General features: G+C 44.7%; 20 protein-coding genes and 2 long non-coding RNA genes across 47 annotated transcripts in view; 12 read left to right on the forward strand and 10 right to left on the reverse strand.

The window, feature by feature from the left end:
* The window catches only part of palm3 (paralemmin 3), a 35,425-nt gene extending 16,046 nt beyond the window's left edge, over positions 1-19,379 (reverse strand). The window contains exon 1 of one of the 3 annotated variants that reach the window (XM_061829737.1): positions 19,087-19,379. The gene's annotated coding sequence lies outside the window, so the exon portion shown is untranslated. Of the gene's footprint in view, positions 1-18,711; positions 19,040-19,086 lie in introns of those variants that run through there. The other 2 variants (XM_061829739.1, XM_061829738.1) reach the window with 2 other exon arrangements.
* Positions 19,086-69,047, forward strand: plppr2b (phospholipid phosphatase related 2b). Of its 4 annotated transcripts, none has more exons than XM_061829743.1 (9): positions 19,086-19,225; positions 24,305-24,454; positions 28,597-28,704; positions 44,713-44,901; positions 60,305-60,425; positions 63,065-63,315; positions 65,095-65,271; positions 65,343-65,495; positions 66,379-69,047. In XM_061829743.1, the coding sequence occupies exons 3-9, from the start codon at positions 28,597-28,599 to the stop codon at positions 66,409-66,411; spliced, it is 1,032 nt and encodes a 343-aa protein (XP_061685727.1). In that variant the 5' UTR covers positions 19,086-19,225; positions 24,305-24,454; the 3' UTR covers positions 66,412-69,047. The 4 variants fall into 4 exon arrangements, with proteins under 4 accessions (XP_061685727.1, XP_061685724.1, XP_061685725.1 ...); XM_061829740.1 differs by having other exon boundaries at positions 65,343-65,479; XM_061829741.1 differs by lacking the exons at positions 19,086-19,225; positions 24,305-24,454 and adding an exon at positions 25,694-26,458 and having other exon boundaries at positions 65,343-65,479.
* A 21,426-nt stretch (positions 69,048-90,473) lies between these two features.
* On the reverse strand, positions 90,474-97,162 carry LOC133506324 (transcription elongation factor 1 homolog). Of its 3 annotated transcripts, none has more exons than XM_061830356.1 (4): positions 97,023-97,162; positions 96,599-96,716; positions 96,446-96,516; positions 90,474-92,251 (listed from the first exon to the last, which is right to left on the reverse strand). In XM_061830356.1, the coding sequence occupies exons 1-4, from the start codon at positions 97,126-97,128 to the stop codon at positions 92,187-92,189; spliced, it is 360 nt and encodes a 119-aa protein (XP_061686340.1). In that variant the 5' UTR covers positions 97,129-97,162; the 3' UTR covers positions 90,474-92,186. The 3 variants fall into 3 exon arrangements, with proteins under 3 accessions (XP_061686340.1, XP_061686341.1, XP_061686342.1); XM_061830357.1 differs by having other exon boundaries at positions 90,475-92,251; positions 96,599-96,719; positions 97,022-97,053; XM_061830358.1 differs by lacking the exon at positions 97,023-97,162 and adding an exon at positions 96,836-97,014 and having other exon boundaries at positions 90,475-92,251.
* pld6 (phospholipase D family, member 6) lies at positions 97,120-107,094 on the forward strand. The gene is made up of 4 exons (XM_061830355.1): positions 97,120-97,213; positions 98,790-98,973; positions 99,661-99,890; positions 106,002-107,094. The coding sequence occupies exons 2-4, from the start codon at positions 98,795-98,797 to the stop codon at positions 106,250-106,252; spliced, it is 660 nt and encodes a 219-aa protein (XP_061686339.1). The 5' UTR covers positions 97,120-97,213; positions 98,790-98,794; the 3' UTR covers positions 106,253-107,094.
* Positions 107,095-108,923: 1,829 nt separating this feature from the next.
* Positions 108,924-119,435, forward strand: rab3da (RAB3D, member RAS oncogene family, a). Of its 2 annotated transcripts, none has more exons than XM_061830095.1 (5): positions 108,924-109,099; positions 112,198-112,521; positions 117,426-117,544; positions 117,619-117,743; positions 119,247-119,435. In XM_061830095.1, exons 2-5 carry the CDS (start codon positions 112,288-112,290, stop codon positions 119,432-119,434), a joined length of 666 nt encoding a protein of 221 aa, XP_061686079.1. In that variant the 5' UTR covers positions 108,924-109,099; positions 112,198-112,287; the 3' UTR covers position 119,435. The 2 variants fall into 2 exon arrangements, with proteins under 2 accessions (XP_061686079.1, XP_061686078.1); XM_061830094.1 differs by having other exon boundaries at positions 108,928-109,099; positions 112,288-112,521.
* Positions 119,436-119,584: 149 nt separating this feature from the next.
* LOC133506195 (tetraspanin-1-like) lies at positions 119,585-128,963 on the forward strand. Its single transcript, XM_061830093.1, has 9 exons — positions 119,585-119,709; positions 120,201-120,340; positions 124,512-124,587; positions 124,906-125,121; positions 126,918-126,992; positions 127,066-127,173; positions 127,588-127,743; positions 127,819-127,911; positions 128,527-128,963. The coding sequence occupies exons 1-9, from the start codon at positions 119,659-119,661 to the stop codon at positions 128,581-128,583; spliced, it is 972 nt and encodes a 323-aa protein (XP_061686077.1). The 5' UTR covers positions 119,585-119,658; the 3' UTR covers positions 128,584-128,963.
* Positions 128,660-136,811, forward strand: dand5 (DAN domain family, member 5). The gene is made up of 4 exons (XM_061829409.1): positions 128,660-128,696; positions 132,932-133,225; positions 133,435-133,853; positions 134,823-136,811. Exons 1-4 carry the CDS (start codon positions 128,660-128,662, stop codon positions 135,129-135,131), a joined length of 1,059 nt encoding a protein of 352 aa, XP_061685393.1. The 3' UTR covers positions 135,132-136,811.
* A 4,248-nt stretch (positions 136,812-141,059) lies between these two features.
* On the forward strand, positions 141,060-354,842 carry LOC133505614 (nuclear factor 1 X-type-like). 6 transcript variants are annotated; one of them, XM_061828813.1, is made up of 15 exons: positions 141,060-141,201; positions 141,281-141,352; positions 189,608-189,841; positions 211,637-211,720; positions 248,043-248,574; positions 317,658-317,720; positions 318,488-318,562; positions 319,108-319,231; positions 320,861-320,988; positions 322,447-322,521; positions 329,233-329,358; positions 334,610-334,779; positions 339,788-339,935; positions 341,941-342,029; positions 348,280-354,842. In XM_061828813.1, the coding sequence occupies exons 5-15, from the start codon at positions 248,157-248,159 to the stop codon at positions 348,292-348,294; spliced, it is 1,431 nt and encodes a 476-aa protein (XP_061684797.1). In that variant the 5' UTR covers positions 141,060-141,201; positions 141,281-141,352; positions 189,608-189,841; positions 211,637-211,720; positions 248,043-248,156; the 3' UTR covers positions 348,295-354,842. The 6 variants fall into 6 exon arrangements, with proteins under 6 accessions (XP_061684797.1, XP_061684801.1, XP_061684799.1 ...); XM_061828817.1 differs by lacking the exons at positions 141,060-141,201; positions 141,281-141,352; positions 339,788-339,935 and having other exon boundaries at positions 189,815-189,841; XM_061828811.1 differs by lacking the exons at positions 141,060-141,201; positions 141,281-141,352; positions 189,608-189,841; positions 211,637-211,720 and adding an exon at positions 219,165-219,525.
* Positions 354,843-357,784: 2,942 nt separating this feature from the next.
* Positions 357,785-363,311, forward strand: rnf11a (ring finger protein 11a). Its single transcript, XM_061828916.1, has 3 exons — positions 357,785-358,456; positions 359,654-359,826; positions 361,874-363,311. The coding sequence occupies exons 1-3, from the start codon at positions 358,355-358,357 to the stop codon at positions 362,043-362,045; spliced, it is 447 nt and encodes a 148-aa protein (XP_061684900.1). The 5' UTR covers positions 357,785-358,354; the 3' UTR covers positions 362,046-363,311.
* A 1,499-nt stretch (positions 363,312-364,810) lies between these two features.
* Positions 364,811-367,377, reverse strand: LOC133505655 (heme oxygenase-like). Its single transcript, XM_061828915.1, has 5 exons — positions 367,205-367,377; positions 366,674-366,785; positions 366,383-366,598; positions 366,029-366,301; positions 364,811-365,743 (listed from the first exon to the last, which is right to left on the reverse strand). The coding sequence occupies exons 1-5, from the start codon at positions 367,231-367,233 to the stop codon at positions 365,576-365,578; spliced, it is 798 nt and encodes a 265-aa protein (XP_061684899.1). The 5' UTR covers positions 367,234-367,377; the 3' UTR covers positions 364,811-365,575.
* A 219-nt stretch (positions 367,378-367,596) lies between these two features.
* On the forward strand, positions 367,597-382,573 carry LOC133505653 (uncharacterized). 6 transcript variants are annotated; one of them, XM_061828907.1, is made up of 14 exons: positions 367,597-368,990; positions 369,371-369,456; positions 369,517-369,649; positions 370,408-370,544; positions 370,638-370,858; positions 372,308-372,692; positions 372,946-373,257; positions 374,787-375,115; positions 376,163-376,273; positions 377,801-377,923; positions 378,417-378,777; positions 379,550-379,609; positions 379,696-380,000; positions 380,100-382,573. In XM_061828907.1, the coding sequence occupies exons 8-14, from the start codon at positions 374,789-374,791 to the stop codon at positions 381,585-381,587; spliced, it is 2,775 nt and encodes a 924-aa protein (XP_061684891.1). In that variant the 5' UTR covers positions 367,597-368,990; positions 369,371-369,456; positions 369,517-369,649; positions 370,408-370,544; positions 370,638-370,858; positions 372,308-372,692; positions 372,946-373,257; positions 374,787-374,788; the 3' UTR covers positions 381,588-382,573. The 6 variants fall into 6 exon arrangements, with proteins under 6 accessions (XP_061684891.1, XP_061684892.1, XP_061684893.1 ...); XM_061828908.1 differs by lacking the exon at positions 370,638-370,858; XM_061828909.1 differs by lacking the exons at positions 370,408-370,544; positions 370,638-370,858; positions 372,308-372,692.
* Positions 382,574-385,638: 3,065 nt separating this feature from the next.
* Positions 385,639-392,868, reverse strand: lyl1 (LYL1 basic helix-loop-helix family member). Its single transcript, XM_061828914.1, has 4 exons — positions 392,497-392,868; positions 389,678-391,044; positions 388,112-388,209; positions 385,639-386,761 (listed from the first exon to the last, which is right to left on the reverse strand). The coding sequence occupies exons 2-4, from the start codon at positions 390,199-390,201 to the stop codon at positions 386,226-386,228; spliced, it is 1,158 nt and encodes a 385-aa protein (XP_061684898.1). The 5' UTR covers positions 390,202-391,044; positions 392,497-392,868; the 3' UTR covers positions 385,639-386,225.
* An 11,018-nt stretch (positions 392,869-403,886) lies between these two features.
* Positions 403,887-405,943, reverse strand: LOC133506279 (forkhead box protein D1-like). Of its 4 annotated transcripts, none has more exons than XM_061830259.1 (2): positions 405,240-405,943; positions 403,887-405,170 (listed from the first exon to the last, which is right to left on the reverse strand). In XM_061830259.1, exons 1-2 carry the CDS (start codon positions 405,725-405,727, stop codon positions 405,023-405,025), a joined length of 636 nt encoding a protein of 211 aa, XP_061686243.1. In that variant the 5' UTR covers positions 405,728-405,943; the 3' UTR covers positions 403,887-405,022. The 4 variants fall into 4 exon arrangements, with proteins under 4 accessions (XP_061686243.1, XP_061686244.1, XP_061686241.1 ...); XM_061830260.1 differs by having other exon boundaries at positions 403,887-404,663; positions 405,202-405,943; XM_061830257.1 differs by having other exon boundaries at positions 403,887-404,663; positions 405,035-405,943.
* Positions 405,944-407,767: 1,824 nt separating this feature from the next.
* On the reverse strand, positions 407,768-416,471 carry zglp1 (zinc finger GATA like protein 1). The gene is made up of 5 exons (XM_061831067.1): positions 416,255-416,471; positions 413,049-414,060; positions 412,865-412,968; positions 410,066-410,159; positions 407,768-408,530 (listed from the first exon to the last, which is right to left on the reverse strand). Exons 2-5 carry the CDS (start codon positions 414,056-414,058, stop codon positions 408,350-408,352), a joined length of 1,389 nt encoding a protein of 462 aa, XP_061687051.1. The 5' UTR covers positions 414,059-414,060; positions 416,255-416,471; the 3' UTR covers positions 407,768-408,349.
* Positions 416,472-416,663: 192 nt separating this feature from the next.
* Positions 416,664-420,540, reverse strand: fdx2 (ferredoxin 2). 2 transcript variants are annotated; one of them, XM_061830993.1, is made up of 6 exons: positions 420,336-420,540; positions 420,006-420,057; positions 419,643-419,749; positions 418,084-418,171; positions 417,808-417,987; positions 416,664-417,725 (listed from the first exon to the last, which is right to left on the reverse strand). In XM_061830993.1, exons 1-5 carry the CDS (start codon positions 420,514-420,516, stop codon positions 417,831-417,833), a joined length of 585 nt encoding a protein of 194 aa, XP_061686977.1. In that variant the 5' UTR covers positions 420,517-420,540; the 3' UTR covers positions 416,664-417,725; positions 417,808-417,830. The 2 variants fall into 2 exon arrangements, with proteins under 2 accessions (XP_061686977.1, XP_061686976.1); XM_061830992.1 differs by having other exon boundaries at positions 416,664-417,987.
* Positions 420,541-420,574: 34 nt separating this feature from the next.
* Positions 420,575-434,421, forward strand: LOC133506653 (uncharacterized). The gene is made up of 3 exons (XR_009796570.1): positions 420,575-421,024; positions 422,726-422,809; positions 434,162-434,421. It is a non-coding gene; the product is annotated as an uncharacterized LOC133506653 (long non-coding RNA).
* Positions 434,422-458,424: 24,003 nt separating this feature from the next.
* s1pr5b (sphingosine-1-phosphate receptor 5b) lies at positions 458,425-470,527 on the forward strand. 2 transcript variants are annotated; one of them, XM_061831055.1, is made up of 2 exons: positions 458,425-458,555; positions 467,273-470,527. In XM_061831055.1, the coding sequence occupies exon 2, from the start codon at positions 467,478-467,480 to the stop codon at positions 468,702-468,704; it is 1,227 nt and encodes a 408-aa protein (XP_061687039.1). In that variant the 5' UTR covers positions 458,425-458,555; positions 467,273-467,477; the 3' UTR covers positions 468,705-470,527. The 2 variants fall into 2 exon arrangements, with proteins under 2 accessions (XP_061687039.1, XP_061687038.1); XM_061831054.1 differs by lacking the exon at positions 458,425-458,555 and adding an exon at positions 465,923-466,025.
* A 2,798-nt stretch (positions 470,528-473,325) lies between these two features.
* On the forward strand, positions 473,326-491,532 carry keap1b (kelch-like ECH-associated protein 1b). Of its 2 annotated transcripts, XM_061829977.1 has the most exons (8): positions 473,326-474,132; positions 479,324-480,305; positions 484,075-484,320; positions 484,434-484,550; positions 484,641-485,110; positions 486,825-487,030; positions 487,106-487,282; positions 488,131-491,532. In XM_061829977.1, the coding sequence occupies exons 2-8, from the start codon at positions 480,000-480,002 to the stop codon at positions 488,346-488,348; spliced, it is 1,740 nt and encodes a 579-aa protein (XP_061685961.1). In that variant the 5' UTR covers positions 473,326-474,132; positions 479,324-479,999; the 3' UTR covers positions 488,349-491,532. The 2 variants fall into 2 exon arrangements, with proteins under 2 accessions (XP_061685961.1, XP_061685960.1); XM_061829976.1 differs by having other exon boundaries at positions 473,327-474,132; positions 484,434-485,110; positions 488,131-491,528.
* A 374-nt stretch (positions 491,533-491,906) lies between these two features.
* si:zfos-323e3.4 (volume-regulated anion channel subunit LRRC8C) lies at positions 491,907-498,511 on the forward strand. Of its 2 annotated transcripts, XM_061829785.1 has the most exons (3): positions 491,907-492,040; positions 492,535-492,738; positions 495,447-498,511. In XM_061829785.1, the coding sequence occupies exons 2-3, from the start codon at positions 492,598-492,600 to the stop codon at positions 497,718-497,720; spliced, it is 2,415 nt and encodes an 804-aa protein (XP_061685769.1). In that variant the 5' UTR covers positions 491,907-492,040; positions 492,535-492,597; the 3' UTR covers positions 497,721-498,511. The 2 variants fall into 2 exon arrangements, with proteins under 2 accessions (XP_061685769.1, XP_061685768.1); XM_061829784.1 differs by lacking the exon at positions 491,907-492,040 and having other exon boundaries at positions 492,310-492,738; positions 495,447-498,510.
* On the reverse strand, positions 492,158-492,544 carry LOC133506054 (uncharacterized). The gene is made up of 2 exons (XR_009796387.1): positions 492,434-492,544; positions 492,158-492,316 (listed from the first exon to the last, which is right to left on the reverse strand). It is a non-coding gene; the product is annotated as an uncharacterized LOC133506054 (long non-coding RNA).
* A 2,180-nt stretch (positions 498,512-500,691) lies between the features above and the next one.
* On the reverse strand, positions 500,692-503,846 carry cdkn2d (cyclin-dependent kinase inhibitor 2D (p19, inhibits CDK4)). The gene is made up of 3 exons (XM_061829787.1): positions 503,666-503,846; positions 503,336-503,501; positions 500,692-501,502 (listed from the first exon to the last, which is right to left on the reverse strand). Exons 2-3 carry the CDS (start codon positions 503,468-503,470, stop codon positions 501,155-501,157), a joined length of 483 nt encoding a protein of 160 aa, XP_061685771.1. The 5' UTR covers positions 503,471-503,501; positions 503,666-503,846; the 3' UTR covers positions 500,692-501,154.
* A 348-nt stretch (positions 503,847-504,194) lies between these two features.
* ap1m2 (adaptor related protein complex 1 subunit mu 2) lies at positions 504,195-513,942 on the reverse strand. The gene is made up of 12 exons (XM_061829786.1): positions 513,729-513,942; positions 511,760-511,916; positions 510,430-510,497; positions 510,222-510,352; positions 508,749-508,896; positions 507,370-507,496; positions 507,145-507,287; positions 505,971-506,042; positions 505,701-505,859; positions 504,873-504,998; positions 504,674-504,749; positions 504,195-504,392 (listed from the first exon to the last, which is right to left on the reverse strand). Exons 1-12 carry the CDS (start codon positions 513,768-513,770, stop codon positions 504,367-504,369), a joined length of 1,275 nt encoding a protein of 424 aa, XP_061685770.1. The 5' UTR covers positions 513,771-513,942; the 3' UTR covers positions 504,195-504,366.
* Positions 513,943-517,297: the final 3,355 nt, after the last annotated feature.

The following is a 517,297-nucleotide window of genomic DNA, read 5'->3' on the forward strand; positions in this document are numbered from 1 at the left end:
TTTCCTGGTCCAGGGTCATGTAAAGGTAAAGTAAAAACATTTGTCAGAGCGAACAAACACTGATAAAAAGTATTTCCCATTCCAAAATAAACGGGAAATTGAGGTCAGTGGGGCTCTAGATATGCTTTTCCTCAACTTGGAAAAACACTTTAGCGTATCAGCAGGTTTAAGGAAGATTTTTTTTTTTTTTTTTAAACTTTCAGAACACTTGCATTTTAAAACATCTCCTTCATTAAATATGACCCAGAAGAGTAGGCAATAGGGCCTCAATATTAGATAACCATATTTCAAGAAAGGTTGCATTAAACTCATATATTTGAAGAAAATATTACAAAGCGATTGCAAGTAGCAGACTTCATTCCTTCAATCTACCTTCTCTCTACTCAACAAAATGAAAAAGTTTGTTGTTTTGATACATTGTGACAGTCTTTTTCTACAGTTTCTCGCCGTAAAGATATAGAAAGAGTTGATTGAGGAAAATCAGTCCACCATGTGGATTAAAATTAAAAAAGTATTCATAATATATACGCTTTCAATGACTACACTGGGGAACACAAGTTTTATTGCATTAGGTCCGACGGCTGTTCTTAAACAAAATTTCCCCCATGGAATCCAAAATGGAACTCAGTTTCTCTCTGTCGTGTCAAGTTTTCGAAGTAAGGAACTCGCTTTGTGAAAGTGAAAAACAACATACTTGATTTATGAAACACTATACTACTATATATGAAATATGAAGCAAACTGTTATGACTGCAATGATTATTCAAAGAATATGGCACAAATCCTCTTAGCTTTATGTTTACAGATGTTGATCGTACTGACCAATCTTCACCCAAACCGTTTCTGGTGGCTGTTTTGGAGTTTCGAGAAACAAGTTTGGCTTCGCAGCAGTCGAAACAAGTGTGCCATTAAACGGGAATTTTTTTTCATTCATTAATTAGAGCCTGTTAAATATGTGACTGTGAATTTACTCACAACGCCTACCATCAACAGCCTTGTGGAATGATGTGTCCCGGATTTATGGCAAATTACAGTCTCATTAAAACCACACCTGTGTAAAACGATGTAGCCCTATACTCTCCGAGCTTCTGGGTCTGACACCGTATTTTATTTTGTAAGGTTTTCCCTTAGCGAAAGTGGCTAACCTGGCAGTTGTCTGGATCCAGCTATCGATATCTATCACGCCTTCCGTCATTGCGGGGTTACAGGGCGCAAGACTTTGTATTATGATCATCCGATGCCTCTTAAACTTAAAGCAGCTGGTAATGTGTATTTTTTTTCCCGGTTTGAACGTTTGCAATATTTTTCAGACATGCAAGAAACCTTAAAAGGTAAGAATGTGAAAAACAACAACAGCCCAACCTGAAACATCTGTCCTTCCCTAATCAATGAGGCCATCATCATGACTTCATTGCGCACATTCTTCTTGTCCCGGCGCCAAAACTGTATATTTGCCTTGAGTGTAAGTGTGCTTGCTTATTTAAAGAGTGTGTATTTGCAGAGCGGTGGTGAGGGGGTGGGGCGGGGAATTCTATATCCTGGGCGTAGTGACATTGGCTCAGCGGGAACAGATGGAAGAACAGCAGGGTGTCAAGAATGAAAAACTTTTAAGATTTGTGTTAATATCAACTTTCCGCTCGCGGCCCTCAAATATATTTACATCGGAACAGAAAGATTCGTTCTTTCAGAAAATAGAAAGACCATCGCCACAAGTCGCACCAAAAAGAGCCTTTTAATATTTTCAAAACGAAGGAATGGCATTAAATCCGAACCCAGCAACAGCGGCAATCGGTATCATGCGTGTTTGGCCAAAGTCACTCGAGTGCCTCCTGCTGCTTGAAGAATGTCGAACGTTGTTGCTGAAGAACTTAAAGGTCTAACAGATGACATCAACTTGCTGTCGAGGAAGGGGCCGGTCGGGCACGAGGAATTCAAGTCATGAATGATAGAAATAGAGCAGTGCACTCAAACATGGGTGCAGTTGCATATCTTTGCGGTGAGGTTAGGGCACAGGGGCTTTTACGTGACTGGGAGGTTTGGAGCATGAAAACTGCTCGTCAGGCCATTTTCTGCTCTAGGCTTCACTGAGCTGGGATATCGGGTTGACAAAGCCTGGGTGACGCCGACTCAACATTCGCCAAACGGCTAAAGGGTGGTCCCGTGAAGAGGTGGATGAGACAAACCAACACTCGTCTCTCAACACTGATGATCAAATTGTAACAATCTGAAAAAGTCCCTCCAGGTCAGACTAGAAGGACAAAGTTGCTTAAAGTCTTGCGAGACACGGCGCAGTGGCAGTCAATGGAAAGGTCACCCAGTGACATTTTCCTTACGTGTGATGATGGAATTACCCAGTTCATCGCCTGCGGTGCATCCTTTATTCTTGTGCTCATAAATTTGGTTCCATATTCTACAAAATGAAGATAATTACCTTCAAATAATGAATGGAAGATGCGATTTATTTCGAGAAACGAAGCGTACCAAGCACGGATAGGCATACCAGTTTCAAAGCAATTGAGGCAAATTTGAGTGCACTCATTATCTTCCACCAGCAGGGGTGCTGTAGATTAAATCTGAACTAATTATATGAGGAGGACCATGAAATCAGCCAAGGTACTGCCTACCTATGGTAGTTTAAACCACATGACGTCCATGTGAGGGTCTGATAAGTCGAAGATCCAAAATAGCGGGAGCTAAATTGCGTGTTCATGCTCACAGATCGGGCGCTGTTAATGGCTGTGCGTGATATACAAAGATTGTGATGTTTTACTAAGAGCCTCCACAGCTTGCTCTAAATTGCCTTCCAGACACAAAATCAGCAATTCTAACTTGTATCAAGTTTGATGAATCAAATTGCTTGTTAAATTAATCTTTTTTTGTATAGATGCCTCACAGATTTGAATGGATGTTATGGGTTTGATACATAAACTTACACGTTTGTTTCTGTGAGAAATCAAGTTACAGTATCTCCGGTTTTTGCTCATGGAAACCTTCAGTAAATCATAATCATGATATGATAAGCAAATGATCATACTATTTGCTTTGTGCGTCCTTTTTGCTAGAGTTCGATTGACTTTTGTAAACATACAGTAAGAATTTAGATGATGAGCAAACATTACAGTCAGCTTCGAGAGACTATTTTCCCGGAATAATAATTTTTGGTTGTCGATCCTCATGCAATTAATTTACACTTTAATCATACAAGTATGAATGTATCGAGACATGCTATATTAATTGCCTTGTAATGAATTGAGTGAAGAAGAGAAGATCACAAACCATCTAGCAGGCATATTTATCAGCAACTGATCAGTACGAAAGTTGGTTATGTTCATCAGATAATGATCTGTCATTGCATAACTTTTTTGTAACTTCAAACTGCAATCATAAATTGTTACAAAAACTGTTATTGGTTCTTTGCACAAATGTGTTGTGTATGGTAAATGGCAAAATGAAATAAGTGCGGCCGACAAAAAAGGTGTCCCGTAATGCGTGGAGGGATGAGGTCTCGTAAGGCCAACTGTAGATTGCACACATCCTTCCATCCTTGTGTTTGGGAAGCGGAAGGGCACAAACACCGCCGTTCCTCCAGACGCTTGGCAACAAAGTGCAATCGCAGTGACCCTGATCCCTGAACCCGCACATACTCTGCTTTTGTTATTGTCCGTTGCCGAGGAAAAACCAGACTTGGACAGCCAAACGGCGACACGTGAGAGAGGCATGGAGGAATCAGAGGGCCAATCGCCGTCTACAGCTTCGACGTTATGGCAGGGGATCAAGAACTGTGATTTAGTGGTTTTTCATCAGGCTTGAGCAGAGAACGGTGAACCTCAGAACTGGGAGGCAGATGTGCTAACGAACAGGCTACCATGCTACCTAGAAATATTAATTTGAACGTGATGGGATAATCCCTCTGTTCTGAACTCCTGTCCAAACTGAGCCACTCCACTCGAGAGAAAATGAAACCAGAATTGGGTCACTTGTACTTGTAATTCTGTCATAATGTGTTCGTGCTGAGACAGGAAATGGTCCAAACTCCAATACGCAGTCCATCATACACTGTGTGATACTGTTCATGGAAGAGGGCCATGGACAACAGTAATGACAGCTGAAACAACTTTATTTGCACGACCGCTACGATGGCAAAGTGCAACCCTGAAAAAGGAGGCCTTATTTTCTGTTTCTTTCTTTTGTAAGATTCAGTTTGCAAAAAAACTTTTTTTTCCCCTGAAATTTTGCCCAAGTTTTTACACACCCGTGCGGAATTTAAGTACGCTGACTGAGCCATTGCAGTGTTACGGAATGCAGCATCTCCTATGATGAAACCTCATCGGTTCTTTGGGAGCATTTTTGAATGTTTTTGTGCTTAATCATTAAGTGTGATTGTTCAATAATCCACTATTTCATGAGTGCTAATTAGTTCAAACTTCTTTCTGTAGATAAAACTATAGCTATGCTGTATAAAATGTATTTTTGTCGATATTTTGGGTTGTCTGTATAATTTGGATTTACATTACCATCAATGGAAATATTGCTTTGGCTTTCATACAAAATGGTTTTTAGTCCATCTTTTGGAACTGAATAATCATGTTACACCATACGCAGAAGTCTTAAAAGTCTGCAGCTAAAACGAGCTTTTGGTATAAAATGTATTGCCACTTACATTTCCTACACTGCACAGTTGCAACCCTGCATATGTGAGCATGAAATGATTGACACAGCGCTTCATTCTTTCGATCGCCGTGACTGTCTCCATGTTGCCCTCGAAATAGCGCCCATGACGGGCACGTGTCTGATCATGAGCCATGTCAAAAGGTCCATCTGCCACCCACGTTGAAAACATGAAATGTGGAAGGATTTTGCTGAGGAAAATCAATTTCACAGCCTCTGAGCCGAGGACTCGATTTGAAGAGACAGCGTGATGAGGCTTTTGTATAAAGCGAGCCTGTCGGCCACGCATCAAATCAGCCAACGTATTAATACAGTCATCTGGGACGCATAGTCATGAACTATATTATATATATATATATACAGACACACACAGTATATATCTTCTTTTCCTTTCGGCTTGTCCCGTGAGGGGTCACCACAGTGTGTCATCTTTTTCCATCTAAGGCTATCTCGCGCATCTTCCTCTCTAACAGCCGCAGTCCTCATGTCTTCCCTCACCACATCCATCAACCTTTTCTTTGGTCTTCTTCTCTCTCTCTCGCTCTTTTGCCTGGCAGCTCCATCCTCAGAGTCTCTCGCCTCTGGACATGTCCAAACCATCGAAGTCTGCTCTCTCGAACCTTGTCTCCAAAACATCCATCTTTGGTTGTCCCTCTAATGATGTCTAATAATTTTAGAAACTTTGCCCTTCAACCTAGCAGAGACTCTTCTATCACATAGAACACCAGACACCTTCTGCCAACTGTTCCACCCCGCTTGGACCAGTTTCTTCACTTCCTTTCCACACTCACCATTGCTCTGGATTGTTGACCCCAAATATTTGAAGTCATCCACCCTCGCTATCTCTTCTCCCTGGAGCCTCACTCTTCCCCCTCTCATTCACGCACATATATTCCATTTTACTGTGGCTAATCTTCATTCCTCCTTTCCAGTGCATGCCTCCATCTTTCTAATTGTTCCTTCAGTTGCATCACAATAATATCTGTGAACATGATGGTCCAAGGGGATTCCAGTCTAACCTCGTCTGTCAGCCTATCCATTACTACCGCAAACAGGAAGGGGCTCAGAGCGGATCCCTGATGCAGTCCCACCCCTACCTTAAATTCTTCTGTCACACCTACTACACACCTCACCACTGTTCTGCTGCCCCCATACATGTCCTGTACTATACTAACATAATAATAGATTTATATATTTTAAAGGTGGGACTAGTTAGAGCAACAGCCTCACAGTTCCGAGTACCGGGGTTCAAATCCCAACCCTGCCTGTGTGGAGTATGCATGGTCTCCCCGTGCCTGCGCTTTCCTCCAACACCCCAAAAACAGATTCATTAGAGAGATTAAATTGCCTGTTGCTGTGATTGTGAGTGCGATGGGGTTGTTGGTGCCATGCAATTGGCTGACGACCAGTTCAGGGTGTACCCCGCCTCCTGCCCAAAGATAGCTGGGATAGGCTCCAGCACTCCCATGACCCTTGTGAGGATCAGCGGCTCAGATAATGGATGGATATATTTTAAATGATGTATTCTAGCATGCATAACATGCTGGATTACCTGTAAAAATCCCTGTGAAAAGTGTTGGATATGTTTGTCCAATTGTTACTTGCGAGGATGCTTCATTTTTAACATTTGAGATGACATGCTGTGGCGACCCCTAACGGGACAAGCCGAAAGGAAAAGAAGAAGAAGAAGCCTGTAGTCATTTCAACAGAGAAAATAATTGAAATAATCAGATCGAAAACTTTTGAGGTTGTGAGAAATGCAAGCAGTCTTGCCCACTCACTGGACCAAAATCCTTAGCTTTCAAAATGTTTTATTTATACATTACAGCTTTATCTCCTAAACTTTGCGTACAGACAGTCGAGGCTCAAATAATAGCCGCTTCTAAATGCGAGGAGGAACTTTGTGTGTGTGTGTTGTTCCGCTTTGCCAATGAATGCGGATTACAAGCTCACAGTATTTTCACAGGGCACAGACAGTGTGACTGAGGGAAAATCTGTCTGGAAATGCTAACTGAAGGTCATTATTCATCTCCAATTGGAACAAAATATGGGTTCCGTTCTTCATGCATGATCTATTTCATCTAAGAAAAAGAAAAATCCTGCACATGTGTAGTCATTGTATCTTTCTTTCAATCAATCAATCTTTGTACAAAACAAACAGAAAGAAAGGGAGAAAGATAGATGACCGAGATAGATTAAAAAAAAAATTGGAAAGAAAAAACATACGTAAATTGAGATCTAAGACATTCACAAGGAATGAACGGGAGCGCTCAAAGTGGAAGTGATGTACACAAGGAGGCTCAAAAGTTGGCCGCAAATCCTAACACGGCAGCTGAGGGAGGATGCGACACGAACATGTTGTCCCCGACTGGAGCTTGAAACCTCAGTCGCGCACATGCAGCTCACACCGAAATGCATCCCCATATATGTATACTTGTCTAGACATGCACACACAACAAGAAAAAAAAAAAAAAAAAAAAAAAAAAAAAAAAAAAATCAATGACAGGACCCCGAAAATTCTCCAAAGGAACATGGGCGCCTCAGAATAGCAACGTGGTGACCGTTTTGGTTGAATTTTACAAAAAAAAAAAAAAGAAAAAAAAAAAAAACATGAAACAAACACGTCAAACACCTCTTAGGATAAATTCATGAAAAAAAGATTTGATAACTTTTGCAGTTCTTCTTACAAATGTCCCATTTCAGTTTTTCAGAGCATGTGACAGTTGTGGTCATTTTTAAGGGGATGAATTTAAAAAAACACTTCGGAAATTTCGACCCTTACAAATTTTATGGTGGAATTTTTAATTTTTTTTTTTTTTGCCACTGATATGGGAAGGGTTACACTGAGTGCAAGATGAAGTTAAGCATCGAGTGTAGCCGTGGACAAGTTTCAAGTGTTTGGGAGACAAGCTGATGTGTAATTTTTTTTTTAAATTCTATATGTGCTTAGAAGAAAGCAAAGCGTGTCGAGTCTTTGTTGTCACCAACTGTAATTTTTTTTTTCTTGCAATGGTCCACTTAGTCGCTTTAGTCATGTTGCGTAACCGAGTTTTATTTATTGATTTATTTTTTTTGAAATGTTTTCACTGACTGGGGCTGTCCACTCTAGCCATAATTATCTTGATTCAAAATACAAAATGGGTACACGATTTCCCCACCACAGAGAATCAGAGCTTTATCATTTATCATCATTCAAGAAGTTCAATAACTGATTGGAAACTTATTAATTACATTTTTGATGCTTTATGTGGACGTTTAATGTGTGCCATTATTATCGGATATAATTGTTCTCCCTCCTGTGTTTGACTTTGGTTTGCTTGTTTTGTGAGTGCGGGATTAGTGTGTGTGTGTGTGTGTGTGTGTGTGTCAAACAGATTTGAAGAGGAATGCAGTGAGAGTGTAACCTGCCCCAGTCACTCAGAGTTGAAAAATGTATGGGCGTGGTCAGTCATGCCAACAGATATAAAGTTACGGGTGTGTGTTCTGTTCGTAACTATGAGTGTACCCCTTTAAGAGTGGAGGGGGGCGGTGTCAGGTAAACTAAGAAGTAGAAGTAGGCTGAGCAGAGACCGTGTACTTCCGTGTTTTAAAAAAAAAAAAAAACACGTCAGGCTGTGGTTGACTGCGCTGGACCGGTTTTCACGTCCGCCGAGTGCGCAGCTTAGAGGGAACTTTGGTCAAGAAAACACGAAATAAGCGACGTCTTTCAATATCTATGTATTTCTACTCGTAACAAATTTTACGCAGGTGATTTTTCGTGCTCGACTCTGCATATGCGCGTGTCAAATCCCAGTGACTGGTCATTACATCAAAAGCCTTTTTGGCAACGATACATTACAAAGGCAAGGTTTTAAGGAAATGCACATTTATGTATTTATTTTACAATTTAAAAGAGTTCCCACGTGAGGTGTCCGAATGACATTTTTGTCTGTTCCATGCTTTCATTAAAATCCTCCAAAAATCAAGAATTACCACTACATATATTTAAGGCATGATATGACGTCAACGAATGGGCAAGTTTTTCGGTGAATAAAGGAGGATAAATTACAGAAAAAAAAATTACTATATCTGTGATAGGAATATTTGTGACTTGATACCGTAACTGCGGACATTTGTTTTTTTATGTTTTCCCCACCAATTCAGTGTCATCCAAATGAACAAATTCACAGAGTAGGCGACTCACACATACAGTGAACTTTAACCCTTAATTCAAGCTGCAATTCACTTCAGTTCCATACAATCAAGCAGATCTCATCACAATTATAATATAATAAACGATTGGAGGATGTCCGGGGGAACGCAATGAGGTCATCCGCAGCCATTAATTTCTACTTTTCCTTCGCAGTCAGGTCACCTTGCTTCTTCGTCAGTCCAATATTTAACTTTCCTCCCTCCCAATTATCAGTAAGGACAAACAATGTGACATTACAACCCCCCCCCCCAACCCCCCTTTAAATAAATTAGACTGAAGACTCAGAGGTCGTTGTTAATAGCACAGTAAAGGACAAATGCCTATCAAAATTGTGTTGCGGCATTAAGCAAATGCTCATTTGCATTAAAAGGAAAACCAGATGGCAACCCTTGGTGGAAAATGACCTTTGAACCCAGATTTTTTTTACCCTGAATAAACACAGAACAGTTTGAATAAAGCCGCGTTGATATTTTTTTCCCCCCCAGTCAACATCCTTGGTTTTTGTTTGCTTTTGTAGACTGCAAGTCAATCTATATATATATATATATATATATATATATATATATATATATATTTCTTTCGGCTTGTCCCATTAGGGGTCGCCACAGCGTGACGTCTCAAACAGAAAAGATCAAAAGTGGTGTATCCGGCCCAAGGGTGAGAAAACTACGGCCCCCGGGCCATTGACCATTTCAATCTGGCCCGCCGAAGGAATCTGCCCGAATCGTACCAAAAATCATTTACGATTCTATTCATTGGACTTTTTCTGTAATGCCAAATGGTTCCACCAGGTTGTGCTGTCACACCCACCAGTTCCACCAGGCGGCAGGTACAGTGAAACTTTGAGTTGAGTTTGGCTGTTCAGTTTCTACTCTGAACAGTTCAAAAACCACGAGTAGTGGACCAAAGAGGGAAAAATGTCAACAGTGAATGCAGAACAGTTATTCTTCCATTTTAAGTCTTTAGTAGTGTGCAGTATTGGGAGTAGTGTTCTCATGGTAATACTGCAGTAAGCTGCTGATGTAACACTAATACAGTATCGAAGTTATTGGTTCAAGGTGATGCAATTAACTTGTGTTGTAGTGAACTATTTTTTTTTTTTTTTTGTAGTGCCACTTGGCAGCTGCTGTTCTGAAATCTCCCAAAACAAAACTAAGATTAAATGATCCACTGGTTTTAATTAAAAAAAAAAAAAGTGATCATCAAAACAACACTGCTCCCATTAAAAGTAAATCCAAGTACATCTAAATCTCTACACTGCAATGCCTTTTTGTTGTTAATTTTTTTATATGTAAGCAATCTGCTTGTGACCTGACCCGACGGTCTAAATATTAAAAGTCAATGTGGCCCCTGAGCCAAAACGTTTGCCCAGTCCTGGTCTAGGCAGTAGAAAAGATGTTACTGTATTGGTGCTACCATGTGCCATGGAATTCTGCCTGGAGTGCAAAAGCGCAATCTATTGTTGGAGCAATAGCCCTAGAGACAGCAAAAACTAAACCTGATCTCCCGACCCCTCCCCCTCCCCCCTGCCACAAGTCATCTGACACCATTGTGGTGTGCAGTATGTACTGTGTGCACCGACCTTGTTCAAAATGAACTTGAAATAAATGTTTAACCCATGTACGGTGCAAATGCTCGAGGTACCGCTGTTCTTTAAGACTTTGGACCAATTCTGGTAGGTGGGTTATAACACTGAATAATAAATTCTTCTTGCCCGCTTCTATTTTAGGTATTACGCTTGGTTCTTCAACATACCTAGAAGAACAAAGCTCAATTGTCTTGATCCGGGCAAGCATATAACGAAAGCAGTTTACCGCTATTCACATATTTAAGCTGGCAGCAATATTTTCTTGCAAACAGAAAATAAACATCGAAGCCTTTTCCCAAAGATGGAGTCAGACTCGTCTAGATTTGGATGGAGCATTACTGCGGGAAAGAAATCAAACCCGAGCCAAGAGTGACAGCACAGACTTTGAGGTAGACAACAGGAAGTCATGACATAAGCCTCTTAAAACAAAGGAAGGAAGACTATTGTCTGCTCGTGGTTACACTAGTTTGTAGTTTTAGTTCAATCAATGTATCCAACATCAATAGAATGATACGGAGAGGAAAAGTCTGATGATTTACTGCTACTGTACTGATTTTTCAAATCATCCCATGAGGGATGTAAGTGTTGCGGAGTTGAATCTGTGCTGACTGACCTGTTTTTTCCGACAGTAAACAAAAGCAATATTGAGAGTTGGGAATCTATAAAAATTTGCTTCCAGTACAATGTCCAAATTTGTAAGAAATTCTCCATTTTCCAAATTTTGTCAAGAACATTTGCGTCCAACAATTGTAATGATAATCACTAATAAATTGTAACTTCAATACGTGCATTTGTCATTTTGTTTTCAATATATTGACCTCGCCTGCCCTGCGACTGACTGGCGACCAGTTCAGGGTATAGTCCGCCTTTCGCCTGAAGCTAGCTGGGATAAGCTCCAGCTTTCCCGCAACCCTAGTGAGGATAAGCGGCTTGGATAATGACATATTGACCTTTTCACGGTGGACGTAGTTACAGCCTTAATCAAGGTGCCACTTTATGAGATCAAGGCAGCATCCACAACACGAAGAAGAAGAATATTTATTTAGTACAACATCTACACTGCAGCCAAGGGAGTCTGGTCAAATATGGATGGCACATTTGTCCATCTGATGAAGTAGGTTCATTACAACAATATTTGGTCAGATTATGCTCTCTTAGTTGACCAGGGTTGCGAGCGTGTGTAAAATGGAATATTTGGCATTAATCTTGCCTCAAAGATTAAGCCAAGACAAAATTTGACATGGATATGTGCTCCATTGTTATGTTTGGGCTGTGTGACCAAAAGCAATTCCAATTTCTAATGTAGACTCCAGCTGTGGAGCATGTCTAACACGCACAGGCAGCGCTATTCGGGTATTTGTCGGCGAGTGCGGTTTCTCGTGTGCAGTGCTGTCCTTAGGTTGCATTATTTGGGTACTTTGTCGTTTGTGCAAACATAACCGCAAACCAGTACAGCATTCAAAAGCCTAGAAAAATCAAACAAATGTTTGGGGTTTTTTTGGTAGAAAATCTCTGAAGTAGAAAACCACGGAGGTCCTACAGCTAAGCATGTGACCAGCAATAAAGCCTCTAATGTTGTACAAACTGTAAACATGAGCAGACGGCGACTACTTTTACAGTGCTTCTGTCCTTCTTTTGACACTGAGGTGAACATATTTTTATACTTGCTACACTGTCACTCCAAATATTGTCAGTGATGGGGGGGTTTGGGGGGAGAGAAACCTGCCAGTTGGGAAAAACTAGAAAGCTTTAAACAGATTGAATAAAAAGTCATCATCATCGCAACCGTACAACATGTCCTTACAGTCTAATATTCATTTGCTTCATCAATACATTGCTGATGATGGCAACGGAAGGGCAAGTGGAACGACAGACAAAGCAAACAGAAAGGTGGCAAATGTTTTTCTGTCCTTTCTACTCGGGCATAACTTGTGAGACTTTAAAGCAACAGATTATTGCAAATGAAAGTGTCCTCACAAAGCATAAATTAATACAGTTAACGCTTGAATGTTGAAGTACAAATACAATCTCTCTCTCTAGCTGTTATTTAGGAATTTTGGCTGTGGTTAATGCATCTGACTGGTAGTATAGTACAGTACGAACATAAGGGACTGACCATAACATGAAGGCTCCCTGCCAAGGCTCCATACAGTTAATAAAATAAGATAAAGATGTGGCCAGTGAAAATAAATTCCTGTCCACATTCCATCGCGCAGATACATTGAATATTCTCTTGTTCCACTTGTCCGACAAAGTTGTGTTCTGTTATCCCACAACCAAAAGAGCACATTCAAGTAACTTCATATATGCGGGTATTTTTTGATACATGCTACTTAGAATTGTGTTGTGGATTGTTGATCTGAGAAAATGAGCATTTTCCAAGATTTTTCTTTTTGTGGAGGATTCTACAAGCACATTGTCGCGCCATTTGTAAATAAAATCCACACTGAAAAACTATTCGAGGTACAGTGGAAGTCCAGATAGAGCAGAGGGTCCTCTGTACACAACTGAGGGCTCTGACCTCATGTCTTAGTAATGTCGTTTCCAGGTTAATCCATCTTTGTGTGACAAGAAATAATCTCTGGTGCAGTTATTAATACAAGATTCATTTGACCGATTATTTGTGCATTCCGTCAGCATTATGATAGTGGGGACTTCCAGGATCTCAGATGTTGATGACAGTATTGGGATTTTGACTACACGGACAAAAAAATTGTACTAATGAACTGGAAACTTAGTTGCTGAATATAATGGGTCCAAAGCGACTACCAATTGACAATCATTACACAAGAAGCCAGTTTTGTTCCGTCTTACCTCCCAACCACAAACATTTCTTTTTGCATTTTCATCACACAGTCATCATCTGTTATAAGTTATCAAATTTATAGTTCAGTAAACAATGTATACCTTTGGACCTTTACGACACAATCCATTATTATCTACACAAGTATGATAATGACCAATGTAAAAAAGTCAGAGGCATTATATTGACTTCTCTTGAGAATTTCACTGAAACCGATGTATTTTTTTTTAGGTTAGTTATACAACAGATGATTATATTTATAGTCTACTTGTATGATGATTAAAAATGTTGAAATCTTTAATTGGATTGAATCAATTTGCATTTACACTGGTACCTCTACTTACGAAATTATTTCGTTCTGGAAGTCGTCTCATGACATGAATTTTTCGTAGGTAGAATCGCTTTTCACATCAATAGCCTAATCTGTTCCAACCCCCCCGCCCGATCCTCCAAAAATAAACATTAAAAGTACATAATGTGAAAATTATGTTCATTTACCTTTCACGTTAAGGGACTATGCGAAGAAAAGGGTGAGTGAAAAGTAAAAGGCATCGCGGGGGACGGAGGGGGAGGCAAACGTTATGAAACGAAAAGATCCGTATCAATGTACGTATGTGCACAAAATAATTCCACTAAAGTTTCTTGGGGCCCACGGTGAAGAAAGATGAATAAACTTGCAAAAACACAACCGAAACGCTCACGAAAAAGTTGTACTTTACCAATTTGCGCTTGCTTGTGAGAGCACGTGAAAGCGCTAGCGTGATTCAGTGACAGTCGCGTGTCCAAGGGAAAAGAAAAGCATCATGGGTAAAAAGTGACGTCTCACCTAGTCAATGGGAATCCAGGAAGATGCTACAACGATAGTCAACGGGAGAGCATATCAATCGCACCACACAAACCAAGATAAAGGACGAATTTGGGGGCTGCAAATCCAGCACTTTTTTTTCTCCTTTTGTATCCTGAATTATCCTTTGTAACTATTGACAATATTTTTCCGAGGTGTTTTGTAACCTGAATTTTTCTTTACTAGAGGTACCGCTGTATTTCTATGGGATTTTATTTTTCTTCTAAATTAAGATTCTGAAAAGTACCTTCGACACATTTTGAGGATTTTCAAACTGTGTTTGGTAAATTAGAATTTGCGCATGAAGCAGAAATTGTTGTTCCTCATATGATGAATATTCCATAAGAGCCAAACAAATGTTAACTGCTTATATTGGGGACCCTGAAAAGATAACAAATCATGATGATGATGAGCGCGATGAGAAAGTCAAATATGACTTTTAGCAGGGATGGTGTGGAGGGAGCGATATGCCAGGAGCAATGCCTTTGTGAGGAATTTCCCTCTTCCCGAAAATCCATCCGTAACCGGGTTGACAAGCTGGTGGCAAGACGAGGATTTCGTCTCTCCTGGAAACGTCTTGATGTCAGTCCCTTCGTGTTTCCGTTTGAATGTACCGAGGGCCTGCTTTTTAGGTCATGTTGTTTCTCGTCAATCAACGTAATAGTTTCAAAACCGCCAAAAGACTTATTTCCATGAATTCACCTTTATATTGCCCTCGTGATCGATTGAGAAATAACTGATGCAAGTATTATAAGACAACATCAATATCAGATTTAAGAAAAATTCTGAATTGGGCACGATCCACTCCAGTGTGAATGTAGAACCCTTATTTTTGGCAGAATGGAACCTGTCTATACCTCTGTCTTTGTGTTGGTGTATGTGCTCTCTATGCGTTGCTGCACCGTTTCTGTTGCAAAATGAATTATGTAACCGATGGGTTTATAATAAATGGTTTTTTTTTTGGTCTTAGATGCAACCCTCAATAAGAGACTTGAATTAGCAAAACAAATATGTTGGCAGGTTGTAGGTAAAATAAGGCCGAATTATCCCATTGGAGTGCTGAAGAATATGCGGTGAGAGGAAAAACTTTTATTTAAAAAAAACAAAAGTTTCTGATGATGCTATAACAAGTACCCTGTTATAAATACAATCCTGGAGTTAGGAATAATTACAATAATTGCAATACTGCATGCTGAAAGCAGCTCATCATTATAGTGGTGTCCAACAGTCACGGTGAGAAAACCAGCTTGTTCTCCTGTCATGGCTATAAATAAACATTTCCTGTGAAGTGAAACAACATTTGTCAGTCAGCCTGATTTTTAAAAAAATGTAACCCATCCAAATATTCCAAATATTGTACAATACAAAAAGAGGGCTATCAGGTGTCTCATAAGAGCCTCCATTAATATGACATTATCATCTGCAAATATCTTCTTAAGATCATCTAGGAACATTAAAAATAAATAATAATTAAAAAAAAAATGAAACGTGATGTGCTCCCGCAGGATAGTCACAAGTCTAATCAATGAGCTACTTCACTATCATACGAATAACCTGAGTTTGTAGAACAATTCTCCCTCAGTATTGCTCTACAAATGAGAAAAAAACAAACAAAAAAAAAAAAAAGCAGTGTATTGTGGTCAACAAGCAGTGCAAAGTTCCTCCAAAGCCTCGTGATAAATTCGGGCATCGCAAATCATTTACAGCACCTCAACCGTGGTCATTTTGTTACACTTTATTAAAAAAAAAAAAGCCTTGAACAGTGCGTGTCAGCAGCTGCAGTTCAATTTGTGTTTTTTTTTTTTTTGTTGGGACATAAACTGCCTCTGCGGTGATTCTGTGTGCCGCAAATCATCGCAAGATTGTGTTGTTTCGCCACGGTGACATTCCGTCGCGCAACTTGCGTCGGGATTCTTCACGTTCGACATCTCCTTGAAACCTCCGGCCTAAGGGGCTGCTCATGAGACGTTTTAATCGAAAAGCCAATCTCATATACACACAATTAGGGTATTTATGAAAGACATCCAGGACAATGTGTCACGCTTTTTTTTCCCCTTTTAGTTTATTATTATTTTAACAAAGTGCTATCAATCGACTACTTTTCTAGCGTGCATATTATAGGTAAGAATGTGCTTTAGAATTGATAAGCCTATTAAATGATTTAACAATTCTGTTGATTATGTTCTATTTTTTTTTTTTAATTATTATTCTTTCCCAAAGCATTTGATGAATAATTTAGCTCACAACTCTATGGGAACCAGCAGATGATAGTTTGGAAATGCTGGACCATTTTAGGTCAGGATGCACCCATACCAATACAGTACCGGTATCATGCCGACACCATTATTCAAGTATCAGTACTTCAGTACGATATGGATGAGTATTTGAATGTAAGTACTTTATGGAAGTCAATATTTGCCGCCAGCATATGAAATAAAAATGGCACGGAAAATTTTGTCGTAAAATTCACATTGCTATTTCAAAGCGGTCACATTTTAAATTGCTGTATTTCAGTTTAACTTTTCAATGTGAACAAATTCGCCATGTAAAAAAATTCAACCTTTAAAATTCAAACGCAATATTTTCAGTCTCCTGAGATTCAAAAGGCAACAATTCGCTGTCTGGAATTCACTGTCTAAATTCCGTGTTAAGAAGGCAGCCAATCGCAGTTACGCTTTCTTGGTCACGTGACGTCACATACTAAGAAAGCGTAACTGAATTGGCTGCCTTCTTAACACTGAATTTAGACGGTGAATTTCAAATAGCAAATTGGAGCCAGTTGAATTTTAGACAGTGAATTGGATCGAGTTGAATCTCGGGAGACTGAAAATGTTGCGTTTGCACTTTTCTATACGGCGAATTTGTTAACGTTGAAACGTTAAAGTGAAATACAGCTATTGAAAATGTGATCACTTTAAAATAGCAATGTGAATTTTACAACATGAAATTTTCAGTGGCATTTTTAATTCAAATCCTGGTGGCACCTATTTACTTCCATAGTACTTGTGCCATCAGTATAGACCACTTTTTAAAATCGCAAAGGGACAAAAAAACTTTTTCACAACTACGCTCGTGAATAAACCTTCATAAAAGCAAAAGTCTTTCCTGCGGGTCAAATTATTTCCACGGTGAGCAACACCCAGTTGGGAAAAGGCCTCGAGATGCTCCTCGATCGAGGCCGACAGAAGAAGCGGCATTTGAGGAGCTCCTGCTGGGACCTTTGTTTACAAATCAGCATGCAAAAGCAGTGTTTGTTTGATGAATTCCTCAAATGAGGTTTCTTTCAAACAATCCTGCAGACCAAGAATAGCGGTGGTTGCAAAGGTGTCGACATCACGTAGGCCTCCGTGAACCATGAAAGCATGAAAGCAAATGTGTGGTTAATGTGAACGAGTTTCAGACCTCGCATGCAAGTGTGTGTATTGGGCTGGATTTATACTGCATGGTTCAAGTGACCCCCCCCCCCCCCACACACACACACACACACACTCAAGTGGCACAATTTAGATATGCCTCATCGCAGCGTAAAATAAAATATGCATCCGATATCTTCAGATCCGAATCAGCACTCTTCCAGATGTAGATAAAAAACTGCTCCCTAATGGATGTCTGGCAGTGCGAGTGCACTCAGTGCAGCATTAACGCAAATATTGGATAGACTGTACCACATCAATGCAAGGTTTTACGTCATCGAAATGGACAGACCGGTAAGGAGCTCCGTCTGCCCAAACAAAACAAATAAACAGACTTAAAAAAAAAAAAAAAAGTGACCTGTCATGTACAAAAAAATATTAATATGTAGAAATTATTTACATTCACAGTGTCGCTGTCTGGTGTTGATGGTGTGGTTTGGTTCAGTGTATTTTGGTGGCTGCATGTGTAAACGGGATAAGCGACATGAGATATGTCCTTCCATCCAATCTTTTTAGGGGCAGTAAGTGAGACTTAGTCTGTCCCAGGTTAGTCTTGGGCAGTAGGCGGTGGTCACCAGTCAAGACAAACAAACACTCAAAGTCTCATTCACATTTCACAGAGTGGGAATTTAACTCAGATGCAACTTGCCACATCATTATGTGGCCCAAATGTATTAAGGCTTCTTACTAGATGGGGTCATTCTTGTTATTAAAAAAAAAAATCTTTCCTATTATAAAGAAAACAATAGCGGTATAGTGATGTCAGCATATGCATTTCATCCGGATCTGGCACTTGGACCTGCAGTGTAATTTCAGCCTTAGTGATGAGAAACAACTGGAACAGCAGGAGCATGAAAGCGTCAAAAGACAGCCTGGCTTTCTAATCCACTGCATCATAAAATTGCTGCACATCGCCTGCAGACCTGGACTTTATTACTAGCAAAAAATGTTCAAGAGTTCCTCATGGTCCCATACAAAACTAACTAAGGCTACTGTTGTAAAAACAACAACAACTTTTGAATCAGGCAGGTAGCATTCACATGATTAAAGTTGCGTTAAAAACAAAGGTCACATTATAACCCCAGTTCAACTGTTCAGGTCAAATAAGCGGCTGTCCAACTCTCAACCGGGCTCACTTCCAGCAGCTGGACCCATTTCGAAAGGTGCCAACACACCAACATTTCCAAGGGAAATACATACATACCGTGGAGTTTCAAGTACGGAGCTTGATCTCGGATATCCAAACGAGCGTGCAGCAGTTCCAAATAAAATCGAGATAACGCGGAAATGAGCAAGCAAATGTTCGCTGCAGTCGCGCGAGTTTTATGGAAACAAGACGAGCGAGTTTCCCCGAGCACCTGAGCCAGCAAGTGCGCTTAAAACGGCTCACGCGCTTTGACCTTCAACTAAAAGATGGTTTGTGGTCCAAAAGTGCAGAGGAAGTTGGGTCGCTACATTAAAAAAAAAAAAAAAGTCACATAAAAACGAGTCACTAACAAGCGTGCGCTCCTCGCGTCTCTTGGCGAGTGAGAGGAGGAGGAAGGAAGGAAGACGAGCCCGTCGGCGGCGCGGTGCTTACCTGACTCCGGTGGTGAGATTTAAGCTAGGCCGGCCCCTCGTCACCACGCGAGCTGGCGGCTTCGAGTGTCCGAATGTCGGCTGCAGCCACAACAGGTTGGGAGGCTCGTCTCGCTTGAACCGGCGCCATGACCCGCCTTGTGAGTATCGTAGTGAAAATGACGGGATGACCCCAAAAACTGGCCGTGGCGACGGCGGCTGCCCAAATTTTGCTCCACACTTTCACCCGTGCTAGCAAGCTAATTGTCCACCCGTGATGATTACGGTACCGTATTAGTAAAGGTGGGAGGCACTGGGAGGAAGTATTTGCCTCTTAATTCATGTTTACGAGAATGACAGGAGTGTACATATTCGACAAAAAATCACCCAAGTAAACATTAAATACAGTTTTTAAATGATTTCATTGAGGAAAAAAAATACATGGGATGTTGGAACCAGGCTGATATATATATATATATATATATATTTTGTATAGACAGAACGTGTTTGAAGTCGATCCTCTATCGCGTATTCCAGATAATATTGGGGTATGTTTTTTTTTTTTTTTTTTTTTTTTGCCAAATGCGTCAGACTCGTCCAAGAGAGTTCTAAAGAGAGGTCTCAACTATTTCACGAAAGGATTTGTACACGGGATTTAGATTTTGGACGGAGCAGGACGCAAGAGTTACAGCGAAATGTTGGAGATCGATGCAAAAAAAAAAAGTTTGACGCCTCACAAACTTGATATTGAAATCCAACAGGATAAAATAGTGGAATCGTACTGCGCGTGTAAAGCAGGGTGCGTACTTTTTGCTTGGAAAGATCACGAGTAATATCGTTGTAGTCTTTTTATGTGAGTGGGTGTATTCATTTGACTTGGCTCGTGATTAAACCCAGTGCTCTGTCTTAAAAGTCTGATGTGATACAAATAGACATTTCTCTTGCATAATATGACGTATTTACGTATCACTAAGCTGATTCTTCGGAATAAAACATGACACACTTCATTCAGCAGGTCAATAATTCACTAACAAAGTGAAAGTTGATCTCCTGCAATGTACAAAGCACTTATAATAATGAAATCAAACTCAGAAAATACTTCTCCCTCACTTACATTCGAACATACAGCCTTGTGTTTGTTGCTATTGTCCACATTTAGTTGTACGTGCGCCCTTCCACGAGCCTCAATCCATCGTAGACACTTTGTCAACTGTGTTTTAGGCTTTGGAAAACGAATCAACCGGTCAGGATTTCTATCATCAGGATTGCACGTTCCCTAAGAGCATCTGAGGACCGTTTTCTTTGTAACATTAACTTTTCCAAGCGCACGCTACTGTCAACCAGCATTGCTTGTGGGATAATACGGCGAGAGGGATAGGTTAAGACAATGCGACTATCTGATTGGCTTTTATTGTACGAGTGATTGACAGGTCGGAAAGGTCCATTAAAGCAGTGGCAGATAAATTTGTTAGTCGAAACAACATTTAGCCTCATCTTTGTACTGTAATATTTATGGTAATTGTTAAGGTTCAGAACAAAAGTAGATGTCTATACCCAATATTTTGAACTCGAATTGGGAAGAGAAAGGTATTTTCACCTCATACTGAATTGTCCCGTTCTTTAGCTCGTCGCGTTGCCGAATGTAAAAATTTATCAAATGAATGAAAATGTGTTCTTAGATTGCTTGATTTACAAGTGTGTTCTGATGATTGAGCTTTTTGAGAGTGTTTAGTTGATTCAAAGTCATTAGCTGACATTTAGTTTGAGGGCCCAGGCGTCTTAGCTGAATTTCTACACCCCCTCTCAGTTCTCTTAAATTTGCTCATTGGCTCTCTCGTGTGCAAGGCCATTTTCAAGTGGCACTTGTTTCATCTACACTGTATGTGCTCTTTAAAAGCATATGCGTGCGGGTTTCCATGGGAACTGCAGCTTGTCATCTTTGACGACACGAGATTTGATCATTCTTAGCGGCGGAAAAAAAAAAAAAAAAAAGAAGCTAATTTGCCATGAGTTGTCTGTGCTCCCCTAACAACTCTTAGTTGTGAGCAGCAATTCCAAAATGAGCGTAACCACATAATTACATTATGTTCGTTGCGCGCAGTCATAGAAAAGGAACTCTGAACACACGCAGCGCAAATAAGCGGTAGCGAAGGAATCGAATGAGCCTGTTCTTTTACGTCGGCCATATGCAGGCCTGAATTGAACACCAAGTTCATTCTTGTGTGGCAGGAGCCCCGAGGGAATGTCCACACTTGACCAGCTGTCTCCTGCCGCAACTGCAGCATGCTTTAACATGCTGAGACCAAACATATGCGCTATATTGTAATTAGTGGTGAGGCCAGCCTCAAACCCGCCCCAGCCTACACTAGGAAATTGTCCGCAAATTAATTTGAAAAAAAAAAAAAAAAACCCCACAATATTTTCATTCTTTTAAAGAGAGAAGTTCTGTGGTGATGGGATAGGTTTTGGGGTTAACTAAAAAAAGTAAACCTTGTGAAAAATGAGCGCGTTCATGACTTTCCACATGCAAACGTTGGCTTTGAAGGGAACATCGACCTTCCTAACATGGCCGCCGTATAGGCAGGTCTGTTTGCCAGGCTGCTACAACTCACTGTCGTGTAGTTTTCATATCTCTTGTCAGAACTGCTGCACACGTTTCCAGCTGTGTGAACACAAATGACCAGTTTATGCTCGATTTACAACCCTGACCCAATCTATGAAATGACAGTGAACCACACGGCGATGCGTCACGACGTCTTCTTGAATGGCTGTCAGGTGTTGGCACTGACTCGGCAGCGGCTTGTGATGCTGCGAACTGTCAAGCTATTAGCGATGAAGCTAATTAGGCACTTGGCGCTATCGCTAGCTAATTGAATAGCAATGGGTTTTTGCCCAGTCACCTTTTCACACTTTTGCTCTATACAAGTCAATTATATCACACACCGCTAGATTCATCAACTGCTTTTTTTTCCTCTTTCTCCAAAAGTCATTCAATATCTGAATCACCAACATACATCATAGCACATTACATCTATCAAGGAACGGAATCTTGATTTGTTTTTAATGTGCCTTTCTATTGCTTGCTGTTATCTGAACCAAAATTAGCTCGATAGCCCGGGCTTAGGGCATCCTCCTCCAAGAAAGAGATAGAGGCTCACTAAGAAAATCAAACAATAATATGTTTATTGTCAGAAATCTCTGTGTTGAAAAGAAAGGAAAACAAAGAAAAACAGCACCATCTGCAGAATGAAGTGGGACACTCCTGAGCCATGATCCCTCTGGTGTATTGCAACAGCATACTGGACCACTTGTAAATGAACCACACACAAAAAAAAGTGATAGTTTTCATGGAAAAGACTTGTTAAGCAAGAAAGGAAACATTATACATATGCGAAAATTGAATTTGAAACTTCAGAAAATGTTACATAACAGTAAAGACATTTCGGGGTTAAAAATATGAAAAACTTGAACACTTTTTTTCCCCGGACCGGCAATTTCGACCGTTAAAATGAGAATAACTGTCAATAATTCCAGTACTGATATCAGTAAATATAAATGAAATTCAATTCCGTTATTGATCAAAATAAATGAAAAATGACCCATATGTGTCAAAGGTGAGCTGAATCATGCTTACCAGTGGACGTTCTGATGTGATGTCACAGGACTGAACATTCGCTCATCAATGCCATGCGTCCCTGACTTTTTGATCCATTTTTTTTTTTTTTTTTTTTCAGGTAAGACTTGTACCAAATGAGCAGAATGGCTTGTGTGTTGTACATGTGAGCCCCTGACCCATTTAGGACCATGTACTCAACGTGTCCCACTTTTCTCTGCAGCCTCAACCTCATCGTGCAAGTGATATCTTTTTTGATATAATTATAATATACTGGAGTGCATCGTGTCACACGATGCATATTAATTTAAGAGTTTTGAAATACATACAGTGGATAGAAAAAGTCTACACACCTCTGTTCAAATGCCAGGTTTTTGTAATGTAAAATATGAAACAGATTTCTAAATTTGTTCCACTACTGTATTTGTGTGAGCTCTACTGAACAATACGGGGGAAAAAATCCTTTTAAGAGGGGAAGTAAAAATAACTAAAATGCGGTTTCGTGATGACTTATGTCTGCACTCAAAAATAAAACATGGCTCTTTTGAATTATAGCCAAAATGTTCAGACTTGATTTAATGGGAATAAAACATTTTCCCGCAGGTGTTTTGGATACTTTGTTCCAAGGAAGGTTGAACATTTTGTCCATATTCCCAAATGGCATATGTGGCGCAACGGCAACCACCACAAAAAGAAAATGGTGGTGGCATCATCGTGGTTTGTCAGTTTTTCTTAAGATGGTACTGAGATCTTAGGCAAGGTGGAGTGAAAAGCTTCAGGTTTTGATCAGAAAGCAAGAAGAAACAAAAATCTGACATCTATTTGTGGTTGATCTGAGGCTCATTAAATGGTGGCAGGGGTATGTCGACTCTTATTTAACATAGGGTTAGGGTTAGGTTATATATCCCAATTGTAAGAGGGTGTGTACACTTGTGCAACCACATTTCATCTACATCAGGTCTACTGCTTGAAAAGATTACCTTTTTTTTCAGTTGAGTTGTACAGGTTTTATAGCACATAAACGATGACAAAAGTTTTGAAATGATCTTTTTTTTATCTATCAGAAAACAATTCAACTGAGGTATATTTATTTATTTATTTGTGTGTCTGACAGCGGTTGCATTCTGGAGCACTGAAGCGCAGGGTGTCTCCCATTTTATCCAGCGTCCAACGACGCATCTCTTTCGTCTCCATCATTTCGTAGCTCACCGCTTGACGCGCGCACACTGGTCGTTTCGTGCGCTCCGCTGTCATATTCTCTTATTCCCATTTCCGAGGCTCTGTTTTTTCCCTCCTCCTCTCCGCCTCTCCGCTCCCACACATGCATGCAGATGCGCGCACACTTTTCTCTCCATCCCCCCTCTTTTTTTTTTTTTTTCCTCCTTCCCATCATCTCATATTCAGCAGCAACGACACTCAGCAGCCCCTCTCTCTCTCTTTCTCTCGCTGAGCCTTTTGGATCCGCCGTACTTGACTAATTAGCCTTGAAGTGCTGTTGAAGATCATCACGCTCATCTCGACGACCGAGCACCAGGGCGTACGTCGGCTGGGGGGGGGGGGGGGGTTGCGGGGCACCTCGCGCGGGCAAGAAGCTCACCGTTCACTCTGAGCCTCTCGGACTTTTCAGTGATCAAGTGGCGGAAGTGACAAGAGGTTCTGCTTGGAGAAAAACCAGAGACGGAACCGCAGAATGGACTGCCGGAGCACATCCTGCTAGAGGGGGGAGACTCCGAGGAAGCCCTTCTTCCATCCAGCCTGAACCAACCAGAGGTTTAAGGTAAGTTGCGAGTGGAGCACAGTACGTTTATAAAGCGCCCACTTGTTGGTTAGACATCCAGGTTGACATGTATTGCATACGACGTCTGTGTCTTATTTATATGTGTTAAGTCTACGGATGAGGATGTGGTAAAATTCTGATTCGGAGGAGCACGTGCGCGTGCATGTGTGCGCACCAGCCAGATAGTGAACTGGTTTCTTTGTGCCCAAGGGAAGCCGATGGAAGCGCATCAGTGTGAAAGACGGGGGACAGCGGCACCAGAGACAATCAGTCACGCCAGCTTTATGCCTGATGGCATCTCTTGCTTGAGATGATGGGCACATGAAAAAAAAAAAAAAGACAGTGCATTTCTAGCACAACTTCGTGTGTGTGTGTGTGCGTGCGTCTGTCTCTCTGCACTGACATACATTCATGATGTCATTTGGCTTGAGAAAAACCTTTAGAATGGCTGTCAGCTTTGCACAATGCACGTCACTATTAACAATACTGTATTACTTTGCATAGGAAGGTATTGCTCAACTCTGTTATTGCCAGTTATCTGATTATGTTATGGTATCTATTAAGGATTTTTATCTCTACAAATGTATTCAGAAATACCCCCCATATTTGGACATACAGTCTATACATTATAGGTAAATCACAAACGAGTGCATTCACCAAAACAAATGTGTGACAGTAGTATGTATTATAAAGGGCTGATGTCTGTCCCTGACCTTACATTTTCTAGCACGTTGGTCCCAAATGAAATAACTTGAAAGTTTTCTCTCCAAATCCGACGCCTATTGCGACACACATTGGTGTCATCAGAGAAGGTAATTACAACCACCTCAATCAACCACCTTTTTCGGGAGGGTGTGGGGGGGATGGATTAATTGGGGTCATTACTACCGGTTGCCACTGTTTGCAGAAATATAATTGGTAGTTCAGATTACAGCTGCCAATCACCCCCGAGTTTTGTAATCGTCATTAGGGGGCTATTTATGGCAGGCCGCATTGCAATATGCACTTTTCTGTTCCCGTTGTCCCAATAAATCGGCGACGGAGCGGAGTCTCTACATACAGTATTATGATTGCAAGTTCTTACCTCATTGGTTCAGCGAATGCCATTAAACTCGTTAAAAAGTTAATGAGCCGAGGCTCAGCAAATAGTGAGTACAGTCACAGGCGTAATAATGAATCAGTATCTCCCGTGAGGCGGTTTGAAGTACAGGAGAAAGGGGTGGGGGGGAGGGCATATAAGTACAAGATCAGATAGCATAAATAATGAACACGTAAATATTATCTTTCATGTGTGTGCAGCACAGTATATGTTCTATCTGTGCGCGCAGTACATAATTAAAACTGTCAGCCAAGGTGAAGGCTGGAAGTGAGCGTGACCTCTTTACCAGCAGCTGGGAATAAAATCTGTTCTGGTTCACATATCAAATTACAAACCATTCAGAGGCTTTCAACCCGACATAATTTGGTTTCCGTACCTGAAAGGTAGATTACCTGCTGGCTCTGAAAGATAACTGATTTCTCGCAATGTGAAATGTGGAGCACCAGTGAGCGCTTTACCTCCCTTTTGTGAAGCCGCCTTGATTCAATTGGTTCTAAGCAAACTTTGTCACAAAGCTTCACGGAATCCCTAATGGCTTGTCTCAATAAAACATTCAGTAAGACTTTTAGTTTGCACAAATGAGGCTGTCGACTGCTCGGAACGCGACGAACGACTCGTGTTGCTCAGCAAGAACGATTGGAGACAACAGAATTCAGCCTAGCCTTCATCATCCGTCACATGCAACATCAATGAATGAGCAGCTGCTAGCTTTGATATTGCTAGCTAAAAGGAGGCGTGTTCGGAATTTTCCTCTGCACTCCTCAGCGACAATTGCCTCATTTTGGTGTGGTTGGTTTTCCACCTCATCGAGTATTCGTCGGAGACTGCGAAATTCACACCGCGCTTAACAAATCACTTGTCACCAGACAAGCCGCAACAAGAACGGAGGAAGCCAAAGATCTTAAGTACTGTATTACTTTTCGGGATGTGTTTGTTGGTCTGTAATGACTTCCATTTTAGCAACTTATGGCTAAACAGAAGCAAGATTAGCGATCGATGCAGCATTCAGAGGAACAGCAGTAAAACGGTGAACTAAGTCCCTTAGTCAATTTCCATCCCAAAAACAAGGAACTTAGACAAAGCAAAGCCACAAACTACAATCAGTGATATACACGAGTCTGCTGGAATGCGGAATTAACCCCCGACAAACCAAGGAACTTAAATTGCGGCGTTCATTCACTCCTATCTTTGACGTTCAGGTGCTGTGTGCTTTGCAATCCTCCTTTCCCGACGGTAACTACCATCGATCGGGCTAAAGGGCTGACAAGGCGGCTGAAGATATACCCTCAAAACGTTGACCTCGGGAAGATAAGCATACACCCTTAACATGTGAGGAGGCTGAAATGTTGCTGCTGGCCTTTTAATAAGGGGGGGAAAAAAAAAAAAGGATCTCAAAGGTCTATGATCTTAGACACGTGAAGATTGTGTTATCTGATTGCAACGGAATCGCTTCGTTTTCAAAGCCGAGACTCCATTTTCATGTGAGAAACGCCTCCATTTTTTCAAAGGTGGCCTTCGTCTCGTTCCACCCTCTTCGTTCTTTTGTTCCACTTTGGGGTTACCTCTCGGAAGTGGCACACTTTTCACTCAACTTTTACCTTTTTCTTTTTGAAATCTTGCCGTTATTTCCCACAGCCTAGCCTTCTAGCGTTTATTTCTCTCTCGTTCTCCCTCCCTCCCTGCATCATGACTTTGTCTCCCTCTTATCTCTTTCTACCAGGCTTTTGTTTTTTGATCATCACTTCTGTTCTTTCACTATTACCTCTTTTTCACCCCAATATCGTTGGTGGATCTGTCTGTACAGTATGTACTGTACACGTGTCCAAGAAAATACACCAGACACCTCATTAGGTATACGGGGAATGAGCACTAATTCAAAAGCTGGATCAAAAATAGCCGCGTTTGATGTGTCTAATTGGCTACCAGCAGCGTATCAATTAACGTAACTGATCTATGTCAATGAGATTCTGAACGGGATGAAAATATACTGTTTGATAATGCATGCCAGGGAAATGAAACCTCTATGGAAAGGGGGAAAAAAGCGACCTCCAGTTAAGCATGGTGGAGAATATGAATTCCTGGTATGTTGAGGATTTTGCCTCTGAAATCTATCGAATGAATCACAATATCAGAGATTACCTGTGTATTTATTTATTTATCTGGCTATCATAATTGTTCCTCTTTGGATAATTAAAGGATCATCTTTTGGTGGAAAGTCCTCCCCCCCCCCCCTACCTCCAATCATATAAGATGGGTTGGGTGTAATAGCGTAGGTTCTTCAGAACAATAATGATCGCAAGCATGAATGCAAATTACAAATTAATTTTTGAAAAGTAAAGAGTTGAATGTTTAATAAATCCCTGCCATGGATGGAAAAAAAAAATGCGAGTGTTCAACAAGGCCAAATGAATGTTATCTGATTTACCATAAAGGTAAATCAAAGGGTAAAAGCACAACTCCCCCCGCCCCATCTTAATCCCCACTTCTCACCAATGGCGTGCAAGAAAAAATTGAGGAAAGGTGTTCTTGTCAGTGTACGCTTCTCAGAAAATGATGCAATAAAATACATAATACAAAATATGCAATTCAAATCAATCATCAGTCACTGCAGAGTGGGTGCAGTGGCCACCCAGTGATGACGGGAATGGTCATCTAGCTTCTTTCGATGTGCCTTGCGATTGGCTAGTGCACGTGACCCTGAGCAGGATAAGCGGAATAGAAAGTGGATTGATAATAGTGATTATACACATTTGCCATTTTTCAATTCATTTTAAAAGACCAGGTAGACTTTCTACGGGGCAAAAAATAACAACTCAAAGATGCCAAATTCCTACTCATGGTCCACACACCTGTAGAATATTCAATAAATCTAATACAATTACTGTAATTTAAGAGTTTTGTTGCCTAAATTGCACTATTTTACTAGCGGTAGTGATATTACGAGCAAAACTTTGTTTTTTTTTTTTCTTCTTTTGTTCACTGATTTGTCTCCAACTAAATCAAGCAAGTGAACTGAATGAAGCCTTCCAATGACCTTTTCCAGATGATTTCCACACGGCTGGCGGCCCAGAGGCAGGACATGAAACTTCTGGGTGACAGCAGCTATCAGAAGACCAGCACCTACATCGTACCCTGCTTCCTCTTTGTCGAGGTGAGACACTGAAAGCGGTTCGCTTTTGACCCGCTTCCTCGTTGACCGTCTGATGGTCCACTTTATCGCAATTTTCTTTTCGAGAAAGGTTTGCCGGATGCGTGAAGAGCGCCTGCAAAAACACTTTGCAGGCGTCGTCTTAAATGTAACTCCTACGTTGCAAGAGCACGCCAGCTGCTCCTAATTAGGTATGCGTGAGGTGGGAGGGGTGATACGCCGCCGCTTCCTGCGATGTTATTTCATATTGTAAGATCATGGTGCTTTAGGAAACTAGCAGAACTCAAAATGACGAGGGTATAATTTTAAAACAATTGGAGAATTGGTGAATGATTTTGTTGAGCCATGTCCTAACAGACATGCATAATATATTTCATGGCATGTCCACTGGATTTGTTGTAATTCAATTCTGGCGAGTGCCAAATGTCAGAATTTAAGAACTAAGGCCCTGACTCTCCTTTTCGTTCGCACAAGTATTTTTGTAAGTGTAAGGAAATTAATGGAATTTGGAGTTTGTGAATTGAAATTGAAATCTGTGAAAAAGATACAGTAAATCATTTGTTGTTCTTTTCAAATGCAAGATAAAATAAATATGGTAAATTTAATTTAATTCGAACACTGTGCGTATATGACTGTATGGGGGGGTGGGGGGGGTGTTGATGAGGCTCCCAAACAGTTTTGATGAGGCTCCCAAACCGTTTTAAGGTTAATGTTATGTTGCCTCCTATATTTAAAATACAGTTTTTTATGCACTGTAGTCTCTGTGCTTTCATCCTGGATCAGTCTGAGGTGCCAAGGTGGAATTTTAAAATGACACACCATCTCATCCTGCACTTTCTACTTTGGCTTCAGACAAGACCTTTCCCACTCAGAAAAGAGAAAATCTCATCCAGTTTAACCACTTTTCACATATTATTCACATACTCCGACAGTCAGTGCATCTTAAAACAACAGCTTTTCTTTCTTAACTTTCTCCATTAATATCGAAAGTAAACATAATCAGCGTGTCCAGCTCGTCTTTCCTCTACGTTGCCCAGACTGCGTTGCTAACTAAAGCAGCGGCGGTGGACGCTGTCATTATAAACCACGTTGATGGGCTGCGTAAGTACTGTAACATTTGTAATTATGAGTGTACGTCTTTCAGACCGGGGAGGGGGGTGGCGGGTATGTGCTAAACTAGGAAAAAGAAAATGTGGCGGAGCAGCGGTCGTTGTTAGAGAAAGTTCCGTGTGCTGCCTAAAAGAAACTAGTGGCTTCTACTTTTCATTTTTTGTCCAGTACGTATGTGAAGTGTGCCATTGGATGTAACAACCAGTCATCCCTCACTCATTGTATGACATTGCAAAATGCCACAAACTGAATAGCTGGATGTTATACTTTCAATTTGCATTGCATTTTTTTTTTTTTTTTTTTTTGCGCGCAACACAGAATATCTGCGAAGAGACTGCATCAGCGGTGCACAATTGCACACGCGCACAGTTTAGAGGGAACATTAGCTGACTTTTTTTGTTTTTGTTGACATGCCGTTGTGTGATCGACCAAGACTGCCTCAAGATCGACCGCGACCCCGTGTGTTTTAGGTTATTAAAATCCCTTTAGCTTCACCTGTCCCAAATTAATATGGCTATAGAGCACATACGATCCAACTAAAGAAATAATTGGAAATGCTTTGCTCTTGGCCAAAGTGTCACTCATCAGTCACTCGCGTTCACCAGGCCGCGCACGCTTCTCACCACCACCGCGCCGTGGCAAAAATGGAGGAACTGAAGACGTTAGTGACATCTGCAATCTCTTCAGTTGAACTTATTGAAAAGTAGATACAGATTCAGATATGTACTTGCAGTGATTGTTGGTCTTCAAGTTGGAGTATAAAATGTATTACAATCTTCATAAAAACTCTTTTATTGTATGTTTTCAATTTGAAACAGTGAGAGGAATGAGAGGCACATTGTATCACATTATATTGGATGTGAAAATGAGACTCACTTTGAACATTAACTCATCCATAGCTGATGGACAAATGATTCATTTGCATATCAATGCGCTCTTCAATTTCTCCTGTTTTTTTTTTTTTCCCACCTGGTTTCACATTTCTTTCTTGCGTCGTTTCACACGCTTTTCAAGGCGGATTAAAAACAACAATGGCCGTTGGTTGGGAAAATGATGAAATTAGCCGGCTTCTTATTCACTCCGCTGGTTCCCATAAAATGTCATCGACGAGATTAAATTAGCCCAACTGGAAATGATCGGAAAATGGCACTTAGAAGTTGTCTCTGTTGCATCCGGTAGACTATTACATCTGTCAGATGCAGTTATTTTGAGATAATAAATGCAATATTCGATTTCAAGTCACAGTTGCGTTGCTAAAGTTTAATTATGGATTTCAAGCCATTTGAGAAGAAGTCGCATTCGGCCGTTTCAAGGTAGTCCCAAGGAGCTGAGCATTTAGGAAATTGGAGAGACAAGCTTTCTGAATGCGGCCTAAACGTGTAAAAATTAATGAATAAATGTCACCTTTCTTGTCTCTGTATTATGATCCCTTGTCACAATGTTTTCCATTAATGTTTTTACATGATTAGCAAAGCATGTTTTCTTCATTACTATCACAAAAAGCCAACGTAAAAGACTCAAGGACACCTCTCGTGATGTCATTTTTGCGCGACTTTTGAGACTCGTTTTTCCAGAAAATGTTCTGGTTCCACGTTAAGACCATAAAAAAATATAACGTGAATCTTCCACTGTGCTTGGTTTAAAGGCCAAAATGGGTGCCTGTATAATAATCGCAAGGAATCTTGGCTGTCATGGCAATGGTTTGCTTTTCAGCTGGCTGCCTCACCATGGTAACTGATGTTGAACTCTAGAACAGGTTGTTGTTTTTTTTTTTTAACAAAATCGAAGTTGTCCTGGTTATTACGGATATTTGGCATTAAGGATGGTGAGGAGGTGTCTGAAGAAGTTTTCAGCTGTTGACTTTGATACACGTTCACAGACACGCATCACACGGACGCTGCAGAACGAATTGCTTTGTTGATTGCTGATCTTTAGTTTTACCAGTTACCAATTGAGCAAATGTACCAGTCTGGATTATGTAGAGCTATTTTTAAAATACATTTAACATATTTTTCTGGGTTTTTTTTTTTCCCCCATACTAGAAAAATACAGTCCAGAAATGCTTTCTTAGGGCGAACGCAGCCAATCTCGGGGAATTCCACAATCGAAATGCATTTCAATGAAAAAACAAACCCATATTAGTCGCTTCCCTTTTGTAAGGGAAAACCCCATTTGTGGCTGAATTACCTTGACGAATGTAATCCTCAACTCTTCCCACGACTTTCTTCTTCACTCCTCTTGCGTAATCCTCAAGTGACCTGACGGCGAGCTCGTGGTCTCAGCTGCGTTCCCTAATTAATTGACCTCATTAGGAACGATACCCAATTAGCCTGCGCCGCCGCTAACACAATCCGCGCCTGCAGCTCCTCCGAGCCAGTGGAACAATCAACTGAAAGAGCTTTGTTCTCCGTTTTGCATCTTCGTATTGTGCCCGACGTTGCAAAGTTAAATAATTTAAAGCTTAAATTTAAAAAAAATTACTCAGAAGAAAAGTTTGGTTTTTAAAATAAATATGACTGCAGTTTACATGGCAGCAAGAAAGATGAGATGACCGTCAAGTGGGAGGGATTATAATGTGATTAGTATCTGAAATGCACTAGGCGGCACGGTGGGGCGGCTGGTAAAGCATTGGCCTCACAGTTCTCAGGACCTGGGTTCGATCCTGGTCCCGCCTTTGTGAAGTTTGCATGTTCTCCCCGTGCCTGCATGGGTTTCCTCCAAGCACTCAGGTTTCCTCCCACATCCCAAAAACATGCAACATTAATTGGACACTATAAATTGCCCGTAGGTGTGATTGTGAGTGCGATTGTTGTTTATCTGAATATGCCCTGTGATTGGCTGGCAACCAGTTTAGGGTGTACCCCGCCTCCTGGCTGTTGACAGCTGGGATAGGCTCCGGCACTCCTGCGACCCTAGTGAGGATAAGCGGCTAAGAAAATGGATGATTTTGTGGCACTACTGTATTCAATTTTTGATTTGGTCGACTATCATCACCAAATGTCACCTTTAGATCAATGACAATTTTAAATAATTCAGTGCAGGCTCCAAACTGTCGCCATCATAAAACCTTTAACTGCACAAGGGCTGCTGCATTAACTAACATTTCCCTTTTTTTTAAAACAAAACAAAACATTGTTGAAACGAGAGCTGTTGTGATATTTATTCACGCTATTTTAAAATACATGTACATATTACACTTTGTCATATAGAAACTAACCAGTCAATGGCTAGCGAGAAGCTAACATAGCAGCACACAAGCTCGGCTTTGCTTCCACCTGGTTCACTGCACACCTCCGCGTCGTCTCTGTGCTGCATCCGGCGCATTATTTTGATGGGCTCACTATTGTGCAACGTGACACACCTTTGTTGCAGCTACACAAATATCCCGCAATTCCCCAGGTTCAGCCAGCATTCTTTAAGCTCGCTTTTATTTCTCTCCTGGGTCTCTCGCATTGGTCTATTCTTGTCATCAATTGGAGATAAAAGGATTTTTTTTTTGTAACACTTTGATGATGCACCTCTCGTCTCACTCATTATTCTCTTTGACAGCCTCTTAACCTCCCCCAAGTCGTTTTTCCCCCCCTGACAGATTCAAGATCCATCAAGTGTCATTTCTTCCCGGCGCCCATTGCCTCGAGTGATAACGTTACACCTATCGGAGCTCTCCATTTCGGCCCCTTTGCCCTCCCCCCTGACTAAAAGTTGTGCCCTCTCCACCGTTGTGCTTCCTTTCTCGCTGCACATTTTCATTTTCCTCTCATCTCTCCGACCCTGCCCTTCCTTGAAATCTTGTCATGATGCTCATGTAACACTTTTTTTTTTCTTGATTACGCTATGAAAATGAGATCAATATAGCTTTTTTTTAAAATTCATTCTGCCCCCCTGTGCATCAAGTTCCTATTGAAGCAACATTGTATAACACGGCTCCCCCCTTAGGGCGCTCACTCCTTTGTTGTTACATTGCCATCTCATTACCTATTTCCCACTCCTCTCTTCCTTCAGTGCAGTGTTGCCGCTCAAGCGCTCACTTGTCACTCGTTTTCTGACTGCGAATGTTTTTCTCCATTCTGCTGCCCTCCATTTCCTGATATCTACGCGGTGACGGCTTTGTTCCCAGTCGTTTCTTGTCTCGGAGCTGGTCTGTCGCTATCTTACATAGCACATCCTAGCTTGCGCTTAAACTTTCCAAGTTTGAAGTCTCTACTTTCGTCATTATTCTTTCCGAATCATCATTTTCCTCCCCATTTGCTTATTCTTGCAGTGAGCAACGTGAGAGCCTGCCTTTTCCCTTTCCTTTTGCGCTCCCAAAGAGGATGAATATTTTGTGGCATTATTAACGCTCAAAAATCCTTTTTAAAGCTGATGGACTCCATGTTGAATTTCATTCCTCAGAACGAGGCACACAAGAGTACGGACCTCCGCTAACGTGCATTTTGTCGCAAAATCTACCCTTGCAAAAAAGTTGAGCCATTGAAACAAAATTATTAACTGTACTGTAAGCAGATATTCGACCGCCCGCACTGCTCATGAATGTTCCCGTTCATTTGGACTGTACAAAGAGATTTCCATGAAATGTTTTTAAATAAAACCGTGGGTAGAGGTAGCCATTCAGTCACCGAATGGTCCCATTGGAACTGGCGGTGCTGCTCCCTCGAAAAATGCCTTCAAAGGTCAAGTGCAAAGTGTTTAACATTCTAAAATAGATATTGTAATGAAAAATACATATAACATTATTCACTTCAATGTCTATACGAAAAAATAAATATGAGCGGAGAGTCTCACTCGATATCCAAGTGTTCGCCATATTGGTTGCATCTTCTGTCCGTGACGTCACACTGAGACATTCGCCATTAAAAACACGCTGTGCCACCTACTATGGGAGACGAACACGCCCCTTCAGACGCGGAAGCTCTTTTCGAAGAAGAGAACATCTCACGACTGAGTGAAGTGACCGGGGCAATATTACCCTATCGTTTCAAGCCATATATAGATGATATGCGGATCGCGGCCAAACCACCTCCCCGCCTGATCCACCTTGGCGCGGCAGTGATAAAAACAACACCACCCGCGGCCAAACCGCCTCCCTGTCCATTCCGCAATGAGCCACGCCGGGGGCGCCGCGTCCGCCAATCACTTTTTCGGGCGGGGTGGCACATCGACATATTTAGCACCCTTGATTTACGGATTACGTTCCCCCCCCCAACTATTATTTATTTTTTTTTAGTAGCTGTATACACACCTACCTGTCATTTGCAACCCACGAAGCTCTCCTCCTTTGCACTCGTGCAATCCATTTTTCACGACGAACTGAGTCTTTTGGAAACTTATGACGGGTAAATCCATCCTCCGGTGTTGGAGCAATATCCAGCAATACAATGAGCTGGGATTTTGGCTAACACAAAGGAAGAACGAGCTACCTTCCAGCAGGTAAAACTAGTATAAACGTGCGCTACTGCCCTGTACGTCACTTCCTGCTTCTTCTCGAAAACAAATCCCTCATGGCGGCAGTCACAAAAAGCCATATACGTCAAAAGCATTATTTTGTGATGAAAAAAATGGATGGGTCCGTAGCGGCTGCTGTTCTTTTTTTCATTAATAACATACTAAAAATCATGCATTTCATGACAGTTGACCTTTAAATAAAATTGGTCTTTGATGCAAAAAAAAAAAAAAAGGTTGTTTTGTGCTGCAAAAATATCAATGACATGATTAAATAATCGACCTTCGTCACATTGTAGTGGAGTGGAGAAACATTTGGCGTTCAATCCCGAGCATACAGTGTGAATTTGAAATGATTCCTAACGAGGCAATTGCGCGACAGTATCCAGCGAGTCCCAACTGCGAGCGATAATGTCTTCAAGTCCTCTTTTTGACTTTGACTTTTTTTTTTTTTTTCCCTCCACTGATCATCCTCAGTTAGACCCCCGGTGAGTCGTCGGAATGCAGACTCGAGGCGCGCCGGAGTGTTGCGCGTCGCTCTCCATTACTGTAGTGAATTCAGCAGAGCACTGACTGCGCCAATTATAAATAGCATCCTATTTATCCGACTGCATCGGGCCCTCAGCTCCCTACAACAAAACATCTTGCTTTCCGTTTGCATTCACGCTCTTCGTCCTCATTTCTTGCCCCGAATGACTGCGCCTCCGAACATCTTTTGCCTCCAGGCAACCCTTTTGTTGCGCGTCTTTGCTCTTTTCCAAATAAAAATGTTTGTTCCACACTGCTTTGCGCTTGCCAAACACCCCCCAAAACAAAGCTCTCAATTTTTCCACGTGTGAAGACCAGATGCACTCATTAACGAAGCTCATTCTTGCACATTATTAATACAGTATATACCAAATTATAAGAAGACTAAATGTTGATTTCTTTTGCAGTCGGAACGTCCCCGAAGTACAATTCATATCAATATCAATGAGACAGAAAAGGCACGTGTGGCAGCTTCAAACCTGTGTATTCAAATATAGCCACGATTAATCTCCGAGCTCGTTTTCTCGCGCCTTTAATTAATAACTTCACACGGTGTTCAGGCTCCCTTTTCAATCGGCGCGTTCACACGATTCATAAGATAAAAACCCTCCACACGTCCGCAAAGATACCGTCAGCGATCATCCCCTCGTTATTTCCGTGAAAAGCACCCGCCTGACGTTCCGCCGCGCTGGGATTTCCCGCTTGTCGAGAGGATAGCGGAAACACTTGTTAGCTGCCGGCTTCCCACCATATTACCGCTTTGGATTGATGGGAGGCGGAGCCATATCATAACACGTGGACCTCCTTTTTATTGCTGAATATGAAATGAAGTCTGCTTCTTCTTGTCTGAATTTAGGAATAGGAAGAAGCGTCAGTTTAGCCTGGCATTTCATAACCGTGTCACTGAAATGGCGAGTATTTTTTTTTCATCCTGCTTAATTTCTTTTTACACTTGCGCGAAATACTTGAATTCTTAAAGCAAGGTGACTTAGAGTATTTAGATAATATTACTCAAAACGTTCACACCTGGAATGTATAAAAATACAGCGAACGCAAATAATATTTCGAATCAAAGTATATCCCCATAAACCCCATACAAATGCTAATTATTTCATATCGCCCAGCGTTTTTTTTTTTGTTTTGTTTTGTTTTTTTTGGGGGGGGGTGCACATGGCAGAAACAGCGACTGTTTATTTGGGGAAAATTGCTTTGCATTCGACCCATCCATCCAAAACTAAATATTACATTTCAAATGAATGACTTTTGGCGGCACGGTGACTCAGCTGCTAAAACGTTGGCCTCACAGTTCTGAGGTCCTGGGTTCAATCCCGGATCCACCAGTGTAGAGTTTGCATGTTCTCCCCATGCCTGTGTGGGTTTTCACCGGGTGGGCACTCCGGTTTCCTCCCACATCCCAAAAACATGCAACATTAATTGGACACTCTAAATTGCCCCAAGGTGTGATTGTGAGTGCAATTGGTTGTTTGTCTCCATGTGACCTGCGATTGGATGCCAACCACTTCAGGGTGTACCCCGCCTCCTGCCCCCTTGACAGCTGGGATAGGCTCCAGCGCTCTCCGCGACCCTCGTGAGGATAAGCTGCTAAGAAAATGGATGGATGGACGACTTTACTGCAATATGAGCACTGGCTCATGCGGTATAATTTTGTATGAAATCCTGATAAATTCTCAGAGCAGATGAAGTGAAACAAAATGGTGGTCATGCAAAAGCGCGGTGGGGATAAACAAACACGGTGGAAGGCGGTCAAGATGCTTTGCTCGTCTTCCTCAGCGTCGTTCCCACTTTGTACTTTTGCTTTCTCTCTCGCTGTCCTCTTCAGCCTCCTCCACATGCCTGCAAATTTGCATTCATTTGTCCTTTTTTCCGTTTCCTCATTAAAGTTGCTTTGCTGCATTCTGTTTTCTACAAGTGTTCTCTCTGTTGGCAAGCCCTTCACTACAAGCTTCTGTCCCCTCTTGCTGTCTATTGCCCCCCCCCCCTCCCCCATCTATTTTGCTTTCACTGTGTGCATCGGGTTGCAATGCAGTTTGGGGACAGTAGGAGGCGCGCTAACCATGAAGATGGAGGAGGAGTTGTGCGTATGTAGAGCAACCGCCGGCAAATAAGAGGTGAAGCTGTAAAATCAGTTTGTGATTGGAAACATTATTATAGAAATAATCAGTTCCAGGGTCCAACTGTTCAACACGACAACTTTTATTGATTTGACAGGCATTTTTATTAAAGTAAAATTTCCATATTCTTAACTTCCGTACAGGAAAATCGGTTAACCAATGTGAAGAAAAAGAGGTAAAAACCGTTTTACATTGCAGGTTATAAAAACACATTATATATTTTTCCATATTGGGCAGGGCGGCACGGTGGATCAGCTGGAAAGTATTTGTGTCACAGTTCTGAGGTCCCGGGTTCAATCCCAGACCCACCTGTGTAGAGTTTGCATGTTCTCCTCGTGCTTGCGTGTGTTTCCTCCGGGCACTCCGCTTTCCTCACTCATCCAAAAAATATGCAACATTAATTGGACTCTCTGAATTGCCCATAGGTGTGATTGCAAGTGCGGCTGTTTGTCTCCATGTGCCCTGGGATTGGGTGGCAACCAGTTCAGGGTGTACCGCACCTCCTGCCCGCTGACAGCTGGGATAGGCTCCTGCACTCCCGTGACCCTCATGAGGATGAGCCACTAAGAGAATGGATGGATGAACTTTTTGCCCAATGCGCTGTTTAGTTTGCCGTTTCCACCCCGCCCAAAAGTCAGTTAGGGGAAAAAAACAAATGACACAACTCACCAGTGACCCTAAGCACGATTAGAAATGGGATTGGTGCACGATTAATGCTGCAATTTGCGCTCATTCAAAAGCACATCAGGTGCTTGTGAGCAGAGCGGAGCGCCTCGTCCCAAGCGTTCTGGCATCCCCACCCCCCCGCAGCAAGGACCTGTCCTCTTAACACCAGCACCCACATACATTACACCCCCCCCCCCCCCCCACCGTGAGCATGTTGACTCTTGTGCCATCTGGCTCCAGTGACAAGACGCTCACAAGTTTTGGCCCCAAGAGACATCAGTCCCCTCACGCTCTATATTGCCATATTTTGTTTTACATCCGTGCGCTTTAAAAGAGAGATCCCCCCCCCCCCCTCCGTCACGGCGATGCTTTGATAACATCGCTTTTCACCTCTTTTGAAGTTTAGGGGTATGTTCATTAATGCTTAATTACATGTTCTGATAAATACTTTTCAGTTCACTAGGCCAGTCAAGGGGGGGGGGGGGGGTCATGCTCCATAATCAGCTCAGCATCATCGACTCTGACGGGAGCTACCTAAAATGTAACAAATTTCAATATTTAGCTCTAGTTCTGTTTATTGTTTCACCATTCCCAACATGTAGTTTGTTTTTAACAGTTGTGTACAGTTGAAGAGTTATGCGATATGCGAACAATCATCACTGCCAGAAACGCTGTCATGGTTGACAACATTTTTAGATTCACCTTTGTATTCGCCACTCAGCGTTGTTTACGATCTAGTGGTGAATGGTGTTAGTACAACTTAAAACTGATGAGTATTATATATGAGTATTTTTGAAATGTTCAAAAATGAATTAAGGGGCCGCTCCGAGTGAGCCCGTGAGCCATATATGGCCCACAGGCCGCCAGTTTGCCATCCCTGATCTAGATATTCTGTGTAAGATGGAGTTGGCGCCACAAGCTTTTGCTATCTATAATATAATACATAACGAAATCACTCATCTCGAGTGTTGCACTTGAGCTGTGCACAATTTTGGACTTTGTCGGATGATTGGACATGTCCGACTTATTATGAGAGTGATATCAAACTGTTGAATCTCCTCAGATGAAAATTGAGTTTGTCTTTGATATGACAGTCAATCGCGCGCTCTTTCATCTTTCAAGACGATCTTCTGAACCACTTTCAATTTCGTCCACACGACTCTATAAACCTGATAGTTCTGCACATCTAAATATTAGCTGAGTGAAAAGTCGGCTTTAAAACTGTGGCGTCAGCATACCACGGCCATTTGATCATTATTTTTTTTTTTTATGTAATTGTCAGAATATTTTTGTCTTCTTATGCTACATCATCAAATGTTGAATCTGAAAACACATGATTAAGTATTTCATATTATCTGGCGAATACCTGTGGGATCAATGATTTAATTTGACTATGATCGTGGTCAGGCAAAGCAAATATTGTGGATAATATATATGAAGTATAACGGAACATGTACTATTGGATTTAACTTGCAGGACGCCCACATCTGATTTAATGCCCGCAGGTTAGCGTTAAATCCATGTAAACTTGTGTGCAGTTGTCGTCTTTATTTAATATTATGTGGACCTCGAATTATTGTACCCCACATTTGTTCACAGCCTATTTAATCCTCCAAGTTTTTGGTTTTTGGGGGCTCATTTACTGCCAGTGTTTTGTTTCATGGAATGTGTTTGTATGTCTACTAGGGCACGGGTGTCAAACTCAAGGCCCGGGGGCCAGATCCGGCCCGCCACTTGATTTTATGCGGCCCACGTAGGCAAATCACGTGTATCAACTTCCGTGATTCTTTTGTTAAAATCTGTACCAAAATTTCCAATCGTCATATCATAAATGATGATCTTGAGGTATTGCAAGCATTTTTGTGTTGCCAATCATCAACAACAGCCGAAAAGCCCATTACCCTTGATTTCTGATTTCAAAACTAGTTCGTTAATATCATGTGTAAATGTGATAACTTAATATTTTAAGTAAGTACAATGAGTTTGACACCCCTGTACTAGGGAAAATATCTGATTTTTTTTTTTTTTTTCGGAAGCGGTCTTATTCTGATGTGAAATGTGGCGGTGTGTGCTAGGTTCTGCAACTTATCTCTCTTAAATCTTATGCTCACTGACCTGAGGTCCTGGGTGAGATCGTGACATCACAACAGTTTGGAGTTTCTCGGCTAATTTTTCCCCAAAAAATTCCCGGCGATGTGATTAACGTCTTTTGTATTTTTAGGTGTTTTGTGTGATTTCAGGACGTTTATCATTTCCCTTGACACAGCGGTAGCACCCTTTTCACCAACATTTCAAACTAATAAATGCCGCCGAGAATTCTGACAACCCATCTTGACCCTTTTCGACCCGGCCGGAGTTTGTCAGCAGTTGCCTTGTGGTCTCGCAGCTTTGAGAATTACTTTTATGCAAATGGAGGCTCCTCGGTGACTCGGCGCGAATTGCAAATCATCGGCGTGACCTCTATGAATATTCAGACAAGCGCGCGGGCAAGAAGTGGGTCCTTTCTTCAAGTGGAGGTGAAACGTTCTGTGCTGTTGGACTGACAGTGTAGTCAATTAGATCAGTCAGCTGCTGCGCTTATTATATGTAATACCAGATGCTAAACGACGTGCCGAGCCTCCGCTAGGAAGGTCGTCCTGACGAGACGATGTAAATCCCCCTTTCGCCCGTCACTCCTACCATCGTAGACCTCGCTCTCTCGCCATCCCTCCCTCGCGCGTACCGATGATGACTGTTCAACGGCGGCGTGTGTCAAGAGTTCTTCTTCCTCAGATGAAGGAATTGCGCCCACATGCCCGCCGACATGCTCTCACGCTGCCAGCATAAACACACATGCGACGCACGCACGCACGCACACACCTTTCCACGCAGTCGAGACACACAGAACTCGTGTCGGAGGCGACAAAAATGGGAAAGGGCCCTGGAAAGAGCTGCTTGATATTGCCGGCCTATATATACACGGGAGAAAAAAAAGAAGAAGAAGAAGAAGAAGAAGCCGGGGGTGTTTGTAGGATTTACCAGCCTGTTCAGAGAAGTGTGTGGGTGCTCCCGTCCTCAGTGATGAATCGCTTTAAAGGAACAATTTGGAGTATTTTTACCAGCTTATTGTAGTATTTTAATTACTACAAAATCCTGTTCACGGTGCGTCTGCTTGAACTATGGAAAGAAAGCAAAAAAGAATAGCATTTCTGACGTTGCTATGGTAACCCGGGATCACCCACCGGTTTGGTGGACTCATTTCGTCTTGGGAAGTGCTCACACAGGCGCGACTCCAGTGCTAATGTTCTTCAGCAGACGATGTTTATATCAAGATACGATAAAAGGGAGACGGATGCAGTGGTGCCTTGAGCTTATCAGTGACTGGAACGACAAGATTAGCTGTCTATTGGGCCAATTTTATTTTGATTTTAGTTGTGGGTGCTTCATGGTGCCAAGTGAACGCGGCTTAGTTCGCAAGAAATCCACTTTGCTAAGTAGTGTACCGTTCTTCAGAAAATGAATCTTTAAGTTGTTTAATGCCCCTCCCATTTGAAGATTACTGTCAAACTAAACATCAAACTACGAAAAATTACACAGTGTAATTAGCATGTACTGTATATACATTGTGTGTTAAGTGTGTGTGTGTGTACATAGACTCACATGCGTTTACGAAGCTCACAACCCTTGATCGAAATTGTTGTCATGTTGTCGTTACTGCACCACCGTGGTTGTTTTTGATCGCTTTTGAACAAATTGGTAGTAAAATAGTTTGGGTTTTTTTTTTAAAAAAAAAAAAAAAAAAGGAGATCAGTAAAATAGGGCGACACGGTGGAGCAGCTGGAAAGCGTTGGCCTCACGGTCCCGAGGACCCGGGTTCAATCACAGCCCTCCCTGTGTGGAATTTGCACGTTCTCCCCGTGCCTGTGTGGGTTTCCTCCGGGTTTTGCACTACGGTTTCCTCCCACATCCCCAAAACATGCAACATTAATTGTACACTCTAAATTTCCCCTAGGTGTGATTGTGAGTGCGGCTGTTTGTCTCCGTGTGCACTGCGATTGGCTGGCAGCCAGTTCAGGGTGTACCCCGCCTCCTGCCCGTTGACAGCTGTGATAGGCTAGAGCACTCCCCGCAACCCTCGTGAGGATAAGCGGCTAAGAAAATGGATGGATCAGTAAAATAACATTTCATTGTAATAGTATTTGTTCATTTGGTTAGTTGCAACTGCAAGAGATGTTTGAATACAAACGGCGCATTGTTATTCATTTTTGTTCCTTTGTAGTGCGCCTCGGATGTAAAAAGGGGATCCAGTAAGGAGGGAATCAGGTCAGCGTGGCACTTCCATATTAAGGCTGAGTGAGTGTTAAGTGCAGCAGGTCCCTTGATCTCCATAATGAATGAGATGGTAGCTTTGATGGAGACTTGGACTCTCTCGGAATGAATACATAAGTAAAAAAAATATGAAATAAAAATCAGCAGAAACGTGCATCCTGCATTCGCTTAAATGCCAATTAAAATTTCCTGTTTCGTATGGTAATATATTCTTAATTTTGCGTCAAACATTGAGTAGTGGCATGCAGCCTCGAAATACACGTTTGCGTCTCATCTTCTGCATTGACACTAGTGTGTTGACATGATGGTCATATGAGACAAATCAGCATGGCCTCAGAAAAATTGTCCATATAGTTAATATTGGAATAATTGTATGAATATTTTTCTGTTTCTCCTGTATTTTCCCCTTTTTGCCGTCACTCATAGTCTGATACCCTCTGTGGTCTTACCACACACACGAAAACATCCATCCATCCATCCATCCATTTTCTTAGCCGCTTATCCTCACGAGGGTCGCGGGAGTGCCGGAGCCAATCCCAGTTTATCATCGGGCAGGAGGCGGGGTACACGCTGAACTTGTTGCCAGCCAATCGCAGGGTACATGGAGACAGACAACAGTCGCACTCACAATCACACCTATGGGCAATTTAGAGTCTCCAATGAATGCCTGTTTTTTGGGACGTCGGAGTGCCTGGAGAAAACCCACACAGGCACGGGGAGAATGTGCAAATTCCACACAGGCGGGGCCGGGATTTGAACCCCGGTCCTCAGAACTGAGGCCAACGCGCTAATCGGTTACCCCACCGTGCCGCCCCAGCTATTTAATAAGATGAAAAAAAATAAAAACAATAAATACAGTTCCAAATTTCTGTGGGGAAAGTTAGCGATATGAATTTTTTAAAAAATGGAACAGGACTTGCTCATATAAATGCTTGTGTGACGCACGGGCAATATTTTGCCCACCTCGGCCCTTGACCGCTCTGTGGTCCACAAACAGATGATCTCGTAGTACTTTATGTTCACTGAATACAGTACTCATGTTCTGATTTCAGTGTTTCTCAAGTGATCGCTGTTGTAGTTTTGCAGATTATGAACAGGCAGACAAATCTGCACGTACGAAATTAGAACACTTGCCTGTGTGTAGGAATTAGCGTGCTGGTTATAATTGGCGTGCCGATGAATATTCAGCACATTTTGTTTTGCTTCCGCCCAATTGTGAGTTTTCCGTGTTGTCAGTCTTGATTTTATGCGTTGTGACCGAAAAGGTCATATTTCATACTTGGGGGCATGCGCGTTCGTTTTCATAATGCGGAGCTGGTCTCTTCTAAAAGCGCGGCGTAATAATACGTTGGGTGACGCCAAAGGGTCACGTAAGCGTGTAATCTGGCCGACCTTTTGCCGAAAGATGCTCGCCGTCTGCGTCTTGCGCCGCCTCTGCTCTAATTCACGCCATCTGTGCCTCATCCCCCTCTTCCTCTCCTCTCCTGTCCTCCTCCTCTCCCAAAAAGTGTTTTCTCCTCCTCGTGAACGCGTTTCTCCGGCCGCTCGCGCCGCTCGAAGGCATCCATCGCTCTCGGCGCCGCTCGTCGATACGTACTTCTCCTGATTTGTCTCCCACCGTCTTCCTCGCTCACTCTTGCGTTCCTCCTCCTCTTCCTCCTCTCCCCTCGCTTATCTCTCCACGCAGATTTGATTCATTTGACACATCACGGATGAATCCGTCATTTTTGCGCGCTTGAGGATTTTAAAGGGTCTATGTTTCACTTTTTGGTGGACACCTTTCGGCTCGGGAACCCCTAACGCTGGAACCAATATGTTTTACTTCCAGCTGGTCATCATGGCAGGGACGGTGCTGTTGGCGTACTACTTTGAGTACACGGACACCTTCCCCGTGCACATCCAGGGCTTCTTCTGCTTCGACAAAGCCTACTCCAAGCCCTACCCGGGACCCGAGGACTACAGCAAGGCGCCGCCCGTCCTCGTCTACTCCCTCGTTACCGCCATCCCCACTGTGACGGTGAGTCAAGTCGCCATCGGTAAAGATGCCACGCTTCCACAGGTGCCTAAAATACGTGATACACACACGCCCACATCCGCAGTTCCCCCCCCCCCCCCCCCCGTGATGCACATGGCATTTGCGGTTTGAAAGACGAGAGATGCGTGTGGGTGTGCGTCCTCGTGGTCTCGCTTGTCTGTTTGTGTGTGCATGCGTTCCGTGTCATAACCATGGCAACCTGCACTAAATTTGTCCTCCACGGCGCAGTCCGAGAAAGTCACAGTGTGCATGCAGAGTGTCTGTTCACGGCTTTATCACAGAATTAGATTTTACTTTGTTTGTTCTGTTGCGACTTAGTGGAAACTTGGAAAAATGACGAAAGTGGAGCCTCCAAAGTCAAACTCAATGCGTTCCGTGACACTTGGCCGCCGTTCATTTGTCTGGAGGAACTTAAAAACTTGTGCATCAATCGGACATTTTCATGCTTCGTTTGTGTTTGTGTAACATATCATATTTGCAAGAAGACGTGTTGAATATTAGTCCCTAGACACCAGCCATAAAGTACTTTTTTTTTTTTTTTTTTGCTATTTGGGCTTCAAAACAATCACCCCATCAAAACCATTTATAATCGTTAGCATAGCATACACCGGAAGTCATCTATCTGTTTGGACACGTGACATTCGACATATAGTGGATTGCGCTATAATATAATAACTACAACGGATGAGCAACTGTTATCTAATATTCCGTCAAGATCTTTAAAACATTCCGATAAGGGAGTAAATGCCTCATTATAAGGCAACGAGCGTCACACAAGGACTCATCCGATCGTTTTTTTGTTCCGCTTATTTGACTTTTTGATCAAAAGTGAAAAGCATACGACAGCAAGCCGGTCAGCGGTTGATTAGCGGCAAGAGTGCGAAACGAACCTAGCGCGGAGCTAACCTAGCCAACTACATTTCCAGTCAGCACTGATTTTTGTCAGATATTAGTCAGATGTACGGACTCAAACACAGAATATTCCTATCATAATAATATTGTCCACAAAGACTCGGGTCAGTCTTGGCTCAGCTTGAGAGTCCTACGAAACCAAAAGGGATGCGAGCCAATCTTTATCACTTTCACGAATCTGCTTGTTTGTATGTTCTTCTTCATCTCTTGTTTATTTTTTGTTCGATGTACTCAGTCCTCTCTGTGTACACTCTGTATACTTAGTATGTAAAAACTCCCTCTAGTGTACATTTAATGTTCCTGTACAGGTCAACGACTGTTGTTAGCAACTCTGCTAAATCGGAAGATTTTTTGAAATCATGGGATAGTGAAGTATATGAATAAGGGATACAAAAATTGTGAACAATTTGTCATAAAACGCTGAAGTTATGTCTACTGAATGTGCTGAAACCAGGCCCCACTGACTTGTCAACTGTCAATCAAATCCTCCTCCATTGAGAATCTTTCTCATGCTTACACATCCCGACACGTTTGGGCCGTAAAAATACATCTGTTGAAAGCGTACAGTGCCTGGAAAATGCTGTATGGCACCGGGCTTTCCGGGCCGCAACAGGCGCTAGCCACCAGGTAGCTCCTCATGGGCTAACTTCCGGAAGACCATCCGGAGGGGGCGTCCAAAACGTCACCTTCCCCGCTTGCCGACGTGCACATGACAGAGACACTTACTTACACTACAAGACAAAAATTCCCGGTAGTTATGGTCCCTTGATGCCTTCCTTATATTTCAACACAATACTGAAGTTTTGCATTTTAGCGAGGTGTCAGTTTCACTGTCAGCAACTTTTCTGTCTCTTTAGCCTGCAGACCGCAGGCAATTACTGTAACCGTGTTAACCCTTTAATACTCCCTGAAAGAAGGTCAAGTGAGGTGATTTTGACATTTGTAGCATTTTTACCAAAGTCCATCAAATATTACTTTCTGATAAGTGAGGGTGTAACCGAATTGTCCTCTAACCCACTTTTGTGTTTTACCGTTATAATTTATGCATTTGTTTGCGAGCAGTAAATCACTGCGGAATGCACACGTTCAATTAATACTCAATGAAAAATAAAACCCAAAGTGTATTTACACTTTCTTGGCTACGCGCAGGCACATGATTAATAATGAAACATCTGCACATCCTCATCAAAGCTGTGTCTCCATGTCTGCCTTGTCCCCCTGGGCTTGTTGCCTCTTTGATGTCCTACAGTAAAGTGGCGTTACGACACGGTCGCCTCTGTGCAACATAACAGAACATTACACACACATACACGCGCGTACATTCAAATAGATCACACACGCCAGTGAAGCAACTCATTTTATTGAGCGCCGTACTTAGTAAAGTAAACCATTGCTATCCAAGCTGTATGCACAAAAGTCTCGGGACACACTGATTAAATGCATCGGGCCCATTCGTATGATTTATTTTTTCGTTAGATTTTGGACAATTTGATATGTCTGGCTTTGTGTGGGAACAGTTCCTTGAGGGGGTCTTTACTGCACAACGCGAGCAAGGTTCAAAAATGGAATGCGTTGGTTGAATTTGGTGTGAAAGATCTCGATTGGAACGCTGACCTCAACCCCATCCAGCAGCTTTGGGGATGAACGGAGACGGCGAGGTTCGCATGATTTCATTTTTTTTTTTCCCTGGCAGAATAACGACCACAATTGCCAACACTTTTTTGTCCATGGTAATTCTCAGTGAGTCAGTTAAGCAAGCACAATGAGAGTCAAAGTGCTTTGTCACGGGAATGACAGTAAGCACAAAGCCCTCCCGTCATTTGTGTCACTCCCCCCCTTTTGTTTACATTTTAAAAAAATCGCAGTTTAGGCTCTACTGAAACGTCTTGAATAGTTTTGGAACACACAGATGGCAAGTTTGACGGCGTGTTTATGTGAGCCGAGCTCGCAGTCGATTAGCGGGGGGCTGCAGGCGCGAGGCTATGCGAGGTACTCTGAGTGGGAGCGGAGTGGCATGATTTTGCCTGGAGTGTGAAGTGTTTTTTTTTTTTTGTTTTGTTTTCATTTTTTTATTTTTTATTTCTCCGTCAAAGTCAGAGCATCTGTGTTCACTCTCGCTTCAGGAAAAAAGCGCACCATCCCACAAGCCCATGTGTTCAAACATGGGGAAGGGGGTAAGAAAAAAAGTAGATTTCACTTCCCTGACTCGGAGCTTTTTGTTTTACGCATAGCATAAGGACACATTCCTCCATTAACATCAAGGAACTTCATCTTCAAAATTGCCTTTTGAAACTCACTGCTGAGGCCCTCCCCGTACGCCTACGTTCATAAATGTTAATGCAAATCATTTGCCTTGTGTAATAATCAGAACATAATTATTTTAGCAAGGCTGTTGACAGATATCTGTCAATGTATCCATCCATATTCTATCGCCTTTGTCCTCATTTGAGTCGAGGGGTGAAGTGGAACCTATCGCAGCTGACTTTGTTTGAGGGGTGCGGTATACCCGCAGCCAATCACGGGGCCCAGATAGCTAATTAACCGTTCATATTTATGGTGAATTTAGAGCCTTCGATCAAGCTAACGTGCTATTTTTTGGGGGAACGTGGGAGGATGTTGGAGTAACTCGAGAGCGGCCATGCAAGGACGCAATTTTCCTTGCTATTCATAATTAGAATTTGTTTTCATTGAATTGTTGAGAGCCCAGTGGTGAAAACGCAGCAGCGGAAATAACTGTATGTATATGGTATTTGTTTCTCATAATTGTTGACTCAACTGCTTTTAAAAAGATCCCACAAACGAAGCGTGAAATTGCACATTTTTGAGTGACGCTGCCCGAGAGGACCTCAACAATTTATGACTTTGAAATCTATTGACATCATCCTGCGTGCTAAATAATAAACAACCAATGAAAACGGTTTCCAACGCCATATTGACAATAGACTACGTTTGGAGGCAGAGCTTTTTTCTAACGGTTATTTTCACCATTCAACGATTAATGCATGACTCAGATGACGTATGGCAATTTATTTTACCTTGCTATATGTATCGTTTTGACATGAACAGTTAATTTATCTTTTCATCATAGTAACAAGAAATTGTTACATACAGTTGGAAGAGACAACTGTGATATTTACACAGCTAGCTAAAAGTAATCAATGTTTTTAATGACTAGAAGTTGTGGCGATGTGTTCTTAAATAATTCAGCGCAAATAGAAGCGTCGGCAGCCTTAAGCTTTGATGAATGATGATGATTCAAAGAATATGGTTTCAAAACAGTATCAATCAATTCTGCTTGCAAGTCAAGAATCGCACAAATGACTGCTGTGGAATGTTGACGGGAGGTTCGGGCTTCCCTGCTTGGGCTGCTGCCCCCGTGACCCGACTCCGGATGAAAATGACGGACGGATGGATGGATGGATAGTTTCGTGTTGATATTGGTGGATGTCGCCACACGTCCGCTCCGCTAGTGAGTCCTTCTTCCATTTGTGTGGAGGCATCAGCATCAAAAATTACGTTTTAAGCACTATATGTTGGGATTCCGCTGCCGTCGAGCCGAAACCGCCTCTGTCCATATTTCTTCACACGTCCATACAGATTTAAAGGTCAATTCACACGTCTTTTTTTTTTTTTTTTTTGTCTTGTGGGATGAATCTGTGGCAACAATACTAAGTACAAAAATTTCTATGCTAATGGAACGCTTCAGTCTGACTACCAAATGATGTTGACCAATCAGATTGTAATTACGGGCTTATGATACATTGGCAAAGCTTTCCTACTGTGCCAGACTCTCCTAAGTACAAGCGAGGCGGATGTGAACGAATGATACAGAAACAGAAGAGATCAAATCAGGAAAATATTCATCCATCCATTTTCTCTATCACTGATCCTGTTCAGGGTCAAAGTTCGCCTGGAAGGTGGACTACAACCAGGACTGCCAGTTTGTCGCAGGGTAGACGTAGAGACAGACAACTATCGTAATTTCCGGCCTACAGACCTGTTTATAAGCCTCACCCGGTACATTTGTAAAGGAAATACCATTTGGTACATACATAAGCCGCACCTGTGTAAAAGCCGCAAGTGCTCACATTGAAACACGAGATATGTACAAAGAAAGATGGTACACAGGAAGAGTTTTCATACCTTAGCTTAGCTTAACATAGCAACAACAGGGTAGCACGAACAGGGCTGGAAAAACAAAAACAAACTGGTAAGAAAAACAGCTACTCAGATGTAACACGATAGCACAGCACTAAATAATGCTAGAGCGGTGCTAACACTAGCGCAGCACTAACAGGGCTGGTTAAAAAAGAAAAAAAAAAAACACCGGTAAAAATCATCAGAGACACGGCAGTAACACAGCAGCAACATCGCTAACAGGGCCGGTTTAAAAAAAAACATACTGGTAAAAGTCACTCCTTTGGGACATGTATTCCACTGGTTTCACGCTAACCTTTTCCGCTCGAGTGCCCACTTGCAGCCGTTAGAAAAAATGCACAAATTAGGCACATCACCGCATAAGCCGCAGGGTTGCAAGCATGTGAAAAAAGTCACGGTTTATAGGCTGGAAATTGCGGTATTCACTCACACCTCCACAGTATACTACTACTACTACTACTACTACTACTACTCCATTTGTGACCTCTCCTGAAAAAAAAACAAAACAAAAACAAATCCAGACATATCAGGGCAAAGTTGTCCTAAGTTTATTTGTTGCCATCTCGGCAAAAGCCCCGATGCATTATGCATCTCTCCATGACGCCACGGATTGTGGCAAATCGTGGCGGCAAACCATATCATCCAGACGTGCCAGCTTTTATTTAGCGAGAGCTGCGGATGCATGAAAATTGGGCTGTCATATCTTGTAGACCAAGCTGGATGTAAACAATGCTTCATTGTGCTTGGATGCCTCGGTATTTTCTGCCTGAGCCAACCTCGCTGTGGACTTAAAGAGGGCCACTTGAGGGCTTTGCTCAGTGGTCCAGATTTGCATATACAGTGGAACCGCTAAGGTCGACACAAACTGGACACGCTGGATAAGGAACGAGCCCTGCCGTATATGGCGAAATCCTGCAATTAATAGAAAAAAAGTATTTGTACAAAAAAAGATTAAATGAAATTCCTCAATTCACTTCAACATACTTTCTTGAGTTAAAGAAAGAAGCATGTTGGACTATTGTGTCGGAATTTAGGTCAGTACACATAATTTAAGTTAATTTAATATTGAATATCTGTCATGAGCAGGGCTGGAGCACTGCCACCGCTCTGGGCGGCGCCACGTCTGCCACTCGTTACTGCTGTTGCGCATTCGCCACGTTAATTGACCATTACGTTGGAGTTTTCGTCACGGGCATTTGCCAGTTTATTGAGTTTGCACCGGGTCACCGGGTGCGGACACCGTTTCTGAAATAAAATCCACTGGACATTATGCCTTTGCCTCGGAGTCCTGCATTTGGGTCCTCCCCGCAACGATGGCTCGTGACAATATTAAACATTTGTGTTTCTTGGGGTCTTTTCTGCTGTTCTGTTTTAGATGACAAAATATTCAGAATTGCAACTCCGTGTATGGTGACTCGGGATTAAGAGACAATGTTTTGTTTTTCAAAACACCAAAATATGATGTTGCGACGCAGACTACTATTGTTAGCATCAAGATGGACACGCATTGGCTTCTGACAAACCAATTAGCATTTAACGAGCGTGGCCTTAAAAATAAACGAGGTTTCACATCGCCTTACAGCGAAGACAAAGCCAAAGCCCATTTCGTTTGCCATTCAACGTCTTCCTGCTTGGGGAAACGTCGCTGCGCTAGACCCGAGCTCCCGCGGATAGACAAAATGATTCCAATTATGAGGCCTGCCAATGCTTCAATGTATCTGCCCCGCATGATTATAGCTCTTGTCGAGCGCCCCCGTCTGCTCTGTTGTTATGTTAAATTCAGGTTATTCAGAAAATCAGGCGGTTTTTTTTTTTTCTTTTCTTTTTCTGTCATCTTTGACACGCAAACCCCTGTACATCCGCCACGTTTGCATCCTCAAAAGAAAGCGTCGTCTGTGACGATCTTCAGTTGATTGCAGTCGTCAACAGTTTAGATGCACAGATTACACTCTCGATGTGCAAAAAAAATAAAAAAAAAAAATATCCACGAGCGCGCGCACATGCATATCCGTCCAACGCCCGGATGCAAATTGTCCAGAAGTTTGCATGTTGCTAAGCCTCAGGACAATCTATCATGAATAATGGAGCCCCATGTCGACCAACAGACACACAGAACTTGGAAATACTACAGAGTGGAAGACGAGATTTGCGTCTTGTACTGGAACTCGTCCTTCTCATTCTTGCCAATGGATTGTTTAGAAGATCACTTCCCATGATGTTCCCCTCTTCGGGATAGTTTAGGAGGGAGGATGAGGTCACATCTTTGTCCAAAAAAAAAGAAAAGGATTAAGGTGATGAATGGAAGTGTGTACTTTTCTGAAGTCAATGCGATACTCTAATTTTAAGACTTTTGGTAACAGCTTTGTGATATCAAAGGACGACTGACATCATCACGAATAAGCTGATGTCAGAATTGGAATCCTCTTTATTTGCCAACACTCACCACTGAGATGCAAAAGAACATTCCAGTGGATTCCAAATCATGTGCATCTCAAGTGAAACTGAAGATTCATTGAACGCAGGAAAATACATTTCAAAATGACAAGTCCTACATAATCTACTTTTGTTTCTCACCACTGGTGGGCAAAACCTCGCATTTTCAAAACGTATACATTTCAGGAAGTAAAATGGTCTCCAATTAATGTATGTTTTGGGAATGTGGGGAGAAACCGGAGAGCACGCAAACTCCACAGAGGCAGGGCCAGGATTTGAACCCCGGTCTTCAGAACTGAGGGACTAACGCCCTAATCAATTGTTCCACCGTGCCGCCACTCTACAGCCACTGAATGTCAATTCATAAAAAACCTACATATATAACAGTAACCATATTTTGATTTACAAACATTTTCTGCCAAACTGTTCTGTTATGGATTATTGTAATCTCATGAAATGTTAAATTGCGAATTTTTATTAGCTGTAAACTATCATCGAAATTATGAATAATAGATCAGATGTTCCTTTCTATATGTAATGTGAGTTTCACATGTTGAACAACTGAAATAAATAAAGCTGCCCACAATATTAATAGTTATGAAGATGCACGAGGCAGTTATGAACATCTACCTTGAAAATAATACTTTTTACTTTGAGTGACAATGTCAGTAAAGTATCAGTTTAACTATATTTTAGTCGTTTAAGAGTGATCTCTAGTGAAAACAGGGAACAGGCGGCGAAAGAGTTAGAAAGATGGAGGTACGCACTGGAAAGGAGAGGAATGAAGATTAGCCAAAGTAAAACAGAATATATGTGCATGAATGAGAGAGGCGGAGGAGGAAGAGTGAAGCTCCAGGCAGAAGAGATGGCGAGGGTGGACGACTTCAAATACTTGGGGTCAACAATTCGGACCAATGGAGAGTGCGGTAAGGAAGTGGAGAAACGGGTCCAAGCGGGGTGGAACAGTTGGCGGAAGGGGTCTGGTGTTCTATGTGATAGAAGAGCATCCGCCAGGATGAGGGGCAAAGTTTTTAAAACAGTGGTGAGGCCGGCCATGATGTACGGATTAGAGACGGTGGCGCTGAAGAAACAACAGGAAGCTGAATTGGAGGTGGCAGAAATGAAGATGTTGAGGTTCTCGCTCGGACTGACCAGGTTGGATAGGATTAGAAATGAGCTCATTAGAGGGACAGCCAAAGTTGGATGTTTTGGAGACAAGGTCCGAGAGTGGAGACTTCGATAGTTTGAACATGTTCAGAGGCGAGAGAGTCTTGAGGATGGAGCTGCCAGGTAAAAGAGCGAGAGGAAGAGCAAAGAAAAGGTTGATGGATATTGTGAGGCCGGCCATGATCTACGGATTAGAGACGGCGGCACTAAAGAGACAACAGGAAGCAGAACTTGAGGTGGCAGAAATGAAAATGTTGAGGTTCTCGCTTGGTGTGAACAGGTTGGATAGGATGAGAAATGAGCTCATTAGAGGGACATCCAAAGTTTGATGGTTTGGAGACAAGAGCAGACTTCGATGGTTGGGACATGTTCAGAGACGAGAGAGCGAGTATATTGGTAGAAGGGTGCTGAGGATGGAGCTGCCAAGGAAGGAAGAGCGAGAGAGAGGAAGGCCAAAGAAAAGGTGGATGGGTGTTGTGAGGGAGGACATGAGAGGAGGATGCATGAGATGGTCTTAGATGGAAAAAGATGACACGCTGTGGCGACCCCTAACGGAAAAAGAAAGTAGTTTAAGGGTTGATCTTTAGATCAGAGACGAAGTGAACTTCCTTTGACGCGACTGACTGTCACCGGGTTTGAACTGAAGTAGAAACATACCCGGATGAACTCAAAAGATCGTGTCGTCAGCACTTTTGTCTTTGCGATGAAGCAGTGAATAAGAAAACGACGACCCGTGGCATAACGAGGGATCATCGCGGCTTCGTCCTGTCACTGCCAATCACGCGAGACCGAATCCTAAGAGGTGAAGACAGGCGGCCGTCGTGCCTCGTGACGCTACGCCCGACCGACCGGCTCTCTGCTCCGTGAGACCAACTTCAGGCCATACTCGAGAGCCTCCTAATCCGGCAATTCTCTCACAGCACTGCGAGATTAGCCGTTCCCACACGGGTCCGACATAAAACCCTTGTTAAAAACACAACCATTTAGAGGAAGTGAGGGATCATTCGAGAAGGAGGGAGAGAAGTTGCAAGAACAGCAAAGAAGATCAGGAAAAGAGGCAAAGAGGAATGGGGTCATACATCATACTAAACTAATCTTCCCATTTTCTGAGAGTGGGGAAGGAGGGTGTGGGGGGGGGGGCAACTGAAAAATAAACACTGAAATGATTACAATGTTTCCACTAGCCTAGTTTTCCTTCCACAAAGAGTCGGGGGAAGCTGCCCTGGCAAAGTGACTAAAAGCGGGCCGAGACAGATACGAGATGGAAGAAGAGGATGTGGGTGAAGATAATGGAGCCGGAGCTCAATTGTCATGGTTACCAGCACGAGTGTGTGAGACCACGCGCGTGTGTGTTTAAAGACGAAGAAGTGAACTTGCAATGTCCACATAGGATATTTACAGAAGCTCTGCGCAGTCGTCTCACACAGGCTTCTTTTCTGCTACCTTCAGTCATTTTTTTCCAACTTTCGCCAACCGCGCAGACACGCCGAGAGCTTCCAAAGAAACCTTCATTATACAACCTGAACCCGACCACAATGCATTTAACGCCGTGACCGATAGAATTCGCTCTTTGTGGTGTAAATGGAGGTCTAATTTTAGTGGCGTCACACAACAAGCCCGAGGTGTAACCAAAGGTTGGGGACGCTCCAAACGCGTCTGTAAATGCTCACGCGTACTTCCACGCTGGCCGTGGAGCCACAGTAGCTTTTTACGCGCTCGCTGTGACGTCACGTCGACAATTAGCGCTGCGTCCGTTGTTCTCGTGGGCTCAATGGCCGTATTTTTATGACAGTAAGCGCGAGTCTTTTCAGTTCATTTCTTATGAGAAAAGACAAAATTGCATACAGCAAACGTGCAGAATGAAGTGTAAAACTATGTGCCAAACTCCGAGTGTACTAGAACATTTGATAAGTACCGTAGAATTGGCCTGTACGGGATCTAGAGAGCAAAACATACTTTTTAATGGTCACGACCAGGCACGTTATGTTTAAGTATTATTGATTTCACTAACATTTTAGCTCAGGGTGCGACATTCGTCACTCCCAAAAGTAGCGATTTACCCATATAACACTAGAAACGACACCACTTTTACACCGTATCTGTACCAAAAACACTCCAAAGCATCATTAATAATAGCTAAATGCGGTAAAGCCGCCAGTGGGTAAACAAATATCCAACTGGGTCGTCATGGGGTGCTGCCACGCCTGCTAGCTCACAAGCTAACGGCGAATCTCCTCAGCCGACGGACGTGCAGCGAGCACATTGGCGGCTTCACTTCCTCGCTCGGTGTTGTTTCCATTTGTGGATCCACATGACAAACACGCTTCAGGGGAAGTCTTTCGTTTATTAAACGCAGCGGCACACTTAATTCAGCCTGTGGCTCGCACTACATGACAGACATTTGAATATACTGTTGTGCTTCCAGCTAGCTACTGTATATATCCACAATACTTTGTGATTCAACATACATAATTACAATAGTCTGAATAACAAATTACATAGCCCCTTGGTATTTGAATAATAATGAGTTGTTCTGTAAATTGAATCAACCGGGGAAGATTTTAGCTAGCTAGCTAACTGTACTTTGCAGTGGTTCTGGGTATGTCATTTAAAGTAAGTAAATGCTGTTTTGTCAGGCAGTGCTTGCAAATTATGTGCAGTATGCTCAAGACGCCAGACAGACAAAGTATTTGGAGTCACATTTCACAAAGTTACATCTCACTGTCACCGCACCACAAAAGCTACAACATGAAAGTCGACCAATTAGGAGCGTCTCAGTCTTTGCAGTTTCTCCCGGTTGTCTCCCACAGACGAGCTTGAAACTTTACTTTGTCGCTTAGATGTGTAGCACCTTCAAAATGTTGCTGATGCGTTAGCAGGGGGGAAAAAAAAGAACACTATAAGATAAAAAAAACAGTTTCACTTATGGAGCCTTATTGTACCGATTCGCCTCCTTTCACCGCACAAGAGGAAGTCTTAATTTCTTTGAACACAGCCGACATTTTGTGTCACTCATTCTTCTTGTTTTCATCTGCTTTTTCTATAATCTTAGATATTTTCCTCATCTCTTTTGTGTAACTCCATATTTCATGATGGTTTTGTCAAAAGAAGTTGATCATAATTAATAAATAAGGTTAGATAATCCTTTAAATGCATTAACCCCTCCTTTGGTTTGGTCCACCATAATGAAATCACACGCGTGTGAAGTTAAGCCTTTGATGTATATACTTCTATATATGATAGTAGTTCAAACTTTCAACAGTTTCTGCAAAATCCATCGTTACACCCAAAAATATTGTCTGAATTCCAATTTTGTCTAACATTGAGAGTGTTCCACTTTAATGACTAGCCTGTAGTATTCTGCCACTGGCTGATTATCACCTGATTTCTGGAGTTTACTAGGTATTCATACGTCTGCTTCGAAATAATTACACAGTATTACAGTTTGTGTATTACAAGATAACCATTGCATACTGATAATTCATTTATCTCCATGACCACATGACAACAGCTGCTGGGATAATATTTTTCACTTTTAACTGAAAACTTGACATTAACCATGTCATGAACCAACGGTGCACGGGCGGACCCAATTGGAGGACCCCAAGATGAGGACATGATGTTCAGTGGCTTTTATAACAAACGGAAGTTGTAGATGACAACACAGTTCAAGAAGGCACTATCCAAAACATAAGAAACGATGTCCGATAACTACAAGTCAACTAAAGAGCGTCACCAAAACCGTGACTGTGCTGTAATGGCGCAGTGGCGGAGTAACCCTCAACGAACTGGCAAAAACTCCAACGTAAATACATTCTTATCACAGTGCCTCCTGTGACACAACTGGGACCGGCAAGAGGTGTCAGAGATGAAATCGCTCGGAGCGGTGGCCATGAAATGCTCCTCTTGGCCATGGTCCAGTCTTGCTCTGAAAAAACAAGTTTGAGGTTGGAGCGTTTAATGTTTTTGCCAATCTTTGGATTGAAATAAAACTTTTAAGGCAGCTACAAGCAGCTCTGATTTCCCCTTTCAATGAAATGGATACAAGATGATGAAATGTTTTGGTTTAAATCGTTCATGCACAGCTGCCTTTCCACTCAGTGACCCGGCCTTTAAATATATTCAAAGTCGACTTTACAGTCTTCACAATATGCATAATACAGATATAGTAACTCATGTGAATCCACCTGGTAGGTAACGGCTAGCTCGGAACCTTCCGTTCCGTTTTGCGAATTGTGGCACAAGTACCATCAGAATCGGAGCAGGCAGAAGAAGCCTCACGCAAGACCGGTTGAAAGTGCATCATTTGAGCCCAACACGTTGGTGTGGAAGGCAGACGTTATAAAAGCAGAACAAGAAATCCTGCCTGAAATCTTTTAGAGAGACGTCTTCACCAAAGATTTCATTCCCATCGAAACGTACGGATGGAAAGCGAAAGGCCTGTCGATATGTCTGTTTTTTAATTGTGATGGAAGCGAGAGCTCACTGAGTCAGAAACAAGTGACCTTCTGAGCGTGACGCTTTGTGAGAAGGGATGTGTATCGACGGGAGGTACTTTTGAATACATGACTGAAGGCGGCGGCGGGGCAGGGTGGCTAATCGGCGGGGGAGAGGGCGCCCGCGATCGAACGCGCTCCCCCCGCGAGCCCTTCTGGTCGACTTGTAATCGAGTCGTCGCTAAGCGAGGAGACGCGCGGCAAGTCGGCTTACCGAATTCAGTTGACATCAATCAGTGCGAGGCAGACGATCCTTGTCCACTTCCATCATCGTCATATGTTGCACGTACGATCCAAAATATCTTCCCTTGAAAAGAAGAATAACTCTTGACTCTCGAGCCATTTCAATATTCCGCAAGTGAGCCCCAGAACCTTTTCTATTCTCCCTCCGAGCAACTCCGCACGCATCTCAGACGGTGACTTACAGAAATGGCGTTACAGCGGAGTCTGAGGTCCGAGTCGACAAATTGAATTTCGACATGTACGCGTCAATAGTCAAAAGAAAACTGTCACCGGAATACGTGGCGCCATCAAATCGTGAGGCAGCCAAATACCACAAGATGGCGACAAATCAACGCTGATAAATTATGCAGGGCTCGGGCAAAAGGTGATTGTTTGTATTTGTCAATAAATGACGGAGCAGAAATGTAAATTTTGGGAATGTCACATCACGAGATATGCTGGGTTTCACTTATGCACTTACACTTTCACAGAATCATCTTACCATTTAATAGAGGTTTAATAGCCACAGTTAATAAATTTTATTTCATATGGGAAAAGTAGCTTGGACCAATTTTTGAAAATCACAGAACTGATTTTGTCCAACTTTCTTACAATTTCTACTGGAGTCATTTTTCTTTTTTTTTTTTTTAGCATTCTACTGAAATAGTTTTTGTCGGTGAACTTTACTGTGAACTCCCCAAATCTGTCTGTTTTTCTTGCCTTGTTTTGCTGCTCTAAATATTGCCACGGCATACTATAATATATTTATTACAACATCTCATATCACATCGGTTTGTGTGTGCGAAATCCCCTTTGTTGTTGGAAATGTCGACTGCGGTGTGAATTTCCCCCTCGGGGAAGTGTAAAACTGCACGCAGACTTTGGATGTGGTAAGTAATATTAAAATATCCCCCAATAATGTTAGAATCTTCCATTATTCTCCCCAGTTTGTAATGTCTGCGTCCCAAAAGTACAGTCAATTGGAGTTGGCATACACTCACTGGCCATAACATAAACTACTACACCTGCACATTCTTAAATGGACTTATGAATAATGAAGTCATATTCACTGTGGGCAGTAGCTAATGGGATATTTTAGTAGCTTGAAGGTAAAAATGAAAAAAAAAAAAAGTGCTGCATATAATCCATCTGTCTAATCTTCAGTGGCCACCATTGGGCTTTGTACTTAAAAAGAGTGCTCGGAACCCTATTACATTTTTTCAAAATATAACTCTTGTCAAAACTTTGAAAATTTGTAAGACCGTTTTTCAACGCAACTTTACTCTTAATGTCTTAATTTTATAATAATGGAATTCAAATTAAACAAAACATAACCATAAAGTAATGAATGATGGTTGTTTAAAAAAATGTATATATTTCACAAATTCTGACTGTATGTAAGCTTATAAGAACAACTGTACATATATACAGTTATACGTACACCTGTCATTTTGGAAGAAAAGTGTAAATTAAACCTTTTTTAACCACTAGGTGGTGGCAGCATGTTAGAATGAAAGTATACGCCTTTCTCATAACCTGGCATTTTAGGATGAAAGTGCACATTTTTTTCATAGGTACTAGGTGGCGTTATACATTTATAAGATGTGGAAGACCCCTCCCCCCTACTTCCCCCTATACCTATGTATAATGCGCACTCTTGACTTTTGACAATTTTGGGGGGCGGGGTGAATGCACATTAGTTTTATGTTGCTTGTGATAAACTTTAAGGCGCTCACAAAATATGTATAAGGATGCGAGAGAGTGATTGTGTTTGGTGTTCCTAAAGCTGCCAAATGGCGAGCCGAAGCAAAAGCAGGCAGGCCGAGGCAACGTAGAGCAACATAATCGCTGGCGGGCAGAGAGGGAGGAACACTCATGAATAATTTTGACGTGCGCTACATTCAAGCGACGGAAAAGCCAGAGAGGGTCATCGGCGCTTAAACGCACAGTTTTATCTCCATTTGATTGACATTCTCTCTCTTGCCGCTCTCGCCCAGATTCTGATTGGAGAGGTGACGAGTTTCTTTGTCAAGTCAGAGGGAGCTCAGGAGAAGACCATCGTGACCGCAGACTGCTGCTATTTCAACCCACTCCTCCGCAGGATTGTACGCTTTCTGGGTCAGTCCTCTCTTTTATTTTTTTCTTTGCAGATAACAACCGTCTCTTTTATTGAACTCAGGAGGGGCTTCCTTCCATTTTTTTTTTTTTTTTTTTTTTTTTTTACAGCGCCGAAGCTGAAAGTCCTGCAGTTTGTGGACTGGGCAAACCAAAAACCTTTTGTTGTTAGTTTGGATCTTACCATGTTTCATCTTTGCAATGTTTTTGGGGTGGATCCTTCCTGATATTTACATTCACTACAGAGCTCATGCGCCGACGTCATCAAATCACGTCACTGGCCGGAAGTGCCGGTCAAACAAAACCATTCTTCAGTGCTAAGTCGCTTGGAGACGATGAGAAAAGATGTCTTATAGCATGACGCCCAGAGTTTTGTCCGATACCGTGAAACATTTAGAAGGTGATAATAAACGAAGGTACGTGGGAAAATGACAAACACTTGGCATAGAGCACCCATATTTAATGCCGAAGTCGATCTTTTCGCCGATAAGAAATTGGACTATTAACCAGCTTCCGCTTGTTTTGGACAACCGGATCTACACATGGATGGTCGAGATTTACACAGAAGAGTTTGAAAAAATAGAAAACTCTGGACCCATACAAATACTTCGTTGCTGGATCTGTTCTCAACAGGGAGAGGGTTCGTGAACGCGGAAAGTGTGTTTGGCTACACGTTAACCTTTGCTGAAATCCATCAATCTTTTCAGCTAGTATTCAATAGAAATACCAATATTTAAATAAATGACCACTAGTTTTTCACAAACTCGCGTTCATTAACTATGATTGGGGGGGGAGCAAGTCGGCTCCTCCGTGCATGAAGCGTGTTGCGGCCACACGTTCATCTTCGGTACACTTCTCCGTGACAGAGGTTTTTTTTAAATATACATTGTTCTCAAATGAGTCCAATGCGTATTTTAAAAAGAAAAAATAAACCACTGGGATAGGCTTCAGCCCCCGTGCACGGAAGCGTGTTGCGGCCACGCGTTAACCTACGTCGTGGACTACGTGTGACCGACAGTTAGTTTCTTTTTTTAAATACGCATTGGACTCATTTTGAGAACAATACATATTAAAAAAAAGAAAAAGTCTGTCAGGGAGAAGTTTACGGAAGTTTAACGTGTGGCCGCAACACGCTTCCGTATACATTGCAGACGACTCCCTGTCGTGTTTTTTTTTTTTTTTTTTCTTTAAACGCATTGTTCTCAATTGAACCAACTTGGCATTATAAACACTTTTTGGTAATTTGAGATTGAGAAGAATAATTCCTACCTGAAGTGAAGTGATCGCTACACAGTCGTGTGTATTTGGTCGGGCACCATCCATCACGTTTAATTGCCGAAATCCATCAATCTTTTCCGGTGTTTTCAGCTGATATTCCACAGAATGATCTCTTTGAATATTTGTTTCGTCTGTTGTGGCAACCAACAGCACAACAAGTCTCGGGCATTGTGAATATTCTGCTCCGGGTCAACGTCCCCCACGCTGTCGGTCGAGCATCTCTTTTTGATATGGCGCCGTGAAAATGGTGACGTCGTGCACGAGGCCTATACACGTCGTTAGGTACACCTGTACGACCTTATCAGAAACAATACAAAAATGAATCCAAACTTCCGCCTTTACAAAGATTTTGGACTCGAGTTTGGCTTGCCTGTTTAAAACGAATGTCCAAAATAAGAGGAAAGTTTCTCTATGAACTTTTTTTTTTTTTTTTTAAATTCCAGTGTCATATTCATCCAGATAATGCTGCCACGAGAAGGCTCGCGATGTTCATCTTGCCAGAGGTTTCATCATGTCGTACTTCTTTGGACAGCAAATGAGCTGCTGAGCTTGGTTGCAGCCAAGCAGCGCACTCCATTTCGGCTCAATTGATTCGGTTAATTCCAAACGCTTCGCTGAGTTCTTAATGATCATTTAATTGCGGGATTTTGTTATGCTGGTTTCGTTTTGACTGCTGCTGCCACTGTGGTATTCTGCTAGAAACAGCTTTATTATTGCGGTTTTGGGCCAGGTGTTTCTGATGCACAGGTAGCTGAAATATTGAAATGATCATGATGATGTATTTAATCCAGTAACATAATTATTGTACACTACAAATAATACCAATCAAGTAAGTGAAGTTTATTCCAGCCTAATTCTGTCAGATTGCTTAATGGGGGTTATAACACTGACATTGCTGATTCCGTTAGCACATTTGTGGTGTTTTGCATCGTGTGTTAGCATCAAGATAGCAGACTAGCTAGTTTTTTGTTACGCAATGTGTAATTTTCTTTTTTTTGTGTTTAGTTTGACAGTAAACATCAACGTGAGGAGGCGACAAACAGCTTGAACGAACCACTTTCCCTCTTTTTTTTTTTTTTTTTTTTTTTAGGAGGAATTGTTCTGGCAAACCCAAGTAACATCTTGCGCACAATTTCTGTCGCTGTCTTCATTTTAAGAAAGTGCAACATGAATAATTTGTCTTCTGTCAAGATGCATTTTTTTCCCAAACCCACCAGTCGAGAATCACTTGTCAAATAATGTTAAGCGCGCCATATATCAAAGCCGAATGAGTGGCAAACGTTCCACAGAATTGTTGGAAGTCAGTGTCGCCAATCTGCCCTCCGATTCCGTCTGATGTCTTCCTGTTTTGCGTCCGCGCGCAGGCGTCTACTCCTTCGGCCTCTTCACGACCACCATCTTCGCCAACGCGGGTCAAGTGGTGACGGGAAATCAGACGCCTCATTTCCTGAGCGCCTGCAAGCCCAACTACACGGCGCTGGGCTGCCAGTCTTCGCTGCAGTACATCACCGAGCAACGAGCTTGTACGGGAAATCCTTTCCTGGTGGCGTCCGCCCGCAAGTCTTTCCCCTCCAAAGATGCGGCGCTCAGCTTTTACTCGGCCATCTACACTGTGGTAGCCAAAAATTTCTTCATCGTTCCATTTCTCATAGCTTTTGTCCTCGATCAAGTGACAGGGGAGTTGGGGTCTGTCCCGGTTTACTTTAAATGATAAACGGGGTACACCCTGGAATGGTTGCCATCCCACTGCAGTAAAGTACAGTAGTCATTTTATGAATGTCTTTCAAATTTAAAACAGCAGTTCAGCAAGACTGCCTCACAGTTCTGACAGACATGATTTTTCCATTTATGGGCGAAATTCTGCCTTTTTAAATTGCATTGATGAAAATATATATATATTTATATATTCTCCATTTTTCTGCAATATTCCAACTGTAACTTGTGCCAACATCCACACTCGTTCACATTCCAGTCCGATTTTTGCAAGCGAGGTGGAAGATTAGATACACGTCAGTTGATTGGTCGAATGTGTTCCTCCTGACCAATGAAAACGCTTGTTGTGTACGAGGCTGTTCGTGGGGCCATTTTCAAGTGAACACGATGGCGGTGCTCGCTAGAAAAGACGCCTCTCGAATGATAGAAACTGATAAATATGTAAAAAAAAAAGTTCCGATGGGTTTGGATGGAACGAGAAACCGTCGATACAATCGGAAAGAAGGAAGTTGCCACCCTGTTAAGCGACTTCATTCACAAAATAAGGTAAGAGTTCAGAAGCAATTACTTGTAAAAATGTCTGTAATATTTACTGATAACGACACATGACGCTAAAAATGCGTTTCAATCATTGACTAAAACAAGAAATTAAAACATTATTGAATGGATACGATATACACGCTATGAAAGCACGCTTGCATGCCATGATGGAAATCTGAATTCAATTTACTAGTTTACTTAGTTGAATTTGTAATTTTTGGGGGTAAACGTCTAAATAATGAATGACCGTTTTGTGTACATTTTGAAAACAGAATAGCATTTTATTTATGGATGTACTACATAGATTTCATTCATAATACAATTTATAAAACTTTCACGTTAAAATTGGTGATCATCCTTTGATCATACTTGCAGCCCCCCAGCTATTTTTCAGTATTTTTTCATTCAGTCAAATCACGTTTGTTCTGAGGACCGGGGTTCAAATCCTACGTCATGTGGAGTTTGCATGTTTTCCCCGTGCATGAATCGAAGAGACTGAAATCCCCGTCGGCGTGCTTGTTCGTTTGCACGTGCCCTGCGATTGGCTGGCGACCAGTTATGGGTGTACCCCGCGTCCTGCCCAACGTTAGCTGGGACAGGCTCCAGCAGTCCCGCAGCCCTCGTGTGGATAAGCGGCTCAGAAGTTGGGTGGATTTTTAGTGATTCAGTTCCGTGTCTTTGACATGTTTTTTGGCAAAATCCCCCACACACTACAATGATCTAGTGAAGTGCTTTTCAAAGTTAGCATATTTGTGTAGCCTGTGATGTTTTTATGACTTTTCAGAATTGCTTTGCTCAATGTTTCACAGCCGCCTTATTTTAAAGAAATAAATCTTCTGCTGTTCGCTTTCTGGCTTTAATCATCAAAGTCTGCACACATAATAAAAATGGTCCGGCCGTTAGCTTCACAAATCGCCAACAAACTTCTTAATTAGCCTCGTGTGCAAGAATGGCTTCCTAACGAGCGGCAAGTGAATTCCACCCGAACCGAGTCGCAATGATGCTGATAATCAGTCAAGTGGTAAATCTGTCCTGGTTTGTTTTTTCATGAGTTGGTTTTATTTGGCAGTGTCAACCTTTGACAATGGCGCCCTCTTGCGGCCCTGAATTCTGCTTCTTTCTGCGCGCCTTTTCATTCCAGATGTACGTGACCCTGGTTTTCCGCACAAAGGGCACCCGCCTGACCAAGCCGACGCTGTGTCTGGCGCTGCTGTCGCTGGCCGTGCTGGTGGGCGTGGTGCGGGTGACGGAGCACAGGAACCACTGGAGCGACGTCCTGGCCGGGTTCATCACGGGCGGAGCCATCGCCGCCTTCTTGGTGAGACGGGAGACGGCGGGAATGCGCATCCCCTCCCTCGCCACTGATGTCCTCTCTCCTTTCCACATCAGGTGTCTTGCGTGATCAACAATTTCAGGCCGGCCCAAACGCCGACGCCGAACCCTCTGCGTCCGGCGCCGCAACCTTCGGAGACGCCGGCCGGGATTCCTCTGCTCAGCCTGCCTCGCGTCGAGAGTCCACTCGAAAAGTTAAGTGGCCTTCAGGTAAGGGGTGGGTGAAGAAAACCAAAAAAAGTGCAAAATATTTGAATTCCCTTATAGAAATGTTTGCATGGTCTCCCCCTGCTTTACTTAGAATAAAACTTTAGCTTAATTCATTTCTAATACCCTACGTAATAAATTAGTGGGGTAATTGGGGTAAAATGCAACATTAGGTATGATTGTGAGTGCGTCCGTTTGTCTCGATGTGCCCTGCGATTGGCTGGCGACCAGTTCAGGGTGTACCCCGCTTCCTGCCCGCTGACAGCTGGGATAGGCTCCAGCACTCCCCGTGACCCTCGTGAGGATAAGCGGCAAAGAAAATGGATGGATGAAAATGTGATCACTTTACATTTCAAATTCAAATCCTGATGGCAAATGTTTACTTTCATAGGCCAGGATTCGAACCTCGAACCGTGGGTCCAACGCTCTACAGCAGCACCACCATGCCTCCACGTTAGCTTGCATATTTTGAAATATTTGTACGCAAGTCTCATCATATTAGTTGGTCTACTTTTCACTCAAATACTATCGTAAAGTAGTTGACAGCTGGGATAGCACTCGCCGTGACGCTTATGAGGATAAGCGGCTAAGAAAATGGATTGATGGAACATAAGTAAGTTGAATATCAACAGAATATTCGCAGTATTACATTTTTTAGTGTCATCCAATCGCTGCAACTTTCTTTTTCTAAAAGAAAATGTGAAAATTGTCCGATGGGATAAGCTCCAATGAGGGCGAACGCTGTACAAAATGGATGTTTAGGGGTGGGGGGGGGGCATTTATTCATTGGAGGGAACCAGTTGGGGCACGGCATCTATCAGAGAAGGGGGGGGGCGGCGTTTTGTCAAATAAGGTGGGACCATTTTACGCTCTTCTTGTGCTTTAGGCTCCAGGGCTACCATATTCTGAGATCACATGACCATCGGCCAATCCCGCAGCCCACCCCCGTGCACCACCCCCTGCGGAGGTGCCTCACCAGCTCAGTCTAAACCGGCCCGACGACGACGACGGCGGCGCCGCCCAGCCCTGCCCCGCCCACCGCGGCGGCCGGCTTCCTCTCCGCCGGGTGAAGTCCACGCAGGTTTAAAGGTCCGCCGGCAGAACGGCGGCGGGACCTCGTCTGCCGGCCTGCCGCGGCGACCGACCGACCGACCGGCCCGTCCGCTTCTGTCTTGTTAGTCCTTTTTTTTTTTTTTTTTTTCCCTTCTCCTCTCTCGGGAGCGAAAGAGCCGAGGAAAGGCTCGTTCCAAGCCAGCCGCGTTGAAGCAATACACCAAATCCTCGTTTCCTCGTCCCCGTCGAGACTCCGAAGCGAGATTAACGCTCGTCGGCCGCCGCCGATGATCAAAACTTGGTGGAGCGGACGCTTTGAGGACCGGAGGAGAAGCCTAATAAGACCAGTGGAACCTCCACTGGAGGTGTTTTCGTTTTTTAACGCTCAGGACAATACAGAGATGTTTATATGTCAAAAGATACACGTTACAAACACGGTTTCAGTATTTCCCAACATTTCTCGAGCCATCAAATGGATGGATGTCACTTTTGCATTCTGCCCTCTAGTGGCAGAGCATTGAAGCGTTCACCACTGGAATAGAAAGATTGATGTAGTTCATAAATCATTTTTGCACCACTGAAGTAAAATTGAATCATTTCCCACATGATGACCTCACTTGGCACAGCGGTTGAGAATCGTTGCTTCAAAGCTGGGGTGTCCAAACACCTCCCCCTGCCCCCAAAAGGGTTTCATACAGACAAATTGAGGACGTGGAGACTGTTTATTTTTTTTTGTCCCCGAATCCACTTTTTTTTTTGTCGTATTATTACAAAACCAGTTGATGTGATATGTAATCTGATTTCTTCAGTTCTCCTTTTGAGTCATGTTGCGTCTGACCCGAATGATGCAATAGTTTCTGTTTTTCTCAAACTGGGGTCCCAGACCCAATGGCATCCAATCAGCTGTAACTTTCGTGTCCGTAGAATACATTTTTGTTCATTATTTTTTCCAGTCAGACTCAGCAATAACATAAATGTACTAAACCGGTGACTCTTCCTTAATTTAGCATTTGGCCAATTCAAATCCCTGATTTAACTGTGAGATATCTCATAAATCTGCATTTTTAGCTCCTACAATATTCTCTCGTGTAATGTTTAGGTCGCACTCAAAATGGTCTTTTGGAAGATTCAGATATTTGGCAATGCCAAATTCAGAATATTTTTACCACTTAATTTGGAAAATATATAATCAATAAATTGACTTTAGTTTTGCTCCCCTAAAGCTTCCAACAATAAAGGTACAAATTACAGACAGAACACTGTTTAACAATACTTCAGTATTGTTGTATTAAAGTATAAAAATCTGCAAAGATAGACCAATAAATTAGCAGATTTTTCTTTAATTATTGTTTTGCTATCAGTCTGATGTTATGATGTGTTAATGTATTTAAAATATATTTTTTTTTTGCAAAGGGCTAATATCGGCCATTTAAACGGGCCGCGTGAGTCATCGGTCAGGCCTTAGTAGTTGGACAAAAGAGGCGGGGCGACCAAATCGCTACGTTTGCAATCCAATTTTTTTTTTTTTTTTTAACCTGTCAAACAACATAGAAAATCTTTCCCTTTTTATCTACGTTTCTTGAGAAATAGACCTTGTAGGGGTCACAAAGGTCGCCGACTACGGCAAGCCTAATTGCTACGTTGGCGCCCCTGTTGTTAATGGAAGCAAGTGCGCGTCACCCGAGCGATGATGGATAAATATTGGGAACGTTACTTTCTTTTAAACAGTTCAAACATGGGTCAAAATGTGTTTGGAAAAAAAAATAAATAAATCTGTGGCATTTCGGGGTTTACATGATATTTATGTTGAATTGATGTTGGGGTCTTTTGCGGAAAAATGAAATGAAACGGAAAAAACGGCTACTTTTCGAGATAAGGTACAAAGTGTTCAGCGGTTTATTAAAACAAAATCGGATTTGCAGACCAAGTACGGAAGAGAGACTCCAGATTACAAGGATTACGTACGGAAGACATTGATGGAGTCAAAAGAGGATAAAGCGACAAATCCAAATACTGCAATATCTACAATTTCTTTGAAGTCATTTTCACTTTTGTAACCGATTTGTGCAACTGTAAAGAGACTTAATGGACACTGTGCTCACGTGTGATTTTCTTGTCATCCCTCCCAATTTATCAACTGTTCTCTCGTCAGTGAAACGGCAGCCAGAAAGAAAATGTTGGACGCCCCCTGTCATAAATCATCTTTCGCACGCGGATCCTCCAAAGCGAGCCGCATCAGTCATCACAGTTTTGTTGTTTATCCGCTTTTGCCTTTTACAAACAAACGTACTAATTTTTTGTTTCTGTGTCGTGAGTGATGTGATAGAAGGGAGGGACACTTAGTGTATATCCCGCAAAAAGTTTTCATGTTTCGGAAAACAGGTAAATACACAAAATCAACAGAGAGGAAAAGTCCAGTTGCCTCGATTCAACGTTGACCTCTTGACCTGTATGACTGAGAATCAACACCAACATAGCACAGTGCTAGTTTTTATTCATGTTGTGCATTCATTTAAAAAAAAAAAAAAAAGATATATATATATATATATACTGTGTATGTGTGCTATTAGGCTGACAAATTCTATTTTCATGTGTGTGATTCCTGATGTTTTTTGGAGCGTGGATGTTTTGTTTTGTGTTTCAGATGCGAAATTGATGTCCCGTTCATTTTGTCGCGGCTTAATTCCCGAATTGTCGGAGCGGCACGTAAAATGGAGGACAAGCCCACAAGCTCTTTCCTACAGTAAATGTTTTCTTACACTTCACACTACACGCCTATGTGATCACGTTTAATTTTGCGGGATGAATTTTAAAATTAAAAATCCCTGAGAATGTAAAATTAATCAATGTCAGCACCTCTCAAACGACGTCCTTGTCAAACAACAATCGGTAAGTGTAAATGCGTACAGTAATAGCAAAAAAGTACAGCATGCATGAAAAATGGCTTGGGTATGGAAGTAAATATGTGCCACCAGAATTTGAATTAAAAATGCCACTAAAATTTTTATGTAAAATTCTCAGTTATTTCAAAATGATCACATTTTCAATAGTTGTATTTCAGTCTAACTTTTCAGTATTAACAAATTTGCCACATCAAAAAATGAAAACGCAATACAGTAAAGCCTCGGTTCTCGAACGTCCCCATTTTCGAACAAATCGGTTTTCGAACCAAAATTTCAAGATTTTTTTTGCTTCTGTTGGAGCCAACAAAATCGGTATTCAAACGCCCCCGACAAAACCCGCAAATAACATAATGCGCACGGGGCAAGCAGCTGACCCACCCGCGACAGGTTTTGTTGTTGTCAATTCGAACGTGCCCCCCCCCCAAAAAAAAAAAAAAAAAAAAAAACCAAAAACAATGCACTTTTGTTATCGTGTATAACGCAGCCTCTGTACACAGACGTGTCCCGGTATTGACTGTTGTTTTTTTTTTCTTCTTATGGAGGACTATCGTATTAACTCCCAACCATGGCTCCAAAGAAGGAAAGTTGCTTGTTTAAAGTTATTCTGCACTTTTGTTAATAAACAAAAGTTTACAAGGCCGGGGGCCGAGTTGCAACAGATACGGCAATGCACTCCCAGCCTAGTGTCCTCTATTACTAAAGCACACATTTTAAGCAAAAAATAAATATATTTCAGAAATTTATTATATATATAGTACTTGAACTATACATGTATTTATATTATGCACTTTATTATCAGGAAAAGCTTATAAAAATGCTTTAAAAAGCCAATTTTTTTGTCATGGAACGCATTATTTAATTTTCCATTCATTGTAATGGGAAACATCGATTCGGTTTTCGGACAAATCACTTCTCGAAGCGTTTTCTGGAATGGATTGTGGTCGAGAACCGAGGCATTACTGTATTTTCAGTCTCCTGAAATTCAGTGGTACAATTCGCCGTCTTAAGTCAGTGTTAAGAAGGCAGGGTTACTTCAGGTCAGAACCCAACACCCAGCCAATCCAGTTCCGCTTTCTTAGTCACGTGGCAATGTGAATTTTACAAACGTGAAATTTTCAGTGGCATTTTGGATTGAAATCCCGGTGGCACACGTTTACTTGCGTACTTGGGTCTTCTCTGCCAATTTTCGAGGCTTCCCGAAACTCAACTCGTGATCCTGAAATCGTTTCTGGTCTGCTCACAATTCAGAATACGAACTTGTTTGTCAAATGTGCAAATTGTGCGTCGGACAAACTTCGGTTAACTGCGACTAGTGAGGCCAAATAGAAAATGGAGCGATGAATATCATGACTAAATTTTACCTAATGTATATGTATTTGTCACACATGTGCACACACACACCGTTGCTGCAATTACACACCAGCGTGTGTGGAACTGTGGGCCTGGGGGGCCCCTTTGCCAAGACCACCACCGTCCAACAACAAAAAAAAAACAAAAAAAAAAAAAAACTCCGACACACCATATTAGACTATTATTATTAATTATTATTATATTATAACTATACCTTGTAGATTATCGGCATCAAACTGTTCCGGTTGGATTTTTTTTGACGGGAATGGGGGGGGGGGTGACTCAGTAAAGTCCAAATGATGTTCTTTTCATGTTTTGTATTTAGCAAATAAACCACTATTACCACACGTAAACGTTGTCGCTTCAAATGATATAAAATGCACATGAGCGAGATGGGAAAAAAATGATTAAAAAAATGTTACATTTTGATTGAGAGTGCTGCTGCCTTTTAGTATGATAATGGTAATTTTAACATGTGGGGCGGGGGGAAATCATACATTTCTGTCAGATTGGTGGTTTATTGCCCGTGATGAAATTCTGTCCGGCACGTTGGTAAAGCGTTGGCCTCACAGTTCTAAGGTCCCGGGTTCAATCCCGGACCCCGCCTGTTTGGAGTTTGTCTGTTCTCCCCGTTCCTACGTAGCTTTTCTCCGGGTGGGCACTCCGGTTTCCTCCCACATCTCAAAAACATGCAACATTTATTGGACACTCTAAATTGCCCCTAGGTGTGATTGTGAGTGAGGGAGTTTGTCTCGATGTGTCCTGCGATTGGCCGGCGACCAGTTCAGGGTGTACCCCGCCTCCTGCCCGTTGACACATAGAGACCAACAGCCGCACTCACAATCACACGTTGGGGCAATTTAGTGTCCAATAAATGTTGCATGTTTTTGGGATGTGGGAGGAAAGCGGAGTGCCAGGAGAAAATCCACGCAGGCACGGAGAGAACATGCAAACTCCACACAGGCGGGTCCAGGATTGAACCCGGGACCTCAGAACTGTGAGGTCAATGCTTTACCAGCTGACCCACCGTGCCGCCCCTTTCATAATGAGTTATTATATATTTACGCATTTATCAACATTGATCGACGTGTTCGACAAGGACTGTTGACCATTCAATTTTGTCATTTGAGTGGACTACTCGAATCCCGCCGTAACGTGGTGGAGTTGGCCGCTAATCCGGAGGCTAAGTGGATACGTGGAACTTTGCTTGGACGTTAGCGACAAGCTAATGCCAGCTAGAGAGGCCTGTGGTGCACCACGAGGAAAAACACGCGACGGGCAAATGCTAGCGAGGCCTGCATTGGCAGCAATTACAATTGATTCATTACATTTTTCATTTACATTTTATTATTATTATTTTTTTTTTTTTTTGCTCACGAAACACAGTGGATGGATGGATGAAATTCTGCCACTTAGCCGCCAGTATAAATATTCAATCACTTCATCAGGCGATGTGTAGTGAGTAGCTTCAACCAGCAGGTGGCAGTGTTTTAGCACCAAACGCATGAGCCCAACTCGCACTCGCGCAACATGCAAAAGCAAACAGAAGAGTACGATTTTTGTTTGTTTGTTTGTTTTAAATTGCGTAGAAAACAGAATATATGTATTTCAACTCCACCAGCGACCTTCACTGCCCCACTCGCAGACTTTGTCACCTCGCGAATAAACGCGACATCGCCCCAAGGTCCCCTTCCACCCTTTCGCCTCCCCCCTCTTTGTGTCCCGTTGGCCACTCTCGTAATAACGACCAAAAAAAAAAAAAAAATTTCACACAAACGAAGGCAGAAGACTGCCACACTCTCGACAACATTAAACATCCGGAAATTGCTTCTCAAGCGCAGCCGGAGCCCCATTAGGAAAAAAAAAAACAAACCAAAACGCTGTAACCTTTTTAAAAAGCCATTAGTGATGCACCTGCTTTTCTCTTTCTCTCTCTCCCTCTATTTGTGTTGTTGTCTCTCTTGTTAAGCGGTGACACACGACCGAAAATGTCTCCATCCGGACAGCCGCGCGCCAACAAGAAACATTTTCTTGGGTCAATTAGACCATGACGCACTCGCATTTTTACATGGCGCATTATCATGATCATCATTTGACTTTTAAAGGTACACTTAGTAACTCCCCCCCCCCCCCCTTCCCCGGCAGGGATTCGAAATTTGGGCCCGCTTCAGCACTCAGCTTACATTTGACAAAATTTCTGAGTTTTTAAAACGCACTAAATAGCATCGCGACGAAACGGCGGTGCCTCGATTTAGGGTCGTTCGGATTGTTTTTGTTATTGTTGTTGCTTTGACTTGTGAGCAAAAAAAAAAAAAAATAATAATAATAATAACAATAAATTAATTGTAATTGCTGCGATTGGCTGGCGACCAGTTCAGGGTGTACCCCTGCCTCCTGCCCGCAACCCACGTAAGGATGAGCGGCAAATAAAATTGATGTATAATTGTAATTGGAGAATAATGTAGCAAAAAAAATGCTAATAATCCAATTAAATATGTCATTATGCTTTTTTGTAAGTACAATCTTATAAAGCGTGAGTTTTCTTATTTAAAAACACATTTTAAATTTTGTTTTTTTTTTTGCGGGGGTGGGCGGGATGGATTAACGGCATTTCCGTTTATTTCAATGAAAACGGATTATTTGAGATATGAGTGTTTGGAGTTATGAGCATGCTGATGGAACAAATTCATCTCAGTATTTGTATCTTTGAAAACTACACTAAATTCTATTTTTTATTCGTCCCACGTCGGGTTTTTACATTTGTGACATTTGTTCGTGGGACTTTGAAATCCATCCATCCATTCATTTTTCTTAACCGCTTATCCTCATGAGGGTCGTGGGAGTTCTGCAGCCTGTCCCGGCTGTCAAATTGCCCGTAGGTGTGATTGTGAGCGCGGCTGTTGTCTGTCTCCATGTGCCCTGCGATTGGCTGGCAGCCAGTTCAAAGTGTACCCCGCTCCCTGCCGTTGACAGCTGGGATAGGCTCCGGCATGCCGCGTGACCCTCGTGAGGATAAGCGGCAAAGAAAATGGATGGATATTTGTCTTCCCTCAGCCAAATGCAAAAACACCAAAGGCAGTTGTTTAGTTATTAGTACGAATGAAGTACACGACGAGTTGGCATGTTTTGTAAAGCGGAGTTGAAGGAAGCGCTCGAGTCGTTCGGCTTGTTGCAAACGTCACAAGCGATGACTAATATTTCGTTCGCCGTTCTTGCCCCCGGTTGATCATTCTCGTCGGTCCGCCTCGCCCAATTACGGAACCGGCAGCGCTCCACGCACGTGTGCGCGCCTTCCGCGACTGAGAGACGATGACCGCTCATCAGAGGAAATAAGACCATTATTAATAATCATTATTAGCATCTCAAGCCACGCAAAAGTCCCGTTTCAACTTTATCGTCTGCTCTTTGTCCTTGAGACAAGTCAAGCGCATTGAGCCTGAACCAAATTGACAAAAGCCAGTTCTGCTCTTGTGTCGATCACGACTGACCATCGCTGATGAAAAACACATTTTTTTTTTAATGTACAGAATCAAAAACAAACCCCTCTAACTTTTCCTGATTTAATATTTTTCTTTTGGAAATTGTACCACCTGATAGCTTTGACGTTATCTTCTCCGTGGTTACGATAAATGGATCTTAGATTTCCCACCATGCCCAAAGAAGCCCCTCCCCCACATAATCATAAAAAAAAAAAAAAAAAACATCCCTGTTGTTGCTAGCTAGCCAATCAGAGGCAGACGAGGGCGAGTCCATAAATACAACGTTCAGACATTTCTTTTCCAGATTGGATAAATTTTCGTTGTTGCGTCACACCCGGCTGGCAGAACATTTTTGGACCAGTGGAGGCAACTCAACTGGGACACTTTTATGAATTTATAACGTCGGCTAGCCCGGAAGTGGCCAAACAGAGGTCACTCGCTGGCGTGCCGCACTCTGTGTCCTGACCCAGAAACTGTTCCATTCGGACCAAGAATGTAGATTTAAAAAAAAAAAGGAGTTAAGGATGGCGAAAGACCAGAAAATTACCGTAATTTCCGGCCTACCAGCCGAGATTTTTTTTTTTCACACGCTTATGCGGTGATGCAGCTACTTTGCGGCTACTTGGTGCAGTTTTCTAACGCCCGCAAGGGGGCCACTCGAGCGGAAAAGGTAAGAGACCGAATGTCACCGCGCTAGCGTTAGTGTTAGCACCACGTTAGCGTTAGCGCTGTGCTAGCGTTAACGTTATCGTTGTGCTAGCTTTAGCACCGCGTTAGCATTAGCACCACGCTAGCGTTAAACTATTTCTGTGTACTGTCTTTCTTTGTAAATATCTCCTGTTTCAATGTGGGCACTTGCGGCTTTTACACAGCTGTGGCTTATGTATGTACCAAATGGTATTTCCTTTACAAATGTACTGGGTGAGGTTTATAACCAGGTGCGCTCCGTACGCTGGCAATTACAGTACTAATGAACCAAGCAAAAATTTCCAGCAAACGGTACTTAATATGGGACGCTATCATTTTTCTGGGGTTTTTGTGAGCACTTTTTAAAAGTTCATTTTGAGTATGTGAAAGTACATTACGGACGGTTTTGAACAAACATAACCTCTGAAAAGTTGTTAAGATTTGATCAAATCTGTAAAATTCTTCCAGAAGATGCCACACGGAAAAGAGGAAACTAAAAATTAAAAACGAAAATGATTTTTAAAAAAAAAAAAAATCAATTCTGACGTTATGCACTTTACTCAAACACGGTAGAACTTATTTATATACCCTGACTGCAAAACGCAGTTCTACGTTTATTTAGTCGATGAGAGCACGTTATGCAGTCGTGCTCCTACGTTTGATTGGCAAGACATTCGGGATTTTGTTCGGACAACAATTTTGTCGGGGTTTGTGTGTATGTGGGAATGGGGGGGGGGGCTCACCTGCTGCAGAAGAAATGGCTTCTTTGGGAGTGATGGGAAAAGTTATCGCGACAGGTCAAAGCAAGTCACTGATGGTACAGTGGTCCACACGCCTGCCTTCAGTGCGGGCAGCGTGGGATCGATTCCCGCTCAGCGATGCCCGACGACCAGCTCAGGGTGTAGCTCACCTTTCGCCCGGAGCTAGACAGGATAGGCTCCAGCTTCCCCGCAACCCTTGTGAGGATAAGTGGCTTGGGTAATGGATGGATGAAAGGTCAAAGCTATTGTGCGGGATTTCCAGAGAAAAAGAAAATGGAGGGAGAGGAATGAGCAAAGGACGCGGGTTTTATTTACAAATCAATACATTTGAAAGAAAGGCGCCTCCCACACAGGATGCCATTCAACACGAATGCAGTCGCTTTTTGGGGGGGGGGCGGGGGCGTCTCCTTTACAGGCCACTCATGGAGTCGTCGTAGCAATCTCGTGTCGCGCGTCAAGCGGATGCCGACGTCCCGGGAGAATGGATTGGGGGGGGGGGGCTCTCCTTCAGGAGTTTGGCACAAATGGCCGTTCGCAAACCACATTGGAGGTTTTTCTCTGGCAAATGGTTTTATTTTTTTTTAAATAAATAAAGAGCTATGTTTTACAATTGATCATCAAACATCACATTAGTATCTTAAATCAAAATAGAGATGACACAGTTGACTTGAAAAAGAAAAAAAAAGAGAGGGGGGGATTTGAGGTTTGCAAATGCGATCTTGTGATTTGGAACTCGTACAGAGGAAAAACTCTTCGGTTAATTTTGAAGAGTAGTGTATTAAATGTGGAAATTGGTAAATAATAATAACTACATTTCAATGAAAATGTCCTTAACACACTTTTTAAACGAGAAATTATTGCATAACTAAATAAAAAAGTAAACAGTGGATATAGTGAACTTAAAGAGTTTTAAATGTTTAAAATTACTGTAAGTATAACGTAGCTTCAAGCATTGTATGCATTCAAGAAATAAATGGAATTATGTAAATACTAAAAAAAAAGGGTCTGTTTTTTGTTGAATGGATCTTATATAACAAATAAAAAAATGTCAAACATTTACAAAATGTTAAACTAAAACTGGACAAATGACAAAAATGTGACTTAATAAAAGTTGCTTTTTGTCGCTCGCATTGTTCATTCCGCCCTCTAAATGTACTTTTGGCCTGAACTGATAATAATGCAACATTAATAAATCATGTTGTGGCTGCAACTTCTTTGCATAAAAAAAAAGGGACATAATGGAAAAGTGGGAAAATAGACCAGTGTTGCTTTAAAGGTTTGGAAGACATTAAGGTGTAAAAAGCTTTTGCCGCGTCATCACGATTCCAAAAGTCTTCAAAGTGCTCGGCTGTCAATCACAAGCGGTAACGCACTTTTCACATTCTTATATTTCCCCGCTTGGTTTACCATCATAAAAAAAAGTAAAATTCAGATAAATATAAACCAAGTGAACTTGAAATTTTGTTTGGAAACGGTGATTTCATTGACGGGGGTGGGGGTTGCTAAAGAATGGAATCAAAAATGGAGGTTTTTGAGCATGAACGGCCTTCATGAGGTCATGTTACTGCATTTCAATCACATTCAAGTCCAGAATTTTCATTGTGTGTTTGTAAAAACATTCAGAAGTTGGTTCCTGGTGTGTTTTGGATCGACCTCCTGCTGCAGAACCCAAGCGCGCTTCAGCTCAAGGTCATAAACCCGTGCCTGAACGTTCCCCTTCAGGATTTTCTGTTAAAGACCTGATTTCTTGGTTCCGTCAACCTCAGCAACTTATCCAGGTCCTGAAGGAGAAAAGCAACCCAAGACCGTCTCCTGGGAGAATTGGCTGGCAACCAGTTCAGGGTGTACCAAGCCGGCAGCTGGGATAGGCTCCAGCACTCCCCTGCAACCCTTGTGAGGATGGACGGCTGGATGACTATAAACACTGACAGTGCACACGAAGTTGATGAACGGACTCCAATTGCGATTCTTGCTTTTGTCTCTTCCTTGGTGTGAACTTAAATCCGTCCGTCCGTCCATCCATCTATCCATTTTCTTAGGCGCTTATCCTCACAAGAGTCGCAGGGAATGTTGGAGCCTATCCCAGCTGTCATCAGGCAGGAGGCGGGGTACGCCCTGAATTGGTTGCCGGCCAATCGCAGGGCACATGGAGACAAACAGCTGCACTCACAGTCACACCTCGGGGCAACTTAGAGTGTCCAATTAAGTTCCGTGTTTTTGGGGTGTGGGAGGAAAGCGGAGAAAACCCACGCAGGGACGGGAAGAAGATGCTAACTCCATGCAGGCGGGTCCGGGATTGAACCCGGGACCTCAGAACTATGAGGCCAATGCTTTCCAGCTGCTCCACCGTGTCACCCTGATGTGAACTTGTCGGTTGAAATAACGCTGACAGCCGGCCACTCCCGGAACAGTTCACCACTGTGGGGATAATGGCGCACCCTATGGTTCGCTGGAATCCTAAAGCTTTACAAATGGCTTTTGTAAAAACGTTCATTGACTCATAGACGTCATTTCTTTATTTCTTGACTGCTCTGAAATTTCTTTGGATCATCCCAAAAAGTTGTAATAAAGCACAATTCATTCATGATTTAACAAAGGAGGTAATTACGTTTCCATACGGGGACACGTAACTGAATAGCCCCCCCCTCAAAAAAATGAAATCATTTAAAAATTTGAAGTTCACCGGGGTTCTATTTGTTTGACGGTTATGATGATCTTGCAAACATTCAAATAGGGAAACTATGCAAGATAGAAGAATTTGATCATTCCTTCAGAGAACATAAAATGTTTGGGCACCCCCGTTTAATAGCAGGTTTGAAGAATTGAAACACATTTTCACAATTCTTGTGGGTTATAATCCAATTTTTAAAAAAACATTTTTTTGAGTAGAAGTGAAAATAGACAACTGAGATGATGTGGTTGCACAAATGTCCACACCCTCTAAGAACTGGGGATCAGTTCAGAACTGACCAATCACATTCAAACTCATTTTAAATGTGGGTCAGCACACGTCCACCGTTTACGTTTACGCTACGCAGAGTCGCTGCGTGGATCGCGACACAAGGACGGCGGAATGTCGGGCCCCACCTCCTTCCTGGGTCTTGCATTGCAGCGAAGGCGACAATCTGTGTTAAAATTTTAACAAAAGTCAAAGGTGGAAGATAAGATTGCTCACAACTTTGCGGTTTTGAGAAGGCTACTTCCTGTTCACACTCGATTGTGCGCCAATTCCCCTCCGACATCAGAATGGATCAGAAATTCCTTAAACACACTCCTGAACCTTGCGGAACGCCTTTTCGAAAGACAAAGATGTTAAAGCTGTAAAAAAAAAAAAAAAAAAAGTGGAGAAAAATTATTAAACCTGACTGATTACATCATATCAAGTCGTGTGTGTGTGTAAATGCAGGTGAGCGAATATTTTGGGAACGTCGCGTATCTCCGCCCCGGTGCCGACGTTGCAGACAACAGAGATGAATCAAACAATTTTTACTCATCCTGACATATACTATTTATCTTGCTTATCTTTTAAAAAAAAGTTATATTCTTAAACATATATTTTTTGCTATCAATATTTTTAATGCTGCTTTGTCTTCAAGTAATCTGGTGACGCCCATCCGTGGAGTGCGGCGCCCGAGCGCCCTCTATTGACCAGCCACTGCAATGTAGTCCTCTCACTCAATGCTGATATGACTAAGCTCCTAATGGTACTTATTATATTGGAAGATCTTGTTTCTTTGGGTTTTCTTCCTTTTTCTAAAGCAGGGAGAGCTGGAGAAAGAGGAGGGGCAGAGAGGAGGAAGAGGAGGAGGAGGAGTGCTGTGTATGGCTGACTCGCACGGGATGCTGATGCTGTTGCATGCCGCCTCCGTCCCTCCCTCTCCGTCGGACGTGGCGGCGGGGGGGGGGGGTAACAAGGAGTGGTTGTGTGATTCCCGTTTAGCGCACGAGATGGAGAGAAACGGCGTGAGGGTGGAGGAAGAGGAGGAAGAGGAGCTGGGGGGGGGGCGTTGGGGGTCGGGGCCATCCCCTTAACACACGCGCAGACACTCCAACGTGGATCCGACGTGGAACAAACAGAGCGGCTTCTTCTCCGCTGCGGTCGGGAGCGGTAAGTTGATGCTCTTCTTATTTTCCACAACTGACACAAGGCGAGGGTCGCCACGGCAACTGCTGATGAATGACAGCCCCCGTCAGCATCCTTCGAGCGGCTCCGACGCGACCGAGACGGTCGGCGGCGGGTTCTGGGTATGAGTTCTGATTGGACGGGACGCGAACAGCGGCGCTCCTCAACGGTGCAGCTGATGGGAAGATTGCAGGGAGTGGAGAAAAGGATATTAATAATAATTGGAAAAAAAATCAATATGTGAATGTTGCTAAATTGGTGTTAGGCAAGGCAAGTTCATTCGCTCCAGGAAATATGGAATGATTAAACCATGACGTGAAAATGAAGGTAAAATCCCAACATAAAAGCGAGACCAGTTAAAACAAAAAACAAAACGGTTGTGACAAAATATGGTGATTATCAAGTTAAAAATCACAAAATTGATATTGCAAAACATATTCTGGACTCATGAATAAACAGCAGTGTAAAATAAAGTTTTACAGGCCAACATTTTAAATTAAATTGGAGGGGGAAATTAAAAGTAATCCCCACATTGAAGTCGTCATATTGGACAGCTAGCTGCTAACTGTTGGCTGAAATTATTTATGCATAGAAGAGTAAAGGTCTGATTTCTTTTCTCTAAAAAGTTGCACAAATAACTATACTCAATACTAATTATTAATAATACTGTGAATTTGGTGCCTATTAGAGAGCAGCCTTGGGGGGGTCATTTCTGTCTTACAAGTACGACACGAGTATGTTTAGGATGCAAAATTGTGAACCTTTTCACTATTTATGACTTTCCATAATAGTTCCTCAAATGCTTTTTTTGTGTGCGCATTGTGGACCGGCTAAAAGGCTCTAAATGGCCCAGGTGCCATATGTTACGCACCCGAATGCGGCCATATTGCGTCATCATCATCATCATTATCGCGGGCGTCTTTAGTTCCGAGCAATTAAGCAGCAATGCAGCGTGCGCTCGCGTGTCGTCCGCGTGTGAAATGTCATCCGGCTCCGCTTGATGGAAACGACGGCCGTGTGGCAGCGGGGGGGAAAAAAAAGTAGATGCGTACATCAACGGAATAAAATAAAAGGCCCCTCCAGCTGAAGCCAGCTCACTTCCAATCAAGTCAATACAGGAAACGGAACCCCCGCCGCCACCCCGCTAAATGGCAAAAACCAGATGTCGTCCGCCCTCTGCGAAATAAAGTTAGCGCCGCAATAAATGAAAGGCTAATCGCGTGAATATGTGGATGTGGGATGAGGTCATGTGACGTCAGCGAAAGAGTGCACAACCCCTCCCCGGCGTCCACCCAACCCTCATCTCCGCTCTCCCACAGGACGGAAGGGAGCTCGATGATGCTATCATGTACAGGAGCTTCGCTGCAACATCGCAGTCAAACGCATTGGCGTCACTCCAGTTCGGATTAATCGCTGCCTTGCTCCACCTTCGTGGCATTCTTTACTGAGAAGAGAAAACACGCCACATGACTTGATGGAGGCGATTCCTCGATAACGCCGAAAGCAAGATTCTTCACTTTGGGCGCCTGGGATTGGTTTTCCCAACAGCGCAGCAGTGCCTTGAGATACAAGTGACCTCGAAGATGTGAGCCGTCGAGCAGCCAATTTGGTTTCGGCTTCGCAACAAGCAGCACTCCGGCCGATACGATTGTCAAATATTTTCCCCGATGAAGGTTCCTCATTTCCATTGTCAGCTGAACGTTGCTGTCCGACTAAACCTCAAACAAAGAGCAACCGCATAGCCTATGCTAGCACAACGCTAACATACAATGGGACACTCAATAAGACACATAGCCTAACAATTAGCTACCATATGTGACAGCATTTTTACCCTTGAGACAATTGGCGTATGAACACAAATGTCACCACAAGACGAAACGTATGAAAAAGTGCTACTTTCCTTGATTTTTCCTTTTCACAGTAATACCGTGGACCGTGATATATTCACATGTAGAATGTGTGTCAGAAAGATCCCTGGACTCCTATCGCAAAATGTTATTTTTAAATACAACTAAAAGTTTTGTACGGCACAATGTTGCGGGCCCTCGCATAGTTGACGTTCGGCAATGGGGACTCGCCTCTCCACGGGTTGTGTTCTAGAACTGTTTTCCATTTTTATGTATTCATTTTTACCGGGAAGTGTCAGATGCTCACAGCATTGTGCAGGCTTTCCAGCAACAACTCAAGCCGAAAGAAATTTACTTACCGAAGGGGAAAACTTGTAGTCCTGGAACTTTTCTGACGCTCGTTGACGGTCCCTGGAAAAGAAAATGTCTGCAAAACACTCGAGCTACGTGAGGAAAATGTGTAACAAAATTCATTACATCTATTATGATGGGGGGTAGAGGCGGTTCTTGTATATTTCTCACCACATTTAATTGATGATTTTAATTCTTCTACAGCACTGCGTTACATTTTAATGTGTGAAAAGTGAATATACAAATTTGATTTCATTTTATAACAATATTCACTCATCATGTATTATTTATCTTCAGGAAAGAATGACCAATATTAGTGTCGTACTGACGAGCTGAGGGACATAGATGTTTTGTGATGAATTGTGTGTGTGTGTGTGTGTGTGTGTGTGTGTGTGTGTGTGTGTGTGTGTGTGTGTGTGTGTGTGTGTGTGTGTGTGATTAACTGCCCTTGGATGGCCAAGGTGGGCACACGAGAGCGAGCAACATTCAATTAATTCTGTGTGATTTAAAAAAAAAACTGTTGAATTCTTTTAAAATTTGATTTAATTCTGTCAGGCAGCACAATGGCGCAACTAGTTAGATCGTTGGCCTCACAGTTCTGAGGTCCAGGGGTTCGATCCCGGCCCCACCTGTGTGGGTTTTGGATGGTCTCCCTGTGCCTGCGTGGGTTTTCTCCGGGCACTCTGGTTTCCTCCCACACCCCAAAAACATGCAACATTAATTGGATATGCTAAATTGCCCCGAGGTGTGATTGTAAGTGCCATTCGTTGTTCATTTCTATGTCCCCTGCGATTGGCTGGCAACCATTTCAGGGTGTGCCCCGCCTCCTGCCCGAAGACAGTTGCCCCCAGCACTCCTGTGACCCTTGTGAGGATAAGCGGCTCATAAAATGCAATTTATTTTTCATTAAAGTACACATTGCGGCATTTATTTCTTCTTTTCACGCGCAAGGCTCACGGAGATAAACGGCATACGCATTTCTGTTCATTCCGACGGCAAAAGGGCGACCTGTGGCGCGTGTCTTGAGTTGCAAGCGCGGTCGTGGAACGTACTGGACTCGTATCTCAAGGCGGCACTGAAGAGTAAACAGCGGTAAGGGGTGAAGAAAAAAAGAAAAGGAAACAAATGGGTAATGTTTGTAAAGCAGTCAGTCCCTCCGGGTGCTCTCCGTGGTGCTGATGCAAACCAACAACCCCCCCCCCCCACACGACCCCCATGCCTTCCTTCCATCCACTCGATGCCGCCTGATTGACAGGTCCTGCTCACTAATTGGCAAGTGTGTACCGACATTATTCTCCACGGGACGGGCCTGAGGCAGGAAAGCAAATGAAGGGAGTGTGTGTGTGTGTGTGGGGGGGGGGGGAGACATGTGTTTTGGCGGGGGGGGGGTAATCACACAAAGCGCACATCTATTTCGATCACAGAAGAGCAGCCCTCTGCCCTCCTTCAACGCAGGACAAAAAGGCTTTTGTCACTTGACTGTGTTCATGGTATGAAATAATAATAATAATAAAAAAAACCATGCACTCGCATTATTAATCTGGTGACATAATAAAAGAATGTCCCGTTGTTCTTCAAGGGTGAACACTTTTCTCTCACTCTTTTCTCTCTTCTCCCATAGGCGCTGTCACCTTTCAACGCCGTGAGAAGATAAAGGAGGAGGAGGCGTGCCTCTGGGCTCCGCTCTCGACCACGGGTATTCTTGGGTTGATAATACAGATGTGGATGTTATTGCTTGAGAATACGCGTAGTCGAGCGGAGGCTTTGTCATCCGAAGGACGTTCGGAACGCAAAGGCGCGCCCGTGGGTAAGTTCCCACCGTGATCCAAAACGCGACATTCGCCAAAAGCGCTCATGTCAACGCCGCCTTCCTTTCTTTTTGTTTGTCAAATTCTAGGTTTACGAAGCGTCGGCCCCCGTTAGCACCTGTAGAGGAAATGAGTTTGCTCGCGTCTCCTGCGAGAGGCGCTGATGGCGACGACCTCCTGCAACCGCGCTAACGCTAAGCTCAACTCCCCGCAGGCGTTATTAGTTCAGGGAGATGAACACTCCACTCGCACGTCTATTACAAACCCTCCACTACTCTGTCACTTGCGCCCCGGAGGAGAGAGCCGGCCTGTAATCTCATTACCGGTGAGCGGCTTAAATGGCCTGCATGTTTCTGCCTGAATTAGTTGGGATTTGGCACCAAAACGACACTGTTTTGCGTACGGAAATGACAATTTGATGAAATTCATCTGTCGCAGGTGAGCTGGCGCCCGCGTAGCGCCTCTCAAGTATGTAATACTTTGACGAGAGGCGGCTAACCTGAGTTCTTTCCTCTTCCTGCGCACTCTGCATCCGTCATTGGTTCCGCCATGGTCAACAGGCTCTGACTTTCTGTCAGGGCAAAAATTATGGTAAACATACACACAGTGTTCTGGAAAACGATGCGTAGGAACTAATCAATTAACACAACGATAATTATTCTAAACTTCCGTTGCAACTTTACTCTTTATTTGTGCATTTATTCCCTCTCAAAAGGTCTCTAAAATAATATTTCCCCCTTATAAGTTAAGGTTATCCTAATTTAAACAACCAAACTAACACATAAACTCCCCGTTTTTTTTTTTTTTTTTTTTTTTAACTGTCTTGCATATAGTCAAATGATAAAACTCATTTTCGACCACTCACTCAACAAAATAATCTCGTTCTGTGGTTGGAACAGATTAGTTGCATTTCAATTCATTTTAATGGGAAACATTACCTCGGTTTGCAAACATTAAAATTTGAGAACTGGAGATGAGGAGCAAATGAAATTCTTTGTGTCGTTTCCCACTAAAAGACGTACATCCGAAAAATAATCTTATTGCTCATGAGCAGTACTTAAAATGCCCCATTTCCACTTGGATATAATGGGATTTTTTAAAAATATAATATTACTCTACTTTCTTTTTAAAGGTTCCTACCAAAATTAATTGTTTCTCCTAAAATTCCCTCCCCTCACACCCACATTATTTTTTGGCTGTTGTTTTTATTTATTCACAAAAAGTTTGTGGAATGATGGAATAGCATCAAATAAACAGGGCTTCGCTGTGGTATTTTTTAAAAATTGATTTCATTTTTTTCTGTATACATTTCTATTTTTTTAAACATGAATAGGGATTATTAACTGTGTATTTGGTAGAATATAATATAAAAGGCAACTATATGTGGACTGTGGACTCAAGTCCAACCCCCATCCAACCAATGTTCAATTTGGAATTCCAGCAAAAATATGAATTTGAAAAAATCACACAGGCAACATTTCAAGTCGAAAGGTTCAATTTCCCAAGTGCAGTTTGCTTTTTCTTTGGCTTTTTTGTGCGTAGCGCCACGACACAGGAGTACAACGCGACGGTATGTTTGATCATAAATACATCTCGCCGTTTTTGCCTTTTATTTCAAAAGCAGTGAACATATTAATGGGCGACAAAATTAAAAAAAAAAATGTAAATACTGTGTTGTATGAATCGGGACTACACTTCTACGTTTCCCTTGCGTGCTAACCGGAGATGAAAAATAATCTTATTCCATTTCCTTTGACTTCTACTCGACAATTATCAACTGTGTGTACGTTAATAATGTTTAAATGTTATTTCAAATTGTCTGTATAGCAAATAAAGGTTTTTATCACGGCGACGGTTTGATTGAGGATTATGCAATCTTTATTAGTTCCCACAGGTAAAAAAAAAAAAAAAAAAAAGTTTATGGATGCCAACAAATCAGAAGTTGAGCGAGGCTCTAATCTTATTATTCTTGTGCAACTATCAAGTGGATTTCGCAGGAGTTTGCACAGAACAACATTGTAATTAGTGGGAAATTAGAATTATTTTACTTGAAACATGATGAATATTTTAAAGCCGACCTTAACCATTCCCGCTGCACAGTTCATAAAGATTTTATGATGGTAACACTTTGATCCCGTCTTATTTCCTGGAGGCAAAAGTGTTTATAATTCCCAATAAATCGCAGCTTAAGCAGCCTTCCCAAACGCACGATTTAACTTTACAAGTTCCAGCGGATAAATGTGGTTTTTTTTTTTTTTTTCCCACGTTCCTACGGCGAAGTTTAAGATGAGACGACTTTATTGGCGAGGATCGTGATGTATCCAGTGAAGCCATTATAGTGACGCTGGAGTCCATCTGACCAATCAAACGGCGCCGGGCTATCACATGACCGTGCGTTGTTTTGACTTGAAATTTTGGTTTCATCGACGTTCATGTTTTCATCCACCCATTATCTTATCCGCTTATCCTAACAAGGGTCGCAGGTGTGCTGGAGCCTATCCCAGCTGTCAACGGGCAGGAGGCGGGGCACACCCTCAACTGGTCGCCAGCCAATCGCAGGGGCACAATGGAGACAGACGACAGTCGCACTCAAGTCGACCTCAATTTAGAGTCGCCGATGAAGGCACGTTTTGGAGATGCGGGAGGAAAGTGGAGTTGCCCCGGAGAAAAGCCACCCTGGCACGGGGAGAACATGGAAGTAAATATGTAACACCAGGATTTGAATTTGAAATGTCAAATTTTACATTTTAGATAATGTTAACAATTCAACCGGCTACAATTCACCGTCCGTGACACGAGGCAGGGTTACTTCAGGTAAGAACCAAACAGCTAGCCAATCCAGTTACGCTTTCTCAGTATGTGAAGTCACATGACGTAAGAAAGCATAACTGCGATTGGCTGGCTGTTCTGCCTGGTGGCACAGACGCTGAATCGTCGCTGGTTGAATCGTTAACATTGAAACGTTACACTGAAATACAACGATTGAAAATGTGATCACGGCACGGTGGATGAGCTGGTAAAAGTGTTGGCCTCACAGTTCTGAGGACCCGGGTTCGATCCCGCCCCCACCTGTGTGGAGTTTGTATGTTCTCCCCGTGCCTGCGTGGGTTTTCTGCAGGCACTCCGCCTTCCTACCACGTCCCAAAAACATGCAACATTAAATGGGGACTCTAAATTGCCCCAAGGTGTGATTGTGAGTGCGGCTGTTTGTCTCCATGTGCCCTGCGATTGTCTGGCGCCCAGTTCAGGGGCGTACCCCGCCTCCAGACCCGTTGAAAGCTGGGATAGGCTCCAGTACTCACCGGGACCCTTGTGGGGATAAGCAGCAAAGAAAATGGATGGATGAAAATGTGATCGCTTTACATTTCAAATTCAAATCCTGGTGGCACATATTTACTTCCACAGGCCAGGATTCAAACCTCAGTCCCCAGAACTGTGGGGCCAATGCTCTACAGTTGCACCACCAGGCACATTTGCATATTTCCATCCATCCATTTTCTTTGCCGCTTATCCTCACGGGTCATGGAGAGTGCTGTAGCCTGTCCCAGCTGTCTACGGAAGGGAGGTCTCGTAATATTAGTTGGTCTACCTTTTACTGGAGTGATACTCTTGTAAAGGGAAAGTACTCTTACTTGGCCCCTCAAGGTAGCGCTCAATTGTTCACGACAGGCCCCAGGTCCCCCCCACTACGGGGGGCACCCCGAGACAAAATGCTGCAACGGAACCTTTCCCCACTCGTCCTCACCTAGTCGAGCCAACTTGTCGTGTGAGCGGTCGGAGGCCGCGTAAGAATCCCGACATTAGCAAAGTCCAAGAGCTCCACATGCCAATTGGGAAATAAGCCATCGATTTTGCGTCTCCGTTACTATTTTTAGCCGGCGTGATGGATGTTTATGTCTTTTATCGATCAAGCCGAGGTGCGGGTCAGCGGGTGTGCTGATTAATCAGGACGCTGCCACCCTATTGGAAGAAGACGTTTGAGCGCCATGAGCATTTTTTTTTGTTTGTTTTTTTTACACGCTGCAATCAGCAATATATTAGCATCTGCGCGCGTGATAAATGACGCTCATCTCACTTAATGCCGCGTTGAGTTTTAACCACCGCGCGAGCACGACGAGCGTTTTGTCGCAGCGGAACGCAATTAAGGATTTTAATGAGAATTTCCACACTGATGTCGCGTAAACTTGTTGATTGCGCGGAGCTGTGGGCGCACTTTTGTTTGGGATTCGTCCGCGTGTGCGCGCCCGCGCGCGCTAAGCAACAACATGACTATTGTGAGCACAGCTCCAGGTGCTTAGCAACCACGTCGCTGTTTCCTTGGCAACGGTCGCTTCGCAGTCGCCGTGCGGGTGATTGGCAGACTTGACGGCGTACGCGGGCTGACCCCTGACCCCGCGTGCTGCATAAAAGAGGATAAAGAGCAATCGAGGGACGGGCAGGGCAGGCGCGCGAACGCTAAGTGATAATCATTCGCCATTGTAATCGGGTTTCATCAGGCGGCGTCAGTGGCGCTCCAGCTGGGTTTTTGTCATCAAACACAACACGCGACCACTCGGCATCTCATTTGTCGTCACGGGCCACTTGTGTTACCGCCCGCGTGTACCGCGCTCGTGAATGGAAAACGGTTTTGTATTTTGAATTTGGAGTTAATTAGAATACGGTCTGGACTCGGCGACCGGGTTGTCCGTGAAATCGGCAGGTGTGACTGAAAAAAAAATGCGATGAAATAAAGATCGCCTGCGCAATTCTTCAGCAGGCTGGTACTTTCATTTGTACCGATTTCTATTTCTTCTTTTGGTTGTGTAAATATCAACCAGAGCAAAAAGAGTATAGTGACCTGAACCTGGACTACGTAACGATTTTGTTACGTATGAATTTAGACCAGACTTGACTGATCTCCAACGCTCACTGGAGCGGTTCGCAGCCACGTGTGAAGCGGCTGGGATGAGAATCAGTCCTCAGTTGGAAAAGGGTGGCGTGCCCTCTACGGGTTGGCGATGAGGTCCTGCCCCAAGTGGAAGAGTTCAAGTATCTTTGGGTCCTGTTCACGAGTGAGGGAAGAATCGACAGACGGATCAGTGCAGCGTCTGCAGTGATGCGGACTTTGTACCGGTCCGTTGTGGTAAAAAGGGAGCTAAATCCAAAGGCGAGGCTCTCAATTTACCAGTCGATCTACATTCCTACCCTCACTTATGGGCACGAGCTATGGGTCGGGACCAAAAGAACAAGATCCCGAAATGAGTTTCCTCCGCAGGGTCTCCGGGCTCTCCCTTAGAGAACGGGTGAGAAGCTCGGTCATCCGGGAGGGGCTCAGTGTCGAGCCGCTACTCCTCGGCATCGAGAGGAGCCAGATGAGGTGGCTGGGGCATCTGATCCGGATGCCTCCCTGGTGAGAGGTTCCGGGCACGTTCCACCGGAAAGAGACCCCGGGGACAACCCAGGACACGCTGGAGAGACTTATGTCTCTCGGCTGGCCTGGGAACGCCTCGGGATCCCTCCGGAAGAAGTGGCTGGGGTAAGGGAAGTCTGGCTATCCCTGCTGAAGCTACTTCCCCTGCGACCCGAACCAGAAAAGCGGTAGAAAATGGATGAATGGATGGAATTTAGACTAAAACCCCATTTGCTCAAACCAGCAAAATGTGACAAAGCAACGTAATCACACACGATAAAACAACTAACACAAAATCCAAGTTCAAAGACAAACGGCGAATAGTCACCGACGTTGAACGAATGTTCCCAAACGGGCCCATGTTCTTTCCAGCGAACATTCCAGAAATGTCCAAAGACGAAAGGCAGAATGCGTCCGTGTACTTGTCCCAAGCAGCGGTGCGGTGGGAAGAAGCCCCGTTGACGGTCTTTCGTGTCCTCATATTGGCACTCCTCAGAACATTCCAGAATTCCGCATCACTAGAGATCTGCTGCATCGTAATAACTTGAAAGTATGACAGGAAAATAAAGAGGATAAAGAATAAAAATACACACCATTTTTAGTCCTTTTTCATCCAAGCCATTCGTGACACCATGCTCATTAAGATTATCAGCTCCTCTAACGGTGTGCTACATTTTTCCATATTTGTATATTTAGTTAATTGCATTGGAATCTGTATGGATTTTGGCTCTCTTGTGGGGAATAAAGTCCGATTCATGCAAACGGAGGAGTAAATCTCGGTCTCCAATAACATCACCGAAAGTTGCTGGATGACTTGATAGTTGGCGGCGCGGTACCACATCTGGAAAGCGTTGGCCTCACAGTTCTGAGGTCCTGGGTTCGATCCCGGCCCCGCCTGTGTGGAGTTTGCATGTCCTCCCCGTGCCTACGTGGCTTTTTCTCCGGGCACTCCGGTTTCCTCCCACATCCCAAAAATGTGCAACGTTAATTGGACGCTCTTAATTGCCCATAGGTGTGATTGTGAGTGTGGCTGTTTGTCTTTATGTGCACTGCGATTGGTGGCTGGTGACCAGTTCAGGGTGTTCCCTGCCTCCTGCCCTTTGACAGCTGGGATAGGATCCAGCACTCGTGTGACCCTTGTGAGGATAAGCGGCTTAGAAAATGGATATACATATGTATACATCCATATGTATATAAGTGATTTGAACCAGACCGTGGGAAGTAAATGTTCAGTGTGCTGCACTTCAGTCACTCATCAGAGATCAATTAATAAGCAAAACAATTGATACAACTAAACCAAAAAGGACTGAAGTACAAAAAAATATTTCAAGCACTGAGAATTAGGGGTTTTCGTCTTGAAAATTTTCACAAGTCTGAAGAAAAACTTGTCATTATTTCATTTTATTTTTCAGATTTCCATATTGGACGTCGACAGTTGTTCAATTTTCCCCATTGTGCGGTATGCACTAAAACTCTCTCGTTTGCTACATTAAAAATGAAAATACGACAAACATCCATCACCTGCTTCAAACATTTATTATTGCTTCTGTTTTGACAATCATCCAGGACAACTACAGTCTGCGTGTTTATTCATACAACACGTTTAGTTGCATAGAAAACAAACGCACATTAAAAAAAAATAATAATAATTCACAGTGTATTGTACATATTTAGTCATGACGCGTAACCTTTTCAGCAAGCAAAAGAATTTCCCGGTGAGATGACCCGATGCTGCGGCATCATTCGCAAGACCACGAGGGCAGGGAATCAGTTATTATTTATTGGACATGATGTTTGACTCTCAATCGGCAGACAATCAATAACCGCAGCGAAATATCGGAATGATGATACGTTGTGACGCCGTAAGCGCACGTTGCAGAATTTAAAACTCATTCATTGTCAGTGACGACTTTTGAAGTCAAATATCTGTGAGTTTTTAAGTCAATTGAAACATCCATCCATTTTCTTTGCCGCTTATCCTCACAAGGGTCGCGGGGAGTGCTGGAGCCTATCCTAGCTGTGAACGGGCAGGAGGCGAGGTACACCCTGAACTGGTTGCCGGCCAATCGCAGGGCACATTGAGACAAACACCCGCACTGACAATCACACCTAGGGGCAATTGAGTGTGTCCAATTATTGTTGCATGTTTTTGGGATGTGGAAGGAAATCGGAGTGCCCGGAGAAAACCCACGCAGGCACGGGGAGAACATGCAAACTCCACACAGGTGGATCCGGGATCGAACCTGGGTCCTCAGAACTGTGAGGCCAGAGCTGATCCAACGTGCCGCCTAAATCGAATCGAACAATATATGATGATATTGTTTCAAAGTGAAGACAATTTGTAACTGGTATTTGAGGAGAAAATTTATTTTCCCCCACGATTTGCTTTTTGGGCTATGTAGAATGATGTGGCGGGTCCCATCTGGCCCCCGGGCCTCGAGTTTAATACCTGTGCCTAAAAATGAGTAATTGTATAAGTGACCAAAGTAGCCATTATTTTCTGTTTTTCCAAACAATGTTTCTTTTTGGTTTTCAGTAATGTGGAAGTGCAGCTACGTAAAATTACGTGGAATATGGATTTATGCCAGAGGGGAAGCGTGTGAGGTTTGAATCCCGAGGCAGAAATGTTAACCGCTCAATAGACATGTCATGTGACCAAATCGAATGGACCTCAGCTCGCCCAGGTGTTCCTAATAAAGTGGTCCGCGACGGTCGTTTCTGTCCAGACTCATAAGCGCACGGCGACATCTTTAATGCTCGGGATTCTTGCAGGCGGTCATTTTTAATACATTTGTACCGTTAACGTTAAAGCGAAAACAATTTTAAAAAGAAGCAGGGAGGGGGGGAAAAAAAAAAAAGAAGAAATAAATCCGCAGTCGAAAGTTTGATCGGGCGGAAAAGGTCGGCCATCGCTTAAATGTCGTCTGGCTCCACCTCCGGGGACTACTGATTGGCCGATTCGCAGGCGTCGATCCAATCACTGTACACGTCCACCGGTTCCGACAGATCTGGACAGGACAGGGTTAAGGAAAGCCTCGGTTGCGTCACGTCATTTGGAAATCAATAAGTAAAACGTGACAAACACCATCAGTCTTATCACAATTATGTCAGAAAAAAAAAATCTTTTTTACATTTTTAAAAATTTTCAAACATCGTTTGAGGAAAAACAATTTCAATTTTAAAACAATATCGTAACACTTTTATAACAATAAAGCTGCAGAAGTGACTTGAAAACATAATTTCGAACAAATCGTGGCAAAGCCAAAATCTCATCTTACTCATCAAGTAAAAAGTTGTCGTATAAAATTCAAACCTTAAAATTTGATGCTTAATGTCAGGCAAAATAGTTTAAAATTTTTTTAACGTAATCACGATAACACCACAAGAAGAAAGTAATAACATTACAAGAAGAAACATTGCATTTTTATGAGAATAACGCCATAAATGTACAGGTACAAAAAAAAAAAAAAAAAAAAGCTTTTATGAATTAAAGCCGTAAATGAATGAAGTCATAAATTTTGAGGGCGCTAAATGTAATGGTAGCAAAAGCGCTGACATCAGCTCATCACGGGGCCCACTTTGGCCCGCGTCCAACGAGCCTCCTTAATAAATGTCTTTCTGTTCTCACAAAAACACTCATTAATAACTCGCCTTTTAAGACCTTTGTCGGCGTTTCCGCGCCTTCCCCCAGCTTTCCGTCGGCCGCGGCGCGCCACGTGACCCGCCGGCGCCGCGCCGTCGATAACCTCCGACGCTACGTCGGCCGTCTGAGCGCGTAGGAGGCGGGCGCCAAATCCTCAATTTGGATCGCTCCAAAGACCCAAAAGCGCACGCGGTCGTGACGTGCCAATAAATCAGCGCTTAAACGGCCGGGCCAGGAAGATTACGCTGAAAGCTTCCAGTAAATGGACGCTGTGGTGAAGCTAATGGAAGTGTCCCGAGCTTATCGTTAAGGGACGTGACGGGACCGAGCGCAAGTGCGCATTCTTTTGCAACACAACGCCCGAGCACGAGTTTCACAGTCCATCCGGTGCTAATTTTCCGTTAGCATAAAGCACCCGGCCCCCGAGCCAACAATCCTCGCGTTCGCCACGGAGTTTGGAACGCTCCCGGGACTGTTGGTGCAAATGACGTACAGCTGACAGCAGTGACGTAAATGACCTTCATACTGGGGCGGGAAAGCGGGCGTGGTCTTCGGATGAACCGCAGCACAACTCCAAGCCGTATAGAGCTCGCGCACGTGACGTCGCCATTTTCACGGCGCCATATTGGCGGTCCAACAGAGCCGCTCCACATTGTGGGAGACGTGGAACCGGAGGAGAATATTTACAGTACCCGAGACCCGTTGCGCAGTTGGTCGTCACGACAGACGAGACAGATCTTCAAAGAGATCATCCAGAAAGTATCGATCGGTTTCGCCATTTAAACGTGATTCTTCTCAATCTCAAATGAACAAAAAGTATTTATAATGCCAAACTGGCTCATTTGGGAACAATGCGTTTTGGAAAAAAAAAAATGAAATAAACCGTCTGTTGCAGAGACGTTTACAGAGGTTAACGTGCGGTCGCAATCGCTTCCGTGGAGACGACTCAGTCCTCTGTTTTTTCAATCACAGTTAATGAATGTGAGTTTGGGTAAAACCAGGGGTCATTTATTTCAATATTGGTATTTGTATTGAATAGTGGCTGAAAAGATCGATGGATTCCGGCAAAGTTTAACGTGTGGCCGAACACGCTTCCGCGTTCACGAGCCGTCAAAACCGTCACTACGTGGGATTGATTCCCGATGAGAACAGATCCACCAACAAAGTATTCGTATGCGTCCAGACTTTTATACGCTTTCAAACATTTCCGTGTAAATCTCGACGACTTACTCACCAGATCCATGCGTGGATCAGGTTGTCCAAGACAAGCTGAAGCAAATTAAAAGTCCAATTTCTTATTGGCGAAAACATCGATTTCGGCATTATATGTGGGTCCTCTATGCCAAGTTTATCTAATTTTTCCACGTACCGTCGTTTATTTTCATCTTCTAAATGTCTCACGGAATCGGACAAGACTCTGGACGTCGTGCTCCAAGATGTATTTTCGTGTCGCCGCCAACCGACTTAGCATTGAGCAATGCTTAGCTCGACCGGCAATATGGCGACGTAAACAAAAGTCACGTGACTTTATGACGTCGGTGCACGAGCTCGATACGCATTTTTCAACAGACAAGTGCCGCTATACTGATTGACAAAAAAATATTGTTACATAGTAGGCCACAAATTCCAAAACTGTACTCCTAATACAGGGGTGTAAAACTCATTTTTCTCACGGGGCATATTGTTGTTCCGGTTTCCCCTCAGAGGGACGTTATGACTGTGAAACACAAATATTTAGCCATCTTATCATATTTACATCAATTTATGAACTACTTTTGGAATCAGAAATCAAAGGTAATGTGTTTTTGAACTATTCCCTTTGGTAACACAAAATCGCTTTAAATATCTCAACTTTATCATTTATGATATATGACAATTTGAAATTTTGGTACAGATTTTTTTTTTTTTTACAAGAATCATGGAAATTGACACTCTAGATTTGGCTTCGTGGGCCACATAAAATCATGTGGCGGGCCAGATATGGCCCGCGAGCCTCAGGTTTGATGGCTGTGACCTAATATTTAACGCACACTCACTGCTGGCCACCTTCCGGCTTCGAAGCGCGGGTCATTTCCCCGGGTCAGCCGCGACATAATCGGAAGGACTACGGCGAATCGGCTTTAGCGACAGAGCCCAAAAATGTAAGCATTTCACCAAGAATACGAAAGAAGAAGGCAATGCAAAACCAAAGAGACACAACTTGCCTTTTGTGACGGCGCATCTAAAAAGGAAATTGTGGTAAATTCAATTTATGACCAAGATGGACAATCATCTATCTCGCTAAGCGATTTAGCTCGTTTGTTGCAAACATGACCAACAGCAGTGACGTAACTGCTTAAAGCCTGAAAACTCAACATTAGCTTTAAGCTAACTGCACAAAAGAGAATGTGCTTATGTGGTGGCCATTTTGGCAGGGGCAACATTCCCAACAAAATCAATGCATGTGTATTGAAAAGTCCGATTTTGCTAATTTCTCAACTGGTTTTCACAAGGTTTACTTTTTTTTTTTTTTTGTCAGAGGATGTGCTCTTAATGCAGAACATTTGAAAAGAAGAACCTCAAATATGTCCAACCTATGAAAGGTTATTTCCAGTGTTTTTGTTGTGATTGTGCACAATTGTGCACAGTTTTAAGCGCTGTACAGCTAAGAATGTTAAAGGCCCGAGTGTCGCCTTGGTTTTAATCTGCACTATCATACATAAAGATGTGAGGAATGCTGGTTCAAGATGAAAAGTTTATCACAAGTTCAATTTTCGTAATTACCTTTAGCACATAAACACTTTAATGTGGTTGTAAAGGAGCAGCTGCGACAAACTGGAATTTACAAATGATCCAATGACTCGATAATCGGCGACTCATCGATTATCAAAATAATCATTTGTGGCAGCCCGACTGAAGACGTCAAGCTGTGTTGGTTCTGCTTTGCAGGAGACATTACATTTTCCATTTTAAGTGCGACAACATCACAAATTTAAGATATCCTGTGTGTTTTATGCACTTTTTCCTCCCGGTTCACACTTATTGCCCTGCAGTTATGGTCCAGGAAAAAAAAAAAAAATACACGTATATCACTGCAATACACTTGCACCACGAAAAGTAAAGCACGATCTGGCGAGGGACGACCGCTAATGCATCATGAGCTGGATACCAAATAAACGCTCAAACTGATTCCCGTACATTTTTCCATCATGTCACCAAGTTACAAGATGGCGATCACGCATCTTTTGCAAAATTCTCCAGGATGCACCAGACGTGTGATAGGCTGGAGCTGCCATTATCACCATTTATTGGGCTCATGAACAACAACTTTCACACATCTTTTTCTTCAAACCGCCTCATAGGAATGAAAATTAACAACATAATTGATGTTGACATCAGTTTTACGAGTTAAAATAAAGTCACTCGACTAGTGTTTTCGTTTAAAGCCGAACTTATACCCCCCGATTTGGGCCTGCAACGTGGCAGACGGGCAAATATTGATCATGATTGGAAGCTATTTATTAATACGCATGCATGGGTGTTTGTAAGTGACTAAATCTTGTAGCACAAAGAAGGATACAAGTAATGGGCGTCTGGAACTCCTCCAAACAGACTGTACAAGATATTATTCCAGTATTTCTCGTCCTCTCCCTTGAAATTGATAGAAAGAAACGTTAGCAACAACTAGTAAAAGGAACGTTTAACTAAAAAAAAAAAAAAAGAAATCATTTACATTTTGACATCACATGACTTCTCGTGATTGCAGAAGGGGCAGGTAAACTGAGTTGCCAGATCCCCGGTCATCTTCTTCTTTGGAGGAGGTTTCCGTTTGGACTTGCGGCGACCCATCGCTCCCAAAAAAAAAAAAAAAAAAAAAAACTTTTGTGGCTGTTATACGACGTACAGGATCAACAAAACAATGGGGGACTTGAACGCAACACGTTGCACTGTCGATGTGTCACAAACTCACCACTAAGTCAACACGCTAACATTAGCATGTTTGTTACTCATCCCCCGGAGAACAATTACGACGAAAAAAAAATTACACACAATTTACGATTGCAAACTAATCGTCGAATAGGGTTTAAAAAGACACATCTGCGTGCAGCGCAGCGATTGAAAACAACATACGGAGATCAAAGTTTGCTCTTGTTTACCTTTGCTGGCGACGCACGTTGCGCTCCAAAGAAAACCAACTTCCGCATTTGCGCCGTTTGCTGTTAAATGATTGGACGAGAGTCGAGTCGATTCAGGGCCCTTCATTGGCTCGTACACGTGTCCGTCAAATGAGTAAGCAGCGACGCGACGGCTTTGCCGCGTGTGTCGATGCCGGTTTGACATAAATACAGTAGGTCTCAACTTTAAACTATACCGTTTATTATTTGTGGGTCCGGACGCTTTAGCGACATAATTAACGTGTTGATAAATGAATGTTACTTTTATAACAAGCTTGCTTTGCATAACATAGGGCAGGTGAAGTTAACACGATAGCTAGCCAAAAACACGTTCAAGCGAGGCTAGGGCTAATGTCCGCTTATTTTAATTGCAAATTGTCCGATTTTTGTTTTATGTGTTGGCTTTTTCAAACGTGACTTCCTATCCAACGTTTGGTTTATTTAATGACGACGCCACTGTGTCTAAAAAACTTTAAAAATTAATAGTCTGTGAAACGTGACCAAAAGTTACAAAAACATCTCTTCACTGTACACTGAGACATATGGTTGTAGGCCTACTGGAAAACAATAACCATTGCTTGTTTTATTACATCCCATAAACCTCAAACATCACAAACTTAAAAAAAAAAAAAAAAACTAAATCTTTTTGTATGTGTAAATTTCCTCATATTAGGGTTTATATTTACTCATCAACATAGGTGTTAATTTGGGTAGGCCTTTAAATTCCACAAATTATTTTTTGACAAGATGGCGGCAGCTGGTAAAGCGTTGGCCTCACAGTTCTGAGGACCGGGGTTCAATCCCGGTGTGACGGTCTGAGCGCTCCCGGTGCTGCAAAGTCTTCTTGTGATTAATGCCCATGCGCGGATATTTTGTAAACTTATAGGGGTAGGTTATAACGTATGTTAACTCCCTCTATGTAGAAGAAGGGGAACTATGAGACTGCGGGGTTTCCCTGTGAGCGTCTGGTACGTACCCAGAGTTCCCCTTTTAGTAACGCATGCGCATTCATCACAAGGAGACTTTTCAGCACGGGGGAGCGCTCAGACCGTCACAACCGGGCCCGCCTATGTGGAGTTTGCATGTTCTCCCCGTTTACTCCTACATCCCAAAAAAATGCAACATTAATTGGACACTGGAAATTGCCCCTAGGTGTGATTGTGAGTGCAACTGTTTCTCTCTAGTTGCCCTGCGATTGGCTGGCGACCACTTCATTGTGTACCCCGCCTCCTGCCTGTTGACAGCTGGGATAGGCTCCGGCACTCCCCGCGACCCTCGTGAGGATAAGCGGTAAAGAAAATGGATGGATGGATTTTTTTTTTTTTTAATTTTTTAAAAACACTTTTTTTTTTTGTGATATTGTCCCAGATTTTTTTTTATTCACACCAAATAACAATTTCACCAATTAATTACAAAAATGACACCATAATAAAAGAACACAATTTAATGAACCAATGTTAGTAAAAATGAATTAAACGAAGTATAAGGGGACTCTTGATCTTGCAACTGCTTGGTGGGCCAGTTTAAAGAATGCAGACCCCCCCCCCTTTTGTCTCCAGGCTGTTTATAATCATAGTCAAGGTAAAAAAAAAAAAAAAAGTCCCCAAGTGGCAGCATTTTTTTTTTCCTGCAGGTATTCAGTATTCATTCAAGGGAACAACACACCTGCTGATTAACCGCTGGCATGCCGCCTATCCCCGCGGAGGCCATTTTGATAAGTGCAGTAATGCGAGCATTGTGTCGCCACAGCGGGGATGTCGGTGATGTGGACGGCGAAGGTGGTGGGCCTGGGAGCCGTGGCTTTCTCCCTCAGCGTGGAGCTGCTGTGGAGGCTCCTGCGTCACCTCAGACCGCCGATAATTCTGAACGAGGTCCTCTTCTTTCCCTCCGAGGTGGTCTGCACGCAGCACATCTTCTCTCCCGCTCCCCCCCAGTGAGTTCCTCATTGTGTCGAGCGTCGTGAAGCTGCGGTGATTCGCGGCAAAACAGTGGCGGAGGAGCTTTGTCTTCAGTGCGGCTTTTGTGTTTTTTAATAAACGCGTTCGCGGCACAAGCGATGTCTTTGCAGCCGGCACGACGTCCTTGAGGAATAGAAGCGGTGACGGGCGAACGTTAGAAAGAAATCTGCCATCCGCTGAGACTTGGAATTGTTTGGCCGTCTCCGTGTGACGGCACCTTCCAGAAATGTAACCTTGGTTGCCGCATTCTTAACACTGCAATGTTGCAGTTTTTGCGCAGTATTTGCTCGAGGAAAGGTGTCAAACCGGCAACCCGTGGGTCTTGTCCTGTGTGTGTCACGACAGCATTTGATCCCGCCGTTATACAAATGAAAAATGAATAAAGAGATCGTTGAAGCTAATGCTGCGCAGACAATTATACGTTTTCATAATTTTATTGACAATAACATGAACATTTGCAGGGAGGAGGAAGTAAGTGAACCCTGTGATTTAACTGGTTGAGTTCACTGGCAGCGAGAACCTCGACCAAATGTTTGCTGTGGTTGAAAATAAGATGTGAACAACTATCAGAATGAATTTGAAAGATTTCGTCTTTACAAAACTTGCAGTTCGTTTGAAAAATATAACAGCGTGGAACAGTTTTGATTTTTCTTTGCTTTCAGCTCCTGTTGCTGCCCGTTGCCTCACGGCGTCGAAACGTCCTTCACTCGTCTTCTGCGCTTCATCCTGTCAGCTCGCTCCTCTCTGGACTTGTGCTTGTTTTCGTTTTCCAACATGGACCTGAGCAGGGCTATTTTGCACCTGTACAGAAAGAAGGTAACCGTCAGGGTCCTGGTTGACAAGGACTACTCGGTCATCACTGGCTCCCAGATCGGACCCCTCCGCGAGGCCGGTAAGTGCAATTTCTGTTTGGGAATTTTCAGAATCACTTGGCGATTACGTCAGAACTTTGATACTATCAATCTCTCCAGAGCAATGTTTATTTGCCCAACACAAAGGACTGAAGGGAGCTGCGGTCCCAAAATCCCATTCGAAGTCTGTTGAATTAAACATACAACATCTCCTCACATCCAAGACTTCTAAAACAAATTATTTATACTCAAATCTATCCATATCCTATCTGTACACTATTGCAATTTTGATTCAACGTTTTTGAATAAGTGGACCAAAAGCCATTCCTGTGCCACGAAATGTCACATTGACAGTGTGTCACAAACCAAATCCCCGAGATTTCATGTTTATGATAAAAAGTCTTTGCACTACACACCGTCATGAGCGGGGCGAGACGGGCATTTAAGTTGGAGTTTTCGTCACTGGCATTTGCCAGTTCGTTGCCTTGCGTGAGTGAGTTGCATTCACTGCCTTTGGGACTTTCCGCTTTTACGCGTAGGTTAGAGTGACTCTAGTCACAGCGATTCTGTGCCCTTTTGTTTGATCCTGTCCTGTTGAGTTCGATAGTTTGCCCCATAGTCATCGGACCTTGGTGTATGTCTTTTGGATCCCGCCTAGCCTAGGGTTTCTGTGCCTGCGCCTTGTCGGACTGCTACACCGTGTGTGACCAATTTCCGGAATAAACCACATTGAACACTATGCCTCTGCCTCGAAGTCCTGCATTTGGGTCCGCCCCCCGGACCGGAGGTTCGTGACACATACTTTATGCAGAGTCGAACCTCTGAAGTAGAACATAAGCTGTTCTGCGCCCCCTGGCTGACTTCCAAGTTGTTGGAAGTTTACTGTTGATCATTTCTATTGTAATTTAGAAATTTACAATTTAACACAATTTCTCATGGGAGATGAAAGTGAATGAATTGCAATCTCTCTAAAATATAACATGATTGATCTGTATGTGTGCTTCCTTTAAGTGTGTTAAAATTGGCCAATTTGGGCTGAATGCAAGGTAAGCAAAACTGCATTGGATTTCGTTGGCTGCACAGATTACAGATAACGGGGAAAATCCAGGGCGGATGTTTTTTGTCGTTGTGTTGTATCAATTTCGTCTCCTGACCTTTATTTAGTCTTGACACCCGACATCTCACAGCTCCCCATACAAAAATGTAACACAAACTATGAATATTCAAATAATAATGACTTCCTCACAAATGAACTCGCTGTGAAATCTGGGTGTGTTTAATTGAACACAAGTCGTATTTCCTCAAAATGACTCGGAGAACGAAATCCCAGTCAATCTTAGAGCAAGAATACATTGTGTGTGCCAGCGTTAATCCAAACACGTTACTCTGATCAACGTTGCGTTCTTGGAATACGAATTAAACGGACTAATTAATCAACATGAGGCGGGCACCACTGCCGGCGTGGAAAACATGAAGCGGTCATCAGAGGAAGTGTCGAGAAGAGGAAAAGTGTCGGACCTCAACTTCTTGACGTGAAAACGAGCCGCAAAACAAATCTGGATCAGCTCACAACTCGCGAATTAAAAGATGACGTTTATGATCATGATTTATCGTGTAGCTTTTGTGCAAATTGTTTCATGAAATCAAATATGCAACTTGTTGTTGCTGAAGATTTACTATCGCGATATTAATTTTTTGGGTAAATAAAACAGGCAGTTATCGGTAAACATGTCACACACTTCTGGATTTAATAATAAATAATGGCACGCAATTATTTCATTGTCTACCTTTTTAAAAAGTGCGTCATTGTCAATACGTCTCTTTTAAGTCATGTTACAGTCAACCCCGGCGTCTGCTCGTCTATGCAATTAACCGTTGTATTAAATTTAAGATGTCAGAGTACCAAGAGAGGAACTGTGGTACTGCATGCGCAAGTCTGGTGTGGCGGAGAAATATGTTACAATAGTACAGGACAAGTATGAGGGCAGCAGCGGTGACATGTGCCGTAGGTGTGACAGGAGAAATTAAGGTGGAGGTGGGACTGCATCAGGGATCCGCGCTGAGCCCCTTCCTGTTTGCGGTAGTAATAGATGGGCTGACAGACGAGGTTAGACTGGAATCCCTTTGGACTATGATGTTCGCAGATGATATTGTGATCTGCAGTGAAAGCGGGGAACTGGCGGAGGAACAATTAGAAAGATGGAGGGACGCACTGGAAAGGAAAGGAATGAAGATTAGCTGACGTAAAACAGAATATATGTGAGGGGCGCAGGCAGAAGAGTGAACCTCCTGGGAGAAGAGATGGCGAGGGTGGACGACTTCAAATACTTGGGGTCAACAATACAGAAGGAAGTGAAGAAACGGGTCCAAGCGGGGTGGAACAGCTGGCAGAAGGTGTCTGGTGTTCTATGTGACAGAAGAGTCTCCGCTAGGATGAAGGGAAAAGTGTATAAAACAGCAGTGAGGCCGGCCACGATGGACGGATTCGAGACTGTGGCACTAAAGAGAGAACAGGAAGCAGAATTGAAGATATTGAAGTTCTCGCTAGGACTGAGCGGGTTGGACAGAATTAGAAATGAGCTCATTAGAGGGACAGCCAAAGTTGGATGTTTGTGGAGGCGAGGTTAGAGAGAGCAGACTTGAACGGTTTGGACATGTTCAGAGGCAAGAGAGTGACTATATTGGTAGTCGGGTGCTGAGGATGGAGTTCAAGATGTCTGGCGATATTTGCTCGAGTCTCGCCCGACTTCGTTTGTTTGAAGTGCAAACTGTAAGGTTTCAGGTTTGGAGGGTTCCACTGTTTGAAATAACGGAAATGAAGTCAAGCACTCGGGGAAGTGATTCCACGGCGGTGTTGGCAGAGTCTCCCGCAAAATATGACTCATGTCCCGCTGAATGGAAGGTGCTCAGTCAGTTCTTGGACCAGCGGCATCAATGCCAAAAGTCTCCCCTCGGTGTTTCCTCAATGGTGAATGGAGGCACGACGGCATCCGTCCGCCCTAACGGACTCTGGCACCGCGAAAGGCTTCGTGTGCCTCGTCTCCCGCTCGCTCGCTGGCGCCCGTTCTCTCTTTCGGCCTTCCGTATTTGCGAGATTGCCGCCGCTGCGTGCGCTTAAATCGGAAATTGGCAACGCAGACGGCACATTTCATTAGGCCAAGTGTTTGCGAGGATGTTGAGCACTCCAGTCCGGCCGTCGATTCTTGTCTTTGTCCCGCGCGCTGCTTTCATGCTCATAAAGCCCAATCGTTGGCAGCAGCCCGTACGCCACGGAGCTTCAATCCATTTCTGCGCTCTCATTGACCTTTCAGAATCAACGTTTCCTTCGTTCTTTCCATTTTTAATTGGCAAACTAAACTCAAAGAATGAAAAATCGACTGATTATTGGATTTGGTTTTTTTTTTTAATACTTTGACTATAAAAGACGACAGATCTTGAATTATTCCATTTTAGGGTCATAGCAAAAATACAAAATGGAGGAGGGGAAAGGCCACAGGACTGAATTGGATTTTTTTTTTTTTTTTCGTTTTTTATCTGCCGGAGCCACGACTCATTCCAACGTTGCATTATTGTGCCATCTAATGGAGGCATATTTAATGGTCATCCCTTTCACTATATCGCTGGCATAGATAGATTAATAAGTGGATATTAAAAATGAATTAAATCACAAGTTTAAAGACAAATGAAGTTAAATTAGACAATTTTCAACAGCACTCCTGCTGATCTCTGGAGGAACACGAGCGGGACGTCCACAGTTGAGCATCGATTTTAGGCTCAAGTGGAGGAAAATGTGAAATGAAATTAAATGTAATATTTTGACAGCAGTTTTTGTCAAGGCAATTTTTTTTCAATGTACACGTGAGAGTTGATAGTTAAAGGACCTCTTCAAGGTTAAGTAGCAGCTCGTTGTATTTCCAATGTTATGATACATTTTGATGAGTCGCACCTGAAAGTCATTGAAAAGGAGGAGTGGAAACAAACAAAGTACGCCGTAAACATTCATGAGCACACGTCTATCAACATGAAAATCAATCATTCACGCAGCCCATACGTAATAGTCACTTGCCGATACACGCTGCGGTAAATGCAGTCTAATAACAATGACACGACATAAATCCCTCGCACGCGGACGCCCGCCTGCGTCTGAATCGGCCCGATCCGAGTCGAGCTGCGGCTGGCCTCGGTCCAGCGTCGTAAATAGTTGCATTGCGGCCTCTCTTGGTCCAGACAAGTAGGGCCTGCCACGTTCGCCCTCTCGCCACGCACACTCGGCGGAGACGCGCTGCGACACCGCATTTTACCTGATTGCTTTTCCAGCAATGCGCTCTCCTGGTGGGATTTTTTTTTCTAAGGCCGGAAGGTTCTGTTTTACATTTTCACAGAGTTCTTGAGCGCTATATAAGGCAGGGGTTTGGAACCTTTCAGGCTGAGAGAACCATAAGTGGCAGATATTTTCAAATGTAATACCAAAAGAGCCATAGAATATTTTTAAAGCCAAGTGCAAATGTCTTCTTCTTCTTCTTTTCCTTTCGGCTTGTCCCGTGAGGGGTCGCCACAGCGTGTCATCTTTTTCCATCTAAGCCCATCTCGTGGATCTTCCTCACTAACCCCCACTGTCCTCGTGCCTTCCCTCACAACATCCATCAACCTTTTCTTGGTCTTCCTCTCCCTCTTTTGCTTGGCAGCTCCGTCCTCAGACTCTCTCGCCTCTGGACGTGTCCAAACCATCGAAGTCTGCTCTCTCGAACCTCGTCTCCAAAACATCCAACTTTGACATCATGATTTTCACGCATTATATCCTTCAGTATATCAAAATATTGAAGTGTTTTAATCTGAAACCATAATTTGGTATCAGGAGAGGATAACTCATCGGTCAAAGTGAGCACGGAGTTATTTCCCTTTCCTTCCTGACCCAACATGGCCGTCACATGGAGCGTTTTCAGAGAGAAGAAAGGGACAAAGTATGTCAGTATGCAACCAAGTTTGTTTTCAAAATGCTAATCCATCAGTATTATTAATGCGTAAGTGTCGTTCTAGAATAAGAATTAATTAATAAACATCTCGAGTATATGTACCACTTCACAGAACTCTCGTATCATACCCGTCCCAGTTTTGGGACACTGCCCGCGAGAGGGTACATCTTTTTTTTTTTTTTGCCCTTAACAATAAATGAAAAAGAAGTGGTATTTCCTTGATTGTGGCCTGTTAGGAGACTTTTATCTCAATAAGGCAAAAAATTGCCACCCTGCCCATGAATGGGCTAATGAGCTCATTTCTAATCATATCCAAGCTGCTCACTCCGAGCGAGAACCTCAACATCTTCATTTCTGCCACCTCCAGTTCTGCTTCCTGTTGTTTCTTCAGTGCCACCGTCTCTAATCCGTACATCACGGCCGGCCTCACCGCTGTCTTCTACACTTTGCCCTTTATCCTAGCGGAGTCTCTTCTGTCACATAGAACACCAGACACCTTCCGCCAACTTTTCTGTCACATAGAACACCAGACACCTTCCGCCAACTGTTCCACCACGGTTGGACCCGTTTCCTCACTTCCTTACCAGACTGTCCATTGTTCTGTATTGTTGACCCCAAGTATTTGAAGTCATCCACCCTCGCCATCTCTTCTCCCTGGAGCTTCACTCTCCCCCCCCTCCGCCCCTCACATTCACGCACATATATTCAGTTTTTCTTTGGCTAATCTTCATTCCTCTCCTTTCCAGTGCGTGCCTCCATCTTTCTTATTGTTCCTCCACCTGCTTTCACCGCAGATGACAATATCATCCGCGAAGATCATAGTCCAAGGGGAATCCAGTCTTCAGTGTACTGGAAGTATTTCAATAAAATATTTTTCGCTGGCGCTATGTTCAAAGGCCTTTGAACTGGATTCTGACGGATGACGACTTCAAAATGATGCCCGCGGGCGTTAGAGGAAAATACTGTTTGCATCATAATTTGGAAGGGCCTTCAAACTTTGTACTCAAAATGAGTTTTTTTTGTGTGTGTGTGTGTGTGTGTGTGTGTGTGTGCAAGGATCAATATTGCCACTCCACTTTTCCGTTTCAAGTTCATTCACCCGGATTGTTTCCACGGCGGTCCGGTTCATCCATAATGCAACGCAGTGGCACCATCCCTCACTCCGGTCCTCCTCCGCAGGGATCTGCGTGCGCAACGTGGGCCGCTACGTGCACATGCATCACAAGTTCGCCCTGGTGGACGGCCGGCGCCTCATCACGGGCTCGCTCAACTGGACGCTGGCGGCGGTGCAGCGCAACGCCGAGAACGTCCTCGTCACCGACGAGCCCGGTCTGGTCCGGCCCTTCGTCGGGGAGTTCCGGAGGTTATGGGAGGACAATGACCCGTCTCGCAATGGACCTTCCTGCGATCAAACCGTGGCCCGCGACTGATTACCACGGTGTGATATTCGGACGCAGCCCTCTTTGTCACTTTTGAGTTCTGAAAGACTCGTGTTAGACTTTCAAGTGGACGCTGACATCGTGTGAAAGTTCAAAGGCAAACGTTTGCACTTTCTCCTCCCGCGACTCTGCCCGTGTTTTGTTCCTGCTCGCATCAGGTGATTGCCAGAGGACCGGTGACGCCACGGCACCGCGTCCGTCCACACAGATCGCAGCTCACTCACAGCCTGTGGAGGGCGCATTTGTGTAGTATTACGCCGGGGTGTGGATCAGAATTGGATGATACTCAACAAAATACCTAATTTGCTTGCGCCTGATGTTACCGGTTAATGCATTTCTTTTAATATTTTTAAGTGGATGTACGTTTAAGTCAACCTAATGTTTGAATTTGAAAAAAACTTTGTTGTGTGAAGTTAGATTCATAATTTGATGCCTTGTGGATGACGGTAAGACCAAAGATTCACTTTTTGAGAAGAAAAAATACAAGATATTTCATGTACTGGTTCCTTCGCCTCTCTCCAAGATGCGACGAAGTGGTGCAGAAAATGGACGGATGGACTCATCTAACTCCTTTTCGTTTTGTGTGAATCTTTCCTGTTTCAGGTACTTCAAGTTCCTGATTTTGTTTTACTTACGTATTTTAGCTCACTGGCAGTTATTTTTGTGTAGTTCGTCGTCACAAAAAACTCGGCTTGGTTTTGTGTTGTAAAACAGCTGCTTTTCGAGGGGATTTTTGTTGGCATCGTTTAAGCTCGTGTTATTAAGACGGTGAGTGTTTATGTTTGTGTTTTATGAGGAGTCTCAGTGCCAATTAAAAACCAAATTGTTTTCCAGCACGTCAACTGCATCCTCTGCTCCACAGCTGTCGAGTTGTTTTTTTTCCCCCTCCCCAAAGCTTTTCAATCTCCATTTAGATTCCCAAGAACGTCTCAGAGCGGCAATACCCTCCAAAGCGGCGTTTCCGGCGAGCATTGAACGCCATCGCCTTTGGGAAACACTTCAAATGCGTGCGTTATGACTCCTTGCTGCAGTCTTTTTGACACCTTCGCTCTGGAATAGAACTTTCCGACCTGTCAATCACTCGTTCAGTAATAGCCAATCAGATAGCCGCATTGTCTTAACTCCTGGCTTGACACGCCCCCTCTCGTCGTCGTATTGTCCCACAAGCAATGCTAGTTGTCAGTAGCGTGCGCTTGGAAAAGTTAATGTTACGAAGAAAATGGTCCTCAGATGCGCTCGGGGATCGTGCAATTCTGATGAAAGATCTCCTGCCAGGTTGATTTATTTTCCAAAACCTAAAACACAGTTGACCAAGTGTCTACGATGGATTAAGGCTCGCGGAAGACCGCACGTACAATTAAATATGGACAATTTCAATAAAGACAAGGCTGTATGTTCGAAGGTAAGCGAGGGACAAGTAATGTCTTTGAGTTTGAATTATCATCAGTGCTTTATACATTACTGGAGAACAATTTTCACTTTGTTATCAAGCGGTCTCACTGACCTGCTGAATGAAGTCTGTCATGTTTAATGCCGAAGAGTCGGGTTAGCGATACGTAAAAATGCGCCATGTCATGCAAGAGAAATGTCTACTTGCCTATTTGTATCACATTGGACTTTTAAGACAGGGCACTGGGTCGGATTACAAGGCAAGTCAAACTTTTACATCCAGTGACTATGGTACTGAGTGTAAGTTCATCACTACTGTTTCAATGCACTCGTAGAAATTTGAACCCAACTCACTTCTAAAGACTCCAATGATATTACTCGTGATCTTTCCAAGTAAAAAAGTATTTATCCTGCTTTACATGCGCAGTACGATTCCACTGTTTTATTCTGTTGGATTTCAACATGAACTGTGTGAGGCGTCGAACTTTTTTGCATCGATCCCCAATGTTTCGCTGTAACTCCGACATTGCGTCCCGCTCTGTCCAAAATCTTAATTCCGTGTACATATCCTCGCGTGAAATAGTTGAGACCTCTCTGTAGAACTCTCTTGGACAAGTCTGACTGATTTGGCAAAAAAACATACCCCAATATTATCTGTTATACGCGATAGAGAATCGACTTCAAACATGTTCTGTTCAGTCGCCATTTTGGAAGCCTGTGGTCCATGGTTAAGGGGGCGGAGCTTAAGATCGCCAGCGGAAAGGTCGATTGTGTGTGCTGAAATCCAAATGGCAATGTCAAATATGAGGAATCAGGTGCCGCCTTATGTAAGCGAGCGATTGAAGCAAGCGGAACACGAGTTTATGTCCGTAAAGTGATGCGTAACTCCTGCGCAGTTCACACATAAACCGGTTTGGGAGCTGCAAGCAAGAAGGAGGCCGTTGCCGGAAAAGATGTACGAGGTCGCTTCCAAAATAAGGCCCGTGTTGAGCTGTTCACCGAGGATTTTTATATCCCATTATTCAGACTAACGTTGAAACACCAAATTATGTCGAACACGAAAGATATCGTACAGTATGCAACATTTCACGTTACTGAAATTTTTACACATTCCTACCTGTAAAACTATTTAAACATTTCGAAGTTTTAATCCATTAAAATCCGGACTGGTGTAAATCTATCAACCCTCACTCTTTCAAATGACGTTTACAGCCATTTCTTGGGTTTTGCAACCCCCTTCCTCCCAATTTAGTTTTGACCTTACTGCGAAAGGCAAGACCGGAAGTGCTCTGTCCCCGCCAGTTTGGGCTTGACGGCCGTCGGAACAATTGCACGTCCCGGTGGCGGTGAACGCACGCACGCACGCACACATCCGGCAGCGGCACGCGCTCATCCCGGCCATCTGCAGGCGGACGACGACGCAGGACGGAGGGAGACAACTCAGCTAAGGTACAGACGGCTTGCTAACAATTCAAACAAACTTACTCATGCCACAATGCGCTTGTGGATAACTGATTTAATTGTCAACAAGTGTCATTCGCGCACATGACTTGCAGCTTGTCACAAGTAGGCGTGCACACACGCACACACTTAAAACCACACGTCAACGCCATCATCTTAATTTCTTGCAAAATGAAGGCCCGCGGGCCATATCTGGTCCCCCCACATCTTTACATGTGGCCCGTGCAAACTTTGCCACATATGTTTCTTGACTCCCGTTCAAAGCTAGCCATTATAATCCGAAAAACCAAATCCAGGAGCAATTATGGGGCGTGATTAAATGATTATTGGGGTTTCCACACTGAAGAGATGACTGAGAAAGAAGTGGAGCTGCCCTACCGCACACTCAGTCTGGAAACTAACACAGTGCAGCTCAGCTTCTGATTGGCAGTAAAAAGAAAAAATGGAAATTGGGGGGGGGGGTGGAACAATTTGGAATTTAAACTGGGCTCTTCTGGTGGAGTTAAAGCATTAAAAAAAAAAAAAAAAAAACAGCCCTATTAAATGTTTTTATAGTGTCAAATTCAAGGCCCGGGGGCCAGATCCGGCCCGTCGCATGATTTTACATGGCCCGCGAAGGAAAATCTAGTGTGTCAAATTCCATGTATACAAATTTCAAATGGTCAAATATCATAAATGTTAACTTTGCGATATCAGAACCATTTTCGTGTTCTCTAACATGATTAGTTGAAAAACCCATTACCCTTGTTTTCTGATTCCAAAACTAGGTCATAATTTTTGTGTGTTATGTGATCAGGTGGTTAAATATTTTTCATAACTACCCTCTAAGCCAGGAGTCGGGAACCTATGGCTCGTGAGCCGCATCTGGCTCTTTTGATGTTGCATATGGCTCGCAGAGCCCTCATCACCACATACTGTACAGTCACGTATGCAACGCAAATGAGCAGAGACAGTTTGTCCTAGCGGAGTTGCCGTAGTCCACCGTAGCAGTCGACGTGCGCAGGCGCAGAAGGGTCCAACGTAGAGCAGGTAGCAACAACTAGTTGTGCAAACGATCGCTCAAACAAAAAAAGATGCGGAGTTCTCGTGTTTTCGGCAAGACTGGACAGCCAATCGCAGATGGAGGAGGAGGCCAAAGCATTCGTGCCTGACGGTGCCAGTGAACGTTTTGACAACTTTTCGCATAAAGACAAGATAATCAAACAAATAAAAGACATGCCACTGTCGGCAAGAACTGTTCACAATCATACCATCGTGATGGCAAATCAAATTGAATTACGATTGATGGATGGAAGTCTCAACGCCTACATGAAGCTTAATCTAAACATATATGAAAGATTGTAAAGCCATCAGCGAAACCAGTAAGCACCGAATGTCGCATTAACGATAAGAAGTGCCTTTGTCATCATTGGTTAGCAACGTCATGACAACGTTATTTAAAAGAATTCAGAGACTTTGTTGGTTCTACATAAATGCTCAAATAGACTTGTATTACATCCATCCATCCATCCATTATCTACCGCTTTTCCGGGTCGTGTCGCGGGGGAAGTAGCTTCAGCAGGGATACCCAGACTTCCCTTTCCCCATCCACTTCTTCCAGCTCTTCCGGAGGGATCCCGAGGCCTTCCCGGGCCAGCCGAGAGACGTAGTCTCTCCAGCGTGTCCTGGGTCGTCCTCGGGGTCTCTTTCCGGTGGGACATGCCCGGAAAATCTCACCAGGGAGGCGTCCAGGAGGCACCCGTATTTGATTTTGAAAATATTGTTTTGAAAATACATTTGAGCATTTGTGCTCTTTCACCCTCAAAGGTTCCGGAGCCCTGCTCTAAGGGCAACCGTGACTACTATCTGGCCTGCGACAAAAATGAGTTTGACACCCCTGTTCTGCATCATAACCCTTCCCATTTTATAAAGTGTTCCTGTCGCAAGACAAACCATTGAAGATGTACTGTCCCACATAAAGGATTTAAATCTGTTTCTGTTCATACAAAACATGAGCGTCGTTTTTCTTCTTTTCTGACTGTAGCCAATGTAAACCAAACCGGGCATAAACTTAAAACCAACGCACTCCCCGAACTGTGACGTTTAGCGTTCTGTTACGCCCCAAGCGACAACATCGTGGTTTCGCCATTGTCCAAGGTTTCACGAGGGCCAGCGCAACTACGACGTGACCTGCGGTGGAAACAGGTCTGACACCCCCTGATCTACATCCTCAACATTTTCCGTTCCAACCCACCACTTTGTATGTCTCACCGGGGTGTAGAAATGCGTGTTTGTTTTGCTGACCCGGTCCGTCTTTATGTCGGCTGGAGCGGTAAATGGTGATCAGCTCCCCGGAGAGGGAGGATGAATGCGTGCTTCGGCATCCTGATGATGGCGGGAGACGGTGAACGGCTGAAGATGAACGAGTGGGTGATGATGGATGAGGCGCGCAGGGCCCGGCATCGACCGGCGCCATAAGTTTTGGAGGCCGCGTTGGTTGAGAAATGATCAACGGGAGTCTCGGCTGACGGATAGAGAGGGACGGCCGGTGGGCGGGGCGCGGGCCGGCCCGTGATTCATGGCTGCGCTGTGACGAGCCGGGATGGAGTGCTTTTAAAGCAACACTTCCATTTACCGTTTACTCGGCCATTACCCGGGCGATGGATTCCTGACGGAGAAGCGTTAACTTGAATTGCAGAGCGGCTGAGATCCGTCGCGGGCCTTTTCGCGCTCGTCTTGGCCGGGATCGCAGCAGTACTAGATAAATATGCCTGAAACGATCAACAGATACGCCAGAACTGGTCAAGGTAGTTTGTAAGGAATCCATTTTGTACCAAGAGCAAACGTCAGCTCCCAGCATGACAATGAGCCCGACGACATGACATGATTGGGTGGTTTTGTGCTTGTTTTTATAAATGTTTAATTTGTCATTTTTAAGTATTGTGCAATCTGCAGCAGTTCCAGATAGAGTCCAACTTTAGCTTTTCTATTGGAAAGAAAATCAAATTCAAACCAGATCAGATTCACCAAGTCGAGGTCTGGATCAAACCTCCTTTTCCTTGCAAACGCAGCTTTTGATGACGTTTTTTTGCTTACAACTGCTCCAGGCCGCGCCACACTTCCTTCACCTGTGTCCCGACGAAGGTTCTTGCCTCGCCTGACGAGCGGCTTTTCTCTCGCTGTCCCCCGTTCGGCAGATGGCGTCAGCCAAAGATCCGGCGCCAACCCGAGAGGAGAGGGACGCGGCCGACCAGAACTTCGACTACATGTTCAAGCTGCTGATCATCGGCAACAGCAGCGTGGGGAAGACGTCCTTCCTGTTCCGCTACACGGACGACACGTTCACCTCTGCCTTCGTCAGCACGGTGGGCATCGACTTTAAAGTCAAGACCATCTACAGGAACGACAAGCGGATCAAGCTGCAGATCTGGGTGAGGCCCGGCAGCGCATACCGCTGTTAAGCTGATGCTTGAGTTCTGATTCTGGGAAGTCGAGCGAAGTAGCGAGAAAGAAAAGTCCGACTAGTGCCATTGCTAAAAAGCCTCGGACCCCCCAAGATTCTCGTTTGGCTGACCGAGAGAAGTTTGCTCTGTGTAGACCCCGCCGACAAAAGGCTGGCAGACGGGTTTTCCTTGCCGACTAAATAAAAAAATAGTGTGAAAAGTCGATTTTCTTCCTCAAACAGCAAACCGAGAGCGAGCAAGGGAAGAATTTAAGTCAACTCTTAACAAGCCACATGTAAAAGAGACAAATAGACGCAAACAGGACGGAGCAGAAAGGAAAAAGTCATTATGAAAATCCATACGATACATCAATTTTCAATATAAAAACAAGCTCCAAACAGCCACTCCGTACTGTTAATACAGTCTCATGTTTGATGTTTCCTAAGTTTAATGCTGTTGTTTTTGCGTCCTGGGAAAGCTGCTCGGCTTGCTCAAATGGCTGCGCGCAGAACACTTAAAGCGTTATTTATGAATGTTTACCGGTCTTTACACTCGCTAATCTTTGTGTTCACAACCCCCGGAGCTTCACTCGAGTTATGATCGCTCTATGAATATTTAAAAGAAGCCAGAAGCAACGTACCGGAGAGTTCACGGCGCGCGGGAGCTCCCCGATGCGCCGTGAAGACGCGCGCCGGCAATTCGCGCCGTTGCCACTGGAACACAATGAAAGTGCAATATTACAAAAACTGTGGATGTGATGGATTTACGGACAGAAAAGCAAAGTTAAAAGAAAAAAAAACATGCAGATGTATCATGTAGATTTTACATAACTTTTTCTTTTAACACATTTCTAAATTGAAAAAAAATAAAAAAAAAAAAACATTCACAAAATTTAATTATACATGTTTGTTTAAAACTTAATTCCCAAAGTATGATGACATTTTATTCTGGTAATATTGCCTGTAGTATTTCTTTTTCCGGTGTGGCCCCTCGAACTCATTCAAACTTGTCAGCGATGCAAGAAAATTTAAAAAAAAAAAAAAAACCTACTAATCTTCTTCTTTTCCTTTCGGGTTGTCCCCGTTAGGGGTCGCCACAGCGTGTCATCTTTTTCCATTTAAAATCTATCTGGTGCATCTTCTTCTTTAAGACCCGCCGTCCTCATGTCCTCCTTCACCACATCCATCAACCTTTTCTTTGGTCTTCCTCTCTCTCGCTCTTTTGCCTGCCAGCTCCATCCTCGGACTCTCTCGCCTCTGGACATGTCCAAACATCGAAGTCTGCTCTCTCTAACCTTGCCTCCAAAACATCCTACTAATGAGCTCATTTCTAACCATATCCAAGCTGCTCACTCCGAGCGAGAACCTCAACATCTTCATTTCTGCCACCTCGGGTTCTGCTTCCTGTTGTTTCTTCAGCGCCACCGTCTCTAATCTGGCTTCACCACTGGTTTATAGACTTTTCCCTTCATCCTAGCGGAGACTCTTCTGTCACATAGAACACCAGACACCTTCCACCAGCTGTTCCACCCCGCTTGGACCCGTTTCTTCACTTCCTTACCACACTCACCATTGCTCCGGATTGTTGATCCCAAGTATTTGAAGTCGTCCACCCTCGCCATCTCCTCTCCCTGGAGCTTCAATCTTCCCCCTCCGCCCCTCTCATTCACGCGCATAAATTCTGTTTTACTTTGGCTAATCTTCATTCCTCTCCTTTCCAGTGCGTCCCTCCATCTTTCTAATTGTTCCTCCGCCTGCTTTCACTGCAGATGAGAATATCATCCGCAAAGATCATAGTCCAAGGGGATTCCATTATAACCTCATCTGTCAGCCTATCCATGACTACCGCAAACAGGAAGGGGCTTAGCGCGGATCCCTGATTGCAGTCCCACCTCCGCCTTAAATTATTTTGACACACCTGCGGCACATCTGACCAAAAAAAGTCCCCCAACAAAAATAAGAGCAAGATTTGTTTTAGGAATGAAGCGAAAGGTGAAGTGAACACGTTGGCCTCCGGGAGAGGTGACATTTCGAAAAGATTTGGGACAATTCCATCCCATAATATGTGGTGCAGAGTTCAGCTTGTTTCTACTGTGTAGTAGATAAAATAAATAACACCACGGGGAAAACAGGTTTGACAGATAATAAATCAACAAAATTGTTAGGTGAAAAAAAAAAAAAAATGGAGCCTCCTGAATGTCATCGCTGTAAATTGACTTAAGCCAATAAAAGGTGAGGTTAAAAGGTCGTCGAGTGCCGGAGGCTCGAAGACCACTTTGCCTCCCCTCGGCCCGGCCCGGCCCGGCCTGGCCGCCGCCGGGCTGCTGTCGCGCGCGCCGTGGAGTCATTTCTCACGCGCCGGCGCTAACGCCGGTTGATGTTTAACACGTTCCCCAGACAGTCGACTTCATGAAATATGCATGGCGTTGATCTGGGGGGGGGCGACTGCGCTTACGATGCAGCCCGACACACACCAGTACGAGACCCTCCTGCGAGATGAAAGCAATACATCCCCCCCCCCCTCCCCCCAATTCCTGGAACACATTCGGCTCGGAAGCATTTGGCGCACTTCGGGAGCAACGATCAAATTCCGTGACGATGGCTTCCACGGGAGCGCTGAAAACCGCTCGTATTTCGTTACTTTCCGCGCTGCAACATTAGCATTGCGTTTCATAACGCTGCCGCATATTAAATTCATCTGTTTTAAGTCTGCCGCGCGTCCACATTAAGTGTTATGTGATGGTTCGGGTTCCCCAACAGACTACGCATAAAGAATACAAACGGCGCGACTTATTGTTGCGACACGGAAGAAAGAAGAAGAAAAAAGTTTGCGGACTGCGTATGCTGGTGTGCTTCGGGTGGTGCAACACCGGCTCCTGTTTGGAGGGATTTACTTTTGTCCCAAGTCAATCATTCACTTTTCCTTGTGGGCAACACGCAGGCGACCATGTCAGTTTGCCGCTAACGTCCTTGTGTGAATCGGTAGAATTTAGATACTTGAGGGGGGGTCAAAATATTTCTCGTCCAGCCCCGAAAACTAAAACCGCGATTATGAATTTGCTTGTTCTATGAATGAAAGAATAATATAGTATCTATCCACCTCAGTGAGGTTGTGGGTGAGCTCTAGCCTGTCCTCGGTGACTCTGGGCGAGATGCGGGGTACACCCGGGATTATGGACCTTTCCGATGGCGATCTTAAGCTCCGCCCCCTTAGCCACGTCCCACGAGCTTCCAAAATGGCGACTGAACAGAACAGGTTTGAAGTCGATTCTCAATCGCGTAGTCCAGATAATATTGGGGTATGTTTTTTTTTTTTTTTTTTTTTTGCCAAATGCGAGAGAGTTCTAAAGAGAGGTCTCAACTATTTCACGCGAGGATTTGTACACGGAATTAAGATTTCGGACAGAGTTACAGTGAAATGTTGGCGATCGATGCAAAAAAAAAAAAGTTTGACGCCTCACAAACGTGAAACTGAAATCTAATGGAATCGTACTGCGCATGTAAAGCAGGGTGAGTACTTTTTACTTGGAAAGATCACGAGTAATATTGTAGTCTTTATAAGTGAGTGGGTGTATTCATATGAGTTGGCACGTAATGGAACCCATTGCTCTGTCTTAAAAGTCCGACGCGATACAAATCGGCAAGTAGACATTTCTCTTGCACGATATTGCGCATTTACGTACCACTAACCCGACTCTTCAGTATAAAACATGACACACTTCATTTGGCAGGTTAGTGACACACTAACGAACTGAAAGTTGTTCTCCTGCACTGATAAAAAATTAAATCAAACTCAGAGAAGATGCTGCTCCCTCACTTACCTTCAAACATACAGCCTTGTGTTTGTTGATATTGTCCACATTTAGTTGTACGTGAGCCTTAATCCGTAGTCGACACTTGGTCAACTGTGTTTTACGTTTTGCAAAATGTATCAACCTAGCAGGATATCTTTCATCAGAGTTGCACGTTCCCCAAGCGCATTTTCTCCGTAACATTGATTTTTTTTTCCAAGCGCACGCTACTGTCAACTAGTATTGCTCGTGGGACAACATGGCGGCAGGGGCGTGTCAAGCCAGGGGTTAAGACAATGTCTGATTGTACGAGTGATTGACAGGTCGGAAAGGTCCGCTCTCCGAACAAGCGCAGGACACATTGACGAACAACATTCCCGCTCGTAGTCACGCCTGCGGACAATTTAGTCGTCCGTGAACCAAAGCGGAGGAAAAGTCATTGAAAGGCCACAGGAGCCGGAACAGGTCGGAGATTCAAACCCACAACTGTGACGCAACACCGCATCAAAATCCATGATTTTTCACACAGACAATAGCGTCTTTTGTCCCCTTAATCATATAACTGTCTACTTTTGTTATATTGGCAGAACAGCCACGACACCTTTGCTGTTGTGCAGCCATTCGAGTATAAATATAAATTCGAATCACAACCAAGGCCGCCTTCCCTTGGAGCAAATAAATACATACAAAACTGACTTATTACTACTTTAAAGGCCCTGAAGTAGACGGCCTCACTTCTCTATTGATTTTTACTTTTCATTTAGCAAGTTTATGGGAGCCTCCTAACTGCATTCTCAGTGTTTGTTCTATACCATCATGCGGTACGAATATTTCAAAAATGACGACTGTTTGGAGTTTACTCTACGAGTACGCTTGTAAAAACCGTTGCGCACAGAGTGACTGAAGTGGACCGTTGCAAAAGAAGATTTAAAAAATCAAAATAAAGTGCCGTTAAAAACGGCGACCGACTACGTTGGGCATACAATTTTGTATCGGTGTTCTTTTGTTGTTGAACCACAAAAACATGGCACGATTGTCGAGGACAAAGCAAACAAGGATACAAGAAAACTCATAGAACGTGCACGTATTATTTTTTTTTCAGGACACAGCGGGTCAGGAGCGCTACCGCACTATTACCACAGCTTACTACAGAGGAGCGATGGGCTTCCTCCTCATATACGACATCACGAGCCAGGAGTCCTTCGCGGCGGTGCAGGACTGGTAATCATTCCCTAGGTCACGTGGGGCCCCAGGCCATTGCCGCGGCAACCCGACCGCTTATTTTTGTTTGCCAGGGGAACGCAAATCAAGACCTACTCGTGGGACAACGCCCAGGTGGTGCTGGTTGGAAATAAGTTGGACCTGGAGGAAGACAGGCAGGTCACCACTGAGGATGGTCAGAGACTTGCTACAGAGCTAGGTCAGTGCAGGGGAAAAAATGGGCTAAACTTTCAAATCAGACGTCATTGTGTGGCCAACTTAAGGTTACAAAGGTTTTTGTTTTTTTTTCCTCTTATATATGTGTGAAAACAGAAATGCTTCGAAATGCTAACCGGTATTTTGTGAAAAGCCGGCATGCTAGTAGTAACATGCATATGTTGATCATGCTAATATGGGAACATCCCGTGCCTCAGTGGATGGCCACTATTTCAGAAACATGGAATGCTAATACAGCTAATAGGTGGTATGCTAACTCTTAGCACACAGGTGTCAAACTCAAAGACCGGGGGCCAGATTTGGCCCGCCACAGGATTTTATGTGGCCCGCGAAGCCATATCTAGAGTGACATTTTCCACAATTCTTGTAAAAAATCTGTACCAAAATTTCAAATTGCCATATATCATCAATGATAAAGTTGAGATATTACAAGTGTTTTTGTGTTACCAAATGTGAGTAGTTGAAAAACACATTACCCTTGATTTCTGGTTCCAAAACTGGTTCATAAATATGATGAGATGTCAAAATATTTTTGTTGTGGCACGTGAGAAAAATGAGTTTGACACCCCTGACTTAATTGGATGGCCAAAGTTCTAAAACAGGTTGGAGTCGATGGAAACTGGCGCGATGGCCTGGCAAAGGAAATAGAAACGACTACAATTCTAATAGTTGATATGAACATCTATCATGCCATGGGAACATCTTGCACCTTAACTGCCAAGTACTACGTAGTCTTCACGACACAATTTCCGGTTGTCTGGTACTATTCCAAAATGCTTTTCGGACTGTATAATAATATAATGCAAACAGGTGAATCGTTGGGTATGCTAATATTGTAAGATGGCTAATCCTGAGTGGATAAGACCCCAAGGAATCTCCATAAGGATGTCTGGTACTGTTACTAGAACCTTATCAGACTGGATAAAATGCTAAATGTCAGCCGAAAGCGAGATAACATTGCGAGTAAAGAAAGTCTCAAGGCAGGTACTTAAAAATTATGCATCGTGTTGAGTAGCCAGATACTATATCAAAACCCCAATAAGAGTCAGTAAAATGCTAACAGATGGTATGCTAACATATTATGCAAGATGGTAACTTCTGGAAAGAAAACGCCAACATACACCTGAAAGTATTATACATCATATGCAGTAGGCGGGTACCATATCAAAATCCTCAGGAGACCAATAGAGAGTAATAAAATGCTAACAGCTAGCTGTTGGGGAGACAATAGCGTAATAAAGAGTATACATTAGCCGCCTGAACAAAGAAAACTGTATGGCAAACCATGTGGTTGTGAAATCTTTCAAAATGTAATTCTGATCAAATGCTAGCATGCTAACGTTTATAATGATGAAGGTTCTGTAAAGAAAGCGCGAGGGCAGATCTCCCGAGTATGTCCAGTAGTCGAGTAGCGTTTAAAAACCCCCAATGAGACTGTTAGCATTATCATTTTGTATTTTCCTGTCCGCTCTCGCGCCCCCCGTAGGCTTCCGGTTCTTCGAGGCCAGCGCCAAAGAGTGCGTCAACGTGGAGCAGGTGTTCGACGAGCTGGTGGACGTCATTTGCGACAAGCTGAACGAGAGCGTCGACGCCGACGCCTCCCCGTCGGCCGATCGCAAGGCAAACGGACTGAAGGGCCCGCCCGGCGCCGTCCAGGCGGGCTGCGCGTGCTGATGGCGACCGCGCGACCATCCGCAATCCTGTGCTGTATCGACCCACATTTCCTCAATCGGGCCTGATTTAACGCGACTGTTACACAACACCGCCAAAGAGCTGCTTCGTGCCTTTTGCCTCGCTCGCTACTTCTCCGTTTGTCACTTTTGAGTGTGTGGAAGCAGGCACCTGTTGCGGGCGAACTCGGAACAAACCTGAGCAGCGAGGACCGCACTGCTTGTGTCATGCTTCCCCCTTGTGGCTGCCTCGGGAAGTTGCATAACTGTGACGTCAAGGTACTTGGGGCGCCATTGTTCACGTTCTGGTTTTCAACAGTTTCCTTGTTCAAATTGGGGAATTTCAAGGGCGCTTCACTGCATGTCTGATGCCATATTTTGGAATAAAATAATATTTGATTGCACAATGTATTCTCTCCAACCCCCCCCCTTTATGACATTAATATTTAATCCCAAAAGGCTTTTTGGATGACCTATCTGGGTTCACGACTATCCTTTCTTGTTTAACACTCCATTATAAAGAGATATTAACCTGATTCCTGCATGTCGTGCTGTATCACGCGCGTACTGTTTACTTTATTGGCGTTCGATTTCATCCGACCCAGTCGACGTGCTCCAGATAAGGACTCTTTAATTGGTAAGTCAATATTTGTATTTTTATCGTGCATAAGCTGTACATGCTTATGGTCGCGGTCATAAATGTCGGTGACTCCGAAGGGACTTTGACCACCAGGAAATGTTTCTTATCGCCCGTGCCAAAAAAAAGTCAGTGGCGTCCAGGCCGTGAACTCACCATCTCCTCCTCCCCATATTTGCATTTTGTGTGTGAAACCGGAGAGACGATAAAAGAACAAGCGGAAGCCTTTCGGTGCACACTCCTCCCCGAGCCGCACGAGTCACTTCAGCGCAGGTACGAATTCGCTCGACGTCGCTGAGCTGTGACCTCAATATTTTCTTTGGCGGAAACTCTTTTCCTCTCTTAAAAAAGGCGGATATAATCTCTTTGAGAACCGATTCATAAATAGCCTAATGAGTGATGGATTGCGCTGGGAAAAAGAAATATAGAAATGTGTTCTGTCCAATTACTAAATCCACAGCTCCAAATTGTGGGATTTGTCGATTGTCGGCATATTCGGAAATACTTTTTAATACTCGAAATCCTTAACATGCACAGGTGCACTCGGTACAGTCGATGATCAGAAAATGTCCATTATTTTCGCAGTTTAATTTAGTGAGCACGTCTCAGATGCTGCAAATTCACAGGGGGATATTTCATTGATTATTGTATCAATTTCATGATGATAATTTCGAACGAACAACGCTTATCCCCTAAAATTCGCCTTCTCACGTAATTTTAATATTTAGTAAGAAGTCAAATATTTACTGTGGAAATTGGGCCCCTGAAAAGTTCTTTTTAAATCGCTTAACTGCTTCGTTCATGCTCATCTCTTTAATGGCACCGTCGCCAAAGTTTACTGGAAAGAAAGAAAATGATTCAGAATCAAAGAAATGCTCATTGATCCATCTCAGATCGTCATCGCTATCCTTCGATCCCGTACAAGTCGTCGTCGTCATCCAACGGCCGTGAGCAGCAGGAAGTTCAGAAAAGGGCAAACCACTTTTCCTTCGACACTTTATTTTCTCACGGCATCACAACTTAAAAAAAAAAAAAAAAAAAAGAACATTATGGCTTTATTCTGATAACATTTTAACTTTAATCTTGAAACTGTTGTGGAAAAAAAATAAATGCTTCATTCTTCAACGTTCGTGCTCTGCTCCAGAAATCATTCCGGAAACTATTCCCCCCCACCCAAAAAAAAAAAAAAAAAAAAAAAAAATAGCATCTTACATTTATCATTCCGTCTGCATTGAGTGGCTGCTTGTACGTTTTTTTTTTTTGTTTGTTTTTTTAAACAGGCCAATTAATACGTCTGCAACTTGAAATTAACTTGGACAAATGTTAAAAAATATCTTTTCATCATTGTACTAATTTGAAATATTTCATGAGAATTCATCCTGCTTTTCCCCAAAAAAAACTGTTAAAAAATCTTTCTCATAGCAAACTTGTGGTTTTCTACGAAAGTGTATTGCTGCCACACCAAAAAAAAAGTCACTATCACGTTATAACATGTTTCACATTATAATGTGGATGTTTCGTGTTATCACATGTTTCACGTTATAATGTGCTTAATTACACGTTGTAATGTGAATCATTTCATGTTATGATGTGAAAAGTTTCACGTTTTAACGTAATTAATTTATTGTTACAGAGTGAAACTTTCACGTTATAACATGATATGCTCTACGCTTTAACAGGATTCATTTCATGTTATAACGTAGAAAATAATCAATAAATTTCACACCCCTTCACCCCGCACCCCCAAAAGGCAATTACTTCCGGTTCTACTACATTACGACATGTTGCTCCATGCGTAAAAGGTAATCTTCGGGTACACGAAAAGTCCGTAAAAAGCTCGCCAAATCCATGTTTTGTGCAATACTCAATGATGATTCCACTTGTAGTTGTGTCTTCCTGTACCCCATCTTCGATGGATGTGAGTGACCACAGGGTTGCAACAAGTTGACACGAACTTTTCAGGTCATAACACAGAATTTATTCGGTTTTACCGTGATATGTTTCATGTTTCAATGTGATAAATTACATGTTATAACGTGGTTCATCTCACGTTATAACATGAAACGTTTCCTGTTATGATGTTAAATGAATTGTTTTTACGTGAAATGATTCACATTATAACGTGAAACATCACGTTATAACGTGATGGTGACTTTTTTTTTCTTTTTTTTTTTTTTGTGGCAGTAATACGTTTCCGTAGTTGTCCCGATTGTGCTACCTTCAAACGAATTCTGATGCTGACGACACGGAAAATATTTTATTGTCTCTCTGGGAAAAAATTTCCCAATCATGCGGCTGATGTCATTGCCAGTTCGAACGGCAATAAAGAGGCGGAAAAAAAAAACCGTTAACTATAACTTTCTTTCTCTCTGCCGGGCAAAGAGGCTGAGAAAGGTGTGAGGTCAAGAGGAAGGTGTGTTTTATGACCTTGCCGCGCTACCCGCACTGCGGCCAGCGCCCGTCGTCCGTCATTAATGACACGTTATCGCGGGCGGGCCGCTCGCAAAAGCCCCAGCCAAATAATGACAAGGCCGCTTACGTGGCGATATGTTTTGATACACATTAATCGGAGCAATGTTTTTATCTGCGCAGATGCTTCGGTGGTACACTTTGTCCTGCCGACGTCTAATTATTAATCAAATTGCGGGATAAGAAATTGATTTTGTAACAATGCGCACAAAAGTCCAAGGTTGGAGTGAGATGCTCTTAAACGTGGGTGCGGTTCCAAAATGGCTCCTTTACTTGTTTGGTCAGCCGTCCTCGCTTTAAAATCGACAATAGGCTCACGTATTGATCCGTGTTTGCTACTTGCTCTGTGTGCTCTATATCACCGGTGTCAAACTCGAGGCCCGAGGGGCAGATCTGGCCCACCGCATGATTTTATGCGGTCCGCGACGCCAAATCGAGAGTGTCAATTTCCATGATTATTGTAAACATCTGCACCAAAATTTCCAGTTGTCATATATCATAAATGATAATGTTGAGATATTACAAGCATTTTTGTGTTCCCAAACGTGAATAGTTGGAAAAACACATGACCCTTGATTTCTCATTCCAAAACTAGTTCATAAATGGATGTAAATCTGATGAGATGACTAAATATTTTTGTTTCACAGTCACAACGGCCCTCTGAGGGAAACCGAAACAACTATGTGGCCCGTGAGGAAAATGAGTTTGACACCCCTGCTCTATATCATTAGTTTCCGTACACTATGCAGGTACCATAGGACCAGGCAAAATGAACATACGTCCACGGCAGATATTTGAAGCCCCACCTCAACTGAATCTTGTGATTCTCATCTCGGCGTGTAGAAGTTAGCAAAGTGAAAGAGGAAGCCGCCGTCTGCCACTTTTGGCTGGTTAATGTCTAACTAAAACAAATGCGAGCAACGGACTGTCGATGCTGCCTCATTTTACGGTCCGTGCAGTACCGGGGCAATGTTACGCTATTGTTTTGAGCCATATTCAGATCATATGCGATCGCGGCCAAACCGCCTCCCCGTCCGACACACTTCAGCGGCGGAGATGAGCCGACGCGGCCGGGAAGGCCGAGCCAGCCTTTGTCGCGGGGTGGCTCATTTTCGCCGACAAGGTAGTTTATCATAGGGGCGAGCCGGGCCGCTTTAGGGGTTGTCGTAGCCATTGCCGGCAGCGTTGTTCACAGCCACCGCCATCCGCGAGCCCGACACGGCAGCCTTCGCCGGCGAGGCAGCTGTCCGACACGCGCGTTGACATATTTAGCACCCCTGTCATACGTATGAAGATCTTTTGTTACGTTTATGAGAGATGGATTACTTGGTCTGCCCCAAACTGTTGGTTTTTTTTTAGTAGCTCTATACACACCTACCTGTCATTTGGAACCCACGAAGCTCTCGTCCTTTGCACCCGTGCAATCCATTTTTCACGACGAACCGGGTCTCTTGGAAACTTACGAAGGGTAAATCCATCCTCCCCAGCGTTCGAGCAATGTCCAGCGACGCAACGAGCCGGCATTTTGGCTAACACGAAGGAACAACGAGCTACGTTCCCGCAGGTAAAACTGATAGAAACGAACGAGTCCACTGGAGGGCGCTCCTGCCCCGTACGTCACTTCCTGCTTCTTCTCGAAAACAAATCCCTCGAGAGGATTTTTATGACGGGAGTTTCAAAAAGCCATACATGTCAAAATCACGTTTTGAGGTGAAAAAACGGATGGGTCCATGTCGGCTGCCGTTTTTTTCTTTGACAACATACTAAAAATCATCCATTTCACGACAGAAGCCCTTTAATGACGTTCTTCCCTTTTCGATGGATTGACAAACTTGTTGGGGCCCAACTCTCAAGACAAACCACTTTCTTTTCATCGTGTCACCTATTTTGTATCAGAAAAGTTTCTGGTTGATATTTTCCATCTTTTAAGGGTCGCCCCTCACATCTTAAATTGTTTTTTCTCTCGCCCCGACAGTGTGAAAACATCCGCCAAGATGTGTTGCGCAAGCTTTCTCAAACTGATGATGTTCATCTTCAACGGCACCATTTTTGTAAGTTTTCCTCACGTTCGTTGCCCTGCTCGGGTCAAATGGCGCAAAAGGCTTTGTTGACGACTGCCTCGGGCTGTATTGTACGAAGTCAACATCACATAATATGCATGTTTATTTATGAAATATTTCCCATGAACGTGAAGGACAGTTTGCCCGGTTGGCAAAAGACGGCAGCGCAAAGAAACTGAGGTAGTAAAGTGCTGATGTTACAAAACGAGCGATCCCAGACGTTACTGTTATCTGAATTGATGCTAAGCGACGCGCTAACGTGCCGCTAATGCCTTGCTTTGGACTCATCCGGGCCGGCCGGCTTTTCAGGTAGCGGGCGCCGCCGTCCTGGGGGTGGGCATCTGGGTGAAGGTGGACAGCAGCTCCTTCATGGGGATACTGGACAGCGTGGAGGCCCTTCCGCCGGCGGTGTCGCAGGTGACCAACGTGGGCTACCTGCTCATCGGCGTGGGCGCCGTGCTGCTGGTCATCGGCTTTCTGGGCTGCTGCGGCGCCGTCAAGGAGAGCAGGTGCATGCTGCTGACGGTGAGGTTCCGCCAATGCTTGAATGATGTGCAAATTGTGTTCGGTTGGGGATAAAAAAAAAAAAAAAAAAATCCGCACGTGACTCCCCACTTATGGAAGGTTGAATTTCCAAATTAACAGATGAGACTGTAAACTTTTTATTCTGGGTCAAAGGGAACGGTTCCGTCATCAATCAATGGCAATTTTTATTAATTTTCCAATCCTCAAACAAAAGTGCAAAACAATATTCGAATGCCGCGATTCCATTTGTTTGTTTGTTCGATTCTGAATCGGATTTTGATTCGGATTCTGATTCTGATTGTTGACGTGTTTGTGACTTAGCTGGTTGCTTCCTTCCTGGTTCATGGAGTATCACGTCATAAGAAATTACAAATTAACAGCTCATAACAAAAGTGCCAAAAATGGTCGAGCACCTTTTATAAATTCTTTGACTCCTTTGTCAGCAGGCTACTTCCTGATTCTTGGGGGCCGGTTTGTTTAAGACATTAAAAATGACCAGTCAGTCACTCACATTTGAAAAATGTACCGGTATGGTCAGTCATGCCCGCAGATATAAAGTTACGGGTGTGGTCCACCAGTCATGCCCGCAGATAGAACGTTGCGGGTGTGATTAGGGACAGAATCTCAAGACCTTAAAATAACTTAGAGAGTTGTTATACTCGAGTATGGAGTTGTTACCTAATACCATAATCATAATTTATTGACACTGCTCTGACTGAAGCAGACATTTTTAAAGAGGTCAATAGACGTGCAATTTCAAAACTAAATATTCACATCTAACCATTTAATTTTATCATGATGTATTGTTATTATCTCACGTAATCTATTTACAATCTATTGATGAAAGCTAGCAATAGATGATCTATATCTACGTAAAGCATAGAGATCGGAAAAGTTTTCAACTTTAAGATAACGCGGGGGAAAATGACCGTTTGCATTTAGATCTACGGACAGACTAGTCAAACGTTAGAATTTAGATCAAGTCAAAGTAAATCATGATCTCATATAGTTAGAGACTGAAATATTACCTGTGTTATATCCCAGAAATGTCGCCCAGATTTGTTTCCCCCAAGATCTACTTTTCAAGCAGGCGGCCTCGCCGCGACTGCCGTAAAATGGGAGGCCGGCTCGCTTGGACGCGTCTTTATGTGGGTGCGCTCGACGTATTGGCCACACCTGAATCAAGCGACGAGGTGGATGATAGTCGAACGTCTTTTTTTTTTTTTTTTGGGTGTCACACGATCAACCAAAACTGCCTCACGATCGCCGCATTGCGCACCCCTGGTGTAACTGAATTTCCTTTTTACATGGCTCATGATGTCAATGACTTTCCACGTAAATCTGCTCGCAGTACGTGAAGAAGCTCTGAACATGCGTTTTTGGCATCACTTCCGAACATGCTCGGTACGGTTAACTTGCATTTCCTGTTTCTGGGTGAATACCGGTTGTTTAGGAGCAGGCTTGCTTTGTTACCAACGTCTATGAAATAAACACGTAAATTAATGTCAAGACGACACAAAATAAGCGACGTCTTTCAATATCTTAACAAATTTTATGCGTGTGATTTTTCGTGCTCGACTGTGCAGATTCGCGAGTGCGAAGGCGCCATCGCGCTCGTCAATTTGAGTGACTGCTAAGTTGAAGGGAATTATACAGACGATATTAATGTTCTCTGTACAAGTAAAAATTTTGTCGGCCATATTCTGAAGAATCATTCAAGTGTAGAAACAGTAAATATATGTGAGATATTTCTATCAGCTGAAATGTTGAATTTCGCTTCCACTTCCCTCCTCCAGTTCTTCAGTATCGTGCTGATTATATTCCTCATCGAGGTGGCCGGTGCCGTGGTGGTGCTCGTTTTCAAGGACTTGGTGAGTACGGACGACCCATTTGCAACATTGTGGGACGAGGACGACGTTCAGAGAACTCGTCCCCGGTCCGCAGGCGGGGCAGATCTTTGACAGTCTCGAGGAAGAAGTCCAGAAAAACCTCGCCGACAAGTACGGAAGTGACGAGACCCTGACGTCGCTGTGGAACACAACCATGGAAGGGGTAGGACTCGGAAGCCGCCGCCAGCTTGTTGACGTCACTGTTCTGAAGTCTTATAGAAAGTACCGCGAAACCCGGGGTCTCAAACGCGTGGCACACGGGCCGTTTGTGGCCCGCGAGATGATATTTTCTGGCCCCCACCTTAATGTGAAAGTACAATAGCAGTGCGGCCCTCGACGTTTATGTGGATGCCACTTTTACAGCGTTGTGTGCAGGGCAGACCAATCACGGTGGGGTAGACTGCTAGCGGGGGTGAAAAAGAAGAAGAAGTAACTACGACGGTAGATTACGTGATTGAAATTCCCGTGACGACGCTCGCCCTCAAAACAGAATCCTCACTGAGGGCCATATTCAGTAGTTACAATACGAGCCATTCCGCAGCTTGATTTCGTCTGATTTGATATTCTGTGTGGACAGTTCCAGTGCTGTGGATACAAGAACTACACGGATTTCAACGGCTCCCCCTTCCAAGCCCAAAGTGGAGGCTTCTTTTACCCGTCCCAGTGCTGCAACGGGACGTCCATCAAGGACACGTGCAGCCGATCGGCGGCGGAACTCGCCGCAGAACTGAAGGTAATTTGCCGGCCAGCGGGCGTTTTGCGGTGTTCCACGTCATCCGGTCGCCTGAACGCGTCGTCTCTCCGCCAGCTGGTCGACGGCTGCTTCGACAAGCTGCTGCTGCTCATTGAGGAAAACGCCGCGATCATTGCGGGCGTGGCTCTCGGAATCGCCGCACTTGAGGTATTAAAAAATAAAACAAACACACACGAGTTGACGCGCGATACCTGTTCTCACGTAGGCGGACGTCAGGTCCGATCCATCATATTTGTAGCATTTTGATTCAAACCTCTCAATCAAAATGCATTTTCAAATGTTTTTTTTTAATTGTTTTTACTCAATCTAATTAGAACTTGGTGAGTTCATTGATCGTAAATAATGTAAAAATACATTTCAAATATGGATATAATTTATTTAATTTACATTATGAATATTCCTGTAATGTTTGTTGCTGTTTTTTTAAAATGTATTTATTCTTTTCTAATGAAGTATTTTTTTTCTGATTAAATAATTGGGTAAAATGAAAAAAATAGAAGTAAAATTTGTGTGATCTATATATACACGCATACTTTAAGCAGTACAAAATGCACAAGAAATACATTTTAGGCTATTTAGGGAGTCAAATTGATATGAGAACTTGTTAAAAAAGTGTTTGTGTGTGTGTGTGTGTGTGTGTGTCGAAATGTATGGGAGCTTTAAAGAGAAGTTCCAGTAGATACATTTTTGAATTATTATTATTACTATTTAACCTGTGCAGTTACCTTCTTTGTTGCTCTTTTTTTTTTTTTCTTTTTGCAGATTGCTGCCATGGTGGTTTCAATGGTTCTCTACAAGCAGATCGGCAACAAAGCATGATGATGGTGATGATTTTTTTTTTTTTTTTTTTTTTTTAATAAAGACAGATGATAACTGAGCTTGTCAGCTGTTCCCAATGAGCGAAGGTGACCCGGCCAAAAGCGACATTTCCAGTAGGTTCTCCAAATGTGCAGCAAAATGGAGCCGGTGTCTCCTCTCGGTTGATTGTGAGGGATTTATTTATGTTTTAATGGCGGTCGGGAGCTGGCGTTGCGTCATTGTGAATGAATCAGTTAGCGTGTAATATAAGAAAAGAATCTTACCAAAGAAAAACAACAAAAAAAAAAAACGGCGCTTCCACACCCTTGCTAACGTGATGTTTATTTTTATATATTTAATCACCTAAATAAATAAATGAGCGTTAATGTTCAGTTGACAAATTGCCTCTGGTTCTTCTGTTTTGTTGAATTATCCTCATTAATCTTTGCAGCAGCGCCGTCTTCCAACGGATTTCAACTCAGACGAGGAACAAAATGTCCTGTTTGTTCACAATTTGCTGTGCTATTTTTCTTAGAACAACAACAAGAACCCCCCCCCCCCAAAAAAAAAAAAAAAACATTTTTCCCAAAACATTTTGGTTGCTTCCCAACGACTACTCTCGAAGACAATGGCCACATTGTTGTAACGTTTGGAGACAAGTCGGCCGGAGCCCGACGACGATAAATATGCGTTAGCTTAGCATGTTTTGAATGCGCCCCAATAACAAAACAATTACTGTAAATGCAGGAGAGCCTCAACTTCCTGTTTCTGTCGCCTGATGCGTTCAGCGCAGCCCGCTTTTCACCATTTCCTACACATACCTGTCAACTCGTACGGTTTAGCCGTAGATTTTTCTGGTGAATCTTACGTGTACGGCCGGATATCACGAACGATACGGATTCTGAGTTTGGTGAAGAAAGTTACACATGAATACAATTCTGCACGCAGTAATGCCACTAAATAGACGTTGCTATTTAGACATTAACTTCAGATATTATCATTATGGAGATGTACAATAAAAAGTATTGAAAAACTTTGTGTTTTTCCCCTCCGTTATTTTGACCTATAATTTGCTTCGGTATGTGATAAGGATTATTTTTGCTCTCAATGAGGATTTTTTTGGGGTAGTTTATCCAGGTTAGCGCTCCGAAAAGTTGACAGGTATGCCTGCAGTATTTTTTTTGTATTTTTGTTTCCGGTGATGTCACCAAAGTCCCAGGATTCCCTTAGACCAGCGGTGTCAAACTCATATTTTTGTCGCGGGCCGCATTGTAGTTACGATTCCCTCAGAGGGCCGTTATGACTGTGAATCCATGAAAATCTTTCATATTTACACATGAAATTTACAGGACTCAAGCGTAATGGGTTTTTCAACTCGCGTTCATGTTTGGTAACACAAAATGCTTGCAATATCTCAGCTTTATCATTTATGATGTGACTATTTGAAATTTAGTTACAGATTATCACAAAGATCACGGAAGTTGATTTTCATGATTTGCCTTCGTGGGACACATAAAATCGTGCGGCGAGCCAGATCTGGCCCCCGGGTCTTGAGTTTGACACCTGTGCCTGAGACCAATCGGATGAATTAACGATAGAAAAAAAAAAATCACGCTTCCCCTATCACCTGTGTTCTCTGACCTCTATGATACACAAGATGGCATAATTGAACATTTATCCATACAGTAGTTGTAACAGTGATTAAAAAATGATCTTAAAGTGCAATAATCAGGCCAAATTCTACCATTTCTTCTTCATTCTGATCAAAGTTTGCCCGTTTCTTTTGACACGTCGAAAAGGTTACGCTAAGCTAACAGTTAGCCTAGCTTCTTTTTGCAGTTCCCGCACAATCCGCGGCGCGCATCCCGACTAGCGACGGCAACCACACGAAGATAAAACACGTAGATAGGACGTATCTATAACCTTAAAAGTCGCGCTAAATCTAATCCTAACATGAACTTGAAGCCGAACCCACTTGACGAGTGGTCTTTTTAGGGTAAGGTATTACATCGGTACCTTTATGTATTTTGTCCTTTCGGTCGAAAATTGCTGTAGCTGACACGAACAAAGTGAAAGTTGCTCTCCTGCAATGTATAAAGCACTGATAATAATTCAATCAAAGTCAGAGAAGATACTTCCTCACTTACCTTCGAACATTCAGCCTCGTGCTTGTTGATATTGTCCACATTTAGTTGTACGTGCGCTCTTCCGCAAGCCTTAATCCACCGTAGACACTTCGTCAACTGTGTTTTAGGCTTTGGAAAATGAATCAAACGGGGCCCTTGTAAGCTAGCAGGATATCTTTCATCAGAATTGCACGTTCCCCAAGCGCATCCGAAGACCATTTTCTTCATAACGTGAACTTTTCCAAGCGCACGCTACTGACAACCAGTATTGCTTGTGGGACAAGATGGTGGCAGGGGGCGTGTCAAGCCAGAGGTTAAGACAATCCGGCTCTCTGATTGGCTATTATCGTACGAGTGATTGACAGGTCGGAAAGGTCCGTTGTTACTACTACTACTACTCTTTCGTCGTCTTTGTATTTTCAGGGGGGGGGACAGTCATCTTAAGTACAGTACACTGCAACCTGTAAGAGCGCTAAACAACAATAAACACACAATCTGTGTCATGTGTGAGGTTTTGCTCCGGTTTTTAAACGATGGGAAAAGTGTGTACGTGTGACCTTTAATGTGTGGAGCCCACACACAAGACTTGTAAAGTTTGAGCATTGTTCTTTTAAATTGTCTGATGATGGAAGCGGTGAAGTTGGAAAATAGAATTTCATCAAATGTTATATAAATATTAAGAGGCGGCACGGTGGATTAGCTGGAAACCGTTGGCCACACAGTTCTGAGGCCGGACTCGCCTGTGTGGAGTTTGTAACTTGTCCCCGCGCCTGCGTGGCACTCCGGTTTCCTCCCACATCCCAAAAAATGCAACATTAATCGCACGCTCTAAATTGCCCTTAGGTGTGGTTGTGAGTGCGGCTGTTTGTCTCGATGTGCGCTGCGATTGGCTGGCGACCAGTTCAGGGTGTACCCCACCCGCCTCCTGCCCGTTGACAGCCGGGATTGTGAGGACAAGTGGCTAAGAAAATGGATGGATGGATGGATGTTTATTAAGAATCTTCTTCTTCTTTTCCTTTCGGCTTGTCCCATCAGGGGTCGCCACAGCGTGCCATCTCAGATGAACGCATATTCGTTAAGCGCAGTTTTTACGCTGGATGAAACCATCAATACAGTTCCAGATAAAAATGAATGATATTCATTTGGGTGACTAGTAATAGAAAATAATGACAATTCACAGACTAACAGACACTGGTTTAGTGTATTGAATACATTTTTTTGTGTTTGTAATATTTCTGGAAACAAAAGAGGACACAAGAGGGCCACAATATCAGGAGCTCTGATTACACCTCTGAGGCTGCGATCATTTCTTTGCAGTGCCCTCTTGTGGACACAATGTGATGACGCGTCTTTTGAAGGGCGAGGGGGGGAAAAAAAAAAATCTCCTTGTGACTTTCCTGTGTCCAAATGCATTCCAGTAAAATCAGGCAGTTTGTGCCGCTGAGAGGCCTCCGTCGTCCCTTAACACCCGCAGAACCTCCGCGAGAAAGTCAAACAGTGCGACTATTCCAACTTTGGTGGTCCGGCCTGTGATCAGGTCACGGCGGGTGGAGCACCCTTAAGTGGAACGCTGGAATAATGATGGGACCTCGTGTCAGCACTCGCTCTTGTTGCGCTGGGAAGCGACGAGCAGGAACAGAAAGATCATTACGCTTTTACGGCCCGCGGGGGGGCCCGAGATCGCACGTCGGGCCGCGATTGTTTCAAAACGGGCTTCTCACGCTCGTCCGACACGTTTATTTACCTTGTATTGATTGCTACTTGCATGACGATGGAATCTCATAAACTGCATAATCACAGGTTATTTGTAGGGGGGGGGGGGACTAAAAAAACAGTCATAGTAAAATAAATAGAAGTAAGGAAATCTAGTATCCCATGTAATCGAGCGTTTGGAACCCCACGTAACACGTCACGCCCGCGCACGTAGGTCATGTGACTCACAAAAATAGCAGCACCCCTGAAAATTCGTAATTGTTGATTAAAAATCTTCTCAAAATACTAATAAATGAGAGAGGATTTAACATCAGTTTGTCAAAATAGAGTACTTATTACATGACCTATTGAATATATTGCTAATGCAAATTGGTGGATTTCCCCTTTAAACATAAAACATAGCTAGTTGTGTACAATACAGTTGCATGTTTTCTAAAATAATCTAATTATTTGATTTTTCTATTTAAATCGTGTTTGGGGGGAAAAAAAATCGTCATTTAAGTACAACTATTAATTTTGTCATATTTAAGTGTTAAGTCTTAATGTTGAGAATGCACATTGTGACAGTGGCTTGCAAAAATACATTTTATTCTTTTTTAATGGACATTTTTTTTTTAATAGCGCTACTTCAAGTATTATTTTTGCTGCTGTTGTTGTTGTTGGTTTGGTTTCTCTCTCTCTCTACTTGCGACTTGCTGTATTTTTTGTTTTTTGGAAATTGCGCGTCACGACGGAAGTGTCGTCTGGCCAACATCCTTTTGTAGCGGGGTGCGACGTCGACCGCTGTGCGGGAATTGTGGCACCTTCCTCCCGTGAAAGCGCAGGTGAGAGCCGCCATTGTGTATAAAAGCTTCTTCCTTCCATCCCTTTGCGTGCAGCCCTGACGGCAAGGTCACCGTTGGGGTACCTTGGACCAAATCCCCACATTAGATTTCCTCCCTATTTAACTTTATTTAAATCCTGTATTCTTCATTTTTTTTTCCCATCACGATGTTGCAGCTCATCGTCGTCTTCTTTTTGCCTACTTTGGCAGCGTCTTTCCCGTTCCCTCGCAACATTTTGGAGCGCTTCCCCGAATTGTCGAAAACCGAATTCGAGTCATCCGGCGGCGGCCTTGCGGGCGATCCGGTCCGCGGCCTCGTGAGGGTGGTGCAGCTGGACCCTCGCTCCCCGGCCCAGTCCGGGCTCTTCGGAAGGAGAAGCCAGGTCCGGAGCTCCGGGCCGGCCTTCCCCGCCTTCCTGTCCCAGGGGCGTCCCGGCCCGGCCCCGAAGGCCCCCGTGAGCCCGCTGCACCGCCTGGAGGCCGGAAGACCGGCGGAGGTGGAGCACAAGAAGAGACGAGGTCTCCACATGTGGCAGAGGGCCATCGATAAGGGGAACAAGATGGCCGTGTCTTTGCCCGCCAACCTGAAGGACGCCAAACAGACGTGCGCCGCCGTTCCTTTCGTTCAGGTAACGTGCACTACTTCCTAATAGTGACAACATGTATAGCAATAAAACAAACAAACAAAAAAAAAAACATAGATACGTACACTTCAGGGTTGGCTTGGTGGATCAACTGGAAAGCGTTGGCCTCACAGTTCTGAGGTCCCGGGTTCAATCCCGGAACCGCCCGTGCGGAGTTTGCATGTTCTCCCCTTTCCTGCGTGGGTTTTCTCCGGGCACTCCGGTTTCCTCCCAAATTCCAAAAATATACAACATTAATTGCACACTCTAAATTGCCCGTATGTGTGATTGTGAGTGCGACTGTTTGTCTCGATGTGCCATGTGATTGGCTGGCGACCAGTTCATGGTGTACCCCGCCTCCTGCCCATTGACAGCTGGGATAAGCTCCGGCACTCCCCGTGACCCTCGTGAGGATAAGCGGCAAAAGAAAATGGATGAATGGATGGATTTCTTCAATTATTTTATTATATAGTGTTTAAACTATATGTGTAGTTCTACTATGCAGTTTATTATCAGGAAAAGCTAAAAAAAAAAAAAAAAAAAGCTTTAAAAAGACAATTTTTTTTTAGGCTTGGAACGGATTATTTCCTTTTCAATTAATTGTAATGGGAAATATCGATTCGGATTTCGAACAAAATCACTTCTTGACTGATTGTAGTTGAGAACCCAGATTGTACTGTGTTGTACACAGCACTGGTATCAGGCCAGAACCTCCCATTGTCCAAATTTGGTTAATAAATAGATAGATAGATAGTTTAAAAAGTAGATTCAAAGGTAGATTAACCATATTTATGTCTTTTTTTTATGTACAGAAAAAGTTAAAATCATAATTCCAGTGTAGTCTTAAGAGCTGTGTGAATCTTCTCATGATTGACAGTTGTTGATTAGTTGATGTACTTCATGTGATTTGATTTTGAAATTTACACCCACACCCCCACACCCTCTGATCCGTTTGCCCCCCCCCCCCCCCCCCAGCGTGTGACAGCAGAGGGCTGCAGCGCCGTGACGCTGCACAACAAGCTGTGCTTCGGCCAGTGCAGCTCCCTGTTCGTCCCCGCCGACGCGGAGCCCACCGGGAAGGGGTCCCGCCAGCGGCCCCCCTGCTCCCGCTGCGCCCCCTCCGAGGCCCGCGCCGTCACCGTGCCCCTGCGCTGCGGCGCCGAGGTCCGCCACCGACGGGTGACGCTGGTGGAGGAGTGCAAGTGCGAGACGGGTCGCGAGGACAGGAACGCGGAGGGAGCGACGCCCCACTTGGGAGACCTCCACGGCACCCGCCAGATTTGAAGAGAGTTTGGACTCTCGAGGTCATGTACCTCCACTACACGGAGAATACTTATCCCTATCAGTATTCTGGTACTGATACAACGTTAGGAACGTCCAGTGAAAGAATTTCTGGGTGGCCCGCTTCCTCCCACGTCCAAGTTAAGTTTATTGACGCCGCCACATTGTTCACATGTGACCGAGAGTTCTCGTTTGTTTGCGCCGGTTTTAGTGACAAATTCTTTGATGTTTGAAAACAGTGAAAGGAAATATGAACAAAAAACAGAAGAGGCAATTTAGCTTCAGTCCACCTGTCGAGCTCGTGCACCTACGGCATCAAATCACGTGACTTTTGTTCACGTCGCCATATTGCCGGTCAAGCTAAGCATTGCTCAATGCTAAGTCGGTTGGGTCGGTCTTGTAGCACGACGCCCAGAGTCTTGTCCGATACCTGGAGACATTTAGAAGGTGAACATAAACGACGGTACGTGGAAAAATGACATCAACTCGGTATAGAGGACCCGTATTTTTTGCCGAAGTCGATGTTTTCGCCGATAAGAAATTGGACTGTTAATTGGCTTGCACTTGTCTTGGACAATCGGATCTACGCGTGGAGGAAGTGAGTAAGTCCTCGAGATTTACACGGAAAAGTGTATAAAAGTCTGGACGCATACCAATACTTTGTTGCTGGATCTGTTCTCATCAGGAATAAATCCCACATAGTTGACAGTTTTGACGGCTCGTGAACGCGGAAGCGTGTTCGGCCAAACGTTAACCTTTGCCGGAATCCATCGATCTTTTCAGCTAGTATTCTATACAAATACTAATATTTAAATAAATGACCCCTGGTTTTACACAAACTCTCATTCATTAACTATGATTGGGGAAAGAAAAAAAAACGGAACGTACGCGGAAGCGATTGCGGCCACACTAAACCTCCGTAACACGCATTGTTCTCAATCTCAAATGAGCCAACTTGGCTTTATAAATACTTTTTGGTCATTTGAGATCGAGAAGAATAATTCCTATCTGAAATGAAGCGTGTGCGTATTCTGGTTGGGCACCATCCATCATGAAATCCATCGATATTTTCCGGTCTTTTCAGCCAGTATTCCATAGAATGATCTCTTTGAAGATCTGTCTCGTCTGTCGTGACAACCAACTGCGCAACGGGTCTCGGGTATTGTAAATATTCTCCTCCGGTTCAACGTCTCCCACAATGTCGAGCGACTCTGTTTGACCGTCAATATGGCGCCGGGAAAATGGCGACGTCACGTGCACGAGCTCTGTTGATGATGTCATTTCTGCTGAGTCACAAAAATTAAGTTCAGTTCACTGCAAAAAAAAAAAACAGTAATACTGTACATACAGTATTTAAAAAATATATAAATAAATATATAAAAATAAAATAAATATATATAAATATAAAAAAATATTCTAGTAATTAGGTACGAAAGAGATATAAACATTGATCCGCTTTCTATAGCGCTTATCCTTATTAGGGTTTTGGGGCGTATCGCATCCCTTTTACATTGCGCAAGTGTCCCTAATTTTGCGACCTGCCGCCACGTATGTTTTTCTATTTGCAAAAAGTCTGAACGTCTCGTTCGGAAGGCTCGCGAGGCTCGTTCGGGCCAAAAGTCGACGGCGCGGCGTTGTCGTGCGCTTTCCAGACAGTCCGCGTCGGGTGTGTGTGTCTGTGTGTAACTTAAGATGACCTTTGACCTCTCCGAAGGGAAATATTGTGATCCATTAAAGGCAAGAAGTTTGCTGAACCCCCCCCCCCCCCCCGGCTCTTTGCTTCTCATTTCCCCGCCAACGCTGAATTAAAAATGCAATTTAGTTTGTATGCAAAGCTCCAGCGAGAACATAAAGAGCGTTTGTTGTTGTGCGCCCCCCCCCCCCCCCTTCGCCTTTCCCCTTCTACTCGAGCCTCCGCCGTGCAAGTTCTCAGCGCCCTATGTTTTATTAAAAAGCCTCGCGCCGCACACTTTTAGCACGTCGCGCTTCCAAGTGTGAGCGAGCTATTTGGGCTCGGGTACTTAGCAGTAAGCAAACATAATTGTTTCAGCATGCTCCCCTTGAATTATGTATAGGAAGCGGCTCTTCTCATGGCCAATCTTCCTTTCAGTGGAGTTGTGGGAATTTTGAGCGTCATTCACCGCAGATGCGCTCCGAAGCGGAGGGTGCGCTTGATTATGTGCTCCCCCGTAAAACCTATTATTCATTTATAGGCCGGCCGGCACCTGGGTTTTTGGTAAAGTGAACTAGTCCCGCGCACGCCGACGTGGAAAGCTGGGGAGGGGGGGGGGGGGGGGGGGGGCGCTTTACGTGGCCTTGGCACCGCCCGCTCGGGGCGGCCATTTGTATTCGCGCGAGGGGGCTCTCGGAGAAAGTGAAATCGTTTGTAAGTGTTGGTGGGGGGGGGGGGGGTGTACCCTGGATTGCATTAGCATGCGATTAGCATTTTGAGTTGATGGCTATATTTTTCGAGATTGATGGGACAAATATTTGCTCAGGTCTGAAAGAAGAGGAATTAGGGGCCGCTTGTCTCATCCGTGATTTTATTTTTATTCCCCGCGGTCGACTTTACCCCGAGAAATGTTTGTGTGTGTGTGTGAGACACGTCAATTCCTTTTGTCTTTCGACTCACAAAAACATTTTTTTTGAGAAAAGAGAGCGAGAGGGTGCTTGTTGGTGGAACAAACAAGGTGCAAACAAGAGAGCGCAGCACTTAGCGCGACAGATGTCAGGCCTCCTTGTTTTTTTTTCTTCTTCGCAGAGTGCTCCCACGTCATTAAGGATGGCCCGGTTCCCATGGCGAAGGGGAACGCAAGGAGCGAAAAAATTAGGAGGGCCCGGTGCCAAGTCCGCCGCCTCGGGGATCAGATCAGCGTCACGGGGTGCTAAGTGGCCTAGTTAGCGCTTTTTAAAACGGCACAATGAAGCTAGCTTGCCTGCTCCGTGAGCGCCTTTTAACTGTCACGCATGCGACTTGCGGGGAGGGTCGGCGTGGGGGTGGTGGGGGGGGGGGTTGCGATTTTGGGGGGTGGTCGCCATATCGGAACCGTCGAGGTGGAGCAAGGTCACGCCAGGGTGACGGTATTGACGGCCGGCTCGATAGCATTTAGTCGGACTTTAGCGTACCGAACCACAACGTAGAACATCGCCAAGTAGAGCTGAATATTGTGAAGAATCTCACGATCCGATCCCGTTTCGGTTCTTCGGGTTGCGATGCGACTCATATCGATATTCATTCAAATGTTCCTATGTGGATTCAGTAAGAAATAGAGATACACAAATAAGAGTAAACTTCAAAATATGTTACTTGAAGCGAACATCCGAAAATTTAAATTTGCATGTAACTTTTTTTTTTGTGTGAATATGGAATACAAAAGTCAAAATAAAAACGTGACACCGGACTATAAGCGCTGTGTAAATTTAAATGATTTTTATTTTAGATTGGAAATTGGATTAAAAGTAACGAATGTGCACAATTATTTGTGTAAATATTGTATTAAAAAAGTGAAATGCATGTATATTTAAACAATATTTATTTTCTTGGTAGCATTAGGTTTACAATTAAGATTTCACATTTGTTTCTTTGCTTTTATTTTTTAGTAATACCCAATCAAATAGCCCTGGTCATATATCCTTTATCCTCTGCAAGGAACTGAATCTCCGGCTTATACTGCGCCCTGGTGGCCAATGGAGGCAGACCAAAGCAACAAAATTGGGATTCAATTGATGCAACGTCTGTCACAAATGGTTTAACCATTTTTATTTCTATTAAATAAAGGGCCTACTGTGCCGGTGCACCAGTCGTGTTTTGACGTACTCACACGTGCCTACGCACAATTACTCTGCCTTAGCACAATTGCGCAATTAATTGGTTTGAAAATCAAGTAATAACATAATGTCTTTGTTTTTTGACTGCACGGGTGTCAAACTCAAGGTCCCGGGGTCCTGATCTGGCCTTCCGCGTCATGTCATGTGGCCCACATAAGTAGGCCACTGCAATTACTTCTGTACCAAAATTTCAGATTGTGTTCTCATTTAGTCATCCTTAGAAATGGCGATCGTTTTCAAATAAGTTAAGCTAGCCGTGACGCTTGCAGGCGGATGTGTTTGCCGTTTGGACCATTTTCAACTCAATGAAAATCAAGCGCACATGTGAAAACTGGGTCAAACTCTCTTTTTTTTTTTTTTTTCTCCAAACAAGGGCATAGGAAACCGTAACACTATATCGATCTTTTGCGGCATTTTTTTCAGTCGTCTCGCATCAGTCAAGATTGGGAAATTGCACGAAAGGGCACGTTGCTGAGGGACAAGCGGCAGACTTCTTTCGTCCCCTATGGAGGTCTGTTTCTTCTATATCAGAACCCAGAAGTCTCACCCGGACTCCATCCATCCATTTTCTGACCCGGTTATCCTCACAAAGGTCCCGGGAGCCCGGACTCTTTGAAGATGACCAAATTCTTGGATCTTGGATCTTGGACCTAGCGCTCAGTGAAGCAATTGTTACAGTCGGAGCAGAAATGATCTGAAGGTCTTGTTCAGTCATTCGCCAGATGCCATCTTGTCACACACATTCCCCCAGCGGTGCTTTAGCGCCGGAGGTGTCGGGGCCCCGGCCGTGAGGGTGTCCGGACCCGGGCTATCTTCTGCCACGCCACCACTGATGCGGCGCAAGCTACGTCACCCGGTCTGTGCTGCGAGACTCTGCTGGAGAAGGAACCCCCGGGATAAGCCTGCCGGCCTTCCTGCACGGACGCCAGACCGCCGGATGCAGATGAGCCAGGTCTGGTCTGGTTTGTCGTTGGTGGTGTCCTTCTTTGCTTTTGCAAAACCTTCAAATCACTCGGCATGGGCGTGTGGTCGCTTTGTCGTTTCTGATGCGAAACAACGATATCACTGAGTCATCGGGAAACATCGATTTTCTTTCTTTGCCGTTTATCCTCACAAGTGTAGCGGGGAGTGCTGGAGCCTATCCCAGCTGTCAATGGGCAGGAGGCGGAGTACACCCCTGAACTGTAGGCCACATGGAGACAGACAAGTCGCAATCACACCTACGGGCAATTTAGAGTGTCCAATTAATGTTGCATGTTTTTGGGATGTGGGAGGAAACCGGAGTGCCCGGAAAAAAACCCCCCCAGGCACGGGGAGAACGTGCAAACTCCACACAGCCGGGGCCGGGTATCGAACCCGGGTCCTCAGAACTGTGAGGCCGACGCTGAGTCACCGTGCCGCCATCAGGCAACATGTTCCCGTTAATTGTATGGATTTAGGGTGTATTTATTCATATTCATTTCATTCATTTCCGTCTCGCAGTTCTGAAGGCTGGGGTTCAAATCCCTGCCCCAGCTATGCGGAGTTTGCGTGTTCGTCTTCTCTGTTTCCTCCCACATCCCAAAAACATGCACTCAACTTGGAGACTCTAAATTGCCCGTCGGTGCGAAGTATTGTTTGTGTTTGATGTGCCCTGCGATGGGCTGGCGACCAGTTCCGTGTGCACCCCGCCCAAAGATAACTGGGATAAGCGCCAGCGCTCCCGCGACCCTTGTGAGGATAAGCAGCAAAGATAATGGATGGATAAAGTTATGGAGTAGGGAAAAACAACCATGAACAAATATATACATTGGATACAAATATATGAATCAACTATTAAATAATATCCTTCTGTAAAATTCTATATTTAAAATGTGCTTTAACAATCGTGGAAAATATGAGGTTATATTGCATTAAATGCTAGTTATAAAATATTTTATTAAAATATTTTTCCACAAGAAAATCAGATGGTAAAACGTCGATGGTTTATCCATCCCCTCCCAAAAATAAGTACGTAAAAAATATCTATCTATCTATATTTTTTTTTCTGCAACTAACACCTGTGGAAGTTTTGATTGGCCGCGAATGACGTCACATTGGTCTGGCGTTGTCCAGCTTCCGGGTTTCTTTTCCCACCAGGTGGCGACGCAAATCAGCACAACGTCGACGAGTTTCTTAGCCCAACTTGAAAGTCGAGCATTTCGGGGGGTCTGCGTGGAAATATGGGCTGTATTTATTCACCGTTCTTAACCACACTAAGGATGAGGTGAGTTTGAAAGTGTCAACACACACACGCACGATACTTATGAAGATGAATATACGTCTCCCCCCCCCCCCCCCTCAAGAATCCAAGCGTAACAGAAGCAAATCAAGTCAGCTGGTGACCACGTCGTCAAAAAGAAACCCGCATTGAACAGGTGGGAATGTTATTTTTCCAAATATGTATATTTTACAATGTACGCTTTTAATAATTGGTAAATGTTGAAAGAAGCGTCTCAATGAGATATTTTAGGCAAATGTCATTTTGACCTTCACGGCCCTTAAGTCTACTCTTTGTTGGCCATTTTACACATGCTGTACATGTTATTATATTTTATATATAATATTTGTGTCCATTCTACGTTGATGGACAGAATGGACAGTACTGTGTACCTATTTCGGCATACTTTACTCTTTTATCCCCAACCCCAAAGTTTGAAGGGAATCTGTTAACAGGACAGTCGACCTGCGATTTTTTTTTTTTCAGATTTAAAAAAAAAAAAAAAAAAAAAAAAAATCGTTGTAGGAAGTTATGGAAATAGGAAAAAAGCTCTTCCTGGGTCAAACTGTCGCCAACGTACAGCTTTTCTTAATTGCATAGGCAATATTTTCACTCATTGGGAGAGGGGGGGGGGGGCGAACTGCCGGACGAACATGACAGGCCGCGATTGCCACGGAACCTGGGTAAGATGTTCAAATGATCCATTTTTTTTTGTAAACGGCAGTCATAAATTTATGCCGGTGAGGCACAATGACAGACAGAACAAAAATATCCTCTTCTATTAGATGGCAGGAAGTACATTCAGTAATTAATCGATCCTTTTTTTTTTTGGTGACATTTACTTTAGTTGGTGTGCAATTGCAAAACTTCTGCCTTGGCTCTAGAAAGGTTGGAAATCGCTGACCTAAACGTAAGTGTATGAAACTAGAAGAGGTTTTGTCGAGTGTTCCGAAACCCACGTGGCAATATCCTTCACTTCAATGATGTCGCGTTCTAATGGTGTGCCGCCTGGGGATCAAAGGTCACGGGCGCGCGGTGTTCATTTTCGGCCTTGCTGCTCACGTGCAGGGATTTCTCTAGATTTTGTGAATCTCTCGATGATATTATGGATCATCAACAACACACGAGGAATTTGTCTCCGGCAGGCGGTGCCGCCCTTGGTCCGACATCCACGTACGTTGTACGTCGCTCCTCCCAGACATGAAAACACGACGTATCATTTCAACCATAACACTAATTTCTGTATTTCATTCCTGTGGTGAATAATTTCCACTGGGGCGGCACGGTGGCTCAGCTGGAAAGTGTTGGCCTCACAGTTCTGAGGTTCCGGGTTCAATCCCGCCTGTGTGGAGTTTGCATGTTCTCCCCGTGCCTACGTGGGTTTCCTCCGGGCACTCCGGTTCCCTCCCGCATCCCCAAAAACATACGACATTAATTGGACACTCAAAATTGCCCCTAGCTGTGATTGTGAGTGCGGCTGTTTGTCTCCGTGTGCCCTGGCGACCAGTTCAGGGTCTCCCCCAGCCTCCTGCTCAGTGATAGTTGGGATAGGCTCCAGCACTCCCGGGCCCCTCGTGAGGATAAGCAGCTATGAAAATGGATTGATGGGTGATAGTTTCCACAGAACAAAACGTGAACCGCTCAGTTTGTGAATATTGAACCGAGAATATAATAATATATAATATCCGTCCGTTTTCTTTGCCGCTTAACCTCACGAGGGTCAGGCTGTCCTTATGATATTTTGATGTTCTCATAAACCTTGTGTGATTTACCGCTAATTTGTACGGTTAAGTCATTTTGCATCTGCGCGTGCGTTTGCATGGATTGTTGCCGTGTGGCAGCAGCAGCAGGCGGCGGCGATGACGATGGCGGCGATATGCGCTTATGACAGGTGTGTTCACATGCCTTGCAGGTGATGCCTCGCATGCTCACTTAGCTAATGAGAGCAATTAAAGTCATTAAGCGCTGGCATGGGGAAAAACAGCCCCCCCCCCCCCCCCCCCCCCACACACACACACACACACTTTGCCCAACCCATCTATTGTGCCCCCCGCCCGCTGACATCAACATAACGCCACGCAGCCTGCGCTGCGACATGCCATCAACGCTTTTGTCTCGCCGACTATTGTGCCGCCGCCGTCGTCCTCGCGCGGGCGCATCGCATTCCGTGACGCTTTTGGAAGAATCACGCAGGCGAAAACGAGCGTCTCGTCACAGCGCTGAGCAGAGGAGACGGCCTGCAGGAGAAAGAGCGCAGTTCGAGAGGGGTGGGGGGTTATGATGCCAGGCCCCAATGGGGGGGGATAATTGTTTTGTTTTTGTTAGGCAAGAAGTGCTGGCGGGGGTTTGAAATGACATGCCGCACATGGTTTTTGGAAAGGGTTTGACGCGAAGGTGGAGTGAGCGGAGGCCGGAACGAGTCTTCATTCAAACGGCAGTAGAGAAAAGTACAAAAGTCGGAATAAATAAAATATGTGCTGTACAGGGGCGGCACGGTGGATCAGCGTTGGCCTCACAGTTCTCACGGGTTAGATCCCGGCCCCGCCTGTGTGGAATTTGTAGGTTCTCCCCGTGCCTGCGTGGCTTTTCTCCGGTCACTCCGGTTTCCTCCCACATCCCAAAAATATGCAAGATTAATTGGACACTCAAAATTGCCCATAGGTGTGATTGTGAGTGTCTCCATGTGCCCTGCGATTGGCTGGCGACCAGTTCAGGGTGTACCCCACCCGCCTCCTGCCCGTTGACAGCCGGGATGGGCTCCAGCACTCCCCGCGACCCTCGTAAGGATAAGTGGCGAAGAAAATGGATGGATGTTCTGTACAGTGTTGTGAAAAACGTTGTCCCCTTCTTTTTTTTGCATTTCCTCATAATGTTCAAGATCAATAAATTTCAATGTCAGACCCAGATAACCCAAGACTTGACGGGGTGTCAAACGGATTTTTGTCACGGGCCAAATTGTAGTTACGGTTTCCCTCAGGGCCGTCATCAAAACCTTTCCTCGCCTCCTCAAAATTTAGGAACTAGATTTGGAATCGCAAATCTCGGATAGTGGGGTTTTTCAACCGTTGTCCGTGATTGGGAACGCAAAAATGCTTAGAATATCTCAACGATATCATTTATGACGTATGACAATTTAAAATTTCGGAACAGATTCTTACAAGAAGGCACGGTGGTTCAGCTGATAAAAGCATTGGCCTCACGGTTCTGTGGACCCGGGCTCGATCCCGGAATCACCTGTGTGCAGTTTGCATGTTGTCTCCCCGTACCTGCGTCGGTTTTCGCACTCCGGTTTCCTCCCACATCCTGAAAACACCCAACATTAATTGGATACTCTAAATTGCCCCAAGGTGTGATTGTGAGTGCGGCTGTTTGTCTCCATGTGCCCTGCGATTGGCTGGCGACCAGTTCAGGGTGTACCCCGCTTCCTGCCCATTGGGCTCCTCGTGAGGATAAGCGGCAAAAGAAAATGGATGGATGGATTCTCACAAGAATCATGGAAGCTGACAGATGATTTTTCTTCATGAGACAAATAAAATCACGCGGCGGCCCGATATGGCCCCCAGGCCTTGAGTTTGACCCCTGTGACCTAAGTTAAACGTACAATGTTGCTTTTATTGGGGGATTTTATTTTTTCAAGCAATTTAATAAAAGAAAACATTTCTGTTTCCAAGTCGTGTTTGGAAAAACCAAAACCTCCGAATCGGTTGAGGCAACAATCAAATTTTTATTTTCTAGATTGAACTGGCATTGATTCTTTCGCATTTAATTCAGCAACACCGGAGCCTTTTGGAGCAGGAGCAGCTTTTCTAACCATTTCGATCGGATTCAGGTCCACACTCTGACTCGCCCGCTCCAAAACCTTCATTTTGTTTATTTTAAGCCGTTTAGATCAGAAATTGACTTGCTGGTGTGTTTTCAAGTCTTAAATGAATGTTTTTGGAATGTGGGACAACCCACGCAAGCGCTGGGAAAACAGATACAGATGTGATTTTTCCCGTTTATAGGCGGAATTCTGTCTTTTTAAATTGCATTGATTAAAAAAAAAATATATATATATATAATATATATATATATATATATATATATATATATATATATATATATATATCAGAATCCACACCCGTTCATATTCCGGTCCGTCTTTTGCAAGCGAGGTGGAAGATTAGATACACGTCAGTTGATTGGTCGAATGTGTTCCTCCTGACCAATGAAAACGCTTGTTGTATACGAGGCGGTTCATGGGGCCATTTTCAAGTGAACGCGATGGCGGTGCTAGAGAGAAAAGACGCCTCTCGGGTGAAAGAAATTGATTATGTCAAAATCAAGTTCCGATGGGATTGGATGGAACGAGAAATCGGCGATACAGTTGGAAAGAAGGAAGTTACCACTCTGTTAAGCGACGTGATTCGCAAAATCGATCGACCACCACAATAACGAGGTGAGAGTTCAGAAGCAATTACCGCAATTTCTCAAGTATAATGCGTCCTGAAGTATAATACGCACCCCCGAAGTTGACCCAAAAAATTGGGAAAACCCTTCTACCAATGTACAATGCGCACCACCAGTTTGCTGTTACTCATATGCTCAAAATATTAGGAATTGTCTGTATTTATATTTTGTGATGTTTGCACTTGTGTTGTGTTTCAAAAACTGTCCAACAATCATTAATAATAATCATTGCGCATGTGCTGATGTATTGGTAATATAATCTCGGGTAATTGTCAGAACTAAAATAAATCCTATCCTAATGTTTTATTAATACTTAAAGTATTTAACACTGTTTGACTTAATCATGTGTAACATGAACTCAAGACTCAAGGGCCGCACTGCCGTTATACTTTCGTATTAAGGTGGGGGCCGCAAAATATTATTCGTTGGGCCGTAAATGGCCCACGGGCTGCAGGTTTGAGACCACTGCTCTATGTGATGACGGCTTTATGGGGGTTGGGGTGAGTGTTGTGCATTTTTTTTTTTTTTTAATGGATTGGAACCTCAGAGGAACTGTTAGGGGGGGAAATAAACTAAAACGTTCAACCCACGTAAGCCTGTAACATATAATGACAAATATCGTATGTTTTTCATAAGTTCACGATGATCCTCCGAGGAAAAATTGATAAATCCCTTCAGTGTTCGGGGATGGAAAAGGCAGCCATATGGAGAACATAAAAAAAAAAAAAAATGCTGCAACCACAATGCAATTCACCCAAGTTAAAAAAATCCATCTTGATCATACATGCACGTCTTGCACACAAAAGCGCCCCCCCCCCCCCCACTGTCAAAATAAACATTCATCGATTATCCTCTCCGTCCATAAATTGTGATAGCGAGAAGGGCTCACATCTGGACATAACTTACACTGCCACATCTGCTCACGTTTATGAAAGCGTATGAAAGTTTGCCTTTATTTCTCGGAATCCGACGGGCGTGCCGCGTCCGGCGGTGCAAAAAACAAAACAAAAAAAAAAACACCTTTTGTGGAGTCGGACGGCCATTTTGGGAGAGAGAACGACTTTGACGTGAACTCTTGTGTTTTCTTCGGGTGTCTGCAAAACATTTGACCATAATGAAGCAGGACATCTTGGCGTTGACTTTTTATTACATTTTGGGGGGAAAAAATAGAGACACGGCATTGGTGACCTTGTTTGCATGCGGCATGACAAAAAAAAAAAGATCACCAAAATGACATCTGAGCACACTTTGGTAGTCTGGCGACTCGCGGCGAGCAGCAAATTACGCGGGTGGGCCCGCGCGTCGCGAATCCGCTCCAGACGCCTGTCACCGCTCGCGGCAAGATAGATGGCGTCGTTACGCAGCCTCCATCAGGCCGTGGCTGATCTGGAATCACCCGTCGTCGGGGGTTGAAGCCCAAATTGACGCCACTCTCGCGCTCCGTTTTATTTATTTTAACATTAATCAACAGGCATAGAAATGTTAATGGACCGCGCTTCGTCAAACGGCCAATTGTCGTCTGCGGTCGTTTTTGTCTTGATGTTACTAGGCAACCTCGAATGGATTGGTAACGGCAACAGACATTGCTAACTCGCTCGGCCGCCCAATAACGCATCATAACGGAACGCTTTAGAATTCGAGTATAGCCACTAAAGGGCAGACGGGGTAGCGGACCCGACCGGAACACCAGATGCTGATGTTTTCCCTTTTCCCCTCCAAATATCGCTTTAGATTATCAGGCGCGAGGGCTTCGCTTTGCGGTGGCAGAGAACCGGCCAGCCAAATTTGTGCACCAAGTCCAAAGTAGCCGTCGTCCTTCACGAACTGACGCTAATGTCGTGGCGCAGACACGATTACACTAAATATCTGGTGGAGAAACATTTCTTGCCCATAAATATGAAACAATACGGAATGGCTGTGACTGGCCTTGCCTCCTTGTGCCGCTTGATGACTTTTTAAAATTGATTTTGTCAGTATGAATTTTGCACTGCGGAACTTTTAAACAGTTTGACCCTCAACAGGATGTTTATACAGTGATGCCTCGTTTCTCGACCGCAATCCGTTCCAGAAAACGGTACGAGAAGGGATTTGTTCGAAAACCGAATCGATGTTTCTCATCACAATGAATGGAAAAAGAAATAATCCGTTCCAAGACTAAAAAATGTCTTTTTAAAGTATTATTTTAGCTTTTCCTGATAATAAAGTGCATAGTAGAAATGCATGTATAGTTCAAATACTTAATTTAATAAAATAATTTAAGAAATAGGTTTATTTTTTTACTTCAAATACTTAAAATAAAACTTAATATTTCACGCAGCTCCACGCGTTTAACATCCAGTGGAAGACCTCGGAAAATGAAGTGGACACTTTTTGTGAAAGACTTCAAATTAATTAAATAAAATATATATATATTTTGCATTTGTGCGTGTCATTGAGTCCTGCTTTGAGGGCACCAAAAACTTGCGGCGTCTTCAACACGCTCTAGGTGGCTTTATCTTCTACCGGCAATTGAGGTCGATTCTTCTTCTGCCCACAATTGAGGTAGATTCTTCTTCTATGCAGGCTTCTTGTACACATTGGAGGTGTGTACGCATGCCCAATCCCGAGTGGCATGAACGGAATGGCCATATATATATATAATATATATATATATATATATAGAGACAGATACAGGAGATATATTATATGTGTATGATATATATAGATATATATTATATATTAGATATATACATAATACATATATATATAGATATATGTGTATATATATATATATATATATATTATATATATATATATATCTCCGTCATATCCATATCTATATATTGTCCTCCACTATATATACATCTATCTCTGTGTATATACATATATATACATATCTATAGTGTATATACCATCTATATACATCTAATCTCTGTGTATACCTCCATTATATATATCTATATTCGATCTCTCTTATCTCCAGTCTCTCTCTCGATGTATATACATATATACAGATATATATATGTATTAATATACTCCCTATACATCTCATATAATAATGTATAGACATGTATACAGATATATCTATATGTATTATACACATAATCTACATATAGAGAGATAGCGATGGAGAGACATGTATATCCATATAATCATATATATGTCGTATTTTATGTATATACATGTATATACATAGCATAATTACATATATATTGTATAGACCTATATAGACATATATATATGTATATACATATATATCCAAGATAGATGTATATCCATATATATACATATAATGGTATATACATATATATACATATATATATGTATATACATATATATACATATATATATGTATGTCTAAACATATATCTACCTATATATCTATATATATGTATAGACATGATATACATGATATAATATATGTATGTATCTACCTATATCTACATATATCTATATCTATATGTATATACATGTAGATACATATATTATATATATAGTATATGTAATGTATATACATGTATATACATCATATATATAACATATATATTGTATAGAATATATTACATATATAGATGTATATACATTATATACATATATATCTGTATATACATATATTACTATAGTATATGTATATACATATCTATACCTATTATATGTTATACATATATATACCTATATATTGTATTTATATCCATCTATATATTATAGTAGTTTATATCCATCTATATACATTCTCTCTTATCTTATGTATATATCATCTATTCATCTATTTATTTCCCTCCAATCTATAATCTCTTTATTTATCATCCCTCTATCTCCCTCTCTCTCTCTTCTCTTTCTATCTCCTCCCTCTCTCTCTCTGTTTCTTTCCTCTCTCTCTTTCTATCTCTCCCTATCTCTCCTCTGTACTGTCTACCCTCTCTCTCCTCTGTATGTCTCTCCTCTCTCTCCATCTCTCCTCTGTCTGTCCTTCCCTCTCTCTATCTGTCCTTTCTATCCCTTCTCTCCCTCTCTCTCATGTCTGTCTCTTCCCTCATCTCCCTCTCCCCTCTGTCTGTCTCCTCCCTCTCTCGTCCCTCTCTATATATGTAGTGTATAATCATATATAATAACATATACATATATGTATGTATATACATATCTATACATATAAGATATATGTATGTATATACATATATATACATATACATATATGTAAATGTATAACTATATATACCTATACATATAATGTATTAATACATCTATATCCATATCCATATATGTATGTATATACATATATATACATATACATATATGTATGTATATCCATATATAATACATATACCATATATGTTCTGTATATACATATATATACTCTACATATATGTATGTATATCCATAATAAACAGATACATATATGTATTTAATACATATTATACATATCATATATTTTATGTATATACATATATAACATATACATCTATGTATGTATATACATATATATACATATACATTATTGTCTGTATAAATCATATATATTACATATACCTATATGTAAAATTTCTCACATCTATATACCTAATCTCTATATTTATGTCTATACATAGATATCCCTCTCCATTCTAGTGTATGTCTCTCCATAATCTTAGTACCATATTACATCTCCGTTATGTATACTACCTATCTCTAACCTCTCCCTCTATTTCTTTCTCTGTCCCTCTATAACATATACCTATATGTTATTTAACTCTGACCGCTCTCTACATATACATATATGTATGTATATACATATATTACATATAACCATATATTATGTTATATCCTATTATATATATATATGGTCTGTATACATATATATATATAATATATGTATGTAGTCTATATATGTATGTAATATATGTCCATTTTATATATATATGTACTATTTCTGTCATCTCTATGTATGTTATACTTTATTTATTTATCTATATGTCTGTATATTCATTTATGTATCATATCGTTTATGTTCTCTCTTTGTTTATGTAATCTATATGTTTTTTGTCTCTCTATCTTTTTGTCTATTCTCTCTTTTTTTCTATCTATATTGTTTGTATGCTATCTTATTTTTTTTCTATCTCTCTCTTGTTTCTCATCTCTCTCTTTTGTAAGGTGTCTCTCTCTTATCTTTTTTTTCTCTCTCTGTCGTTTTTTTCTCTCTCTCTCTTTTTTTCTCTTTTTCTCTCTATCTCTTTTTTTATCTTTTTCTCTCTCTGCTCTTTTTTTTCTCTTGGTTTCTCTCGTCTCTCGTTGTCGTCCTCTTTTTTTCTCTCTCTCTCTTTCTCTCTTTTTTTGCCTCTCTCTTTTTTTTCTCTCTCCATTTTTTTCTCTTCTCTTTTTTTTCTCCTCTCTTTTTTTCTTGCTCTTATTTTTATCTTTTATGCTCTTTCCTCGTTTTTTCTCGTTTCTCTCTTTCGTCTCGTTTTTCTCTGGGTTCTTTTTCTCTCTTTTTTCTTTTTTTCTTTTCTCGCTTTGTTTCGTTTTTTTTTCTTTCTCTCTGTGTCGTTGTCCTGTCCTCTATGTGTCTCTGTGTCTGTCTCTCTGTGTCTCTGTGTCTGTCTGGCGTCTCTGTCTCTCTGTGTCTCTCTGTCTCTCTCTGTCTGTGTCTCTGTTCGCTCTCCTGTACTCTGTCTGTGTCTCATGTCTCTCTCTGTCTCTCTCTGTCTCTTGTTCTCTCCTGTCTGTCTCTCTCTGTCTCATCCTTTTGTCTCTCTGTCTCTCTTTTCTCTCTCTCTCTTTTCTCTGTGTCCTCTCTTTCGCTCCTGGTTTCTCCTCTCTCTGTCTCTTTTTCTCTCTTTTCTCTCTAGTTCTCTCTCTCTCCTGTCTCTCTGTTTCTCTCTGTCTCGCTGTGTCTCTCTCTCCTCTGTCTCTCGGTGTCTCTCTGATATTGATGTGTCTCATCTCTCTGTCTCTCTGTGTCCTGTCTGTCTCTCTCTGTCTCTTCTCTCTGTTCTCGCCTGTGGTCTCTATCTTCTATCTCTGCTTTGTCTCTGTCCTCCCTGTCTCTCTGTTCTCTGTCTCTCTCTGTCTCTCCTGATTCTCTCTCTCTCTCTCTCTCCTTTTCCTCTCTCTCTCTCGTCCTATCCTGTGTCTCTCTCTCTCTCTGTCTCTCTGTGTCTCTCTCTCTCTCTGTCTCTCTGTGTCCTCTCTCTCTCCTCTCTCTCTCTCTTCTCTCTCTCTCTGTCTCTCTCTCTCTCTCTCTCTGTCTGTCTCTGTCTCTCTTTCTCTCTCTGTCTGTCTCTGTGTCTCTCTCCTCTGTCTTCTTTCTCTCTCTCTGTCTCTCTGTTCTTTCTCTCTCCTCTGTCTCTCGGTGTCTTTCTCTCTCTCTGTTCTCTCTGTCTCTCTCTCTCCTCTGTCTCTCTGTGTCTGTCTCTCTTCTCCTCTGTGCTCTGTCTCTCTCTCTCTCTGTCTCTCTGTGTCTGTCTCATCTTCTCTCTTTGTCTGTCTCTCTCTCTCTGTCTCCTCTGTGTGCGTCTGTCTCTCTCTCTCCCTCTGTGTCTGTCTGTCTCTCTCTCTGTCTCTCTGTGTCCTGTCTCTCTCTCTGTCTCTCTGTCTCTCTCTGTCCTCTGTCTTCTCTGTCTCTCTCTCTGTCTCTCTGTCTCTCTGTCTCTGTCTCTTCTCTGTCTCTGTCTCTGTCTCTCTCTCTCTCCTTTCTGTCTCTCTCTCTGTCTCTCTCTCTGTCTCTGTCGTCTCTGTCTCTCTTCTGTTCTGTCCTCTGTCTGTCTCTCTGTCTCTCTGTCTCTCTCTCTGTCCTCTGTCTGTCTCTTGTCTCTGTCTCTGTCTCCTGTCTGTCTCTCTCTATGTCTCTCTCTCTGTCTCTCTCTCTGTCTCTCTCTCTCTGTCTCTCTGTCTGTCTCTCTCGCTGTTCTCTGTCTGTCTCTCTCTCTCTCTCTGTTTCTCTCTCTCTCTGTCTCTCTTGTCCTCTCTCTGTCTCTCTGTCTCTCTCTCTCTCCTCTCTGTCTCTCTGTTGTACTCTCTCTCTGTCTCTCTGTCGTTCCTCTCTCTCATCTGTTCTGTCTCTTCTCTCTTCCTGTCCTCTCTGTCTCTCTGTCTTTCCTGCTCTCTGTCTCTCTTTCTCTTCTGTCTGTCCTCTCTCTCTCTTCTCTCTTTCTCTCTCTCTATTCTCTTTCTGTCTCTGTCTCTCTGTTCTGTCTCTGTCTGTCTCCTCTTTCTCTCTTTCTCTCTCTCTCTCTCTCTTATCTCTTTCCTGTCTCTCTCTCTTCTCTGTCTGATCTCTCCTTTCTCTCCTGTCTCTCTCTCTGTCTCTCTCTCCTGTCTCTCTGTCTCTCTCTCTGTCTCTCTCTCTCTGTCTCTCTGTCTGTCTCTCTGTCTGTCTCTCCTGTCTCCTGTCTCTGTTCTCTCTCTCTCTCTCGTTGTCTTCTGTCTCTCTCGGTGTTCTCTCTGTGTCTTCTCTGTCTCTTCTCTCTCTCTCTTGTCTCTCTCTATCTCTCTCTCTGTGTCTCTCTCTGTCATCTCTCTCTCTTGTCTCTCTCTCTCTCTCTCTTCTCTGTCTCTCTCTCTCTCTTCCCTCTGTCTCTCTCTCTCTCTCTCTCTGTCTCTCTCTCTCTCTCTGTGTGTTTCTCTCTCTCTCTCTCGTCTGTCTCTCTCTTCTCTCTGTTCTGTCTCTGTCTCTCTCTCTCTCTTTGTGTCTTCTCTCTCATCTCTCTCTCTCTTCTCTCTCATCTCTCTCTCTCTGTTTGTTGTCTCTCCTCTCTCTCTCCTCTCTCTCTGTGTTTCCTCTCTCTCTCTCTCTCTCTCTGTTTGTCTTCTCTCTCTCCTCCTCCTCTCTCTGTTCTGTCTTCTCTACGCTTCCTCTCTCTCTGTCTGTCTCCTCTCTTCTCCTCTTCTCTGTTGTTCTCTCTCCTCTCTCTCCTCTGTCTGTCTCTCTCTTCTCCTCTCTCATGTGTGTGTCTCTCCTCTCTCTATCTCTCTCCTGTTTTGTCTCCTCCTCTCTCTCTCTCCCCTCTTGTCTGGTCTCTCTCTTCTCATTCTCCTTATCTTTGTGTTGTCTCTCCTCTCTCTCTCTCTCTCTCTCTTTCTCTCTTCTCTCCTCTCTCTCTCTCTCTGTGTGTCTCTCTCTCTCTCTCTCTCTCTCTCTTGTGTCTCTCTCTCTCTCTCTGTGTGGTCTCTACTCTCCTCTATCGTCTCTCTCTGTCTGTCTCTCTCTCTCTCTCTCCTCTCTCTCTGTCCTGTCTCTCTCTCTCTCTCTCTCTCTCTGTCTTCTGTCTCTCTCTCTCTCTTCTCTCTCTCTCTCTCTGTGCTCTGTTCTCACTGTCTCATCTCTCTTTTCTGTGTCTCTTCTCTCTCCTCTGTCTTGTGATCTCCTCTGTTCTCCTCTCTCTTTCCCCCCCCCCCCCCTGTTCCTCTCTGTCTCTCTCATCTGATCTGTCTCTCTTTTTTTCTCTCTTTCTCTACTCTTTGTCTCTCTCTCTCTACTCTGTGTCTCTCTCTTCTCTCTCTACTCTCTCTGTGTCTCTCTGTCTCTCTATGTGTCTCTCTCTCTCTCTCGCTTGAACCGGAACTTTCTCTCTCTCTCTCTCTCTCTTTTTTGTCTCTCTCTCTTTTTCTGCGTATTTCTAGCCTCTCTCTCTCATCTCATTTTTCCTCTCTCTCTTCTCATCTGTTTTCTCTCTCTCTCTCATTTTTCTCTTTTTCTCTCTCTCTGTGTCTCTGCTGTCTCTCTCTCTGTGTTCTCCTCCTGTCCTCTGTGTCCTCTCTCTCTCTGTTGTCTCTCTCTCCTTGTCTCTCTGTCTCTGTTTCTCTCTCTCCTCTTTTCTCTTTGTCTCTGTCATTGTGTCTCTACTGGTCTGTTATCTCTCTCTGTGTCTCCTGTGGTCTCTCTTTGTCGTGTCTCTCTCTGTGTCCTCTGTGTCTCTCTTTGTCTCCTCTCTCTATCTGTGTCTCTCTGTGTCTCTCTCTCTCTCTGTGTCTCTCTCTGTGTCTCTCCTGTGTCTCTGTGTCTCTCTGTGTCTCTCTCTCTTCTTTGTCTTCTCTCTATCTCTCTCTCTGTGTGTCCTCTCTGTGTCTAGGTGTCTCTCTGTTTTCCTGTCTCTCTCTGTGGGTCTGTCTCTCTCTCTCTGTGTCTGCATGTGTCTCTCTTTCTGTCTCTCTTCATCTCCTTGTCCTCTACTGTGGCTCTTTTCATTCTCTCCTCTGTTGTCTCTGTCTTCTCTCTTTTCTCCTCTCTTCGTCTCTCACCCCCCCTTCCTGTCTCATCTCTCTTTCTCGTCGCTCTGTCTCTGTCTGTCTGTCCTCTCTGTTCTCTTTCCTGTTCTCTGTCTCGCTATTCTCTTTCTCTCTTTCTCCTCCTGTCTACTCCCTGTCTCATCTCTCCTCTTTCTCTCCTCTGTCTCTCTCTCTGTCTCTTTCTTTCTTTCTCTCCTGTTCCTCCTTTCTGTCTGTTCTCTCTTTCTGCTGTCTCTCTTTCTCTCTTTCTATTCTCTGTCTCTTTCTCTTTCTCTTTCTCTTTCTCCTTTCTCTTTCTCTTCTCCCAAGCAATTATCTCTCTGTTCGTCTGTCTCCGTATTTTTCTGCTCTACTCACTTTCCCTCTCTTTTTCTCTCGCTCATCTTTTCTCTCTCTTTCTCTCTCTTTCCTCTCTCTCTTTCTCTCTCTTACTCTCTCTTTCCTCTCTTCTCTACTCTTATTCTCTCTCTCTTTCTCTCTCCTTTCTCGCTGTATCTTTCTCTCACTTTCTTTCTCTCTTTCTCTTTCTTTCTCTCTCTCATCTTGTCTTCTTTCCTCTCATCTACGGTTTCTCTCTTTCAGGTTTCTCATCTTCATCTCTCTCTCATTTTCTCGTCGTTTCTTTCTCTCTTTCTTTCTCTCTTTCGTGCGACGATCGTCGTCTTTCTCGTCTCTGTGGCTTTCTTCTCTTTTTCCTCTTTTGCCGTCTCTTTCCTTTTCTCCTTTCCTCCCATCTTTGCTTCTCCCTCTCTTTCTTTCTTAAAAAGAAATTCTCTAGTCTTTCTCTCTTTCTTTCATCTGTCGTTGTCCCTATTCCTTTCTTTCTTTCTTTTTCGTCTTGTCTTTCTCATCTTTCTTTCTTGTCTTTCTATCCTTTTCTGTTTTTCTTATTCTCGTCTGTCTTTCAGGTAATGGCGTCATCTCGTCTTTCTCATGCTTCTTCTTCTCTCTCTCTCTCTTCTTTGCTCTACTGGCTCTTTGTTTTCGTTTCTCATTCTTTCTTCGTTTCTCTTCATCGTCTGTGGTGTCTCTTCTCTCTCTCTCATCTCTCTCTCTGTGTCCTCACTGTCTCTCTGTACTCCTCTTCTCTGTGTCTTGTTCTCTCCTGTTCTCTCTGTCTCTCTCCTTTCTCTGGTTCTCTGTCTCTCTGTTCTCTCTTCTCTCTCTTTCTCTTTCTCTCTTTACTTCTCTCCTCTCTCTTTCTCTTTTCTCTGTCTCTCTTCTCTCTCTCCGTCTCTGTCCTCTCTCTTCTCTCTCTCTCGCCGTCTCTGTCTCTCTGTCCTCTCTCTCTCTCTCCGTCTCTGTCTCTCTGTCTCTCTTCTCTCTCCGTCTCTGTCTCTCCTGTCTCTTATCTCAGTCTCCGTCTCTTCTCTCTGTCTCTCTCTCTCTCCGTCCGTTCTCCTGTCTCTTTTCTCATCCTCTCTCTCTTCCTCCGTCTCTGTCTCTCTATTCCTCTCTGTCTTCTTTCTTTTTTTTACCCCCTATCCCTTTTCCCCCCTTTTTGTGTTCCGTTTCCCCCCTTGTAGCCACTGGTGACAAAAAGAAAAAAAAGCGCATAATTACATAGACTGCGGTTTAAAAGTAGTCCGGAAAATATGGTAAATCATGAAATATTTCAACTGAACCAGCTTTCTCTATGGTTAGGGTTTTGACATACAGTGATCCCTCGGTTCTCGACCACAATCTGTTCCAGAAAACGGTTCGAGAAGTGACTTGTTCGAAAACCTAATCGATGTTTCCCATTACAATCAATAGAAAAAGAAATAATGTGTTCCAAACCTAAAAGATTTGGCTTTTTAAAGCATTTTTTTTTTAGCTTTTCGTAATAATAAACTGCACGGTAGAAATGTATGTATAGTTTAAATCCCTTGCATAATAAAATAATTTAAGAAATATATTTATTTTTTGCTTAGAATTTATGCTTTAGTAGTAGAGTACGTTTGACTGGGAGTGCATTGCCGTTTCTGTAGCAACTCGGCCTCCGGTCTTGTAAAGTTATTTTATTGACAAAAGTGCAGAATAACTTTAAACAAGCAACTTGCCTTCTTTGGAACCATGATTGCGGGTTCATACGGTCGTCCTCCATAAGAAGAAAAACAACAGTCACTACCGGGACACGTCTGTGTGCAGAGGCTGCGTTATACACAAGAACACAAGTGCGCTGGTTGCGCGTTCCGTTTTTCTGGGGGGGCCGAGGGGGGGCATTCGAATAGACAACAAAAGGCGTTGTAGGTGTGTCAGCTGATAGCGCGTGGCATTATGTTATTTCCGGGCTTTTTCTACGGCATGGGAATTGACAACAAAGTGCGTCGTGGGTCCGCTGGCTATTTCGGGGTTTTGTCGTGGGCGTTCGAGTACCAATTTTCGTTCGAAAACAGAAGCAAAAAAAATCTCGAAATTTTCGTTCGAAAACCGATCTGTTCGAAAACGGGGACGTTCGAGAACCGAGGCTTTCCTGTATTTATCTTCAATGGGGACAGCATATTTTCAATTATGAAGAAATTGCAAATTAAAATGGCCAATCCAGCTATTGAAGAGCAGTGATATAATAGCAAAACTAAAGTGGAGGTAAAGTATCAACTCCTCTACGTTGACTCATTTTAGCGGTGTTCTTTTTGGAATTATTTCCTGCTGTGGGTTGTTTATCTGTCAACCAGACAGGTGAAATATTTTGTTTGGCACAAGTGATTGTTTTGTATAAATTCTGCCTAGCAACAAGAGGTTTTGCGATTGTGCGGGGGGGGGGGAACATCCGGGCAGCTGGTTGTGATCTAAAATTTTTTTGTATTTCATCATCCGGACGATACGTCGGCCGCCGGGTTTGATGTCGTCTTGGAGGACGGGAATAAATATGAGCACATCCGACAGTCAGGGAGAGGAATGTAGTTGCATCTAAATTCACGGGGCGAGCGCTCATCCTCAGCGTGGTCCGAGGAAGAGGAGCGTGCCAGCGTGTGTAAAAGAGGAAGATTGAGAGGAGAGGGCAGCGATGCTGCGGCGTCGAAACCAGATAGGCTGAATGAGAGAGTCTGTGTGTTTGCAGGGTACGGGGGAGGGGGGGGGGGGGGTGCAGGTGGCACCGAGCTGGCGCGGGCCCGGCCCGACTGTCCCCCGGCTGCGCCAGCCTCCATCTGTCATCGGCGGGAACATCTGCAGCCCAAGGTGCCCTTGTCGCCCGGCGTTAGAGTAACGAGTTTGGCGTTTCCATTAGTCGGCCGCCGTCGCCGGCTACGGCCTCGGCCAAGAGCGTGGCATTTTTCGGGGTGCGCGAGCTCGTGTGTGTGTGGATACCAGGCCGAAGATGAGAGCGCAAGCTGGAGATTTGTTTGTGTGTGTGTGTGGTGTGTGTGTGTGTGTGTGTGTGTGCCAGAACAACATGGCAGCGCGACACGTTGACCCAGCTGGGATGAGCCGGCATGTCGAGTCATGTCCCCCCCTGATGAGAGCTGGTGCCCAGTGCGCTCATGCCACTGCCAGCCCGTCCCCCCCCCCCACCCTCACCCCGCATCCTCACATCTTCCCATGCCCCATCTGTCCCCCCCCCCTCCTCCCTCTCCGCCCTCTCTCGTCCCTCGCTCACCTCTCTGCCATCCCTCCTTTCCTCCCCCCGTGCTCCTCACACTCTCTCCTCCGCATCTGAGCCATTCTCACTTTTTATTTTATCTTCCTGTTCCGACAAAACAGATGGTACTTTTTTTCCCGCTCCTTTTCATCCCCATCTCTGTGCAACACCCCCCCACCCCACCCCACCCCACCCCACCCCACCCAACCCCCAAATCTCCCTCTTCCAAACCTCCGTCCCTCCTTCTTCCGCCTCGCCCCTTGTTTCTCCACAGTCGCTCCACTTCAACTAATCGCTCGGGCTTTCGAAACTTGGAATTAATTTTGTGCGTTAATTTTGGGGATTTGTGCATGAAGGGTTAATGAGTAAAAAAAAAAAAAATAGTGGCATCTAAACAAAAGAAATCAACAGCATTAGTGACAGAAGAATAATATATATGGAAATTAAAAATCAAAATGAAAACATGTTAAAGATGACGCTTCCCCAAAAATCTTAATTTTACAGTAAAACATCTTTTGAAAAAATGGGATCAAAAATCCCATTGAATTGATTTAGATAAGGCAATTCTTACATACTGCAAGTGTGAACTTTCACGTAAATTTGATTGGGATAATTACGAGTCGATTGATAAAGTATGATTTTTAATAGGATGGGAGAATTTCGCCTTTTGTCAGGTCTTGTTTTGACAAAAATGGACAAAATGTTTCCTGGAGAAAGATTTTTATTGGACACGTCTGCATGGGTGAAGCTCAGCTTATCACTCATTTAATTTTCGATTATATTAAAATCTATTTTCGATGGCCGAAATACTCAAGAAATGTTTTCATATCGCGGTTGCTTAGTTTTCCACAGCAGCCATTGTGATTTATTGCTTGAAAACACCGATCAATGAACGATATGATCAACAAACAATCAGTTCATTAATCATCCTCATCCCTTAGCCACAGTAATGGTGGAGTCACAGGGTATTTTTTTTTTGTTTTTTTTTATGACATTTTCACATTTTATGTAACCTTTATTAAACTTCAGCCAATTGAGGAGCGTCTAAAATGGCGCCAGGGCAAAGCGACAGCCAGAGATGGAACAGACGGCGTCCGTGCATGTGTAGTAAATTCAAAATGAAGTCAGCATCCATTGCTGGAATCGGCATTTGTCTTTCTGCCGATGATGTCATGGAAAGCTGGAATCCGTCCCAGGTGACTTTTGGGCGAGAGGCGGGGCCACACCCCGTACGTCTTTCGAGTCGATCACAGGCCACACCTTGACACGAATGAGCAATTGAGAGTCTATAACCTCGTGCTTGTTCTTGGAACGTGGGAGGCAACCGGAATACCCGGAGAAAACCCACCATAGCGTGGGGACGGCATTCAAACGCCACTCAATAAGAACCTGGACCAGGACTTTCGACTACGAGGCAGATGTGCTACCCGGGTCCACCGGAGCTCACGTTGTCAAATTGTCGCGACCGTCGGCTCATCCAATCATGCAAATCCAGATCTCGACACACAACACGGCATGTACTACTGCGTTACTAGTAACCTCAGTAACCTCAGTACACGATTGTAATGTAGTGCATCAACAGCCCCTCGCCGGTCGCAGGCAGGCGCTACGCTCGGTTTTTCACTCCGTGACGTGGAGGTCGGCACTTCTGCCTCACAGTTGAGACGTGCCTCCTGCTGCCGGGTTTGCATGATCTCCCCGTGTTTGTCACGTGTCGGTTTCCCCCAGGCACGCGTTAAAAGTAATCAGCGGATCTTAAGCTCCGCCCCCTTAGCCATGCTCCACAAGCTTCCAAAATGGCGACTGAACAGAACATCTTTGAAGTCGATTCTCGATCGCATATTCCGGATATTGGTGTGTGTTTTTTTTTTTGCCATATGCGCCAGACTTGTCCAAGAGAGTTCTAGAAAGAGGTCTCTACTATTTCACGCAACATTATGTACACGGAATTAAGGTTTTGGACGGAGCGGGACGCATTGTCAGAGTTAAATGTTGGCAATCGATACAAAAAAAAAAATCGACGGCTCACAAACTTCATATTGAAATCCAACTGGATAGAATAGTGGAATCGTACTGTGCATGTAAAGCAGGGTGAGTACTTTTTACTTGGAAAAATCACGAGTAGTAATATCATTGTAGTCTTTTTAAGTGAGTGGGTGTATTCATTTGACTTGGCTCGTAATGGAACCCAGTGCTCTGTCTTAAAAGTCTGATGAGATACAAATCTGCAAATAGACATTTCTCTTGCATGCAATGTATAAAACATTGTTAATAATCCAATCAAACTCTGAGAAGATACTTCTCCCTCACTTACTTTCGAACTTACAGCCTCGTGTTTGTTGATATTGTCCACATTTAGTTGTACGTGCGCTCTTCCGCGAGCCTTAATCCATCGTAGACACTTGGTCAACTGCGTTTTAGGCTTTGGAAAATGAATCAACCGGGGAGGATGTCTAGCATCAGAATTGCACGTTCCCCGTGCGCATCTTGAGGACCATTTTCTTCGTAACATGAACTTTTCTAAGCGCACGCTACTGGCCACCAACATTGCTCGTGGGACAATACGGCGAGCGGGGCGTGTCAAGACAGGGGTTAAGACAATGCGGCGATCTGATTGGCTATTATCGTACGAGTGATTGACAGGTCGGAAAGGTCCCTTGTCTGTTGGTCTGTCGTCCGATGTCTGCCGCGAAAGGCCCCGGCTCACCTCCGACCCGAAAAAAATTTGATGGATGGCTGCCTTAATATGCGATTAAGACCGTCAGTCATCATTGATCTGCAACAACAACAAAAAAGTGATTCAAATGACTGTGAGTGGAAGCAATTAAGAAATGAATATTAAATATTCAAAACAAAGCCGTTTATCCGAGATATACACGGGATATTGTTTCCGCGACTTTTGATTCATCCTTGATGTTCTCGACAGGGCTCCGCTCTCGGCGACGTGACTGCTGTTTGTGTTTGCAAACACATGGTGGCTCTAACGAGCAGCAATCTGTCTGCACATTAATGAAGCAGAGCCTTGGCTGCAATTGTGTCAATTACCCACAGAATACTAATCAGAGCGGCACCCAATGAGACAAGATGGATTATTCCTTTCATTTGCGCTCTCGCTGCCTCATGAATCGGTTTACAGAAATTAGACGCCACTTCACGATTTTTTTTGTTTGTTTTTGTTTTGACACATAACCTTCTTTTAGCCAAGAAGAATCTTTAAAAAAAATGCAAATGCAATTTTTTTTTTCACTTTTGTGTTGATTCACTTTGAAAACAAGTGATTTTTTTTTTTTTAAAATAACTTTCTCCACTCTTGGCATCTCGCTCGTGGCCCTATCAACGCGTCAAAAAAAAAAAAAAAAAGTGTCGCTCAGAGCGAGCGACAACTGCTAATCAATAAGATTTCTCCAACCTCTTCTCCCCCCCCAGAGGCCCACGGCATTCAAGACGAGCCAAGACGAGCTTGGCATTGTAGAGCACGCCTTAAAAAGAAACACCTGCGAGGTGGAAGACTTAAAAAAAAAAAAAAAAAAAGTTGAGAGAGGGAGAGAAAAATCCTGCTTTTCGCAGCTCTTAAAAATGTTGGCAAATGTTCCATGGCTTTTTCTGGGAACAAAACAGTAAAGAGAAAAAGCTCTCCCATGCAAGTGAAGACAAAAGAGGGACGCTTTTCCATAGAGACGGGAGGTGTCATTACACTTGAGACGCTTGCCAGATTTGGACTTTATCTTATCCTGGTCGCCTCCCCACTCCCGCTATCTATACCATCTTCGTTTATTAGCAAAGCAAATAATGAGTGTTTTTTTTTTTTTTTGTTCAAGGGGGACTGGGGGGTGGGGTGGGGGGAATTTGGGACAGGGAGACAAAGATGTGGTGCGGCGTGGCCAGGGATGGAAGTGGCAAGCGAGGGCGAACGCAAACAGATGGCACTCTTGGCATGCGGCGCGCTCTTAAATCTGTTTCTGCTGTTTTTGCTCATGTGCGCGAGGCTTTAACTCGGCGCTAACCTGTGTCCCCGCCTGACCCGCCGCCCCGACTGCTGTTTGTACTCGTGTACTGCGCCGTGTGTCCGAGCGTGCCCGTCTCGCTGTCCGGCCAGCGAGCTTTGTAAATGGCGCCCGCTAATTGAATAAAGCAGTCTGATTTGATTTGATTTGTCGCACGTTCACAGAGCGTATGATGTCGCTATAGTTATTCACATCGAGCGTTTGCGATGTTGTTCGTGCGTGCCTGGCAATTCGATACAATACGCGGGTGCCCCAAAAGTAGTCGCCGATGTGCCGCACATCCAGTTTTGTTTCAACATTTAAAAAAAGCGAACGAAAAAAGTTACCTCCGTAAAATGTCCATTAACCCATTCAGGGGCACTTTTTTTTTTTTAAATTCATGATTAAATTATATGATAACTTGAGGCAGCCATGTTGGGTCAGGAAATAAAACTCTGTGCTAACTTTGACCGATGAGTTGTCCTCTCCTGTTACCAAATTATGCTTCAGATTAAAACACTTAAATATTTTGATATACGGAAGTATATAATGCGTGAAAATCACAACGTCCCTAAAATGGGACGCTGCCCACGAATGGGTTAACTTGTAAAACGACAAGTGGCAAGGCGACAGACACGGTGGAGCAGCTGGTAAAGCGTTGGCAGTTCACAGTTCTGAGGACCCGGCTCCGATCCCGGCCCCACCTGTGTAGAGTTTGAAGGTCCCCCCCTGCCCGCGTGGGTTTTCTTTGGGTACTCCGGTTTCCTCTCACATCCCATAAACATGAAACATTAATTGCACACTCTAAATTGCCCCTAGGTGTGATTGTGAGTGCAGCTGTTTGTCTCGATGTGCCCTGCGATTGGCTGGCGACCAGTTCAGGGTGTAACCCGAATCCTGCCCGTTGACAGCTGAGATAGGCTCCAGCACTGCCCACGACCATCATGTGGATAAGCGGCAAAAGAAAATGGATTTCTTCAATTATTTCATTATATCGACTGTTTAAACTACACGTGTATTTCTCCTATGCAGTTTATCAGGAAAAGCTAAAAAAAAAAAAAAAAAAAAAAGCTTTGAAAAGCCAATTTTTTTAAGGCTTGGAACGCATTATTTCTTTTTCAATTAATTGTAATGGGAAATATTGATTCGGATTTCGAACACATCACTTCTCGACGGATTGTGGTCGAGAGAAGAGGTCGTACTGTGTCGTACACAGCAGAGGTATCAGGCCAAAACCTCCCTGTTGTCTGTCTCCCTGTGCCCTGCGATTGGCTGGCAACCAGTTCAAGGTGCACCCCGCCTCTTGCCCGTTGACCGCTGGGATAGGCTACAGAACTCCCCTAACCCTTGTGAGGATAAGCGGCAAAAGAAAATGGCGGGATGGATGGATGGATGGATGGATGGATGGATGGATGGATGGACGGACAAGTGCCAATACGATAGGAGCTCGCCAGTTTTGGCGTTGGGTTGATCGCAGCGCCTGGAAGTGTAAAAACGTGTCATCACCTCCTTAATGTCACAAAAATGTTAATCGAAACTGAACAAACTTTTTGATGATACGTGATGGGAAGGCAGCGTAATTTCTCAAATAATGCCCAATTTTACACCGTAATTGTTTTTTTATTTATGTTCCTTTTTTAAAATTGTGCCCATTATGCTCATTTCTCCGTTGTTTGCGCTGACGTTGTTTTGATAGCGACGAGACGCCGTAGGAAAGCTCCCACAGATTGGAACCGAATGGGTGCGCTGCTGCACCCAAAACTCTTGGGATTCAAAACATATTTCCTCACAAACGCCATGGATGGCTCAGAGGATGACGTGCTGTGGGAGCAAAATGGGATGTTCACAGAAGTGAAACAAGTCATCAACGCTGAGTTTAGTTTGACAGTGATGCACCAAAGGTGGCTACGGTGGATTTTTTTTCAGATTGGAGATGAGTCAAATGCTTCTTTGGAAGTCTTGGCCGAGGATGTCATGTAGAGGATAAACTGCACTATGCACAAATATTTAATGCAAAAAAAATGTTTCAGGAAAACGGTGTTAAATATTTTGTTTATTTAAGACTGTCATATGTGTTACCAACAGTATTAATAAAATGTTATGCCGTCATTGAGCATTTATTTTAGTCGGTTGAGGGATTCTGTTCTGACAATTGTAGGGACCAGGACAAGCGTGTCCTGTGGCCTGTCCCGAGATTATATCACAGCTATATCAGCTCATGCAGTATGATTATTATTAGTGATTGTTGTATAGACAGTTTTTGAAAAATAATATAAGTACAAACCTAACAAAATCTAAATACAGATAATTCCTAATATTTTGAGCAAATGGGTAGGAGCAAATTGGTGGTGCGCATTATACATTGGTAGAAGGGTTTTCCTGATTTTTTTTTTTTTTTTTTTTTTTTTTTTTTTTTTTTTTTTAGGTCAACTTTGGGGGTGCGGATTATACTTATGGAATAACAGTATATGGAAGTAAATATGTCCCACCAGGATTTGAATTAAAAATACCTCTGAAAAAAATGTAAAATTCACATTATTTCAAAGTGAACACATTTTCAATAGCTGTATTTCAGTTTAAATTTTCAATGTTAACAAATTCGGATGCATTATACTTGAGAAATAACAGTATATGGAAGTAAATATGTGCCACCAGGATTTGAATTCAAAATCCCACTGAAAAAATGTAAAATTCACATTATTTCAAAGTGATCACATTTTTGATAGCTGTATTTCAGTTTAACTTTTCAGTGTTAACAAATTCGCCATGTAAAATAAAAAAATTACCCTTTAAAATTCAAATGCAATATTTTCAGTCAACCGGCTACAATTCGCTGTCTGAAATTCACCGTCTAAATTCAGTGTTAAGAAGGGAGGGTTACTTCAGGTCAGAACCCAACACCCGGCCAATCCAGTTACAGCTTTCTTAGTATCTGACGTCACGTGACTAAGAAAGTGTAACTGGATTGGCTGGCTGTTTGGTTCTGACCTAAAGTAACCCTGCCTTCTTAACACTGAATTCCAGACAGCAAATTGCAGCCAGTTGCTTTTTAATACCTTGAAAGTCTCAAGAGTTTACTGATTATCTTCTTCTTTCTTCTTTTCCTTTCGGCTTGTCCCGTTAGGGGTCGCCACAGCGTGTCATCTTTTGCCATCTTAGCCTATCTCCTGCATCTTCCTCTCTAACCCCAACTGCCCTCATGTCTTCCCTCACCACATCCATAAACCTTCTCTTTGGTCTTCCTCTCGCTCTTTTGCCTGGGAGCGCCATCCTCAGCATCCTTCTACCAATATACTCACTCTCTCGCCTCTGAACATGTCCAAACCATCGAAGTCTGCTCTCTCGAATCTTGTCTCCAAAACATCCAGCTTTGGCTGTCCCTCTACTGAGCTCATTTCTAATCCTATCCAACCTGGTCACTCCGAGCGAGAACCTCAACATCTTCATTTCTGCCACCTCCAGTTCAGCTTCCTGTTGTTTCTTCAGTGCCACTGTCTCTAATCCGTACATCATGGCCGGCCTCACCACTGTTTTGTAAACTTTGCCCTTCATCCTAGCAGACACTCTTCTGTCACATAACACACCAGACACCTTTCGCCAGCTGTTCCAACCTGCTTGGACCCGTTTCTTCACTTCCTGACCACACTCTCCATTGCTCTGTATTGTTGACCCCAAGTATTTGAAGTCGTCGACCCTCGCTATCTCTTCTCCCTGTAGCCTCACTCTTCCCCCTCCACTTTTCTCATTCACGCACATATATTCTGTTTTACTTCGGCTAATCTTCATTCCTCTCCTTTCCAGTGCATGTCTCCATCTTTCCAATTGTTCCTCTGCATGCTCCCTGCTTTCACTGCACATGACAATATCATCTGCGAACATCATGGTCCAAGGGGATTCCAGTCTAACCTCATCTGTCAGCCTATCCATTACCACTGCAAACAGGAAGGGGCTCAGAGCTGATCCCTGATGCAGTCCCACCTCCACCTTAAATTCCTCTGTCACACCTCACCATTGTTCTGCTGCCATCATACATGTCCTGTACTATTTTAACATACTTCTCTGCCACACCAGACTTACGCATGCAGTACCACAGTTCCTCTCTTGGTACTCTGTCATAGGCTTTCTCTAGATCCACAAAGACGCAATGTAGCTCCTTCTGACCTTCTCTGTACTTTTCCACGAGCATCCTCAAGGCAAATAATGCATCTGTGGTACTCTTTCTAGGCATGAAACCATACTGTTGCTCGCAGATACTTACTTCTGTCCTGAGTCTAGCCTCCACTACTCTTTCCCATAACTTCATTGTGTGGCTCATCAACTTTATTCCTCTATAGTTCCCACAGCTCTGAACATCCCCTTTGTTCTTAAAAATGGGAACTAGAACACTTTTCCTCCATTCTTCAGGCATCTTTTCGCCCGCTAGTATTCTGTTGAATAAGTTGGTCAAAAACTCCACAGCCATCTCTCCAAATTGCTTCCATACCTCTACCGGTATGTCATCAGGACCAACTGCCTTTCCAGTTTTCATCCTTTGTAGTGCCTTTCTGACTTCCCCCTTAGTAATCATTTCCACTTCCTGGTCCTTCACTCTTGCCTCTTCAACTCTTCCTTCTCTCTCATTTTCTTCATTCATCAACTTCTCAAAGTATTCTTTCCATCTATTTAGTACACTACCGGCACCAGTCAACACATTTCCATCTCTATCCTTAATCACCCTTACCTGCTGCACATCCTTCCCATCTCTATCCCTCTGTCTGGCCAACCTGTAGAGATCCTTTTCTCCTTCTTTCGTGTCCAACCTGGTGTACATGTCTTCATATGCCTCTTGTTTAGCCTTTGCCACCTCTACCTTTGCCCTACGTCGCATCTCGATGTACTCCTTTCGCCTCTCCTCAGTCCTCTCAGTATCCCACTTCTTCTTCGCTAATCTCTTTCCTTGTATGACTCCCTGTATTTTGGCGTTCCACCACCAAGTCTCCTTCTCCCCTTTCCTACCAGATGACACACCAAGTACTCTCCTGCCTGTCTCTCTGATCACCTTGGCTGTCGTCGTCCAGTCTTCCGGGAGCTTCGGTTGTCCATCGAGAGCCTGTCTCACCTCTTTCCGGAAGGCTGCACAACATTCTTCCTTTTTCAGCTTCCACCACATGGTTCTCTGCTCTACCTTTGTCTTCTTAATCTTCCTACCCACCACCAGAATCATCCTACATACTACCATCCTATGCTGTCGAGCTACACTCTCCCCTACCACTACTTTACAGTCAGTAACCTCCTTCAGATTACATCGTCTGCACAAAATATAATCTACCTGCGTGGTTCTACCTCCGCTCTTGTAGGTCACTATATGTTCCTCCCTCTTCTGGAAATAAGTGTTCACTACAGCCATCTCCATCTTTTTTGCAAAGTCCACCACCATCTGCCCTTCAAAGTTCCTTTCCTGGATGCCGTACTTACCCATCACTTCTTCATCGCCCCTGTTTCCTTTACCAATATGTCCATTACAATCTGCACCAATCACAACTCTCTCGCTGTCTGGGATGCTCAGAACTACTTCATCTAGTTCCTTCCAGAATTTCTCTTTCAACTCTAGGTCACATCCTACCTGTGGTGCATAGCCGCTAACCACATTATACATAACACCCTCAATTTCAAATTTTAGTCTCATCACTCGATCTGATACTCTTTTCACCTCCAAGACATTCTTAGCCAGCTCTTCCTTTAAAATAACCCCTACTCCATTTCTCTTCCCATCTACTCCGTGGTAGAATAATTTAAACCCTGCTCCCAAACTTCTAGCCTTACTACCTTTCCACCTGCTCTCTTGGATGCACAGAATATCAACCTTTCTCCTAATCATCATGTCAACCAACTCCTGTGCTTTTCCTGTCATAGTCCCAACATTCAAAGTCCCTACACTCAGTTGTAGGCTCTGTGCATTCCTCTTTTTCTTCTGACGCTGGATCCGGTTTCCTCCTCTTCTTTGTCTTCGACCCACAGTAGCTGAATTTCCACCGACGCCCTGCAGGTTAGCAGTGCCGGGGCGGGCGTTGTTAACCCGGGCCACGACCGATCCGGTATGGGATTCTTTAGATGAACGCTCATATTTGTTTGGCACAGTTTTTACGCCGGATGCCCTTCCTGACGCAACCCTCTGCATTTATCCGGGCTTGGGACCGGCCTACAGATTGCACTGGTTTGTGCCCCCATAGGGCTGCATTCAAGAGTTTACTGATTATGTACTGTATTTATTTTCATATACAGTACATGAGTTCGGTTTTCGGTTGACGTGATGACAATCGTTTTACTCCAAACATTTCTGTCAGTGACAAACTCTAAAGGAATTAATGCGTTCATCAGGGTTGCAGCGCGTTGAGATACCGCGCAAACTACAAACACGCTGAAAGCGCTGCCATATCGCTTCGTATCTGCAGTGGTCGTATCTCATTAGAACAGTCAAACAGTGTGCACCAAAGACTTAAGATTTATTTTTGTTTCCAGCGTCTCCACTAGTGGAATCGGAAGCAGATAGAACCTTTGGCTATCCGGCTCCTCTCCCGCGGGACTGTCATCTGTTTTAAGTCCAAAAGGCAGAAAAGCTTTCATCCTCTCTAAAGAGGAGGCGTAAAACTTTCCTATTTGATAGAGATGACGCTGGAGTTAAGGTTTGCTCATGCTTACCGGGCACCATCCGTGTCACTCTAGACACTTTTGTGATGCGTTTCTTGGTTAACAATACTGTAATTTCTCGAGTATAATGCGCACCCCCAAAGTTGACCTAAAAAAAAAAAAAAAAAAAAAAATCAGGAAAACCCTTCTACCAATGTACAATGCGCACCACCAATTTGCCCATACCCATATGCTCAGAATATTGTTTATTTATTAATTATAACGATCCGAGGTGCTCAGAGAGCTCAGGTTGGGGGCGCACATTACCGTAATATACTCTATATAAATGTGTAACATAAGACCTCGAATATCATAGCGAAATATATATGTATAAATTTTTTTATCACTCTATGAACCTGTTTACGAATACAATGTGATTGTATTTTTTATTTTTCAGCCATACCTAAATATAATGCGCTCTATTAACTTTTTGAAAATATTTTTGGAAAAAATTTCGAGAAATTTACAGTACTTGTAAAAATGTCCATTATTTACTGATAATCACACATCACGTTAATAATTGTCAAATTCATGCGTTTCAATCAATTGTTAAAACAAGAAATTAAACCGTTTATTGCTGTATTTTTTTGGGAGTAAAGGTATGCACCTAAATAATGAACAATCATATTCTATTTTTCTCGCTCTATCTTTTTGAAAATAGTTTTGGAAACAATGGTGAATTATTTTGGAGGAATTACGGTAAATTGTTCATTAATATTAGGGATGCACCAATGGCACTTTGTTTTCAGACCGAGTTGGAACAGACGTACTTACATTTGCATACTAGCTGATACTAGCTACTGGTACTTGATAGCGCCATTATGTCTCATAATTGTGGTAAATGTTTAATTTGAATCAAATAATGTCCTTAGCTTGGCTTTTGTTCTGATTTCATCATAGGGTTGACTTGTAATGTTCTTTGAGCTCAGCTGCATATCCTCACTCAAATGTAATAATTACAATGTGTGAAATGTCAAACGATATTTACAGTCAAGGTTCAGAATATTTGTACTTTTTGGAAAATTGCCATAGATAGGCCTTTTCGTGAATACCGTAACTTAACACGCTTTCAACCTTGCGGTTTATGAGGTGACGCGGCAAATTTGTGCATTTTTTTTTCTAACGGCCGCAAGGGGGCACTCGACCGGAAAAAGATAAGAGTGAGACATGTGGAATATATGTGCCGAGGAGGTGACTTTTACCGGTCCGGCCCTGTTTCTTGCTGCAGTCGCGTATTACTGCTGTGTCTCAGTGATGTGTTTTTTTTTTTTTTTTTTTTTTTTTTAACTGCTAGCGTTAGCATTAGCGCGGCGGTGCTAGTGTTAGCTCGGCGTTAGTAAGGCTGAGGCTTATAACAAGGTGGCTCTACTCTACGTACTTTAAGAAAAAATATGGAACAATTGCTATTAGTGCATATATTTAATGCTGGGAGACACCTGGAGTGTCGACGGCCTAATAAGGACGCTTCCGTTCTGTGTGAACGTGTACATTCATGCCCTGACTACCATAGACTATAGATTTTCATCAATGCGGAGCACTTATGTATGTTTGTGTCTGGGTGATGGTTGAACAGCGGTGGTTGCGAGCTCATTTCCATAATCTCCCATTTAAAGGCGGGATGTGCTGGAAGCTGGAGGGGGGGGGGGGGGTGTTGATGGTAAAGGGCCGCGACTGGAGAGGCGGGAGGGTGTACAAAGTGCTCATTGTGCAGTCACAGGATAGCGAGAAGACCCCGTAGGGCCTAGTTTGTGTGCGTTTTGAATGTTTATCTATGCGTGTCTGTGTGTGGGAGCCACACCTGTCAGGAGAGCCCGAGGGAGGCCACGATAGTCGGTGTGAAACAGACAGTCAATGGGATTTCATTAACATCGACAAGAGCGTTCAAATCTTTGGGCCAAATCAAGGTTTTTATGTCCTAATTGTTTCCCTTTATTAACTTGGCTCGTTATCACGCCATTTTCTTCTCTTTCGCAATATAACGCAACCGCACACGCGTCCCCCCCTCCCGATCTCAGCGGCGAGCATCCTTGCAGTAGCAGCATGATTTAATTACTTCTCTTCATCATGCCAAATCATAATCTACGCAAGCAGGCCGATAGGATCAGAGTGGGGGGGGGGGGATAATGGTAAAATTGGAATTTTTTTTTTTTTTCATCCCCCCCCCCTTTTTTTTTTTTTTTTTTTAAATGGAGGCGAGGCTTTGGAGAGCCCAGAAGTGCCGAAGTAGCTCGTGGCTGCATCTCCACCGCTCGAGCGTAAATGCTCCGCAATCTGCTTAATATCCCCGCTGCTCTCGTTAGATTAAAGAACATTAAGGAGATTGGGAGATTTGCGCTCCATTGTTTCGCTAAGACAACACGAGGGCCACGGAGGCCGCGCCGCTAGCGACGGACAAAAAGTACAAAGGGGGGTGGGCGGGTTGCGAGGGGTTAAATCGATAACCTGGTGGGAGATGATTCTCCAGATCGTGGCTGTTCTCCAAGCGATCCCTCACACCCCAAAGAAACCCTGCAAGATCAAGACTTGTGTCCGTCAGCAGGACACACTTTCAATTGGTTAGCATTTAAATTATAAGCGATACTAGCAGGACTTAAAGGTCAAGTGTCATGCCTATAAACATTCTAAAATGGATGTTGTCATGAAGAATACATATAACATCATTCACTTCAATGTCCATACGAAAAGATAAATACGAGTGGGCAGCGCGTCATCCTTGCGCAAAGTTGCGGAAGTCCCATTCGACGACTTCCAAGTGGTCGCCATATTGCCTGCATCGTTTGTTCATTGCGTCACACCGCGACATAAGCAACTGAAAACACGCTGTGCCACCTACTATGGGACACGGAAGCTCTTTTCAAAGAAGACAACATCTCACAATCGGGCAATATTACCCTATGGTTTCGAGCCATATTTAGATGATATGCGGATCACTTCTAACTAACAACAGACTCCCAGACAGTATGCATGAGCCAGCCCGGCCGAAGCCGTGCCTTGTCCGTGGCGGATGGAACACACTGTGTTCCAGAATCTGTAAAAGTTGTCATGTGACTAGTCCAATGAGGTACAGCTGAACACGCTGGTTACATCAGGGGTGCTCAATGCGTTGATCGCGGGACGGTGTGTCAAAAAAGACATCAGCCAATGTTCCCTCTAAACTGCGCGCGCGTGCAATTGTCTTTTCGCAGATATTCTGCATTGCGCGCCAAAAAAATAATCCAATGCAAATTGAAAGTATAACATCCAGCAATTCAGTTTGTGGCATTTTGCAATGTGATTCAATGAGTGAGGCATGACTGGTTGTTACATCCAATGGCACACTTCACATACGTACTGGACAAAAAATGAAAAGTAGAAGCCACTGGTTTCTTTTAGGCAGCACACGGAACTTTCTCTAACAACGACCGCTGCTCCGCCACAACCTCTTTTTACCTTACACCCCCAGCCCTTGCTCTTAAAGACGTACACTCATAATTACAAATGTTAAAGTGCTTACGCAGCCCATCAATGTGTTTTAGAATGACAGCGTCCACCACCACTGCTTTAGTTAGCAGCGCAGTCTGGGCAACGTAGAGCAAAGACGAGCGAGACGTGCTGCTTATGTTTACTTTCGATATTAATGGAGAAAGTTGTTGTTTTAAGATGCAATGACTGTCAGAGTACGTGAATAATCGAAGAAAAATTGGTTAAAGTGGACGAGATTTTCTCTTTTCCGAGTGGGAAAGCCAAAGTACAAAATGCAGGATGAGATGGTGTCATTTTTTAGATTCCACCTTGGCACAGCCTGATCCAGGATGAAAGCACAGAAGGATACAGTGCACAAAAAGCTAATTCTGTATTTTAAAATACAGGCGGCAACATAGCATTAACCTTGAAACGGTTTGGGAGCATCAGCATCAACATCATCCCCTTCCCTTCAGTATCCCGCGAGAAGCTGGCTGCTTGAAAAGTAGATCTTGGGGTAAAAAAAAAAAAAAAAAAAAAAAAGTCTGGGGACCACTGGGTTACATTGTTAGCATGCATGCTAACACATATTCTATTCTTTTTGAGACCTGTCTCATTTCAATCCAGATATTTGCGATATGATTTTGCTCAGGGATTATTTTGGGTTTATGACCAGCTAGACAACATCTGAATTCTCCCACCATGCTTTAGTGTTGTAAAGATGACTTTCCTCGCAGAAACGGTGAAACTCGCAGCTCCTTTCTTCATAATGGCAAATTCCTTGGCTGGTGTTTCTCAAGAAGCGAGAACACACAAGCGTGCGACCGGCGTCCGCTAAAGCAATGTTGCCGTCCTTGGGATTCGGGAACGTTATCGGATCTCAGAGTCCTAATTCCACTTTGGGAAGGCTGCCATCATTAACATAATACGTCTACTTTCATGGCTACGAAGGGGTTAGAAAGGAAAAGTTGTTGTTCTCCCCCCCCCCCCTAGACCCCCCTCACGCTCTTGGCTCGTGTAGTGGTAAAGTTCCTCGGGCAAGTATAAACAAATGAACACAAAAGCAGCCATCTTTATTGTGCAGTTTCCCAGCAGTCAAATTGGGTAATAATAGGAACCATTAAACTTACTGTATGCGCTCGCAAGCCCAAGGAGGCAAATGATATGGGCCTCCGTTTCCATACAAAATGAGAAATGCACATTATCTCTGACTCCGTTTAATGCCTAACGCTTCCCATTGTCGAGGAAATAATGCTCCGAAATTGGGCACGCTGATCACGTCCCTGCGTGACGAATACGAGGAAGATTATTATTTTATTTGATTTTTTTGTGCGGAGCTGCCTGATTCCGTCGAGCCACACCGGACGCCCGTTTGCGTTCTGACCACTGCGAAGTTCCGGACGATCGGCAGAGGTCACGCGGTCCCAGAAATTGTCCACTCATTGTCCACATCGTTTTGTTTTATATATATATATATATCTATATATATATATATATATATATTGTATATGTATATATGTATATATATATGTGTGTGTATATATATATGTATGTGTGTGTGTGTGTGTGTGTATTATATATATATATATATATGTGTGTTTGTGTGTATATATATATGTGTGTGTGTGTGTATATATATATGTTGTGTGTGTGTGTGTATTATATATGTGTGTGTGTGTATATATATATGTGTGTGTGTGTGTGTATGTATATATATATGTGTGTGTATATATATATGTGTGTGTGTGTGTATATATCTATATATGTGTGTGTGTGTTGTGTGTGTCTCTCTCTCTTTTTTTTTTTTTTTTTTTTTTTTTTTTTTCTCTCTCTCTTTTTTTTTTTTTTTTTTTTTTTTTTTTTTTTTTTTTTTTTTTTTCTCTCTCTCTTTTTTTTTTTTTTTCTCTCTCTCTTTTTTTTTTTTTTTTTTTTTTTTTTCTCTCTCTCTTTTTTGTGTTCTCTCTCATTCTATATATATATATGTTGTGTGTGTGTGTGTATATATATATGTGTGTGTATATATATATGTGTGTGTGTGTGTGTGTGCTTTATTGATACTGAAACGTGCATTATGAGCGTATATCCTTTTGTTGCATTTTACACAAGTATGTCTTTGAGACTAAATGGTTCAATAAATATAGATTAAAAAGTGGGCATGCAAACTATTCATTCACCTCACTTTCCTGTGAAGGTTTCAAATATCACTTCTTGCCACTAGAGGCCGCTGTGTCCCCTGCACGGCTGCTTGCAAAACACAAAAAGATGGATCTTTTTCTTTTTTTTCCCTCCCCTCAAATTATTTGAACATGCTTATCTCGTTATTATTGTCATGAAAGGGTGTATAATTATTAGATTTTTTTATAGGAATGAAAGTATTGAAATAGGTGTTTGACTTGTTAATTTTAGGGAAAAGTGAACAAATGTTTTTTGTTTTTTTCCCAAGATGATCATTATCACACACTGAGTAAATAAGTTTAACATTCAAATGTTTTTCTTGCTGTATATCAATTGATTAAAATGTTATTTAAAACACATGCATGATAACACAGTGATGATTGTCTTCTAAAATATTTTAAAATGTTTTAGAGGGGAAATTCAATTTACACGCTGCTTTATAAACTTTGTGTTGCAGACCAGTTAGTGACTTTGAAAGTAATAAAACCAAAAAATAAAAAATATGTACATTTGTACAAAATAAATGTAAGAATTGTCCCCCCAAAAAGTGTGTGTAGCACAAAATAAAAAATAAAACGGCATTGTCCTTCATAGTTTCATAAGTCTTTTTATAGTACAGTAATTGCCACTTAATCATTCCACCTCTCCTTTGTACTGCTGAGTGACTGACACGCACAGAAATATGTCAACAATTTTTGCACGCACGGGATACCATTCTGTTTATTTGAAGTATGCAGCGTAATCCTTTTTAATTGCTTGAATCCCAACGCTCTCACTTTTACGGACGCACACTGCGGCTCCGACGCGCAGCACTGGCGTCGTAAGGAACGCAAACATTTACATATTTGTCAGTTGCCAATATTACATCAGATCCCGCTGTCGTTGTTGCTTGGACTACGCGATGGAACTCACTGGTGTTGCCGCTTGCGGGTGGGTGCGCTACCAGCGTCTAAGCGTTTAGCTGAGCTTGCCACAAGATGCCACACACACACATTGTATGCTTTAAAGGACGCCCGCTGATGTCATGGCAACCCCACATCCTCAGCGAGGCGGACGAGGTCCCGTGCCAAAAAAATGCCATGGTAACTTTTTTTTTTGTTGTTGTTTTTTTTTTTTTTTATAAAGTTGCCCAGAAACCTTTGAAGCTTATTAAGTGAAACCGATGGGGAGACAAGTGGACAAGGAGAGAGAAAGAGGAGGGAAACTGGGGAATGGCAGAGCAACTGGGAGTGCGTCCTGTCTCGCCGCCAAAATTGCGTCTTTGTGTTAAGGAACATTGGGAACCGACTTGCTAATGGTGCCTTCAATGAATTTAAAAAAAAAAAAAAAAAAAAAAAAAAGAGGCCCCCCCCTCCCCCATCCCAAACACAATGCGCCGTGCATCTGAAAGTGTTGTGCCAACATCTCTCCGCTTCTCGGGCAGCTCGCAAGTCAAATGGCCGCCACTAATATTGACGGCGTACGGTAGCTGCGGGTTTCGAGCCACGACGTGATGAAATGACTCCATTTCTCCTCCGGTTAGCTCGCGGCGCCAGTGGTGCCGCCCAGCGAGACGGTGTCGAGCGCTGCCAGTTTCATTAGTGCTGATGGATGACCTCGTGACACCTCCCGATTCAAAGAGAGCGGCACAGCAACTTCGGACGAGCTCCGTCGCTCGCCAGAATCATTCACGCTTTACAGTTCCAGTGTTCTCGCAGGAAAGTGCAAAGCTCTTCAGCTGCAGTTTGACGATGCTATTAGCAACGCTATAACCATGAGATGAGAGGCTCCGGCGAAAAAGGGCAAGCGGCCTAAGAGAGAGTTGGATTCATGGATTGAAAACGGTGACGGTTTTAAAGCAGAACCCCTAAAGTGGGCGTTTGCAGTTTTTAGTCCTAAGAAACAGTCAGAGAATGTAGTCCACCTTCACTAGCAATACGGCGCTAGTATTAGCACGGTAAACAAACCAGCGTTAGCTAGCCACAGCTGTTACGTTAGTAGCCAGACTTATTCGAAATAGACTTATTATAACACTACATTTATTTGTTTGAGGTTTTATGGACTGTACACTCAATTAAAACATAATTTATGTAATAAACATGCATGAATGGATCAGAATCACATGGATCAGAAATGTTGCTAACGATGCGCGGTTTATGAATCCTCTCAAGCTGTCCGAGGTCTCTTCACTCTGCTTCTCTTTGCCAGTCTTTGCCTGGATGGGTATTTTTTTTTTTTCCTCCGAGTGCAGATTTCTAAACAGGTAGCAAAGCTCCTGAAGCCCGAGCTAATAGGTCAGCTGGAGGCTGTGGGTTTGTGCAGTTACATTGTGATTTATTGTTACATCAGGCTTAACTTCTTTTTACACGTGTATTAACGTTAAGAACGTTAAAGTGAAGTGTGAAGAACGTTCAAGTTAAGGTTAGTAACTTTTACAATTGAAGAGATGCTAGCTGTTATGCTACTCACAAATGGAATAAATTGCCAATAGAAGTGACGTCAGAATCAGGATCAAATTTTTTCTTGCCAACAGTGTCAAAAACGCACAATTTGTCTCCTTGCGCTAACCTGTCACCTTGGTCTTCAGGAGCTTTTCGAACCATTGCGGACTAGCAAACATGCGAAGCGAATGGACGCTGAGGGGATTAGGAGCGTCACACAGCAACATTTCTACTGAACAGGCACATAATTACCTCTTTCATTTTTCAAAAAATAAAACTTTAAACCAATAACACCGAAAGTTACAGTGAAGTTTGATTACAAATATGTCACGCTACCAACGTAGCAACTATGGCTAATGTAGCTATGCCAACGTTTACTTAATATTAGTTGTTTTCTAAGGGGGGAAACCAAATGAATTTATTACAGTTTAATTCAAAATGTGAGAGTCAGGTTATACATCATCAGTACACACAAAGTGTTTATAATTTTGATGATTATTGCTTACATCTAATAAGAGCCCAAAATTCTTGAGCTCAAGAAATGAGAATATTGAACAAGAAACAATAGAAAAATGATTACCATAATTCCCGGCCTACAGAGCGCACCTGGTTATGAGCCTCACGCAGTGAATTTGTAAAGGAAATACCATTTGGTACATACATGGGCCGCAACCGTGTAAAAACTGCAAGTGCCCACATTGAAACATGAGATATTTACAAAGAAAGACGGTACACAGAGATTTCAATGCCAGCGGCGCCGCCATGCTAACACTAGTGCTGCCACGCCAAACCCTAGCGCCGCCATGCTAACGCTAGTGCCGCCGCGCTAACAGGGCCGGGTAAAAATCACTGAGACGCGGCTATAACACGCAAGCGCAGCGCTAACAGGGCCGGACCGGGGCCCGGTAAAAGTCACTTCCTCGGCACATATATTCCACTCGTCTCACGCTTACTTTTTCCGCTCGAGTGCCCCCTTGGGGCCGTTAAAAAAAAAAAAAAAAAAAATAAAAATAAAAGCACAAATTAGCCGCATCACCACATAAAGCGCAGGGTTGAAAGCGTGCGAAAAAAGTCGCGGCTTATAGGCCGGAAATTACATGTATGGGAATGGGTTATTAATTGGCCTTATGAGTAGTAGAATCTATATAGTGCGTTTCACTTTTTTTGAATCGACCTAGTGAAAGAAATGAACTGTTCCAAGGAGATTTAGATTTATTGACATGCAGTTGTTATCGCTCGTGCACGAGCGTGAGCACTGAGGAGCAGTTGCAGTCATGCTTCAGATAACTTTTATTCTGTTTATCATTTGCTAAAGTCACCCCGAGGTGGCGCCGTCGTGCCCGTTCCACAACGCGCGCCTGGGACACGGGGCCTCGGCGCTTACTTGGGATTCTCGGTGGCGATTTCCATATTCCCCGGGGTCGTGTGGGCACGGTGCCCACTCCTGGTGTTGTGGGTGCCTACCGAGGCGTGGGGAGATTAAAGCGGGCGCGCTGTGCCACAAAAGGGCCTGTCTAGTGCTTTTTAATTCGCCTATATAAGGGCACGGTGCCAAGCCAGCTCCCCGCTATGGCAAACACTCCATAACTGGCACGGCGAGTACTCCCAGCAAGAAAGCGAGGCAGAGAGCGCATGAGAAGACTTTCATTCTCTCTTTCACACACTTGGACACATGCTTGCATGCTTGTAATTAGCAGTCTGTTGCCTTTGCTAGTTTGCAGGGGCACTCCCAGCATTATCATTCGTCTCCCGTCGCCTCCGCCAAGCCCCCGGGACGGAATAAATGTTTTTATCAATGTGCTTTTACTTATTCATTCTCTCCGCCAACTTTTTCTATCTGCCCGCTCGTCCCGCACGTTCGGCTCTTACGGGCCCGACCGCAAAACCGCGCGCGACGCCGCCGCAGACCGGCAAGAAGAATTTCCCGCGGATCCGGAAATCAGATCCAGGAATATTGAACGTATCGTTTATCAGCGCAGAAAAGTCCACCTGCCCGGCGCAGGTGTTTGGCCTCGGCCGAGGTCGGCGCTCCGCTCGCTGCTCTTGTTTATGCATTTATGTTTGATTGAACGGTCACGGATTCAACTTATTTCCAATTCAATGTGGGGGGGGGACGGGACACAGAAGCGGTCCCCTTTTCAAAATGATATAAATGGCGGAAAAAGTCCATCGTTCTGTGCGGCACGGTACCAAAATGCGCCGCGGCCCGGTGACTGCGAAGCGCTGCCCGGCGCCACACAAGGTGTTTGGCCTCGGGGGAGGGTCTGCGTGCCGCCGAGTGCCATTGTTGATCTTTGTTTGTGCGCAGGATTATTAAAAACTCAACGAAACAAAAACAAAACTACTTGCTCACTACTTACTGAGGGAAAGAAGAAAAAAAAAAAACGTTTTAAAATGTGGATCTTGATTTATGTGCAGCTGCAGGATTTCATCTGGACAGTTTGGCTCTGGGGGTGGGGTGGGGGGTATTTTGAGGTCAAATCACTCGAGCTCAGACCTCCACTGACCTCGATCGTGCTCAAAATAATGTTTTTTTATTTATTTTACGGGATCATGCAAACCAAGATGTGCAAGTAAATAAACTTTGATTCATTCTCCCCCCCTACAAAAAATGTTTCAACAGTTTAGCAGAGGGCAGTTTTGTGGTGTGCTGTACGTTTAGCATGAAAAAAAAAAAATTACACAATGTTTTTTTTTTTTTTTTTTTTTTTTTTTTTTAGGATGAGCTTCAAATTAATTAAGTTTTGATGATGATTCAGATATGTTCCAGAGTTGTTTTTTTCTTTTGGAAACACCGAAGTGCTCGTGAAAGAGATGTAGAACCTTTTTTAATTTTTTTGTTAATTTTTGCTTTCTTTTTCTCGATTGCAAAATGCACTCCCCCTAAAAATTGCGGAGCGGGTGCGCCACGGACTAAAATTGGTTCTTGCCGCATTTGTTGACAGTTTGGCCTCGTTGGTCTGTGCTCAGGCACTCGTAAATGGGTTTTGTTTTATAATCCTGCAAGTCAACAAACCCCCCAAAAAATAGATAAATAAATGACTGCAAACTTTCTGAAAGTTTTTTTCATTTTTTTTATTTTTATTGTAGTTTAGACTCGCGAGGTCTTTGCATTTTGAGCGCTTTTGTCTTTGCGTGGAGTCAGTGATGTCACCAGCTGTGTGTGTGTTTTGTTGCTGGATACGCATGCCCGCAGGGTGGTGGCATGATGCTAAAGGCCGAGTGCACGAGCACCGTGTGTGTATGTGTGCGCGTGCCTGCGTGTGTGCAATATCTCTCCGGTCCTCTTCGTTGTAGTCCAAATTCATCCTCGGAGGCAGCGCGCTGGCATCACTCGCGTTGATTTCTGTGCAAACCTTTTGTTCTCTCGCTTACATTTCCGATGCGACGATAAATGTCACGACCCGGGCGGCAAACGGCGGCTTCCCCTCGCTCCTCCGTGCGTTTCCTCGCCCGTCGCGTTCACACTTTGAGACGGAACACGGCAGGACACAATATACAGATGAAGCGCGGCTGTGTGTGTCTGCATACAAACGCCCGCGTTAATCCAAGTCTCCGCGAGCATCTGCAGCCTCGACACAGTTTAAAGGGCTGGCTCGGTCCCGCTACGAGCTGGACCGGCCTTCGCAAACACGCGCGCGTACACGTACACACGCCGCCGCAGCTATCTGGGGCACCAGAAGGCCTCGGCACAGCCAAGACAGAGGCTGCCCACCTTGGCACCGCGAGGTGGGGCTGCGCTGGCGCTTTGAGGGGGACAGAAATGGCACGGGATGGAGAGGAGGAGATGGATGGGAGCAGGGGGAACGGGGGCTGGGGAGGGGGTGGCTGGGGCACCTGGCGCGGGATAATAACCCTGGGAAAATGCCCGAAAATGCAGAGGGTGGAGGAGTGTGTGTGTGTGAATGAATCGAGGTGTGTGAGCAAAAGGCTTCGACCGATTGGGGCGCGCCTTACTTTTTGTTACCATTATGGCGTCACAGCCCGGTGGGGCTACGGACTGATTTTTTTTGTGACCATTTAAGAAATTCACGCTAAAGCCTCGAGCAGTGGTTTTTATTAACAGATAAAGACCACGAGATAGAATATTTAAAAAAAAACCGATGGGTTTGCTACTGCTCCAAAAGTAAAGATTTTACACTTTGGAGTTTTCCACATTTTTACTTACTTGTGGATGCTCGTGGAAAAGTACAGAGAAGGTCAGAAGGATCCCTGCTAAAAAATTTCTGTAGTAATCGATAGTATTCTATACAATTTGTACAGAACAGCTTGTTCTATAGAACCTTGGCTGTGATTTTCTATAGAATTTCTACGGAACAATAGCATTTCTGGAGAAATTTTACAGGACTTGTGTCCTTAAGTTCTGTTGTTCTTTAGAAATGTTTTATAGACATTTTTTTTTAGCAGGGAAAGCCTATGACAGAGTACCAAGAAAGGAACTGTGGTACTGCATGCGCAAGTCCGGTGTGGTGGAGAAATATGGTAGAATAGTACAGGACATGTATGAGGGTAGCAGAACAGCGGTGAGATGTGCCGTAAATGTGACAGAAGAATTTAAGGTGGAGGTGGGACTGCATCAGGGATCCGCTCTGAGCCCCTTCCGGTTTGCAGTAGTAATGGATCAGCTGACAGATGAGGTTAGACTGGAATCTCCTTGGAACATGATGCACGAGATAGGCTCAGATGGAAAAAGATGACACGCTGTGGCGACCCCTAACGGGATAAGCCGAAAGGTAAAGAAGAAGAAATAATTCTCATTCTAACATGAAAAGAATTAATTGTATCCAAACAAAGACAGCTGCAAAATGCTTTTTTTCCCCCCTCTGTGTTCTTCCCCCTCACCCCTCCGGTATTTGATAACAATGATAAAGCAGAGGAATATAGTAATAATGGCACATAAAAGTTATCGGTAAAAGAACTTAAAGATGTTTGAATATTTTCTGTGTACATTTGTCCTGATCTGATTTTCGGCCCGTCGGTTTCAGGTGAAAAAAAAAAAAAAAGAGACCTGTAGATTTTGTTTTTCACCAAGCAACAAAATAATTCTGGGGTGCAAAGTTCTTTCCAAATGAAAGATCAATAGCTTAGTTTTTTTACATGATGTAAAGTTTCAGATTTTTTTTTTCTTTTTTTTGGGGGGGGGGGGGGTTCCCGATATTTTAAGAGTGACACAAGCAAAGGCGGCTTCAGACGCGGCAGCAGTCTGGCGCGTTTGCAGACAGCCGCAGAGCTCTGCCCAAAAAAATGTCAAGTTTGGAGGGAGGGGGAAAAAAAAAAAACGAAAACCTTTGTCCTCGACCGCAGCTCCTTAAGAAAAATGAGGCACAGAGTGTGATGTGGAAATATTTTGCCTTAGTTGCCTTTGACAGCGCATTGAACCAATTTTGTTTGCGGATGATCGAGGGCTACCATTCCAACGACGCAGTCACGATGCATTTACTGTGATTTCTCGAGTATAATGCGCCCCGAAGTATAATACGCACCCCCAAAGTGGACCTAAAATATCAGGGAAACCCTTCTACCAATGTACAATGCGCACCACCAATTTGCCGCTACCCATATGCTCAGAATATTAGGAATGATCTGTATTTTATTTTGTTAGATTTGTACTTGTATTGTTTTTCTAAAAACTGTCCGTACAACAATCGGTATCAATTAAATAAATATTTAACAGTGTTTGACTTGAACATTTTTTGTATTGAAAATTTGTGCATAGTGCAGTTTATCCACTACGTTACACATCCTTGGCTAAACTGTCAAAAGAAGCCTTCTGACTCCAGTCCGATAAAGATCCATAGTCGCTTTATTTGGTGCATCGCTGTGGAACTCATCATTGATGACTCGAAATATTTTTTTAATCCCAAGAGTTTTGGTTCCGCAGCGCAGGCTCTCGCCTCGGGGCGATCAAAACAACGTGAGCTCAAACGACGTAGAAACGAGCGTAACGGGCACTTTTTTTAAAAAGCGAGCATTTCAGTTGTGTGTGCTCTCCTGTTTTTTTTTTTTTTTTTATGTCCCCATGACGCTCTTATTACATAATATACGCTCACGTTGTTTTGATACCCACCTCAAGCCATCGAGGTGAGCTATCGTTGTTTCGGACTGTGGCGCGACTTCCGGTTTGCCGTTGTAGTCGACATTTTTTTAAAAAAAATTTAAGTTAAAACGAACTCACGGGCCATAGTTTCTGATCTTTGGCGCAGTAGCAACAAGCATGCTACGCTAACGATCGTAAAATACGTGCTCCCCGAGGTGCTTTTTTTTACCACGCTGTGTACCTGTATATGACTATACATTCTGATTTATATTTTTCATCCATACCTAAATATAATGTGCTCTATTAACTTTGTAAGTATTTTGGGGAAAAATCTGCACATTATTTTTGAGACGTTACGGTAATTAAGACAGTGGCTTCTAAATAACGTCATATAGTCATTATCGAAGAAATCAATCAACCTTTAAACTTTGATACATATTTATACAATATGTCGGATTGGGGCATGGGTGCAAAAAAAAAAGAAAAAAAAAAGAAAGTTCACAGCTCCAACTCTCTGGGACCATTCGGAGATGGCGCTCGCCGAGGTCAGACGAGGTAGAAGGTAGCAAAGGCGCCCTCGGTGGGGTCCGGAGCCCCTCCCCCAACGCCGTCTCCTCCGCTTAGCGCCGCAGATGCCCGCGTTGCCCTGCAACAGCTGTCTCACCATGTGCCCGACCAAGTGTTGCCACCCAATGGAGGGCCGAGGAAGTGAGGAGCAGCAGGAGGAGAAGGCGGGGGCAGGAAGGGAGGGGACCACTCATGAATATTCATTTGGGCCATTTTGTTTCAGTCTTTTTTCCCACCCGCCCCCTTCCCATTATGAATAATATAGTTTTGTTTTTTTTTTTAGAATCAATGGGCAAGCATTTGGAGGTTGTTAGCTATGCGTTAATCTCAATGTTTGTCCCTGGTTTGGTGCTGGATTTGGTGGAGGCGATCTCGCCAGCGCCCATGCAATATAACCTCATCCTAGACCCCCTCCTCCTGCTGCCCATTTCCTGGTCGCAGGATGCCCCCCCCCCCCCACCCCCCCGCGAAGCAAAACGAAGAGGGAGGGGTCCGAAAATGACGGGCTTCCCTCCTACTGGCGGCCGACACTCCGGGCGACCAATAAGACGGCGAGGAAAGCATGGAAACAGCGGGGGGTGGGGGCACGTCGAGTGGGGTATTTTCAAAATGCAGAGGCCGGTCCAAAAAGTCCCGACGCCAGGTCCAAGCTCCGTTCCAGCGATGGAACAAAATGGAGGCCGGGCATGGTGCGCCGCCATTTTGGGAGCGGCGTTTGGCGTGCGCGGGACGCGTTTCCCCCGCCGCGAACGACCAAAAGAACAGTTTGAAATGCGGAGGTGAGCGCTCGAACTGGCCTCGAGCATCGCCAGCACCTCCCGAATAATGAATGATAATGTTTTATAAACAATGGGCCACAGTTCCGAAGACGACAAGCCGATCAACGCGCAGAACACGCACGACCGGCCTGAGCTGCGCGACAATTCCGCCTTCACCCAGAGGAAAATCCTCCGAGGTGTTCGGTTATTAATCTTCGATATTGCGGTGGCGGTTTTCTGTTCAGCGACATGCGAGTCCAATAATCACTCACAGTCATACTTCTTGGTTCAAACTGCGAACGTTTCTGCATTTTTTTTTACTTCATCGTGAAGACTTAGTGTACTGCCATTTATTTGAACAGCATCATCAATATGCTAAATTTCGAATCCCTGCTAGGTTTTTATATCGATTGATGAAGTTTGGCAACATCCAACTACATATGATGATAAATTATGAAACACAAGTCCAAATATTTTTCCTTTTCAGCCTCGATTGGAGACAAAATACTGGCAGCCGTGCCACTGAAAAACTCCAAAGCGAGCAGTTAGCCCAAAATGATGTCACGGACACAAAATGTTCAACGTAATCATGAAAATGCAATATACATGATCAAAATGACATTTTACGAAATAATTTGGGGACCGTAAAACCATTTTAAAGAAGATTTGGTATTAGTTACGATAACGATAATTATTACACACACTTTAGTTTTCATAGCAGTTTGTTGGGACATGCCAAAATAATGTGTGCAATTAAAAAAAACAAAAAGACATTTTAGGAGACTTATTGTACGGAAATATTTGGACACTTATGATAATACTTCCATTTCATTATTCTGTCGCATTTTTATGTCGGCTGAGTGTATTTGGTAAAATAATAAATGAAAAAAATACTGTAATGAATTGGGCAAATTGACAGTGGGGAAAACTAATGACCGTCCGTCCATAATCATCCATCCGTCCATCCATTTTCTTTGCCACTTATCCTCACGAGGGTCGCGGGGAGTGCTTGGGTGTGTTGCTGTCCTAAACTAAAATGTTCTCTTTGCAAAATTTGACTTGTTTCAGGGGTGGCACGGTGTATAAGATGGAAAGCATTGGCCTCGCAGTTCTGAGGTCCTGGGTTCGATCCCAGACCCGCCTGTGTGGAGTTTAAATGCTCTCCCATTGCCCGGGTGGGTTTTCTCCAGGCACCCCGGTTTCCTCCCACATCCCAAAGACATCCATCCATCCATCCATTTTCTTTGCCGCTTATCCTCACGAGGGTCGCGGGGAGTGCTGGAGCCTATCCCAGCTGTCAATGGGCAGGAGACGGGCTGGGCACACCCTGAACTGGTCGCCAGCCAATCGCAGGCCACATGGAGACAAACTGCTGCACTCACAATCACACCTCGGGGCAATTTAGAGTGTCCAATTATTGTTGCATGTTTTTGGGATGTGGGAGGAAAAATCCCGGAGAAAACCCACACGGGCATGGGGAGAATATGCAAACTCAACGCAGGCGGGTCCGGGATTGAACCTGAGACCTCAGCTCTGTGGAGGCCAACGCTTTCCAGTTGATCCACCGTGCCGCCTCCATAATAATCTATTTAAAAATGTATATTAGCCTCTGTGAATATCCTGAACTCCCGTTTCCGCCCGAAAGTTGCAGCGAGCAGAGTAATGTCACGAAATTGCGGCAGGGCGCGATAGTTGGCCCGAACTGACAACCCGTTTGGGCGGCAAAGTTTTTGACACGGAGCAACTTCCAAACAAGCGACATCACGCTTCAACTAATGCCGTGTAAACTGGTTGATAATACTTTTGTCTTTAAATCGGATGCTGACGTACTCGGGGGGAAAAAGAAGGTACGACAAGGAGGTGTGCAAAACCCAAGGACAGATGGACGCAAGTGTCGTCGAGCACGCTGCCAAAAAACAAAAAAAACAAAACAAAACAAAAAAAAAAACATGGCGCTCTCTCCATCCTATCTGCTGTCATACGCCGCGCAAAATAAACGAGGATGAAGATCTCAAGTCAGATCTCAATAAAAGAAAATAAACTTCGGGGGCGGGAGAGGGGCGAGCGGTGTTTGCTCGTTTAATTTTGAAAGGATGAAAGCAGACAGGCAGAAAGAGGGGCAGACGCAGGGAGATCACAGCGTCGTGTCGCGTATTGGCGAATAGCGCGCCGCGCAGTCTGCCTCCTAAAGCAATAAATCTGAAACAGCATAATAGATAAACGCAACTCAGAACACAAAATACCCTGAGAGGGAAAACTAATAAAAAAGCGAGCGATTAAGTGGAATCAGAGCTCTTAGGCGCGCTATCTGGAGATGATGTGGGGAGGGGTTCGCCACACAAAGACCGGAACGGGCCAACACAACAGATGAGAGAGCATAGGGACGGGGGGGGCGCTCGACAGACAGACAGACAGACAGACGCAGAGACAGACGAAGGACAGGAGCGACGGAGGAGGAGGAGAGACAAAGTGAGGGATGGATGGGGCAGCGGATCAGAGAGAGCCTCTAGTGTGTCTTGCTCTCCCTTTAAAGCGCAGCCAGGAAAACAGATTAGGACTCGGCTTTTCTCCTGGGGCAACACACACACGCACGCACACATTTAGCCGCGCTCCTCCACAAACATTCAAATAACTCCTCCTAACTTTGACACCGACCCGGCCCGCGTTTAGGCCCGTTTACGTGACCCCACCCCACCACCACCACCACCGCGCTCGGCGTTTGCTCAGCGTTTAGGACACAAAGACGGGCGAGCGGGCGAGCGGGCGGGCTGCTTGCCCTTGATTGACTGGGCGTTGAACTCGGCCGGGCCGTGCGTCAAAATGGACGACGACGTACTCCAATCTTGACTTTTCTGCAAAGCGTCCATGCTCAATTTTGTCACTTTATAAAACATATCAGTGTTGGTCATTTTTTTGTTAATTTCATTTACATCTTGCAGTGATGAATTGCAGATTGGATTACTACTCTCGCTGAAGCACCTCTCGGGCCAAACAATAAAACAGTCAGTAATAACATATTTCTCAATCACTGTTGTTTAGATTAATCATACATTAGAGATTTCCATTTTTGGTTCAATGTACAGAGTTGCAATTTTCAAGAAATACTATTGTAATACATCATACAATAGAAAGTCAAGCAGCATTAAACAAGTAAGGTTACCCAAAAGTACAAAATAGTGTACATGATAAAGGTACTTTCATCAGTCAAAAATTTGGATTATCTTTTGATGTATAGATTGATGACTATCACTTTTTTAAATAACTTTTTGAGTTCTGTGCTGTCACTTCAGAGTAAAATCAGCCATTTTTCCATAAATTTAATAGAAATGGAAAATGTGGGGCCTTCTAAAACTTTTGGCCTGTACTGTCTCATTTATTTGTTAATGAAGAATCAAAAAGCTCAAGATACATTTTTTTTTTAAATCAGACGCCCTGTTATTGAACCTATTTGTTGTGATTTAGATTTTTATGTATTAAGTCATTTTTTTTTGTAAATCTTCACTATGAAAAGTTATTTATATAAAATGGACTCCTCCAAAACGGCATCGATGGTTGACACTGATCGTACTGTCGGGATATTGCCATTATTTCTCCTCCCATTTTCACTTATTTAATAACTTTTGATCCATTTTGAGCAGCAAGTTAGCAAACATGGTTCCATACCAAAAAGAGAAAAAGTTCTTCATCTACACATTTTTTTATTTATTGTAAAAAAAATGTAAAATATCTCAATCTCATAGAACATAATTTATTATACATTATACTTTATGGCGTGGCACGCGAATATTATTATTATTATTTTTTTATTCGGGCTTCGGCTTGGAAAATGCAATGACCTTAGCAGCTTAGGAAACATGCTTCCATACCAAAAAGAGAGAAAGTTCTTCACATACACATTTTTTTGATTTATCGTAAAAAAAAACGTAAACTATCTCAATCTCATAGAGCATAATTATCTTGTAAAAAGAAAAAAAAAAGTTTAAAAAAAAATTAAAAAAAAAAGATTTTGTGATTGATTCATGTGCATTTCAAACAAAAACAACACATCATAGTGTGTAGTATTAAGAACACATTATACTTTATGGCGTGGCACGCAAATATTTTTTTTTATTAGCTCTTTGGCTTGGAAAATCCGATGACCTTAGCAGCTTCGCAAACATGGTTCCATACCAAAAAGAGAGAGAGTTCTTCATTTACACATTTTTTGATTTATCGTAAAAAAAACGTAAACTATCTCAATCTCATAGAACATAATTATCTTGTAAAAAAAAAAAAAAAAAAAAAATGTTTGAAAAAATTTTTTAAAAAGATTTTGTGATTGATTTATGTGCGTTTCAAACAAAAACAAGACGTTACAGCGTGTAGTATTAAGAACACATTATACTTTATGGAGTGGGACGCGAATATTATTATTATTATTTTTTTTTTATTATTAGCTCTTCGGCTGGGAAAATGCGATGACCTTTGTGTCCCGGCCAAGTGTTTTTGTTTGATAACGCGCGGAACCCAAAGAAGCTGAACGGGTTGTGCGAGGTGAACGCTTCCTTTCATAAGAGCAATAAAACAACTTTAAAATGGCTCATTAAAGATGAAAGGGCCTGGCCAACCAGCGAGAAAAGTGCTTCCTGGTGTTATATCATTTAATTACGCTTGATTACTGGGCGATATGCTTCGCAGAAGTATGTAGGACGTGCTAAAATTGTACGTGTGCTCGCCAAGTGTCATTGTTTTGGAAATATGTTAATCGGCACGTACACAACTAAGGCCAAAGCTTTGAATGTTTTACTGTACTTTTTCCACAGGTGTCACGCTATGAACGTGACAATTTGCCCACTCTCCGACTTTTGCACAATACTACGTTCAAATGTGATATTTTTTCCCAAATGCGCCACATTTCCGAGTACAGCCTGCTAAATATAACTTCTTCCATAATCCGCTGTGGAAATAACTTGTTTGTGCAGTCGCAAAGCAAACAATTGAGTTAATTGCTTATTTCAGCTCGCAAGTACAGTACAATAATTTAACCCGATTTTTATAGACGGTTAATGTGGAAGCTGTTTGCGGACTGTTTTGGCAGAACTTTTTGCAAGGAACACCATATAAATGTCTCGTACAATTGCTGTAGTCATAAAGCACTTAACTTTTACTGTCTTTTTGAATCTGATTTTCTACAGAAAGCACGGCTCGCATTCCCGCGGCTCGGGGTCCGACTCCAGCCTCCGCCCCAAAGTCTGTTAGGATCTGCCACAGCTCGCTCGCCGCCGACTCCACCGAGGACGAGCGCCCGTGGGAAATAAATGGACTGACTTTGAGTTCCCGCGAAGCTGGCGTTACTTCCGCCTTTGCCTTTTCCTCGGACCCCAACAATCGCGGGATGATGCTGCAACTATGTAACTTCCTTGTATCAGGTACCGTTACATTCTACATGTTTACAGATCAAAAACTCTTTGCCGATTATATATATATTTTTCTGTGCATCTATTTGCTGAAAAACTTGGTTCTTATTTATTTATTTTTTTTGGTGCTGTTGAATATTAAAAGTAGTAGCTAGGGCGGGGGGTGGGGGGAGAAGAGAAGTCTAACTCTACTAAATCGACCACATGAATTGCTCAGGGTAAAAAAAAATAAATTCTACCTCAAGACGATAAAAAATATTGACAAAAAAAATATATGCACTGTCTGTAACCATATCGCCATGTCCGTGTTTACGGGACGGACATTTGTTGCAGATGGACGCACTGTTGAGCCCGTGAGAAATGTTGTCAAAAACGACAGACGAGAGTCTGCAAATGAATTTTAACATAATGTAATATAATGTATTATATGACATTTATTAGCGACTTGAATTGTAGAGAGCGGCTTTGCTTACCTAAAACAGGAATCACTAGCATGCTAATGCTAATCACCAATGCTAACCTGTATGCCAATGCTGATTTTGTTGTCTCAAATTCTGTACATACACTCAGAACCAACGTATGCAGTTTAAGGTTTGAAGTTCAGCCCTCATGAATGATGATAAAATGCACGTTTGTAGTTAAAAAAGGGAATAATATCTTTTTAAAATTTGTGGGTCGGGGATGCTGTGATTACTCGAGTACTTGACAAAATATCTGCAGGATAAGGAATTCCCAAAAGATTTGATAGAGTAGTAATTGTTGTCTGGAAACTGATTTTGGGGAGGAGTTAGGTTTAGCATGGGTTGTTAGTGGAGGTTACGGAGAGTCTTCGCCAAAGCACTACAAGCAAACCATAGAGCGCATTAAAAAAAAAAAAAACAACCAGATAGTGTTGCCGGAGTCGGGGGGAATGAGCAGGATTTCTGATGAATTGGGCCTTCGATCGATTGAGAGAAAACGGAGGGCGCCACTCGGCTCCAGCACAAGAGTTGACGCTCAAACGTCCGATTCGAATTAGACGGGAAAATTTCATTCAATGTGAAAATGTTGTTAAAATGTTCTTCCCAACGATCCGGTGGCCCAAGAAATATCAATCCAAACGGTAATTACAAGCATTTTTTTTTTTTTTTATTAAAGACATACCTCATTTGGTACATTCCATCTGTGTGTGAATGTGTGTGTGCACATGCATGTGTGTTTGTGTGTGAACAACCTCCTGGAGGAAACTGCTGCTGCCTTCTGAGTGTTAACCTTTCAAAGAGTGTGTGTGTGTGTGTGTGTGTGTGGTGTGTGTGTGCGTACGTTCGTGTGTGTGTGTGTGTGTGGCGTGTGCGGAGTGGGAATGTGATGGGCTGGCAACTGTGACTGGAAGGGGGGAAAAAAAAAAACCTCCAAAAAAATCGAGGGGACCCTCCATCCCGTTCCCCCGTGCCAGGGTGGAGCATTCCTCGCCCTCCCCAAAGGCCGCCGAGCAGCCCCCACCTCTCTCGCCCTTTTCCCTTTTTCTTTCCTTCTTTCTTTTTCTTTGACGAACTGCAGCACTCGGCAACGATGATAACGTTCACGTTTTTTTACCGCCCCGATGATTCCTCGCGTCTTTATTGCGCACTGTGCCCCCCCCCCTTCAGCTTCCTTTTCTCGCCACACTCCTCACATGGAGGCACAAACATGTTTTGTTTTTTTTTGTGTTTTTTTTCAAAGCGGGAGTCGATATCGTGCATAAGTTCCGAGAGGCCAACCTCTTTTTGACCGGCCTCAACGTTGGGCATACCAGCACGACTCTCCGTTATCCAATATTCCAAATTCTTCTCCTTCTTCTTCTGCGAAGATCCTTTTTGACCGCGTGGGGTACCGGTAGTTTATGAATCCGTGCTATTCATCGTCACGATGCTTGGCGCATCCAAATGACGTTTAGATTAGAAGATTAGAAAGTGCCGCTCTGCAACCGGATAAGACAAAAACTGGGTATCATTAAATAGAAGCGAATGCATTTTTATTTGCCCATTGATTGTTGTGTGGCATTTGATATGCCTTCCATCTTTTAGAATAAGAAAATAATAGATTTTGGAGCAAATATGTGACTTGTAAAATTGTAATTTAAATACTTTTGTCATCCAGTAGAATGTGAAATTTTCAATGCTGACTGACTGTAGGGAAATGTTTTGCTGGCTGTCCAGGACAGCACGTTTCCCTTCAACAATTATGTATCAAAAGTTTACATCATAAAGATCTATTTAGTGGTGCAGTCTACGTGACTTTCTGGCCAGCACATCCTGCAATGATTTAAAAAAAACAAAATAATTGCGTGTAAGCTTTCCCATTTGCCTTCTCGTCTCACCTTCTGTGAGGTTTTACTCGTCGAGGTCCAACGGCCGCGTCGCAATTTCACTTGTGAACGTGCACACAAAAATTAATATACAATCTTCATTGTAAGCATGCTGCGAGGAGGTCAAAGTTCAAGGCGGACGAACTGCGAAATCCTACCTCCTCAACGTTTGCCGTCAATGTGAAATTCAAACAAAGTACATATTATAGAATATATGCACCATTTGTACTCGTAAATACTTGGACACGGTTACCACCCAAAGGTCTCCCGTAAATGTACATGTACAGTATGTGCGCCCCCCACTCCCCCCACCCCGCTTTACAGCATATATTCAAAATACTGTTTCTGGTTTATTTTTGAACATTTCTTTACTTCCTCTCTTGAACTGTTGCAGTCTTTCACACCACAAATTGACGTTTGAAGTTTGTGTCGAGCTCCCAAATACTGCAGTATTTCCCTTCCTTATTCTGACATTGCATTTATATTTTTCCTACAGGTTGTTTATTGTTATTATTATTGTTTTTGTTGTTAGTTAGTTTTTCTTGCTGGACTTCCTGTCGTTATTTGGCCAAACCTGACCACAATGTTATAAAATTGCTTCCAGGAACAGGCAGCAAAGCAGCTGCAGTGTTTTTTTTGTTTGTTTGTTTTGTTTTGTTCTTTTTGTTTTTATATCTTGTGTAATAGTTTATTTATTTAATTTATTAAGTTTTTACACTGAAGAACCACTTCCAAAAGTACTCAGCTCTCCAAGTGGAACATTATAACTACAATGTAGGAAGCCAAAGTGTTCTTAAAAAAAAAAAAAAATAAGGCCGTTTTTATTCCTTAGAAGTATATACTGCATATTATTGTAAGCCACTGCAACGTTAAATGTAGAAAAATTATAACAATAAAAACTACTAAAACCTATTACACCTAAAATGTTTCAAAATAAACATGAAAATGAAATGCAAATGTAGTGCACGGTGCTTAAAAGTTAAATACAACTGAACTGCACTTGAAAATGTGCTGGACTGCATTAAAAAAAAAAAAAACCACACACTCACACACCCAAAGTTGTAAACAGGTTGTTTCCATAGCAACAAGCTTGCCTATTGCGTGTTGTGAATGTTTGAGATTTGAATGGTGTTTGGTCCAGTGGGGTTCAGCCACACTTGGAAAAATCACTGCGAGAGTCTTTGGCTGTGTCAATGCCCCCCCCCCCTCTAACCCCCCACCCCACTCACACCCACACTTTACATTTAACATCCTCAATATTCAAACTTATCCGCAAATATGACGCCTAGAGATGCGTTTAATATCTTGCACAATTCTCATGGTACTTTATTTTCATGTTCCCACCTCGTGTGCGCGCTGAACGATAATTTAGTCAAAACCTATTTCAAGCACGTTCGATTCCTTGTCGATATATATATATTTTTTAAATTATTTTTATGGTCGCCATCTGATCATCTGCAAGCATTGAACATTTTTCACTTCGATGGAGCATGCGTGCGTGTCTTGTTCTCGCGGCCTTAAACTTCAAATCAGCCAGAGGCAAACATTTTTGATTGCTCGATTTTGCTTTCATTGAAGCAGTGTTCCTGTCGCACAAAGGCCAGCAAATAAATAAATCAAAAAAGAAAGAAAGGAGTCAAGTCGCATCATGGCAAGCGACACCATTAACATCATTATTATTATTATTATTGCTATTATTATTATTATTACTATTATATAGGTCACATTTTTGTCATCGTTTTTGCATCGATATTCATTTGTTGTGTTTTAATGAGCAAAAGCGTTTTTTTCCCTGACGGTACGATCTTTTTTTAATTTTAAATTAATTTTAGTTCAATGAAATAACCTTTAACATTTTTCTTTAACAGCGAACGCATTTTAAACATGCTCTATTTTTACCCTATTTGCTTTATTACTTATTATTTCAGTGAGCATTTTAATTGAATTGTTTGCCAAAGAAAACTTTGACTTTTGCTGTTGAATTTTCTTAACTAAACATGAGAACTCGATGAACTACTTATTCAAAAATAAATTGATTAATTAATCTTTATAAAAACGGGGAAAAACTCCTATATTGGGCCTTGGGTGACAGACTGGGGGGGAGGTTTTTTTTTCTTTTCTTAATCAAATTGGACATGATTGATTAATAATTACGTGTACGTAAATGATAATTACGTTTAGAGAGTCACTTGGGTGTGTATGAAGTGGAAATTCTTCGAACAGGTGAATTTCCATGGAACACCTTCCATCAGTCGGCGTCTGCAACAACACCAAAAAACAAAAAAAAATCATGCAATAATAATAATAATAATGCACTGCTTTTATTCCACATAAATCGATATTTGTTTTGCGAGGAAAGCCTCAACATCGACTGACTTCAATAAATGCCCACCGCGGAGTCGACTTCAACGAATTAACTTTGTTGAGGTTATGAACAAAGTGAATCAATCCCGCCACTTTGCACTTTTCATTTTTACAATATAATTCATAAAAACGCTGCCTGAATTGATTTTGAAGGAGATATCTTGCAAACACTGAACCCCAAAATAAAAATAGAAACAATTATACCTGCAAACTTCATAGTTTAAAGATTAATTTAAAAAGAAAAAACGAGTTACACCTGCATTATTCGTCATTTAAAAATGCATTTGTGCCGTCCTATGACGTCCTTGTGAAGGAATATTCGAAGTGTTAAATGGTGTAAACCTAAATCTTTCGTGCGCGTGCGTTGGGGGCGGTGCGGTGGGGTTCTCACACGTCCTCCTGCTGCACTTGCAGCACTTAAACAATCCAAATGAGGCCACATAAAAAAACAAAAAACAAACACAAAAATCACAAATTCGATCGGACATGAATAATTGACGAGACCAAATGTGAGAGGAGGTCATCGGTGAATTATTGATGAGCAGTCATGTTGCAGGAATGTCTGCGAGAAATAATAATAAGGCGGATAACGACACACACGCACGCGCTTCATTTCCAGTGTGCGCGCATGAAAATTCAAAATGCAGCCTTTGTTTCAATTTCTGAAGAAAGAAAAAAAATATAGTGAACATGATTTGTGGAGATGTATTAATAGCACGTCGTGTTTATGATTTGTTCATTAAACAGTTGAGTGGATTCGTCTGGGATGCAGCACTGATTTGAACTATTTTCTTTTTTGTGCTAAATTCCTTGACTGTGAAGTGTTTGAGATGAAAGGAGCTTTGCATTGGAAACTTTTTTTTTTAATTATTATTTTTATTGAGGGCAAACAAGTTTGCGGCTGCATTCCAATTTCTTTCATATGTAGGAACTACAAAAATGACAAGACACCACCGTTCAAATGTTTTGGGTCAGAACATTTCCCAGATATAAATTTAATGTGGTTTCAAGCGGTGTTTTACTTTAAGGGAGAAAAAAAAAACCCACATTCGATTCATAGCAGGCTTAATACATTTTTCTTTTTCTTTTGGTGCTGTGACTTATTAAACCTGATTAATTAAATTATGTTGGACCCCCACCTTGAGGTTTGGGAACCCTTTGCCGTACATTCGCCAACTTTTTTTTTTTTTTTTTTTTGCGCACTTTTGCCTCCCGATTGCGCCACCCACGTACGCCCGCGGGCACGCGCGCTCGTTCACGCGGGGCGGGAGCCTTCCTAATCCCCGCCGGTGCTCCTAATGCTCCTAAAGCCGCAGCTGCTCGCCGCGGCCGCAAAGTCCGCACAGCTTTTTTTTTTTTTTTTAATTCATAATTCAGAACCCCACCAAAAAAAAAAAAAAAAAAACACCATTTTGGGGGCTGCCATTTAGCGCCGCGCAAAGTCGGCGAAGCGCGCGCGCGTGTGCGGCGGCGGATGCTCGTTTTGCTTTTGTTTTGAACGTGGGCGAGCGGAGAGATCCAATTTGACGCACGCAGCGTGCTCCATTTATCTTTTTTTTTTTTTTTTAAACGCGCCGAGTTGAGAATCGTTAGTCGCTCATTCATCTTGAAGGGGGGGTGAGGGAACAAGGGTGCCCCCCCCCACCAATCCCACTCTTGTCGACGTGCAACTGCGCGTCCGAGAGAGAGAGAGAGAGAGAGAGAGAGAAGGAGAGAGAGAGAGAGAGAGAGAGAGAGAGAGAGAGAGAGAGGTGCGAGTCTAAAAACAGATCGAGCGAGCGCACGACGCGCGAAGCGGCCAACACTTCTGACTTATTTGTATTTCTCATTATTTCTTTTGAAATAGCGAGACAGGAAAAGAGCAATAAAGGGAACTCCGGCTTACCGTGCAATCTCGTCCGCCTTGAGCTGGTCGACTTTTTTTTTTTTTTTGGGAGGGGGTGGAGGGGTCGTGAAGCGGAGCGATCTGCGGCACAAGTTTGGCCGCGGAGCGACTACACGCGCGACCGCATCTCGCGGCATGGCCGAGCGGCGTTAAAAGCCTCCAAAAGAAATCGGAAAAAAGAATACCCCCTTTTTTTTTTTTGTTTTTTTTTTTTTTTTGCCCCGCTCTCGTCTTCCCCCCCCCCCTTGCCATCTCGCAGAGTGGACTCACTTTTTGAGAGTGTCTGAAGGTCTAGTGGGTTTTTGTGTGCGGTGTGTGTGGAGGCTTCCGCCACCAGCCAAGAGAGCAAGTCTTCCTCCCTCTCTCACTTTTTTTTTTTTTTTTTTTTGGAAGCTGAACTTTTAAAGGAAAATGGGGCATTGAGAGTGTTGGCAGATCTCCCTGCGCTATAATGGTACGTGCTGTGTAACTCAATAGTTTGCCTTTGTTGGCTGCGTGGACACAAGTGTGCGTGTGTGTGCGTGTGTGTGCGTGTGTGTGTGCGTGTGTGTGTGCGTGTGTGTGTGTGTGTGTGTGTGTGTGTGTGTGTGTGTGTGTGAACATTAGATTAAACGTCACTGTTTGGCTGCATTTGTGCTTCTTGGCTACTTGCACACACCTGAGTATGTGCGTTATGAAATATTAAATCGGCGGTTGTCATCCAGAAGGCCACGCTATAAATTGTGGGCAAAAGGTCCAATAATTGGATGAATGTTTATTATTGAACATGTAATACTGAATGCTTCCCCCCCCCCCTCCATAATTCCTTTGAGTTGTTATTTGTTTTTAATTTTATTTAAATTTGAGTTGCACTGAGAGCCTGGTTAAACACGTGCGGCCCACAGCCTACAGGTTTCCCACCCTCTGCTTTAACGCCTGATTATTAATATTCTGATTTTATGACTTTTTGTGATTCCATTTGTTTGGATAAGTGAGCTACTCCAAGCCATATAAAAATATGCAGCTCACATGCATTGCAGAACAATTCACATTTAATTTTTTTTTTTTTTAACTTATTTTAATCTCTACCACTTCATTTGTGTACTTGACGACAGCGTGCAGATTAGCTGGGGGGGGTGATTGGGGATGGGGGGGGGTGAGCCACACAGAGAGTCTTTGTAACCCCCCTGAACAAGTGTTTTAATAGCCCGAAGAGGATGTGAAAGCACCAATGTCGACCGATATGCAAATGAGGCAAACCTTGTCCAGACTGATTTATTTTTATTTTTATTCCTGCGGCAATCCCACAGAATTTTTACTTTTTACATGTTCAATAAAAAGATCAGAAATCCAAAATACATGAGAGCAGCGAGAAAACAAGAAGTTAAAAAAAAAAGTAGAAAATGATGACATCTTTTAGCTTTTAATTGGCATTTTTGTCTTCATTTATTTTATTCTTTTGAAATTGTTTCGCCAGGAAATCCTCATTTGAGATAAAAAAAAAATTGCAAGGATGTACTTTTTCTTAAACGGCTGCAATTCCCATTTCACTCGTTCTTTTTGTTGTCAGAAAATAATTTAGTTGACTGCATGTAATGCATATTTCCCAGACGGCTTTGTGACTTGCAAGGCAAAACTTTTTTCCTCCGTCCATGCCATTGACGTATAGTGTCAAGCGGAACACTTACATTCCTCTCCCACTAGAGGGCAGAAGGTCAAACGAACCTGTTGCCCTTCGTACAGCAGAGGAAGTCGGGGCCACAGTGAGATCCGAACTCACGACCCGTGGTTTGCCAATGTACTTGTTTTTTTTTGTTTGTTTTTTTTTACATTTTTGCTTCGGTGGGGTTCCGCCGGATTTTTCAAATGTAAAACGGGCGTGTTCTCACAGGACACGCGTATGTTGCGATAAGGCGTCAACGAAATGCTAAAACGGGGTCGATCGAGCCTTTTAGAGCACTGGTGTTAAACTTCCGGCTCGAGGGCCAGACCTGGCCCGCCGCATCATTTGGTGTGGCCCGCGAAAATTGCTAGAATTTTTGAAAATTGACCTTTAATAATGTTGAGGATTGCGAGCCTTTTTGTTGCCAGTCCCGATTTTAAAATAAGCTGAATAATAGTTGAACAGTTTTCTGTAGCATCTGGTTTCATCCATTTTCTAAGCCACGTATCAGTAATAATGTGAGGTGATCATACGTTCGCAACTTGCGATTTTTTTTTTTTGATTGATTTACACCATCAGTGATTTTTTTTTTTTTTAATTTAATGACGAGTCTTTAAAAAGCATTTTTAAAATATCCGACCCCTAAAGAGGAAAGTAGTTTAAATTGACTGTGCAGAAAATGCAAAAAGATCAAATGGATTATGATTTAGTTCCTGGTTTGGTCTGTAACATGCCAGAAAAAAATGTTGGTCCCTATTTTGCAAAGTAAAAGCAGATGTTTGCAAAAATATCATTTTGGGAAAAAAAAAAACAACCCACAAGCTAGTAATTCTAAAAGTGGAGAATACTGTCTGCCGAGAGGCTGAAATTTTGATCATTTGAACAATTTGAAGCCGAGCAAGGTCTCTAAACCATGATAAAAAAAAAAAAATTGTCATTTATTTTGATAATTGATTAGTTCTCAATTTATCGACGAATAGTTGCACTTCTGATTTACAGTTTGGGATTTCCTCCGAGGGGAAACCAGAACTACGACGCGGCCTGGGACAGAAAACGTTTGCCAGTTTAGAATGTGATTGATGCGAACTCCGCCGTGACGTCACCCAAAAATTATTTGCGTAAAAAATCCATTTGCAATCCTCGCTGAGCGATTCCCGTGTTTATTTTCGGTCGCAAATCCGACCCAGCTGCCGTTTCATTCCAGAACATCCACGCCGGCAGCTGCAGGCATCTCCGCACTCGTGATTTGCGACATCTTCGCTGCAATTATCGCTCACGGCGGCTTAAGGTTAACACGTCGTTCGAGATCGGCGTCGTTGGCCGAGCTCTCGCCCCCGCTCCTGTTTTTGTTGCGCCGCGATCCCTTCGCAGTCTGTGGTCGGCGGAGGGCGAGACGTTGGGGGAGCGGGAGGGGGGCACGCCACCTTTCAAATTATACGATTGCATTTTAATACGGCGTGCCGATTTGCTCAATAGCGCTAAACGCGTTGTAACGCGACTCTGTGCTTCCCGCCCGGTTGCCGTTAACTGGGCAAAAAGGATAACCGCAAAAAAAAAAAAAAAAGCCCCCTCCGCGACACAAAGGGGACGATTGTACCCGCCCCGACCGCGTCATTAAAAGCGCTCGCAGGCCTGGGAGCGAGTGCGGTTTGGCTCGCCTAAAATGCCGCGACGTTCAAGCGCTGAACAAGCTCGCGCTCAACGTTGCGGCCTGGAATGTTCCACGTCAAACGAATTGAAAAAGTAACACCCAAAAAACAGAACATGTAAAAAATAAAAGCGTCTCTTCTTTTTTTTTTTTTTTTTTTTTTTAATTAAAGCTTCGGTCTCGTGTGGGGTTACATATTTGAAGCTGAAGAAATTCGCGGGAAATGAGAACAGAAGTCGGGACGTTCGTCTGGCGAGGGGAGCGTCGCCGCACGCTCGCAAACCACAAACGCCGCAGTCGACGACGACGACGACGGCGGCCACGCAGCCCGCTAACATGGCCGACGCGCGTCAGGGACAACTCGACGCTCTTTGTCTTTGTCCGGTTCGGCCATTTGGAGCAGGCAGAAGAGACAATTTGCATCCCTTCTATGCGTGAACGCTTTTACTCTGTCACGCTGGAGTTTTAGTTTTGAATTTTTGCTGTCATAAGAATATATGTACTTTGCTATGAAATATCTACCTTATCATCAAAAATCATAGATGTATGACAATCAAACTTTTTGCTATCGTGAGAAAATGTTAATTTTTTCCCATGGGGGTGGGGGGAGCAGGAGCATGGCATATTTTTCCATAAAATGCAATATTCTGCCACAATTGTGATGAAAATGTGAACTTACCATGATAACAATATTTCTCCTTAAACAAGTCAATCCATCCATTTTCTTAGCCACTAATCCTCACAAGGGTCTCGGGTGCAGGGTACACCCTGAACTGGTCGCCGGCCAATCACAGGGCACATAGAGACAAACAGCCGCCGTCACAGTCACACCAAGGGGCGATTTAGAATGTCCAGTTAAATGTTGCATGTTTTTGGGATGGGCGGCACGGTGGATCAACTGCTCAAGTGTTGGCCTCACAGTCCTGAGGATCCTGGTTCGATCCCGGCCCTCCCTTTCTGGACTTTGCACGTTCGCCCCGTGCCTGCGTGGGTTTTCTCCGGGCACTCCGGTTTCCTCCCACATCCCAAAAGCGTGCAACATTTAATTGGACACTCTCAACTGCCCCGAGGTGTGATTGTGACTGCGATTGGCTGGCAACCAGTTCAGGGTGTGCCCCGCCTCCTCCCCGTGGACAGCTGGGGTAGGCTCGAGCGCTTCCCATGATCCTGATGGGGATAAGCGGCAAAGAAAATGGATGGATGGATTTTTTGGGGATGTGGGGGGAAACCGGAGTGCCCGGAGAAAACCCACCAAACCACAGGGAGAACATGCAAATTCCACACAGGCGGGTCCGGGATCTCACCCGGGACCTCAGAACTGTGAGGCCAATGCTTTTCAGCTTATCCACCGTGCCACCCCTTAAAGAAGTCAAATTTTGCAAAGAGAACATTTGACTTTGGGACAACAACAGCGCCCAAACTTCACACCCATCCGATCCGTTCATTTAGCATTTTTATGCTGCTCGGCTTTGCCATAATTCGCCGTCGCGATCAATGACCTCATTGATCGTCTCCACAAAAGTTATTTACTCTGCGTCGCCATCTTGTGCAGTATATTGAAAACCAAAAGCCTGCTTGTTTTAAGGCTTCTCATATGTCTTTCGGCTTGGTACTGTAAATATCTGCGTACCAATAAAGCTACTGCAATAAAACATCTTTTATTCCGATTCCACCGCATCCGTTTTTTGTTTTTTAAGGTCGCTCGAGTTCATCTTGTCAACTCAAATGCGACCGGATACACTCGTTACCCTGCCAATGACAACAACAATGGATCTCGCTGCGTTGCGTGTATTCCCCCCAAAAAAATTGTTTTTGAAAAAATGTGTGCTGGTGCTCACCGGTAGTTCAAGGGAGGGCTTTAACTCGAGGATTTATTGACATATGTTTACATACTTTTCATACTATAAGGCTCGCAAGCAGGCAACAAAGCACCATGTGGCGTAGCATGCTAGTGCTAGCACAAACTCACGGGTGTCAAAGTCGAGGCCCGGGGGCCATATCCGGCCCGCCACATGATTTTATGTGCCCCGCGAAGGCAAATCACGTGTGTCAACTTCCATGATTCCGGTGAAAATCTGTACCAAAATTTCAAATTGTCACATCATAAATGAAAATGTCGAGATATGAAAAACCCATGACCCTTGACTTGTGATTCAAAAACTAGTTCATAAATTTCATACGTACGTATGATGAGACGATTGAAGATTTTTATGGTTCCAGTCATAACGGGCCCTCTGAGGCAAACCGTAACGACAATTTGGCCCGCGACAAAAATGAGTTTGACACCCCTGCGACTAACTGTTGCATGCTTTGACGTTTTGGGTGATTTGATTGCAATAAAATGTTGAATTACATTTAATTAGCCGCTATTATTTCCGTCATGTTCTAATTGTTGGTTTGACCTGACTGGAATACATAATCTGTTGGGAGACATTTTAATAAGACACATTGCTCCATTTTTTTTTTTTTTTTTTTTTTTTTTTAACTCTGACCGGCCTCAAAATTCCTGATGGCGCAAAGCCTCAAAATGACAACAATTTTGCTTGAGAACAATTTTCCCCGAAAAATGCTTCCCCCGACGAGATTTTTGCCAAATTCCCATGTCAAAGCTATAATTTCCTCCACTCGAGCCAAAATTTTGCAACGCAATGGATTTACTTTGGCGTGACAATACTCGCGATTTCCATAAAATATGCAATATTTTGCCTGCAAGAACGCGTTTCATTTTCACCACGGCAAGGCAATATGTCACGACCTTGTTCCATTTTGACATGACATTCCAACATTTTCCATGAAGGTGCCTGAAAAATGTGCGGCTCGCCGTGCGGAGGTGACGCGGAGTGCGGCGAGAAACGCCGCAGCCCGGAACCTTCCGCGTTGCAATTGGCACGCCATTGGCGTTCACGGGCGAGCCTGTTGAGCAAGATCACGATGGTTTGCAGGCGGGGTGCCTGCCCGAGCCGACGTGCAGGTGTGTCACAATGTGTGCAAACTTGTTTCCTCTCGCACTTAACGCGGAAATGTTATCTGCTTTACTTTGGGAATAAACTCGGGCACCTGCCTTGCCGCCCGCTAATATCTCCGATTTCACTTTGTTGCGTTGTCGTCGTTTTACGCTCGTGAAGCGAGCGTGCTGATTTGTCGCTAATTTAAAATATTGGATCGCAGTAAATGACACAAAAGGTGGAGACGGGGATTTTGGTGGGTTTGGTGCGGTCGTCCAGCAACGCACGAGCCACCAATATGGCCGCCGTGCAGCGGGAGCACTTTGATATCAGCGATTCAAACGCCATATTTTGACAGAAACTGCTGCGTTGTGCTTACTCAGTGTGGAAATGTTGGATTCTGCTGCCATTTGCTGCGTCATCCTCTTTTTTTTTTTTTTTTTTTTTTTTTTTCTCCCGTTCGATTTGTCCTGTTCGGGGTCCCCACAGCGTGTCATCTTAGATGAACGCATATTTGTTTGGCACAGTTTTTAAACGCCGGATTCCCTTCCTGAGAGAAGCTTCCAGCACCTGCTATTCCCAGGCGGTCCCCCATCCAAGTACTGACCAGGGCCAAACCCGCTGAGCTTCCGTGATCTGACGAGATCGGGCGTTCTCAGTGTAGCGGGGCCGTGAGCCTCTGCTGCTATTTGCTTAATTTTTCTGCAATTTCACACACAAGCTACTCAGAATATGGCCGACATGGCGCTTTGAAAACAAACACAAAAACAATGTTTCACCCCGCCCATTTCGGGGGGCACAAATATGTGATATTCAACAACGAACATGCTACATTTAGTATTGACTTATATGCTTCCATCCAAATTTTTATTCCGCTTATGCTCACAAGGGATGCGGGTAAACTGGTGCCGATCCGAGCTGACTTTGGGCAAGACACGGGGTACATCCCGGACCAGTTGCCAGCCAATTGTAGGGCGGAAAATGTCACAAGTGCCAGATCAACGCAAGATCCCCCCCCCCCCCCAAAAGACATATTTAGTGATGACAAATCTACATGTTACCGAGTGCATTATGCATTGCTACATCCATCCATCCATTTTCTTAGCCGCTTATCCTCACGAGGGTCGCGGGAGTGCTGGAGCCTACCCCAGCTGGCCAGCGACAGGAGGCGGGGTAGACCTGAAGTGGTCGCCAGCCAATCGCAGGGCACATAGAGATGGACAGCCATTCGCACTCACAAATCACACCTACGGGCAATTTAGAGTGCCCAATTAATGTTGCATGTTTTTGGGATGTGGGAGGAAACCGGAGTGCCCACCCGGAAAAAAGCCACGCAGGCACGGGGAGAACATGCAAACTCCGCACAGGCGGGGCCGGGATCGAACCCGGGTCCTCAGAACTGTGAGGCCAACGCGTTACCAGTAGAACCACTGCGCCGCTCGTATTGCCACATAGGGGAAGTATTCGGTCACCAAATTTTGATATTCATTATGAATGTATTTTTAAGGAAAACATAACACTGTAAATAGTATATTTCACTGCAAAAGATGTATATTTTGTGCCACAAAAAATGTGATATTGATCCATGAAAATGCTATCCATTGCGATCACAGTTGCATTATTTGCCGCACAAATTTGCTCCACGAAATGCAAAACTCACTTTTAGTAATACTGCGTACTTCATTTAGCAATTAAAATACATTATATACACACACATATGTATAAGTATATATGGATTGGGATTGTATCAAAGCAATCAGGATTCCGCCACATCATATTTTGGATTGGATCAAGTTCATTAAACGTGTGGTTCTGCTAATTGTTGTAGCTCGAGGCCTGACTTTGCTCGTGACCTCCATGACCCTCAAGTGTAGGGAAATCGTGGATGGCCACTCCGTCCGTCCGTCCATCCGTTATTCTCCAATGTCACTTTCTCCTCTTCTTTCTCAGCGTCCTCCATCTCCTCTTGAGACGGCGGTGTGAAAAATCGTATTTTTCCAACATATCTCCCGAGGTTGCTTTGGCAGGCGCTCACACGGCGGCCGTTTCTGCCTTTCATACGACCCACCCCCCACCCCACTCGCTGGAACAGATCGCCGGTGACGCCCGCCCACCCGGCGGTCCTCCCGCCCGGTGTCTTTTGAAGAGGTTGCCATCCCTCGCAGGTTGGCTGGACTCTTCTTCTTTTTTTTTTTTTTTTTCCTCCAATCTCTCCTCCATTTTTTTTTTTTTTTTTTTTTTTTTTTTTTAACTTGTACCTTAAACATGACCGATTTCTGCTCACTGCTGACAAATCAGCCTCGTAAAAACTCTTTTCAACAGCTTGTGGTTGAACAAATTCCACCACCGGGGCCCTCAATTATCTCCCAAAAATTGGTCCATATGTTGGTGAGCACATACATTAGATAAATAACATCGAAAGTGAGCACGATTTTTGTTATACTTAAAAAAAAAAATAAAATAGAATAATTGATCAGATGGCTGAGACAAAAAAAATAAATAAATAAACGGAAAACAAAACCCCCCCAAAAAAAAAGTCATCGAAAATCCAAATTGCATCCCTCTGCATATTTGTGGAGTGGGAAAATGTGTCTCAATTAACACATTTGCACGGGGCGATGATGGCGGACTCCAAATAGGTCAGTGACTCAATCTCCCGCCTCCGAATCTTCCTCCTAAAATGTTAATTAAGGAGGGCTTTGAGATTTTTCTGCTCAGGGCTGGCCATATGGGCCGGGCATATGTTATATATATATAGTGCAATTTATAATTCATACAGCGCTGCGGGAGGGAGCGTTTGAGGGCCTGGAGTTTTTTTTTTTTTTGCGGGGAGGGGGTTTTACTACAAAGGGGTGTCAGAATGTTGGGGCCTCCCAAGTGGCAGGTAGCGAGCTTAGCCTATTTATTAGCTACATGTGACGGACTGTTCCACAATGGGAGGGGCACCTGTTTCTCCGGCGGATGACTTAAAAGAGCGTTCGAACGGCGCTGTGCTGTTTGCGCAATAGGAAGTGATTGGATTGTGTTTCCGGTCGCATTACAAACAGTTCGGCCAATTAGTTGATTGTGACTCTCGTTCCCACTCGACCGGACAGTGGAAAGATTTGCTCCTCACAGGAGGTGAAACTGTGGAGTCGAGAGCCACTTTGATACGAATTGTTTTTTTTCCTCACCAAACCCGTCAAAGCATGACCAGAAAAGGGTCTTACCCAAACGGTTTTTGCATTTATACCGTAATTTCCGGCCTATAAGCTGCAAATTTTTTCACACGCATTCTACCCTGCGGTATTTGCGGTGATGCATCTAATTTGTGCATTTTTTTTTTTCTCTAACGGCCGCAAGGGGGGCACTTGAGCGGAAAAGATGAGAGTGAGACCGGTGGAATATATGTGCCGAGGAAGTGACTTTTACCGGTCAGGCCCTGTTAGCGCTGCGCTAGTGCGTTACTGCTTTGTCTCAGTGATTTTCACCGGTATGTTTTTTTTTGTTTGTTTTTTTTTAACCAGCCCTGTTAGCGTGGCGGTACTACCGTTAGCATTGCAGCGCTAGCGTTAAACTCTCTGTGTACCATCTTTGTAGCTATGTCGTGTTTCACATGTGTGCTTTTACATGGCTGCGTTCTTGTAGGCCTTGAATTACGGTACGGTGTTATCTTCATTCATCACAGTTCATAATTCGCACACTAAATTACGGTAACATTAAATACATTTTTTAATGGATTTTTACACTACACTGACCCCCCCCCCCCCACATATCAGTTTGTCACCTCCCAGTTCACAACCACTTTTTGTCTTTTCCTTTTCTGGGGGGTAACCAACTTTAACACACCCTTGTGGCAGTTTATCTCCACTTATGCAAGATTTATTCAGTTATTTTCCAAGCCACTTATCCTCACAAGGGTCGTAGGAGTGCGAGAGCCAATCCCAGCTAACTTTGGGCAAAAGCCAGATTCCCCTGTCCCCCATAAAAACGGGGATCCACTTAAATCCTCTTATGCATTTGTGTTTTTTTTTTTTTTTTAATTGGGGGAAAAAATAACACTCTAGTTCTTGATAAAATAAAATATTATATAGAATTGAATAGAATGGGCGGCACGGTGGATCAGCTGGAAAGCATTGGCCTCACAGTTCTGGGGTCGTGTTTTCAATCCCGGAACTGCCTGTGTGGAGTTTGCATGTTCTCCCCGTGCCTGCGTGGCTTTTCTCCGGGTGGGCACCCCGGTTTCCTCCCACATCCCAAAAACATGCAACATTAATTGGACACTCTCAATTGCCCCAAGGTGAGATTGTGAGTGCGGCTGTTTTGTCAGTTCAGGGTGTACCCCGGCTCCTGCCCGATGACAGCTGGGATAGGCTCCAGCACTCCCCGCAACCCTCGTGAGGATAAGCGGCTAAGAAAATGGATGGATGGATGAATAGAATGTCAGGAATATGTACATCATCGACCCATTAATTTTGTGGCTCCTCGTGCGTGTACCTTGGTGATCGCAGGGCAGTCTAAAGTCCTTTTCTCACCGCACTTACGTACGGTACAGCGTGCCGTCAACAAAGTCACTCGTTGTGAATGTGCTGTGAGGCCACGGCGATTTGCGAGGTGGGCGTTTGTTGCCTTGAGTGCAAAAATGTTCCACACTAGAGGAGCGCCTTAACATAGCGCATCTAATAAGAAAGGGGTTGGGGGAGTGATTCCAAAGCGATCACGACAGTAAACTAACCATGCTCACTTCTGGTTGACCACAAAGCAACCACTTCTAATTGTGGGCAAGCTGCACTCAAAAGACCTTTATGGATTCATGTGGTTATCAACAACGGGCAGTAATATTAGACATTTTTCATAGTGGATAAAGAATCTATGCCCGTAAGTGCCGTCATATTCTTTGACTACTCAAAAAATGTCCACCGTACGTACTGCGGATGCGTCATGCCCTCGCGTGTGGGAAGAGAGACCCACAATCCTCTTGCACTTTTTGGCCGTTTATCGAAAGCCAGGAGAACAGGAAAACGGGCCATTTCTAATTTTGGTTTTAGGTAAGGGCGGAACGGCGGATCAGCTGGTGAAGCGTTGGCCTCGCAGTTCTGAGGGCCCGGGTTCCATCCCGGCCCCGACTGTGTGGAGTTTGCATGTTCTCCCCCGGCCTTGTGTGGGTTTTCTCCGGGCACTCCGCTTTCCTCCCACATCCCAAAAACTCTAAATTGCCCCTAGGTGTGATTGTGCGACTGTTTGTCTCTATGTGCCCTGCGATTGGCTGGCGACCGGTTCAGGGGGTCCCCAGCCTCCTGCCCGTTGACGGCTGGGATAGGCTCCAGCATTCCCCGCGACCTTCGTGAGGATAAGCGGTGAAGAAGATGGATGGATGATTATAATTCGTTTATAATTGTCAGTGTAAATTAAGTGTTTGAAGGATGCGGGAGGGGCAAAACTAAGTTTTTAATATAATCTATATAATTTATCTTCATCTATTGTGTGTCGGTCTGCAGCGTATCGTCTTCGAATAAATTGGTGTGCGCCGTTGAAATGTCTTGAAGATAAGTCATTAAAATTGAAGTAATTAACATTCACGCAAGGCGACCGGCCTCTGATGGATTGTTTTATCGCCAAAGCGGTGTGTCCCAAAAAAAGATTTGTCCTTATCGTGCCTTTGGGAATGGACGTCGCCTTGCGCGTTCGCGCCCGAGCCAGTTGTCCCCGTGCCACCCTCGTAGCGCACACGCAGATTAATCATCGCCGGCCAATGGAAACCACTCCGGCGATGTCACCCGTTTGGCCTCCGCGTCGGCCAATCGGAGGCGGCCCGCCGCCGCACCTGACGTTGTCTCCGAGCCAATCGGAGAAGCCAGCGCGCACCTGATTGGTCGCGCCGCGCAGGTGCCCCCCGCAGTCCAATCGGGCGCACCATCGCTCACGTGGTTTTGGCGGGCGACGACGTAATAGTCGTACAATACGGCACCGAGACGTCATTTCTTATCGCCGGGCCTGGGTCCCGCCGTCCAGTCAGAACAATGGGCAGTGTGTTACCCCCGGTAAGCAATGTTTACGCACTAATAAAGATGATTAGAAAATCACACAATTGCCAAATAAATGCAAGGTTTTGTGAGTGCAGATTATCTGTAATAAAACAGCAAGGGGGGGCGGCGGCGGCCTCTCGTTGCGAAGGATATGAATAGCCTTTGTTTTCGCCACAACTCGCGGCCGCGCGGCCTGCCAGCGTCTGGCTCTTATTACGCGGTTTGTGTCTGCGCGTCTGCTTAAGTGGCACGCACGTGTACGCCCGTGTGCGTGTCAATATGTGCAGGTGATTATATTGTTTTGTATGTTCCAGTTTAGACAATTTTTGCGGGCTGGTGTCGCCGCCGAATAAACGTGTCACGGGGTCTCGGCTGGCACCGGAGAGCCTGTTTTTTTTTTTTTTTTTTTTTTTTCATCCGTTAAAGTTGTGAAATGAAATAGGATTTCACAGAACGCCGCAGCGGCTGTGGGATTTGGGCTCCCTTCGGCTAAGCGGAGACGGGTAGCTTGATCCAATCAGCGGCGGCGCCCATTTCACAGCGCCGGCTCTGCCAGAACCCTGCCTCGCCGGCCCGCTTGGATTAGAATACAAATGAAGCTCAGTGAATGCACGCACGCATCTATACGGAGCTCGACGTTACACGCCGAGCTCGCTCGAGTTGTTTGTGAAGCGGGACTGCGTTCTGGCCCCAGAAAATATACATTCAACATTCCCTACAAAGATGTAGTATTAAAATTCTGTAACGTTCTTGTGACTCTGGAGCAAGCCTTTCTGTCGCTGGTTTCGCTCTTGACCTAAATGAGAAAATTGATTTCCCCTCAGGGCCCAAAATTACGTCATGTGTTGCTGTAATATATACTGTACTGAAGTATTGATATTTAAAAAAAGGAACTCATTCCAACAAAAATGGCGAAAAAAAAAAGAATATTTGCCGAGAATTCTTGTCCCTGCTAGAGCAATAAAAACATTTTTTCTTACTCAATAACCCAAAAGTAATTGGCCCAGCAACTGATTTTTGGTCTCAACCCAACTTTAAACCATTAACCTATATTTATCTGGATTATTGTGGTATTTTATTTTTTTTTTTTTTAATTTGAGTCGGAGTCACTTAATTTTGAGTGTCTGCAGATACCAAATCCTGATACAGTACCTCTGCAATTCATTAAAAAAAAAAAGAGCAAGCCCAAAGAGTCTCAACTTTTTTTTGTTTGAATAAAACAATGCAAGCATGATACTTTTTTAAAAAATATAACTGTAAATCGAATGTAGCCGTGGCTCAAGCCAAGTGAGCAGATCAAATGTTTTTTTTAGGCTATCAGTGGCGCAGCACAAAATAATGAATTCCACCTCTTAAATGTTCAACGAATCAATTCCACACATTACGACGTTGTACGAAGTAAGAGCGTTTAACTCCAACCGGTCAACACCGGCAGTCATTTTGAGCAAAGTACTTCTCTTGCAGCAACTTTGTGTAACAAGGCGTTGAGCTACTAGTAGCTAATCTGCTAATAGTACCCGATGTCGCTCCTCTTTTCCTTCGTCAGTCGGCTTGAGCTGCAAAGCTACGTAACGTGCGCTCCAGGCAAAACATTTTAGAATTGTTTCTCTTGTGGATTATTGGCCGAATAGTAATCACCCAGCCCCTATTAATTTGCTATCTTTTAACTTCTGATATGCATTTTTCGTTGTCATTCATGAGATGTGGACTGTATATGTTGGTACTGAGGTGACGCTATGAAGTTGGTGCACAGAATTTGAGACGGCTAAATGAGAAATGCTAAACGTTTGGCAATCGTGATTAGCATTAGCGTGCTAGTAATTGCTAAATAACCCGCTAACTCCCGTTCAGTTCCCTCATAAATCATGTTATATTACACGTCAAACGGTGTCATAAAAAATGTTTTTCTGTCATTTTTGGTCAAGTTGATCAGTGGCAAGAAGTCTACAAAAAAATCTACAATCACGGTGCAAGATGGGTTCTGGGCTGAAATGTAGTTTTTGCATTATTTTGTCATCTTGTGATACCTTTTAAAACGTCAAATCAGACCGCGTGCCATCGCACTCGCAAATCTTCACAGTCGAGCACGAAAAATCACACGCGTAAAATTTGTTACGAGTGGAAATACTTAGACACATAAGACGTCGCTTATTTTGAGTAGTCTTGACATTAATTTACGTGTTTATTTCATGAACGTTGGTGACAACACAAGCCTGCTCCTAAACAATCAGAAACAGGAAATGCAAGTGAACCGTACCGAGCACGTTCACAAGTTATGCAAAAAGCGCACGTTCCGCACTTCGTCACGTACTGGGAGCGCATTTTCGTGGAAAGTCATCAACATCATGAGCCAAAAATTGAAATTGTCTATTAAATTCTTTAAAAATGTCCGTCTCAGTCAGTGCAGTGTCAATAAATTTATGATTATGGTATTGGGTAACAACTACATACTCTGGTATAACAACTCCATTCCTAATCACACCCGCAACTTTATATCTGCGGGCATTACTGGCCACACCTGTACATTTTTCAAATATGAGTGACTGTCAAATTTTAGAAAACAAATGTTGATCTTTTTCACCCGATAGCGAGTCACTGAAAATGACGTTATTGGCTCCGATTTCCGATCAGTTGATGAGGTTGTGGGTCGACTGTAATCGTACAAGTGGCGCGTTTCGGACATTTGTTTTTTTTTTCCCAGAAAATACTGCCACCCGGTGGTGTTGCGTCGTAGTGCGGATATAGCCGAGGTCACTTTTGTCATTTTTAAACCACAAACTAGTTGAAAGTAGGTCTGCAGCATCTTGTCAGGCCGCAGTTTACTAGTGCCCTCCATTTTGCCTCCACAGCCCGGCGACTTGACGCATTATAAATTTAAAAACAATTAAAAATCATTCTTAACAATCAAGTATCTTTCATTGCCATCTGAGATGCACACGCGAACTGTTTCTGATTGAGTCTATTTCACCATTTTATTTGTCCTTTTCCGCAGGCTACCGACGCTTACCTGGTGAACGACGATTCCGTCAGAGGCCCAGGGGTGCCCGAATGTTTCCTCGTGTCCGATACATACAGGGTATACCAACACACACGTGTGCACACACACACACACACACACACACACGCTGGCGAACCGGTGAACTGCAAACACAAACGATTCATTTCATTTTGTGACCTTACAAACAAACTAAGTGGATTGAAATGATCTACCTTGACTGGCTGTTTTTTAAAAAAAAATGAGGAAGACTCGTGCATATGTGGCAGATTTTTTTTTTCTTTTCTTTTTTTTTTTTTTTTTTTTCCCCCCTGACAGCCTCACACTCTCCACACGCCCCCGAGAACATATTTAACACATTTAGCGCTGTGCATGTAGTCACAGGAATTTTCGGTGGATTTTATATATATATATATATATATATATATATATATATTTTTTTTTTTTTTCCCTAATGAAAAAAATATGCAGTCTAATTGATAACATTTTCCATTCAAGCTACTGATCTGAGATGACTTTAAACATCCCGTTTTAAGGCAGATGTTATGCATTATTCTTGCAATTGTGGCGCGTGAACGCAGCTCAGTTGCAACAGAGCATAATGCAAAACTCTATATTGCATTTTTCATTTTCTACGCAATTCTGTCGCTTGTTGTGTACTTCTGGTGTCAAATGTATAATCCTGTAAGCCATGAAATGATTGATTACAAATTATTTGACATACACGGATGCACCTTAAAATTGCAATGGCATTTTCCCCACGTCACTTATGCTCTTTAGTTCACATTTGTTCAATTTTCCAGTATTTTCTTCTTTAATGGGACAAAACATATTCACTGCTAAGGCACAATCATGAGCAATAGATTTTCTGTGCTATATATATATATATATCATTGTATGATTTTTTTTTTTTTTTATTTGCAGTACTACAACAATAATGTAATATAAGGAAAAAAATTACAATTGTTTTTATCTCATTTATCGGTATTAGTACACAATATAAGGCTATGATTTTTGGTCTCGAAAATTGTTGTAATTAGCTTTGTAAGAATTTTGACATTCACCTTTTTGTCTAGCAAAAATACATTTCTTGTAATTTAAATTTGTACATTTTTCATATAGGCATAGCACTACCACTTAGGATGATCCTTCAGAAACATAACTGTATGAAAGACTGTATTCTAGCCCGAGTGAAAATGTATATTTTTTCCTCCCGTCGTATGTAAACAAAAACTCTGCATAATCCAAAGCGGCCGCGGCGAAAACACGAGCTGCCGTCGCACGAGGTAAACGGTAAAAAAGCAGCCGGGCCGCCGCGTTGCTCAGCGATTGCAAACAGCCCCCCCCCGCCCCGGACATCTCCCGCCATCGCCGAGTGCGTACGAGGCGCTTGTTAGCCATAATGGCCGCCCTGACCGCATATGGCTGCGCACGCAGCGTACGTCCCACATAAACGGCGTTTTTGAAAGGGAGCCACAACCACCTGTCTCCCACATTTCGCCCGCTAATGGTGATATCAGCCTTGGCTTTTAACGTACAGCCTAACCGCAGGAGATGGTAAACAGAAAATGCGCGGCCAGCGGCGCGTGTCAACGGGAGACCACAACACGCTAAAGTGTTGTCACACCATGTGGGGTTTTTTTTTTTTTTTTTTTTCCTCTCATCGTGTGGCAAACAGTCTCGGAAACCGCCAGAGCTGGAGGGGAAGGGGGGGGGGGCTCTTCTTCGGGTGGCGGTCAAACACGGGAGACGTGGAGTTTTTCCACACGGGTCTGAGTTGTGCTGTTTTGCAACGCCTCCTCCTGCGGTTGCCGTAGTTTGTTATTTGGCTGCCGGGTGGTGGTTGGGGGGGGGGGGGGACGGGGGGGCTGCGTCGTGTGGAATACTGAGATGGCCGTCTAGGCTCGACTCCAGCCAACAGACAAAGAAGGCCGCCAAAGTCAGACGCTGCAGGAGAACCGTGTCGAGCGGAGGTTTTCGAAAATCTCTGCGACTGGACGGGGGACGCTTTTCCGCATAAACCGACTCCAGATTAGTCATAATTATTTTGACTCATGCTTATTATATTCAACCAATGCAACTGTTTGGGGATTTTTTTTTTTTTTTTCAAATTTTTATTCCGGTCATTACGGTTGTAAATGTCTGCACACAGGAAGCCGGTGCCAGCCAATCCTGTGCATTGCAAGCCCCCCAAACACACACACACACACACACACACACACACGCGTTACACATTTCAGCCAATCATATGATTTATTCAGTGCAGCTTTATGAGCAGTGCAACTGGGACTGTGTGTCTAAATCAATCAAGCGGATCAGAATATTCTTGATGAATGGATAGTTGTGCTTTAAAAAGTGCGGGGAAAAAATTAAATCTTTATTTGTTCAGATTATGTGGATTGCTTTATGTATTATCGCCACTTATTTTATGTACATCGTATGCTTAAAGGTGTTTTTTTTTTAATTCAGTAATAAGCAGTTTGAAATGCAACAATGAAAAATATAAAATAGCTCCTGCAAATTTTTTTTGCACCTGTGCATATATTTATGCATATATGTATTTATCCATCTGGGTAAGGCAAGTTGTCAAGGCACATGGTCATTGAATGCAAACGGCAGGGTAAAATTAAAATACAAAAAAAAAAAGCAAAACTGGAGAATGTGTTACGTATTTCCATAATCTATTACCTCATAACTTATGATCAATCAGAGGGTTGTAACAGATTGAAAACAGTAATGTTTTTAAGCAATGATTTGGGGATGAAAGAGGAGAGTTGTCGAATTTGGGGCGGAAAATTGAAAAGAATATTGACCAAAATGACGGGTGGTGGTATGCATGGTGAGCAAAGAGCCAAGAGTGGGCGGGGTCTTGCCAGTGGCTATTTTACAGATAAACACGGACCAGTGAATTTGTGTACACGAGTTGAAGGGAGGGCCGATCAAGCAGTGAGTTCAGTTGACAGCGGCGAGCGTTAAAAGTGACCAAGCAGACGGAAGCGCGCGATTTGCGGTCTGGAGCTTTTGAAGATGAGTTACATACTATATCATACATTGTGCTAATCTAAGACCAGAAGCGATTTACAGGAACGAAGTGAATGATGATCAGAATTATCTTTATTGGCCGGAAATGTTAAAACACACAAGGAATTTGTCTTTGGGAGTTGGAGATTCTCTAGTACTGCAGCATAAAAAATAAAAACAAAAGCTACCATAGTAGAATAAAATATGTTCAGACGCCAGGAAAAAAAACAAAATCATATTTGCTCTTCACATTATGATAATCAAGGCACTTCTTTCAGTTCCTAATAAACTTTTGAGACCATTCAAAGCCATCGCTAACCAAATCAGCAGCACCCGAAGCAATCTCTCAATGAATTTTCCTGAGTGCGTCCAGGTTCGTGTTCCAGGACCTACGTGACTTTTTTTTTTTGTTCGGCACAGTTTTCCATATTTCTTGCCGTATGTAGTGTTCGTTTCAAACTTGACAACATTTTTCCAAAGACGCCTCCCCAAAACAGTTTAGGAAATAAACGCCCCTGTGGAATTACAGTAGTTACATATCTTTATAACGACAACTGTTTGAACAAAATAGATACAGTATCTGCATACTATACAGCACAGGTGTCAAACTCAAGGCCCTGGGGCCCCCCGCATGATTTTATGTGGCCCGCACAGGCAAATCATGCGTATCAACGCCCATGATTTTTTTTATTTTCAAATCTGTACCAAAATTCCAAATTGTCATCTCGTAAATGATAACCTTGAGCTATTACAAGCATTTTTGTGTTTTAACAAACAACAATAGTTGGAAAAACCCATTCCCCTTGATTTCTGATTCTAAAACTAGTTCATAAAATTCACGTGTAAATATGATGAGGCGGTTTTATGGCGGTTTCACAGCCATAAAAGGGCCCTCCACTTGAATACATTTGACTCTGGACTCTATCTTTTTTTTGACGTTTTGCACGAAATGATAAGGAGCGAAAGGAAAACGAGACAGCGAGGGGTCGCTCGACAGCAGGGGTGTCCAACTCAAATTCACAGTGGGCCAAAATTTGAAATTCAACCAAGCCGCGGGCAAAGGTTGGACAAATGAACCTTTTAAGACGGAACCAAACAAGTGCGTAATACTTGTAATGCATACTTGGCGGGCCGGCTCTATTTATTACTTTGAAATTGCCTGGCGGGCCAAACTCTGGCCCGCGGGCCAGAGTTTGACACCTATGCTCTACAGCATCGGGATTTGGACCCGCGCCTTACTGGGGTGCGGTTTGGACCAACCAGCGACTAACGGAAAGAAATAGACTCAATACCTTTCACCTTTTTCTGCTATTTACCATATTTTTCCCCCTCGCCTTATGCATCTTTGAGCGCAAGACAAAAGAACGTGCGTGCGCTGTAAGTATCCCACATTAGCGATAGGCTGAGGTCTCGTAAAGCTTTGTACGTTTAAAAAGTTGGCATTGAAGCACCAGGGTGACTTCAACCTCCAAGACCGCACCCTATAGCCCGCCCAAACACACACTCGGCAAGGCAGGGACTTATGCGTAATTGCAGGCACTCTGCCCGCATGCTGTATACGAGTTTGAGCGGGCGAGGATAAAGTTGAGGCTGATTAGAACCAGAGAGCAGCGCGAGCGCTCGACGGGAGCGACCGCTCGGGCTCGGCCCCTCGTTCAGGTATCAATTGTCTGCGTATGTGCGGTACAGTATGTACACGGCACGTTGCAAGAGGAGCTATACGTGGTGACGCGCACAAATGGGGGGGGGGGGTAATAAATTACAAGCAGCCTGAAAGCAAATGTGAATCTCGCAGTAAAACTTTGTTGGCTTCTTCAAAGCATGCCGGGAGGTCCATAGAAATACTTTTTTTCCGTTGTTTTTAGTATATTCTAGATATGATGTGGTGTCGTTGATAGCGTGGCCCCTCAAATCCACGTCCATCCAGCTTTTTGCTTCGCCGCTTATCCTCACAAGGGTCGCAGGCAGGAGGCAGGGTACACTCTGAACTGGTTGCCAGCCAATCGCAGGGCATATCGAGACCAACAGCCGGACTCACAATCACACCTACGGGCAATTTAGAGTGTCCAATTAATGTTTGCATGTTTTTTGGGATGTGGGAGGAAAGCGGAGTGCCCGCCCGGAGAAAACCCTCAAATCCACATTATAAAACATAATCCGATGTGAATTTTGGTCGGCCGGTTTTTCTCGCTACTGCGAATGAAACACCGATGGCTGCAGTTTGCAGTACGACGATAAATATGAAATCACGGAAATAAGAAATGCCGCGCCTCTGGCGTTCAGAAAAACTTCATCCTCCTCTAACGGCAACGGTGAACATACGGTGGTGACGTGCAAATGTTTTGTTAAAAAAAAAAATATATATATATATGATTTAATGGACGTGGGCGGGGCCATCTGGTAAATGTGATTTTCCGTTAAATTGAGGCACATTTTTGGTGGCCTAAAAATATCAAGCCTTATTCATTTTTTTCTTTGATTGTTTTGCGGGGTGGCGGCACAGCGGATCAGCTGGTAAAGCGTCGGCCTCACGGTTCTGAGGTCCCGAGTTCAATCCCGGCCCCGCCTGTGTGGAGTTTGCGTGTTCTCCCCGTGCCTGCGTGGGTTTTCTCCGGATGGGCACTCCGGTTTCCTCCCCCATCCCCAAAAACATGCAACATTAATTGGACACTCTAAATTGCTCATAGGTGTGATTGTGAGTGCGACTGTTTGTCTCTATGTGCCCTGCGATTGGCTGGCGACCAGTGCAGGGTCTACCCCGCCTCCTGCCCGTTGACAGCTGGGATAGGCTCCAGCACTCCCTGCCACCCTCGTGAGGATAAGCGGCAAAGTAAATGGATGGATGGAAGTTTTGTGGGGCTGGGTTCATCTTACTCCTACATTCCAAAAAAACTGCATGCTAGATTGTGTTCACACTGCAGGTCGATTACATTTGTTGTTGTCAATATGAATATTAGTTTACATTTTTTCACATCCAACCCTGGTCTCTTTTATCAAGTGCATGCAAATCAGCTATTTATCCAATCCGAGTGCAGTCCATCCGCGCAAGTCTCGCTCATCCGACGTCAATGTCATCAAACTTCACAATTATTCGAGAAAAAAGAAATGACACAAAAGCAATTGCAGGCAAACGAGCACAAAACCATGTGATAAATTTAAGAAAACGTTGCATAAAATCCTTGAAATGACGAGACCGAAATGCGAGGGGCCGTATTTACTTGCGCAAACACGCCCCCTTTGTTTGTGCGCATGTGCAACGCGAGGCCCTGTTTTGCGCCAACGTGTGACCTCGCTCACTCGAGAAGCCAACGTTTGTCGTTGTAACGTGAACGACCGCATAAAAAGATCTGACCTAACACGCACACAAAAATAATCCAAATTGGGCATCGCGAACGTAACCCACAGTCTCAAAAATGTCCGTAGGTGTGAACATGATCGAGTCAAAAGTCCAGCTGGGTTTGGCTCCAGCTCAGCAGAATGAGGGCGTGCGATAATAATTAAAAAAAAAAAAAAAAAAAATGGTGAAATGAAAGATAAAGTGCCAGCAAGAAATGTAACACTGGAGAAAATGAAACAAAAAGTGAAGCATTTTGGAATTGATACACATGAATGCACCCTTGCAACAACAATGGCTGCAAAATCATCCTCAAAAATGGCCGACATGCAGTACCAAGAAATGCACGCTTTTTGAAATGAACAAATTAGACTTTGTCATGAAATGATCATTTACCATAATAGAGTTCCATGATTTTTCCACAAAAAACATATTTTGCATTGGTCGCAAAGTTCTATTTTGACATTCAATGGTACTTTTTGCCAGTGATTCTCCGAATGTGGCACTGTGTACCACGAGTGGTGATGCGTGAATGAAGTACTGCCTTTAAGTAAGTGTTCTATTAAGTCCCATACTGCATATTGGTATTTAATCTTCTCTTCCTTTCGGCTTGTCCCGATGAGGGGTCGCCACAGCGTGTCATCTTTTTCCATCTTAAGCCCATCTCGTGCACCCGCAGTAATTTTTTAAAACATTCAGATAACATTTCTTTAACTTTTGTGTGCAATCATTTATACGGAATCTTTTTTTAAAAATATATGCATATACATTATACATATTTTTTGGTGTGAAAATATGAATGACTGCAAATCCAGCTGACCTGCAAGCCCTGTAGAAAATGGACAGACGGGCAATTCCCGAGGCCTTCGTGACCAAAATAGGACTCATTTGTGTGGTTTTTTTTTTTTTTTTTTTGTACTGCGTGTGTGCTTCTATTCTTCATATTTGAAAGTCACTCGGGGTGCATCTGATAGGCCGATGCGTGTGCGTGCTGTTTAATGGGAAATTGAGGAAATTCAATTACATGTTCGGAAGGCTTTACTGCGTTTTGACTCGCAGTCTTGTTGATTAAATAAGAGCGAGGGTGCAAAAAAAATAAAAAATAAACCCCAGCCTTGTCAACTCTTTCAGTTTCTATCATCCGAACACATTGCTGGATGTATTTTGGGTCGGGGGAGGAAATATTTTGGTGCATCGACTGTCATTGTGGAAATATGCAGATTGTTACTTTTGCCATTTGGGTTCAAGTTTCGAAAGTCGCAATTACAAACAAACCGTGGATGTACAGTAGAGTTGCAGTTGTGCATGCGAGGGGAGGGAGAGGCGTGTGGGCGGGGGAACAAAACTTTCCCCTCAAAGTTGGTGCGGAGCTCGGCGGCACAGTGAGCGAGGCGGGGTTAGAGCGCGCACCGAGCCGCGGCAGCGAGTGTCGGGCAGCCTTTGCAATGCGGCACCGCAGCGAACCTCCTCCATCCACGTTGACTCGCCACCTGTAGACTCAGCCATGTACTCCCCTTACTGCTTGACACAGGTACGCACTTTTTATCTTGTTTTTTTCTTTTTTTTTTGGTACGGGGAGGGAAAGGAGACATTTGAATCGCTTTCTGGGTTGCCCTCTTTCCTTTCTTTTTTTTTTTTTTTTTTTTTTTTTGTTCCGGACTTGAGCGCCCGAGGCTGTAGTTCGGTTCCAGTCTGCCGCTTTTTTTTTTTTTTTGTCCCCCCTTCCACTCCCAGCGGAATTTGCCCAATTTTCAAGCGTTCTCTGACTTTTCGCCGCCGTCTTCCCTTTTCCGTTTTTTTTTTTTTTTTTTTTTTTTTTTAATGGCGCTTTTCCAACAGACGTCCCGACCCCGCCGCTGCGTTCGCGTGTCGACAGAAAATGGCGCTTGTAGCACATTATGATCATTATTTTGCAATGAAACTCATCTCCGAGTCGAGTAGGTTCGCGGCGGAGCCCGACTTACAGCCGAGCGGACGCAATTTAAGCCTGAAACCACACAGACAGGTTTAACCGACTTGTTGCGTTCACGGACCGTTTCCCCCGCTCCGAGGAAGTGAATTTGAGCTGCAGCGCGGGGCGCGCGCCGGCGAGGGTGAGCCGGCGCTGCGGTCGTCGCTTTCGGGGCTCACGGTGGACGAATCCTCGCGCGCGGACGGTCGTCTGCTTTGGAAGGATTTGCGGGCGCCGTTCGCAGGCGTGCGCGGAGGTCATGTGGTGCGTTCAGGGCGCGGGCTGTACGCTTGGAGGATTGATTGATTGATTGATTGATTGGGGAGAAAACAAAAAACAAACAAAAAAAAAAAACAAAAAACCCAACACTTGACCTCTGCCATAAGTCAAAGCGATTTTTCACGCGTGGCGTTTTTATTGAGTTACTTTTATTATTAATATGTGAAAATGTTGACTGCACTGCGGGATTCAATTAAGCGGCTGGATGGCACGTGGTCGTCACACGTATTTAGAAAATATATCTTTTTTTAGAATCACGGTTTTGTCATCTTGAGCTATTACTCTAATTATTAAAGGATATTACTAAAAATACAGCTCGATTTGGTTTTGTGTGTGTGTGTGTGTGTGTGTGTGTGTGTGTTGTGTGTGTGTATACCTGCACAAATGTTTTCTTTTTTACAGGCCTTGTAAGGCAGATTGAATGTTACACTAAAAATAATTCAAATGGATTTAAGAAAAATAAAATTGAAACTGAATTCCAAATTATAGCGTAAGTGCACACAGTCAAATATACTTTTACTGAAAAATGAAAAGGAGATATTTGACCTTCATTTTTATCCTCATTCTAATTTCCCAGCAATTTTTCATTTAATAATTGTTTCAACGTGGTGAGTAACACGTTTTAGAATTTATATTACTTATCATGAATTAAATAAAGGAATACCGCAAAGGTCATGCCTAATGACCTTTTATCTTCAATTGTATATTTTCCAACCCTGCTTTTTATGTCATGCTTATTAAAAATAGCAAAACGTAGCTTTGAAATGATTTATCAAGGACAAATGCAGTTTTTTTCACCGCAATTTTTAAAAAAAGCTGCATACATGTTTCGATGTCGTTATTTGTGGCTACAATTTGAGCCTAACTTTATCTATAAATATGCATTCAACAGCTTTTATATTTTTCATACCTGATGTTGGATTTTTATTATTCTCTGATTAGGAGCCAACATCGGAATTAATGATTACTAATAGTCTTAATATTTTTGCATGCGTTTTTGCATAACACTTATGAGCTATTTTCTCAATTCTAATGACATTTTTTTTTTTTTTTACATCCTCAAAATGTGAAAATGTGACACCCACTTTTTTTCTTCATCTTTTAGAAAGCATAACTCCATAAATTAGAGGATTTGCGTTCTTACTCAAAGTGGCGTGTGTGTGTGTGTGTGTGTGTGTGTGTGTGTGTCTCCAGGATGGAAAACGTGGATTCCCTCTCTGTGTTATTTCAGGCCTTCCTAGCTGAGTTTTTTTTTTTTTTAAATCTTTTTTTTTTTTCTTCCTCTGAGCATTTGCACAAGCGAATCACAACAATTTTTAATCACTCTTGTATAAGTTGAATTAATCACATCTCTCGTGTCCTTTAAATGCCTCCTTACACGTCCCTTGACCTTTCGGCCGTCTGTCACTCTGGCATAAGGCAGTGTGTGTGTGTGTGTCTGTGTGGGTGTGTGGCACATCTCCTAATCAATATTCCATTTGATTTTTGCATATTTAGTACAGATGATTTCCAAGCCTGCTGGTCTGAGTGTCCGAGTTCCCTCTGTCTTTCCGTTAATTAAAATGAATTGGCAGCAAATGGGCCGTGCCGTGTTTATGGGCTCGCTCCTGAAGATGAATATCAAATTTGGGAAGAAAAAAAATAAATAAAATGGGATTAAAAAAAAGATTCAGTGGGTCACTTGCATGCACTTTTATATTGGAATATGTCAATATGTCCGCGCACTTGGAGGTAACACCGGTGTTGTTTTGTCGTCGTCGTCGTTCCTCGAGCACGCCTCGTGAATAATTAATATCTGAGGAAAAAAAGGTGCAGTGTAAACAACCTCGGAGTGCATTATTAATAGCGCTAAAGAGCTTTGTTGGAAATGGCCCTGCCCGAATAGGTGAAGCCAAAAAAAGTGGAACTCTGGCAGGCGCTTCACAGCCCTCGTGACAGCAGAACAAGTATTTGCATAAAGTTTTGATGCGATATGAAGGTTGCGGGGGCGTCTTTAATTAAAACTTTTATGTGCGGCGTTTTCAAATCAATTATCTCGGCTTCCAGTTAAGTCCCCGCCGAGGCTGCCAACATCCGAGGCTGCGTGCAAACTAATGAGATGCTCAACTTGGTGCAGGAGATCGTGCAGTTTACTTCGGGGGGTGGGAGGGAAACAAAAAAAAAAAAAAAGAACTTTTGTTATTGTTGTATTTTCAGCCATTGGGCTTTCGTGTCAAATTATTTACACTCGTGATTCTTATTTTATTCACTTTAATGGTGCTTTTTGTGTTTTGGAGTTGCAAGGATGTGCAACACAAGATTCATATCTTGAAATTAGGATCTCAAGAAAAGAATGGCCTAGAAAGTTGAACGCTGAGAGATGCCCATGAATGGGGTTTAATCCATAGCAGCATATCATATCGTAGAAAATCAGCAAATACAGTTTTTGGCGATGATGTCTCCCAGGCGCCGAGACTCGGGAATAGTTGAGCGCTCACATCTGATTTGAGGTCAAGTGCTGTGAACTTCCGACAATGGGCCAACTTTGCTCAACTGTCCGTGATCTCATTTTCTTATGATTGTTAAGCGGAATTTTTATTTATTTTTTGACAAGTAATGATGTCATTCGTAACGTTCGGTATTCACGCATTATGTTGGGGCGGGGGGACAAAAGCATTGCTGTGAATGGTTGATTTATTTTTTTCAAAATCCTTCTTTGACACGCAACAGCATCACTTCTCAATTTGTTATTTTTTAATATTTTGTTTAATTTTTATTATTATTAAGTTAATTTTTTGGGGGACGTAATTAGCAGAGTATTCTCCTTCATCGCCCAGCATTGTGGAAATGCAGGTTGTGGTGTTTTGAAATGTTTTTTAAACATTTTTTTACTTTTTAAATCTTTTTGTTAAAGAAATCTCTTTTGTTGGCACACCACGGCGTTAATGTGAAAAACTGATTCCAGGAAAATAATTTCTGCCTGTGTGTGTGCATGCTTGCCTCAGCATTCACATCCTCGCCTTTTATTTTTTATTTTATTTTATTTTTTTCAGACAAAAGCAGCAGTGCGAATTGTCGTCTCTCGGCATCCCCCCCCCCCCAAAAGAAAACGTATTTTATGTACGCAGAAGCATTCATGTGAGTTGGCATGTGAAGACTCGTGTTTCAGCATTCACGCAACCGTTTCTAAGGTGGTGACCAGGAACGACGCGGAAAAATGTTCACGAGGGACATGCTAGCGTGGACGTCTTTTTTGCCGCGCGCAGTCACGGCGTCGTCGTCGAACGCTCGGGTCCATGCGGCCTGTGACGCAGTTAAGCAAATGGTTGACATTCCGGCCCCTTTCATACCGTGCGATCGTGCGCACACGCGTTCGTATTTGGGGCCGAGTCGGTCGAGCCACGCGTGGAAAGCGAGGGGGCTGCGCGTCGCCTTGCACCGCAGTCGACGGCAACACACGGGCGCCGAGTCGGCCCAGTGAACGCGGCGAAGAATGGGTTCGCTGTAGTGGACGAAAGGCCGCTGGAAGCGGGCAGACTTTTGGTGCCAGGACGCCAGGCGAGCGGGCGCAACCCAGGGGTACATTGTGTTCTTTTTATTTATTCATCCTTCCTTCTGGATGCAGGCCGGGCCCACCTTACACCAGAGCCGGTGGGCCCGCGACGGACCGATGAATGCGTGTCGGTGAACGGCACAAAGGTGTCACTTCAGGAAGATGATCGCAAAGGAGGGGGGGGGGGGGCATGATTTGTAGACCAGATTTGATCGGGGGGAAAAAAACCCCAAAACTGGTGAATCTTGGAGGTAGCAGTGTGCTCATCCCTTATCTGCACAGTCTCCCTCGCTGGCCGTTGAAAATGGATTTTTCGAGCTTAACGGCGGCGCTTGGCACGGCAGAGTAAGAGGTGGCCGTGCCCTGCGTGGCTGCAAGTTCTTATTGTGGATGCGGCGCGTGTGAATAGCCTCCCTCTTGCCTCCCAGTGCGGATTAGCTTTACGCTGATCTGCGGCCAGTGTGGAAGCGAGGCGGCCCCTATAGCGGTCTTGTGTTGCTTTGCGATATACTTGTATTGATAAAAGCCAGTCAGCGTGCGCTCCTTTTGTTCGAACCCGAAAGCTTTGCTCAGGAGAATGGGAAGTACCAACGTTCATTATATGGAATTACTTGGACAATGTAGTATATCCCCGCAATTTTTCCATACGGTATTTTTTTTTTTTCTTAAAATTACACGAAATTCATCTTACTGTTCCCCATTTTATTTTTAAAATGTACCGTAATTCCTGGCCTACAGAGCGCACCTGCTTATAAGCCTCAGCCAGTACAATTGTAAGGGAAATACCATTTGGTACATTCGTAGGCCGCAGCTATGTAAAAGCCGCAAGTGCCCACATTGAAACACGAGATATTTATAAAGAGCGCCGCCGTGCTAATTTTAATGGGGCTAGCACCGCGGTAAAAAAAAAACAAAACAAAAACATACTGGTAAAAATCACAAAGACATGGCAGTAACATGCTAGCGCAGTGCTAACAGGGGCGTGCCGGTAAAAGTCACTTCCTCGGTACATATATTCCTCTTGTCTCGGCCGTTAGAGGAAAAAATGCACAAATTAGCTGCATCACGGCATAAACCGCAGGGTTGAAAGCGTGTGGAAAAAAGTCATGGTTTACAGGGCGGAAATTACGGTAATAAAATGAACGCGATCAACAAAAATGCAACAAAAGGCAACTCTCTGGTGGGGAAAGTACCATTCGAAATATCTGCTGGTACAACTACTTTTCAAGGAATGTACACTTTGGCGGTGTGCATGTAATGTAGCGTAGCAATTTTGTGTCTGCTCCCCCCAGCCGTGCTCTGCGGGTGACGTTGCTGCAGTTGCAGTCACGCTCGATCCAACTGTTGGATTAATATTAATAGTTGAGTTCAGCGCGGTTTGCCTGCGGTCGTGGCTGCCTGATGACGCACAAGGATGATGTCATAAAAATGAGACTTGTTATGCTACATTAATGTAGCGACGGGGCTAACACAATACAGTAGAGGCGCGATTCTCAACCGCAATCCGTTCTAGAAGGCGGTTCGAAAACTGAATCAATCGCCACGCGAGTTATGCTATTTCCGAGGGTTTTTTTTTTTTTTTTTTTGGGGGGGGGGGGTCATTCGAATTGATAAAAATTTAAAAAAGCGCGTCGTGGGTGGGTCAGCTGGTCGGGCCGCGCGCGTTCTGTTATTTCCGCGTTTTGTTGGGGGCGTTCGAGTACCGATTTTCGTTCGAAAGCAAAAGCAAAAAAAAATCTCAATTTTTGTTCGAAAACCGATATGTTCGAGAAAGGGGACGTTTGAGAACCGAAGCGGTACTGTATCTCACTAAATGGGCGTTTTGGCGGTTTTAGCTACTGTATTACATCGCTTTACAATATTTATCACAAGAAACCTCCGGTGTCCAACACAGTCTGTTAAGCGACGACATATATCATTCACAATCGAAAAAATCTCTTCCGAGGTCACACCGTGGCCATCGTAAAACTTGCATCAACTGCACAGGGAATGTCTTATGTAACATTTTGACATTGGTAACAGTTGTAAAAAGTTAACCACCGCGGGACAGAAAGATGAAGCTAAATACAAATTTGGGTTATGTTACCATTTTAAGAAAAGAAGGGAAAACAAGGGACTTTTGCTTCTCTCGAGTGCTCTGCAAAAAAAAAAAAAAAAAAAAAGTGAAGTGTCAAAATAATCAATTTTTTTGTTATTTACAGCGCAGCCGTATGGTTGCATGCTGAGCAGCCTGAATTTGGTTTTATTTTTATTTTTCCAGACTTTTTCCTCTTTGCCCAATTCTACATACAGGAAATGGAATTAAAAAAAAAAATTCCACAGAGTTATTCATATTTTTCCAAAAGTCCATTACGCAGAATGTGGTCTGCTCGCATGTATTTGTTTTGAAATTTGTTTTCATTTCCTCCATTGGAGACTCGACGACGGGACGGCGAAAACTTTCACGCGTGAATTAAACATGGCAGCAGCTGATAAGGTGATCAGATGGTGGAAACGTGAGTCGCCCACTCCGGTCCATCCCTCCTCTCGCAGCTGCCGGGTCTGACCCCCCCCCCCCCTCCCCTCCCATCCCTCCCCACCCCCCTCACCTTCATCCTCCTCGTCAATTAGCTCTCTGTTAAAAAGGAGTGACGGTTAGAACGTCATTGTTGGGGGATGAGGCGGCCTCGTTGTTGTTGTTGTTTTGTCGTTTGTCTCATGCAGGCTCCTTTTTTGCCCCCCCCCCCATCACCTATCGCTGTGTTGTGAGTTCCTTTTGATTTTTCTCACAGGGTCTTTTGCGGGGGTGCCCCCCACTCAATGGCACAATGCAGCCTAGCGTGAAATTAAAGCTCTTAGTTAGTTTGGAGTTGCTCAAAAGAGGATTTTACACATGCATGCATTCACGGAGCCTCCCGTACGCTATAGATACAGCTAATTAGAGGAAGTGCGCCCGATGTCGAGCATCAAGGGCCCAATTAAAAGAGTACCTCCGAGTGTGAGATCTAGGCCGGAGGAGCTCTGGCAAAGCATTCCTATGGCTCGCGTGCGTGTCTGTGAACCGTATGCGTGCCTTCTTAATTCAAACGGGTTTTGGGGGTGGACCGGACTCACGTGAAAAGTTTCATTAACATATGCGGCGAGTAGCTGGAGAAAAGAACGGCGTCGGTCATCGTGGCAGGCGAGCGTCTGAATGGAAACGGACCGAGCCGCTCCGAGACCCGTTTTGGAGGAAGTCCGCTACCCGAGACGTCTGTCACGCACACACGCGTTTGAGCATCTTTAAATCACACGCACAATATGGCGTCCCTGTCTGATGACGGATTCTCACGTGGAACGCGCTGTAATGTTTTTTTTTTTTTGAAACTCACCATTCATTGACTTGTTAAAATTGTATGTGAAAAATCTCCGCTTCTTAGCTCAGACCGTGAGACTTTTCCGATCCCGGCGCACCTCACAAGACCTCGGCGAGCATCGGAGGATTAACGGCGTGACAGGTTGTTGCTCTCGCGGCAGCCGTGCAGCCTGAATTTGTTCTTCACTTGACACGCGCCGTAAATTAGTAGCTAAAGTAAAGTCGTATAAATAGCTGGAAATATTTGTACGCAAGACACGACACCGCTCACGGGTGCCTCGTGCCTGCCGTTGACGTATTCTTGCGCCAGTTTGTTGCGCACGTCCGTAGACTCAAAAATTGGTCGCCACTATCAATTTAATAAATTTTACACTTTCACATTAGGGGTGAGAGATTATTTCCTTTTCTCACGGCCATAATTTATTATTTATTTTTATTTTAAAAATACAAACAAATTATAGGTGGTCGAATCAACGTGGTGCTCCATGCGATATCAAAAAAAACGACCTATTGTTCATTTTTTTTTGCCTGCACTGTGTGTGTTTGTTTTTGCGTGCAGCACAGAGGCCAAGCAGCGGCGGCGGCCGTCCACGCAGCCCGAGGGAGGCGCTGGCCGAAAATATCAAAACAGACCTCATAAATGTAAATGATAAAACTCCTCTCGTTTAGCAGCAGTTCCTCCCCGGCGCTGTGGAGCCGCCCGCAAGAACGCACAATTTCCTCGCTGTAACTGGTGAATCGGACATTGTGGAACAAAGTGTGCTGCTCTCTCGCACAACCCCCCCCCCCCCCCCCCCCCTCGCTCACTCTCTCTCGCACTCTCTCTCCTGTCGAGAGCGCTGGCGGCCGGCCAGGGGTGGAAAAATCTATAACCCGTTGCGTAATATCATATCTTTACCTCAGCTGAACCCTGAGTAAGATCCACAGTTGTGGCGACAGACAAACACGGCTTAAAGGGTCCGCTCGTGCTTGTGCGATCGCGTACGTCCAAAACACGCGTAAACACACAGACGCCGGCCTCTTTGTGGGTAGTTAGCGGCACACATCCTCACATTAACAGTATCACACCACTTTGATCAAATGTTGCTGACAAATGCTTTTGAGCGTTTGACTAGCGCCGGCCGGGTGCAGTTGCGTGCGTCCGTTCCGGTAACTGGAGCCTGTGAATGTTATCTGCGTTTGGGGCGCTTCAAAAATAACGTTTTTAAGCCGCCAGTGACATTTCGACGCAACTCCCGACGGCCCTCCTACTTGTTTTCCGGACTGCATTTACCTTCTTTCCACGCTTAAGAACCCAAATTCATCTGCCAATAAAAGGTGGCAACGTTATGTCCAGTAACGACCTTGAGGGGATTTCTTGATTTCCGTTTTTGATACATACGCTGAATTTGACAGCCTGACCTTTCAACGTTCGTAAATTGTGCGAATACACTTGGCGGAAAATCTGCCTGTAAGTTTGCACGAGCAGTCGACGTGTATAACGTTATTGAACAAGCACAGGAGGGTGTGAATCGGAGAATATACAGCGTATTTTCCGCACTATAAGGCGCGCTGTATTATAAGGCTCACCTTCAATGAATGGCCTATTTTAAGACTTTTTTTTTTCATATATAAGGCGCACCGCATCATAAGGCACATAGAATAGACGCTACAGTATAGGCTGGGGTTACATTATGCATCCATCAGATAGAGCTGCACTAAAGTGCTCAATATTGTTCCATATATAAGGCGCACCCGATTATAAGGCGCATTGTCGGCTTTTGAGAAAATTTAAAACTTTTAGGTGCGCCTTATAGTGTGGAAAATACGGTCAAAGTCGCTCATGACGGACGAGTGACGTGGCCCAACCAGACCGAACTGGGATTGGGCTACTAGTTTCCATGAGCGGCGCAGACGTAACGGCCAATAAAAAGATGCACCCCAAATATATAATCGTCACCAACTCTCAATTTTTTCATGTGCAGCAAAGCAAATTTGTTTGTATAGCACATTTCATACGCGAGGTAACTCAATGTGCTTTACGTGATTAAAAGCATTTGAAAATAAAGAGACAAAAACAATAAAAATGACAAAGAAAATATTTCAAAAAAAGACAATTAAAACCGAATACAGTGCAAGTAATATGATCAAAAAGTGGATACATTCTAGAAAGCATGAGGAAAAAGAAGTTTTCAACCACACTCGGGGCTGACTTCAGCTCCGTTGGCAACTTTTTCCATTGGTGTGCAGCATAATAGCTAAATGCTGCTTCGCCATGTTTGCTTTGGACTCTGCGCTCCACTATTTGACCCGACCGAGTCAGTCGATCTCAGAGCTCGACTGGGTTTGTATTCCGTAAGCGTTTCCTTCATGTATTCAGGACCTGTATGGTTTAGTGATTTATAGACCAGGAGCAGAACTTTCAAATCTATTCTAAAGCTGACTGGAAGCCAGTGCAAGGACAGTTAGCCGTCCGACGTGTCACTTCTCAAAGTTAGCACATTATCTTTGTTGTTGTTTTTCTCCTTTCCCCGTGAAGCGCATCTGCGGCGTTCCTGAGCTCCGTTTTACACTCGTCACCAAAATCAGGAGCGATTATTTTCACTCTACAACTTCCTTTTTACGCTTTTCACACGGAAACGTTCCTTAAAAATAGCCCGCGCAATTAATCAAAGCAGCCGCCGGCGACGGTTTTGGGCGCCGAGTGATTTCAATTGCAAAAATGTTTATGAATAAACCTTCAAGTTGAGTTTTGGAGCCGGGCCGAGGCCGAGTGGGCGTGACCGCCGTGTTTGTTTCCATTGGCCGCGGCCGCGCTCACCGAGAATACTCGCCGTGTATCAGCTGCGCGGTTGCGCTTATCTCCCGCAGACACACAAACTTGACCTGCTGCGAAACCACGTTTTTGCCCTAATAGGTAAACAGAGACTTCCAGCCAACAAACAGTGTCTCGTCTCATCTCGGGTAATGTGAGCCTCACAGTCACATCGAATATAAACATCACATGCTCGGGCTGATTCATTTTTGATGGTGGTAATTATGATTATTAAATGGTCTGTAATGGTAATCCTGCATGTGCAGCCAAACATCATGCCTTTGCTGGGAGGCAATTGTTTGTGAATGCGCCAGCCAAAGCCAAAGCACATACAGATGTGTGTGGGACCCGAACCGCAAACTCCACGCCACGGCTCGCTCCCGCTTGATTTTTACCAGCCGGCTTACGGAAACTTTACGACCGACTTTTTAGCGTCCGCGCTAAACTCGTTTTAGCCGCCTCCCGCTAAGCCGCACGGTAAAGCGTGTTAGTGCGGTCGCGGCGGTTTCGGGCCCAGTTGTTGTGTGTGTGTGTGTGTGTGTGGGGGGGGGGGGGGTCAACAGCTGCGCAAGTGGAACCGAGCGGGGTGGGAAAACGGACGCTCATTTTTATTCAGGCCTCAGAATTGTGTTTTGTGAGCGAGCGTGTGACTTTATTGACTCAAAGAGTCGGAGCCGCGGATGCATACGCGGCGGTGTTCCTGGGGTGGGGCGATGGGGGGGGGGTTTGTGCGTGTAGAAAGTACACACAGAGGCTAATTATGCTGATTTAAGCATTCTTGTGGTCCTCCCAACGGCTTGCGGTGAGTTAACCGGACCAGTCCGGCGGGGAGAAACGGGAGGTAGGAGATAAACAAGTTCCCGATAGCCAAAGAAGGCGGCTTTATAATCCCGAGGGGATGGGGATGGGGAGGGGGCGGCGACGGCGGCGGGCTTCAACCTACAGAGAGAAATATGTTGCCCCAGACACCGAGACAAATGAGGAAAAACATACACTGCCCAGATATCCCCCCCCCACCACCACCTTCCTCACTTGAGGGTAAACCCCCGTTCTGCGTATTTATTTTTATATTCAGATGTTATGGATGGCTCCGGGAAAAGGCTGTCCCTTTTCCCAGCAAGGGGAATTAATACAGTTTGAATGCCGTCTCCGGAGTCTAAAAGGATGAATTTTGAAATGGAGTTTGGGAGGTTTGTCAGTCAAAACCTGACCGCCGCTAAATAAACAAGCTAGTCTTGATTAAATGCAGCCCTTGTTTGTTGACCCGCTGTCCTGGCCTGCCCCGTGGACACCTGTCTCCTCTTTTATTTTTTATTATTTTTTTAAATGCACCAGCACGTATGAAATGTATGTATGCATGCTGCGATCAAAATTAAAGAAAATATTCACAGTCGGTGGCAAGGCGAGGAAAGTAAATGCGAGGTGGCAAACTATACGTGTGTGTTACGTAAAAGATTCCAATAATAACATCGGCTCCGGTTCCTCCGCCGCGTTCCAACAAGAAATCATTCTCGACAACCGCTGCCGTTGATATTTTGGTCCGTAAAACCGCAAGTCATTTCATTTCATACGAGGGGGAAAATCGTCATAACTTCATTCAAACGGATAAAATGGCAACAATTTTTGGCTCATCTTAACAGGTTAGGTATATTGTTACGACCGCATAAATTCCAAATCAAAATGGCGGACGGACAGTCGTATAACGTGATAACGTGAAAAAGAAAACGCTGCTTCAAATGTCGTTTCAACTGCGTCTTTCTCCCGCTACATAATTGATATCGAAGGCCCTCGAGCTTTATGAGTTGTTAATTAAATTGGCGGCAACAAGGAGCCCCGCTGGTGCGTCGTCATAATTTCCGTCAAATCAGATCACAACTCCATTAGCGAGCGATATCGTCGCCGCTCGGACGTCGCCGGCTTCCCCGCGCATCGTAAATGTGTCAGATCGCCGGGTGTGCGTCCCGATGCGTATCGCGCATCCCGCCTCCTTCGCGCCGGCTGCAATGAAGTATCTGCGACCTCGGCGCGAGGCCACCGAGGCCGACTCCTCTCGTCGTACATCCAAACCGAAGAAAAACCGCCAGCGGAATAGTTTGCGTTCAAAATTTTCCCCCGATGATTTAAAAAAAAAAAAAAATCTCCCAAGATAGAGCTGGCCCTTCTTCACAAGATCAACCGACACCGAAATTCACGTGCGTTCTCCTCTTGAAACAACATTCTTTGCTTTCCCAACACCCGCCCCTCCTTTCTCGCTCCTCTTTATTAAGTGTCGTCTCATATTTGCCTCCCCCCCACTCCTCTCCATCTCTTTTTTTTTTTTTTTTTTTGTCATTTAAAGTTAGCCCGGTTTCCGTCCTCCTCCTCTCGCTTTTCGTTCCCACAGGAAGCGTCAGCGTTATCTCGGCCACGTCGGATCGGAAAAGCTCAGAAGTCGCTTCCTTACCTGCTCGTCATCGAAAAACGATCGTGGCGTTTTTATTCCAGTGTGCTCGTCTCCCGGCGAAAATGTTTTGTGTACACACATTGGGTTTCTCTGGTGATGTGAAGGAATGCTAATGTATCATAACCACATTGCAACCCTCAGAGGAAGCAAAGGCTATCTGCAGAATCAAATCTCAAGGTTTTCTCCGCCCCCTCAGACTTCCAAAAGTGTGTCATTTGGATTTTCCTCTTAAACAATAGCGGGCTTGTATATATTCATGCAGGAATATAACTGTTCTTTCCCGGAAGGCAAAAAAAAAAAAAAAAAAAAGTCCACATTTGCACTAACTTGTAATTTCATTCGATTGTTTTCACAGGCACGTTAGCTTAAAAAAAAAAAAGAAAAGAAAAGAAAAATCAGGTGCACTAGCGGCGCAAAGCCTGAAAGAATTCTAACAGGATACAATCAGGGCCGGGCCGTGCCCTCTGTGACATGTGGCAGTGGAAAAAGGGAGCGAGGGATTTGCTGGCTTTATTATTAGGGCCTGTGAGTGTTGTTGATGGAGCGGCTCCATGCGAGCGCACACACACAGCGGTGAACGCTACACTGAGCAGAGGTGTCAGCCTTGGCTGCCGACTCTATGAAAGGCAAACTCTTGGAAGTGTGCGCGCCGCACTCAGTCGCACGTGTGTTCGTGTTGTGTGCCTGCGCGCGTGCGAGTTTTAGCGCCGACGGCCAAGAAGCCTCGGCAGCATCTGACGTGGCAGCTCTTGCTGCTCTCTGTCCGCCGCGCTCTTTCTGGCGCGCTTTCCCGTGATACTATCTTTTCGTACAATCGCGTGTTTATAAATGGAGACCGACTGGCGTTTGGGCGTCCGGGATTGATAAACACGGCATGGTTCATGGGGAGGGGGCGGGGGGGACGGGACACAATGCGTCCGGGAAGTGCGTCGCAAAGGGTCCGATTGTTTTCCAGTTAGATGCCGTGTGTGTATATATATATATATATATATATATATATATATGAAAAATTGTCATATGATTTTTGCCCTTACACCCACACATACACACACTATTGCAGCATATTGAAAGTAAATACAGTAAAATACATTCAATAAAACAATTATATTTAGACCAATATATTTAAAGTTGATCCCACCCCCTCGGGTGAATGCTGATTTTCAAACTAAAAATATTTGGATTCACATGAAATGTAAACGACGATGCCCCCCATCGTTGCTTAAAAAAAAAAAAAAAAAAAAAAAAGATATATCTGCATTTGCAACATGCATTTATGTCCACATGGAAACTTTTTTTTTTTAACCCTCTCTGGACCAAATCAAATTTTGCAGGGAGAAAAATCTGATACTTTCAGAAAAAGATAGTCTGGACTCAAATTTTCAATTATATTAAACCTGTTGCAAATTTGCAACCCCTACCCGGAAAGGGTTGATGGAAAATAGCTTTCGTCCCTTTAAAAAAACATTGCAAACTCTTTCCAAAATATGAAGACCCTGAAAAATCTTCTCCACTGACCATATCTGATAAAGCGAATCAGCGTGATTTAATATTCGCTAACATTCGCCTTCCTTGATTGCCGACAATGTTTGACGTACAAATACATCTTTCAGTACCGATGGGCATAACGGTCAATTAACTGGTTAATCGGTCATATGAATTGGATCACTTGGTTTATGAATTGTGTCTCAATCGAAGCAAAATTTTAGCACGCTGCTTGGCTGTGACCAGCAGGGGCGCTGTTGACTGTCCCGTGTTATTTGCTGTGTCAAATTATTTCTTTTAAAATTAATGTATGGATTAATTGATTGGTGTGCAAAAAGTCAACATAGCGAAGTTCTTGTTCCTTTTATTTGTATAATGTTGACATGAGGCCACTTGGCTTTTTTATTTTTTTCCCACCCATCTGTCCTTATTTTCCCTCCCTTATTTTAATGAGCGGGCCTTTTATCGTGGTGGGTTTCCCCTGTTTTATGTCCCCTCTGAGGACATGTACTTAGGGCTGTCTCCCTGCGGTGCTGTGGTGCTCCTGAGGTCTGCGCGATGGTGGTGGTTTGGGCCCGGGTGAGTCGGCGAGCGCGGTCGCAGAGGAGATAGCCTCCCATCAACGTTTTGTGTGTCCGCGCACATCAGTTCTCGCTCTTGTTTTTCTGCGCAGTGAAAGTCTAAAACGGGAACGCGGCGGTTTGAGGACAAAAGTTTCAAAAAGGACCCGGTCTTTATACACGCACGCCGGGGAAGGCTCTTTTGTTTCTCGCATTTGTCTCCCTGAGAAGGGTTGCGTCAGGAAGGGCATCCGGCGTAAAAATTGTGCCAAACATATGTGCGTTCATCTGAGATGACACGCTGTGGCGACCCCGAAAGGGACAAGCCGAAAGAAACGTACTATTTGTCCGCATCCCCGCCGTCTTCCGGCTCGCTCCGTCCGCGGGGGAATGCCACCCAAAATGGGCAGAGCGACCTTTAACCCCCGAGCCGCCGGCTCAAGACGCGCTGCCCGTCTCCCGTTTGACCCTAAACGCGGTGGAGCTTAGCGGAGATTAAGAGCCAGCGCCGGGAGCGCCGTCTGAAACGGACACCTTCTAACCCTAATGGGATCAAAGTGGGCCGGGAGGCCACTTGGAGCGGCCGCAAAGCCTCCGAGTCAACACGCCGAGACAGACAGACGAGGCGGAGCGCGCAGGCAAAGGCCCAGCTCGTATCGTGCCACGGGGAGTGGGCACCGGTTAACCCTCGTGGCGCCAACGCCCAGCAGGCCAGGCTCCGGCTCACATGAGAAGCAGAATTCAATCCGCAGGCTTCGTGCCTCCTCGTCTGCAACGACAACAATAGCTGAGCGCGGATTGTGACTTCCATCAATAAATCATCTTTTTGTAGATATTTCAGCCGCGGCCGAATTGGACGTGAAAATTCGCATCGATACGGATTTGTTTGGCTTTACAAACGAACGTTCTCAAAGGAAAGCTTGAGGGTTTAACTGGAGCCGGCGTACGACTTTTATTGAACTGTGCAGGCCACGTTTATAATAATAACCTATTGTCAACTTTGTCCTATTTTACTTAGCCGCCATTCCAGTGCCGCAAGAGGTTGTGGAGTGTGCGTTTGTCATTTCCATGCGCAAATAACCAGCAAGCGATTGGCAAATTGTTTTCATCATTTCATTCAAACAATCACGGCGACCGCTAATAAAGTTAGCCAGTCGCAGGGAACAACGTTAGCAGACTAAACACGTTCCTGTCACGCGTAGCGTCGGAGTCTATTTTTCCATGACAACGTTTTGATAATGACAAAATTGTTGTTGTTTTTTTTTCCAGATTAAAAAAACAAAACAAAAAAAGAAAAGACTTAACATCTGGGGAGACTTAGCTTTTTGAAAGTCTTCTTCGTTTTGTGTTTGAGACATGCTAACACGTTAGCTCAAACCTTCTTTAATCACACATCAATAATTCATGATATCTAAATGAAGGCACTGATCACGTTATCACTTTATTCCCATAAATCTGTTACGTTTTCAAATGTTCACTTCTGCAACATTCCTAGGAAATCACAATGTCCCATCACTGCTGAGTTATTGATGAGCGTTGCTTTCCACGAGCTCCATGGACATAATTTTTTTTTTTTTTTTAAGAATTTTTTTTTTTTAGATTTCACGCTGGACACACGACCATGCTGTCATTGCTTAAAAAAAAAATTAAATAACCTTTTTGAGTTTCCAGGCTTCAAAATGTTAATGAATGACAGAGGTGATAGCGTTCAATTCAAAAATATTATTTTTTTCCTCTCTATTTTATTTTATTTTTTTTTTAATATCCAAAGCTGAGTTTGCAGCAATGGAGATAAAGAGCGCATGCGGACGATTACGACAAGTGAGGATGTCGAGCAGTTTGGTCCCGACCGACGACGGTCGCAACAAAATAACGAAAGCAAAACGTCTTCGGCAGAGACACTGAAAGAGAAAATTCGAGGGTGGGTGCAGAGATCGAACGTGCGTGGCGGGCACATTGGCAAAGCTTTTTTTTTTCCTTTTTCTTTTTTCTTGTTTTTAATAAAAGGGCAAAGGCACTCTGCCCGGCTTTGGGAGAGACGTTGGCATCCCGCCTGGCCGGCAGACAGGACGAGGAATAAAAGAATGAAGCGAAGCGAAAGTCTCTCCGTCGTGCATCTCTCGTGCGAGGGGGCGCCGTCCTCGCCGGCTGCCGCCGCCCGCTTCTTCGCTAAGGGGACCTGTTGGCTTTCGTTGTTTGCTCCATTCGGGCCGGAGTAGCTAACTTATGAGGTCTCAGCACTGATCTAAAAAAGAAAAAGAAAAAAAAAAAAAAAAGACTGGATAGCGGATACACATCTAGCGGTATGTTGATTGGTTGAAACCAGTTGGCCGCCATCTTGGTACTCCTAAAACACCTTGGAAGACATGGTTTACAGGTTGGATTATGGTGGAGTTTTTCCTCAAAAGTTTGGCATGTAGAATTAAAACTGGTCATATGAGCTTGACATTTTTTCAGTTCTGGTAACATGAAAGATTTTTAATTCGACTTGGTAAGCCAAAAAAGGCGAAGTGCAAAGGAAAGACAGAACACCATGACTAGCAAGAAACCTTGCATATTACTTAGGTTCCGATTTCCTTTTCCCAAAATACGCTGTAAAGCACCATCATCATCATAACATAGCAAAAAACGAAGCATTTTTTGTCATAAAAACATTACATTTTAAGTTAGTTTGATATATTTTCGGAAATAAGGACTCGCAAATGGGGAAATACATGCTAAACGCATTGTTCATTTGTCTCTGCGACGTCCTATTTCAAACAGAAAATTTCAACTTGTTTCCTCGCATTTCAAGATCAAATTCAATTTGCAGAGTTCTGTATTATGAAATTCATCAAAAACTTCACATAAAATGTGTTTTCTTGCTTATCCACTGATGAAGTTTGGGAAAATATTGACATCGCTTTTTTGCAAAAAAATGTCGGCCTGTAAAGGTGAAGCAGAGAGTGAACAATGAACAACAATAACCGTAAACAAAACTTTGTTCAAATGAATTAAGCTCATCAGAAAATAATAATTAAAAAAAAAATTACAAACAAACTTTAACAATATCAAAGTAAATCTTTCTAACTTACCTGTGGAATGTTTTCTCACAGCTACGAAACTGGCGATTAACGCACGGAGCGGCGCGGTTGTTTTGGGAGTATCAAGATGGCGGATAACGACTTCAGTTTTGGTGGCCAATGAGCCATCCAGTCTTTTTCTTTTTTTTAAGATCAGTGGGTCTGAGACCTCAAGGACACCCCCCCCCCCCTTTCCCCCCTGATCTCCATACGTGTTGCCTGTGGCGTTCGCCTGTCAGACGTGTTTGCGGCATACACTTTTATCGGGAAGTGTGGGGCTTTCCTGTCAGATGCAAAAAGCTGCCATCCATTCATTTTTTTTTTTTTTTTGGGGGGGACCAAAAATAGGCAGGTTAAAAGAAAAAAAAAAAAAAAAAGCAAGAACTGTCTCCCCCCCCCCCCCCCCCCCACACAGCTTTGTTAAAGGCAAAGTGAATAGATTTTGCTTCCCCTGAAAATAGCCATGCCCGAGCGGTAAGAGTAGCTACGTCGTGGCGTCCTGCCATCGGATAATGAGACGTTCAAAATACTTGTCGGACGGCGACAATTGCTGTCGAGACGCTTGGGTGGGAGAAAAAGAGTGTCAAGTGTGAAAGCTCACACCTCCGCCCCGCCTCTTCTGGCATTCCATTACACAACGGGCGGTGTGTCCCGCCTCTCTTACGTCTGGCGTATGACCTCAAAAGAATGAAAATTGCCCTTTCAACTACATCCACCCAATTTGTGACGGTGCAATTTGCACATGGGAAAATTTGCACGCGGTGGGAGTGGAAACGAAAGCAATACGCGCCATCCAGTTAGGGCTTGAATGACGAAAATGTTTTTGGAGTCAACTGTAGTGTGATGAAGTTGAATAATTGTTGAAGTTTTTTTTTTTTTTTTTTCCTGCGCGGAACAGCCTCATGGGCCGGTTACATTTCAAAGACATATTTCCAAGGACAGGCATCAAAACAAATGACAGACAGATGATTGACAAGCTTATTTAGGGTTAAGCTAATTGTAGGCGCTGTCAGTCGTAACAATCCGACGCGTGTTTATTTTCAGAAAACCGGCTCGTGTCGTAGTGCGTTCCGTAGCCTAGCGTGTTGCGAGGGGAGGGCAATGCAGGAAGTTCCTCCAAAAATTCAGTTTTTCTCAATGTTGCCCGTGTGATTATTGTCTACATCAAGGGTGCCCAGACTTTTTTCACCCCAAGATCTACTTTTGAAGCAGCCAGCCTCTCGCGAGCTAACGACAATGGTTGGGGGGGTGGGTGGGGGGCAATGTTATGTTGCCTCCTATATTTAAACTAAAGAATTAGCGTTCATCCTTGATCAGGTTGTGCCAAGGTGGAATTTTAAAAATTACTACACACCATCTCATCGTGCACTTTCTACTTTTGCTTCAGACCAGAGCTTTCCCACTCGGAAAAGAGAAAATCTCGTCCACTTTAACCACTTTTTCTTCAATTATTCACATATTCCGACAGTCATTGCATCTTAAAACAACAGCATTTGTTTTTTTTTTAACTTTCTCTATTAATATCGAAAGTAAAGATAAGCAGCGTGTCTATCTCGTCTTTGCTCTACGTTGCCCAGACAGTGTTGCTAACTAAAGCAGTGGTGGTGGACGCTGTCATTATAAAACACATTGATGTACTGCGTAGGTACTGTAATATTTGTAATTATGAGTGTACGTCTTGAAAGGTAAACTAGGAAAAAGAGGTTGTGGCGGATCAGCAGTCGTTGTTCTAGAAAGTTCCGTGTGCTGCCTAAAAGAAACCAGTGGCTTCTTCATTTAATTTTTTACAGTACGTATGTGAATTGTGCCATTGGATGTAACAACCAGTCATCCCTCACTTATTGAATCACATTGCAAAATGCCACAAACTGAATAGCTGTGTGTTATACTTTCAATTTGGATTGGATTATTATTATTTTTGCGCGCAGCGCAGAATATCTACGAAGAGACTGCATCAGCGATGCACAATTGCACACCGCGCAGTTTAGAGGGAACATTGGCTGACTTTTTTTTTTGTTTGTTTTTTTCCACGGCGTCCCGGGATCGACTGTCCGATCACGACTGACGCATTGAGCACCCCTTTAACCATATCCATAACCATATACACTGTCAGTGTCGAAAAAGCGACGCGAGTTTTGCGACATTGGTGTTTTGTATCACACGAGTTCTTTAACGATTAAAGTTCTCGATAAGTCACAGTTGTTGTCTGTGCATTGTTCCTCTCCGCCAGTGCTGAGGTCTCTGCGGTTTTTTAGAGCTTTTAAAGTTAAGGGGGGGTGGTCGGAAGACCCGAAGTTAGCGAGGCTAACGCTCATCCACCACCAGACAAGACGCTCAAAAGAACGACATTAGCGGTTCGCCGACTTCACAACACACAGTACTAAAGTCGACTATTCATCGGGTTTACAGTCGAGACTGACCTGCTCGACCCCGACCACCCTTTACGGAGTGGAACCCCCCCCCCGCTTCGTGTCACGCGGAGAGACTGTGCATATTTCCCCGTCGAAGAGTACAGAAACGTAACGTAATATAATGTAAACACGTACGGGGACGGCGACGTGCATTCACTCATCCAACGTACGCTTCAAGTAACGCGACACCGGCTCGTCTCTTCTCCTCCGTCGAAATGTTTGTAACCTGCCGGATCTCTTCATCGCGCCTAACGTCGCCCAGTTGTGTTTAAAAGAACCGATAACATCGAGCCTTGGCCAAATGCGTCTCTGTAATCCAGCGCGGCGCTATCAAGATGAGACGTCGGTTTTGCATTACCGGTGGGCGGCGGGTGTGTAGGATTTCGCTGCAGTCGGCTTTTCGCTCGCCGCAGCATATTTTGGGTGAACGCAGTTTTGACTTTCCGTCCGCCGAAACCAAAGTCAGAAAATCCCCCATTTATTTAACGGCGGTTGCAGATAAATACAATCAAAATATGGCGGGATGTGTTTATGATTAAGCGTACGCGGGGATATTTCTGCGCAGTGAAACCGCATCAGAGCGGAATAAATCTGGATGTATGAAAAACGGCAGAGAACATTTTTCGACGTGCGTTTGTCTTCTGGCTCAAATGCGGAATATTGCGAAGCTCAGCCGCGCGGCGGGCAGAAGCCGCGGCTCGCCGTCGACGCTTGAGTCTCTGGAGCTGTTTAAAGTCTTCCCGCCCGCCCCCTCGCGCCACAAACGACTTCCAGACTTTCACACGTACTTCGCGACTTCGGCGTTCAAACGCGCGTAATTAGAAACGACGCGCAGACATACTTTTTGCATCAATCCGCTCCGATGGGCGAAGGCTTCTTCCTTACTCGCCTGCAGGCCTCGCCGAGGGGAAGGAAGAGGACGGACGTGCGCGTCGGCTACAATTAAAGGAGAACCAATTGGGGAAAGTTTCCCACGAAACGGCGACTCGCGTGTGATGATGATTTCATCGCCGTTCGGCTCCCTCGGCTGCTCCGAGCGCACCTTACTTTCCTTGCTCTCCTCTCGGGAAGACGACATGGAAACTTTGCTTGGGCCATGATTGCCCCCCCCCCCCCCACACACACACACCACTTTTTCAGCAGGAAAAGGACAGCATTTATGCTAACTTTCCAATCCGCTGAGGTGCATGTTTTATGTGAAATGAACAACAGTGATCAGTTTAAAGTTTGCATTTACCAAAAAAAAAAATGTCAGGACTTTTTGCGACGAGATACTGAAGAGGGGAAAAGCTGCACGCTGCTTCCCTGATATCATTTGCACACTTGTCAATACTGGATGTGATTTAGCACAGCAAATGTCAAGGATGAATTCCACTCATCACATGTCCTGACATGCTGAAACCTTCATCAGCTCCCTTTCTCTGTGTGTGTGCGCGTGCGTGCGTGCGTGCGTGCCTGTCTTCATGTATGCGTGTGCGAATCAAAACTTTGATCTTGATAGTCTGCGCTATTAAAAAATAGTCTGTATGCACGTGTGTGTCAACTCTGGAAAATTCTGAAAATTCCACTCTTTTATAACGTGCGTGTGTGTTGTGTATGTACAGTATCTCTGTGTGTGTGTGTGTGTGTGTTGTGTGTGTGTGTGGTGTGTGTGTGTGTGTGTGTACACTGTGTTTGCGTGCATGCGTGTCTGCATGTTTGTGTGCATGCGTGTGCGAATCAAAAATTTGATCTTGATAAAGTGCTCTATTAAAAAAATAGCCCGTATACATGTGTGTGTCTACTCTGGAAAATTCTGAAAATTCCAGTCTTTTATAACGTGCGTGTGTGTTGTGTATGTACAGTATCTCTGCGCGTGTGTGTGTGTGTACACTGTGTTTGCGTGCATGCGTGTCTGCATGCATGTGCGAGTCAAACTTTGATCTTGATCACATGCTCCATTAAAAAAAAAAAAAAAAGTCTGTATGCACGTGTGTGTCAACTGGAAAATTCTAAAAATTCAAGTCTTTTATAACGTGCGCGTTGTGTATATACAGCATGTGTGTGTGTGTGTGTGTGTATACAATGTGTGCATTTTTGTGTGTGTGTGTGTGTATGTATATATATATAAAATCCACATCTACACTTCCATAACTTGAATTATTAGTGCGTTGTGTATGTAGTGTGTGTGTGTGTGTGGTGTGTGTGTGTGTGTGTGTGTGTGTATATATATATATATATATGTATTTGTGTATATGTAGATGTGCATGATATATACAGTGTGTGTGTATGTATGTATATATATATATATATATCTCATGCACATCTACACTTCCATTATTATAATCATTACAGCGTGTTGTGTATGTACATGTGTGTATACTGTGTGTTTATGTATTATATCACGCACATCTACACTTCCATAATTGTGATCATTACAGTTGACACGTGACGCTGTCGCCATCCGTCGCGTGACGCGCACGTCGTCACGCAGGGTGCAAGATCGTGGCGTCCACTCCTATTTCAGTCTTTTTGAACACTTTCCATAAATTAAGTGAAGATCTTTGCATATGTAGGCAATTTGGTTTGTATGCAAATGTATTATTTATTTTTTGTTTATTTATGATTCAGGTTTTTAGATGTAATTTGGCCAAACTTTTTCATTTAATCTCATTTTTAAATTGCGTTTCAAGAGTAGTGATTAGTTACTTAAACATACCGATACTGCATGCGTTCTCCCCCCCCCCATTTTAATATATCGTTTTACTGTTTGAAAGAGAACATTTTATGATTATTTTAGCTAACGAAGAGCCTGATGGGGGGGAGGGGGGACGCGCTGCCGTTGTGGGCCTGGAGGTCGGCGCTAACCCGCCTGCGTTGCTTCGCGTCGGGTAAATCGAACGGCAAACGACGGGGGAGGGATTATGAAGTTGGGTATTTATTTTTTTTTGCAAAGGTTGCGTCGCCGCGTCTTCAAATGTTACTTTTAATTGGTCTGATAAGTGAATTTGTGTACTTTGTATCCATCAGCGTTTTTGTAGCGAGGGACGGCGACCTTGTGTAGTTCATATCCGAGCCATTTTTAGACCTTATCACCCAAACCTCTGTTGACACCAAAAGCCTCCTGAACCCGGGAGTGGGCGGGGCCGGGGGGTGGGGGGGGGGGGGGGGCGCGGGGGCTCTCCTCTCGGCCGTCTGGCGGAACGAAGGTCGACATTTAGCGAAACACCGAGTGTGGCGCGCACAGATAAGAAGAGCGCTCGCGTTAATGCCAAGCTGCTGAGCCACACACGCATGCGCACACACTGCGGCGGTCTCGGACCCGGACCAGAACCACCTGGGCAAACACAGGAAACCCTCATGGGTGGCGGAATTTAGAATTGTCCAAATATGAAGAGTTGAGGTGCAATTTTCACTTATGAATCTCTGACCTCCTGTGTGTGTGTGCGTAAAATGTGTGGTCAAATGCCAACATTTTTCAGTCAAACATTATGACCACGTTTACCCCGAAATTTCTCCAATATACAATTAAAAATAGCGATGTTTGAAGTTCATTTTCAAAATCATACGATTATCAGTACTCGCCGGTATCGAGGCTCGATACCGCTGGATGCCTTCTTACACATAATTATACATAATCTTTACTTCAAACTGTATCTTTCTCTCTGACGCACCTGATGACTCGCTGCGCTGTCAAACCGCGGCAGTTTAGCGCCACCTACTGGCGAGGAGGACCTTGTCAGATTTTTTTTTTTTTTTTTTTAATTTAATTTTTTTTTTTTTTTGGCCCAAGTATCGATGGGCTTTTATCGACAGCCATCACAAGTACTTGTTACCAGGCATTGATACGAAACCCGCTATCACGATGTGCCCATCCCTATTTAAAAATAATTTTTTTGAGAGAAGTTAACAATTGTTGTGATTCTCAATTGCTATTGCTGAGGAGGAAAAAAAGTTGTAATTTGTTGTTGCCTTTTTTTCTATGATGAATTGTCGTTTGAGGGAACCATTATTATATTTTAACAACCGGATTCCAAAAATGGAACCTTATTGTCAGAACATTATGCTTTTTATTTTGGTAAAAGGCCTTTTTTTTCCTCCCCCACAAAATATGGCTGTCTTCTCAGAAAAATCTACCTTTATTCCTGTAATTATATATTTATTAAAAATGGTATTTGAACTTCCCCAAAGCTAAGGTAGACAGGAAAAATGTACTTGTTTAAAGTTCTTTCCGGTCTCCATTTATGAATATTTTTTTTCACGTTAATTAAATACAAGCAAATACCAATAGACGCAATAAAAACAAATTCATACAGTAAACTTTACAGCAAACTGTACACTATCGCGTAATGACATATTTACATAATACAAGACCTCAGTGTATATAAAAACAGCTTCAGCGATCACAAAACCTTCTGGTCCGAGGTACCTTCATTGCTGACAGGTGTGTGTGTGTGTGTGTGTGCTGGCTCCCGTTTAACTAAAGTCCAAATGTGATTGGCTAAATCTGAACACCACCGCATTCCAGTCATAAGAGGGTGTGCACACTTGTGCAACCACATTATTTCTGCTTATTTTTACTCCAAAAGATTTTTAAAAAAATATTTTAACTGTAGAAAAATGAAACAATTTGTGTGGGTCTCATTTTGTTCTTCCTATCACACAAATCTGACATTTGAACAGGGAGGGGTGTGTAGACTTTTTATATGAATTATTGTTCCGGTCAGTGTGGTCCAGATGGGTTAAAACCCCAACACACGCACACACACACACGAGCCAGTCAGTAAGGGTGGCCTGCCAGCTCGCTCGGGGGGGGGGCGCGCCAGGCAAGCGGCGACGGCCGCCGGCGCCAAGTGGAGGACTCGGGCCGGCCTCTGTGAGGTGTTCGCACGGCAGACAGCCGCCCAACAGGTTACGTCGCTCGTGTTTTCCAGATTCCCCCGTCGTGGAGTCGGAATGTTGGAGGAAGAACCTGGGCCCAATGTCCCGGGGCTGGGCTGGGCCGTTTGGAAATATGGAACCACCATCACTTTAAAAAAAAAAAAAAAATCAAAATTCTTAGGAGAAAAGTTGCCTTATGAGAATTAAAATGGTCGTCTCATGAGAAAGAAGTCATTAAATTATAATAGTACAAGAAAAAAACATCTTTAGTGTCACATAATTTTTTTTCCTCCTAATAGAAATATTCTTTTGAAATTCAAATTTTTGTTCTCATAGTTTTCCTTTTTCATCATTAGAAAATAGCCTTTTCGCATAAAAATAAAACATAGTTTATTCTGGAAAATTACAATTTCTTTGATCATAATATTGTGACTTTATACACTTAGTATTCCTTTTTGTCATTTTATCGCAACTTTATTTTTGGAAAAAAATATTCTTGTAAACCACACCCTAATTTTCATCATAACACGGATTTATTGTTGCTACGTTGTAACTTCGTTCTCGTAAACATCTCATTTTGTGACATTTTTTTGGGGGGAGGAATTTACAACCTTTTAATTTAATAAAATCTAAGGCTCATAATATCCTTGTTTTTTTTCACGCACTGACTGGATTCCTATGAAAATTTGGTCATCCTATTAAATTTTTTTTCAAAGACAATCAGGACTTTATTCTCAAATATTTTTTAAATGATGGTAATATGACAATATTCTTGTATGTTGGAACTTTATCTTTGTAAATTACATTTTTTATTGTTCCTTATGATGTGAGTTTTCCATAATATATTCCAAAATTCCTCTAATTTTAGGACTTCAGCCTTGTAATCTATTCCGGCATTTAATGACAACTTTCTACATGTTGCATTTGAGTTTGACTGTATTTTCATAAAGCTTTTGAAAATTATTATTTTTTGTTAATATTACGACTCTTGTAAATTTGACTTTTCCTTTTTACAACTTTTTTTTTGCAATATTGGGACTTTATTTCTTTCTCTTCATTTAACCATTCCCATAGGATGCTTGTAATTACACTTTTGTCGTGGTGTTATTACAACATTCTTCTCATAAAGTGAATTTTATCGTCAATTTGACACTTTATGTAAAGCCATAACTTTGTCGTAGCTAGCGACGCCATTGAAACTGACGCGGAATTGTCAAAATTCTTTTTATGGGTCAAGCCGTGATCTTGAAACAAAGTAAATGCCGCGCCGCTTGATTATTTACGATTATTTCCGACGAAGATCCGTAAATAACATAGATAACGTTCACTTTCTGGCTCCGATCCGGACTTGCCCGAAGAGTAGAGCGAGCCGGAGCTAATTCCGATGAGGGCGGTCCATTGTGCGCGCATTCCAGTTCCGTCGTAATTCGCTAACGTCGAATGTGTTTCTGGAGGGCGGGAAAACAAAAAAACAACAACAACAAAAAAGAGGCCAGCTTTGGTTCCATTTTGATAGCTGGGAACGTGTTTTTAGATGCAATTTTGTTTTTGTTTGTTTGGGGGACGGTGCGTGCAGTGTGGGAGAGTGTGGGGTGGGGGTTTCGGGGGGGCAGGCATTTTCATGCATTTTCGCCCCCCACCTTCTGGTCTCCTTGTTTGTGTGGCAAATCCGGGAGCAGCTGCTGGTCTCAGGGTCTAGTGGGATTTTTGGGCCCGTGTTTTCTCATGCCATCCCATGCCAAGGTGCTGTAATGCGAGCGGTTAGTGTGGTGGGAGGGGGTTGGGTTGTTCCCGGAGAAGCGGTGGGGTGCGGGGGGGGGTTGGGTACAGTTGTGGAACTGGGGGGTCAGTCGGCAGGTGGCCTCTGGGTCAGACCGCGTGTAAAACGATGGTACGATCCGGACTTTGCCTTTTTGCTCTCGATTGTCTCTCCGGCCGATGACGCACGATCCCTCTCGCTCGCTCTCTCTCGCTCTACCAGCAAGCGAATGTACGCCGCCCCCGCCCGTGCCATCGCTCTTCCTCCTCCCCCCCCCCCGCCTCGGCGCTGCGAGCGTGCGCATTGGCTGCGCCGCCCGTGACTTGGTGCCAAATAGGTGGTCCCTGCGCACGTTGGCACTCACTCAGTCAATGGGTGCCGGAGCAAAGTGAGCAGGAAGAGAGAGAAGGCAGAGTTGGAGGCAAAGAGGGCGGAAAAAAGAAGCGGCCACTCGGGTTTGCCAGCGGTCGCGCGCACTCTTCCAACATTGATTCCGTCCTCTTGTTTTGCTTTTTTTTTTTTTTTTTTTTGGTTTTGTTTGTTTTTTGTTGTTTTTTTTAAACCCCCCCCCTCCCTTTTGTTCACCTTTTTCATTCTCTCTCTCTCTTTCTCTCTCTCTCGCTGTTGCACTTTGAGTCTCATGCAGATTTTGCTGAAATCGAGCCACGTTTGCCAAATGGTGCTTTAGCGTCGAGAGATTTTTTTTTTTTTTCTAAAATCATTTTTGACAATTTGATCCACTTGATGCATTCATTTTATTTCATGCATTCATCCTCGTAGTCTTTGTTGTTGTTGTTCTCGGCATTGAGCTTGCTCAACTTCTCTCCTTTTGTGGTGCTCGTGAACAACAAGTCTCCCGCTCTTGCTACACTACCTCCTGTGTTCCTTTGCTGCTATTACACTCTGCCCTTTTTTTAAAAAAATAATTTTATTTTACTTTTTTTTTTTTCAATAATGTTTGACCATTTCTACATTGCACATTGACAACATTTTTAAATTTAAATATTTTTTTTCGTGTGGCCTGCGGCGTCAATTTATGATGACAGAGCAAAATGGTAACTAGCGTTTTGTTTTCGTTTTGCATATTTCTGCTGTGATATTTAAAAAAAAAAAAAAAATTGGGTCCAGTGTATTTATCTTATTGAATCACACATGAAGATGCTTTAAAGTCACCCGAGATGAGTTACCGGATTACCTGTCTTTGAGTGTTGTGTTAGTGTTTGCTTCACGGTGATGTCTGATGGGGAGAGAGTGTCAGTCTCTCTCTCTCTCTCTCTCTCTCTCCCTCTCCCTCTCTCTCTCTTTCACACACACACACACACACACACACACACTCTCTCTGTCGCTCTCTCTCTCTCTTTTTCGGCGCCTCTCGTTCATTCCCCGGCTCCGCTCGCACGGAGCAGGCGCCGCTCCTCCATGCTGCGCGCCGGTGCTAACTGCCTCACCTCTCTCTTCCCGTCCTCCCCCCCGCTCCCCCTCTCCCCGTCCTTCTCCCCCCCGTTCTCCCCCTCCTCGTCCTGCTTCCCCCCGTCCTCCCTCTCCTCCTCCGCCCTCCCCCCGTCCTCCTCCCTCATCCAGGATGAATTCCACCCCTTCATCGAGGCCCTGCTGCCCCACGTCCGCGCCTTCGCCTACACCTGGTTCAACCTGCAGGCCCGCAAGCGCAAGTACTTCAAGAAGCACGAGAAGCGCATGTCCAAGGAGGAAGAGCGCGCCGTGAAGGACGAGCTGCTGGGCGAGAAGCCCGAGATCAAGCAGAAGTGGGCCTCGCGCCTGCTGGCCAAGCTCCGCAAGGACATCCGGCCCGAGTTCCGCGAGGACTTTGTGCTCACCATCACGGGCAAGAAGCCGCCGTGCTGCGTGCTGTCCAACCCCGACCAGAAGGGCAAGATCCGTCGCATCGACTGCCTGCGCCAGGCCGACAAGGTGTGGCGGCTGGACCTGGTCATGGTCATCCTCTTCAAAGGCAGCCCGCTGGAGAGCACGGACGGCGAGCGCCTGGTCAAGTCCCCGCAGTGCTCCAACCCGGGCCTGTGCGTCCAGCCGCACCACATCGGCGTGTCCGTCAAGGAGCTGGACCTCTACCTGGCCTACTTCGTCCACACGCCAGGTACGTGGGCCGCCCCGCTGTGGGTCGTGTCAGGGGGGAGGGGAGGGGAGGGGCGGGGCGGTGGCGGGGTGTGGCCGGGGAGGGGCTGGGCCCGCTCGCCTCGCCACCGGCCTGAGAAAGTTCATCTTTTTCCAACATCGCACGTGCTCGTGCCACTTGCCGTCTTGGTTGGAGGCCTGATGCGTCCTTAAAAAAAAAAAAAAAAAAAAAAATCTTAAAAATTAAACAGACACAATTTCTCCAAGAAAGCCATAAATACTGCTTTTAAAAAGGTAAATAAGCCCACTGTATTTATGCTAATGTACACACATGTCCACAAAATAATATAGTGACTTAATAATAAATATATATATTTTTTGGTTAATTATTTTTTCCTTTTTTCAGGAAAGCCACAAAAGTATTTTTTTTTAACTAAAAAAACACTTTCCCTTAAAAGTATTTTTTTAAAACTAAAAAACACTTTATGCTGTTTATAAATAGCCACAAAATATGAATTAATAATAATAATAACAATAGATAGATAGATGGATGGATAGATAGACAGATAGATAGATGGATTTTTTTTTTGTCATTGTCATTTTATTTTTGCATTTTTTTTTCCAAAAAAAAGCCAGAAAATTACAAGACCATTTTATTTATGCTGTGTATAAATAGCCATAAAATATTCTCATGACTTAGATGCCAATGTCGTAGAAATAGTGTGTGACCATAATTTCATTTTTTTCTAATCATCTGATATTTTCCACTCACTTTTCATGTTTCTTGGCATTTGTTTACTTGGCAACGTCGAAGCAAATGTACTAATATGCGAATGTGTGTGTGGTGTGTGTGTGTGTGTGTGTGTGTGTGTGTGTCGAGGGCACCGGTCCAACGTGCCCTGGCAAGTCTTTGCTCCTTTTTCCAAGCGAGGCATTTGCGCCTTTACGTAGTTTATTTTGCGCGCGTGGTCCGTGTGTCCTTACAAGATGATTGCCGTTGTCAAACGAAATGTTTTGGTGAGACGAGGGAGAGCCGCCGTTGACGGCATTTGTTCCAATTCCGAGGAAAGTGCGTGTGCCGCGATAAGGCCATTGTGGCCACGGGATTGTCATTTGGCCGCAGCCCAGGAGTGTGTTTGCCCGCGTGCGTTCACGTGTGTGCGGATTGTACGAGAGCTGCGACTCTCCTGCTCTCAGGTCGCCTTCGCAGTCTGCCTGCGCTTCCTTGGAACCTGCCTGCCACACACACACACACACACACACATGCACACGCACGGTCGTCCAATTCCCATGCAGCCGCCTTCACACCCGCACATAAAAAAAAAAAAAGAACGAGATAGAGAGACAAAAAGAATCGACAACTCTTCGTAGCATACTTTCCCATGTTGAGCCAAACATGGTTTTAGTCTCACACACACACACACACACGCCGCCAAAGACCATCCCGGATGCGTTTTGATATTGCCAAAGTGTGTTGTATCGCACCCACCAGGATGGATACGCGCATGCACACACACGCATTCAGCCAAACATTGCTTGCCGTAGCTTCCCATGCAGCCATTTTACACCCAGCCAAAATATTGTCGTGTTGTTCCAACACACACACACGCACACACACGTGCACATGAAACGCATTTTGCAGCCAAATCCTCTAAAAACACACTTCGCCATACTCGGCGCAAACAACGGCTCGTGACCTAATATTATTTCAGCTGGATATTTCGTTGAATTTATTTATTTTTGGGGCATTTCAAATGAGCGTCAACCAGCGTCTCTCACGCGAGCGCGCACACTCGTAGGAAGCCGCAACGTCAGCCCGGGCCAAACACCTCACAACTCTGGCAGCCTCGTTTTGTGTTGGTGGATTTGTGGCGCGTGAGGAAATCCTTTTTCAGTGTTTTTCCAAATGTCCTATTTTAATGAGGAGGATGATAAAAAATTTTTTTTATCTCTTTGCAGTATTGAGTAAATGTGCACTCTTGACAAATTATGTTCAGTGTCCACCAATTAGCTGCATGTTTTTATCCAATGTAACCCCCCCCCACCCAATATTTTTCTAATAGTTTGCGAAATGTATCAAAATGTTTTTTGAGTGACTAAAATCAATGTGGTCAAGATTTCATTTGGATTTATGGTTCTTTATTTTGCCACTGTTTTGTTAGCATGTAGCGATCGCTCGAAGCAGCTGGAATCTATTTTTTTTTTTTCTGCACACGCACGCACGAGGCGCGCAGCGTCAGTCCCGAGCACACGGCCGCCCTGCGTGATGTCGCCTCCTCGCTGCGCCCTTTCCCCTCTTTGCATAACGGCGGCGGCGGCAGTGTGCGTCGGCGCTTTTCCTTCCTCCAGAAGTTGGAGAGAGAACATTTGGGGCCTGCGGGGAGCGAGAGGCGAAGGGCGGGGACGAAAGCAAAGACAAAGGGCAAAGCGCCGTCTTCCAACCTGCCCAAAGGTCAAACGTTTCAGGTCGTCCGAGCGCGTTCGGCAGTCGGGAAGGCCCACTTTTTCTTTCTCTCGCGTTCATGTTATTTATTTTGTTTGTTTTTTGTTGGTTTTTTTTGCTTCAGTCGCACAATGAATGACACGACGTGCCCATTGTTCGTTTTTGTTTGCCGCGCGTTTTGTCGGGCTTTGGCACGGCCGCCTCCCCTGCTCCCCGTTTTTGATCCCGTGCGCGCCGTCGTTTTGTCTCCTTAAACGCGGCCCTCATTGTCGCTCGCGCAGAGGTAACGTCTGCGCTCATCTCTTTTGTTTATATTGTGGAAGACGGCGAGCGCGCCTTGGAAAGGAAGAGAGGAGGCTGCGATGGCGATTGTTCTGTTTGGCAGCGCCCGAGCGCGCTTGGTGTGGGAAGAACAGAAAGACGTCTTGTGTTTTGTTGATGACAGAGTGGCAAAAAGCTGCCACGGGGAATCTCCGGGCTCTCTGTCAGGCTTTCTCAGGCTGTTCCTCAGCCAGCGCTTCCAGATCCCCCCGTCTCTGTTTGACGGAGCGAGCGCCGCGGCCGTGGCGGGACGAGCCGCGGCGCGCCGCCGTCTTCCGCGGCAAACGTCCTTGTGTTTTCAGACACCTCAGATAAAGAGCAACATGGCTTTTGGATGTTGTAACCCAACCGCTCGGTGGCACGAGGCGCGCCAGATGAACGGTCTTCGCGCTGACTTTAAAATATCTTTTTTTTTTTTTTTCTTTTCACACCGACAATAGTCTGGGACTCCCTGAGCGCCGCCAGCTAACGCGGCGCAGTCCGTTTTTCAAATGTTTCACGCAGCCGATCGACGCAGGTCTCGCGGCGAAGCTTACCAAATATTGCAATATGTACCGCAAGTGTGAATACTCGGTTATTGATATGTGCCCAGCAACTGGCTGGCATCAGTAGGCTTCAACTCACTATGAGGATAAGTGATATAAAATAATGGACATTCATTCATTCATTGTTGTTGTTTTTTTTTTTTTTTTTTAAATCTACATCTAAAAATAACTTTTTATAACTAAATGTAAATAATTTTTTCTGTTTTTCCAAAGCGGTGACGTGACCCAGCTTCACCTTTATATCTTCTGTTCCTAATGACATAATTCCACATCATTTTTAATAAATACAATTGCTAGCAAGTGTTTTTCTTTAGTTTTTTTGTTTTTATTTTTTAAAACAGATATGACTCTGGCAACAATACTAATAACATACAGCATATTTATTTTTATAAACCAACTTTGCTACTACTTTGTTATATACGTTACCAACAGCTACCGGACTGGTTTGGATTATGTTTTCCGCATTTTTTTTTTTTTTTTTTTGCTGGCCGTCTGCTGCCAAGTCCCTTACATCCTCCTGAGTTTGTCAACAGTAGCAGCGAAAGCAAAGACGGCGGAATCGGCAACCCTTGGCGGAGGTCCTCTACGGGCGCTCAGACTGTTATTATTATCATGGCGATAGCGATCTCTTGGCCCACGAGTGCCAACGTTCTGCGCGATAACCGCAATCTGGCACACTTCCTCCGAGCGACTGAATGAATGAGCGTCTGCTGGGATAGCGAGCTCCGACGCCCCGCGAAGGTGGTCGGGCGCTATCGCCGCCGCCATCCATTTACCTCACGTGTTTGATGTGCGCCGCAAAAACAATACGCACATCGCTCTGTTTTAGATTAAAACGCAGCACATTTATCATTTGTCCGAGCATGGAAAGAGATTAAAAAAGCATTTGTCAGGGCCAAAGTTAGCTCATTGGACTTACTCATACTTTGGAACTCGGGCCCGCGTCTTTTATTCCTTTCGCGAGCCGCAAGTGTGATCATGAAAAGATGTTTCAAATGTGTTTGCGATCCCCCCCCCCCAACAACAAAAAAAAAAAAGTACAGCACAGGAAATTTGCAGTCACTCCGAGGGAGGTGTGAAATGTGCGCACCGTGCCATTTGCGCCGTGACGGCTCCGCACTGGGCCACGCGCTCGCCGGTGCCAGATCCCGCCTGGAGGGAGAAACCCCCGGCGTGCCGGCCAGACCCCTCCCCTGACTCACTGACCGCAAGAACGATCAAGACAAATAGCACGAGGTTGTATATGAGCGTAGTACAGCATCATCAAGAAGATTGTAACCAAAGAAATGACTTCACCGGACTATTTGTTGCACTTGGGTGTTTGCCTTTAAGGGGCGGAGCCTAGTGAGTGACCTCCAGGAGCTGGTTTAGGGTTCGGTTTGAATATTTGGATGCAGTTTGTGGCCTCACCCACTGATCTTAAAAAAAAAAAAAAAAAAAGACTGGATAGCACATAGACGTTGAGCGGTATGTCGATTTGGTTGGAGCCAGTTTGCCGCCATCTTGGTACTCCCAAAACGTGCGGAGGACACGCTTTGCAGGTTGGATTATAGTGCGGTTTTTCCTCAAAGTTTGGCATGTAGAATTAAGACCGGTCGTGTGAGCTTGATATTTTTCAGTTCTGGTAACATGAAGGATTTTTAATTTGACTTGGTAAGCCAAAAAAGGCGCAGTGCGAAGGAAAGACTACCATGAAACCTTGCATATTGCCTAGGGCCCGATTTCCCTACATGTTAACTTTTCCCAAAGTACGCTGTGAAAGCTCATCAGAAATTGTAAAGAAAAAAACCTTTACAATCAAACTTTAACAGTGTCAAAGTAAATCTTTCTAACATACCTGTGGAATGTTTTCTCACAGTTACAAAACGCTGCACAGGTTGTTTTGGGAGTATCAAGATGGCGGATGGCGACTTCAGTTTTGGTGGCCAATGAGCCATCCAGTCTTTTTTTTATTTTAGATCGGTGGCCTCACCCCAGCTCCGTGTGAGTGTTTCGGATTTTGTCATTTTGGCCTCGCCTGTGCTCTCGTTGCCCTCAATCGAAGGCATGACAGGATCCGAATGACTCGTTTCTTTTGGGGTTGTTTTTTTTCCCGCTACAATCAAACCGAAGCTTGCAGCACAAACAAAAACACGGCCAAGCAACTTCTTGTAATCCATATTAGCACTGTACAGCGGACCCCCACGTATCCGAGGTTCGGCGAATTGAGTGGATTCTTTTTTTATTTTTTTTTTTTGGGGGGGGGGGGTAACCCCCAAAACACCGTGTTGGTTTATCCCTGCTTCTTCAAGAATTTCTGTGGTTTTGGAAAATAAATCCCTATAAACACAAAGCAGAAGGAAACAGAGGGAAATGTTGTAGTCAAGGTGAACAATGATGAATGGCTCCCAGCATGCTGGAAGTTTACTTATGGATTCCACATTTGCCGCTCCCCCCCCCCCCTCGCACCCCCTCCCTCTGTGAAAATAATCTGTAGTTAATGATTTCCCGATCCCTCCTCCGGCTCCCATGACATCAGCCTAGCGGACGCTCCTCGTTGCGTGAGTGTCGTTTGCGTGCGGGGCAGCACCCCGGGGATGCCCCCCCCCCCCCCCCCCGGGCGGCGAAGCGCGCGCCCGACGAAGTGTCGACAGACACCGAGCGGGTCCGTCGGGTCCGAGGCTTTTGTGTTGCGGGCCCGCCGGCGGCTGAGAAAAGCCCTCCTCCCGCGCAGCGCGTTCGCCCGACGGCCTTCGTTTACCGCGGCCCGCCCATCTTTTTTTAAACGCTGAGTTGAAGGTAGAAGGGAGAAGCTTGTCGCGTTAGAAAAAGGGAACGTCTTGGCCGCGGAAGAGAGAGGCTGGTATTTGGACCGATCCTGGGATCGGTGGAAGCCAAAGCCCCCGCTGTGCGTTTGTGCACTCCAAAACACACACACACAAGCAGAATGGAGGCTTCGTACTTCCATCAATCCAAAAAAAAAAACCGCAGGATCTTCATTCGGCCCATGAGACGGTGATGACTCGAGTGCACGAGGGGAAAACAAATATCCGACCACGTTGTGGTCATTAGTCGGCAGATGAGCTGTCCACTGACGAGTCGCACCGGGCCCGCTGAATTTTTTTTTTTTTCGCTTTGCGTCGCTCGGCGAAAAGACGGCGGTTCAAATCCCGTACCGCCGTTTGTTTCCGTTTAGTGTTTGCTGATATGCGGAAGATTACTCCGGAGGAATTTCAAGTCGCTCGTATTGGTAGAACGGGTAGGCAGTTTTTTAATCCATTTTGCCCTAATCTTCTTGTCAGTTTGAATAAACTCAGTTGTCACATCCGCATTTTTCCTCAGGCCAGGCTCACAGTGCAGGCTTGGATGTTTTCGTTCTGCTTTTTTTTTTTTTTCGCTTTGCGTCGCTCGGCGAAAAGACGGCGGTTCAAATCCCGTACCGCCGTTTGTTTCCGTTTAGTGTTTGCTGATATGCGGAAGATTACTCCGGAGGAATTTCAAGTCGCTCGTATTGGTAGAACGGGTAGGCAGTTTTTTAATCCATTTTGCCCTAATCTTCTTGTCAGTTTGAATAAACTCAGTTGTCACATCCGCATTTTTCCTCAGGCCAGGCTCACAGTGCAGGCTTGGATGTTTTCGTTCTGCTTTTTTTTTTTTCTTCTTAAACAGTGGCTCTCTGTTTTAGCAAACGTTTTAGCTCTTAATTTGGTCATTTTTCCTAAAAAAAAATGTTCTTCTCCTTTCGTGATATTAAAGTCAAAGGCTGCATTAATTAACCGTTGAACAATTCCGGCTTGAGTTGCACGAAATAACGTTCGAGCTCCCGAATGCCTTTTCATATTTATTGCATCACAGATTAATAGTGTCCAATTACGTATACAATAGAAAAATGTAATTTGATACATTTCCATCGGGGTGGGAATTATTTGTATTATTTGCCTGACAATGTTTTAATTTCATGTTGCATGATACACACACCGCGGAACCCACTTTAATAAGTACTGATTACATTTAATTACACGTTAAAACTGTCAAGGATTGTCAAATAAAACGTGCGTGTCGGCGCATCTAAGGGTGATAAAAAAGAAAAAAATGACTTTAGCTGAGTCGGCCAAAAGATTGTAATATGGAACAAAAAGCCTAGATGGAGCAAGGAAAAAAAAAGGGGGGGAGAAAAGAGAGTCAAAAGCAACGAGGGGGTGGCATTGTCTGCATTAATACGGTGTCTTCCCAGCGCCGGCTCTCTTTTCAGCCTTTTGTTGCCGCTCCAACCGTGTAATGTGTCCGTCCCCAAAATCCACATTGCCGCTCAGGAGTGTTAGACGGCCTCAGCAGAGGCAGACAGGAGGAGGAGGAGAAAAAGCGGGAGGGGGGGGGGGACGGGGGGGGGTCGGGGGTGTTTGGGCGCTGCGGGTAATGCTCACTATCGGGCCGGCCTGCCGGGGCGGTCGGCTTGTTCACAGGCGGAACCGTCGCGAGGCCCGAGCGTCGCCCCCCCCCCCCCCGTCCGACCTGCTGCATTCACATTCAAAACACCTTTTGGAAATCGGGGCCGTCAAAGTCATTTTTGCAGCCGCGAGGTCCGCGCAGACGTAAAATGTGCAATCACGTCGCCGTATTATTACATACTCAAAATTGCCCTCACCTTTGCTCGTTGTTTCAAATAACAAATTGAGATTGAAAATGGTGGCAAGCAAATATTTTAGTGTGCAGCTATTTTGTAATTACGGAACCCCGAAAGGGACATTGGAGAAAAAAAAAAAAAACAACGAGCTGGTTTCTCATTGTAATGAGAAACTTTCTCATTATAATGAGTAACTAGTCCATTGCATGTGTGCAGGTAGAAAATACCCTTATTCCTTATTCAGGAAGGAACAGAGCCCCTAAAGGGACATTGGGGAAGAAAAAGACAACTGGGTTCTCATTGTGATGAGAAACTTTCTCATTGTAATGACTAACTAGTCCATCTCCTGTGTGCATGTTTAAAAGACCCTTATTCCTTATTCAGGAAGTTACCGCTAGCAGGTAAATAAGCTACGACCCATAGGGAGCAGTTTTTTGACACTGTCATTGTAATGAGTAACTTACACGTGATTTACTATGAGTAACTAACTAGTAGTACGGAGGCCTTAAAGGGACATTGAAAAAAAACCCAACTGGTTTCTCGTTGTAATGAGTAAGTTTCTTATTGTAATGAGTAACTGGTCCATTGCATGTGTGCATGTGCACGACTCATGAGTAACTTACTCATGAGAAAGTTACTCATTGTAACTCATGAGTAAGAGAACATCGAAAAACGGCTACCTATGCGTCATAGCTTATTTACGTGATAGCGGTAGCTTCCTGCATTCAGGTAGTCATAGCTTATTTACCTGCTAGCGATAGCTTCCTGGATAAGGAATAAGGGTTGGGGTTTTTTTTTATTATTCATATGGTCACATGCAATAGACTAGTTACTCATTACAATGAGAAACCAGTTGGTTGTTTTTTTTCCAATGTCCCTTTCGGGGCTCCGTATGTCATGTATGCAAAGAGGGGATTTGGTGAAAAATAAATGCTCGTAATGGCTGTTAAAAGTAGAAAAAGATTCCACCAAAATGAGAGCGCCAAACCGGTTCAAGAAACAAAGTCGACCCGCTTGACTTGCTCCGTTGGGCCACATAAAACGATGTGATGGGGCCAGATCTCGCCCCTGGGCCTTCAGTTTGACACCGGTGCCTTAAATCGCTAAAACTAATCGAAAAAAAGCTCATTAAAAATGTTTCGGTGACTTGATTTTGCACATGCGGTTGACAAGTTGAGGGGGGAAAAAAAAGGTAACGTGGACAAACGCAAGAAATCTGACGTCGTGGAAGTGAGAGGCAGCGTCGTCGGCTGTCGTTGGCACGGCGCTGCCGCTCGCGCGCGAGATGCCAACGTTTCATATACACTCCCTGCCAACCTCCTCCCTCTGATCCGCGCTTTCTTCTCGTCTCTTTTTGCCGTTCCTCTTTCACACGTTCCCCTTTTCTTTTTATTCCTCTTTAGGGTTCAAACGAAGGCCCTCCCCTAGCCTCATTAGCGGCGAGGATTGCAGAAAAAAACGTCAAAATCATTTTGTAAGTGCAAACATTTTAGTGCTCAATAGGACCATTATCTGTGTTTTTCTTGAACGCCGGCCATCCATCGAGAGGTTGTGAGCCTTGACTGTGGGGCATTTTTCATTTTTTTTTTTTTTCAGTTACGATGCCTGGCATTTTTTTTATCTAACATTTCGGCACCAAAACTTTATTCAAAATGAAAAAGCGGGACAGAACGGAGGCCTAGTGGTTGGTCGTCCTGCCTCACAGTCGTGGGGTCTACTCTGAGTTGGTTCAATTTCACATGATTACAAATTCGAGTGAAACAACAATGTGCTGTGTCCGATTTACAGATTATTCCAGTTATTGTAGTGATAATTAGATCTTTATTTCTAGTGATTGAGCGGGTATGTTTTTTTTTAACAATCAATGGAGATTAAAACTACAATAAAGCAAAACTACTCGCCCTTCATGGAACGAGAACAGAAAGGCGTTTGCAGTGTCATACTGCTGGCTGGTGGTGTTTTGTATGTATTGCTTGAATCAATCTTCATCACGAGTGCTACAGCTAACATAAAAGCCACTTTTTGGAGTTCATCCTTGTGACGCTCGCTGAGCTGAAGTCTCAACAGATTAGCGAAGCATCCAGGGAGGTGTCACGCATGGGTGTTCAAGCTCCAAATGCTGTTTGACCTTTGCGCCATATTTATAAAACATAACATTGCAGACGAACTCGATATTTTTGCATTCAGCTGGGACTTTCCGCATTATGTCATGTCGTTCTCCAAGCCGTTTATCCTCACAAGGGTTGCGGGAAAGCTGGAGCCTATCCCCGCTAGCGACGGGCGAAAGTCTGACGACACCCTGAACTGGTCGCCAGTCAGTATCGACACCATCACTGAACGGGAATCGATCCCACGCTGCCCGCATGACAGGCACCCGTGTGCACCACTACACCATCAGTGGCATTATTTTCCACATTAGTTTTTTTTTTTTTTTTTGCTATGACACACTAAATTGCCCCTAGGTGTGATTGTGAGTGCGACTGTTTATCTCCATGTGCCCTGCGATTGGCTGGCAACCAGTTCAGGGTGTGCCCCGCCTCCTGTCTGTTGACAGCTGGGATAGGCTCCAGCACTCCTTGCGACCCTTGTGAGGATAAGCGGCAATGAAAATTGATGGCGAGATTAATTGGACACTCTAAATTGCCCCTAGGTGTGATTGTGAGTGCGGTTGTTTGTCTCCATGTGCCCTGCGATTGGCTGGCGACCAGTTCAGGGTGTACCCCGCTTCCTGTTCGTTGACTGCTGGGATACGCTCTAGCATGACTTGCGACCCTTGTGAGGATAAGCGGCAAAGAAAATGGATGGCGAGATTAATTGGACACTCTAAATTGCCCGTAGGTGTGATTGTGAGTGCGGCTGTTTGTCTCAATGTGCCCTGCGATTGGCTGGCAACCAGTTCAGGGTGGACCCCGCCTCCTGCCCGTTGACAGCTGGAATAGGCTCCAGCGCTCCGAGCGACCCTCGTGAGGATAAGCGGCTAAGAAAATGGATGGATATTTTTAATATACATGATACATCACCTTGTTTTGTGGTTTTAGCTTGTCGGATAAGTTGAAATGAGTTTGTGGAGCACCACTAGGCCACCGTTTGATGTCGGCGACGCCACGAGAAGGCGAGCAGTTCATCACAGAAGATAGACGTCCGCTTTTGGGGGCGGGTGGGGGGGGGGGTTGTTTGCGGCGGGGAGAAGCGCAGCGGAAGGCAGAGAATCAAATTTGGCATGCATCCGTGTAAGCGAGTAAGCTTCGAATCAGTTTGGACACAGATCTAGGACACTAGACGGCGGGAAGAAAGCGGGATGGGGGGGTGTCGATGGCTGAGACTGGAGGCGTGGGGGCCGGCGGTAAGGAGAGTCCCTCAATGACGACTTGAAAAACGGTAAATAAATGCAGTGGCGGTAAACAAGGCCTCAGCGCTCCATCAAAAGACGCCATTCGTGTGTGAACAGGAGAGTCTCTCTTTTCTCTCGAGGAGACAGAAAGGAAGTCGACGACGGCGGCGGCGGCGCTCGTTGAGATAACAGGATGAGCTCGGAGGGGAATGGATGGCAATTGTTTGTGTTTTGTTTTTGAGGGAGGGGCACAGCAGATGGAAGGTGGACGCAGACTTAACGAGCGGGGTAAGGTGGGGGGGGGTGTTTTTGTTTGTTCTTTATCACTGGTGTGGATTTGGGGGGGGGGGCGGCGAACGGGCCAATGAGGACGTGCGAAGCGGCGCAGGGTTTTGTCTTCTTTTTGGCAAAGCCGCCGTGCATCTACGCGCAAAGCGTGCGTGTGAAAACATATGTTGGCGTCTCTCAACTTTTTTGTTGTTGTTGTAATCTTTGCTACGCACGATGTCGTCCACCCTCGTCACGTTTGCAAGGGGTCGAGTCGGGCTCCCGGGGACGCCCCGGTGAACCGGCGGCCGTCGTCGTTAAGAGCTCTTTCATGCGCATCTTTCAAACTTTTCCATTAAAGTGGCGAACGCGGGGATCAAGCCGAAGTCACTTCAAAGCACTTAGCGCGTCGTTGAATAGAGCGGAAGCCAAGGAAACGGCACTTTTTAAAAGCTCCGATTCAATCGCCGCGTTTGAATAGCAGACGTGAACAATTCGTCTTGCCTCCACTTTTGAACCCGTTCACGTTTACGAGCGCGTCTTCGCCGGAGCGCGGCGGCCTTGCCGCGGCGCGCCGTGAGATTCGCGAGGCGTCACTTGAAATTCCACCGATGTGAAAGCGGGAGAATACTGCGAGGAGATTGTTTTTTTTGTTGTTGTTGTTGTTGGTGCGTTTCCTTTGCATCTTATCAGCTGCATCCAGAATGCGCGTTTTATCAATTTCTGCCTTTTGTCGGCTATGAAAAATGTCAGTTGATGATCGTTTCACTTGTGCCTGGGGCTTCTTTGTGACTTACAGTTGATTTTTTTTTTTTTTTTTTTAGGGTTGCCATGCCACTCGGGAACCCCCCACCCCTCCGTCCCACCCCTCTCTGTCCTCTGTCTTGCCACCCCGAACCCCTCCGCCGCCTGTTCCCCCTCACATTTATTGGACCCAAATTTGGCTGGCACCATGGCAACGGTGGCTCCCAGGGATCCTTTGCCTGGGTAGAAGCCAAGGTGCCTCCAGGGTGGCACTGGCTGGTGCCCGTCTGCATCCGTGGGCTGTCGCTGCAGCCCTTTCGCCAGAATGAGGTCACCGGTGACCCCCCCAACCCTAACCCCTCCCCCCCCCCCCCGGCCCTCTCTCGCGTCTGTTAAGTAACGAGCAGCTAACGTGAGCCGGGGTAACTCGCCTCCGTTCGGACGGCTCGGGGAGGGGGGGGGGCTGCTGCGGCAAAGCGTTTTAGCAGTCCGCATATTGATGCGGGATGGCTTGCTGCCCAGTCCTGCCTCCCACACGAGACGGCAGACAGGAGAACGAGAGCCAGGAAGGCGGCATGCATGGGGGGGTGTGGTGGGGGGGGCGTTTTAAATGTATAATAAATGAGCAAACACTATTTATATATATCGGGCTGCGTATGCAAATATCCCCCAGCACACATTTGTCTCTTTGTGTCCTGTCAAAGCATACATGATATTGAAACGCACGTTTCTCGTTGCATCTGTTGCGAGAACGTGTTTTGGTGAGGGGTGGTGAGTCATTTCGGGGGGAGCCAAATTCGACGGCACGAGTTCAGGACTAGTTTTGATGTAATATGGAGGAAATCCTCATCCGGTTCGTTCTGGAGCAGCAGAAGGCTTCTCTTTAGCTTAGCTTTCTCCAGCCGGGCATTAATTAGTCAAAGTTCTCCTTTCTAACCTACTTTCATTGTTTTGTTTTGTTTTTTTATGTCTGCCCTGGAAAAAAAAAAAAAAACAGAGAGATTTTAGATATAGTTTACCAGGATTGGAGCCAAACACATCATAGCGACTGTTGGTCCTCAAAAGTGGACCAATGTGGACCGTCTAGCTAACTACCGCAATTTCTGGCCTACAGACAGCACCTGATGATACATTTGTAAAAGAAATACCATTTGGTACATAAATAACCCGCACCCACATTGAAACGCGAGATATTTACACAGAAAGATGGTACACAGAGTTTTAATACCTTAGCTTAGCTTAACATAGCAACAACACCGTAGTGCAAACAGGGCTGGTAAAAAAATTAAAAAAAACAGCCGCGGCAGCTACACATGAGCAACACGGTGGAACAGCACAAACAGAGTCGGTGAAAACACTGGGACGCGGCAGAAACGCGCTAGTGTAGCGCTAATGCTAGTGCGGCACTAACACTAGTGCAGCGCTAACAGGGCTGGTTTAAAAAAAAAAAAAAAAAAATAAATCACTGAGACGCGGCACTAAGACACCAGCAACACGCTAGTGCAGTGCTAACACTAGCACGGCGCTAGCAGGGCAGGTTAAAATAAAAACATACCAATTAAAAAAATCACCGAAACACGCCAGTAACACGCCAGCAAAATGCTAGCGCAGCGCTAACAGGGCCGGTTAAAAAAAAAAAAAAACATAGCAGTAAAAGTCACTTCCTCGGCACATGTATTCCACCGGTCTCACTCTTACCTTTTCGGCTCGAACCGTTAAGAAAAAAATCTGGCCCCTGAGTCGAGTACGTTCCAGGCCAGTGGTTGGCAAACAATTTGTCACTGAATGTGCAGTATCAGTGGAGTACTTTTAAGTCGTGTCATAGCTGTATGTACAGTAAAGCCTCGGTTCTCGAACGTCCCTGTTTTCAAACAAATTGTTTTTCGGATGAAAATTTCAAGATTTTTTTGCTTCCGTCTTGAAACGAAAATCGGTACTCGAACGCCCCAGACAAAAGCCAGAAATAACATGACCTACCCACGACGCGCTTGGTTATTGTCAATTCGACCGCCCTCCGAAAAATAAAACGGAAATGACATAAAGCGCGTGGCGCAACCAGCGTACTTTTGTTGTTCTGTATAACGTAGCCTGTGTACACAGATGTGTGCCGGTCGTGGTTGTTTTTCTTCTTATTGGGGACTACCGTACAACCTCCAAAGAAGGAAAGTTGCTTGTTTAAAGTTATTCTGCACTTTTGCTAATAAAAAAAAGTTTACAAGGCTGGGGGCCGAGTCGCTACAGATACGACAATGCACTCCCAGCCTTGTGTACTCTACTATTTTAAGCATTTTATTATATGAAGTATTTAAACTATACATGTATTTCTACTATGCAGTTTATTAGCGGGAAAAGCTAAAAAAAATGCTTTAAAAAGCCAAATTTTTTAGGCTTGGAACGCATTATCTCTTTTTCCATTCATTGTAATGGGAAACATCGATTCGGTTTTCGAACAATTCCATTCTCGAGCCGTTTTCTGGAACGGATTGTGGTCGAGAACCGAGGCATCACTGTCCTTGTAGTTTAGCAACTTTATATTTTTTGGGCGGTGACCTACTCACGCATGACTGAAAACACTGGTCACACACACACACACACACACACACACCGGTTGCCATGACGCTCAATCACGACCGCCATATTAATACATTGTGGAAAATCTGCTTGTGTGGACTTGATGGTTGAAGCTGTGCGCTGTAAAGCATCTTTGAGTGTTCAGACCCGAGTCATATGAATTTGATGTATTGTTATTGAAAAAAATTGCAGTGCAGTACTTGGCTGCAACCAGCAGAGGTGCTGTTGGGCCAGTTTTCCAGCTCAAGAAGTCAAGCTAGGCGATGATTTTGAGCATTAAATTGATTTTTTTTCTCCCCCCCCCCATCGTCAATCAAGACGATTAATTAAAAAGCCCGTTTGTAGTTTTCGAAGTTGAACGTTTTATGTGCAAACGGCCGCTCAGAGCGCCTCGCTCGCGAGGAGAGCACCACGTCGACTCTGCGGGGAAAGGAATGGGAATCTCATCACCCGTTCCCCGGGAGCGCAAGTCAGAAACCGCGAGAGGTCAGAGGGCCCGATCCCTGCAGCAGTTGACGAGCGTAGCAGTTTTTCAGTCAGACCGAGCCGGGATTCGGATCAACGAGGCGCTCCGCGAAAGGATTTACGGGCGGTTTCATCGCGCCGGTGTTTTGATTGTCTCCCGCGCCGTCGGGTTTGTGTCCGTTTCCAGTCGGTTCCTCTTGGCGAGGGCGAGCGGACCCGGCGGGCCTCGCAAGGAGGTACGGAGTGTGACGCGCGACGCAGCCGGTGAGGTCGAAAGTTAAAGTGAAAAAGGTCAACGTTTTTTTTTTTTTTTCTTTGTTCCTCTGGAACGAGTACTTTGGGCTACGGAGAATCGTTTAAGTTGTAGTCGTTTTATTTTCACCCTGACCTAAAATTGGGGGTTAGATCGAGGATCGTGACAGACTAATGAGCCGCCTTTCCTGCAATTACCCTCGTCTCTTCCATTCGCTCTTTCCGTCTTTCTCCTCTTTTTCTCATGCGCTCCTCCGAGTGGAGTCATTCTTTCCCTCCTTTTCTCTCTTTTTTTTTTTTTTTTTGACTGCCACCTTATTTAAGACGAGCACTAAATCATTGAGGCAAAAGTAACAGGACGGTCAATTGGAGAAATGTGCCCGTAATTTGCGGTCGATCGTTATCTCGGGACGCCGCCTGGAAGTGCTTCCGGTTTTGGCTTATGCCGGTTTTGGCTTTCACGTCATGTTGCTTAGAACGATGACATCATTTCATGATGACAAAATAAATAAAAAAAGTGCTCATGGGATAAATACTGGAGACTGGATAAATGAGCTGGAAACAAATATACACCGTGTCAAATACTTTTTTGTATCGTCACTTTGAGTTCACAGCTATAATAAACTGAAACTCGATAGATTAAACGAATCCAGTCGGCTTGATGGCAAATACCGGAAGTGCAAATCATTTAGTTTTGTGGACAGTTTTAAGATATTTTCATCAAATAGCAGCTAGAGCGCAGGCGTCAAACTCAAGGCGCGGGGGCCATACCCGGCCCACCACATGATTTTATGTGGCCCGCAAAGGCAGAATCTAGTTTGTCAACTTCCACGGTTCTTGTGAAAATCCGGAGCAAAAATTTCAAATTGTCATATTTCATAAATGTCACTGATGGTCAGGGGTCACCGACGCGGCGCCCACGGGCGAATGGTAGCCCGCAAGGACCATATAAGGCGCCCGCGAGGTATGTTCTAAAAATACCATAGGCCACAATTTGTTACTATTATTTGTGCTTTAAATTCTGTATCTGACTTGCTTACGTGAATTAAAATTTTAAAATCTCCCTGATGTCATTTGGTACAATCAATTAAAACAAAAACATTTGATGTACGTGCAATGAACTGAATCTGAAATTTGCCACAAACGGGTCATGTAGCCCTTCACACCATCGGTGCTCACGAAGTAGCCCTCAGCCTCAAAAAGGTGTAGTGGTACACACGCCTGCCTTTGGTTTGGGCAGCGTGGGGTCGATTCCTGCTCAGCGATGGTGTCGATATCTGCCCTGTGACCAGTTCAGGGTGTAGTCCGCCTTTTGCCCGACGCTTGCTGGGATAGGCTCCAGCTTTCCTGCAACCCGTGTGAGGATAAGCGGCTTGGATAATGACATGACCTATTCCATAAATGATAATGTTGTGATAATACAAGCATTTTTCAATTGCCAAACGTGAAAAATAACCGAAAAACTCATCTCCCTTGATTTCTGATTATAAAAATAATTCATAAATTGTAAATATGATGAGTTGATTCCATATTTTTAGGGTTTCACAGTCATCATGGCCCTCCGAGGGAAACCGTATCTACAATGCGGCCCTCGACAAAAATTTGTTTGACACCCCTGATTTATTTACTCAACTGCAGAGAGGACCAGGCAACAGATTTTTCCCATTTTCATTTAATAACTAATCATTTTGTACTCATTTGGACTTATCACATGAAGACAAATGTGTGTACTGGTTTACTTGGCTTTCGTGCTCGTACAGTACAGTATATCGCACAATATTCCCATAACTATATTATTTTGAATTGTACCGCGGCCCCTGCGAGTAACCAGCCATTTTCTATCGGGCCTCGACCATGGACGCCCGTTGAGGGGGGGAAAAAGCCCCGAGTATTTTTTTATTGTGTTGTATTTTTTTTAATCTTGACATGATGAGCAAATCCGAGCGCAGCTCTCTGGTTGGTAAACGCTTCGCACGGGTGTTAATGGGATGCCCCCTCTAAGCTCGGTGCCAACTGCCGTGCGTCTTATCTGGCCCGTCCCGTGCCAAGTAAAAGTCCGTCTCGGTGCTAAATCCTCGCCCGGTGCACACTGTCGCCATTTAGGCTCATCTCTATTAATACACCGGCTTATTATCGGGCGCCAGACGCCGGCGTGCAGCGAGCTCCCCCTTTTCCTTGCGGCCTTTACCTTGCGGTTCGGCTCGGGCGATCGAGGGGGGGGGGGTGGGCCACGACGCGAGCGCGTGGCAAACGTGAGGCTGTTGTCGAATAAAAGTTGTTGTCGTCGTTACGGCGCGGCGGCTTAAAATGCCAGGTGGTGCCATGTGTAATGCTAATCTCCTATCTCGTTTTGAGGTCCAGGGGTGAAGCTCTTAATCCGTAACAAACACATACGCTCCCGCATAGTCTTACACACATATGGGCGCAGACAGATTCCCCCCCGCCCCCATCCTCAACAACCGCCCCCCCACCCCGCCCTGACACACGTCCGACGTCACACCTCGCAGTTTGCCTTTCGCTGATGACATTTCCCGAAAGATTTGCCTCAAACTCAACTTTTTCACGGCGGTCGTCACGTTGGGGGGGGGGGGGGTGTTCTGAGGTTGCAGGTTTGAATCTGATCTGCAGCCTTCCTGTGCTTGGTTTTCTCTCGGTCCTCTGCTCCCCCCCCAAAAAAAAAAAAAAAAACAATTTTTGGGTGACGAATGGTAGTTTGTCGGTATGTGCCACGCGGCAAGACGCTGTCAGTCAGACCTCGTCACAGGGTGAGCGTTTTTTACTTTATTTTCGTCGAATTGACCAGCGGTTAACATCTCCCGATGTTCACACGAGAGCGAGGAATGTTGAAACGCATAATTGTACATAGGTATGAATGTTGAACAACGTCGAATGGTAGTTTGTCGGTATGTGCCACGCGATTGGTCACCCGCAAGATGCTGTCAGTCAGACCTCATCACAGGTTGAGGGTTTTTTACTTTATATTCATCAAATTGACCAGGGGTTGACGTCTCGCGATGTTCACACGAGAGCGAGGAATGTTGAAACGCATAATTGTACATAGGTATGAATGTTGAACAACGTCGAATGGTAGTTTGTCGGTATGTGCCACGCGATTGGTCACCCGCAAGATGCTGTCAGTCAGACCTCGTCACAGGTTGAGCGTTTTTTACTTTATATTCATCAAATTGACCAGGGGTTGACGTCTCGCGATGTTCACACGAGAGCGAGGAATGTTGAAACGCATAATTGTCCATAGGTATGAATGTTGAACAAGGCCGAATGGTAGTTTTTCGGTATGTGCCTTGCGATTGGTCACCCGTAACACTCTGTCAGTCAGACCTCATCACAGGGTGAGCGTTTTTGACTTTATATTCATCAAATTGACCAGGGGTTGACGTCTCGCGATGTTCACACGAGAGCGAGGAATGTTGAAACGCATAATTGTACATAGGTATGAATGTTGAACAAGGACGAATGGTAGTTTTTCGGTATGTGCCACGCGATTGGTCACCCGCAAGATGCTGTCAGTCAGACCTCATCACAGGTTGAGGGTTTTTTACTTTATATTCATCAAATTGACCAGGGGTTGACGTCTCCCGATGTTCACACGAGAGCGAGGAATGTTGAAACGCATAATTGTCCATAGGTATGAATGTTGAACAAGGCCGAATGGTAGTTTTTCGGTATGTGCCACGCGATTGGTCACCCGCAAGATGCTGTCAGTCAGACCTCGTCACAGGTTGAGCGTTTTTTACTTTATATTCATCAAATTGACCAGGGGTTGACGTCTCGCGATGTTCACACGAGAGCGAGGAATGTTGAAACGCATAATTGTCCATAGGTATGAATGTTGAACAAGGCCGAATGGTAGTTTTTCGGTATGTGCCACGCGATTGGTCACCCGTAACACTCTGTCAGTCAGACCTCGTCACAGGTTGAGCGTTTTTTACTTTATATTCATCAAATTGACCAGGGGTTGACGTCTCGCGATGTTCACACGAGAGCGAGGAATGTTGAAACGCATAATTGTACATAGGTATGAATGTTGAACAACGTCGAATGGTAGTTTGTCGGTATGTGCCACGCGATTGGTCACCCGCAAGACGCTGTCAGTCAGACCTCGTCACAGGATGAGCGCTTCTTACTTTATATTCATCAAATTGACCAGGGGTTGACGTCTCCCGATGTTCACACGAGAGCGAGGAATGTTGAAACGCATAATTGTCCATAGGTATGAATGTTGAACAAGGCCGAATGGTAGTTTTTCGGTATGTGCCACGCGATTGGTCACCCGCAAGATGCTGTCAGTCAGACCTCGTCACAGGTTGAGCGTTTTTTACTTTATATTCATCAAATTGACCAGGGGTTGACGTCTCGCGATGTTCACACGAGAGCGAGGAATGTTGAAACGCATAATTGTCCATAGGTATGAATGTTGAACAAGGCCGAATGGTAGTTTTTCGGTATGTGCCACGCGATTGGTCACCCGTAACACTCTGTCAGTCAGACCTCGTCACAGGTTGAGCGTTTTTTACTTTATATTCATCAAATTGACCAGGGGTTGACGTCTCGCGATGTTCACACGAGAGCGAGGAATGTTGAAACGCATAATTGTACATAGGTATGAATGTTGAACAACGTCGAATGGTAGTTTGTCGGTATGTGCCACGCGATTGGTCACCCGCAAGACGCTGTCAGTCAGACCTCGTCACAGGATGAGCGCTTCTTACGTTTATTTTCGTCGCATTGACCAGCGGTTAACGTCTCCCGATGTTCACACGAGAGCGAGCGTTAAGGTTTTGACGATCACCATCTTGTGAGCCTGGAAAAGATTTAACACGGAATAAAAATGTATGTGAAACGCAAAGGAGCCAAGAAATCTTGGAAGTCGGCCAGAGTGGCGGAACGTTCCGTGTTTGATGTCGAGGAAGTTGCCCGCCGACTGTATTGCCGACGCGCGCGTTATTTCATCTTTGCGCCGCACGCGTGTCCTTTGTTGTGCTCGATGGATGAAGGTGCGCTCCTGATAGATACTCGGCGTCAGCGGGCTGACCGGTTGCGTCAAGACTTCGCTGCGCTTCAAACGCGTGACGAGTACTTCAAGCTCTGCCTGGCAAAGTTATTTTCTGCTAGTTTTTATTCAAATAGGCGAGAATTTAACGGATCGTATCATTTAAACTTAATGATAAACTTAATTTTCCCCCTCCTCTTGCACTTTAAACCCATTTAAACATATTAAAATGCACTTTTGAAGGTATTCTTTAGTGCCTATCATGTACTTGCACGGTTCCTAAAATAAGAGGTCAAGTGTGCTTGCTTCAAGCTTTTTATTTTTCATTTCGGGTTAAAAATGGACAAAATGGCACACTGTAAAATATGACAAATGCTTAAAAATCCACAAACAAGAGAGATCTTTAATTGGACTTGGTAAGTGCAAAGGAAAGACGTAGAACACCGTGACTAGCAAGAAACCTTGCTCATTACCAAGGGCCGATTTCCGTTGACATGTTAACTTTTCCCAAAATACGCAGTGAAGCACTATCATCATAACAAAGCAAAAAAAAAAAAAAAAAAAAACTAAGCATTTTGTGTCATAAAAACATTCCATTTTTAGTCAATCACTGGAAATAAGGACTCGCAATGGGAAAATACGTGCTAAACACATTGTTCAATTGTCTGTGCGACGTTTTTTTCCTCGAAAATCCCATTCAATTAGCAGAGTTCTGTATTATGAAATTCATCAAAAAATTTTACAGAAAATGTGTTTTCTCACTGATCCCCTGATGAAGTTTGGGAAAATATTGACATCGCTTTTTCGCGAAAAACTGTCGGCCTTAAAGGGGAAGCAGAGAGCGAACAGTGAACAACAACCGTAAACAAAACTTTGTTCAAGTGAATTAAGATCATCAGAAAATTAAAAAAAAAAAAAAAACATTTACAAACAAACTTTAACACTGTCAAAATAAATCTTTCTAAATTACCTGTGGAATGTTTTCCCACAGCCACGAAACTAGCGATTAACGCTGCACAGGTTGGCACGGTTGTTTTGGGAGTACCAAGATGGCGGACGGCGACTTCAGTTTTGGTGGCTATTGAGCCATCCAGTCTTTTTTTTTTTTTTTTTTTGATCGGTGGTGTAGGGTCACCTGAGGTGAAACGTGTGGGTGGGGCTAAAGGAGGAGGGAGGAGCTATGTGCAAAGTGGCATCGTATTACTTGTGCGGGGATGATGGCTTCCTGTAAAAAAGAAGGAGGGAAGATGGCTGCACTGCACTTCTTTTGTGTGGAGGAGTTCCTAATAAAGGAGAAAAATGCACTTTGAGCCGTGGCATGCCGCACGATCTGTGGCGGAATTGTTCAGGGCCCGAAAGAGGCCGCTCAGACAGATAGTGGAGCTTGTCAAGGTGAAACGTAAGAAGGGCGAGGCGGAGGAGGGCAAAGGGAGCGAGCTCCTCTGCCGGGCGGGTTTCTTGAGGTCGCGGGCGCTGAATATCGCAGAGGAATGCGGAATGCTGACACACGGCCAATGCAAACACACCGGCTGCGCCGCTGCCGTGCCCGACGGCTGTCAAGGGCTGCTTTATGCACGCACGCACACAAAGACGCCTGCGCGGGAATTTACCCTACGTACACAACGTCCGCTCCGCGGGCTGAACGGGCCTCGCGGATCGCCCGTTTGGCGCGGGTGTCGTCCGTTCGGTCGACACCCGCGCGTGCCGAGGCCGGGATTGCGTGCCGTCCGCCCGGACGTCTTCGTGTTTTAGGAAGAACGTCCTAATGAAACGCGCCGAGCGCCGCGTTCCGACAGCTGTGACGCGCATAATGATGCGTGTATCGACACGCACGTGTACCAATAAGCGATTCATTTACTGCGGCTTGGACCGACTTGTTCAAATACAGTCGCGTGTGTGAGCGTGAGGTCCTGCTCGGGGGCCCGAAGACGTTTGCACAGAAAATATACTGTATTCGGAGGAGACGTGGCCCAATTAGTCGCCAGGTGTGTCGTCCACCTGAATAAATAAATGGATAAAGCATCTTCTTCTTCTTCTTCTTCTTCTTCTTCTTCTTCAGCTGCTTCTCCTTGGGGGAGGCGGATTAGAGCTGTGACTTTTTTCACAGCCGCCGCGCTAGTTAGCGTGAGCACTGCCGCGTTAGCGTTTGCGCCGTCGTGCTAGCTTTAGCATTAGCACCGCCACGTTAGCGCGGCCGCGCTAGCGTTAAACTCTTTCTGTGTACCGAGGCTTAACACCAGGCGCGCTTTGTAGGCCGGGAATTACTGTAATGCTTGTTTGTGGTTTACGCTTGCTTATTTAAAAAAAAATAATAATAAAAGAGGAACGATAACAATAATTTATAATGGGCGTCAGTTTTATGCGGACCTTCGCGATTGGTTGTCTGGCCCGGTCGGTCCCTGTAAGTGGCACGGTGGTTCAACTGGTAAAGCGTTGGCCTCACAGTTTTGAGGACCCAGGTTGGATCCCTGCCCCGCCTGTGTGGAGTTTGCATGTTCTCCCCGTGCCTGCGTGGGTTTTCTCCGGCCACTCCGGTTTCCTCCCACATCCCAAAAACATGCAACATTAATTGGGCACTCGAAATTGCCCCTAGGTGTGATTGTGAGTGCGACTGTTGGTCTCTATGTGGCCTGCGATTGGCTGGCAACCAGTTCAGGGAGCCCTGAACCCGCAACCCTGCCTCCTGCCCGTTGACAGCTGGGATAGTGATCCTTGTGAGGATAAGTGGCAAAGAAAATGGACGGATGGATATTTCAGTGTAACTTTTCAATGTTAATTCAACTGGGTACAATTCGCCGTCTGAAATTCACCGTCCGTGCCACCAGGCAGGGTTACTTCAGGTCAGAGCCGAACATCCAGCCAATCCAGTTACGCTTTCTTAGTCACGTGACTTCACATACTAAGAAAGCGGGACTGCGATTGGCTGGATGTTGGTGGCACAGACGGTGAATTTCAGACGGCGAATTGTAGCAACTATTGAAAATGTGATGATTTTACATTTCAAATTCAAATCCTGGTGGCACTTATTTACTTGCGTAGTTGTCTGTTGTGGGTGCAAACAACAGTCGGGACAGGTCGCACTTGAGACCGAAGGAAGCGTGTTCCTAAAAATGAAAGCTGTCTTTTCAAGACCAGTAGAAACGCGTGACTCACTGAAAGCGTTTATGTGCGCTAATGATTCACTTGTGCGGGCCGTGTCGACGCTCCCCATAAAAGTTAACAAGACGAACGGCCGCGCGTCCCTCGTGTCTGCTTGTCCTCGTTGCGTGCTCGCGGCCCCTCTCGTTCGAAGCACGCCGGGTTCAGAGGTCGCAACGACTGAGCCGCCGGGAGGCTCTTTGATGTGGGGGGGCAGATGGCGCGCACACCACGCCGGGTCAAGACCAGGCAAACGGCGCTCCCGCTTCAGGCCCCGGGGTCGTCGCCGTTTGCGACCCCGGGCCGCTCTGCCGTCACGACGCCGTCTTCTGTCGGCGGTAACGCTTCCGAGCGTCGCGTCCACGTGCAGTGAGTTCGAAAATCTTTCCGAATATTGTTAATATTGTTGCGTTGGTGTGTGGCGATTTCCTTTGATGTGTCGTTCAAATAAAGGAGCAACACTCAAAGAAATAATATTCCCGCAGAATTAAGTTTAAATGCACGTTACAATATTTTGACATTTAATATTACATTTTTTAAATTTATTTCAACTTTTTCGATCAGTTGAATAACTTTTCCCCCCCTACATAAATCAACTTTTTGCTCGTATAAATATATGATTTCTTATAATGCAATACTGCTACTTTTAATCATAAAATGTTTTTTCCTTGAATAAATAGCATGCCTTGTTTTCTGAAAATTTACATTTTATATTTAATTCAATCTTTTTTCCTCTTAGTATTGCGTCTCATTTCAAAATTTAATTATTAATAATTTTCCTTCAAATTGTTTTCTTTGCATTGTAACTTAATTTTCCCCCTTTGAGAACTATTTTATTCTCAAAATTGTCTTTTCTGCAATAAATAAGTTTTATTTCCAGCTAAGAGTTTATTGTGATCCAATTTCATCAATTTTCTTCACTCCTGCATAATTCCTACTTTTTTAGTCATACAGTTATGGCATTTTAGTAATACCCAGTTTTTTTTTTTATCCTATAATATTATTGTAAAATAAAACTAAAGACTACTTCTCTCATATCACCACTTTATTCTTATGACTATTTTCCCCTGAAAATAATGACCTTTTTCCTTATTACGATGACCATCATACAGTTCAAATATTTTCCTTAAATACCCATTTTGCTCCGAATGTTTTTATTTAATTTTCCCAAAAATTTTGAATCTCTTCTTAATAATGCTTTCATTCTGGTTCAACATTTTTTTCCCCCTTAAATAAATGTCAGTCTGATTAAATTTTGCCCCCCCACCCCCACCCCTTCCTGTTTTATTAATATTCCGCCTTTTTTTTTGGTTGCCATTTTCATGTTCTCCTACACAGTCACTGATGATAGTGGTACACACGCCCGCCTTTGGTGCGGGCGGCGCGCGATCGATTACCGCTCAGTGATGGTGTCGCTATCTGCCCTGCGATTGACTGGCGACCAGTTCAGGGCCCGAAGCTAGCTGGGATAGGCTCTGTCTCTCCCGTCACCCTTGTGAGGATGAACGGATAATGGATGGATGGATGTTTTCCTCCGTGTGCCTCCCCCATCCACACCATTTGGTGTCAGTTCGCACCGCGGCAGCACGAATGAGCTCATTTAATTCACGGGATCGTTTGTGCGGCGCACGCTATTTGTTTTTGTGGTCGCCGTCCCTCGCGTGAAGCCAACACGAGTACGTTTGTGTTTTTTCCATTCTGTCCGCGGCCCGTCATCTCCCACCTCCTCGCTGTGGGTGAGAGGGAGGGAGGGAGGGAGGGAGTCGAGGCGCGAGTCAAAAGTGCAAGTGTGGCGCTGGGCTAATGAGTCACGGCGAGGCGGCTTTCCTCCCCCCGCTGTTTGTAAATATGCGGTTGCCCTAATTGAACGCGGCTCCATTTCCCGACAACTTTCATTCCTCCGTCTCCGACGGGCGCACCTTGGTTCTAATTAATATTACGAGGAGGAGGAGGATGAAACGAAACCATCGAACACCAACAAAGAGCGACTTCACCTAGCCCCCCCCCCCCTCCCCCCCCGTCTCTGTAATTACAGGCCGCGAGATCCTCATCTGGAGGTTGCGGTTTGGCTCGCCCTCGCCGTCGCTCGTTCTTAAGAAACCGAGCAGCGTGTGTCACTCAGCGCTCGGCCGGCTCCTCCCCAGGGGCGGCGAGGGGGGGGGGGGGCGTATTGCCGCACACGTTGAGGCGTTGGCAAGGGTGGGGGGGGTCACTAAATGTTTTTGCCGCACAGCCCGCGTGGGTGGCACCCAACGCGGCGGCTGCCAACAACCGCAACTCATCTCTGGCCGTTTGATCTCATCTCTGATACATTTTGACTGTTTTTTTTTTCACTTTTTTTTTTATACATATATTTCACTCGCTTCAAAAAGAATGGAGCAAATCAATTTAATTGCATGTGTTTGTGACTGAAATAACCGTGGTTCGACAAAATACAAACTCAACTGCCAGCGCTCTGCAGATGTTTATTTCATATTTTCCCCTCTAACTTATGATTTATTTTTTTTGTGTGTGTCGTCTACTGCAGCGGTGGAAAAACTTGTCACAGGCCTTTTATCGCTCTGACTATTTAAAATACGACTCATCTGTTTTTCTCTTTTCGGCATTGCGCCGCAGCTCGCGATGGGCCTAATAATTGATTCATTGATTAAGAATTGCCTCGATAGTGTGGAATTGATTTGTTGTTTCATCCCATCTTGAAGCTATTGAGGGAATGGAGTGCAATACTTGTCGGGAACCAGCAGGGGCACTCTTGAGCCAGAACTAGTCATTGGCCCGAAGAAGAACGACACAACTTTGGTTTTAGGACGCCAAGTTACATCCGTAACTGTCGCTGCGGTCAGAAATTGAGCAAATTAACGGTTAGGTAACATTGCGGCTTAGTGTGTAGAGGTGAGCACATCTGCCTCGTTCTTCAAAGTTTCGGGGTTCGAATCTCAGCGTCAGCCTTTTTGCGCGGGAGTCGCCATGTTCTCCCCCGACTTTTGCCGGCTACTACGGCTTCCTTGCACGTTTCAAACACGCATTTTAGGTTCACTGAAAACTGAATTGTCATGTATTATTATTATTATTTTTGTCATCAGTCATGTAGCCTTAATGAACATTAAAGGGCCACTGTCATGAAATGCATGATTTTTAGTTTGTTATTAATGAAGAAACGGCATCTGGTATAGACGCATCCATTTTTCACCACAAAACATGATTTTGACGTGTATGGCTTTTTCTAACTCTTGCCATGAAAATCCTCTCGAGGGATTTGTTTTCGACAAGCAGCAGCAAGTGACGTTGGAGGGAGTACCGGACTCAAGCGGACCCGTTTGTTTCTATTAGTTTTCCCTGCAGGAAGGTTGCTCTTTGTTCCTTGGTGTTAACCAAAATGTCGCCTCGTTGCATTGCTGGATATTGCTCGAACGCTCGGGAGGATGGATTTACCCTTCATAAGTTTCTAAGAGACCCGGTTCGTCGTGAAAAATGGATTGCAGGGGTGCAAAGGACGAGATCTCCGTGGGTTCCAAATGACAGGTAGGTATGTATAGAGATACTAAAAAAAAAAACAACAATAGTTGTGGGGGAGGACGTAATCCTTTCAGAACGTAACAAAAGTTCCGTGTCCATAAGTCAGAGGTGCCAAATCTATCCACCGATCACGGCTCCGGCTGGGGTGGCTCATTTACGCCGCATTGAGGTGGATCGGACTGGGAGGTGGTTTGGCCGTCATCCGCATATCATATAAATATGGCTCAAAACAATCGGGTAATGTTGCCCCGGTCACTTCGGTGAGATGTTCTCTTCTTTGAAAAGAGCTTCCGTGTCCCGTAGTAGGTAGGCGGAAGAGCCGCTGCCAAAGCAGTGTCTTGCGGACGAGCACGGCTTCGGCTGGGCAACCGGGCTCATACATACTGTCTGGGAGTCTGTTGTTAGTTAGAAGTGATCCGCATATCATCTAAAGATGGCTCGAAACAATAGGGTGATATTGCCCCGGACACTTCACTCGTTTGTGAGGTGTTCTCCTCTTCGAAAAGAGCTTCCGTGTCAAAAGGGGCTTGTTCGTCTCCCTTAGTAGGGTCCACCGCATGTTTTCAATGGCAAATGTCCGGGGTGACATCACAGGCAGGGGATGCAGCCAATATGGTGACCACTTGGATGTCGAATGACACTTCTGCCATTTTGCGCATGGATGACGCGTTCTCCGCTCATATTTATTTTTTCGTGTAGACATTGAAGTGAATAACTTTATATGTATTTTTCATTACAATATCTATTTTAGAATTTTTATAGGGATGCCACTTCTTGGGCTGTAAGGTCCATAAGTAGTTTCAGTCGATGTGCTATAAATTTTCATTATGCTAAAAACTAAAATCCTATGTAGTGCAATCGGATTTGACTGTTCAGCTTTCAATTTAGTTTTGCGATCCACTCGCCTTGGAAGAAGCCAAGATGAAAGATCCCCCCCAGGTTGAAGCCAATTGACGTCAATCTCCGCGTTGGTCTGCGGTAGAGAATCTTCGGTCCATTCTTGTTTTGCTCAGTGGTACCTTGATCTTCAAATGCTGCCTCCGCTGACAGCTCATCCGTCGTGGCACGATTCCCGTTTGGTCCTTTTCAAGTGTGAGCCGAAATGACACCCTTAGCCGCGCTTACGTTGTTGGCCACATAATTAAGATACGTTAGCGAGTTTGAACCGTTTTTGATGTCGTCTGATGTCAGCGTTACTCGGACGCTATTTCTGGGGACGTGAGGAAGAAGTCGGCGCGCCGAGGTTCTTGAACATTCTTTTAGTCCGATTCGCAGCGACGTAACCCACGCGGCGATTACATCAAGCCGTCCATTTTGGATAGCGCTTGTCCTCGTGAGGATCGCGGACGAGCTGCAGTCTACTGCAGACCTGCTAACCACCCAAGGACAATTTTGAGTTGACCAAGCGTGCGAATTTAAACTAACTATGATTCCAAATATAGTTTATCTTTGCTAATTCATTTTATGACACAATCCTGAAAATTAAATAGCTTAGACTTTCATTTTAAAAAGCTGCAGCGCAAGTCCTCCACAAAGATGGACCCCGTCCTTGTTAGCGAGGGGTGCGGTGCTATTTTGTAGCATTTTAGACAGTTTTGGAACGAGTTGTGAATAGGTCACTTTTTCAGCGAAGAGGAGAACAATATGAATTGGTGAAGAGATTAGCTGTGTGCTACATAAAATCCAAAACATGCTAATGATGGATTCGGACACCAAGTTTTCCACAACGAGTCTTGGGCTCCATGCTATTATTTTATTTTTTTCGTGATCCAAGCTCTGAACAAATATGTTTAGGATTGTCTGTGCAAAACTTTACCAACGTTATGCTAATGCACTTGACCTATTTTGACAGCTCAGTGTAGTGAGAGTCTCACCTGCAGCTCCATCTGTAGTCTTCCGTGAACTCTAGCGCGCCCGCATCTAAGTCCAAATTGATTTGATTTACCTCAGTTGACTCGCGCCTCAGCCAAACATTTCAGGGTCACGGCGCGTTGAGCTTTAGCCGTAGTCTGATCTGGCTGTAACCCCGCAAACCCTGCCTAAACCGCCTGCACGCGGCAGAGCCATATTAGCGGCAGACTCGTCGGTAATGGCCGATTAATCGACCGGTGACGGTTTCAAAGCTCCCCCTCGGTCCCAAAGCCGCTTAGCTTCTCCAGAGCCGGGCCGCGGCTCCGCGTTTGCTAGTTGGGTAGCTGAGGGTGTCGTCGTCGTAGACATGCCCCCCCCCCCACCCCCAAAAAAGAGAAGCTACTGCGGCCAGATGACGGTTCCCACTGCATGACACCGATAATTCCGTCAGTTGCAGAAAAGGAAACTGCACCGAAGCCTGCCGTGTAATTAGTGGCGTGTGATCGAAAAAGCGGTGCGGACGGCGGCGTTAGTGACAGAGGGAAGCAGAAGCAGCTGTGCCGGCCCACTCAAATAAGCGCGCACAACGGCCATGAGAGTAAACACAGTTTCAATCCACTCGGGGATTACAAATCCACTTATAGTGGGTCAACTTGACCGTGTCAGCTGCAGATCCCACAGTGATCTCCGCGCGGTTTCGCGTTACATATTTCAGAAGGACGCGTATGAACTCCGTGGACGCGCACTCGATCGGTCTCCTCGTTTTGTTTCCGGGGTGTGCCGAATCGATTGTTGCCCATTCGCGGGTTGCTTTTCGTGAAATTGCCCATTTCCTTTTTTGGCAAAAAGTTGCGCATTTTTGGGGTGCTTTCTGTCATGCCAAAATATGAACATATAGTTATGCTTTTCGAGGCTTGCGGCCATGCTCCCCTGCGAACGCCCGATCTCGTCAGATGTCGGAAGCTAAGGGGGTTTGGCCCCGGTTAGTACTTGGATCGGATACCGCCTGGGAATACCAGATGCTGTAAGGAAGGGCATCCGGCGTAAAACTGCGCCAAACAAATATGCGTTCATCTAAAATGACAGGCTGCGGCGACCCCTAACGGGACAAGCCGAAAGGAAAAGAAGAAGTTGTGCTTTTCAAGTTTTGAGATCTTCGAGCTCGAGTTTAGTCTGGGTTGTTAGCGCTGTGTGGTTTTGCTCTGCTTTGTTCCCCAAGTCAAAGCATCTTGAAGGGTCACGAGAGAAGCGTTTGAAATGATCTTATTTTATGTTTATGAATTATAGTTTGGAGTTTATTGACAGTTTTAACCAATCATGCAGGTAATTCCGTTTCTTTGTTGCAGGGGGGACCGATTAGTTGCATTATTCGCGCCAGGGGTCGGTCCTCTCTCGGCGGGGGTTCACCGTAAAAGTAAGTTTCTTTCGGCTTGTCCCTTTCGGGGTCGCCACAGCGTGTCATCTCAGATGAACGCACATATATGTTTGGCACAATTTTTACACCGGATGCCCTTCCTGACGCAACCCTTCTCAGGGTAACGCCGTCTAAACGCGACTTTTGGTCGTTTGCCGTCTGTCGGGCCCCTCGGAGTTTAATAACGTCGCACATTGAATGTCGCCGGCAATAAATAGAAATAAGCGGAGGACTAAAATGAGAGCACGGCAGCCAAGCGGCAGAGTGTGTCCGCGTGTTTTTTCGCGGATGAGCGAAGGAGCGCGTCGTCTGAATGAGTAATGGCACATATGATATTGACTTTAATCACATCTGTTTATGTGATTTCATCTCTCCCCGCTCCCACCGGACCTTCGCTAGTTCTTGGAAAGGACGGCCTGCCAGCCTGCCAAAAATAATCGCTTGTTTGCCGCTATTTACTTTTAAATCTGTCAAAGAGGCACCGAACGGAGCCGGCGCTGTTCAAGCCTCTCCCGGGTAGCTCCTCGCGTAATTGCGTCCGCACCAGGTCTCGCCAACGCGTGCAGCGTTCCACGCTGTTTTCGCAGTTGCGCGCTAGAGTCCCGCTTCTCCGGCGGCTGCGTACACTCGCGCGCTCGGTGTCAGTATCGCTTGGCGTGGACCGGCGGGTTCGTCTCCGGTGAAAACGTGTCCGGCGCGGTGTCATTTAAAAAAAAAAAAAAAAGGGGGTCAAAGAGCATGCAAGGTGAGGGGATGCCAGGCAGATGTCAGCTCGCACATCCCCCTCCCTTTTATTTTATACTCTGTCCGTCCTCCCTCTGTTCATCATTCCTTCCAACTTCTGTCTCCCATCTCCCCCTTTCGCATGGGGTCGGGAGGCATGACAGACCGCTCCCAGCTGGAACGAGCTCTGAAAGCATCCAGGGATATATCGGTTATTATTAAACCTGCTCTCAGATTGCCAAATACCTCATCACTCATGTATGCACGCATACTCATATGGACACATTCAGGCACCACCTGGCAGCGGGAAGCAAACGCCTCCCTCCCAGAAGATCCGCTGGCGCACAGAGGAATAAAAAAAAAAAAAAAAAAACTGATGAGAAGTTTGGGGAGATATCATAAATCTTCCCTTCTGCGATGGCTAAATGGCAAACACATGTCAAAGTTGTCTCCCCGGACGGTCGGTTCGCAGCCTTTGTAGAAGGATTCGGCGTGACCGCGATTCTTCCACCTCACCGAGCGCAGCGAAAAGGGAAAGTCGTGTCATGCTGAGGTGTGCGTACGACACCTAAAACTGGAAGGACACGCAGTCACGTGAACACTTTGCCAATGTTGAACTTGTTGCGTAGAGAAAAAAATGGATTTAGTTTGAGAATATGTGCCACGGCAAGGAAGGCGCCTTCAGTTTGGACCGGACTTGTTTTTCAACCCATTTAGTTTGTAGTTAGCAAGCGCTTTTCTCACAAATAGCTAATCTAATTATGGGGCAATATCCCAATAATAATCTCTATCTATCTATCTATCTATCTATCTATCTATCTATCTATCTATCTATCTATCTCTCTCTCTCTCTCTCTCTCTCTCTCTCTCTCTCTCTCTCTCTCTCTCTCTTCTCTCTCTCTCTCTCTCTCTCTCTCCTCTCTCTCTCTCTCGCTCTCTCTCTCTCTCTCTCTCTCTCTCTCTCTCTCTCTCTCTCTCTCTCTCTCTCTCTCCATCCATCCATAATATAAAACGGGTCAATATTACCCTATCGTTTCGAGCCGTATTTAGATGATATGCGGATCACTTCTGACTAACAAAAGAATCTCCAGCAGACGGACGAGGAACCCGATGAAATATTCAACGTGACAGGGCTATAATTGTTCGATTTCCGAACTCTTTATGACTCTTTGCGTATGTAGCATACTCAGGAGGACACATGCCGGGCGAAGTAAGTACTTCAGGGGTTCCCAGACACCGGTGGCTTGTGGGGCGGGGGCGTTAAACACCGCAGCGATTGGGTTTGTCCCAAGTTAGACTTGACTTTTTCAGGGGGAAGTAAGTTCGTAGTTGTATGGAAGTCCATTGTTGATAAATTACATAAAATACCCATGAAAAGTGGTGGCACGGTGGTTCAGCCGGTAAAGCGTTGGCGTCACAATTCTGAGGTCCCGGGTTCAATCCCAGACCCGCCTGTGTGGAGTTTGCATGTTCTCCCCGTGCCTGCGTGGCTTTTCTCTGGGTGGGCACTCCGGTTTCCTCCCACATCCCAAAAACATGCAACATTAATTGGACACTAAATTGCCCGTAGGTGTGATTGTGAGTGCGCCTGTTTGTCTCAATGTGCCCTGCGATTGGCTGGCGACCAGTTCAGGGTTTACCCTGGCTGGGCTCCGGCACTCCCCGCGACCCTTGTGAGGATAAGCGGCAAAGACAATGAATGAATGTATGGATGGAAAACTGAGAAAAGAGCTTTATTCTTAAAGATTAAATGAAGATAATTTTTTTTTTGTCATAAAAAGAAAGTGAACTGTGCTTAATTAGAGATTCTTTTGGATCCCCACCTTGCTGCCGTTCGGCCCCAATGAAAGTGGACTTCAACGGCAAATCATATAAATCCATTTTATCCGGAAATCGCCGATTTCGTTTTGGTGCGATTGAGAATGTCACCCAAACGACGTCAAAATCCAAATTGTAAACTGGTCCAGTTCAGTTGACTTTGTATTGGGTTCACATTCCGATTTGGATCGGCACCAAATGTCTCGCTAGCTTGACCACTTTGCATTTGTCTAAATTCTCTCGTTAAAATTCACGCCATATGTTTATTAAAAATCTCGTCACTTTAACCCAGATAATCATTCGGGATCCGGGCCAATATTCAACAAGTTCTTTTTTTTTTTTTTTTTGCATAATCCTACCATCTAACAACCAACAGTGATGAAAACATAACCGCCTTGGCGCGGGAGGTTAATCTAATCTCAAAGCAAAATCAAAGAGCATAAGCAGACCTTGATTACGACATCAATTTTTGGCCCGCGATGTTATACAAGGGAATTCGGCTTTCAAACATTATCTCAAAATGTATTCAAACATCCGAATTAACTGCAGATGTCTTCTCCCTCCGATGTCCAAACAGTATCTCCGAATTGAGCGCTCCCGCCGCCCCCTCCCTCGCATTCTTTTTTTTTTTTTATCAAAATGAATCAAAATCACCCATCACCGCACGCATGAGCGTCATTTCACGGAATGTTTCATTCTGTTTTCTGTCCTGGCCTCCTCCTCCTCCTCCCCGTAATTGCATTAACTTGACCCCCACAGGACGCAGGATGTGAGCTTTTCATTTGGATCCTACACACAAGTATGTTTTGACGTCTCCGGTTGTACTCCTGGACTATAAAAGTGTAATGGGAGCCGCTATTATCCCCTTTCTCCCGCAGCATCGCATTGAGCTGCGTTTTTAATGGGACTCAAAGAGCTTTGGTAAAACATTGAACTTGAACTTGACTGGGTCAAAGCCAGTTGGGAGCGCCCCCCCCCCCCCCCTCACTGCGAATGGCGCGCCCCCCTCTCCCTTTCTCTCAGCGTCGGGATTAAGGAGCAGCGGCGGCGTCAAAGGGCCCGTCACCGCTGGAATTAATGCAGCGCCGCACGTGCATGAAAAGCGACGTTGTGCAACTCGAGTCGGGCTTTGAGGCGGGGGGGGGGGGGGGGGGGGGGGCCACACGGCGCTCGGACAAAGCGCTATTAACGGCATTGGAAGAGGCGGAGGGATTGTTACAGGCGAGGTTAGAGGGCAAGCATGTGTGGAAAATGAAATATATAGCGTGGGTTTTCCGTGGGTGTAACCGTACATTGTGTTGAAAGGCCCCCGGGCAGGGGGGGGGGGGTTCTGTTTAAAAAGGTGAACTCCTTGGAGGGTACACGGGAGGAAGTGTTCAATCAGTAGAGAGGCACTTAACACAACTTAAGGCCTCGTGTCACGCTTGCTTACACTTCACACAAGGTCCCTCGTGGTCGCTTATCTTCCGTTTCCATCGAGGAAGGCCCACACGCAGCGAGCGGACTCGCTTTACGGCGACTCCGCAAACGTAAACAATGACGTGGGCCTTTGTGAAAGAGGCGAGGAGTGGCAGAAAAGTTCCAGGACCGGCGTGTCGCCGAAAACAAAAAAAAAAACGCTTCAAGGATATCCACAAGAGGGAAAGGTCGCGGCAGGACGACATGCGGCCCCTTCCCCGTGACAACAGACCGGCCCAAGTTTGCCCTGATCCGCATATCATCTAAATATGGCTGGCTGTGCTGGAGAAAACTCACTGGCTCGGTTCGATTTTCATTTAATTTTTTTTGAATCTTCTTTCCCAAATTCAAGTCGGTCATCACGCCGGTCCGTTTCGAACACGTAGACGATATGAAGACAGCCGCGACAACGGATCCCGGGAAAAATCCTTTCGGGCCGTGCCTTCCCCCGCGAGGAGAGCACTTCAAAGGCGAAAAGGCGTCGGGATGCTTTTGTGACACCGGTCCTGGAACTTTTCAGACACACCTGGTTTACACATGCCCGAGTGCTCTCACGCACCATGACAGCGATGACTTCTGGTGCGTAAACTTCCAGATCAAACAATAGCGACTCTGTTGCAACAAAAGGTTGAAAGAACGGGGGCGGACAGGAGGATGGAAGGGGCCTGCCAGAAAAGAATGCGCGCGATCCTTTATCGTCGAAAACGGGCCTGTAAATTGCTCCAGGGTGTCCCGGTAGAATCAACTGTATTTCGTTACGCCCGTTACCCCGATGAGCACGAAGATGCTCTTGGAATTCGGTACTGTTGTGGATCTGCCGAGCGGGATTACGGCTTGTGCGTCACGTACCGTGCGCCGGTTTTGACAGCGGCTGCTGTGCACAGCCCCAGTCAGGACTCACAAACCTCTGCTAGGAACAAGCCACCCCTGTGTTTCCCCTCCGCCTCGCCAACCCCCCCACGCGTATCCTGCCTGCCCCGTCTCTCCAGGAAACGCTCCTCCTCCCTTCCTTCCTCACTCCCTCCCTTCTCACCCCCTCGACTGTTGTCTGGGGCCTTTATCGCCGCTCGCCCCCTTTCCTCTTTCTGTCTATCTGTTAGGATGAAAGAGTCAGTGAGGGTCTTGTGTCTCTCTGTGTACATATATATCGTTGTCGGCGCAAGTGTTTCTTTGGACACGGGGGACTTGCTCGCTGTGTGAGGGGCTCCCATTTAGTCTGAGCAGGTGGGCTCCCGCTCCTAAAGTTCTGTTAATCACTTCTTTCTCTTTGCGGCTGACTGGGTCAGGCTGAGGGCAGCTGACATACAGAAAGCCCACTGTTAATTCCTGCCGGAGCGAGGAGACGTCAATGGGATGACGAGGCACACAGTGTGCTTATTAGCCCATGGAGGAATGCTTCAGGTCGTGGCCCGCGGGCCGCGGAAAAATGCGGCTGCTTCACCGTCACCTTTTTCGAATCTTTTTTTTTTGGGTCGTTGCTTCCCAATTGCTGAAAATGCTGTCGGCTGTTTACGTATTGCCGAGAAGAAAGAAGGACGCTCGAGATGAACAACATAAAAATAATGGTAAAAGTCAATGTTTTACACAGTGTTGTGGTTCAGGAATTCCAAACCAGGGTGCAGCAAAGAATCTTTGTAACTTCCAAGAACAACCCAGGCTAAACTGAACACCTCCCTTTCTTCTTTTCCTTTCGGCTGGTCCCGTACGGGGTCGCCACAGCGTGTCATCTTTTTCCATCTAAGCCCTTCTCGTGCATCTTCTTCTCTGACACCCGCTGTCCTCTTGTCCTCCCCCACAACATCCGTCAACCTTCCTTTTACTCTTTTCCCTGCCACCTGCATCCTCAGCACCCTTCTACCAACATACTCACTCTCTCTCTCGCCTCTGAACATGTCCAAACCATCGAAGTCCGCTCTCTCCAACTTTGGCTGTCCCTCTAATGAGCTCATTTCTAATCTTATCCAACCTGCTCACTCCGAGCGAGAACCACAACGTCTTCATTTCTGCCACCTCCAAGTTCTGCTTCCTGTTGTCTCTTCGGGGCCACCGTCTCTAATCCGTCCATCGTGGCCGGCCTCACCGCTGTTTTATAAACCTTGCCCTTCATCCTAGCGGAGATTCTTCTGTCACATAAAACACCAGACACCTTCCGCCAACTGTTCCTCCCCGCTTGGACTTAAAACTTAACACCTCCCCAACATTAAAAAAAAACAAAACAAAAAAAATCTCAGAGCGCTGGATTGTCGTGTGTCCTCGCACGGAAACAGAGAGTACAAAATGCACAGATTCTGTGAATAAGTCTGATTTCCTACAAATAGTTGAGGATGAGTTCAACGGGGGGGAAAAAATATGTATGAATTTGTGAACAGCAACCCGTGAAAAGGTGGGGTTTCACAAAATAAAGGTGATCTTCTTGAGAGTCTCGTGTTTGTCTTCTGAAACAAGATGATCGGCGGAGGTGACGTCTGTAGCAGAAGCGCAGCTAGCTGTAATTGTTTGAAGGAGAGTTGTGGTTACCTTTAGCAAATTCCTTTTAAGAACTGGAAAATGATCATTTGTTGTTCTAAGCGTACATGCAGGTGCGCATAGAGAATCTCATTTTCAGTTGATCACGATTGTGATAAAACTTGATTGCAAGGTTCTCCCCGGAAACTTACGATAGACACACACCGGCCAGTCCTGGATAACGGTCGTGAGCAAACAACTACTTTTCTCATTTTTATTGTTTTTGCGGACATGATCAAAGTTCAAGGGAAGCCTTGTGACGGGACGCAGATCATTTCATAAATTGGGAAGTGAAACATATGACTGCCGGTCAAATCGCCTGCCAGACAGCCGGACCGTTTATAAACCGTGCAAGTCAGCGTGCTGTCTGCATCTGATAGTAAATCACTCAGGGGTCTGTGATGAACTCTGGTGATCTGTCAAGATAGGGTTTGACGCTTGTTCAGTGCGTTCAGCCCCTGATGAAATGAGCGGGTGCTTGTAAAAGTGGCGGAAAGAGGTTCGTTTTCGCAACGTGACCCAAATAGATGAGATGAGCTTGAAGAAGTTGGGCCGTGCAATACCTCCGATGACCTCCGGCCACCGGAACGCAACTGAGGTCAGACGCAGGTAATCGCGGGATGTTATGTTGAACACAATAGCGCAAACATAAATGTTTGGGGCCCAGCGGGACGTAAGGGCTCGGCTGCCGGCCGCGACATGTGATGTCCATTTTGGTACCTTTGTTGTTGACGTTTGCTCGCTGCTCGGATCTAAGTATAGCTACATATGGCCAAGGTATCAGGCTACTGTATATATTTTCACCGCTGACCGTCGCGCAGATGCGGTTTATAGCTCATTCCCTGGCCCGCGTCCAGTCTAAACGGCAGATACTCTTATCAGACTGGTCAGACTATGAACGGTGAAAGGAGATCACCTTTAATCTCAGATTAAAAGGGAAAGGAAAGAAGTTACATCAAGTATCGTCAACGGTCAGGTCTTGTTTCAGATACTTTGGCCCGCAACCAAGACGTCTCTAAATCTGGCCGCTATTGCCGCGTTTGTGTGAAAGAAATAACAGAGGGTTCATTGTCTGAGTGGGGACGGGGAACGAGAGCGCAAATACCTTCCCCAAAAGCCCTGCTTTAGGTATGTTGTCAAGAAAATACAAAAGTCACTGTATTAAGTAGAAACCTACCTCGCATTTCTTCCCTCCTCCTTCCTTCTCCCCAGCATTGATGTTTCTTTTATAATGTTCCCTTTCTCCCCATCAGGCTTAATGCCTACTTACAGCTCCATTTAGGCTGCATGCGTGGAAATTGGGTAGGGGATCTTGTGGGTTTTGTGTCCTTGGAGATAACCAGTGAGTGGGAGGTGACAAAGGTAGCATAAGCCGTTTGAGTGCACGCGCCGCGTGCATCTGCTTTAAGTGCAGGAATAGATCTCTGACAAATGAAAAGTGCGGAGGGGTGCGCGTTCGCCGGTGTTGTTTGAAAAGCCAGAGGAGAGCTAATCTGCGCCAGTCACCCCACCTTGCGTTTGATCAGCCCGTCAACTCTTGCCTGGCCTGGATGTCTCACTCAGCCGAGTATTGCTGACAGACTCCAGCGGAATTCAGGAGGATCGCCTAAATGTTGTGTTTTGGAAAAGTGCAAATGTAGTTTTACCATTGTCGGCTACGTTGGAGCATTTTAACCTTCTCCACCATGCAGTCAAGAAAGGGTCGCCTTTAGAGGATTCTGCGTTGGTCAAAGATGACAAGCGCGTACATTTGGTTTGATGCTATGAAGTCCAAACGGTGTCGGACTGCATCATTCAGCAGTTTATTGAGATTGAAATACTAAACACTACAAACGACCAGCGTCCGAAAGCAATATGTTACACTGATCGTCCGCCGATCGAAACTGAAAACGCAAACAGGTGCTGGGGCGTATCTGCCGTCACTCTTCTATCTAAACGTAAAAGGGAAAATTGAGGTCAGCCCAGCAGTTTTCTGCCTTTAGAGAGTCTACGGAAGTCATAACTGTTTAAATGGCAAATCGCCTGATGGCAGGACAGAGGTGCAAAGTTTGTCGCTGGACTCGTATGACAACATTGCTGGGTCCTGGCTCCAAACCGAAGGCGGCTTATCGCGGCACTTTCCGATCTTGATTGGATGCGGCCATTTACTTTGATTGTTTTCAATTTTCTTGATCTATTTTTAACCCTCTCTGGACCAAATAAAATTTTTCTGAGAGAAAACTGTGATACTTTCAGGAAATGATACTCTGGGTTTGAAATGTTTGATTGTATCAAACCTGTTGCAAATTTGCAACCCCTGCCCGGAATGTGTTAAAAGATACGCCGTACATTCAGTCCGAAACTGCTCTTCGTTGTCCATCGATGCACGTGCAGCGCACAACTGCCCCCCCCCCTTTTTTTTTTTTTAAGTGTGTTGGCTGACACGCATTTGCAGTGGGTATACTTGGCACACTCCAGACCTACTTAGAGTGGACGAGAAGGTTGGGACCAGCTGTGGACCAGGAAGGACTGAGGTTTTTCCACTTCTTGCTGCAGATCGTTTCCTGTCAAGATGCTTTTGGGCAAAACTCAGATGTAAACATTTTCCAGCCCCATTTCACCTCATAATATATCTTTCCCCATCTAAGTCTTAATTGAATGTCTTACCTAAGTCACGGTCGAACGTGAACCTGAATGTAAGAATCAAGGGTTAGTTAAAGTTCTCCGTTGTTGTTCAGGTAAATACATTCAGATCAATGAATGACTCTTTCTTTACCGACGACTAACACCCCTACCACATTTCCTCTCATCCTGAACCGCGACCCGACTTAAATCTTTGCACCTTGTCCCGCGGTCACGATCAGCTCGGCATTTATTATCCGCTCTGTCGTCATCCTTCTTCCGGCATCCTCGGTATGGTTAATCCTCTCTAAACAATCCCCCGCATCCCAGATTCACCATCGGCCTATCAATAATCCTGAAATAATCACTATTAGCTCCGAAGCAGCTTGTCAGCGCAAGAGATCATAATAGCGCCTCAAAAGGGGCAGGACCGAGTCTGCTACGGGCTTGTTGATCGCGCTCATCGATGTTGTCAAACGATAAGTGGGATGCCTTTTGTGTTGCACCTTTTTACCCTAATGGTATTTAATGGTACTTAAGCACTTTACAATGCTGCCGCATTCATCCAGTCGCGCCGGCGTTCAAACACTGATGGCTCATCGGGAGCTATTAGGTGCGCGTCGTACCGGGGAGGAAGGACGCGTCTACGCAGCCCTCGATGGAGCCGCGCCGTCACGTGTTTGACAAAGTTCGAACGCGCCGGTGTCGTAAACGTTTTATTTCACACGAATCCCCCTTTTCTTTCGCTCTCCCGTCTCCGGAGGGAGACAATCAACGAGGGCCTCAGTAGTTTTGCCGCAAAGCCCCCGAGTGGATGACATCACTTCCTCCGTTAATGACGCCGCAGGTCACAAGGTTGTGACTTCGCACGCTCCTCTCCTCGACTTTATGGTAATATTAGAAACAGTTGTGAGCGGCGAGCCGCACGCAGAAACCTCGTTTGGAAACGGAAAGGCAAAACGTTCTGGTGAGCGACGTTTTCCCCGCTCGGCTCTCTGTTCTTTCTCTTTCGACACAGGTTCCGCGAAAGCTCTCCACCGTGTCATTGGCGGCTCAGTCGGTGTAAGGATACGCTTTTTGCGTTGAGTAAGAGGCAGACGCAGCTGGGCCGTGATTGAAGAGGAAAGAAAAGAATTACAAGTGAGGCAATGATGGAGAGAATAGGGGTGGAGGATAATTGCAGGAAAGGGGATTATTAGTTTGTCACTATCCCCAGTCTAAAAGCTCTCAGACCGAGGCCGTGGATAAGTGAAATCATATGGCTCTCTCATCGCAGAGAGCGCGCTGATGATTGCCGACCCTTTCAACGTACCGGCCAACACTCGCGCGACGAGGCTCATTAAAACGGAAAACTCGTCCGTGATACGGTCCATATGGTACCGTGTGGAATGTGTCAGTCGGCGCATCTTACCGCTGCTGCATATATTTTTATCGATTCTAACGCGCAACGCGGTTTTTTTTTTTTTCTTTTTTTTTCTTAACTCGAGTGCTCGTCTCGTGTGAAATAGTCAGCGAGTCGCTCTGCCAATCGCACGTGACGGTCTGAGCGCTCCCCCGTGCTGAAAAGTCATTCGATAAGCCAGGACCCCCCAAAAAATCTGGAAAACTGACATCCTGAAAAAATTGTTTAACTATATGTCTCCAAAATGAGGTATCACGGTGTTCTCAATATTTGCACATTTTTACACATGCTCTTCAAGCATATGAAATGTACAGTATTTAGAAATGAATCACTGAATGTACTTTCAGGCGATGCTCCCGGTTTAACGTCCATTATTTCCAAATTTTAATCATTATTCCCCCCCTCCGTTGTGCTAATACGATAACACTAAAGCTAACATTCCAAATATCCACTTAACGCCACTTCTACTGTGCAGCCATTCACGTCAAGAACAAACGGGACAATGCTACTGAAGGGCTTGAAGGAATAACCTTGCGCGAAGATGCAGTGAAAAACGGTAAAAATGGATCAAAGTACAAAAGAAAGAATAACTCATCCCCCGCTAGGAACCTCGTCGCGTCGCTCTCGGCCGATGCGCGTCAAAAACGGCTGCTCGGCGTCTCTCCTCCAGGTGCGAGCTCTCGTGCCGCCGCCTCTCGATCGCCATCTGCACGCCTCCTCTTCCCCGCCGTCAAGGTCCTCGGCTTCACCACATCACACGAGCCGCCACAATCAAACGCAACACTTATCAGCTCCAGCCCAAACACTTAACCGTGCTATTTCTCCAGAAAGCGTCGCCGACGGCGAGACACTTCAAAAACACAAAGAGCCGAACGACGCGGCGCAATGATGTGTTTGTTGGAGATAGCAGTCGGATGCTCAGCCTTTGAGGGGGACGAGTACTGCAATATTGACTCCCTTGTGTGTCTCGTAGCCTGGTTACTTCATACGTGCACTTCGGGTGACTGAATGGGAAGCTGGCAACAGGGCTCAACGTCAACTTTTGCAGCATCTAAATCTCACTTACCCCATCCGAAAGGGCACTTTGCCATAGCGTCCAACAAATGTGACACACTTTTACAGCTACTGCTGATAACCCCTACGTCATATAAAAAAACAGTCTAGGTTTTGTTATTGTTGATTGCATCCATGTGACAAAAAGGTCAATAAAATAAAAACGTAAATCTAAATTTAAAAAAAAAAAAATACAGTAAAAGTTTGGCACAATAACAAATGACGAACAAATTAAATGACTAAATACTAAATAATGACTTAACCAAAAAAATATGGTAAATGGTTGGCACAATAACAAATGATGAACAAATAAAATGACTAAATACTAAATAATGACTTTTAACAAAAAAAAAATATAGCAAAAGTTTGGCACAATAACAGATGACGAACAAATAAAATGACTAAATACTAAATAATGACTTTTAACAAAAAAATATAGCAAAAGGTTGGCACAATAACAGATGACGAACAAATAAAATGACTAAATACTAAATAATGACTTTTAACAAAAAAATATGGTAAAAGGTTGGCACAATAACAAATGACAAACAAATAAAATGACTAAATACTAAATAATGACTTAACAAAAAAAATATAGCAAAAGGTTGGCACAATAACAAATGATGAACAAATAAAATGACTAAATACTAAATAATGACTTTTAACAAAAAAAAAACATAGCAAAAGTTGGTACAATAAATGACTATCAAATAAAATGACTAAATACTAAATAATGACTTTTAACAAAAAAAATATAGCAAAAGGTTGGCACAATAACAAATGACGAACAAATAAAATGACTAAATATTAAATAATGACTTTTAACAAAAAAATATGGTAAAAGGTTGGCACAATAACAAATGACAAACAAATAAAATGACTAAATACTAAATAATGACTTAACAAAAAAAATATAGCAAAAGGTTGGCACAATAACAGATGACGAACAAATAAAATGACTAAATATTAAATAATGACTTAACAAAAAAATATGGTAAAAGGTTGGCACAATAACAAATGACAAACAAATAAAATGACTAAATACTAAATAATGACTTTTAACAAAAAAAATATAGCAAAAGGTTGGCACAATAACAGATGACGAACAAATAAAATGACTAAAATGACTTTTAGCAAATGACAAGAGAATAAAATACTTAATATTTTTATTGATCAGGAAATCTAGCAAGTTATCTTTATCAGCACAACCCAATATTAACTCTGAATTGCCAATCAGTGTGTAATTTTAGACTGCACTGTGGATCAGCTGGTAAAGCGTTGGCCTCACAGTTCTAAGGTCCCGGGTTCAATCCCGGACCCACCTGTGTGGAGTTTGCATGTTCTCCCCGTTCCTGCGTGGTTTTTCTCCGGGCACTCGGGTTTACTCCCACGTTCCAAAAAACATGAAACATTAATTGGACACTCTAAATTGCCCCTAGGTGTGATTGTGAGTGCGGCTGTTTATCTCGATGTGCCCTGCGATTGACTGGCAACCAGTTCAGGGTCTGCCCCGCCTCCTTGGCCGTTGACTGCTGGGATAGGCTCCGGCGCTCCCTGCGAACCTCGTGAGGATAAGCGGTGAAGAAAATGGATGGATGGTTTGCAAGAGGTTGGCACAATAGCAAATGACTAACAAATAAAATGACTAAAGATTGAATTTTAGCAAATGACAAGTGAATAAAATTCTAAATAATATTTTTATTAATCAGGAAATCTAGCAAGTTATCTTTATCAGCACAAGCCAATATTAACTCTGAATTGCCAATCAGTGTGTAATTTCAAAAACGTGGATTTATTGACAGCACTGAGCGGATGCGTTGTTTCACACGATGTCGACCGTGAATTATCAAAACTACTCGGACGCAATATTTTTTTGGAGGAATGCGAAATTATGATATTTCTGTGAAAATTCCCACTTACCTTCCTTAATTTCCTGAAGATGCTTTTCGGGCAAGTCAGGCAATCGTTCATGTTAAGGCCTGGACATTAAATAAGATGTTCAGACACTACCTCCTGTCATTTACGAGTGATTTACAAAATATTTGCTGTTTGCATTTTTTTTTAAACCATAGGGAAATACCATTTAAAAGCTAAAACCAACAACCAAATGAGCCGTTCAGACTATAAACAGTGCTCGATATACTCTTATCATTTTTTTTTTTTTTTTTTTCGTCATAATCCTCTTAAGCAAGCCATGTGTTTGCTCGACGTGACATGAAAATTAATCACCGTGAACTCGGGCAAAGTAGTTTGTTTGCTCTATGTCCAGTTCATACGCGAGAATAACAATAATGAATGATGCGTATCCGAAGATCATAATGACGGCGCAATAAATTCAAAGCTAACGTCACAGCGCATTAGCGGTGTTGCAGAACCACTGGCGGACTGACTTTCAGCTGTTTTACATACAAACCATTATTGACATTTTCTTTGAGGGTATTTGTGTTTTGAACAACAATTTTACGCGGCAGTTTTGTTGGATTCACGTTAAGCTTCATATCTAATTGACGGATAAAGGAGAGAATTAAAGCCATGATCCCCGAATTAAGCCTTTGTGCTCACAGCCAAACGTCAGGACAGACAATGGAGGGAGAAAAGATCAAGCTTTTAGATTGAGTCCGTCACAAGACTTTTTAAGGCCTCCGGTCAACTCCTATCTTAACATAAGAATCTCCTGTCTTTGTCTTCTTCTATCTAGTATCTGTCCTTGTTCAACCCTTACCCGCTTTACCTCGGGGTTTTGGCGGGGTGGGGTGGTCGGTGGAGCTACTTTGCTCAACATCAATCCAGGTCGGACAAGCGAAAGGCCTTAATGAGCGAAATCCCTACAAAGCTGTTAGTTAGTTAGTAAAGGGATAGTAGAAGCTTAGAAATCCCAGTGGGCCCGACATTGACTCCAGGAGGTGTTTTACAGATTTTCTTGGAAATTCTGTATGTATGAATTCATACAGTTTAAATGCAGAGGAGGCATTATTTCTGCATAACTTTTGCGATAATTGTATCCTACAATATAAGGAAATTTGCAAGTAGTTGGGACAGCAGCACATCCTCTTTACAAAACACATTAAGGCTGCCGTAAAGCGCTTTCGCAAAGCCTGATGGAAAATGATAGTCACAACATCCTATTGTGTCTCTTATCTTACTCTTATCTTTTGTTGAGGATAAAAAACAAACAGTAAACTGTTCAGGCCTGTGCACGGAAAGAGCGTTTTCTCGGAATACGAATGAGAACTCTTCACTCCTAGTACAACTGTTAACAATGGAGTTAATATTTGGAAAGCCCGGAGAGCGTGCGGTTCAGCGTCAGGTTCCCACAGCTGACGTCATCTTTTCTTGTCTTGATCGTCATGAGGATATCATACCTATGCAGATGACACGCAGTTAAATGTAGCAGTTTCTCCGGATGACTACGGTTCAGTTGAGGTGTTGTGCCATTGTGCAAACCAGATAAATAACTGGATGAGCCAAAATGTCATTCAACTCAACCGCAACAAAGCCGAGATGATTGTTTTGGCAATAAACAATAAAGGATTGCTGTTTGGAAGCACCTGGACTCACTATCTTTAAAAAGCAAAGACCAAGTCCGAAACCTTGGTGTTCTGATAGATTCCGACCTGACCGGCAACAATTACTAAAACTCCCTTTTAACTTCGGAAGAACATATCTAGAGCGAAGGCTTGCACGTGTCAAGCAGACCGGGAGATGCTCATCTATGCGTTTATCTCAAGTACACTTGACTATTGTAACGGTCTTCTGACTGGGCTCTCCAAAACGAGGATTAAACAGATGCAGCTCGTTCAGAATGTTTCAGCGCGGGTTGTGACCTGATCAAAGAGGTCAGAGCATATAACTCTAATTCTAAAGTCTTTAGACTGGCTTCCAATCAGTTTTAAATGGTTTCGGTCCGGAATACATGAAAGAAATGCTAATGGTATGCAAACCCAGTCGGGCTATGAGATCGACTGACTCAGGTCTAATAATGGAGAGCAGAGTCCAAAGCAAACACGGTGAAGCAGTATTTAGCTATTATGCTACCAAAAAAAAAAAAGGAATAATTTGTCAACAGAGGTCACATCAGCCCTAAGTGTGAATGTTTTTAAAGCCAGGTTAAAAAACTATTCTTTTTTTTTTTTTTTTTTTTACTTCCACTTCCACTTTTCAGTGATATTTCTTGCACTTAAAAGCTGTTTTTATTGCACTTTTTATTTTCCATTTATTTTTGTATTTGAATGCTTTTAATCATGTGAAGCACATTGAGCTACCTTGTGCATGAAATGCGCTACACAAATACATTTGCTTGCTTTGCTCTTAAGACGACAAACTAGTTGAGGGCTTAACAACGCCCGGAGGCTTTGTGCAAAGACTTACTGACTGCTGTTTGGAACGGTTCATAATTCCCTCCGCCTTTAGAACGGCCCCACTTTCAAATAACGTACAACAGCCCCCAAAGAGCGATGCTGCCACCGTCATGCTGTAAGTTTTGACATTTTGGTGATGTGCAGTATTGGATTTCCGACAAATATTCCATTTGGAATTCATAAAGTTCAACCTTGAGTTGATTGACGAAAACACAGTTTGCCAGTTTTTCGTCTCATTTTTCGTCAATATTTGAAGGACATGGATTTGTCGGGAATCTATTTTCTACACTTTGATGGTGACGTTCTTCTTGATGGTAAACCTCCTGCAGACTTTGAACAACGATGCTCCGGAATCTCTCTGCTAACTGTAGTTCGGGCTGTAAAATCGGATACAGAATGTCTGGAAAAGCCTACTTGAATACGGGAGTAAATAAGTGCCACCAGGATTTGAATTTGAAATGCCACAGAAAACTGGATTTGCATTTGAAATGTAAAGCCATCACATTTTCAACAGTCGTATTTCCGTGTAACTTTTCAATGTTAACAATTCAACCGGCTACAATTCACTGGCTAAAATTCACCGTCTGTGCCACCAGGCAGGGGTTACTTCAGGTCAGAACCGATCACCCAGCCAATCGCAGCTACGCTTTCTTAGTCACGTGACGTCACATACGAAGAAAGCGTAACGGGATTGGCTGGCTGTTTGGTTCTGACCTGAAGTAACCCTGCCTTAGATATTCTTAGTTCATTCTGAACTCAGCCATATCCCAAGTTATAGGGGGGTGTGCACACTTGTGCAACCATCTTTTTTGTTGATGTTGTTGTTATCCTTCTTTTTTTCTCTCTTCCTCTGTCAAATTGAGTTGTAGATGAAGGATTCTGATGAGCATGAACGGACAACTGGGATAGAAAACGGAGGAGGGGTGAACGGGTTGAAAACAATGAAAAGTCTCGTTCAGTGCGACTTTCGGGTTGCGTGCCCTTTTTTGCCCAGGCCAGTCGCATTCGGCGCCGATAATCGTGTTTTATTACCCAACGGCCATTTTTAATGCGACATTAAAAAAAAAAAAAAAAAAAAGACCAGCCCTTTTCCTCTCTTCTCTATCATCACGTAGCCTTGGTGTTCACGTGGAGTTCCCCGGATGAACCTGAGGCGCCGACTGACTTTTGGAAAACGGCAGTTGGACGTGCTCGCGACGGCAAATACGTCGCGCAGATGTGGGGAGGGTCAGGAGAGCCGTAAACGGAGTTAGATAGGGACGGAGTGGGCGGCGGTGCTGGAGTATTAAGAAATGAAAAGCACATTTTCATGATTTCATTCGGTCACACCGCTCCCTCTTTCATTCCCCCCATCCCCGGCGACACTCCCCCCTGTATGTTTATTTTCTTCCATTCCCACTTCCCTCGCTCCGTCTCCCCTTTCTCGCCGTCCGTTCGCTCACGTAAACGTCGTCTTCGCTTCTTGTTTGTCCACGAGATTTGTCCCTCGGCTTTTGATTTGGCCGAGCGCCACGTTTGCCATCAATTATCGTCTGATTATTACGATTGTGCGCGAGAGATCATCAGGTGTGGCAATTAATTCATTTTCACTTAATTGGTATGATATTAATTTATAGTCCTGCCTCACTATAACTCAGCTCACTTTTTGCAGTCGCACTTAAGCACAAGATCATTAAATCGGGAATGCAGTAATCCCTCGTTTTTCACGGTTAATTGGTACCAGACCCACCCGCAAAAAGTGAAAAACCGCAAAGTAGGGGTAAATGGTGTGGGGGATTTTTTTTTTGTTTTTTTTTGTTTTGTTTTTGCTTCATAGGTCCTTGTCCTCTTGCTGGGGATGGCGCATTAGTACGTAGACATCCGGAAATCCACGATGCAGTGAATCCGCGATAGGTGATCCGCGAAGTAGAGAAGGATTACTGTATGTCAACAGATTTTTCCCTATATTATGGAATTTTCCTGTGTTCATCTTTGCGACACTGGACACGGTCAAGTAAAAACATCCATCCGTCCATTCATGTTCTTAACCGCTTATCCTCACGAGGGTCGCGGGGAGTGGTGGAGCCTATCCCAGCTGTCAACGAGGAGGAAGCGGGGTACACCCTGAACTGGTTGCCAGCCAATCGCAGGGCACACGGAGACAAACAGTTGCGCTCACAATCACACCTAGGGGCAATTTAGAGTGTCCAATTAATGTTTGCCTGTTTTTGGGATGTGGGAGGAAACCCGAGTGCCCGGAGAAAACCCACGCAGTTATGGGGATAACATGCAAACTCCACACAGGATTGAACCAGGGACCTCAGAACTGTGAATCCAACGCTTTCCAGCGGAACTCCACCGTGCTGCCGGTAAAAGTAAACATTGTTAGCTAATTTAATACATTTTACAGCTGTTATTCAGAACCAACTGTAATCCAAGCGCAGTCACAGCCGTGGGTGCGCTTTCAGTCGTTTTAGTTCACGAACAAACAACAAAATTAACACGTCGTAACCCCATTCAGGCAGTACCTGGACGGTCTACCGCTATCACGGGCCACCAACAGCCAACTCGACTGTCACGTTCGCTGACTCCCACGTCGCTCAACAAACGGGCCTCGCCTTTTTCATTGCCGCACACATTCAGTCACAAATACTACAGTGTAAAACGTGAGCACGGTGAGTCCAAGTGAACAAAAATACCACCTGCACCTCACGTGCATATTATGTGTTGGTATTATGCATAAATCTTCAAATATGTGTATATATATATATATTACATTGTCCCCCCCTTTGTGGGTTTTCATCTTCTGTAGGGGATTAGCGAATATAAGGCCTTGATAAACGATAAACGTATAATATCTATGCAAGCCATGTACAGCGACAGGCAAAGCAATTCAATCATCTCCTCCTAAAAGATTTTTTCTGAAGGTAAAAATATGCGTTTGGGAAACTTATCGGACCGATCGGACGTTTCTTTGTGGTTCTCCGTGTCGCTGGCACCCGGAGAAGACACGAGAACCAGTTTGCGCCGGCGTCCATCTGCACGTGAAAGCGCGGCAGGTGCCGGTTGGGGCCCGCGGATAGCGGCCCCACCTGCCCGCCAGCTGTTTGCCGTCCCCCGAGGGTGTCAGCTGCTTTGACTGACAGGCGAGGCGGATTCGGGCTCGCAGCCACAACACAGCTGGCCTTGCCCAGATGCCGAGTTAGGACACAAAGTGTGTGTGTGTGTGTGTGTGTTTCCTGGAGTTGCCTCATTAACCCTCACCTCCAAATTTGTATTCTTTTTTTTTTTTTTTCCTCCAACATCAGGCTACAGCAGGGTCCGTTGTTGCGGGGTGGTTCGAAAACAGGCTGGCGAACAGGTGAACTTTTTATTTCGATTTTTCTTTTTCATTTTTTTTTTTTTTTTATTCCCCTCCTCGTTAGCTTTTGTCACTTGCCAAGTTCATAAAGCCCGGCACTTCGTCACTCTCGTTAGTCAGACACTCGGCTTTTCTCCTCCTCGGCTCTCGGGGGTGGTGGGGGCCCCATGGAAACGCGTAAAAAATGGGGAGGTGGAAGGGGGGCCCATTAAGCATTTAATGTAACGCACTAATATGTTTTGAACCTCCTTGCGAGTTCGGGGCCCGAAGAATCGTTAACTATTTCCTCCCATTGACGGCACCCCTGCCTGCCGGTGTCACCCCCTCTTCCCCTCCTCCTTCCTTCCCTTGTTGCCGCTCTTTCTCCGGTTCCCTCCATCTCCCCTTTTCCACATAAAGCTGTTTTTCATAGAAGCCCATACAGCCTGGAATAGCATTCCCCCGGGCGCTGCAGGGTGAAACACTAGACTTTTCTGAGTCGCAGCCAAACAGATGCTGGCTCTTGGAGTCCCACCAGAAACGGGCCTTCATTTTTTTTTTTCATTTTTTTTTTTTATCGTTCTCTTTCTCATTGGCCCTCGGTGTAGTTCTTCCTCCTCCTCCTCCTCCTCCTTTCTTTCTTTCATGTTTTTTGTCCCCTCATTTCTGTACCTGTCTCATGTTGACGCACTCGTCCCTCCTCTCCGGCTAGCTCAGTGACGTTAGCGTCGTCCGCGCTGACTTGCGTCCGGCTCGAAAACTCTTAACAGACTTCCTCCATTAAGCCACGAACAAAAAAACCCTTTTACACCGCCTGTAAAAGTTTTTTTTTTTTTTTTCATGTGTTCTGAGAGACTGGGAGGGGGGGGGTTCAAAACGGAGTCGCCCTGTAAATTTTCCGCCTTCGGACGTCGAATTGGAGCCGTAACTAAAGCAGCACGCTGACCGTGTGTAAGGGATTGGCTGAGAGGCTGGAGGAAGGTGTTTGACGTGTATTTTACTTTATATCCATCCATCCATTTTCTTTGCCGCTTATCCTCACAAGGGTTGCAGGGAGTGCTGGAGACTGTCTAGCTGTCAAGGGGCAGGAGGCAGGGTACCCCCTGAACTGGTTGCCAGCCAATCGCGGGGCACAAAGAGACAGACAACAGCCGCACTCACAATCACACCTAGGGGCAATTTTATCCATCCATTTTCATTGCCACTTATCCTCACAAGGGTTGCGGGGGAGTGCTGGAGACTATCCAAGTTGTCAACGGGCAGGCGGCGGGGTACACCCTTAGCTTGTTGCCAGCCAATCGCAGGGCACATCGAAACAGACAACAGCCGCACTCACAATCACACCTAGGGGCATTTTTATCCATTCATCCATTTTCTTTGCCGCTTATCCTCACAAGGGTTGCGGGGGAGTGCTGGAGACTATCTAGCTGTCAACGGGCAGGAGGCAGGGTACACCCTGAAATGGTTGCCAGCCAATCGCAGGGCACATCGAAACAGACAACAGCCGCACTCACAGTCGGACCTAGGGGCAATTTTATCCATCCATTTTCTTTGCCTCTCATCCTCACAAGGGTTGCGGGGGAGTGCTGGAGCCTATCCCAGCAGAAACAGGCAGGAGGCAGGGTACACCCTGAACTGGTCGCCATCCAATTCCAGGGCACATCGAGAGAGACAACAGCCGCACTCACAATCACACCTAGGGGCAATTTTTTTGAGTATCCAATTAATGTTGCGTGTTTTTGGGATGTGGAAGGAAACTGGAGAAAAGCCACGCAGGCACGGGGAGAGCATGCAATCTCCACACTGACGGGGCCGGGATCGAACCCGGGTCCTCAGAACTGCGAGGCCAACGCTTTACCAGCCGCTGCCTACTTCACGATATGATGGCGAATTTAATTATCCGATCGCGTGGTGCTGCTTCTTGGCGTGAGGGTTCAAATGTCCCCACTTTTCCATGTCGAATACACACGGGCTGCGTATTCTGCGTCTTCTCTTCTGGCTCCCGCAACAATTTGGCCGTTATAGAAATGAGTAAAAAAAAGTGTGGCGAATGTCCTTTTGTCCACACTGTTAAATTTCCCCCTTTCGCTGTCTTGTCTGCCGCGTCTGGTCCCACCTCCTCTGGACTTTTCTCAGTTCCCGGCAGCCTCTTCCATTCACGCTTCCCCTATAGCTCACTCCTCGACTCACCCCCCCGCTTCTTGCTCCGTCTTTAAATTTGCCTGAACCCAAGGACCCCCGTCTGTTACGTAAATGGGTTAAACACAGACACACATGCGCGCACATACAGTGTGAACTCACTCACGGCTGCACGTACAAACTCTCTTTTCACGACACGCACGCACACACAGAGCGCTATAGGGCCAAACTTGGCTTTGCAGCTTTTGGCAGCGGTTCAAATCTCTCCACTATCGCTCACTGGCTGATGTAGCGTTTACATGTGCTGCCAGTCACAACCAAATCAAAAGCTTTCCCTTTCAGCTAAGAACAGTCGGGGGCCGAGGAGGTATGTTGTTGTGTGCGTGTCTGCGTGTGTGCATATATGTGTGTGCGAGAAAGAGAGAGAGAGAGAGAGAGAAAGAGAAAGAGAGAGTATGTTAATACTCATCTGCCTACAGTCTTTTCTGCAGCCATTTTGTAAGTGCTTCATACTCAACACTCCTTCAGTGGTGCTTTTTTTTTTTTTTTTTTTTTACACGAACGTCTCTAGTCATGAAAAAATTCAGGTTACAGAAAGCCTCCTTGGAAGAATATTTTCTCTAGTTATGAAGGAAAATTCAGTATACCAAAGGTGCTGGATTCGCAGGCCCCAAATTCCACCGAACGTAAACATCCTGCATCTGCAATGGAGCTGCTCTCCCATCGGCTGTCGCCGTAGCATCTTCCTGGCATCTCGTTGAATGGGAGGGACGTCAGTCTTTACCCGTGATGCTTTTCGTTTCTCTTGGGACACTCGACTGTCACTGAATCACACTAGCGCTTTTGCGTGGTGTCACAAGCTAACGCACATTGGGAAAGTGCGACTTTTTCCACAGGTTTTCCGTTTGTGTTTGTTACTTTATTAGTCTTTCTTCACCATGCACACACACGTAAAAAAGGACTTCTACTTGTGAAAAATTCACGTTACAAAACGATTTCTGGAACGAATTAACTTCGTAAGTAGAGATACCACTGAAATCTTAGTCAGTACAGTCAAGCATCGGTTCTCGAACGTCCGCGTTTTCGGACCAATCGTTTTTCGAACGAAAATGTCGAGATTTTTTTTTTTTTGCTTCTGTTTTCAAACGAAAATCGGTACTCCAACGCCCCCCGACAAAACCCAAAAATAACATACCAGCTGACCCACCACACGCTTTGTTGTGAATTCCCACACCGCTAAAAAAAATTTAAAAAAAATAACGTAATGCACCCAGCGCAAGCAGCTGACCCACCCACGACACGTTTTGTTATTGTCTATACGAACGCCCCCACCCCCCCAAAAAAAAAAAAAAAAAAAAAAAGGAAATGACATAACGCGCGCGGCGCAACCGACGCACTTTTGTTATTCTGCATAACGCAGACGTGTCCCGGTAGAGACTGTTGTTTTTCTTCTTATGGAGGACGACCGTATGAACCCGCAATCATGGTTCCATAGAAGGCAAGTTGCTTGTTTAAAGTTATTCTGCACTTTTGTTAATAAAAAAAGTTTACAAGCCCGGGGGCCGAGTCGCTACAGAAACGGCAATGCACTCCCAGGCAAACGTACTCTACTACTAAAACATGCATTTTAAGCAAAAAATAAATATATTTCTTAAATTATTTTATCATATAAAGTATTTAAACTATACATGTGTTTCTACTATGCAGTTTATAATCAGGAAAAGCTACAAAAAATGCTTTAAAAAGCCCAATTTTTTAGGCTTGGAACGCATTATTTCTTTTTGCATTCATTGTAATGGGAATCATCGATTCGGTTTTCGAACAAATCACTTCTTGAACCGTTTTCTGGAACAGATTGTGGTCGAATCTATACCTACTTAATAAGGAACCTATTCAACCATGCAAATAAGAAATACATTTAGCCTACTATTAATTCAAATTGATAAATGTTGATTCTCTTCATGTCTTTCCAGGAGGTGGAAAGTAACTAAGTAAATGGACTTTTTTAATATTTAATTTTCGGCTAACTTTACTTTCATGTCTGTACGTTCGCTATCTACTCCCCCGCCCAAGCCTTCACAGATGACATCACCAGGTCAAAAAGGCAAATCGAGAGATTAAGTCGACCGCAGTCGATATCTCGATTGATCGAGGTCAACCGTTCACGACAACGGACAGGTTTTGTTTCTAACGGACGATAAAAACTATTTTAAGTCCATTTCAGAACTTGAATCATTACTTCTACTTTTCAGTCTTTCATTGAAGTATCTGTACTTCTGCTCCAGTACAGAGCGCAGATACTCTTGCCCCCCCCTGACCTCGGACTACCGACTACTGACTTTTGCATTCTCTGGTGTTTACATGATTATACATTGGCTCCCCGCGACAAACTAGCCATTCGCGCCTGAAATGAACTACGTCAACCTAAGGGTCCTTCAGCCGTTTATGAGGTTATGTAACATATTATGGCGGCTGGATCGGCTATTACATCACCGCTTGGATAACGGGATCAGGTCCGCTCGTATACGACCGCTACTGCATCCATGCGTCTGCGCGCGCTCTCTTTTACAGCGCTTAATCTGGTTTTAAAGTTTTGTGGCTTTGGCATCTTTTCTAACAAGGATAGTAAAGTCCCATAGATGGTTTGTTTGTTTAGTTTATGGTTAGGCGTCAGGGGAATACAATTAATGTGAGCGATGAGGGTCATAGGTCAAGGCTCCGGCGACCACGTGACCAGACAGATAGGGAGTGTTTGTAGCTTAGCCGCGGGGATGAGGCTGTGGCGATTTTGGTAAGGAGGTGAATTAGATTTAGAATTAGCGTGGAGACGTTAAGCGGGATGGGCTTACTCGCTAAGCGGCGGAATGCCATGGGGGGGCGAATGACATCTATTATATACACCATCTATATATATATATATAAAAATATATAACTCATTCACATGAATCGGTCATCATCGTGAGATCAATTGATGGATGAGGGGGAAAAAGGGACAGAGCAGCTTTGGAGGCCGTTAGTCAATATGGAAACTCGTACACATTAAATGTCTGACAAATTGACACCACCAACAGGCAGACTGTGACAGTTTGGATTTTGGATTTTTTTTTTAAATTTCAACATATTTTATTCATGAAAGGTTTTATTGATTATAGTGTATTTTTTAATTATTATATATTACATTATATTATTATATTTATTATTTATAATGTGAATTAAAATAATATTTAATAAATATTTCAATATGTAGCGCACTTCTTAATTATTTTACTTTTTTTTATTTATATATGTATGCTGCGGGAATAAAGCTGAGTTGTGATGAGTGTTGTGACTTTTAATATGAATTAAAATAATATATAAGATTTAAGACATATTTCATTCTGTAGAGTACTTCTTAATTAGTTTTATTTCATTTGTGTTTTTTTTTATATATGCTGCAGGAATAAAGCCGAGTTGTGATGAGTGTTGTGACTTTTAATATGAATTAAAATAATATTTAATACATATTTCATTATGTAGAGCACTTCTTAACTATTTTTATTTTATTTGTTTTTTTTTATATATGCTCTGGGAATAAAACTGAGTTGTGGTGAGTGTTGTGACTTTTAATATGAATTAAAATAATATATAAGATTTAAGACATATTTCATTCTGTAGAGTACTTCTTAATTAGTTTTATTTCATTTGTGTTTTTTTATATATGCTGCAGGAATAAAGCCGAGTTGCGATGAGTGTTGTGACTTTTAATATGAATTGAAATAATATTTAATACATATTTCATTATGTAGAGCACTTCTTAACTATTTTTATTTTATTTGTTTTTTTATATATGCTCTGGGAATAAAACCGAGTTGTGGTGAGTGTTGTGACTTTTAATATGAATTAAAATAATATTTAATACATATTTCATTATGTAGAGCACTTCTTAACTATTTTTATTTTATTTGTTTTTTTATATATGCTCTGGGAATAAAACAGAGTTGTGTTGAGTGTTGTGACTTTTAATATGAGTTAAAATAATATATAAGATTTAAGACATATTTCATTATGTAGAGCACTTCTTAATTATTTTTATTTCAGTTGTTTTTCTATATATATGATGCGGGAATAAAGCCGAGTTGCGTGATGAGCGTCGTGACTTGCAGACGCGGATTTTGAATGTCAGCCAAACTCCAGGGAAGAAAAAAAAAAAAAAAAAAAAAGACTGCTGCTGTTTGGCAAGAACCCGGCAGTGACCTGCCTGCTCCCCTCCAGCCAAATCTGTGTTAGTCATCTCAGGGAAAACACGGGATGCATCGCAGTAGCTGCACGTTTAGTAAGAAAAGTGTAAACAAAACAAAGAAAAATGTCTGAGGTCAAATTTGGTGAGTCGAGTAAATCGTCGTTCTAAAGAAATACACACACGTATATCTATATAAAAAAAATATGGTAAGCCTCCAGAAAAATCTGCTATTATAAAAGGACCCAGATATGTAAACAGAAATCCCCAAATATACACAAATACATCCAAGTGTATGTGAAGCGTGAATATTAGCACCTAACTGTAAATAATTCTACATTTGTACCGACCACATTTCATCGGCTGTGTAAAGTCTACAATGTAACTTTAAAAAGCTATTGATGGATACGTAATGGCACGCGATACGGACGCAGATATTTACGAGAGCCGAACCCGAATCCCAGGCGGGCTTCATCTGTCCATCTTATTCTGTTTTTGTACTCTCACCGCCGTGCAGGCTTGACCTTATGCCGCTTCCCAGTGAGAGCCCCGATGCCAGCGGACAGATGGTGGTCCGCTTTACTGTACGTCTATATCCTGATTGGTTGATCTGTTTGTCTGCGGAGGTGATAGATCTTGTTTGTGAGCAAGGCCAAGCTGTTCGGAGCAATCCAGGCCGTGAACATTTGTCGGAAAAGCTTGTTGATGTACAGTGCAAAATGTGTTCTCTTATTGCTGTTCGTTTTCGTTTTGAGTCGACCGTACCCTCGGATTAGCGGCGTAGCGCTGCACAGAAGAGTTCTCCTGTGTTGAAAGGTGTATACTGACAAACAGCCATTCACGCACGCATTCCTACTGATGAAAAAACCTACAGTAATGACAGGATGTAAAAGAATAATTTTTTTTTTTTTTGGTCCCACTTCAATTGATCGGCCATTGTGCTGCTCCCTGGGGGCAGTATAAAACAGACTAACGATTATACTGTACGCGGTTATCGAGATCTCAATTCCTCTCGGCCTATCCCAGGTTTTGCTGCACCTTTTGTGTTCAAAGTATCAATTGCCTGAATTAATACCGTGCGTCTCACCGTTGTTTGTCAGCATTAAGCTAGCGGGCTGAAGCTAAGCTACGAGCGTGTTTGTTTGTGTTTGGGGTTTGCGGCTATTGGCGTTAGTGTGTTGACCTCGGGCCGGCTTTCGCGCCTGGCTCCGGCTCCCTCACATGACCTCACCGTTCACGAGCCTCCCCATCTGTCCTGGCGGTGGCGTACAATGGACAAAGGCAGCCTCTTCGCTGCAAACATTAGCGACGCCTTTGAGCACCCGTAGCGTGTTATTTTTGTTTTGGGTGTTTTTTTTTTTTTTTTTTTTTTTTTTTTTTGCCGTCGAACTGTTTACTTCACGAGCCGGACGCGCTCTTTAATCGGCAGTCTGCGCTGCAACCCTAAACCGCACTTTAAAGACACGCTGACAAAATAAGTCGGCATCAGCCCTCGTCAAGCTTCCGCTAGCGGCTGCTCCTTACGATTTGATGTCATGACTGTGCTCTCGCTCGCGCATTCAGGTCGCTGGACTTCCCGGTGGCCCGCTAGCGTCGTCCTCCGTCGCTTTACGTTGCCAAAAGGTCAAAGTTGACCCTTCTTCCGCCGGCTCCTCTAGCATGCATCACGGCTATTTTGTGTTTGTCATCGTGACAGCGTGATGGCATTGATCAAGTCTGCCCCCCCCCCCCCCCTCCCTGAGCTCCTCTTCTCTTATGCGAGGCCTTGTGTCTCCTTTATTGCGCTCCCTACCAGCGTGACCCCCCCCCCCTCTTCTTTTTCCCCTTTTCAGTGGTCCCGCTGTCCTCTTGGCATCGTTTGATAGGATTGAGTCACTTGGGGTGTTCCTACTTCTCAATGGGACGCGCGCACATTGTGTCCGCTCGGCCCATCGGGGAGCAATAATCTCCGATTTTAATGCTGTCGCCGTGGAAACCCAACCATACGCCGTAAGAAGTTGAATTAGCTTACCCCGGATATTGAAATGACGCTGTTGACCATCCATCCATCATTTCTTTGCCGCTTATCCTCACGAGGGTGCTGGAGTCAAGGGGCAAGAGGCGGGGTACACCCTGAACTGGTCGCCAGCCAATCACAGGGCACTTGGAGACAAACAGCCGCACTCAAAATCACACCTAGAGGCAATTTAGAGTGTCCAATTAACGTTGCATGTTTTGGGGATTTGGGAGGAACCCGGAGAAAACCCACGCAGGCATGGGGAGGACATGCAAACTCTACACGGGTGGGGCCAGGATCAAACCCGGGTCCTCAGAACTGTGAGGCCAACTCTTCACCAGCTGAGCCATCGTGCCATCCCAAAATATCCATCCATCAATTTTCTTTTGCCGCTTATTCTCACGACGAGGGCGGCGGGGCGTGCTGTAGCCTAACCCAGCTGTCGACGGGCAGGAGGCGGGGGGGACACCCTGAAATGGTCGCCAGCCAATCGCAAGGCAGATGGAGACAAACAGCCGCACTCGCGATCAGACCTTGGGGCAATTTAGAGTGTCCAATTAATGTTGCATGTTTTTGGGATGTGGGAGGAACCAGGAGTGCCCAGAGAAAACCCACACAGGCACGGCGAGAACATGCAAACTCCACACAGGCGGGGCCAGGATCGAATCGGGGTCCTCAGAACTGCGAGGCCAACGCTTTACCAGCTGCTCCACCGCGCCGCCTATTTCACAATATATACAATAATAATAAAACTCCAAGACAGGCTTCGACTCAACGCGTTCCCAACAGAATGATCATTATTTCGGTTTTCATTTCTCCAGAGATGATAGTTTACGAGTTCCGCCGCAATCGCGTTACGTTCACCCAACTGACTTCTTGATGCCTTGTTTTGTCGGCAAAGAGGCACAATTGCCACGAGTTTCCATTGAAGTGTTGCTCGCGAGGGCCGTACTTGGCCGCGGCAGGAATGTTTGTTATCGCCGTTATCTCAGCGGAGCTTTCGGAGGAGTTGGCAACCTTCGTCGGTATCACTTGGTGGAGTTTGTGTACGACCGCGTCGAGGATGTTTTCTCGTTCTTATCGTCGTGTCCTTGGCTGTCGAGTGGTCCGTTCGTGTAGTTGACTTTCTTTTATGTCTCTCGCGAAAGAAATGCAGACGGGCGCGATGCTACTTTAGGAAACCGCACAACGAATATCGCGTCTGGGAAAACGACGAGCAAGGTGGTCCACGTTGATGAAAGCGACCTTCCAGAGAAAGGAAGCCGGTGACCACACGGAGACAAAGATGGCTGAAATTGTGCCGCACGGGCGAGGCTGACCTAAAAGAACTTTTCAGTTGTGGCCAGGCAAGAAGTGTGAGTGTAAGTCAACAGACCGGGTCTATCTCGATGCTGAAGGAGGACAAAATCCCAAATCCTTCCCTCCTCGTGCAAAACCCGACACTGATTCGCAGCCCTTACACGAGACGCCGCCTGTGTTATGTTTCGCGGCTTCTCCTGCCGCGTACGCACCCAACGCTCCCGACTACTGGCTCGTACTGCTCGCGGTCACGCGAGTTAGATAGAGATCTGATTTATGCATTCCTGCATAATGCTCGTCTTGTTCTTTCGCGGCCGTTCCGGAGGAGGCTAAAAGGTCCGGCATATAATCCATTTACAGGACGCCGGTCGACAGTTTTAGCCCAAGGGAATAATTGAAGTGTTCCCGTCAAACAGTCGCCGTTGTCCAACCTCTGTTTGCTCTACTGGTGCAGTTTTCACATTTGAAATATCTTCGTTTGGGTTTGAACCCTTAAACTCCTTTTGGCTCTGCCTTTTCTGTGAATGCGCAGGGGTTTGGATGTTTAGCGCGTCCTCCGACCGCGTTACCGCTCCGACCGCGCTGCGTTGGATCTCGCTATCGCGCCGCAAAAAAAAAAAAACGCAGCGGGGATAAGCTCCCACTCGTGTTTCCGTAACGTCCACGGCTGCGCGCTTCACATCTCCTTCCCTTTTCATGTCTTTTGTGTCTCTGTGGCGGGCCTCCTCCTCTCCGCAGTCCAGAGAGAAAAGTCTGAGCTAGCCCCGGTGCCACGAAATTGCCACCTGGTGGAGATAATCCCTCACTGCAGCCACACCTTCGGCGCGTGTCGCAGTTGTTTGCGTCGAGCGAGCCAGCGGCGAAAGTACGTGTCGCTTCCCCCCTCCGCTTCCCCCGTGTTCCACTTACTCTTTCCCTTTCCGGCTTTTGTGCGGCTGTATTTATTTGGGCCGGTGCGGAGACACCGGCCCCCGAGCGGGCTTGGGCCCCTGGCCCAGTTGACTCCTTTAAGCTGAGTCGATATGGAGGTTGACAGGGTAATAATGCTGATGTCAACACCACTTAGGGGACAGTTATATCAGTATCAGCTCGGCGGGGGGACTTTCACACTCTGTTGAGCGGGGTCACGAACTGTGCTGGGGCCCCCAGCCATCGACACAAAAACACACACACACGCGCACGCACGGTAACACGCGGCACGCTCGCTCTTTGCAAATGAAGACATTTTCCGAATAGAAAAGATCCGAACCGGCCTCGCCGTCGACAAGTGTTTACCGTCGGGCCGCGTCGGCGTTTCGGGACGGGAATACAGACGAAATGCCCGCGTGGCGTCAACAGAAGTGGCTGCGAAAGTGCAGCGTGGCCCGAGGATGAACCCCGGCCAGATGTGGCTAACGTGGTGGAAAACTGCGTTTCTTTTTTATATTTTCTATGGGAGAGGTATGCACTTTAGAAAGTGCCCCGCTGCTTTCATATGCTCTTATTCAAGCAAAGGCTGACATTGTTCCAAGGCCGAGCAAACAATCGGATCTTTATTTTTACGGTTTCGTGCAAGAAAAAAAACTTGGAAAATACCGTGCTTTTATTTGGCAGAAAGTTAAAATCTCTACTTATTTTTTGTCATTATAAAAGCTAGAATTTGGTGCGTGACCTCCTCCTACTTTTGGAGTCGTGCCGAAAAGTGGAGTAGAATCTCATTATTATATGATAATCTGTTGAATCTGGCAAACTGCTCTCAAAAGTCGCATTTTAGCGAGCGCCGACGTTGCGGTCGACTGAGGGGAAGACGACTAAACAGAGGGAGGGCCGGGCGGGATCCTTCCTGATCAAGAAAGCGGGGGGCACGCACGGGGCATCCGGCCAACCCTCGGAAAACCTCCATTCCGCAACAACCCAATCCCCCCCGCAAGTTCTCTGGACCCTCAACCTGCACGCCCTCCTCTCCCTCTCCCACTTTCTTTCTCTCCCCCCCTTCGTAATCCTCATTCCTCCCTCCTCCTCCTCTTGTCTCTGCTCCTCCTTCCACTCCTCCCCCTCCGTCCTTTCTTCTCCTCCCCTCCCTCATCTCCCAGCATCCCTCTCTCCTGGGTCTTCTTGCTGTGGTGCGGCGCTGTTGGCAAAGCGTGGGCGCAGGCGGCACACAGACGGGAGCACAGATGGGCAGCAAGCTGCGCGAGGCAGCCTGGCACACCTGCTACACACACACACACACACACACACACACACACACTCGGAGCCCACCTTGCCAAACAGTTTGCCCGGTTGTGAGTGGCGCAGCCACACAAATGCATACATCCGTACGCTAATAGATTCACACGAATGCCCATATGTATGCACAGAATTTACAAAAACTGAGCTGCTAAGAGTGTCTTTAATATTTATTCATTTAACCTTCTTTGTTTTTTGTTTTTTTTTTTTTTGTTTTTTTTTTTTTTTTCAAACCGAATAACTCACATTCACACATCTGGCTTAGCTCTATGTGAAATTTATGCATAACAGCAACATAAATCTGGAATATTCCCTTCTCTATTAGATACACTTGAATGAAACGTGCATATGCGAGAAAATACATATGTTTGGAAAAAAAAGAAATAATATCCAATAAAAGAGCGGAGTGAACATCTGTGTGGGATAGCCAGGGGGATTAGGAGGTTTTGGAACATTTTAAGCGCATTAAGGATTAAAAAAAGGTCAGAATGTTTAGCAACATACCGATAAACCTCTTAAGCGAAACCCAATTGGGAGGCTGTACGGCGTGATCCTCTGTTTTGGGGAGGAGAAGAGCAAAGAGGAGGAGGAGGAGGAGAAGAAGGAGGGAGATGGCAGTTGCAATTGTTCCAACAAGGAAGAAAGTCACATGAGTAGAAGCGACACGCGCACAAAAGCAGACACAAATTGATGTGAAAGCGTACTCAGGTGGGACAAAATATATATATATATATTTTGTAAATCTTACGGTGCAGCCAACATCGATCATCGCTCCACATCCAGCTGATACAGTCGCAACATCTTGGCGCCAAAATCACTGCATACATCAAATACTTGGGGTCGACAATACGGAGCAGTGGTGAGTGTGGTACGGAAGTGAAGAAACGAGTCCAAGCGGGTTGGAACAGCTGGCGGAAGTTGTCTGGTGTTCTATGTGACAGAAGAGTCTCCCCTGGGATGAAGGGCAAAGTTGAGAAAACAGCGGTGAGGCCGGCCACGACGGACGGATTCGAGACGGTGGCCCTGAAGAGACAACAGGAAGCAGAAATGAAGATGTTGAGGTTCTCGCTAGGACTGAGCGGGTTGGACAGGATTAGAAATGAGCTCATTAGAGGGACAGCCAAAGTTGGATGTTTTGGAGGCGAGGTTAGAGAGAGCAGACTTCGATGGTTTGAACATGTTCAGAGGCGAGAGAGTCTGAGGAAACTGGTAGGAGGATGGTAAGGATGGAGCTACCAGGGAAGAGAGCGAGAGGAAGACCAAAGAGAAAATTGATGGATGTTGTCAGGGAGGACACGAAGACTTTGGGTGTTAGAGAGGAGGATGCACGAGATAGCTTCAGATGGAAAAAGGAGACACGCTGTGGCGACCCCTAACGGGACAAGCCGAAAGGAAAAGAAGAGGAAGATCGCTGCATGCCTCAGTCACCAGCAAAAAAGCAATATTGGTTCCACATTGAAAATAGTCATTTGTTAATTAATCGTTCATTTTCTACTTGCAATGTCTCATATGTCATGCAAGAGGTGGAGTGTTTTATTGTCTCCATGTTATGCGACGCTGTCGGTGGTAAAGTCTTCAAGATGTCGACGGCAGGCGTGCTGAAATTTGAATCGTGCGATCACGGTCCGCACGATGTCGCTCACGTTTGGTCCAAACGAGTTTAAACAAAGGATCACCGATCCGATCACAAGATGGAACAATGATTGAAATGGATGGCATCACTTGAGTGGCTTCCAGGATGTTTGAGAATTGATTTGAAGATGTGACTGATGACTTTTCAAGCAGCTCCGAGTCACACAAGTGAACTTGAAACTGGCGGCGGCCTCAGGTCCTCGTGTTGATGCGTAGCTCGTGACGTGGCCTTGAAAAAGCTTGTAAACGTGCAAATACAAAATGCAAAAAAAAAAAAAAAAAAATACACTCCTGCATGTTATTCTATTTAATTCAAGAAGTATACTATCGATATTTTATTTTCAGTCTTTTCAGTATCGCATAATTGTTGCATGTCTCTTCAAGATATTGTTGGCGTAACATTGAGAGTTGCACACCAACCACATGATCTCACAAATCGCTTTGCTCGAGGATCTCAGCAGTGTCAATTCCTCTCTCTTCATTTTTCATCTTGACATTCTTGATGAATTTGGGGGGAGTTACAATTGTAGATTTGAGCAGAAAATTCTTCTCTAGCTCTTTCCAGTGACATCTAATCTGGGATCCGCCCCCCCACCGGACCCCCGCCCCTCCTTCAGAGCTTTATTTTTGTGCCGAACGTCTGCCGGCCTCGGGCGCAACACATTCACTTAAACGTCTCACGCCGCCAAAAGCAACAGGTCAATTAGCCGAGCTTCATCTGTAGCTAATAGATGACGTGTCACGGTGTTTGGCGCTTTATTAAAAGACGTGGAAAAAGAAAAAAGCGGGTTGATTTGATTTCGTTTGGGGATCCGCAGCGCGGCCAGTCGTGGCAAGTGGGAAGGCGCAGAGTTATTATTTGGGTCTCATAAAACGACAGGAATGGAAGCGCTCAGGGAGGACCACATGTCACACATGGCAAAAAGGGATTGGGGAGGAAAACGCGCCGCAGATGGAACTGATAAAGGCAAAAGCCGCAGAAATATGTGAGCGTTGACAGTGGGAGGTACAGTAGTTTGTAGAACTTTCTACGCCAGCCAGTCGGGAATGTTGAGCCGCTGTTGAGTCCGCCTGCCGCCCTGCGTGAACGACAATTTTAGACCGCTTATGCTCACCTGTTCGGGCAATTCCGCCAGCGATTGTGTAAATAGCGGAGACGGTAAACGAGCAAGCGGTCCTTATTTATATCCGACTTTTAATGCAATGACAGCTCATCGTAGCGTGACGGGCTTGAACGACGCTGTGGACTGCTTGCCAGTTGAGTCGCAGGCCAGCTGGAAACGAGGCCGTGCCTGAAAGTGCACGGGTGTCAGTTAACGGGACTCGGAACCGCAGATCATCAGGGGTCACGCAGACAATTGGCCAATTTCACTTTACCAAGCCAAATACTTGTTATTTCTTTGCTAACATTGTCGTTTGGTGGTACAATGTCACAGATGTGTCTTGGCTCAAAGTAAGGTTGGAAAATTGCACTAACACTACCGATGTTAAAGAGTGAAACAATATTCATTCATCCATTACCGCTTTTGCGGGTCAGGTCGCGGTGGAAGTAGCTTCAGCAGGGATACCCAGACTTCCCTTTCCCCAGCCACTTCTTCCAGCTCTTCCGGAGGGATCCCGAGGCGTTCCCAAGCCAGCCGAGAGACTTCGTCTCTCCGGCGTGTCCTGGGTCGTCCTCGGGGTCTCTTTCCGGTGGGACGTGCCCGGAACACTTCACCAGGAAGGCGTCCGGGAGGCATCCGAATCAAATGCCCCAGCCACCTCATCTGGCTCCTCTCAATGCGGAAGAGTAGCGGCTCGACACTGAGCTTTTCCCGGATGACCCAGCTTCTCACCCGTAAACCCTGCGGAGAAAACTCATTTTGGCCGCTGATATCCGGGATCTCGTTCTTTGGGTCAACGACCCACAGCTCGTGCCCAAAGGTGAGGGTAGGAACATAGATCGACAGGTACGTTGAGAGCTACGCCTTTCGACTTCTTCACCACAGCGGACCGATCTAAAGTCAGACGCTGCACCGATCCGTCTGTCGATCTCCCGCTTCATTCTTTCCTCACTTGTGAGTAAGAGCCCAAGATACTTGAACTCCTCCACTTGGGGCAGGATCTCATCCCCGACCCGGAGAGGGCACGCCAGCCTTTTCCGACTGAGGACCATAGTCTCAGATTTGGAGGTGCTGATTCTCATCCCAGCCACTTCGCAATTGGCTGCAAATCGCTCCAGTAAGAGCTGGGGATCACGGCTTGATGAAGCCAACAGAAGCACATCATCTGCAAAGAGCAGAGATGCGATGCTGAGGCCACCAAACCGGACACCCTCTGCGCCTAGAAATTCTATCCATAAAAGTTCTGAACAAAATTGGTGACAAAGGGCAGCCTTGGCTTGAAACAAGAGTTTGTGGTAAATTTTGGTAGCCCATTTAATGTATCCTGTATTAATCCACTGCCAAGTAGGCTTGGGCTGGTTACCGGTTTCAAGGTATACCACAGGTTTCAAAATCACTAAAAGTTTCCATCAGCAGTTTTTAGGTCAGGTGGGGGGAGGGAAGGGTGGGTGTGTTGCATTATCAAAGATTGCCCAGCACTGTAGTCACGAAGAATCGACACGACCGCACCCTGCCTCACTGACGCATTCTTGTCTGTCCCACGTGATTTCTTGGGAGGACAAGTATGCAGTATGATTGGCTCCTGCCTAGAACTCAAGCGGTAGTCTTCGTAACGTCACTGGGGTAGAGCGACAAATTGACAAATTCAATGTAACCTTTATTTGTAACACTGTCTTAAAATGAACATTTTCTACCAGCTAGGAGAACTAATATGTCTACAAATGTGAATTAAATACTATCGACTTGCTAGCTAACTAAAGTATTTTATCACTTCATTTGGGCTCTGCAATCGCAAAGTGGAGAAGAACAAAGAAGTGGCCAGTCATTTTTTCTCTCTTTTCTCATTTCCTAATATATCGACAGAGCAAAAATGATTTATATTTTCCCATACACAATTCATACTAATACGTTCTAGGGCTACTATGAAAATGTTTCATTTTTTTGTCATCGACCTGTCAGAACCTGATTACGGCCCATGCCGTGTCACTTTTAGGACTTAATTTCTCAATGCGTCATTGTTTTCGCACTTGTTCCATTCCACCTTTCATATCTGGCTCACGAGTGACTAGAGGCGACACTGCATCGACGGCCCTCTCAGTTATTTTGCGCCGGTCGGGAGAGACCACGCGTGAAGCTGAAAGGTTTGACGTCAGCACTCCAGGTCGAGGGGCGCCCGAGAGGCCTGCGCAGCTCTGATTTGAAATTCCGAGGCCGGCGCTTCTGGGGTCTGCGGCGGCGAGATAAAGGGCCCGCCATTAGGTTTCGATGGGCTGCGGCTGTTATGGACTCGAACTGGCCGAGTCATGATAAACACTCAGCAGATCTCCTGAGTTTCGTTTTCTCAGGCCAGCAGAAGGATCACTGTTTCGCTTTCCAGGGAATTTGATAACCCCTCGTAGCCGTGTAGAGCTACATCTTTATCGCAGCTGGCTAATTCTAGAGGCTAATTGCGGTCTTGGGACCGCGCACACATTAGACACATACGCCTCGGGCTAACCGCGCACGCCGTACACAGATGCGGCTGTGTCTTCCAAGCCGGCGCTTGGACGGTGCGAGAAATGGAGTGTTGACAATATTGTCGAGCCCTGAGGCAAAATACTACACGCCGGTTAAAGTCCAGTGAAGTCGGGTTGTTTTCCCGACAGCTTTCATTGGCACTCGTATGTTTATTCTCGAGTGTTTGTCCGTCTACGAGGGGCTCAATGTATCCGGGGTGCGCACGCAGCCTCGCGTGTCGGGAGCCAGCGCCGTCAGTTACCTGGAATGCGGAGCCGCCGCCAATGCTAAGATGGCTGCCAAGCTCTAAGATGGCTGCCAGGATTACACGCGGCCCGCGATGGGGCGACGGCGACGAGTGAGGGATTCAGCGTGAGAGGGAGCGAGCAGAAAGGGAGATCTCTTTGCTTTTCTGCGCTCTGTCTCTCTGCGGACGGCTTCGTAGGCAGCGAGACGGGCCCGTTATATTTTTTCCCTGCTCACTAAGCTAATCTGCGGCTTAGAGCGGCTGCAAGGCAAGTGCCGCTGGCAGGCGTCTGTGCGCTCTGTTATCACCTACAGCCTGCGGATAAACACCTCCGCTAGCTCGCTTGCTAGCAACTTTGCTCTCGATTGACGTCTGTTAGCATTCACTCCGCCCACAACCAAACTCGGGTGCAAGAGTATGCATTTTTTGGGGTATCTGTAATCTACTTGAGTATATTTCTTCTGAAGACTTTTTACTTTTACTCCCCAGACTTACATCTGTACTTTCTACTCCTGACATGATCAAAAATTGGCTGGTTACTTATTTTAATCGCCACAACAGTACAAAACAAATGGGTAAATTCCAGCGGAGTTGAGGCTTTAAAAAAAAAAAAAAAAAGGAAAAAAAAACAAAAAACGAAAAGCGACATGGAAGAACTTTGGGCAGGGAGAATTAACAACTATGGTGCAACAAATTCGGAGAAGTCAATTATGTATTTCCCATCCGTAGCCTTATCTAAAAGAATTCTTTGTTGCCAGTTACAAGCATGATGTGTCTTTTCCATTCTCGAACGTACTCGCTTCAGGGGTTTAAAAATGATACAATCTGGGCTGGAAAAAAAATAAAAAAATCAAACAGGTGATGTGTATTTTTTAGTTGTTGCCATGAGATTTAGCATATTTTGTTTTGCTCATACAGGACCGATTGTCAATTCAGTTCTGGGAGAATTTAGCTCGCAATGATGTGTCCAATTATTTTTTTTTTCCTTTCAGTATGACGACCCTGCAAGTTAATAAAAAAAAAAAAAAAGAAAACTTTTGGGATTGCCAACTTATCAAAATTGATATAATTATTTTTTAAAAAAATTCTAATTTGAAAAAAAAAATGCATTCAAATACATCTATTCGAATTTACTTTTGCCACCACTCCATATGCACGAATATGTGGACGCGGTCTCACACATGACCATAAAAAAATTAAAAACCTGGACAATGACGAGACGAGGCTCTCTTTTGACGCCGTCGACTCGTTACAAAATCTTTTTTTTTTTTTTAATTTTTTTTTTTTTGCGCCTGCAGCTTCCCCTTCCTAATTTCGTCCCGCTGTTGCCAAGGCCCGCCGCGCGCGGCTCAACGCTCGTGTAAGCGAAGCCGACCGCATTCGTAGGCCGGTCGTAACAGGTGTGCGCAAACGTGCGTGTGTACACAGATTAATATTGCTCGTTGGCCCCCGTGGGGAATAGTTTTCCTGCGACTAAAACGCGCTCTGCCTCAAATCCGCGGGGCGCAGCCAGACTTCTGTGGTCAGCTGTTTTCCAGAGTCTGTTTTTTCCGCGGCGACGAAACAGAAATCAAGAGGAAGAAACAGATTGCAGCGTGCACAAGCTCGTGTGGGTGTGCGAGAGTGTGTGTGTGTGTGTGTGTGTGGTGTGTGTGTTGTACGCGTAAGGTGCTCTCTTTATGCAGACTAAATCCCTACCAGCAAAGAAGGTATTAAATAGGATTAGGGCACGGGATATGATTGCGTAGTTAGATACTTATTGGCATAACAGCACACTGTAAATCATTGCACCTTCACTCAGCGGGGAGACGGGAGCGAGCTTTCCGGGATGCAAAAATGTCACAGCCCCCCCCCCCCCCCCAAAAAAAAAAAAAAAAAGAAAAAGTGTGAGTTTACTAACACATGTACACCATAATTTAGCGCATACTGTTAATTTAGCTTCTTCCCTCTCACACCTCACTTAACACAGACTAATGGATATATGGCTAATAACAGCAGTTTTTATTCAAGAAAATGTGTATAAATACTGACCATTTCTTCCCACGTCTGTTTTTGTGCAGAATCTGGACAATCAGATAGCTCCAGCCAACAGGGGGACACGGACATTAAACCACCGCCCAATGGTAAACGTGCACGCACACTCTCCAAAACACACACTAACGAACATGAGTCATCTCATTTGGAAGAAACTGGGACAGAACGGAATGCAGTACTTGGAAGTAAAATAATATTTGAAACATAACCATCAAATAGTTTCCCCCATTCTCTGTTCGGGTCATTAAAATGAAATCCATTTGAATCACACGCACAAAAAAAAAAAAAAAAAAAACCTCCAATAATGTTACATATAATCTGTACAGCTCAATCTTTTTTTCTCCTCTATCAAACGTGGGAAATTGTGTTACAGTCCGATAAAGCCGAGGTTAAAAATTTTCGGCCAAAGTTTAAAAAGCTACGTTTGATACTACAAAGGCAACGGCGCCCGTCACCCGTAAAGAACACCGTTCCTCCAGTGAAGTATGAGCAGTTCCAAACACCAGACAATTGTTTGCACAAAATGTTACAGGTTCTGTTAGAAAGGAAAACAAATGTCACGAAAAGCCTGCTGGAACATCTGAACTTTTGAGGGGGGCAGATGTGTGCTTACTCCCTTTTAACATGAGACTGAATGTGAATCGTGAACACAGTAACATCCTATTTATAAACGGGTGTGCACATTTCTGCAACCACATTATACCGCTTTTTTTTTTTACGTCCCCTCTCAAAATCATTAAAACGGAATTGTTGATTTCAAAATATTCTGAAATTTCTCAAAGGCGGGCAAAATACAGAGTCTTTCATTTTGTACTCGAATGTTCTAATCAAAGTATTTCTCCCCCCTCCCCCAAAGGACACCTGAGTTTCCAAGACTGCTTCGTCACCTCAGGGGTTTGGAACGTGGCTGAGCTCGTCAGAGTGTCACAGAGTAAGTAGAAAGAACTTTAAAAAAAAAAAACCAAACACGTCAATAGACAAAAATAAATTAGTACTTAAGCGATTGCTGCCAATTTCCAATTTGGATCGACCCCAACATACACCTACATAACCACCCCCACGCATATCCCTGAGTTATGACATTAATATTCCGTCCTTACTCGCTTCGAAATGAAGGGAATGTTCAAAGTATGTCTTGCAGTTGCAAAAGAAATGATCGCACTTTGATTTGGCGCCGCACCAAAATGAAATGTCGTTCCCTGACCTACGCAGCATCACTTCAAAACCTGATATGGATTTGAATGAAGTTGAATTTGGCAAATCCGGCTGACGTACACGCAGATGTGACTTTGACTATGAACTGCTGAGCAGACGTACAAAGCAACAATTACTCGCACGCTATGTTTTATTTACATTCATTGACGCTGTATGATCAACGTCACCTCTCAAAACTACAGTTGCATCCATTTTGATGTTTGGTCGTTGTGTTTATTTTTATTTCCCCCTCCCCCCGGACCCCCACGGCTGACTCATCAGCGCCTGTTGCCACGGCGTCTGGTCCGAACTTCTCATTGGCCGACCTGGACAGCAGTCCCAGCTACTACAACATCAACCAGGTGGCGGTGGGGCGACGCTCCCTCACCTCCCCTCCCTCCACCAGGTACCGTCATCGCCAAGGAGTCCATTTCCGTATTCCGATGACTTTGATTCCGATCCATTAGAATTCTCTCTTGTGTGACCGTGGCCTATCGCCGACTGCACCAGTGTGAAGCGATTGTACAGTGGTGCCTTGAGATGCAAGTTCAATTCGTACCTCAAATCATCTTTCCCCACTAAAACGAATGGAAATGCAATTAATCCCTTCCAGCCTCCCCTCCAAAAAGCTGTTTTTAATGAGAAAAATAGCGCTCTATGAAATGCTATTTTGCAAAACATTTAGTAATGACACAATTAAAAATGAAATGAAAAATGATTGAACCGTTTTTTTGTCACACTTTCTCCTTCAATGCAAATTGCGCCGCTTATTCTAGTGTAGCCCCCGAGGCCACCTGGGGGGCTGGTAACTCAATGCACCACTGTATAATGTCAAAATTATTCAACATATGGGCTCTCGTTCACGTTTCATGTTGTGGACAATCAACCATTTCGTCCTCTTTACCTTTTGTCCTTAACACGCTTATGAACATGCTTCTCTTCCTGTTCGATGTCCACCTCTTTTGCTACTTTTACACTGCGCGGGACACTTGAGTATCAAAGTTTTACAAGAGATGGGGGGGGGGGTTTATTGCCCGGGTGTTAAACGAGGGAATGAGTCTTGAGCCGAAGAAGGGCTTTACAAAGAAACCTGGAATTACTTGACTTGAATTTTAAAAAAGTACACATTTATCCTCATGCTACCATGCCCTTTATTCTGAATAGGACAGATTTTCTAAAATAATTTTTGGATTACAAATAATGTTCTCCAAAGAATAGAAATGTATTCCTTTAATAATGTACTTTTTGTTCTTAAAGAACAATTGTACTCATGTAAGATTTATGCCATCCATCAGCATCATAATTTCTGCAGATTGGAAGGGGTAATGGCTTTGTTTTTGTCTTACTGGCATGCCGATCCCCATTGCATTTAAAAATATATATTTATATAAATACAACATAATAATTGTCATTATCATACTCATTTTTGTGGACCCCCGAGCTACAGCTTGCGGCCCACCAGAAGTCCTCGTGGCACAGTTTGAGAACCAGTCACCTACAAGATTTTCGCTTTTCTGTTGGCAACGGTACCAAAGTACTGCACTAGAAGCCGAAGTTCCAGTAAAGAGTGTAACTTTGGCCCCAAGACTTCAGTCTTCACTTGGTTCTCTTTTGTTTGGTCAAAATGCTCAAATCGGTGCTGTGCAGTGCAAAAGTGCTCTTTGAATCGCTGCTTTTCCTCTTTTGTCCTTCTTTAACTTGCCTTTCCTCTCTTCTCACCTCTTGTCATCTGCCGTCATTTTAGGTCTGAGGTGGAACTGTACGCAAACCTTCCGCGGAGGTAGTTAAAAAACACAAAGACACGCAACTAATGCCGCATTGCACGGGAAAAAAACAAAAAACAAAAAAAAAAACCGCGAAACACAAACACACTTTCTGAATGATCCTTCTTGTATCATTTGTAGTTTTCATACTTCGTACTTTGGTGGTTGTGATTCAAGATTTGTTAGGTACTTGAGCCGAACATTGACGTCGGGAAAGTCTCTTTCGCGACTTCTGAACGTTTTTTTTTTCCCCCGCCACGCCCCCTCGCCAGCTCCACCAAGAGGAAGTCGTTAGACGACAGCGAGATGGAGAGCCCGACAGATGATGTTTTCTATCCCGGACGCTCGCCCGCCGCCAGCTCGTCCCAATCCAGCGCGTGGCCCAATGACATGGACGCAGGTACCGACCCACCGCACCGCACCGCACCGCACCGCAGTCCCCCACAAACTTCCCGACGCTCCCCACATCATCAACGGTGCCTCTGCCTCCGTCTAACGCCTGCCTTTACTCTGACGATGTACACAATCGTGACAACAACAACAAATGCGACACGGACAAAATACAAATACTCTGGTCACCCCTCTGTGACAAAATATCGTGACTGCCGCGTATCCTATTCTTATTGCTCACGGGGCAATATTATTCTAGTTTATCAGGTATCATTTATATCGACAATCGTACTCTGACCCATGACTTTGACTTTTTAACGCGAGTTCAATTTCTGTATTGTCGCTTTTGTCAACGCGGTGCATCCAAGCAATCAAAATATCTAAGATAGTACATTATGTATCTACACATTTTGATTTACTGTACCGTATTTTCCGCACTATAAGCCGCACCTAAAAGCCTTTAATTTTCCCAAAATCTAACGGTGCCCCTTATAATCAGGTGCGCCTTATTTATGGATCGATATTGAGCTTTTAGTGCAGCGCCCTCTGATGGATGCCTAACGTAACCCCAGACTACTGTAGCGTCTATTCTATTTGCCTAATAGTGCGGTGAGCCTTATATATGAAAAAAGTCTTAAAATAGGCCATTCATTGAAGGTGCGCCTTATAGTGCGATAAATACGGTACTTGGAATTCTTTACATCCCCCCCCCCATCTTTAGTAACTTTTATTTTAATGAGCGAACAGTAAGAAAACATGCGGACCAACACGGCACGGAGTTAACGAGGCAACTCGACGCTCTTATTCGCCGACGCCCAGGTCAGTCACCGCCCCCCCCCCTGCAATAAATGGCCCGCCTTTTAAAGTCATACACGCGCAAAGTCACAGATACTACAGTAGAACAGGAGGATGGCGACTCCTAGTGGACAAAAATAATACCTGCACCTCACCTGCACTTTTTTTCAAAATAGAAAAATAAATTATATCCAATTATTTGATTAATCGGTGGGGCAATCAGTGGAATGCAACTTCCTTTCCATTTCCCACCCTGAATGGATTTTTTTTTTTTTTTTTTCTCACGACATTCTGTGTCGCAAGAGTGGCGATCAACGCTAAAATAAATCCCTCCAGACATCATGAAGATTTGCCAATGAATATGAATAGCGCGTTCCCCTCGTTTTGATAGTAAGCCCGGACCGCCACTGTGATCCGCTTTGTACGCGGCGCTCCTCATTAGTTCCGCCCCTCCCGTCCCGCCACCCAGTCAAGCTGCTCGCCGTCTTGATAACTTCTAATGACATAAGTACATGTTCATGATCACAAGCCATGAAACGTAATGCTCACTCTTAACCCCCTCCGCTTCCCCTCCTCATCTCTCTCTCTCTCTCTCTCTCTCTCTCTCTCTCTCTCTCTCTCTCTCTCTCTCTCTCTCTCCGTCATTGTTAACAATACCCTTCTCCACTTTCAGTGCAGCACCATTTGGCCAGTGTGCAGGAGAGGAAGATAAAACATGAAAACGAAGGCGTGCAGTTTCCTTACCATGGTTAGAACATTGATTACCCTTCCATGTTTGATCTTTTACCAGCGCACGCATTCCTCTGTGTATATATCACATCATATTGTCATGTTTGCTTGTTTGTACGTGTTAAATGAAAGGGGGAAACGAGTATTCTTTTGCTGCTGATGTATTCCCCCGTTGAGGTTTTTGCATTCTTTGCCACTCGTGCACAGCTCACCTAAAATGCTTTGCTTTCCCTCCAAAGTTCTGCCTGCCCACCCCTGCCCCATTTTAACCAACAGATGTCACCAGGAAGGGGAAAAAAATGAAAAATAATAAGACACACCAGCAGACACACACACACACACGTACATGACTCAGTGGTGTATAAAGAGACCGCCACGGGTTCCGCGTACCCGCGCACAGATGCCCCTCCGCCGCTCGCCCACTCGACACCCCCTCCGTAGGCAGACGTTCACACGTCGAAACGCCCATGCTTACCGTGCTCCCCGCCCCTGCAGGTGTTCAGGTGCCCGCCTCGCCACCGCCGCTCTGTCTCGCCATCCCTCCCCCTTGGCTCGCAATCCCTCATTAAGACGCTTAGCGTCTGCAGATCAGAGGTGTAAAAGCCTTCCTCCTGCTTCCTTGCGCTCCCTTCCGCCCTCCATCGCCGTCTCCCTTCTGTCTAATTGAAAATGTGTACGGCGGGAAGGGCTCTGGGGAGGGACGTAGCCAAAAAGCGATGGTGAGTTTTAGCCGAGGCTCCGGCTCCACTTAGGTTTAGACGTAATTAAGAGACCGCTCATGAGGGCCGCCGCTGCAGCGCCGGCTGCACGTTTTTGCGCTCCAGAGCCTCGCGTCCCATCCGTTTGTGATTTCTCACTCAATATGGCCTCTCCCTTGCCTGTGCATCTCCGTAAGTGCAGCATGCTGCCTCATGCACCTCCTCATGAGTCTGGAAAATTCCCTCAAATAAACGCATTCTCTCGCAGCCCAGTAGGTGGTTTTAATGATCTTGAGATTTGGCGCCTGTAAAGCTGAAAGTTGGGTTTATAAAGAAAGCGCATCTGTATTAGCAATGTCACCACTATCAGATCTCAGTACAGTACAACCTCGGTTCTCTACCACAATCCGTTCCAGAAGTGATTTGTTCGAAAACCGAATCGACGTTTCCCATTACAATCAATGGAAAAAGAAATAATGCGTTACAAACCTAAAAAAAATTGGCTTTTTAAAGCATTTTTCCTCAGCTTTTCCTGATCATAAACTGCATAGTAGAAGTACGTGTATATTTTGAATACTTTATATAATGAAGTCATTTCAGTAATATATTTATCTTTTGCTTAAAATGTATGCTTTAGTAGTAGAGTAGGCTAGGTTGTGAGTGCATTGCTGTATCTGTAGCGACTCGGCCCCCAGCCTTGTAAACTTTTTTGTAATAGCAAAAGTGCAGAATAACTTTAAACGAGCAATAATGAGGGGGGGAAAAAGCTAAAAAAAAAAACATTTTTTTACAGGAAGTAGCATACAAAAACATTAACTCATTCATGGGCAGGATGGCAATTTTTGGCCTTATTGAGATAAAAAAAAAAGTCTCCTAACAGACCACAATCAAGGAAATAACACTTCTTCTTCATTTGTGGTTAAATTATATGATAACTTTACTCATTTATAATCTCGTCCCAAGAATGGGACGCCGCTCGCGAAAGGTACTTGGGTTTTATTAGAGTAGATCGTCCCGAAAACCAGAATCAGAATCAGATTAAAACACTGAAATATTTGGATAGAATGAAGGATATAATGCGTGAAAATCATGATGTCCCAAAAATGGGACGCTGCTCACGAATGGGATAACTCTCCGAGTTAATGAAATCTTTGAAACAAAACAAAAATGCAGAAATGCTAATGGAACAGAGCATTATTAAAGTTCACAAGAAAACAGCAATGCAAAACTCTCAATTACTGTATCAAATCTCTTTGGTGGCGGTGACTCACGCCCTGGAAGTTCTTTTCTTTTCCATGATCGCGGGTTTAATAGTCCTCAAGAGGAAGAAAAAAACAGTCAGTAAATGGAGCGACCGGGACACGTTTGCGCACAGAGGCTGCGTTATACACGATACCAAAGCGCATCGTGTGTCATCTGGTCTGTTATTTCCGGGTTTTTCGCGGTGCGTCCGAGTACCGATTTGCGTTCAAAAACAGAACGAAAAAAACATGTCAAAATTTTCGTCCGGAAACCGATTTGTTCGAGAACGGCGACGTCTGAGAACCGAGTGTTCACTGTACTGGAAATCATCAACGCTAGCCAAAAATGTCATTTAACAGCACACAGTTCCTTCTAACGTGTATCATCTTCGGCGGATCAGAAACAATATTCATCTCATAACACAAACAAAAACATTTGCAACGAATCATAAAATATATGTCATACTCACCAGAGATTGTGGTTCATAGCTCCAGGTGTCGTTCACTCTTAAAAGTTTAAAAGTTGCCTGTAACTGGTTTTGAACAGAGGGCAGAAAAATGCCGACGTCAGCTCGCTGGACTTTTGAGGATGCTTTTGAAATCGAGTTGGGCAAATCATAAAGTTTGCCTTTGCATCGACCCGGGAGCAGATCTGAAATCTAACATCATAATAAGGTGAATAGAATGTTAAAAATAAATGAATACAATTCAATGAAAGAAATATTAGCATTTAGGCTAATAAAAGAGAATTGAGGGGTGTGGTCCACAAAGGGGGAAGCATTCTAGACGACGCGCAATTTTCCTACCGATCCCACCTGCCAAATTCTTTCTCATCTGGGAATTCTTTTCCAGGTGGGGGAATGTAAACAAACGCAACACACACACACACACAGGTGTGTCTCAGTGTGCGTCCACTCGCATCGCTTTCCTTCCTCTCCTCAAAACCGAAACGGCAACACACACACATCGCCGTCGCGTTCGGACGCACGACCGTAGATTTCCTCGCACAGACACGCACTCGCGCAGCTGAAGCGCGGTCCCAGATGGCGAGCGACTGTGCGTATAGCCTTGGGATCCGCGAGGATGCCGGAGACATCTGCTCAACATGGGCTCGCGGAGGGGGGAGGCGGGGCCCGGAGGGAGTTTGGGGGGTGTCAGGCAGCCAGAACAACCATGATTTCATATTAGCGCCAAATGATTGTTAAATAAATCAAACAGCGGGTGGGCTTCCCCCGCTGCTCCAGCGATACGTTATTTGCTGAGATATGCGAGGCTCGCGGTCCTCGCGAGTTACAATTCCCCCTTCTTTCCTTGACTTGTTCAGCCATCTTTTTTTTTTCTTCTTCTTCTTCTTCTTCTATCGCCTGAAAATTGCACGCACGTGAGCGTATCTGTGCGCTTCAGAGGCGCATCTGGTGGCAGGCCTGTTAGCGCAAAAGAGACAGAAGGGTCATCAGGGGAGCGCTTGATTGGTTGCCAGTGGAACGCCGACGCTTGCCAGGAGAGAACGAGTCCAGTTGTGGCACCGAGCGCACGTGTGAAGCAGATTGGCAGGCGGCTTCGTCTCTGAAGTGCTGAGGCATTTTCCTTTACGTCCTCCCGACGGCGGCGGCGGCGGCGTCGTCTTCAGGGCCCAGATGTCCGTCATCGGCGGATTCCCCCTCTCCCTTATGAGGATTTCTTCTCGTCACCTTCATTCGGTGCTAAACGCATGATTGCTGCTAAACATTCTTCCAAACCTCAAGTTCCCTTTTTTTTCCCTCGTCATGCCCAAACCTTCACCAGTTAAGTCGTCGTTTCTTGTCATTAGCTTCACTGAGGTACATTCTCTGCACCCTTCTAATGTTTTATTTTAGTTTTTTTTTTCCAAAATCTCAACCTATCACCGGCAGATTCATGTTTAACGGTTCACAAATCCACCTCTTGCCTTTGTTTTATGTGAAGCCTACCCCAGCTCTTCACTGGGAAAAACTCACCTGTTTGCAGTTTTTGCGCTCTTTCCGAAATGTCCTAAGACGTCGCAAAACACTGCCAAATCTAAACAGCAATCGGTGTCAGGGAAGTGGTGCCTTGAGCTGTTTATTGCCACTCCTACTTGACGTTTATTGTCATAATAAACATGAAACACGGTAAATTACACACACCACCGCATAACATAGAAGAGTTTAGCTTTCTGCTAACAAACATTGCAAAATGCCATAGAGGGCTAGCAAATAGCATCAGTGTTGTGGTGTTGTAATCATTTAACCCATTCATGGCCAGGGTGGCAATTTTTTTGCCTTATTGAGATAAAAGTCTCCTAACAGGCCACAATCAAGGAAATAACACTTCTTTTTTGTTTGTGGTTAAGTTATATGATAACTTTACTAACTTATAATCTCGTCCCAAAAATGGGACGGTGCCCGCGAGAGGGTACTTGGATTTTTATTAGTAGATCATCCCAAAAAACAGAAACAGATTAAAACAGTTAAATATTTTGATATACTGAAGGATATAATGCGTGAAAATCATGATGTCTCAAAAATGGGATGCTGCCCAAGAATGGGTTATAATATCCATCCATCCATTTTCTTAGCCGGTTATCCACACAAAGGTCGCTGGGAGTGCCGGCGCCTATCCCAGCTGTCACTGGACAGGAGGCGGGGTACACCCTGACCTGGTTGCCAGCCAATCGCAGGGCACATGGAGACAAAACAGCCGCACTCACAATCACACCTACGGGCAATTTGGAGTGTCCAATTAATCTTGCATGTTTTTGGGATGTGGGAGGAAACCGGATTGCCCGGAGAAAACCCACGCAGGCATGGGGAGAACATGCAAAACTCCACACAGGTGGGTCCGGGATTGATCCCGGGACCTCAGAACTGTGAGGCCAACGCTTTTCAGCTAAGCCACCGTGCCTGCCGCCGAATCCTTTATTTGAACACAAATGGAGGAACAGTACATGTAGGAAGACAATATAACAATCCTCACAGGCATACGTAGCTTGTCCTGTCTAAAAATGACTTACAATTGTCTCCATGTATATATCAGTTTGTCTGCAGGATACTGCCCCCGTGTGGCCAAAGCGGGCATACAAGGAGCGGCACAACGTCCATTGAAGCAAAAATGTGGCAAAAACTGTTAAATTCTTTACATTCGTTGGAATTATATCATTGCTGTATTTTAGAGGGTACAATACGACATGTGCTAGCGTTCTTATTCCGAAATTCATGACCATTTTTTGTTGTAGTCGTTTTTTTTTTTTTTTTTTTTTAATCTCAAGGCAACCGTGTGGAAGTGACACATCTCGACTGCGAGAGGAGGGAGGAGCTTAGTTTAGCCGGATCCGAGGTCGTCTTCATGCTCGGAATGCATCTGACAGCACAATATCCCTCCCACATACTCTTGCTACAGTTGGGGGGGGGGGGGGGTGGAAGAAAAAGAAATATATGTCTGCCGAAGACGTACAGTAAATGCTTCACACATATTCTCTCCCACCTGCTGGAGATTTAACTCTTTCACACCGGGAGGGGAGTTTTTTTTTTTTTTTTTTTTTTGCACGCCCCCGCGCTCAACCAACCGCTTTCACACGTCTCCAGCTGGAGGAGGAATCATATTTGTCGTCTTTGATGCGGAGCAGCCGCAAAAATAGACAACAAAACCCGAGTCTGGAAAGGGAAAAAAAAAAAAAGAAAAGCCAAGGAAAAAAGTTTTCGAGACCAAACATTATCATATCACTCAGTTGTCAAGAAGATTAGAAGAAACCCCACAGTACGAGAAATGGTTTTTTTTTTTTTTACATTTTTTTTTTTTTTTTTTTGCTGCTGTTCCACGTGGCGCGTGTGTGCGCGGCAGATAATAAGCATATTTAAACATCTTATGACATCCCGATTTCATACATGTCGTCAGAGCAACGCATGGAAAAACAAAACGCTGCTGCATTTCCTCGCAGGTTCTGCTTCGCTCTCTCGCATATTTTCATGTCTCCCACGTGCTTGTGCCCCCCCCCCCCCCCAAGACCCCCACCCGCCGTCTCCTCTGTCCGTCTGCTTGTCTTTCGCACTCAGCAGCTGCCGCATCCATACTGTACAGTTTGTGCTAATTCTGAATGAAAGCCTCTTCCCGTGCGGCCGGGCCCGCGGGCCCCCCCGGCTTAAGCGGCCAGAACCGCAACCCGACGGTGTGGCCCGCGCCGGCGCTGGCACCTGAAAAAGACAAAGAAAAGCCCAAAGAAAGAGAAAAAGAGCAGGGAAAACATACGCAGTGGCACAGTTCGAAGTTATTATTGCTACAGATGTGCCTTGGCGAGTTTGATATTGGCTTCAGTTATTTTTCCCTGGTTTTTTTGCCCCCCCCCCCCCCAGCCCCCCATTTTGAAGGCATCATTGTAAAATACCGCCCAGCCCATTACTTCGAAGTAGGAAGCTGGGAATCCTCTATCTGTTATTACAGAGTTATTACAGAAACATGAATCACAAAACAAAACAAAATGTTTGTTTTAATAATTAAAAAATAAAATTGCCAAAAAAATAATAATAATTGTGTATTTGTGAATGAGGCAATCAGGCATTGGCTCCTCTGATTGGCTCTTTGAAATCACAGGAAGTGAATTGCAAACGTCCATCACCCCGAATCAGGTGCCCTTCGGAAATAATTTAATAATGTGGCATAGTCAAAAAAAAAATTTTAAAAAGGAGAAATTGTTGATTAAAACCACCTCTCTTTTCCTCCCTCTCCTCCCCACATTTTTGTTTTGTTGATCCCATTTTTTTTTTCTTTTTTTTTTTTTTTTTTTTTTTTATTTGCCAGGACTGTCCTCGCCTGGTTCACTTAAGAAGCCGGGGAAGTTTGATTTCAACGCCCTGTCTTCCCAGAGGTCCCCCCGCATGGCGTTCACACACCACCCGCTGCCCGTGCTGGCAGGAGTGAGACCAGGTGAGAGAGCCCTGCCACCAAGCCAAGAACCCCCCCCCCCCCCTCCAGTTCCCTTGCCCCCCCATCCCTCGCCCTCCTTATATTCCAGTCTGAAAAAGAGAGAGAAGGAAAAGGGAGACTTGTACCCCAAAATTCCACAAAAACGTTCCCGCAGTTGCAATTGCTGAGTTTTCACGTGTCGCGTGTTACTTGCTATATCATCACGGCTGGCCAAAGTTTTATTTTTTTTTCTCTCTCTCTCTCTTTCAGTCTATCTTCATCCATACGTTGTTGTTTTTTTTTTTTAACATCACCATCGTGCTTGTGTGTTTTAATACCGTCATTGCATGGTACCGTTGCTGCATCCATGCCTTTGCCCCGGTGCTTATTAATCCAGTGGTGAATATTGATTTTCGGATTGTTCGGATTGTGATTTTAACGATCTGTAGCGCATAAAGGGTTTTTTGTGTTCTACTGTATCTAACTCCGGCGCAGCCCTCCGCTAACAAACGTAGTTCACTAATTAGCATCTGTGTTGCAGTGTTTTAAAACTTTGAGCAAAGCGTTTGAGCGCAAATGTTTCGACAAAAACATATTGACGGACAATTTAACAGTATTCACAGCCTTATGGCCGTTAACGACTAACATTAGTGCCGCACAGATGAGATGCGATGAGTATCCAGAAGTTGCGTTCTAGGTCTTGCGCAATATGATTGGCTGCTAGGCTCGAGGTGACATTTTGATGGCGTTTCCATTCACTTACAGTGGAGAAAATAAGTATTTGAACACCCCGCTATATTGCAAGTTCTTAGAAATGATGGAGGGGTCAAATATTTTCATCGTAGGTGGATGTCTGCTGTAAGAGAGATGATCGAAAAATGAAAATCCAGAAATCACAATGTATGATTTCTTTTTTTAACCATTTATTTGTGTGAAATAAGTATTTGAACACCTGAGAAAAGCAATGTTAATGTTTGGTACAGTAGCCTTTGTTTGCAATTACAGAGGTCAAACGTTTCCTGTAGTTGTTCACCAGGTTTGGGATTTTGGCCCAGTCCTCCACACAGATCTTCTCTAGATCAGACCAGGTTTCGGGTTTCTGTCGCTGAGAAACACGGAGTTTCAGCTCCCTCCAAAGATATTCTATTGGGTTTAGGTCTGGAGACGGGCCAGGCCAACAACAGAACTTTGATATGCTTCTTACGGAGCCACTCCTTGGTTCTCCCGCCGGCTGTGTGCTTGTGTTATAAATGCTTATTTTTTCACTGCAAAGGGTTAGTGAAAAGATGAACAGATTAGCCTTCTTTCTCAAGGCACCGCCGTTATACTAGATAGCGTTCCATTGATACCATAATGATGATGTGAAATTATGAATTGTGAACTCTGGATAAGCACCTTTATCTAGTTCCTTTTTTGTCCATACACCGTGACACAGAATGAAATGAGATTTGTCCGTGTGTGCTCTACTATATGTTTTGCACATGGTCATAAAAAAACGGGGGGTTTTGGCTGTTGCACTGAACTGTACATGGAACATATTTTGAGAGCGAAATACTCGGCTCCGTCTTCGGATTTGTGCCTTTTTTTTCTTCCTCGCTTTAACGAGAGCCCGTTTTCACAGAACGGCCCCGGATTCCTTTAGCGCGTTTCCAGTGACGTGGTTTGATTCGAAGGTACAAAGGGCAAATTGTCCTCGGAGCTTTTTTTTTTTTGTTTGCTCCGACGGCGTATCCTACAAGGTTTCTCCACCTCCGCTCTGAGAATTCCCAACGTCCCCATGATGTGAACTTTTGCCAACGAGTCCCCGAAGGCCCGGCGGGGCTCACTTTTCAAAGGCGTAAATACGTCCTCCGCTCTTCATTCCGTCTGAGTCTCAAAGGGAAAACGGCTCGATCCGCCGCCAAACCGCACCTACCATGTAAAGGTCATTTGCACTCAGTGCCCTCGCGTTGAAGCGGATTGAATTTTACTTTCAGCTCTCCCGAAGGTATATTTAGAAAATATACACCAGGACGCGCCTTGAAGCCTTGAACGTGTTTCTACCCGGAGAGTCCGAGATTTTAAAACCTTGCGTTTTAGTTGAGTTCCAAATGAGTCGCTAGCCGAGCCGTTTTGGCCAGATAGATAGCGAAGCTGTAATGAGGCCGCGTTTTCGGCTTGGGTTGCTTTGCAGGCACACGCGTGTGTAAATTTACACTCTTGTCTGCGCTACAATGGCTGCGGTCCAAACGGAATGTCCCTCGGAGGCCTCCCTTCTTTAAAGTGCCTGGAGAAAGACTGAAAATTAAGAAAGAAAGGGAATAACACGGAGAGATGCTTCGGGGTTGGGGGGGGACCGAGCCCGAACGGTTCGCTCCTCTCGTCTGAACGTTCACGGCTAAGTGCCGGACTGTTTACGTCCCGATGTTGGCGCTGGACCCGCGTGGAAAGATGCCAGCCAGACCGCCGTCTGATTACGCTCGTCTGGAGAGAAACGGCATTGTGGCTGCCATTACGCACGTTGACGACAGAATTCGAAGTCCTGCGCTAATTCAAGCGTGGAAAAAAAAAAAAGAAAACAGACTTGCCCCAGGTAATCGCAGTCTGTATTTAAATACAAGTACAAATACTAGTGTGAAGAAATATTCTGGATAAAGTACAAGTACTGACTGAAAATGTAGAGACAGTAATTCAGACAATGTAAATCTGTGATTCTCTGGTTGGCTAGCAAACAGCTAGTAAAAAAATTATATTGCATATTCTGTTATTTATTTATTTATTTATTTGTTCTTCAGTACACTACAGAAGTGTACCAAATTCCCACATGGGGCATAATCGAGAAGTTCCAGGAAAAAAGTGCAGGTCAATCTCTGGCTTTCAGGCATCCTGGCTAGTAATGTGCTTTTGGGGGTGTGCCAACTTATTGGAAATGGCTATTTTTAACCATATCACCTCCCCAAAAAAAAAGCTTTATTGTCCATAACTTTTGTAAACACGTTTGCTGCTGCATGTAAAGTTTAAAATGAAATCCGAGATCCGTTTTGAATGAATTTTACGTTTCACTCGTTCACTGCCATTGACGGCTATAGCTGGCAAATGTCCTATTGAACTGCAAGGGCTGTTGTTTTAAAGATAGTCGCAGTCCCGTGGGGCAGATTGGGCCCGCCCGTGAAAGCAAATCGTGTTCGCCAACTCCCGTGAGTCTTGCGAAAATCTCTAACAAAATTTCAAATAGTCATATTTAATCAACAATAATTTTGCATTTTTGAACAAACCATTACCCTTGTCTTCTGATGTGAAAACTAGCTATCCCCTGATTTGTTGTGGATATGTAATAATACGACGAGGTGATTAAGCATTTTTGGTTTCCAGGGCCCTCCTAGAGAAATCGTGACAATACTGTGGCCCTATAAATATGTCTGACATCTACCGTAATTTTGGGGCTACAGAGCGCACCTGGTTATAAGTCTCACCCAGTGCATTTGAAAAGGAAATACCATTTGGTACTTTCATAAGCCGCACCTGTGTAAAAGCCGCAAGTGCCCACATTGAAACCCACACTGAAAAACGACATATTTACACAGAAAGCGTTTTCAAAGTTTTAATACCTTAGCTTATCTTAACATGGCAACAACACGGTAGCACGAATAGGCCTGGTAAAAAAAAAAAAAAAAAAAAAAAAAATAGCCCCGGCAGCTACACAGTAGCGACACGGTAGCACAGCGTTAACAGAGCTGGTTAAAAAAAATATACCTTAATCACTGAGACATGGCAATAACAGAGTAGCAACACGCTAGCGCGATGCTAACGCGCTACAGTCCAAGATATTAAACGTATTTTAGCGCGGCACTAATGCTAGCACAGCACTAACAGGGTTGGTTAAAAAAAAAAAAAACACACACACCAGTAAAAATCACGGAAACACGGCAGTAACACAGCAACAAAACGCTAACGCTAGTGCAGCGCTAACGGGTCCGGTTAAAAAAAACATACCAGTAAAAATCACGGAAACAATGGCAGTAACACAGCAGCAACACCCTTGCACAGCGCTGACGCTAGTGCAGCGCTCACAGGTCCGGTTGAAAAAAAAAAACACACCTGTAAAAATCACGGAAACACGGCAGTAACACAGCAGGAAAACTCTAGCACAGCACTGACACCAGCGCAGCGCTAACAGGGTTTAAAAAAGAAAAACATACCGGTAAAAGTCACTTCCTCGGCACATATATTCCACCAGTCTCACTTTTACCTTTTCCGCTCGAGCACCCCCTTGCGGCCGTTAGGAAAAAATGCACAAATTAGTCGCAAGCTTGAAAGCGTGTGAAAAAAGTTGTGGTTTATAAGATGGAAATTACGGTAATTTGAATCTTTTTTTTTTTTTTTTCAAATTTTTAGGGAGTAAATGTAAAAAAAAGTCAAAGATACTCCGGTAAAATAGAGACGGCTGAAAATACAGTCACGGCGCGTTTGTACTTCTGCGGCATCCCCGCTCTGAGGAAAAACCGACAAAGGCGAAAAAGTTTGAGCAAGTTGCCGCGCTCGTCTTTGTGAGTTGCGACACACGAGAGACGCGAGGTGACGGACAGAATGGCAGATGCCCGTTTGCCAGCTTGTCTCTCTTGTTCGCAGTGCCAAATTGCCAACGCCGTAGAATCGTCGCCGACCAGACGCAGACATTGGAGGCTCGTGTGTATGCGTGCGTGTGTGTGTGTGTGTGTGGCTGGCTGGTTGACGCACGACTCCGGGAGGTGTTTTGCGGCCGTTCGGGAGCGGGGCTCCTCCCACCGGCTCCCGGCTACGGAGGAGAACCGCACGGCGAGGCCGCGCCGCTGATTGATTACGCCTCGCTGACGACCGATCAAAAAAGCGGAAAAACCCACAGTGCGGCCCTTTGTGTGAATGCGGCACTTTCCGACCTCGGCGCGAGGCGTGAAAATATACAAACGTATGGCGGGGAAGCGAAGAGATGGCAGGCGTGTGCGCGACTTGGGAGATTTTGGTTGGCTGATGTTTAAAGAGAGAGGTGGTCGGGGGGGCAGATGTTGCACAATAGCCTACCACACGAGAACAATTATAGGCCTGAGCGGCAAAATTACACATAATGTACGGTGCTTGGTTAAAGCATATGTCTTATTATAGCTTTGCATGGAGTACACTGCATGTAATGTAGATTCTATGCTATGTTTATGATCTCTGCTGAAACAATCGAATGTCTTATCATATCATATCATATCATAGTTTTGCTGATATTTGTCCATCCTGTCCCCGTCCACTTTGCGGCTGGTCTCTGCAGGGAGCCCCCGTGCCTCAGCCTCAGCCCTGCACTTCCCCTCCTCCTCAATCATCCAGCAGTCCAGCCCTTATTTCACCCACCCCACCATACGCTACCACCACCACCAGGACCCGCTCAAGGAGTTCGTGCAGTTCGTGTGCACCGAAGGCACGGGACAGCCCGGCGCCCAGGTAAGTCGAGGGGACCGGTGGGAGGTTTGAGCTAAAAAGGCACGTGGGCTGGCACTGAAGGAAAAACCACGGAGAACCGGGAAAATGTCCTCACAGGTACTGACAAATGTGTCTCGTAATTAAAAAAAATATATATGGCAGGACAGTTTAAAATTATTATTATTATTATTTTTTTTTTTTTTTTTACAGCTGGGGGAAAAAAAGCGCACGTGACAACAGCGTTTTGGTACGGAGCCCCTAAAGGGACATTGAAAAAAATTAAAACAACTGGTTTGTCATTGTAATGAGTAACGTACTCATTGTAATGAGTAGCGTACTCATTACGAGTAACGTATTCATTGTAATGAGTAACTTTGTCATTACAATGAGTGCGTTACTCATTACAATAAAGTTACTCGTTGTAATGAGTAAGTTTCTCATTGTAATGAGTAAGTTACTCATTACAACGAGTAACTTTATCATTGTAATGAGTAACGTACTCAATGTAATCAGTAACTTACTCATTGTCATGACCTACTCAGTAAGCTACTCGTTGTAATGAGTAGGTTACTCATTACAATGAATGGGTTACCTGTACAATGAATATGTTACTCATTACATTGAGTAAGTTACTCATGAGTACGTTACTCATTACAATGAGAAGATTTCTCATTGTAATGAGAAAGTTACTCATTACAATGAATACGTTACTCATTTCATTGAGTAAGTTGCTCATGAGTAAGTTACTCATTACAATGAGAGTGTCGAAAAACGGGTCCTAGCTTATTTACCTGCTCGCGGTAGCTTCCTGGGTTCAGGTAGCCGTAGCTTATTTACCTGCTAGCGGTAGCTTCCTGTATAAGGAATAAGGGTCTTTTATACATTCACGCATGCAATGGACTAGTTACTCATTACACTGAGAAACTTTCTCATTGTTTTGAGAAACCTTCTCATTACAGTGAGAAACCAGTTTTTTTTTTTTCCCAGTGTCCCTTTTTGGAGTTGAAAGATGTGAAAATGGGCGTCGAACTGTAATCCTTTTAAAATAACAGCGTTAAAGTCACAACAAGACAAGTGGTCATCATCTTTTGAAGGACTTTTCTGACATGCAATCTTATCGGTGGATATTTTCAACTAACCTGTTGACCAATCGGAGAAGGGCGTACCCCAATAGCAGACAAAACGGAAATGATACTACTTTGATGAACTTTGAAGTCGTGTCACGTCATTGTCCAAGCCGCTTATCCACACAAGGGTTGCGGGAAAGCTGGAGCCTATCCCAGCTAGCTTCGGGCGAAAGGCGGACTAACCCTAACCCTGAACTGGTCGCAAGCCAGTCGCAGGGCAGATATCGTCACCGTCACTGAACGGGAATCGATCCCACTCTGCCTGCGCCAAAGCCAGGCGTGTGGACCACTACACCATCAGTGACTCTCTAATTTGAAGTCGTTATTTGAAAAGATTCTCTGTCGACAATATCACACAAAAATGTACGACCCCGCCAAAACTCAGGATCTCGGGAACCATTTATCCGATTTCCAAAATCTTGCTGCATTGAGACTTGAGTTGGAATGTCCAAAACTCTGCATTTTTCACTTTTGTGAAATCTTGTCACGTTGCTCGTGAAAATTTCCATATAATAAACATTGCAAATGTCATTCATGTTATTTGGATAAAATATGGGGGAGTTGAGAATGGATGCACTGCTTGGTTGCAACCAGCAGAGGCAGTATTGCTCCTTTCCCAATGACGTTGCTGTCTAAAAAAGTCCACCAGAACATCGGCGCGACCTCTCTAGGCAACATTTTTCTGCTCATTCAACGCTGGCGTGAAAACGAGTCACTCGTCCCGTTGAAAATGTTCGAGTAATTGATTATTCAACCAAGGAACTACAGCAAAACCAAAAAGAAGTTGGTCCAACGTGCGTAGTTTCTGTCCAGCGCCAACTACAGCATATTGCACTGTTCTCAGTCATTATTGCATGACGGTGTGAAAGGGATCTTTTTTTGTTGTTGTTGTTTTTTGGTTTTGTTTTGTTTTGTTTTTTTCATTACCCCCCAAAAAATCCGTCTGAACGAAGCCTACGTTTAAGAGTTCGGAACAAAACTACGTTTGAAGAGATACTGAAAGGGAAAGAGAGAGAGAGAGAGAAAGAGAGGCCTACTTTTTTATTTTGACGACGACCGTGTCCTCAAAACCGGACGCCAAGGCCGGCCGGTGTTGTGGTCCGAGCCGCCGTGACCCCACTGTGTCATGGGAGGATGCAGTAAATGGAGCTCATGCGAGAGAAAAACGATCGGGCTGAGTTAGCGGCAAAGCCGCAGAGGGTCAAATTTAACTTTGTTTAGAAGCGCTCCATAAACGGCCATGGAAAGACTTGGAAAATTACAGTCGCATTCCAGCTGTCATCCTGTGTGAGGCGGCCGGCGAAATCTCTCGCAGGGAACGACGCTGTATTTTTATTTATTTTGAACAAAACGTGCTGCAGGGTGAAGATTAAGTTGCAGGAGCCCCTTTCTGTTTTCTTGCAATCTCCTCACACGCTCTCCAATAACTTATTCTAAAAATCCAAATCGTGTGCACCTCCAAATACTTTTTTCCTGTCAAGTATTCCTGACCTGCTCTATCGAGCTCGTGCACCTACGTCATAAAATCACCTGACTTTTGTTTACGTCGCCATATTGCCGGTCAAGCTAAGCTTTGCTCAATGCTAACTCACTTCGAGACGACACAAAAATAGTCTTGTCCGATACTGTCAGATATGTAGAAGGTGAAAATAAACGACGTTGTGTGGAAAAATTTGATAAACTCGGCATAGAGGACCCGTATTTAATGCCGAAATCGATGTTTTCGCCGATAAGAAGTTGGACTGTTAATTGGCTTCCGCTAGTCTTGGACAACCGGATCTACACACGGATCCGGTGAGTAAGTCGTCGAGACTTACACCGAAAAGTTAGAAAGCGTAGAAAAGTCTGGACGCGTACAAATACTTTGTTGCTGGATCTGTCCTCATCGGGAATTAATCCCACATAGTGACGGTTTTAACGGCTCGTGAACGCGGAAGCGAGTTCGGCCACACGTTAACCTTTGCCGGAATCAATTGATCTTTTCAAATATTCAATACGAATGCCAATATTTAAATAAATGACCCCTGGTTTTACACAAACTCACATTCATTAACTATGATTGGAAAAAAAAAAAAAAGAGGAGGACGGAGTCGTCTCCACCGAACGTACACGGAAGCGATTGCGGCCACACATTTTTTTTTTTTTTTTTAAACGCTTTGTTCTCAAATGAGCCAACTTGGCATTATGAATTCTTTTTGGTAATTTGAGATTGAGAAGATTAATTTCTACCTGAAATGAAGCAATCACTCCAACGTCGTGTGTATTTGGGTCAGGCACCATCCATCACGTTTAATTGCCGAAATGCGTCGATATTTTTTAGCTGATATTCCATAGAATGGTCTCTTTGAATATCTGCCTCGTCTGTTGTGACAACCAACCGCACAACAGGTCTCGGGTATTGTAAATATTCTCCTCCGGTTCTCCCACAACGTCGAGCAGCTCTGTTTGACCGGCAATATGGCGCCGTGAAAATGGTGACGTCCCGTGCACGAACAGAAACAAAATCATCTGAATTAAATGAAATATGTAGCCGTTGTCACTGGCTGACCTGCACCGCTTTCACTCACAACAGGGCTGTAAACAGACAAGCGCTACTTTTCAAACGCACAATCAGTTTTGCCCACTTAGCGATTTGACCGCTATTTTTTGCGACTTTTGAGACGCTTCTTCCAAATATGATTCAAATCGCGATTGATATAACAGCAAAGAAGAAGCCCAGTGGGAAGCAATCACTAAATATTGCAAAAGACACGACGCCCATTTATACGTTGCAAACGTGCACGTCGGAAACTTTTGCTTCCAAGCCACAAATATGTCGCCGTTGTCACCTTGTTCAGCCTGTACAACTTGACATGAGAAGAAAAAAAATTTTGAGGAAATTCTGCACACGTGTTGGGATTTCAGTTTGTGATGCGTCACAATCATTTCCAATCATAAGCCTTATGTGACATTATACAACGAATCAGAGCTTTTTTTTTTTTTTTTTTTACTGGCCCAAAGCTAATGTGTGTGTTTGTGGGTGTGGTGGGGACAAGCGACACATTGTAAATAATTACAGCGGTGCCTCGGTTCTCGGGCACAATCCGTCCGGCCGGTTGAAAAGTGTAACGTTCGAAAACCAAAGCGCGATTTCCCATTACAATGAAGGGAAAATGAAATAATGCGTTCCAGGCTTAAAAAAATAGCTTTTTTTAAAGTGTTTTATTTTAGCTTTTACTGATGATAAAATGAATAGTATAAATACATGCGTTACGTCGTTTCCGTTTTTTTTTAGGGGTGCGTTTGAAAGCACGATAACAAATCGTCGTGGGTCAGCTGGTCGGAGCGTTCGAATACTGGTTTTTGTTCGAAAACCAAAGCAAAAAAAAATCTCAAAATTTTCATTCGAAAACAGAGACGTTTGAAAAACGAGGTAAAAGCTTGCGGGCCCCATTTTAAGAAGTGCTGCTCTAACGCGCCTGCATAAAAAAAAAAAAAAAAAGATGGCTTGGACTGTCCACCACTACTGTAAACTTTGCCTTGGTGTTTTGCCTCCTTTACTTTTGCACCTTTGCGGTCCCTGAACGAACAGGCACACACACACTTGCACAACATTTTGACCTGACAAATGGATCAAACTGAATGACGACAACTTGTCTCCTTCCTCCCTTGTGAAAAGATGTTCCACACCTTCTTTTCTATTCTTTTGTGTTCCATTCTTTTTGGCCAGAGTGTTAGCGTCAGGTTATGTTTGTGTGGGTCCTTGTTGCCGCTGTGTTGTATAAGTTCCATATATGTATGTGTATGTTTGTGTGCGAGCTGTGTGTTTGCGTGTTGGACGTCGCTCTTCCTCCTCCGATGCGATGTCGGCGGGTCGCGTCCCACCCTGCTCACTCACCCCTGTCTGTATGGTCCGTCTGCAGCCGAACGGAGGCGGCCAGAGCAAAATGCCGGGCTCCTTCCTGCTGCCCCCGCCACCCCCGGTGGCACGCCCCGTGCCCCTCCCCATGCCCGACTCTAAAACCATCAGCACGCCCACCGACGGCGGACTCAGCTCACCCGCATCTCCGTGTAAGTCACTCCCGCTCCCCTCCACGAAAAAACGCCAGTCCGACCTAAATTGTCCGTTTCTGGAGTAGAGGCGAATTTATTGCACCCGATTTCCCCGCAATTGGCCTGTAGGAGTCCCAGGAAGTGGATTTCTACATAAACGATCGCACAAATACGACATATTGAGGATTACGCCTCCTTTTTTTTTTTTGCATGGTCCGGTCTTGAGCTGCTTGCAGTAAGATGGCAAACTGCTCTTGACTCTCAGCAGCCCCCCGGAGGACGCCATTTGAGGACTCCAGTCAAACCTAGTGAAAGGCCCAAAAGCTATTAGACGCCACGCCTTCGCCGTACCAAAAATCCTCTTCCATCGCTCTCTCGCTCTCTATTTCTCTCTCTCTGACTTCCGCTTCACTTTCTCTGCTCATGTCTTTGCGCTCATTTCTTTCCCTTCTTATAACTTAGCTTCTCTCGCTCTCTAGCGTTGGTTTTCATGCTAGCACTGCGAGAGGCAGTGTGGGCTTCTCCCCCCCCCCCCCTTTTCGTTGGCTTTGTTGAGTTCTGTAGTTTGTGGGGAAAGAGGGGGGGGGGGGGGGTCGGTGGTCATAGCAGTGCTAGACCCGCCCCCTCCCTGCCCCCCTCCCCGTGCACGTTGCTTCTGTATACAAAAAGCTTTTGATCGGCTTGCGGCCCCGCATGTCTGCCTCGCTCAGGCAATCCGCCCCTTTTCTCTTTTTTTAATTTTTTCGTTTGCTTTATTCGATACATTTTCAGTTCTTTTTCCTCTTTCTCTTTTTTTTTTTTTTTTCCTTTGTAGGGGAGCAAAATTAGGGCAGTTGGCGTGGACTCCAAAAAAAAAACATACAACTGAAGCTCATCGTGCCCCAAACTAGCACACCCCGATCCCCTTGCCACATCCGCACAATAATTGACAACAACAAACAACGCGAAAACACGATTGACGGAGAAGAAGCTCGACGCGGAGGACGAGGCTTTTTTATTATTATTATTATTATTATTCGTACACCGGGGGAGAGCACGGGAGAGGAGTGTTGAGGTGTCGAGGTTGGCTGCACCCGCGCAGGTGCGGCCGGTCCAAAGAGTCGGGCCATGGGAGAGGCACTCCAGGAGGGGGCGCCGGACGGAGCAACCGGGGCGCCTTCTCGTCCCCTTTTTTTTGTTTTTGTTTTTGACTTTCTCTCTCGCTTTCCTGTCATCCTCTCCCCCACCTTCCTCCTTTTCTCGACTCTTTCCAATTGACATGTCACACAGAATTATTTATTTATATGGGTATATAAATAAATAGCACCCCCCCCACCCCGCCCCTTTTTCACTCTTTTGTTTCTCACTCCCAAGTGGCTGTTGTCACATTTGGTTTTCTTTCCACCCTTCGACACGGCATCCGCAGTTCCGAACACACGGCCGGCCGTACACCTGGAACGTCACCCTCACGGTCTGTCCCGCCCCCGCCCGCAACCCCTCTCGAGTCGGTTCCGCTCGGCCACGCTGGAGTCCAGTGAGCACAACTGCCCTAAATTTGATCCTTCGACGTCAGCGACCCGGTGTGGCGCGCTCCCGTCAACGGAGCGCCGGTTGCCGCCGGTGACGGATCCGGTCCCGCTGCCGGTCACGCTGTTATTACTTCGACAGCGGGTCCTCGGTGGTTCTTGCGTGATTACGGGCCCGGGGGCTGCTGAGGATCATTAGTGACTCTATTTGAAATGGCTTCCTCGTGTTAGCACTCTTCATTACAGACTCGACATCCCTTGCGCAACCGCGGATTACACGGCTAAGTGAAGGGAAATATCAATTAAGTTGCCCGCAACGCGGCAAATCGCCCGTACGACTAAGAGAGCATCGGTCTCAGCGGGCCTTCCTGTCGTTTCCCGACATTTCACTTGACAGCGATCTATCGCCGCGCACCGACTCCATTTTTTCAACTCGAGCGCGTCAAACTCTAGCGTGAGCTCGGTGTGTATGTGTTTGTGTAAAAAGCATGTACACACTTGTCTCTCTCTGTTTGTAGCATACTCCACGCCAGGCTCCGCAGCTCCCAACCGGTTTGTCGGCATCGGAACACGGGACAACTTTCTGAATATCCCCCAGCAGACTCAGGTACCCTGCCGACCCTCCCTCGTTCGACTAACGCCCGCCCCTCCGCCTCGAGCATGCGCCGCGTCGCGCTCGTGTCGAGGAACGGCCACGACGAGGCTTTGCGAGGGACGGGCGGGCCGTTCGCGGCGACGCGGATGCCGTCGATCGTGATCCGACTCAAGCGGCTGCGTTCAGAGTTCGTCCTCATTGCCCGGCCCACAAAGGCGACCTTCTTTTCGTACTTATTTTTAACGTTTGCAGAAACCCAAACACACAAAAAAAAACAGCAAAAAAAAACTCAAAAGCTTGCTGAAATCAAAAGTCTCAAAACGAAAACAGAAGATTCATCACCAAAAAGAGTAACTTTAAAATTTATTATTATTAATTAACCATTATAATTACATTTATTTTAAAATATTATAATTAAAATTACAATTATTTTTGCTTGAAATAATTATTTTATTACAGCACCCCCCCAAAAAAAACTGCCAGTGTTTTAAAATTTTTTTGCTTACTATTTATTTACTGTATTATTTCAAGTAAAGATTAAAATGAAGCAAGTGAAAATTAAACAAGTTACTTTTGTGCCTTATTTTATTTTTTTACTGTAAATAAAACACGCGCTGTTGGTAAGGTTTTGGATTGTCGCAGCGCGTCCCAAGATAGCTTCACTCAAAATGAGTTTGGCAAGAAAAAGCAGATATCGTTAAACTGCACTAAGGCAGTAGTAAACTCGTAATTACATTTTTTTTGTTTGTTTTTTTTTTCTAACGACAAACACTTAGAGGCCATAAATGTACAATAGTCAAATGAAAAACAGTAAGTATTACAGTAGCTCGGCGTCGCTGCTTGTGCCGCTTGACGACGTATCCTCACACCGCCACATTAACGATGTCATCGTGCGCCGTTGGTAACCGCAATCCCGTGTCGAAATGGTGAGGAGCGTACGTATTGCTAGCATGCAGCCACCTACAATAGCGTCATGAAGGGGAAGGTTATTCTTTAATAAGGAAAATTAGAACTCGTCAGTATATTTTTTTTAAACGCATGATTTAGTAGAATGTAAAGAATTGAGCAGTTTGTGTATCGTGATTTCGTGCTTCAATCCCCATTGACATTGAACTCCTTCTGGTGTGTGCGCGCACGTCTTGGCCACCAGGGGGAGTATATTGCAGCCCTAAATAATGCATGCAAGTCTACGTGAGCCACAGTACGCCACAATGGCACTTGTAGATTTTTGCTGACGATGAAGAAAATACGCATTTCAGGATTGTTATAGTGTTTGTTTACATGTGTTGCTGCACCATTTTATTATACTTTGACTATCTGTTGCTTACATGGTTATACACATCGATTCAATGCTAGTTCTGTTAGCCCACCGATAGCAATTTCGATTGTGTATTAATATCAAGCGAGAGGGCTTTCTCAAGTTGTGTTGTTCGGTTAAATACACAAAGCGTAATCCGCTTTAATGTTTTATCTTCAACTGGGGATCCGTACACAGCTCGAAGCAAGCACTTCGTTTACCAGGTACTACAGTACGTATCCTGTTCCAGTAAATCCTTGCTATATCGTGGTTTACGTATTGCAGATTCAGTGCATTGCATATTAGATGTATATTTTAAATACAGGTCGGTTTAGTGCAGTTACTCCCCTGGATATCTCTGATGCCGTTACCTTTATGCGCCATATGCGTTTAATGGGACTCACATGCGATCAATTGGGCTCTGAATAGTCTCAACTCGTACATCTGCTAAGTCACCAAATTGCTTGAGGATACAAAATGCATGACTGGAAAGTTGCACATTAAAACTACAAGCCACAATCAGAGTTTTATATACTAAATCTGCATAGCCTGACGAGTAGCTAATACACACACTCGTAGCAATATCGACACAAACAAAAGCAAGTAAAGACTGACGTTTCGTTTGATTTTATACGGTACTATCATTAAAAAAAAAAAAGGTATCCATGAATAATTCTGGGTTTAGCTGACTTCATCGCCAAGACCTGCAGTGTAAGCCACAGTTGCAATGCTTCAGGCCGGAAGTTGCGTTCATATTGCCCACGTGGGATGTTGTTCACCACAAATCCTTTTGAAGAGAGTCAGTCGGGACCTCAAATCGACAAGTGAAATACCGTCACCTCAGTGGCATTGGATTCCATATTTGAAACTTATGATGCATGTAAATAATTGGTCACTACTTGGCAGATTTCACTTATTGCGCAGCTTTTGTGGACCACAACCGCCACCGTAAAGATTAACTGTTGTTAAACAACAGTTAATTGTACCCTCTGCCATGTGGTGGGAGAGGATTTAATTGTCCTGCCTTTGCTATAAGTTACAGGATTAGGTAGATGAAGAAAGAAAGCAAAATTATTTGTCATAAATTATTTTGGGGGGGCAATTCAGTGTAATCGGATAATGTGCTCACCAGCGGTTGCTCAGCAGGACACAGCTAATCCACACCCAATGTTATTTTTTTTGTTTTTTTGTTTTGGTGACGCTTTCGGTCGGGCACCTCGAAGACGGCGACGCGCAGCGCTTGTTTTGATTCGGATCCAGTTCCGTGCGATCGGGTCCAAAGATCTGAACGTTCTTATTTCACCGGCCTTCGTCGGCGTCCGCTTTGATGCTAATGCATTCATAACACTTCTGCCGACCAGAATGATGAGCTCAGACGCGGTCGCTTGTTTGAATTGACATCATAGCTTCCCACATCTAAGAACGACGCTGCTATGAAATGCCCGCAGGGGTGTATTATAACGGCCTCGAAATTGGTCATCGCCCACCTACGTGGATTCTTTTTTTTTTTTTTTTTTTTTTTTGGGGGGGGAATATGAAGGCCTTACGTTTCAGTGCTGGTTTACGGTTTCTGTTCCGACGGTAGTTTCCCCCTCCCGTGAATGTAAACAAGCGGCAGTTAGTTCGAGCTGGGCCAGTGTTGATTTATCTCCACGAGGCCCCACAGTGTGTATTAGAGCAGCGTGTGAGGCCACTAGCGCGCTACATTGTGGTTTTCGCCTTGGCTGCGCGCTGTGCCGCGGGGGCTGCAGTGTCTTGGGCCCCCTCCATCACCAACACAACTTTTCTCATTAGGGGCTAACCGCACCTGCCCGCGGCCAACTCGGCTCTGCCGTCGTCCCCTCGCGCACATGGAAGCAATCTGCACCCCCTCCCGCCCCCGCCTGCCCGCCCGCCGCTCCCCAGCTCCCCTCAGCTGCTGCAGCGCAACCCCTCGTTCCCCCCCCCCCCTGCTGCTCCCTCCCGCGTTTTCAGTTCTCCCCACCTGCACCGCTCTCGCGCAGATGTAGCCCTGGCACAGAGGGGACATTCAAACCCCGTCCAAATATGTCTGAGCATGCATCGAACACGTAACCCCGTGCCAAAAACTCTTGCCCCTCGTTTTCCCCCTCCTGACGACAGCTTACATCTGCTCTGGAGATCTTGTCATCCTCTACAAATCGCTTATCAAAACGTTAAAAAAAAAAAAAAAAAGATACCTCCACTGGCGGACGGAGCCGTTTAACGACTGCGGCTGATTCTCCGGGCCCGGACGAGAGAGTGACGAGGTTCTGGCGAGCACGTCATCCAAATTCAAGAGTTCCTCTCCGTAGCTTTGTGCAGCTGTTTCGTGTTTGTGGATGAAATTTGGTAGCAATTAAACTCAATCTCATGCGGGAACTCGTCTTGGAACCGAGGAGCAGGTGGACTTTCCGTGTCCTTTCAGGCAAGGTTCCCGGGGCCTCTTTTTGGGGGGGTCTGCTCGCGACTGAATTTCATGTTGATCGGAATGAATGCACGTCTGTTTGCTTCAGTACTTTTAGCTGTCCCGTAACACGAAGAATGCCCGCTTCGTTGCCTTTCTGTGACTCTTCCAGTCTCCCCGTGTATCTCTGGCAAACATCTTGTTTGGTGTCGCCTCGGTCTCATGCTGTTTAAATAGCAATTTTAAACGAAACAGGGGAACTATTGGTCCATTTATGGATCGAGCACCTGTTGTAAATTCCTTGTTAAACAATAGCAAAAATCTGGTTCACGTTCCAACGTTTGGAGAAGGTCAAATATTTGACCTGTAGAGCTAACATTTTAGGCTTATCCTGAAATCTGATCAAAAAGCCCATTACCGTATCCCTTCTTTGAAACCAGAGGAAAAAAAATGCGGTCTGAAGAGCCCTCTGGTGGATAGATGTGAGCGGTGCAGGCTGACGGATGTCGAGAGTACAGCAGGAAGGCCGCCCCCCACCTAAAAAAAAAAAAAAAGCCAGGAACAGAGCACTGAACAGAGTGGAGGGGGGAAAAGAGCAAGGGAGTTAGTTGAAGCTCACTGCACTCCACAGTCACGTCCTGGCTGTCTGGTTGCCAACGGCAACCAGACATGATGTCATAGGCTGTTGGACTTGGACGAGCGAAGGAGGGGGGCAGTGGGGGCGGCCACGGGTCACTTTCCACTGCCAAGGATTACACGGGGAGGGTGATTACATTGGGAGGAAGAGCGTAGGGGGTTAATGGAAGTGCAAGCCAGGAAGGGGGAATCTGCTACAAACGCTCAAGAAACGGGACAAGGAAAGAAGTGTGAGGATTGGACAAATGTTGGGGGGGGGGGGGGGGGCGATTTGCTGCGCTTCCCGGGTCGAGGCCTGTGGAATGCGAGCAGAAGCCAGAGCGAGCCGGCCTGTGCCAAAAGTTCCTCTCGCCCCTGTGCCGTTTAATCAAACCGTTGAGACTTTTTAGCAGTAGTTTGAAACCGGATCCACTTTTCGGCGCAATACGAGAGTTGCCGGCCTGCTATTTATAGCTGTGAACCAACGCAAGTGGTTTTAATGAGGAAAAAGTCCTCTTGAAAACATTACAGTATTACTTTAATAAGTAATGTACAGTAGAGCAGACCCCAGAAAAATCCTCAAAACAGGAATGGTAGAGTGCCACCTTGTGGTCGACAAATTATCACCTGACTTCTTTGCATTCGAGCAGGGATCGAAAACCTTTAAGACTGAGAGAGACATAAATGCCAAATATTTTCAAATGTCATTTCAAAAGAGCCATACAGTATTTTAAAAAGTAAATACAGGTGTATTTACGCATTTATGTAACATAAAGACTTTTAGAGGACGATAACAATATTCTTTTAAATATCATCGTTACGCTGTTGCAAACAAATGATGAGAAAAGTACCGTAATTTCCGGCCTACAGAGAGCACCGGATTATAAGGCTCACCCAGTACATTTGTAAAGGAAATACCATTTGGTACATACATCAGCCGCACCTGTGTAAAAGCCGCAAGTGCACGCATTGAAACACGAGATATTTACAAAGAAAGACGGTACACAGAAAGAGTTTTCAAAGTTTTAATACCTTAGCTTAGCTTAACATCGCAACAACACGGTAGCACGAACAGGATTGGTTAAAAAAAAAATATATATATACCGGCTAAAAAATAAAAAAAACAGCCGCAGGAGCTACACAGTAGCAACACGGTAGCACAGCACTAACAGAGCCAGTTAAAAACAAAATACCTAAGTCACTGAGACTCGGCAGTAGGACAGCAGAAACACACTAGTACAGTGCTAACGCTAGCGTGGCGCCAACGGGGCCGGTTAAAAAAAAAAAAAAAAAAAAAAACATTCCGGTAAAAATCACTGAGGCGCAGCGGAAACACAGTAGTAACATGCTAGCACAGCGCTAACAGGGCCCGTTAAAAAAAAAAAAAAAACATACCGGTAAAAATCATTGAGACACGGCAGAAACACAGCAACACGCGACACAGCGCAAACTCGACCGCAGCGCTAACAGGCCGGTTTAAAAAAAAAAAAAAGAAAAGGATATCTGTAAAAATCACTTCCTCGGCACATATATTCCACCGGTCTCACTCTTACTTTTTCCGCTCGAATGCCCCTTTGCAGCCGTTAGGAAAAAAAAATGTACAAATTAGCCACATAAGCCGCAGAGTTGAAAGCTTGTGGAAAAATTTGCGGCTTATAGGCCGGAAACGACGGTCCTTGAGCTGAAATCTTGCATGATGTCATGTTTAATGGCAATTTTAGAGATAATTGTACGACTGTAGACATCTTTGAAATCGGATATTTTTTTTCCAACCGAATTTCAAATCGTGCGACCAGTCACGGCGTTGATTTTGCGGCTGTTCAGCGGCGTCCAGCCGGGTGTGATTTCGATCGCGCTTCCCGAGCGTCCCGGCGCATGTCTCACGTTCATCGGTTAGCGGCGAGACGATACGTGACTTAATTGTCTTGCCTTTTTCTCCTCCACAGTCCTGGTTCCTCTGACAAGGTCTCGACGAATCAAGAGCTAAAATGGTGTCATGAAAATTGAAAAAAAAAAAGAGAGCAGACTGCTGACACTAAAAAAAAAAAAAGGTTTCTTTATGGCCCACATTGTACAAAGTACGAGTACAGATCCCCCCACATGGCTCCACCCTACGTGCCCCCTCCCCCCCCCTTCCCCATCCAACACAATTTGAACTGGAACGTTCTTCTCCCACCTCCCCACCTCGGAAATGCAGGAGGCCTCACTGACGGAGTGGACAGACTCGGAATGCCAGGCGGAAGACGAGGAACTGTCACACGCTCATCGGGGAAATGTTGGACAGGAAACACAAATATGGCAACCTGGCAATTGACCAATTTTTACATTTGTGTTTTTTTAATTTTTTTTTATTTTCAATCACTTTTATTTTTTTTTCACCATTTTATCATCTCCACCACCAAACTCCACGCATTGGCTCGGGAGGTTAAAAAAAAAAAACAAAAACAAACAAAACGGCAGTCGCTGATGGCGCCTTCTCTTGTCGTGATCTGAAAGATCCTGGGGGCTTCCGCCTTGAAGACCACCAGCACCGCTCGGGTTGAAGACCCCAAAACGCAGCCACATCCCTGCCCCCCCCCCCCCCTCACCCTCCCTCTCGCACCTCATTCGCTCAGCCCTGAAGACCCATTGATTTGTGATTGGCCAATCCCGGTGACGCCATCAGATGGTGTGACGTATATGCACTAAGTGGCTGGTCTCATTTATGATTATTTTTTTTAATTTTATGTACCTGTCCACGTACCAGGGCACCTTTTTTTTTTATTATTATTGCAGGGAGGAGAAGATGCGTTAGCCCGATGAAAGCGTTAGAAAACACTAAAGGCCGCGTGTGCTCTTTCATCCCCTCACCTATGCACTATTAATTCTCATTTGGGATGAACAGAATTGCACACGGATGGCCACGAGGGCGACGAGGGAGGCCGGCCGAGCGCCGCCTGACAGAGATGTGGCTGTGCGTTGAGGTCTCATTTTACCCCTCAAGTGCACCACACACAAAATTTCAGCCATTTTCCCAAAAATAGTCTCACATAGCCACACATCTCCCCCCAAATTAGGGATGGGCAACAAATAGTTTACCGTAATTCCCGGCCTACATAGCCCACCTGATTATAAGACTTGGTACACAGAAAGAGTTTAACGCTAGCGTTAGCGCGTGGCTACCATTAGCACGGTGCTAACGTTAGCGCTGGGCTAGCGTGAAACTCTTTCTGTGTACCAAGGCTTATAACCAGATGCGCTAACGCTAGCGCCGCATCACCGCATAAACTGCAATGTTGAAAGCGTGTGAAAAAAGTCGCGGCTTGTAGGCCGGAAATTACGGTAATCACGTCTCGCAGACGGTAAGGCAAAACGGAATGAAGAGCTTGGCTAGCAACCGCAGATCATCGCGGTAGACACGTTCCATGCGATGTAGAAACACTATTTACAGTAAAAAGCTTTTTTTTTTTTTCCAAACGAGCTCGAAATACTTTTGAACTTATATCACCCTCTAACTTGTTAAAACACACTTTTTCAAGTGTTCCTTAGCTGCTGTTCTCGCCGGCGCACTTCTCCGAATGCGACGCAAAAGCGTGTGTGCGTCGCTCCCGCTTCAAGTTCGCTGTCAAAGTGTCACGTATAACAAAAGAGACGTAAACGTGTGAATGTTCAACCAAACCAAATCATTTATGGCATAATGCTAACATATAATGCTAAAACTACTATGCTACTATGACACAGAGGCGCCAACGTGTACTTTCAAAATCCAGCGGGAGCGAAAACGACGAACAGCAATAGAGCACTAAAGTTTGTTTTAAAAAGTGCAACATAGGAAGCTTAGGTATTGTATATCCATGCCTGGCACAAAAAAATGAACAAATCTGGGAAAAGCAATCAAATGCCCATCCCTCTTCACGATTTATTTTACAGCGAGACGCGCACACATACACACACAGCGTGAGCTTCATATTATTAGCGTTCATTTTAGCTTGTAGGGGTTCTTTTTCTTTGGATCTCCTCTTTTATTGGCAGATTTTTCTTCTTTTTTTTTCTTTTTTTTTTTTTTTGGTTTTGTTCCACTTGGATTGTTTTGCATGTCATAACACTTTTCCGCCGTAGTTCCTATCATAGCACGCTTTGGACCGGGCCCGGATTTCGGTGAGCGGATGTCAACTAAACGGTGAAAACTTCTCGAAATCTCTCGTACACGCACGGACAGCACGGTAACACCAGCTCATCACACACAACCCCCCCCCTGCGTTGCTTCACCCTGTAGTCCAGTCAAAGGAATTACACGCACACACGATAAAGGGAAGCCTTTATATTTGGTTCTCCAAAAACGCCTTCGTCAAGTCTTTTTCACTCATTGAGGATTTGTCTAAATTGACTTTTGTTACACGTAAAAGTTCAGATTAAGAATTTGCATTTTGACACGATCCGACATCAAAAAATAACTGGACTGCCTCACCGTTGGTTCCGTTCTGCAGGATCGGAGGAGACTGAGACGCAGCTGTCGGCCTCCCTAGTAACAGTAGCACTATGTGCTAAAACCTGTACGAAAACTATTAACCGTAAAGACGAAAGTGCCTCTGCATTCCCTTCATGCAATTAATACTCAACTTCAGGTTCTTTTGAGCTCGCGCTCACTGCTAAAAACTTCGACCTCCGCCGAGATTTCCCAGTTGCGCATTGAAGTAAATTCATGAAAAAGAACAAAACGGACAAAAAAAATAAGAGTACAACGAATCTGGATCAGGAAATTGCGCCTGTGAGACCTCTTTATCCTGACAGTCTTAATCAATGATGGGTTGTTTTCACGTGACGTCACCCGTTGTGCTGCCTCGAACGGCGGCCATTTTCGATCCCCGAGCTCCGTGACTCATACATCCGCAATTTAGACGAAATTATGTTTCTAACTGCATTTATTGAAGATGAGACCGACTACGAGGCTACCTGGCATACACGCATCATGGGACTCGGTTTTGTGTCACAAAGGCGCACTATTGTGCCCTTGATCTTTTACTCTATGTGACACAAATCACGACGCAGGAGCACTTAGCTGTATGCTAACACGGAAAACGATATTTTTTTAACATTGAGGCAAACTCCATTTATTCCTTTTTTTTTTCCCAAAAAGTAAGACCTCCATATTAGTTCACCACAAGCAAAGCAAAATATTTATTATTTGTTTAAAATTTGATGACAATGCCAGAAAGACACAAGAATAAACAAATCCAGTATTTCACAAAATTCTCGAATCGTTCAAGTGACTAACAAAAAAACGATCTTAACTGTAATGTTGGCCTTCGGAAAAGAATATCGATTAAGCGTGTTAGCTTAGCTCGGCGACACGATCAGCGCGATAGCAGCGTCGGGCAATCGTCCACAAAGCAGAGTCTCCGTGAAGCACAGAGCCGCATATCATCCAAAGTCTTTCGTCGGAAGCGTTAGACCACGTCCCCGTTTACGGAGTAGTACTTGTGTACCGGATCGCAAGGTTTTGAAGAGCGCGGCGACTAGCCACTCTGGAAAAAGCTTCAGCGAATTGGCGAGAGTATTCGGAAAAAAAGTCAGAAGAAAACTCTTTGATTTTTAGCAAATCCTCTCTCCCATACTTGAGTCCCGAGACGCCCGTGAAACACAAAAACACAAACAGTAATGGGGAGAGCATTCCGGAGACTTCCACACTGCTAGGCGTTAGCTAGAGAGGCTAAATGGCGGCGCGCGGTGGTGTGTGGCTAATTCAGCAAAAAACGTGACGTCGGTGAAAACAACCCATACAAAAAAACAACAACAAAAAATGGATGGATCGGGAAACGCTGCCTGGGAAAATCATTAACGCGACTGCAAACGTGATTTTGTAAAGACAGAGAGTGACAGATCTTATACATATCGTGTATATTTATGGTATATGCTCTTTTTTGTTTGTTTTTTTTTTTACATTATGCTATGCGAGCCGGTGGGCAGTCTAGTTATTTTCTGAAGCCTCCCTCCCCCCAGGAAGCCCTCTGGGTGACACCGCCGCAATCGACCCCAAAAAAAAACCCCCAAACGGCACCACACACACGTGCAGCAGCGCAGCGTTTGAATACCTTCGATGAACGTGTCAACACATTTTTTGACTGTAGGAAGAAGAAGAAAAAAAAAGTGTTTTTTTTTTTTTTTTTTTGATGGAAAGTATTATTATTGAGAACTATGTGTCGATTGAGCCACGTGCAATGCATTGGGTAGATCATTGTGTTTGTCTGTTAGAGATTTTTAAGAAAGCTATGAGAAAAGAGAAAAAAAATGTATTTGTCTCAAGTCCATAAGCTCCAGGACTCTAAACTTAGAGGGCCATGAGTTAAAAAAAAAAAAAAAAACAAGCAAAAAAATACTAGTCTTTGTAAGTTGGGGGTATTGTTTTTATTTCCTTTGTCTTTTATTTTTTAATGTTTCTGTGTAATCATTTGTTTATATAAAAAAATGTGAGAGGGCTGAAGGAAAACAAATCTACACAATTTCTTTATTATCAAGTAAAAAAAAAAAACGGTGCTCCTTAAACAATTCCATTCATAAAGATTAGAAAAGAATGGTAATGAACAAAATATAGCATTGCTCTTCTCTCTTTCGCTCTCCCCCCCCCCCCCTTCACTATATATATATTCTTCTATTGAGTGTGTGGAGGGAGGAGTGGGGGGGGGTGTTCCTGACCCTTAAATGATAATTGACTGTCGGGAAAGCCAGGCAACCTTTTTACCCGAGCGCTGCCTCAAACTCACCAGCAGAAAAAAAAAAAAACCCAAAATATTGGCCTAAATATGTTTTTCAGAAAAAAAAAATAAATATAAAAAAAACCAAAAGACGTCCTCCCGTGATGGCTTTTTTTCCTGCGACGGCTAAAAGTATTACGCGCCCGAACGGGCGCAGCGATCCGTTTTCTCCACGGGCGGCAATGCCAGCCTCTCTCCCCGATGCCCCCCGCCCGCCCCCAATCCCCCCTGCCGCCCCCCCCTGCCTCCACTTGCCTCTGTAAATGACTCTTGTAGTGCTTGTGCTGTAGTGTATAGTTTCCCAGCAGTTAAAGGTTGTCCCTTAAAAGTGCCTTTTGTTCACAGACTCCATTTTGTAATCCAATATTTTTTTTTGTTGTTGTTTTTGTTTTTAGTTTTGTGAGCTGGTGCCGCGCTTGTGCACAACTTTGAAAACGACCCATTATTGTTCCTCCCTTTCTCTTCCCTTACATCTATATGCTGAAATCCGCATACGGACGTAAAAGGTGTGAATTAGTTCTTTCTTGATAAATGATGGCAAAAAAAAATGACGAAAAAAAAAAAGAAGAGTATCATTGTTCTGTTGTGGCTTTCTTTCTTTCTTTCCTTCCTTCCTTTCTTCCCCTCCTTGTCTCCGCTGTCTTCTTTTCTCTTGGACACTCGAGTAATATGTAACTGTGTGTCTTGTCACTCTCGCTCACTGGCTCGCTCTCTCCTGCTGAAGGGTGGGACAAAAAAAAAAGAAAGAAAAATATTTCTGGGAAGCATTTTTTTTTTTTTTTTTTTTGTCTGAGCAGAATGCAGTTCGCTCATGTTATTCTTGTCTGTACGCTTCACATTGTATCGCATACCCATCGGTTCCGCTTCTCCATTCAACGGCAAATGTACGTGAACAAATGACGCTGACGGGCTTTTTGGGGGTGTCCTTTTGGGTGGGTTTTTCGTTTTTTTTTTTTTTTTACGGAGGGGTGAGCGGGTTCGGGGCGAGTTTCTGGGGACGCGGCGAGTGGAATTCACTGCTTGGGGGATGTCGGGAAAGGGGCTGCTCGAATTAGGATAAGAGCTTGCTCTTTTGTTTTTGGTTATTTATTGTTTGGCTTTGTTTGACTTCCCCCTTTTCGTTTCATGATCATTTGGATTATTACTTTATTTTTTTTGTTTTAATTTGCTATCAGGGTATGCTGTGTTTTAAAGCTCTTTAAGGACAGGAAGCCTTGGACTTCAAATGAAAGCTACAAGCACCTTATTGCCGGACTTATCCTGCATGAGGTTGAAGGGAAGGGGGCGGGGTTTGAATCTTCCCAAGAATTTTTTTCCCCCCCAAAAAGATGAATCTCAGCTAAGTATTATCGTTAATGCCCGGTTTTACGCTGTAAAACTCTCAGCAGTATTAACTACTTACAACGCGCCGGCCGGCTGTGCGAGAGGTCATCGCGAGCGTGACCTCTCGGGCGGTGGGGAGGAACGGGGGGGGGTCTCCCATTATTTGTCCCCTTCTGTCTCACCTCATGCTGGACAGCTCCAGGTCTGTGTTCTCTCGTTTAGTTTGTTTTCTTAAGCGTGTATGGTTACTGGCGTGCGCGGCAGCAGCCCCCTCGCCCCCTGCCCCCGTCCCAGCTCCTCTGCGCCTCTGTCTACACACCACTTCTTTGTGAGAACACCCCCAGAGCTCAAGGTGAAATGCATGTGTTAATTACAGTTTCTTTTTCCAAAAGAAGAAAAATGCAGTTTGAGAAGAGCAGCACCTGATTGAATAAAAAAGGTTGTTCTTGACTGTACCGCCCCGCTGTCATGTGTCTTTGTGTCTAGTACAGCAGTATGCTAACCGCTAACACACTTTATCCATGGAACAAGTTGGATGGTCACCAGACTTTTGGAAACCGAATCCTACTTCTTGGTTACTGAATAATGACTAATGAGCTACCAAGTTTGGCAGTAGTGAACACTGTTTTCCAGAAGAAGGAGGAACATGTAAGGACCTACAAGAGCGGCGGTAGAACCACGCAGGTGGATTACATTCCGTGCAGGCGATGTGATCGGAAGGAGGTTACTGACTGCAAAGTAGTCGGAGAGGGGAGTGTAGCTCGACAACACAGGATCGTGGTGGGTAGGAAAATGAAGAAGACAAAGGTAGAACTGAAAACTCGGTGGTGGAAGATGAGAAAGGGGGGAAAAAAAGCCTTCTGGAAAGAGGTGAGACAGGCTCTCAATGGACAGGAGGAACTCCCGGAAGACTGGACTACTACAGCCAAGGTGATCAGAGAGACACGCAGGAGAGTACTTGGTGTGTCTTCTGGTAGGAAAAGGGGAGAAGGAGATCTGGTGGTGGAACCCCAAAATACAGGAAATCATACAAGGAAAGAGACCAGGAACTGGTAATGATTAGCAAGGGGGAAGTTCGAAAGGAACTACAAAGGATGAAAAATGAAAAGGTAGTTGGTCACGATGACATACCGGTGGAGGTATGGAAGCACTGTGGAGAGGTGGCTGTGGAGTTTTTGACCAACTTATTCAACAGAATACTAGTGGAAGAGAAGATGTCTGAAGAATGGAGGCAAAGTGTGCTAGTTCCCATTTTAGACAACAAAGGGGCAGAGCTGTGGCAACTATAGAGGAATAAAGTTAATGAGCCACACAATGAAGTTATGGGAAAGAGTAGTGGAGGGAAGACTCAGGTCAGAAGTCAGTATTTGCGAGCAACAGTACGGTTTCATGCCTAGAAAGAGTACCACAGATGCATTATTTGGCTTGAGGATGCTCGTGGAAACATACAGAGAAGGTCAGGAGCAGCTACATTGTGTCTTTGTAGACCTAGAGAAACCCCATGACAGAGTACCAAGAGAGCAACTGTGGTACTGCATGCGCAAGTCTGGTGTGGCGGAGAAATATGCGAGACTAGTACAGGAAATGTATGAGGGCAGCAGAACAGCGATGAGGTGTGCCGCAGGTGTGACAGAAGAATTTAAGGTGGAGGTGGGACTGCATCAGGGATCCGCACTGAGCCCCTTCCTGTTTGCGGTAGTAATGGATAGGCTGACAGACGAGGTTAGACTGGAATCCCTTTGGACTATGATGTTCGCAGATGATACTGTGATCTGCAGTGAAAGCGGGGAACTGGCGGAGGAACAATTAGAAAGATGGAGGGACGCACTGGAAAGGAGAGGAATGAAGATTAGCCGAAGTCAAGCAGAATATATGTGTGTGAATGAGATGGGTGGAGGGCGAAGAGTGAGGCTTCAGGGAGAAGAGATGGCGAGGGTGGACGACTTCAAATACTTGGTGTCAACAATACGGAGCAATGGAGAGTGCGGTAAGGAAGTGGACAAACGGGTCCAAGCGGGGTGGAACGGCCGGCAGAAGGTGTCTGGTGTGTTATGTGACAGAAGAGTCTCCGCTCGGATGAAGGGCAAAGTTTATAAAACAGCGGTGAGGCCGGCCACGATGTACGGATTATAGACGGTGGCGCTGAAGAAACAACAGAAAGCAGAACTGGAGGTGGCAGAATTGATGATGTTGAAGTTCTCGCTCGGAGTGAGCAGGTTGGGTCGGATTAGAAATGAGCTCATTAGACGGACAGCCAAAGTTGGATGTTTTGGAGACGAGGTTAGAGAGAGAGCAGACTTCGATGGTTCGGACGTGTCCAGAGGCGAGAGAGAGAGTGAGTATATTGGTCGAAGGTTGCTGACGATGGAGCTGCCAGGCAAACGAGCGAGAGGAAGACCAAAGAAAAGGTGGATGGATGTTGTGAGGGAGGACATGAGGACAGTGGGTGTTCGAGAAGAAGATTCACGAGACAGGCTCGGATGGAAAAAGATGACGCGCTCTGGCGACCCCTAACGGGACAAGCCGAAAGGAAAAGAAGAAAGATGTTAATTCATTACAATAATGATATAACAAGGTAGGAATGTGATACATAATGTGCAACACTTCATTCCTGCAAATCTGTGCTAGTGTAGACCTTTTCAAATGCTCACCCCAAGGAAATCACAATGTCCAATCACTGGTGAGCTCTTTTTAGAACAGCCACTCGGACTAGTCTTGGGTTCCTTGGGGGTTTACAGGATGCCCTCGGGTGCCATGTTGGTGAGTGTGGGATGGTATCAGAAATTGTTGGTGGCATTTCAACTGCTTTGTACAAGCTTCACATAATGTGGAGCGTTGACGCACTCTGAACTGTTCTAAATGAAGAAGGCTCTGCATCTTGCACATCTGTTCCTATAAACTAAATGTCCCTTGTTTTGTTTTTGTTTTGTTCTGGACAGTTTGTTTGTTCTGAATGTAGTCCCAGGGCGGCACCGACTGCCGGAGACAAATTCCTTGTGTGTTGTTACATACTTGGCAATTAAAGCTGATTATGATTCTGATATGGTTGCACACCATTACCCTAAAACCACAACGAGAACTGTGATTCTTTTATAATTAAGAATATTTGTAACCTATTTTGAAAAAAAAAATAAAAATACTTCGTGCCTGTGTGGGTTTTCTCCGGGCACTCCGGTTTCCTCCCAATCCCAGAAACATGCATTAACTGGATACTCAAAATTGCCCCTTAGATGTGATTGTGAGTGCGACGGTTGTCTATCTTCATGTGAACTGCGATTGGCTGGCAAACAGTTCAGGGTGTACCCCGCCTCCTGCCCGTTGGAAGCTGGGATAGGCTCCAGCACCTCCCGCGACCCTTGTGAGGAGAAGTGGCACAGAAAATGGATCGATGGATTGCCTTTAAACAATGCCCCCACCAAAGTGGCCACCACGTAGACATGTAGTTTAGCTGAGCCGATATGGCTGAACGTGTTTAGTTCTATTCTTATCTGTGGTCTGGCCGCCCAAGTTACCTTCAAGGACCCACCAAATTCGTTGTTATAACTGTTCATATACAACTTCAGAGAATGTACCATGTACGATACATATTTTTAATTTAGTAATTTACGTTTCCAATAAGAGTATGAAAAACTTTTAAACGGCAAAAGAATGGTGCATTTTGAGTCGTGACGAGTTGCGCCTTCTCTTGCGGAAGTAGCCAAAAACTCTCGGGCGACTCTTCCGGTCTACATTTTGTAAACACAAGTATTTGGGACACGAAAATAACTCGTTCGTACACTTCAAATTAGTGTCGCTAGCTGGCTTTTGTGCTCCTCGGAAAACCGCGGGGAGATCTTATTTCGTGACGTGACGTCGAATTTTGGCCACATTTTAGTTTGGGAAGACACCGAAGAAGACCTGTGAAAACAAGCTAGCGGTGTCGTCGTCGAGTGCCTGCGAGTGTGTCGCTCATGCAGCTCTCACTTCAATGGGGAACTGCCTGTTTTCCCAAGGAGCGGATGATCTGTCTCTGCTGAACGAGTCCGAGGGTGGAAGCCTGCCGGGAGAGCCGCCGCCGCCGCCGTACCAGGTGACCCGAGCCGGTCTCGCACAAGACCTGGCGACGTACATTTTCGGGCTACGCGGTAGCCGTCGGGAGTTGGCCGCGACTGGAGCGTCATCGCTCAACCGCGAACTCATTGAACTCACAATATTTACACTTTGGTGCTCGTTAAACTAGGCACAGAATCTCCTGCATGGCATTTTTGCTTCCTATGATGCTTACGTTTGATTGTCTCCTTCAGATTAGTCTTGGTTTAATGCTCAGTAGGACAAATTACTTTTAGAAGTACGACTAAGATAATAATAATAATAATAATCCCTTGCGAATGTCAGTCAGACTTTAACATTATTCTCTTGTTAAATTTTAATACGCCCCGGTTCCACCTCCCCATCCTGTGCAACGTTGTGTTTAAAGCTAGGGACAGCACTTTATACATGTTGCTTTTGCAGATGCTTGCACAAGACATTTGCTGAAATGACCCACACATGCACGGCTGTGGTTTGGTTTATTGGGGTGCCATCAAACATTGCCAACTGTGATGCCAACGAAGGCGTTTGAGACTCTTGTGATAAAGGGCTGTACAATTAAATTTGGCAAGTGCGGAGATGAATGGAATCATAGGTCATATGGCTCGACCCGAGTTTGCCATTAGAGTTTTCAGAAGCTACAAAACTGCATTGTAGTTCGTCCCTCAAAATAACTTTGACATTTCAAAAATGTTTCCGCAAATGAAAAGTTCTCCCTTGTTCTCATTTTGCCTGCTAGAACTATTTTGCGCGTGCTGGTTTGCATGTGTTCTTTCGAGATGCAAAAACAGCCATCGCAGTTAGTCTCAGGTTTAGAGAAAGTACTTTGCATGTACTGGAAAAATTTATTTGCGCAGCGTCACAAAAGCCACAAAATGAAATGTGTGGAAGTTTTGGCTTGCTCAAACCCGGTTAGTGGAACAGGCCCATGGCGTGTTACAACACAGAATATCTATTGTAGTGCCAAGACTGACCTGTGTGAGGCAGCATAGTGCCCAATGACACCCAGACTGACAGAAAGTAGAAGAAACTAAGCTACCGTCGCTTCGGCTAATCATCTGAGAATCAAATATTTGCTGACTTGAGATTGCAAGGGAGTATAAAATGCTCCGCCCAAAAAAATGGTAAAAGTTGCGTACCGAAGACCACCTTGTACAAAGCGTGTCCAGTAGGCCGACTTGAGTTCTCGGCTTTCCAGGAGCGCCCGCAGCCTGTTCCCGTGTACCACCCCACGCCCGGAGAGAGTCGCCTGGCCAGCCAGCTGAGCGAGGAGGAGCAGGTCCGCATCGCCCAGCGCATCGGCCTCATCCACCACCTGCCCAGGGGCATCTTTGATCCGGGCTCCGACCCCGCCGACCGCAAAGTCAAAGAGTGAGTCGGGAATATTGTGCGTTTGACTTTTGGGTGGGGATTTGGCAAGAGTTTTGCGGCCCCGTGCCATCCAAATGGACGACATATTTATCATCCAAATGTAAAATCCCATTCGTTGTCTGGATAGTACTTGTCGTTCACCGATCACTAGATCAGTGATTTTCAACCTTTATGGAATTAAGGCGCATATCTTACATTGAAATAATCAGACCAGACACTTGAAAATATGTCACAAAAGTGTTAACACAAGTTAATTATATATTTCTACCACCTAATAGAGCGTCCCTGTTTTAATACGCCGCTGTGGTGTAGGTACAGTGGAGAAAATAAGTATTTGAACACCCTGCTATATTGCAAGTTCTCCCACTTAGAAATCATGGAGGGGTCTGAAATTTTCATGGTAGGTGCATGTCCACTGTGATAGAATCTAAAGAAAAATCCAGAAATCACAATGTATGATTTTTTTTTTTTTTAATGATTTATTTGTGTGATACAGCTGCAAATAACTATTTGAACACCTGTCTATCAGCTAGAATTCTGACCTTCAAAGACCTGTTAGTCCGCCTTTAAAAGTCCACCTCCTAACATCCCCAAGACCCCAAATTTTACAACTCCACACGGCTGGAAAGGACTACGGAGCAGCTTGGTGAAAAAAGGTCCACTGATGGAGCAATCATTAGAAAATGGAAGAAGCTAAAGATGACGGTCAATCTCAATCGGCGTGGAGCCCCATGCAAGACATCACCTCGCGGGGTCTCAATGATCCTTCGAAAGGTGAGGAATCAGCCCAGGACTACACGACAGGACTTGGTCAAAGACCTGACAAGAACTGCGACCATCGTGTCCACGGTGACTGTAGGTAAAACACAAAGACGTCATGGCACGAAAGGTTCCCCTGCTTAAACCGGCACATGTCAAGGCCTGTCTTAAGTTTGCCAATGACCAATAAGATGACACAGAGGAGTCATGGGAGAAGGTTATGTGGTCAGATGAGACCAAAACGGAACTTTTTGGTCATAATTCCACTCACCGTGTTTGGAGGAAGACGAAGGATGAGTTCCGTCCCAAGAACACCATCCCTACTGTGAAGCATGAGAGTGGTAGCATCTTGCTTTGGGGGTGTTTTTCTGCACATGGGACAGGACGACTCTTTCCCTCAGTCAGAGCATTGAAGATGGGTTGTGGCTCGGTCTTTCAACATGACAATGAGCCGAAGTACACGACCAGAAAAACCAAGGAGCGGCTCCGTAAGAAGCATATCAAGGTTCTGGCCAGTCTCCAGACCTAAACCCAATAGAAAATCTTTGGAGGGAGCTGAAACCCCGCGTTTCTCAGCGACAGCCCAGAAACCCGTCTGATCGAGAGAAGAAGATCTGTGTGGAGGAGTGGGCCAAAATCCCTCCTGCAGTGTGTGCAAACCTGGTGAACAACTACAGGAAACCTTTGACCTCTGTAATTGAAAACAAAGGCTACTGTACGAAATATTAACATTGTTTTTTTTCAGGTGTTCAAATGCTTATTTGCAGCTGTATCACACGAATAATTTGTGAAAAAAAAACAATCATACATTGTGATTTCTGGATTTTTTTTTTTTTTTTTTTTTGAAAATTTCAGACCCCTCCATGATTTCTCAGGAGAAGAACTTGCAATATAGCAGGGTGTTCAAATACTTATTTCTGTCATCAATGGATTGACAGTACATACTGCCATAAATTACTGGCGATTATGACAATACATCATGATGAAATAACATGATTTGATATGAATATTTAGTTTTTAAATTAACCTTTTTAAAGATGTTAGTCTCAGTCTGTGAAGTGTCAATAAATTATGACGATAATATTAGGTAACAACTACATACTCGGGTATAACAACTTAGTAAATTATTTTCGGGTCTTGAGATTCCATCCCTAATCAAACCCACAACTTTATTATATCTGCGGGCATGACTGGTGGACCACACCTGTAATTTTATATCTGCGGGCATGACTGAGCACACCCGTCCATTTTTTCAAATGTGAGTGACTGCCGTCCGTGTCCGTCGCAGGTGTGTGATCTGCATGATGGACTTTGAGTACGGCGACCCCGTCCGGTTCCTGCCGTGCCTGCACATCTACCACACGGACTGCATCGACGCCTGGCTCATGCGCTCCTTCACCTGCCCGTCCTGCATGGAGCCCGTGGACGCGGCGCTGCTCGCCACCTACGAGGCCAACTGAGCTCCCCCCCCTCTCCCCCCTCTCACCCCCCAGGCCTACAAATAACTGCACCTTGATAGCCCAAACTGTCCTCGCTGCTGGACGCAGGTAGCCCAAGGCCGTGTGGCGTCGTGCGCGTGTTCCCGAATTGCGTACGTGTGTTGAAACTGTACATTACAGTAATAGCTTGGATCTGATAGGTTGGTAAACTGTTTTTTTTTTTTTTTTTTTTTTCATTTTTTAAAAAAATTTCACAGCAAAACCGTGTGCCAAATTGAACTAGATGGAAAAAAAAATACATAATACACACGTAGCACCAAATTTCTTGTTTTTCTTTAAACTTTTACATAGCCTCAAATCTATATTTATATTTTAAGTTGAGTTTTTATGGCACTTGGGTGTCACAAATGTCACTTTGTGATGTGCAATATGTATTATCAACCGCTAGAAAGCAGGTGCAATAGACCTGAATCGAGATTAATTCATTCATTCATTCATTCATTCATGAATTCATGAGTTAATGTGACAAAATATGATTGGGATCACTTATGAAACGAGTGACTTTGTCAAGAGCACAATAAAATCCTTTGGCACCATTTCACCTTTAGAATATATGAAGGAATATTCGGACCACTGAGAAATGTTTTTTTTATGACCCCAATATGATACTTATAATAACTTATTTTCACAACATTGAAAGTTTTTTTTCTGTTTAACAAATGAAAAAAATATTTCAACTTTAGTCTCTTCAGTGTGTCTAATACTTCTTTATGTAGAGATAATTCTGAGAGATTGGTTTATTTTGGAAATGTTTAACTTTAGTTTTATTGACTATAAATCTCGTGTAGTTTTCTTATGGAGGGCTATGAGTGTTAGAAGTGTAATTTTTTTTTTTTGTGATGATATTTGCCAGTTTAGTTGCTGGCCTCGATGCTTTTTTTTTTTTTTTTTTTTTGGTTTGCTCGTCACCAGCAGCAGAGTTGAATGTACCGGTGGGCGCGTAGCGAGTGACGTGTTTTGGTTTGGCCCGGCTGCGGCGCCTTGTGAGAGTGAAGGAAGTGCAGAATCTTGTGAAGTACAATCACGTCGACTGCGTTCTCCCGCGTCGTGTCAGTCGGTCCGCTAGGGAGAGCCACACACCAGCACTCTTCTTCTCTTTTCTGTAACGCTTTCTTTTTCCGCCGCTGCCGCTGCTCACTCATCCGTTTTAATTTATATGTGCAATCCACAAATGTGTAGGAAAGGTGATTTAACCGTCATTAAAGATGATAATACATTTCGTTGATATTTTTTTGTCGATTTCATTGACATCTACGGTGCAGCACGTCGCGGTAGTGGTCAGCGCATTGGTCTCGCGGTTCAGAAGTCCTCAGTTGGAGCCTTTGACTCCAGGCTTCCTCTTTCGAGTTCTCTTACGCTGATTTCCTCCCACATTCCGAAAACATGCGCATTAGGCTCATTGAAGATGAAACTTTGTACTTTAGTTGCTTGAGCAACTTTTCACACTTCCCTATTAATAACGATTTCCCAACAAAAGCAGCTAAAAGATTTGGTTCAGGTGGAAACTCAAATACTAAAACGTACACATTCCCCCCCTAAACGAACTCTTCCCGTTGTGTTCACAGATCATTTTACTAAATTGACAAATATTCCTTTTTTTTTGGTCTTGTTTTTGCAGTGTGTCAAATTTAGAAACGTGACAGAAACACTAAAACGGGCATTTTCACTCACAAAATTATTTTGTTACACAGTGAGGAAAAAAACAGTTTGCCTGACCATAAAAGTAACGTCAGTTGCAAAATGTACTTGATACATTTGTACAGTACAGTGATGCCTCGGTTCTCGACCACTATCCGTTCGAGAAAACGGTTCGAAAAGTAAATTGTTCGAAAACCGAATTGACGTTTCCCATTACAATGAATGGAAAAAGAAATAATGCGTTCCAAGCCTAACAAATTGGGCTATTTAAAGCATTCTTTTAGATTTTCCTGCTAATAAACTGCATAGTGAAAATACATGTATATCTTAAATACTTAATGTAATAAAATAATTTAAGCAATATATTTATTTTTTTCCTTAAAATGTATGCTTTAATAAAAGTACGCTAGTCTGGGAGTGCGCAATGTGTTATTTCTGGGTTTTGTTGGGGGCGTTCAACAACCGATTTTCGTACGAAAACAAAAAATGAAAAAAAATTGTGAAATTTTCGTTTCGACGGGGACGTTTGACGTTCTGCAACCAGTTAAAACCAAATGAATATGTGCAATTAAACTTGTTTCTTTTTTAATGATGGCCAATCAGTATCAGTAATGCCACCTTGTAATTTATGTAATTACGCAATGATACCACACAATTGCAACGTCATTTAGCGTTTTGAAGTTGCGCGTTGCAACATCCGCAGAAGATGACTTGGCAACGCTGTGAAATAGTCGCAGTTGTTCAAAGGTGTGAAAGTGTTGCATGAATGCTTGGTTCTCACTCAGCTAGGATCGGCTCCAGCTCACCCGAAGACCGAAGTAGGGCAGCCGTCCAGCCATTTTCTGAAACGCTTTTCCTCACAGAACGCTTCAAACGATACGCGATTGTGTGATGAGCATAAACCATAATCCAAGTGTTAAAAATAAGAAGTCGGATCGACGACGATTGACAGGGTTCAAGATTTCAATTACATTTGGTGGATATGTGCAAAAACGTGATGTCGATCAGCTGGGACTTAACTGTCTGTAGAGTGCAGCCCACATGGCAAAAACCAAAACCACAAATGAAAAATGACATTCACAAGAAAACAGAAGTGACATTTTAATAAAACAATCACCAGTTACATGTGAAAATGTGTTTCTTACAGTCAAATCATACAATTACACCTTATTATTAAACAGTATATACAATGGCACAACATACAGTACATTAGCAAGAATACAAAGGAACTGAAGCTGAACTGAATCTGGGAGTGGTCTCAGTTCAGTTCCAAAACTTAAACTTGTGCAATGTAAACGAAAAAAGTACTCCAAATTAAAGCCTAAGACCTGAAGTACACAAGCAATCAAAATCAGTTTGGAAACAAGTTCTGTCCTTAGCAAAAAGACGCTGATAGATTGCGGTCTGAGTCTACTTTCTGGTCCAGTTCTTAAACGTGGTCCCTCCTACTCATATAAACAAACTCAGCAATTTGTCTCCATTTTTCCAGGCCTATCTGAACAAATACACAAACTCAGTCCACTTCTGGAATTGAGCGCCGTTGTGTTCACATCACGTCTTTTGAGCAGTGGAATGTCAACACTTCAGAACCTTTCCAGTCATGGGACAAAACTGGACAGTATTTACGCTCAACCATTTTTAACCGAAAGCGGATTAAAGCGGTGTTGTTTTTGTAAGCCTGAACATGCCAACCTTGAAAAACTGCCTTGTTAATGTTGCAATGTATATTCAGCAAAATATAAAATGTCTGGGTAGGGATGTCCCCAAATGCATTTTTTGCAGGTCGTTTTCATGAAATCCTCGTCACGTACTGCGGCTGCAACCGGGTCGGCTCACGGTACGTGCACACGAGTCTACGATACGCAGATTCCCACCGTGACGACAGCCAGAAACAGTCCGAGGAGCATCCGCAGGAGTGGAACGCCCATCGCGGTGCTTTGCAGAGCATTCACGCGTTTCACGTCTTTGGAGTCAAGCTGGTCTTCCGTCACCGTCAGCATCTTCTGCACGTCTTCAAAGACCTGAAGCACAATCCAAACAACGTCCATGAGTTGTACGTTGACCCAAGACCAGTATGTGGAATCTGGATGTCCAAGTCATAAGAAATACTTCCAAGTCAAGTCTTAACCTCGCAGTTTCAGGCAAATCCCAAGTTACTGCAAACGAGTCAAGTCACTCCCCGAATATCAATCTGGCTTCCGTCACAATAAGCGAGTTCTGAATTTGGTGACGGAGGTACCAAACGGACCCAAGTGAAGTCGTGTGAGTGGAGCCGCCACCTCCGGATTGGAGTAACAATCTCCTACCTGGATGTTAAGCTCGAAGGCTCTGACGGCCTCCTCCAGGACGCCCTCCCTCTGCGCCTCGCTCAGCTCCAGGACGTTCATGCGGCTGCGGTAGAGCTGCTTGAAGAGGTTTGGGCTGGACACGCCGGGAAAGGCGAAGAAGGACAGACCCTCGCCGCTCTTCAGGCCCATGGACTTCTGGGCGATGCGGCCCAGGACCTGGCCGCCGGACAGGTCGCCGAGGTAGCGGGTGTAAGCGTGGGCAACCAGGAGCTCTGGGCGCTCCTTCCCAATCTGAATGCCAGACGTCAAGGATGAGCGTGATCGTAATCATCTCTTGGGAGTTCAACGCGCGATCGTCAGCGTGAAACTGACCTCTCGGAGTCTGTCGCAGTATCTCCTCGTGGCCGCGGGTACCACGATCGTATCCCTCCAGTCCGGACCGCAGAAGTACTCCAGGTCATTCTCGATGGACTCCAGCCTGGCCAGCTCAGACGGGAAGTAAATGGGCTCGACGGCGGGGTGGGCGCTGTTCCTGTCCAGCTCCTCCTCCAAGGTCTGGTAGATCTCACGGAGGGAGCTGAGCAGAAGCTGAGGAACCAGGACCAGAGACGGTGATGAGAAGAGGTTTACTTCGTAGGACCGACGAGGCGAGGGTGACGTTACCTTAAACTGCGGCTTGGTGACTTGTCCCTTCTGGAAGCTCAGCATTAACTCTGTGTTCTCCGCCCTCATGTGGCTCTCCATGGTGACCTTTTTGATTTGTTCCGACAAATCCCTGCGAGGGCGCAATTACGTTCATTACCGTCAGGGAAAATCCACAGGGCGACATCGCAGCGGCACTTTTGAGTCTTGTTTTCCAGAATATTCTTGACATCTGTTGCAACGTTGTAATGGAAAGGAATTTGCTTTGTTCGAGTTCAGTTGCCTTCCATCAGTAACATTTTTCAAAGCAAAACTTCTTTCATTTGAAGATAAAAGTGAAGGCAGCGAGACCCCCAAACAAGCGTCAAGTCTTTTGTGAAAGGAAAACTCGAGACTTTTTTGGGGCCACATAAACGGAATATTGTCAGGAAAGTCACCGTCGCGACTGATACATCTTTGACTGTAAAGTCAGTCATAATGTGTACTCCGCGTAAAAAGCAAAACATACAAGACGGGAAGTAAAATACAGACATGTAACAAGCCAGTTCTTACTGTTCCGCTCTTTCCACCTTCGTCTCCATCGTCTTGCTCTCGTCCCCGCTCGGGCTGCAGTTCTGTCAGAGCGTCTGGCTTTTGCTGTGATCTTTGTCCGCCGTGCCATGATCCTGCTGCGCTTTTATACACTCCTCTCCCCTCCCACCGGAGGAACGAAAACAGGAAGACGGCTCGGCGCGCGCCGCGCTGTGGCCTGTGTGAGGCTTAACGTGATGCAGCAATTCGGGAGGGAGGAGAGTTGGAAAACCAGCAAGGAGGAGGGCCCCGAACGCTAAGCATGACACAGCGTCTGTGTTCAAAAGGGGTTGGTCATTGTCGACTGAGTCGAAACATGACAAAGGGATTCGGCGGAGGGGGAGGGGCCCCCCCCCCCCCCCACCGCCGCCCCCCCATGAGTCACGCAGAAAGGAATGCTGGCTTCCACATGACTGTGCGCACACAGGAGAGCAGCACTTGGAACGTGACCCCGGGGCAAACTTGAACATGAATGTTTTGAGATCAGCGCGTCGAAAGGAACCAAGTTTGAATTTCAGAGCCTCTCTTCTTGTGTTGGTTTTCACTGGCGGCACGGTGGATCAGCTGGAAAAGCCTCACAGTTCCGAGGACCCGGGTTCGATCCCGGCCCCGCCTGTGTGGAGTTTTGTCTGTTCTCCCCGTTCCTACGTGGCTTTTCTCCGGGTGGGCACTCCGGTTTCCTCCCGCATCCCAAAAACACGCAACATTAATTGGACACTAAATTGCCCCTAGGTGTGATTGTGAGAGCGAATGGTTGTTCGTCTGTATGTGCCCTGCGATTGGGTGGCGACCAGTTCAGGGTGTACCCCGCCTCCTGCTCGTTGACAGCTGGTATAGGCTCCAGCATTTCCACGACCTTTGTGAGGATAAGCGGCAAAGAAAACGGATGGATGGATGGATAGACAAAGTTTCATTGAACAATCTATCAATATCAAATACGATATAAATATGAGAATATGCAATAATTTAATGCTCCTGTTATTTGAAATTTTCGTTTTTGTCGAATTATTTTGGCAGAAACGTCGACAAAACAACGGTCCTTATTATTCCTAACCGATTCGCTAGCTTTGCTCAAACACGAGTCACTATTTAATTACTAAAAAGTCAAACATAAACCCGGGAAGTTTATGTAAGCGAGTGACTGACCTCTGATCAGCCAACAAGCGAGCATCTGAACCGAGTCAGCGGAAAGTCAAGCTCAAACGTTCGTCAGCGTTTTTACCCCTTTCCTTGAGCATTGGCGGCGTTTCAACGTTTTCAAGTCAAATAATTAAAACAAATAAATACAATAGAACTACATACCTTAGGGGAATAAAGGTGCGAGACTTGCAGTCATTTCTTTTCTGCCCATTTTTTTTCGACCCCGCATTTTTGTTCAGGCATATTGGGCTGGAGTCCGTGAACTTGGTTCAATGCGGCAAGGACCCTAATTTTCTTCAGGCAACGTTCATAGGACAGACTTTACAATTGATTGCAAATATGTATTTGCCGCGCTGAAGTTTCCAAACAATTGTCGAACTTCCGTCCTTGTTTTGCCATTTAACTCATATATAATCTCCAAAGGTTTTATTCTGGTTGCTATCAGTCCAACGAGTTACATTTACGTGCGTCTAATTTTTGCCCAATTCAGATTTATCATCTTTTTCCCTGCCTAGATAATTTATTCAAGATGAATGAAGCTAGAAGAGCTAACAAAGATGGCTACGTGCACATGAACGAATGGGAAGCATCACAGTTGTGCGTTTTTAACATCAGTTGGCTTAACAAAGTGAGTTTGTGCCCTTGCAACATGGTCTGGGACAGGGACAGACGCGTGGAGCATTTCCCATTGTATAAAACCATATAATGCGTATACCAAATTTTAATTTGTGGCCACGCAATCGAAATTTTCAGCTTCTCACTGGACAGTTAGGTAAGAAAATCCGGAGCCCCTTATTTGGAAATTGCTTGGGCGGGCATAAGTGTGTCATTAAAAGGATCTGTTGTTACCAATTTCATAAGGTGTTTTGAATTTGGAGCAATAATGGAGGTGGATAAAGTGCTGTACTGAACACTTGCATTCACGCTGCGCACTAGAGGGCAGTGTTGCACCTGTAATTTCCCCGTGTCATTTTTCTCTTTTGGTTCCAACATTTTCATTCCACTCAGGAACATTTAAGTTCTGTATTGGAGTTTCCCAGTGACGAGCACAACGAGGCTGACTCCATTCCCCAGCCCTTCATGGCTGCTCCCAGGTCAGCGACGGCCATCACCGCTCCCAAAAATACACCCACAAATGTTGCTTCTACGTGCAGACACGCAGAATCACCACGGGACGCGCTGAGATCCACGAGGCCCGCCTGCCCTGATCCCGTCAGCGCCGCCGCTCACCTCCACCTTCTCGGAGAAGCCTTGTCCCTGATTGGACGTCATCTGAAGGGGACAAACGTGAGTTGTCGGCATTTTGTGCTGAAACGTTTTGTGTTTCGCTTGTCACGGGTGTAGTGGTTCACTTGGCTGACCCTGCAGAGGCCGCGCAAGTTCTCTCCCCACTCAGTGACATTCCCGTAGACTTCAACAGGATAAGGGATGCAAAAAAAAAAAAGAATCAATGTTGTAGTTACTTCTTTGTTTATGGAAATCCGTGTGTGTACAGAAATCGGTGTGCGTGTCCACAAGCTTGTTTGTTCTCTTGGACTCTCTGCTGTGTGCGCTTGCGCCACTCATGTGCATCACCTCACAAATACCAGAACTGCACAGCGGCACGGAGTCCACGCTGGCAAGTGATGTGCAACACACACATATCGTAGTCCACGTACTCCTGTTTAAGGTGTTATTTGTACTGACTGTTTCAAAGGGTTCTACTCTGGAGAACATCGCCTACATGATGCCGGGTTTGTGAATGACTCCGCTAGCAACAACAACAACAACAACTTCATGTTTGTGAATAATCGATGACTCTCACTTTATGTTCACTATTGGGTTGATGGTTTGTTTTTTTTTTTGAAGGGGGGGAAAAAAAATCTTTCGACATATGTATCAATTAAATTCATTTTGTTGGTGCTTCAATTGTATGAACGCTTATTTTTAAAAGATGCAGCAATATGAAGGGTAATCCGGCTTCCTCCCACATCCCAAAAACTTTATTTGGAGACTCTAAATTGCCCCCATGTGTCATTATGAGTACGATTGTTGTCTGTCTCCAGGTGCCTTGCGATTGGCTGGCGACCAGTTCAGGATGTGCCCCGCCTCCTGCCCGATGACGCCTGGGATTGGCACCAGCACTCCCGTAACCCTCTTGAGGATAAGGGACTCAGAAAATGGATGGGTGAAGGGCTGCACGGTTCGTCGCGGTTTGCGTGTGCTTCACATTTGGGAGGTCTCGGGTTTGTGTGTTAGATCAGACCTGCGTTGACTTTTCATTTTCCTCCCAAAGGAGAAGAAAATGGATGCGATCTTCATTGAAGATTCAAAACTGTTCATATGTATCAATGTGAAAATGTTTTCTTCTACAAGTCCTGTGATTTGCTGTCACCAGTCTAGCGTGGACCCCATTTGACGGTGAAAATATCAGTCATCGTGGCTCTGTTGTCCGGATTTTGGGTGACCGTGGTTGAGCTGGTGGAGCGGCTTTTCTGGGGACGACAAGGACTGCAGGTTCAAATCCCGGTCCAGCTACTGTGGAGGCCTCGGTGGCCAAGACACTCAAACTTAGATTGTGCCTGTTGGGTTTGGGTTTTCCATGGCAGCAGCTGCCCAATAATGTTGGTAAAGCGCTTTGGTTACCGTGTGGTGTCGATGACGTGCCCTCCGTTCTTGCCCCAACAAAGTAAAATTACTCAATGATATTATCACTCTGTGAGTCCTATGGGGTGGGGGGGGGTCTTCAGGAGTATGGGGTATCGAACCCCCTGATACGAGCTGTTCGGTCCCTGTACGACCGCTGTCAGAGTTTGGTCTGCATTGCCGGCAAAAAGTCAGACTCGTTTCTGGTGAGAGTTGGACTCCGCCAAGGCTGCCCGATGTCGCCGATTTTGTTCATAACTTTTATGGACAGAATTTCGAGGCGAAGCCGAGGCGTAGAGGGTGTCCGGTTTGGTGCCCTCAGCATCGCATCTTTGCTCTTTGAAGATGATGTGGTTCTGTTGGCTTCATCAAGCCGTGATCTTCAGCTCTCCCTGGAGCGATTCGCAGCTGAGTGTGAAGCAGCTGGGATGAGAATCAGCACCTCCAAATCCAAGGCTATGGTCCTCAGTCAGAATAGGGTGGCATGCCCTCTCCAATTTGGGCATGAGATCCTTCCCCAAGTGGAGGAGTTCAAGTATCTTGGGGTCTTGTTCATGAATGAGGGAAGAATGGAGCGGGAGATCAACAGACTGATCAGTGCAGCGTCTGCAGTGATGCGGACTTTGTATCGGTCCGTTGTGGTAGAGAGGGAGCTCAGTCGAAAGGCGAAGCTCTCAAGTCGATCTACGTTCCTACTCTCACCTATGGGCACGAGCTGCGTGTCGTGACCGAAAGAACAAGATCCCGGATACAAGCGGCCGAAATGAGTTTCCTCCGCAGGGTGTACGGGTGAGAAGCAAAGGCTCAGTGTCGAGCTGCTACTCCGCATCGAGAGGAGCCAGATGAGGTGGCTGGGGCATTTGATTCGGATGCCTCCTGGACGCCTTCCTGGTGAAGTGTTCCGGGCACGTCCCACCGGAAAGAGACCCCGAGGACGACCCAGGACACGCCGGAGAGACGCTCGGGGACGCCTCGGGATCCCTCCGGAAGAGCTGGAAGAAGTGGCTGGGGAAAAGGAAGTCTGGGTATCCCTGCTGAAACTACTTCCCCCGTGACCCGACCCGGAAAAGGGAGTAGATAATGGATGGATGGTACCAACTAATCTGAACTTGACAGAACAAACAAAAGTGCATTTTCATGACAGAAATTATTTTAAAAAAGAGTGGAGTTCTTGGTCTGACTGAAATGGAATCGTTCTTGACAGGGGTGCTGCTTTTCAGGTCCAAATTTATGGATTTTATTTTCTGAAACTTGACATCCACTACATTGGCCGGCGTCGACAATCCCATCCCCTTGTCAACAGCTCTCATCCTGATTAAGGTCACAGAGCACCGGAGCCGATCCGAGCCGACTTCGGGCGAAAGGTGGACTACACCCAGAACTGGTCAGCAGTCAATCGCAGGGCACATGTAGACCCTGTCACTGAGAGGGACCTGAACCCACGTAGCTTGTACCAAAGTCAGGCAAGTGTACCGCTACACCATCAGCGACCCTATATAATCAAATAATAACCTAATATGCCTCTTGTTTTTAATCACCTGAATGAAAATTTGATTTTGAAATTGTGTCTAACAAAGGAACATGACCTCTGATCTTCCCATCAAGCATTCAAAAAATGCATACAAGATGTTATTCTTATGGAATCCAGATAGGACCCGCCTTTTCCTGTTTCAACTTCAAACATGTACACAGCAGCATGTGCTTGGTTAGTTCTTCGTATAACTCGTGTCATTTACACGCAGTAGTTGAAACGTTCTAGTTTGCTGAGTGCTGTAAGAAGAAAGTCCAACATCCACAGGCCTGAAGAGGCTTAAGCCCGCGACCCTGTTGAAAGTCAAAGACACATTGCGGGAACGAAAAACACATTTCTTGGGTCGACTGTCTCATTATATTTTCCAGTTAGAGATCTGGCACAGTCCTGCTGCAAGGAATAACATTCACATGTCGATATTCAACAGGAACAATCAAAAAATAGCCATGCAGTTAGTTTGGCTGTTTTCTGGGTGTGGCGAAAGCGCCCGGGGACGGGCCGCCCTCCTCCGCCCCGCCGAGGAATGCTGAACAGCCCCGCAGACTGTGGAACCTGTTCTCCGCACAAGAACATACTAGTGCACGCCGTCCACACGGGGAGTGGTGAGATGGCTAACGTGTGACTCTTCCGTTACGCAAGCTGTGACCCGCGAGTCCAATCGCTGCGGATGAGACTCGGACGCACTAAGCACCAGCGCGTCTGAAGCGAGGTGAAGAAGCTTTGGAGAGCTCGCGTTTAGGTGAGTTACCTCTCTTATGCAATATCTAATAACCTCATTTTTTAAACTTTCCAATCCAGGTTCCTTGAGATTATTGCAAATGCATTCAATATTGATGCGATGCGGATGAATTGGGTCGGTAACTTTGCTCACAACAAACGGCCATCAAGATGAAAAGGTTGTCAAACAAACAATTTAGAATCATTTGTTTCTCAACTTTTAAGGCGGAAACAAGCAAATGATGATTTTGTATAAAACTCGTGTGATATTCCACAGCTGGAAAATCTTCTCGATGCTAAAAGTGGGCAAAGCTGAGTGAAGCCTGGATTTGAATTAAGATAATCAGAATACGTTCATTGTTTTGTTTTGCCGTGTTGACATGCGTGTATAAGAAAAGTTGTGGTAGAATGCGGTCAGGCGGGAATGGCAAGATGGTGCACATTTTAAGTGGGGGAAAAAAAAGAACAAAGACAAAAAAAAAAAATTAAATGATTGACTTCAAAGAGGAAAATAAGAAGAGTCGTTACAAGGGCACCAGTTTTGGTTTAGAGATGCGTACCTGTTTATCATATGGCAGGAGATTCAATTTAATATTTTGTCTGTACAGTTACGTGACAGTTAAATATCAAGCACGAAAACCTGCTACTTTTTTTGGCTTAAAAAATGCTCACATGGGAAATAATAAAGGCGGCGTGTCAGGCTAGTGAAAAGCATGTCTGCCTCGCAGTTGAGAGTTTCTTGGTTCAAATCTTGCACGGGTTTTCTCTGGGTACTCCGCATACCAAAACCACACATTAGTTCCAATCAATCCTCTTTTTTTGACGTCATGTGCTCTGCGTTGACCGGCAACCAGCGTAGTGTACTCAAAGTCAGCTGGGATAGGATCCATGTGTCAACATTCCACCACCATTTTTAGAAATGATTGTAACAAAGCTACACACATTCAAAATCAGAATCATCATTTTTTTTTTTGCCAATTATATCAAAAACACGAGGAATTTGTGAGCCGCTCTAGTACGACAATTGACAGAGAATACTTTAGAGACATTGCAGTCACTGAGCAATGCAGTAAAAGGTATACGCTACCTTTTTTTTTTTTTTTTTTTTGACAATTGTACAAAAAGATGCAGAATCCTCTCGCAATTAAAGCAGTTTGAATGTTTAATAGAGCAACAGTCCAGCGCAGTGACCATTATGAAAAGGACTTCAGGAAATGAATGCAGTTTAAAGGGACTAAGCAGTGTGATCATCTGGGACAATGTCGATTGTGCAAATGTTGCAGATTCTCCTCAGTCGATTGTGCAAATGTTGCAGATGCTGCTCGGGTGCATGAGCGCGTGTGCACGGCAAACATTTTCCTTATTGTCCTCTTTGGATTCTGTTTGTTGCAATGTCCAAATGTCCTGGTTGCGTTGCCGCCCTCCATCCCCAGCAACCACACCCCCCGCCCCTTTTTTTTTTAATTTTTATTTTTTTTTTTTATGGCTGCACACATAATGATCATGCCAGGAACCGCCACTGATCACACCCTCCTCGCTGTCCTCCTCCAGCCATGTACCCCCACACGCAGCACTACGGCTCGACGCCCCCGGAGCTGAGGCTGCTGCTGCTGGGCAACATCGGATGCGGCAAGACGTCGTCGGCCGACACCATCCTCAGCCAGGCGACCGACGCGTCCGCGGCCACGCCCCGGAGCATCCAGCTGCGCAAGGACTTCGCCGAGGGCAGGGTGGTGACCCTGGCGGAGGCCCCCAGGTGGTACTGGAACGGCCGGCAAATGGACGAGAGCGTCAAGAAGGAGACGGAGCGAGCCATGACGCTGCTGGCGCCGGGTCCGCACGCGATTCTGCTGCTGGTGCCCGTCAACCAGTTCACAGAGGTTGGTTCTGTGGGTACCTCCAGGGAGGGCTTCTTTCCTTCCTTGGGTGCCACTTCCCGCAAACACTATATAGCATAGATTAGCGTGGAGAGTGGGTAGTATTTTTACAAGGGCACTCCCGTGACATTATTTACCCAATCCCATAATAATGATTGCTTCTTTTTTTTTTTAATCCAAGTTCAAACTTTATTGTACGTCTAAATGAGAAACCGTCCAGTTATTTATGATGCTGCTGATTATTTAGATTGGAGCCTAAATTCCCATCAGACCTGCATTGATTGTGTGAACCCTCACATCCGCGTTTGCCACAACGTTGTGAATCGATACATTACCACGCAGCAATTGAACTTCAAGGTGGGGATACGAATTGAGTTATAATTTGTCAAATGTGTCCATGTAAATTTCAGGTAGTGAATAAGAATAGAAGTATGATTGAAATATTTTAGAGGGCGGCATGGTGAATGACCTGGAAAGCGTCACCTCACAGTTCTGAGGTCCCGGGTTCAATCCCGGACCCGCCTGCGTGGAGTTTGCATGTTCTCCCCGTGCCCTTGTGGGTTTCCTCCGGGCGTTCCGGTTTCCTCCCACATCCCAAAAACATGCAACGATAACCGGACACTCTAAATTTCCCCGCCGGTGTTTTTGTGGGTGCGACTGTTGTTTGTCTCCATGTGCCCCGTGATTGGCTGGCAACCAGTTCGAGGTGTGCCCCGCCTCCTGCCCGTTGACAGCTGGGATTGGCTCCAGCGCTCCCCGCGTACCTTGTGAGGATAAGCCATTAAGAAAATGGATGGATATTCCAGAGAAAATATCAATAAATGGCTTTCTTACTTTGATCTTATTGGATAAGATTTCATTTTGGTGCATAACGTGACTTGTCTTGTAGCTATGTAAATATTGGGGCATTTTAAGTGCTTTTTTTTTCTACTGTGTACTGCATTTGTGTTTACTTTGCATTGAAACATTTCATTTATGCTATAATTGTACACGACATAAATTCTCATCAATTCCAATGACATTCATACTTTGAACGTGTTTTTCTTCCAGATGGATGGCCAAGTGCCCGCCCAGCTGCAACAGGTGTTCGGAAAAGAAGTGCTGCAGCACACCATCGTGCTGCTGACCTGCGGCGATTATCTCATGGGAAGAAGTGTGGAAGTGAGTACGAGTGCCCACTTTTGAAGACGAGGTTGTCCGTGCGCTTTTCTGTTGATTTTGTAGGCAGGATGTGTTCAAAGAGGCCACGTTGAGACGAAGCAGTCAGGCATGACACGGGACTTAACTTCTCGTTTCAAACCACGGAACACATCTTTTCGCCCAAGCTGTTAGAATGTAATTCACTCGCTCTACCTGTCTCCACAAAATATTGGATACAAGTGCATCTCAATACATTTGAATATTATGCTTGAAAAAAAAAAAAAAAAAAATTACATCTTACAGCTAACAAAAAGAAGATTCAATGTCTCAAACGAATTAGAACAATACGTAAGATGTGACAACATTTTTAAAATAAAAGTTATGTAGGAATTGAGGTGGCACGGTGGCTCAGCTGGTAAAGCGCTGGCCTCACAGTTCTCAGGACCCAGATTCGATCCCGGCCTCGCCTGTGTGGAGTTTGCATGTTCTCCCTGTGCCTGCGTGGCCTTTCTCAGGGCACTCCAATTTCTTCCCACATCCCCAAAATATGCAACATTAATTGGACACTCTAAATTGCCCCTCGGGGTGATCCTAGTGTGGCTGTTTGTCTCGATGTTCCCTGCGATCGGCTGGCGACCAGTTCAGGGTGTACCCCGCCTCCTGCCCGTTGACAGCTGGGATGGGCTCCAGCACTCTCCGTGACCCTCGTGAGGATAAGCGGCTAAGAAAATGGATGGACAGAAGTAGGAATTGTCCCGAAGGTTAGGTTTGACCACCGTATTGAAATGTATTGTAAAATGTATAGCCAAGTCTTATGATAATAATGAAAAATTAGTTGACATTTTTATTTTCATATCAAATTGGGGGGGAAATACCATTTGCTGAGATAGAAACAATTTTGTGCATGTTGCAATGCATAATAATAACAAACATTGTGAAATGCATGGGTGAAGTAATCGCTTGTTGACACAAGTACTCCACTTGGATAATATTCAAGTAGCCTATTCGTAACTTTTCCAGGACCGAAAAAGTTGGCCAGATAAATTTAATACCAAGATTATTTTGGAGACAAATCGTAGTGGTTTTGATACAAATGTACCGTAATTTCCGGCCTACAAGCCGCGACTTTTTCCCCACACGCCTTTCAACCCTGCGGTTTATGCGTTGATGCGGCTAATGTGTGCATTTTTTTGTAACGGCTGCAAGGGGGGCACTCGAGTGGGAAAAAAATAAGAATGAGACCTGTGGAATATATGTGCCGAGGAAGTGACTTTTACCGGCCCTGTTAGCGCTGTGCTAGCAGGTTGCTGCAGTGTTACTGGCGTGTCTCAGTGATATTTACCGGTAAGTTTTATTTTAACTGGCCCTGTTTGCGTTAGCACTACCGCGGCGCTAGCATTAAACTCTTTCTGTGTACTGACTTTCTTTGTAAGTATCTATGTATGTACCAAATGGTATTTCCTTTCCAAATGTTCTTGGTGAGGCTTGTGACCTGGTGCGCTCTGTAGGCCGGGAATTACGGTAATCCTCTTCTGTCTTCGTCTGCAGGAATACCTTCTGAAGGAGAATCCGGGTCTGAGGCAGATGATCGGGCTTTGCGGGGGCCGCCACCATGTCATCAATAACCGTCAGCGGCAGGACCGGGTGCAGGTTCGCGAGCTTCTGGACAAGGTAGCAGGCCAAATAAATGAGTGAGAGTGTGTGCGTGCTGGTCACATTATCACTGTAAATTGCCTTGTTGCCGCGATAGCCGGGAAGCAAATAGTAGAGGGTTCAAAGCCGAGTATTTGCAGAGCAAGGAAGATGTTCGTCAGAGATCGGAAACCCGGTGGCCCAGTCCCCTTTGTTGAATCATTATTGGGAGAAGTTGTCGACATGGTAAAAGTCTTCATGCAGATTATAGAGTCATTATTTAAGGTGATTTTTCAGCAAATTGATAATGTAATTTCAGGAATGCATATCAAACGTTGATGGTTTCAACAAGGTGGTTGAGCCCCGCTGTACATGTTGTCAATCATCAGCCTCGACCGGTTTTGGTCTTCCTGACAAAGTTGATTGTTTTGAGTGTCAGCTGAACGAACACTTGGAATCCAGAATGTGACATTTAAGCAGGTGTGGCGCGGTTGCTGCGTTTCCTAAATAACACGTAATAATCATGTAATAGGTGGAGGACATGGCGAGCACAAGTGGGGCGTTCGCCCTCAAAACCAGGGAGGAGCGGGACATGGAGGAACGCGTGCAGCAGCGCAAGAGAGAGCTGATGGAGAGCTTCCGAAAGCAGACGGAAGAGAAAAGGGAAGCTCTGGCATCCAGACACGCGTCGAACGCGGACACGCCGAGCAATGTCGAGAGACCGGAGTCGTACAGAGATTCCTGGGTGAGGAGGGGAGAAGTCGAGCTGGACGCCGTCAACGGGGGAGTTGCCGATGTGCTCCGCTCCAGTCCGCCACCTTCGACGGCAGCCGGGTGGCAGTCGGGCCGCAACGATGACCAGCGCGAGAGTCGCTCCTTTAGACTGAATGCAGGTAAGCAGCTAAGAAAATTGATATTTAGATGCCAAAACGCCAAGAAAGTATGTTCCTGATTTGCAATCAATAAACTAAACAGCTGTTGAACCGTGTGATTGGCTCTCAAGCAGTCCAGGGTCGACCCAACTCGAGTTAGCTTACGGAACTCTCAACCTAATGAGGATAAGCATTGTCGAAAATGGATCAAATCAATGACGCAAGTATACCCGGGAGCATCGTGGTAAATTACAGGACTGGGGTTCAAATCCCAGCCCTGCCCGTGTGGACCTTGCATGTTCTCGCCTGTGCCTGCGTGGCTTTTCTCGGGCACTCCGGTTTCCTCCAACATCCCAAAACATGCGTGGGAATTGTCCCCACGTGTGCTTGTGAGTGGGACTGTTGTGTGGGATAGGCTCCAGCACTCCCATAGCGCTTGTGAGGATAAACGGCTCAGAAAATGGATGGATGGATGCTTTCCACGAAAACATCAGAGGTCCAAGATCAGACTTTGGACGAAGAATATTCTTGTTGTTGTAGAACATATAATTGCGCATCTGAGGACCCTTTTCTTTGAAACATGAACTTTTCCAAGCGCACGCTACTGACAACATGGCGGCAGGGGCGTGTCAAGCCAGAGGTTAAGACAATGCGGCTATCTGATTGGCTATTATTGTGTGAGTGACCGACATGTCGGAAAGGTCCACTGGATTATTGTCACTTTAGCCTGACGACAGCATTGCTTGGAGCAGGCTGCTAAATATACGATGCATGATTCCTCTTGGTCCTCTAGATGGAGCCAGACTTTCACAAATGATCGAGGAGAGAACCTCGCCCAAAGTCGTTTCCACACGTGAGAAGTACACGTACACACACTGAATGCGGTTGTACACTTCAGACGATGTGACGCTTAATAAATCTCCCATCGTCACTCCGCAGTTCATCACAGAATCAACAGCTTTGAGGAGAACACCCCCGAGGTCTCCCCGAGCCCCTCCCCTGAACCCCCGGCCTCGGTGTACGACCCCTCCACGCCAAACCTCGCCCCGTACCCCGCCACACCCGCCGTATCCTCTCCGTCCTCTCCGGAGCTGCGTCTGGTGCTGATCGGACGATCCGGGGCGGGGAAAAGCGCGGCCGGCAACGCCATCCTGGGGCGGGATGACTTCGAGTCCAGGCCGGAGAGTCTGGTCGCCATCACTCAGGAGTGCGTCAAGAAGAAAGCAGCGGTTGCCGGAAGAAGGGTCACTAGCATTTTTATTTCAAATCTGTTCCTGGAAATGCACGAGTTCTGAACACAGTTCCAGTTTTAACTTCTAGCTTCGTCTGTTCCCTCCCTTCAGGTAGCGGTCGTGGACACCCCGGACTGGTTCCACTCTGAGCGGACTCCAGATGAGGTCCGAGCTCAGATCTCCTCCTGCGTGGCCCTGTCCGCCCCGGGACCCCACGCCTTCCTCCTGTGCGTCCCGACGGACCAGCCGGCCAAGACGGAGCTGCGGGCCCTCAGCGCCCTCGAGTCGGTCTTCGGCCCGGACGTCATCAAGAAACACACGCTGGTCCTCTTTACGCACGCCGATCTTCTGAGGAAGAGCGGGAAGGCCGGCGGGGGCGGCGTGGAGGCGTACATCGCCGGCCAGCGCGATGATTTGTTAAAACTGGTGGAGAGGTGCGGCGACCGCTTTCACGTGCTGGAAAGAGACGGCCGCGGCAGGAATGTGGAGGAGCTTCTGGAGAAGGTGGAGCAGATAGCGGCCGAGGCCGGGGGCCAGTGTTACTCCAGCCCCGCTTTCCTAGAGGCCGAGAACCGAGTCCGGGAGATACAGGCCGAGATCACGAGGGAGAGGAGACGGAAGCAGCAGGAGGAAGAGCAGTTTCGGGGCGAGAGGCGCTCCCTCTACCCTTACATGCAGACCGTGGCCGAGGCCGAAGAGGAAGTGAGAGAGGAAGAGGTCGAGAGAACCCGAGCCGAGGCCGAGAGGAGCGTCAGCGCCATGAACATTGAGAGCCTCCCGCCCATTGCGACCATGGCCGGCGCTTCGCCTTCGGTGTTCGAGTCCGTCGTGGAGAAAGTGCAGTCCAACGCCAAGATGCTGCCCAAGCTGTTGTCCGACAGCTCGGTGTGGGTCAGCGACGGCGCCAAGAAAATGATGAGCAGTCCGGTGTGGGGCTCGGTGGGGAGCGCAGGGAAGAAGGTCCAGAAGACCGCGGGCGCCCGAGCCGAAGACCTCTCCAAGATAGCGGGAGACCGACTCCCCAAGGCGGTGGGGGACAGCTCGGCCTGGGTCGGGACCGGAAGCCGCGAGGCAGCGGCGGCGAGTCCCTTGTGGGGGAAAGTGGGCTCCGGGGCCAAAGTAGCGGCGAACGGGATCGGAACCGGAGCGAAGGCTGTGGCCCAGAGTCCCGTGTGGGGGAAGGTTGGTTCCGGGGTCAAATCCGGCGCCAAACTGATGGCCGACGGTTCGGTGCGCCTCGGAGCTGGACTGGGTGCAGGAGCAAAGAAGGTGGCCCAGAGCCCGGTGTGGGGGCAAGTGGGCTCCGGCGCCAAAGCGGGCGCCAAAATGGTCAGCGAGAGCTCCGTGTGGCAGAAAATGCTGACAAACGCCAAAAAGGTGCCGAAGGTCGTCATCCTGGGCGCGTTGCTGGGGTTGGCGCTGGGGGTATCCCTGGCGGGGGCCATCGGCGGAGCCGCGGGGGCCGTCGTCGGTTCTGCCCTCACCGAGGTGGGCAGGCGAAAGTTGGCCAAGAAAAATGCGCCAGAAAAGCTTGCGAGTAACGTTGATACCGTGGATGCGCTGGTGAAGCGAGGAGAGAAAGTGATGAAAAGAGAATGAAAGACACGTCGGATCATGTACAGACTGGGAGGTGGCCAGTCTGCCACCCACGCCTTAAGTGGCCATCTTCACTGCTTCATCCCCATCTGAACGCCACCTCCATCACAATCATAAAAAGCAACAGCGTGACCTAATTGTGCCGTTCAGAATCAATATTTATTATTCATTAAGAAAACAAGTGTAAATAAAATATTCACCAGAGGATTATTATATGGATTCATGTGTGCTTATCGCGCTTGCGGAAGCTGTGCTGGACCAGGTTTTGCATTGACCGGCTAATCAGAGGACAGAAAAAGTGCTGACATCGGCAGCGCTCCGGATTTGAAATCTGATTGGTGAATGAAACGCATCGGCAAGCGCGACCCACTCCGAAGGACTCTGGCGGCTTTGATTGACGGGGGGGCAAAAACAACTACCGACACATACTGGAAGAGAAACGCTACATAATGAAAAGAATGCTTTGATATAAATTCATACAGTTTCATGAATGTTGAGAAGTTGTGGTTTTGGGTCTTCCACACGTGCTGCACGTTTATACTCAGGTTAAGCGCTTTTAAAACGGGTGCTCGTCTTCAGTGACTACATTCGTTGCTCGATCGCGTGGCTGCTTCGCAGACCTCGGGTTGTAGGTTCGAATCCTGGCTTTGTCCTTCCTGTGTTGGAGTTTGGACGTTTTCTTCCACATTCCGAAAAAAAAAGATGCAATTTGGATTAAACGAAGACGAAATTGCCTCCACCGGAAGAAAATAAATGCAAAGGAAGTGGTTGCCATATTTCACCGATACACAATTCATGTCTAGATGTGTGCAGTGGAAATTTCCACTTGTCATTTGTGTACATCTGCGCTTGATTACAATGCAAATAAAAATATTGGAATACGACATGCTCGTCTGTCGCGGTCTCTTTCACAATTGGTGATCAATTTTTTTTTTTTTTAATGTAAATTTTAACTACTGCAATCCTGAAAATGGAAGCGTTTGCTTTTCACTCCACTGCAGAGTGTACCGAACATCCATTGAGAGGAGGCCTTTCTGTATCTGACTTCATTACAGGTAGGATGTCATGTGTCACTAATGCGAGCGCCTTCTTTACACGTGTGTGTGATTTGAGTTTTGTTTTGAAGCAAATCAACGAATCGTCTGGACTTTCTGCATGTGCCGTCCCCGCCAGAACTGCCCGGCTGAAGCAAAACCACGTTGAGTGTTGTGAAGTCGCGTCCACGTGAGTTTGCACTGCACTAAGATCATTCCTGGCGTCCATTTTGTTGAGCAGCCGTTAACAGTTTTTGATGCGCGCTTTAGCCAAAGAGTCGAGTCAATGCGCCGTCGACGTTCGCCTATAAGTTGATTTTTTTCAGGCCAATTTGATGTCATAAAAAGAGTTTGTTGCGCTTGTGTTTTGTGCGTACAGGTTGAGGACGGCGATTTTTGCTGAGGGAGGCGCTGACATTTTATCTCGAAGAGCCAGGCCGGCCGGCTTCACCCTGCTCGGCCTCTTGCGGGGGGAGGAGGGCGAGAGCGACACCCCGTCGCTCGACACCCCCCCAACACTGGTGAGCAAACTTTGTGCTCAAGCGTATAACGTTGGATTTTTAAACTGCACAGATGGGCGAGGCCATTTGTTAAAAAGAAGGTCAAATGTGCCCAATATGCAAATATAAATAAAATCTCTTCTCGTTAAACTCTTACTTTTAATTGATGCAATAATTAACCGGCTTTGTAATCAAAAAATAGTCATGTCATTTGTAATTGTCAGCTCACCGCAGCTGCTGAAACTGTTAAATGTACATTTATGCAAAATAATATATTTTATGATTTTTTTTATGGCTTTAAATCATCCATCTCGTGAAATGCATTTTTTTATTTTTTTCATTCAAACATTTGTTTAATGGGTTTCATGCAATCTAATATGTAATCAATCAATGGTTTGAAAAGATGAATTAATTTTTATAAGTAAATTCTCAATTAATTTGTAGAAAAAAAATGCAAAAATAAATATTGGTGGGCTGTGAATGTAAATGGTTTGTTTACAGAGTGGCGCGAGCTGCACGTACTTTTACTCGGGGCCCATCTTATAAATAGTATATGACAAGTAATTATATTTAAGTTTTTTGTAAAATTACATAGTGGGCTCGATCAGCTGTCCCACTGACTGTATCCCACTCCTGTAACGGCTGAAACTATGTATCTATTTTTTCCATTTTTTTTTTTGGGGGGGGGGGGGGGTTGGTTGTGCAGCCAATGTGGTTTTGGGGTGGGTCTGCAATATGGTGCATACTTCCTGTTGTGCGCTTCCAAAAGTGGGTGCACGGGTCTTCCCAGAAACAGCCTGGACCGTTTTCTGTCCCCCTCAACTTCCATGCAGTGGCACTCGAACACATCCGATATGTTCGATGACACCCCCCCCGCCCCCGCCCCCTCCTCTAGGAAGCTAATGAACAACCCTGCCCATTAAACTAAATCCCATCTTGAACCACATCCTGCATCTTTACACATTGCCACACATCTACAGTTGCTGCGGCCACATAAATCCTTGCTGGTTGTCAAACGTGCACACGCACCGGCGCACGTCATCCTCTATCATTAAAAATAAAGTAAAAAAGTACCCTTGAAAAACATCACGGGGTTATGATAAAGATCTTTTTCCCCGCGGCTGCCATTGTCATAACATAATTTCAGCAAAAACTCGCATGTGCCGCTGGGGAGTCGCAGCACAAACTCTTTGTTTACCTTCTGTTTATGACTTATGTTATTAATCTGTCAGCACCAGCGCGTATAATCTTTCTTCGCAAGAATTTAGCTGAAAATTAGCCTTTAAAAAAAATTAACCGTTTTTGTTGCGTGAACTCGGACAGCAACTCGAGCTACAAATTTCCACGTTGCTTTTGAAAACAGCGCCGCCGCAATTCTTGCCGCATGGAAATCCATATTTGGACATAAAAACCTCACATTATGAGCTATTATTGGGTGTGGCGGGTCACTTTTAAGGAACTTTATTTGCTTTATTCTTATAGCGCTCGCGCACGTTTTCACAGCGCCATGTTGCCGGTCAAAAAGAGCTGCTCGACATTATGGGTGGCGTTGAACCACAGAATATTTATAATACCCGATAACAATATAATAATATATAATATTATCATATAACAATACCTCTTGCGCTGTTGGTTGTCACAACAGACGAGACAGATATTCAAAGAGATCATTCTATGGAATACCAGCTGGAAAAAAACAAAAAATATGGATGGTGCCCAAAAAAACGCACACGCCTGTTTAGCGATGGCTTCATTTCAGGTAGGAATTATTATTCTCAATCTCAAATTACCAAAAAGTATTTATAATGCCAAGTCGGCTCATTTGAGAACGATGCGTGTTTAAAAAAAAAAAATAAAAATAAAAAGAGACAGGGAGTCGTCTCCAACGTACACGGAAGCGTGTTGCGGCCACATGTTAAACTTCGGAAAACGTCTCCCCGACAGACTTTTTCAGTTTTTCAATATGAGTCCGATGCGTATTTAAAAAAAGAAAATAAACCGTCGGTCACACAGAGGTTTACGTAGGTTAACGTGTGGCCGCAACACGCTTCGTATACGGAGGAACCGACTCCCTGTCTTTTTTTTGTTTTTTGTTTTTTCCAATCATAGTTAATGAATGTGAGTTTGTGTAAAAAACGGGGTTAGGTCATTTATTTAAATATTGTTATTTGTATTGAAATAATCTGAGTGGCTCCATCACTGTTTGGGATTTATTCCTGATCGAGAACAGATCCAGAAACGAAGCATTTGTCCGCGTCCAGACTTTTTCTACGCTTTCAAACTCTTCCGTGTAAATCCCGACGACTTACTCACCAGATCCAGGTGTCCCAGACAAGCGGAAGCGGGTTAACAGTCCAATTTCTTATCGGCGAAAACATCGACTTCGGCATAAAATACGGGTCCTCTATCCCAAGTGTCTCTCATTTTTCCACGTACTTTTGTTTATTATCACCTTCTAAATGTTTAACGGCGTCGGACAAAACTCCGGGAGACGTATTTTTGTGTCGTCTCCAACCGACTTAGCATCGACTTTGCTTGACCGGCACTTCCGGCCGGTGACGTGATTCGATGACGTAGGCGCACGAAAGAGGTGGGGTGGGAGCAGCTTCCAAATGATGCGCAAACGTCTGTATTGTATTTCATTTACATTTTGCACAATTTCCCAACTTCACTGGACGTGCGTTTCGTACAAAATGGACTGAATGCTAACTTTGCGTGTGACTAAAAAAGTACATTTTCCTTTGAAAAATGTTTTGCAAAAGCAATCAAAAGCAACACGTTTTCTTCTACGTTTAAGTTTTGAATTATGTTTGCGTGTTCCACGTATGCTGCTGACAAAATGGGAAGTGTTTCACGTTAATTCTGAAAGACACGTCATAGATTCCACCTTGAGATTTTTTTTTTTTTTTTTCCTTGGGCTCAAATTAATTGGGGAATGAAAGACATTTGAACGCAACATGAACAAAAATGTTTGCACTTTACTGGAAGGGACACAACGACATCACATCATCGTCTTGTAATGTGAGCAAGCCGCACCTCTCTTTGGTCTCGGATCCGTTACGTTATTACACCCACCCCCACCCCCACCCTTCACGTTTCCTTTGTGGTCACCGCTGGTCATTTGTCGCTGCCGCCATCCTTATCTGACCTTTGACCTTCCGCAGCGCGCCAGGAGTCACCACGGAGGCCTTTGCCCCCGAGTCGTCGTCGCTGTCGCAACGGGAGCTCGCCGGCGAGGCGGCGAGCGGAGTCGGCGAACCGGCAGAGTCGAGTTTGTGGCGGTGAGTCCTCGTCATCGGGGGGCACGTCGAAGGCGGTGAGGCGCCTTGGGAAGGGGGGGGCGTGTCGCACTGAAAGAGGGGCTCCGCTTTGTCGTCTAGCCCCGACGGGTCCGTCTTCCGCGCCGCCTCGTCCGAGTCCGAGTCCCGGCTCCCGTCCTGGGCCTGGTCGTCCAGCAGCGTGACCAGGAAGTTGATGTACTTGACGGCCAGACGCAGGATCTCGTTCTTGCTCAGCTTCTTGTCGGGGGGGTGCGTGGGGATGAGCTTCCTGAGCTCCGAGAAGGCGCCGTTCACGTTCTGCTGCCGCCAGCGCTCGCGGCTGTTGGTGAAGACCCGGCGGGCGATTTTCTGAGGCGGACCGGCTGTGCGCAAGGGCAGGAGGAAAATAATAATAAAAAATAAAAACTCAATTGGACCAAACTCACTCTTTAAAGCAAAGAAAAGTGCTGTAGACTTTAAAAAAAAAAATGGTAACTACAGTACTTCTCGTTTTATTATATTTACTATACAGTGGTATACAATTTTTTTTCTTTTTTGCAATCCAAATTTTAATTCATAAGATGATTAAGTAAGAAAATAAAAATGAAGAACTTGAGTTCCTCTAATATGATTGCGCGTAAATAAGAGCCAAAGTCAACAATGCACTCTATCCATCCATCCGTATTCTTTGCCGCTTATCCTCATGAGGGTCGCGGGGAGTGCTGGAGCCTATCCCAGCCATCAACGGGCAGGAGGCGGGGTACACCCTGAACTGGTTGCCAGCCAATTGCAGGGCACATGGAGACAAACAGCCATTCGCACTCACAATCACACCTAGGGGCAATTTAGTGTGCCAAAATAATATTTTATGTTTTTGGGATGTGAGAGGAGACCGGAGTGCCCACCTGGAGAAAACCCACACAGGCACGGGGAGAACATGCAAACTCCACACAGAGGGGTCTGGGATCGAACCCGGGACCTCAGAACTGTGAGCCCAACGCTTTACCAGCTGCTCCACTGTGCCCCCCACTTATTTTTTTTCTTTTTTTTTTAATTATTGAATGGGACAAAAAGTCACACAATGAACTGAAATTAGACGATCTCTATTTTGGTTGTTCAGTTCAGAAACTCATCGCACTATTTTATGATTTTATTATTTTTGGACATTTTTTTTTTTTTTCAAGAAAATCGATCTTTCGCCATCTCCAAGAAATTAGATTTGCAACCGGTTGCCAGCCAATCAAAGGGCACATAGAAACAACACTGACAATCACACCTAGGGACAATTTTTGTTTCTCCATTTGACATTTTGTGCATGTAATTTGATGTACAAGAATCCACCGCACTGTAAAAACAATCAGAGATGAAAGGCAGAACTCATGAGCTGTCAATCATTTATCTCCCACCCCTCCCACTCTTCAAATCGATTAATATTATGGTAACACTCCGTTATGAATAAGGTTCTTTTCCGGGTGCCTGCAATGCACAACAAAGGTTTGACTTCTCTATTTGATTGGTTGCTTTTCCTTGGGCGCGGTGGTTTCTTGTTCATCAAATACGATTTTCCCCCCACCCCCACTATTTTTCATCTACGACTCATAATGGCTGTTTCAAAAATATGACACAAAGTGAATTTTGGGGAAAATTGCCCCCTTTATAAGAAAGCAGGACTTTGTCGTACGGACTTCCTGTTCGGCCATCTTGCGCTCATCCGACCATTTTCACATACTCACAATCGTTGATCTCCATCTCAAAGTGCGACGAAGGTCTTCTCTTAACGCGGCCGCCGGTGAAGCCGCTGTAGCTTCCCCCCGAGACGCCCAAGAAAGAGCTGAAGGAAGACGAGACATTAACGAGATGGAGGCAGAGCGAGCAACGTGGGGTTGACGGGGGGGGTTGTCATTAATTGCAAATGCGTGGAGGGTCGGCGGTCACGCTAATAAAGGTCACTTAGTGGATGATTGCACCTCATCAATCGGGAGGAATCGATCAAAGCCCTCCTGGTGCAAGCACACAAGACAGAAAAGGAAGCTGACGGGCACAATCCGACTCGTGCCGTGACACAAAATCCTTTTGGGTTGGCTCGGCAAGAGGGGCCCACTTGTAGGGATTTAAGCCTTTTTGATTTAATTTTTTTCTCACCAGTTTTTGCTTGTAGCATTTCGGCAATTAAGTGAGCAAACTTTACTTGACGTGAGCGCGAATGTTTAAAAACAACAACAACAAAAGAATCGTAAATGAAAAATATGCTGAGTAATCATTTCACACAATTCAATAAAAGCAACCGGGCCAGACCAGAAAGAGGAAAAATCAACAACAGCAAAAAAATCTTGGATAAGTGGTGAGAGATTATCATATTTTGGTGCTGGTTTCCACACACAAAAGAAGAAAAAAATCCACTGTCATTGGGAAAAAAAAATAATAATAAAATATGGAAAAAAAGCCAAATTCTGTGTAGATGAAGGGTGAATTGTATTCATAAAAATTCCAAAATAATAGCAATAATTAAGCTTGTGAAGTAATTGGCACATCTGCCTCACAGTTCTGAAGTTTGGGCTCGAAACTCTCTTTCCTGTCTGGAGTCTGCACTTTTCCCAAATGCTTACTGAGACAGTAGGGTTGCGCAAGTGTGCACACCCTCATAACAGGTGTTGGGGCCGTGGTCACTATGAATTTATTCACACGGTCAACATTTTAAATGTGATTCATTGCACGTCTGCCACCATTGAAAGTGCCTCCGACGAACTCCTCAAGAGTTCCGCTAATCTGGTCAATCTAGACCTGAGAAAAAAAAAAAAAAGAGTACCGGTCCAACCAAATGAACTTGGCCAAAAGATCTTAACAAAGCTGAGATAAAATTAAACAATCCAAAGAAATTCAAAACCAGACGAGAAATGAAGTAATTAATCTCCAGTGTAGCAGTCTGAAAAGTGTTATAAAGTCATTTTTCAGGTTCTAGGACTCCAGCGAACCATAGTGAGAGCCATTATTCACAAATGCAGAAAATGTGGAACGTTGACAAACCTTCCCAAGAATGGGCAGCCTACAAAAATCACAAAGGTCACAAAGGAAGCCAGGACAACTTCAAAACTGCAGCCAGGCCTACTTGGCCTCAGCTAAAGTCAGCGATCGTGGTTTAACAGTAAGGAAGAGAGGGAAAAAAAACAAATACGTATTGATAAAAAAGAGGAGGAGCGACAAATGACTTGAGTTATTTTTTCAACGTCTGTCTTTCCTGTTCTGAAAGCGACGAGATGAAAGAGAGTCAAGAACAAAATGTGCGGGAAACGCGTCCTCACCTGGAGAAGAACGGATGAGGGGGCTGCAGGTACGTCTGAGCCCGCGGCCCCGAGGGCGCGCCGCCGCCCGCCGAGCCTCGCGAACCGCCGACGGGCAGACAGGCCAGCTGAGTGCGACGCAGCTCCAGGTGAGGATGCTTTTTGGGAATCGGGTGCAGGGCGGTCAGCGACGGGCTGGGGATGGCCAGGGGGGGCTTGCTGTGGGCCAGGCTGATGACCGGGATGTGTGACGGAAGTGGGGAGGATGATGATGATGATGATGAGGGTGCAGCAGAGGAAGGCGGAGGGGGGCGCGGGCCCGGGTTGATCTTGGCTGGGAGCAGCGGCGGCGGGGAGGCCAATTTCGCCGACTCGGCGGGGGAAACGCCGCCCGACGGCCCGTCTTGACGCTGGTCCGTCCCCGCGACGACGGTCTCTGCGCGTTCGGAGACATCTTTGTCCTCGGACGCGCACGACGGAGGCGAGGAGCCCGGCAGGGGGCGCGGCGAGGCGGGGGGCTCTACGGGGCTCGTCCTCCCCATCATGGCGCAAACTCCGCTTTTGTGTGCGTGTGTGTGTCAGTGTGCGCTGTCCTCGCGGCTCGTGAACGCGATGGCGACGAACATCCTCACGTGCGCCACCTCGCACGACGCACGCTTGCTTTCCATACGCTCTGTCGCAAATTATGTTGTTGTTTTTTTTCAAAACTTTTTCCTCTTTGTCACTCGCACAACTCCAACGTTCGCATTTTATTAATAAAGCCGTCAACTTTCCGGGGCGGCGTCTCCCCCGCCTTTAAGTCGCATGATTTTAAAATGCAAATTTCTGACCGCATACCAGCTCGCGAAAAACATCACAAAGATGGTGATGATATTGCCTCAAATTATTCATAGATGGCCTCTTAAGTTGACCCCTTTGCTATTCTTCTGTGGTACGATCGGTAACTGTGCCATCTGCCATCTAGTGGAAGGGAGTAAAATTGCTCACGTCGCTGCCGCAGATAGATGAACAAAAATAATAAATAATAATATTGGTTTGATCACTGCGCTACACAAATGTTGTGTGCCTGTGTAAGATGACGTTTACATTGCCACCTTGAATCGTGCATAGCTGTAATTATTCTTATCGTTATGTTACGTCACTTTCCAATATTGCACTCGGGCAACATTAATGGACTTTTGGACGCAGCGTGACCCCAAGTGGACATCTGTACTCGTCCTTGGAACACTTCCTGCGACGACGATTCTCCGACGTCTCAAACGGGTTTGTCCGTCCCTGTGCGAGTTTGTGTGGGTCTTGTGTACGCGTGTTTGCAGGAAGTGAGTCAAAATCCTTTAAAGCATTCAAAATGTCCCCGGCTGGCAAAGACTGGATCCATATCAAAGCGTCTGGGAAACAAAAGAAAAATGAAAACACGCACACGCACGTGGGATTTCATGTATATTTGGCGTATGTACATCATATTTCGAGGAGGGTATACTGTACGTCCTGCTTTGGCGCACCGTTGTGGAGTGAAATAAAACAGCCGCTCGCTAATATCATATTTGAATCTGCCGAGGGCGATGGTGGTTTTGCTGCGGCGCAAAAAGGCCGGCACGCCGCTGGTGTTCGGGTCTGAGTCACCGTCGTCTTTCTCGCTTTTGCAATCGCGCTCGTTCCTGTTTTGCTGTCCCCTTAAATGGTCGTGACTTTTTATTTTCGGGTCGGTTCCCGCTTTCACAATGAGACACGCTCGCATTCGAATAACGCATATTTTGCAGGGACGCGTTATGATGCAGTTGTGAATGAATGAATCGAATTGAACTTTTACATCAAATTCCTTGAATGATGCGAGTTACTTTCAAATGATTATATTTATATATCATACAGTACATACAACCAATATTACAATGGTGCCTTGTGTAAATATATATACATATGTGTATATATATAGTTTATCATGAATTGTAAACAAATTTAATGTATTTGTATAGATAGTAGCTCGAAATATTATTTTTGGTAGTAGCTCGAAATATTATTTTTGGTAATCAATATGTATTGCTACATCTTGCTTGTCCTAAATCAATTTAATGTTTGAGATCAGATTTGAATCTATAATAATACATTGAAATACAAAATATATATATTTTCAAGAATATTGTGATATATATTAGAGTTGTATACATATATATAATTTTTCACTGCTTTTGTGTCTATGACATGGAGTACACTTGTTTATAACTGTGTTATAAATGGTAGTTGAAAGTGGCAATACAGACGTAGACAGATGTAACATGAATTATGTTTCTTAGAAATAAGAAAGATAACCTGATGCAAATTTGACATCAACGTACAGTAAATAAATACAATATATTAATCCTGTGTTGAACACGTTAATTAGATTACCACCTGATGTAAAGAATATGCTACAGCGTTTTTAATATCTATATATGTATTATTTTTAAATTATTATTATTATATCGGTATGCACAAGCATTATCGTTGTTTTTTTTTAGCAAAAGCAAAAATTGCAGCATACATTTTTATTCCCTGATTAAGATGCCAAATTATCGTATTAACTATACTTGCATGTCATAACGGGGGAAAAAAAAATTAGTGGTCAAACGTTATGTTGTATTAATTTGTGATTTGTCTTAACTGGTGAGCCGGCTAAAATGTGTATAAAATGTGAATTTTTGTTCCTCTGTCCAGTTAAAAATGAGAAAAGATCAAGAATTGAAAAGTTGGAAAAGGCTGCATTGAAGCGCTTCGTGATGTTGGACGCACTTTGTGACAGGTGGTCTAATAAATATGCTCCCCCCCCCCAAAAAAAAAAAAACATAAATAGAAATAATACTCACATGTACATGATGGTCGGCGTGTGGCTTCAGTCTCCGCAAATATGTCAATAAAACGTAGACGCTCACGTTGGAGCTCGTCATAAATGTTTGCTTGGTTCTTCGGAGCAAAAAAAAATCGTCCGACGCGCCGCCGCTTAAACGCTTTCTTCGGGAAAAGTTGAACAAAAAACGGAAGAAATGTGTAGATCCAAAAAAAAAGAAAAAGCGGAGGAAGACAAACTCGAGCAACGCGGACGACGTCGACGCCGCTGTCGTCCGCTCACGTCTCTCGCTGACTTTCCATCCGTCCGTCCGTCCGTCCGTCCGTCTGTCTGTCGCCAAGACGACGCGATGCAACGCAATTGGCCGCCGGTCGGAATGCTGGGACACGGGCAGAAAGTCAGAATGATGAGAGAGAGAGAGAGAGAGAGAGAGAGAGAGAAGCAGTATGTTGGCGTGGGTATGGAGGGGGGTTGGAGTGGGAGTGGGGGGGGGGGGCGTGTGCCCCTGTTGCGAGGAGAGTTTTCCGCTCCCTGCTGGACAAGAGGATGTGCTGCTACAATGTGGCGGCTGCTGATAAGAGCCTCAAAAGCTGCCTGTGGCCTACAGATAAGAAAACCACACCGCCCCCCCCCCCTCCTATCCCCACCCCACCCGCCCACAATACTAACACCATGCCCCCCCCCACCACCACCACCACACACACACACACTTTTCACAACACACACATTAACACTACAAATGGTCAGTAGTGGACCGGTTGGATTGCAGTCTGCACGCCTGCCTCGTTCATACACGATTATTATTATGTTCATGCCCCCCTCTCCCCCCCCCCTAAAAAAAATGTGCAAACGAACGTCGGTGACTCGCTTTTGACAAGCAACCGCTATGCGGTGACACAATATGGATGTGTTCTAAAATATAGAACTATGCAGCGCAACACGAGGATTCTGATGAGCATTTTATCCGAAGATTATCAATAATAATATCAGCATACAGCAGCACGGTTGACCAAGCGGTCAGCACGTCCGCCTCACAGCTTTAAGATTGAGAGTTCGAATCTGTGTGGAGTTTTGCTTGTTGCTCGGGTGGGTTTTCTCAGGGGTACTGCAGCTTCTGCCCACTCCCCCACCCCCTGAAAAATACATTTTAGGTTCATTCATGACTCTTAAAGGTCAAGTGCTATGCCTATAAACTTTCTAAAATAGATATTGTCATGAAAAATACATACAGTATATCATTCACTTCGATGTCTATACGAAAAAATAATATGAGCAGAAAGCGCGTCATCCATTTCTTTTCGAAGAAGAGAACATCACACAACCGAGTGAAGTGACCGGGGCAAAATTATCCTATCCCTATCGTTTCGAACCGTATTTAGATGATATGCGGATCAGGGCCAAACCGCATGCGGCCATACCACCTCACCGCCCCGATCCACCTCCGCACAGCTGTGATAGACGAGCGGCGACTACGCTGCGGCCAAATCGCGTCTCCGTCCGACCCACTTCCGCGGCGGAGATGAGCCACCTCTGCGGCGCCGCGTCCGCCGATCACGGCTTCGGCCGGGTGGCACATTGACACATTTTGCACCCCTGATTTATGGATTACGCGCACCCCCCCCCCCCCCGTAGCTTTTTACACACCCACCTGTGCAATCCATTTTTCACGACGAACCGGGTCTTTTAGAAAAGTATGAAGAGCGAATCCATCCTCCCGAGTGTTCGACCATATCCGACAATATAACGAGCCGGCATTTTGGCTAACACAAAGGAACAACGAGCGACCTTCCTGCAGGTAAAACTAATACAAACAAACAAGTGCGCTACTGCCCTGTACCACTTCCTGCTTCTTCTCGGAAAAAAAATCCCTCGAGAGGATTTTCATGGCGGGAGTTACAAAAAGCCATATACGTAAAAATCATATTTTGTGGTGAAAAAAACAGATGGTCCATTCAGTCTGCCTTTTTTCATGAATAACATACTAAAAATCATGCATTTCATGACAGTTGACCTTTAAGTTGTCCAGACATTTGAAGTGTGCAAATGAGCCAACGCTGCAATGATAACAATTTTGCTAGTTGTTTTTAGTGTAGTATCTGCATATTCATAGATAAAATGTGACCATCTAGTTAGCACTATACTGTCAAGCCCCCCCCCCGTGTGTGAGCAAAGGGATGGAACATTTTCACTGACAGGACTCGAGCAGGAATCCGGGATGCGTCGGCACGGCGCACCTGCGCCGCCGACGGCCAATAAGAGTCGTCACCACGGCCACTTTCCTCTCCGATTTCCTTCCTAAACGCGTCTCACGCCCGCGGACGAAGCGCGACCTCGAGTTCGACCCCTCTCCTCCGTCCCCTCGGCGGTTTCCTCCTCTGACGCGCGCCAACGCGATGTCCACTCGACCGTAACGCGGGGGTGACCTTCCAGGTCCTGGGAAAGCCGACGCTTTGCTGAGTAGTTGTGGGACACGTCTGTCATCAGCGCCATTACGCTTACATTATTGCTGTACTGTACTTTAGGATCATCATCATCATCATCATCATAATCATCGTCACGCTCGTGGCCGCACATGAGACTGAAAACGTAGACTTCAAAAATTCGCTGCGTTGTCTTCCGCTGCTTTGCATCCAGCAGCTGCTGTTCCACTTCATCAAGCCGTCGATTTGCCTGCGACATACACGACAAAGCCACTGGAATAAACTTTCATACAACACTTAAGATCGGGACCAAACCTTTTGTTGTATTAATTTTTTTTTTTTTTTTTTTTTTGGTACAAACCTGACCTCGTAAAAATGAGTGATTTTCTCCGTAGGGAGAAAAAAAAAAAAAAAAAATATATATATATATATATAATATATATATATATATATATATATATCATCCTTCTCTGGCCTATTTTGTAATCGTTACGATTTTAGAGTTGTGGCGTTAAAATAGAAATTATTAATTATCAACAAGATTTATTTTCAAAACGCAAAAAAAGGAAAACGCATGGAAGGATCTAAATAAGAAATTAACAGAAGGCCCAAATATTGCAAAGAAATCATTTGTACAGATGCAAAGAAAGCGAGGAACTAAATATAAACAAACTGACGTGACAACGATGCACACCTGGACGAGCTTAAGGTTTTGCGGTGGGGGGGGGGGGGTGCCCAGTCTTTTCTCTGTGGTCTTCCAGGTGATGAGGTCGGTCGGGTGCCCGTGGGCCTTGGGGAGCGGGTGGCGTGCCCCCGGCCGTGTCCCCTGGGGGTTTCGGGCTTGTTGGTTTGTGTCTGGCTGGAGGGGCTCGGCCCCACCCTTCCTCAATGCGCCCACTCAGCAACCCGGTCCACCAGTTGACTGACTTGCACGTCATCTGGTTTTCGGTTTCCTCGCAAGTTCCACGGACACGCTATGAGCTCGGATTGCTCGTGCCGGGAGCTCAAGTAATATCGCAGGTTAGATAAGGATATGGTGGGCCGCGGTTGGCACCCCTAGTCCCCTTTTCCACTCTGCCTGTCCCCCAAAATCCTTTTCTTTGCGTCTGCAATCTCAAGAAACCTCTGAATAATTCAAAAGTAAAACCATTTCAAACTGTTCCAGCGCAAGAGGCCTCCAGATGCGCCATTTTTGGTGGCCTTGCAGCTGAAAGGGGGGTTGGGGGACTGGTTTTAGAAAATACTTGCTCCCATCTGGAAAACCCGTTTTTAAAAACAGAAAAAAACAACAAACACCTGCTAAGACAGGCGGGTTTTTATTTCGGGTCTTTTCCTTTTGCCAGGTCAGTACGTCGTGATTGGCTAGATTGCCCCCCCAATCCTCCCCCCGCGTCACAATATTCGGCGTCGTGACTCGGGAGAAGTCGTCGTTGTTGCCCAAACGCACCGAGAATTTTGAAGACCTTCGTTCTTTGACATTGTCGGTGCGGACCTGTTTCGGACCTCCAAAATTGGGACGAACCCACACTCTTAACACAGACCTAACGACAATCTTATGAAATCATCTTGTCTGGAATTTGACGTGCGAGGTCAGGAAGGGGCAAAATCGGCGTGTTGTTGCTGTGTTACTGCCGCGTCTCAGTGATTTAGCTATGTTTTTTTTTTAACCGGCCCTGTTCGCGCTGCGCTAGCGTTAGCCCTGTGCTAGCGTGTTGCTGCTGTGTTACTGCTGTCTCCATGATTTTTACTGGTATGTTTTTTTTTTTTTTTTTTTATAACCGGCCCTGTTAGCGCCGCGGTAGCGTTAGCACCACGCTAGCATTAGCGTCGCGCTAGCGTCACGCTAGCACTACGCTAGCGTCTTGCTAGCCGCTGTTTTTTTTTTTTCTTTTACTAGTATGTTGTTTTATTTCTTTTACCAACCTTATTCGTGCTACCGTGGTGTTGCTATGTTAAGCTAAGCTAAGGTATTAAAACTCTTTCTGCGTACCGTCTTAATCGTCGTAAATATCTCGTGTTTCACTGTGGGCACTTGCGGCTTTTACACATGTGCGGCTCATGTATGTACCAAATGGTATTTCCTTTACAAATGTACTGGGTGAGCCTTATAATTTCGAAATTATGGTAAATGATCATTGTCAGACTACAACAACTACTATTGCCAATATTGATACTACTAATGCTCATACTAGTACTACTGCAACTACTAAAAATACTGATACTTCTACTACAAATGAGACAAATACACTATTTGCACATACCTGTAAGAATGCGTAATTATTCATAATTTGATGCATTATTTTATATAAAATACTTGTTTCATCATTTCAATGAAAAATGGTATTGCTTCTTTAAAAAAAATGAATAATTCACTTCAAGTTGGAGACTAGACAAAATAGAAACTGGTTATTAAAAAAAATGCACTTTAAAAGGGATAAATGAAGGACATTAAAATGACCTCACAGGCCAGGAATAGAATTTTCTTGACATTTTCAAATGGAGTTCATAAACTGTAAAAAGCAATATTTTCCCTGCCCCGACGACTGCACGGTACACACGAATAGGCGCTCACACTCCCCCGAGTGGACTCGGCGGCCATGTTTCCTCCCCAGCATGTCAACACTATTGTGTGCAGCGTGATAGCGATCGTAGCCGCTAATTGTTTGAGGCAATATTGGCCGCGCGATTGATGGAGAAAGTGACAAACAACAGCGCGCGCACACGCTCGCCACCCCCGCGCATTTGTCCCCCCCCTTCGCCTGCCGCATACTTCATCGGCCTCGTCAGATGCTTCAAAACATCAGGACACAAAAAAAAACAACAACAACAAAAAGCGACATTACGCCAAATTACAGCAGATTTCCTAACGACAAAAGACTTTTTTCCCCTCCCCGATATCGTAACTTTATTTTCAGTAATATTACAATGTCTGCTTACTTATTTTTCTTGCAATAAGTTTTTTTTTTCTTTCATAACACTGCTAGTACCATTTTTGTGTGTCCATCATACATATACTGATAGATTAGGTCATGCTGAAATATGATGAGGGGAATACTCAAAACATATCCCGATCAAAACATATTCCTAGTCAAAATATTAAAAGTTGTCTTCAAGTTGACTTTTTTTTTTCCTCATAAAATCTTTCCCCCTTATAATTGTCTTTTTTTGTTGTTCTTGTGAAGATTTTTTCTTCTGACTTATTATCATAACAAGCAGGTATAACTTTATAATGTTTTTGTTCTCTTGTCACTTAAATATTTTTAAATTCTATACTTATTAACAGAAAAGTTTTTTTCTGGTACAATTGCAAAATTTCATCATCCCAAAATTACAATTTTCACTTTTATGAGTGATATATTATTTGTACTGTCATCATGAAGCTGTACTAATTTCAAGAAAATTATGGTTTGGATTTTTTCTTTTTTTTCCATGTTCAAATTGTTAAAATTGTGTATAAGTTTTTTAAAATTTTTCTTTTTATAGCTAAAATTGTGACTAGCATCGTAAAGTTGTTAGTAAAAATGAAAACATGATGTTTTTCCCATTTTTTAAATATTATATATATATTTATTATAACTGTTCACGTTTTTTTTTCAAGTAAAATATTATGATTATAAAATTGACATTGAATTGTATTTTTTTTTTTTAAATTAGCATTTCTGAATGTATTTCTTTCTTTTGCCCAGTTTCCCAGGATGCACCTGGGCCAGCGCGCGCGAGCGGATGCAGGCCGCAGCTGTTTCCCCCTCGCCGGCTTCCCGGTCGGCCTTTCCGAGTCCCGCCGAGTTTGCGGCTCGCGTTCTCGCGGACTCGATCCGGACTCCGCGCCTTTTTCCAGCCACGGCCGCAGGTGCGAGGCGGGCATCTCTCACTTTCACATTTCCACGCGCGCAAACACGACGCGAGGATGTTGATTGATGGTCGAAAGACAAACAGGTCTCCTTATTGTCTGCTATCGCTCTTTGGACTTCCTGAGGCGGTCGGGGGGGGGGGGGGGGGATTTCAACCGGGGAGCTAATGAGAAGATAATGGCCTCAATCAATTGTTTCCTTGATTGAACGCACCCTCTGTTTTTCTCATCAACACCTGGACGCGAGCCAGCGACGCCGCGCTGAGAAAATCCGCCCGCTGGGCACTTCATTAAGTACACGTTTGGAACTAGATGCGATCATGCAAAGACGCTGCCGCCAAAGAAGTTGAAAAGCTTGAATAATATTCAATAAACGTCGGTAATTTTGTCTTGTGACTTAAAGGGGAAGTTCGGTCGTCGAATGAAAAATGTATCAGATAGCTCATATCATGTGTACTGTACCTTTAAAAAAAAAACTTGAGGTTAATTCGATATCATTTAATAGTGTTTTGAGAAGATTTTTATCGGCAATTACGAATTTTCATGGGCACCGCCGTTTTGGCGAGTCACATGACCTACGTGCGCGGATGTGACGTATTACGTGCGACAACAAAGGCTGGCTTACGTCGGGAAGCAATGGACCTTTCCGACCTGTCAATCACTCGTACGATAACAGCCAATCAGATAGCCGCGTTGTCTTAACCCCTGGCTGCGACACGCCCCTCTATGCTAGTTGTCAGTAGCGTGCGCTTGGAAAAGTTAATGTTACGAAGAAAATGGTCCTCAGATGGGCTTGGGGAACGCCCAATTCCGATGAAAGATATCCTGCTAGCTTACAAGCGGCCCGCTTGATTCATTTTCCAAAGCCTAAATCATGTGACTCGCCAAAATGGCGGCGCCCGTGAAAATTCGTAATTCCCAATAAAAAATATTCTCAAAACACCTTTAAATGATATTGAATTAACCTCAAATTTTCAAGGCACAGTACATATGACATGAGCTATCTGAATCATTGTTCATTCAGCGACCGGACTTCCCCCTTTTAAAAACTACTTATTAATTTATGACTGTGAAGCTATTTCAACTATCTAGATAATATGCAAAGTTTCTTGCTAGTCACGGTGTTCTACGTCTTTCCTTTGCACTTTGCCTTTTTCGGCTTACCAAGTCCAATTAAAAATGCTTCATGTTACCAGAAGTGAAAAAAATGTCAAGCTCACGCGAGCGGTTTTAATTCGACATGCCAAACTTTGAGGAAAAATCCAACCTGTAAACCATGTCTTCCGCGTGTTTTGGGAGTACCAAGATGGCGGCCAACTGGCTTCTAAATGCGATATCCAATCTTTTCTTTTTCTTTCTTTCTTTTCTTTTCTTAACTTTGAGGAAAACCCCCGCCATAATCCAACCAGTAAATCGTGTCCTCCGCAAATTTTGGGAGTAACAAGATGGCGGCCAACTGGCTTCAACCAATCCACACGCCGCTCGATGTGTATGTATGCGATATCCCGTCATTTTTTTTTTTTGTTATTTTTTTTTTAAAGATCCGTGAACGTACCCCCAGGTCACGGTGACTCTGTGCGGAGCAAACAATGTACCGCATTGTGTGCAAATCGTGTCATATTTCTCATCATCAGCGGCGCGGAGTCGAGCTCCATCCTGTAAAAAATAGGAAACCGCGCATCACTTTCCAAGTTGCTCTCACACCCCTCTCGGATGAAATCCGCCCGGAAGTTGTGTTTTACTGATTTTTTTTTTTTTTTTGGTTTTGTTTTGGTTTTTTTAATTTCCACGTGTGGTTCTTCTGTAACCGATTTGATGTGTATGACGTCGATTATTCCGATTTACACTGTATACTTTGCGGAGCGCTTGTCCTCATTCGGGTTGCGGGTGAGATGGCTGGCGCAGACTTCGGCCCCGTCATCAAGTCTGCCGGGTAATTTTCCGCCTGCACTGTCACTTTCACACGCATGGCCAAGTCGTGTGTTTACTTCCACACCCCCGAAGGCTAAAAATGAAACAAAAAAGAATGAATTTCGCGCTTAATGGTCTTGGGGGAAAAAAAAAAAAAAAAAGGTTCTTATTTTACTCACCCCAACTAGTGACGTAAGTGGAGTGATTTTGTGTTTTTGCCAGTAGAGGGAAGCAAAAGTTTACCATCCAACGTGGTGTGGACGGTCGCGCTTGCTGCAGTTATGTAAATATTAATGAAAGAACGAAACAAACACACAATTGAAAGCAGCACTCCTCAAATTGACTTCAAGTTGAAACCCCCCCTCCCAAAATATTTACATTCAAATGGTTTTTTTTTTTTTGCAAGTAAAACACAATGGCCCCGTCGTTTTTGATTGTAAATGCATAAAGTTATTGTTTTATTTACACTAAATAGAATGATAATTGCCCCAGCAGGGCCTAAGAGGGCTTTATTAAATTTATATACTTCCTTTTTTCCCCTTGATTTAGGAAATTAATCTGTTCTGGAAGTCGTTTCATAAGCAGAAACGCATTTTGCATGTTTTCCATCCATCCACTTTATTTTGCCGCTTATCCTCACAAGGGTCACCGGGATTAATGGAGCCTTTCCTAGTTATCAACGGGCAGGAGGCGGGATACACCTGGAACCCTTTGCCAGCCAATCGCAGGGCGCATGGAGACAAACAGCCGCACTCACAATCACACCTACGGGCAATTTAGAGGGTCCAATTAATGTTGCAAGTTTTTAGGATGTGGGAGGAAACCGGAGGTCTGGAGATTGGCTAGGCCACGGTGCAGTCGTCCTGTCCCATGAGCAGAAAAACAGCCCCAAAACATGATGCTACCACCCCCACGCTTCACAGTAGGGATGGTGTTCTTGGGACGGAACTCCTCATTGGTCGGTTTGTGGAATTATGACCAAAAAAGTTCCGTTTTGGTCTCATCTGACCGCAAAACTTTCCCCCATGACTCCAAATGGTCAACGGCAAAGTTAAGACGGGCCTTGACGTGTGCTTCCTTCCGTGTTCTGAGTTCTGGGCAAAAATGGATTCACGGTATTGAGTTCCAAATAACAATTTTTTTCAGCGTCATGCTCAAATATCTGCCAAAATAACCTTACTTCAATCCCATTTTAATTTCTTCTCGCACAACAAAATGTCCGAATCCGACGATTTGATCAATTATCGCATCGCTTTAAAAGTCTAAGGACTAAAACCCAAGACGCAACGTGAGACGGAACGCATACCGAAATTGAATTTGTATTTGATATGAATGAAATTATTGGATGTCATGACTGAAAGAAACATCATCGTTATCAACAGCTTTGCACGCTATATTCGCCATGGCAACCTGGAAACACGCACAGTTTAAATGGATCGGACCACCTTCGGTTTGAAGAATTGCAGCATTTGGCCTCTGGATGGCCGCCCATCCTCACAATGAGCGCTTTTACTATGTGTGTGTGTGTGTGTGTTTTTCATCTGTTTACAGAACTAACTGAGCTCAAAGCCTCGTTTGAAAAGTTATAAAAGTTGCGGCCAACGCTCTTAACGGGCTCAAGATGTTGTTGTGTTGTGTTCTTGTTTGTACGAGGTATTTCCAGACTTCCTGTTTTGGCCTCCACGTGACACCCCCCCGCCTCCAGCCTCCCACGTTTGTTCGCGGCCAGCGCAGAAAAGCAAACATGCGGACAAGGTTACTGCGAGTTTACTTGGAAGCGTTAAATATTATTTTGGTTGACGCGGCGCTTATTAGCCGCTATTAGCGTTCGTCCCAGCGTGTGCGCGTAACAACGTCAACGTTGTTATATTGCGCAGGTTGCGTGGCGGCAATGAATGCTGGGAAATTGAGTTTACTTTGTTAACTTACGTAACTCGCGGGATCCTCCACGCTCACTGATGGGAAATTCGCGGTGTCAAAATATTTGTAACACCTGCACATGATGACCTCGAACAAAAATGGTCATTTTTACAAAATGTAGCTCCCGTAATTTCCGGCCTATAAGCGGCGACTTTTTTCACACCCTATCAACCCTGCGGTTTATGCGGTGATGCGGCTAATTTGTGCAAGGGGGCACTCGAGCGGAAAAGGTAAACGTGAGACCGGTGGAATATATGTGTCAAGGAAGTGACTTTTACCGGTATGTTTTTTTTTAGAACCGGCCCTGTTAGCGCTGCACTAGTCTGTTGCTGCTGTGTTATTGCGTGTCTCAGTGATTTTTTTACCAGTATGTTCTTTTTTACTAGCGGTACTAGTCTTACTAGCGTTACTAGCGTTTGCTAGCGTTAGCGCTGTGCTAACGTGTTGCTGCTGTGTTACTGCTATGTCTCAGCGATTTTTACCGGTATGTTCTTTTTTTACTAGCATTACTAGTGTTTGCTAATGTTAGTGTAGTGCTAACGTGTTGCTGCTATGTTACTGCTGTTTCTCTGTGATTTTTACTGGGATGTTCTTTTTTATTAGCGTTACTAGCGTTTGCTAGAATTAGCACCGCGCTAGCATGTTACTGCTGTGTTACTGCCACGTCTCAGTGATTTTTACTGGTATGTTCTTTTTTTACTAATGGTACTAGTCTTACTCATGTATGTACTAGCGTTACTAGTGTTTGCTAGCTTTAGGGCCGTGCTAACATGTTGCTGCTGTTTTACTGGTGTGTCTCAGTGATTTTTACCGGTATGTTCTTTTTTACTAGCGTTACTAGCGTTCGCTAGCGTTGCCAGCATGCTAACGTGTTGCTCCAGTGTCACTGCCGCGTCTCAGTGATTTTTACCGGGATTTTTTTTTTTTTTTTTTTTTTTACCAGCCCTGGTCGTGCTACCATGTTGTTGCTATGTTAAGCTAAGCTAAGGTATTGAAACTTTGAAAACGCTTTCCGTGTACCGTTGTTCTTATCTCGTCTTTCAATGTGGGCACTTGGGGCTTATGCACAGGTGCGGCTTATGTACGTACTAAATGGTATTTCCTTTCCAAATGTACTGGGTGAGGGTTATAATCCGTTCACGCTGTAGACTGGAAACTGCGGGAATGTGTACCAGTTCATATTTTGGAAGCACGTTTCTTTTAACATCACCACGCAATTACCCATCATTCAGTTCCGTTATTATGAAAGAAAAATGAAGAGGAATAAACTCAAGTATTTTATTTTATTTCTTACTTGTTTGGCTGCTTTTAATGAAATATCGTCACACGTTTCTCAACAATCAGCAGATTGTACATTCATGTTGAATTCAATCCGGAAAACTGACTCTCGACCTTGTTGAAGTCCAGATGCTTGCTCGGTGTTCAGAGGGAACGCAACACGTGCGACTCGTTTACTCGAACTGTTTTGATTAAAGCAGACAAACGAAGAGAGAAGTACTCAGGACGCACAATCTTGTATATTCAATCACGTCTAATTTAATGAGGCCTTCTGGGGAAAATCTTTCAACGGTGCACATTTTATTGTCTTGGCAGAGTACAACCTTTTCAAATTATATGTCATAAATTCATGTAATTAGTGAACTGGAGTGCAGTTTAAGTCAAGTATAACGGTCAAGTATGACAGCTGGAATCGGCTCCAGCACTCCCCGCGACTCTTGTGAGGATGAGCGGCAAAGAAAATGGATGGATGGATGGATGGATGGATAAAAATATTGGATTAGAATTGGAGGCACGGTGAAGTGTTGGCCTCACAGTTTTGGGGTCCCGGGTTGAATCCCTTGACCCGCCTGTGTGGAGTTTGCATGTTCTCCCCGTGCCTGCGTGGCTTTTCTCCGAGTAATCCGGTTTCCTTCCACGTCTCAAAAACATGCAACACTAATTGGACACTCTAAATTGCCCCTAGGTGTGATTGTGAGTGCAGCTGTTAATCTCCATGTGCCCTGCAATCGGCTGGCGACCAGTTCAGGGTGTACCCCGGCTCCTGCCCGTTGACAGCTGGGATAGGCTCCGGCACTCCCCGCGACCCTTGTGAGGATAATCAGATGAGAAAATGGATGGATGGACTTTGAATTTAGATTTAAATTGAGTTCTACAGGTTACAGGTCACGATGGCAGAAAACAGTTTCAAATGATATCCTGGTGTAATTTTTAGCATTTCAACAGGGGTGTGTAGACTTTTGTAGCCACTGTATCCTCACTTACCAAATCGTGTCAGCTTGCCAAAAGTCAAGGCTACACTTGTAATAAGTGAACTAACAGTACACAATTATATTATTGCTTTGTTTAAAAAGTCCTACACTTTGTCATAGGTGTGAAATAATGCCATAATTGTCACGTTATGATTTTTTTTCTGTGCAAAAAAAAAAAGCTACATAATCAGCGCGTCAAGCAGTTACAGCGCTAAAGCAGGACGAGCGTGTCGGCTCAGCGATGATGTAATTGGGCGTCCTCCCGTGAAAGGAGACGGCGTAGGTGAAGGGAGAGATTCTGTCCAAAAGCGGTCCAAACAAGACGGGAATCTCTCGGGGAGGACTGCGGAGAGAGCAGGAGGAAAGGTTCTTACAGGGGGACTCCCGGGACCAGCGCGGTTCTTTAGAACACCTGCAAGGCTCGGTTTCCAGCAGAGGGATTCGGGCGGGTCCGGGATGAAGAAGCGCCGCCACGGCGGAGTCGGTCAGTGTCCTCCGGGGCGAGCGTGGCCTCTTGAAGCGTTTCCTCCGCCGGAGGAAGCTCCCGTTTGCAAACATGTCGGCCGACATGGGGTCCAAAGTCCAGAAGTTTCCCTTCCCCGGAACGCCGGGCCCCCGCGGGACCTTGACGAAGCAGTCGTTCAGGGACAGGTTGTGTCGGATGGAGTTGTGCCACGTGGGGATCCTGTCCCGGTAGTAGGCGAAGTTGCGGCCGATGAAGTCGCAGATCTGGCTGAGGGCGAGTCTCTTCTTGGGGCTCTGCAGGATCGCCATGGTGATCAGGGCGATGTAAGAGTAGGGCGGCTTCGGCGGGGACGCGGCGCTGCGGCCCGGGACCTCGTCGTCCCGCACGCCCGCGTGGAGGTGCGCGCCTTCAGGGGCTTTGCGGTGCAGAGTCATGATCCTCGGTGCGGGCTGGAGACGGAACGCAACTCTTCATCTTTGACTTTTAGCGTCCTCCTCCTCCTCTTCCTCCTCCTCCTACCGAGCCCAAATGCACCTCCTCGTTCAGACAACCCCTGGGGAGGAGACTGCGTAGTTCCGGTCTAATCGGATCCGAGACACAAACTTGATCGAAAATAATCTTTTCATCCATCCGTCCACTTCCTTAGCCGCTTATCCTCACGAGGGTCGCAGGGAGTTCGGGAGCCTATCCCAGCCGTCAGCGGGCAGGAGGCGGGGTACACCCCGAACTGGTCGCCGGGCACATCGAGATATACAGCCGCACTCACAATCACACCTAGGGACAATTTAGAGTGTCCAATTCGTGTTGCATGTTTTTGAGATGTGGGAGGAAACCGGAGTGCCCGGAGAAAACCCACGCAGAACATGCAAACTCCACACAGGCGGGTCAAGGGATTCAACCCAGGACCCCAAAACTGCGGGGCCAACACTTTACAGCTGCTCCAACGTGCCTCCAATTCTAATCCAGTATTTTTATCCATCCATCCATTTTCTTTGCCGCTCATCCTCACAAGAGTCGCGGGGAGTGCTGGAGCCTTTCCCAGCTGTCAACGGGCAGGAAGCGGTGTACACCCTGAACTGGTCGCCAGCCAATCGGAGGGCACATCGAGGCAAACAGCAATCGCACTCACAATCGCACCTACGAGCAATTTACAGTGTCCAGTTAATCTTTGCCTGTTTTTGGGACGTGGGAGGAAACCGGCCACCCAGAGAAAAGACACGCGGGCACGGGGAGGACATGCAAACTCCTCGCGGGTGGGGCCGGGATTCAACCTGGGTCCTCAGAACTGTGAGGCCAATACTTTACCAGCTGATCCACCGTGCTGCCGATTCTAATACAGTATTATTATTATTTAGGTTTAATTCCATGTTTTAAAATTAAAGTGACAGTCAATTTCCACAAATGAATTGGAAATTGGTGGAACGGTGGATCGGCTGGTAAAGCGTTGGCCTCACAGTTCTCAGGACCCAGATTCGATCCCGGCCTCGCCTGTGTGGAGTTTGCATGTTCTCCCCGTGCCTGCGTGGCTTTTCTCCGGGCACTCTGATTTCCTCTCACATCCCAAAAACATGCAATAGAAACTGGACACTCTAAATTGCCCCTAGGTGTGAATGTGACTGCGACTGTTTGTCTCCATGTGCCCTGCGATTGGCTCACAACCAGTTCAGGGTGTACGACGCCTCCTGCCTGTTGACAGCTGGGATTGGCGCCAGTGCTCCTCACGACCCTCGTGAGGATATGTGGCAAAGGAAATGGATGGATGGAATTTCAAATCCTCACTAACTTTCTCCCCAATTCAGTGAGGTGTGCCCTCTTTTTTGTCCCCCTCAAATCAATTTGTGGTCAGTATTGAAATATTTTGCCCGAACCACCGGCGCAAAGGTCAGCTTTACAGATGCCACGTCGGCTCTGCAGGCTACACAGAACGCCATCTGTTATCCGTTTGGATTTTTCTCCGCATTCGCGCTGTAACCGTTGTTTATTTTTGATGTTAGAAACGAGCAGCGCAGGCATCCCGATACTTGTTTTTTTTTTTTTTAGTTTTTGAAAATATAACCTTGATTTTATCAGGCCCATTTTTATGTTCTTGGCCCATTCAGCTCGTTTTGTTTGGCGCTCCTCCCCCCCGATGGACGTTTTGGCAACGTTAAGACCGGGAAAGTTTCTTTGGCTTTTCGGAATTAGAGAGCGGCGTCATATGTTTTATAAAACAATAGTTGGCGCAGGCCGCGTCCATGTGAGGCCACCCACCGCGCCGAGAGGTCCGCCCGCGCAACGGAGGAGCGTCGTTAACGCACGCCACTTCCTTTTCCGCTCTTTTATGGCCGCAATCAATTTACTAAATATATCATCGCTCTTCTGAGATGACCAATTACTGTCTTCCAAATATTCGATCTGTGCGCCGAATCAGGCAACAAAATGAGGGAAATTGACAATATTTAACGCAGACCGACAACACATTGGTGTTCACAGGAAAATGTACTTTTTTTTTAATAACTTCACAAGCACGCGTGCCAAGAAAACCAATGAATCAATAATGAAATAATAGCCAATACCCAAAACCGCCAACACGTAAAAATTTAACATTCCAAGACCACACTGACAAAAACAAGGATCATAAGATAGAGTACCCAAAAAACCTCCCAAAAACCAAATTGTACACTTTGCGGCATTGAACGCACCCTTAACAAAAGTCCAGCATTGGCCACCTAACAATTGACCTTTGAACTGCGAGGGTCAGCGTCACATTTTTCCTCAGAAAAGTCAAAGATATGCTCAAGCATTTATATGTTGTTTTTTTTTTAAACTGAACAGCCACAACAAACATTTAAATATTACAAATTTTTATGGTGTTTTTTTTTCCTCTTTAAGAGGCATTAAAATTTTTTTTTTTTTTTGCGCCACCGTTTTTTGTTCATTTGAGTTGTCGTAAGTTTCTTAGCATAGTGGAGCTAATGTTTTACACAATATTGAGTGTTTTAAAAAAAGAAAAAAAAAGGGGGCAGTGAACACACCAGTGCAGATTTCTGAGGCGAGTTTGTGTCGAAATGTGGCGTTCAAGTGTTTGCGCAGCTCCGCGTGGCGGTAAAAGTGGACGTTTTCTCCGAGATGCTGCGATTGCGCTGAGTGGACGTCGGCTTCACAAAATTTCCACATTTGAGGCAGCACGTGTTGGAGTTGCTTTCTTTTTTCGGGATATTCCAGCAGTTGACGCAACGCACTCTGTACTTCTTGTACCTTTTAAAAAAAGAAAAAAGACAGTCCAAAAAAAAAAATGTACATAATTTCCAGCCTAGAAGCCGGGACTTTTTGTACACACGTTTTCAACCATGCGGCTAATTTGTGGATCTTTTCTCATGGCCGCAAGGGGCACTCGAGCAGAAAAGCTAAGAGTGACGCTAGTGGAATATATGTGCCAAGGAAGTGACTTTTACCGGTATGCGTTTTTTTTTTTTTTTTTTAACTGGCTATGTTAGCGGCGTGCTAGCGTTAGCGCCATGCTAGCGTGTTGCTGCTGTGTGTCTGCCATGAGAGGTCAGGAAGGGGCAAAATCTGCACAAAACCCATCTCATTAACTTTATGTGTTTACCGGGCCAAAATGGACTCAATAAGTCCACGAAAAGACACATTTGATGAGAAACCATAATAAATGAAAAGAACTACCGTAATTTCTGGCCTGTAAGCCGCAACTTTTTTTTCCACACGCTTTCAACCCTGTGACTTATGCGGTTATGCGGCTAATTTGTGCATTTTTTTCTAACGGCCACAAGGGGGCACTCGAGCAGGAAAAAGTAAGTGACACCGGTGGATTATATGTGCCAAGGAAGTGACTTTTACCTTTTTTTTTTTTAACTGCCTCTGTTAGCATGGTGCCAGCGTTAGCATCAAGCTAGCGTGTTTCTGCTGTGTGACTGCCGCGTCTTAGTGATTTAGGTATGTTTTTTTTTTTTTTTTTTACCGGCCCTGTTAGAGCTGTGTAAGCACTGGGCTAGCGTGTTGCTGCTGTATTACTGCCGTGTCTCAATGATTTAGGTTGTTTTTTTGTTAAACCAGCTATTAGTTATGTGCTACTGTGTGGCTACTGTGTAGCTGCCATGGCTGTTTTTTGTTTTTACTGGTATGTTTTTTTTTTTATTTTTTTAAAACCAGCCCTGTTCGTGCTACCGTGTTGTTGGTATGTTAAGCTAAGCTAAGGTATTGAAACTTTGAAAACTGTGTACCATCGTTTTTTTGTAAATTCGTGTTTCAATGTGGCCACACGCGGCTTTTACACAGGTGCGGCTTACGCATGTACCAAAATGTATCGGGCTGAGGCTTATAATGAGGTGCGCTCTGTAGGCCAGAAATTACGATAATACTTCAAGAAACAAATATGTGTTTCTAACCATGGCCAAGCAAAACCCAGCAGAAAAAATATACCAGCACATTGGAAGTAAAAGTTTGACTCTTATTGCAATCACATTATTTATAGCGGACAACCATCCACACCCCTCGTGCAAATGTTAGTTTTTTTTTGTGGTCATAAGATAAATATGTTCAAACATTTTCACATTCCAGCATTTCGACATCAGCGTCACCATTTAAAGTACACGCTTATGCAACCACCTCACAGTATTTATACTTCCCCTCTCCATTGTAGAGTTCTCAGTATTGGGAAGAAATTGAATTATCTGGGTCTCATTGTTTCATATCACAAAAACCTCAAGTGTTATCAAATTGATGAATTCTCGTTTTGTTTATGGTCATTCTTTAATGTGAGTAATGTTGCGTACCTTATGCCGCAAGCATTGCAGAGAGGGGTCCCATCTTCTCCATCCCTCCACATGGGGGTCTTTGTGGTGCAGCATGATGCGCAAACTTTGCCCCCTAGTGACACAACACGTTAGTACAGCGAGTCCCGAGCGAGCACGTTAAGCGTGCTGCGAGATATCAAAAAGGATGCCGTAGAAAATCAGGCCATTTTTATTCTTCTGAAGATGATGAATTACAGATATTGCCTTGTCACATATAGTGACAGGCAGAACAATAACATGTACGGAAGTAAATATGTGCCACCAGGATTTGAATTTGAAATGTAAAGTCATAACATTTTCAATAGTTGTATTACAGTCTAACTTTTCAATGTTAACAATTCAACTGGCTACAATTCGCTGTCTGAAATTCACCGTCTGTGCCACCGGGCAGGGTTACTTCAGGTCAGAACCGAAGACGCGGCCAATCCATCTTAGTCAGTATGCGAAGTCACGTGACTAAGAAAGCGGAACTGGATTGGCTGGGTGTTAGTTTCAGACAGTGTTTTTTTTTTTTTTTTTTTTTTTTTTAAATATGCATTGCTCTCAAATGAGTATTAAAAAAAGAAAAGAGAGGTTTACGTAGGTTAAAGTGTGGCCCAACACGCTTCCGTGTACGGGGCTGAAGCCTATCCTAGCGGTTTATTTTCTTTTTTTTTTTATAACGCATTGGACTCATTTGAGAACAATGCATATGTAATAAAAAAAAAAAAATCGTCTGTCACGGAGAGGTTTACCAACGTTTAACGTGTGGCTGCAACACGCTTCCGTGTACAGTGTAGACGACTCAGTCTTTTTTTTTTTTTTTAACGCATTGTTCTCAAATGAGCCAACTTGGTATTATAAATACTTCTTAAGAAACACTACGGAGGAGCCAACTTGCTTGTCCTCTGGTTTTTCCTCAATTATACTTAATGAATGAGAGTTTTGTGTAAAACCAGGGATCATATATTTAAATATTGGTAATACTACCTGAAAAGATCGATGGATTTCGGCAAAGGTTAACGTGGAGCCAAACATTTCCGCGTTCACGATCCGTCTTCCCCGTTGAGAACAGATCCAGCGGCGAAGTATTTGTACACGTCCTGAATTTTCTACGCTTTCAAACTCTTGCGTGTAAATCTCGACGATTTACTCACCAGATCCATGTGTAGATCCGGTTGTCCAAGACAAGCGGAAGCCAATTAACAGTTCAATTTCTTAAATCGGCGAAAACATCGACTTTGGCATGAAATACGGGTCTTCTATGCCAATATGTTTCTCATTTTTCCACGTACCTTCGTTTATTATCACCTACTGAGTGTTTAAACGGGATCGGACAAAACTCTGGGAAACTTAGCATGGAACCGTGCTTTGTTTGACCAACAATATGGCTAGTCACGTGATTTCGGTGACGTAGGTCCACGAGCTCTATAGATAAAATCACGCAGAACACAGGCGGCAAAGTCAAGGCCCGGGGACCAGATCAGGCCCACCACGTGATTTGTGGCCCGCGAAGGCAAATGACGTGTGTTAACTTCCGTGATTCAGGTGAAAATCTCTACCAAAATTTCAAATTGTCATATCATAAATGAAAATGTTGCGATATCAGCATTTTTGTGTTAACAACATATACAATGGTTGAAAAACCCATTACCCTTGAATGTCTGATTCAAAAACTAGTTCATAAATTTCATGTGTAAATATGATGAGGCGATGATAAAGGTTTTTCTGTTTTCACTCATAACGGCTCTCGGAGGGAAACCGTAACTACAATGTGGCCCGCGACAAAAATGACTTTGGCACCCCTGATGAAGAAAATTATTGTCCTCCTCGTAGTAAAAATAAGACAATGCTCTCCCTGGTCTTTGGTTTTGTTGCATATCCCAAAATGTAAACGGTTTGCATCAGTTGATAGTCCCAAGAATGGTTGAAGAGAATTGCTGAAAATGTGTAGACTGAGAACAATCTCACATTACATTTTGGCGATGCACCCAAGAACTCCGTCATCTCACCCTTCCTGACTTTTAAGATGCGGCTAAAACGAAGCCTAGCAATGCAATTAGCAGGTCTTCTACTATGTCATTTCCAATTTGTGGAGGAATAATGGCACAAAGCACATCAATAATCAGAACCCGATCCCGACTGTGAAGCACCGTAGAGGGAGCATCATCCTGTGGGCATGCTTTGTTACCGCGGGGCCTGGACAGCTCACTATTCTTAACCGAAAAATGATTTTACAAGTTGATCAAGGTATTTTTCCAAAGAACGTGAGGCCATCTGTCCAAAAATGAAGCTCAAAAGAGAGGATTAGTGTCGCAAAAACCACAATAATCCCAAACACGGACGCTGACTCAACAAAAGAATAAAGAAGAAAATGCGTGTTCTGAAGTGGGCCGGGTCCAAGTCATGACCTCAAGAGAGCTAACCACACCAGACATCCAAGGAAACTTGCTCAAATGCAGATGTTCTAAAGAGGAGCGGTCAAAATTGTTCGCATTTGAACTGCAAATACTTTGAAAAAATTTTTTTAAAGGTTATTGTTGACAAAATAGGATCAACCTGTTAGGCGGGCCGTGGTTTCAGTGGATTCAGAGGACACTCCCGTTGCATTTGTGAGTACAAGGCTCGATTTATTTTTATGATGTTGAAGCCTCATTTTACATAATTGTCGCTTTTTTTTTTTTTTTTTTTTAAATAATTCAGTGTTGGTATGTCGAATTTACTTTTGTTGTTGTTTTACAGAGTCTTGATAATACTGGAGGAGATTGTAGTACAATACAGGAAAAACACGTTACACACTTGAAGCAGTGGGTTTACTCTCCTCATCGGAGCTCCAGGCCGTCCGAGACGTTCGGGTCTTCCTCCTCTTCCCGGATTTCTGCACACTCTTGCCGAGCCCTTCGCTGAAGTTTGAAGGAGAGACAAGACAAACCAGAGTATTTGTAGACCTGCATGGTCTGATTGTATACCGGCAATTCCCCACCTGTACTTGGAAGTTACGATGAGCCGACACTCCTCCCCTCCGTCATTCAGCTCTGCGCCGATCCGGAACCTCACTCCCCGGAAGTTCGGGTCTCGGATATCAGCGCTGCGTCTCGGATTGGGTTGCTTCCTGAGTATTTTGGTTCTCGGCGAGTGGTGTAACGCGGGTGTTTCATTTCCCTCATTTGACCTCAACTGCGAGGACGCCGCGGTGGCGGGCGAGCACCGTAGCGTCTCCTCAACTTGAACATGCGCGCCGTGTGATTTTGATGACACTTCATCTGGTTGCGAGGGCCCCTGGTGGTTCAACATCAGGTCCTCGTTGCGGCCGAAGACGTGAGCCGGCCGTGATCGCTCCAGGCTATTGGAGTCGAAACCCGTTTGACTATTAGGGGATGCGTCCAACATGTGTACATGTGACCAAGAACTTCCTGAAACACTGGCGCCGGCACGACGATCTTCAGCAGAGGAGCTGTCCCGACTGCCCTCCGACAACACGTAAACACTCAACTCGGGATCGGCTTCAAATTGCTGAGAATATGCCAGAACTTCTTCTGCAACGACGCTGGCATCGGTTCCTTCAAAAGATCTTGATGCATGTGCAGAAGGGACGGCCCATATATTGGGAAACGGCAGTCCTGGTTCTGATTCCTCATCCCTGAGGTCCATGAGCCTCTCACACTGCAGGTTGATCAGACTCAACGATCGCCAAGTGCTGTGGGCGCCAGGTGGGCACTCCGTTAGGAATTCCATTTCCCCGCTGAACACGTGGTCATGGCGTTCGTACGGTGATATTAAAGTTGGGGGGCTGGAGCTTGGAGGACTTCCGGCTTGAGCGTCTTCGAGCGAGCAGGGCAGCGACCTGGTGTCGAGGTCGCCGCTCTGCAACGAGACCTCAAGGTTAGAAACCTCCTGGAAAAGGTAGACCAGCGCAGATTTGGGGCCTTCTTTTTCCGCCTCTCTCGGGCATCGCTGGAAGAGGGCCACGTCTGACCTTTGAACTGTGTTCATATCTGCATCAGTGAACAGAAACAGTTTTTAAGATACTTGGACTCCAAATGGAAACCTACCAAATTGCCTTTAAGAGTGTCATTTGAATAAATGTGCCCCCGTTACTTGTCAAGGACGTCGTCCACTTCAATAAACGCCGTACCTCAAATTGAAAGAATGTACTGTATTCCCATAAAACAAACCAACTGATTGAGTTCATTTAATCATTGGTCACAATATGAGGAATAAATAAAGGCAATCACGGCTGATTTCTTATATGAACTAATACAAGAAACATGTATTTTCAGTCACAAGTTTGCATGAAAATAGTCATTAATTTAATATATTGGGAACTTTTAAAGATTGACTTTCTGTAAAATGGATCTAGAGAAAGCCTATGACAGAGTACTAAGAGAGGAACTGTGGTACTGCATGCGGAAGTCTGGTGTGGCGGAGAAATATGTTAGAATAGTACAGGACATGTATGAGGGCATCAGATCAAGCGGTAAGGTGTGCGGTAGGTGGGACTGCATCAGGGATCCGCGCTGAGCCCCTTCCTGTTTGCTGTAGTAATGGATAGGCTGACAGATGAGGTTAGACTGGAATCCCCTTGGATCGTGATGTTCGCAGATGATATTGTGACAAGCAGGGAGGAGGTGGAGGAACAATTAGAAAGATGGAGGGATGCACTGGAAAGGAAAGGAATGAAGATTAGCTGAAGTAAAACAGACTATGTGCGTAAAGGGGGAAGAGTGAGGCTACAGGGAGTAGCGATAATCGAGGGTGGACAACTTCAAATACTTGGGGTCAGCAGTACAGAGCAATGGTGAGTGTGGTAAGGAAGTGAAGAAACGGGTCCAAGCAGGGTGGAACAGCTTGCGGAAGGTGTCTGGTGTTCTATGTGACAGAAGAGTCTCCGCTAGGATGAAGGGAGAAGTTTATAAAACAGCGGTGAGGCCGGATTAGAGACGGTGGCACTGAAGAGAGAACAGGAAGCAGAACTGGAGGTGGCAGAAATGAAGATGTTGATCTTTTCGCTCGGAGTGAGCAGGTTGGATAGGATTAGAATTCAGCTAAATTACAAAGTTGGTTGTTTTGGAGACGAGGTTCGAGCGAGCAGACTTCGATGGTTTGGACATGTCCAGAGGCAAGAGAGAGTGACTATATTGGTGGAAGGGAAAAGAGCGAGAGAGAGGAAGACCAAAGAAAAGGTGGATAAATGTTGTGAGGGAAGACATGAGGACAAGTGGGTGTTAGAGAGGAAGATGCACGAGATAGGCTTGGATGGAAAAAGATGACGCGCTCTGGCGACCCCTAACGGGACAAGCCGAAAGGAAAAGAAGAAGACCTTCTGTATAATGGAGCAAGGTGGACTGACCATACAACAGCCAATGATTTTTCAAAACAAGTCAAATATTCTTTTTGTTATAGTGGCAAAGGAAAACTAGTACCGCATCTACGTTTTCAGTCCATCAATATTAATAACAGGAAGTTAAGGGAGCTTAACCTTGTTGATATTTGAGACCTGATGTATAATTTTGACCTTTTTACTTGAAAATCCTAAATCGTGCACCCGATTGTTTAAGTTTGTTGTATAATCATTCCTGTCTGTAAAATGTAACATTAGTATGTGTGTGTAAATAATAAAGTGGGAGAGAAAATATATTTTTTTTTTCTGCTTGGCAATCGAACGAAATTAAAAAAAAAAAAATAAAAATCATATCTGGAACGTAAGTGCTGCACTTGTGCACTTGTACTTGTGTAAGCGTCTTGTGGGTGAAATAGTAGGACATACTTTTGCTATATGAAATGCATAAACCCACCAATCAACAACGTAAATATAGAAGTTCATAGTGTTAAGGATTTCCATTTGGAGGAGTTGTTGTAGTGGATTGAACTTTTTTTTTTTTTTTTTTTTAAACCAGCCTAAAAACGGGCTTCCACTTGTTTACATTAATCGAGTCGCTTATGTGATGGAATTTAATTCCACGATTGGAAAAGAAGATGATATCCTTCAACATATTTCAAAAAGCTCGTCGTACAGGTGAAATCCTCGTAGAGTAATGGCCAAATCCAAGTGACAAACAGAAGCCTTCACCTGCTGAGCAGCGGTACGATAACGTTTTGGGAACTTCAAAAATATTGTTTTAGTTTTTTGTTTTTTTTTTTTTGGGCGGGGGGCGGTTGGCGGTTCATAAAATGATTGTTGATGCTTACCTTACAGAAATCACGCAGCTCGATTGTGGAATCGTTTTTGATGAATTCTGGCAAGGATCCGACAAGGGTGAGGCTACTTAGCTTGATTGGTAGCACCTGACTGCCCGTTGGCTAATTATTTACGCCGATCGTCAACGAAAATGATATTTCATATCACATTTGTCCGTGGATCGATTAGAAACACACGCGACATAATTTCCCGTTACTAACTGGAGTGGGGAACGTGGGGACCCCCCCCCCCCCCTCCAACACACACACATGTGCAAACACAATATAATATGCTAGACGTATGTAACACTGAATTATAGTTGGCCTTCGGCAATATTACTCCTCCTGCAAGTGTTGGTTACAGATTAAGAGTAATTTATCTTGCACCCTCGTCTGGTAGACAAAGAAAAGTATTCAATAGTGCTTTAAAATAGTACTTTATTGCACAATTTTAAATATGTAATATATGCCATACAATTTAGTGACTCACGTGTGCGTAAGTTGGACAAGTACAGTACAAATAAGAGTTAAAGGTGGTAAAACTTCCTCATCGGCAGCTTGTTGCAAGTTTGACAACACAACAGAACCGCATCAGTGTCACCGGATCAGAACTGAAGCCGTGTCTGTTCTTATAAGTTATTTGAAATGTATATCTGGATTTATTATTTTTTTTTTTTGTATAGGACATTCACTGAAGAGCAGCCATATTCTTGACAAATCCAAAAGAAATGTATAAAGTATGAGTGAGTATTGGTGGTGATGACGATCTGAGTGAAATGACAAAAGAGCATTTTGCGGGCGACAGTTTGTGCGTATAAGTTGTAACATGGAATGTTCCATTCAGCAGTTGTACAAAGGAGTATTGTTGACACACTGAGGCAGGGGACGTATTATGACAAAGATGTACAAGACATTTGGAGCAGCAAAATAATTGTACAGATACAGTAATCTATATTTGGGTAGATTACCCTCAGTATAAACACTTGACTGTGATTGTGCAAACCTGAAATAAATATTGAATATCACCTGATTAATAGATGGCAGATCTTTAAAGTTGTTCCAATTAGAAATGAAATCACTGCTATATTCATGTACAAAATAGTGTAAATTTGCATTTTTACTTTGTCATAGCTGTTTAAACCTCCCATTTTTCTTCTCAGTGTGGCTCTAAGACTCCTTTGTGAAAGTGAGCTTGAACTAAAAAGGTCTCCACACTTGAATGTTTAGGCTGTTGTTGTTTTTTTTTTTGTTTGTTTTTTTAAACAGAACATTTTTATGAGATTGCGCGCCGTGTCTCAATGCTGGCCTGAGAACGTAGAACAATCCAACAACAGATTCTTGCAAGATCTTCCTTTTTTCGAAGAAACCTCTCGATTTCGTTGCATCCTTTGGACGTCTGCGGTCCCACTTCAGTGAGCCGTTAAAACTGGTCAGGCGAGAGACCTTCAGATCGGTTTGCTACGGACCTCCCGAGGAGCAGATTCTTCAAAAAAAAAAAGGTAGCCCGTTCGTTCTCTCCCTCGCGTGGCTTCTCGTTTGCCCGGGCCGGCCGCGCTCAATCCCACCTTCGTCTTCCGCGCTTTTCTCCTCAATGAGGTTTGGGAACGTGTCCGTCCACGTAGAAGTTCCTCGTGACTTTGGGGAGCGTCAGCTCCATGCCCTCCATCTCCGGGGTGAGGATGATCTGGCAGCCCAGCCGGGAGTTCTCCTGCAGCATGGGCGCCATGTCCAGCATGTCATCCTCCCTAAAACGTGAGTGAGTGGATTACTCGATGTACTCATCCCCTCCGTCGCCGGCGGGCGAAATGTTCGGAAAAATCCAATTACAAGTGAACGCCTACCTCTCAAGTGGTTCGGGCAGTTTGTCTAAATGGTCTCTGCTGACGTAGACGTGACACGTAGAGCAGGCCAGAGACGCCTCGCACGCTCCTGAATGGAAAATATACAAAACGATCGTGATCTTGATTGCAAGGTCACTGGCCGCAGAATTGAGGAAAAATTGTCATTTTGGATCTAATGCGATCCATTCCACAGGGATGAGAATTTTCCGCAGATTTGCAGAGTTTTTTCAGCTGAAAATGTCATTTTTGTGAAACGTGTAAATCCATTGAGAAAAGTGTGTGTGGTGTCGTGAAATTATTCATAGCTGTGATAGCGGAAAACAGCATTGCTATCTGTTTGCATTAAATTTGGTGTTTATAATAACGACAACGTTCCGATTTCCGGCAGCATTTTCACTCTGATGTTAACATTTCATAGAGAAGCATTCTGTTTACTACGGTGTAGTTATAGACATACGTACGCATATGTTATCGAGCTGTCTGCAGGTTTGCCAGTGTGGCGAAAGTCTTGGAGCGAAAAGATGATCGCAGCAGGGAAATTGATAAAAACCACGGGGGGAAAAAACTGTTTCGGATGGGCCTGGCTTGAAAAAAGTGTAACCGTGCAGATAGGAACGAAAATGGGATCAACATGTCTAACCGAACACGCAAAAAGTGGACGTTCCCGGCAAAGTGCTGTGCACTCTGTGTTCCGATATGATCAATTATGGAAACTGAGGCGCAAAAAAAATATCCAGGAGCATATCCAAACCGGGAAACACAAAGGTAAGTTGGACGTAATTTTTCTCAAATATTATATATAATTGTTAATATCTGCCCTGTAGATCACAGATTTTATCGCTCACTTGTATATTTCATGATCTCTCACTCTCTCTCATAATATATATATATATATGAACAAATTACTTGTGTACTTATTTCTGAAGTATAACTTGGAAGTGCAGTAGCCTATTTGATATGAATTTAACTCAGTCTACATTTTTAAGTCTGAAGTTTGGCAAAATTATTCTGGTTGTTTGGACTTAGATTTTAAGTTTTCTAAAATATTATGATTGCCCTGTATTTACACTGTTAGAAGTAACCAGAGGTCACCATTTAACAGTGTGTTTTATTTAAAAAGAAAAATTCATGCATTTTCAGTTTTTCCAAATTGGTCATTTTCATCCCTGATTCCACAAGCTGAATGGAAAATTTTACCTCGAGAAAATATTTAGTATTTTTTTATTTTGTAATTATACTAGTTGTAGTTTGATGGAAAAATATATAAAAGTGAGCATTATCATTTTTGTATTTTTTTTTTTTTTTTTTTGCTCTTACAATTGGATTTCCTCGTGTTTCTCCAAAGAACTTTATGTCATCCATGTCGTCTCGACAAAAGCGAATGAATGACACAGATGTGGAAATAACATGATGAAGACTACAGATTATTATTTTTTGTCTCACTTAATACACGTCGCTGTGGGTACCTTTTAGTGGTAGTTCCCATACCGTACGTACGTGGAATAATTTGTGAAGGCATTATGTGCACACCCTGCATATGGAATGTTCCAAACACCCACCTTCCAGTTCAATTCCATTCTTGTGGGCCAAGTACAAAATATTGTCTCCCACTTTGGCTCGAACTGGGATCCGCTGGCCCGACCGGTCTACGTACACCACGTTGACCCTAAAAGGCAGTAAACACAGCTCAAGGAAATATGGAAGAATGAAAGAAATATGGGTCCCACCCTGAGGAATCAAATATTTTCATGTATTTAAAAAAATAGATCATTTTTAGTGTCCAGTTAGCATACACTTTTTGCTTGGTTATGTGTCGGGTGATTTCTAAACTTTGAAGCCGCTGGAATTTAAATTGAGCGAATCCCAACAGCGGCAACAGTTTAGTAAGTCAAAGTTTCACATTAAAATTCTTGCAGACGTACACGTTGTCTTGGTTCTCTTCATCGGGGCTGCTTTCTTCACTGTGGTACGAACCTGAACACGGGGACAGAAGGTAAGGCCAGAAGTCATTGCAGATTCAGGTAAACACGGCAAATACGTCATTACTTGTTGCACAATCTTCCACAATGTCATGAGAACGAGGTTACACAAGTGTTACTCAGCAAATACTTGAAATCATATGATCATTGGACTCTTGAGCGTCTGCATTCAAAAAAGACGTTAAAATCATCAGCTCAGGCTCGTCGCCATAAAAGCGAGACGTTAAAGCACAAACGCGAGCAGGAAACTAGCAAGGACGGTGAAGCACTCACCAACGTTCGTCTGCATGTAGCGACTAAAAGCGGTACGCAAGCGGTCCACCGAGTCTTGTCTTTGCAAATAAGCCGTGCAAGACTTTAACGTGAACAACGGACAAGTGCACCAGTCCGGGAGGACTCGCGAAAGTCTGAAAGTCAGCCCCACGCTCGAGCGGACTGCGGCGCAGGCAGCCATGATTGTGTTTTGATCACGTGCTCGGCGGCGCCCAATAGGAAAAGAGCTCTGTCGGTCTAGTGTTTGAGCGACAGGTGGCGCTGCAACTTTACGCTTTAGGTTTGGACATCCGGGAATCTTAATGGCCCGCCAAAGCGCGAAACCCACTGATCTAAAAATTAAAAAAAAAAATGGCTTTATGGAAGTTCAAATCCTATTTCAAATTCAAATCCCGGTGGCACTCGTCTACTTCCATATGGATAGCTGAAGTCGCCGGAAGCAGATATCCGCCATCTTGATACTCCCAAAACAACCATCCTGGCCCACGTTAATCGCCAGTTTCCCGGCTGTGAATATGTATTTACATATCCATTGTTAACACTTGGGAGTAAATGTCTGTGGATATGTATTTCTAAATAAAACATACATGAATTTCCCTTAAAGCTGATCTTACTCGTATGTTTTTAAGTTAAATCCTGAATCATGTTGGGCTGAGTGGCAGCGTGCCTCCGGATTTCACTTTTTGAAGGTAACTTTTTTTTGTTTTCTTTTCCCGTTCACTTATGAAAAATCTTGACATTGGGTCAGGAAACATGCAGTAAATCCTGCCACTGTTTAGGACCGCAACTTTTGTGTCAACTTGGGGAAATGTTGACCTTTTCGGTAGTATTATGCATAGGTTTCCAATGACGCCATCTTGTGTGTCATAGAAGTCATAGAACACAGGTGATAGGTGAAGCGTGAAGTTTTTTTTTTTTTTCATTGTTAATTTATCCGATTGGTCAAAGGACTGTGGTGACGTCATCGGAAACCTATCCACAGGAGACTGGGACTTCACTTTTAATGTTGATTTACGGTATATGTCATCTTATACCGTGTCAAGTTATGCCGGGTTTATGTATTTTCAGTTCCATGTTTTTCTGCCGACAGTACCACCAGGCTACTCAAACCGATAATTTCCACGAAATCTGAATTGTGGCTCGAAAAACGTGGTCTGCCAGTAACTTGGGGATAGTTTTGTCTCGAACCACATTCAGAGCTGTTCTTGGTCTCAGTCAATGATCGAATGGTTCGAGTTTAATCACCTGCTTAACAGTATTTCAGTCATATGAGAACAATATCTACATGTTGGAGGATCCATTTTTACGGCTGTCGTCTTATGCTACCTCCCAGAGATCATTTGCCAGAGACGGAGTATCGCCAGCCACCTGACACTCACGTATGATAATACTGACACAGGAGATTAGCATCTGGAGTTTTGCTGCAAACTCTCTTCCTGTTTTGAAGTGCTGAGGGAGGGGGGAATGCCATAAATTTGGTTTACCTTATTCACTTCCCGGGGCCTCCCTGGCTTAATCAATATATGTGTCTGTCATGAATTTGGTCCGCACTCTTGGATGGAATGCCTTTATTTCACAGAGTGCTTCACACCGTACTTTGGGAATGGTTAACATGCCACGGAAATCAGGCCCTAGGAAATATGCAAGGTTTCTTGGCAGTCGTGTTGTTATGTCTTTCTTTTGTACTTGGCCTTTTTTGGCTGACCAAGTCGAATTAAAAACCCTTCACGTTACCAGAACTGAAAAAATGTCAAGCTCACACGGCCAGTTTGAATTCTACATGCCAAACTTTGAGGAAAAACCCTGTAAAACATGTCCTCCACTCATTTTAAGAGTACCAAGATGGCGGCCAACTGGCTTCAACCAATCGACACACCGCTAGGTATGTATGCGGTATCCTTTTTTTTTTTAATATATATATTTTATTCAGGTCAGTGGTGAAACCACAGAGCTTTATTTATTTGTTTGTTTGTTTGTTTGCTTTGTGGGATGGGGTGGGGGCTCCTCAGAATAAATAAACACCTGTATGACTTTCATAGAATTGTTTTTTAACATCAGCACACCACTGTTTGTTAACCTGATTAGGCCGCAGAAAAAGAGAAAGAGATTGGACTTATAAAACCAATGTACAGTAATGGTAACATGGAAATTTCCGGGGGGAAGCCGATGCCTCATTTTAAGATTAGAAAGCACCTCTGTGTACACATTTTCAGTATTCATCTTTTTCTGGAGTAGGACTAAGCACCCAATAGTGAGTACAAAAAATCCCCCCAACTGAGCTTGGATTTATTTGCGCAGGATTTTATTTGGAAAAACAATGCACAAAGTGTAAATCACAGAAACAGAAAAGGAGTTTTTGTGAATACTTCCGTCTTGCTGTGTCTTCACAGGAGTTGTGATGTTCATTTGGCGATGGAGACTCGCTCGTTTAAAACCCGGAAATTCCTTGACGCCATTCAACTGAGATGAATTGAGTGAGTAGCAACCATGAAGTGCACAAGTATTCGTCGCTATGTCACAGATAAACTCACGGAATCTTTATCCGGTCGTTTCGCAATCCTTATGCCATTTGTTGCCTTTTGCATTGAGTCGGCAAACTGCACGACTGTCAAACTTCAACATTTTCCAAATCAATCAATCAAAAGCCTTTCATAATCATTATATGCTGTGCTTACAACGGAATGATGAGTGCTTCTCCACAAGGTGCAAGGTGCAATGAAATAGAATAAAAATCGAAGAACATCTTGAGTAAAAACAATAGATAAAACATCAAGGCGCAGTTGTTGGGCAAATAAATAAATACATGCACAAAAGTGCCGTTGCATAATATTCCAATACAGTATTGTTATGTTCAGTGGCTTGAGTTCAAGGAGTCGACGGCTCTGGGGAAAAAGCTGGCCTTGAATCTGGTTGTCCGGGATTTCTGGGACTTGGACCGCCTGCCAGAGGGCAGCAGGTTAAACAGGTGATGACCAGGATGTAAAGAGTCATTTATTTCTTCTTCTTCTTCTTATATATATATATATAAATGTTTAATTTTGGCCTTTAAATGCAGTCGAACACAAAAAGATAGACTGTAACGATATAATGAAATTTCCCCCCAAAAATTGGATAAGAGATAATAGTAAATACATTATATATATATATATATATATATATATATATATATATATATATATATTATTGTTTATCATGAATTGCAAACAAATCTATTTGTATAGATAGTAGCTTTAAATATGATTTTGGGAATCAATATGTATTCCTACATTTAAAAAATACATTTGTGTATATATAATGTATTTACTATTGTCTATTATCCAATTTTTGGGGGGAAATTTCATTACATCTTTACAGTCTTTACAGTCAAATTAATTTGATCTAATTTCCATGAGAACATATCAACATAATCATTTTATCAACATGCATTATTCCAAATCCTGTTATACACGGTGCTTGCAGCAATTCTCAGAATTTAGTTGCGTGATGTTATTAGTTATTATTAGATCAGTTGAATAATAATGCTTATTGTATCAACTTGAACCTTTTATGGCATATTACGTATTGCAATATGTTCAAACTGCATGGGTCCGCTAAATAAACATCTGGTTGATTTCTTTGTTGAAAAAAAAAAAAAACAAGGCAGCACGTCTCCACATATTTGAAAATAATGAAAAGAAATAATGTCTTTCAACAGCAGTCAAAATCTGCTTTGCTTTGTCGACACCTGCTCCAGAGGGAGACAAACCCAAACAGAGCGCGTACCGTAATGTCGCCCGAAGACCGGCGAGGGTTCTAGCCGAATTGTGCAACCTCAGCTTTTCTTTGGTTGACATTCCTTTAAAGTAAAGCAAGAAAGTTATCGTCCATAAAGATAGAGAGACGTGACGAGTTGCCCCGGGAGAGGAGTAAAACTCAGAGGAGCGTGACGTTGACGTTTCCACGTGATTTATACGCTTTTTTTTCCCGATTGTGTAATGATTTACGAGGATTCCCACGAAGATTACACCGGTTTTAATCATTTTTTTAAAAACATCGTATATAAATATTTGCACATTGCGAAAAAGGACCTGTCCTAAAGTTGGTTTTGAGACATATACTTAGCGCCCATCTGGCTTCGGAGGTTCTGAAGAGGTTGGAAGTCTAGACGACGTTAATTGGGCCCTCGTGTGCGTTGACTTTTATATTTCAAAGCAAGCAGAACACGCAGGAATATAAATCGTCGCGTTTTATACGCACGATGATCGTCCTGGGAGAGTTCAGGTTCCTGCGAACGGAACGCACCTGCGCGGCGCCGGACGTCCCGTCCTGCAGGTGCACGCTTGTTTCGGGGTGCGGCGGGTCCAGGTCGCGGGTCCTGCCTCGTCGATTTACAGCGAAACGTCCAAATTTGGTTGATTTCAAAACAATTTGTCATCGTTCCATAAATCCTAATAAATGTACAGTCAATATTTTAAAGAACATTGTCGGTTGCGTACAAAGGGATTTGAACAGATGGTACGGACAAGTGAAATGAAACAAAAGTACGTACACCCTTTGGGGCACGTAACAGAAAGGGAACCGGAAGGCCTTGAATCAACTTTTTTCGTGTTTTACGACAAATTGTTCTGGGATCGCCGTACGAAAACGTGTTTGGATTTACGGTCCGTCAGAGAATTCACAACGGTGTCAGTTAAGACAGCCACTAAAACTGTCTGAAAGTCTGAAATGCAAGCTGCAGAGTTTTTGCTGTGGTGTGCATTTGTTTCCCCCGAAGGGGCCCTCGCGAGTCTCTTGCGCGCATAAAGCGCGGTAATCATTTACGGTACTTTTTATTTTCCCCGTCTAATGGCGTGCGCGCCTGACTTTAAGTACATTATCAGGTGCGACGCTCCATCGCGCGGATCGCTCGGACGACAAGAGATATTTATTTGTCTCGTTGCTTTTTACAGCTTTCTCCTTTGGGCCCAATTTGTTCGGAACCCGATGGATGTCAGATGGAAAGTTTAGAGCGGGGGTCGGGAACCTTTTAGGCAGAGAGAGCCATAAACGGCAAATATTTTAAAGTGTAGTTCCAAAAGAGCCATACAATATTTTTAAAACCAAGTACAAGTGTATTTGTGAATTTTATGTAAGGCCGACACTTTAAGAGTAGAATATGTCTCTAAATGCATTTACATAACATTATGTTGTTGCTAACCAATGATGACAAAAGTACTTTTTACCATTAATGCGACGTTTTAATATTTTTTTTTTTTTTTTTAAACGTAAGGAAGACTTTTCATATGCATAAGTAGAACCAAACATTGTCAGTACAGCAATATTCACACACCGCTGACGGGAAGTACGTTCGATGTTTTCACAATCAGCTGGTCTGCAGGTTGAATTTTTTTCATCTGTCCCCACTTATGTGCGCTCGCCAACAATGCTTGCCGACAGAGTATTTATGTAAAAAAAAATTTCCGGTGGTATAAACACGTTAGCATTATAAACCACATTGATGGGCTGCGTAAGGACTGTAACCTTTGTAATTATGAGTGTACCCCTTTAAGAGCGGAGGGGGGCGGTGCAAGGTAAACTTGGAAGAAGAGTGTGTGGCCGTGCAGCAGGACGTTGTTAGAGAAAGTTACGTGCGCTTCCCAAATGTTAATGATCGCACCCCTGCTGTATACAGTATCTCGCTATGAGGGCCATACGCAACCACCAAAGGAGCCAGGTATGGCTCGCCAGCCATAGGTTCTTGACCCCTTTAGAGAAAAGCAGCCAGGAGCAGGAAGAACACGGCCAAGTGGATTTGTAATTGCTGAATACACCGGGCGTATATTTCTAGACTTCATAAGGGAACCCTATAACATTATTTAAAGTGCCGCCGTCATGAAATGGATGATTTTTAGTATGTTATTAATGGAAAAAAAGGGCAGCATCCGTTTTTTTTTTTTTTTTTTACCACAAAACATGATTTTGACGTATATGGCTTTTTGTAACTCCGCCATGAAAATCCTCTCGACGGATTTGTTTTCGACAAGAAGCAGGAAGTGGCGTTAAGGGCAGTCGCGCAGTCATGCAGACTCGTTTCTTTATATTAGTTTTACCCGCGGGAAGGTAGCTCTTTGTTCCTTCGCGTTAGCCAAAATGCCGGCTCGTTGCATTGCTCATTATTGCTCGAACACTCGAGAGGATGGACGAGGGGCACGGCTTCGGCCGGGCTGGCTCATACGTACTGTCTGGGAGTCTGTTGTCAGTTAGAAGTGATCCGCATATCATCTAAATATGCCTCGAAACGATAGGGTAATATTGCCCCGGACACTTCACTCGATTGTGAGGTGTTCTCTTCTTCGGAAAGAGCTTCCGTGTCAGGAGGGGCCACAGCGTGTTTTCAATGGCGAATGTCCCAGTGTGAGGTCACGGGCAGGAGATCCAGTCAATATGGCGACCACTTGGCTGTCCAATGACACTTCCGCAACTTTGCGCATGGATGACGCGCTCTCCGCTCATATTTATTTTTTCGTATAGACATTGAAGTGAATCATGTTGTATGTATTTTTCATTTCAATATCTATTTTAGAATGTTTATAGGTCTGACTCTTGGGCTTTAAGCCAGATGAGTCAGATGATTCAGACGCGTCGCTAATGGGAATCAAATCCAATCAATGGGTTTTTGTTGCGCAGACAAAAGAGAAACTTACCATCAGTGTGACTAACGAAAGCATCACGGCAGCAGACTGCGTCACCAAAACAGCATTTGAGTCCAACCGCCCGTGGGACACTTTCGCTATTGTGCGTCGCGTACTTAAGCGTCCCCGCCCATGTTTCCCAGGGTTGTTTGTAATTGATGACCTTTTCCTCCCCCACACACAACCGTGCAGGCAGGGGTTTGTTTTCCTTGAGGGCCGACCGCGGTTCGGCGGTGTCGGTCCGAGGCAGGCGTCTCTATCGTCTTGCCTTTGACAGACGGCGCTGACCGCTCGCCGTTGACCTTTTTAGCGGAGGGAAAGCCGCAAAGTCGCAAAAGGTGCTACTTCGATACACGCACAGGAAGTCGTAAATCTTCTGGAGGAGGTTTGTTGGAGTGCCTCCAACAAATAGCTTCATGTATTTTCATTTTGTTGAGCTCTGCGGATAACACGAGCCAAGACATTGGTAACGTCTGATTTGTTTGAATATTGGGAAAAAAAACGGACTGTCACAATCTTAATAAATGGCGCTTGAACATTCTCAATGGTTGGAAAAGCGAAGTTGTGAGAGGAAAAACGTTCACTGTTGAGGTAAATGGAGGCGACTTTCTTCAAATGTCACTCAAGTGCTGCAAAAAGCAACAACAACTAAAAGAAAATGCAAATGATGCAAATGCAAGTTATCCATTTGTTCCTAAATACATTTTACGTTTGAAGATAATGGCTCCAAATGTGCAAAGACTGAGGACTACGTAGAACTGACTTGTGGAGTAAAAAAAAAAACATAACTTTTTTTTTTTTTGGTTAGAGCATTGGCCTCGCGGTTCTAAAGACCGGGGTTCAAATCCCGACCCCGCCTGTATGGCGTTTGCATGTTCTCCCCCGTGCCTGTGTGGGTTTTCTCCGGGCACTTCGGTTTCCTCTCACATCCCAAAAACATACAACATTAATTGGAGACTCTAAATTGCCCCAAGGTGTGATTGTGAGTGCAGCTGTTTGTCTCGATTTCTCTGCGATTGACTGGCAACCAGTTCAGGGTGTACCCCTCCTCCTGCCCGATGACACCTGGGATTGGCTCCGGCACTCCCGAGACCCTTGTGTGGATAAGCGGCTCAGAAAATCGATGGATATTTAATTTTGGATTTTGGGGGTGGGCGGGCGGGCGTGCGCTAAAACACAGCCCTGTGATGCACTCGGGCGTCCTGCACGAGTCGCCCCTCCCCAGACTCAAGCGCTTTACGGTCAATATGGCGACCAGTCCAGGGTGTACCCGACCTCTTGCCCAAAATTCAGCAGCTCTTTGACGACCCAGAAGGACAAGCAGTACGTAAAATGAAATGGCTATATGGATTGTCATGTTCAGAATCAGACGGTCCTGAATAATCATATCATATTCTTCATGTCCAGTGAGTAATGTTTTATTTTTGAGCATAAATGTGTGGCAGGAAAACTTTTTCTGTCGAACGTTTTTCGACGAGCACGGAGGTCCCGAAATATGACAGCTGGTTTTAATAATTCTATTATTCTTTTCTGGGAATGTTGAAATATGGCATTTGCCACAATGCATGACTGATCCGCTGCCGCGTCCGCCACCTAGCGAGGCTTTCAAATTGTCCATAGATAACAAAGTTCTCCGGCGGTTTTCCCAGACCGAAGCACATCTGGGCAGGTCGTTTTAACGTCACAAGACTGGACTTCTTTCTAAATGAACTGGGAGGAGACGTTTTGCATTTTTAAAGGTTACAGGACGTTAAACAAAAAAAAAGTCTCTGGAGTCAAAGACACGTCCAGCTAGGGAACTTTATCCGACCGTGAGGCTTGAAATGTTTTTCTTTTCCCCGACCAACACGTGCGCAAGCATTCAAGGCGTTTATGACTCGGACCGGCCCGAAGTGCCGCGTGTGCTGAGGCGCTCGTCGTTCATCTTCTCTACGTTGTTGTCCGGCGTTCGCTTGGATATTACATTTACTTGAAAGTGTTTTTGGGGTTTATTCGGGACCTTGCAAATGTGTTTTGTTTTTCCCAGAAATGTATCTGTGAAAGATTTGATAGAAGCTAAACAGAAAAGGCCACATCCACTGATGGTGAGACGAACCCAATGTGGGCCAATCGGAACAATTTTAAATCAATCTTTAGAAACATTTCTTAATAGCTGAATAAACTACCTAGTGCTAGCTTGACAAATTCCGCCCCATTTCCTCCATGCGCTATGCGGTAACTTTATGACTTTTATGAACTCAGCAATGGAATTTTGGATCTTTTGGATGCTCTAAGGCGCAGGTGTCAAACTCAAGGCCTGGGGGCAACATCTGTCCCGCCACTCCAATCAATGTGGCCTGGGAAAACAAACCTTTCGATCAATTTGATCAATGATTTTTTTTTGCAAAAATCCGTACCAATATTTCATGTTGTCATATGTCATGTCATTATCCAAGTCGCTTATCCTCACAAGGGTTGCGGGAAAGCTTCGCGCAAAAGGCAGACTACACCCTGAACTGGTTGCCAGTCAGTCGCACGGCAGATATCGACACCATCACTGAGCGGGAATTGATCCCACCAGGCCCGGACCAAAAAACAGGCGTGCGTAGCACTACACCATCAGTTACTCTGTTGTCATATGTAATAGATAATAACTCCCAATCATTTATACTCCAAAGCTCAATCATGCTGGCCACCTCCCCTAATTGCAGATGTTCCGCTGCTTATGTTTTCATTTAGGATTCCATAAAACGGCTTTATCCCGTTTTTAAATGCAGTCTGGCTCGGTTTTGTCGGTCTTGGGGTTATTAGGGGCGAACCTCGAGACAGCCCACCGCAGGCGTCCTTGAGGTGTGACGGCAGAACGACTGAAAGGTTTCCAGGGCGCAGGCAGCGTGCTCAAGATCTCCGTGGGCGCAGGTAGAGCACACGAGCCAGGCAGCGGATTACATAACGGCCGCCATCCCACAACTGAGGATGCGTGCCTGTGGAAAGCGGTTCCGCATGGGCTTTAATTCCGAATTAAAACGGGCGATTAATCGCGCTGGTGCGTTGCGTTGAATTGACCCCTCCGTACAAGGCACTTAACCGCCCCTCCTGAAGTGACGTCACGCCACGTGCGCTGACGTAAGACAAACAGTAAAAATGGCAAATACAATACAATATATTCTGAACTGAGACCGACTCCATGCTTCTGATTTCATTCAAATCAACGAGATATTATAGATTCTAAATACAATACATTCTTAACTGAGAGAGACGCCATGCTTCTGATTTCATTCAATCATTCACACAGATCAATGTTATGCTAGCGGAGAACGTCTCGTTCATTTATACGAGACGTGTATTAAAAATCAAATTTAGGGCATATCTTCGTGCAAACGCAGTCTGGTTAAGCTTCGGCCGCGAGCCAGCAAGAAATCGACACGTTTGCGCAGTCCGATCATCGCTAAATATCGCTCAACAAAGAATAAGTGTGTCAATCCTTCACACGTAGCGGTGTTATGCTCGCGGAGAACGTCTCATTTATTTATACGAGACGTGTATTAAAAATCAAATTCAGGGCATATCTTCGTGCGGTTAACTTTCGGCCTCAAGCCAGCAAGAAATCAATACGTTTGTGCAGTCCGATCATCGCTAAATATCGCTCAACAAAGAATAAGTGTGTCAATTGTTCACACGTAGCGGTGTTATGCTAGCGGAGAACGTCTCATTCATTTATACGAGACGTGTATTAAAAATCAAATTCAGGGCATATCTTCGTGAAAACACAGTCTGGTTAAACTTCGGCCGCGAGCCAGCAAGAAAGCGACACGTTTGTGCAGTCCGATCATCGCTAAATATCGCTCAACAAAGAATAAGTGTGTCAATCGTTCACACGTAGCAGTTTTATGCTAGCGGAGAACGTCTCATTCATTTATACGAAACGTGGATTAAAAATCAAATTTAGGGCATATCTTCGTGCAAACACAGTCTGGTTAAGCTTCTGGCCGCGAGCCAGCAAGAAAGCGACACGTTTGTGCAGTCCGATCATCGCTAAATATCGCTCAACAAAGAATAAGTGTGTCAATCGTTCGCACGTAGCAGTGTTATGCTAGCGAAGAACTTCGAATTCATTTATACGAGACATGTATTGAAAATGAAATATAGGGCATACCTTCGTGCAAACACATGTGTTCTGGTTGATATTAGATGGATTTAGTTGATGATGCGGTCTTCCACAAAGTTTGATCCAGCGAAGGCATTTTTCGTACTGGGTCTTCGGTTTTGGAAAGGGTACGAATGGAACTCCACCAACTAGCCTTTCAGGATACCTGTCGTCACTATTACAAAGTCCGTGACTCCACTTCTTAACCATATTTTTTGTTAAATAACCCAAATACGCGATAAAACGCTAACTAAACCTATAGTGGACCATGCAATGTTGTCTGAGAAAATGGCGGGAGCAAAAACAGGCTTTGGTTTATGCAGATCTCTGGCCTCTGATTGGTCGCGGGTTAGACGTTACCTCGCTAGGGAGGTTGAGGCGTTCACCTTCTGCGCTGGCTTTCATGTCACGTGGTTGAAGATGTTGCAGCTGTACGCTTTAATTTCAAATGGAAGGGGGGAGCGGGTCTTGTTGTACAACAGTCCTTTAAATGTTAATACCATGTATGGCAGCTTTTCAGCGCGTTCACGTCTTATCTCCTTGTTGCCGCTACAACGAATGACGCGTTGCCGGTTTCGACCTGTCTTGGCGCTCTCTGTCCTCCCTTTTCAAATGTGCCGCCTGCCCTCGCTCTGCTTTGTGACCAAAACACAACACAGGCTTTCTTTCTTCATCTCTTTCGGGGTTTTTTTTTTTTTCTTTCCTCTCGAGGTAATCACCGCGTCACGTCTGCAGATTAGGAAGTCTAAACAGTTTTTATCAGTGCTGCTGGCAGTCTGGAGCAGCGTCAACAGAACATGAGGCAGAAATGGAACTTTACGACTGTAGCAAGTTTACAGCTGCTTTAAATAATTGTTAATGCAAAATTGCGGCCTCTCAGACGTGCGCATAATCATGCATGATTATGTCTTTGGTGTCCAAGAGGATTCAGCCACGGAGGTTCTGGATAATACGTTTAGCTGCATAAGTGTCATTTTACCGTATTGCGGAAATTCCACACGCAAGTGCAAACTCGAGGTGGCACTCGGGAGAGGGCAGGTCATAGATTGGATTGATTTATTCCCGTCTCGATCAAATGTTATGAAGCCAGTCCTCGGATCGTACCCGAGCCGCGTCCCATCTTTCGTTAAGTTGGGATCCGTTCGCACGGTTTTGACTTAAGTCTCCATCCATCGATCCGTCTTCTGCAAATACGAACCCGATCCCAGGTTTGGAGACGGACGGTGATCTCGAATAAAAAGCCACACACAAAATGCGATTGGAATCTGTATCAGGGTATTTCCATATTTGTTGCTTTTAGTCATATCTACAGCATGTTAAAAAAAAAAATACAATAATCACATCGCAGTTCCAGATCCAAAAGTTATCAAGTACGATTTGAGGTTTCACCGACAGTATAAATGTTTTCATATTTTATTGGTGAATGTTAGAAAAATAGGTTGGCATTATGACCAAAAGGTAATAATTTTTCCTTGATAATACCAAAGCTATTTACAAAGCTAAAAAAAAAAAAGTTTTACACCATTGATTCAAATTTATCATCAACAAATCTTCTCCATTGACCGTGATACAAATCAAACCAATTTACGTCATTTTTTTTTGTATATATAGTTTGATTATTTGAGGGAACTGTTGCCACGGCTACCAATCTACGATGCAAGATTTTTTTTTTTTTTTTTTCCCAATCTCCGTGTTGGCGTTTTTTGTCTCCCGGCCTGGCCAATGTTATTGTTTGCGCTGCAGCTCAGGGTTTTATCTTATCCAGCCGTGTTGATAAGATAAACGAGATATGAAATGTTTTTGCCATGTCTGGGATGTGTTTCTGACCGTAACGCACGTCTTTTGTGTCGTGGCATGTACTGTACATCTTTTTATGTTGTAACTGGAACCGTACGTGACTTTCTGCTGCCTTTAAAAAATTTTAGGGAGAAAAAAAAAAATAAAAAACACCCTAAAATGTAATTACGTACAGTAATTAAAAACAGAATGTTTGGTTGTAAACATGTGTACTAGACCTGTTCTGACTACAAATACTAATAATAAACTCTGCCCACAAAATAGTTTGACTTTTATTAACTTGAGAACATAATCAATGGAAATGCAATCAAAACATATTCTCAGAGCTTTGCTTACATTGTGAAAATAATAATTACACTTTCCCGGTTTTATTTTTTTACATTGGACAAATTTTTTACGGCAGAAGCTGAAAGTTTTTCGGTGGGCACAAGACGACGCATTTGCCACAAATCGTTGTTGGAGTCAACGTCCTCAAATAATCCTCTGAAATCAGGCCATGAACGGGGGCGCAACTGGTCAGCGCATTGGCGTCACAGTTCTGAGGACCGGGGTTCGAACCCCAACCTTGCATGTGTGGAGTTTGCATGTTCTCCTCGTGCCTGCGTGGCTTTTCCTCCGGGAACTCCGGTTTCCTCCCACATCCCAAAAACATGGAATTAATTGGCGACTCTAAATTGCCCATAGGTGTGATTATGAGTGCGATTCCCGTCTGTCTCCATGTGCCCTGCGGTGGGCTGGCAACCAGTTGTGGGTGTACCCCGCCTCCTGCCCGTTGACAGCTGGGATAGTCACCAGCATTCCCCGCGACCCTTGTGAGGATAGGCGGCTCAGAAAATTAATGGATGGATGGAAGGCCATGAATGGAAAATATTTTGCTTTTCCAACGTGTGCCGTTGTCGGGAGTTCGCCCCGATTAACTTTGCGGCAAAATCCCAATCAGTCAGTCAATCAAGATCTCGCCCAGTTTGACTTTGAGTGAAAAGTACAGTAATGTGTTTTCGAATCAGGGGGAGTCAAATGTTGTCAGAAAAATTAAGACTCAAGTAAAGTACTGATTCCTGAAAACTCTGATACGGTACAAGCTATTTATTTGCACTTCCTGCCACTGCACCTCGCACAATGAGAAAGTAATCAAGGATATGGCAAGGACAAATTCCCTTGAGGGGAGAAACCTCAGACAGTGACTGCACGAGACTTACGACTTGGTAGTGACTCGGGACACTGAACACATTTCTGGGTCTCCATCTTCACAGGAAACCTTTTGTTGCCAGTCGACAACGCAGAGCGCAGCAACCTTTTCGAGGCGACGTCAGAATGCGTCCTCGACTTTGTCTTTTAGCAGTGGCCACGCGGGCCTCGTGTGACCACACAGACGCACGTGCGCTAGACCAGGCGGATGGAGATAAAGGCTTGGCGGGTGGCAGTTGAACGGTTGGAAGGAGCCGAGAGCAGCGCCGCTCGGTCGGGGGTGGCATATCTCGACCGGGCATCGCTGAGCTGTGAGTTATTAGTTTGGGGTTTCCTCTTGGCACACGCACAGTTTGTGGGAGGGGGGGGGGGGGGGGGGTCAACACACCCCTGTTCACATGACAGGTTTTTGTGATATAAAAATATGAGGCCAAGGTAAACCTTTTGTCGATTGAATCTTTTGCAGATGAATCAACTTCTGATTAACCCCAAATAAAATGCTTCACTGTGACGTTCATTTGGTGATGGCAGGCATAATTTTTGGATGCCAGAAGTGGGTAAGTTATGAACAGGGATCCAAAAAAAACTGGCCCGTGACCGATTGTGCAGAACACACTATGTAATAAAAATAAGAGCACGTAGGACGTGAGTATAGCACTAAGTGCTTGCTCGACATGAGGGGACGAAAAATGAACAAAAAGCCGAACAATCAACGGAAATCTAAGCTAGGTAGTGTGAGTCACAGGAACAACAAAAATACAAAAACCAAAGTAGAAACACAAAATCAAGACACATACAGTGAATACTCGGTTCTCGAAGAAATCTGTTTTCGAACGAACATTTCGAGATTTTTTTTTGCTTCTGTTTTCGAACGAAAATCGATACTCGAACGCCTGCGACAAAACTCGGAAATAACACAGCGCGCCCGGCCCGAACGGCTGACCCACGACGCGCTTTGTTATTATAAATTCGAACGCACCGCAAAAGAACCCGGATATAATATAACGCGCGCAGCGCGAATAGCTGAACTACGACGCGCGTTGTTATTGCAAATTTGAACGCATCGCGAAAAAAGACGGGAATCAAATAAGGCGCGCGGTCCGAGCAGCTGGCCCACGACGCGTGTTGTTATAAATTCCAACACACCGCAAAAAAACCCGGAAATAACATAACGCGTGCGGCCCGACCAGCTGATCCACGTTGTTATTGTGTATAACGCAGCCTCTGTACGCAGACGTGGGAAATATCGATTCGGTTTTGGAACAAATCGATTCTCGAACTGCCTTCTGGATTGGATTGCGGTCGAAAACCGAGGTTGTGCTCTACCTACTGTTGACAGATGAAAGAGGAAACAAGAAAGAGTTAGCGCACACAATAACGGCACGACTGGAATTAGGCACAGCAAATAACAATTGAGCACGCGGACGAAAGCGAGTCACTAGTGCGACGCTAGCTCGCTGCCGCGGCTGCACCTGAAAAAACACTGCGTTGGAATGAAGACAGAGAATGATATTCGAATTATGGCCAAAAGATTATCTCGGTTTCATCTGGCAGATGGTGTCTGGCAGATTCCGTCCTTTCATGCTTCTGCTCTCAGAAATCAGGACTAGCCGACATAAACAGATGAGCTTTATTCGGGGTTAAATCAAGGCCACTTTAAAAGGCCCCGTGCCACACCTTGATCAGGGGTGTGCAAACTTTTTCTGAGTCAGCCTATTGCCTTTTATCCAGAAGCTGCCATCAGCGAATGTGTCTGTACCGCATTTTATGCCTCATCGCCTCTCATCAGACAGCAAAACCAGACTGTCGTGGAGGTGAGGCGATGCCGGCAGGCGCGTCACACTTTCTACGTCCGCCCGTCCCCGTCCGTCCGTCCGTCTCTTTGAAGCGGCACGCGGAGGCGCGTTGCTCATACGCATTCCGAGACGTCAACAGCCACACTGCACGCATCCAAACAAGAAGAAGAAGACTCAGCTTGTCAGACACACACACACCTAAGCACACACGGTTGTGTATCTGCTGCCATATTTGTATAAACACATCATTTTACGAGTCTTTCCTGTCGGGCTTGTAAAAAGGTACACGTAGCTTTCGAAGCAATGTTCTCAAAATAACTGTAATTATCGAGGTACTACAGTATACAAAGTTAGCTCATCCCTCCTCTGCAACACCTGGCCGCATGACTTCATAACTTCATAAAGCGCTAAATAAAGCTGCAGCCTGCGCACGTGTCCAAACAAGAAGTCGCATTTTGGGCCGTAATCGATGAAGTCATTCTCTTTGCCAACCGTGTTAACATTTTGCTGATTGATGATGATTTAGATTTTTTTTCGCCCCACTACCCTATTTTTCTTTTCCTCAACAAACTGCAAGTTTAATCCTGTAATACAGTAAAGCCTCGGTTCTCGAACGTCCCCGTTTTCGAACAAATCGAACATTTCAAGATTTATTTGCTTCTGTTTTGAAAATCGGTACTCGACCGCCCCCTGCCATGCACCTGTATTTTAATTACTGTAGTTTTTCTTGAGTTGTAATACGCCCGACATTTCCCCCCCCCCCATTTCAAGATAAATAGAGAAAGTCGTAATACTGTACGGTGATGCCTCGGTTCTCGACCACAATCCCTTCCAGAAAACGGTTCGAGAATTGATTTGTTCGAAAACTAAATCGATGTTTCCCATTACAATGAATGGAAAAAGAAATAATGCATTCCAAGCCTACAAAAATGTGGCTTTTTAAAGCATTTTTTTAGCTTTTTCTGATAATAAGCAGCGCAGTACAAATATATATATAGTTGAAATACTCTATATGATAAGATAATTTAAGAAATATATTTATTTTTTGTTTAAAATGTATGCTTTACTAGTAGAGTACGCTAGGCTGGGAGTGCCGTATCTGTAGCAACTCGGCCTCCGGTCTTGTAAAGTTATTTTATTGACAAAAGTGCAGAATAACTTTAAACAAGCAACGTGCCTTCTTTGGAACCATGATTGGGGGTTCATACGGTCGTCCTCCGTAAGAAGAAAAACAACAGTCTCTACCGGGACACGTCTGTGTGCAGAGGCTGCGTTATACACAAGAACACAAGTGCGCTGGTTGCGCCGCACCCGTTATGTCATTTTTGGGGGATTTTCTTGGGGGGGGGGGGGCGTTCGAATTTACAATAACAAAACGCATCATGGGTGGGTCCCCTGCTTGAGCCGCGCGCGATGTTATTTTTGGGTTTTTTCGGGGTGCGGTCGAATAGACAATAACAAAACGCGTCGTAAGTGGGTCAGCCACTTGCGCCGCGCACGTTGTTATTTCCGGGTTTTTTCGGGGTCGTGGGAATTCACAACAAAGCGCGTCGCGGGACAGCTGGTCTGGCCGCCCGCAATATGCTATTTCCGGGTTTTGTCGGGTGCGTTCGAGTACCGATTTTCGTTCGAAAACAAAAGCAAAAAAAATCTCGAAATTTTCGTTCGAAAACGGGGACGTTCGAGAATCGAGGCTTTAGTGTATTTTCTCGCAACGTTAGTGTTTATGATTTAAAGAAAGAAAAAGAAATCCTCCTTAAACGTTGCAATTGTCGGGGTAGATATTGTTTCAGACACACGAACACACACACAAAATGGATCAAGTTTCTCGTTTCCTGACTTTTTCGCCACTTTGCACGGTTACAAGTTCCCTCCTGACCTTTTCCTGCTCTGCGAATGCTAAATGTGACACGCCGCTGAATTGTGGCGGCGACGGGCTGTCAATCAAACCCGTCGGGCTCCGCGTTAAGTGGCGCAGATGTTTGGAGAGGAGGGCGTTTTTCACAAAGTTGGGCTGTAAATTAAACCTAATGGACAGATGAGACCCCCAAAAGACCTCCAAAGTATACAGTACATATTTTGTAGAGGCGGTTCCAAACTCCCAACTATGATTTAATGGCCTTAACATTTTCTGGGTTTTTTTTTTCCACGTGACACATAACGCAATATTACTATGTTTAAATTGATTGAATTTACGAAACAACCCGCATGTGCTGACGCACGTTAATAACTGCGTCAGTGCCAGCACCGAATTTGGACGTAATTAGAAAATGAGACATCTTGCGTTTTGCATTGGCAAGATTATGAAACGTGATTTTCCGCAAACTCAGTCGTTTCTCTCTTTCGTGAGTTACACTTGCTGCTGCGATAGAAGGGAGCAATCGGTCACCGTCCGAAATTATGGTTCCACCCTACTTAGCACAGATCTGTGCCTTGCTCAATTCCGGTGAAGTTGTTGCCGATAAGGCGGAATTTTCAATGTTGGATTAGGCGTGTTTATGTCATTAAGTCCAGGGTGTGTACGTACGGAATCTAATATTTGCAGCTGTCACTTACAAGCGCTCGATCTCTAGAAATTATTTTAAAATTATTTCTCCTTTTCATTTTACGTTTGGTTGAGAGTGAGCTTATGAATGTTTTTCTTTGTTATTGTCCGTGTGACTGGATGATTATTTTTTCTTCTTCTTGTAATTCTCGATTGCTCTGTCTAGTGCACAGGTGTCAAACTCAAGGCCCGGTGGCCAGATCCGGCCCGCGGCATGATTTTATGTGGCCCGCGTCGGCAATTTATGTTCATCAACTTCTGTGATTTATTTATTTTTGTTCAAATCTGTACCAAAATTTCCAATTGCCATATTGTAAATGATGACCTTGAGCTATTGCAAGCAATTTTGTGTCAGCAACAGTTGAAAAACCCGTTACCCTTGATTTCTGATTCCAAAACTGTATAGATAGACAGATGAGCCAATGAAACATTTTTATGGTTTCACAATCATAACGGCCCTCTGAGGAAAACGCTCAGTACAACGTGGCCCGCGACAAAAATGAGTTTGACACCCCTGGTCTTGTGTATCTTTTGTTGTGTGGGACGCCGCCGCCATTGCGATGTTGCATCTCCGAGGGTTTTCCCCCTCATAAATAATAACATTTCAATCAAATGAAAGATGGAGACGAGTTGAATAACAACGTGTGACTAGAACGTGAGGCTCTTCCACTTCTTGTCATGCTGTGAGAACCCCAATAATGCGCGATTCTATTCCATATTTGCGTTTGCGCTGCAGTCAGAGCAGGTTGCTTCTGTGTGTTTGTACGACATCCACAACAAAGAGCGAGAAATTCCTCCTCTTAATGATTCATCGCCAACCACGGAATCATTGTCTCGTTCTCCCTCCAACTCCCATTCCCAGCGACGGTGACTCACGTCCGAAAGGGGTTTGCTGGAAAACCCCGTAAACAATTCTCTCCATCTTCTCTCACTTCCTTGGTTCCGTCCACAACGTGAAAGAATCATCTATCGCCGTTATCAACAGAGGCCTCCTCTAACGGCTCTCCCACACGCACAGCGAGTGTCCATAAATGTTTTCTTTCGAGTATGTTAGTTCCTTATCTGTCACGCAAAGCTTCTTTTCATGCGGTATCTGCTCATCTCTTTCATGTTAAAGGCTCAAGAACGTTCTGGACCAATCACAGTGACTCGTGACGAGTTGTAGGGAAATCGACAATGCTAGCGCACGTGCGTCGTTGCGCTAGCGCGAGTCTTTGTGTTCAGTTCATCGGGTTCAATGCGTGTGAGGTCTTCCAGCGGACCTTGCCCGTGGACCGCACTCTCTCCAAGAACTGGGTCAGGTCCCCTTTAGAGGAACAGCTCCGCTAGGGTCCTTGCGCCTCGGCTTTCCCCCTTTAAACTTCCTCTTTGCCAAAAGCTTTTGCTTAAGCAAACGCGAACACCGAGTCCTGACAAAGGAAATGAAGGGAAAAAGAGGGGCAACATGGTGAGGAAAGTGGGGGGAAACGGGCGGAGGGAGCCAAAAGTGTGGGCCTCAACGTCTGTAACACTCTCTAACCTCAAAACCACAAAGAATGATCCCATAGAAAAAAGGCAGAAAGAGATGGTGGAAGGCTTTTTCCTTAAATTACCCTGGATGAAGGCAATATTTAATGAGAAAAGAGCCTTGCGTCATTGCGGTGGCCGATAATGGCTCCAGTTGTCTTGCAGGAGAAACAAACACTCGAGTTTGCTTCGTTTACTTAGAGTATCGTAACTCACTAACTATGCTAGCTCGCCACAGTCACATCGATGACGACACTCGAGATTTTTTTTTTTTTTTTTTTTACTTTACTTTTGGAAAATATCCTCGCGGTCCACGGCAAGGTTTACAAATAAAGTCAACCTTCACCGTGACTCTTTGCAAAGAGCAAAAAAAGGCCAATGTTTCTTGAATTTTCATAATTGCCCACATTAATACAAACCCCAATTCTAATGAAGTCGGGATCTTGTGGAAAATGTAAATAAAAACAGAATACAATGATTTGCAAATCCTGGGATGCTAAGAGCTAACATGCTAGCCTGTGGGTGATTATCAGGATTGTCTTCCAAAACTTTTTACTTTTACATAATTAGCCTCACAATTCACTGTATGGTATTTATTTACGCAAACCTTTTGAGAACAAACGTTTATGACACACTTTATAACATATGTCGTCTATGTAATGTGAACTATATGCTGAGTGTTAGCAGGAAATTTTCCAAAAACTTTCCATCATTCCAAATTACAACAGAAAGTCTCAGAATCCACTGCAGTGTTTACAACTACATCAATTTTCTGACTGTAAAAGATGATAACGTAGAACTTAGTAACAGTAAAAAATAATGTCAAAGACACTGGGATCCACAGAACATGCTAACGTTGTAGCAAGGTGAAAATGAGAAGGATTTTTCTGTTTTCCGGAAACTATTAACGTAACAAGGCACAACATAATTTAGAAATATGCCAACAATATGAGCAAAAAAGATGACCATCTATTTAAGGTTCGAATGTATGCCTTGGTGTTGGCTATGCGCGAGCTTAATTGTTATTAAGTTTTTTTATTCCAAATATATACAGTATATATATATTTTTTTACTCATCGATTACGCTCCCAATCCACCTACATGATTTATGAATACATTGTGACTAAAATATGACAACACGGACTATAACTAACTTATTTAAAGTATTAAAACAGTGAAGCAAATGCATTGTGGGAATTACAGGGACATTTCCAAAATGCACATTTTCACGTTTTTATCACGTTTTTTTGTTTTGTTTTTTGAATATTTGTACAGGTCAATGAAAACAGAGCAATATTTTCTATTTAAATTCTGATTTAAAAAAAAAAACAAAACATTCGCACTACATTGGTCTGGATCTCATAAGATTGTATCTCAAAAAGAATTTTTTTTTTTTTTTTTTTAAAGTCGAGTGCTGGAAGAATATTTTCTATCAGTTTGGTCTAAGCAGCCTCTTGGTCAAAACCTTTTGAACCAGAGAAATGTTTTTAGTCAAGGGTGGCTAAAAGGGCAGATAACAGCAGTAATTCAGTTTGATGAACCGCCGAGGTGTCAAAAGTCCTTTAACGCTGTCATTGAAAACATTTAGTGGCGTGTAACTAAAGCTAGCAAGAATGCGCGGAATCTTCCTCTTTGTCTCTCGCGTCGCCGCTAAAAGGTTCGTTAGCAGACGTGGCTCAAATGTGACTTGTCCATCCGAGTAGTACTCTTCACGTGAACTGTGACATAACGGCGCCGCGCGCATTTGGATTACTTTCGAGTGCTGTTTTATGTAAACCGAGGATCCCGTGACGCCGTGACGGTGTCATTCCGCTTGCTTCATTTCAGAGTGTGTCAAAGGTCATGAATGACCGGTGTCACTCCCCCGCTGACACGTTGTCTTCACGATCAGGAGGGAGTGAAAACAACCTCACCGGGGGAGTCCAAGTTGGGAAGAACTTGCTGTCTTCGCTCTTAGATAATCTCAAGATTACTTCCAGCCTCCTGGCCTTTTCCTATTTTACCTTGGAAAAATTGCCCTTTTATCTTATATTATCAACAACTCATTATATAAGTAACAGCAAGGATTTAATTAGGGAGGAAATTATTCATTTGCGAACCTTAAAGGGGAAATCCAGTGCTTGCATTAACAGTGTATCAATAGGTCATGTAATATGTACGCTATTTTGACAATGTGATGTTAAATTCTCTCTCATTTGAGAGTGTTTTTGAGAAGATTTTTCTCGACAATTACGAATTTCCAGGGGCGCTGCTGTTTTCGCAAGTCACATGATCTACGTGGGCGTACAATATGTGACGTGTTACGTGCCGTCCCAAACGCTCTATCACATGGGACACCGTTTATGCCCAGCGCTGATTTCTCGGAATTTATCCTCACCTGATGAAGAAATAGCAGTATCGGTTGATCGGGAAGACGGAGGAATACTTCCATACTGATTTGAACCTGTGGCTGTAATTAATGTTGAATATTCGGATGCTCCTTCGGGTGGAAAGACGCGGAGTCTGACTACTCGGAGGCATCAGTGCGTAAACAAAGATCCCCGGGAGCTCCAAGCTGGCAGCCGTGGATGGTTCTTCGGACGGGAATGACGCGGAGTCTGACGAGCGAGCTACGACGGCGGCCGCGAGCCAAGGTTCCAGGCGGCGGAGGCCGTTAGCCCCGGAGGCCAAAACGAGGCTTAAAGGCCTCCGCCACCACCGAAGGCAGGCCACGAGCTCCGGCGGCAGGCCGCGAGCCGAGCTTCAACGTCCGGGGCGAACGAAGCGGGCGGCGGCGGCGGCGGCATGTGATGGTGATGTTTACGTCCCACTGCGTTGAGTAGACCTTAAGGTAACTTCCGGTATGTGTTCATGTTCTTCTCGTAAAACACATTGTTCAGGCTGAATCTGTAATACCACAAAAAAAAAAAAAAAAAAAAATGTTGTTTGATGCTCGTTGAACTGAGGTCATGAGGAATTTCGACATCTTTTCTTTACATGCGTAGTGGTTTGGTCCAGATTTTGATGTTTTTAATACAAATATTAGTTTCACTTCCTTTATTTAATGTGTTTGTGTGTCCTGTCAGGCTGTTAGATCAAACAGAATGGAGAATGGTCATCCCTTTCATGCCGGAACAGTTTCACTGTGCTCTCGTGGAGTTTTTAAGCTTCACCCAGGACAGGACATGAACGAGGGCAAGAGAAGAAGGATGTAGGACAAAGGTCGTGAACCCGGCAATACAAAAGAAGTGTGGTGGGACTGATTAAGTGAATTATAAAAGTCTATAGATCAAGAATATGTGTGTGGGAGGGGGAGAATTCGAAAGCAACTTACGTATACTGTACATGAGTTATTTGCTGCAATAAGTGAGCAGTCCCACACCCAGTGAAAGAATCTCAGGGTTGTCTGCTTACGGACACATGCAAGTGAATTCAGACCATTCTGCGTGCTAAAAGACTGACAGAAATGTCTTGTACTTGCTGTGCCTTTAACGCGGGGGGCTAAGTACCCCACCCAATTCATCGAGGACTGGACCGGGACCAGGGATCCGCCCAAGAGCAACCCAGTGGACAAGAAACATCCCGGGCCGAGGGACCCAGGGGAGTCCACCGGCCCCTTCCGAGGCACCCCGACAACTGGCCACTCGACAATGGCCGCGGGGACCCGAACCCCCCCCCCCCCCCAAGCCCCACGCACACAGAGCCGACCCCACCCCAGGTTCAGGTTCAGCCCACTCTCCTCTTAAAACAAAATCGTGCGGGTTTTTGGCGCATACAGTGCGGGGCTGCCAAAACCGCATCTAAAGTTTCTCCAAGTCTCTTAAAGGCTTTTGTTGCTCTTGCTGCATTCGCTGACTGTGGTTTCGTGCGTTTACTTTCCAGCTGTTAAATAGCTTTCGTCTGATTGAGCGACTTTTCAGATCAAAGTGTGCGCCAGAACACAAGATGGCATCGGACACAAAGCAGGTGACGGGAAAACACTGCACTTCCATTCGCTTCCTTTTATGTGAGCTAAACGTTTGCGCGGAGCGTCCCATTCAGTACTCGTGTACTGTGAGCAAGTCGACAACCAGATGACTTCATGGTTTCATCCAAAAATGCTCAACATTTCCAAGATTTATCACCTTCAAAAAAGCTCCGAATTAATCGTGGAGTCAATTTTTTGAGGGTTGTGTTGACCGCACGGATCAGAGCCACGTTAAGGAATACCACAGGAGAACATCACCAGGGTTAACGAAGCCCAGATGACGAGATGGTTCTGACGAAACCGCATCGCCTGACGGGAGAAACCTCTGGATCGGCGGTCGATGGGGAAAAAAAAATCTCAATGTCAGATTGAGAAATACTTATTCTCAATCTTCCTGGGACACGACAGTGGCTTTCTGTTAAATCTAAATGGTGGTTATAATGTTCATTTTCCCACTTGCCTTCAGAATGTGAAGTACAACTCCACAAATATTAATCATGTTCAGCGAGATCTTTTCATTGGGGTCATGCTATTCATTTATGACCTGGATCATAGGTTTGGTAAAAGGCTGTATACTCTATCATCATCTCACGTCGAAAATACAGTAAATAAACGGAAGGGCCTTAGCTAGTAATGAAAAGATATTTACCTCATATTTGCAACATATGTTTGTTAAAGGCTCGGGCGTGCCGTCAACAAATTGTGGTCCGAGGCCCTGCGTGAGCTTCACGTTGTGCTAATTCAACATTTGTAAACATTAATCAGTCTGTGCAGATCTGTCAAGGTCTGAGGGAGAATCACTGTGTAAAATCTGAACCTAAACTACCATTCTGAGCATATTCTCGTAATTTTTTACTAGGATAACGTACAAACTGCTTGTTCACTGCCGGACTTCCCCGTTTCCATGGAAATTTGACTTCAAAAGCCGTCGATGGCACTGAACGAGTTTGAAGCACATTGCCAGTGTTAACACTCTCCGGTGGCTAAGAGTTCACTTCAGGTCAAAATATTCCAGACCAGAGTTGGACATCAGTCAGCGTAGAAAGTCCGTCCATCTCTTTTTTCAGCCACTTATCCTCACAAGGTTCGCAGGAGCGCCGGAAGCAATCCCAACCCTCATCGGACAGGAGGTGGGGCACACCCTGGACTGGTTGCCAGCCATTCGCGGGGCACATGGAGACAAACAGCCGCACTCACAATCACACCTCAAATTTAGTCTCCAATGAATGCATTTTTTTGGGGCGATGGGGGAGGAAACCGCAGTGCCCGGAGAAAACTCAAGCGAGCGCGGGGAGAACATGCAAACTCCACACAGGCATGGTCGGGGTTTGGACCCTGCTCCTCAGAACTGCGAGGCCAACGCTCAAGCCAGTTATTCCACTGTGCCACCAGCTAAGTTAAGTATCCAAATTCTTTGGATACTTTTTGAGTTTTGCTTTCCAGAAGGACACCAGTGAAGAGTAAAGGGAAAAGCGTCTCATGCAGACTACAAAATGCCACGGAGTAAAAAAATGTTTCAAGAATAATAACAGAAGAACGCAATGTAAAGTACAACAACAAAAGAAACTGCATTTACTCCCCCTGCAAGGACGCAACGGTAACCTCTCCTCGGCACGTTCGTCCCCGCGCCATCTATCGCCCAATTTATTTTCAACGTCACTTCTCCATGTTGACAGTGGGCACAGTGGACTACGGATCAGTACTGCCTACTATAACTGAGGTTGTTAGTTTAAATCTTTTCTGCGTGGATTTGACTGGATCTTCCAAAAATGTACACGCTGGCTTTATTTGAGACTGTAAATCGTCCTTGGGTGTGATTGTGCGTATGAACCCTCGCAACTGGCCGTGGACCAGTCCGGTACTCCCGGCCTCTCGGCCAAAGTCAGCTGATAGGCCCCGGGTCACCTGTGACCCTCGTGAGAACAGGCTTTGTTGGAAGTGGATGGATGGATACTAAAAAAAAAAAAAAAAAAAACCACGCACAAAAAACTGTGAAGTCCAAGTCACTTCTGGGCAACTCTTTGCATTCAAAACAGTTTTGTGAGGATCGCTTCCTCTGACTCACTGCAAGCCAACAATTGTTGCGCGGAAGATGAAAACTCAATAAAGTTCCAAATGTATCGAGAGGATTGTGTCTGGAAAGTCCGAGGCTTGCGAGAATCTGACAAGCTTGCTGTGCACGACCTTCCTCTGAAGAGCTTGACGGTAGCTTTTCTCTCCGGAGAGCGCAGCTGCTTTGACAAACGGTCCTATGAGCAGTCTGTCATGGGAGGCGGACTTTGCTGCACAAAAAATAGAAATATTTACATTTGCCAACACGGATTCATTCATCTGAGACTAAAGCATGTCCACTCTTCAACCATTACAAGCTGTTTACATCTGCCGTCCTTCCCAAATGTGATGTATGACCCGGTGCAGTCATACGCATAACATCATCACGCAAGCGTTTCCATTACCCTTGAGGATTTGGCCAAGAAGAGTTGCCTGATTAGCACAGATGCACAAAAAAAGGTCTTTGAAAGCACCAGTGAAGACGCTTCTCGTTCTCCCGAGACACCAAACACATCCCCCCGTGTCCTGCGTTCTATCCCGTCGGGCTTTTCCAGTGCCAGGCCGCACATCTGGAGCCGCTCAATCCGCCACTGGCTGCTAATGGAACATGTGAATGTGTTCTTCTGAGAAGCGGCTTCAGCAGCTGCTATTAGCCCAGTCGCACGGCTCTGGCAGGAGAACGCCAACGTGCCAACACTTCACGCATTCTGAAATCATCATCGGCGTAAACGGGCTTCTTCAGAGACGGCCGACGAGCAAAACAAGAGGGTCACGTGCAAAAAAAATGGGAAAATCTGATACGGGCACCGAAAGTGAACGTGTGTGTGTGTGTGTGTTATAGGAGTGGGGAGGTTAAGGGTCAAAGCTCAACAGATACCTTGCTTCCTGGGAATATTACTTCTGTGGCCTGGGGCATAAAACATAGCTCAGCTTATGCAAATACACGCGCTTGTTAGTGGGCCAAAGGCAGGAAAGAGGGGAAAAAAACCTTTGGAGTTTCCTGTAGGAGCAGAAAGGGTCAACCGTGGTCAACTCAAACCTTTTTGAAACCACTTTAGGTGTACGAGGAAATCACATCTGAAATGAGGAAGAAGCAGAATCAATAAGCAACTCGGTTGGACAAATAGACAAACGTGGACCGGATAAAATCCAGACTTTCTTCCCTTAATTAGTCCTGAAGATCCTGTTGAGACGGCACGTACAATGGCACCCCCTCAAAGTACCGTAACACTTGTTAACATTGTTTTGTTTGGGTTTCGAGACAAAATTCTGCCTCTCGCTATCTAGTTCCAGCTAAGAGTCATTGCAAGGCAAAGTGGCTTGAAAAAGAGCAAACAATAATAGCCCGAAACATCACTTAACAACAGAAATTCTTTTGCACGGTCGACCTTCTTCGGGCTAGTCCTTGAAAATAGCGCTGGGACACGGAACTTGGTTCATAAAAGTCGTATCCCACTGCAAAAGCTGTCTGGAAAAGCCAAAAGAGAAAGCAAAACTCTGGGAGTTCAACCCCGTGGTGACTGCTCAAGTGACGGTCCGAAGGATAAAGGATAGGGATGCAGTGTGTTTGTCACCAAACTGGGGCAGCTGTACAGTATTCCAGGACTTTTAATAATGCAGGATTTTAAAGGATTATTATTTGGGGACTGCATCTCTTTCATCTCCAAAGCCCTCAGATATCCATGACGTGTCCACTTTTCCTTCTGGGAAACCGAGGCTGAGGAAACGCCTGACCCCCGTCCTAAAATATTATTTGTTCTCTTCATTCAAGAAGAATAAGATGCAAGACTGGTATTCCTTTTTTTTTCTTCTTTTTTCTTTTTTCATTTTTTTTGCGGTTTCAGCTCCTGAAACCTCTTTTGTGTGTTCTCTGTGGATTTTGGCCCATTTTCCAGTTATCATCACCAGAGAGAAAATGTGAGGCTAGCAGAGGGAGAATATGCGGCCGCTTCGAGTGTGAGACAAAGGTTTGAAACCCCCGAATGAACAAATGGTGGACAGTACCTCCATTTGAGCGGAGGTTGTTTACATGTTACTGTCCGCTGTGATAAACTCGCCTGACTTGGTGCGTGGGTCGGCGTGAGTCACTTCCAACTCGGTCACTGATGGCGGCTGTAGTGTGAATGGTCGGCCGACTTATAGGCAACCCTGAACAAGTTCATCATGAATGAATAGATGGGTATATTCAAGACCAAACTGATTTCTTCGGTGGTTTTGACTTACAACACAACTAAGATTTGGGGCCCTGAAAACAGACATTTTGGAACATTTATTCTCAAAAGGGAAGTTTTTTCCTGTGTACAGGCTGAAAATGGACGCACTCCTGAACCCGAAACAATGGGGAAAGAAAAATACGCCCACATTTTCTGGATCCGGTATTAAGAAGGTCACCCGGGAAAACGGAGGAAATTAAGTGTTCAGTATCGGCGAGTGCCAGTACTTCGCAATAACAATGCTGGTGGGGGACTTTTACTCAACTGGTTTTCAGGGTTTTGAGTCCAACCTGCTGCTGGCTGGCGCTCAGCGGCCACTTTGCTCTGAGAACATCCCGTTTGAAGCCTCAGTTGTTTTTCAGTTCAAGTTCAAATGTGGACAACACAATGAGGACAGCCGTCGAAATGCTGATTCCAGTTCAAGGAGGAATTGCATTAGTCCAGTCAAGAGTACTGAAAAAAAGTACTGAAAATTAAAGAGTTGCAGGCACGTACGTGCGTATTCAAAAGAGAGGTCAAATTTTGTTTAGCATTAAAGCTGATTGTGCATTTTCGGTTCGTCCTGAAATTGAACACAAGAAAGACAACTCTTTAGTAGATTTGCTAAGACGGCGAAAGCAAGCGGACTATCGCCTCCGTTTCAAAAGAATCAACCAATTGGAAAATTTGTGGGCGAGAAACGGCGAAAGAGATGTTGTTGGAGATTCTGCGATGGAAGGGGGTGGAAGAGCCCTGTCGATCTAAAAAAAAAAAAAAAAAAGACGTGGTCCTTATCCTTTGTCGAGACCCTTCCCGCTTCCAAGCCAGGCGGCCGCCACAGCTGATGAGCGTCGACAACGCGTACGTACGCGACCAGCTGCGAATACCGCCGAGAATCTGCTGATTTATGGCCGCGCCTCACGCCCCTAAACCTTCCGACTGCGGATGTCTTTCCGAGGCCGTTACGCACATCGCTCCCAAAGACGCACCGGCTCCCTTTTCACAGGATTTCACGCTTTCCTGTCCAGAAGACGGCAGTCGATGCGCTCCGGCAGATGTTTCGCCTCTGGAGTCCGTGAGGGGACTCGAGAGGATTTAGAGAGTGAGGACAGTTGGAGATAGGATCTTCATCTCTACGCTGAAGGAATTGCTTTAAAAATTCCCTGAAAGCCACCAAAGCGGGTATTCAAAAGGGGAACCCGTTGACATCTATGAATTTATTCATACTGAATGTACAGAAATGAAGGAAATCTAACCTATCGCTGTAAAAACAGCAAACGCGCATCTTGAGACGAACTGGTTAGCGTTTCCCATCCAGAAAAATCACACGTGAGATCTTTTGTTCTTATCTCAGCCGCGAGCTCTAGATGCGTTCGATACCTCGGAGGTCGACTGCGTTCTGATACGGCTCCGATACACGAATTATGGGGGTCGTTTGTATGAAAGGTGGTATTGATCGGCGTAGGATCGATCCCCGCTCAGTGGTCGTGTTACTATCCGCCCTGCGATATGCGACTGGCGACCGGTTCAGGGTGCCGTCCGCCTTTCGCCCGAAGCTAGCTGGAATAGGCTTCATCCCCGCAACCTTTGTGAGGATAAGCAGCTTGGATATTGGCACACATATCGGGGTGCACCTGTGTCATTCTAGTCAAAATGTTTTTTTCCGGTGTTGAATAAATCGGCGGTCAGTTTGAGGTCTTATGAGCAGGAACGTCCGTTTATTTTGACAGCATTAAAACGTCCTCAGCCACAATGGTTGGTTGTTAAAATGCTCAAGTGTGAAATTGGGATTATGCCGAGCGCGAGATGGTTTATAAACGGCATCCAGCTGCAGTGCCAAGGTGGAGGGTTCACTGAGAACTAGCCTAATTCTGTCTGCGTTTTTTTTTTTTTGTTCCCCCTTCTCTTGCCGCTGTCCATCAACTCCCCCGCTCCAAACCCCTTTTGAGAAGGGGGGAAGGTCCTCGATGGCACGTCCCAGCGGGACATCCGGAAGTTCACGAAAGCCGCTGCCGCCGGCTCGTTTCAGGCGTCTCCTCGAGGCTCGCAAACAAAGAGGCAGCACAGTTGCGCCGCAGTGTTAGCAAACGCTAAAATAGCCGAGGGCCCGCTTACCAAACCTGAGTTATTATGCCCTTAAGTGGTCTTTCGAGACTCATTTTGGCCGCAATACGCAGCTCGGTCGTTCGCAGGATGGTGCTTCCGTAAACGAGGAAGTCTGTTAGTCTTGGAGAAAGGGATCCAATAAAACAACGCCCAGCTAAAACTCACAATTGTCACACAATTGGAGACAATGCAACAACTGGAAAACGGAAAATGCACTTTTGCCAACATGTTTTTCATCACGGCGGCACACTGGATCAGCTGGTAAAGCGTTGGACTCACAGTTCTGAGGTCCTGGCTTCGATCCTGGCGCCGCCTGCCTGGGTTCTCTCCGGGCACACCGGTTTCCTCCCACATCCCAAAAACTTGCACCATTAATTGGACACTAAATTTCCCCCAGGTGCGATTGTGAGTGCGGTTGTTTGTCTCGACGTGCCCTGCGATTGACTGGCGACCAGTTCAGGGTGTGCCCCGCCTCCTGCCCGTTGACAGCCGGGATAGACTCCAGCACTCCGGTGACCCTTGTGAGGATAAGTGGCTAAGAAAATGGATGGATGGATGGATGGGTTTTCATCATTTGTAGACTCATCCGCAATGGCTGACAGTATAAAAGTCACTTTGTAACACATTGTTAGCATAGTTGAACACAAATTGCAACTGCGTGTCGCAAACGCTGAATCGTGATGTGCGGGGCGCGGTTGGGGGGGGGGTCACCTTTGTACCACCGGTGCCACCTTGGAACCTTTTGACTTGAATACGAAACCTCTGCTTCGCTTTCCGACAACTTCCGTCATATTTTCGGAAAGGCTTCGCGGGGACGTCGTCGTGCAGTCTCATCGGCGTGGGTTTGTTTTGTTAACCCCGGCGAGCTTCGGGGCCGCGGCTCGCTTGATTGGAGCCCGGCGGGCTCAGCTGAGTTCCGACGACATCTTCGCTCGCAGCTGCATTTTACTGCTGGAGGGGTGGGAAAAAAAAAGAACAACTGTGAGATTTATTAGTTTGGACAGATAAGTCCAAGTAATGTGAAGTCGCCAGCAGTTGTGGATCGTAGCGTAGGATCAGAGCTTGAAGATAAAAAATTAGGGCCACACTTGAGGGTCGGGGATACTAACAATATAAATATTATAAATATAAGCGTGGAGGTGTACAATTGATGACAGCAAAAAGTTTAAATATGAGGAAATGTCATTATGACACTAGAATAGCATAAAATTGCAAGGGAATAATCAGTTTGTAAAATACATATGTATATATATGATAAAATGAGGAAAAAAGCAACTAACTGGTAAGTCATTTTATTACAGAAGTAATGTACTTGTTTGGAATATATAAAGACAGATTTAAGTCAAGGGGTAAAAAATTAAATTAAATATGAGGAAATGTCATTATTGTACAAGAATACCGTAAAATTGCAAGGGAATAGTAATTTTGCAAATATATATATATGTGTGTGTGTATGTATAACAAAATGAGGAAAAAAAGCAACTTACTGGTAAGTCATTTTATTACAGAAGTAATGTACTTGTTTTAAATATAGAAAGTCAGATTTAAGTCAAGGTGTCTTACATTTATGAGACTATAACGTGGGAATAAATTACAAGCAGTCCAAAAAAAGCCAGAAGTTATAAAAATATTTTGATGCAATAAAAGTCTGAATTTCTCTCCAATAAAATAATCGTTTGATTTAAAAAGATCGAAAGGTACGAGAACAAAGTCACATGATTATGAGAAATTGACATGGAATACTTTTTGAAACTAGTCTCTTGATATTACGAGGATAAAAATGATCATTTTACAAGAATCACAACAAAAAATATTTTTAAAAATGTTGCTCTTGTGATGACTTGACACATCTACGAGTGCAACTATTCATAATTTTTTTTGTTTGTTTTTAAATTCTGTGTGTAATAGTTTTTGAACACCAGCTCCAGCAATTGGGCTAATGTTTAAAGCAACACGAGGACGAGAGCGATTGTCAACGCGATGTGCTTTGGGAACTTTTTTTTTTTTTTTTTTTTTTTTTTCCCCTCCCCCGGCTGCCATCTGAGGTTATTTCAGACCTTCTCAAGCAAAATGACAGAATGTCGGAAAATTGAGAAGTCAAATATGGCTTTGGAGGAACGCGCACACGTCTTAACGTGTGAAAATGTTGTTCTAACGTAATCACTCGGCGTGCGATGGAATTTGCCGTCCCTTCGCGTGGCACGGGGGAACATTTACAGCTTGTCGAAGGTGAAAGCGCAGCTGGCTCGTATCTGCGTGCGCGCTCGTCTTGCTGCATCGACTTCATCCGTGCGGCACAGACGAACCGGACCCAGCTGATATCTCCGCCGACGGCAATGGGGCGATCCGCGTGGAAAAGAGTTTCGCATTTCGACCGACTTCGATTGTTTGCAGAGGCCGAACGATGTCACGACGTTGAACCGCATGTTCGCTTGCTCAAAGATGCAAATTGCGTGCACGTGATGGCGGCCACTTAGCAAGGTTGTCAGCAGCTTCCTGAAAATGTTGCTTTCTTTTACTGAGACTGCTGGGAAAGCGTTGGCCTCACAGTTCAGAGGTCCTGAGTTCGATCCCGGGGATTTTCTCCGGCTGGGCACCCCGGTTTCCTCCCACATCCCGAAAACATGCGGCATTAATTGGAGGCTCTAAATTGCCCCTCGGTGTGATCGTGAGTGTGGCCGGCGACCAGTTCAGGGTGTACCCCGCCTCCTGCCCGATGCCAGCTGGGATAGGCTCCGGCACTCCCCGTGACCCTTGTGAGGATGAGCGGCTAAGAAAATGGTTGGATGATTTATTTTAGATATATTTTTTTCACCCACATTGAGGGACTGTTTTGAGCGAAATGGGGCGTTGGGGGGCGACTGGGCCATTCCCTTCCATGACAGTGGCGATTTTGGGAAACTGCCTTTTCTTTTTCAAGCCTTGCCAACCTTTGGTTCGGCTAAAATGCTTTTCACATTAGGGCTGCGAGTCCATTTTTTTTCCAATTCAGTAGAAATGACGGTTATTTTTGGCAATTACATTTTCCTTAAACAAACAAAAAAAAAACTCTCAATAGGTCGTTGCTATGGAAACATCCGCAAAGATTTGAAAAATGCTGATCCTTCTTGGATGAAACTGGAGCCCAGAAACGGTTCAGTATTCGTCCAACATTTACAAAAAATAAAATAAAAAATAACGTAATGTATCAAGTGTGAGACGTGACTTTTTCCTATTTTCATTTGAGGATTGTCCCAATCCCAAGATTTTCTCATTCTTGTCTTGTACTTCCCTTCTCTAATTTCTCACCAAAATCGGTTGAAACACTTCAACTCTTCTTCAGTTTGTTCTGTGCTGTGAAATGTGACTCACTTATGAAAAAAAAGTCCCATTTTTAATTTTTTATTCATTACATTTTGTATATATATATATATATATATATATATATTGCGCCACGGTCAATACAATTTGTTCCACAGTGAAAAAAATGTACCTTAGCATTTCAATCCTGCAAATTATAACTATGTATTTATATCTGTCAGTCAAGGGCCTTACAATCGCCATCGCATTTCTTCACCTGACTAAATGTCACTCACTATCTGTGTTGACGTTAAATGAACAGTTTATAAATAAACATAAAACATGAACCCCCCCCCCCACACACACACACACACAAAAAAAAGTTGGAGAGCATTTGTATTGATTTACTGTACATTGATCCACAGGTATGACGTTTTATAATAAAACATAATTCTAGGGGGCGGCACGGTGGATCAGCTGGAAAGCATTCGCCTCACAGTTCTGAGGTCCAGGGTTCGATCCCGACGCCGCCAGTTTGTATGTTCTTTCCGTGCCTGCGTGGGTTTCCTCCCACATCCCAAAAAGATGCAATATTAATTGGACACTCTAAATTGCCCATAGGTGTGATTATGAGTGCGGTTGTTTGTCTCCATGTGCCCTACGATTGGCTGGCAACCAATTCAGGGTGTGCCCTGCCTCCTGCCAGTTGACGGCTGGAATAGGCTCCAGCACTCCCCGTGACCCTCATGAGGTTAAGCAGCAAAGAAAATGGATGGATAATTCTTACTGGTGGCAGCTGGTAAAAGTGTTGGCCTCACAGTTCTGAGGACCTGAGTTCAATCCCAGCCCCGCCTGTGTGGAGTTTTGCATGTTCTCACCGTGCCCGCGTGGCTTTTCTCCAGGCACTCCGATTTCTTCCCACACCCCAAAAATTCATTGGACACTCTAAATTGCCCCAAGGTCTGATCGTGAGTGCGGCTGTTTGTCTCCATGTGCCCTGCGATTGGCTGGCGACCAGTTCAGGGTGTACCCCGCCTCCTGCCCCCTTGACAGCTGGGATAGGCTCCGGCACTCCCGGCGACCCTTGTGAGGATAAGCGGCTAAGAAAATGGATGGATGGATAATTCTCGGGGTCGTTCAGACGAGTCGACTTTTCTTTTCTACTCCACGATGACGTTTAGAGTCTCACGAGTCGCTGTTAAGGTGGACGCGGATTCGCGCGAACGTGATTGACAGCCAAGGAAAGGAGGAAAAAAACTTGCCAGATTTTCAAGACTATCAAAGAAGGAGGGAATTTTTCTACCGCACGCAGAAGTCTGATTGTTTACAAAGACTGCAAATTCCCTCCACGTTGAAGCCGCTGCTGTTGCGTCGCCGAGCAAGGGGACGTTTTCCTCGGGCTGCGGGCACCCGCCTCGCATCCGCGCTCGTGTTTAAACGGCAACGCGTAAATGTGCCGTTTGAGCGCTCCGTTTACGGTGAACGGAGATGATTGCAAAGCAAGCTGTGATATTTTTTATATTACTTTGCAGATATGAAATCATCAGCGACCTTGACTTGAGTTTCATCACAAAGCGCGCTGACCTCTGACCTGAAGTGACGCGACCCCGACCGGACGCTTTTGTTGTCTGCGGCGGATCTGAAACGGCAAGTACCGCCTCCAAAAGCCCCGCGGCAATGACCTCGGCCACACCTTCACGTCGTCTTGGCTTCACACAGGATTCTGGGATGCCGACCAGGCTCTGGTATTCATTTACATTCTTTCTGCCTGTTTTTTTTTTTTCTTCTTTAGGAAGAGAGATGGAATTTCAAGCAGCCACAAAGAAACAGAGCAGCAAAAAAAAAAAAAAAAAAAAACAGGGGGGGGGGGCGTCCCACAGGGATCAGTATGGCTGCCGTTCGGTTTTAATATCTTTTGTGTCTCCGTCTCCTCCGATTACTTTCTGGATTTCTTCTCCAGAGAGTTCCATGTGGGCATTTTTTTTTTTTTGTTAGGACGTGCCTGCTTTTAAAAGTCTTTTCTAAATATGATTTTACCATTTATCGCGTATCATTAAAAGGCCTTTTGTAAAGTTCCAATTATTACTAACTGGGAAAGTATTTAGATCCGCCGCAACATTTGCTGTGACATATGAATGTGGGGATTTTTGCGTCATTACATCAGCATGCCTCAGTTAAATGGTGAGCTTGTGCTGAAACTGAATATCTTTATCTTGCATCGTTGAAGTCGTGATAATAACGTGACCCCAACCGTGACGGGCTAACGTGTGCTTACGCTCTTAAGATGTTGCACATTTTCACATTAGGTTTGATACCTTCCACCTTTCCCCATGATGACGAAATTCAAAGTCAAATCGCTTGGACTGGATTTGGAATCCAAACGGACTTTGTCCAACGTCACCCGAGGTCCGTCATGCTAAACCACTTCTAAAATCAGTGGTTCTCAAATGTTTTATACCAGGGGGGGTCCAAGTCATTTTTTGCACTCACGGTTTCCATAGAGGGCCGTTATGACTGTAAAACCATAAAATTATTTGATTGCCTCATCATATTTACACATTAAATCTAGTTCAACTAGTTTTTTTTTTTAATCAGAAATCGGTTTTTCAACTATTGTTCAAGTTTGGTAACACAAAAATGCTTGCAATATCTCAACGTAATCGTGTACGGTATCACAGTTTGAAATTTTAGTACAAATTTAAACAAGAATACTTCAAAGTTAACACAAAACATTTGCCTTCGCAGGCCACATAAAATCTTGCGGGGGGCAGATCTGGCCCCCTGGCCTTGAGTTTGACACCTGTGTTTTATATCACAGGAAAAAAAATATGTACATATACTTATCTCTTCAAGTACATAAAGATCAACTTTAAAATACAGTTACATAGCAGGCCTAAGATTTTTATTTTTAAAGGTATACAGAATTTAATATTATCAAAAACCGCTTGTAACGTTACGCAGTTGAAACAGCACTGCTTTTAAACGTAGGAAAATAAAAAACTGTATTTAATAAATGTTCTTAGAGCAGTTAAATAAATGGAATCATCCTTCAATTGCGATATATTCCACAGAAAGGGCAAAGATTCCTCCACGTAACGCACGTTGATGGATTAACGAATAAGAAAATGAATTCACAATCGTTTGTGAAAGCAACACTTGAAAAAGTTAAGAAAGCTGATCCAACCCGGCAACAATCAAAAATCATCAAAAACAACACTTCGGCATCCAGTAGCGAAAGTAGCGTTTTGCAAGGGTGTTTTTAATAGTCTGGCATCGTGACTTCACGGTGGCACGGCGGGAGTGAACTCATCGTTCCGACGCTCGGAGAAGCTGCTGTCAGGAAAAACCCTCGCAAAGCAATTTTAACCCAAATCTGGATTTCATTAGGCACCTTGTCTGCCAGTGCTGGAGTGAAACGTGCACACGTCTGTGACACCCCCCCCACACACACACACACACACAAAAAAAAAAAAAAAAAAAGAAACAAAGCTCCATCACTGAATCGCAGCCGAGCCAAGACAAATAGAGTGAACTCGAGTCTCCAGCAGAGAACGGAAACCCAAGCAAGACCGTCAGATGTCTTCAGACCGGATTCCGTGAAAAAACAACAAAAAAAAAAAACAGAACTTGCATTTTGTCAAACATGTGATCGGCTGTCTTGCTCCTGATAGGCTCGACGCCTTTCCCGCATCGAGTCCGCTCGAAGCCGCCCGCCGTTCAAAAGAAGAGGCCGTCAGATTGAAAAAAATTCATGACAAAAATCACATTTCGATGAAAACTGTGAATTTAAAAAAATGCTGTTTTTTGAGTGACAGAAAAAAAGTACATAAAATCAGCAAATCCAAAGAGGCACTGTTATCCCTAAACGAGGAAGTATTTTCTCCATATTTTTTCTGTGATATAAAACACAGGTGTCAAACTCAAGGCTTGGGGACCAGATCTGGTCCCCACAATGTGTTATGTGGCCTGCGAAGGCAAATCTTTTGTGTCAGCTTCCAAGTATTCTTCTTTAACCATTCGTGGGCAGCGTCCCATTTTTGGGACATCATGATTTTCACGCATTGTATCCTTCAGTATATCATAATATTTAAGTGTTTTAATCTAATTCTGATTCTGGTTTTTGGGACGATCTACTAAGAAAACCCAAGTACCCTCTCGCGGGCAGGGTCACATTTTTGGGACGAGATTATAAATGAGTAAAGTTATGATAAACGAAAAAAAAGTGTTATTTCCTTGATTGTGGCCTGTTAGGAGACTTTTTTTTATCTCAATAAGGCCAAAATTTGCCACCCTACCCATGAATGGGTTAAATTTGGACTAAAATTTCAAATTGTGATACCATACACGATGACGTTGAGATATTGAAAGCATTTTTGTTTTATGAAACACGAACACTCGTTGAAAAACCCAAACTTTCATGTGTAAATATGATCAGGCAATCAAATAATTTTACGGTTTTACAGTCATAACGGCCCTCTGAGGGAAACCGCGAGTGCAAAAAATGACTTGGACCCCTTGGGTAACGTTTGGCAACGTCCATTTGGATTCCAAGTCCAGTTTAAGTGATTTGTGCTTCAATCTGACTTGATTTTCATCATCACGGAACGCGACGGGGAAAGATTGAAGCTATCGAACTTATCTTGAGAGCATTAGCGCACATTAGCCCGTCGCGGTTGGGGCCACGTTTTTATTACTGCTCGACAAACGATGCTATCGGCTGGGAAACGTTTCCTTTACAACACAAAAAGTGATGTCATCCAATCAAAATCTCGCCCTCTCCCAGCTAACTTTGGGGCGAGAGGGAAGGTGAACCCAAATCTGGTCGCCTGCCAATCCCACTTCCGGGCACCAACTGCTCCTCTATTTTTAATCCATCCTTCCATCATTCATCCAAGCCGCTTATCCTCACAAGGGTCGCGGGACAGCCGGAGCCTAACCCAGCTAGCTTCGGACGAAAGGCGGACTCCACCCTGAACTGGTCGCCGCTCAGTTGCAGGGCAGATATCGACACCATCACTGAGTGGGAATCGATCCACGGTTTGTTTACCACCACACCATCAGTGACTATTTTTATCCATCCATCCATTGTCTTTGGTGCTTATCCTCACAAGGGTCGCGAGGAGTGCTGGAGCCTATCCTAGCTGGGTGGTACACCCTGAACTGGTCGCCAACCAATCGCAGAACACATACAGACAAACAGTCGCACTGACAATCACACCTTGGGGCAATTGAGCGTGTCCAATTAATGTTGCATGTTTTTGGGATGTGGGAGGAAACCGGAGGGCCCACCCGGAGAAAAGCCACGCAGGCACGGTGCGGACATGCAAACTCCGCACGGGCGGTTCCGGGATCGGACCTGGGTACTCAGAACTGTGAGGCCAATGCTTTAGCAGCTGATCCACCGTGCCGCCTCCTCTATTTTTAGACGTTCCTTATCTTACATTCCATTGGAGCACAGAAGTGATCATTCCGTGTCGACCAATCAATGATCAGCGGTCTGTTTTAGGTCCGTATTCCAACAAACAAAAGGGTGCCGATCATTCGGGCAGACGACTATTTTGGAACAACTAAAAAAAACAAAAAGCATAAAGCGTTGATCCATACGACAGTACGACCGGAGGTTTCTCGGGTCCTGGGTTTACGAAGCATAAAATGTATAAATACACTCAACTCGGTGGGAACCGAAGCCGAAACGTTTGTGTTTTCGGGCCGGTTCATCATTCAGCCCCCGAGTAATCCAATAGTGGAAAGTTCACACTTGGCTAACGGAAACGTGGGAGAAAAAAAAAAAAAAAAAAGGTTGTGACGGCAAAAATGGACCGAAAGACGAAGCTGTTGCAAGTTTCAATGGCGAGGAATGTTTTCTTATCGCCGCTGACGTTGATGTAGGCCGGCCACCCTGATGAGAGAGGCTTATCGGGTGCTTTGGACGGACTATTGAGTGGCGATAGATGCCGGGGGGTGTCGAATTGAGTCAAGAGTCCGCTTGAGAGAGCTCAGCAGCTAAAACCCACTTTGATAGCCACTCACACGCTGAATCATTTGCAAACTTTTTGGTGGGCGTGAGGGGAAACCATCGTACTGGACTGGATTCCAAACCGTCACTTTTTAGGAACGCTGATGAGGGGGCGTGTTCGTCGAGCCATTAATAGAGTATCGGCGAAGAGAGCAAGCCGTAATCGAGGCTTACTGCCGGTCACCACTTGGTACCCCCACTTCCCACCCAAAATCAGCCGGGTCAGGTCCGGCTCAACCGAAAGCCTGACAAGGACGGGCACCGTGGAAAATGATTGGCTGAATAGTCTTGTTCCAGCTAACGGGTATCCGACCGTCTGCTCTTCTCGTTGCACATCCCGTCAGCGAAATGGCCCCACGTCCCAGTACTGAGAAACAACAGACGAAGACTGCGATATCTCCAGGCTTCCCTCGCTAGGCGGTCCTCGTTTACCTTCCCCTGACATCCGCATATTGGGGAAACGTTTACCCCCGGAGTGAAAAGCTCGCTTGCGTACCCAAGCGAGAACATCAGCGCCTCGCTTTTGCGCAGCGGCGGTTGCGGTGCGCAGTCAAAATATACAGCCCGAGCTCGGTAAACGGTTCCGTCAAGGTCGACGTGACTTCCGCGGCCGGGCATCGTTTGTTCAGCGTCACAGCCTCGTGAGCGCGTGTGTGGCCGTGAATGAGAATCCGAGTGCCGTTGTTGTTGTGGAAAAGTGGAAAAAACATCAACGAACAGAGAAGGAGAACAAAAAGTTTGAAAATGGGGGAGAACCGGCCGGCCTCCACTAAGTCCAAACATCCGATACTATTAAATTCTACTTCTTGAGCTAGTGAAGATCCGAACGGATCACAACATTAATGGACCTTTCCGACCTGTCAATCACTCGTACAATAATAGCCAATCAGATGGCCGCATTGTCTTAACCCCTGGCTTGACACGCCCCCTCTCGCCGTATTGCCCAGAAGCGATGTTGGTTGTCAGTAGCGTGCGCTTGGAAAAGTTAATGTTACGAAGAAAACGGTCCCCAGTTGCGTTTGGGGAAAGTGCAATTCTATGAAAAATATCCTGCTCGGTTGATTCATTTTCCAAAGCCTAAAACACAGTTGACGAAGTGTCTACGATGGACGAAGGCTAGCGGAAGAGCGCACGTACAACTAAATGTGGGCAACAACAACAAACACGAGGCTGTAAGTTCGAAGGTAAGCGAGGGAGAAGTAATGTCTCTGAATTTATACATTGCAAGAGAACAACTTTCACTTTGTGAGTATATCAATGACCTGCTGAATGAAGTGTGTCATGTTTTATGCCGAAGAGTCGGGATAGCGATACGTAAAAATGCGCCATGTCATGCAAGAGGAATGTCTGTTTGCCTATTTGTATCGCATCGGACTTTTAAAACTGAGCACTCGGTACGATTACGAGCCAAGTCAAATGAATACACCCACTCACTTAAAAAGACTGCAATGATATTACTACTCGTGATTTTTCCAAGTAAAAAGTACTCATCCTGCTTTACACGCGCAGTACCATTCCACTATTTTATCCTGTTGGATTTCAATATGAAGTTTGTGAGGCTTCAAACATTTTTGCATCGATCGCCAACGTTTCGCTCTAACTCTGACATTACGTCCTACATCGTCGAAAATCTTAATTCCGTGTACATATCCTCGCGTGAAATAGTTGAGACCTCTCTGTAGAATACCCGGACAATTCTGACGCATTTGGCAAAAAAAAAAAAAAACATACCGCAATATTATCTGGATTACGTGATAGAGAATCGACTTCAAACATGTTCTGTTCAATCGCCATTTTGGAAGCTTGTGGGACATGGCTAAAGGGGGCGGAGCTTAAGATCGCCGTCGGAAAGTGCTTGTTCGTCACTTCAATGACACTCGATACAACGCAGACGTCTTCCTTTCTACCAATGGCCAACGATCCCAGAACTTGTTCACCAACAATCACGCCGTTAGCCGGTGTGCTAGGCGTGGCTAATGCACATCTTTTTATTATATATATATATATATATATATATATTTTTTTTTTTTTTTTTTTTCCCCACCAAAGCTCCCTCTCGTGTGCCCAATGCGAGTGCGCAGTCATGGCAAAACGTGAAAATAAATTCCTCCATCCACACATTGATCGGGTAGCGCGGCGCAAGTTTGTCTCTGCCTGAGCCGAAAAGCTAACGAAGCAACAAACCCGCAATCAAGACATTCATTTGTGCTGGGAGAGGGAACGACAAACGCGCACCTCCCCCGAGCCCCCATGTTAGAACTCCAAGAAAACCGAATCTGGCAGCAATGTGCGCCAGTGGTTCCCACGTCTGCCTCGCGGTTTTCAAGTCCGAGGTTCGAATCTCAGCTCCGAGCTCTTCCTGTGTGGCTTTTTGGTCGATGAAGAAAACCCCAAAATGTTGCGGTGAAGGAGGGCACCTTGAACTTCCACTCCGGGGTTACATATGTTCTTTCCGTCTGTCCGACTCCTCCCACCGGTGCGTCACGCGAAGCTTTGAAGTGAGACCGCCGCGTCCCCCCCCCCCGCCACACACACACACACCCTCCACCCTCCCAACAGGATATTACGCTCTAACGACCTCCTGACAGGCGTCCTCCTACTCCCGCGTGTTGGGAGACGTTGGACATTACACAAACATCCGCTGGAACCGGAGGAAGTTCTGCCCAGAAACCTCCAGTCCTCCGCCGGCCTTTGATGGAGAACCGGGCCGACGCAGGTCGTAAAGTTTGCTTGCTCGTCCAACAAAAGTCACAGTCCAGTCAAAATCTCTCGGAGAAACGCGCAGACTTCACACTGGGAGGTCGGAGCTGAGAATCGAACTCTCAACCTCGGAACCGTGAAGTTGAACCTCCGGAGGCAATTGGGAGTGTTTTCAAATCACAGGTGTCAGACTCAATTTGACACCTGCGGAGCAGTTAAAAATATTTTCAACATTTGCCTGCACATGTTTTATGATTACTTAGTTCAGGGGTTGCCAACACGACGCCCGGGGCAAAATGTCGCCCGCGAGAATCTCGTCAGAAGCCAGCAGTTCTTTTCGAAAAAAGACATTTGGAGCTAAACGTATGGGAAATCTAGAATTTCTTCCATTTCTGCACAAATTGGGCGTGAAAAGTGTTTTTCTTCGATCGTGGATCAAAACTAGCTTGTCGTCGTCGCGCCTTGCCGTCCCAATACTTTTGTTCCAGTCCCAGCGCCCGTCCGAACCCGATCCGGCGCCGAAGCCTTCCGGCGCTTCCATTAGTTTTATTTCAACGAAAGCGGCAGAAGTCATTTCCGGAAAGTGGCGCGGCCTGCGGACTTTTTCACTCGAGTTGAACGTCGATCCTGTTCGTCAACGGGCCCGGCGAGCGCGAGAGAAGGCGGCCCTTGACCCCGTCGGACCGAGAGAGACTCTTTGAAAATGGAGGAAAAATAGAAGCCGTTGCCGTGACAGCCAGCACGGGGGGGGGAACTCCTGAAAATGATTTCGCGGTCCGACAGGTGACCCTTAAAACGCACGGACGGGGTCATCGGCAAGAATTTTCCGCTCGATTAGGAGGACGAGCCGCTTTTGAAATCCTTGAGTAACGACGCTGGGAGTTGAGTCCCGAAATAGGGTCCAGGTTTGTCACGTACGGCTAATACGTCGTGGACGTTGTGCCATGCGCCGCCAAGCCAGTGCCAGTGCGGCCGGCCCGTTCTGACGTGATGAAATCCGACCTTGACGCTCCGGGAAGCTTTCAAAAGCGCATCCACCGGGGGTGTCCCGTTCTCCCCCAGACCCCCCAAAGTGTTTTTTTTTTTTTTTTAAGATATATTTACCTTGGGCAGGAAAGCAATTGTTGTGTGTCAATGTTTGCTTTGGACTTGTTTCTGAGCAATTCCATTTTTGAGACTGGTTCTTCCAGGGAAATAGTGACACAACCAGTTGTGGACTGCTTGGGGTGGGGGGGACTTTGTCTCACACTTCTCCAGTTCCGGGTCTGAATCTTGCGTGTGGCGTGCGCAAAATTTCTCCCATAATACTTTCCAGCCATCTGTTTTTTTTTTTTTTTTTTTTCGTTTTTGTTTGTGGTCATTTCAAATTTAATGCTGTTACTGTACTGTGCTAGCTAAGTAGTAAGATGTTACAATTACTGTATTACGCTTCTACTTAAGTAGTTTTCTGACTTTTTTCACACGCTTTCACTGCTGTGGCTTATGCAGTTATGCGACGCTAGCGCTCGTGTTTGCGCACCCGGTTATAAGCTACGGTACACAGAAAGTGTTTAATGCTAGCGCCCCACTAACGGTAGCGCCACGCTAACGCTAGCGCCACACTAATGCAAGCGTCTTTTTGTGTACCAAGGCTTATAACCAAGTGCGCTCTGTAGGCCAGGAATTACGCTAGATTTAATGCAACACACTTTTTAAAAAAATCAATATATTTTACTTTGGCGTTGAGCTACATTTTGCTCACTATTTTTATTTGTATCCATTATTACTGGTGCAAGCTATTTGTTCTGCTTTGTCACTGCGGAATATTTTTTTTTTTTTTTTGAGTGGGGGACTGATTTTTAAAAGTTCATTTATTGTTTAAGTTCAAGTGATTTTGTTGGTTGATTTCGAAATTTGCACAATGCCGTTATATATTTTTATCTATTTGTCATTTAGTAATTGAGTTTCCCCCCCCCCCTACTGATTTTGTAAATATGAATCCTCGAGTAACAATTTTGACTATTTACTCTCAACCGAGTCACGTGATTCGAAAGTGGGGGTGCGCCATGGGTCAGGCGGTACCCCAAAGGTTGTGGCTTGGATCCCTTACCCCTGTGACCATGTCCAAGTGCCCTTGAGCAAGATGCCAAAGCCAGAGCTGAGTCAGCAGTGCGTGGGTCACTCGAACATAACGAGAACTTTGAACTTTGACGCGCAGCTAGAACGACCCGTTGGTTGGGTCTGAGACGTCAGATCAGAAGTGCAGTCCGTCAACAGTCACCTCGGTTTTGCGTTTTGAGAAGGTTTGCTCAATGGATTTCCACTAAAAGCTCCGTGTAGGGCGGGGGCAAGGTCCAAGGAAGCAGCAGCGTTCCAGGGGACGTGAATCCTCACAAATGTGGCCACCCACGTGCATTTTTCTGCATCTCGCTAAACTCAATGACGTAAAAGAGCAAGCCCACCTTTCATCTTCAGGAAGTTTGCATCAACGCACTTCTATTAATTTCACTTTTCCCATTGGAAAGATTGGAAATGCAATTCATCAGCGCTTAAAGCGCAGGTGTCAAACTCAAGGCCCCGGGGCCAGATCCGGCCCGCAGCATAGTTTTATGTGGCCCGCGAAGGAAAATCATGTCTGTCAACTTCCACGATTCTTGTTCAAATCTGCACAAACATGTCACATTGTCATATCATAAATGTTAACACTGAGATATTGCAAGCATTTTTGTCTTACCATACATCAACAATAGTTGAAAAACGCATTCCCGTCGATTTCTCATTCCAAAAACTGATTCATAAATTTGATGTGTAAATATGATGAGGCGATTCAAGATTTTTAGGGTTTCAGTCATAACGACCCTGTGCGGGAAAGCAAGACCACAATGCGGCCCGCGACAAAAATGGGGTTGATGCCCCTGGCTTAAAGGATTGCTCGGTCTATTTTAAATAAAATGTTTCCATAACTATAGTACAGGTGTAAAAGTTAACGTTAAAGTTAACCACTGTGAAGTCGAACCTTCCGTGCATCCATTTATCTGAGATGCTTATCCTCACAAGAGCAGAGGCAGGGTACACCTTGAACTGGTTCCCAGCCAATCGCAGGGCACATGGAGACAGACAACATTCGCACTCACGGTCACACCTACGGGCAATTTAGAGTGTCCAATTAAGTGTTGGACGTTTTTGGGATGTGGGAGGAAACCGCAGTGCCCACCCGGAGAAAAGCCACACATGCACGGGGAGAACATGCAAACTCCGCACAGGCAAGGCCGGGATTCGAACCCCACTCTAACCAGTCGCCCACCGTATTGCGTGACGTAAAAACTTTCTCCATAGGTGGTGAAACTGACGAGGAAAAAAAAGTATTTTTAAGTTTTTATTCTTGAGTCTCTCTTGAGATTTTTTTTTGTGTGATTTCCAAATCCATTTCGTGTGTGGATCCTTCCCAAGACTTAGGACGGTCTGCCCTCAGCAAACCAGAGTCGTTTGGGTATTGAATACTTCAGTGGTTGTAGTTTTTGCTGGAGTTTATCTGTTCTTTTATGCGGGGGGAGGGAGGGAGAGAGAGAGAGAGAGAGAGAGAGAGAGAGAGAGAGAGGAGAGAGAGAGAGAGAGAGAGAGAGAGAGAGAGAGAGAGAGAGAGAGAATTTTCTCTCGACCGGGCGGCCCCCTTCAGCTGTTGCGTCTGACTTGCCATCACACGGCAACCTCGTCAGTATTACCCAGTCGGCGGATTCTCACGTTTGGATTCCGAATCTCTTCCAAAAAAAAAAAAAAAAAAAAAAACCGCCTGAAAAGCCACAATTTGCAAGGTAATGATTCTTTTCGATTATTCATCTCGTGTCTTAAATTGCACCTTTTTAAAAAAATATATATATATTTTTTTTTAAGTATTCTGAGTGCAGAACAAGTTTCTCCTATTTACAGTTTGGTAAATATTTGTTGATCTTAACAAACGTAACCTGTAGACCGGTTGATGCGGAACTGCAGTCTTCCGCCGTGCAATTCTGATAGAAACCTGGGAAATTTCCCCTGATTTCTCTTTTCTTGATGCAAAACTTAATTTGAATTGTCAACACCTTCACATTAAATGTGTGAACTATTTCCATAGAGTAAATAGTCACATATGACCTGAAAAACTCCAATCGGGTCTTCAGAATGTTGAATTACTTCTGACTGACTTTAATTTCACGACTTCTAACAAACCAGGCGGCACAGCAAGCGTTGGCCTCACAGTTCTGAGGTCCCGGGTTCGATCCCGGCCCCGCCTGTGTTGGAGTTTGCATGTTCTCCCCGTTCCTACGTGGCTTTTCTCCGGGTGGGCACTCCGGTTTCTTCCCACATCCCCAAAACATGCAACATTAATTGGACCTTCTAAATTGCCCCAAGGTGTGATTGTGAGTGCGGCTGTTTGTCTCCATGTGCCCTGCGATTGGCCGGCGACCAGTTCAGGGTGTACCGCGCCTCCTGCCCGTTGACAGCCGGGATGGGCTCCGGCACTTACCCTGCGACCCTCGTGAGGATAAGAGGCAAAAAAAAAAAAAAACGGATGGATGGATAACAACCCAAACATAGACTGACAATGAATAGTCACAGCTTGCACATGTTATATCACATTTCCATATTGCGTTATTTCAAACATTCCTCACCCATACGGTAAAAGTTGCTTGCGGGCGCTTTCCTTCAAATCGGGTGCACGTGTCGTCTAAAACGATGTCGAGCGCGCGTGAGCGACGCGCCCTTTAAGACACGACACGAAACATTTACAAGAGTTTCTTGTTTAACAGACGTTTTGGAGCAAAAGCCTCGTTTTTTAATCGCGAGCAAGATGTGACCACAAAAAAATCGAACATGTCTGGATGGGTTAATTCCCCGCATCAGCGAGCTTGGGAATTATTGGGTAAAAGAACATTAAAATGGATATTTCTTATAGCGTCATGCTTCCCCCGACATGACAGCGGTATGTTGTTCTCATTACAATATTGAATATTGTCGTGTTTTCATTCGTTTGCTCGGCGTGGCTGCCGTAATCTCACTTTTCGTATTTGTTTCCCCGCAGCGCCTTTGAGAAATCAGAGAGCTCAACATCCCCCCCTGGTGGTGAAATCGAAAAGTTGTTGGGTTCCAAAACAAAACGACGTGATATGATTTTTCATTCATCCCCCCCGTGTGTTGAAGCACCATTTTTCCACAAAGCTGGCCAAAAGGCACATCAAGTGAAATGACTTTGTAGACGCTCGATTCCCGCAGAGGCACCAGACCCCATGGAGGCTTCAAGTCCCGCCCACGCCGGGACTCTCCCGACGACGTCCGCCACGCTCTCCTCCTCCGCTTCCGGCTACCTTGACTCCTTTTGGCGCTACCAGGACAAGTCCGTCATTCTGGAACATTACAACTACACGGGCAAACTCCAGGGGCAGGGGGATCGCTACCGGGACGGCCTCCGGCCCGAGGGCATCGCCTTCCTGGTGGTGTGTCTGCTGATCGTGCTGGAGAACGCCGTGGTTCTGCTGGCCATCTGGAGGAACAAGAAGTTCCACCTGCCCATGTACTACCTCCTGGGGAACCTGACCCTGTCCGATCTTCTGGCCGGGATCACCTACATGGCCAACATCGTCATGTCCGGGCCGAAGACCTTGCAGCTGACGCCGCTGCTGTGGTTCGTCAGGGAGGGGGGCGTCTTCATCACTCTGGCCGCTTCCGTCATCAGCCTGCTGGCCGTCGCCATCGAGCGCCACGTCACCATGGTGACCATGAGGCCGTACCACGGGGCCAAGCGGGGACGCATGTTGGCGCTGATCTGCGCCAGCTGGGCCCTCGCGGCCTTTTTGGGCGTCCTCCCGATCCTGGGATGGAACTGCATCCACAGGCTGGACCAGTGCTCCACCGTGCTTCCTCTGTACGCCAAGAGCTACATCCTGTGCTGCGTTTCGGTCTTCAGCGCCGTCCTCCTGGCCATCGTGGTCCTGTACGCCCGGGTTTTCCGCATCGTGCGCTCCAACACGCGGCGCCAGCGGGTGGGCTTGTCCGGCAGCGTGAGAAAGGGCTTGGCCAGGAAGTCCCAAAAGTACATCGCCCTGCTCAAGACGGTCACCATCGTGCTGGGCGTCTTCATCGCCTGCTGGCTGCCCCTCTTCCTCCTCCTCCTCCTGGACTTCTTCTGCCCGACACGCAGCTGCCGCCTCCTCTTCAAGGCCGACTACTTCCTGGGAGTGGCGATGGTCAACTCGCTGCTCAACCCCATCATCTACACGCTGACCAGCAAGGACATGCGGCGAGCCATCCTGAGGCTGCTCTGTCGGCCGTGTCTCGTGACCCGGGACGGGCAGGTGAAGAAGATCGGCATGCCCTTCCTGGAGTGCAGTTTCAGCAAGACGGAGTTGCCCTCCCAGAAGTTGGAGGCGGGGATGGAGACCACAATCTCCTCCGGGAACGTGGCCACCACCCCGTCCCCCATCAAGACCCTCTACCCGAAGGTTTTCAAGTCCTAAAGACCTGCCGACGTGGACTCGCGGGGCACCTTCTGAAGAACAAAAATCCCTTTTGCGCTGCACGGCGCCTACTCGACTCAGCGCTGACTGATTCTAGTACCTGATGGGTGCTCAATCGATAGCACACGGGTGGACTTAAACCGACGGTGGGCCCCAACGGTCCCTCGCTGACCAGTCGTCGTGCCTTGGCTTTGGGTGACACCGTTATAGTCCGCAGTCTCCACTTTGGCACGACAGAGAGTTTTCTGCGTCTCGAATAAAAATGTTCTCCGTGGAACCGCAATACAGGAGAGCGTGTTTGTTCTGACTCGTCCTTCTTTGGCTGGTGACCAGTCCGGGGTGTGCGGCACCTTTGGGACAGGCTCCAGGTCACCAGTGACCAGAATGTGACTGAGCACAGCACCAAAAAAAAAAAAAAAGGATGTGAGGAAGACCAAAGACTCTAAAAGAACCTCGTAGAGCTGAGTTGAGGCGAGCTGGGACTGAACGGTAGAAAATGGACGAGAACCAGAGCCACTGTGGGTGAAAACTGGACGGATCCGCCACAGAAAGCGGCAGAATATCAAATGATCCCGTTGAAGACGACTCATTAGTGGCTCGGTTGTAGACAAGCACGACATCGAGTTACACGATAAGACAACGAGGCCTCTCAAATGTGAACAAGGCTCATTTGCACTGAGATTTCCTGGAGAATGCAGAAATTGGCTCGCGCTCCTGCGGTTCCGCGGTTTGAATCCAAGCCCGGAAGGACACTTTGATGACATCAGCGACCGCCTTATGTAAATATCGCATTCCCGAGATCTCGGGGCGGCTTTCTCCAGCCCCCTTGCTGCTGTTTTCTATGAAATTGGCACAGACAAACACAATTTTCACAACCGTACATCTGTTAACGCGGATTTGGCTGGATCGAAGGCCCGAGCGCCGACGTATACCGTGCGTGCGTGGTTTTACTGTGTTGCTGATGGAAGCTGAGAGAGACCAGTGGTTCTCAATTGCTGGGTCGGTACCCAAAAGTGGGTCACGGACACATTCTGGGTCGGTCGCAGACGGTGCGTGTAAAAACTGATTTTGTTTTTTTTTTTCAGTACTTTCCAGAGAACTATTTGAAACTTATCTGGTCAGTGACGAGAAACGTTGCTTCTGTTCTAGCCGCTCGTTTACTTGGTAAAGAAATACGGCGCACCACAGCCTTTGCCTGGCACACACCGTGGCAGGCTCGTTTGAAATTCTACAAAAGTGGGCACACGTTTGCAGCAGCAGGAACAATAGAAAACAGGCGCAGTCGACCACAGACGGCTTCAATGCGCCGTGTGGGAGGGAAGCGACGGTTGCCTTTTTTGTTTTTTGCAATGACACAGACGTCGTCGCGTGGCCAGTGGAAAATGTGCTCGTCTGGGTGCTAAATGTCAGACCGACTGCAAAGCTGAACCGCAGTGCCACAATGTTACATTCGGTTTATGCTGACAAACCAAACGCATTCTCTCGTTTTTGCCATCACACCTTTGTGCAAATGTTTTGTTTTGGGTCCCCTGTCAGGACCCAGATGGACAAATTATTATTTTTTTGTTTTTGTTCTTTTAATGTGATTCACTTTTTTTGTATAAAAATCTTTGGCAAGTGTTGTATAGTAAATTATAATCATTTTGTTACAGTGTGTGCTTGACACCATTTTTCTAATAAAATAAAGGACTGTTTTATTTGGACTTTTTTAAAAATTGTGTGCAACTGTTGGAAAACCACAAGAAGCACGACAGGAAGTGATCCCCCCTCGTCGCACATCTGCCAATGGCACTGGCCTATATTATATAAATACACAATTTAAACACAACATGATGCATTTTTTTTTCAAGGTTGACCATATTAAACATATTGTTCTTTTTTCCTTCAGTACACTGAAATAAACGCACCTCTTAATATGTTTTACCACACAGTTTTGATCCATACATAGAGACTGGCTACAAAAGAAAGATGTTATTGGTCATTTATTTTTATTATCGTTATTATTATTATTTCCGTCCTATAAGCCGCGACTTTGTTCACACGCTTTCAACCCCGCGCCTAAGTGCGAATAAGTTGTGCATTTTTTCTAACGGCCGCAACGGGGCACTCGAGCGGCAAAGGTCAGTGTTAGACCGGTGGAATATATGTGCCGAGGAAGTGACTTTTACCGGTATGTTTTCTTTTTTATCGAACCGGCAATGTTAGCGCTGCGGTACCGTGTTTCTGCTGTGTTACTGCCGTGTCTCAGTGACTTTTACAGGTATGTTTTTTTTTTTTTTTTTACCCGGCCCTGTTAGCGCCGCGCTAGCATTAGCGCCACACTAGTGGGTTGCTGCTGTGTTACTGCTGTGTCTTAGTGGTTTAGTTTTTTTTTTTTTTAAACCGGCCCTTTTAGTGGCTTGTCGTTACGGTATGTTTTTTTTTTTTTTTTACCAGTCCTGTTCATGCTACCGTGTTTTTGCTATGTTAAGCTAAGCTAAGGTATTAATTGGACACTCTAAATTGCCCCGAGGTGCGATTGTGAGTGCGGCTGTTTCTCTGTCTCGATGTCCCCTCCGATTGGCTGGCAACCAGTTCAGGGTGTCACCCGCCTCCTGCCCGTTGACAGCTGCGATAGGCTCCAGCACTCCCTGCGACCCCCGTGAGGATAAGCGGCAACGAAAATGGATGCATGGGTGATACAATGAAAAGCTCAATCAGCTGGTGCAAGGTAAAGTGTGTAACGACTGAAACCGTCTTGAGTCTCCAATGTTGCCTTTTCTTGCCACCTTGTGGTTATTGGGTGGAACGAACTGTTGTGCAAGTGCTACCACGAGGTCAATGCAGAGGATTTGCACCAACACACGCATGGAGAAAGGCGTCCAAACATTTTCCATTATTCACCTGACGGTGCAGAGGCTTTTTCGTCAAGTAGGGGGGGGCACCAAAGACCAGTTCTTGCGTGGCTTTTCTCGGTCCTCGGCTTCAAGGAATATCTCCCACAACCCCCTAAAATAGTTTATTGAAGACTCGTGGGCATTAGATAAGCCGGTATCAACTTTTATACCTTCACACAGACCTCTGATGCTTAATACACTCTTTATTCTTCTTTATTGAACATTGTATATCTCGTTTCTTCCTCCTTCGTCCATCCATTTTCTTTTACCGCTTATCCTCACGAGGGTCGCCGAGAGTGCTGGAGCCTACACCAGCAGGAGGCGGGGCACACCCTGAACTGGTCGCCAGCCAATCGTAGGGCACATCGAGACAGACAACAGTCACACTCACAATCACACCTTGGGGCAATTTAGAGAATCCAATTAATGTTGGGCCTGGGATCGGACCCGGGTCCTCAGAACTGTGAGGCCAACGCTTTTACCAGCTGATCCGCCGTGTTGCCAGTAAGAAACATCCATCCATTTTCTTTGCCGCTTATCCTCACGAGTGTCGCGGGGAGTGCTGGAGCCTACACCAGCAGGAGGCGGGGCACACCCTGAACTGGTCGCCAGCCAACAGACAACAGTCACACAATTTAGAGTGTCCAATTAAGTGTTGGATGTTTTTGGGGTGTGGGAGGAAACTGGAGTGCCCACTTGGAGAGAACCAACACAGGCACTGGGAGAATGTGCAAACCCCACACAGGTGACCTCAGAACTGTGAGCCCAACACTTTTACCAGCTGAGCTCCACCGCGCCGCCGGTAAGAAGCATACATATATCAATATTCCAGTCACGCCGCATTATTATTATTTTTTTTTTTTGTGAAACTCTGCAAGTGAATTAAAATCAGAATTGGTTTTGATGCCACTCTTGTCACAGTTCTGAGGACCCAGGTTCAATCCTAGCCCCACCTGTTTGGAGTTTCCATGTTCTCCCCGTGCCTGTGTGGGTTTTCTCCAGGCACTCCGATTTCTTCCCACACCCCAAAAAATTCATTGGAGTCTCTAAATTGCCCCGAGGTGTGATTGTGAGTGCGGCTGTTTGTCTCCATGTGCCCTGCGATTGGCCGGCAACCAGTTCAGGGTGTGCTCCGCCTCCTGCCCGTCTACAGCCGGGATAGGCTACAGCACTCCCAGCGACCCTCGTGAGCATAAGCGGCAAAGAAGATGAATGTTTCTTACCTCGTTAGATTGCAATTGCTAATTATGCTGAGAACTCATTATCGCGATCATGAATTACTATTAATTATGTCGCCAAGAAGTAGCCCGGTGAGCTATTCGAAATGTACTTGTAATGTGCCAATTTGAGTACTTCCTGCATGATACATGTATCAACACTACCCGAGTACAAATAATATTGCAGGTTTGCATTTGCGCTCAACGCCGCGCATTCCTCCCACTGTTGGCAAGTGACGCGGGCTCGCTGGCAGTCGGGCAGGCGCTCCGAACTTTCACTCGGAACCGACCCTTTCTCAATAAGAGCTTCCGGTAGCGGAGTTCCGTCGACGTTTATTCCGTGTCAGCTGGGGCCACGCCCCCTTCGCTCTTATTGTGAAGGGTGAGGGTAGTCCGGGACACAATGCTTAGTCATGGTGAGTTACCGCTTCCTCCCCCCCCCCCCCCCCCCCCCCCCCGCCTCTTATGTGGCGCACAGCAGTTCATCACATTAACTCGCCCACAGGATGTGAGTATCTCTTTTCTCGACACTTTGCGCTCCACTCGGGGCTTTAATGCGGATATTATCGAAAACGAAGCGGGATTTATTTTGCCGTGAGAGCGACCGCGCGGTTGCAGCCGCTTTTGCGTGTTTAATTCCCGAAGCGGTTCGAGCGCGGCTAGCTAGCGACTGTTGTTAATGTCAGAAGATAGCTCGATCACTTTGATTCATATATATATATATATATATTTAAAAAAAAAAAACAACAACAACATCACCTGCGACTTTATTTTCAGAGACAAATTGGAGTCTTTGGTAGGCCCGCAAAGGCTCGAATCGTTCCGCCTAATTTCGGTGCGTCTTTATTGACTGCGCTCGGTTGCAAAACAAGCGACAAATGGAACGCGTGAATGGAAAAAGAGTGAAAAAAGGCTGAAAAGGAAAAACGAGCTCGCAGAGTCCGCGGCAGTCCCCGGCCTGTGTCGATTCATTACGTAAGATCTGGACTTCACTTGTAGGTCATGTTTTGGGGACATTCAGTTCCTCCCCGAAGAGTTCGCCATGTGTCAGCGAGCCCAGTCGGTGCCGACATGCCGGTCATCGCCCGCATACTTCGTTTCCTGGCTCGGTCTCGTTTGGCCCATTTCGAGGAACGCTTCTAAAACTGTGGTTGTGTATTCAGCAGCAGAAGACAGTCGGGTCTGCCGAGAGGATCGTCTGTACCCCCCCCCCCAAAAAAAAAATAAAAAATAAACCCACTCTTGAGGATTTCCACGCTGCCGGAGCTGAGACAAGACCAAGCAGAAGTCCCTCGGACTTGGCCCCGGCACATCCCGGTCAGCACCTTCGCTCAGGTAGACCCGATTGAACGGTACACAAACTCACCATCGTAAATTGTAAACGCTTCTTCCCTCTTTCTGTGAACTTTTTATACACCTGACATCTAATTCCATTTGGATTTTTATTTTTTGGGGTCCATTTTGCCAGTTTTGCACACGTCTTTTTTGACAATAAAGTGACGACCACAATCTGTTCCAGAAAACAGCTTGAGAGGTGATTTGTTCGAAAACCGAATCAATGTTTCCCATTACAACGAATAGAAAAAGAAATAATGCGTTCCAAGCCCAAAATAATTAGGCCTTTTAAAGCATTTTTTTAGCTTTTCCTGACAATAAACTGCATAGTAGAAATACATGTATTGTTTAAATACTTTATATAATCAAATAATTCAAGAAATGTATTTATTTTTTTAGTTCAAATGTATGCTTTAGTAGTAGAGTACACTAGGCTGTGAGTTGCATTGCCGTATCTGTAGCCAGTCGGCCCCCAGCCTTATAAATTTTATTTTTTATTAACAAAAGTGCAGAATAATTTTGAACAAGCAACTTTCCTTCTTTGGAGCCATGATTGGGGGTTAATACGGTCGTCCTCCGTAAGAAGAAAAACAACAGTCACTACCGGGAGACGTCTTTGTACAGAAGCTGCGTTATACACAATAACAAAAGTCCGCTGGTTGCGCCGAGCGCGTTATGTCATTTCCAGGATTTTTTTTTTTCGGGGGCCGTTCAAATTGACAATAACAAAGCGCGTCGTGGGTGGGTCAACGGCTTGCGCCGTGCGTGATGTTTCTTACGGGTTTTTCTGGGGGGGAGGTTGTTCGAATAGAAAATAACAAAACGCGTCGTGGTTGTGTCAGCTGTTTGCGCCACGCGCTATATGTTATTTCCGTGGTTTTTTTCGGGGGCGTTCGAGTACAGATTTTCGTTCGAAGAAGCAAAAAAATATCTAAATTTTCGTTCGAAAACAGGGACGTCCGAGGCTTTACTGTATTTTTTTTTTTTTTTAAATCGCTGCATTATATGGATGACTTGTTGTTCAGTACTTGCACACGATTGCACTCCCTGCACCATTTGCACAATTGACGTACTGCATCAGAGTTACCGCAGAACTGGTTACATTCAATTACTTGAAAACTCTGCTTGATTGTGATTTACTACATTCCTGGTACTTAGTAACTCTGTACCTAGTACGTGTCATTCTTCCAAATATGTTTTTGGGTCAAAATGACTTGTTTGCTGGTGTGCTAGCGTGCTAGCGTGGCTCCATCTACCGGAGGCCGATTCGTCGTGTGTGTCGAACACGCTCGGGCAATAACGAGGATTCGTTCTGACCCTGAAGCTTTTGCACAAGCGAGACCGAGACGGGCACAAGTGGGAGTAACAAGCCGGAGTGCCGGAGTACCCCAAACGTCTCAAAATTAGACCCTGTAGTCCGAGGGTGTCATGTTAATTTTCATTGCGGGCTACATCATCTAACGTGCAGCATAGCTCCACAAGTTTCAACAGTTTCTATTCCATTTTTCTTCAACTATTTTCTCCTCCTCCGGTATTATCGGTAAAACCGGGGCTTTCTGTGGTTTAGCAACCAGTGTTCAATTCTGGGCCGCTCTCTTCTTTGCGCCATCGAAAACCAAGTGGTGTGCACAAAGGACCTAAGGCAGTCATTTCAAATATGTACGTGTTTGGAGAAGAAATTGTGATGACATCGTCGTTATTTCAGGGTTCATACTTTTCGTGGCGTTTTTGTTCGGAGATGTTGCTCACGTAAAATTTGCGGCCTGCACGTTGCACTAAAGTTTATTGCGTTGAGTTGGTATTCTTTTGCTTTTCCTGAATTTACAATTTTGAAAATCATCTGTTGCGGTCAAGCTTGTAAAATATTTACCACCGCCACAGGTGTTGCTTAAAGTCGCATTTTAGCGTTGTTAACTACTTAACGGTCACACGAGTGCAAAAAAAAAAAAAAAAAGTTAAATCATTTACTACTGCCCTTTTGATGACTCGTGACGTCAGGTTCCGCATTTAAGAAGACGGAGAGGGAGGCTTGCTGAATAATGTTTTTCTTTGCGTGTGGTAATAAAAGCGCATGAGAGAGATTATTGCTCGTCCCCCGGGGGAAGAGATTTCTTTTTTTTTTTTTTTTCCACAGTAAAACAAAATGCTCCACTTGTAAAGTCAGGTGCTTTTTTACTATCATCCATCTGTCACATTTTAGTAAAAAAAAAAAAAAAAAAATGATAATAATTTACAGTCGTAACTTTTATTTCTATTGATATAAATGTGTGTGTGTGTGTGTGTGTCATTATCCAAGTCGGTTATTCTATCTATCTATCTATCTATCTACACACATTTTCTTAGCTGCTTATCCTCACCAGTGTCGCAGTAGCCTCCGCATCCTTCCCAAGATGGACAAAAACACGTTAACAGCAACTAATGTGGAGAAGAAAAGGCAACAAGTCGACTCGTCTGAACGACCCCTAGAATTATCCAACCATCTATTTTCTTAGTCGCTGATCCTCACAAGGGTCGCAGGAGTGCTGGAGCCTATCCCCGCTGTCGACGGGCACGAGGCGGGGGTACACCCTGAACCTGTCGCCAGCCAATCACAGGGCACACGGAGACAAAGAGCCGCACTCACAATCACACCTTGGGGCAATTTAGGGTCCCCAATGAATGTTGCATGTTTTTTGGGACGTGGGAGGAAACCGGAGTCCCCACCCGGAGAAAAGCCACGCAGGCACGGGGAGAACACAAGGGCAGGGCTGGGATTCAACCCGGTGAACGTCATTGGTACCAGGAAGTTTTTCTTCAATGCAAAGACAAGCTGAATCGCAGCGTATCGAGGTGAAACCGTCTGGGTGTGCACTTTCGGACTCGCACATCACGGCGGGGGCCCGTTACGTATCACGGTGGATGTACCCGTTTGATTTAGATTGCATTTTGACCTTTGCACTTTCGCCATTAGTCAAACACGACCGGAGCAGCGGACAGCTGACCCGGCGAAAAGTTATTCACCTTCGGGAGAATCAAACCTGAGACCGTCTGGCTTCTTTCGCGTCCCAAAAGTTGCCGAAAGCACAGCTTGTTGCTAGTTTGCTAGTTCGAAATCCACAACTTTGTGATTTCCCCCTCATGCAGTGTTGACTCCTGTCAGGATTCAGATTTGAACACATGGGTCCAAATCTGGACCGGAAAGCAGTCTCTGTGTTTTTTTTTTTTTCGTTGGGGCGACTGGAATTTTCAAATACTTTTTAGGCAAGCCAAACATGTTTTCAGGCGTTTATTAGTCGGAGGCTTTGTTTCATTTTTGAAAAGTAAAAGACTGAGTCATGCTGAGTACGACTTCATTTCAGTCACACCCAATGTTCCAGCTTCCAAAGCACACGTGCGTCGCATTCTCTCTTAACAAGTTTGGGTTTTTTGTTTTTTAATACAAAGTTGAGCTACAACTTCAGCCTGTTTTTAAACACGCACTTTGGTTCTCTGCCTGCTTCTTTTTCTTCTTTTCTTTCGGCTTGTCCCTTCCTGTCTAACACCCACAGTCTTCATGTCCTCCTGCAACCTTTTTGGCCGGCCTCACCACTGTTTTATAAACTTTCCCCTTCAACCAAGCCAAGCATCTTCTGTCACATAAAACACCAGACACCTTCCACCCCGAGTATTTGAAGTCGTCCACCCTCGCCATCTCTTCTGCCTGGAGCTTCACTCTTCCTCCTCCGCCCCTCTCATTCATGCACGTATCTTCTGTTTTACTTTGGCTAATCTTCATTCCTCTCCTTTCCAGTGCATCCCTCCATCTTTCTAGTTGTTCCTCCACCTGCTCCCTGCTTGTCACAATGTCATCTCCGAACATCATGGTCCAAGAGAATCCAGTCTAACCTCATCTGTCAGCCTATCCATTACAACTGCAAACATGAAGGGGCTTAGAGCGGATCCCTGATGCAGTCCCACCTCCACCTTAAATTCTTCTGACACACCTACAGCACATCTCACTGCTGTTCTGCTGCCCTCATAGATGTCCCGTACTATTCTAACACATTTCTCCGCCACACTGGACTGGCGCATGCAGTACCACAGTTCCTGCCTGCTAGAAAAATTAAATTAAAATTAAGGCACATTCATGCATTTTCTCGCATTTCTTCCTGGTTTGCCTCGTAAAAGAAGTACGGATGAAGTCCCGACTAGACAGGACATCGTCAAATGTCTGGTGTTCAAAATTTTAAAGTTTTCTGCAGAGTTGCACACACTTATTGTTTGATGTGCTAATAACGTTAGCATCCGGGATGAAACGGAGCTGCAAAAGTGTTTTGTGCATTCGCAGACGTCTGATGAATTAGTTGTGTTGTGATACATTTCAACGAAATGAGTTTCCTCCGCAGGGTGTCCGGGCTCTCCCTTAGAGATGGGGTGAGAAGCTCGGTCATCCGGGAAGGGTCAGTGTCCAGCCGCTTCTCCTCCGCATTGAGAGGAGCCAGATGAGGTGGCTCGGGCATCTGATCCAGATGCATCCCGGACGCCTCCCTGGTGAGGTGTTCCGGGCATGTCCCACCGGAACGAGACCCCGAGGACGACCCAGGACACGCTGGAGAGACTACGTCTCTCGGCTGGCCCGGGAAGGCCTCGCGATCCCTCCGGAAGAGCTGGAAGAAGTGGCTGGGGAAAGGGAAGTCTGGGTATCCCTGCTGAAGCTACTTCCCCCGTGACCCAACCCGGAAAAGCAGTAGATAATGGATGGATGAGTGAGCTTGCTAGCGGACTGCGACCGTCTCTTCACGTGGTCTCTGTCCACTCGTTTAATGCTCACCGTGTTCATACGTCATGGAACTGACCTACCTCCTTTATATTTAATCTTTCAAAATGTCATTGATTATTTTCATTTTGTTAGCTCTCTTTGTTCCTTGAGATGCCCGTGAAAACCAGTATTTCCGAGTCAAGGTGGTTAACGTTTCCATTCTGGCCAGCTCACACTAGAATTAACGCGTCTCAGCAATATTGTCACACATGAGGAAGTCGCGTATAATCTGTGCCGTGGCGACTTCAAGCGACTTGGGCGTCACGATAAGGAAGCGTTGAACTTGCTGATCCGCACGCTGCGTACGTGCACTTGTGCTGTCTCATTTAATGCAGCTCGTGAGCGTTTCATAGGTACGCAAAGAGTATTCTGATGCGGTATTTTGTGTATCGTTTGTCTGATGTGACTTTCCAGGTGTTCGATGAGGCGACTGCTTCCTGGCGATTGTTGCGGCGCAAGAAAGTTTACTGTGCTGGAGGACCTCCACGTTGAAAGCGACCAAATAGCTTCTCCAGGACTAACATTTCTCAAAGGCAATTTTTTTGGGACACAACTTGCCATAATTTTTTTAATAATTTGATGATTTTTTTTTTTTTTTTTTTTGGTTTGCTGATTGAGAAGATTCCAGCTAGCAGGCTAGATGGGCTGTGAAACACGTCAAGACCTTCATTTTGCAAGTTTTGGACTGTATTCCTGTTTCCCGGCAGAGCTACAAAACCTGTTTGCAAAGATGCTCTGCTGACATAAATAGCCCAAAGTGGTTCTCATTTGCAGCCGGTCAATTTTTCCGTGAATTTCCTGCCGCATTTTTCTCGCAGTTCAATGGAATTTTCGAGTTGGGTGATGTCGGAATCGAGTCAGGCGACACTACGAGCAGCTGCGAGGTCTCCCATCGACTCTGTAATGAGTCACAGAGCTTGACACGAGTTTCGAACTGGACAAAGGAGTCGGCGCGTGCGCGTAAATCTTGACTGGAAGTCGACCAAACAGCAGGTCCTCGCCCAATTTCACTCCCGCTCGCCCGGCGGTGCCATGATACTGCCAAACGCTTCTTGCGCGAGAGACTGAGAAGGAGGACACCAGGAAGGAAATGTCAGAGTGCCTGACAGAATGCAAAGCGCTGGTGACCCCGTCCACGCGCAACGGCCACCGCGTCTTCAGCTACACGCTCGAGAGCCACACGGCCGCCGCCTTCGCCATCATGAACGAGCTACGCCTGGAGCGCCAGCTCTGCGACGTGACGCTGCGCGTGCGCTACCGGGACCTGGAGGCGGTGGACTTCGTGGCTCACAAGGTGGTGCTGGCGTCGTCGTCGCCCGTCTTCAGGGCCATGTTCACCAACGGCCTGAAGGAGTGCGGCATGGAACTGGTGCCCATCGAGGGCATCCACCCCAAGGTGAGGCGGCCCCGTGCCCAATTCACTTCTTGGATGGTCTGCTCGTGTAAATACGACATGATTTTCATGAAATTGGATGCCTTGCTGCAGTACACTTATTGCCGGTACTTCCCACAGAGTTTCGGTCGACGATGGCCTTGGTCAGGGGTTTACCGTCATTTCCAGCCTACAGAGCGCACCTGATTATAAGCCTCACCTAGTACATTTGGAAAGGAAATACCATTTGGTACATACATAAGCCGCACCTGTGTAAAAGGCGCAATTGCCCACATTGAAACACAAGATATTTACAAAGATGGTGTGCAGAGTTTTCAGTCTTAATACCTTCGCTTAGCTTAACATAGCAACAACACAGTAGTACAAACAGGGCTGAAGAAAAAACATACCGGTAAAAAAAAAAAAACAAACAGCTGCGGCAGCTACAGGGTAGCGACACTGTAGCACAGCACTAAGAGAGTCGATTAAAAAAACCCATATCTAAATCACTAATACGCGGCAATAATGCTGCAGCAACACGCTAGCACAGTGCTAACGCTAGTGTGGAACTCACAGGGCCGGTTAAAAAAAAAAAAAAAAAAAACTGTAAAAATCACTCAAACACGGCTGTAACACAACAGCTTCATGCTAGCGGGGTGCTAACAGGCCCGGTTAAAAAAAAAAAAACAGCAGCTAAATCACTGATACGCGGCAGCAACACGCTAGCACAGTGCTAACGCTAGTGCGGCACTAACAGGGATGGTTAAATAAAACATACCAGTAAAAATCACTGAAACACGGCTGTAACACAGCAGCTTCATGCTAGTGCGGTGCTAACAGGCCAGGTTTAAAAAAAAAAAAAAAAGGAGCAGCTAAATCACTGATACGCAGCAGCAACACGCTAGCACAGTGCTAACGCTAGTGCGGCACTAACAGTGCTGGTTAAAAAAAAAAAAAAAAAAACATACCAGTAAAAATCACTCAAACACGGCTGTAACACAGCAGCTACATGCTATCACGGCGCTAACAGGCCGGTTTAAAAAATTAAATTCGTTAAAAAACCCGAAAACATAACGCAGTAACACAGCAGCAACACGCCAGCGCGGTGCTAACGCTAGCGCAGCACTAACAGGGCCGGTTAAAAAAAGCAAGACATATCAATAAAAATCAGAGACACGCTAGCACAGCGCTAACAAGGCCGGTAAAAGTCACTTTCTCGGCACATATATTCCATGGGTGTCAATCTTACCTTTTCCGCTCGAGTGCCCCCCTTGCGGCCGTTAGGAAAAAATGCACAGATTAGCCGCGTCGCCGCATAAACTGCAGGGTTGAAATTGTGTGGGGGGAAAAAAGTAGCAGCTTGTAGACCGAAAATTACAATACTGTAGTTGATAACCCTAAGCTATGCTAATGCATTGGCAAAGTTACTATTACAGTAAATATTTGTATAAAAACACTTGTAGGTCATAAATGTGGGGAAAAAAACCAGCAAGTGCGGCTCACTCTTATGGTGCACGGCCACGTATTCTTCCGCCGCATACCTTTCATAACATCAAAATGTGGTCAGCTGAGGCGCTCCTGTACGCAGTTTTGTTTTCAAGGTTTACTGTCCAGCGGTTCAGTGAACCACTTATGAGTCAGGATTGCCGATCATTCACTGACTCGGCCCTCCACCCCTTTTGAACAATGGTTAACTTCTTTTTGCAGTGGTGGGACGGCGAAGCACACTTTCAACCCCGTTAAAATGGGACTCAAAACGGCACCTATGGAGTGAAAGGTTTTATGATGGTGACAGCCGGACTCCGGCTATCGCTGGCACGCTGCCGTGCTGACATCCAAATAAAACAGCGTGTGAATTGTGTAACAGCAATTTAATCATTGGGAAACTCGTTTTCGTGCAGTCGATCCGATCCCAAATCAGCTGTAAAACTAGCACAATTCCAAGTTGTTCCTCCTTTTTGCGAGTGCAACTAATTACAATTTGGAATACAATCTCATTCGTTATCTTGTTGCAAGTCGAGGACTCAGGCATCCATCCGTTCAGCCTATCCCAGCTGTCAACGGGCAGGAGGCGGGGTACACCCTCAACTGGTCGCCAGCCAATCGCAGAAGCACTTATCCAAGCCGCTTATCCTCACAAGGGTCACAGGCGAGCCAGAGCCTATCCCAGCTAGCAGCCGCACTCACTTCTAATTGAATTTAAAAGCGTTAACCATCATTTTACACGCCGCATCCTCCTCGAGATGGACAACAACACGTTAACAGCGACTAGTAAGACTCGAAAGGTCATTGTGGAGTAAAAAAGGCAACAAGTCGACGAGTCTGAACGACCCCTGGAATTATCCAACCATCCATTTTCTTAGTCGCTTATCCTCACAAGGGTTGCAGGAGTGCTGGAGATTATCCCAGCTGTCAACGGGCAGGCGGCGGGGGACACCCTGAACTGGTTCTCAGCCAATCGCAAGGCACATGGAGACAAACAGCCGCACTGACAATCACACCGAGGGGCTATTTAGAGTGTCCAATTAGTCAGTGCGTTGTGTGCTTGCATGGGTTGCTGCTCCGTTTGTGTTCGAGTAGCAGTCATTTGAATCAATGCAACATCTGTATTAGTACGTTAGCATCAGGCTAGCGGACTGAGTGTAGCATGTTTTTGGGAAGTGCTCGGAGGAAACCCACGCAGGCACGGGGAGAACATGCAGGTCCGGGATTGAACCCGGGACCTCAGAACTGGGAGGCCTTCACTTTACCAGCTGATCCACCGTGCCGCCTCCTCTATTTTTAGAAATTCCTTATCTTACATTCCATTGGAGCACAGAAGTCGACCAATCAATGATCGGCAGTGTGTTTTAGGTCAGACGTTTCCTTCACAAAAATGTGTGGTTTCAAATGACATGTGCTCGATATACTGTATGTACATTTGAACAAAGCTATGATAATTTCACATTTCCATAAATTTCCACATCCACCTGAAAATCTCGACGGATTTAACCGACACGTCGCACACCTACCAACTAAAGTGGGGACGTTTCAGTACCAGTCGTCTTCTGCCTGCCGAATGTATACAAGAAAAAACATTTCACCAAAGCAGCCACTTTTCAAGTGAAGTGTCACGACTGCGTTGGTCACGGTGCCCGCGAGCCGTCGCGCTCGCAAATCTGCACAGTCGAGCACGAAATATCACGCTGTTACCAGTAGAAATACATAGATATTGAAAGATGGCGCTTATTTTGTGTAGTCTCGACCAATGTTCCCCCTAAGCTGCGCCACTGCGCAATTGCGCACTTGTCGCACACTCAGCGGACACGAAAACCGACCCAGCGCGACGTCTTTTTTGTTTATAACACGGAAGCGCACGGTCTCTTGACAATGAGCTGCTGCTCAGCCCATTTCTACTTCCTAGTTTACCTGACACCCCCCCCCCCCTCTGCTCTTAAAGGGGTACACTCATAATTCCAAACGGGACACACACCCGCAACTTTATATCCGCGGGCATGACCGAGCACACCCCGTACATTTTTCAAATGTGAGTGACTGTTACTTTTCATTCAACGTTCACGAGTGCCTCAATATCAGGGATCACGTCCCAAGCAAAATCCGATTTCAGAATGTCACTGAAGTGGGGGTTGGGAAACATTTTGATTTTATATTCACTTCTGAAGAGTTTGGTTGCTCTCCAAACCGTAGAAGTGGTTTTTTTTCAGAAGTTATTAGGAACACCGCAAGCTTGACGTTTTCGTATCGATGATCAGCGTCTACTAAGTCCAACTATGTTCTGTCCCGGCCGGCACAGGTGATGAACCGACTGATCGAGTTCGCCTACACGGCCAGCATCTCCGTCGGAGAGAAGTGTGTGATCCACGTGATGAACGGCGCCGTCATGTACCAGATCGATAGCGTGGTCAAGGCCTGCTGCGACTTCCTGGTCCAGCAGCTCGACCCCAGTAACGCCATCGGCATCGGCAGTTTCGCCGAGCAGATCGGCTGCACGGAGCTCCACCAGAAAGCGCGGGAATACATCTATATGAACTTCAGCCAGGTACTCCTGACGCTCAGATACCCGGACACTCGGACCTTGTCTAAAGGGAGCAGACAGAAATGTTGTTAGCTGTACTTCGACGGCCTCAAGTTCTGACGTCATCCCTTTTGCAGGTCGCGACCCAGGAGGAGTTCTTTAACTTGACCCACTGCCAGCTGGTGACCCTCATCAGCCGCGACGAGCTCAACGTACGCTGCGAGTCTGAAGTCTTCCGGGCGTGCGAGGCCTGGGTGCGCTACGACCGAGAGAACCGGCGGCCGTACGTTCAGGCTTTGCTCCACGCCGTCCGCTGCCATTCCCTGACGCCGAACTTCCTGCAGGCCCAGCTGCAGTCTCTCGACTGGGACCCCCAGTGCAAAGACTACCTCGCGCAAATCTTTCAGGACCTCACCCTGCACAAACCCACTAAAGTCAACTCTTGCCGAACCCCCAAGGTGCCGCAGCTCATCTACACGGCCGGGGGCTACTTCCGGCAGTCCCTCAGCTACCTGGAGGCGTACAATCCCTGCACGGGGTCCTGGCTCAGGCTCGCGGACCTGCAGATGCCTCGCAGCGGCCTGGCAGCTTGCGTCATCAGTGGGCTTTTCTACGCCGTGGGCGGGAGAAACAACGCCCCCGACGGCAACATGGACTCGAATTCACTGGACTGCTACAACCCCATGAACAACTGCTGGTTGCCGTGCGCCGCCATGAGCGTGCCCCGAAACCGAATAGGGGTGGGAGTCATCGACTGCATGATATATGCGGTGGGTGGATCGCACGGGTGCATTCACCACAACAGCGTGGAAAGGTCAGTCCAGCACCGCTCGCGTGTCTGCCGGTAAAACGTCCGTTATGCCCTCAGAAATTCTGCAATTCTGTGGGAGGATCCACCAGGTCTGAAACCGGGTCCGATAGATGGCTGCTGTTTTTTTTTTTTTTTTTTTTTGAAAAATCTATTTGGGATTTTCATTTGTTGAACAACACGTCTTTATTTTGGAATAGTATGAGAAATAACGATTCGATTGGAATTCACGAGTCATACTTTCAATTCTGTCAAGCTCCAGCGTGACTACGGTTTGATTACTGTAATTTCCGGCCGACGGGGCTCACCTGATTATAAGCCTCACCCGGTACATTTGGAAAGGAAATACCATTTCCAATACCGAGCCGCACCTGTGTAAAAGCCACAAGTGCCCACATCGAAGAAGAAAGACGGTACACAGAAAGAGTTTTAATACCTTAGCTTACCTTAACATAGCAACAACACAGTAGCACAAACAGGCCGGTAAACAAACCACAACATACCGAGGAGGAAAAAAAACAAAAAAAAAAAACACTCGCGGCAGCTACACAGTAGCAACACGGTAGCACAGCGCTAACAGGGCCGGTTATAAAAAAAAAAACATAACTTCATCACTGAGATGCGGCGGTAACACAGCAGCATCAGGCTAGCGCAACTCTAGCATGGTCTAACGCTATCGCGGTGCTAACAGTAGTGCAGCGCTAACAGGACCAGTTAAAAAAAAATACTGGGAAAAACCACGGAGACACCACAGCAACACAGCAGCAACATGCTAGCACACGCTAACAGGGCCGGTTAAAAAAAAAAACAAAACATATAAATATATACATACCTTAATCACTGAGATGTGGCGGTAACAGAGCAGCAACAGGCTAGCGCGACTCTTAACGCGGTTGTGGTGCTGATACAAGCGCGATGCTGACGCTAGCGCGGTTCTAACGCTCGCGCGGCACTAACAGGACATATTTTTAAAAAATACCGCTAAGAACCACATAGACACGGCAGCATCACGCTAGCATAGCGCTAATGCTAGCTGGTTTAAAAAAAAAAAAAAACATACCGGTAAAAGTCACTTCCGCGGCACATATATTCCACCGGTCTCACTCTTACCTTTTTCCGCTCCAGTGCCTGAATAGGCCGCAGGGTTGAAAGTGTGTGAAAAAAGTCGCGGCCGGAAATTACGGTATATGATTGTTTGGCGCCAAAATTGCTAAAAACCTTTCTTGGTGTTTTGAAGCCAAACTTTCTTGACGGCTGGTATCTTCAGACGAAAGTTAAGCTCATTTACCGTATTTTCCGCACCCGGATTATAAAGCGCCGCCTCAATTACGGGTTATTTCTGTACTTCATACATACAGAAAGTATTACAGGGCACATGCAAAAACATACGGTAGACAAAAAAAGGTAACAGATGAAAAATAAATAAATAAACTTTATTCGACTATTTAGGAGCAGCATCGCCGTAGTGTGAACTGTATTTCGTTTTAAGGGCTTAAATGAATTTGCTTTTTTGGGCGTGTCGAGAAACTCAATGTTTTGTACACTAGCGCCTAACACAGTTTTCACACGTCAAAACAGGTGGCGTTGTCGACAATAACGCAAATCACGAATTAATGGAAATGAAATCCTCGTGTAATGATTTCACAGTCAGTTTTGCTAGCTGCGTAGCACGCGCCAGCTAACGCTGGGCTAATTAGCACGCGTCCCTCTTTCTCTGTAGGTATGATCCAGAACGAGACCAGTGGCAGCTGGTAGCCCCCATGCTGACGCGCCGCATCGGGGTGGGCGTGGCCGTCATCAACCGGCTCCTGTACGCCGTGGGCGGCTTCGACGGGACCAGTCGGCTCAGCTCGTGCGAGTGCTACAACCCGGAGAGGGACGAGTGGAAGACCATGGCCTCCATGTACACCGTGCGCTCCGGAGCCGGTGAGTGGCAGAACGCCACCTCGGGTCTCTTTCCGCAAAGACTCGATTTTGACCGCCGTTTATCCTCCCTCGTAGGCGTTTGCGCTCTGGGCAATCACATCTTTGTGATGGGCGGGTACGACGGCACCAACCAGCTGAACTCGGTGGAGCGCTACAGCGTGGAAACGGATACGTGGAGCTTTGTGGCCTCTATGAGGCACCGGCGCAGCGCTCTGGGAGTCACTGCTTTACACGGCCGGGTCTACGTTTTGGGTGAGGAGGTGGCAATATTTACGATTGTTGTTGCAAAATGGCGCGATATCATAAAAATTGAAGCTGTATCAGTATTTTTATATCGAGAGACCTGCCTTAGCGCTCTGTGCAAACTTTAGCCATCTGTGATACCTTTGCCTTCAATCATGTTTTGGATTTTAACCATCATTTGGTTCGAATATCTGTTTCAAATTCATGCAGGTATCGTGCAAAAGTCTGAATTTTGACGTTGGAAATAACAATACCACACAGAAACAAGTACCGCCATTTCCGACCTATAAGCCGCGACTTTTTTTCCACACGCTTTCAACCCTGCGGTTTATGCGGTGATGCGGCTAATTTGTGCATTTTTCTAACGGGGGGCACTCGAGCGGAAAAGGTAAGAGTGAGACCGGTGGAATATATGTGCTGAGGAAGTGACTTTTACCAGTCTGTCCCTGTTAGCGCTGCGCTAGCGGGTTACTGCCCTGTCTCCAGTCATTCTTACCAGTGTATATTTTTTTTAACCGGCCCTGTGTGTGCGATGCCAGCGTTAGCCTGGCGATACCATTAGCGCAGTGCTAGCTTCACCGTGGCGCTAGCGCAGCGCTATTGTTAGCATGGCGCTAGCGTTAGCACTATGCTAGCTATCTTTGTAAATATCACGTGTTTCGGTGTGGGTTTTAACGTGGGCACTTGCGGCATTTACACAGCTGCGGCGTACGTACGTACCAAATGGTATTTCCTTTCCAAATGTACTGTGCGAGGCTTATAACGAGGTGCGCTCTGCAGGCCGGGAATCACGGTACGTAAAAAAATTGTCCACGGCGAAGCAAACTGACGGTCGCGAACATTGTGGGTGTCGGCAGGAGGTTACGACGGCAGCACGTTCCTCGACAGCGTGGAGTGTTACGACCCCGAGAAGGACGCCTGGTCGGAGGTCACGCACATGACGTCGGGGCGCAGCGGCGTGGGCGTGGCCGTCACCATGGAGCCCTGCCAGAAGGACCCGCCTCAGTGTCCCACGGCCGAGCGGGAGATCGACGGCGCTTCGCAACACAATCAACAGAAACACAGCTTACTGTAAACACCCCCCCACCATCTTCACGTCCATTTTTACACATTGATTCCGGAGCTAACACCAAATCAGTATTACGACTTGAAAAGTTTGAAGTCCACTGTCAGCGGCAGTATAATCACTGGTGAGCTTCTTTGGGGTTTTTTGTGGGGGGGGGGGTCTGTCTGACTTGTGTCCCGCCAAACCCAGCAAAACCTCAGTCCCGCGCTCGCAGCCAGCGGCGCTTCATCGCCCTGATTCGACTGAAAAGGGTTCAGCTCGCCCATCGGGGGCTCGTTAGTTCTCGTTAAAGTTGCGGACACGTGTGTAAAAAAAAAAGTCATTTTTGGAGGGGGTGGGGGTGAGTTCTTTTGGTTCCTGTCATCTGATTCAAAGTCACTCGTGATTGGGCCACGCTTGCGTTATGTTCAAAATCATCAATAGGGAAGATGAAAGGGTTTCCGTGACAACCGGCCTCACGCTTGAAGATTTCCTCTTTTGAAATTGGTCGTCTGCGCTAACATAATCGTGGAAAATTGCCAGGTTAGAATGTAGTCAAATGTAAACGTCTTGGAAAAAACTTTTTTTTTTTTTTTTAATTCACCTTAGAATTGAGACGGCGCATCTAAGCTTTTTTTTTCCCTTTTACATTTTTCCCCAGTCTTCAATCTATTATATATTTTTTTTAATTCTCATATCATTGAAGAAAAAATAATTTCTTAGTATAACATAAGTTTTTTTTTTTCCTTTTCAGTTTTTCCCCAGTCTTCAATCTAATATATTTTTGGAATTCTCATATTGAAGAAAAAAAAATTTCTTAGTATAGCATGAAAAGTTTTTTTTCCAGTTTTTCCCCAGTCTTCAATCTAATATATATTTTTTTGAATTCTCATATTGAAGAAAAAATAATTTCTTAGTATAACATGAAAAGTTTTTTGTTTTTTTTTTCCTTTTCAGTTTTTCCCCCAGACTTCAATCTAATATATTTTTGGGAATTCTCATATTGAAGAAAAAAAAATTTCTTAGTATAGCATGAAAAGTTTTTTTTCCAGTTTTTCCCCAGTCTTCAATGTAATATATATTATTTTGAATTCTCATATCATTGAAGAAAAAAATAATTTCTTAGTATAATGTGAAAATTTGTATTTATTTTTTTTCCCCTGGAAAAAGAGGCGACTTTTGAGTTCACGTTTCTTTCTGGAAAATCTCCGGTACTCTGACTTTTGTTCTGTTGTGGAAGGCCAACTTTTTTTCGACCCCACGCGCACACAAAACGTTCCCCCCCCCCCCCCCCATAATCATGTCGCGTATTCAACACGACAATGTACAGTAAACGGCAAAAGTGTTTTTTGGGTCTGAGGGCCGAATCCTCCAAAGGAGGTTGAACAGGTAAATCCCCATCTTGGCTGTAAATCCCGAAACCAGGATTTCAACTTCGAGATGAAATTTAATACTGTAGCTTTTTAAACTTATTACCGAATATTTGATTTGTCATCTCTCACTGGACAGTCGACCTCCTTTTTTATTTTTATTTTCTTTTTTTTTTTCCTTCCACCAGACCTCAAAAACAAAAAGTGATGACGTTCCTTTTGTCCGACGCGTTCCAACAAACACGGAGGACGAAACGAGAAATATGTTTTTTAACAGCCGTTTAAGCTACAAAAGTTTCTACGTGATGTTTTGTACTCTGATCTTCGAATAATTCTTGTGCGGAATTGAATCGCTCTCCTTATTTATTAGTTGAATAGCTTTTCGTGGTCCTCTTAACCGACAAAAATTTTTGTATTGAATCAGGCTGGCGTTGGCGTCTTTGTAGCGAGCATGTGTTGCATTTGGGTAGAAATTGGGGGGGGGGGGGTGTTTGCTGTAAAAAAAAAAAATAATAATAATAATTATTCACTTTGAAAGGGATTTTGCCGTTCATCTAGAGTTGGGTTGAAATTAGAGTATTTCAAATCTGCTTTGTACATTTTTCCAACAGAAACCTGTACAATAATTGTATAGTAAAATGTTTACTGTATTGTGTGGCGTTGTCATCTTGTTGTACTGTACGTACAGTATTACGTACAAGCGTATACCAAATTTGATGTACTCATTTGTGGACCCCGGCTTGTGTACCCTGCAAAATCCAAAGACCGTTTTGGAACATGGTGTAAGATTCAAAATAAGTTTAAAAACAAGTCATAGCTTCAAAATAAGACTTTGGGTATCAGAAAGGTTTTGGTTACAAAACATTTTTATTTTTCTGGTTTCAATTTTCGGCTTTAAAAGAGGTTAAGGGTGTGAAAACATGGTCAGGTTTTCAAAGTAAGGTTCCGAAACAGGGTTGAAGCGGTTTTGAAGTATGATTAGGGCTTCACGTTTATGTTCAAAGTAGGGTTTCAAATTAAGGTTTTCAAAATAATTGGAGTTTCAAAACAGGGTTAGAATCGGTGGCACAAGGCATCCGGCCAGAAGTAGAGTGACCACTGATCTTTTTTAAAAAAAAAAAAAAAAAAAGAAAAAGAAAAGATTGGATATCGCATTTAGAAGCCAGTTGGCCGCCATCTTGGTACTCCCAAAACACGCGGAAGACATGGTTTACAGGTTGGATTTTTCCTCAAAGTTTGGCATGTCGAATTAAAACTGGTCATGTGATCTTGACATTTTTTCAGTTCTGGTAACATGAAGGATTTTTAATTCAACTTGGTAAGACAAAAAAGGCAAAGTGCAAAGGAAAAACTAGCAAGAAACCTTGCATATTACCGAGGGCCCGATTTCCGTGACATGTTAACTTTCCCGAAAATACGCTGTGAAGCACTACCATCATAACAGCAAAAAAACTAAGCATTTTTTTTTGTCATAAAAACAAAATTTAAGTAAATCAGTTCGATATGTTTTTGGAAAGAAGGACTCGCAATGGGAAAATACGTGCTAAACCCAACGTTCATTTGTTGACTCTGCGACGTCCTATATCACAGAAAATTTCAACTTGTTTCCTCAAATTTGAAAATCAAATTCAATTTCCAGAGTTCTGCTTTATGAAATGCATCAAAAAATTTCACAGAAAATGTGCTTTCTTGCTTATTTACTGATGAAGTTTGGGAAAATATTGACATTGCTTTTCCGCCAAAACCCATTAGCCTATAAAGGTGAAGCAGAGAGTGAACGACAACTGTAAACAAAACTTTGTTCGAGTGAATTAAGCTCATCTGAAAATTAAAAAAAAAAAAATTTAGAAACAAACTTTAACATTGTCAAGAGTAAATCGTTCTAACATAGCTGTGGAATGTTTTCTCACAGCCACGAAAACGCCGATTAACGCTCACGGGTCGGCACGCTTGTTTTGGGAGTATCAAGATGGCGGATGGCGACTTCAGTTTTCAGTCTTTTTTGTTTGTTTTTTTAGACCAGTGAGGGTAACCAATGAGCATTGCTTGCCACAACCACAACTACCGATTTTTGTACCCATTTTGTGGCAACAAAGTTATACAAAAATTAAATAAATACAATACGTTCCATGGACTAAAAACGAATTGCTCTACTTTAAAATCTATTTTAATCTTGATTTAAAAACACCTTTAAATTTGGATTTCGATTCCGGATACGGTGCTGCAAGCGCTTTTATTTTGAAGTGACAACGCGGATGTGGCGAGCGTGGGCGCCTCGTGCATCTTGACGCAGGTGCGCTCCTCTTTCATCTGTGAAAACGGGCTCCCGTTTCCGACCCGATCCCGCAACAGGTAAGTCCACTACTACCGGATCAAGCCGGTTCGTTGGGGCTTGGAATTGTAAATGAACTGAACAAAATAAAACTATTTAAACCGGGGGCAAAATTACACACACAAAAAAAAATGACGTCAGGTTTCGCTGCTTTTATTTTTTTTCGTTTGTTTGTTTTTTTTTTTTGCCCCCACCCAAAATCATGCACCTGAGATGATCGTCAAAACTCTTCTTCCGGTCACGTATCAGCAGTTGGGCTGCACCGAACGTCGACTAACACGAGTCGTCTCGAAATGCTGAGAGTGTGTGAAAGTTAAACAAAACCAAAAAAAAAACAAGTCAGACTTGCGAAAGTGCGTCGGTGGCCGACACGTTGTCGTCAAACTGGTCGGTCCGCTTGGAAGACACCCGACCTGATGCACGCACGCTGACTGGATTCCCCACAACTACTCCGAACTATCCCTCTGGGGCCCAATCGGGACATTATCATGATTCTGATCGTTCGGATCTCCAGGATTTCGGCCCCAGCGGCGTCCTCGCTCTCTCTTCTCGGCTTCAGTGCGGACCGGCGGCCGCGATGATCCCCGTGGGAGAGTTCCGCAACATCGGCATCGAGCAGAACTCCAAGTACCGCGTGCTGAAGCCGTGGTGGGACGTTTTCTCCGAGTACCTGTGCGTGGCCATGCTCATGATCGGCGTCTTCGGGTGCACCTTGCAGGTGAGCCCCGCCCACCTCGCCGCCGTCACGTGCTCGCCGCCCTCAATCAATCGGAATTCCAAAAAATAATCATAAAAATAATTACGCACTTTAAATATACGACACGTTTAAATTACAAAGTTAAACGCCGTCGCTGAATGACCAATTGTCAGGCTTTAAAAGAAAAAAATGAAATTCACACACTTTGTGTCGATTTTTTTTTTTTTTTTCAGTTGTGGGCGAAAAATAGCACATAACGGAATTCATATTTGCCTCACAGTTAGAGGTTCAGCGTTCAAACTTTACCCGCCTGTCTGCATGTAAACATCACTTAGAAATGAAAATATGGATAATAAGTATACGGACAAAAACAGTTTAAATTGGTCTCATGCAGACGCGTAAAAGCGGTTTTCTTAAAGTGCCACTGTCATGAAATTGATGATTTTTTTTAGTATATGAATGGAAAAAAACAGCAGCCGGTATGGACCCATCGGTATTTCACCACACAACATGATTTTGACATATATGGCTTTTTGTGACTCCTGCCATGGAAATCCTCTCGAGGGATTTGTTTTCCGGAAGAAGCAGGAAGTGATGTTAGTAGCAGACGCCCACTCAAGCGGTCTCGTATGTTTCTATTAGTTTTACCTGCGGGAAGGTAGCTCGTTGTTCCTTCGTGTCAGCCCAAATGCCGGCTGGATATTGCCGGAACCCTCGGGAGGATGGATTTGCCCTTCATAACGTTCCAAGTGACCCAGTTCGTCGTGAAAAATGGGTTGCGCGGGTTCAAAGGACGGACGGACCTTCGTGGGTTCCAAATGAGAGGTAGGTGTGCATACAGCGACTAAAAAAAAATAATAGTTGGGGGTAGGACATAATCCTTTCGGGACGTAACAAAAGATCCGTGTCCATACTGTAAGTCAGAGGTGCTAAATTTCTTCCTTGTCCCCAGTTAATTAGAAGTAATCCGCATATCATCTAAATATGGCTCGAAACAATATGGTAATATTGCCCCGGTCACTTCACTCGATTGTGAGGTGTTTTCTTCTTTGAAAAGAAGGGGGGGGACGAGCACGGCTTCGGCCTGGCTGGCTCGTACGTACTGCCCGGGAGTCTGTTGTTGGTTCTAATTGATCCGCATATCTTCTAAACATGGCTCGAAACGATAGGGTAATATTGCCCCGGACACTTCACTCGATTGTGAGGTGTTCTCTTCTTCGGAAAGAGCTTCCGTGTCAGAAGGGGCGTGTCTTACAGGAGGGGCCGCAGCGTGTTTTCAATGGCGAATGTCCCAGTGTGAGGTCACGGGCAGGAGATGCAGTCAATATGGCGACCACTTGGCTGTCCAATGACACTTCCGCAACTTTGCGCATGGATGACGCGCTCTCCGCTCGTATTTATTTTTTCATATAGACATTGAAGTGAATAATGTTGTATGTATTTTTCATTTCAATATCTCTTTTAGAATGTTTATAGGCATGACAGTGGAGCTTTAATATACTCCTTTAAAGGTCAAGTGTCATCCCAATTGACATTCTAAAAGAGATATTGAAATGAAAAATGCACAGTACATTATTCACTTCAATGTCTGTACGAAAAAATAAATACGAGCGGCGAGCGCGTCATCCATGCGCAAAGTTGCGAAAGTCTCACTCGACATCCCAGTGGCAGCCGTATTGCCTGCAACGTCGTAAGCAGACGTCACACCAGGACGTTCGCTATCGAAAACACATCGCGGCGACTTGCTTCGGGACAAGGAAGCTCTTTCAACGAAGAGAACGTCTCACAATCGACCCTTTCATTTCAAACCATATTTAGATGATACGAGGATCACTTCTAATGAACAACAGTACGTATGACAGTATGTGGCGTATTCAGCCTCGAGGGACAACAACGCCGCGGCCCGGGCGCGACGAGCCGATCCCGGCGTCGGCCGGGGTTGCTCATCGGCGCCGAGTCGGGCCGCTTTACAGCGTTGTCATCGCTCGTTGTTCATCTCTGACGGCAGCGGCGTTGTTCACACTCAGCCGCGAGTGACAACACATTAAGCACCCCTGACTTATTCACGCAAAATCATGTTTTGTGGTGGGGGGAAAAAAGATGGATGGGTCCATTTCGACGGCCATTTTTTCATGAATAACATATTAAAAAATCATGCATTTCATGACAGTGGAGCTTTAAGGTGTACAAAATAGTGTATTTATTTTCAGGATTATTTCCTACTAGGCTGTTATTCAATGTAGTAAATTCAATATTTTTTTTCAATGACAAGTACGAGAAGTATGCCTAGAATAGACAAAAGTACTGCGAGCCTTTCCCCATTCGTTCAAATGGAAATTTCTTCCGGTCAGGTTTGGTTGCTACTGTGTAAATAGATCTCGTGCTTCCCCATTCTTGGATTCTGGAGCCATTACATCAGCGCACCCAAGACTGGAAAAACAATTCTACCTTTTCGACGTATCGTCAAGGCAAAGGTAGTGGACAATTCCGCAAAATTCGGCTCGCTGACAGACAATTTTTTAGCAAATGAGCAACAAAAAAAAAAAAATGTATCCACTCTTTGGTTACAAGCGATTCAAAAGTTGGTTTTGAGGTGAAGCGCCTCCACAAGCTGTCATAACAATAATATTCATAAACGATTGGATTTAGGCTCTCGGCACTTCCTGTGACGGTCACCGCAGGGCCGTCGTTCCCCGCCGGCCATTAATTCTTGCGGCCGTTCCCCTCAGCTCACACAAGACAAGATCGCTTGCCTGCCGAGTCCCTTCACCAGTCCCACGCCAGGCGCCATCGACTGCAGCCACATCCGCAGCTACGGCGACAACCAGACGTGGGAGAGCCTCCACCTAAAGCCGAGCGATCCCGTCATACGGGAGGTGCTCGGTCGCAAGAATAACCTGGACATCCACCAGTACGTCTTCATCAACCACTACTGCTACGAGCGCTTCGTGCACTGGTACGCTAAGTATTTCCCGTACCTTGTGGTGATCCACACCATGATTTTCATGGTAACCAGCAGCTTTTGGTTCAAGTTTCCCGGGACTTCCTCCAAACTTGACCTCTTTGTGACCATCCTGGGCAAATGCTTCGACTCCCCCTGGACCACGAGGGCTTTGAGCGAGGTTTCCGAGGAAAGAGGCGAAGAAAAGTTGTTCAGTTTGAGGAGAAACACCGTATCCAAAGATCCCGCCGAGGAGGGGACAGTCTTGCTCCAGCGGAGCTTGTCGTCTAAGTCTAATCCCGATAAAAAGACTCCAGAGTCTCAGCCGGCTCCGTCTGTGTTGGATAAAAAGGAAGGTGAGCAAGCTAAGGCCCTGTTTGAGAAGGTGAAAAAGTTCCGGACTCACGTCGAGGAGGCAGACATCCTGTACATTACGTATGTGCTGCAAACGTCCCTCAAGGTCTTTAAGTTCCTTTTAATCATCATCTACACCGCGGCGCTCTGCCCGAACATTGAGATCGTGGTGCGCTGTTTGGTCCCCCCTGAGCTGACGGGTTTTGACATTTATTGCTGTAATCACAGCAAAGCCCACCTGTTCTCCAAGCTGGCCTATTGCTACATCTGCTTCGTGGCGGTCTACGGGATCTTATGCATCTACACACTCTACTGGCAGTTCCACCGCCCCCTGAGGGTCTACTCCTTTGAGCACGTCAGGCTGGAGACGGGAATCAACGACATACCGGACGTGAAGAATGATTTTGCCTTCCTGCTCCATCTGGTGGACCAATACGACGACCTCTACGCGAAAAGATTTGCTTTCTTTCTGTCCGAGGTGAGCGAGAGCCGACTCCACCAGCTCAACCTCAACTACGAGTGGACCGCCAAAAAGCTGCGAGCCCGTCTGGTGAAGAATGCCAGTGACAAACAGGAGCTGCACCTGGTCCTGCTGCCCGGACTTCCTGACACTGTCTACGAGCTGGCTGAGATAGAGTCGCTGAAACTGGAGCAGGTCAAAAATGTCACCATCTCGCCGAGCGTGGCTAAGCTGGAGAATCTTCAGGATCTGTCACTGATTTATTGCCAGGCCAAGGTTCAGCTGCCAGCCTTGAAGCACCTCAAAGAACAACTGAAATTCCTGCGCCTGTGCTTTGAAAGTCTAGATGAGGTTCCCGAATGGATGTACCAACTGCAAAGACTAGAGGAACTGCATCTGAACGGGCCGCTAACCAACGAGATGGCCCGAAGTGCTACCCTGGACTCCCTCCGAGAGCTCACAGCCTTGAGGGTCCTCACGCTCCGCTCCAGCCTCACAAAGATCCCGTCCAGCGTCATTGATGTGGCGCAGCAACTACAGTGTTTGAGCATCTTCAACGAAGGCACCAAGATCCAAGTCTCCAGCAACCTAAAGAAGCTGACAAACCTGGTCTCACTGGAGTTGGTGGGCTGCGAGCTGGAGCGTATCCCGAGCGCTGTCTTCAGCCTGAGCAACTTGCAGGAGTTGGACCTAAAGGAAAACAAGCTGACCACGGTGGAAGAGATCCTGAGCCTGCAGCACTGCCAGCGGCTGGTGACGTTGCGCCTGTGGCACAACAAAATCACCTACATCCCCGATCACATCAGCAAGCTGCACTCTCTGGAGACTCTGGACGTCAGCTGGAATAAGCTCCGGAAGCTGAGCCCGCGGTTGTTCTACTGCACCAAACTCAGGCACTTGGACGTCTCCCACAACCAGTTGAGCGCCCTCCCGCCCGAGGTGGGCATCCTGCAGGGTCTCCAGTTCTTCTCGGCCGCCTTCAACTCTTTAGAGACCCTGCCGGACGAGCTGTTCTCCTGTAAAAGACTAAAGACTCTGATTCTGGGAAACAACTCCTTGTTTTACCTCAGCTCCAGGGTGGCCAACCTGACCCAACTCCTCCGACTGGAGCTCAAAGGAAACCGTCTGGACGCTCTGCCGGTGGAGGTAGCGGACTGTCCCCTGCTGACAACCAGCGGACTCGTGGTCGAGGAAAACCTGCTGGAGTTGCTGCCGTCAAATGTGCGTACGAAGTTGACGAGCACCTGAGTTGGTCCATCTGAACTCGCCCAGGGCTGACTCTTCAAGTGACGGCGGTGCCAAGTTTTTATTTTGAATTTCATTTGCGATGGATTTACACCGCAGGTACAGGTGAGCAATTTCAAGGGAACGTATGACTTCAACTTTTGTTTGATTTCTATGTAAAATGTGACTCCCACCACCCACCCCACCCCCCTCCCTGACAAAAAAACAAAAACAAAAACGTGCACCCGTACACGTTTAAACGGATTTTGATTCTTGTACAGTTTTCTTCGCGATTGCTTTGCGCCTTCTCGTGCAGCAACTAATCACGTCTTTAACAATCCGGAGTCTGTTTCTAGGGGGGGGGGGGGGGGGGGGGGGCTAAGAAGCGTTTCCCACAGTGTCACGTTGCCCGCTTTTCAGGTGGCGAACAAGCCGGGGGGGGGGGGGGGTTCGATTGTGAAGGGAGCTTTTCTTTGCGTGGTAGAATAGAGCTGCCCCCTGTTCGACCTGAAAACGGCGGAATTCAAACATTCAAAACAAGACAAGTGTCAAAGATGCGATGATACATTCATTTTTGTATTTTTGGGAAAAATATTTTTTATTCATTGTGTTCCTGAGGTTTATATTTTCTTTTACCGCCTCTGCTTATTTACTTATTGTAATTGAAATGTAAAAAGATAAAATAAACAGTTTTGTTTTTCAAACACTTTCTTTAATATTTAACGACCGCTACTGATGTGGTCGTGTACCTTCAAACCGGGACTCGAGACTTTCCGCTTGGTTGAGTCCAGGCCGCGGCACGACTCGTGTTGTGACTTGCGTGGGGACGACCGGATCCGTTGGCCGACATACCTCAAGAACGCAGCGCAGCGACACGCCTTGCGTGGCACCAAATTCTCCAAACGTGAACGTTCTTGTTCTCTGCTGGTGTCTTTATTTATTTATTTTTTTTTTTTTTGTTGCTGCGGAGCTCAGCTGGTAAAGCGTCGGCCTCGCAGTTCTGAGGACCCGGATTCGATCCCGGCCCCCGCCTGCGTGGAGTTTGCATGTCCTCCCCGTGCCTGCGTGGGTTTCCTCCCACGTCCCCAAAACGTGCAACATCAACTGGACACTCTAAATTGCCCCTAGGTGTGATTGCCGCCCTCGTGAGGATAAGCGGCAAAGAAAATGGATGATGAGCTGCGGAAATATGACTGGGAATGTGTGACAATCGCCGCCCTGTGTTCCTTTCTGGTCGTCAGTCGGGTTTCGCCAACGACTACAAACCAGCGGCAAGATGCCACGCGACGGGTTTCCGGGCGCGGTCGCGTTCATTTGATGGAACTCAAATTTTAAGAGCGCCGCGGAGCGAGTCCGCTGCATCGTCGGCTTTCCGCCTTCCAAAAAAAAAAACGTGCGTCGGGTTCTGTGGAGAACGCGTTGACGCAAACGGACGTGGGAATCTCGCAAAAATGAAAAAGTGCAGATTCTCGGTCATGTGTGTGTTTTTCCTTTCGGCTTGTCCACGGCGCGTCATCCCAAATTAACGCACGTATTTGTTTAGCAGAGTTTTTTTTTTTTTTTTTTTTTTTAAAAACACCTGACGCAACGCCTCAGCATTTATCCGGAGCCTATCCCAGCTTACTTCGGGTGAAAGGCACACTACGCCCCAAACTGGTCGCCGGGTCAGCCGCAGGGCAGATATGACACCATCACTGAGTGGGAATCGATCCCGCGCTGCCCGTACCAAAGGCAGGCGTTCGTACCACTACACCATCAGTGACCACTGCAGGTTCTCGGTAATACTTTAGCAAATATTTCTCAGAAGAAGGAAAAAAAAAAAAAAAAAAGACCCAACTGTGAAACTCGGGCTGGATTGTCAATCTTTTTTTTATGCTACAATATAAAGTACAATGATAAAAGTCTACATTTACTGTTCCATAACCATAACCCAACATATAGCCAATACAGTCATGTCTAACCTGCTGGCAACAAAAGAATTTGAATTTAAAAAAAAAAATACCACTGAAAATTTTATGTTGGAAAATTTAACTTTTCAATGTTAACAAATCCGCCATATAAAAAAATAAAAATTAACCTTTACAATTCAAACGCGATACGGTGATGCCTCGGTTCTCGACCTCGAGCCGTTACAGAAAACAGTTCGAGAAGTGATTTGTTCAAAAACCGAATCGACGTTTCCCATTACAATGAATGGAAAAAGAAATAATGCGTTCCAGAGCTCACGAACTTCATATTGAAATCCAACAAGATAAAATAGTGGAATCATATTGCGCATGTAAAGCAGGGTGAGTATTTTTTTACTTGGAAAGAACATGAGTAATATCACTGTAGTCTCGTGTACATAGAAGCAAATAACTGGGTGTATTCTTTTGACTTGGCTCGTAATGGAAACCAGTGCTCTGTGTTAAAAGTCCAATTTCTCTTGCATGACATGGCGCATTTTTACGTATTGCTAACCCGACTCTTCGGCATTAAACATGACACACTTCGTTCAGCAGGTCAGTGATACGCTAGCAAAGTGAAAGTTGTTCTCCTGCAATGCATAAAGCACTGATAATAATGAAATCAAACTCACTTAGCTTCCAACTTACAGCCTTGTGTTTGTTAATATTGTCCACATTGAGTTGTACGTGCGCTCTTCCGCAGGCCTTAATCCATCGTACACACTTCCTCAACTGTGTTTTAGGCTTTGCAAAATGAATCAACCTGGCGGGATATCTTTCATCAGAATTGCACGTTCCCACAAGCGCATCTGATGGCCATTTTCTTCGCAACGTTAACTTTTCCAAGCGCCCGCTACTGACAACCAGCATTGCTTGAGGGACAATATGGCGAGAGGGGCGTGTCAAGCAACGCGGCTATCTGATTGGCTATTATCGTCTGAGTAAGGTCGGAACGGTCCATTCTACGTGATTGGGGGCAAGTGAAATTGAAGTGAAACAGTCAAACAATACACAAGCGGTTTTGATTTCCAAAGTTTATTTTGTGCTTTCATATTCAAACAGCAAACCAAACTCACTTCTGTATTAAAGTATTCTTAGTATAAATAAAAATAATAGCCACTGCTATTCCAGCAATAAATAATTCAATCTAAATTAATCTAATTTCATGCCATGAAGAATGCAAGGTAACGTTCTTTTTTGCACCGGTTCAAGTTTCATAACAAAAACAAACACGACAATCAAGTCAACGGTTACATATAAACACAAAACAACGGGATGGGGAAAAAAAAAACAAACAAAAAAAAAAATCTGACTAATGTGCACTCCCAATTCATAGATAAATACATATTAGTAAATAAGGTGCCTACATTGCACTGTGCAAAACAACCCATTGAAAAGTAGCTGCCATGACCACAGAACACGTGCGTCATGTCCGAACGTCCAGCTAAGAAAAACAACAACTTTTACGTACGAATTCAAGTCACCAGGTTTGAACAGAAACGGAGACGACGACTACACGTGAGCCAACAGCAGGTGGATCATGTCGGCCCGGGGGGACGCCCGGGCCACGTCGATGGGAGTCTGGCCGCGGGCGTTGGCGTGCCACAGGTCAGAGAGCGGCGCCAGGAACTCCACGGCGTCGCGGTGGCCCTCCCGGATGGCGATGTGGATGGGCAGGGCGCCGGAGTGGTCCGCCGCGTTCACCGAGGCGCCGTGCTCCACCAGGACCTGCAGCGTGGCCACGAAGCCCGAGCGGGCCGCGTCGTGGATTGGCGCGATCCCGGACGAGTCCTGCACGTTGGGGTTGGCGCCGCTTTCCAGGAGCAGGCGGGCGACCTCGGCGTTGCCCATCATCATCACCTGCGCAACGAAACGGGCTGAGGAGTTTTTCTTCGGGACGTTTACGCGCTCGGAGGATGGCGTCGCTACACAGTCCAGCCCGCAAAGTGGAGCTTCTCAACCTGCTCGTGGTTTTTTTTTTGCAAATATTCTCACATTTTGAAATCGGGCACCACCTGCAGCAAGTTCCCGGCAAAAAAAATGAGAAATGCGCAAATGACACCGGTTTAAAAATATGTGTCAGGATTGAGCATTTAAAAAAAAAAAAGTAAGCTTAGCTGTCCAAAAGCAAAGCGTTGGCCGTCTCTCAATGCTCAACCGCAAACAATTTCGTCACATGGAGTTCATAATATCATTAAAAGATTCTGACACTGTAATTTCCGGCCTACAAGCCGCAACTTTTTTCCACACGCTTTCAACTCTGCGGTTTATGCGGTGATGCAGCTAATTTGTGCTTTTTTTTCTTATAACGGCCACAAGGTGGCACTCGAGCGAAAAAGGTAAGTGTGAGACTGGTGGAATACATGTGCCGAGGGAGTGACTTTTACCGGCTCGGCCCTGTTAGCGCTGCGCTAGCGTGTTACTGCCGTGTCTCAGTCATTTTTACCAGTATGTTTTTGTTTTTAGCGTGGCGGAGTTAGCGCTAATGCTGCGGCGCTAGCATTAAACTGTGTACTGTCTGTGTTTGTAAATATCTCGTGTTTCAAAGTGGGCACTTACGGGTTTACACGGCTGCGGCTTATGTACGTACCAAATGATATTTCCTTTACAAATGTACTGGTTGAGGCTCATAACCAGGTGCGCTCTGTAGGCCGGGAAATACGGTAATTAGAAATCTTTGCATGAAAAGGCCAAAAATCAACAGCGCGTCCGTAAATCTTCGATCCCTCAAGTGATACTACTAAAAATTGTCAGGGGGCGGGGGCTTAAACAATCTGTGCTCCCCAGACCCCTCCCCCCCAGTTTGAAAACCAGCATGTTAGGGGTACGCACGTATGCTGGTTATGTTTAATTGGCTTTAGGATTAAGGAAAAATGTCTCCCCTGTAAAGGGACCCCTGGACCCGAAAACTTATTTGAAAGCGGTCGGCTCGAGGCCATTTGATAATACCTTTGAGGAACCACCAAAAAAAAAAAAATACATCCATCCATTTTTCGTTTGTTTTTGCACATGCTAGTGTTAACATTTGACCTTAATTTCACACTTGCTTAACAGTCAAAAGATTTTGGTTAAAAAAACAAAAAAAAAAAATTCCTTTGCCACTGAAGTTAGAACCGAAATGTTAATTTTGACACTGGATTGTATCGTTTTACCTGTATGACAAAGACTAAAAAGTCGAATTAAAACATTGCCTGTATGGTTTCATTCCTAGTATTATTTTCCATGGGTAAAATCTGGTTATTTTGAGATGATTACTTCAGCGTTAGGCCTCATGCACGAAGACAGCTCTTTTGCCAGGATAAGCGATTCAGGAAAAGGATGGATGGATGGATGATGACTGCAGCAAAGCGGAGCAGTCTGCTCGACGGTTCAGAGTTCGAACCCGAGCTCCAACTTTCATGCTTGTGTGAGTGTGTACCCCTGCTGAACACATCGACATTTTCCAGAAACTGCCTCATTTTTTACACATTCAAGGACATCAGTCCCTTGTAATTAAACCTCAACGAGTCAGATAGGACGGACTGACCGAGTTTATGCAAGTTAGGATGAAAACTACGAGAAGGAAAGTACACTAAGTACATTGTTGGCGGATGGCATTAATGGAATGCGTAAAAGGAGCAAAATGGATGTGGAAAAAGTGATTTGCGGGCTCGAAACGAGATCGTTCATCCGCGCTCGCGCTCTCCGGCTCACCTGCAGCGGCGTCCTGCCAAACTCGTTGACGGCGTCCGGGTGCACGCCGCCGCCGTCCAGGATCCTCCGCACCTCGTCGCTCTTGCCCCTGCCCGCCGCTGTCGCCAAGCCTCCGGCGTCGTGCATCTGAACCATGTCGGCCCTCCTCCGCTCCGATAGCTCGCGTCTGTCCGCCGCCAGGGGGAAGGAGAGAAGTGCTCACGACCGAGGAGGACGACGAGGAACTCGGCGAACTTCATTTGCGGCGACGCGGCCCGAGCGTCCGTTAGCACGCAGAGGCTAAGGGCTAACATGAAAGGCACCGCCGACAGGGCGATTTGAAAATCCTACCTCGGTGGTTGCTTCTAAGGTCGGCGACGTCCCCCGAGCTCTCTGCGGCTATTGGCCTCAAGCGAGGTGAAAGTTTGGACGAAATTCGAAAGGGAAAACGTCGGAAATCGCTTGGGAAATGCGGCACACGGATCCGTCGCGACTGGGGCAATTTACAAACCTCAGAGAGGGCCACGCCGCGACCAATCACGGCGAGCCGAGAGGGCGGGGTCTTGACATATATGGCGAAGGGGCGGGGCCGGGGCGCCGGCGCTACACTATCACCGTGGCAACAGCAGGAGCCGGCCAATCAGAACACGTGGCGGAGAAAGCGGGCGATTCGCATACGTTAATGTTTGCGGAGGGGACGTCAGTCATTTCTATGCCATTTTCATTTTACGCGCAAAGAAAAAATGACTAACGCTGAAATAATTTCAAACTTTTGTGCTTCAGCGTTCAGAATAAAAATGCAATTAAAAAGTTCAACAATCACGATAAGAGGCATCGAATAGCTCACGTGATCAGTCACACGATTCAAGGGAAACTGCTATCATTCGAATAAATGTGCTTTATTAGTTTTTACAAACTCTGAACATTCACAATAATAAAAAGCCACTTTCCAAAAAAATATTTCAACAATTAAAATGGTTCGTGTGAAATTGAAAAGGCACTCTCTCACTTGATGACTTCGCTGGATTAATTGCGATCTTCTTCGTCAGGGCTTACATATTGGTCCGTAGCTGGTAATCTAAAAAGAGAGAGAAAAAAAAAAGATCATTATTCTGAATTTAAAGGTATCCAAAAATGATGTGATTTTCAAATACTGCAAATGTAGACTATGATTACATATAAGACATACAGAGAGCCAACGTTTTTGTTCGACGCTCTGACCTCGTATCATGCTTAAAAATAATATGTAACATTTTATTGTGCATGTGAATCTAATACAAAGGCCAGTGAGAACTAAAACATAGCACACTGCACACGTTGAAAGATTAACTGTGGCAATAATCAATCCAAGTCGATTACCTCCACTTTGCGTAATGTAGCGGACCCACGGCAGCGCTTGATAACCGCTTTTTTCTATGATCTTCATGTATCGCACCTGTTAAAAAAAGATGTTTGGAGGTCAAAATGGTTCCCCAGGAGATGCACTACTTCACACCCAAGGCAGTTTGTAGGATTTCAACCATATCAGTAAGCACAGCACATCCGCGCACGTGCATACCTGTATTCCCGACACGGTGAAGTACGGGATTTCAAATTTGACCGTGATGGGGGGTTTGCCCTCGAGCTCGTCATTCTCCACACTGGGCAGCCCGAAGTGAGCCCTCATTAGAAACTCTTTGCCCCCCTACACGGATGAACACACATGTTCAAGTCACTCACATTTGAAAAATGTACGGGTGTGGTCAGTCATGACCTCAGATATAAAGTTGCGGGTGTTTACTCTGTTTATAATTATGAGTGTACCCCTTTAAGAGCGGAGGGGGGGGGCGGTGTCAGGTAAACTAGGAAGTAGGGAAAAAAAAGGCGTCAGGCTGTGATTCACTCCACTGGATCGTTTTTCATGTGCGAAAAGTGCCCAGTGGCGCAAGAGTACACAAAATAAGCAACATCTTTCAATAACTATGTATTTCTAATCGTAACAAATTTTACACGTGTGATTTTTTTTTTTTTGTGCTCGACTATGCAGATTTGAGAGTGCGATGGCGCACGGGTGCGTACGCGCCTGTCAAATCACAGTGACTTCATTTTGTTGAAGAATCAAAAATATAGCGTCACTGTCAGGAGGAATCGCATATCAAAATTTAGTCGATTTCATATTTTTTGTTCCAGATGGATACTATTCGGCCGTCCCCTCACGGTTCTTTTTTTTTTTTTTATACAAATGATTGCACAATGTGTTGAAAATGGTTTATTGCCTTTGATGTTGCTACGTTAATGACGACAACTTTTTCCTCAAAAGTGGTGATTTGGCGCACACGGAGATTCCGAATCATGCCGAAAAAACACAAGGACGCACCACAAAGCCAAGTCAAAGCGCTTTCCTTACCGGGAAAGATTTGATGGTCCACACCACCAGGTTCTTCTCCGGCACATATTTAGCGTGGCCCGTGCTGGTTTTGAACTTTGGCGAGTCGGCGTCACTGGGGACGGGAACCCTCACCTCCACGTTGTTTGCCACAGATTGTTTTTTAAACTGGCCCTTTGCCTAAAGTAGGACAAAATAATAACGTAGGACAGCAAAAAAAAATTAAAACATTTCATTGCAATTGAAAATTTCATTTCACGTTTGCCATCGAAGGTGTTCCGGCCTCTGTACCTTCACCATGATTTCCACTCTGCTGTGAGAGAACTTCTCGATGATCGATTCAATCCAGATCAGCGGTTTCACCTTGGACAGATGACAAGTTTACATGTCGAGCTTCAAAAAAACCTCGTCAAAAATAACCAACGTTGACTTGCTTTAAACTGTTTGACGCTCACACTAAAACTAAAACGAGATAATTGTTTGTTCTTTATTGAAGCAAAATACACAACATCTTACGAATGTTCGCTAGCTTTATGCTAACACAAAAGGGAAACGCCACAGACGGGCTACCGAATAGTGTCGATGTGACTTCGGAATAACGAGTGTTTGAACATAAAAGCAACATAAATAGCGAGATGATATCGTACCAACGGTCATATATGAAAATAGTTTTACCTCTGCAGCTACTAACGTGTGTTATCTTCATAAATGGAGATAAGGCATATTTCCCTGAGGCGCTCTACACTTTTGACGATTTAATTGACTTTGTATGCTCGTTAAAATGTTAATATGTTTCTTTAAAATGTCTTTACGATGAATCAAATCACAAAAGCGTTGCTTTTTAAACTATTTTTATTTTGACTTCCCGTTTCCTGAATGGAAATTAGCATCGTGCTTAATTGGACATATTTACGGAAAGGTTTTGCACACTCATAATTATTCACTTTCCCATTCAAATATCAATCCATCCATCCATTTTCCTTTGCCGCTTATCCTCACGAGGGTCGTGGGGAGTGCTGGACCCCATCCCAGCTGTCACCGGGCAGGAGGCGGGCTACACCCTCAACTGGTCGCCAGCCAATCGCAGGGCACATAGAGACAAACAGCCGCACTCACGATCACACCTCGGGTCAATTTAGAGTGTCCAATTAATGTTGCATGTTTTTGGGATGTGGGAGGAAAGCGGAGTGCCCACCCGGAGAAAACCCACACAGGCACGGGGAGAACACGCAAACTACACACTGGTGGGTCCGGGATCGAACCCGGGACCTCAGAACTGTGAGGCCAACGCTTTACGAGCAGCTGGTAAAGCGTTGCACATTTAAATATCGCATAAATAAAAATGAAATATATTCTATTTCTAGACTATCTCGATCTCCTGCTGCCATTTTATCTAAATCTGACCCAATAGAGAATGGAGAATAGACCATACTGTGCATGTGTGAGCTCACAAAAGTGGACTAACATGAGTATTGATGCGGTAGGACATAAGCTCCGATTCCCCGTCCGGAGGAATGAAGGAGATGGTGCGGTTGTTCTCGAAGCGGGACAGACGTACGCACTGGTGGAACTTGACGTCTTCCATCACCACCGTCTTGCCCTTGTCGCCTGAACGCAGCGCAAAAGTGTCGAAAAAAAAAAAAAAAAAAAAAAGGCAGCAGAACGGATTGACCAACAAAGTTCCACGCACGTCCGGTAAGAGAGAAGAGCACTCGGTCGTTGAGGCCGAGACGCAGTTCCGGCATCCCCGACAGCATGGTCTTCAGTTTGATGCTGCCCACGATGTCGCTGCTCATCACGCTGCCGTTCGCATTCACCTGAAAAAAGACAACAACAACAACAACAACAAAAAAAGACGTTTGGGTGGAAAAAAATGTGCAAGAATCCCACGAAATGTTCGCCTACTAGTTAAAACAAGACTCTTTCAAATCTACCCGTCGAAACGTTTCAGTGGTATAGATTCGAGCCTTTCCCATCCCATCCCGTTTTCCAAGCCGCTTATCCTCACCTTTGTCAAGCATTATTTTCAATCATAACGTATTGACACAAATACAGGCCCAAATCATCCATCCATCCGTTATCTGACACGGACATGCGAACTCCAAACAGGCGGGGCCGGGATTCGAACCCCGGGTCCTCACGACTGTGAGGCGGACGCTCGAACCAGTCGCGCCGCCAGGTGGAAATCGTTAAATTAGAATAAAGGGGAAAGATCATTTCAGTAGTTCTATTCAAAAATTGAAACTCATTAAACTGGTTCAACGTATGGGCAAATTAATTTTTCAGAATGCCAATTCTGAACGGATTGCTACACGTAAAATCAATCCGATTGTTTCTTATTTAAATTTGTCATTACTCCATCCGTCCATCTTTGCCGCTTGTCCTCACAAGGGTCGCAGGGAGTGCTGGAGCCTATCCCAGCTGTCAACCGGGCAGGAAACGGGGCACACCCTGAACTGGTTGCCAGCCAATTGCATCACACTCACAATCACACCTAGGGGCAATTTAGAGTGTCCAATTAATGTTGCATGTTTTTTGGGGAATGGGGGAGGAAACTGGAGTGCCCGGAGAAAACCCACACAGGCGGGGCCGGGATTGAACTGAGGTCCTAAGAACTGTAAGGCCAACGCTCTACCACTGTGCCGCCTCCCTGTGAAACATTTCATCTGAAAAAAAAATTCACCGATTTGCATTTTTGTGCTCTTACGGCAATCCCCAAAGTTGACGGCCAACAGGAAGGCAGTAATTGTGAAAGAAATATTGTTGAAGTGATACATGATCTTCATATGCTGGAGGAGGTGCTGAGTTTAGCCTGGGTTGATATTTGTCATTATGGAGAGTTTCATCCGCGTTTGAATGTCTACCGCCGATTTATTGTGAAATCCAGAACACCGAAGCTTAGAAATGTGAGGCAACCGCTGCTGCCCCAAGAAAAACAGGACCAGGACACCCTCGGAAAAAAGATTTTCCTTGCTAAATTCAAGGTAAGGAAAACTGTGAATGAGTTCCTCAACCTTGACTTCAGATGCCAGATTTGTAAAAATTCTGCTCCGAGAAGCAGAAACTCACCAACACATTGACGGACTCGATGACGTCGATGAAGACTTCATTCTTCTTGTATTTGATGCCCTCGGACCGCCAGGAAACGGCGTTGGTGACCGTGGTCGGCACCTTGGACTTTGCCACCTCCAGTTTGGCTCCCTCCTGCGTGATGTACCTGCACAAAAAGAGGATTCAAGCTGTCCAACGCTAAGCCAACATAAAACAAAGCGTATAAGATCGTGTTTTTTTTTTTTTTTTTTTTTTCAAACATAGATTTGCCTATCATCCTGGTAGCTTTATGCTAACACTAAATAGCATCCATGTTGCGGTGGATAAGCCTTTAAGCAATAAACAGAACTCAAAGACAGACCGTATATAAGAGTACCCAGCCATATATTCTTCACGCGCTATGAAGAACAACTAATATTAGCGCTGTACCGATGAGCTGACAGCAGTCTAATTGAACAGGTTTCCCGTCTGCCCCAGGTGGCCGAGACAAGCGCGAGGGAAGTGGCGGCACAACGGCCATTCATCCACTTGGCTTCATGGAGAATTCGCGGAAAACGAGACAGCTGACTGGATGACTTATTGACACAAATGATATATAAAACGTTGTACATCTTGGATGAAGCTTAAAGACGGACTATTGTGGAATGCAGAAGGAGGTTGCACATAGACGGGATTGACGCAGTGTGACAAAAAAATTGAAATTATTTTACCGTAATTCCCGGCCTTCCAGAGCGCACCTGATTATAAGCTTCACCCAGTACATTTGTAAAGGAAATACCATTTGGTACATACATAGGCCACAGCTGTGTAAAATCGCAAGTGCCCACAAGGAAAGACGGTACACAGAGAGTTTAACACTAGCGCCGCCGCATCTGGCAAATGTCCGAAAAAGTATTTATTTTCAGTGACACGTCATCTATGCATGCACATACCCACTACTGGCCGTTTTGGAGCCGTCGCGTTAACGCTAACGCAGAGCTAATGCTAACGCTGGTGCCGCACTAACACTAGCGACGCACTAACAAGGCCGGTTTTAAAAAAAATACTGGTAAAAATCCCTGAGACACGGCAGTAACACGCTAGCGCAGCGCTAACAGGGTCGGACTGGTCAAAGTCACTTCCTCGGCACATATATTCCACTGTCTCGGTCTTGAGTGCCCCCTTGCAGCCGTTACAAAAAAAATGCACAAATTAGCCGCATCACCGCATAAACCGCAGGGTTGAAAGCGTGTAAAAAAAAAAAGTCGCGGCTCGTAGGCCGGAAATTACGGTACTTTTCAATGATATTTACTCCCACCATCATGTATGTTTTTATGAAGTACAATATTATGGAGTGATGTTTTTCCCTGATGATGAAGCACATTACAAAAATTTTGGGGGCTGGAACAGATTAACAGTATTTCCATGAGTTTCACCGGGAGACGCCGACAAGCGGAAACCCGAAACGAATGAAAGTTGTATCCCAAGGCGCCTCGTAAGGCCGAGCCTCACTCCTGAAGGATCTTGCTGTCGGTGGTCTGAGGGAATCCAAAGTCCATCAGCTCGTCCAGGAGTTCGTAGACGACCACGAAGTTGTCCTGAATGCTCTCCTCCTCCAGCTCCTTAAAATACTCCGTAAACACCTGCAGTAAGCGCAAACTAACTAAGCCGGGAGGTACGTCACGGACGGACGCAGAAAATAACGAGGTGGCGCGCTCACCTCGACGAGTTTGTAGAGGAAGGAGTACACGAGGGAGGCGTTCGAGTTCTTGTTGGTCGTGGCCACCACTGCGGGAACGTCGTGTTAAGGAGCTTTGACACAGTACTAGCTACCGAGCAAGTACACAAATACGTAGTGCAGGCTTCAGAATACAGAATACAATAAAATTCAGCATTGTAAAAAGTACCGCATCTTCTCACGAAGTCGAGGAGTTGAATTCCTCTACGACACAGAGAGCGGAAGATCCAGGAGAAAGGACACCCTACAAGCCGCGACTTTTTCACAGCCGCTGCGTTAGTGTTAGCACCACCGCGCTGGCGTTTGCACCGCTGCGTTAGCGCCGCCGTGTTCGCATTAGCACCACCGCGTTAGCGTTAACAGAGCCGTGTTAGCATTAGCGCCTCCACATTAGCATTAGCATTGCCGCGTAAGCGTTAGCGCGCCCGCGCTAGTCTTAAACTCTTTCTGTGTACCGAGGCTTATCGCCAGGTGCGCTCTGTAGGCCGGGAATAACAGTACATTTTATAATAATGCATAATCCTTTACAGCATTTTCCTCATCAATAAATACATTTAACGCAAATTATAGAATTAATAACGTGTTCTTTTTTTCAAAAAAATAATTTCAGCCATCAAGCACTAAAGACTACATCTTAATTGCGTAATACGTACAATTTCTTTGTTGGTGCGTCCGATGTTTTTGTTTTGTTTGTTTTACATCACAAAAAACTTTTTGTGTCTATGTTGAAATATTAAAATTCGACCAAAAACTTCATCTTTACAGATGTCACATGGGCAGTGTAAGGTTGTGTATTAAGACTGCAATACACAGAAGTATCAGTCATAGTAAAATGTTTTTGCAGTCTCTTACTGGACCCACCAGTTATTATTATTTATTATTTTCTTTATTATTATTTATTTATGTTTTATTATTTTTTTCCAAAATAGGGAAAAAATGCATATTTTAAGCATATTTCTTATTAATATGTACAGGAGCAGATCTAAAAAAAGAATATTACTGAAATGTGAATTCACTGTTTTCCAGTGGTTGAAGTCAAAATGTGAAATATTAAAAAGATTGACAATACAGAATTAACTTTTTTTTATATATATATATATAATCATTTTTGTATGTTGCTATCCTACAAATAACTAAAAAAAAAAATGACCATCTCAGGATATTAAATTACAGAAGCAACATGATTTGTACTGTAGAAATGAGGTCAAATGTAGCCTTTGAAATGAATTTTTTCTCCGTACCTTTTGTGACTTCGTATCATCGTGAATTGTGGATTTGACGCATCCCTCTCGAGAGCAAACGTGAAGGATACAGTAGAGGTTGCTGTGTTTGATCCACATGAAGTGAACGTTGCCGTGCGCCATCACGGGACACGTCAGGCCCTCGTCGTCGTGTTGCATGAGCAGAGGCATGAAACGCTCAATTTCCGCCATGTCGACGTCGCCCTTGTAGTTGCGACATATCAACACCTGAGCGTGGACGCGGAACAAAATGCACCATGAGCGGATTGGACACTTTAGGATTTGAGAGCCGAATACGAATCTGGCGTGCGTGTTTCCGAGCTTTCCGAGGAGGACGGCGTGGCGAAATCGCCGATCGGCGCCATTCCGAAACACGGGGATGCCCTCAAAGCGAGTCATGTCGCTAAAGGGGCCACAGATCTTGGAGGAAGTCCGAAAGTTGCTTCTTATTTTCGTCAACGAGCAGCAGTTAGCTGACGAGGCTGAAGGCAGGAAGGATGTCTCAAGTGCCGATATAAAAGCTCTCTGCGCTAAATGGAACCACATCCATAATTTTGTGCCCTAACAAAGCAGAATGTTGCAAAATTTCAATGAAGTTGTCATGAGCCACAGTCTACAGATTCTTAGATTCTTTCTTTGTTCAAAAGGGGCGAGTCACCCCCACCGAAGACATTTCAAACAGTTGTTTTGCATTGCTTTTTTCTTTTGTTCCATGAACCCAACCTCTAGTTGCAAGTTAAAATTTTTTTTGTGCGCGTTACATACTTTCTGTGCAAATAAAAAACGTCTTTTTATTCACCCTCATTATTGCTTGTTTAAAGTTATTCTGTACTTTTGTCAATTAAAATAAAAAAAGGTTTACAAGGCTGGGTGGGGGACGAGTCGCTACAGATACGGCAATGCGCTCCCAGCCTAGCATACTCTACTACTAAAGCAAAAAATAAATATATTTCTCAAAGGATTTGATTATATAAAAGTATTTAAACTACACTATTTCTATTATGCAGTTTATTATCAGGAAAAGCTAAAAAAAAAAATGCTTTATTTAGGCTTTAGGTTACGTACTTTCTGTGCAAATAAAAAACATTTTGTTTTTTTTCCTCCTCATCATTGCTTGTTTAAAGTTATTCTGCACTTTTGTTAATAAAAAAAAAAAAAAAGTTTGCAAGGCTGGGGGTCGAGTTACTACAGATACAGCAATGCGCTCCCAGCCTAGCGTACTCTACTACTAAAGCATACATTTTAAACAAAAAAAAAATGAATATATTTCTTAATTATATAAAGTATTTAAACTATACATGCAACTATACTATGCAGTTTTTTTTATCAGGAAAACCTTTAAAAAATATATTTTTAGGCTTAGAACGCATTATTTCATTTTTCCATTCATTGTAATGTGAAAACGCGCTTCGGTTTTCGAACGTTTCGGTTTTCAACCGACCTTCCGGAACGGATTGTGGTCGAGAACCGAGGCACCACTGTATTACAATTCAAGTCAAAACCGAAATTACATTTGATATGACATCATGTTTTGAATATTTTTTAAATGAAAGTGGCATTTTGTTGTAAATATTACTGGATTGACCAACCTCCATAAATGGGCCTTTGACTCGTTAAAAATAATCTTAGTGGCCTTGAAGATTTGTATTTGAATACCACTGCAATATACAAGTACTGTAAATAAAATTGAGCAAGGGCCCTTTAAAAAAGGCTGGGGGTACAAGGCCTGCCAAGTTATATTTAATCAGATTTAAGAGCGAGTGTGATTAACATTTGACAACAGATTTTCAGTATTTCCTGCAGGCATTCTCTACAGACACCCATTTCCCAACCAGGAAGTATTGAAATAGTGCTAAATGAGAACCTGCGAGCTCTTTATTAATTTTTAACAGCGTCATTAATGTTTAACGCTTCAAGCGACATTTTCAGCCTGAAACTTGACATGACAACCGAGATCTGTTTGGTCAGGCTGGCCAAAAAGCGGTCGTTTGTCGCTGTTGAGTCACAACAACAAGAGCGATATCAATGAGTTCATCTCACCTTCCCCTTCAGGTCCAACACAAACACGGCCGAGAGAGACATTGTGGACGAGCACAGGACCAAAAGCAGTCGTCGAGCCTTTCGAATCGCTTATTTAACCTGTTTTAAACCTGTAAAAACGTCCACATCGAAGCAATTCATCAAAACCGCTCGTGTGTTCCACCGCGTTGCCTCCCCTGAAGGCGTCGTGACGTCATCGTCGCCAGGTGAAACTTTGACCAGGCTCACCTGGCGCCAGGACGAGGCGCACCTCTCAAGACGGCCACGCGGGGGCGCCGCTTGCACACTCATTGCGGGAATGACGTTCAGTCAACGGACAAAAACTCATTTGCGCGTCTGCCAAAGTTTTTCCTTTTGCACAACCCTCCTCCAAAAAATTCATTGTATTTTTGACTCGCAATGTGCTTTTTTTTTTTCTTTGCGATTTTGATGGTTAGAAATGCGAAAATAAAATGAATTATTTTTTTCCCCGTGAGTTGCAGACCTTCTGGGACGCCACATTTTCGCACCTAAAAAAGAAAAAAACCTAAAAAATCGCACACTGTTGATCAGAGATGGCGGAAATGTGTGTTTGAGTGTTTGCTCAGATGGAGAGTGGCCTTTTCCCACTATCTCACTCCTTGTGTCCACAAGGGTTTGGCCATACCTCATCTGACTCATAAATTACACAATGGACGAGCTCAAAAGAACACGAGCGAAATTAGGACAATTTTTTTTTTCGATTTTAAGAATAATATTACCAATCCCTCTGTTGTCATTTCATATGTAAATGTGGATTAAGAGCGCTGGCAAATAAACTCTGCATCAAATCAGCAATTTTTTACTAAAACTCATCATATGATTAAATATATATTTTTAAAAGAATACACAGGACAACCAAAATGTAACAGATTTTAGGGCAAGAATCCAAAGATTTGACTTTTGTTTTTCTAAAATGAAACTACAGTTGGATATTTTATTTGATTAAGTTGGAAAATGTGGTGCCTTCAAATCTGAAGATACGCTTCTTGCACCTTTTTAATAATATTAATAATTCAGAAAAGCCACATCATGCCACGTCTTTGATTTGACGGGCTGGAAAAACACAAGAACAGGGGGAGGGGAAAAAAAGACAACAGGAATGTATTCCGAGAGCAAACAGAAAAGGCGCGCAGGAGAAGAAAAGGCAAAGTGGATGTTGATGCAGTCAAAGGATGCCATTGTTGAAAGTAGTCTGGGTGGGACGAGGACGACTAGTTTGCCGCATCATTGTGAAACCGACACGAGCGACACTTCCTTATGCGCCGGTGGTGGTTCTCATCAGTTTTTATTCATGAAATGCATATTTCACATTATTGGAAGCCACTGCGACATTATGCACAGTTTGAACCTGAACACTACACTTCGGTAGATTATCCATCCATCCATCCATCCATCCATTTTCTTTGCCACTTATCCTCACGAGGGTCGTGGGGAGTGCGGGAGCCTATGCCAGCTATCAACGGGCAGGAGGCGGGGTACATCCTGAACTGGTTGCCAACCAATCGCAAGGCACATAGAGACAAAAAATAATCACACTCACAATCACACCTTGGGGCTATTTAGAGGGTCCTAATAATGTTGCAAGTTTTTAGGATGTGGGAGTAAATCCGAGTGCCCGGAGAAAAGCCACGCAGCCACGGGGAGAACATGCAAATTTCACACAGGCCGGGCCAGAATCGAACCAGGGTCCTCAGAACTGAGAGTCCAGCGCTTTACCACCTGGTTCCTAAAAATGAAATGTAAATTCACTGTTCTGAAAAAGTTAAATACAACTGAACTGTACGGCGTCGCACTTAAAGGAGCCACACTTTTCTCTATTTCTGATAAATTTCCAGACCACCTCCCACCGATAAGATTACATCGTCCTTTCATGCTATAGCAGCCCATAATAAGCGACATATTTTATCTTGATCATTTGGCATGCAGAACAGAACAGTTTGTGCCATTGTGAGGAAACCGACAGGGCGCAACCCCCCCCCCCCCCACACACCCCCCCCCACCCGGTTTCGGACACTCCCCGCTAGCGCCGACGACGCGGTGGCGTGAGATGCGGCTCCTCCCTCCGACTCCGACGGCTGACCAATGGGGAGGCGGCGACGGCATGAGGTGAGCGAGGATGAGGGCGGGTGGAGCAGGTGAAGCCAGCGGGGAATCCGCCCGTCGTCTCACGGGAAAAGCGTCGCGGCCTCACGGGGTCGGCTCAAAACGCACACATTTTGCATCGTGCAAAAAAATTTGACAGCGCAATAAAAGTATGCAACGGCGCTGTGCAAATAAATGGGATTAATAATTCAAAAAGAAAAAAAAAAAAAAAAAAAAAGCATGTCGATGAAAACTGTTGGAGTAACAATTGGTTGTGGAATGTGGTTGCCAGTTCCGGACCGGCGACATAGCGCGCATGCATGAGGCAATCGTAACTCGTAGAAAGTGCAAAGCGCGTCTCCTCGACCCGGCGTTCCCTCGCTCTCTGACCTTTGACACCTGACCTCCGCCGTGCCACACGTGTCTCCTCCTTCGCATTCAAGAACAGAGACAAACACACGCGCACAGATCTTCCGACTCGGATTTGTCCAAAGCAAACACGGTGAAGCAACCTTAACCCCGACGAGAGAAGTCAAGTCAGCCCAAAAGATTCTTTTATCAGGCTCACGATCGAGAATTTCGCGTCACTCGCTTTAAAAATCATGCGCAGGACATTGAGTGTATGATATACATAAATTTTCATGACTGACTCTCATTTGCTGACCTGCAAGACAACGCTCGCCGTTATGATTCCCTCTTTTGCCCGGTCACGCGTCGCATTCCTCAAAACGGGAGCGGCGCCGGCCACTCGCTCGGTTTCGGGCCGGCCCGAGAAGTTCTTTCAACGCTCCCTTTGCCGATGCAGTAACGGAGCTTGTGCACCTTCGTCATAAAATCACGTGACTTTTGTTTACGTCGCCATATTGCCTGTCTGACAAAGCATTCTTCAGTGCTAAGTCGGTTGGAGACGACGCGAAAATATGACTTATAGCACGACGCCCAGAGTCTCGTCCGATACTGGCGGACATTTAGAAGGTGAAAATAAATGACGGTAGATGGAAAAATTTGATAAACTCGGCATAAAGGACCCGTATTTAATGCCGAAGTCGATGTTTTCGCCGATAAGAAGTTGGACTGTTACTTGGCTTCCGCTTGTCTTGGACAACCGGATCTACACATGGATCTGGGTGAGTAAGTCGTCGAGATTTAAACAAAAAAAAGTTTAAAAGTGTAAAAAAAGTCTCGACGCATACGAATACGTCGTTGCTGGATCTGTTCTCAATCAGGAATAAATTCCACATAGTGACGGTTTTGAACACGGAAGCGTGTTCGGCCACACGTTAACCTTTGTCGGAATCCATTGATCTTTTCAGCTAATATTCAATACAAATATTTAAATAAATGACCCCTGGTTTTACACAAACTCGCATTCATTAACTATGATTGGAAAAAAAAAAAAAAAAAAAGAGGACAGAGTCGTCTCCACAGAATGTACACGGAAGAGATTGCGGCCACACATTAACCTC

The sequence above is a fragment of the Syngnathoides biaculeatus genome, chromosome 9 (assembly GCF_019802595.1).
Source record: "Syngnathoides biaculeatus isolate LvHL_M chromosome 9, ASM1980259v1, whole genome shotgun sequence".
NCBI classification, from domain to species: Eukaryota; Metazoa; Chordata; class Actinopteri; order Syngnathiformes; family Syngnathidae; genus Syngnathoides; species Syngnathoides biaculeatus.

What these genes read in the sequence shown, in the direction of transcription:
- plppr2b (XM_061829740.1), top strand. Translation starts at nt 28,597, where the DNA reads ATGATTTCCACACGGCTGGCGGCCCAGAGGCAGGACATGAAACTTCTG. An exon ending in CCGCCATCCCCACTGTGACG is followed by an intron (nt 44,902 to 60,304) that starts GTGAGTCAAGTC and finishes GCTCTCGCCCAG; the next exon opens with ATTCTGATTGGAGAGGTGAC. An exon ending in GAGCCATCGCCGCCTTCTTG is followed by an intron (nt 65,272 to 65,342) that starts GTGAGACGGGAG and finishes TTTCCACATCAG; the next exon opens with GTGTCTTGCGTGATCAACAA.
- LOC133506324 (XM_061830356.1), bottom strand. Translation starts at nt 97,128, where the DNA reads ATGAAGGGCCCTGAATCGACTCGACTCTCGTCCAATCATTTAACAGCA. An exon ending in AACGTGCGTCGCCAGCAAAG is followed by an intron (nt 96,717 to 97,022) that starts GTAAACAAGAGC and finishes TTTTTTTGGGAG; the next exon opens with CGATGGGTCGCCGCAAGTCC. An exon ending in GTTCCAGACGCCCATTACTT is followed by an intron (nt 92,252 to 96,445) that starts GTATCCTTCTTT and finishes TGTCCTGTCCAG; the next exon opens with ATCTGTCGGAACCGGTGGAC.
- pld6 (XM_061830355.1), top strand. Translation starts at nt 98,795, where the DNA reads ATGTCGGTGATGTGGACGGCGAAGGTGGTGGGCCTGGGAGCCGTGGCT. An exon ending in TTCTCTCCCGCTCCCCCCCA is followed by an intron (nt 98,974 to 99,660) that starts GTGAGTTCCTCA and finishes CTTTGCTTTCAG; the next exon opens with CTCCTGTTGCTGCCCGTTGC. An exon ending in CGGACCCCTCCGCGAGGCCG is followed by an intron (nt 99,891 to 106,001) that starts GTAAGTGCAATT and finishes CCTCCTCCGCAG; the next exon opens with GGATCTGCGTGCGCAACGTG.
- rab3da (XM_061830095.1), top strand. Translation starts at nt 112,288, where the DNA reads ATGGCGTCAGCCAAAGATCCGGCGCCAACCCGAGAGGAGAGGGACGCG. An exon ending in GGATCAAGCTGCAGATCTGG is followed by an intron (nt 112,522 to 117,425) that starts GTGAGGCCCGGC and finishes TTTTTTTTTCAG; the next exon opens with GACACAGCGGGTCAGGAGCG. An exon ending in TTCGCGGCGGTGCAGGACTG is followed by an intron (nt 117,545 to 117,618) that starts GTAATCATTCCC and finishes TTTGTTTGCCAG; the next exon opens with GGGAACGCAAATCAAGACCT.
- LOC133506195 (XM_061830093.1), top strand. Translation starts at nt 119,659, where the DNA reads ATGCTTCCCCCTTGTGGCTGCCTCGGGAAGTTGCATAACTGTGACGTC. An exon ending in TGCTCGTTTTCAAGGACTTG is followed by an intron (nt 126,993 to 127,065) that starts GTGAGTACGGAC and finishes CCCGGTCCGCAG; the next exon opens with GCGGGGCAGATCTTTGACAG. An exon ending in GGAACACAACCATGGAAGGG is followed by an intron (nt 127,174 to 127,587) that starts GTAGGACTCGGA and finishes CTGTGTGGACAG; the next exon opens with TTCCAGTGCTGTGGATACAA.
- dand5 (XM_061829409.1), top strand. Translation starts at nt 128,660, where the DNA reads ATGAGCGAAGGTGACCCGGCCAAAAGCGACATTTCCA. An exon ending in GGCCAAAAGCGACATTTCCA is followed by an intron (nt 128,697 to 132,931) that starts GTAGGTTCTCCA and finishes GTCATATTTAAG; the next exon opens with TGTTAAGTCTTAATGTTGAG. An exon ending in CCGCCGTTCCTTTCGTTCAG is followed by an intron (nt 133,854 to 134,822) that starts GTAACGTGCACT and finishes CCCCCCCCCCAG; the next exon opens with CGTGTGACAGCAGAGGGCTG.
- LOC133505614 (XM_061828811.1), top strand. Translation starts at nt 219,499, where the DNA reads ATGTACTCCCCTTACTGCTTGACACAG. An exon ending in CATTAAACCACCGCCCAATG is followed by an intron (nt 317,721 to 318,487) that starts GTAAACGTGCAC and finishes CCTCCCCCAAAG; the next exon opens with GACACCTGAGTTTCCAAGAC. An exon ending in CAGCTCACCCGCATCTCCGT is followed by an intron (nt 339,936 to 341,940) that starts GTAAGTCACTCC and finishes CTCTGTTTGTAG; the next exon opens with CATACTCCACGCCAGGCTCC.
- rnf11a (XM_061828916.1), top strand. Translation starts at nt 358,355, where the DNA reads ATGGGGAACTGCCTGTTTTCCCAAGGAGCGGATGATCTGTCTCTGCTG. An exon ending in CGCCGCCGCCGCCGTACCAG is followed by an intron (nt 358,457 to 359,653) that starts GTGACCCGAGCC and finishes TCGGCTTTCCAG; the next exon opens with GAGCGCCCGCAGCCTGTTCC. An exon ending in GCCGACCGCAAAGTCAAAGA is followed by an intron (nt 359,827 to 361,873) that starts GTGAGTCGGGAA and finishes TGTCCGTCGCAG; the next exon opens with GTGTGTGATCTGCATGATGG.
- LOC133505655 (XM_061828915.1), bottom strand. Translation starts at nt 367,233, where the DNA reads ATGGAGACGAAGGTGGAAAGAGCGGAACA. An exon ending in AAGGTGGAAAGAGCGGAACA is followed by an intron (nt 366,786 to 367,204) that starts GTAAGAACTGGC and finishes GCGCCCTCGCAG; the next exon opens with GGATTTGTCGGAACAAATCA. An exon ending in CCTTCGAGCTTAACATCCAG is followed by an intron (nt 365,744 to 366,028) that starts GTAGGAGATTGT and finishes ATTGTGCTTCAG; the next exon opens with GTCTTTGAAGACGTGCAGAA.
- LOC133505653 (XM_061828907.1), top strand. Translation starts at nt 374,789, where the DNA reads ATGTACCCCCACACGCAGCACTACGGCTCGACGCCCCCGGAGCTGAGG. An exon ending in CCGTCAACCAGTTCACAGAG is followed by an intron (nt 375,116 to 376,162) that starts GTTGGTTCTGTG and finishes TTTTTCTTCCAG; the next exon opens with ATGGATGGCCAAGTGCCCGC. An exon ending in TCATGGGAAGAAGTGTGGAA is followed by an intron (nt 376,274 to 377,800) that starts GTGAGTACGAGT and finishes CTTCGTCTGCAG; the next exon opens with GAATACCTTCTGAAGGAGAA.
- lyl1 (XM_061828914.1), bottom strand. Translation starts at nt 390,201, where the DNA reads ATGATGGGGAGGACGAGCCCCGTAGAGCCCCCCGCCTCGCCGCGCCCC. An exon ending in CCTCATCCGTTCTTCTCCAG is followed by an intron (nt 388,210 to 389,677) that starts GTGAGGACGCGT and finishes GTCTTCCTTCAG; the next exon opens with CTCTTTCTTGGGCGTCTCGG. An exon ending in TGAGATGGAGATCAACGATT is followed by an intron (nt 386,762 to 388,111) that starts GTGAGTATGTGA and finishes CCTTGCGCACAG; the next exon opens with CCGGTCCGCCTCAGAAAATC.
- LOC133506279 (XM_061830257.1), bottom strand. Translation starts at nt 405,727, where the DNA reads ATGACTCTGCACCGCAAAGCCCCTGAAGGCGCGCACCTCCACGCGGGC. An exon ending in GCTCGTCCTGCTTTAGCGCT is followed by an intron (nt 404,664 to 405,034) that starts GTAACTGCTTGA and finishes TATCCTCACAAG; the next exon opens with GGTCGCGGGGAGTGCCGGAG.
- zglp1 (XM_061831067.1), bottom strand. Translation starts at nt 414,058, where the DNA reads ATGAACACAGTTCAAAGGTCAGACGTGGCCCTCTTCCAGCGATGCCCG. An exon ending in ATCGTAACTTCCAAGTACAG is followed by an intron (nt 412,969 to 413,048) that starts GTGGGGAATTGC and finishes TTCAAACTTCAG; the next exon opens with CGAAGGGCTCGGCAAGAGTG. An exon ending in TGCAATGCTTGCGGCATAAG is followed by an intron (nt 408,531 to 410,065) that starts GTACGCAACATT and finishes TTTTTTTAAAAG; the next exon opens with GTACAAGAAGTACAGAGTGC.
- fdx2 (XM_061830993.1), bottom strand. Translation starts at nt 420,516, where the DNA reads ATGGCTGCCTGCGCCGCAGTCCGCTCGAGCGTGGGGCTGACTTTCAGA. An exon ending in CTACATGCAGACGAACGTTG is followed by an intron (nt 420,058 to 420,335) that starts GTGAGTGCTTCA and finishes CCCCGTGTTCAG; the next exon opens with GTTCGTACCACAGTGAAGAA. An exon ending in GAATGGAATTGAACTGGAAG is followed by an intron (nt 418,172 to 419,642) that starts GTGGGTGTTTGG and finishes TTTTCCATTCAG; the next exon opens with GAGCGTGCGAGGCGTCTCTG.
- s1pr5b (XM_061831055.1), top strand. Translation starts at nt 467,478, where the DNA reads ATGGAGGCTTCAAGTCCCGCCCACGCCGGGACTCTCCCGACGACGTCC.
- keap1b (XM_061829976.1), top strand. Translation starts at nt 480,000, where the DNA reads ATGTCAGAGTGCCTGACAGAATGCAAAGCGCTGGTGACCCCGTCCACG. An exon ending in CACCACAACAGCGTGGAAAG is followed by an intron (nt 485,111 to 486,824) that starts GTCAGTCCAGCA and finishes CTTTCTCTGTAG; the next exon opens with GTATGATCCAGAACGAGACC. An exon ending in CGGCCGGGTCTACGTTTTGG is followed by an intron (nt 487,283 to 488,130) that starts GTGAGGAGGTGG and finishes GGGTGTCGGCAG; the next exon opens with GAGGTTACGACGGCAGCACG.
- si:zfos-323e3.4 (XM_061829785.1), top strand. Translation starts at nt 492,598, where the DNA reads ATGATCCCCGTGGGAGAGTTCCGCAACATCGGCATCGAGCAGAACTCC. An exon ending in TCTTCGGGTGCACCTTGCAG is followed by an intron (nt 492,739 to 495,446) that starts GTGAGCCCCGCC and finishes CGTTCCCCTCAG; the next exon opens with CTCACACAAGACAAGATCGC.
- cdkn2d (XM_061829787.1), bottom strand. Translation starts at nt 503,470, where the DNA reads ATGGTTCAGATGCACGACGCCGGAGGCTTGGCGACAGCGGCGGGCAGG. An exon ending in TTGGCAGGACGCCGCTGCAG is followed by an intron (nt 501,503 to 503,335) that starts GTGAGCCGGAGA and finishes TTCGTTGCGCAG; the next exon opens with GTGATGATGATGGGCAACGC.
- ap1m2 (XM_061829786.1), bottom strand. Translation starts at nt 513,770, where the DNA reads ATGTCTCTCTCGGCCGTGTTTGTGTTGGACCTGAAGGGGAAG. An exon ending in GACAGCAAGATCCTTCAGGA is followed by an intron (nt 508,897 to 510,221) that starts GTGAGGCTCGGC and finishes CTTTTTGTGCAG; the next exon opens with GTACATCACGCAGGAGGGAG. An exon ending in GAGTGGAAATCATGGTGAAG is followed by an intron (nt 505,860 to 505,970) that starts GTACAGAGGCCG and finishes GTCCTACTTTAG; the next exon opens with GCAAAGGGCCAGTTTAAAAA.